Source organism: Bombus bifarius, unplaced genomic scaffold, assembly GCF_011952205.1.
Source record: "Bombus bifarius isolate JDL3187 unplaced genomic scaffold, Bbif_JDL3187 scf7180000007977, whole genome shotgun sequence".
Classification (NCBI taxonomy): Eukaryota; Metazoa; Arthropoda; class Insecta; order Hymenoptera; family Apidae; genus Bombus; species Bombus bifarius.
In genome coordinates, this window is record NW_022884362.1 from 5255653 (window position 1) to 5832368 (window position 576716).

At 39.2% G+C, this 576716-nt stretch overlaps 32 protein-coding genes, 5 long non-coding RNA genes and 9 other non-coding genes across 81 annotated transcripts; 23 read left to right on the forward strand and 23 right to left on the reverse strand.

Moving 5' to 3' along the window:
- Positions 1–36062: 36062 nt before the first annotated feature.
- Positions 36063–62603, reverse strand: LOC117204274 (UDP-glucuronosyltransferase 2B20-like). The gene is made up of 3 exons (XM_033441528.1): positions 61231–62603; positions 55090–55309; positions 36063–38915 (listed from the first exon to the last, which is right to left on the reverse strand). The coding sequence occupies exons 1-3, from the start codon at positions 62351–62353 to the stop codon at positions 38618–38620; spliced, it is 1641 nt and encodes a 546-aa protein (XP_033297419.1). The 5' UTR covers positions 62354–62603; the 3' UTR covers positions 36063–38617.
- Positions 62604–63628: 1025 nt separating this feature from the next.
- On the forward strand, positions 63629–65085 carry LOC117204291. Its single transcript, XR_004487062.1, has 2 exons — positions 63629–64058; positions 64128–65085. It is a non-coding gene; the product is annotated as an uncharacterized LOC117204291 (long non-coding RNA).
- Positions 64809–70204, reverse strand: LOC117204289. The gene is made up of 2 exons (XR_004487057.1): positions 67292–70204; positions 64809–66495 (listed from the first exon to the last, which is right to left on the reverse strand). It is a non-coding gene; the product is annotated as an uncharacterized LOC117204289 (long non-coding RNA).
- A 3008-nt stretch (positions 70205–73212) lies between these two features.
- On the reverse strand, positions 73213–76959 carry LOC117204273 (phosphatidylinositide phosphatase SAC1). The gene is made up of 8 exons (XM_033441527.1): positions 76371–76959; positions 76166–76257; positions 75751–76091; positions 75557–75668; positions 75123–75469; positions 74666–75043; positions 74417–74584; positions 73213–74340 (listed from the first exon to the last, which is right to left on the reverse strand). Exons 1-8 carry the CDS (start codon positions 76406–76408, stop codon positions 74062–74064), a joined length of 1755 nt encoding a protein of 584 aa, XP_033297418.1. The 5' UTR covers positions 76409–76959; the 3' UTR covers positions 73213–74061.
- Positions 76960–77217: 258 nt separating this feature from the next.
- LOC117204278 (malate dehydrogenase, cytoplasmic) lies at positions 77218–79895 on the forward strand. Its single transcript, XM_033441536.1, has 5 exons — positions 77218–77626; positions 77975–78170; positions 78635–78957; positions 79038–79415; positions 79495–79895. Exons 1-5 carry the CDS (start codon positions 77624–77626, stop codon positions 79594–79596), a joined length of 1002 nt encoding a protein of 333 aa, XP_033297427.1. The 5' UTR covers positions 77218–77623; the 3' UTR covers positions 79597–79895.
- Positions 79891–93126, reverse strand: LOC117204260 (E3 ubiquitin-protein ligase HECTD1). 5 transcript variants are annotated; one of them, XM_033441491.1, is made up of 21 exons: positions 92861–93126; positions 92221–92270; positions 91911–92050; positions 91604–91838; positions 91197–91537; positions 90063–91116; positions 88644–89037; positions 88381–88416; positions 87916–88182; positions 86347–87807; positions 85974–86260; positions 85370–85630; positions 85088–85295; positions 84697–84897; positions 84317–84573; positions 84025–84195; positions 83737–83952; positions 83415–83659; positions 82727–83297; positions 81557–82593; positions 79891–81472 (listed from the first exon to the last, which is right to left on the reverse strand). In XM_033441491.1, the coding sequence occupies exons 3-21, from the start codon at positions 92048–92050 to the stop codon at positions 81190–81192; spliced, it is 7665 nt and encodes a 2554-aa protein (XP_033297382.1). In that variant the 5' UTR covers positions 92221–92270; positions 92861–93126; the 3' UTR covers positions 79891–81189. The 5 variants fall into 5 exon arrangements, with proteins under 5 accessions (XP_033297382.1, XP_033297383.1, XP_033297386.1 ...); XM_033441492.1 differs by having other exon boundaries at positions 84025–84183; positions 92861–93125; XM_033441495.1 differs by lacking the exon at positions 85370–85630.
- Positions 93127–94019: 893 nt separating this feature from the next.
- On the reverse strand, positions 94020–96081 carry LOC117204276 (E3 ubiquitin-protein ligase RNF8-like). The gene is made up of 4 exons (XM_033441533.1): positions 95580–96081; positions 94788–95481; positions 94296–94712; positions 94020–94228 (listed from the first exon to the last, which is right to left on the reverse strand). The coding sequence occupies exons 1-4, from the start codon at positions 95706–95708 to the stop codon at positions 94176–94178; spliced, it is 1293 nt and encodes a 430-aa protein (XP_033297424.1). The 5' UTR covers positions 95709–96081; the 3' UTR covers positions 94020–94175.
- A 1234-nt stretch (positions 96082–97315) lies between these two features.
- LOC117204261 lies at positions 97316–119092 on the reverse strand. 5 transcript variants are annotated; one of them, XM_033441497.1, is made up of 11 exons: positions 118816–119092; positions 112321–112531; positions 112129–112231; positions 111039–111900; positions 110516–110949; positions 110327–110436; positions 106191–106316; positions 104854–104946; positions 101585–101751; positions 101303–101477; positions 97316–100702 (listed from the first exon to the last, which is right to left on the reverse strand). In XM_033441497.1, the coding sequence occupies exons 1-11, from the start codon at positions 118822–118824 to the stop codon at positions 99489–99491; spliced, it is 3504 nt and encodes a 1167-aa protein (XP_033297388.1). In that variant the 5' UTR covers positions 118825–119092; the 3' UTR covers positions 97316–99488. The 5 variants fall into 5 exon arrangements, with proteins under 5 accessions (XP_033297388.1, XP_033297389.1, XP_033297391.1 ...); XM_033441498.1 differs by lacking the exon at positions 118816–119092 and adding an exon at positions 115105–115283; XM_033441500.1 differs by lacking the exon at positions 118816–119092 and adding an exon at positions 113707–113891.
- Positions 115614–117849, forward strand: LOC117204292. The gene is made up of 2 exons (XR_004487063.1): positions 115614–115843; positions 117694–117849. It is a non-coding gene; the product is annotated as an uncharacterized LOC117204292 (long non-coding RNA).
- A 1919-nt stretch (positions 119093–121011) lies between the features above and the next one.
- LOC117204049 (integrator complex subunit 8-like) lies at positions 121012–131290 on the reverse strand. The gene is made up of 14 exons (XM_033441049.1): positions 131111–131290; positions 130598–131015; positions 130283–130520; positions 129972–130208; positions 129657–129902; positions 129336–129585; positions 128838–129248; positions 128523–128777; positions 128205–128457; positions 128022–128140; positions 127618–127967; positions 127433–127550; positions 124644–125955; positions 121012–124562 (listed from the first exon to the last, which is right to left on the reverse strand). The coding sequence occupies exons 1-14, from the start codon at positions 131229–131231 to the stop codon at positions 124403–124405; spliced, it is 4488 nt and encodes a 1495-aa protein (XP_033296940.1). The 5' UTR covers positions 131232–131290; the 3' UTR covers positions 121012–124402.
- Positions 131291–131302: 12 nt separating this feature from the next.
- LOC117204288 (protein phosphatase 1 regulatory subunit 42-like) lies at positions 131303–132977 on the forward strand. Its single transcript, XM_033441550.1, has 6 exons — positions 131303–131652; positions 131716–132021; positions 132083–132317; positions 132389–132511; positions 132576–132707; positions 132795–132977. Exons 1-6 carry the CDS (start codon positions 131512–131514, stop codon positions 132920–132922), a joined length of 1065 nt encoding a protein of 354 aa, XP_033297441.1. The 5' UTR covers positions 131303–131511; the 3' UTR covers positions 132923–132977.
- Positions 132978–136056: 3079 nt separating this feature from the next.
- On the reverse strand, positions 136057–154264 carry LOC117204264 (protein 4.1 homolog). 8 transcript variants are annotated; one of them, XM_033441512.1, is made up of 15 exons: positions 154137–154264; positions 143992–144159; positions 143754–143901; positions 143371–143665; positions 142954–143292; positions 142692–142864; positions 142434–142573; positions 141544–141630; positions 140284–141009; positions 138704–138907; positions 138099–138206; positions 137811–137921; positions 137204–137308; positions 136384–136593; positions 136057–136314 (listed from the first exon to the last, which is right to left on the reverse strand). In XM_033441512.1, exons 2-15 carry the CDS (start codon positions 144148–144150, stop codon positions 136135–136137), a joined length of 2985 nt encoding a protein of 994 aa, XP_033297403.1. In that variant the 5' UTR covers positions 144151–144159; positions 154137–154264; the 3' UTR covers positions 136057–136134. The 8 variants fall into 8 exon arrangements, with proteins under 8 accessions (XP_033297403.1, XP_033297402.1, XP_033297401.1 ...); XM_033441511.1 differs by having other exon boundaries at positions 143992–144164; XM_033441510.1 differs by lacking the exon at positions 154137–154264 and adding an exon at positions 153837–154083.
- Positions 154265–154742: 478 nt separating this feature from the next.
- LOC117204275 (stromal membrane-associated protein 1) lies at positions 154743–160294 on the forward strand. 4 transcript variants are annotated; one of them, XM_033441532.1, is made up of 10 exons: positions 154743–154807; positions 154882–154897; positions 155066–155206; positions 155792–155925; positions 156027–156194; positions 156281–156485; positions 156565–156840; positions 156937–157223; positions 157301–157447; positions 157520–158767. In XM_033441532.1, exons 3-10 carry the CDS (start codon positions 155089–155091, stop codon positions 157637–157639), a joined length of 1455 nt encoding a protein of 484 aa, XP_033297423.1. In that variant the 5' UTR covers positions 154743–154807; positions 154882–154897; positions 155066–155088; the 3' UTR covers positions 157640–158767. The 4 variants fall into 4 exon arrangements, 3 of the variants coding, with proteins under 3 accessions (XP_033297423.1, XP_033297422.1, XP_033297421.1); XM_033441531.1 differs by having other exon boundaries at positions 154766–154897; positions 154988–155206; XR_004487056.1 differs by lacking the exons at positions 154743–154807; positions 154882–154897 and adding an exon at positions 160096–160294 and having other exon boundaries at positions 154904–155206; positions 157520–158001.
- Positions 159194–161952, forward strand: LOC117204285 (40S ribosomal protein S28). Of its 2 annotated transcripts, none has more exons than XM_033441548.1 (2): positions 159194–159753; positions 159833–160089. In XM_033441548.1, exon 1 carries the CDS (start codon positions 159487–159489, stop codon positions 159682–159684), a length of 198 nt encoding a protein of 65 aa, XP_033297439.1. In that variant the 5' UTR covers positions 159194–159486; the 3' UTR covers positions 159685–159753; positions 159833–160089. The 2 variants fall into 2 exon arrangements, with proteins under 2 accessions (XP_033297439.1, XP_033297438.1); XM_033441547.1 differs by lacking the exon at positions 159833–160089 and adding an exon at positions 161753–161952 and having other exon boundaries at positions 159265–159680.
- LOC117204286 (40S ribosomal protein S28) lies at positions 161475–161952 on the forward strand. The gene has a single exon (XM_033441549.1). It carries the CDS (start codon positions 161559–161561, stop codon positions 161754–161756), a length of 198 nt encoding a protein of 65 aa, XP_033297440.1. The 5' UTR covers positions 161475–161558; the 3' UTR covers positions 161757–161952.
- Positions 161953–162248: 296 nt separating this feature from the next.
- Positions 162249–163506, reverse strand: LOC117204281 (MRG/MORF4L-binding protein). The gene is made up of 4 exons (XM_033441538.1): positions 163245–163506; positions 162976–163097; positions 162542–162899; positions 162249–162475 (listed from the first exon to the last, which is right to left on the reverse strand). Exons 1-4 carry the CDS (start codon positions 163348–163350, stop codon positions 162321–162323), a joined length of 741 nt encoding a protein of 246 aa, XP_033297429.1. The 5' UTR covers positions 163351–163506; the 3' UTR covers positions 162249–162320.
- Positions 163507–163603: 97 nt separating this feature from the next.
- Positions 163604–164460, forward strand: LOC117204282 (coiled-coil domain-containing protein 115-like). Its single transcript, XM_033441539.1, has 2 exons — positions 163604–163628; positions 163718–164460. The coding sequence occupies exon 2, from the start codon at positions 163792–163794 to the stop codon at positions 164293–164295; it is 504 nt and encodes a 167-aa protein (XP_033297430.1). The 5' UTR covers positions 163604–163628; positions 163718–163791; the 3' UTR covers positions 164296–164460.
- Positions 164461–164590: 130 nt separating this feature from the next.
- On the forward strand, positions 164591–168493 carry LOC117204267 (DNA replication licensing factor Mcm2). The gene is made up of 15 exons (XM_033441520.1): positions 164591–164692; positions 164837–165009; positions 165089–165252; positions 165332–165414; positions 165494–165676; positions 165751–165962; positions 166038–166230; positions 166311–166514; positions 166585–166816; positions 166897–167147; positions 167202–167366; positions 167457–167756; positions 167828–168010; positions 168095–168250; positions 168320–168493. The coding sequence occupies exons 1-15, from the start codon at positions 164690–164692 to the stop codon at positions 168446–168448; spliced, it is 2631 nt and encodes an 876-aa protein (XP_033297411.1). The 5' UTR covers positions 164591–164689; the 3' UTR covers positions 168449–168493.
- A 247-nt stretch (positions 168494–168740) lies between these two features.
- LOC117204283 (zinc finger CCHC domain-containing protein 10-like) lies at positions 168741–170237 on the reverse strand. Of its 3 annotated transcripts, none has more exons than XM_033441542.1 (3): positions 170114–170237; positions 169307–169456; positions 168741–169221 (listed from the first exon to the last, which is right to left on the reverse strand). In XM_033441542.1, exons 1-3 carry the CDS (start codon positions 170128–170130, stop codon positions 168936–168938), a joined length of 453 nt encoding a protein of 150 aa, XP_033297433.1. In that variant the 5' UTR covers positions 170131–170237; the 3' UTR covers positions 168741–168935. The 3 variants fall into 3 exon arrangements, with proteins under 3 accessions (XP_033297433.1, XP_033297434.1, XP_033297431.1); XM_033441543.1 differs by lacking the exon at positions 170114–170237 and adding an exon at positions 169607–169819 and having other exon boundaries at positions 169307–169437; XM_033441540.1 differs by lacking the exon at positions 170114–170237 and adding an exon at positions 169607–169799 and having other exon boundaries at positions 168927–169221.
- Positions 169957–171220, forward strand: LOC117204279. Its single transcript, XM_033441537.1, has 4 exons — positions 169957–170281; positions 170375–170712; positions 170796–170973; positions 171042–171220. Exons 1-4 carry the CDS (start codon positions 170096–170098, stop codon positions 171129–171131), a joined length of 792 nt encoding a protein of 263 aa, XP_033297428.1. The 5' UTR covers positions 169957–170095; the 3' UTR covers positions 171132–171220.
- A 2491-nt stretch (positions 171221–173711) lies between these two features.
- On the reverse strand, positions 173712–176071 carry LOC117204272 (leucine-rich repeat protein soc-2 homolog). Its single transcript, XM_033441526.1, has one exon. The coding sequence runs from the start codon at positions 175940–175942 to the stop codon at positions 174110–174112; it is 1833 nt and encodes a 610-aa protein (XP_033297417.1). The 5' UTR covers positions 175943–176071; the 3' UTR covers positions 173712–174109.
- An 18-nt stretch (positions 176072–176089) lies between these two features.
- LOC117204270 (protein zwilch homolog) lies at positions 176090–179923 on the forward strand. 2 transcript variants are annotated; one of them, XM_033441525.1, is made up of 12 exons: positions 176090–176594; positions 176667–176718; positions 176781–176916; positions 176997–177231; positions 177301–177462; positions 177528–177701; positions 177785–177989; positions 178067–178146; positions 178279–178517; positions 178949–179173; positions 179320–179432; positions 179508–179923. In XM_033441525.1, the coding sequence occupies exons 1-12, from the start codon at positions 176466–176468 to the stop codon at positions 179576–179578; spliced, it is 1821 nt and encodes a 606-aa protein (XP_033297416.1). In that variant the 5' UTR covers positions 176090–176465; the 3' UTR covers positions 179579–179923. The 2 variants fall into 2 exon arrangements, with proteins under 2 accessions (XP_033297416.1, XP_033297415.1); XM_033441524.1 differs by having other exon boundaries at positions 179320–179923.
- Positions 179924–180168: 245 nt separating this feature from the next.
- LOC117204269 (centaurin-gamma-1A) lies at positions 180169–184090 on the reverse strand. The gene is made up of 13 exons (XM_033441523.1): positions 183509–184090; positions 183142–183374; positions 182853–182994; positions 182609–182740; positions 182252–182409; positions 182040–182185; positions 181770–181968; positions 181595–181697; positions 181285–181512; positions 181088–181205; positions 180676–180888; positions 180451–180595; positions 180169–180363 (listed from the first exon to the last, which is right to left on the reverse strand). The coding sequence occupies exons 1-13, from the start codon at positions 183672–183674 to the stop codon at positions 180187–180189; spliced, it is 2160 nt and encodes a 719-aa protein (XP_033297414.1). The 5' UTR covers positions 183675–184090; the 3' UTR covers positions 180169–180186.
- A 128-nt stretch (positions 184091–184218) lies between these two features.
- Positions 184219–193731, forward strand: LOC117204268 (intraflagellar transport protein 88 homolog). Of its 2 annotated transcripts, XM_033441521.1 has the most exons (16): positions 184219–184328; positions 184526–184706; positions 184788–184838; positions 184907–185082; positions 185164–185359; positions 185436–185653; positions 185754–185985; positions 186264–186421; positions 186496–186682; positions 186754–186940; positions 187004–187151; positions 187221–187332; positions 187406–187766; positions 187836–188030; positions 188393–188507; positions 193628–193731. In XM_033441521.1, coding segments are annotated over exons 2-16 (2472 nt in total). In that variant the 5' UTR covers positions 184219–184328; positions 184526–184571; the 3' UTR covers positions 193629–193731. The 2 variants fall into 2 exon arrangements, with proteins under 2 accessions (XP_033297412.1, XP_033297413.1); XM_033441522.1 differs by lacking the exons at positions 184219–184328; positions 193628–193731 and adding an exon at positions 189218–189777 and having other exon boundaries at positions 184572–184706.
- On the reverse strand, positions 184862–189129 carry LOC117204290. 3 transcript variants are annotated; one of them, XR_004487059.1, is made up of 4 exons: positions 188957–189129; positions 188426–188493; positions 187826–187985; positions 184862–185057 (listed from the first exon to the last, which is right to left on the reverse strand). It is a non-coding gene; the product is annotated as an uncharacterized LOC117204290 (long non-coding RNA). The 3 variants fall into 3 exon arrangements; XR_004487058.1 differs by lacking the exon at positions 188957–189129 and adding an exon at positions 188702–188851; XR_004487061.1 differs by lacking the exon at positions 188957–189129 and adding an exon at positions 188776–188847.
- LOC117204277 (hexokinase type 2-like) lies at positions 189620–199189 on the forward strand. 2 transcript variants are annotated; one of them, XM_033441535.1, is made up of 9 exons: positions 189620–189777; positions 195933–196086; positions 196312–196530; positions 196896–197215; positions 197294–197406; positions 197493–197651; positions 197735–197874; positions 197947–198080; positions 198155–199189. In XM_033441535.1, exons 2-9 carry the CDS (start codon positions 196008–196010, stop codon positions 198242–198244), a joined length of 1254 nt encoding a protein of 417 aa, XP_033297426.1. In that variant the 5' UTR covers positions 189620–189777; positions 195933–196007; the 3' UTR covers positions 198245–199189. The 2 variants fall into 2 exon arrangements, with proteins under 2 accessions (XP_033297426.1, XP_033297425.1); XM_033441534.1 differs by lacking the exon at positions 189620–189777 and adding an exon at positions 195587–195782.
- Positions 199190–199766: 577 nt separating this feature from the next.
- LOC117204266 (sestrin-1) lies at positions 199767–352722 on the forward strand. 2 transcript variants are annotated; one of them, XM_033441518.1, is made up of 12 exons: positions 199767–200098; positions 221239–221498; positions 221998–222597; positions 223095–224271; positions 225279–225344; positions 248552–248581; positions 340938–341108; positions 344895–345077; positions 345351–345591; positions 345962–346227; positions 346903–347277; positions 347549–352722. In XM_033441518.1, the coding sequence occupies exons 3-12, from the start codon at positions 222347–222349 to the stop codon at positions 347633–347635; spliced, it is 2847 nt and encodes a 948-aa protein (XP_033297409.1). In that variant the 5' UTR covers positions 199767–200098; positions 221239–221498; positions 221998–222346; the 3' UTR covers positions 347636–352722. The 2 variants fall into 2 exon arrangements, with proteins under 2 accessions (XP_033297409.1, XP_033297410.1); XM_033441519.1 differs by having other exon boundaries at positions 199767–200009.
- Positions 200411–202028, reverse strand: LOC117204293. Its single transcript, XR_004487064.1, has 2 exons — positions 201704–202028; positions 200411–201628 (listed from the first exon to the last, which is right to left on the reverse strand). It is a non-coding gene; the product is annotated as an uncharacterized LOC117204293 (long non-coding RNA).
- Trnak-cuu lies at positions 225128–225200 on the reverse strand. Its single transcript has one exon. It is a non-coding gene; the product is annotated as a tRNA-Lys (tRNA).
- LOC117204284 lies at positions 232566–243184 on the forward strand. Of its 3 annotated transcripts, none has more exons than XM_033441544.1 (2): positions 232566–232822; positions 241874–243184. In XM_033441544.1, the coding sequence occupies exon 2, from the start codon at positions 242075–242077 to the stop codon at positions 242339–242341; it is 267 nt and encodes an 88-aa protein (XP_033297435.1). In that variant the 5' UTR covers positions 232566–232822; positions 241874–242074; the 3' UTR covers positions 242342–243184. The 3 variants fall into 3 exon arrangements, with proteins under 3 accessions (XP_033297435.1, XP_033297437.1, XP_033297436.1); XM_033441546.1 differs by lacking the exon at positions 232566–232822 and adding an exon at positions 232927–232949; XM_033441545.1 differs by lacking the exon at positions 232566–232822 and adding an exon at positions 237647–237767.
- Trnak-cuu lies at positions 282392–282464 on the reverse strand. The gene has a single exon. It is a non-coding gene; the product is annotated as a tRNA-Lys (tRNA).
- Trnak-uuu lies at positions 288187–288259 on the forward strand. Its single transcript has one exon. It is a non-coding gene; the product is annotated as a tRNA-Lys (tRNA).
- On the forward strand, positions 288355–288427 carry Trnak-uuu. The gene has a single exon. It is a non-coding gene; the product is annotated as a tRNA-Lys (tRNA).
- On the forward strand, positions 288523–288595 carry Trnak-uuu. Its single transcript has one exon. It is a non-coding gene; the product is annotated as a tRNA-Lys (tRNA).
- Positions 288691–288763, forward strand: Trnak-uuu. The gene has a single exon. It is a non-coding gene; the product is annotated as a tRNA-Lys (tRNA).
- On the forward strand, positions 288859–288931 carry Trnak-uuu. The gene has a single exon. It is a non-coding gene; the product is annotated as a tRNA-Lys (tRNA).
- Trnak-uuu lies at positions 289027–289099 on the forward strand. The gene has a single exon. It is a non-coding gene; the product is annotated as a tRNA-Lys (tRNA).
- Trnaa-agc lies at positions 315409–315481 on the reverse strand. The gene has a single exon. It is a non-coding gene; the product is annotated as a tRNA-Ala (tRNA).
- A 3633-nt stretch (positions 352723–356355) lies between the features above and the next one.
- LOC117204263 (glutamate receptor ionotropic, kainate 2) lies at positions 356356–471600 on the reverse strand. 7 transcript variants are annotated; one of them, XM_033441503.1, is made up of 20 exons: positions 471340–471600; positions 464382–464577; positions 435547–435708; positions 420988–421239; positions 410917–411092; positions 410322–410375; positions 410065–410229; positions 398088–398240; positions 382835–382936; positions 382660–382761; positions 381120–381323; positions 377592–377795; positions 373164–373268; positions 362921–363178; positions 360720–360917; positions 359946–360171; positions 359711–359875; positions 359181–359281; positions 358160–358450; positions 356356–357962 (listed from the first exon to the last, which is right to left on the reverse strand). In XM_033441503.1, exons 2-20 carry the CDS (start codon positions 464464–464466, stop codon positions 357870–357872), a joined length of 3096 nt encoding a protein of 1031 aa, XP_033297394.1. In that variant the 5' UTR covers positions 464467–464577; positions 471340–471600; the 3' UTR covers positions 356356–357869. The 7 variants fall into 7 exon arrangements, with proteins under 7 accessions (XP_033297394.1, XP_033297392.1, XP_033297397.1 ...); XM_033441501.1 differs by having other exon boundaries at positions 381120–381389; XM_033441507.1 differs by lacking the exon at positions 356356–357962 and adding an exon at positions 358819–358886 and having other exon boundaries at positions 358312–358450; positions 381120–381389.
- Positions 471601–483256: 11656 nt separating this feature from the next.
- Positions 483257–487060, reverse strand: LOC117204207 (platelet binding protein GspB-like). The gene is made up of 4 exons (XM_033441394.1): positions 486929–487060; positions 485299–485581; positions 484380–484889; positions 483257–483920 (listed from the first exon to the last, which is right to left on the reverse strand). Exons 1-4 carry the CDS (start codon positions 486938–486940, stop codon positions 483655–483657), a joined length of 1071 nt encoding a protein of 356 aa, XP_033297285.1. The 5' UTR covers positions 486941–487060; the 3' UTR covers positions 483257–483654.
- A 1466-nt stretch (positions 487061–488526) lies between these two features.
- On the forward strand, positions 488527–489626 carry LOC117204211 (cuticle protein 16.5-like). The gene is made up of 3 exons (XM_033441403.1): positions 488527–488684; positions 488834–488999; positions 489326–489626. The coding sequence occupies exons 1-3, from the start codon at positions 488673–488675 to the stop codon at positions 489382–489384; spliced, it is 237 nt and encodes a 78-aa protein (XP_033297294.1). The 5' UTR covers positions 488527–488672; the 3' UTR covers positions 489385–489626.
- A 1213-nt stretch (positions 489627–490839) lies between these two features.
- On the reverse strand, positions 490840–498393 carry LOC117204050 (elastin-like). Its single transcript, XM_033441051.1, has 6 exons — positions 498252–498393; positions 497894–498149; positions 497647–497805; positions 492302–492354; positions 491573–491828; positions 490840–491227 (listed from the first exon to the last, which is right to left on the reverse strand). The coding sequence occupies exons 1-6, from the start codon at positions 498261–498263 to the stop codon at positions 491163–491165; spliced, it is 801 nt and encodes a 266-aa protein (XP_033296942.1). The 5' UTR covers positions 498264–498393; the 3' UTR covers positions 490840–491162.
- Positions 498394–498485: 92 nt separating this feature from the next.
- LOC117204196 lies at positions 498486–506646 on the forward strand. The gene is made up of 3 exons (XM_033441375.1): positions 498486–498662; positions 505155–505589; positions 506095–506646. The coding sequence occupies exons 2-3, from the start codon at positions 505526–505528 to the stop codon at positions 506355–506357; spliced, it is 327 nt and encodes a 108-aa protein (XP_033297266.1). The 5' UTR covers positions 498486–498662; positions 505155–505525; the 3' UTR covers positions 506358–506646.
- LOC117204195 (tetra-peptide repeat homeobox protein 1-like) lies at positions 501486–502703 on the reverse strand. The gene is made up of 2 exons (XM_033441374.1): positions 502309–502703; positions 501486–501846 (listed from the first exon to the last, which is right to left on the reverse strand). The coding sequence occupies exons 1-2, from the start codon at positions 502613–502615 to the stop codon at positions 501701–501703; spliced, it is 453 nt and encodes a 150-aa protein (XP_033297265.1). The 5' UTR covers positions 502616–502703; the 3' UTR covers positions 501486–501700.
- Positions 506647–508953: 2307 nt separating the features above from the next.
- Positions 508954–511168, reverse strand: LOC117204052 (cuticle protein 64-like). The gene is made up of 3 exons (XM_033441052.1): positions 511157–511168; positions 510269–510608; positions 508954–509787 (listed from the first exon to the last, which is right to left on the reverse strand). The coding sequence occupies exons 1-3, from the start codon at positions 511166–511168 to the stop codon at positions 509495–509497; spliced, it is 645 nt and encodes a 214-aa protein (XP_033296943.1). The 3' UTR covers positions 508954–509494.
- Positions 511169–518112: 6944 nt separating this feature from the next.
- Positions 518113–523333, reverse strand: LOC117204235 (glycine-rich protein 5-like). Its single transcript, XM_033441440.1, has 4 exons — positions 522806–523333; positions 520175–520496; positions 519716–520084; positions 518113–519609 (listed from the first exon to the last, which is right to left on the reverse strand). Exons 1-4 carry the CDS (start codon positions 522815–522817, stop codon positions 519455–519457), a joined length of 858 nt encoding a protein of 285 aa, XP_033297331.1. The 5' UTR covers positions 522818–523333; the 3' UTR covers positions 518113–519454.
- Between the last annotated feature and the right edge of the window lie 53383 nt (positions 523334–576716).

Sequence of the window (576716 nt, forward strand, 5' to 3'; positions counted from 1 at the left end):
TCGCCTGAAAAATCTCCCTTGATTACCCAACGGAAAAATAACAAAATCACGGTTCACTTGATCCCTGAAGTACGTCACAGCTACGACGTAAACGTCGTGACTGATCCTATTGCACGATCGATAAGTAATTAGGAGAAGTCGCTCAGAGCTTAATGAAATAGTGTCGCGCCGGCTGGCGGACGAGAATGAAACAATGGAGGAAAGAGGATAAATGAATGACAGAATGATCGAGAGTAGGTGTGCAGGTTGAAATCGACCCAACGAAATAGAATAAACCGTGATAGAAATTAAATGCGCATAATTTTAGAGATTACTCGATGAAAATATCGCCAAAGTTTCACATATCGTCAGAATCACTCGTTCAACCGTACAGAATTTACGAGGTAAGAAAAAACGACGTTGGAGAATGATTCCAGGCCCGGATGCAGGCAGGTAGGTAAGATTTCATTTGCGCGAAAATGGGCAGGCAGCAGCAGGCGCAACTGCGATGAAATATTCCATAGGGTCGTGTCGTTCGAGGCGGCAAGGTCGCATAGCGCGAAACGCCGGAAGGTCAAGTGCCACTTTCCGCTGCCTGTCCCGTACGCTCCCCCTTCTGACCTTTTCTGATTTATTCCTCGAGCTTGGGGGACGCTGAAAAACAGCCGTTGCAAGATTCAACAGTCTGTCTGCTTCTGGTTCGCGAACAAACCAACTCCCTACATAATTTACCTTCGAACTGTGGTCTGGTAATCGATGCCGTTTCTACCCCTTAACGATCATCGCGCAACAACCGCCGGAAACGGACACGACGATGGATGGCCCCTCGAAGAATCATGGTCTCCGTACCACGAGCTCTCGAGTTTCCTCGAGAAGATTTTTAGATTTTCCGAGCAAATTGATCGTGAATCGAGTGTTGGACGCGTTACATCCGTGTTTTATTTTTCACAGAAGATGGATCGCGTGACAAGAAAAAGAATTTCCGTTTTATTTGTCGTAACATCGGGATGAAAATTCAAACGCGCGACGATCACAAGTTTTGTACGATGCATGGCTTATCAACGGTGGCGCTGGATCGATCCTTCCACCGATGGAAAAGCGCCGGCTGCGAGTTTTATTGCGCGTAACGAGGCCACCGAAAACTGCGTGCCATAAAGGGATAACATGCAGATAAAAAGTGAGCGCGAAAGATCGTCGTTTGTACGCGCCTCGATCAATCAACCGTTCCCTTTGCCCCTCCACGTCGATCGTCGTCGTTCCTTTATCTAGACTAGCTTTCAACGATGGAATCCGCTTCCACCTCGCGAAACTCGACGAGAATGTCGATGAACAAAATCCAGACAACGATAATCGTTTACTGCAGTGTTGTTGTTGCGCAACAACAACCACCCAACCTAACCCTCGTCCGACGTTCTGATCCTTCATCGTTAACAACGTGGACGATTAAACGGACGTTAGCCAGCGCCGACGAGAACGTTCCGCGCGAGCGGAGCCTGCGAGCTGATTAATGAACCGGTCTTATCGTTGCGGTGGATTATTCCCACCTGCGAGCTGCGCTTTAAAGGCAGTGATAAAATGAGAGAAGTCGACTAACTTGGTTACTTACACACGATTCAATTTGTACCAATAATGTCTTTGCCCCTTTTGTTTGGCCCAAGTTAATTACATTGTGCTGAGTAATGATATGCAGAGTGTTTGATCTCGAGGGCTGATTATTCACTTACGCGATCTCCTCGCGAGTGAATGTACATGGCTACGTATCACGAGCTCTCAAGGTGAAATAAAATCACGGTAAATTGAGTACTCCAAAGCTAACGCATTCGTATGTTCGTACATTTGAGAGCATCGACTACCAGAGTGCACTTTTAAGATTTCATAAAGATATAGAAGAGCAATCCCCGTGTATAAATAAAATTCGAATGGCACGCGCTCTTTAATGTGTCCTCGCACTTGCCACTAAACTTAATAAAACACGAGAACAACTTGCTAATAAATCTGAAAATAACGCTCTTTTAATACTTCGTGAACGAAAGCAACATCTTTATATAAAAATTTGCATATCGAACGACATCGGGACAACGCACAACATTTTACTATACTTAAACACCTTCGCTCCTATTTAATAGGACAACTAGCAGATTCTCAGCCCTCCAAGTGCCTTAATAAATATACAAATCCAACCCGGACCACATAATATTCCACTCAATATCCCATCCTTGGTCCTCAAAACTCGATCACCCTCGCAAACTATGCCTCGACGAAAGCCATCCCACGCACATATCCTCGGGGCAAGTTTGTTCCGCGCAATTAAGGCCGGAGAAATGTCGCAAACAACGAATTTACCGGTTAAGCGGCATCGTACTTCGTCCTCGTTGGCGTCGAAAGAACATCGAAAGCTCGTCGAGGCGTGTCGTGGCATAGCGTTATTAACGTGGACGATTAACGTGACGCCATGGCGGGACAGTCCGCGTCGTCCGCTCGTAGCTTTGTTCGTCTCAACGTTAATCGAGTATACGCGACGCGTGGTCGTGGTGGCCAGAGAGACGAAAATAGAACGTATATTCCATGCGGTAGAAGCGCAATGTCAGTCGCCGGAAGTAGCTTGCTACGGTGCACGTCCGACTGAAATATTCCGGCTAAACTAACATCCGCGCTCCGCTGAAGCGCCTTCGGTACCTGCTGGCCATCCGCCGAGACCGCGTCTAGTTGCCTGAAAATTAATACACGAAACGCGGAAAAGGATGCACCGAGCTACCCGCTGACCGCTATGGATTTATATATCAGCCCGTCATCTCCAACTAAATCCGCACGTACTTTCTGCACGTCAGCCTCGCCAAGGATCGACTCTGAATTGAATTCGCCGCGAAGTGGATCCGGTTCCAACCTCGACCAGCTTAGACTCTGGCGAAAAGCGAAAAATTTCGCCGTAGCCATTCAACCGTACGAGTGGCTTTTAAACGTGCGTGGTACTAAAGAAGCTTATATGAATGGAGTATTCGATTTAATCCATAGCTATGGCAAGGGAGGGTTATCTGGAACAGAACTTGTCTTTTTCAAGGCGGAAGAAAAGGCAAATTACTTAGCTTCATTCAAATAACCCTGCCTTATCCTGTACGTGTGGTAGAGGACGTAAGCGATTTTTGAAAAATCCATAGAATTTATGGCGGAGACAAGAAGAAACCAGTTCGCAGACTATCGGGAAAGAAATTTTTCCAAAGAAATAATTCGATAGGGAAGCTGAAGAAATTGTATAATGCCAAAGGGTGCGATTCGTAATAATTTCAAGCTCCGTGAAATGGACACGGGTTTTCATTAGGGAATGTCGAAAGAAATGGAGAATTTGAATGGAGCAAACGATGATAGAGATTGTTCGCAGCAAGACCGGCTAATTACCAAGACATTAATTAAGCCAGATAGCGTTGATACTGAGTCGCATTGAATATTATTCGCTGTAGAACAATTACATTCCCCTGATAATACTTGTCAACACGGTTACGGGTAAATTGCCTAAACATACGAACGATAAACGGTACCTGTCGGTGTGTACCAAGCTTCCTATCGTAGATGAAAAGGCTGATTCGCCAGTCGGAATTTAATAAAAACGAAGCGACTAGATAAAGATGGACGAGGTCGGAAAGCGGCGACTTCAAAAGCGAGATTGCGCTAAACAAGATTCGATTGTGTATCTGATGGAATAAAGGCAGGGTAATTTACTTTGCACGGCCAGAAGCAAATCAAACAGCTAGCGCAGGATACCTGTCGCGAACGGCTGCAACAATTAAGTTAAAAAAGTAATGGAAAAACGATAGAGGCACGCGGACCAAGCAAATCTAGTTTCGTTGTGTCGCGGCAGCCGCGCCGGAAATCGTGTGCCGCCGAAATATCGGTCAATCGAATTGAAACACCCTATGTATATCGATACAAACCATTCCACCCCTTCCCTCCCTCTCCTCCTCCTGTTATTTCTCGCTCATTTCTAATTCATACGTTAAGAGCCGAAATGAAACGCGTAGATAGCCTGGCATCGACAAACAGAGGCGGCTAGGTTCCAACAGAGAATATAGAAGCGGTAATTCATTAATTCGCCCTTCGCGATGGCAACACGCGGTCGCCATTCAAAAGGACGTGCTTGAATTACCAGCTGGATAGATAGCGCATTAACCACCAGCCGTGGTATTAATAACCACGCCGAGGAACGTTTCAAAGTTTCAAGCAATGCGAGAAGCAGCTCGCGGGTCTGGCTCGTCGCGAGCGTGTTTCTGTAAGCACACCGAACCCGTTCTCCCTCCTGCCAGATAAAGCTCACCGGTGCGCAGATTAGATAAATTCACGGACAGGGGGAGACGCGGATGATTAAAGGATGGCTGCTGCCGAAAGGATCGCAGCCGGGATTAGTAATTACTAAACAGCTCTGGCAGCTAAACGGGGTCACGGCTTTGTGAGAGCTTCTTCGCGTTCCGAAAGTTCCCTTACACCTTGCTCGGATGCTTGTCTCGCGAGATCTTCGGATTACGAGAGCTTCAGCCGGAGGAGGAGAACAACGACGATGCCGGAGAACGCGGATGGAAAATCGACGACTACGACGCTACGTACCGCTCGTTCGCGAAGAAAAAGGAAAAAAACGTAGAGAAAAAAAAAAGTAACGGACGAAAAATGAGTGGAAGAAAAAATTACGTAACCCAGTGACAGAGTTGGAACAACGATCGCTCCAGGTTGATCGATCAATGAAATTATAATTAAGCTGCCGTTCTAAATTCGCGGCGAATTCTCACGGTAGAACTGTCAGGTGGAATATCGTTTCTGGCGAAAGACAAAGCTAGCCGTGTGTCGCGCGAAATCTCGAGAATTAATTAAAACGCGACGAGACCTGACGTTAGCGGTAGAAGTGGGGAGAGTGCTGACGAATGTAGGGGATACGGTAGCGAGAAGAAAGGAGCTAAAGACTCGCGATGCCTCTCGGCTGATGCGAAGCCGCCCGAGTCGAAAAGTGGACGACGACGCGGAATTTCACGCTCGTGACGAGGTTTATAATTAAACGGGGAGGCCGGCTCGCTAATGAAAACAGGCCCGCGCGCCGTGTCGACGTCGGTATTCTTTTCATAAATCATGTCGGCCGGAAATCCGCGGCCGAGCCTGCGAGAACCGAGCACCGTGTGCCGCGAAAGTCGCCGGTTAAGTGTTCCTTAAGATCGTTTTTTACCTCGAGACGAAAAGAGTAAAGTTTCGTACGCGTTGAAAAGTCGAAAGATGGAATTCGCCACGTTTGTTTCGATCGCGTTATCCTTGGCAGATGGGGGAACAAAGAAGAGGGAGGAAAAGTCCGCAGAATAAAATAGAAAAACTTGGAGTTTGAACAAAGTTTTAATTGGCTCCAAATATTGCAGTATAACGAAAGCAACGCGATTTCAAACAATTCCATGAAATCACAATCAGAATCGCGAACGCTCTATGTGTCTCTGGAAACTGGTCCAAAGAGACGCAAGGGTTTTAACGATCGTAACCCCTGCACCGTTACAAATTCCAGAGAGGAAGCCGTAGCAGATGAAACGAACGATTCACAATCGGCCGTGCCGAATCATTCGATTTTCATAGCTCGTTTCGAAGAGAACAATTCCTATCGGTGGCCGTTCGTACCGGACAGCATCGCCACGGTAAACGGAATTCAAACTAAACCGCTATTCTCATTCGATATTTTCATTCGCCGATGGAAAGATGATTAATACGACGGGTAATTAATTAGTGCCGTTTTTCACCTGTCACCACAGTGTCTGCCATAAAGAAGAGGAACGTCAGACACATCTCTCATATTCTTTAACGTATTACCTTCTTCCTTTCGGAATAACCGTTCGCTTAAAATCCTGACTTATTCTTGAATTTTCTAGTTAAAAACGAACCATCAATTTCAAAGAGAAAAGAAACCTTCCCTATATACATAGCGTCTTTCTTACTGCTGCAGCGTGATTAGATTAGAAAGATAGAAATATAAACTCGAATAATAGAACTATCAAAAATGGTTAAAGCAAAAGTGGTTAATTGACGTATCTCTGACCGTAGTCGATACGCTGTATTAAGTTCTTTCGCGATGTTGAGGTTCTAAACGAAGTAGTAAAGTGTACATGAAAATGTCACCGACGACACGAGATCATCGATTCGGAAAACAACGGCCGAACTATCATGCAAAGCGTATTCTCGAAGAAACATAATTTCCTGGATCATGGAGTATCGCGATAACCGGTCGAACATCTCGTTGCTTCCAAGGTCGGTCGTCGAACGCCCCAATAGCGTTCCTGTGATCCGGATATCGAGTGGAAATGAATTTTCCCGTTTTTCATGGCCACGCCGAATGAAACGCGTTCCCTTTGATCCTGACGACCGCCACTTTCGATCCACTCGTGAAGCACCAATCCTTCCGCATCGCGTGACAATGAGCCGGCGACAACTTGCTCCAGAATCTAGAAATTGCCGCTTTTATACCTCCCATTTCTTTCTTCTATTCCCTGCTGACCACTCCCACGGTCGTTCAATTTCTGCCAAAGCTACATGCATACACCTACATATATAGTACATATTATATATATATGTATTTTCTTGTATACAGGAAAATTTGCAAAGGATTATTAGCATCTTTCAAATTAAGGATGATATTCTGTTTTCATTTTATAATTTCGCAATTTTGCGTCCATCAGCATAATCGGATGCAGATTATACCTGCAGTTTATAGAATTTCCCACATTTATTACTGTTACATAAGCGAATTTATTAGTAGTTGTGGCGTCTAGATTGTAACATTAACATCTTCAACTCCTAAATTAAATCTTCGACATAACCATCGAGTTTAACCGATACTTTTAAATAATATTACAAACTCGCTGCCCATCGCATCAACGTTGTAGGGTAAAGGGCATCCAAGCTTAATGTGAGATATCACGTAACACGTAAACACAAGCGTACATGGCTAATTAACCATAAAACGTGGGATTCTTCCGGTTGACACGGGCGGTGACGCAATGTTAAATGCGTAACTCGCCGCCTGCGGCGGACTCGCCACCTCGCCGGCGAAATTGTTTGGCGTAGCCTTCGTCAAAAGAAAAGTTTCATTAGCCTAATGAAACGAGTAGAGTGACTCGGGGAAAAAGCTAGACCGCGGCCACGGCCCGCATCCGGGACACGACGCGACGAAGGGGGGAACGACGCGGAGAGCGGCACGAGATGTACCGGCTACGCCAGCACTTTAATTAGAGAAATTAAATTTTCAAACGAAACACATGAGGGCCCGACCTAACCGGCCTTCCACCCTCGTCTCTGTATGTGGCTCCAACGCCGCCCACGCTACCTGGCGATACCCCTTTTTCTACCGGAGTGGTAAACTGCGAAACGATTTTTGTCCACCAAAACTATGCCTTTGACCTAATTTTTTTTGGAAAGGCCAGCTCGTAAATTGGGTCGTTGTTTGTTAACTGGCTTCTATATACGTGTAGAATGTTTGGAAAAGCTGGGCTGAAATTTCAGGAGCATGTAGTATACATCGAAACAGCAGAAGTAAATATTTCATGGACACAATGAAATTTTCATGAAAAAGCAAAGTTTCAATGCGGCGCATGTTATATGGCGCTCATATTTTTATTGTAGTAAAATTTTGGCAGATTCATTCTTCCCTGTTATCCCTTATGATTTTTCCACCTTATAATTTTTCGATACCCGATATTAACATTTAATGAAATTTAACATTGCAGAAACGAAATATACGGGGTTCGCAAGCGTAATAGGATTATTGCACCATGATACAACGTGTACATCGTTGTACCGTCATACCAACACCCTGTACTTTCACATTTCTCACACACGCTTGAATTTAATTTGCGAGAATATTAATTTCCAATATGTACTTACGTAGGAAGTGTAATTTTGCAAACAAGAGAATTAGGTCATCGACTTGACGAAGGTTGGAAGAAACAATAGAAGAATGAATGGCGAAACTTAAGAAAAGCGATACCATCGGAATCTCAATTGGCGTTGTTATCGTTTTCGGGCAGAACGTGTTCATCGTCGAGGCATGATTTCGTTTGGAGTCTCGCGGAGGAAAGTAGCTCCGAATCGAGTTTGTTCCCTGGACGATCGCTCGCGCCTCTTTTGCTGGCCACTGTCTCGGAACGACGGCTGAATTATTAAACGCAACCGTATCGACTGCTAGAGTTTCCAACGTAAATTGCACGCTTTTAAACGCTAAATCGTACACTGGCTGGCTGTTTTGCCGCTCCCCTTTGCCTCTGGTCTGTCTGATGGTTCGTCTGTCCATTCATCGGTAAAACGGAATCCAGTCGAACCTGTCTTCTTCTCTAATCGTCCCCCGTTCTTTAGCGATAAAACTGGATAAAGCAGAATTCTGCAGGAGAACGGAACGGTCTAGGACTCGAGGTTTGCACGAAAATACGCGGCTGCTTCGATGAACGCGATATCGCGACCCATGGGAATTCCGGCCGCACCTCGGGTAATCCATTTTGCGCCTAGCACGTGACACTAAATAGGGTTATCATCGTCTTCGTATCTAGCCTTTCTTTTACTTCTCCCTTCGCTCCTACACTCAGTTAGCAGAGTAAGTTTCTTACTACTTTTATCGCGTCCGGCTACCAGCCCTTTCGCAGGATATCTGGATTTATTTTGTAGATCGAATTCGAGATTAACGAGAAAATGACGTTATAAGAAACGGACGGAGTTAATGCGAATTATAAGAGTGCAACTATAGAACCGGAGGTTCCATAGGATGACAGTGAATACAAAAAATGAATTGAAAAGCAAACTGATCGACTCTACTTTGAAGTGCTGTTACGTCCGGCGATTTTCTACAAAACCAGACCCCACACCGCGGGCGAGGTGGCAGCCAGATGTCCACACACCCTTGTTACGTACCCTCAATAATTTTAAGGACCCAGCATAAATCTTGGCATTTTCATAGTTAAGGTCCTTCACACCAAACAAGTGTCTTTTATTTCAAGTGTTCCTTAAATTTATTGTCTACTACGGGCAGATACGGGAAAGTTGATTTTTCTCACATATGGTGTCTTCTGTTAGCAACTTTCTCTCGGGGGCGACTAAGACCCTTCCTAATCCACCAACCTTTTTATTATCCAATCAGAAGCAATGTCTATTGCCCTCACTTTCCTAGCCAAAATTGTCATCAATAAATCGTCCCGTGCGCTAGACACACCCATCACTAGCTTCCCTCCGCCACAGCATCGTCACCGAACTGCACTGATTCTCCAACCTTGGAACAGTCAACATCTCTTTACCGGATTTTCATCCGTCAATCATTCGCCTACTTAACTTATAGTTGCCCACCAACGTAACTAGCTTCTATATAAAATTGGAAATATATAACACTTTAACCTGTCAAACTCAATGTTATACTCATCGAACCACCCCTATTATCCTAACAGAAATAAGGGGATCGATCATTTCGTGACGTCGATTGTCTAATCGTAACGGGAATTTACGACTCCCGTTGACGAGCTTCCTCGCGATCGCGTCTGTCCGCGAGTGGTCGTAACAAGTGCACGAATGATATTCGATTCTCAAGAAACAAAAGACTGACTTCCATCGATCGACGTAATTTCAACGAGTATGTCAAATATTGTGTGTCGAGATTTCCTCGAAGTATACTTGATAACTGGTTGGAGTAGCCAGTTAGCGAAACGCTGGTATGGTCGCTAGATTTATCCCAGATTTATATCGCCGATCAAATTCTGAACCAATAAGGAAATGAAGTTATAGGATGCAACGAGGGCGAAGTTAATCTAATATAAACCGTGGAATTATATCCCATATCGATTCTATAGATCGAACCACGAGATTAATAATAATAGGGAGAGTAAAATGATACGACAGTTAAAAGAATCCCGATGGGATTTCTGGCAGGAAGTCGGCATGTAATAATCAATCTAACTTGGACAGCCGGAGGTGCGGATACCCAGGGCGACCGGTTCGCAAATTATTTAACGCGGCGTAGCAAATACTTTCGCAAAGTCCATCTCCATTACCGGACTTACCTCGAACTCCACTCACACCGGCGCTCCCAGTCGGTGCTAACCTCATAAAACTTCGCCTCGGCCTTGGTGATACCTTATTCAATGAACCGTACGTTGACCAGATCACAGCCGTCCCTCGGTGTTCCATCAATCCAGCCAGCTTCGAGAAAGCACAGAAAAAGAGAGAAAAGGAAAGAAGAGGATGATAAAAGAAAAAAGAGGAACAAGTGGGAAAAAGGAGAAAGCGAAATGCCAAAGAATCAGAGAGAGAGAGAGAAGAGAAGAAAAACCGATGGATGGTGGAGTATGGCGGAAGGAAAAAGTCGAAAGGATAATTGACGAACAGCCTACGTATCTGCGGAACGTGATATCGCCATTGATGGAAGCTCGAGTACCGGTACTCGCATCGTCTAACGAGCTGGCAACTCGTTTTACTTGCGATCTCGAACACTAAACAGGGTTAGTGCTCCTGACTCGACTTCCATTCTCTGTCAAATCGCGTCCTCTCTCGCTCTATTCTCTGTTTCGCTGTTCGCCCATCGGGTTTCCATTTCTACTGCCGATCGTCGATGGTGGATTGTTCGAGAGGCGATCCGATGGTCCCGGGGAAACCGGCGCGGAAAGTAAAGAAAAGAAGCTGGTAACTACGACTGGCGAAGCCGTAGTTGGAGTTGTTCGAGGATAGGGAATAGGAAGGAAGGAAGGAAGGAAGGAAAAGAAGGCTGCCAAGACTCTTTGGTCTTGGCTCTTGGGCGGTAACTCGATTTGTCGCCCGTCTTGAGCCAGATGGATCGGAAGTAGACGCGAACGCCGGCCGCATTTCAAGCAGGCTATATCCTCGACCTTCTTGTACGTTTCGCGTGTTTTGTCGGCCACTCGTCCTCCCGACCGACCGGCTACATAGATCCATTCGGCGGAGCAACAATCGCTACTTGTTCGCTCCACTAGTTAGTCCTTCTAGTTTACCGATTCAACTACGCTGCATCACTGTAGCATACATATATCTGGATCCAAGTTTGGATTAACTTTGGATTAGTTGGACGTTTAAATATTACGCGGAGGAACTCGTGGCGCTACGCTGGAACAAAAGAAGATGGAGATTTAGAAAAGACGTCGCGCGATCTCGCGAAAGTTAAATTAATGTCTGTTTCTTGCCGGACCTCCGTCGCGGCGAAATAATGGAGTTGGTCGTTTCAGGTCGGAAACGTGGACGTTTGCAGGCGAATGGAGAGAGGACGAGAGAAGAATCGAGGGGTGAAAGGAATTCTCGATCGAATCGTGCGAAGTGAAAGAGAGCACGCGAGAGCCAGTGTTCACAAGGTTGAACTTCGAACGAAACTGCAACGCTTCGCCCCGATTTCACCGAAAAGACTGCGGCTAAACACCGGAAGCTACGAAACTTTGAACGGGGAGGAAGGGGACAAGACGGGCACCTACCCTGAGCTGGTCTCGTTCTCGAATAAGCATCTGTCCGAGAACAACATTCAAACTTTGTAACAAGTATCCCTCGTAACGACGGAACCAGTATTACCTCGGATTTTCCTCGAATCCGACAGCCAGCTTGCCTCGATATTAAGTCGCCGAATGTTTGAATTCCACGAACGGAACTTGCAGACTTCTCGCGCTCGCGGAAGCTTTCTACCGCTTTCTCCGTGCCGATCTGTGAGATCGGATTTTCCAAGAAATAAATAAATATAAATTTTGTCGTATACTTCGGCGCATATGGTTCGCGGTATAACGCGTGAAAGCAAAGAGCAAATGCAAACAGAGGAACTTCCGGCGGAACGCATCAAGGGTGCAAAGAACCCTCGAGGTTGGCCAGAAAAGCGAACCGCTGAATTTCACGCACCCTCCGACACACACTCGAGACCGTTTTATCGGCGTGACCGACTTTCTAACGAATCGTTCTCTCGATACAACAGCCCTCGAGCCGTGGTGCGATATAAAAGAAGCGGAGAACCGGAAACGGAATTAAAAAGACAGTAAGTTGAAGCGAGAGCGATAAAAAAAAAGGGACGGGTTGGGGTGAAAGGGCAACAAGCCTGAAGGAAAGCGAGACGGACGTTGCCGAAGAGACGAAAAGAGGAAACGTGAAACAGAGAAAGTATAAGGCTTGAAACAGACAAGAAGCGGGAAAAGGAGAAACAAAAAGGGAAAGAGAAAGGAGGAAAGAAAGAAAGGAAGGTCGAGTATCAGGGAGTCGAGAGTAGGAAGAGCAGGAGCAAGGCTGTAGTAGCGAGAACCGGATGAGAGGTAGAGAGGGTGAGTGTTGCTGGATAGGTAGGTGGTATATAGAGGGCTGCAGGGTGCGGGTATCACGAGTAGAAAGTGCCGGGGGTGCCATTAGCGGGGTGTGTTTTGCGCCCGGGTCGCGCGATCAACTGCGAACCTCTCTCTGGTGAGGGTTGCGAACGGGCAGGGACGAGGAACCCTCTATTGTTACCGCTTTACCCGGCATGCATATTTAACGCCCGCGTTCCTCTTCCCTCTCTCTAATTCCGTTTCGCTCGCACCCTCCGCACCATCTCTCTGTTTCTCTGGCCGACACAGCCTGCGTTCTCCAGCGAATCTCACTACCGCGCTTCCCTTTTCCTATATCCCTCTGTCTACCAGCTGCATTGCATCTACCTATCTATCGCGCTTTAATTTCCGTGCTTCGATTCACGCCATAGTAACGTACGCAGTCACACGCGAGACCAACTATATAGACAGTCACGATCCCGAAAGAATGCGATTGGATAGGGGATGTTGAGGGCCCGCAGCACCCCTATTCACCGAGAGGCAAGCCAAGAACCTGTAATACCGGGGCTACGAGGCTTCACCTCGCTACCTATCGATGAACCGTAATTTCAGTTTTTCGCCCTGATACCGGAGAATCGATTAATTATCGGGAATTATGCATGTGGGCGGGGATTAAGGTAATTCGGAGGGATAATTGACGACGCGACTTAAGTCCCATGGTTCTAGTAATTATCGTTCCAACGTTTTGTTATATACCTACGCAATCTGTTTCACTTCGATGGTTCGGTTAGCCAGATTTTTACGTAGCAGCGATTGGGATCGAACGACTCGGGAAAATTCCGGTTTTACGTAAGGAAAGCATCGTCCCGTGTTTCCACGTTCAACCGTATCGATTCCGGTTTGCTAATCGAGTGACCGTTACGCTGTTTCCGCTGGAACAAACGTTATTTTCCGGCTACGGTTCCGCGCGACGTACCGTAATCGCGTTATCGTTACCCAGCTACGTTTTCAACGGCAGAAATTCCTGAAATTTCGCCGCTGTGCCTGGGAAAACGCAGTCGCGAACGCCCGGTAGGGACGCGAAACGAAAGACGTACGGGGATGCTGGCACGCAGATGCATATACACGTGCAGCCGATCGCATATTATCACAATATGCGCGTACACGACCAACCGTGCGAACACGAAGGGACGCATAACAATTTTTATCACGGTTTTTAGCTTCCAGCGCCCGAATACACGCGTGCATTCGCCACGCTCTCTCTCCTTTATACCGCATCGAACGCGGCATTTTTCCACAGTTTATATTAACTGGCTTTGGAGCTTCAAACAGACTACCGTGACGAATAATAAACGCGACGATCGGCCCTGATAAATTTTGATGAATTAACGTTCGTTTAGCTGCAACGCAGTTTCATCGATAAAGAAACTGTTCCTATTTCCATATATCGTTTTTCTGATATTAATGGATTACAATTACGTCGTGTCGACGAAAAATAAGAGTTTATTTTTTCATGTACAGGCGGCCACTCGTTGAAAGTTCTCATCGCGACTATGGCGTTACGATATATCAGTAATAACAGCTTCGATCAAGGTTTCAAATGAATGCCAATCGATCTCACAATTTATCCTCTAGTTATATATAACATATTCGATATTTCTTTTACCAACATGGGAAATTTTGATTCTAGAGGAACAACGCATCCATTATTTCAATTTCCGTACTGAAACAACGTACATCATTGAGGAAGAAAATATGATAGACGATAACCAGAAACTGTGGCAGCCACACAAGACGAATACGAGAGGAAAAAAATTTCGATGGGCCCTTTGTGACGACGAAGCGATGCTGGATAATTTATTTTCGCCGCAATCGCGATGATAAATATTGCTCGGACAATAGTCGACGTCCGCGTCAAAAACGTCGATACGAACATCGCCGGACAAAACGGTGCAACAGCGAGTTACGAGTCCGGACTTTCTACCCGACGATTAATTGTTATCATTCCACGCGGTCCTCTCTATTGTCAAGTCAGGATGAAAACGCCAAGCTAACAATAATAGCCCTAGAACTAACGTGCCGATGATGAACGTACACTTTCAGGATGGCGTTGGCACAGCTCTCTGGGCCTCTTCTCATCTCGGATAGTTTCGTTTCGACGTTTAACACGGCCCATGGCACGTGTACGTCCGATCGCAAATAGAACAATTTCGACGAAACGTCGATATTTATGAAAATAAATATATAGGCGATAAATAAACAAGTCAAAAGTGCAAACAAACGAAACGAGAGTGCAAACGAACAAATCGAATTATCTAATTTATACCCAAAAACCGATCGTCCGGTTTCTCCACTTTTCATGTATTAACGAGATACATCGTTGCACGTTTCAACCGTAGAGGGTACTAGAATAGATACTCGATCAAATATTTCTAACGATGTTCAAATTCCATCGAGCTGTGATCCAGCGAGAAAAATCGTGTGTCCAGCGTCGCGTATCATAATATCGTTGAACGATAATGAAACAGGGAGTCAACGATGGACGATCGTTAGCTATCAAACGGTGGAATTCAATATATTGCTGCGGCTAACGTACAATTAATTATCGAGCAGCGTATAGGTGGACACGGCGAATGATCATAGAGTGAATAGACCGGGACTCATATTGTTTGATCATTAGCCTCGTTAATTATTGCCTCCGCTACATTCCTCCTCCTAGCCACCCCCTTTGTCACGTTGTGCTCGCAGCACACCCTGACAAGGGAGCATCTGTCATTGTCGTTGTCGTTGTCAAACGTAACGCCCCAGTTAACGAGCGTATGCACATGGAAAAACTCGCAGCATGCGGTACGATCGCCTGAAAAGCTACTACGAAACAATAAGCATGAAAAACGCCGGACAAAACGCATTGTTTGCCCAATGCGTATATCGGTACCACGGAAATGCGTTCCTCGATACCGTGACACGGTAACCCATCGCGAGCAACGTATCGAACAGTACGATCGGTCGTTATCGAATCTCCTGTGTTCTACAACAAATTACACCCATGTACGGAGTGTAACATTTATCAAACGAACGTCGTAAACTAACAAAGATATTGCGAAATATTGTTAACACGCCGTGAATCGTAGCTTCGTGGAGACGAGATTTTTTCACTTGTTTTAAATAGATCAAAAATTAGTATCGAATCGCTGTACTACTGTTGCTCGATATACCGATTATATGATCCAATAATCTAGCTTCTAAATATTATCGAAAATTCACTTATCAGTTCTAGTTATCCTAACTTTAGCACGGAGAATTTCAGCTAAGTGGAAGGCCTGTTCTAGCCAAACCCACTCGCTTCACCGCCATATGGTGCTGTCTGCAATTCAAGGCGATACTCCCAGGATACCATAGAATACTGCGATAGCCTACGTATATATTTCCCAAAACAGAGTGAGAAAAATTCCTCGTGCCAGAACAATCAAATCTATATTTTCCGTACCAAGTACCAAGCCAAACAAACTGTTTACAAGGCGGTAATGCAATTTCTCTTGCTCGTCACTTCCTGTTAACTGTAAGTTGCAAGTGGCAAACTGCAGGTTACATCGTGGAAAATCCTAACTGTGAATCGAATCAATTCGAAAGGCAGAAACTTACGTGGTAAACAAAAAGACGAAAGAAGAAGAAACATTTTGTTACAGGAGGTATCCCGACAGCAAACGAGGAAACGCTCTCCCATAGTGGTTATAGCTCGAGTCTGGACCAGCAATTGTATCGTCGCACATCGTAACTGGTTGCAACGTCTATCTAGATGATCCTGCACATCTGAACACCACGGTCCATTCCATACACACCTGTGGTCACCGTATAACACACCCGTATAAGAAAATACAACTGCATCTAAATTCGAAGCGGTCTGCGGGCAAAAGACATCACCAATTTAAACATAGACGTGCTACGAGCTCCATAAACTTTTAACGAGTGACTATGCTCGCACAGGCGGTCATATTGCCGGACTATTGAAAAATGCTCGTTACTGTTCGTTACGAATGTTCACCGAGAAAAAGTCTGTACGTCGAATTGGTTTCGTGTAAAATGAAGTAGAATGTGGTTTAGCGAGTACTTTTGCATCCAGACAATGCGTTCATCGACAATGAAGGTACGGAAGTTCCGGGTAAACGACTACCGTAACTAGGTGCAACGCGAGGAAATAGCAGCGCGAGTATCAGTCGAGGGTTAATGCGGAACACCATAGTCAAGTGAGCTTAGTTAGGCTTAAGTTACATTGTACGGTGTGTTTAGTTCCTGCGGAAATTGTGTGCGCAATTACGTAGAATGGAGGAAAGCGAGTATTTAGGGAGGCACCCTTGCGAGTACGAGAAGATTAAAAGTAAATTTTGAAAAATAAACGACGTCTACTCGCGGTTTCCTCCGTTAAGAAGCCTAGCTGGTTCAGTATGAAATAAATAGATGGTAAAAAAGGAAGAATAAAAAGTCGCGCGACCAAGTAGAATTCCAATAGAACATTTTTCAAAATTCAAGGGTCGCGAAAGTTTGCACGCAACGGCACTCCATCCACCGCAAAGTTTGCACGGCGAACTACGTGAACATTTAACGAAAAAAATTTCGGAAAACCACCGGCCCGCATCGCGAGAGCGACACCGCCGCTAACGAGGTCAAGCTAAACGCGTTATTTAGTGGGCAACGAGCGTTTTAGAGAAATATCGCTCCACCAACGAAGCAGTTTAACTCCGTGACACAACGTACGTTGTCGTCACGCGCGGATATTTCCCCGCTGAACTCGATCGAATTAGAAGAAACTTCGTCGAACGTAAGATAGAGAGAGAGAAGACCATGAACGAAATTCGGTAAAATTACCGAAACAACTTTTCCCATTCGCGATCTTCGTCCTTCGTGCGCGCAACAAACAGGTTCAGCAAAGCCAAAATTCATTAACGGAAGTTGGGGAAATTCAATGACTGAGCGTGTGCATGGTGCAGGATGAAAACGCCGTTATACCCTAAGTCTGTCGGTGAATTATTTAACGGTGAGGGAGAACAGTCGGACAACCGAGCCGAATTCGTCTCGTTAACGGTTGCAACGGCGCGTCATTAAGGCTGGACGATGTTTATAGCGAAACGAGAGACCAGACTGGTCCCGACGAAATTAAACGTACCTGGATGGTTACGACACAACAGATTCGTAAAAATTCCGGTTGAATTACGATCGATACACGTCCACGGTAGAACGTGGGAAGCGCGCGACTTTACGATTTCCCTGGGAACTTTTTCGGTTTTCCAGCGGAACGATTGGGATATACCGGTTATAGCGTCGCTATTCATCGTAACCGCGAATAATTTACTACATTGACGACTCACACTGTTCGTGCTTGATTTCCCTGAATCGAAACCGTCCACCGGATTTATTTCAATTTATTCGATCAGTCGAACAATCTCTGTCCATTTGATATTACTTCGTTCCGCTCCCCCTAAACCTGTTTCCTCTTCCTCGTCATTTTTAATAGGACACGATTAAAATCGGAATTCGTTTGCTTTCATCCGCGGTTCCGTGTTCCATCGTTCCTGATAATTTACAAACGGTACTGGTGAAAACGATGGGCGAATTTCCGACGCAGCGCGACTTTTGTCCGAACCGTGAAATAGAAGTCGACTCGTCGTGTTTCGTTTGAAAAGCACGAAGCAAGCGAATGGAAAATATTAATCGTAATCTGTTTAGAAGATATTCAAAGTTACAACCGGCGTAGCCGTGAAATAACAGCTTCCGACTGATTATAAATTGCCAGCTAACTACTCGGCCTCTCCTCGTTTCTCTTCCTCCTGCGCGAACAGCTTCCTACTAATGTTTTCGTCGAGCGTCGAAAATCGGATTAACGAAATGTTATCTTTAGACCACGATGAGATTATCTTCCGTCGACGCCATGATAGGATCGTCCTTTGACAAATATTAAATTTCATCGAGGCGAATCGTGTTACCGTGGCGGGGAAATTAATTCGATCGCGATCACGCGAATTTCTACCAATGAGATTTTCTCAACAGCTTCGTATAACCTCCGTGCTTGTTCATTTTCGAAAAAAGATTTTGTCCTGCTACGGTTTCAAGAGGAGAAAAGAGGGTGCACGATGACGCTTCTTGTCATTTTTAGCCTCCGAAGCATCGGTTTCGTGGAGACGTTCGTGCTTTAATTAAATTTTGATTCGCAACGTCCCTGTATGCTCTTGGTGCACTCCGCTTTTAATAATCCGCCGTTTTACATGTTCCTCGTTGGCCCGATATTTTCCTCCGTGGCCTTCTTTCTTCCGCACGGTTTAATTAAATTCCCGGCAATTTGTGAACGCTTCCACGACCGAGACGCGCTCTTTTAGCCCTGATTTTCTACCAATAAATCGACATCGGGGTCGACGTCGAGCCGAACATCACCAGCTATTTTCACGCCCGGTTCCACACCCTCGCATCCCATGGACATACATCAACAATAACGTTTTTCTTTCCGTTTCAACAACTACGCTCGTTGTGTTGACTTTACCCCTACCGTTGCCTGCCACCACTTTCCTACCCTCTTTCATCCCGCTTGTGTCATTCCCACCGGTGTACATCGATACCTTGCGCCCTCTTTGGCTCGCTGTGTGCCCTTCTCTCGTCGTCGAGCCGCTTTTAATTAGATTTTCAATTAGATTTTAAAATGTACGCCGACCGTCGCCAGCAGCCGGCTTTGTCAACGACACGCGTGCGAGTAAATTACTTTCAGCGACGATTACCTGCCGCGTCGATTAGACCGACTCCAGCCTATGTGTGTATGTACTCGCGCGGCTGCGTATGCCTGCAATAGCTTCGTGCTACCTCTCCTCTCGTTCGTGTACTCCATCTCCTTTCCGCCCTTACACGATCCTACGCGCACCATCTCTTTTCTTTCGTTCTCGTTCCCCGACCATTTCCGTCCCGCCGACCCCCGACTCTCTGTCCTCGTCGACGCGGCTTCCGTTCTCCGTCTGGTTTCCGTCGACGCTCGTCGACGAGAGCTCTTCACGAATGCACGCGATTACCGGAAGTTCGTCGGCGCAGCGGCGGGATTGCGCGCTTCCTGAAAGAAAACGGGAATAGTCGCGTTCTCAGCGAAACAGTGTTCCGCGAATCGACGATCTCGAACGACGAACTTCCACCATTTTTTCTACTTCCCTTCCTTTCCATTTTTCTCCTTCGGTCTCGGTTTCCTTCTCGCCTCTCGATCTATCCGTCGCGTCGAATGCAGTAGCTGGCAGCTGTAATTTTTACCTATGAAGGCTTTCGCTTTTCTATTGCTACCGATACGATCGATCACGATTGGTTTCAGTTTTCAGGTTTCAGCTTTTTTCTAGTTGTCGATGATCTACGTCCAGATGACAGTGACAGAGTCAAGTGACTTTAAACTGACGTGAAACTAACTTTGGTGGTATATAATAGTCTCCAAACTCTCGATCTCTTCTCGATTTCCTAAAGATGATCATGAATTGACTTTCAAATGATCTCGAGACACGTTTCATAATCTTCTGACGATGTCCAAGCAACTTTCCATGTAGTCTTCATATTGAATGTGTTTGTAATATTCTATACATTACTATATAATAACTATACATGTAACAGCAAAATGACGACTATACATAATTTCTCTAATTTCTTCACGAAACAGGCGTCACGATGTAATTGACGGCAAAGTTTTAAATAATTAGGTATATGTGCGACGTCCGCGAAAGATACGGGCAGCCCTTCGGTTCCATCCTTCAAACGCCAGGGTGACGTCACCTTAATTCGCAGTTGTTGATCCTGCAGAGGCTGCAGGCCGGGCTCCTTGATATTTTCTACCCCCGCTGATTTCAATAAGACGCCTCAGGGTTTCTCGTAAAGCTTGACTCGCACCAGCCAACTTGGCGAGTTAATGTCTTTATGAAACGATAAGACGGGGGGATAATGAAACCAACGAAAGGGTCGCATGATTAAGTACCCTACCGTCTCGCGATAAATGAATTCTGGCTGCTAGCGGACCATTCGCGAGCCCCTCTCCTTACTTCCCTCCATCCGCTGACTAAGGTGTTAAATATTTTGAGGAAATGACTGGTTCCATCGTTTCAAAGCCGTCAACTTTTCAATTATCTTCCACGTGCTCGATTCGCCATTGTTCGATCGAGACAGAGACACGACGGGGCTGTTTAAAATGTTTAAATGAGAAACGACGAAGTTGCAGCCGCTCGAAAGGTCTGGAAAAGACAAAGACCGGGATTCCAAGATCGGAAGCGTTAAGTTACTTTAAGCACGAGCTAGTACATCGACCGATACACGTATGAGGGAAACGAAATGTTCAACTTTTAACGAGATTCTCCGGCAGGGCAAGTTTCTCACCAGGTTACGTCCTACGGAGAGATTGTTTCACGAAGGTCTATTTTGTTTGAGCCGGGCCATTAATTCGTTTTCCCTTCGAGAACACCCGGATCGTTGAAGGTTTCCTTCTTGCAAGAAGGGATGAGATGCGAGGATCCTCTGACACGGTTTTATGAACTCCGCGCGAATACGCGAACGCTTCAATTGCTCGTTTTACGATGAAAATCAACATTGGCAAGCCGGACCGAACGCGAGCAAATATCATCCAAATTACCCTCCGCCCGAAATTCTCTGTTATTCGCTCCTTTTTTACACCGACCGTATAAAAAGGACAGTGAGAAGGGAGCGAACACACCGGGTACCTTTATGAACGTAGGCTACGATTATTTGACTTACGTCAACGTTGCCCGTTCCGGTTGGCAGTTGCCGCGTCTATCCTTTTTCCTTTTTCTCGTGTCTCTAGCCTCAGTTTTTTCTTTCTCGTCACTTTTTCCGTTGTACCGTTGCCTGCAAAGTGCTCTCTGCGAAAACGTACACGCGTAAGCTGATTAAACGCACGCGTTCGCGTGCCCGGTGAAAGCACCGGTACACGCAAAACTTGGAGTAGTTACGACAAAACTCGAAATGTCGTCACGAAATCCAGTAAAAAAATAATTTCGCAAATTACACGGTCAACGTAACGAAAGTCAAGGGATTAATCAACTAGTAATTACTCGCTTGATAATAATCTCTAATATGCTAATAATCTTTATTTCTCTAGAGTGCTCCAATATAAATAGATATCATCGTACAACTTTTTTACATTTATTGTTACATTTACTTACTTTCTTACTTTATTACTTTACTTTATTATTCTTGCATTTATTATTAATTTGGACAAAATGCACATAGAAATAGAACATATTCAAAGTGGAGGAGTTTCTGTATTTTGTAGTATTTAGCGCGTAAAATTTCCGCCTCTTAATTATATTCATCAAAATTACCTGTACATTTCCGGATTTCTTTCAAACTTTGGCTTAGTACGATACATACAGTATATTTTCAATTAGTTTTAGCAAGTGTCCGAATACTTTCGTCAGACTGTGTACATTTTTACAAAGAAAGAAAGGAAGAACGAAGGAAGAGAAGTGCATCTCACAGGGTATATCGATCGCAAGTGTTCCGATTCGATGAAAGAGAGGCCCAGGGCAAATTGGTGCCGAGATTATATCAACGCGGGCCGCGGCAGCAACCGTTTAATTCGGCGCCTCATTTGGACTCGAGCTGCCGGAGAAAATTCGGTTCAAAGACCGCACGAGGCTGGCAGCGAGCAATGAATCTTTCAACGGTGGCTCCGTTCTATCCTCTGCGTTTTATTACAGCCCTGTCTGTCGGTCTCGTGCCGCTCCAAAGTGCCAATTACGCAACCGAGGGCTCGAGAGGGCCCTTTCCGTGCTCGCGACCCGGCAAGAAGTTCGGCTTTTGGCCTGGGATTCTTTTAATCCTGGAAACAGGATCTCCTGCAACTGATTGGAAGAGCGAAAGAGCCAAAGGTTAAACGGAGATGCGAGTCGGCACAGTCGAAAGAATAGATCGAGGGTGTACCATTCGCTTAGCGCGATTTAGGAGAAAACGATAGATATTCGTCGATAATTTTTCCAAAACGATAAGTCTCGTTGATCTGTTAAAGGAACGTCGTAAAGTCGGATCGTGCCGTTCTGTTGGATTAAAAAGTTTGCGAACGTCATCTGAATATTACTTACAGTGCTGCTACATTTGAGACACATGCTACATGCGTCTGTTCAACAAATGCTTCTTTACATTAAATATATTACTCGTATGCAACGGATGTTAAAAATGATCAGTTGATATCCCGTGGAATTATTTTTGTCGCAGAAAGAAGAGAAAACTGGAACATCGAGAAAGATTTGCTCTATATTTTGATTCGTTGGTTGAATTATGCAAACGGTTATGACGGAGCGTGGGTCGAGTGTTTTCGAAAGACCGTGTCAAAACTGAATTTTCAATGAAACTTGCTACGGTTATATAGAATCTTTCGGTCGTGGACTGTTGCGAAACACGCTTATCCCGGAGGGAAAGAAACCGGGGTATTGGGGAAGACATTGAAAGAGAAGCGGACAATGGAGGAGACGTATGAATATGGAGAACTCGTAACTTTCAAGCCACCCCCTGACGTGTCTAACGCTGACGTCCTACTATTCCGCCCGAAGGAAGATGCGAACTATATCGAACAAGATCGAACGCTGTTTTCCCTCGACCGTGTACGGCTCCTTTATACACGTGTGAAACGTGTAATGGCCGGATGTTTGGTGAAAATCTTATTCCTCTGAAGATAGAATGGAAACTCTAAAACGGGGAAAATTTTTAACTCTCGTACGCGAACAACGTGTTCTCCTTGCTCGCCTTATTGATTCTCTAGACATAGATTTATAACATCTTTTATTCACAACGTTCTCGCAGACCTCTGAAAGAAACCTTTTCACGTGGAAGATCTACAAATTGCGTTTCTAATTTAAGTTTCTCCGACAAAAGAACCGAAACGACGCGATGAGAAACTGCCTGAATCCAAGACACAGAGAAACATATGCGAGCCAAGAAGGAGGAAGGAAATTCAACTTGGCAAACGAGAATCGAGTACGGTTTCTAAACGAAAACAGGAAACGCTAGGCGTTTTGCGAAGCGCGTCAAAGGACTAGCATTTTTACGGCACGATTGTCTCCGACGATTCAACGTCGGGATTAAAGCCGCATAAATCAGCCGAGTTGGCGGACTCTAATCGGCCAGAAAACGCAGTCGGAATTGAAGAGCGAGACGTAGAAACAGTCGATCGTGCCAGAGAGTAAAGACTATTGTGGAGAAGCTGTTGAAGGAACGGAGAGGAGAGAGAGAGAGAGAGAGAAAAGGCTGGCTCGATAAATCTGCCGAAGGCCATAGAACAATTCGGTGCTTCGTACGAGTCCGCCACATCCGGCGTTTACCGCACGATAGAAAGTATCCGGCTGAACAAACTATGGCGCCAAAGAAGCAACCCCATTCGGTGGCCGCCTTTACTTCTTCTTCTTGCGCGCTGTCTCTGAAAAATAACGAGAAGGAGGCCGCAGGGAGCGCTGCCAAACATCGCGTTGCATCCATGAAAATTGAATGCGGGGGTCGAAGAACAACTGGAAAAAAGAAGCGGAGAAACAAGTGGAGAAAGAGAGGATCGGTGAACGAGACACCGCGAAAAGGGGAATGCAATCTGTTCTCATGGACCCGGAGGAAACGCGAGATCCCTGGAACGCGACGTTTCCTCGATTCACTGAAACACTCCTGTCCCCGTTCCCCCAACTCTTTCTCGGAAACGTATCGTCGGGAGACATTACGCGCACCGCGGAAACTAATATCGGTGAAATTTCCCTCGACCAGACTGGTCGGAGAAGCGACTGAAACGACAATGACAACGCCAGACCGAGACACGGGAGACGCATACTTGAAATAACCTCTCGAAAACGGAACCGTCCCGTTGCCTGGCGTAGATGGAACGTGCGTAGGTAAACGACGAGTGTCGGACGAAGGCTCGTCCTGGTTCCCGCGGAATCCCGTTCAAGGGAAACAAACCTAGCTTCGCAGCTAACCTGCCTACGTGGAATGTAATAATTGCATGCCTGTAGATGTTGCTTCGTTCGTAACGAGATCTCTTCGACCTCGATATATTCTTCCATGCTGTTACACAACATATTACAGTATATAAAATGAAATAATTTGCGCTTCTGTGATAATGAATTGGTGTGTCTGTTTCATGCGAATGTTAATTAGAGGAGCAGAGAAAGAGAGAGAACACGAAGAGAAGATACTCGTCTTTGAGCCTTCCGGGGATGTTATAATAAAAATTCCTAGGACAACAAACTCGTTAAACGCAGAGGAGACCGAAAAGGAGCTGCTTCTGTTTCCTATTGCTCGTTCGCAGAGGACAGCCGAGTACTTTAATCGGTTGTTTATCTCGGTAATTTTTCCAAGCACGCCGCAAATTGAACAATCCGGTAGTCCAAGTAATCCTGTCGGAACCTAAACACACTCTTATCCGCTCTTATCGCGCGCGGCGTTCCCCGTCCTCCCCTTTCGCCTCGGTTTGGCAACCAAGGACGTGGAATTTCCCCGGGAGACGACATCGATGGTGGAAGCGGATGGTGGAAAAGCACCGTGCTGGAATTCCCCGTGGAGAATATTCGATACCGCGTCACATAAGAAACGAAGACGGAGAATCGCATACCGAAACATTACTCTCTCAGCTGTCACAGTGCGTTCTTTGGACGAACGATCTCCTATGTATCTCGAAGAAAGCAGAACGCCGATACAAAGAAGAAATCGATCGTTTTAATTCTCCATCCCATCGACCAAAACAAACAATCTTCTTGTCTCTTTAGACTCGACTGGACCACGTTTCCTATGTTGAAGAAATCATCGAACAGACTAGTTGAATTTTCTCCGGGAAAACAAGCGGGACAATCTCGAAACTCTTGATTATATAAATAAGAAGTCTCGAGGGTGCGACGCGTATGGACGTCCAGCGGAAAGACATTTTCAAAGTTTGCCAGTGTCCGGGCAGCGAAACTGGTCTCGCGAGGACACGAGAAGCACACGGGCATGGCAATTCCAGGTTCCTTTCTAGTTTTTCAACCGGCCGGCCTCGGAAAGGCTGACCTGTTTCACGTCTGGAATCGACTACAAACGGCCAAGAAACGATCGATGCAACCGTTCGATGGAAAAGGGAAAAAGAAAGGAACGCGCGAGTCTCCCGAGAGAAAGCGTGTAATTAAATCAAGCTTGAAGAAAGGCGAATACTCGGTTGAAGCAGCGAGGGGACCAGGGCGAGAAAATCGATTCATATTGCAATCAATTTACCCTCCTCCAAAGAACATTAATTACATTAAATCGGATCGCATAAAGTCATCGTGAGCTGCGCGTCGTTAACGATTCTCTGCGATATAATACAAGCCCCGGAATCCCTAAAAGAGTTCTATTCAGCAACGACGGACAGGCGAAAGAGGAATCGAATTAAGGAACGTCTCGGTGCTCGTTTACCCGCAGCAAATTCCGATAAGGTCGATGCCCGAAACAAATCGTCCCTATTTCGTAATTACGCGACCGGCCGAGGACGAAAATCGACGAAAGAGTCCGGAAAGTCGGACACTCAGACGTAGCGAGGGCACGAGGGAAGCAGCTTGACAGCCGGGGAAAACCCCAGGGTACATAAGCGCCGTATAACCGACTCGAATAAGAGCCAATATTTGCTCGGCTGCGTCGCGAAGTAATCTCGCTCGCTTCTCGCGTACGCGAAACGAGCAGATTGAAGCATGTCGACGAATACGTCGAGACCGATACCGGATTTTCGTATGCATCATCACACCGACGAAACCTTTGCATACTTATTCCTTCTTGCCCTATTTTCCATAGATATTATCGAGTGTTTAATGAGTGTTTAGATACGTGCAACGGGCACGAAGAACTGGGCAAATCATTTATAAAAGATGTCTGGTTTCGAATCGGTAAAACGCGAAGTCAATCGGCGTGTAATATATCGTTTGCAATCTTTTTCGTTCGGTTCGCGACTCAATTCGTGTCTCAATAACACAGTTTGACGTCAAATTCGAAACTAAAATCTATCACGGTGGAAAATCGATCGGAAAAATATGGCGCTAGGAAAGGTGAAATACGATGGCTTAAGGACATCTTTATCGTAAGAATACATTTTCGACGTGAATAGGACAGGATTTAAGAGATTCTCGTACTCCTGGCGGCCATATCGCTGGAAATTAAAGACAATCGTAACAAAAACCTGGCGTTATATCGATTCGGCACGATATTGGTTGGCCGATGAACGCCGACCGATATTTCCATTGGCCAGCCGCTACTAAACGATTACTTTTAATCTCGCATTAGATATAAAGGACCATTTGCAATTCTAATTACGCGAACCTTATCTACGCTAGCGCACTCCGCCGATGGCTTCCACGTCCATGTCCCGTCGTTTACTTTCACCTTCCCCTTTCGTCTCTCGCTCGTTTCTTTTTCCCGTGGAACGACGAGGATGCCACGACAATCACGATATTAAAGAGAATATCGCGTACGGCGGAGGAGAAAGAACAGGGCGGAACAAATTAAAAGGGATTTCTACCGTGAAAGAGATCCACGATGTTCTTTCAAATGATGCCTGGGAATTCTTGGATGGCGAAAGGACGCTGTTCCCGGATGCCTTTCTCTCATCCGTGCAACGCGAATGTGGATCAAACATTGTTTCCTATGGAACAATATTACCGGGTACCGTGGTAGATATTAACGTATCGATGGAACGCAGGAAATTTAATATTCAGTTAATACATATTGAACAGCATGACAGCGGGGGGAGGGGAGTGGTCGCTGTTCGGTATCGCGACCGGGGTGAAGGAACTCATTTTCATTTATCTCCATTGAAAATGTCTCGCGCAAGTTTGTAAGTGGCCTGAAGTCCGGAAAAGCTCTTCGGGTTATGCCACTGGCTGGTACAGGGGCACGTTCGTGCAATAACGGTAATCGCCTCGATAAGTATCTGCCCTCTCTCCGGAAAACACATACTTCGAACTGGATCACGCTCTCTTGTTCCATGGGCGAAAAAGTCACGACACCGAAAGAATACAACGTATTAACGACGATTACCCGAAACGACAAACAGCCGGACGATTTCGCCGGAGAAAGAAACAATTCTACCTACATACGTTTTCCGATCGCTGAAGTAATAACAGGGACATACGTTTCGGACGTGTGTATATGTATTTTCAGATTTATTTGAAATTCAACCGATTTTATCGTGATAGTCGAATCTCGTAGCGGTGCTAATGCAATTGCAAAATGTTTCGTATAACACGCGTGATATATTCATAGAAGGTTTCTACAAGCATTTGCATACATTCGCGAGCCTGTGTATACGTCCAGCGCTATTGTATTTTCGGATTGAAACCGTTTCACAGCCTTAGCTTTTCATCCATGCAGAAATGCTTTAATAAAAATGCCTGTTCACCACTGTAGTAAAAGGAGGATTAATAATAAGAGGATGGAGAAGGATATGCAAGGCGGTTGAAGGGGAGGAAATGAAAATACGATTAAAAGGCATCCTCTGGTCGACGCTAGCCGTTGATACGACAGGCTATAATGCGTGCGGCGTAATTGAATAGACAATTAAACAGATTCAAGCTGGCTTCTGATGCCGCGCGTTAATTAAGTGCGGAGGGAAGTGAACTTTAAATGAGAAAACCGCTCCGGCATTCGTAATCTCAACCGACCGCGGCGGAGTAGCAGAGGAACGATGCGGAGAACGACGAAACGAGACAGAGAGAAAAGCAGAGAGAAAGGGAAAATTGGTTTGACAAAGATAGGCAGAGAGAGATTTTTTAACGGATGCGTCCTCGAAAAGAGCAGAAATCGAGGAGAACTGTGTTGGAAAGAGCGACGGAAATTTTCAGCCTGCCTTCGGATGCCTCGCGTGAAACATCATTATATTTTCCCCGAGCACAAAAGCATGCCTTTTAATTAATCGAATCCAGCTTGATATCGGATATCAAAGAGACGTTTTCATTTCCGTAACGAGTTTTCCAGATATTTCGTTCTATAAACGTGAATTTTCGCCGGCATTTCGCTTGGCTTTCGCTCGGTGTTTCGCAACCGAGGCCAGTTGGGAGATGAGATCCTACACAGCGTAAATTCTAATTCAAATAAAAATCGTCAGCATAAATTTTCATACGGTTGCGAAAGGATTGCCGTCTCGGGAATGGGCCGTAATGTTGGCCAAACATTAACACGCGACGAGGACGAGGCGCTACGGAGGTGGAGCGAGAGATCTTAACAAATTAATTTATATTCCGCGGCGACGGCAATTTCACGCTCCCTCCGCGGTGTATCGTCGTCGTCGTCGCCGACGACGATGCGATGGTACCGCGCGTCTCCATGGAATACCTCGACGCGCGAAAACTCGCCTGTAAGCGTTCCACGGATCCGGAGGCCGTATTCCTATCGCGTAAAAATATCGTAAAAGAGAAAGAAGAAAAAACGATTACTCGTAAAGTATACGGAATGGACGAGGAAAGAATGTTTAACGAACAGATGTAATTTCGACAGCGAGCGTCCCACCATTTAATTCCCTGTGAATACGACTTCCCGATCGACGCGCGTGTTGTTTGTAACGGCAGCCAGTCGCACCGACATACGTATGTTATACCATGTCGAAAACTTAACGCGTCCGGTTCCGGTTAACGTTCGTTATTTTACCACCAACTCGCATAGTAATATCTCAGATACGACATTGCGAACGTTTCTATCCGCAGCTGCTGTAAAGCGGGATTTTCTCGTCCGCTTTATGATCCGATGATGGAACACGCTGTTTCCCTCGGCGTACTGGAGAAAAACAGTTCAAACAAATGCCAGCGACGAACAGCGCGATTAAAACACCTGCGCCAATCGGTTGCGAGGGGTTAGGGCAGTCCCACGGTACGCACGATATCGCTTCTCTTCGTAAGCTTTTTTTACGACCACACCACCTCGACGCGCATAGTTGGGAAAGGAATAGAGGGAGAGAAAGTGGAAGACTTCCTCGAAGTTGTCCTGGAAACGGAACGCAGCCGGCTATAAAACTTTTCCGAGGAGTGTAACCAGCTAAGTTGCGTTTTACAACGAACCAAGAGGCTGGAACGTAAGTCCGTGTTGTCGTGATTTACGCGGCGGAATGTTACGGTGGTGAAGACATAATAGCCCGTTGGTTCTCGATGAAGGTAGACTGCAGGTCTTCCGGTTTAAGGTATCGAAGAACCGAGTAAACGATTTCTGATAGGCATCGAGAAAGATCGCGATACTATACTGGTTTTCCGGGGCTGGTTCGAAAAGGACATAGTCGAAGGACGCAAAACGACGAGAAGTACACGCGTTATTACGTCTACTATACCATGAGAGTGAAATAACGGGCAAGGCAGGAAACGGGGTAAGAGGGTGTCCTGGATCGGGGGAAGGCCGGAGCCGTAGCGGGCAATATGTTCCGAAATTGTTTTACTCCGGCCGGAGCAAAGAGAAGATAAAAATGTTCCGTCGTAGCTACGTCGCGCTGCTTTCTGCCCTGCCGAGCGCCGCGGAGTAACTTTTGCGGGATGTGATGTGGAAAATTGGATTCAAGTTTGGGGCGGAGTGTAGCCAGAAAGGGACAGCGTAGTTCGACGAGAGGAGAACGGTGGCGTGGGCGGTGGAGAGGACGAAGAAAGTAGGATATAGGTAAGAAGGAAGAAAAAGAGCGTAGAGGACGAGAGGAGGATCGAACGGAACGATGAAGGAGAAGAGACGAACAAGAGAACGCGAGGAGGGGAAAAGTCTGAGGAAGGAATAGAAGAGCCAGAAGGGCAAAGACACGAGAAAGAGGTTAGCTCCGGAGCAAGGACACGCTTCTTTTATTGTATCCTCGCCCTCTTACCCTTCTGCCTTTTCTCTGCAACACCACCCCCGGCTCACCTCCAATCCCTTCTCGCGAGCGTGTTTCCTTCGTTCTCCTCTTCGTTTCGTGCGTCCTCCTCTCTCGTTTCCACCGATACACACGCGACTCCCGGCTCCCCGTCAGCCACTACATCCCCTTCACGTACACGTAAGAGAGTACGCTTCGCGGCTCGGCCTTACTTCTCGTGTCTCGTCTACGATTTTCAACTCGACGAAGCGGTTCGACCGAGTAATTCCCTGGTGGCCGGAAGCAGAATCTCTCTTTTTCCACCTTCTCCGCTGCCGCGTACAGCTGCCGCGTACTGCCTCTTCCACCATCGTCATCCAGCGCACCACCGACGTTTCTAGACGCGTCTCTCACCGCACCATGCCACGCCGCCTCTGTTCTCTCTTTCTCTCTCTCCTCTTTGTCTTACCTCGCGCGATCGTTTCTACTCGACGAGCATTCGCCGATGTCTTGTTTTTGTTTCCTCGCCAGGGAAAAGAGACTCTCTGGGAATGTTGTAGATATTAATTGGGACGGAAATGGCCGTGGGCATTCTCGAACCGATCAGCCATTTGAGATTCGACCTAACTGCCAGACGCAATTCGCCTGGTAATTTTTCTGAAAATCGATCGGTTCAATCGCCGCGTTGACTCGCTAGAAACGTTGTGACGTTCTACTTCGTTTGAACAAGAGTAATTATTTTCCGATGCATCGTGGCTCGTTTCACGATCTTAACTCGTCGACAGATTTCTCCCTCCTCTCTATCCGTGCCAGAAAAACGTCCGCAATTTGTACGACCTTTTTTTCCAGACCAGAGAACAATAGTCTCTCGTTGAACGATCCCCCAAACCACTGACTAGCTGGAAGACCAAACACCGGCTCCTCTGAAGCGTCAATTATCCCTGGTCAGAGGCTGTTCAAGGTCAACAAAGTGACAGCACGAAATCGATAAACGTCCCGGTCGCATTAAGAACCATTCTCGCACATTGATCATCGAGCAACGGATAAAAACAACGAGAGGCTCTCCTTGAAAAAAACATCAACCAACCAATAACGGTGACTGATATATTTTTATCGATCACCCAACGAAACAACCAATCAGATTCTAAAACGCTCAAGTGAACAGTTCAAAAAAATACAGAAATACAGAGAGAGGGAGAGAGAGAGAGAGGAGCAAAAGAGTTACGAAAACTGACGGATCGACGAGCATGTGTAACGAGCAGCGCAACTTGCCCAATTCGGAGGCACTTTATAACCGATGAAAAACATCGATAAGCGATGGTCAATAACAGCGGAGAATATTTTATTTAGAGGTGCACGTGGCCCCTCCCGACCGAGATCCCAGTTATCGGAATACGTCTTTCGGTGTAATACACTGACCGGGAGAGACCGAAGAAGAATTTACTGACTGACCGATAAAATAGCGATACGTCCAGCGGCCCGTAGATGGGACGTGCGACAAGCCGGTAACGCTGGGATCAATGGACCACAGAATTTTTCGAAATGTCGTTAAATCCCCTGTGTCAGCAGGGCTCTGAAATCGATTCTTCGAACTCGAGCCCGCGGCTATTTCTGGTATCGAAGATATCGAGCTAGTCGCTGGCCGAAGTAAGCGTCTTAGACGCCTATAAGCGCTGAAACGCATCGCCCTCTTACCATTTTCTTTTCGCCCGGCTTTTCTAGATCTTTTATTCCCTGGATTTTCTCCATGGATCACGTCGAGTGTGAGATGCCTTCTGGTTAACCCATTGCTGTATATTTTATAGCAGCGGTCAAAAGTTTCAGACGGCCACCCTTCCGATAAATCATCGCGTTGTATTATACAGATAATAAATAAACAATAGCTATTGAATAAATATAGTTAAAATTTAAAATTTAAGATTAAATAAATAATGGCTGTTGAATTCTTCTCTATTATATCCTATTAAATTTCATCAGAAAACAACACTTTTCACAGATCTAGTACTATCCAGTGCTCGCGTGCTTCAGCGAAAGCAGTTTCCAGCTTCCGATCTTTACGACTGAGCATTAGATTCTTCCGAAAAATAAGTAGCAATTCGAAAATGATCCTTTTAAAGTTATAGGTAACATGTCTGCTTACAAGCTGTTTCAGATTTTCCAATAATTGTTATATTTCGACAAATGTCTTTTTCTTCTTGCGTAGTGATGTAACGATTCTCCTATCTTCTGTGCCCATGATTGTCATTTAAATTTAGCAACTGTTATTATAAATTTAATCTGTCATGTTCAATAAACTAATTATTGTTCGATTAATTCGACTCCCATGGGTCCCATGGTCTCCCATGGGAGGGAATTCAACTACTGTGTTTGAATGTTCGTCTTAAGCTAATGTTCGCAGCAAATGCAGCATCGAATCGTTTCATGCTCAACCTCTCAAGTATTGTTCACATTTTAAATATCTCGTGGTCGTTCGTAGATAAAGTGTGAGTGTATATGTAATTGGTATATGTTCCATATATAATTTGATGCAATGTCAGAAATGTAGTCGTCTTAAACTTTTCTCCTCTACTGCATACGTTTGGTGCAAACATTAAGCTGGAACAAAGTAAATTTTCTTCTGCAAGTGAATTGAATCGTGTTGTAAATACGGGAGAAACTTCAGGGAACACTTTTCACGTTTCATACTACGTCATACTTTTGGTCGGTCAGTCTTCTAGTCCAGGCTTAGGTCGACGATGAATCCGACTTTACAGTTTCGAGGGTAGTCGAGTCATTTGGAGACCTTCCTGAGCTCTCTGAGCTCTCTCTCGACAGCCCCATAGCTTCAATCGTTAAGTGACTACCCCAACCTTTCATTTTTCTACATATATATATATATATATATACCTTGGCCAAGAAAACTTAAATTCCAATCTTGTGAAACATTAAAGAATTGAAAATTATGCGAAGATCATTGAAAAGTTGAAATTGCGAAGTCGAAAGTTAGACGTTGCCAACACGGAGAATCCTGCATTCGCAGGAATATCGCGAGAACGAGGATCACCGTCTCGCGTTATTATTCGCGGCAGGGATCAGCCAAGTATAAACATCGCGAAGAAAGTCATACTCCTCTCCAATGACGATCGTTTGTCCCGCGTCTCACGAAGGAAGGCAAAATAAAGGGCCGAATGGCGGAATTTCGCTTGGCAAGCTGGAGGAGCTAATCTACCGACATAAAGTTGCTCCATAGAGTGAGAAGCAGAGGTGCTTTAACGCGTACCGCAAATTATACCCTAACCAGGAGAATTGGAGGATGAAACAGCAGCCAACCAAAGATGGAAGAATACGGGATGAAAAGAGAGGAAAGAAACGAGAGGGCGAGGAGTTTGCACGCGACTCTTTCCAAGGCAATCTGTAACTTCTCCATTCGACGCTAACAACCAACCAACACGAAGAGAGAGGCGAACACGAAGAGGGAGTTCTTCACACAGAGTCCGACTGCTCGACCTCTAATACCGTCTCCTTCGTCCCCTCATTTTGGCCACCATCTCCTTTCGGCAAAGTACGCTCCTCCGCCCCCTTGTTCCTTTGGTCTCGTTCCGAAGTGCCGTTTCTCGAATAAACAGTCTCAATGGAAAGGGAGCCGGTGGCCTGCTGTGGGTCGTCGAGGAAACGGGGTTGAAGGTAGGGGAGGAGGGTGAAAACGACCAAGTCCTTTTCGAGGAGCCATGAGTAACGTGTGGTCTCGGTCTCGCTGGCCGCAGTAGCTTACTCGCTCTACAAACGTTCCTTGATGAGATCGACGTGAGTACTTGGAACTCTGTCTGGCTCTCGAACGAGGCTCCTCGAAAGTGTGGCTCGGTCGAGAGTCGTTCGGCCTCCGGTTAACGAACTAAATTTCCGCGAGACATTGCCTCTAATACCTTTAAGAAACGTTTGCGGCCCTCGCTGTACCACTCCCTTATTCACACCAACTATTTTTGCAAATTATTTGCGAACGTGACCCAAAGTCTGGTCGATCATCGCCACATACGCGGCATTCGAGTCTCACCTTCTTTTCCTTTATCCTTATGTACGGGCACGTCGGAAACGAATCGCGTTCGACGATCTCTGCGTCGAAAGGCACCTGTTGCCACTAGCCAGACGGCTAATTCCTCGACGCGAAATCATCCGCTCAGCGACCTCTCCACTCGATAATTTCTTGAAAACTGACCAAATCGAGCCCTTAGTTTTGAATAAATTGTTTCTACGTAGACGTTGCTGCTGGCCGAAGAATAATCACCGATTAGAAGGAAATTGAAGTTGCGAAGCAATGATATATCAATGACGGGTATCAATTTGGTTCTGCTATATAGCGCATTATACCTCCCATGGGATAAGGATTTACATTTCAATAGACAAGAAAAGAGCATCTTGGAAGCCCGGCAAGCTTCTTGTCTGGCTTTCTGGTCATTAAGAAAATGGATTCGTTCTTCTTCGAAATGGAGAAGCAACGTAGACGTCGTAAGATGATTTTCTAAGAAAAATAGTAGACGATGTACATCGGCTGCAAAGACGACACAGTCAATCAGCGAAATTAAAGGAAAACGTTGGCCTAATTGAAAAAGTTTTCTACGTGGATGGAAGATGAACTAGGCTCCAGGGGTTCACCAAACAGTTCAGCAAACAGGAGGTAAATGTTTAAACTGGGACGTAAAGCTCGGAAGGAATTACATTTAAATTAGATTACCGGTCCCGTAAATATTGGAATTCTACTCTAGCCGCCGCGCCGCTCGGGTGGAATCGTATTAAAAAATATGAATAAATATCACTCTATTCCTCGAATATTATACCATTCTATTGTCCCGCGAATGGAAACGCCCTTTGCTTCCGGTTAATTTCGTTGATACGTATTATTCACGCTGACCCACGGTAGCAGCAAAGTAGAACGCACGCGCATCTGGAATTTAATTAGCTTAATTAAATCCGGATACTTGCTGAATCTTGCGCATTTCCACGAAATGCACACTGCACACCCATCCACACGTGCGCACACAACACGCACGGATCTAGGCACACGCACACAGAGCAGATCGCCCGACCTGAAATCACGATGAAAGAATATGTTTGAACTGTGACTTAACTTGTAAAATATGCAGCCCGGTTTTGTAGTCCGGGAACGAAAACGCGAGCAGACCTCAAGCGCGTTCGGATGCCAGCTTTTTAAACGCAGTCCCATTCGAAAGGCGGAAAATACAGGAACTTTAAAAAAAAAATGCTCCCAGCCGCGAGGGATAGATACTGAAACTCAAAAACGCGCATCACGGTGCGCCTCCCATGTTCATCGCATGGCAGCTCTTTCTCGTGAATTTTCACGAATTTCAGATGTTTCCTCGGTGGGAAACATCGATACTCCAAAATTTTACGGCGAAGGATAAAAAATGAAGTAGATTTCGAGAGCTCGCTAATGAAACCGGCTTACACGGAAATACCAGACCGGGAGAAATAATTTTTAACATTTCCATATAATTTCATCAGATTCTTTTGAATATTCCTCCTGACTAAATGACAAAAATGCTTATTCTATCCACTTCCTAAAAATCTTTGTCGATTCTCTTAATATCTCAGCGACTAAAATTATATCTTTATTGCTCTGTCGTCCATTTAGTAACGAACACAACTGGATCAAAATTACGTGCGGCCTATTTACGTTCACGAGCAACAGTCAAATCCTGTTCCATTTGACCTGCTCTCGTGTTCTAACCTGTGCGGGAGAGAATATCCTTCGAAGGAAGACTCGATGCAAGGAATGGGGCGGGACCCGTTCATGATTCAATCAACGAAGTTAAAGCGAGCGCGAAATGACGCGACACAAACTCGGGGCTTACCCCCGAGTTTTCATCCCCTTGAACGCATTACGGCAACGCACCATCCTTTCTTCGAATTTCATTCATACGAGCATCGTGCTCGCGTTTCGACGCTTCAACCCAAGACCAGAGTGTTTTAACGTATTTCGTGTACCATAGATGGTACACCGAACTTCCCAGTGCTGGATGTTGTAATAAAAAGCACAAAAATATAAGTAAACAAGTCTGAAATATTAACAATTATAAATGTAACAAGATAACAAATAGAAAGTCACACACACACACACAAGCTGCAATCAATGCATCCAAGATAGATCGTTCAAAGTCTACAAGACAGAGGAACCATTGAACTTCTCCCGTGAAACATCATAGTACGCAACGACCGTATTTCGATGATAAAATAACTTGAAAAAGTATTTTCTATAACAACATGTCTCGCAGGAAAACGATCCCGCTTTCCCGTTGTGTTTCGAACGGTTAATGGGCTTTTTAAGTTCGCGAACAACGCCGATGGTGGATCGACACGGTGCCAACGATATTTCTCGGTTACTTTGGCTATATTTTCACAAAAAATATCTCACTGGTGAGGATCGCTTAAAGACGCAATTTAATCGGGAACTTTACATTCCATTACGCCGCGCCGTAGAAAAAGTACCGTATCGCCGAAAGTACGTTTTCCTCTAGTCCGCGCGCGTTCGAGCCCCCTTCGACCCTCGGTCCACGTCTCGAATCGCTTTTTTAAAAGCTTCCTATCCGTCCAAAGAGACTGCTCCAAGAAAAGTTCCCCTTTGAAGCTGATCCGTCGAACTTTCATCGCAACGGCTCCGGTCTCGTCATCAATAAATATTATCGTCCGACCGACCACGCTACCGACAGCGAAACGACGAGTTTTCCTCTTCACTCTTTAAACACTGGAATTTTTGACCACTGAAAAATAACAACCGCGATCGGGCACAGCTATGCAAGGAACTTTATTTCCTCGCGCGAAACGAAGTTCCAATCCTCGACATACACTGACAATCGTTTCGTTTCGTTCGGTTCCCGAGTCGCTTTTCGACTATAAAAGCTTACGAAACGTGGGACAACGATGAGAAAAAAGAAGCTACACAACGCGAAAACCGCGACGACTGGGAATACACGCGTATTTTCTATCTCCCGACCTGTCCTTTTTCAAACTCATCTCGACAAACTGTAGGTCACCCCGTAGGAATCCGCGTATACACTTTTCAGTGGAATAATGTTTCGCGACGCATTTTGCGGCTGTGCCCGCGCAAACTTTGTCAAGTAAATATTTGACACAATCTGGCGCAAGTACGAAACAATCCGTCCTCCCCGTTGAAACAGGGGATCCGGTTGCGGCTGAAAGCACCACAGAACTCTGTTCCGATGCATTAGTAGCTTCCAGAGATGGACAGAGAGAAAGCATTTGACGATCTATTATAATATTCCTCGATAATCTGGCCAACAATCCATGTAACTACAGAATTCCATCCACGATATACTCGCTATCCGAATAATCTGTCTATCGTTTTGTCCTTCATAAAATCCTTCTTAAAACTTTATTTTCTAACAAAAGCAAACAAATGAAAAACAGTTCGTCATAAGCTGTTTTAAAGAGATACGTTTTTATCGAATATCCCGATAAGAGTTAGGAACCGGCACGATCACGACGTCGACTTATCCAGACGCTTATCTCGTAAAAGACGAGAGAGAACCTCTTCGCGTTTATCGTCTCGTTTGTATCTTCATGAGCCGATCCCACGTGTCTTATGCTGCTCGGGCACTCATGCGAAAATCCGCGACGTGGAAAGAGGCTGAAACCGGTGAAGGGAAAACTGAGACGCGGGCGAATAGAAGCGAACATCCATCCAGTCCCGTTTAATCCGCCGATGTTAGACGTGATCCATCTTTGTTGTCCTCGCTGACTCGTCCTCCTTCTTCTTTAAGCAAGCTCGTCTAACGTCGAGCTGTATATTCCGCGTAGTCGAGTACACCGTTGGTTCCCCGGGACTGTTGCCTCCATCCGTGAACGCGCAGCTCCAACCGTCCTCTTCGTCGCAGTAAAGCCTCGTCGTTCTCCTTGCGTTGTTCCCTTTGCCGTTGTTGCGAGAGCCAAAGCCAGTTGACGCAGTCAGTGACTCGGCCACCTGGGAAATACCCAGTAATGCCCGCAAAGCTGGTTTCCTTTCTCGCTCTCCTCCTTTCCTCTCTTCTTCTTTCCTCTCTTACTTCTTTCCCCGAATTCTTCCGGGTTTCTCCTTAAGGTTACCTTTTTTTCGTAACGCTGTCTGTCTTTAGTCACAGACTTCTATTTCTACTACCCTCGGTCCTTGTTTCAATAGCTACAGTTGTTCAAGTAAGAGGAGCACAGAGAGTCGAGCGTCTGCGAAAATTGCCACAGACTTCCGCCTCTCGAGCGATGTAATCAGAATTACGAACACGCGCTCTCGGACGCTGATGATTTAATTTATCGACCGACGCCAGCTCGAATAAAAGGACTCTGTGATTGGCTATTGTCGGTACACCATGTCGGAATTCGCTTCAAGCATGATCGACCCGTTGTTTTAACGAAAGCTGCAGGAAAATTTTACGATGCAACATTCCTAGCCGCGTTAAATCAAGGATATATGGATGCGAGGTATGTTTGTATATGTCTCGTGAACTTCGTCGTCTCCTTGTTCCATCGTACACTTTCTAAAACATCGTTCGTATCTTGTTTATTTTTTACGTTATTCGTCGTCTTAGAGCTTCCAACGGCATAGCCATCAATCTCTCTTCTTCGACATTGCTCCGTTCTTCTGCTCCTGTCTCTTCGTGGCTCTGGTCAGAATGCATTTCAATATTCTGTATGAAACATAGAGGCTAAGCAGGGCAAGGACTGCTAATGTAACCATGACATCGATGAGATTGCGTTGACACCAGGACATGTTCGCTGCCTCGCTCCTGATGTATGGAGAAGCATTTCCCCGACCAACGTATTCTGTCCACCATACTGCTGTTTCTAACGGAGTATTTGGTCGATCCTTGAAAGCTTTCGAAAGCTTCTTGGCATTTTCACGGTACCTGTAACAGAAACGGGCCACCGCGATTAACATCGAGTAGATTAAGGTTTATAACAATTAGTAAATTTAACTTCCGTTGTCACCGACGTATTGTCACGTTGCATCGATCACGCTACTGGCGCAATTGTTCTGCTTTTTATTTTCATTGAACATTCGTTGTTGATTCCTGTTTTGTTTTTGTTTGCTTAAACACCGGTTGGAAAAAATTCCTGTCGTTCTTCGGCAAAATGAAATTTCAGCAGCGGCGGAAAAGTATGAAATAACAGAGGCAATAAGTGAATAACACTAACGGAATAGACGAAATAACGTAAATTTTTCAGCTAGAAAGGAGAAGATCGTAATAACCCGGTCGCATCAGACTATACAACCAAACGACTTTCCACTTCCTGCGCGTTTACTTGCTCGCGTTTCCATTTACCACGGCACAGCAAGTCACCGGTGACGCAAACGTTCGGTGTTTTTTCTATCCTCAACTTTAACAACCGTGCCCGATACAATAGCCGGCGACTCGATGAATAATTCATGCAATATACCGATCGATCCGCTACTCGATATCGCGGCGAACGGGAAAAGATGCCGCGGGATACTTTATAAATATCTCCGAGAGCTTTTAACGGTGCGCTTATCGTTCACCCGGAAACAACTCCGACCCCAGTATCGATGACAACCCGTTGCAACCGTTTCGACAAAAGCAAAAAGAATAGTCGTTGGTTCGAGTTGAAACGCGTGTCCGTTCGAAACGTGCGCTGTCCGCACTGTCTGCGTGCCTGGAGATACCATACGTGGACCATGTCGGGTTCACCAATCGAGAAACATAGACGCAAAAAAAAAAAATTAGAGAGAAGAGTAGGAAAAAAGAGAGAAAAAGGTTACAACGATGGAGTAAACGAGGGATGAAGAGGAATAACAGAGGCCAGGGAAACGCTAGTGGATAGACGAAACGGATGAAGAGGAAGAGAGTGAGAGAGCGGGAGAGAGAGAGAGGGGGGAGAGGGAGAGAGTGGGTTGCGCGCTCGCAACCAGCCCTGACGACCCGGAGCACACAATTTACCAATCGGTACTCTCCATTATTCGTGTTTACAGCTGCAGGCCGCGAATCAACCTGGTCCCCCTGTTATTTGCCTCGGTCAAATTCAGTCGCAGCCCTGCGGTGGTTTTGAATTAACCATCAATTTTAAGCGCGTTCGACGTCCCTTCCGTCAACGCAGCGCACAATCCATCCACCAGCGGGGACAGGCCACGATGTTTCGCAGGGTGTCGGACAGACGTTGCGCGAAGGGAATTAATTTATTGCCGGCAGAAAGCGGAGAGGACGGGATAGGAGGGAGGATTTTCATGCGGGGGAAAGCGGGATGAATGAAAACTAACGCAAAGTTGGAAAAAGAACGCAAACCTGAAAACGCGCTCGCTATAAGCCGACTAATTCGACAGAGACACGGTAATCGAAGATCGATGATTCGCTGTCGGCTCAGTGTCACTTTCGAGCTGAATATAATGCAACGTAATACCATCAGGAGTCGTTGAAGATGTATCGCGTGCGATATTTCGAAAAATCGAGTCTGATTATAATCCTCGGGATATTACCATTTTCACTTCATCCAGGGGAAAGAGTTGTGCGATATTGTAGAAATTTTTATTATATTATCCCGCGAGATGTGAAAAGGTAAGAATATGAAAGTAGTTAATTCGATGTTTTATTTATCGGTGTGTTTCGAACAAGTTTTAGAACTAAAGGAAACTACGAACAAGCAGAGCTACACGAAGAAAATATTTAGAGATTCGTTTCTATGCATTAACACTATGTGGAAATATTTCCCAAGGGTGTAGTTATGAAATTACACGAGATAGTCTCTCAGACTTTTGCGCAATTGATATATATTCTCCCTGAATAAACTACGCGGACACCCTCATACCCATTTTTCATCCCTTAATCTCGATCACTCGGCCCTTCCACGTATCTCGCAATAAACAATCTTGCCAAAGTCTCATTCCGATGATAAAGACCCATATAACGAACAAACTAAATCTCTCTTTTATTTAACCTATATGTAATTGATCGTACGCTCCAGTGATTCTCCGCGCATAGAGATCGGGGGGACAGTTCGAAAGAGGATGGGTTTCGCGTTATCGGAAAACGAGCGAATTTATTTAGCCGGGAAAGTCCGAAGGCAGATGTCGCGAAAGTTACGCGAGAAACCATTTCTATCCCCATTTCTGAGGCCGACTCGTATCTCCGGGGGATCATAATTCCCGCGATATCTCGGGGATCGTTGTCGCTCCGGCTGGAGCGGCCCCGACACGTTACGAACTTACTTTCCGACTTGTAACGTTATCGCAGGGACTCGGGGAGGCCTGTGCTCGGCTCCCTCGATGCGACTTCGCCGTTCCGAAACTCGTGCACCCGCAACTCATCCACACGGACCACCCTGCGCGGGCAGAATTACTCGGTTTGGGGATTCTAATTGCAAACGGAGAAAGAAAGATGTTCCTCCATGTTCTACTACTGTGTTCCACCGCCGTAGAAACGGCTGCTGCAGCCGTTGTCCTACCTACGGCTGAATTACTTTGTTCCACCCTATTCGTGCCAGTATTTCGTGGAATACGTGAAATTTGCCCTCTTGCTCGGCATAATGTTCAAGCGTTTACAAGTATCGGTAAATGCGATTGTTTCTCACGAATACGCGTTGATTTCTCTACCTCTACGACGAGATAAAGTAACATCGAGTAACATGATACCACGTTCGTAGCTTGAAATAGCACGGGCACAGAATTAAGGGATGATATTTCGAGAACACGAGTTAACCAAGTAGAAGAAAAAAAAAGGGAGGGAAAAGATAAAATTGTCTACGACCAGGAGCGAGCGTTGCACTCTAATTAACCATGTATAAACCATGGAAGGAGGTAGACGAATGCAAAGCAAAAAAGGGCCAGTTTATTTCGCCCAGGCTTTACTAACGTATTCGTGATGTGACTAGGTGTGAAAACAGGCTAAAACAGAGGTTGCTCGAGCGTGGCGGAAAAATTCGCTGTTGGCGAGAAACACGGAAGGTGCAGAGGCACGTAATAAATGAGACTTCCGGTTATCGGGATCTCACTAGGGTCCTTTGTCGGCTGCAAGTTCTCTGGGAACGAGTTACGAATAAACCACAGCCACCAACGTAGCGTCCAGCTTCGCTGAATATGCAATCGCATACGCGCAATTAAAATATTCGTCGACGCGACCGTCGATCTCGTGCAATTTTCTCGCCAGGGAGGAAAACTAATTTTCCCTGTTAAATTTTTTTAAAGTTTGCTCCCGTTGAGTCGATAATTTACTGCGTTGCAGTTTAACGATACAAACTATAACTAGAGCCGAAACTAGATCGAAAAGTTGGCCTGTTTTTGTTCAATAATAAAATACTAAAAGTACCTAATCGTCAATCTCTTGACATTCTCTACACACGTTTTGCTATATCTGTCCTGGTGTAATTCTACTGCATCGTCATCGAGCGAAATGATCTACGAAAATTCCAGTAGCTCCCTCGTTTCTACATTGACGCGTTATATCAGACGCCCCCGTGAAATTCGTGGCGGACGGCAGCAAGTCCGCGCGAAAAGTAATTTTCGTCCCCTCGTAATTCCTTCGAAGTTACTTTACGATTCCAGGGTTCGTTGTCGCACATCGCCACTCTACTACGACCACTACGTCGCCACCACTATTCTGCCACTACCACTAGCTTCCTCGACACCTTACCAACTTACTTTCCGACTTGTAACGTTATCGCGGCGAACCGAGAAGCCTGCTCTCCTTCTCGAGCGGCCAATTAGCCGGCGTAACCGAACTCGCGCACGTACACCTATCTTCCGGCGCATTATTCAGGATTCTCGCGGCGCCGTCTTCTAAATTATAAAGCATAAATTTCGGATTGCGTTACAAATCGCGACGCAATTACACCGTGAAATTTCTGCACGGTCATTAAGTTACCACGCGGCTACACGGCACGGATCAACGACGCTGCGTCATTTTGTCGATTTCGCGCTGTCAATGCCGTGCGAATTTCTTTATATTTCTAATGGCGAGAGATCCAACCGTGCGCATATTGCGGAAATTTTTACTGTGGTTTAATGCGCGCATAAAGGTTTATTTCTTCCTTTGCAAATCTTTCGTAATTTCTTTGTTGCACACTTTAGCCGTTAGCGGTCCTAGCGTTCTTCCAACGTGAATCTCCTGAATCACCTGCATCGTCTTTACAAAATCGCCACAAAACGCGATGCTACGTTGGAAGAATCGTCCATAATCGAATTACCGCATTAACAGCAAACCAAAGGGAAAATCGCTTCAGACGATCGCGAAGCACGAAGGCTAGCTCAAGTTTGGCGAATAATCGTGTTATTTCGTCCGCGAAACGGGATACAGCTGTAACGTGGACCGCGAAACGCTTAACAAACAACCGCGGGAATGATTCGACGCGCATGGCCTACGGCACCCCAACTAATTGGGCCAGAAACAGAAAAGTCCGACACTGGGTATGTTTCATTCGCACCTGACACAAACAACGTTTAAATCCTCAATTACAGTCGCTGGCGCGTTACGCGGACAGGATATCCGTTTGACATACGTGGCCGTTAATTTTCGAACGCGCGGTTTCTGCGAATGAGCACAGCAGCGGGACACGAATAAATCACCTACTGGATCACTCTCGTAAAAATAGCCTTTTCTTACCTTGTTTACGATCTAATCGCATTAAATGATGGAACTACAAATTGTAGGATGACGTTACCTAATATAGAACAGCACTTAACACGGGGCACTGCAATATCTCGGCAAGTAACAACAAACTCAATCGGCGACAGTGTAAAATATTTCGTTAAAAGCAAAAATCAAACACAGGTTCGCATTCGAGTTTCGCTTGGCAACCTGTGATTGAACGCAGTTGATCGTCGTGTTTGAAAACGTACAAGCGTTATCGAGAGGCGAGTTAAATAGTGATATTTTTTAGTAGAAGCATGTTAAAAAATATTACTTTTGCACGATTTAGCATTAAAAATGTTTGTTTTCGAGAGTTCAGTACAACTTTACCTTCAAATTTACTTTCCTCTTAACGTAAGTATTATTCCTCTGTCGAAATACGTACGTAGTCCATGTGGAACACGTCGAGTGTACGTATAATGTGAAATATATCAATAATGCTGCTACCGATGATGGTGAAACAGAATTATATTTACTTTGTGGGGGTAATTACAAAAGAGACGATAATAATGAAAAATCAGTCCAATGTATTCGCTTCGTCATTCGCGAGTTTAACGTGTAGAAGACAAAGAAAATTGATGTGATACGATATAAGTGGAAAGAATGGAAAATTTCAATTTATGAGATTGATCACTGTGACTTTTAAACGGGTTAAATGTCGAACGAAACTGGATGTAACGAAAGTATTTCCAACTACTCGACCAATAACACAGAAACTTCGAAGCATATTTCAAATCGTGTAAATATCGAACTTACATTGGTAAACGAGTTTCAAGTCACTTGATCTCAACTACTGTAAAGGACTACGACTAGTTTTAAAGAAAGTTCAATTCTTAGAAGATGCGCGTAGATATTAAAATGTGAAAAAGTTTCAACGATCGTGTGATAATTTCGCGAGGTCAGAAATGAAACAGCAGAGCGAACACATTCTCGTTTAGACGCGTACTTATCGAGGCGCGTAGCATGCCGGAAGAAGAAAGAACAGGGGGAACATCCGGTGAAATGCCCTCAGGCCTCGAGCTCCGATCCAATTAGATTTTTAATAAAAGTTTACCCATCCTGCTGTCTCGTCCCGCGAATCACGCTCTCGGTTTGCGTCTCTGTGGGCTAAGAAAAAGATTAACTAGTTCTCAGGCTAACCTTTCTGATGCCTTGCCTCCGGATGATCTACCACCAGTGGTGTATTTAAAGGTTCGTAAGCCTGTCTCTTATTTAAAAACGATACAGGGAAATCCCTAATTTGCTACGCGAAAAACTTGCCATGAACACTTCATTGAGTACTAAATTGATTGCAAATATTTGGACGACCCCGTTACTCGCAGTGGATGTATTGTTGTTTACACAGGTGTAGCTTGGTGACCGATCTATTTATGGTTGCTGACTAATTAACGAATAATTAAATATTCTCTAGCTATCGTACTCTTTTTAATTATGTATTACGTATTGTGTAATTGATTATTGATCGATATTACAAGTGCTGCTAGAAGAACAATGGGCTAACTTTATGATACACCGAATCTTGGTGTATCTTTTGTTTGTCGTTTCTTAAATTTCTTGAACGGGCCAAATTGTAGCCCACGTGCGGGTCTTAGTGAAACTTTGTTTGTCAAATACCAGTCGTTTTGTTTGATTCCACATTTGCAAGTATGTACCATAGTCATATCCCAGAGGGACTTAACAGTTTGAACCTCGGTAACAGCCGTTGGTAATTCCAAGTGCCGATCCTTAATCTAGCGGGACCACCCTTCTGCCGACTTCACAATCCCCGCTCCAAGCAAGTATCGCACCTCTGGCGCACTGAGAGGCAATGACTCGAGGTTGGTCACTTTTCAAAAATAAATTCGTTAAGGGCCTCCTCTCAAGCTCCGCTCATGGTACAAATTGAAATTCTAAGGAGCAGAAGGGGAACGAGGCATCGGAGCAACTATAGTAGTGTTTTACTTAGTGTTTTAGCATCGTCAAAAATAGCTTATTTCTCATAGCGATCAGTTCACGGAAGCTTGATAATCATAGTCCCTAGACGTCCTTCAAACTTGTACTGTTGAAGTGGTTACCACTTCTAAGAAAACTCTACATCTGGTCTTTTTTAGTTTTCTCAAGCACTGAAGCCATCGACAGCGCGTAGACAAAAGACTGCGACGAAGTCAGGCCATAAACAGTAGACAGGCGACGTTGGCTTCGGGGTTTTCAGTTATTAGGTAACACAGCTAGCGTGCGGATCTGGACCAGCTCAAATTGTATTTTTACTTATTACACTTCTATTTAAATATATTTTCTACCTTACAATTTATCCACGTGTTTTCTCTGTTTACACACCGAATAACCTCAACATGTACGAACATTCGGAACCGAAGATAAGTAGCCCTGAGCTCACCGTTCATTAAAGAATACTCACCACTACACTAGATTCAACAGTTATATCCCACAACAGTAGATGGTCGTTCGAGTTATTTTTTTATTAATCGGAACACACTCTGCAGCAAATCGCGAACGATCAACATTTTGATCGATCACGGGAACGGACGACTGTTAACGTTGTAGTATTAATTATTCGGTAACTTCCGCGCGGTTGTTGTACTTATTTACCAAGAGATTTACCAAAATATTTGCCAGAAGATTCATCAGGGAACACATAGAAAAGGATAATCGTAAAAGGGAAGAAGGAAAGAGAAGAAAAGATTCATATTTCCTGGGGTATAATTTCGCGAATTGGTGAAAATGGCAGACGAATCTGATTGCACGAACGAGATGTTCGAGTAATTTCGTGAATCAGAGCTATCCGCTGAACGCGAGCTCCATTTGGATCGAGCTGGTATATCCTGGCTCTTCTCGTTTTAAGTAAACGAGTGCACAAGGAGGAGTCTGACCAACGGCGATCCTCAGAACCGGAAGGACCGATCCGGGTGAAGACGTGTTCCAGGCGATTACTCTTCCAAATAAGTATTTCGAGTTCGAAAGGTGGGCGGTACCGTTGGCAAGCAACGTAGATGCATAAAGTTGTGCCTGTCTGTGGCAACGATTCTAAATTATCGCGTAGCAGTGAGGCAGGGATGTAAAATCTACGTATTCGTACTTGCTCGCCATCTCGTGCTATCGAAATTCCTTGGCAGATTTCAGAGCAATAAGACCGGAAAAATACTCCGGTGAAACATCTACTGGAAAATATACGAGTTGTTGGCAAGAAATATTCTCCCGCGGGAGAGAGACAAAGAGAATAACGCGGAATCACCGACTCGATTTTATCACCGGCATCAATTAATCAGAGTCGATACTGGAACGTTTCATATTAACTCTGTAGGGAAGCGCGAGGATGGTATTATATAAGAATTTTAAAGGCAGGAATTTACGAGACATGGAAATTGCTCGTTTCCCGATATTTTCATTTCCAATGATATATGTATTTCCGCCATCACCATGTTCAACGCATGACGTTTGTCCAATCAACGAACGAAATTGGTCACGCATTCAGTTAACTTATTAAGGATCGAACATTAAAACGATGCATGAAAGTTGTTTAAATGTATCATTATTAAAAAATATAAAAGATATATTAGTAGAGTAATAGATACTTTGCAGCAGCTCAACACGATAAATCAGAGATTTTTCCCAGAAAGAATTTCAACGATTTAAAGGACGGTAATTTACCAGAGCGCTATAAATGCTTCAATTCCTCCAAACTGTATAAAATCGTAGAGAATCGTGGAAGAAGAAATAGCGAGGGAAATGATAAACTATAAACTATAAAAATAATGTGAACAAATTTGCAAATGACTGTGACACTTAACGAATGAAACTTCGAATCTAATCGCAAGTTACTAAATATTTATTTCAAACAACAAAAGCATCACCGTCGTGTTACTGAGCCCATCAAAAGGAACGAACATTTTGGTGGAAAATAATTAAAATAAGTAGAAACACGGCTGGATTACTCGCCAGCTATGAAACAGAAATTACAGCGAAGCAAGGTCGGTTTTAATAACGACCGGGTCGCTTAATGCAGGCCGTCTTTCGATTCCGCTGATTCTGTCGATCCACGAGCTCCTCCCCGGAGCCTCGTCCCATATATAACCTTGTAAAATCAAGCTTGCCGCGCGTCGACTCGATTGAAATTCACTCCGTCATCGCTAACTTACGTTGATTAAAGCGAACCAGAAACTTCTTCTTTTTCTCGGTCGATTCCCTATCGACCACCACGACCCGTCGCTACATCACCGTAATAATAACACGCGAGAACGCCATATCATCCCAACTAATCGCAGCGAGAGCCGATAATTCTTGGCTTCGCGTTTCCGGCACGACAGCGATCCGATTTCGATACAGCAACACCGCTCACCAGTTGCTTGAAGAATGTGTCTCGCGAAAATGAAACACCCTATACAAAACGCCGTGTACATTCGTGTATGCACAAAGACAAGTTTACAGGTCTACACACGTAGAGACACGTGGATATGTGCGTGTATATAAAACCCTGATCTCGTTCCCCAGAGGCTTCTTCGTCGGGTGCTAGACGGTGGTTGGGAAAATCCAATCGCTTCCCGACGATATACGTCTTTGTAACTCGATAAGTCGAGCCGAGTAACGCGAAGAGGGGGATGGTCTCGGGAAGAAAATTTCGACGGCCAGCGGGGGCGACAGAGGGTGCAGAAAGGAGCATGATAAAACCAGATCCAAATCCGGAAATCTTATTCTTTTCTCGGATATTCCGATGCGTTTCTACAGGTTCTGATCGCTACACGAGCTACGATAATTTTCCATATTCCTTCGATAGTTTCGTCTGTTTTGGAAAAATCTAATTTTTACGTAGTCCAACCGATAACATATTGGTAAATAAAATAATATTAGTATTAATTTATGAATGTAGAACTGAAGAGATAAATAAACAAACAAATAAAGATTTAAGAAAACAAACTGAGAATACATCGGCAGGTTGATAACGTTTTCCATTTCCATATAACATCAATGGCACATATGCAATTCTGAATACGTGAGACCGACATGACACAGAACGTTATTAAACGAAAATATATTCCATAGAAGGGTGGAAAATTGCGGTTCTCTACCAGAAGAGAGGGCAACATTCGTTGAACGTTTGGAGAAGAAAAGTTGCTCGTTTGACACGATGTCGGGCCAAATACAGTTTAATTTCGCTCGATTCTCGGCAACGTACTTCTCGCAGCGATGGCGAATCGTTCGAGAAGACGAATTTCACCAAAGCATGTTCATTCAGCGAAGTAAATCCCGCTCTCGGTCGAACGAGACGAGAAGGAGAGGGGGGGAGAGCAAGAAACTCTCGCGGGAGAATTGAATTCGTCTCAGAAGTTTCGATTATTACAAGATCAAAGGCGTCTGTCAAGATTAGCCGTGTATATGGAGCTTAATAAATCGGTCGAATGCTAGAACGCGACGAAGAAAATGGAAGGTGGTATTCAACGAACTGAAGCGAAATGGTGACCGAACGAAAAAGAAACTCGCTGCGAAACAAGATCAGAGTCTTAGCGTATCTACTTGGAGATTTTCGATACGCCTTCGTTCGAAGTTGTGAGATGCTACGAGAAAGCTTTATCCTTAATGAGAGACTTCGATTAGCACGCTTCTTTCCTTCCTTTTGCCCTCAAGGGAATTTAAGAACCTCGTTTGTAATTTTTCACCGAAGAAGATTAAAAAGAATTTAAATCGTAGTCTTAACTGTCTTTATTCGACGATTTTTATCCCACTAAAAATACGAGTGATTTCAACTATATCTACATAAGAAAAATATATTTTCTAATTAAAATTGCAGAAGATTTTCAAGACGTACTATATAAATTCTGAATTGAATTCATCTTGTTTGTCAAGCTCGAAAATATCGCCTCAATTAATTATCATGCACCGGTAAAAATAAACCAACGGCACAGTTTTAACATCAATTACTATCGAAGTAACGTTCGATTGTCGAAGGAGACTGGGTATAAAGATGTTAGGTTGACGTTCGCCTACGTCTGTATTAGGGTGGTTTCTAAATGCGGCTTTCGTGTACATCGAGCCAAATGCATTATTCAAACACTTGTACCCGTACACGTAACTTAAATAATGAAATTCAGCGGATCCGAGAAAGCCGGCTTTTTGCCCCGGGACTTCCTATAACTCCACAACGAAATATATTCCCGGTAAATGCAATACCAAAGACGTGAAAATTCCATTTGCAAATAAGCAACTTTTTAATCCGATACGGAGACTACCTACGGGGGGAAACGATACCCTCGTGAAACTTCGTGCCTAAGTCGAGTTAACTATCGAATTCGCAGTGAAACCTGCCTCTCACGGAAACAAAACTAACATCCTGCACTGCCAAATCCTTCCATCTCGTGCTCAGCGAGCACGTAATTTCAACGAAAAACGAAGATTCCCGCAATTACAAGGCATTGTGCTCGATCCTTGGAGCCGTTCTCTCATTCGATACAGCAAACTCGTCGAGTCTATTCAACGTTGATCTAGTTTCCGGGGTTGGAGAACGTATTCTTTGACGCCATTGCGGGAGACGCAAGTCGTTTAGATCGTTCAATGGGCGTAGTTCCTTTACAAACCTCCACTCTACAGTTTAAGAAACATCAATCAGAAGCAAAGTTTCTGGGTGCTCTCCGGTTACTCGCAGACTGACGCAGACTATCGAACGTTACCTCATTCATCAAAGCGGCACACCGAGACGGAACAGTTATCCCCGGCAAGCGTCCAATTACTTTCTCGTCCGGGGACGTTCCACGCGTCATTACGCAGCGTCTCCGGCCTTGTTCATTTCCAGCCCTTCTCGACCCTTCTCTCTATTATACACTTCCCTCGCGATTCTCGCTTTCTCTCTTGACCGATTTTTCCTTCTCTAATCCGTTCTGTGCTCTCGCTCGGCCATTACGCGTCCCTTGCGAGCAAGCAGGTGCGGCAAAGCACTCGTCGAAGCCACAGAGAGTCTCGCAAAGAAGAAGATACCCAACCTCTAGCGCGCGACGAATAAGAATCTCCGACTACACTTCGCCTCTCGAATAAATCCGAGCGAAAGGACGGTCGGTAAACGAGCCGCGGGGACTGGCATCCATGCCGATCGGACCGTCATAGTCGAGGAACTAAGACTCGTCTAGCGAAAGGGTTACGCTCCGGGGAGAATAAGAACGAGAACAACAGGGCAATAAAGAGGACGAGGTGAGGCTGAGAGATAGGGGAGATCGAAAGAGAGGGAAGAGTAAACGGAGAAGAAAGATAGTCAAATAGGGAGCGCGAACTAAGCGAAAAATCAGAGGACAAAGCGTCGCTGGGAGAACGGAAAGAAGATGAGAGAGGCAAGGGGTTGAAAAGGAAAGGGGAGCGAATCGGGTGTCGGGCTAACTTGACGACGGAGCTGTACTATGTTATCCCTCAGCCGTAACCGAAGAAGAAGCGGAGGAACAGGGGCGTGCCTCGTACCTCCTTACAAACTGTCGAAACTTTGACTACCACCCTACCACCCTCCCGACTACTGGCTTTACGTGGCAGCTTGCTCGCCTCGCCGTACATAGACCGCACATACACACGCGAACATACGTAAGTATACCTGCACACGTATATAGTAAGTATACTGTCTTCTTTGACTGCAAAGTACATGTTTGCGTGCGCGTGTAGATTTTGGAGAACATACGGTACCCTCGAATGATGCCTGCGAGAAGTCCTCGTACGAGCAGTCGGACGAATTCGATAGCACCGTTTAATATCACCCTCGAACTTCGTTCATCAACGGAAGAGAACGAAGGACGAGGAAGAAGTGGTTTTCGCGCAGCTAGTAACACGAGGACACGTGATTAAATACGACTTTGTAACGCTTCTTCTTCTTTGGCTGGAGGGAAATTAACGAGGAGACACAAAGTAGCTACGCTAATTATATAAAAAAACCGTGTTCCCTCGTCCATAATTCGAAACCACGAGAAAAAGAGAGAGAGATGGAGGAGAGGCAAACAGACAGTAAGAGAGACAGAGAGAAAGAGAGCGACTTTTTCATAGAAAAAGGTGGCGTGGCAGAGGTGAGAAGAACGTATTATCGTATGGTAGTGTGTAAGTGGAAACACGAGCTGCGACGAAGAACGCCGTGAATGTCTCCAGGGCTCGATAAATTCGACGAAATTTCCGCGACGTTTATGTCCAACCTAAGACCCTGGAATCGTTACGATCTCACAGTTAGTGCTCTACAACTACAAGCTGAATATGATCGCCCCTGGTACACGATAGAGGAGAGAGGAAAGAGCCACGGACAACAGAGACCATCACTGACATCGACTACATCCAGTAGCCGTGTATGCTGTTTGATCTCAATAGGAATGGTTGTAACTCGAAGTTGGCTTACAAGCGCAATCATGCGCAGAGATCTTTGGGAATTGAATGACCAGTTCGCATCGCCTCGCGGTATCCAAAAGGAGAACTGGAAATCGAACAAGCTGCACGTCGGTGACACGGGTCACGGGCCACCCTCTCTCTTTCTCATCCTGTCTCTCCTTTCCGAGAAGTCGCGAACCACAGACAATAATATAACTTTGGTTATAACGTTTTAAGATCGCATCTATCATCCGAAGTACCAAAGGACGATGTGTTTCGCGATCTATGAAACAACTTGATGATTGCTACTTTGACTTTGTCGATCTTCGAATTTCACGATTCTGGTCGGTCTTTAGTGGCTCCATGGACGTTCAAACGAATCCTACAGCATCAAAGATTCTCAATGATAAACCGATATGGTATCTCTTTCGAGGAAGCAGAGTTTCTTCTCGAGGAATTACATCGTTTAACGTAGCATTATTACGTTTATCCGCGACGACTTTCTTACATCGGACTTCGGGTTGCTCTGAAGTACAAGAACCGTAGCCGTAAATCACCGAGAAGTAGTGATTACGCGAGCACAACGGCAACCGACACGGCACGACAACGAGCAACCCCGGCTAACACTGTTTCCAAATCGTTCGTTAATTTTATATCACTCGTGCATGAGACGTTGCGCTTAACAATTGCGCGGCGGCACGCGAACCATGGAAGAACAACGTTAACGCCAGTATTGCTCTCGCATTTCACCGTGTCGTTACCTTTAGCCTCTGTTCTACGCGACGAACATATTCGATCGACGCCGACTCGCGCATCGACGACGATCATTCAATCGAAAGGTAAATCCCACGAACGACTGTCTGCACGATCGGGAATTTACATTGCGACGACGATGAAATTCTGGCCAATGAAATATCAGAAAAAGACAAAGTCTCACGATGAATTCAGAATTCTCGAAGCACGTCGAAGCGAATCGCGTCCCACGTTCAATTCTCGACCGAACGACGTCGGATCGAGATGCTCTGGGCAAGCGTCAAACGTCCGATTAACCCAGCCCCATATTTCGATCACGTAACAACCATGCAAATCGCGATCATCCAATTACGCGGCTCGAATCTATTTATTAATTAATATTCAAGGCGTTGCATAACGAGGATACAATCGCACCTGCATTGTCACAGCGCTGCGTAGGATAGCGACCATCTCCCTGTTTCGATCCTCCCTTTACCTCCCTGTCGAAGGTCCAAGACAGCGAGCTCGTAAATCCAGACGGTTGTAATTACCGGGACAGTAGCCGGGCTCCGTTGATCGCGAAGCTGCCAACGCTTTCATATCCGTACTGATTTATTAAACCGCTTTCATCCTCCGACGCGAGACTCGCATGCCAAGACCTCGCAGTTAAATCGTGGTTCACCGAGTTTCCCATTCCCGTTCTAATCGATGCCTCCGATTTCTTCTTCTCGCGAAGGTCGAGAAAACACAATTCTATATTTTATTCCTTCGACCGACCCTCGAGCGCATACGACGAATCACAGTTAATGTTGTAACATCGTAGCGGTGAAATTACGTCACTGTAAATACGACAAATTTACTATTCCATCAAACCCCTCCTACCTGCGATGGAAAGAGAGTACACACCGAGACAAAGCATACCATTATCCCGTTCCATTCCATTCCGCGAAGGATGGCAGAAGCTTGGGTTGGAAAAATCATTGGTAGACGAGGCGTAGCGAGGTAGACAGGTTCGTTTCACAGCGACACGGTGTCACGGGTGTACCGCAACCGGTTGAAAAATTCAACGTCAACCAATTATTCGGACGGGGGAAAACGGTCGGGGCGTCGCGTCGTGACGTCCGTAAACGCGAACGCGAGCGGCGTGGCGCGCGACTCGACCCGTGCGGTTAACAAGTTATTCGTGGGGGCAGCCATTGAATAATGTAGAATTTAATTTCATCTCGGCTGCCACTGTCCTCATCGACGCAGCGGGCACCAAGCGTTGATTCGCGCCGTGAAACATTTAGCGGCCGTGAAATTTCCCATGCGACCGGTCGGATACGGCCCGACTGCACGACCAGCCCGGGTATTTGTCGATGGACGAGAACCATCCGGAGAACACGTCCGCTCTTTCCGCAATTCGTGCCTTGAATTTAGGACCGGGGTCGGCCAACGACGTGGAGAAAGGAAGAAAAAATGGGATGCCTGCCGGCTAGGGATGGCACGACCGAAGGTGTGGGAACAACGGCGAAGGGAGGGAAGGGGTGGACGAAAAGAAAGACGAGATATAAAACGTCGGTGAAAAGACAAGGGCAGAGGGTTTTGGGCGAGATCGGTAGCAGGCTGAAAGAGGGAACGAGAAGGGTGGAAAAACGCCAGTGAGCCGCGTTACGGATTAACGGGGGCGCCTGTGCTACAACGACGATGCACTTCCCGGATATCCGAGCGTCCGGACAGTTCGTGAGATATTCAACGGACCGAATATCCGGACAGATTATACGATTTTCCTTTTTGTCACGGGTGTCCCTCCCCCCTCCCTCCACCGCCGTGTCTACGTTTTCATTGTTTTCTACCTCCTTTGTCCCCTTTCGTTTCTATTTCTTTCTCCATATATTCCCTATCTTATCTCTACATCTCTGACACATCGACGGTATTCGATACAGCCGAAATTTCACGTGAGAATTTCATAGCTGACACTTTGGACGAGGCTGGATTCGTAAGAGAAATTGATTTATCAGAAGAGGAAAATGAGTGGCCGGGATTCGACTTCCTTGTCACCGCGATCAACCGGTCTGTTATCGTGCCAACGTAGCATTAAATATTCCTATCGATATCATTGGCAGTCTCGACGTTCTAAATTCATCGCATCACTTGCCGGATATCCGTGTCTCCTCGACCGCGGGACGTGCCGATGAAGGTGAAACTAATTACGTCTATTCCACCCATTCATAGCCGCGACTATTGTGACGCGAAGATTTAAATAGCTCAATGATCTTTTAAAAGAAATATTCTCATATTCTTCGTAAAACCTTAAAGTGATCTGCGATTTTACGTGTAAAATTCTACGCTTTTTTTTCTCCCCTGTCTAAATATTATACGCAATCGGACGACATGGACGAATAAACGAGATGAAGAAACGTACCTGGTATTGTTGAATATTTCATCCAAAGTGTGCTTCAAGGTTTGTTCGTTCAGTTTGACGAAATCCACCACCAAAGCGACGCCTCTAGCTTGAGCCGCGATCGCATTCTGGTATTGATCACCGAAGAAAGGCATGAGAACCATTGGAACCCCGCTCTGAACTCCTTCCGACAAACCGAGAAGACCACCGTGTCCGAAGTAACACTTAACGTTTGGATGATCTGTAAAGTAAATAAAAACCTGCTTCAGTTTCGTTCGATGTATTCAGTTTCGTGTATTCGGTCGATTCATTTATAAAACGAGCCATTCAAACTCGCACTTAATGAATCGATCGAAGAGAAACTAAATCGTTTCTCATGGCTGTAAAAGCTGAGCGTCAAAACCAAACCGAAATCAAGCCATACGTCCGTAGAAATCGATTCTCGATATCGGAAATCCATGCCTCGAATTCACCGCGACACGTATATGTATTCTACCCCTTTCTTGTTTCACGATGAAAAGAGGAAGCGTGACGTGTCCCTATTCATAAATATCAAACGTTAGATTTCATTCGATCGCCGTGTAAAATGTAAAATATGAATGATCTCATAGAAAGGAAATCGCTTGGATAACGTTGAGAATACGCGATACAAATGATTAGAGTAGTATGAGTAGTATTTTGGCAGAAATCGGTATAATAAGGCAGAGGTGTACGAGCCCTCGGGAATTTCTCGACTTTAAATAAATCCCAGTGTCGAGTATTCGGCTGAAAAATTCCTGTCATCCTCGTTTATCGCGAGGAGTCACCCTTTATAAGAGGGCGGTTGCCACATCCCCGTTGCCATACAGGATTCCATACCTCCTCCGGCGTCGATCCTAATGTCAAATTCCATTACCACACGACACCTCCCACCATCTTCTACCCGTTGTAGCAACCCTTCGGTCCCCCGACGCCTAAGTATCCCTTTCCCCTCGCTCTCGATTTGGGTACAGATGTAGACGAGCTGTAGGAGTTACGTTCGCCTTGCAGAACCGTAAGGGTGGTTTAGAGGGGCGAAGGTTCCACGGCAGAGCACCTCTCGAGGTTTCGCGCTCGCTCGATACATCGTCGCATCGGCGCGCGTCGATACGTGACAGAGGATATCTATCGGGGGCTGGTCTGAATTTTTGCGAGCGACATCGGGAATACGACAACCGGAGACCGAGAGAAAATCGGTCGGGCGTTCGCGCGATTTGCTCGAGATTTCCGTCAGCCGCGAGATACATTTTTACGGCGTCGCTGTAACGAGAAAATAACGCCACGGTATTTCCTCGACGATGCTAGCTAGCATCGTGTTTTACGACCGTCGGCAAGCCCACCCCTCCGGAGAATTGATATTTGGCCGTCTATGGGCTGAGCTAGTCGTAAGACCAATGTAATGAGAGCAACGAGCTGTTTCTTATTGTAGGAGAGTACGTGTTGTAATATATCTTGTATCAGGTTGATTATGTTATAAACGATATCGTTGTAAAATAAGAAATATATAAGATAAAAAAGGGGTATTTTATTCGTTCGATTTGAACGATCCGATCATCCGCTAGACGGAAAATTACTGACCTACTAATGGGCTATGTAAAAGAATGTATATCTAAACTTAAGTGGCTTGAACGAAGCTTTAAGAACGAAACTGAAAAACTTTAAGGGAACTGGCGAATCTTTAAAGGCGTTAAGACTGAAAGGTCAGATCTAAGTGACCTTTCACCTTTCACTATGACAAACCATACTCGAGGGATGATGTACGTCGTCTTCTACGAATATCAAATATACGCAAACCCAGAACCGTATCTAGTAGTATTGATATAAGATAAAAATTGATAATTTACCCATTTTGATGAAGTTATCTGAACCGTTGACTCACCGAGAAGATAAGTTTCTGGGACAAATTGAATAGCGATTGGTATTGCTATTGGTATTTGGAATTTCAGCGGTATATCACCAAAGAGTTAGCATTGCCGGACGGTGCGACGGCCTGACTAGTTTAATCCAATAAAATCGTACAAGTAGCAAAGAAGTATACCCTATTCCTTAATGGAAAGCAAGAGGAATAAAGTGGATCTCGATAGAATGATTCCGCTCCTTGTTCCTCGGAGTAATGTAATCTATCGTTTCATCCCTGTCGTTATATCGTTAAATGCGATACTCGAGGGCATTGCGTGTCAACACATCTCCCATACCATCGATATCGTTGCCTCTAAAGTCAATTACATTAGCGAGTTCTATGCGAATTGACAAGATCGATGGCAAACAGGACACAGAACCGTTCCACGATCTAGAATCTAGAACAAGCCTTTGAGTCAATGTATCGCAGATCCTATTTATTCGAATGATCTTCTCCGATTAAACTATCCCGATCTTCGAAAGGGATAAAATTCGCCGATAGCGAGTTTCTCAATTCGAAAGTATAGCTAAATTTGCACGATGCTTTCGCCCGATAGCTCTCCTATCTGTCGTTACAAACTTGCCCGATAAAAGTGCAGTTACCATGGTCGAACGGGGGAGGCTACGTGGCGCCAATTAAAGGACAAGGATTAACGATTTCCACGGTTTTATAAGAACGACCCTTACCGTAAGTTACGAGCGGACTCGTGCACCATTTCGCGTGCGCCGTTTAAAGCGTGCGAAGCAGCAGGGGTAGGAGCAAAGCGTAGCCACAGATCTTATCAAGATCACGAAGACCGTGGGGGATGGCCACTGACCACGCTTGCAAGGAGACGAAGGAAACGGGACCGGGATACACCGATCACGAAGAGAGATAATAAAATTAAAGCTATCGATCCCAGCCTCCGGTCGAGTTGCCGCTAGTTTTAGCTAGATTATCTGACCATCGAGGCTGCCCATCTTGTGCAATCGTCCAGCCATCGAAAAACTCGATCGTTACAGTCTTGACACCGATCTCTCTAAAACAACGTTCGACAACGAACCCTCGATTAATGGCCGTAAATAAGCATCTCGACGATGTACAGTCGTCTCGGAACGAAACAAACATTTGTAGCATTGCGAATAATGCAAGAGAAATTAAAAATATTTTTATAAATGCATCAAAATCAGAATGGCACAGCACAAACGCGAATCTTACAAGCATATTAAATTTGAGCGTAACAGAACTCTTTAAAGCCGTAATCAAAGCAAAATAATTTCATACGCGATATTCATTTGATTGAAATTTGTAATATTTCACGTTGAAAATTTGTAATATAATATCAATATCGAAGGTTTAACTTACTTTTCGATACTGCCATAATAAACGATATAGACATTCCTTACTTGTTTTCCTCTATTTAATAATATGAGAACAAATAATTGTTTTGTTTCTTTCAGTAATATAAGTAAATAAAAGAATATGTTACTAAAATTCACGTTGTTACTAAACATTTATTATCTTTATTTATTCATAGATGTCAATCGTTAACTTATTTTCCAGGCAGACTGTACGTATAATATTGTACGATCGTATAGCGTTAAACAAAACTTACATAATACGCCGATCCATCCATATCCTAAAGTAAGGTTTGATCAGAAGGCAGGGCGGTGTAACGTAACGTAATGTGACGACTAGATGCATGAAAAGGAGGCATAAATGATATTTCGTAATACACATCTACGTCACGAATGATATCGCAGACATCGTGGTTATCTAAATTGTATATTTACGACATACGACGAGCCCGTTGTGAAATTAATAAGAAAATGTACAAGCATATTAGGCATATTATCCCAGTGTTGTGCACGTGTCATTATTCGTGAGAATAAAAAACCCAATATACATAGTCATCTCGATCGCGTATATCGTAATTGCACCCATGACATGACTAACAAAAATTATTTAAAATACGAACAATGGATAAAGATGACTAAGCTTATCTCTGTCGCGCAAGATTATTCGGTGAAATATGACCAACGCACGTGATGTAATTCCACTACGTAAGGAATTTCGTAATCGAACAACAACATCGGACGACGTGTGGCTTTTACACTATCAGAGGAAAAGGTTCACGAGCATGTGTGCGTGATCAAGTAGAGATCGATGACACAAGGCCGACCACGTTAGTATCCAAGTTACAGTATAGAGTTCCATCGCGGAAGAGGATGGAAGAACCGACATGAACAATGCGACACCAAGGTATCCTTCGTCGGAGGTTTTAACGGTGATTTATGTTGCCAGCAGGTCGTTAGTGAGTTGCCTAATTAATGTCATTTCACTCGACAGTGGCCAAGAGCTGCGAAACTACTTACTGTTAGAGTTTCGATGGTCCCGTGTCTTCGTTCTTGGCCAACCAATTCGTCGAAAGAACATCCGCGCCAGGGTCTGCTGTATTCGAGACTGACAGGACAGTACGACGTCCTTTAGAAGGATCTCCTTTGGCAACCACATCGGTTCCAGGAAGAAATTACTTAAGACTGCCCTTTCGATGCGATAATTACCGCACCCTCGACGAAATAACTACCTTCTAGAAGAAAGCCAAAAGGGAAGACGATCCGAGGACGTGAATGTTCGACTTTGACAACGTTTCAAATCGTTTCCTTCGATGTCCAGGACTGCGTCACGCGGTACGAAATATCATGGATGGTGAAATATTTCATGGAATATTGCATATCACGAGAAACCGATAATTGCTCGAGAGAACGTTATATCAAACGGTAATCACGATTAATCGAATACAGAGAGTCGATCAGGGCCGCGTCGAAAGCGATGTCATCCTACGCGCCGAAATAATTTCGAGATCGAAAAATAATTTGATGTTCAATCATCGACGATGACGCGTGTACGCATAACACATAGGGCATCGATGACGCGAAATCATTTCGAGGTAACGAAAGCTCCTCCTTTATGCATACCGTTTTGAAAGTTTCAAAACCTTTTGATGCTCGGCATCGCGGCCACCGCGCTATGGCAAATATCGGCTCGCTGCCTCACCCAAAATACGCTTCCTATATTTCGCCGCGATTTCCAAGGGCCGTTTCGATTAGCTCGATCCAGCGGCATGGAATTTCAATTTCGATTCCTAGTACCGATCCATTTCTCGCGCAACGTCGCGTCGTTGCATGATCTGTACGCCGCACCGTTGAGCAAACCGATTCCAACACGATTTATAACGCGATCTATAAGCTTGCTATATCCAACGCACCGTGTAAAAGGCAATGCTCTAGCTTCGATGAGAAGAAAGTGGAAGAAGAAAAATGGAGTAACAGTCTAAATAGAAGCGATCGAGAGAAGAAACAACGCGTTCATGCGATCCACTCGACCGTTGATAATGGCACAAGTGGCAATGCTGACTCGCAAAATTCCAAATGGGAGAAGCGTTAAATAAACAGTTTAAATCTTTCGACTGTATCAGGCGCACAAAGATAAATCGACCTTGTAATTCGTTGAATCTAATTTATTTATCGACCACTTATGAACGACAATGGCAAAAGGTTCGTAAGTAAGACGTTTCTAGATTTCGACCCACGCTTCAATATATGCAATCGCCGTCAAACTGCTCACTGTAATTATGCATATCGTGTCAAAGCTGTGGAACAAGGTAAAAATGAAAATTAACGTGCACGCGACGAAAAATTTGAACGAGACATTCGAATTCGTTAGCGTGCCGATACAGTTCGGAAAACGCAGGCATGCGAATAACCGGATAATTTTAATGGAACAAACAATGATTCATTGTTTATCTCGTTCAACGACAAGTAGCTTGTATATTGTTATGCAACGACGAAACGTCGCATTGTAAAGCCTATATCTGATAACGATCATATAGAAGTTTCCTTTGTATTGGAATAAAGTGGAAAATGCGGATAAACCCTTTAGAGGCGAAAGCTCTCTACAGTTTTTGTAAAATTATACTGTTCCAGTAAGGAGCAACCTATTAGAAAACGTAGAGACCTATCGATGAAACGTGATTCTAATGCCCGCGTATCAACGAAACGAGCATCGCGTACGCTCGCATCGAACACGATACTACAAGTCGTTACTTTCACATAATACTAGGCTGACTTTTGCCGCTCTATTATCCCGCTATAGGTTACTCCAAATACCATTTCCAAATATCGTAGTAATAATATGTAACTATCAGTGAAGACTAGAAAAACATAGCAAAAAAAGATAATAAGGGAATAAAGTACCATACTTACTCAATATGTCGTACTGAGGCAGCCACTTCTCTATAAGGACGTTATTGGAATTATCCAATCCAGAATTATCCGGTATGCCATCCACTTCCCATTTCCAAATCACTTTTCGAGGTATAGAGGTAAAAACTTTGATAAACACTTTCAATTTGTCCTCCGGCATCGAGGCCGTCTTCACCATCGAGCCGAGATTAAAATACAAGACACCTTCGTGAGCTTCGTCCAAAAACTTTTTAATTTTCGGTGGCAAGGGTTTCACTTTCGGTGAGATGTGAATTCCACCGATCTCGATCACATTCGGCGGGAACGAGATAGCACCGTGAACAGAATAATGCGTATTGACGAACATGAGTGATGCGTTGTTACTGATCGATTTCAAATCCGGAATTCCCGGACCGTAAAATTCGTTTGCCACGGAGTAATCGCGCCAATTGAACAGCGTGCGGAATACCATCGTTGTTACGAATGCCGATACCGCGTTTATCATTCTTTGGAAAAAGTTCATTGGCCTTGGCAATCGAGTAAACATCGACGGTATGTAACTGGCTTCGTTTGAGACTCCTAAATCATCGATGGCCCATGCCATCAACTGATGAGTGGATATTTGTATAAAAGGCACGTTAAACTTGTGTACCAGCACCATGAAACAGTTTGTATTGAAGCTCTCGACAAGCATCAGATCGAACTTCTTCCCAGAGTCGACCAACTGTTTTACTTCTGGATTCTTCAGGGCAATATCGCAAACCAGTCCCGACATAGTGTACAGCATGTATAAATCAGTAAATATTTGAAAGTAGCGACTGTCAATCGCATGTAGATCGACCACGTTTACAAACACACCGAGTTTCTCATTTCGCAGACTAATATCCTTGTAAGTGGGCAAAGGTTCCTCCGCGATCGCCTTCTCAGTTCTTGGAAAATGAGAAATTACCGTCAGCTCGTGACCTCGACGGCTTAGCTCCTCAAGAAGCGGTTTGAACACGTCAAAATGACTCTTACCGAGGTGAGCAAAGACTGCCAAGATTTTCAGCTGCTTCTTTGGCACCGTGGAATTATTAGCGTCTGAACAAGACGTTAGAACCACCAGGAAAAGTAAAAAAATAATTCGGTTTCCAGTAATCCACATGATTGAACAGTTTCTGGTTCTCGCTAGGACTCAGACACACGCACACTAACTTTCTTCTTCTTCGAAAGATGATCGGTACTCTGACGGACTACTATTCGAGAACTGGCTATATGTATATCCCTCCTCTTCTACCGACGTCAGATTCGCCGCTGAATCCACAGATCCCACTACAAAACCTGTGTCACTTCGAACAGTTCTATTTCTTTTTAACGGGAGTTCCAATTTAATTTGACCATGACCTCGACTTTATCTACAAACGAAATTAACGAGTATATCACATGCTTGTTAACTCGATATGACATTTCATTCTTTTCTTTTTTCTTTTTTTTATTATTCACAAGTATATAACACTTTAGTGTACAATTCGATTAGAAATCGTTTATACATAACAATGTTCTATTAATATCAAAAATATTTGAAAGAGGATGGTAAACAAAAAAAGTCTATCGAATGACGAAATTTATTGACGTTTACTATTATGCGGTTAACTACTGTTACTTTCGAATAACGTTAACGTTTTTAATTTAAAAAAGTACAGTATTTTGGGACACGCGGCGATATTCAATATTTTATCTACTAATTTGACAAACCTAATTTGTCTACGATCAGAGGATAAATAAATTTAATTCATTTTGCATGTCCAAGAAATTGTAATCACATATTGCTGATATCATGATATATCATGATGATATCGTATAATGCTGACATGAAGATCAAACATGTGAAGTTGTACACATTAACAATATAGAATTTTCAATGTATTAATAACTCTAAAAAATCCAGAAGCTTTATTAAATAAATCCAAAGTTTTAAATGCACTGCCATTCGGTTACGGTTTGACGAAACGTCGATACCAGTATCGTGAATATTATCTACTGTAAACATTAGCATTAAAAACATTTTATGTTGTTGTTAAAACATAATAGACATAATAATTTTATAATTGCAGTTGTTATTTGCATAGTTGAAGCTATCCATATGACTTATTGCAAAAAGCGATATTTTCGTTATCGATTTGTCACAGTCCAAATTCCAAATGTAGAACTATGTACTTGTTATTTACAGAATTAAACCTATGGTTCACTTTGCCGTCCCACATATAAAAAATTGAAAATCGATTAGATATCGATATGATAAGGAATGCAAAAGTGGACTGGGAAGTGATTACTTGTCACACTGTTCGTACGCGCCTGACATTTACGTAATAGATCAGGCTTATGACGCAATCTGCAACGACTAACGATGATTCGCTATTCCGGGCTTACAGCTGCAGTTGCAATTAGAAGCTTAAAAGAGTTCATGGTACCACGTATCTCGATTATGTATGGATAAATGACAGCGTGCATGTTCTCTAACGTTTCCCTGTTACACGCTTGCTATTGCGACCTTCGTGTTAACGCGATAAGAATGTTGAAACTTGTACAATGTTTCGGAAGTGTTACGAGAAAACTCTAAGATCATTCGAATGATTTGAAAGAATTATCTCTCCTCAAAATAGCAGTGACATCCGTCAAAATGAAGATGATTTACGGAAATAAAGATATAGTAGCAGCAGATACGCTCAATTGGAAAAAGGAACTTATCAGCTTTAACTACTTCTTTGATATATGTACATATTCGGAAAAATACTCAGAAGAAATACGAGCAAACGATTATCGCGTTCTGCGTATCGTATGTACCTTAATCGTAAAAATATTTTTCCAAGGTAAACATAAATAAAATTCCAAGATAATAATTCTATAATTGCAATACTTCGAGTAATTTATATAGTCAGTGCACCGACTGTGACAGTTCTACGATACGTGGGGGTCAAACGAACGCGTACGAAAGATCAATGTTTGGTGGACTAACTATGTTCGACTTACCTCGACAATTGATCAATCTCTACTAGCACAACCGACGTAACGCGCGCTGCTCACGAAGAGTATTTATAGAGATGGACATTGAACATTAACCAAAACGACATTTCAACGTTTGAACCATCGGTTCACAATGCAAAACTCGACGCGTATTTTCAAAGGCGCCACGGTGGATTCTCTAAAAAAAGATATTTATAATAAGATCCCGCATATACCTAATAGATGAATCACGACTCTCTGTAGTATTAAAAGCCTTCATTCGTTGTTAGGTATTTTCTCGTGGAATTTCAACCCGTTCGGTACGCCGCAATGGCTATCCGACTTCGTTTGTCCTTCGCTCGCGACGCGAATAAATTCGTTGGATCGCGGAACAACAGGTAGAGGCTCGTTAAAATGTACATCGTGGCTGATGGTTTTATTAAATTAGCGACGAACGGTTTCTTCGTCGATTCGATTTAAAAGCAGAGGCTACAATACACGCTGGCCGCAGTCGCGAGGCAAAGTAAAGCACGCGAAGGCAGAGACGACTCGATTCCCTTGATCCAACGGCACAGCGTTCTCTGTGTCACGTGCTTCTGTATTTTACTTTTTCCCGCTTTTTCGGCTTTCTCGCTCGACCGTATTACGTTGTAACGGCACTTTAGTTAATTACCTTGGAGCACCAATGGAACCAACCCTCCACTGTACGCCCACTCTTTATGCATATCCCTCTCTACTTCGTTTCTCCTTCGAGTGGTTTTCGATACTCTTCACTTTGTACTGTCCCCGATAATTCCACTCCGTGAAGCACGATTCCAGACAGGTAAATACGAAATACGAGAAAAGAAAAATATATGTATATAAATATAAACTACATATATGTATAAAAATATAGATTTTTCTTTGGTATTTTTCCCAAAGGTCTTACCTCTACCACCCTCCCTTCGGGCCTTATCGTTCCGGTGACTCGCTTTCTTTAATTTTCCACTTGTCGTTCCACTTTCCGCTTTCTTTGTTCCATCCTAGTAGCAATCTAAAATAAACAATCTTGGATGCTACACAGTTTGCCGATAATCGATCGAATGTTTGTATAACCATAGTAAACTCGCGACTTGGAAAAATCCATCGTAACGTTGCAACAATTCGGGAAAACAATTTAAATTGCCGGATATCTTTCGACCTCGCGAGCTGTTTCGTTTATTTTACATTAAGCTCCGTTCACACGAGCCACCGTTTCATAATGCTGGATGCTCAATGTAATTTCACGCCTCTGGCATAATTCTGTTTTGCTACGAGCGATTCGACGAGATCAACGAACTCGGTTTCAATTTCTAATTTTCTTCGGTTTCAAGAGGAAAATAACGTCGTGTCGGTGGAATATTTGCGATTATCTGGATCGTTGACAAGGAACGCGCGCTGCACGCCAACCGACTCCTACATATTCCACAGAGAACTCAAAATTCGCTGACGCCCGTGGTGACACAAAATCACACGCGAGACATATATCCAGAACCAGGCCAAAGACTCGCAAGCTCGACATAATATTCCCCGAATCTCGAAATTCGCGTATCGAAACGGCTTTTATCATCTCAATGATTTGGAAGAGCGATTCTATTGATTTCTCCTCTCCTACCGATAAACCACCACAAAATACAAAGACATTAAAGTAACGAGAAAATATTTTACACCACTTGCTCTGACTAAGAAAAGAACTGGAACTAACGACAGCGAAACGAATGTCCGATCCGCGAAACAGGGTTGTGTTCCGAACTACCTAACGTTGTATTTATGAAGTCCCAGCAGCGAAGAAGCCCGCGCCATAAATTCCCCATCGAAATCTCTTAATCCCAAGCACTGAGCACCCTCGTCGCAAACGGGGGCAGTCGATAACGAATCCAGCAAATCAAAATAAACGATACCGTGCCGCGAATATCCGTCGTGGAGCGTGCCTCGAAATTGATGCCTACCGCTCTGTCCTGTTACACGAGCCAAAACGCGATAAACCTCTCGATTCAGTTTGTTCCCGTGACGTACAAATTTTCTAGAAACTCGTGATGGCCAGTGGCCTTCGTTGTGGTCGTCGGTACAAGAATAGAGAAAATTGCAACCTCTCAAATGGACCAACCATGCCAATGGTTTGCCAGAGGATGTAGGTAATTGGCTGAACCCCATCGTTCCTTCGTCCCATTCTTTATCCTTTCTTCCGTTCTTTTCTTCCTATTTTTTCTCCTTTTTTCCCCCCGTTTGTCTCTTTCCCGGCCTTTTTGTGGTCATTTTCTCATGAGGAGGAAACGTCGATGCGCACTGGAGGAAACGAAAAGGAATAGTCAGAAAGTCAGGTATTTTTTAGTTACGCACAGCGAATACAAACAAAGAGAATTCGAGCATCGGTCGGTTTGCGTTGTTTAATTCATGAATTCGCCAGCGGCAACCCGGCTGCAGTCAGGTGGGGAAAATTATCTACAAATTACCGGCAAGGACGGTGCCAAAAGCGAGGCCACGAAACGTGCTAATCTACGAACGTTTCATCGGCTCGAAACAATCTCTTTCGAAAAGGTAGAGGATGAGAGAGAAAAAAAAGCGAGAAAAAAGAAGTATTGCGTTAATCCGATGCGGAAATATCCGAGATCTGCGTTCATAATGCGCGCACGAATTGATCGGATATCCGTGATGCGAACGAACTAGCGAACCGACGCTCATATTGACTTTTAATTTAGAAGCGCGATCGCGTCGATACGATTCGGCAGATTTTATCGGGACTCGTTGCTAACTACTGTTTATCAAACACTAACGAAATCGTTCGCCTGAATACCTAACATAATTGGAGATCTCTCGGCTGGAATCGAAACACGCGTGAATTTTAACGAGAATGGCTTCCACGTGGGTTCATATTCCGCGTGCAACCTTCGCCGACGCGAGGACAAAAAGATAATACACGCGAAACAAAGACCGTTTGTGTCTAAAGTAAAAAAACTAACGCATCGCTGGATACGTTTCTATAGGTCGTTTCGAGTGAAAAATATCGCGTCAATGCGTATCCAATTCGCGATAATGTAGGAACGGTGGATAGGCAAAGAATCGACTCGATATTACGACTCACACGGATAGGTTCGGCGTTACACAAAGCTCGATGGCATCAGACTTTTTCCTTTGCAACTCCAACTTTTTCGTGCACTTCCCTTTGCCTTTCCTTTCTCATTCATTCCTGCGCATTTTCATTCCCTTTCCCCGATGCGTTTCGACCTATCTTCTTACGTTTCACACCTGCTTTGTCAAACATCTTTCATCTCGTACTCGAGAGACTAGAACGATTACTGGAAGATTGAAGTATGAAATCATTAAAACAGTCGCTCAGTAAGAATTACGATATTACGTACACGTTTCCCATCGAAACGTGTGTTTCACATACCGATATTTAGCGTATTGTTTTCTCTGATATATCCTGTAGGGGCACCTGTAGCCTGAATCGAGCTAACGTAGAGAAATTAATAATCCTCTGTGTATTCCGTTGAGAAAAGGGTGCCGGAGTATTTTCGCGAACTGCAAATGGCGCTCGGTGGCTTCTTTTTCCACGCGGTGCTTCCCTCCGTGGCGTTCCTTCTGTCCTTTTCTCACTCGTCCGCCTGGTGTTCCCTCATAAAAGTTAATAAGCCGGCTGGCTGGGTTCGTCGATCCCGTGGAAATTGCGGGAGACCAAACACGCCTTCCTCGCGACATTTTATACGTCTATTCTATTCGTCGTTACGACCAACCTTCTCCCCCCTGTTGCACTGTTTTTCACCCCCTTTCCTTGTCGTTTCTCTCTTTTTTCGCCAGTGTTTCTTCTGCTGCTCTTCCCTGTGTGCACGCGCATCTACACGCTGACACACGATCGACCCTTCCTCCTCCCCTGGAAAGGGTGACACGCGTAAAAGTAGACAAGCTCGAGTTGCAAAATCCACTCTAGCGGTGAGAACGAGCGGCTAAGCCACTTCCCGCTAATGACACTCGAACAGAACGAAATTTCTGCGGTAAAATCTCGTGAAAGTGGAGATCCTCTGTTTTTAAAAGCAGTCTATCGACGAACCAAGGTTCATCAACATTGTGCAACACGAGGCTAATGTTCTCTTAATTGTCTCTTCCGTTGCAACTGCAACTGTCTTAATTTACTCGCGTTAAGTGGTTAACAGTTGTGCTTGTATAATTATATTTAGAGCGCGTGTATACGGCGCAGTTAACGCAATGTTTATGCTCAAGATACTTGGAACTTGTTAGTTGACAGAAACGTTAAAATTCGTCTCATAGTTCATTACAACTTAGCTTACTTACTACTTGGCTGGATATTTTTTAAGAAACATAAAATATTATTCTGACGACAGGCGTCTCTGCGTCAATAGGCTCAATTAGATGTTTTAATTCGTAACTTTGCGATATAAAGGAGACTGTTCTAATTTTAACAGACAATAAAACTTTATTACTCTTTGAGAGACTCTCGGTCTGTTACGGTCAGGGCTGGAAATTTCTTCGTAGAACTATTTCACGCGATTAGTGGTACGTGACGAAATGAGCTTAACGCGTACCATCCTTTGATTCTCCCTTTCTCGTTTCTTTGATTTCACTCGGCAACGGTAACTACCATCCATTCAAAAATTTAATCCACGGGTCGCGCTTTGATCATACGACGGAATCGATGAGCATAGCCAACATCGAATCACGTCGCCCCGCGCCTCCCTGGCTCGCTTTAATCATTTAAAGGAGCTTGATTCGCTCCTTCCACTAATTCGACTAACCCCTGCGGCCGTCCAGCTGCTCGTTTCCTGCTACCATCGAATTGATCGTTTCAATTTACCAAATACAAATGTGACAAGCTTTTAATTTATTATTTAAATGATTCTCCGTTGAACGTGGCGGCACGGTAACTGCAAAAGTCATTACGGAATGAAATGCAAGTTTGCGCCGCTTATACCGCTTGTTTCTCTGTTTATACCATTTTCCTGACAAAATATCCGACGATATCACGTGGGGTTATTAAAAGCTCCGCGGCGGTAGATCGCAATTTCAATAATACCGCTTTAAGCTCGTCGCGAACATGCCTCGAAGAAGCGTCGCTTCTGGCACAGAACGGTCGCCAGCCAATTTATTATTCCGGAGGTATACAACGCACGCCCAGCTAGCCAGATGTGGCCCATCGACGCAAATTACGCGAGCCGCGACGATATTTCTCCAAAAATTGCAACGGCCACGTCGTCGTTCCACGCTCCATCTTTCGCCACCCTCGACTGTGGCGGTATCGTGCGTTTTATTAGACATTACAATAACGTATGCATGAAAATTTCAGTAAGACGCATTTCCGCAAAAATTGCGCGCAACGTTGGAACGTCCTGCTTGGATGCACGATAACAAGCGAGAGGGGAGGGGGTAGTTTTTATTAAAAACGCGCGACACGAGGAAAGGATAGGATCAACGCGATATAGCTTTATTATCGCGGCTTTTAATATCTCTCGAGAACGAGATGCGTTTAATCCGCCTGATGCTACCAGGTCGCGTAGAACGCGATCGTTGACCGGCCTTGATTTCGTTGATCTAAGTGCAATTGTGCAAAGCCGTCGAAAATCAGACTAACGCGTTAATAGAAACCGGCTAATATTTTTTCGTGGTTCAAGCGTAATCTCGTAGACCAATTACATTATTAGTAACTCCAAAGATAATATTTGTATGTATATTTATGTCGTTGTCTTAATTACTGGAGCTCGTGGCTTCCCATTGAAACATTTTTGTAAAATTACCCGCGAATGTGTTGAAATAGGCATCGATCGAATTATCAATTTACTCACAATTTTACTTTTACTACTCTTGTAATCGCAAATCTTCCATCTTGTTGCGAAAATGGACGGAAAATCAAAGAGGAAATCTTGTAACGATCGCTTGTAATGAAATCGCGTCGTATCTGCGGATTTGGCAGACGAGAGGAAAGAAATTGAAATACGAAGTAAAGAGGAATCGTAACGACACCCAGACGGAATCTGTTCCCGTTCAATTATTTTAATGCATACCGTCGGTCGCGAACCAAGAAAGCGCTTTTTTTTCTCCACAAGCAGGCCCAACGTTTGATCTTTGGTTCTCGGTAAACGTTCGAGAGTTATGCGCTCAAGAGAGAGAAGGGGAAAAACGAAAGGCAAGATCGCTGTTGGAGAAGGAAAGATGCAAAAAGAGGAAGAGAAAATCGTCACAAAGATCGAGCGGGAGAGAAAAAGAGGAGGCTAGAAACACAGGAAAATAGAGAGGGTTGCCGAGAGGCCGAAGAGACGTATGACTCCCAGGGGAAATTTAGGTGCGACCTCCATGTATCACGGAAGCTACCGTAAGTAGCTACGTAACCGACGTACGTACACAACATACCCTCGCGATCCTACATGTACGCGGGTTGTACACGCGCGGACAGAGACCACGGTTGCACGCGGCAGCCACCCTAAGTGTGCTACCAGCGATTTGCCCAATCGGGAAATCGCCGCGTAAACTGTAAACGACGCACAAAACGTTCGAGCTAGCAAATTGCTCGGCACAAAAGCGAGATTTACAGAAACCACCAAGCTACCTGGATGACAGAGAAATCGCTACACAGGGTCTAGTCTCCCCAAGGATCATACAATGTCCTTGTATCGCGCGTTTGCCGAAGGTGAAAATTGCTCGTGTCTCTCGTATTTGCTTAATGTTATGGTTTAACATGGTGTCAGAGTATCATTGAATACTTAATGCTCGGAAGAAAGGATTTCTAAAGGAGAAAATGAGCTAGCGCCGGTTACCACGTAAAAGAAATGGAAATGGAATTGGACGATTACGCCAGCAAAAACGATGACTCGCCTGGAAAGTGCATTTCTCGAAAAAATTTCCATCGGTGTAAAAGAATAGATCACGTGGCGTTGAAAAGCTCTCTTGGCGCGCTATAAAAATCCGCTATCAGATCGCTTTCCACTCGAGGGGCGTGAAGCACGTATAATGGCGGGTAGCCGCGTTTTCCACGGATGCAAACCGGTGAACGGTCTACAGCCACGCGTGCGAGTAGGTGTAAAACCGAGCAATGACTACACCCCTACACCTCCGCTGTTACTAGGAAATTCTCTCCATCTCTCTCTCCTCTTTTCATCTCTGCCATGAAACACGAATACCTTCAGCGATTTCGTTAATTTTGAACGCGCAACCAGATTTTCGGTATTCCACTCGATTTTAGATAAAATTGACCAAAGAGACGAATTTCTCCTTTTCACCCGATAAATTATTCGTGAATATCGTTTTAGCTCGACACCCACTCGAACGCCTGAGATGACCCTACAAAAAAAAATGGATATAAAATACTGTTTGCAGTTTACACCGCGTGTGTGACAGAAATGAATAATACTCGACCTCCAATGACGATAATCGGTTTTATCAGATACAAAAATAGAAGATTGGAACATCAAACGAACAGTGAACACAAAGTGAACCTCATCCCCATCGTTGGCGATAGTCTTCTTTCTTCGTCGGGCATCGAACACGAAGATTTCGTGGCTGCGAGAGAAGAGGAGAAATGGTAATAAAATCGATGCCCTGGATCTGTCGTCGGTTTGTAATTGAATCAAATTAATCACCCTCGTCGACCTCGAGTCCACACTCTTCTCATCGTTGTAGGAGCGCGCCGCTTACCATCTCCAATTAATAGCAGAAAGCTGCACGTTTCGTTGGAACTTTATAAAACGAATCCAATTACGAGCGACCGTTTGTCAAAGGCTCAAAGCCACGGAAAGTTTCACCTCGGTTCGGAAATGACGTCGCCCGCCTGTTTTTCTTCCCTCCGTCTCTGTCAATAGGAATAAACGAGAAGCCGACGGACGCGCGGCCGACCCGCCATTAGCTTTAAAAGATACTCAGAAAATCGTATAATCAAGTGTACCGTCTGTTTACCACGTCTGGCTACAGTCGATCGTGTATTTCATAAATATTCTCGGCTTGTATTGATGGAAGTTGCAAAATAAATTCATAGGATTCGTGTTAATCGGAGAAAGTCTGTTGGTGGCAAGTGTCCCCTTTCGTTGATTAAATACAAGAAAATAAATAAACGTCCTGTCAAGGATCGTCCTACATTTCGATACGGTGAACTCCTAGAGCCTCTCACCGATTCCCTAAACTAGCACGTATCACGAATCTGACCGCGAGCAATAGGGCAGCAATTCTGCCTATTTAGGTAAACATCTCGACTGCTAAATTAATTATGCTTTCTGAAAGTACATGTTATTCTATATATCGGCAATTTATGTGGATGAAGAAGTACAGGAAAGTTAACAGTCCTTGATGATCCCTTAAATGGTTCCTGGCTTTCAGAATGCACTCTTATGATACCGTAAGTAGAAAAGTGCCGTCTATACACAGACAATGCGGTATTAGAAGTTGTATAAGATGCTGTTTGTTTTTTAAACTAAGCACTGATTTAATTTTTAAAATTACGAACTTTCTCATAATGAACGAACGTCAAAATTTAACAAGAAACTTGTGATGTTATAAATGTAATAAAAATAAAAAACTGAAAATATCTGTTTAATCTATTTTCCCTATGCTCTTTACTAAACAAACTGAATGGATTTCATACAATGGTTAAAGTTTACTCGTGCTTCGTGTAGGGAAACATGTAGATTGAACACCAAAGCAAATACGAGACGCCTCTACCTCAAGGTAAATAACAATTCCCTAATTGCTGCTGAATTTATATAATAGATAGACTGAGAAACGTTGGATGTTTAATTAATAAATCAACATTTGTATTCCAAAATCATTTAACATTAAAGTAATAAATGGAATTATAATGAAAATCGATGCAACTATTCTTATCTATTCCCATTACAACTATAAGAATACGTCACATGTACTTTCAAGAAAAAAACTAATTTATTATAATAGATCAAAGATATTAAGTGGATAGATACTTTACTATGAAAATTAGTTTCTAAATATTAAAAAATATTCTTTTACCGGAATATCCCCCGATCTTTTATTATAATTAGAATGACTATATGAAATTGTAACTGATAATTATTACAGTCCTATGATACATTACAATCTTATAAACATTACATACTTTGGTTCGATATTGCCTACAAAATTGTCAGAATACATAACACTCCATGTCTTAGAATGCAATCCGTTCTTTTAACTAGGGATTGTGGCATTTACACATTATGAACAATCATTAAGATTGTATTACTTGTTAAAACCTGCTTTTTTTCATTAAAAGACGTATTAATTTATTACTAACTTCGCTTCGATTTTGCTTACATTGCAAATGCATATATATTACATGCCGTCAGGCACCTGCAATAAACAGAATTTCAAATAGTGTATATTGCAGGTAATCTATGGACGGTAGATACTAAATGCTATATGCGAATTGATTTTATATACGAGAAAATGTTACTCAAAAAACTCTTTACAATACTTTACTACATTTTTTTAAAACGTGTCAAACTAAGTGAAGAAGGAATGAGTAGTATTCCTTACACCTTATTCTACTTGAAAATGCGAGAGCATTAACAATATCTCAATTAGAAATATCAACTACACTCTTAATCTATATATATATATGTACATCAATAAGAACACATTTGCCCCATTTCACTACATTTACCTCATTTGTAATATTAGAACTACGATTTCTGGAACATAAAAATGCGAGAATACATACGTAAAGTTAGATTTTACAAATCTAAATATTAGATTGCCCTGTTGCTTTTTCAAACGAACGTTAATACTTTATGATACGAAAATGTAATAAAAACTTAGATGGTGAAAAATAACAAGAAATTTGTAACGCTTCTCAGCTTAGAAATATTATATAATATATGCTACCTGAATCTAAAAAATTTTTTAAAGTAGCTTAGGTTTATCCACGTATTGTTTGCCGTGATGGATAATAGTTGCAAATGTACCAGCTACCATAGCACCCCAAAATAGCATATACAACAAAATTTCAGTAGTATATCTCGAAGGCAAAATTACGTGAGCAACCAACATGGATGATGCAACAAGGAGTACCAAAGGGAACGTAGCATAACGCCAATTCCTTTCCGATTCCAAAGGACATTGAAGTAACGTACATTCACCATCTTGTACAATGTAGCGACCCAAGAATAAGTCCAATGAATCCTGTTAAATGAATATATTGTAACTTATCATATGCAAACAAAAATGAGAAATCTTTGAGGAAAAAAAAGTTACATACTTGTCTATAACCGTCGGTGAAATTATTTTTATAGTATCTTGTTAAAGAATTCAAACCATCTCTGATTGCACCCAATTTAGTTCGTTTACCAGTTCGAGTAAAATCTGTCTTCAATGCACCAGTACCTGAGTATTGAACACTTATAACGTCTGCATTGTCAGTCCAAATCTAGAACCAATGTGTTAAAGTTTTATGTGAAATAAGATATTTGAAATAGAAAAATGAGCACAATTAAAGTTATACTCTTACCCGTTTGAATTGTTCTTCGACGCTAGGATGATCTTCAATCTTTCTAAGGACCTGCAACCTTGGTAACACATCATTAAGAACTTTCTTTGCAATCATACTTTGAACAACATTAGTTCTATCAAGACAATCGATGCAATTGGTACGGAAAACGCCGTCTTGCGCCGATAACAGTGTTCCATCTTCCAACAATAAGAAGTAACCCATCTGTTCTAATTCGGGAGCTAATCGATCGAGTAATACATTTAACCGGTCCCATCTCAATCTTCTACATTCAGCGTGAAAATCAAAACTTTCGTACCGAACGTTCTGATTATTAATTCGTTGTACTACATTGCCGTATGCTTTTTCAAGTACAGCTTCTGGACCACGTTGATCGATCTGTATTAAAATTACGATGTTGGAATTAGAGTAGCCGTGATAAAAATTTAATTTCCTTCAATTCTGTTTATCAACTTACTAAATTTATCAATATTTGCTTCCCATAATGAAATATTTGAGTTTCAAAATGCCGTGCACAGGCAGTTTGATGATCCTCGTGAGTACTCAATTGAGGTTTAGGTTTATATTTCAAATTTGGTGCCTGATACCAGAATAAAGGAATAGACCCTCGCGTTTGTACAAAAGACATGCGATGTCCATTAAATTCAACTAGTTGCTCTGTTTCTACATAATTAGAAACATTACCAGTAGTGTCTATGCCACGTGAAAACAACCTTGTTCCTGCACGATGCACACTTCGTCTAGATACTACACCCAAATTAAATGATGTACTACCAGTTACAGTAATAGTATTTAATGATACAACTAAAGAAACATTAAGGAAGATATATATGTGTATATGTATATATCTATATAGTGTATTCTTTTCTTTCCTTTTGCTTGCAAGGATACATCCATGAATAATAGGCAGACAAAATTTATATTGCTCAGGCCTTGATGTTAGGTCTTGCAGGAGATAAGCATTCCATACAAATCTAAGGTCTGCCCTGTCATGAAGTGGCATCTGTTTGATAGGAAAAGACATAATCTATCATCAAACAACAACAACAATATACAGTGATAAAAGTGATAAAAATAATGATAACCTGTAAAAATTCAGGAGGGGTGTTTTGAAGTCTTTGCATTGTATGACTGAGATCGTATGTGTAACTAAAATAAAAATAAGGTGTATTTAATACAGATTTAATCATTTCTACATATGTCGAATTGTTTTGCACTTGTTTTTCACTAAGATGTAATGAAGATTTAGTATAGGGTATAACATCTGTCGAAACTAGTTTAAAAATCTGATGACCAGCTATTGTTCCAACTTCTGCAGCATCTGTTATCACTATAAGATATCGGCACGCTAATAGTCTTATAGTTCCTACTATACCCCATATCTTTCTACGACTTGCAGTTGATGGAATTTGACTAGCTGTACCAGCTGAAATATGAATGAAATACTTAGGAAATTTATCTTACAATAATATCAAATGCAATCTACATGTCATTAATTACCTTGCATATAAATTTGCTGACTCACTCTATCAACTACAAGCAACACTTTAGTTCCAATAGGTTCTACATAAAACTTTTCAGGTGTTATGTATCTGAAAAAACAATCAATTATCAATATAGTTAAGGAGTCACCACATGATCCTTGACTCTGACTAACTATTAATTACTTAATTTCACTAAAACAAGATGTAAGAATGATACTCACAAATATAATTTGTCATATACATCTGTGTGTAACTTCATATTGTTACCAAGTATTTTCTACAATGCGTATTATGAAAATACAAATTAACAAAAAAATTAAATACAACACAAGAGAAAAAATAATCTATAATGACAATAAAAATTATGATCTGTACATATACGCGAAGTAGATTATGATGTAAACTTAGCTAGACATTAATTATCAAACTGTTGTCAACTTAATCTTTGAATTAGCATGTTCAAACTTTGGCAAAATCGGAGTAACCTCCGCACTTATCTAGTCTCTCTTATTCTTCACGACACGATCCACTATACACTATACTTGACTATACAGTGCTGCTATTCCATGAGCGTAGCAGATGTTGAAATTTTAGGTTGTCATAGTAGCCAACATTTTCTTGTTCATGTCATCGATAACATCACCTCAATGAATAAATATGTATTTAACATTCTGCTTCGGTAAAAATATCTTGATCAAATAAAGTAGTAACTCTTAATATATATGTGCATATCAATGTATGTAGATTTGCAATTAATCAAAACGAAATTTTTAAACGAAAAATATAAAAACTCATGAATAAAATTCCAATATCATGTTGAAATTATATACCATGGTATCCGTGTATACTCAGTATTTAGATGGGGAACTCACGCCACTAACTTTAATAGATTATTGACTCTGTAATACTGCTAAATAGATGGCAGCAACGTATATTAAATTCCGATTGGATACTGTGCTGAAATAAATTTTTGAACTTCTACGTGATACCTGTAAATATTATGCAACAAAATTTTACATATAAAGTGTGACATTGAAATAAAACGAAAATAAATGTTTATTTCATATTTCTTATTAATAGGTCTCTAATTTACTAAGCACGCACGAAGCCCTAAGTATATTCACATATACGGAAATAAAAACAGCGAGAATTTAGTTTGTATATTATTTCTAATAAAATATTTACATTTTTGGATAATAATGTTATATTAATCATGTAAAAGATTGCGTCTTTTTTATATACATTATATAATTTATAAATTAAGTACTGTAACGTTCTTATCGATTGAAATATGGAATAACATAATTAGAATACTTGGCCTCCAGTACTATCAGTCGAATTGAAATCTATCTTCCAGTTCAGTCGTCATTACACCAATCATTTTAATTGACCTCAATCAGTCCTGGAGAGTTCGATAAGCGTCTTCAGTTCTGTCATTTGAGAACGATATTATTATAGGAAATCAGCGTAAAAGATGGTAAGTCTTAAGAACTATGTTAATTGTTTTATATTGTAAAAGTAATGGAAGATGTTTTAAAACTTAATATTCTATGTAACATAATTGCTTAACCTACATTCGACCTTGAACAAGTTTCAAAGCATTACTGCTTTCAATTTACTATTTATTAATTATTGTAACATACTATACTGAATGAAACCACCTGTATTAAGGGAACTATTATTTAATAATGATATAAGAGTTCAAAATGAAATAATATATAGAAACTTATTATTATATTTATGATTGGAAATTGAAAATATTATTAGTTAAATTTTTAAAAATATATGTCCATGCGAATAATTTATGTTTTTTTTCATTTTTTAGAGCGAGCCAATAAATGTGGTGGTTACGGGAGCTGCAGGGCAAATTGCATATTCTTTATTGTACCAGCTTGCTGCTGGTTCAGTTTTTGGTCCAAATCAACCAATAAATCTTCGTTTATTAGATATTCCTGTTATGATGAAAGTATTGGATGGAGTAGTTATGGAATTAGAAGACTTAGCTCTTCCACTTCTGAAAGGTAAAATTATATAAATTTAATAAACATAAATTTATGATTAAGAAATTATTAACAATGTAAAAATTTAAAGCATACTAGAAAAAATATATAAACATTTTTTAATTGAATGTCTTAGGAAAATTGTTGCACATCCGATAAATAGAACCCACAAAATTATATATTGATAAAAATATAAAAATAATATATAGAATATATAAATCATAAGATTATGATACAAAAGTAAATTTATAAGATTTCTTTCTCATGATTTATTTTATATGATAAATAAGAACATACAAATTCATAAGATCATATAATTTGTAATGTAATTATGGGCAAAAAACATTATGTAACATCGGTGTTATGTAAGAAACTAAATCATATTTTTAAGTCACTTTCTTATTTTAATAAAAATGCATTATATATTTATACACAAATATATCCTTTTTTATATTTTATTTACTGTATGAACTTTTTACTTGTAGAAGTTGTTCCTACAGCTGATCCAAATGTAGCCTTCAAAAACGTAGCTGCAGCCTTTCTTGTTGGAGCAATGCCCCGAAAAGAAGGAATGGAGAGAAAAGATCTCCTAGCTGCTAATGTAGAAATTTTTAAAGTTCAAGGAGAAGCTCTAGACAAACATGCTCGAAAAGATGTTAAGGTCTTAGTTGTTGGCAATCCTGCTAATACAAATGCCTTAATTTGTTCTCATTATGCACCTTCTATTCCAAAGCAAAATTTTACTGCTATGACTAGATTGGATCAAAATCGTGCTCAAGCAGCTTTAGCAGCACGACTAAATGTACAGGTAATTAGTTTCAACGTTATATTAAGCATAAATATACTTCTACTTGAAAAGTAAATGAATAATTTAATATTTCTAAATAGGTTGATAAAGTAAAAAATGTTATTATCTGGGGCAATCACAGTTCAACTCAATATCCTGATGCAGCTCATGCTACTGTAACCCTTCAAGGTTCCACTAAGCCAGTGCCTTCAGCCATAAACAATGATAACTGGTTAAATACTACTTTCGTGGAAACAATTCAAAAACGTGGTGCAGCTGTGATAGCTGCTAGAAAAATGTCATCTGCAATGTCAGCTGCTAAAGCAGCTGGAGATCACATGAGAGATTGGTGGTTGGGTACCAAACCAGGAGAATGGGTTAGCATGGGGGTGTTGTCTGATGACAGTTATGGAATTCCAAGAGATATTGTGTTCTCTTTCCCAGTTACTATAGAAAATGGACAATACAAAATTGTTCAAGTAAATATTTTTTTATATCATCTTTTATATTTATACATACTTTGGAAACAAAACAATTACTTACACTGATTCTTTTCAGGGACTTCCAATCAGTGACTTTGCTAGATCAAAATTAAATATTACATCCAAAGAATTAGAAGAGGAACGTGCAGAAGCAAATAATGTGCTACACAAAAAGTGACTAAAATCAGTAAAGTATGGTACTGAGAGTGATTTACTTGTTTCAGCAAAATTATAAAGAATAAAAAAAAATTTTTAATGGTATGAATTGTGATATGTAATATACTATGGTTATGGCCGTATGAAATTCATGGTTTTAAGACACAATATGTTAGTAGTATATATTGATGATACATGATGTGGGATCTAATGAGATATCTATACATCTTTCCTAACTAGTACAGGAATTGTTAAATACATATGTTTATATTCATAAACTGTATAAAACATATAACAAATTATATTGAAAAACATGTTATAGTTTATAACGTTTTTTTTCTTTTATTCTTTCCCCAAGAATCAATAATAATTTATATTACAGTAATAGTAACTATTTCTCATATTGATATCATTAATCAATCTTTTCACATTTATATTATTTTCATATCTTCTTCTAGACACTATTATTACAAGTATACTGATTTCCGCCTATAATTATAATTATTGAGTGAGCATTAAGTAGCATATTGTACAAAGATGCAGAGTGCTCAGCTTGCCAAGTCTTTATAACATTTTCATCAAAATGCTTTCAATCATTTTATATCTTCTTTTTCGTTTATTATATTTAGACACTAGCGCGTCTTTATAAACATGGTGATGCATTGATATTTAGTTAAAAGAACAAATATTTGAAGCTGTGAAAATTGGTCTAGATGCTAAAAAACATCGTTTTCATTGTGATTGATAAAAACTTAGCACTTTGCACAAGTCAATTTTGATTCACATCTTATACGTTTTTATAACGCTGTATACATATATATGAGAGACATTCTGATAAAGAAAATAAAACTTCCATTAAAGATACCCCCTTTTCTTTTTTACATATGAATTATTTTCCAAACACGACAATATTCCATAAAGAAGACGATACGAACATTCGTTTTAAAATGAGGAACTGTAAAGTTTTTGTTCCACTTGATAATATACTTGAAAACACTCGCATAAATTACATTTGTTGAGAAAATACAATTTCTATTGTATCCGGACAAAATTTATAATATAGTTGTAGCCAATACCTGGAACGGATAACCTATGCTATTAAATTGTAAGTTAACTTTTTACATTAAATAAGCATTTGATATCATACTGCAGTGCATATCACAATATTAATTTAAAGATCATTTTACTCTATAAGAGACTAATATCAGTTCAAACAATAAAACTTAAACGCATAACATAAAGTAGTAAAGAAATAATTTGTTATCTGTTAAATTATAGATATTTATCAAAATAGACAAATTTAAACATATTAACAAATAGCATTAAATATTTAAATATTTATGATACATTATGAATTCTTATTAATTTTTTTTAAATAATTTTGGATATTATAAATATTTCCGTTCCAGGATGCACTAAATTGTTTTTGTAAACCTATACTGATTGTTATTAAACAATTGTTTTAGCTTTTTGTAAATAACATCAAGACCAAACTCGACTTTTGCGTATAGATTACACAATACAATCTGTGGAGCAAAGTTCGATTCGCTCATTTTAAGAGCGAATATTTCTTACTGCGTTATCGCAGCAGTTCCTTGCCTGAGCAGAAACGAGATTAATTTAAGTGAAATCCTCTCTCTCTAGTTGCTGCCAAGAGTCTTTCTTTAAGTATTTCTTCAGTAGGATATTCTGGTAATTTTAAATAATGAACACAGGTGTTAACAGAGGGATAACCACCTGAACCAGCATCTACTTTCCGCACAACGGTCAATCTAGGATGTAAATTACATAATCCCCCAGGAGGTAAAGCTGAACATCCAGTAGCAAATTGTAAGAAAGCCTTCCTTTCAGGACCAGTCAATGAAAGTAGAACATTGACAAATCTTTGGAAACCAGGACTGAAGCAGTAAAAAAGTATATTCTATTTAGTAAATTAGATTGTGCAATAGTTAGTTATCTACATGTATTTCGAATATCCTTACCTTTCTCTTGTGTAACCTAGTTTTGGCTCAGTATAATTTAGCAGATCCTCTCTGGTCCATTGTGGGTTTTGTTCTCCACAAAGCATAGCCCTTACTTCTTCCGGACTGAAAGCATGAAGTTTTTCCATTGGGAAGACTTTTGAAAAACCAGATTTAAACGATTCTAGTTGTCTTGAAATTCCTCCATCAAGACAGAAATTAATTGTCGTCTCAGCATATTCTCTTGCATTTTCCATAGTAACTGAAATCTCCGCACCTCCTTCTATTAATTCTACCTGATTATATGCAAAGATTTTGGAACTTGGAGAATATGTCATAGTTAAAGACAAATCTTCAATAGGCACTGACATTCCGGATGAATGAGTAATATTTAATGTCGTTTCTTCGTCGGTAGAATTACGACCATCGGAAAGCGTTCTATCACGTTTGGCAATTGCCGTTTGTACCTCTTTCAAGAATTCACCTCTTACTGGATCGACAAGTACTAGATCTTCAATATCCAATAATCCAGCATACCAAGAAGCTGGTTCTAACGAAGAGTATGCTGTATCTGCTTCACCCTCTTCGGATATAAAGCTACTCGACATACTTGAAGATATACTTTCTTGTGTTACACCACTAAGACCAATCTTTTCATTTACATTGTTTGTGATGTCTCCATGACACATTAATTTTAGGAAAGGACGGGATAATGGTAAATCTACTAATCTATTATCCTGCAAAACTTTTGCCAAGAACACGCCCAAAAACCAGAAATATCGAATAGCACGATCACAAGCTGCAGAATCTTGTGGTAACGGAGCAGGAAACAGTCCACTCGGTCGAGTTACATAATATCCCGGAGGTCGAACCTGATCTCCAGAAACTCGAGATTGATCCGTATCAGGCGAGTTTTCATCATCACATAACCATAAACCTAAGTCTTTACGTTGTAATTCAGCAGCAACTAGTGCAAAGAACTCTAATGTTGGTCCAAGACCAGTTCCTTCTTCGCCCACAAATTCCACTTCTAGTATACTCTTCCGACTTGCATGTACCTATTATACATAACATACCTATAATACCTATACTTATACCTATAATACAATACAATTTTTCTATCTTTTCTTCTAGTAGAAATAATATATTATACTGTAAACACTAAATTTAATTATTGAATTATTAACTTACCTTCATTACTTGTTCTGCCCAGTCTAATAGTTTCTCTCCCCTAGGTACACTAACTCTTTCGTGTTTAAGTCTCCCAACGCGGAACTCATGAATGTCATCACGTCGTGGGCTTAAACCTGGTGCTCTTTGTCTTTCAAGAACAGCATCTCTTTGTGTTTGAAGCCACACAATGGATCGCGAGGCTCCGAAGGCAGTACAACTAAAGTACAATCGTCTAGTTTCAAAGGGTAATAAAAATGGACAACTTCTTGCTAGTTCTTCGCACCAATTTGGTAGAGCCCCAGCAGCTAATGCTAAAGGATCTTGAATTTGTTGTACTATCTTGTTTGTAATTTTCTTTGAAGTAAAGTCATCTGGATGAACCCAACATGTTGATTCCTCAAGTTCTCCATAATCGATGTGTTTACCATCATCATGAGTAGTGCTTAATACATAAACATGCCTCAATAGTTGCAATACATCCTCTACACTACATACTGAAGAATTTTGTGCTGTATTACGAGAATATAATGTAACAACTGGTGTTGCTCTTCCAGATGATTCTTCGTCCTTTGCTTCTTTATATATTATACTATAAAAAAGCATAGTATGTAATTTATTATTATTATTATTATTACTTATTATTATATATTTACGTAGTATGTAAATATTTAATTTTTTATAATACATTAAAGAATAAATATATTACGTGTAAGTTGGTTCCCATATTCTTCTTAATTTTTCTTGTCGACTACCCAATTCTGTCAGTTGCATTAATTCTTGTACTTGTTGGAAAATACTGGCGTGTGGTTCTGTAAGAGCTAGTTCAACATCTGATACCCCAGGAAGGCCTGGTCCCTTTAGTGTTAAAGAAAGTTTCGGCATTGGCAATGAGCCTGAGCGTGTATTTGACTGAGTTTCACTACCAGGTGGTGGAATCTCCAAATCAGTGGTCTATAAAATATTTCATAATATAAACAAAATTATTATTATTATCATTTAAGTCTCTTAAACTTTTTTACTCAACTAACCTGATTAATATTAGTTCGTCCAGGCCGTGGATCAAAGGCAGGAATCAGAGCAGAGAATTGCCGTTTCAAAACAAACTCATCATCCCACGCACGTCTCTTACTATTTTGAGGAGTTTCTTCTTCCACAAACGCTGCTAGAAGATTACGACTTACCATTACATCTTCATAATCACCATCACAACCCTCTCCTTCTTCTTCATTTTCTTCATCATCTTCCTATAAAAATAGGACACAAAAAATAAATATTCATTCCTTTACATTAAAGTAAAACAATCCTTCCTAACGTACTTCTTGATCATTTTCATCATTGTCTTCTTCTTCTTCAAGGACGCCATCTTCATCGTCTTCTAATTCAGTCAAAAGAGTTGGTCCACCTGTTGTTCTACCTCCACTAGCACTAGAACTTGCAATACCTCCGCAAGATTCCAAAAAATCTTCAAGACTAACCTGTAGCCATAACTGCTTATTACATTATATAGAATGATGTATTTTACTTTAAATTCTATATTCATGGTATATAATAAATATTATTTCACAATAAAAACATTTTTTATATAATTTCTTGGATACTAAGCTTTACCTGTTCACTATCACTACTTGTACTAGTCAATGACATTGTAAGTGCTTGTCCTAGGCCGGGTCCAGTCGTTGTCGTAACACCACTACCAGCTACTTGACCACTGCTGGTTAAACTTGGATAACTTTGAGCAGTACTAAGTAAACCTCCAGGAAAATTAGGACTCAAAGCAAGTCGAACTAAACTCGATACAGAATTAGGTCCACGTGAATTTGAACCAGCATTAGAATTGGAAGCAATATGTTGCCCACCTGTAGGTCCTAAAAAATTTTATTAGTAACTTATATGGCTAATTTATTAGAAAATACAAGCATTATATAAAATACAATTAAAAGAATTATTAATATGCAAATACTATTAAGCAACAATACATAGACACAAACCCAATGTTCGTCTTCGCGCCATTGCAGTGAAGGTTTCTAATAAACCAGATGCAGTTGTTGGTTCCAAAGTATTGTTAGCATCAGAACAAGCAAGGTTAGGAACAGACACAGACATAGGATTGGTAACAACAACAGGACATCCACCTGTCGTATTTTGTGTAGATGAGCTAGCTTCTTTGTCCCGACTACATTCTTTGGCAGCTAGTTTAGAGGAAACATGATTGTAAATAACAAAAAAGGAGCAAAAAATACACTCCTTCATAAGTGAGTTATAAAAACTTTAGTATAGGATTAGAACTTTACATTGCTTTATTTCACAGTTATTTTATATTAAAAAAAAAAAAATAAACAGAAAATGAGGTATATAAACCAAGATTAATAATTATCATACCATCAGTAATTCCAGAGTGATGCCTCTGAACAGATTTAATCCTTAACGAATTCTCTTCTAGTTCACCTGACACACTGATTCTAACAGGCACTAAACTAAGTAATTCTCCACTCAAAAAGCTATTAGTATTATTGCGTAATCTGTCGGCTCCTTCTCTGACACGATCCAACACTTCAGTAGCTTCAAGACTCAATAGGCCTGACCCTGGCTGTAAAAATATTTTAAATTTAAATGAGTTGTAAACATTAGACAATTATCTTAATAAGTGTGTGGGTGTCATACCTTATTTCCTCGCACAGTTGCAAAAAATGGTTTTGAACTACTAGATGCTCGATTGCTGTTACTATTGGCAGAACAATCAGTGTTAAGAGCGAGACTCTCAACAATTGTTGCCAGATCACTTGTTACAGTAGTGTCAGGCCTGGGATGTAATACAACAGACAATTCGCTTGTTGAATTTGCCCCACCTTCACCAGTTACAGCAACAACCGCTTCAGCGCGAGCAACCGACAACACATTTTCAGCTATCGACTCAACGGCTTGCTGTTTATTATAAATACAAAATTGACACTATATTAGGTGAATTATTTTTTACTCTAATTAATAGTAGCATGTCTTAATGCTTTAGGTAAAATGTAATTAAAACACGCATATGATCACGTATACTGCAGAGCTGGAAAGATGACTTACCGAGACGACACGTCACGCATTGCTATATTGCATTTGTATGTGTAACGCTTTCAGCCAATACACGTTAATTACCTTAACGTTTGTGTTGAGTTTATACAAAATAACTAATCAGACCCACATTCTTTATGCTAGTCTTCTTTCCAGCTCTGCATTATATATAAATGACATATAAAATGATAAATATTTTAAATTATACCTTAACTGCTAAATTATCTGCACTTGCTGCTTGATCTGTAGAAGCTACTGAACCACGTATTGCAGTATCAGTACAATCTGGTAAACTAGGAGTACTACTGGATTTTCGTCCTGTTAAAACTCCGCCACCATTTTTACTTTTTGTTCCACTATCCGTATCAAGACCGGTACCAACTAATCTTAAGTCGTATTTTCCTTCTGCACCCATTCTATAAGAATTAGAACCACCGTGATCCCATGTTACATCTATCCAACCATTGTGTAATTCCCCTGTTACTGTGCCTTCTCCTGAAATAATAAAGAAAATCTATTAATTCAAATACTAATTGAATAAAAACATTTGATCAATAAATTTCATTTTGTTATAAACATACCAGGTGGGACACCATCTTGATCTCTCCATTTCCAGTCCAAACCTCTAGCCACTCTAGCGCCAGCGACTAAATGACGAAGAACTTGAGCTTTAATTAATCTTCGTTGTTTTCGAACTCCAGCTTCAGCTTCTCTAGCTGCACGTCCCAAATCTTCACAAACCCCAGTAACTTCTCCATAAACTTCAAATCCAGATACAGATAAATAATGTGTTTGACCAGAAGCATTCTTTCCAATTTGTTGTAATCTTAAATGACGCCAGCCCTGTGTTTCATCGGCTGGTGGCTCCAATGTCCAACTAGCTGTACTACCAGGCTCATTCAATGACGAATCATCTACATGAGCGTATAATGTTGTCCAAATAATACCATCCTTTGATGCTTGAAACATCCAATTCCGCAAGGCACTTCTACCATAGCCTCTTGCATGCCTCAATGTGTAAGCGCTTGGAATAATCCAAACTCCTAAATCAATCGAAAACCATGCACGCCTATCATCGTTTGTATGACAGTTTAATGCTGATGGGTCTCGACTTAAGATATCTTCAAGGTGGCCATATGGAAGATTTCTTCCATTACTCGATGTAACGACGACTAAACCATATTGACCAGGATTAACCCATTCGGTACAAGTTTTTGCATTTGTACCAATCCAATACAACAATCCATTTTCATCAAAATCATACTGATATTTAAAAGTTATCCTATTTCTATCTTTTAGTTTCTTAACAAATGTAAACGTTGACCTATCGTGATCATGCCATTGCTTTGCTACCATTTTCAATAAATGGTTTTCTAATTGTTGTATAGTACTTAATGGTTCCATTTTTAAACTTCGACCAGACCTATCAATTAAAGAACTTTCACCAGTTGCCTTTTCCAGTCGAAAACGCAATCTTCTTGTTAAAATTTGTAAGCCATAACCTGAACCTGGTGTATCATACAAATAAACAGGTAATTTTTCAATAGATTCTAAAACTGAAACCAACTTATGGACTAGAATTTTAGCAGAATTATGCTCTTTATTAGCGTCTTTTGAGTGAAAGCAGTTTTTAAATACTGCTATTCTTTGCATCCTGAGTTTTGTTGCTCGTAATGTAGGTGGTTGTGGTCCTGGTGGAGCTGCTAATAATGAAAGTAAAGTTTGCACAAGCCCGCTAGAATGAAGTTCGTATGCAGAAACTCTCCCTTCCTCGTTTAATAAATCTTTAAGTTCTTCCAGTGCACTTTGTAGTATATTACGCCATTCTCGATTTCCCGATTGTTGTTTTTGGTAAGCTTTTTCTATTTGACTAACAATAGCTCCTAGTTTAGCAACTACTCCACGTGGCTGCGCTTGGGCAGCCTTAAAATAACATTCATAAATATCCTGAGCTTGTACTTTAACTTTTTGTTTAATAGCTTCAATTTTAGATCTCAATCTTTTTCCTCTTTTACCAGCCCAACCTGCTGCAAATTCTGGACCTAAAAATAGAAGATAATAAAATATTTATTTTTTGTAATAAAGTACTAAACATTAACATTAATATTAATTTATTCATATTAGTACATAAATAAACACTGAATACTTACCCAAACTTGTTTCTGCTGTAAAGGAATGCTTAGTACCACGATTTGATTCAAAAATAAATCCTGGTAAGTCTTCTCGTAAAATTGTTGCTTGTTGTTGACCATCGCTATTATGTATGCACAATTCACTCTCTTTTCTACTAGATAATGCCCAATTTCCTACCACTAGACGGGTCGTACCAGGACGTGAAAGTACAGGTTGACTCACAGAATTTGGTTTAACTTGACTTCGCGCTCTTTGTAATTTTTCCAAAAACTCGCCACGGTTTTCTGCAAAGTATACATTCTAGTAATTGATACAGTTAGTAAAACTGCAAGTGATGTAAAGATTTTTAATGAACCAAATAATGTTGTGGCAGAGAATGTTTAAGTCATGCAGAAATAAAGGAATCTCCATGCAACTGATGATGTACATTGAAAGGCAGGATAGCGTGCACAACTAGGAAAGTTGAACATGTGTGTACCTACCTTCAGTGGTAAGCGACTCTGTGTTCCTCCCCTTTCCTGTAGGCAGTTAGTAAAACCAGTTATTTACTACACTATTCCCCTCGCGGAAGTTAATCACAAATGAAAACGATATAACATAAAAATGTGGTTCCAACAGAGTCAGTTTATCTGTCGCGAAGGGTGTGTGAGGGTGAAAAGAATACTTCAACAAGAAAGATAGTGGCAAGATGGACGAGACATAGGTGATGAATTTTGTGTCGATATTAAAAAAGGGAAGAACGCACCTGATGTGTCTGTTCCGCCTTCTGGACTGCCACTAGAATACATCGTTGCTAATTTTCCATCGAGTATAAATCTAAACCATCCATTACTTCCATTTGATAGTTCTAAAGCTGCTGCATCAGACCAGACATATAAGCAATCACGACCTCTACAAATACACCAATCTCTCCAATGGTAAGCTCTTCCAATTAAAAGTTCTCTCGCATCTTCCATTCTTTGTTCTTCAGATTGATTTGATTCTGCTTCTGGTTCTGGAACAGCCTCTTGTGGTCCAGCCAATGCAGCAACTTTTGAAAAGACTCCCAAACGAGCAAAATGTTCTAGAAATTCATCTTTGCCTTTTATCATCAAATCCTGTATCATTTGCAAAACCACTAAGTGTCCATCCTCATCCTCCTATTAAGATTAAAATAAAGATGTTGTAAATACAATCCTTTATAAATATTGAAAGTCCAATTAAGTCAAACAAAGATTTCTGGTCTTCTTTTTCTTAGTTTAATACAAAATAAATACTGCACAATTTCTTATAGAACATATCTATAGTCCTTTTATTCAGTCATACTTTGTATGGCACGAATATAACAGCACAAATTTATTTATGAGCAAAATGATTACGCGATCCATTGAAATCACAAGCAAATGCCCATTAATCCCATCAGCAGCAGGCAGACAGTCAATAGAAGTGGACAACCAGCTTCGTGTCTAATCTATCATAATTAACACCTGTTTAGAGCAATTTCACTGGCCATTCACTGAAAGATCTGTGTGTCCTTCACTGTTATTATTTACAAAATTTGTACCTTAATGATCTTCTTACATCACATTTTATGCTAGAGAACAAATTGCACGTTGACTCTATATATTAATGCACATGGCACTTTTTGGTATTTATATGCAATGTAAAAAAAATTTTCTCAGCAAAGGAATATAAAACATGCGCATATTTGTTAGATCTCACCCTTTATACGAATTGTGTCATAAATACATTATGTTAATAGTAAATGAAATCTTTGCATAATTATTAATGAGATCAGTAAAAAGTGGGATTTACAAATAGCATGTAAGGGGCACAAAGGACGTTTCAACTAGAGACTGGCAAACATACAACAGACGTTACCGTCTTATCAACAATGTAGTTCAGGGAACTGGAAGACTTGCGCGATGCGAGACAACGCAATTTTGGGCCAATTATCGGCTTGAGAGGCGGAGGTGGTGGTGATGGTGCTTTTATCTCAAGCTCCTGTGAACAATCTTAACTAAATCACTAGCATTGTCTGTTTTGCTGCCTGTCTGCCTGCATGAATACTAAAGATTTTAAAACATTGATTATACTATCTTATATCAATCTCGCAGGGTCTTAAAAAGTTTGTATAAACTAAAAAAGAAAAAATAAATTTATATAAAAAATATTGTATGTTTACCTCATTGTCCAGTACATTGGCAATTACTTCTACAAGCATAGCACCACAGCTTCCCATTCTATCAGAACCACATGTTTCAATAAGTAATTCTGGTTGAATATAATGCACCATCTTCCTGATTAAACTTAAACTGGCTTTCCTAATGCTTGGCAACATAGATGACTGAAATGTTGCACAGAATACTGGCAATAATCTTTTCAAGTATACTGGAGCCATTTCAGGATCACCTTTTGGTTCTGTGAATTCTGCTTCTGTTTCTGGTTTCCTATGTTCTTGATTTGGCAACATCCATTCTCCAGGAGATTGTAATATAGCAGCAACTTCTCTGTGACCTTCATCTACACGTTCTCTTGCTTTATCCAATGGCGTTTTCCCATCTTCATCTCGCAAATCAGGGTTTGCCCCATGTCTAAGTAATACTTTAGCAATAGCTGGTCTTCCAAAACAAGCAGCATAATGCAGACTAGACGATCTTTGACCTTTATTAACATCTGCTCCTCTATCACACAAGAATTCAACCATTTCTTGAGTTCCGAATGCGGATGCCCAATTAAGCAATGTTTGTCCAACATCATCCATAAAATTAACTCCAATGCCTCCAGAATCTATGGCTTCTATCAACGCATCCGTGTCCTTTGACCGAATGCAATCAATCAACTGTCTGTGAGATTTTTCACCAGCGCTTTCTGGGCGCCTAAAACGTGGTAACACGGGACCGGATGGACCACCGCTTGTATTACGGCCTAATGCTGACCTTCCTTCGAATAGTAAAACTAACAATAAATCAACTAATCTCATGGAATCAAGTGCACATCGTTCATCTCCTTTTAAAGCTTTCTCAATCGCGTCTGGTAGTTCAGAACGTAAGAGGTCATGAGTTATAGATGGTGATCCCCTGCAAAGTGTTGATAGAAGACTAATTATAGTAGAAACAGATGCGCAAGAATTCGCTTCAGGAGTAGGAAGTGTTGTAGCTGTACTAGATGGTGGAGGTGTTTTTGGATTTCCAGAAGTAGTTGCTATTGATGTACCAGGCCCTGCTGCATTTGATAATCTATTGATAAACAGAAATAAAAGGATTATCTTGATACTTCTGAAATAAATATCTGTACAAGATTTATCATAAAATAATACCTATACAAAAGTTCAGAAACTAATCCATGGGAGGCTAATGGAGCAGGATCCGTGTTTCTTCTTGAAAATCTATCAGCCAATGATGCAAAACAACGGAGTGCTCCATCAGCAACATGTGCATCTTCATGTCTAAGTAACATTGATAAAGCTTCAACACAATCTGGCAAAGATTTATCTTGAGGTTCTACTTTCCCACATAAACGGGTCACCACAGCCATTGCTGAATGTAGTGTATCCCTGTGAACAAGAGCCCCATGCTCCCGAATAAAGCATAAAGCACAAGGGAGGCCACCAGCTTCGAGCACAGCACCAGCTTCCCTTGCACAGACAAGTTCTAATGCCTACAATAACATATATGATGAATGTTTTTTAATATTATATTTGAGAACAATCAAATAGTATAATACCTTTATGCATTGTTCAGCTAGGTCCCTACTAGTTCTAGAACCTAATCCAGCTCCAGATAAACGACTGCAAATAGCTTTCACAGCACCTTCCATGGCTATTACTCTGCGTATACATTCTGGTGAAAGATCAAAGTAATATGTAATAGCTCTAGCTGTCACTTCTAAAACACTATCTGGTGCAAGTTCATCCAAAAAAATTCTACATAATGCAGGAAGAAATGTGCGTGGAGGACAGCTAAAATAAAAATATATTTTATTATATTTTATTCAGTTAAAATAATGAACATTAACAATGTTCTCAACATACCATTCAAAGCATCGATCAACATTATCAGACATGAGCAATAACATGCACAATTGCTCTAAAGCAATTAACTGCATGTCTCTTTCATCTCCTTGACCCATACTAAGCCATTCCAATAAAGTTTCAGGATCAACATCGGCCATCTTAATATAAATTATAAAAGATGATCGGTATATAGAAAGTATGAGTCTTAATATACTGCTATATAAATAATATTAAGGAATATGTTTAATACTTATATAATTACAAAGAAATGATATAAAAGATATATATATATTTTTTGTAAATTTCTTTGTTGTATAACAGAACTTACCTTGTAAGTTTTATAGCACCAATTACCGAAGTATACCTCAAACTGACAATCTGGAAACAAAACAAATATATGTCAGAATAAGTTAAGATATATATACATTTAATATTAACATAATATTAATCCTACTTAAAAATGCAAAATTAATAAATGTCATTGGAAAATACCTAAAGCATACTATATTTAATTCACAAAAGACCAATAAGAAATACAAAAAAGAAACAAAAATAAATGTATAAAACTTCTTATGGTATGTCTATATTAAGAATTACATTGACAGCATTCTCCCTCTTCAGTCTCTTTATGGATAATGAAACATAGCTTCTAAAAAAATTCGACTATGTAAATACCAACGTGAATCATCGACGTATTATGGCTAAAGAAATTACGTTATTACAAATAATAACACGTGGTCATAAATTTGATATCGCAAAATTATGCTTGTCGATGAAGTACAAAGAAAGGTGAAAAAAGTTTGTCATGACGACGGCTGTAAGCGTGACACTATTTTAATAACACTGTGTAACCTTCAGGGAATTCAGAGAAGCAGTTGCTGTGCAAGTGCACATTATGAATTCAATATGCCTAAGAAATAATTATCTATAGTTTGGTAAATACAACCTGCTTACACAAGGAAACGTACCGTTGTGCACAGTATTCCATTATTCGGAAGGGGTCAGGTCGCCATCCTTCCAAAGACGTGTCGTTCTTCACTGCGAAAAACAACGTAACAATATCGTCGCGCTTGGTCCGTCAGTGACACGAAAAGTTTATCGCACTAACGGACCAATAAAGCACTCCTCCGCACAAAAAAATCTCACTTTACCCTAATGTCGTAGTATATATTTCGCCATTTACGCGACGTTCAGTATAGTTAGTATATAGTAACTCGCAACTCTCTAAAAGTCGTGTTTTCATAAGTGCGTACGTCGACGAGCGATTACTGGCAGATTTTCATGAACTCTCGCACAATTATGACTGTACGTATACGCGTACGTTGTATATGTATACAACCATGTATGTAGATGGCAGTAGTCATTTAATACGTTGAATGCCAAGGGGGCGCTGCAAGATTTGTAAAAATACATAATTTGAACAAATGTTAATAGTTATAAATCCTTTATTATTACCATCCTTATAAATAAATAAATATAATAAATATAAATAAAAAAAACATATAAAAATAGTTTTATTTATACATGAAATATAGATCTATCATATGCGCCCCCCCCCCCCACCAATGACTATCGAACGTGGTAAAAATTTCCTTTCCCCGTGTTTTACCTTAATGAATAATAATCCTAAGGAACGTTTCGATTTGAAAGATGTTTGATGGCAATTAAGGGCCTTGACAATAAAGTAAAAAATGCTAAATCTTGTGACAGTTTTTTAGGATTATTGCGGATCCGAATAAGTATGACCGGGGGATGGATTATGGTTTGTGATAGATCCCAGGATGTAACAACATAGAACAATTATTTAACAATGCGAAGAAACAATATGAGATAATTGATAATCGCAAAAAATAATTGGTCACCGGTGACCTCAGTAAGATAAATTCATCATGATTATACACCGTAACATATCTCTTGTAGATGATATTTCAACATTATATGTATCACATAATAAAAAATTCATCGTGGCGCCACGGGCAATCTCTGTAAAACTAGCGTGGCATTCAACGTGTTAATACTACATCTGTAAAGGGCGTCATTTTTTCTTAATAATGTTCTTTTCATAAATATAGTCAAATTACTAAATAATAAGAAATTTTTCTTTTAGAAAAATTTATAACAAAAATAAATCATATATTTTTTACACAACCTCACTCCTATACCTCACTTTTATAATATTAACATTTAAAGACTTTTAATACAACTGTTTCTTGGTAAAAGTTAGTTGTAAATTACTATATATTAACATAACAGTATCAATGAAATAATATATCAAACTAAATTTTATTTTCTTCTCATAGCAGTTTTACAATGATCTTTTCTCTTGCGCTCCAATGCTAAAACATTTTCAGTTATTTAAAAAATATTCTTTTATACATTTAAACATTACCTATATATATATACCTTGTCTTTCTTTTATAATTCTTATTCTTCTTTCTTTCAATTGAGTAGATAAATTTTCTAAAATACTTTCAATAAAATTATCTATAGCTATTGATATATTCATTGATGATACTGGTGCTCTACACACTGGACATTCTTTTTGCTTTTTGATCCATAGGTGTATACAATGATGACAAAATGTATGCATACAATTTAATGTTGTTGCTTTCACAAATAATTCTGAACATATACTACAAGTTAGTTGATCATCCATTATATCATTAACTTTATTAAGTACACTTTCTTCTTCTTCAGTGTTTATAGTAAGCTGAGTAGTATTTGTTAAATCTATTGTATCTATAGTTTGATATTCTGAAGGATTATCCATACTTTCTAAACATATGCAGCTATCACTGAAATTTTTGGAAGACCCTGCAACTATACATAACAAAGCAATGAGTTTATTATAACTTAATAAAGTATTTAGTATTTTTATTATAAAAAAGTATGTACCATTATTTTCTACTGTTCCTACTTTAGCTTCTTGTTCTTTTAAAGCCCTTTCTGCTATTTTTAATTTCTCCTCTAAAACTAACTTTTCATTTAACAGTTGAGCTTGTATACTTTTTTCTTCTTTAACTCTATTCTCCATCACATTTTTCCACTTAGTTTGTTGTTCTTCTCTCCACTTTTCCATTTGCTCTTTCATTTTCATTTCCAACATTCTTTTCTCAAGCTTACTTACACTTAATGCTTTTTGCCACTTTTGTTTCTCTTCATTCAATTTCTTTTTAAATTGCTGCTCTAATTGCTGTTTTAGTTTATCTTGTTCCTTTTGTTTTATTTGTAATTTGTCTTTAAGAACTTTTTTTTGACATTCATGATTTTCTACAAATGTTTTCCGTTTTACAAGAACATTGTCTAATACCTGTTCATCTAGCTTAGGCTTTTTAACTTTGTGTTTATATTTAACATCAAGGGTAAATAGATATTTAAATTCTTCAGATTCACTAAATTGTATAACATCTCCCTCATAGATTCTTTGACTTTGACCAGATACTATCGGAATATTATTAACAAATGTAGCAGAAGAACTTACGTCTTTAATAGTCCACTCGTTTTCTTTACATCTTAAAATACAATGCTTTCTAGATATTACTGCATTCAAAATGATTTCGTCGTTATCTCTTGCACGACCTATTCTAAACTGTGAAGAAAATTTTTAGTCAATGTTATTAAGAAAAAGAAATTGATTAAGGCAATTTATTAAATAAGATAGTTTAAGATTCATGTCTGTAAAAATACCTCATGTTTATCAATGTGAATATTATGAGGAATGTAATTGTGATTATTAATTCTTATTAAAGTAGGTACGTGTAGATTTTCAGCTGAATCATCCAATATTGTCCTTTTTCCTACTTTTGAACCTTCCATCGTCCAAAGTTATTCTTTCATAAAAAAAACAAATTAAGAAGGATTGAGTAATGCATTTGCTTTTTTAATTATATTTGCTTCTTTATTGTTTACAACGCTTTGCTTTATATTGTCTATAAGCGTAGGAAGATAATACACAATAGAGTCACGTGATATAGAAACCGATCCAAAATTCTTGACTGAATTTTCTGATTCCCATAAAAATAAACTATACATAAACACATAGAAACGACATCTCGCGGTAAATTTTGAATAGCAAAAAGGGATAATGCATAGAACAATTAAGGATGATGTAGAAGCGAGAGTGTTTTCGTCCAAAAACTATTAGAGGGTTCATCAGGCTTTACCCTAGCAAAATTGTATTTGTAGATGGTGCTTGTTGCCAGAGCATTAATGAGAGAGTTCTTTTGTCATCGAATCAACAACCATCTGGCGGCAAAGTGGGGAGTGTCCCTACAAACTCATACAGATAATGGCATGAAGATAAAGATATAGTATGCACACAACATACACACACACACACACACACAGTCTATCCAATGAGACGAGACAATAAACGTAAACAAAATTTAATTATGTATATATGTATGTATATATGTATATATATGTCGGAAATGAATGGACATCGGGATTTCCCTTTTGGAATGTTAGGAAAAACCCCAATACCCTGTCCAGATCATTACTATAGCTACACTTAAGTAATAAAAATAAGAAATAGTTTTAATGTTCTAATCCGATTTTATGACGATGGGCTTGGACCCTAAGTGACATAGCGGGTCACTGAACGTAGCTACGGTCACGGGAGAGACGTATACCTGACAGAGATATGGAATGATTATATGGGTTTCCTTAAAAACAAAGATTGACCCGAGAGGTGGGGAGAGGAATATATATGTCGGAGATGAAAGGACATTGGGATTACCCTTTTGGAATGTTGGGAAAAATCCCATTACCCTAGTTCAAACTTTTACTATAGCCACACTTAAGTAATAAAAATAAGAAATAGTTTTAATGTTCTAATCCGATTTTATGACGATGGGCTTGGGCCCTAAGTGACATAGCGGGTCACTGAACGTAGCCACGGTCACGGGGGGGACGTGTACCTGACAGAGGTATGGTATGATTATATGACTTTCCTTAAAGAAAAACACTGATCTGAGAGGTGGAAAGAGGAATATATGAGGAACGTTCCATTTGGATTTTTTTTTTTTTAGTTCATGCAGATAGGTTTTACTTGTACGTGGAATTATACATGTATCACATCGCATTCGTCATCCCGTGGACCGTGAATTCGTTATCGAACCTGAATTCATTGTCATCAACATCTCGACCATCCGATCGCCGCTATTACTTATAGCCTCTTGTAGTGCCCACATTTATACCAATAAATATCAGCTATATCCGCGATGGTAAATTTGAGTGAAGATTGAAATTATTAAGTAAAAGGTAATATGGAAATATTTGGTACATAAAATATTCTATTTGTGGTAAGAAATAAGTTTGTTTAGTATATAAATAAAAAATCTGAACAGAGACTCAAAGAACGATCTTCTCCAAGTATTTAGAAGTTAAATATCAAATAAGAGACAGAAATGACACTGATAAAATTTGCTTTAATTCAGATAGTATTTATTTGATAGGTATATAATACATTGAATTTGTCAGCACAAGTGAGAGAAAACACACTTCTCGGCGACTAATACTTGCTTGCTCTTATATTCCTACACTACTGTAACCGAATGTACTTTTCTTCTTGTCCATGGAACGGAGTTTCTTCTCTCTTTTTTTTTTTTTTCTTTAAATATCAACTTTTTATCCAACCGACTATCTTTTCATATAGTAGTTGGTTAACAAGTCGCACTTGAAACAGCATAGTTTCTGGTAGATTTGATGTTGTACGTAAAAGGGAATACAGATAAATGTATCAATTCATCAGTATTTGGCAATTAAAACATGTGACGTTAAGAATATTATTAATTTCTTCTTTTTATGTCGAAGATGTATTATGAATGTGTAATACATTCCTTTGCGTAAGCGCATTACAACAAAATGAAATTTCAATGTTACAAAAGTTGCAATTTTAACGATAATTGGTATTATGTCTTAAAAGATTGGCAAGTAATTGATTTAATGCAACGAACCATAATAATCGTACTGTTCGGTAAGCTGCATATCAATGAAGAATAGCTTTCTTCGGTAAACACAGCGAATGGCTCATCGACATTTTTTTCGAGGACAGGATCGATTTGACGGTCGTTGTCTATTTACAATATTTGCGATAAAGACTAATTAATTTATAAACATCGTTGTTATTTATGTACAGACGTAATATAAACGTATCATACCTTATAAAATGGACATGTGTAAAAGTGTCGCGAATCAAACAAATAGTGACCCGATTCGACTTGGTTTTGAAAAATACATGGCTTATAATTGCCAATAGCCCACAACATCTACATCAAAACTAACAAACAATTTTCAAACGAAATTAATCGAACTTCTACGCGCAATTTTTCTATCTAAAAGATATAGTGACAATGACGTACAAAAGATGAAAACATACTTTGATTTCGCTCTGTTCATCTCCTACATAAAACAAACGCAAAAAACATAACAAAATTCTTAGTATGTATCTAAGATCGCAAAATATATATGCATATACATATATATATATACATATATGTATATATTTTAAAACATAGTTACTATAACGCATATGTAACGAACGATTTCTCATTGTGCGATCTCGCGTACGAAAGTCTCTGACAACTAAAGAGCAGAGTTGATGCGAAGATAGAGAAGTTGGTATAGTAATCGTGATATTACAAAGAGTCATAATTTGAAAAAATATCGCAACACCATAAAAACACCGTTTCTAATCTAAATACCTAAGTAAGAACCAACTTCTTCATCTTCAACCGATTTTACCAATATATATAATCGTGACAAAACATCATCGAAACTGTCTCATTGGTTTGGTAAAAGATACATCTCCCATCTGTTTGCAATCGAACGTATAAGTTACAGGTACAGAAGTAATAGAAAAAGTGCGCGTACAGTGTTTGAAATAACCATGTGAACGTTCATTTGCGTAAAAGGACATTATGTTATCCTCGGAAATACTTGGAGTAATTGCCACAAAATTATTATGGAATCACCTAATGAACTTGTTCCAATCGAATTATTAGATTGAGTAATAAGTTCGTTCGTCTTAACCGCGTACGCATTTCGAGAAAATAAATGTAACAGAAATAAAAAAGATATTTGTAATGTGTATGTTACTAGCGTTAATAAACATACCACTCAAAAATGAATTAAAAGATTTAATAGAGGAGAATGACTAATGAAGATTAATGTTGATGAAATAGTAATATTATTAATTGAATAAAATCCACGATACACAACTCGAGACATTACTAACAGTTTTAATATTCATAGAAATCAGTTTCATTATATTTAAAAAACTTGGAATTACAAATAAGCCGATGTTTGTATTCAGCACGAATTAACCGAGAAAAATTTTCTAGAATAAATCTGAATATACGATTCTTTGTTAAAACGACACAGAAACAATCAAAATTTTTTAATAAAAAAAAACGAAAAGTTTTGCAGTGAAGGGATAAATGAATCCCTAAAAAGATGGCAAAAGATCGTGGAACAAAATAGTGCATGCATCAATTAGGTGTGTGTTATATAAATATTCTTGTAAAGAAAAGCGAACTTATTACTTAACCTAATACATTAGCCTGATCTAATACATTAAAGAGGACCGTGAGAACGTTACTTGATTTGAACGTTACCCCAAGCAAATTGTATTGGCAATGGAGGAATATCGCTACTGGTGGATGATTCGTCTTCACTGCTCGTGGCAGACGTCTCTTCTGAAATCATTGCTTCGCCACCTGCTTCTTGAGGCCTTTGACCTGCGCCACAATCTTCAGCGGCTGCGGCAGCTGCAGCCGCAGCAGCAACGGCAACGGCCACTGCAGAATTCGTAGTTACTGCTGTCGCAGAAGAAGAGGATGACGAAGAAGTAGACGAGGCTGAAGAAGACGGGTCGCTTCTAGGTCTTCGTCGAGCATTTGGTGTAGAATTAAACGTAGGCGCCCATCCAGATTCCTCGACTCGTGTGGAATCCGTAACGGAAATACTTTTGGATCTCGCTCTCATATCTACGGAAGCCCTTCTAGGCGTCAATCTGAGAGATCCTTGTCTCGACACTGTTGTCGTTGTTTCCGATCTACCCATTTTGGGTGGCGTTCCCAATGACGACCCATCGCATCCTCCTTTGAATTCATCATCGATTTCCAATGTCCACGAAACTGAGTCACCTTTCTCCACCATAAACTTTACCATGGATTGCGAAGATTGCGGACCGTTCTTGTCGGGTGAGAGAGAATTTTCGACGTGCTCCGGGCCTAAAGAACGCGAAAGCCTAGGCGTCAAGTTCGCAAGAACGGTCACTACTTCGTTTTTTTGACGCAATCTCCATTGCAGTTCCTCGTTACGTTGTGCCAAACGCTTGTTCTGCTTGGATATTTGATGAATCGATTCATGCAGTACCTCGTTATCGTGAGATATTTGCCTCTCCACAGCCTCTTTACATTGAAGCTGTGCTTTTAAATCTTCGCATCTGGCCTCAAGAGTGTCTACACGTTGTTGCAAAGCTTCCTTGTCCTCGATCTCTCGTTTAATATTATCGAGATCCGATCTCAAAGAAGCGTTCTCTTGGCTTTTAATTTCTAGCACCGACCTTAAAGATTCGACTTCTGCTGTCAGCGCAGCCCCCTGATCGTGAACGACAGATCTTCTCTTAAACTCCGTTTCTCTTCGTATAAGTTCAGCTTCTTGTTCGGTTCGCAATTTCACGATTACGGCACGATGCTCCTTTGCGACCTCATTTAAAGAATCTCGCAATCTGACCTCGCACCTGCGCCTCTCCTCCTGTAGGGCTGCTTCCAAGGTGGCAATTTGTTCCGCATGTCGAGCTTCCACTAAAAAAATCGGATATAAATTTTTTTCTTAGTATGATTGACGTCATAGAAGATAAATTGAAAAACGGAAGAAAAACAAAGTTAGGAGACGAGAGAACGGATTAAGTCCGTCGAACGTGCCAACCTATAATTAACTACGATGAACGTTACGTGGGCACTAAATTGAGCGTTTGTGAAGTTCCTGCGTGTGTCCACTTTTGAAAATTCTATCTCTGAATTATTTAACACTACCCGAGGTGCGCGTAGGCACATCAGCCTCGCAGATTTTAATTAACAATTGCTCTACTTTAAGGCTCTACTATTCAGCACGACGTCAGGATCATTATGCTTGTTACCAAGAGAATATCATTATCATATGATGCATTGTGTCAGGCACAGAGTATGTAAAATATAAAATATACTTCGCATATATGCTCTGTTTTAAAAAACAAAATTAATGGACGTTATCGTTGAAATAAAGATATTGCAATCAAAATGTAATAAAATCAGGGACATCAAATTTTAGAAACTGCGCGTTACAATATATACGCACAATGCATTATATTGGTTTCTCACTTTCTCTAAGTAAAAGAAACACAAATAATTCTTGGCAAGACTTACGATCTTCACGAAGATGGTCCAAGGCTTTTCGATGATTCTCTCTCTCCGACTCTAATCTATCTTCAATGTCGAGGTTCCTAGCTGTTAATTTTTCGATTTCCGTACACGAAGATATCCATTCTTTTTTCATATTCTCATAATCTTTCTTTAGTTTTGGGGTAGAAAAGGCGTCCAACTGAACATTAGGTTGTAAAAGAGAATATAAGGTCAAATTGGATGAAATATGTTTAGACAGTAAAATAAGACATAATAAAAAATCAAAAGAAAGAGAAAACTACGTACCTCATAGGCCAAATATTGTATGGTGATAGAAAGGGCTTGTATAACTTGTTCTGCCGGTTTTAGGCAAAGTGCATCATAAGGTATGTCCGTTTGTGCTCCCTGATCTCGCGTCTCTAAAGACGCTCTTGTCACCACATAGCTATTATTGTGCTCCTTAGTTTCGCGATCTGCAACCAATGCCACCGGTCCCATCACCATTACGCTTCTTTGTTAAAATCGTAGCAGAAGTTATTTGTTATCCGTCAAACTGGTACACCACTTCGATTTGATAGATTTATTCCTTTGAGCTATTGATCGTACAATTCCTATCGCTTCTTAAGTAATTCCGTCGTTATCTATATGAATAATAGCTTTGACCACGCTCATTCTTCGACTTCGGACAACTCATCACGATGAAAGTTGAAGTAGATATCGTGGTAGATATAATACCGATACCTTATAAAATTGACTACGTCCAGACATTTTATACGAATAAATTTAGATGGTAGAATGAAGAAAGTTGTGCGGAAAACTTGTTTTAGGAGAAAAAACCGTATATTCCAGTCTTGGAAAGTCGAGCTACCTGTTTTTCAGGATATTTCAGCTATTCGGCTTGACGTACTGACCCCGCAGATGCGGAGGTATTTTGGAGAAAACGCAATTATCGCTGTGACACGCGGAAAATTCACATGCACAGATCATTAAATCGTAACGACAATTTGGCCTGGCTACGTCATTTGAGCTTCATCCTCCCATTATTACTGATGTACGTGAAAGCACGCGGATACGTCCGTAGCCCCGCGCCACCACAGCTTTGATTCTATTGAGCACCTTGGACCAAGCTAAAAAAAGTGCAGCTGGTAGATCGATCGAATTTAATCCAACAGTCAACCCCAGTGGAAAACGTTCAAGAGCACGAGCCAGTCAATGAAGACGCACTGGGTTAAGGTCAACTATACGATAGTCGTGCCGTGAACACGGAAAATCCAACAAGTTAATGGTACTTAATGACCTTCGTAATGGGAACAACCAAATCGATCATTACCCGAGTTTTCCCGAAATTGATCGGCTTATTTTCGGCACAGGACTACGAAGTGTCGAATACTTGTCACTTTCACATTTGTTTATACATAGTTGTAAATATACACATATTGCCATTCAATCTATTTTTCTAACATCGTAACGTTTCTGCGATCCATCAACGTTCTTGGTTGAAAAAATATCTCAGATTACGTTACACTTTTTTCCAATAAAAAGTATGTGTTCTCCATTTATATGAATCGAGTCTATTTGCACAATGAGCTCTTTTTATTCGATTTACACCAGTGATTCAGCTGAAAAATGCAAGTGAACTCGATCACGTCGGAATCATTGAATAACAATAATCGAGCAACAGACATGAGAGAAACCTAATCGGGATCGTCATTTGTAACGATTTGCTGGCCAAGTCCGCACTTCGACTGAATTAGCACGAGCCACAGGCTGCCTCGCGGAGCGATATATCCCTCCTTCCTTCTTGTCGACCACTCCTACCACCTTGAAATGAGGTGCAACCTCGAAGAATACGAAGACGATGGACACGCGGAAAGCTGTGTCTGGCCGGACACGCGCTCTACGCACTTCGTACGCACGACTTGAATATGACCCACAATATCTGAATACGTTTCCATAATTGCTTTAATGTGGCTCGTTTTCTTTCTATTTTGCAAAAGGGAATCCAAGAAGCGTAATTTACGCCATACCGCCTTACTAAGAAATTAACATACAGAATGCTGAGGAGTATCAGTAGCAACTACCTATTGGTTTATTTATCATTCAGTTGTTCAAGTTTATGGATCATGAAAACGAGGACGATTTAAAATTCCGTTTCAACGGTATAACTCGTTCTAGTAATAAGGAAAGGTGAGGTTGTAGAAGATGAAAATCGGTAGGTGAACGAGCGATGAATTATTACAAAACGTCGTGCTCCGAATAAATTCGCTTTTCCATTTGGAATTAGTTATCCTTACATGGTAGTAAGTTGCCGTATTCGTATAGAACGGAGATACCTTCGTGTCTATGGATATAGTGATTCGAAGATAATGAATCGAATGATCGACGATCGATAGCTCTCTTCCGCTAAGAAGACTTTGCAAACAATTGTTAATTCTACTCACCATTATCTGTTTCGTCACATCGTAACGTGAATGTAATGATATATTAGAACTATATTTTGGCTGATGGCAACAAAACACGTTTTTCTTTTAGTATGGTACTCTTATTTTCGATTAACCAGATGCTAATAAAATTATGTATAAATTCACAACAAAACTTTCTTGAAAGTATAATACTTCATAATGCCCTTAAAAAAATCAGCGGATTGGACGAAACAATTTACTGAGATCTTAGGATTACTTACTTAGCCTTACTTAGATAAGCATTTCCCTAATTTATACTACTCATCGATATATTTTCCTGTGAGTGCTTCATAAATGATTAATAAAACAATAAATTAAAACGAAATGAAGTACAAGACCATGACTCGTAGAAATTCAACTCGTAATTCAATGTTTTCTAGAACATGGACTGTCATTGATAATAATTTCTAATTCTAGTAATTTGTTCCACATAAGCGTACATGTCGAGTAAAAAAAACTGATCCACTGGAAGTAACAATTAATAACGGATCGAAGTCAGCGAAATCGAGGATGAAACATTGATAAGAAAATCATCTTGAAAGCAGAAATGCGACTCTCTCGAAACTATCACCGAAACTGCCGGTTTAAAGAATTACTTTCGCTCGACTATTCCTGGTCCTTACTTGCTCTGATACTTTATTCTCTGCCATTGCCCTGCGGGTTTTTCAGCACCTTCCAGCGAGGATAGGGAGCAGGATTTAGTCCCGAGGACTAGTGAAAGCTATGACTTTCTTCGAAACGACGAACAGTACAGAGTGATACGCACGTGTGCGTCCCCGTGCATGCGGAGAAACGGTCGTACGCACCGCAAAATGACCGTGGGACTTTTTTAGAAACTAGCTGCTGCCGGAGTAGCGCGGTCAATGAATTAGAAAGCACGACCTGCTGATGTTTCCTTACGGTGTTATCTTTTTCAGAAGACAACATTGAGAACAACGTTCTTTTCTACTCCATAAAAATCAATAATCTATTAAAACAAGTTGTTTAAAATGATTGAGGTGTCTGTTGTAAAGTTCAATATATATATGTTACATGGATGGAGAACTTGGTAAACACAAAACAGTTATAAAAATAGTATAAAGAATTGTTTCCAAATATTTTGTGAAATTGTACCTTTTATCGATATCGTTGAATTATGTTGCTTCGCTGGGACAGTAGTTAATCTCCTGGTTATTGTCGGCTTTCGCGTGGCTGATGGGCTTTTCTCTAGAAACAGAATTCGCTATGTTAACGAGAGCATGGTACATACACATCGGTAGTGCCTTAAATGATGTGTTATCGAGTTTGCAAGTACCGTACGCTGTAAACCGTTTTACTGTCCGCGTCAGATACCATACGTGAGAGCGCAAGAAACACATTCACTCATGTAAGATAACTCGGACACGAAGTAATATTTTAAAATGATATTTACTGCAGTATATGGAGACCATGATTGCCATGATTCTCTGAGAGCACAATCTACACGCCATCTGAACTGCTTATTCTATTCGTAATCGTTGTCTATTATAGCAAACTATATTCGGAAGTCGCGTTACCACTAAGAATTTCGATCACGAAGTTATATCACAAACATGTTGTTCACAAATCACGTTCCTCTAGTGGAATATTTCAGCAGTGTACACAAAACTCGTCAAACAATCAGACTGGGTGGCACGACAAAGTTTCCTGTCTAAAGCTGATGAAGGACTGCTAGGACATCAACAGTATTCGGCTGGGGAGTTGAATCGTTTAGACGGTTGGGGCAAGGGATGCATACCGTTACAATTCTAATATATCACAAACAAAGCGATCGTAAATTATACCTGCGCCTAATTGCCGTCAAAGGCATACAATGAAACACGGAAATAAATCACGAAATTTAAAGATTTGGCACAAGTGCTGTCATAAACGTCCTAAGATAATTTTATTTTCATTAATTTTTCACTCCATAGAAAAGATCGTTAATAACGTATAAATAAGTCTAACGTATTATTATTTTTTTTATTGGTTTATAAGCTAAGGCAACTAAATAAGAAAATTTGAAAACTTCGTAAGAATATCAATGTATAATACATCATCAACATTGATGATACAACGTATTGAGCGAATCGAACATGGCCACTTGCCAATGTTTTCAATGCTACGTCTGGATCAGAATAGATCTACCCTGATAGCCGAGTGTCGACATAACGTTGAACGCGTTTTTATATTTTTGCTCGTTAATACAAAGGATTAGAGAATGAGAGAGTGTTGCATAGAAGCAGGCGTTCGAAAAAAAGCGTTCTCGTCACATTAACGTCTCCAACCGGAAGCACGCAGCGGTGCCCTCGACCTTTCGTTTCCTCCGTTCAATCAGTGAATAGCAGGCATTTATGTGTATACATATGTATATACGCACATATGCTGGACTACGATATGTGCAAACTCGTCTCACAATTTAGGGCGCGCAAACCGGACCCTCCATAACTCACCGAGATTGATAGGCGAAATTTCTACACAGTTCTTTTTCGTGTCGAAACTGTTGACACGATTCTGTTGATTACCACGACCGTTTGCTACCAGTCTTCTAGGTGGGTTTACCGATGTCGGTGATCTCTCTGAAAATACAAACGTAAAAGTGAATTTCTTCATTATCATATTAGCGATGGAATAATGATGGTTTCATCTTTCTCTGTTCTTGCGTGCCTATTTATAACAGGGAATTACGAAAACAAGTAGTTTCCATAACACGTAGGATTACGTGTCGGATAGTTCATCGACCGTGGAATTTTGTTTCGCTCGTCAGTCGTAGTTACTTTAATAACATTTTGCGCATCATCGGAATTCGTGCTTGACGAGGCAATATAGCGGGACGAGCCCGACACGAAGAGCTAAGTTTGAACCATGCTCGTCGATTAAACCAACGAGGAAAAGAAAACGTTTATTATGTATACCAGGCTGCACGTAGCCGTTGCCTACGAGCTTCTGCATATAACGGCCTATACGAGCTCTCGTGTGCATAATATCTCGAACCGATCTTACACATGAAAGAAACTAGCCGCGCAAATATTCAAGACACGCGTTTAAAATAATCAACGGCAGGTAATTAAGTAATATTTCCACACCAATCCTCAATGACGATATTAATTGTAGGTACGATCAAACGCGTCAACTATAAAATAATGTATTTTTATTTTCTCTAAGCGTATCCAGTAAACCATTACGATTCTATTTTAAGAATCGGAAAGTTTACCCTCTCTAATTGTTATTTTTTCGATATTATTTCACGATAATCCGTTCATTGAAACGAGCCACGATTATGTAATATTTTTGCATGTTTCTTATGCCTGTGAAATATCATAAATCACTCGCGTTTCGCCAGTTACCGATGAACGAGTGTGATATAATGAGGCGAACTACTTTCTGAAAGATTCCTCAAAATAACAGTAATCGATGGCCAGGGTAAAAGAGAAATCACGCGACAAGGTGTGTAAGTAGGGTACCTTTGATCCTCGGCCGTAACGTTTTAGACTTGTTTAAGAGAAACCGTTCGATCCGTCTACCTTTTTGAATGCCTATGCAACACATCGGGAGTTAGTCTCGCTTGTACTCGCGTCGCTTCAACTTTCTAGCGTTAAATGAACCACGAAGGAAAAGACAGCTGCTGGATAGTCACGGACATCCTTTTTCCTTTCTTTTTATGGAACGCGATTAAACGATTGACTAGGAGGAGAAGAGGCTTGATGGCCTATTCGCATTTCCGTCGTGTAGATTAAAATCTGAACGCGATGAAAATCGTTTTAGAAGGTGAGTATATATCGGCGGTACCTTTTATTTATGACTATACCTCGCTTGAAACTGCCGAGTCGCATTTTCGCCGAATCTCTGACGAAATCCGTCCGAAGAGCTGGCCTACCCTTCGATCCTTGCTGTCCCATTTTCAAACCTCTACTTTCACCGTCGCTTCACCGTCATTTCATCCTCGACAAAATCATTATGTAGGACTGTGGCCAGGCAAATATGCGCCTTCACCCCGTCGTATCTTCCGAGGCCATGGCGAGGCTTGTTACTCGGGTGGATTCCGTGACGATAACTAAACACTGACATCGTGAACGTTCACGATTATCCGGCAGCATCCTCCAAGGTTATTCCAGAAAATGTTCAAATTGCAAAATTTCTTCTTTCTGCTCGCGGTTACGGTTGACACCAATTAGCACAATTCGCACAAGCAGCCTCACTTTCGCTCCATCGACGTTACTCTCGAAACGTTGCGCATGTTCTTTCGCACTCCCTCGAAGAATCCGATTCCTTCGTGAGAAATCACGCGGACGAAAGTACGATCGACAGGTTCGATCATGGATTGCGCGTTCCTTCGGCGACCTGAATCGCAGAGTGTAACGACTGTCTTTCACCGGCGCGATCGACGATGTCTACAACCATGTGGGTTTAACATCCGACTCTGGTGGCGATTGCGTAAGTGGTAGATCTGAACCGGGTGCGTACTGGTGGTCGTCGGCCTTGGGAACGCACGTGGTCGCCGGGTGCACCTGTCTAAAAGGGTGGGGACATACCGAGAGAACCACCGGCGTCGAGCGAAGGACGTGTACGCACAAGTATAAAGTGGCCAGTTGAAGAAAGGCAATGCCGGAAATAAACCACTAGTGCCGTTGACCTGTAAGCTCGATGTGAAGCTGCTAATGTACAACGAAGAGTTAGACCGAGAGACTAATCGCCTTGAATCCCTCTATTCTTGCGTATAGCTCAGTCCAAGTACAAACAGGAACGTAGCCAAAGATTCCTTCCGTAACGGTATCTTGCGAAACTTTCATTGGAGTGTCCCAGAGAGGGGATGGTAATATCCAGTCTTAAAGCATTCAGTCTTGCGGCTCAGATTCCTCTGGCGATCGATGCGAAATGTGCCATAACATATTGTAGGCGTACACAGCAGGGTTGCTGATTCGAGATACCGTATTCTTATTGATATTCGCCCAGACTCAACGTTGTCTTCGATCGTTCTTTCTATATCGGGTGAGAAAAAACGCGAACACTCTTGTGACATGGGTAGAAAATCAGGTCACGTCGAGAGCGTTCGTGAATACGATTGACACATTATATGTATGTGTAGTACAGCTTTCGAAGGATGTCGAATACACCCTATCGTAACACGAGAAACAAACAATGCAGAAACCAGGAGAAATTTTACAGAGATTAGCGCTTAGCTCGAAGCTCGAGGTTGTACGAGCACAACTTTGATGCACTTTGCACCGTCACCTTGCGGCATTCACTGACGACGATACACCGGCTGTTCGTTCTTGCGCTCGCTCCTGTTCTTTTTGTCGCACACACGTAGCCTCTACCGTATACCCCCGATAAAACTGCTGACCCGAATGGGGTACAGTATAGAGTAAGAGATCGTGAGAAAGGGGAATAGAGAGAACGAGAGTGAGAGAAGGACAGAAGACGCAGCAGCACCAGAAAACCAAAGGGGCGAAAGAGCGAGAAAGATGGAAGACCGGAAATACAACACGCGTGCATAAACAGCGTCCGAGCGAGCACGAGGTCCGCCGAGGACTGCCGACTGGATGCTGCTGCTGCGACTGCTCACGGCCTGTCTCGATCCAATGGAAGCGAAACTGTCCAGTGGCGCCGGAAGAGGGGCATCGGCGCCCTCGCTCTTTTTCCTATCTAAGTTTCGCGCGCCTAGGACGGGTCGATACAAAACACCCTCCTACGCCCTCTTTTACGACTACTCCCACCCTTCTTTGCGGAACGAACCACCTACGCGATATGTCTGCACCGGAAGGTTTCAGCGACGAATCAACGGCACACGTGTATTTAAACACCAAAATTGATCCATTCTGTCTCGACAGCTTCAAGGATATTTTGGCTTTGAATTAAAGCCGGTAGAGGGAATGAAATATTTGAAAATCTACCTTGCACCTGTGCTTTTCAATGTAAAATCTATTTTCTAGGCTTTAGTCGTCAAGATCGAATTTTTATGATTTTTGTTGTTCGTAGTGTATTCTTCTAGTCTATCATAACAAGGAACGAGTAATCTCTGTAGGTCAGACGATATTACCGATACGTTTTTATTGAAAAGATGCGCACTAAATTACTAGTTTGTATAAATGGGTGTTAAAATTTTTCAAACGGTAAAATATTTCTCATTTCAAGCTCTACTTTCTATATCGACACAAAGAAAAAGAATAGCATACTGAAGTGTTTTTAATATCATGCAAAACGGTTACTGGTTTTCTTGACCTTTGCGGTTTTGAGTTTTTTCTTTCTTTTTGTAAAATGGTATGCGGTCAAACATAATTCGATATCGCAAAATCAGCTGGTGTTATATTTATTCAAGCTCCACTGGTCTACACAAGGTCTCGCTTCAGACTACTACTATTCCATAACCTACCTCACTATCAATCATACATTGAAATATATAAATTGAAATATACAAGTGAAGCAGTTACGAATAAAACGCTAATTAAAATTAAATTAAATTGCGGCACGTGTTACAGGCATTCTGTTAAACATTCAAGCATCATTAACACACACACATGGAGTGGTAGATATACTATATTTTAATTTAATTTGCAATCATTTAAAAATATATATTAATTTGACTTACTTGGTGCGTCTTTGTTAGGTCCGGTGCTGAGATCACTCAAGGAGCTACGAACGGAGCTTCTGGCAGTTTCTTCGATTGGCGATTTTATTTCTTGTCGGCCACGTATTCTCCTGATAATTTGTAACTTCTTATCAAGGCTATATCAATAGAAACTTTTAGAAACAAAGATCTCGACAATTAATATCTCACCTCTTATCCTTATTATTGTTATTATTTGCGTCACCAGATTTCTTTTGAGTTGATCCCGTAGGAGATGGTTGATTAAGGCTCTGGAGTACCCTTGATTTTACTTCCTTCCTGATCGACCTAGTCCTTTGTTCGCTTTTCCCAGCCTCGATTTTGCTCATAACGGCGTCCCATCGCCCACTCTTTCTAGCAGATCTCGGTAAACGTCGAGCTTCTTTCTCGGCTTCATCTTTCGGTCCAGACTCGATCATAGCCTTGATTTTCGAGACAACGTTCCTCTTAGGCATCTTGTATTTTTTTAATGGGACTGAATCAGCTTTGTTCTGCGTTTTCGATCTCATATTATCATTGCTTCTTTCCACTTCCATTATCGTAATATCAGTAGGATTCATCGAGCCGCTGGAGTCAGCCGATCCATCCAGAGGATTTACAGGAGCCTAAATATTATCCGTTAGGCGAGCTATATATACGAGCTATATATAAATATATACAAGCATATACCAAATAAACAAAATTATCGACTCGCCTGTAAATAATCCATAATAACATCCGCTTTGATTGGTGTCGGCTGGCTCCTCTGTGAGACCTCCGTATCAATGGTATCGGGAGTGCGATCCTCGTGTTCCACAACTGCCTCCTCCGGAACATGGAGTTCATCCTGTCTTTTATCGAGATCCGAATAAATCCCACTCGAATCCATTTCTTCTCCTGTAAAACTCGGACATCTTCGACCACCAGGCGCGCAGAAGAGGGTACCGTCGATCACTTGAGCTTTCCTATCGCCACGTACGATTTCCTCATATGCGTCAGCATCACTTTCCGTGAAGAAATCCGAATCCGTCATCGGATCTTGCCTGCAAGGAGCAGGTAGATTCGGCGGTGGTGCGACGGATGGTGGATCAGCCCCACGACTCGCTGGCCTCGAGTTCTCACCGTCACCTTGATAACCAGCCTCGAGACTAGTGATACTCGTTACCGATGTAACGAAACTGATAGGAACAGTGCCCCTAACAGGCTCCGTTGGCTTAGGATCGAGCGGTAACTCTTCCGGAGATGGTGTTCTCTCGCTTGAAGCTTCTTCGGTCGGCTCGACATCCGCTGACGGCCTCGATGCAGATGCTCGCGTTAACGCCAATCTAGAGCCTGCTGATCCCGTAAGATTTTCGCAGGATGGTGTCCTGGAGCACTCTAGTGCAACTGTGAAGTCGGTCATTTGGTCGGGGGTCAATATGCCGAGGCTTTCGTCGTGTTCAAAGGAATTCTGCTTATTGAGCATCAAATAGTGTGGTGTATTTACTGCGTTATCATTATAATTGCCTAGGGACGTTTCCAAGAGGCAGCTCTCACCAGCGTCCTCAATCATATTCAACTGAGAATTTTCGAGCAAACTGTACAAATGATAATAAAGAAATTTGTATTAAATGAAGAATAATAATTGACAAAAAAATACCATTTTGCTACATTTTTTTTTGATCGATGGAACAAAGGTTTTCCTTTAAATAACCAGGTTTATGAGTAGGTTCATAAACGACTGTTAGGTAATTTTTCTGACTCTAGTGAGTACTAGCGTTTTGCATTTAAAATTGAAATGCAATTAATTAAATGTTATGGTGTACCTGAAAAAGCTGCTCTTTTCTTCGGCAAAGTGAACCAACTGTTGCACGTCATCTTTGTCAATATCCCACACAGGTGATATCGTGAACGTCTTATGTCCCGAATCTGTTGATCAAGTAAGGAAATACGTAATAGCTAAATTTTCTCATTTAACTATCTCTGTCTTCTGTAAGTACGTAAATAATTACTGTCACCTTCGATCGACGGTGTAGACACAGCTCGCGTCCCGCACTTTGTTTTAGGAGCGCTGGTCTCGTCCTCGGCATCGACGAACGATAAACATCCCGGGAGTACCAATGAACGTCGATGTCCAGGTACAAGCGTCGGCGTACCAAGTACTCTCGATTTCGGGAAAAAAGACGGCCGTGCCGCGCGTGGAACTGGTATCCGACTTTCCCCGACGTTCTGCAATCACACAGACAAAATGATAAATTCGCGTGCGTAAACTAGGTTACCATAAAACTATTTCACGCATTCGTTTAGCCAGTCAACAGACATACATTCCACCGAGAGAGTTACAAATTCCTTCATTTATCCTCTAATTAGTTGAATCGTTCCATAGCCTGAAGCTTCAGTTAACTGAATATAGACAGACTTAATCGCATTGTAGTGATCGTCGCAATGACGTAGTAGTTCACACTGGTGTCTTTAGACCGCGTCAAAGGTTAAGACGATATTCAATTACATTATTGGTAGGCAAAAGAATGTAAAAAATGCCTGATTTTTCAAGGTTAAGATAAATTCTTGACTCGAAGATAAAGACGAAGAGTCCGTTGCCCTTGGCCCATCTCCAAATAAAACCCTTCGTCCCGAGGTGAATCAGAAGTGTCTCTCTGGCAGTTGGCTAATTTAATTTTAGCCCTGGTCAACCACGTTACTTCTCTCTTGTAGCCACCTTTACCCAGTGCCTCCTGTTTCTCCTCATCTTCGTACGTAAGAACACGCGTAACACGTTCCCCTTTAGCCTGCTTAACGACCAACGAAAACATTACTCGGTGGTCGATTAGCTTTATCGTTCGACCGCGAATCCGCTCGTATAATATGTATCCGTCTATCTAGTATCGTGCAAACATTAAGCTGGCCGAAGCGTTTCTATCAAAGTTCGAATATCAGACACTTGGAGTATTTGTTCGTGATCCGACTGATAAAATCGACCACAAACAAGATTTAGCTATGCAGCTTTGTATCAGTCTAGAACGAAAAGCTACCTTAGCCTGTTACTAATAATAGTATTACCAATGGCTAGCTGAAAGTGAGGAACCGACTACCAGAGTAACAGAGTGCGTTCACCGACGATCCTTTTGAACGACGTCGTCGGCTGAGAACTGGGTTACAGCTCGCGAGTTTATTTACTACGAATCGGTTCTCGTCGATCCGAACACTGCGTGTAAATTCTTTTGCTGAAACGCTATTTTATTCTTTATATTCACATTCACATCGAACACTAATATTTCGTCCAATAGCTTTTCACACAAAAGCGATAAATTATTCAAGAATCATGCATTATTGCATTACACACACGTATACATACATATACACAGTATACATATATAGCTATCTACGTACAATATATGACGTACCCATCTTTTTCTAGTGGTTACAACACAACATCAATATTGCGACTCGGTAGTTTCTAAATCAATCGATATTCGCAAAACGCTTGTTATCGATCTAGGAAAATGTCAAGGCCAGACAGGGCAACGAGTAGATATCAAACAAGACGAATAGTATGTTAAATATTGCGCTGACTTTGTGACGGCGCGAAGGAAACGTGGCAAGAATCGGAATCAACGCGCGTACACGCGTTGACAAGCCGATGACGAGCAAAGGCCAGGCCCCGAGCATAACTTTATTCCATTAGGCCTTAATTTGTGTCAATTCGAGCCGCCTACCCGGTCGTTATCTCTTACCACGCGAGACGAAGCAACTGTGTTAATTAGGAGCACATTCGTTTAGATTTTCGTCGATCTAACGGAATCACAGCAAATCCTTGAAATCTCGCCGACAACACAATGCTATCATTCAACGGAGAAGAAGAAGGAAAAAAGGAGAAGAATAGGAAGCGGAAAAAGAAATATTCACACGATTTAACTAGCGGTCCAATTCGCTATTTGAAATCGTTACACTTTGCTTTGGCATAAATGTCATTTTTTCCGATCAGCGAAATCAGCGTCGAGATGAAAAATGCCTGAAACGCTTTCTACGAGCAGAAAGACTTTCTAAAAGGCCGCCGCGTTTAGAGTTATAAATTGCGACGCATTTGCGCATTCAGTTGTTTTTGCTTGCCGGATGTCGTCATTAATTCAAATTAAACAGCAAAAAAAAGAAGAAAAAAAGAAGGAAAAGAAACTGGGTGAGGAAATAAAAAAGTTGCTGCAGTTTTGTATAATTTCACTAGCCGGCAGGCACAAGTTGCGGATAGCGTTTGGCAACATTGGTCTACGATTTACTCGATACGTTGTGCGCGACCACGTAAGTGACAAGCACACGTGACGCGTGTTATGATTCCATAGCTACATAATTCCGACTTGTCGTAATTTAAATAGAATTAATTACTGCACCTGTGAGAACTTCACTGTGCTCTCGACCGCGATCGTCTACGCCGACACGTTTATATTCCGTGTACACGTAACAGCTTTGATAAGATTATAAGTGAAGGTCCATCGGACCTGGCCACGTATCAAACACGGAAAAATACATGTTCATTGCCGCAATAACATTTACACAGGTATCGTCGAACAACGGCCGAACATTGTAAAAGCAGAACACAATCGAAACACATCAGCATATGACCGTTACTTAGCGCATCTTTGCTTGCGTAATCACCGATCTTTGGAATACCGAATTCAACACGCGAACGAAACCACACAACAAAACTATCCCTCTCCGATTTCCATCCGTTTACCTATCCATACGAAACAAAACAAGAATAAAAGCGAGAACATGAAGAGTCACGCGAAAAGAGAAGCTCAACTCACGATCGCCTCAACGTTCCTCTTCACGGTTATTTGGTCGCCTCATAATTTGATTCGACGCCACTTTCCCTGGCTGCACAAAAACACTTCGGTTGGATAGTCCTCGCTAGAAGACTATTAATAAAGCCAACTTTCCGTGTACTGAGTCACGGGACGAGGATTCACCCCGTTCCAGTAATTCGTAAATACGACGCATTTGCGACGCGCATTTTATTACGTACGTATGCGAGACAATAAAACGGGGTCCCGTTACGGACGAGTTCAACTCGAGAACCGAAATTTCCCTCCGCAGGGAAACGCGGGAAAGTTTTCCAACTACGAAAGAGAAGCGACCGGATCGATAGCGACAGCACGATCGCGATGCGCCCGCCGCGTGTACGACAATGAAACGTTCCGGATTCGCTCGGTGATCCCCTGGTACTACCTATGCCACCACCGCGAGCATCCGCACACCGATACACAACCATACAACCAAACAGATAGATATACGCTATACACGCGTGCCCTCCTCATATACACCTTCACCACGCGAACGATGTGGACTGACACTCCGCAACAACGATTACTATTCTTCAGAAACACACGGTTTCTGCATTCACCGGCCCGTGAATCCGTATACGAGCACACACGGTGCCGATATACACGAAGACTGTACAGTGAACGTCATCAACCGAAGAACAAGGCTACGTTTAACTTGCGAGCTTGACTCCACGTTTTTTCCTACATACGATCGTAATTAGCGGTACGTTCTCATAGAATTCATTCTATCGAGGTTGAAGTAAACTTTGATCTATCTGTCGATAAGTGCAAGTGCAGATATAAAAAGAGAAAATGAAAAATTCTTATTCGTAGGAATCGAGGATCGCTATTGAAAATGTTTCTACGTTCTCTTTTTCATCTTTTCTTTTTCCTCGTGTAGAAGAATATAGCGTAGGAAAGCAGAGAACGAGATAAACGTAAGAGACAACTTTCACCGACGATTATCTACACTGTACGCACGATAAAATCGAGTCGCTGATACTTGATAAGCCTAACAAGTGAAGTTACGTGTTATATGCATAATCATAGGTTACAGAGAGGCATTGTAAGATGTAAAAACCGCTCAAACGTGGAGGCATTAATGAATAGTAGTTATTTCACGGGAAACGTATCGACGCGATACAACACTATGTTAAACGTCCGGAAGAAAATCAACCTTCGATCGGCCGGAATACACCGAACACGACACGTTTCGCAAGCCTGGAATTTCACAATGCTCTATAGTACAAATGTTTTACATGCCGGCGAACGGTCCCTTTGTATCTGACATGTTTATCGATTTTAGGATCGAATTCGTTCTATAGCTACACGACCGGTCCTCGTCGACCTTTATATACATCCGTTCCTACTTCCCGCCGTATAAAAATCCCCGAGGACCTTGAAAGGCCTCTCCCTAACCTCGACATGCCGACTGGCCAAGTCGGCACATTTTCATGCAATGCCGCATATACGCGAGAAATTTGCGTCTAGCTAAATGATTGTCTTTTTCACAAAAATACTTGCAGTTTCACACAGTCTTTCGTTTCGGTTACATCACAAACGATATCGTAACGAAATGTCTGGTAAATACATTGCGGAAGTTCATGCATTTATGGAAGATTTAAACGTGCAAAAATGTACAATGTGAGGTACTCGTTATAATATTTAGAGAGTGAAACAAATTTCTATTTTGATTCTATTAACAAATAATCGTTTACATAATAATTCCCAATTACGCCTAAAAAATAATTCACGTTGTAAATTTCCTTTGAAAAGTATTGGTGTGCCATTAAGATTTATTTTACGCGTTACTTATGTACCTTTACAACACGTGAAAGAATTATCAACGGCGATGAAACAGTTGAAATAAAAAACGTTTCGACGATCATTATCGGTTCACCTACCCTGATATCATCTATGAGCGTTCGCTCTTCTAGACGGAAATATAATACAGTTGACCGCAATTCACTGCGTTTTCGTGCCAACTATTATATATACACACAGGTCCACTCGAAAGCGCTAAATGCAGTTGTCTAACAAATTTGTGGATGCATCGCCCACATTCACGAGATTTAGTTCGTGCGACTTTTGTACGGATGCAGTCTCGATATAACTGCCTAATTTGCAGTCGGTGCACGTTAGAAAAAGTCTATTTGCACATGTACCGGTTCGTATAAACGAGCACGTCTCCAAAGGACCGTTAAACACGGTGAAAATTTTATGAAGAAAGCACCTGGTCGTATAATGGGTCAGTCAGTAAACACCGCTTTTACAACCAGTTCGCGTGTCTTTTCTCTTCTATCTATGCATCTGACATGTTTGATGATGGTTACATGACTTCCAATGATTGACGCGAATGATTATGGCGTTCGATTGATGATGCAAAATAAATCATCCTGAATATTGCGAAATATTAAGTACAAGTATATTATATTGCACGATGAATTTATAAATTTATTCTAATCATCGAAAATAATCATTGAATACTATTCCAAACTTCTTACATATATTTCACTTAAACCTCTTAGTTTTTTCCTCTTACAACGTGCATGATCTTTTTACAATGTTTTCCAGTTCAACATGCTATAAGAATCAACTCGGTGTTGACTATACGGGGCACGTATGCACTGTTCATCGATCACAAAAATTCATGACAGCTTATATGAACGTCCGTGCATTGTATAAACGTAACATGGAGATATATATTCTGCATTGTGTCGAAACTGATGGCATCGAATAAAAAAGAAGAAAACATAATGATAGTCGGAGCTCAAGCATTAGCCGATGTTATGGAATCAAGATAATCCTGCTCTATTCGTTTGTAAATGGGTTACTGCTAAGAAATTTCTTCAATGCACAAATAAATGTTTATATCAGATCGTCACGGTTTCCGCACTACTGCGAATAAATAACTGTTTACGGTTCTTACCATTTTGTACTTAACTAACAATAAAACTCTTTTTCTAGAATTAGTACATTTTTTTTACAATTAAACCTGTTTTTATACATTGTACATACATAAACACACATGTATATATAGCGCGACACTTGAATCTATTGATAAATCAGTATCCGGATACTGTTAATTGAATAAAATTAACTGCCCATTAGCCCCACGTGTATCCGAAGTAGGTACTGTATTTATAGTATGCGTCGAATAATACATCAAATGTTTATATATGAATAAAAAATTTAATTAACAGTAAAAAATTGTTAACGAAGATATATATAATCATTAAAGTAATCATGCAAATATTTTCATTATTATCGCCATATCAGTAGCCCTTCCCTCATACTTCAACAGCAATGTCGACTATGTGCCCGCAGTCCGGCTGATCATGACGGCGCCAAACTACTTTTTCTGCCGAGATAGACCATGACTACTGTGCATAGTCGATACATCGCAAAACGTACTGATAGCATTTTAATTCAGAAATGAATTACAATAAAGTCACTCGCTCACTCGCTCGAAGAGGTATAATTGCCAATTGAATTGGTTATCCTACCGGAAACGATCTTCTCTAAGAATCAGCAACAGTTGTTGACAGATTAGCAATAGCACGTTCTTGGTGCAAAGTCTTAAGTATAAATCAATTAAAACTAGGTAAAACACATACAATTACTAAAAATATATAATACACCATACTTGAGTGACACAATAAATTATTTTAATCCTTTATTTTGACCAAAACTCACCTTAGCCATCGTGTCGTGGGTGGGTCCTAAAGATTGTTCGAATCCGAAAAAATCTGATTCCGGCTCCGGATATGGCTGGTACTTTTCGTTGACATAAGTCTTGTTCTGCAAAACAGCAGTAAATGCAGGGGTCGCATTCCTAATCGTTTCTTTTTTTCACGCGACTCTCCTTTTCGATCGCACCCGTGTACAAGTTTTCGTAGCGACACGTCGATTGCTTGCGAGTGCCTTCACGCAGCGACGCTCCCGACGCCGGCGTCGCCGAGAACGACGTTATTGATCGGCGCTCTGCGGAGGCGTCGCTACCCGCGAAATGGAGAAGGGGATGGAATTACCGGTGACGGAGATAGTACTCGAGTTAACGGTGGCTCCGATGGAGATGGAAATGACAACTGAAGCGCCACCGTCGAAAATCATTTTGCGATTGTCGTAGACTCTTTTAATTCTCTCCCCCTCCCCCACCCCTTTACCATACCAAAACTGGACCAGGCATATTTTTGGCAAAACAGAGAAATGTATGAGAAAAATGTGAAATTTATGATAATTATAGAAAAACTGCTAACGATGAAAAAATAAAGGATAATTACACATTTTAACCTTTTTCCAATTTTACAACCTTCAATAGATGACTCTTGTAGATTTTTGTGAGCTAAACATGAATTTGCAAACCATTTTTTCCCAGAATTCACAGTTTTCAAAAAAATTAATTTTAAAAATGATTACAAATTTTCAGCTTTGGAAATGTTTCGTGTTCTTACAGTAGCAACTATCGAATCGCTGTGCACTTTTCCGAATAAAATGATATGTATTGTTATTACATTATAAACATTCAAATGTGTTTAAATAATGATTAAGGAGAAAAGGATACTTAAGACGCACTATTCTTTACTTACGTTTTTCAATTTATTTCAAAAATTGAATGTCTGGAAGATAATCTAACCATAGCATACGATAAAGTAGACATTTCTGTTAAGAAAAGCAGCAAGGAAAACTAGAGAATCATGTTTTGATTCCGATGTAAAAATGAAAAAGTTTGACAGAACATGCAGCGGCGGCACTGGTACTCAATGCCGACAGGTAACAGTCGCACACGTTTAGTGGTTCCGTTATGCCGAGCAGCAGGTAAGGCAACTACCAACATTGAGTACCACTATCGCTGCCGCGTGTTTTGTTAAACTGTTTCGCTTTTATATTGGAAACAGTACATAGTTCTTTTTCATGTTTTCCTTAGCAGAAATGTCTGCTTTATCACGTGCTATTTTTAGATTTTCTACTAGACCATTAATTTTTGAAATAAATTAAGAAATATAAGTAAAAATACTGATTTTTATATGTCCTTTCTACTTTGATCATAATTTAAACATAATTAAATATTTATAATGTAATAATAATATATATCATTTTATTTGGGAGAGTCCACAGAATCTATTTTGCCCAACAACAACTCGATATATGCTACTTTAAAAGCACAAAACATCTCCAAAGTCGAAAATGTACAATTTTTTTTCAAAATTGTTGTTTTCGAAAATTGTGGATTCTGAAAAAAAAACGATTTGCAAATTCATGTTTAGCTCATAAAAATCTACAAGAGTTGCCTATTGGAGGTTGCAGAATTAGATCGTGCTAGACAACATTATCAATAATTTAATGACCTTTACTCTCAAATATGCTACCCCATTCGCATTTGCAGAATGAATACTACATATTTATACATACACATGATTAAAAAATACATACTTCTAATGACAAACAAGCGTAAAATTGTATTTCGCAAGCTTACCAGATTAAAATCATCCATTTAGGTTATTTGTCTTAAACTGGTTGCCTTAATTCAAATAATAGGTTAATACGAGAGTACTGAAATAGAAAATACATAACAATATCCGTTAATACTTTCGAACTATTCTTCCTACGAAAAACAGCGAATCGGATTACACGCTCTTTGTAAACAGACCAATGACTTTGGCGTACGAACTGGCCTATAATAACACTAGTCACTAGTGTAAAAGTCCTGCTCTTCCTTTTCTTATTCAAATCTGAAATATATTTAATTTAATAGTTATCATTTACAAATGTTTCAATCTTTATAAAATTATAATATACAAAAATACAGCGTCGTATAAGAAAATTTGGGGAATAATACAGGGTATAATACGGATTGTGTTGATCGATTATAAGATTAATAAAACTACCGTGTTTTCGTTGCACATAGATACACAGATAGGAAACATTTTTTATTTATACTCGGTAACTGCACAACACAGTAATTACCAGAAATGCAGATACAGTTGCACAAATGAAAATTTTTAAATCGTCGAACGAAGTCTGACTTTGTTTCGAAAGATTGACAGAGGAAACAAGAGTACATTTTTTTTGATAATATTCTAATACGTACGAAGTCTCTCTTGAAGAATTTCATAATTTTAATAACGATAGCAGAGCTGTACGATATCGTAATGTTGATTGCTACAACAAATCAGCATCTGCTGTTACATCATCGAAAGTATGAAGATTTCTATATGTGCGAATGATATCAGTTTCAAGGATAAAGAAATGTATGCAGCTTTAATTATGTTTAGCTATATCTGATCGATATTTCTGTTGATAATCTTTATAATTCTGCAACAGAATTTATTTGATATCGTACTTTCGATCATGATAAATAGTTGTGTTTTTTATTATCACGATCATCTTCTGGAATAATATACAATGATACCGACACTCTGAAAGACGTAAAGAAAATATTAAAGAGAAAGCCCGTAGCTATCGGATCTACATGATAAATGTGGAATGGATTTTGTAAATGTTTTTTACAGCTAAAAGAATTTATTTACACTGACTGACATCTAAAATAATCACAAATCTTTCCCAAATCACCAATCATGATAATCTATATAAATTTCTTTCTATAAAACTATTGTATTTTTAAATATATATTTATGCATTTAGGAATCTCATTATAGGCAGTGTACTTTGCACATAATATACGATCAAAATATATGTAAGCACTATTTGACAAACAATACATTTGTTTCACTACACATTGTAGCAAATTTTCATTTCATATTTGTATATTTATTTGAAATATATTGTGTAAAAGATATCCAAGGCACAACTTGGGCGGCACATAATTAAGTATATAAATTGTAGCATGATAATGTTGTTGTTGCAATACTCACTAAGCTCTTATCCAGTTCTGTAAAACTTAGGAATTAGAAAGCAATGTCAGGTGATTTGGAAATAAGATTTGCAATATATGGTGCATCAATTAACAGTAAAAAAATTGAAAACGATACCAACAAAGAATAGAAGCTCTAAATATAGTTATTACATATTAGCTATTCATACATACATATTGCGATAAAGCATTGTGCTCGTTACGAGTGCTACAAGCTCGATATACCTAAAACATTAATTCACATTTCTGTTAACAGGTTTACATTATTTTAAGACATTATCTATACCAATTACAGCGTCGTTTCGATGAAAAATACTTTTCTCTTATTATTATTATCTTTCTTTTTTTCAACTAAATAGGTATTACAGGTGATCACGAAAAAATGGTACGTGGTACGATAAATGTTCCTTTGATTGAATATTTTTATTCGTCGTATTTTTTTTTAAAGCGTTATTGTCATATTTCCTTGTACGATTATGCTTTTAAATTCAAATACATATCTTCATCTTCATTGATTCAATAAAGCAAATACTTTTACCATCGTTGATCACCCATACGTAATTTGCTAAATTTGGTAGCAAACAATCACAGCTAGGTACATCGACAAATAAGTAACAGCAAGCGGCAGTGACTTCTGTTCCAGTTCTCAAGTACTCTCCGTTAAAGTTATATGATCCGTATACTTTCTTCATTCACTTACAATTGAAATATTCGTAAGATATACATAAAAATAATTTGAATTATAATCGTAAGTTTATCAGCAAGCCAGAAGATCATTCGAATATACATTATAGGTATTTCCAATAGTAACATTAAGTTGAGATTTGTGCTTCTTCAGTAATACCTGCGTACCTTAATGTAAAATTAAGATGAGAATCGATGTATATAATAAACGTCTACATCATGAAGCTAATGTTCTGTTATAAATATGTAAAGACACAGACATGAGCGTTGATTGTAATGAAATTTCAATGCATAACACTTTCCATTGATTTAATTTTATTTAATCTCAACTAAGTATTCATATGACCTTCCCAGCTCATTATTGAATGTGTATGTGATATATAATTCTTATGCTCACTATTATAATGTTCTTATAAAATTTGCATGTTATTCAGTAAAATATATAAAACAAGCAATATCTTTTGTAACCGAATATTTTCTAGGTAAATCTTTCTCCATTGGCTTAAGTTCCCTATTAATGATCAACAAAAATAGTTTTCGACATGATTTAAATGAAAGGCATTATATACATACACTTTTGGCACTTTTCAGAATTCAATTCACAGAATTTTCATATGGTTTGTATCAAATGTAATGCCAATTATTTGAATTGCATATAACATCATATAATATTATATTTTTCATATGTACATAAACTTCTGTCAAAGCCTGAAATTTGTAAACACTTCTGAAAAGTGCAAAGCTAACACATAAGTCTTATATTACTCTCAATTCGACAAGTAGTAAGTAGATGACTTTATGTTAGTTGTCACATTAATTTCTTATAAGGCTACATCCAAAGGCTTACATTTCGCGAATATTAGGAAACGTTGCGCAAAAAATATTTTTATATGCATTATCAAAGTTAATATTCCAATATGTCATCAGATACAGTTAACTTTCAAATGTTAACGTGAGATCAGCATCTGATGTTTATATTAAAATATTAATTGTATTACAATTAGTAAAATTGAAATTAATTACACTTAGATTATAATCTTAATAGTAATAAATTTAAATATTCTAAGACTTGTTTAGGCATAAATCAAATGCTTAAGAAGCATGCATATTGTATTCAAAACTATAAATGTTAAAATGTTATTTGATGTAATTCTGAATCATTCTCGTATATTATTATTCAGTAATCGTCTTTTGTTTAATTACAGTTGATTTGCTCTTTAACTACGCATATGTAGATTTCAGTATAAGTCTCGAAACAATTTAATGAAGCATTCGTGATATAGCATTAGGACATATTTTTGTAACAATTTTCCATATAAAATAACGTATTATATATAAGTGTAATTGAATATATTTGAAAAATATGATTCTTCATATATAACACATATTTTTTCTGCTATAATTCTTCTCCTATTTAACAGCCAAAAAATTGTACAGCTTTTACGTGTACACTGTAATCTCCGAAATTTCTTTAATAAGGATCACTTTCAATAATTATGAACTTTCGTAACCCTTTATTTTCATAATCATATTAGCTTCAGTTTACTCACATGAGAAAAATCTCATTAGGCAGTTTTTCATTTACCACTTTCTCTGATACTTTCATAAATCTCTTACAATAACTAGTTAAAATATTATATGATGATATTAAAAACTGTTCTTGAATCATCAGATTTTCCTACAGTTCACTATTTTCTCCCTTTGCTATTAGATTTGATGCACAAATTATGATACAGAACTTATAGCATTATGAGGAGAACCCATTTGTGTTAACACTTTATCTAACCACTGTAAGGGTCCATGTAAATGTGCTTCAATCCAACAAGGAGTAGATGTAACATCTTGTCTGTGATACTCAGCACCCCATCCTTTAACGAATGACATTCTGCAACAAATATATATTTATTGCAACTTACATATTGCTGCTTATGCTACTTAACATTAATTTTTAAATCCTACATTTTACCTTATAGTGCACATCTTTGTTAATTCATAAACTGCTTCAAAACCATGATTAACGCTTTGTGAAAGTAACTGGGCAAACTCTTGATTATTAAATATTTTCAATGAACATCCTGGTGGAATCTTACAAACAGTACTAGGATGAAATCCATGATGATGATTACAATTTCTAGATTGTACAAATATAGCAGAGTCAGAGAGACATTCTGCATAAACTTCACCACCTACATAATATAAATGTACTCCTTTGCCTATATGTCTTCTTGTATTTTCAATAGTAGAATTACGATTTACATTGGACAATTGTCCAAGACAAAAGCGATCAGAATTGTTGCTTGGATTTGTAAAACCATCCACAATAACAGAGTGAGAATGACAATGAAAAACTTCACCCACTCTACAATTTAATTCGTAATATGCAATGGAGGCCCAATAAGGTGGTTCCTGATAACATACTGGAGCTACTTCAGCTGATCCACTTGTATCCATTGCTACTGGATCAGGTGGTGGTGATTGTCCAGGTTGTGAACCATCTTCAGGTGGAGAATATGCTGGAGGAGGAGTTTCTGGTAGCCCATTAGTACCATATGGACTTTGTGGATTTGGTGATGTTGTGCTTCCTGGACTGGGAACAGATCCAACAGAAGACATAGGTGATGTTGGATTTACACCACCAGTAGATCCAGCATTAAATCCACTAGAGGAGTAGGACACATTATGTGGCATTGTTGGTTCTGCTATTTGTTGAAATGGTAACAATGAATGTCCAGGAGCATATTCTGAATGTCTAGGAACTAATACAGGTGGGAGCACTGGACTCTCCACTCTTTTATAGTGGTAAGGATTGATGCAAACTTCTTTTTGTTTAGCAGAAAAAGGGTACTGACATAACTCTAATGGTTTTAATTCATGATGTGACTGCAAATCTGGCCATCTCCATACTCTACAATAAATTACATGTGGCAAACCTTTACGATGTGAAACTTGCAATCTACCATCTAAACTTCTTGGAATTGTTACACATTTACTAGGTGTGCCTGGACAGCTCAAAGCACGTTCTAATTCTTCTATTGCACCCTTCCGTTTTTTTAATTTTTTTACTAATGAATCAACTGCTTTTTCTGCCCATTTTTCTTCTTCATCACCCTGTTTCCAACCAAGTAACTTTTTTACAGCAGGACTAGTAAATGAAAACAAACTGTTCAATGAAGACATGGGTCCAGAACTTGATGATCCTTCTTCATCGTCCATGTTAAAAATACTGTAATATGTAAACTGTATGTATGAATTTTTTATAGCTTCCGTTTTGTAGCAACCTGTAATTTAATATCATTTTATCAATTTTCATATTTATTCAAAATTTTCTGATGTCGTTTACAGAAGTATTTGTTTTCAATACATTTTATTTTTTAAATTAATATTCTGTATATCAGAAAGATATTGCGGCATTTTTAAGGTCCACTTAATTCATACTAAAGAAATGTTAACGCTGGTTAAATGAAAAAATAAATATTACGTTAGATGTGAGGTTAGACATGTAAGGAATCTGGTATACAGAATACACAAAATATAAAACGAAATAATATGATATTAAATATCGCAAATATAAAGAATGTGCATCAAAAAAATATAAAATAACTAATAATAAATTACATATATATATATGTATATATATATACTCACGCAGAACTTGCTTAGCGATCCAGCATTGTTTTTACTACAATCTCCCACTCCTGTTACTACATTCTTGACGCCAACCTCTCGCCATCACAATCAAATAAAAATATCTATGAATTTATCGATTTTCACCTTGAGTTTATCGTATTCTTAATGACAACAATTCTACGAACACGATAAATATCTGAGCAAATTTTCTTGTAATACAGTACAGCCACTCGTAACGTACATAATATTTCTCTCTCTTTTTCTCTTCCACTACAACTTTTCTCTGTCTTCCAATCTCTATCTTTTTCACTCCTTTTCGTGGTAGAATGAGGGTATTTGCAATAAGCAATAGTACCGAGAACTTTCAGAATTTTAGGAAGAACTCACTAACTTTTACACGTACTCACCAAAATCAGATAGCCAGAGATTATTACAACATAGAAAAGTACACAAAAAGTAACTAATTTCGTTCGTATCTTACATATAGTTTTAATTATAAATATTTATCATAGAAAGAACGAAATGTCGTATAACAGTATTATGGCGTTGCAAGAACATCATGGCGCCTTGTTTACGAAGGCAGTTCTATGAGAATTGTGTTTTAACAATGTTATGCACGTCACCTACAATTTGTTAAATTACTCTATTTATTATAATCTTTCATCCGAAGCTAACTCTTTTTGCACACTTCATTTCCAACATATAAACATAATTTATGTATACGTTTACGTACAGCAATAATATGCACTCATCGCACTACGCAACGACAATGTATTCAACGATAAGGGCTGATCGTAGATGACTCATATGAAAAAGATGATATGCTATAAAGTGTTAAAAACTCTTTATTATAATAAACAAATAATCACTTATATTTTAAAAAATATTTTTTCGTGATGTTAATTTAACAAAATATTTCATGTAATAAAATAATTCTATCAATTCCGTGTTTCATTAGATCGATTAGAGTAAAAAACAAAAAGCTGTGATTGGTACGAGTTGAACGCGGTAAAGGAGGGAGATTTGATCGTTTTAATTATTAATTCAGACTATAAATATAAAAATCGTTATATTTAAATTGTATAAAGTTATTATATAATCATACAAAATTTTATATACATTTTTATTAATAAACATACTGTTTTGCTAATGCTCTTAAAAATTTCGCTTTCCGAATGTTCGCTGCCTCCCTTTGTATTTCTTCATTATTATTAGAATTCAATTCCAATAAACCAATTACCTTAATCTTAAAATATAATTAAATTATAAATATATATATACATATTTAAAATAAATTATATATAATTACTAACCGCTAATTGTTTTCTATGATGTTCACCACGTTTTGTATGTAAATGAATGAGATACTCAAGTATTGTAGTATCCCAAATACAATGATAGTACGCGTCCATAGCGTCTGCTGGTGCGCAACTTTTTTGATCGCTGGCTGCCATTTTAAAAGCTAAAGTATAATCTACTTCCTCCAAAAATTGACACAGTACAGCAGCCTGGGTATAACATTGTAAATGAGCACAACATTTAATCATACGCCTATAAACGAGATCATCAATCTGTGATCTTGGTACTGGTTGACTGAACAAATCACTGGCTACCATAATAGCTTCTAAATAATATTTTATTGCACTTTCATAGTATCCTAAAACTAAAAATATTATATTTTATTTAGTTTTGAAATTAATCCTTTTTTCATACATACCAAAATTAAGGTCTCCCATCAATCTCAACCAAGGAACATTACTTGGATAATATTTCAAAGCTTGTGTTAGTAATTGAAACAGCAATTCTCCAATACTTCTAATATTATAGGAATTAGCGCTGCAAAATAACATTTATGTATTATTATAAAACATTATACATTTTGTGTTATGTGAAAACTTACTTTGGTACACCAGCAGGCCAAAGAGAAAGATATTGTGTATGTAATTCAAGACCAGATTCATCACGTAAAACATTTCGCAAACGTGCTAATAATGAAATAACAACAGTAAGAACCATAGGTTCGCGTAATCTATTAAGTGTTCCTCCAATGCTAGCAATAACATCTCTTGAAGCACTACCAGTACTTGTTCCACTATTGCCACTGTTGCTTCGTTTCTGTGGTTGATCTCTACTCGGTCCAAAGGCAGTCAATACTAAAGATATAATTTCATATTATATTTTAATGCAGAAATTTTTATTTGGCACTCTGAAAACTAACCCATATCCCATGCTTCTCTTGGAAATTTCCTTCCACCTTTGTATTTAACAATATCTTGACAAACGCTACTGATGGCTGCTGCAAACTCTGAGTAACTCCAACGTTTCTCTAAACTTGTTAAATAATCCCACTCAGTCATATTTAAGAGAAAAACAGTGCAATATTCAATAATTTCTTGTCTTGGTATAACTTGATCTGTTGCTTGTAATGCTCCAAGACATTGTTTACATCTTGTGACTAAAGTTTGCGTATCACCTACAAAATTTTTGTTTAATTATCTAAATCATAATAGATTATGAAATCAAATGTACATACATATAGCCGTTGCCGGCCATAAGTGAAGACATCTCCAAATTTCTACAAGAAGGCATTCCCAGTTTACTAATTTACACAATTTAAATATTAATGTGTTTCCACTTTGTGAATGTTGCTGTACTTCTTTCTCCAATACATTTAATATCTCAATTGCCCCTTCAAAATCTTTAGACATTACTAATTCCCTACTTTTTGCTAACAATACATATGAATAATCTTGAAGGAATCCTCTGGGAAGAGACATTACAACACTTTGTAATGGTATAGGTAGTTCCCAACAACTATTTACATTCCATAATGGTTTCATTCGATGTTTACCATCTAAATGTATCAATATTTCGTGAATTTCATTAGTATCATATGACTGTATTAATCTTTGTTCTAATTCAAATATTTCTATCCTTGAGCTTTCTGTAATTTAAATAATTTATTATTACGATAACACTTAATAATCAATATTTTACGCTATATAATTAATACTTATGCACATATACTGACGAGTATATGTTATTAGCGGAATACCCCAATCATTTTTCAATAATAAATCCGGTATTTCAAGTTCTTCAACAGTGGCTGATTTTCTGATTTCTTCTAATTCTTCCTCGTTAAATAATGTCATATACAATGGATCACTGAGTATTTTAGAAGCAAACCTATAAATATTAGTGGTATGTACGAAATAAAGAAGATAGCGAGAAATACGTTTTTTGTCTGTATCAGTAGCTTGTTCCAAAACATTTCCAAGAGCCTAAAAAAGTTTTCATGTAATATGGACAATAAAATAACAAATAATTTTAAACAATAGAGAAATTACCTTACCGAAAGAAATATATCCATTCCTTTGCTTCCAGCTGCTTGTATTTCTGTTATATAATCACCAAGAATTATACTACCATCTACAATTTTTCTAACTAAATTTAAACATTGAATTTGGAGCAAAAGATCGCGAGCTACTACAAGTTTTCTATTAACAGATCCTCCTTGCACATCGAGTTCCAAATTATCTCTATAAACTTGAGGAATTTCTCTTGTAATGTTATCTGTTTGTAAAATTTGCAATATATTCTGAAGCAAATAACCATTATTAAAATCTTATATAGAATTCAATTTCTTATATTATGTTCAGATACATACAGTATATTGATCTTTAATTGATGCTTGCAATTGTTGGGTAAGACTGGAAGTAACTCCTTCTATAGGTACTTCGCATGCTAAGGAACAACCATCTAAATATTCTTTTTGAACTTTACAATATAACCTTCCTTCTGAATTATCGAAATTGTAAAATAATTCTTTGGCTTGTATAATGTGACGCTTTGCTTCTTGGTATTCTTCTTTTAACAAATGAAATCTTGCCAGATCGTAATGTATCTAAACATGTTACAATAAATAATAAAATACAAGAAATATTACATAACAATAGTAAACATATAAACATGTCATACCTGGCATTTAAATTCTTCTAAATTTATAGAATACATATTCTCCCAATTTTGTTTAATCTCTGTGCTATCTTCAGATAGCATTTGGAAAGTATCAAAGGATAACATTTTTGGATTTATATCTTTACTTTCAAGAACATTATTTAGAACGGTTATACTATTAGACACTTGAGTTTCTAATTTTCTAATTATGTCATCTACTACCCCAGGTGGTACATAGGTTGATTCTTGTATACCTGGACTGTTATATATAGTAAATTAAGAAAGAAGTTATGCACAAGATATTACAATTAATCACGTGAATATTTAAAGTCTTACATATGAAGAAATTGTTGCTTTGACTGTTTGTTATTTAAGGCTCTATAAAGAATTGCTCTTATATGCCATCTATGGTATAAAACAATCGTAAATAGAAGTTGATCAGAAATTGGATGCATTACAAATTCAGGTATAGTTGGTATTTCAACTGTTAAATCTGATGTTATATAAAGAAGGTCTTGGAGTAGCGTTAACTGTATTGGTAATGGTAATTTTTTTTCTAATATATCCAAATCCCATTTTAAATGAGCTGCTACTTTCAAAGAAAGAATTTTCAAAGCAAGATTTCTGTGACTCCATTTAACTGCGGTGTTAGGTTTTGTATCATTCATTTCTGTATCAACAATTTTCACTTCATTTTCCTTTTGTTCTGAATTTATTGTCATAAACTTGATAATTAAATCCGTCGCTGAAGGATCTAGAATAATTTTATGACAGTGTGATTAGCATAATAATTTTATTAATTACTTTATTCTATTTGCATCAAATAATTGAGGTTAGATCGTCATTTACCGGGAGAAGGTTTGGATAAATGTTGTTGTAATAAAGATGGATTTAATAAAAATTCAAACCAAAGAATCGTATCAGGAGATATAGGCACAGTGCCTGGTCTCAATAAATCCACATCCATCATCGCATTATTTTCAACTTAGACAAACATTTAAGGCCGGAGAAGTAATTTTCATATGTATCTGTGTCTTCATCAAAGATTCAAGTTCATCTTGTACCATTTAAAGCATAGTTTGAAAATGATTGTAGGTGTCGCTAAAATAAAGAGTAGTCAGTTCATGAAGAAATACATAGATGTCACGTTTAAAAGGCGCGTCATTCCAACAAATGTTTGATCAATTACGACTAAACCACTCAATTTTTTATATATTTACGCTTATTATATTTGATAAAATTTTACAATCATGGTGCGATTAACCGCCGAATATATCGAGAGAAAATGTTCACAAATGCAATTAAGTAAATCTCTTAGCAAGAAAGTAAAGAAGGACGAATTATATACTCTAACTCATTTACGCATGAACAATATGTTTATCAGTAGCATCGTAAGTTAATTTTGTTAAAATAATAACGAGGTATAATCTATACATATAATCATATTGTTTTAGGGTAATTTTGTTAATTATAGGAATCTTAAAGTAATATATTTACAAAATAATAATATTTCGAAAATAGAAAATTTGCACTTTGCATCTAACTTGACGCATTTATATTTGCAACATAACACAATAAGTAAAATAGAAAATTTAAATTTTCTTGAGAAATTGCAAACACTTTATTTAGGATATAACAAAATACTGGTAGTGGAGGGTCTTGAATGTTTAAAAAATTTAACTATTTTGCAAGTAGAAAATCAAAAGTTATCTGTTGGAGAATCATTATGCTTTGATCCACGGAGTGTACTCACTTTATCTGTAAGTTTGAATTGATTATTGTCTTTTAATTCTCTATTCTTACTTATACAATATTTTTTAGCGTTGTCTGAAAGTACTCAACATCTCGGGTAATAAAATGGCATCTTTGAAAAGCATTAAAGAATTGCATAAATTAGAAGTTTTAGACGCGACAAATAATTGTATTGATGATATCAACGATTTAACAGAAACTATAAGTGTTTTGACTTCTTTAATAGATCTATCTTTACAAGGCAATCCTGTAACTCAATATTATAGGTGCAAAGAAAATCTTATCGCAAATAATGACACAATAAGTATGTTAGTTTATTTGGATTTCTTCTTCTTACCATTTACATTTTGCTCTCTAAATAATGCTAACTTACAGAAACTCTTGACGGAAAAATGGTTACAGATGTATGTAAATGTTTCATGAAAAGATTTAAGATAAATAAACATCTTTATCACACAAAGAAATTATTGAATACTACACTAGATGAAGATATTACAAGTATGATTATTGACAATTTTTTCATAACAAACATAAACTTTTAATGAATATCTTCATATTACAGGTTCGTTAAATTTACCGCCTTCATTAAAAGAATCAATATCCAGAGCGATATTTCAACATCCTGATGCAAAATTGTCTACTACATCTGCGATGAATAAAACACAATCATATATATTTCCATCATGGAAAATAGGTAACTTGATACAAAAAGCTATTTAAATAATTTTTAATACATGTAAAAATGTTATTAATATTTAATCAACTTTTATAATTATATTAGGTATAAATATTGTAAAGAATGGTCATGTTACCACAAAACCATTTTGGGGTAATGTAATTAAGACTAAGAGCTTTCCTAGTGTACAACCTTTGTTAAACAGTGAAATTATTAAATTGCCACCTATTTGAATCTAGGAACATATTAATGACAATACACTGCATACAAGAAAACAAACTTTTTGAATGAGAGGTATTCTTCTTGTTTATTAATATGTTTTTTTAGAAAATTATTTATAATTCATTGTATATTTCTCATTTGCATTAAATTTTTTTATAATTATGTATTAAATAATTTCTATATGAACCATTAATTATTGCCTGCATGCTGGAAAGTCGTGTATGAGATAAAAATAAAATCTATGATCAAATCGCGTTGAAAAAAAGTGTATGGCAAATTATCTTAAAAAGCTGGAGGCAAACTAATTACAATTATTTTGTACAACTTTCTAGCACTAAGGCGACATTTATATTATATGTGCATTAACATAACATTTTCATAACTAAAATAAAGTACATTGAAATTCATGCGTGTCAAACAATAATACAATTTAATAATAACAAAACGTGCATAGTTAAACAGTTATGACGTTCTTACACATAAAATACTATTATATAATTATATTATATAGCTATAATATTAAGTATATAATATTATAATCATCGTGTTATCACTAAATGAACCACAGAAGTATTAAAGTACAAAATACTATTAACTACATTTGTACACTGCTTGAAGATTTGTATCTTATCTTTATAGCTTAACTTTGTGAGTAACAACTGAAACACAAGAAGCACATGAATTGAATGTAATGAAAAACCTCTTCAAGCAGAGCTAATATAAAATTGCTATAAATATATAATAATAATACGAATAAACGAATAAATAAGTTTTAAATGACACAGGCTTTTATAATACATATTTGTTAGTCACTATAAGCATGGAATGTTAGATACAATAAAAACAAATATATAAATTATGGAATTACATGGTGTAAAAGGTACAAGTAGGAAATCAATTTCTTCTTCAACATAATTTTACTGCCTTTTATAATATCGAGACATAAAACTCGATTTACGAAATTTCTAAAACTGCTCATAAATAAAAAAATAAGAACTAATATACTTGTTGAGCATATTTGAAATATAAACTAATACTATGAAGTAAAATGAGATTACGATCAATATATTTTATAAAATTTGAACAATTCATTAGCTGTCAGCGTATAACAGAATGTGACACATAAGACGAAATGCAATTCGCACGTAGATGGTCTATGATTATCCTTTGTTCTATAGAAATTTTAATGTTTTTTATTTATACGTATAAAATGACATAATACAATATAACAATACTGACTGGTACTGTACATGGACAAAGTTTACAATCACTAAGAAAAGACATAATAAATATAAACAGCTATTAAACTAATGTATATGTAAATATTTCTTTCACTTTATTATGTATTAGGTAAAAAGTAGAAATGTAAAAAAGATTTTTTTATTATTAGCATGTGAAACATATTTTTTAGTACCATAAAATAAATGCTTTGTGCAAAATGCAAACGTAATATATAGTGACATTTTTTAATCAACACTTGAAAGAACAAAGGTATAAACAAGCCTCCTACAGTGTGACATGCATATTTTAATGTTGCTTCATAATTGATGCATGTACAATATATATACGTATATATTATTCACACATAAATATATGAAGCAGCGGTATGTATTAATATTTATAACATTATATATTTATATAGCTTTATTTTTGCAAAGTATAACTTGCATCTTAATAATTTTATTGTAAATTCAGGTTATCAGCCTTTCCTCCTTCTTAGCAATATCTATGTGTTGTTCATACAAAAATTAAATAACCTATTAAACAAATAAAATCTTATATGAACTTGTAGTCTTAAAACTACAAAAGTTACAGCTAAATTTAGACATATACGCTGACCAATGCATCATAGCTCTTGGTATGAAGTTACATACATATGATTTTTTATCTTAATATTACTAATAAATCTTATAATCTTTGAAGTATATTTTGAAAATCTACATAGTTTCCAAATACATATTTTTAAATTATTAAATAAAAGATGTATACAATAGCAATGTTAATAATGTGTATCTCCTTTCAATTTACATTGCTGGATAATAATACTATAAGTTACAGGAAACTTTGTAGATTTCTATTTTCGTTTCCAAATAATCATAAATGTTTGTGTACATGTACATATATATAATATATATATATGTATTTATTTTAATGTATATATTAATATTTCATAGTTAGAGAAATCTGACTTTGTCATACAGTAAACATTATGTAATATCCACTTTGAAAAAAATATGTCACAAATAATTAACATATACAAAAAAATTATTGCAAAAAAGCTACATTTAAATCATACGAAGCCTTATAAAAAAATTTTGTATGTCTCTTACTTAGATATTATAAGTCTTCCACTGTTACTTTCTATATATTCTTCTCCAAGTGACTTATATATATATATATATAATAATGTTCATATAGTTCAAACGCATATTAATGTAAACGCATATTACAGTTACATGTGCTTGACTTGTCAAAACGTTTTTTAAGATGTTTTAATTGTTATGTTTTTTATTACATTAGGCTCATAGACGAAGTCTTAAAATTAGAAATTTAAATTACAACAGAAAATCTGCAAAAGATTTTAAAAAATTAAGCTTTTGAATATTCCTCTAATATTGTTGAACAAGGTTTGAACATTATTTAAACGAACTTTATATGAATAGCTTAATATGCTTATTACATGAGACATCGCGTGAATATCATGATTTTGTTCGCTGTGAAGCAGTGATGTAAGTTTGTGGGCACTCTGTCATATTTTTATAGTTATAAACAAATTAGCTTTTGTTTACATATATATATATAGCTATGTATACATAATATGTTTAATATATATTTATGTTTTTGAGTATGTAAATAATACATACTTTGAATATGAACACTGCTGTTTATGGTACAACGTACCATGACATCTTTTTGTAAGAACTTGATTTTTAATCAAGTTGAAGCTCGTGACATTGAACAACATTTGTTATAAGAAATGTTTCTTATATATTAAATGATAAATGTTGCTTTAATTAGCCTTTTATATGATAAAATGGTTAATTAAATATTGGCAATAGCAAAAACTAAGTCAAATCATTTGCCATTCATTGTATATCCAAGATATACATAATATATATATATCAATTTAATTTTTTATTTTATCTTTTTTAAAATTACGAGCATTATATCTTTTAGACAAAGAGTGCCCTTCTTACAAAGGTGATTTTTGATGCATTACAAGTTACTGCGCTGTTTGCTGTTGAATTTCTATCTTTTCTACTGTCATATCAGGGTTCATTGCCGTTGCCTCTTGAATTGCTTCTGCCAAAGCTCGATCATGATCAATCGGATCGCCATCTGATTGTATCGTAATTTTTTGTTCTACACGAGTTTCTACAACTCCATCTCTTTCAGTTTTATACTGAAAATGCAATAAAGTATGCACTTAATAGATACTAACAATTAAAAATTAAAAAATTTCGAATCTTACCGTTATCGTTTCAACAGTGCGAGTTTTACTGGATATTGTCTGAGAACTAACTATTTCCCCGGTTGCACTGTACATACCATCTTCACTTTCAACAGCTACCTTTCTAGTTTCAGTTGCTACTAGTGGAACTGTGGTAGTTGTTGTTACATTATTTTCTGGCTCTCCTTTGTAAACATGCGTTTCTGTTTCAACAACACCAGCTGGATCACCCTGAATTAAATTTATAAAATGATATTTCTGTCTCTTTCTCTCTCTCTCTATCTCTTCTCAGAAAGAAGAGTTCAAAAATATATCTAATGCAAAAATAATATACTGAACAGTTATATTGCAGTATATTACTGTACAATTATATTAATATATTACAAGTATAAATACATTAAATAATACAAAGAACCAAAGCATTATTAAAGTATAGAATTTATGTTACTTTTATTGATTAATGGTTAATACCTTAAAACCAGTGCCTTTGAAATAATAAGTAGATTAGGTTTTTTACTATGATTTTATGAATATCATTTTTATGTTCCCATGAATATCAACAAATGAGTATCAGTGTAAAATGGATATTGATTAAAAGTATATGATATATCTGTGTATAATCTAAATAATATATAATCTATATGAAAAAATTGGCGTTAATAGTTTACTAATTATTCTAAGAATTTTTATCCATTATAGGACATATTTCTTGTACAGTAAACATATTTAAGCATGTACCTTTGTGAAGATTCATCCTCAGAACTAAATTTTCTAAATTCTCAAAAAATTTTGTTTCTAAAAGAATATAACTTTTTAGTAATTTTCAATCCTAAAAATTTACCTGATAATATTGGTTGTAGAAAGCCTGTTGATCATCTTCAAGGTCAATTGGAGTACCTGAATCATCACTGCTTGAACTGGATGTACTGAGCCTTCGTGAGAACAGCTACACCATGCAATGTGTTAACCAAGCCGGCAAAATTAATTACAAAAATAAAAAAATAATTAAATAAAAAATAGCACTGGTTAAACTTTATTAGTCAACCAATATCCTGAATGAATTAAGTATTATTGATATACTAAACTTATGATCCCTTTGTTTAAACATATGATACCGTGATATGCTTACTAAATGTGCATGATTCTTATTTATCAATATGTATATTACACAAAAAATTAATATTATACACTTAAAAATAAGTATATGTTATAAAAACCAAAAAGCTTCATGATATTACCCGAATTTCCGTAAATATTAAAGAAAATTATTTAAATATATATGTGCAATGACCATATTACTAACATGGAACATATTCTAAATGATTTAATGTTAGGATCAATCAAAACACGGTATGTGATTATTATCACTTACATAAATGCTTACATGCTTCATCCATTAGTGGTGAGCTTGATATATTTAGCATTTTAAGCTGTTAATGAATCATTACCTGTTCACCAGAAAGTACATGACTTGTTGTTCGAACTTCTTGAGTTACCACTCTCTGTTCTTGTCTTGTTGCACTGGTTGCTGTTGTATGTGCTACAGTTTTTTCCTCTACCTAATATAAAAAAAATATAAAAAAATAATTCTAGCTTTATAGAAAAAAATATGATGAAATATATATAAAAGAGTTAAAAATATTTGCATACAACATATGAACAAGTAGAGTAAAATTGCAATCAAATAAGCAGGTCATCTAAAACTTTTTAAGAACGTGAATAATAACATTACAAACCTGACTGGTTTTCTGATTTTTTTCAAGATCTTCATGCATTGTAGCAGTGCGTGTAGTAACAGCTGTTGCTGTCATGTATGGGGCCCTACCATCATCTGATGCCTCTGCCTAAATACAACTACAAGGTAACTAATGTCTTATAATAAAGCAGCAATATGTATGTACATATAAAATTATAGTAAATAGAGGAATATTAGTAAGTTACATATTTATATATTTTTTCAAGATAATAAAAAATTTCTTTGTTCAAAAATCACATTTGCTACTTATATTAATGACATATATTTCTTACATGCAGTATTTAAATAATTAATATCTAAGAATCATATAACAATGTCTACAGTCTATCTATATCATAAGACTACTCACAATATACCATAATATATCATTCAATAAATATCATTCAAACAGTTCAATAAGCTGGGATAAATAGAAATTTAATCAAGGAATATGGATACTATAAATTGTTTTAAAATCATAAGAAGAAGCTAAATAAAAAGTACTAAAAAAAAAGAGAAAAAATGAAAATATCTAATTTTTTGACAATATCTTTTTCTTTACTTTATGTATCTTAATATCATGGATAGTTCTAAAAGTTTCATCACCTTATTAATTTGTGTAGAAACAGTTACTTGGCCTGTGCCTCCAGGTGTAAGATCTTCTACTTTTTCTTCTATGTTTTGTGTCACACCTTCTTGATCCTTCACTACAGATTGTTTAGTTGTGGTTTTCACTATTGTTGGGGTAGTGCTTGAAGTTAAAATTTTCTTCGTTTTTGAAGAAAATGGTTTTATTACATCCCGTATATCCTTTAAAATAGTATAGTATAATGTAGAACTAGAAGAGTCAAAGGACGGAGATGACACAGAAGAATCTGTGTCAGAAAAGTAAATAGGACAATTCTTGAATCAAAAATCAAGTATGGAAGAGACGAAAAATACCTCAGAGTTGCCACAATTACAAAGAAATTGAAATTTCTCCAATTAGAAGATCGTTTACTTAAACTTTTGTATGAAAGAAACAGAGTTGTATCTGAAGTTCGCAATTAGCGACTACTAACTACTGCAGGTGAGGAAGATTTGGCTTTAATTATGTGCCTGATGAAGAGAAAAAAGTACTAAGTAGTATTAACAGAAAAAAGAAAATCCAAAGAATCTGGAACTCCTCTTTCAGATCTCCTAGTCTCAATTATGTGGAATCTATAGAATCGAGTGAACAGTAAATACCAAACATTAATAAGAACGCACCAGTAATGTTTATTGGACATTATGTCTGTTACACACTAATAAGAAAGTGCTAATTACCAACCAAGTATGGTGTTTATCAATACTTTAAATTTTATGAAGGAACTTTGACATTTTATTACCTCCAGATGGTTTGAAAGTAGATGTTATTCATACCAAGAATGATAAACCATTAGATCAAAATAAACTCAAATTAGAAAATCAATAGGGATATATTACAACTAAAATTGATAAACTCGTAAATCAAGAAATTAGGGGCGTAAAAAGGAATTCATTGAAGATGAGATATATAATATAGTTCTAATACTCAATCAACATTTAGTGAAAACACATACTAATAAAGGAAGGACAAATTTTAGGGAAAAATGGAGCAGCAATACAATGTGGCAAATTAAATACTCTAAATTGTTTATGCAAATATCATACAGTGCAAATAGAACCTATAGTGAAACTTCATTCATCTGAACCCATTAAAGGGAACCAACAGTTCACATAATTGGATTGTTCATTATAACATTTCAAAATTTCATTTATTGGAACAAAATTCTAGGTAATGTCCAATGAACACATTGAATACTAGGTAAATTTTGTATGTTTTGTTTAAAGCGCCAAAATACTATGACATACTTTATTAAAAAATAAAATTATTTAAATACTTTATGATGTATTTAATACTTTGTGTATCAGTTGCGTATCAGATAATCTTTATAGCATTCAACATTACTTATCTTACATTATTTTACATTTATTATTAATAGAACACCACGTTAATTATCTACAATTAATTATCTAGACTACTTCTGAGTGCTACTCCAATTATATAAACATCTATAACAATTCATAAATAGTGAAAATAATCAATAAAAAAGAATCCTATTATTCCTATTATATGAAGTTTATCCCCCAACGTGTTCAGATAAATGAAATTCTACTGTACTTACCTTTATTTTGTCTTTTTTTTCTTTATCTATCTTTTCTGACGTTTCCTTGTCTTTCTTTTCTAACGATTCCCTATCTTTTTTTTCTAGCATTTCCTTATCTCTTTTTTCTGGCGTTTCCTTGCCTTTCTTTTCTGACATTTCCTTGCTTTTCTTTTCTGGCGTTTCACTGTCTTTCTTTTCAAACATATCCTTGTCTTTCTTTTCTAACTGTTCCTTATCTTTCTTTTCAGACATATCCTTGTCTTTCTTTTCTGACATTTCCTTGTCTTTCTTTTCTGAAATTTCCTTGTCTTTCTTTTCTAACATTTCCTTTTCTTTTTTTTTCAATTCCTTTTTACTGAGTGGCTTTATTTCGTTGTTGTCAAGAGTAGCACTTTTTTCTAGCATTTCCTTATCTTTCTTTTTTAAATCTCTCTTAGTGAGTGACTTTAATTCATCAATAAAAGCGCTTCTTTCTGGTGTTTCCTTTTCTTTCTTTTTCAATTCTTTTTTACTAGGTGACTTTATTTCGTTCTTATCACTTTTTTCTAATGTTTCCTTATCTTTCTTTTTCGATTCTTTTTTATTGGGTGACTTCACGTCGTTGTTATCAATAATAGCACTTTCATTTATTAAATCAGAATTGTTGAGATCATTATGATTTTCCTTTTCGCTTTCGTTTTTCTTATCCTTCTTCTTCTTAAATAGACCACCGGGCGGTAGGACCGCAATTCCTCCGACCGGTTTCTATAAGTAAATTTATAGTCACACATCGCTTCATGCAATAAGCACGATTCAGTTCTATCGCTATGCTATTATAAACTACGTGTTTCACATTCTCTTAGCGTATATTTCATGCTGGATAACTAATTACGGTCTGCGCTCTCAAAAAAATATCAGTTGTTAATTTTTTTAGATGAATATACTTTCCTGAAGAATTTACTTGTATCTATGGTACATTTCTTTGCTTGAATGTTTCTTGACATAAATCATTATATAAAGTGATCGTTATGTGCATGCTAACATAAGCATTAGCGCAGTTTAATAGCTTATTAAAATATTTGCGCCTGTGTATGCTCATGTGATGTATGATAAAAGAAATTTTAAAAAATTTGAGAAATTCAACTTTGAGGCGATGGCCGTATAATGTTTGCAAAAAATAAATAAAAGATAGCAACATGCACCGAAAAAAAAGGAAAACACCAAATGGTCACATACATTAATATAGATAAAAGTATGTTGGTTAATGCATGACAGTATGTTCCAGGTGAAATTCTATACCTTTTTGCCACGATCTGCATCATATTCTCCTTCCAGACTACTGGTACTGCTAGCTGATGTTGTTCCAGCACTTGTTTTGCGTGAGAGCTACCGGTGTTAGTTAGGTGTCAGTTAGTTTTTATGGTCGAAGCACTAGGATGTGAATATTGAATTCAAATTTGTGAAATTAAATTATTACATACAAATGCCATGTGTTCAATTTCCGATAATAATTGTAAGATAAAACTTTATAAAATCTACACATTTCTAAGTTTCTTGCATAAAAGTATTTCAAGTCCATATGAATATATACAAGTTAATTAACCAAATATTATGTAGAATGGATAGAAACAATATTAAGTTTGGCTTTCCCATTAAGTTTTTAACTTAACATGTGCAATTTTTAATTCAAGTTAATTAACTTGCATGTGCATTATTCAACTTGTTTTGATAATTTTGGAGTAAACGTATTAGATATCTAATGCATTCAACTATCTCTAATACATGGCACACAAAAACTTATCAACATGCCATGTCTACAGATATTATCCGTTTGACTTAAAAACAATAGTGCATAATGATTAATTCCAACTTTTTATGAAATATGTTATCTCTTGCTTATACGTGAACCAATTGATGTTCTACAATTTCTCCGTTGTATAATGTAATTAGGATTTCAATAGTACTTAAAAAGAATGATTATATATGATAACAATAAAGGTAATTAATTACTTGAACTTATTATTATACAATAAACTCTTTAGAAAAAAGCTTTGTTTGAAAGCGTAGACCGCAGAAATATTGCCTTTAAAAGAATTTCTCATGGAATAATTTTCAATTTGCATGACGATTCCATGCATCCTCTACTAACTATTACTATGTTTGATATATTTAAATGTATTCTTTTTTACCTTTTCTTTCTGTTTTTTTATTGGACTAGGCCGTTGATCTATATGCTCCATGTCAGGAATCATTTCAGGTTCATAGCTCATTGTATGCCTCTTACTTGGTTCTGAACCATAAGATTCAACTTGTTTAGGACCCCCTAACGCTGTATAATGCACACATACCTTTCAAAATCTTAAAGTGATAACTTTGCGACAAAAGTGTCAAAACGGCACTGGCTGCATATTGCGTCTAAAGTTAATAAGTATCAGAAGTCTTTTTACCATCCATACTACGAGATGTAGGACGACGACCACTTAAAGATCTTTCGAATTGTGGAGGTTGTCTATCAATGGGAGTCTTCTTTGTCTCGTAGTGAGTTCTTCCTGAATATCGGAAACGAGAACCCAGATGTGGTATCAAACCGACTTTCTTTACAGGCTCAGGACTCATGAGCCTAAAAAATGTGTATATTACTTTATCTTATACTTTATCTTTATTCATATATTTTATGCTACTTAAAATCATTATTAAATAATTATTCACCTGAAGAAAGTATGGTGTTCTACACATACTTTCCATAACTTTTTCGCAGCTCTATGGTTAGCTAATTTGAAACCAATCGTCGATTCAAATTGCTCAAATTCACCCGGCCTAATCTTTATGTAAAAGTTATGCCTTTTGTACGAGATTTTTAGTATCTTTGGCCAAGCAAACCTATTGATTCTTAATCGATCCCTATAGACGAGAAGACCCGATGAACATACACCTAACATTATATCCACGCCCTCAGAATCTTTAGCAGGATGAAGATCAACTCCATACATCGCTAACTTTTTTGCATTTTCGAGATAATGGAGTTCTGCTTCCGCGGGTGTTTGACCTCTAAAAATTAGTCAAATTTTCTTTATTATTAATTCTACTATCATTTGGATAAATGGCTAATCATTAAACGAGACTAACTTATGCGTTTTATGAAGGTCCATTACTTTCTCCACTAACTCTGGAGTCTGATTAGGGGCAAATTTGAAATCCTTTAAATATGTACGGCCATGCTCGTCTGGGTCGTAATCTCCGACTTCTGATTGAACTAAATATGAACCTAGAAGAGCGTGAGTTACAAACGAACACGGCAAACGGCCTGTGATAATATCGTTTCTAATTTGAAGGCATAGCTGATAACGAGTTATGTCTTCTTGTAATTGGGCTGGGTCCGGAGGATAAAACTTCACCTCGAAATTAAATTTCCATGGTTCGTCTGCAGAGATAAAACCAACATAAATTGCTTCCAACAATGATATCACATAATATACGAGGAAAAAGAAAGAGAAAAGAAGACTACGTACTTTTCACAAATTTCGCGATTCTTTTATCCAGATCTAACCAGTTTCGCAAATCGTGTCTGTCCTCGTAAATAAGGCCAAAATAATCCTTCTCCATCAAATTCATACTCTGACATATCATGTCAAGTAATTCTTGGCCTTTCGCCTTCCTCTGGAACAAAATCAATTTCTCATACGGTTTTCGTCAACGTCGAGGAAACTCATTCTCCTGGAAGGATGAAAGAAAAATTTGATAGCTTACATCTATGTGGAAGTCTTTCACGGTTCCATCTAGCAAAGTGATTCTTGCAAGAGCTGTTTTGCCTTTGCTCACTGGACTTTTGGTCGGCGAGTTTGTTCCAGTCCCATTTTCTGCCGTTACCTCTGGTTGACTACCAGCGGACTTCTGTTCCTCCGGCATATTTCAATCCTGTGCTAAGAAGATTTGCGCGTGTTAATCCATGTTATATAGCAGGTTCCTTACTTTGCTACCAACGACGCATGGATTAATCCTCTAAATAGATCTGCTTTCTTAATCGTCAACTACATCGAAGAAATAATATTGCGTGTTGGTTCAGTGTATTCGAGTATAGATCCCGTCTAGACCAGAGGGTGCCATGTAGAGAAATAATCAATATTTGCCGGAGCTCTTCGAGTTACACATACCCCGGTCTATAAAACACCCCAACTCTTATCTCGTTAACTATAAGGAAAATATCAGGAAAAAAGAAATGACATTAAAGACAACGAAGTATGTACTTTGAAATTATTTACTACTTTATACAAGTGTATAATTTGAATGAGATCTTCCGCAATAAAAACTCATTTCTTTCTTGTAACGATCTGAACGTTTGCTCGTTTTATCATCTAATGCATATACGCAACATGCTCGCTTCTATCTTCGAGGTCTCCAGACAGTAAGAGGAAAACATTGTAGATAGAATGTACTGTTACATCGAGTACCTAGATCCCAACGGCGCGAGTTTCTACAACGTCTAGGATCCGCCAGTATCGGCATACGCCAAAGAAAGATACTACTAGACAAATGATTTCGTAAAAAGTTTGAGAACAAGTTGCAGTTACGTGCAACAGAGACACGTGTGCGCATTTGTCACAGGTCGTTCGCCTTCTGAGTGAGACAGATAGAAGGTAATACACGTCCACGCAAGATATCTCGATACAAAGCCAATAAACCGGCGATATTTATAACACCAAGCCTACCAAAATACACAAGCCAGGTATTGTTAGACGCGATAAAGTTGCTATAAAAATATCGCGTCTGTTCAACAATCAACCGAAGAGAACGTGTTTCGAGCGTAGAATCGATGGTAAAGGGTTTCGAATAAAAAAGCATCGAGCGTAAAAATCCTTCGAAATCCAGAATTGATCTTTTCCAAGTAAAACGTAGCCATGAAAATAATGTGCAGCATGACCCTGACCGACACGGTCTGCTGAGACCATATACATAGTATTCAAATCGACGAGCACAGGTCTGTAGCTCTGAGCATAGTCCCTTATGCAATGCCGGAGAGCAAATAGTAATTCAACCTCAATTGCATGGAATCAGAGACATACTAGGACGCCGTTCGTCGTTGCAAATACCATTAGTGCAGTCTTGCTGCAAGAGAACGAGCGAAAAAATGCACTCGCAGTGATTCCCCGAAGTTTTCGCGATAGTTTGAGTAGCCGAGAGCGTCCCATGAGTCACGCACGAGCAAATACACAAAGGGAGAGACCCGCGTGCATTATCATTAAAACGGAAATCACGGTTTAACGTTCAATTCTGTCCGAATATCTCGTTACACAGACACGCAACCATCGATCCCAACAAAAGAGTAATTACATAAATCTGAACTCTGTCGCGTTGTTGCGTAACGTTACAACTGAACAGCGAGCAAAAAAAAAAAATGAAAAAAAGAAAGAGTAAACTCCTTTGGCAACTATACTCTGACATAAAATAGAAGAAACTTCCTGCATCACAGATTTTATTAGACAAATGATAAAATTAGTCGTGTGGTACAGAGACAGGTGCGATGCATTGAATATCTATGATTCAACGGTATTCAACTTTTAAATACAACACGTAGAGATCATAGAAATCGTGCTGGAATTCATAGAAATAGAGATACGTGGCGGTGCAAGTTCGACAAGTCTGATGTCGTCATCGTTGGAAGCAGACGTCCTTTACAGTACTCTTTACTCTTTACTACACGATGAAGTAATATCTCGGTTAACAGGCACAATGACGTGTTCACCAATATTATACATATATACGTATACATATACACTCTAATAAGATCGACCAGGTTAAAGCCTTGACTAAGTGAATCAACGATATTCCAGAAATGCTAGGTAAGAGACGTGGTTTTCAACCGTCTGCGCAGGCCACGTTCCAGGCCGCGATAGATACCAAAGAAACATTGGAAACTTAAAACGGACAGCATAGATTCACGAGACACGTAGAAGAAACCGGTCGATCGTCTCGTTTTGCTAACGGGTCAGCTGAAAGTTTAAAGGCCTGTTGAATGGAGCGAGCCGGTTTGAAAGAATTCGGTTTTTTCGTCGACGTCGCGAAGAGATGCTTTCAAGAAACGCGTGGGTTTCATTTGGCCGTGTGTGTCAAAGAGTTTTATTGTAAACGAGGGTCGCGTGATCCACGACACACGCCCACGACTATCGTGTACACACGTTCGGTGAGACCGAGTGGACAACCGTCTCATCCTCCATAAGCATTAAAGAGCTATCGTCTTTAATGAATGAATTCATACCTCTCGAGATACGGCGGCGCAGAATTACTTTCGAGGCGCGTTGCTCCACCTTGATAAAAATAGATGAGATCGAAGTTCTGACCGGTTGCACGGAATTATTTATTTCATCTGCGAGACTGAAATTTACTAAAGTTTGCGCAAATTCCTAAATGATGCGGTAATGGAAGAAAATACGAGACAGAAAGTTAGTATATCTGATTGAAAAAATCAATTACTATTCAAACGACAAGTAAACATGCAAAAACTTTTCTATGAAATTAGAGTCAAGAAATAGCTTTTTAATCTTCGGTCGCGACCTTCACCTTTACCTATAGATGTTCGCAGCCTTGTCACTATTTTACTAGCCACTACTTTGCTATTTCATTAAATCACCAGTTTGTTTAAATTTGCCTTTGCAAATTGTTCTTTGCACTTTTGCTCTAAACTTCTCATGTATTTATTTGTTGAAGTTTCTTTACAATCGGAGATACTTAAATGCTGAAATTTCCAAAGTTCTCCGTTGAATTGCACTAATGAAATAAAAATTCAAACTCCTCTCAGAAACGAGTAGTCTATAGCTAAGATCGTAAGGTTAATGAAACATACGAGAAATGAAAGGATACCCATATGCATTGTATCATAATTCCCAATTAACGAAACTTTAACGGAAGGCAATACATCGTTTTAATAATTTAACTATCAAGGTGTACCACATGGAATACCGAGGCACGCAGTTAACGAATCGACGAAACCATACCGCAAACTGTACTCGCGGAAGAGCACGAAGCGCAGAGGATGTCATTAGAAAACACGTCAGCTTTGCATATGCATGCACCACAGGGTTTATTAACCCAATGGTGGTGGTACTTCGTAACTGTACGTGAATGAATACACGGTGCTCCAACTCGAGCACAAGTGGACCCGATCGTTTCAAATGCCGGCATTTAAATCCCTTGTGTCGACGTCGACTTCTACCTAATACGAGTTTCCGGTTCGCGTGTGAGACATTGTGTCCTCGACGAATCGATAAAAATGCACGTGGTTCTTTCAGAGACACGAGAGGCGAGTATCAACCTCCGTTAGGGGATGTTTGATCGATCGACGTTTCAACGAGCGATATTTAAATCATACGAATCTCTGATTATCTCTATCATGACAAATCGCTTGGTTCCTGTAAATTTATATTCTAATCTTAATGCCCTGATAAAATTCAGAAGTTTATGATAAAAGGCGTTGAGTTGATCATTGCGACTTGAGAGTAGCTCATTTGCCAGCTCACAATTTTCCGGCCGGTGAGTGGTAACAAACGACTGCTGAAGTATGGCCAAACTTATGGCTACTAACCATGCAACTGATACGACTAGAAAGAGAAAAAGGAACTCTGCTTGTCCTCCTGCCAACCACCTGATCTCCCAGGAGGTAAAAAAATTCGATGCGTTACGAAAATGCACCACTTGTTACTACACTGTGAATATTTTAAGCTGCTCTTAATACACAAACATATAGATATAAAATATCTAACGTGAAACAAATCTCTGCTCAAGTACCAGCTCGTTCATTTTGTTCATAAAAATGTAAATTTACATAAACGTTCGCACTTTACTACCCTTCGTCAGCTGCGATTCTCTTCCAAGAAAGTTTTTAGGAAGATTTTTTACGACGTCTCTAAGAAATTTAGATCTCAACCAGAAAGCAGACCTGCTGCTCGCCTCAGGAGAATCTGACGTCGAGGGAGATTAACGAGTAGAACGAATCTCTCGCGCGTGAAAATTATGGTGAAGGGGAAGAAAGAATCAGAGCTCGTTTTCGCGAGAAACGATGGAGTGACGATGACTTTTCATAGTGATAGAGACAGGCGCAGATTTAACCGTAGAGTCGATTCGTTCGCGAGGGTGCGTACACAATTTAAGAGAATTTTTATCGGTGTCGTGCAGACGCGTCCCGCTTCACCGATCGAAAACAACGGGGTTCCCCGTGCGTTTATCTCCCTCTCTCGTTCAACCCTTTCTTTCATCGCGTTCGCAGCGGCATTCATCGTAGGTCTTCCTCTGTCGCGAGTTTCAATGGTAGGAATTGCAGGGGTGAGAAGACAAGAGCAGGGGAAACAGACACAGAGGGCGAGGAAGATTCTTTGATGCGTGAAATTAAAGGTCTGAAAGCTGTAAAAACGTCGTCGAAAATTTTACCAACCAGGATATACCGATTCTTCCCTCCTTCTCTCGTTCGTTCAAATCAGACCTACGAATTTTACCCTACGCTGTTTTCCGCTGGTTGCAAGTAGATTTATTCAGTCGAAGGAGCAAGCAAACGCCTCGCCTCGTAATTTCAACTGGCGAAATTAACCAGCAATTACGTTCTCGAGCTAAAGAATAAGCGACCTCGTGTGCGTTAGATTGGAGAATGAGTGAAAGGTTCGAACTTTAATTAAACACCGCGCTACGACTCCCTCGTGTATTTTTACACGAGGATTCGTTTACAAGTGTTCAAAGAGGAGTCTGTTACGTGTGCGTAGAATTAAAAGCTCGAGAGCTCGTTCACGACGAAAACGTGTAATACAGCCTCGATCGCGTGTTACACACCATGCCGTATGAGTCATCTTTAATTTTGATCACTATACAATTTTAGAAGAATTTCAAGAACGTTAGTACAAATATTATATATGTCAGTATGCCACTTATGTTCCAGTATGTGTAAAGAACAACCAGTTTTTACTGAATTCGTTGAATTTTCACGACGACAATAGAATTTCTTTGTACAAACGTAAACGCAATCATAAACGAGCAGTTTTTCCGTTTTGTTTCTCTGGGTTCACAGTGATTTGGTGCCAACAATGGCAATGGCCTTTTTTTACGGCCACTTTTTCCCCGCGTAAACTGAGATAATTGGCCGTGTCCTACCATAACGCTACGATGCTGTTACTCTGCATCGTTATTGCGCTCTGCTTTTTCATGGTTAAATCGTTCCCTGTTCCCAGTGCGCGCCTTCACTCGCGGAATATTTATTCCAAGTTGCCCGTTAGTGAAAAGTTTTCCGATCTGAAAATCTCTCACGACCCTAATTCCATGCCCTTTCTTCGTGGAAACACAGAAGTGTTCCATTCTTGCAAAACTGTGCACATCTCGCGTGCTAGAAATTTTTCAGCTTTAATAAAATTCGACATACATACGTATAATAATCTTATCGTAACATCTACATAAATTATACATCTGAGTCTTCAGGAAGCTAATCCAATCGACCCCATTCAATTTTTCTAATCAATTCTAATCAATTTCTATTAATTTCTTAATTTAATTAGATTTCTAGAGCCAGCTTTTTGTTTCATATCATATTGTAAAGTTAGAAAAGTACGATAATCTATACGCAAGATACGACGAGGCAAAGGCTATTCTAAATTGCTTATTAAATTGCTTAAATTCTTATAACTTAAACTGATCTAAAGACTTTAGATATTGTAAGTAAGGTTGCTTGAATGCAAACCATTCCAACTCGACTATCTGAACTCGTATGGTCATAAACTTGAAGTCAACTTATTGAATTCACCGAGCATCTTCAATTCAAGTAACTTGACTAACTGAACGAGGCTTTGCGTGCCACGGGGATTCGCCGAAGAGAAAATATTCTCAACGATTAGATGCGCCAAGCGGCCATGACGGAAATAGAAAAAGCGAAAGAAAGAAAGCACGTATCTCGTTGATTATTACATGCGCGATTTAATCGAGGGATACAAGCGTTGGTAAAACGTATGGTAGATATATTCTGTGAACATGGTGTAACCCATAAAATACCAGATAGAATATATATATACAGGGTGGTTGGTAACTGGTGGTACAAGCGGAAAGGGGGTGATTCTACGCGAAAAAAGAAGTCGAAAATATAGAACAAAAATTTTTCGTTTAAGACTTTGTTTTCGAGAAAATCGACTTTGAATTTTCGCTCGGTACGCGTGCACTTTATCGCGTCTCTTTATAACGGATCTCACTGTAGATCGTTGTCTCGATGGAGAAATTAAAAAAAAAATTAAAAAAAATTTCTATTCTATATTTTCGACTTCTTTTTTCGCATAGAATCACCCCCTTTCCGCTTGTACCACCAATTACCAACCACCCTGTATATAAGAATATAAATCGGTGGTGAATATACAAACTAAGAATACGATGTGTTTTAAGCGCGCGTTGTTACTCTACATGTTGCTTTGAATGTCGTACGTGAAGGATTACACGAACGACTATTTAAGTTGATCACAAATTACAGTGCCAATCATAGTACAGCGGAGCACGTGACGATCGTAGATCGTAGCCACGCCTTGTTCGCATTTATCTTTCGTGTTTCTTTCGCGCGGGGAACGCCAATACTTCCGGCGATTGCTTTACGGAAGACAGATACATACATAGTACGCGAGTGCCAGCCAGCCGTACAATTAAATTTTACGTGAATCGGCCAACCACGCGGAATATATACACTACTATGCTAACAGGTGTGATACGCCTGAAACTGTTAGATACTATTATTATATCATACGAACTAATATGGATCCACGTGTTTCAATTTTTATTGAATATGGAAATTCTTGATAAGAATACCGACTGAGTGTCAATAGACTGATAAAAGTGTCTGATAATAGCACCGATTATCGTTCGCGATGAATGCTACTCATTCTCCGACGTACCGATCGACCAACGAATCGCGTGTTACTTATTTACTCGATATAACAACAAATTGATATATGAATTTTTATGAGTAATCGTTGGCTTGCGAACGGCTTTTTCTGAATGGTTTCTCTTTGTGTTCATACTGAATCTTTACTACTAAAAATAATCGTGTTTTAAATTCAAGTGATTTTAATTAACTGAACTTATATAACTTATAGCTTGAAGTTATTTAAGTTCATCAAACACTTTCGATTCGAATAACTTGACTAATCTGAACTAAATTTCGTGTACTTTCTAAACCTGAACTACCTAATCCTTTTACACAATTACAAAGTAGATCACTCTTCTTATATTTACATTTCTTTAACAAACATTTTATTTCGAACAAGCTGTAGAAAACGCAATGCGTCTCATTTTGATAATGTTTTGCAAAGTATATAACTAAAAATCTGTCCATCGATTTGCTATCAATTTGAGAATTTCAATAGTCAAGACATTTGAACGGGATTTGTGTCATAGTTCACGTGCACGCAGCTCCGTGTGTATGGGAGAAAGCCACATTATACGGTGTATTTCACCGGTGTGTAAGCTCAGTTCCCCCAAGTTCATTGTAACTTTGGTCGTGTCGTGTATCACCTCCTATCAACGTCACACCTCCCTACACGCATCGCTCGTGAATATACTTCCTTGCTCTGGTTAACGGGTATGCATCGTTTGAGGCAATAATCCTAAATACACGCTGGTATCTATACTTACATTGGTTAATCTACGTGTTAGCTAGTCTCCGCTACTATGTATAATTTGAACCGATTAGAATGATCGAAATATTTCTTTGATTTCATGTTGTCACATAAAATGGAATAATCTGTATCACGCATACGAAGAAAATTTTATAACGCGAAGAATAGTTGTCGTTGCAGAGAGTTTTAAGAACGTATGCATATATGTACGTATGTGGATTGAAATGCAGAAAAGAAAGCTCCGATCGATCATTGGCAAGAGCTAGAAACGCAACCGGGCTAATGGATGTTTCGAAAAGCTGGCATTTCTGCGACAAAGTGCATAATTGACCTAATTGATCGTAACAAGCGTTCGCCGGCAAAATGACGAAATTGCAAAGCTCGAACAAAAGGTCTCGTAGAAGGTAAAATCATATGAGTGATCGATGTCATCTAAAGCAACAAAATTCTTCCGTACTATCTGATGACTTATATGTAGATATTAATTTTGTTATCTATATCAATTTTTAGAAATTAATTCTATCGTGCCATACTATTCTACAGTATGTAGCTCTAATAGCAATAAAATCATTTGTTAAAAACATTCATAGTTTTAGAATAATTTGAGTGACAATCTATACACATCTAACGTATAATTTTAAATCATAGATTCCAAAGGCTATAGATTTTCGATAAAAGAACCAGCAGATAATTCAAAAATTTATCAAGTTCGACAAATCACTGGAAATTTCCTTGTTTGATTGAATCTACGGTACAAAGTAAGAGAGAGAGAAAGAGAGAGTGTGCATGGCAAAGTACCAAGCGTGTGGCACACTTCGGGAAAGCACTTTAGCCTCAGGGTCGCGCATGAAAGCGGGAATGATACGATAATGGAAATAAATTGCACGGTGTTATTTAAAATTTGTCAATTATTCTCGGTTTAGTGACAGCGTAATTTTCTTAATTTTCGTTCAACGCCGATTTCCAACGGATTCTGCGCGTCTCGTATCACGACTCACAAAAAAATGGATGATACATAGTCTTTCTGACGAAATACGATACATGACACACAAAGAATGTATTCAATCTTGACTCTATCGATTCCATTTGTCTGTCAAAATTCTTAGATTACTTTAATCGAATAGTTTCTGGTAAACAGCGATATATCATTATACAACCTAACAAATTTTGTTACAAATTCAACACTAGATATAGCAAACTTGTTGAAATGGTAAGACTATGGTCTTTGCAATTACTAAAAATATACAGGTGTATTTGGTAAAGTATACATATTGAATTTTACTAAGACAGACACAGGATTGTGACTATATGCTTATTTATTTTCATTAAACCGTCTCGATCTAAATTGTATCTGTATAGCATATCTTTTTTAGTATACAGATCAATAGTTTTAGTTTAGTTTTTAAACACTGCTTCACATGCTGCACGATGTAATATTCATGCAATTTAAGAAAAACACTACGATAGTAGATATAAACATTGTATCGGAAATTTCTACCAACCGGACCAAGCAGATGTTTCCGTATACTGTTGATTGAAACATATATATATGTAGAGTACGAAATATTTACGTATCAATATCTTCGACATTTTTAGTAATATGTATAACAGTGGATAGATGTTATTCTTTCCATTATATACTTTGACATCACTGGAGATTATGTGAATAATACATATTCTTTTTACAATATCAACTTTTATACAAAAATTCAATGAGACATTCGTAATAAAATGACAGAAATTTAATCACTATGTAACAGTCGATATATACATATGTACTTCTGTAAAATGATAGTAAACATTGGTATTTAAAAACATGCATTCTAGTTCATCGGCATTAAGTTGAAAACTGTATAAATTTGTTACTAATTTCATGTCTAATATCTTAAAATGATTTAATACTGTCGAAGAAAACCTTGTTACAGTGTGTCACGAAAGTAATAAATGAAATCTGAAAACTAATAAACTTACCTATAGGATATAGACGCGATCTTTTCTTAAATAATGCACCACGATGAGAAAATCAGAGATAAAGATATAATAAGAAAAAATGTACACAGGGTTGAAGCACTAATTATTTTTTTCCCCAGCAGATAACGGATTACTTCCTACCATAAGCACATAAACAACTCTTGTTCCAATTCAACCGACGGCTACGAATACGAAACAGGTCCGTCGAATCGCGGGGCGACGCTGGATGCGGCCACGGCCCATACTCGCACCATTTTCAAATAGTCCCCTCACGAGTACAAATATTTATTGCTTACGTACCTTAATATTTCCCAATTCTTCGCACAGCGAGCAATCACAGTTCATAGAAAATGCAACTGGATTAGAAAATTTCCGTGATAACAACGCACTATTTAATTCAAACCGTGAATATGGAACTGCTTTCAATGTCCTTACGCGCGAGTCAATATGGCTGACTACGTAGGAAAATCAGTTTCTCTTATGACGCAATCAAGCGAGTACGCCCCGGTTTAGACGCATTTTCTCCACTAGATAGCAGCAGCTGAGCTGTAATCTTGACGGCCGGTAAAAAAATTCCAACAGTCGATAAATAGAGAAACCATTTTCTCATTTTTGTGTCAGATGCGTGATGTTACCTATTTGATGTAGAATAAGATTACGACGTTAGTAGCGATTGGAATTAAAATTAAGGAGCTATCCTACAATTGTTTAACGATTTTATAACGATATTTTATCGGTACATTGAAAGAATCATTGAAAGCGAAACTAAACCACTAACTACTAATAAAAGGATTAGAAATCCCCTAAATCGTATGATACAAAATACATTGAATGTTAGATATATATCGTCTGTGTTATAATGAAGCACATGTTGAATTTACATATATACGAATTGATTACGTGGCTTATCGATAGAGCAGTAGAGTATATACTTGCTTACTTGAATTATAGTGACTACACGATTCAAAAAGGTATCGATAGATAGAAACACGAGATAGATGTTAGAGTCGTTATCGTTGACGATCTACTCATTATTTCGTTTCAGATATTGGAACGAGAGTGTAAGTACAATCGAATAGAATTCTTTCAACTACATGACGTTTCTGTGAGTAACGAATTGAACTATCGGGGGCGTTCGCTGACCATTACAGCATACTACTTGACGGTTCTCGTATGTGGTATGTGTCCAGCATTGTAAGAAGAAAACATTGTTTTGGGTCTGTGTGCAGGAAAACCTCGTCACTGTATAGAAATGACGTCCCGCCTGGAAAAAGAACGTTCCAAGCAAATACAAGAAAAATGTCAAAATCTTTTGATACAAATGCTACGTGATGAGGATAATAAGTATTGTGTCGACTGCGATGCAAAAGGTTCGTGCGTCAATTGTATATTTTCTAGCGATGTCTTGTTTCCTTTCGACCGATGAACCCCCATTATTCTATCCACTCCCTGTAAATATTACAAAATTGTATTTTATATGTATATTCATCTAAGTCATGGATATTGATTTGAAAACGACCTAGTTCCGCCTAGTAAGACATTATAGATTTTTAATTCCTCTGTGACAAAACCTTAGATGACAGCGATTACGAGTGAACGTCACCGTGGTTTCCTCGTTATTCATTCTTTATTCGTATACTTACTTGTTCTCCTTTTTTCTGTGAATCTCTAATAAAGAACTTTTCAGACAAGTGACACTTACCATTCCTTATCATTTCCTTATTTCGTGTATTTTATATATCAATAAACCTTTAAATAACCTGAATCTTTAATTGCTTCATTTTACGTCAAATTTCTGTTAAATTATACTCTTCTTATGGTATATACGCTCTGTACAAATAAAATTTTATGGCACTGTATTTCTTTATCTATATTGTTAAATATTGTTTAAAAATTAAGTACAAATATGTTTTTTTATTGTATGCACTAGTTCCACATTTATGTATGTTTCATAGGACCAAGATGGGCTAGTTGGAATCTAGGTATATTCTTGTGTATTCGTTGTGCTGGAATACATAGAAATCTTGGAGTTCATATAAGTAAAGTAAAATCTGTTAACTTAGATACATGGACACCAGAACAAGTAGTGGTATGTTTATAGCTATATCTTTATTTCATAGGTTCTAATCATGAACATTATTTATAATACAAGTATAACATATGATAAATGTAACACATTTTTATTTTTAGAGTTTACAACAAATGGGTAACTCCCGTGCAAGAGCAGTTTATGAAGCAAATCTTCCAGATAGTTTTCGAAGACCTCAAACTGTTTGTAGTCTTGAAAGTTTTATTCGTGCAAAGTATGAACATAAAAAATATATAGCCAGGGAATGGGTACCACCTCCTTTACCAAAGGTAACACTATCACATTTAAAAAAATCAACTGCTCTTTAAGTATAATAAAAATTCAAATACAAATAAATTCTTTAATAAATGTGTAGGTCAACTGGGATAAAGAGCTTGATGAAGAAGCAGAAAGACAACGTAGGAGGAAAAAGGAAAATTCCAAAACTTCAAATAATCAAGCTATACTTCCACCTGTAAAAAAACCAGAAGTAGTGCCTCAGTTGCCAAAACCTAAAAGTTCTGTTAGTCCTAAACCTAATAGAGCAAATAATTCTGCAACTCTAGACCTATTGGGCTTAGGTATATATTTCTTCCCTTAGATTTCAATAATGATATTAAATGTAACTTATATTTCTAAAGATACACAAATTTTTAATAGATGCTCCAGCACAAAATCAAACAAGTGTAAATGGTGCTGGAGATGATATATTTTCCTCCTTTTTATCTGCACCTCCAGCTTCAGTAGCTTCAACAAGTAATAGTACTTCTAATACAACTACAAATGCATCAACAACAATCAGTAAAAGTGAAGAAGAAAGTTTTTTCGATCAACCAGCACCATCACCTCAAGAAAAAAATAAAATGTCCAAAGACAGTATTTTAGCCTTGTATGGTACACCAAGTAATCAACAATCAGCAATGTTTGCAGTTTCTGGTATACATACATTTGCTAATTTAAATACACCACTGAGTTTGAAATATGGATACAATTTTTATTTTGTATTTTTTGTAATTGTATTTCATGTTTTAGGTGGAATGTACGCTCAACAATCTACCGTTCAGTATAATCAAATACCAACTGTAGTACCATTTGGTCAACAAACTAATTTTCCAAATCAACAAAGTTCCTTGACTCAACTTCCCACCCAGATGTCTGTTACACCTAATCAACTACCTATCACCCAGAATCAAATTACAGTGAATTCTACTTCATTAGGACCAATAGCATCAAATACTTTAGGGAACTGTTTACATGTAGGCCAGATAAATCAGATGAATGGTGTACCTAACCCTGCGATTACAATGCAATCCCAGATGGTACATAAATTTGTGCGTGGCAAGCTACACATATTGGAGTTATTTGTCAATAAACTAATTGTTTTGTGTATTGTTAGGTGATGCAATTAGGACAGTCTAATATTAATAGTAATAATGGTTGGAGTGGAATGTTAACACAAAATCTTCAACCAGCTCCTGGTAGCAATCCTTTTTTCAATTTAACGTCTCAACAACAGCAACAATCTGTTACATTTAGCCCACAGGTATATAAATTTGTTACTTATATGCAAATATAAATTCTTGTAATGACAATGATGACTATATTTACATTTCAGTTGCCACAACAAATGGCACAACTCTCTTTAGGTGGCACGAATTTTTCAAGTACCCCAGGGAAATCTACTGCTACAACTGCACTTCCTGGACAAACGCTTTCCACCAATTTATGGCAGTAAAAGTCTTATGGATATTATTAGTTGATTGATTATTCCATTCAGTGTTGTACACTAGTGTCGAATGTTTGTTATCCAACATGATTAAATTTCCATATTAGTTTGGAAATCTCTGGGATATAACAAAAGAAAGACACAAATGAAGAGTACTCGAATACTGTCATTTTTGAAAAGTAATTCGTGAATGCATACAGTATTTTGAGCCTAAAAGGTTTTTCTTCTAAAGCTTAGCTAGCTTTCAACGTTATTGTTGGAAAAGTGGGAACTACAAATAAAAACGAATTTTTGACTGATTATAAAGAGTTGTTCATGACGTACAGTATATATGTATTTGACAATGTAATTGTATTATTTGCTAAAAATGGGTGCTTTTGTATTCACGATGAATGTATGCCAGGGTCCACTTTCATTATAGCAAACTATTTCATTATACTTAAACAAGTACAAGCATCCTTAGTACGATAAGCATAGTTTGCGGCATAGTTCATTTTTACCCCAAAACATAAAGGAAAATCAGATATATAACAGATTTCACGGACTATTAAAGTTCTTTGATAAATTATATATCAAAGGCTACTTTACTTAAACAGTGACCTTTCTCGTTACAAAAGCAGATTTATTTTCTAGCATAATGTTGTAATGTTTCTATGTAATCAAAATGTATTGAATGTTTTAAAGTTTGTTTGCTACCTTTATGTCCTATTAATACTGATTTATGTAAAAACTGGAAAAACTATGTTTTGTGTTTTCAAGAGTTAACGATATTGTTATTATTTCAATAGTGTGTTGCTTGGAGCGCTAAACTGCAACGTTGATCGTAGATTAAGGAACATTTTAGACCTTAATATTCTTTAGCAAGTATTATTAATACGTCTTGTCAAAATGTATTTAGTGTTTTTGTTAATATCTAATGGCAGAGACTTAACCAACTAAACATATTATCTACACTTTGATTCTTATAGCATACATGAAATACTGCAAAAACTTATGATTTTAAATTTTATGCATTTAGAACTAAATTTTAATTACGATTGATTGTTTGATGAGAATTAAAATTCTATGTAAAACAGGTTTGGATGTTTGCCTGTTGAAAAATTATGTAATTTATTACCGTACAATATGATAAATATTCAAACTTGACAATAAGTTCTAAACATGTTATCCGTCACAGTCATGTTTTATTAATTTTTATCTTATCAAGTAATATGTACTTGACATGTAGTTGAAGAAAAGATGCATGATACAAATGTAAAAAGATTTTTTTATGTAATTTTATAAATAATTATGAACTGTCGTACAATCTAAATTAATTAGGATTTGCGACTTGCTGTTGCAACGAGAAAAATTAACATATTGTAAAACTGATATAAGTACAAATACACGTTGTCAAAATATAGAAAAAAAATGTATAATGTATAATTTATAAAACTTCAATAACAATTGAGCAATCAATCAATCTTTAAATGTTTTCAATCCTATGATAACTAAATGAAATAATAATATCAAGCAATAGTTATAACATTTTCGTTATTACTTTTAAATTACACGTGGTAACATTGAAAACGCCATCTACGTATTATAGATTAGTAGACAGATTACATTAATTATTTATGTTTAAGACAATGAAATAATTCTTATCTTTACAAAATACACGTTCTATATCACTAACTATATAGTTATATTTTTTTACATTAACCATTATCATTTAAAATTTTCTAAATTAAATTCAATGATACTACTGGAGAAGCTCGCCGGAAGTTGCTATCTTTACTGGACTGCGAAGCGAGAAAAATTCCTTCATTTGCGTAGAACCTCTCTTTGGTATCGCATCAAAGCCACGTGAGACAATAATGGATAAACCAGTAGTTTTGGCACGCGTTATAAAAGTCTTAGGAAGAACCGGCTCACAAGGCCAGTGCACGCAAGTTAAAGTTGAATTTCTAGGCGAACAGAATAGACAGATCATCAGAAACGTGAAAGGCCCGGTACGAGAAGGTGATTTACTAACCTTGCTGGAGTCTGAACGTGAAGCAAGAAGACTTCGATGAGTAAAAGTTTTGTTAGTCCTAAACCTAACAGAGCAAATAATTCTGCAACTCTAGCTCTATTGGTCTTAGGTATATATTTCTTCCCTTGCATTTCAATAATCATATTAAATGTAGCTTATATTTCTAAAGATACGCAAATTTTTAATAGGTGCTCAAGCAAAAAATCAAACAAAGAGAAACAGTGCTGGAGATGATATATTTTCCTCCTTTTCATCTGCACCTCCAGCTTCAGTAACTTCAAGAAGTAATGGTACTTCTAATACAACTACAAATGCATCAACAACGATCAGTAAAAGTGAAGAAGAAAGTTTTTTCGATCAACCAGCACCATCACCTCAAGAAAAAAATAAAACGTCCAAAAACAGTATTTTAGTATTGTATGTATATAATTGTATTATTTGCTAAAAATAGGTGCTTTTGTATTCACGATGAATGTATGCCAGGGTCCACTTTCATTATAGCAAACTATTTCATTATACTTAAACAAGTACAAGCATCCTTAGTACGATAAGCATAGTTTGCGACATAGTTCATTTTTACCCCAAAACATAAAGGAAAATCATGTATTTAACAGTTTTCATGGACTATTAAAGTTCTTCGATAAATTATATATCAAGGGCTACTTTACTTAAACAGTGATTTTTCTTGTTCCAAAAGCAGATTTATTTTCTAGCATAATGTTGTAATGTAATCAAATGTAATATATATAATCAAAATGTATTGAATGTTTTAAAGATTGTTTGCTACCTTTATGTCCTATTAATACTGATTTATGTAAAAACTGGAAAAACTATGTCTTGTGTTTTCCAGAGTTAAAGATATTGTTATTATTTCAATAGTGTGTTGTTTGGAGCGCTAAACTGCAACGTTGATCGTAGATTAAGGAACATTTTAGACCTTAATATTCTTTAGCAAGTATTATTAATACGTCTTGTCAAAATGTATTTAGTGTTTTTGTTAATATCTAATGGCAGAGACTTAACCAACTGAACATATTATCTACACTTTGATTCTTATAGCATACATGAAATACTGCAAAAACTTATGATTTTAAATTTTATGCATTTAGAACTAAATTTTAATTACGATTGATTGTTTGATGAGAATTAAAATTCTATAATTTATTACCGTACAGTATGATAATTAATTCAAACTTGACAATAAGTTCTAAACATGTTATTCGTCACAGTTATGTTTTATTGAATTTAATTTTTATCTTATCAAGTAATATGTACTTGACATGTAGTTGAAGAAAAGATGCATGATACAAATGTAAAAAGATATTTTTATGTAATTTTATAAATAATTATGAACTGTCGTACAATCTAAATTAATTAGGATTTGCGACTTGCTGTTGCAACGAGAAAAATTAACATATTGTAAAACTGATATAAGTACAAATACACGTTGTCAAAATATAGAAAAAAAATGTATAATGTATAATTTATAAAACTTCAATAACAATTGAGTAATCAATCAATCTTTAAATGTTTTCAATCCTATGATAACTAAATGAAATAATAATATCAAGCAATAGTTATAACATTTTCGTTATTACTTTTAAATTACACGTGGTAACATTGAAAACGCCATCTATGTATTATACATTAGTAGATAAATTACATTAATTATTTATGTTTAAGACAATGAAATAATTCTTATCTTTACAAAATACACGTTCTATATCACTAACTATATAGTTATATTTTTTTACATTAACCATTATCATTTAAAATTTTCTAATTTAAATTCAATGATACTACTGGAGAAGCTCACCGGAAGTTGCCATCTTTACTGGACTGCGAAGCGAGAAAAATTCCTTCATTTGCGTAAAACCTCTCTTTGGTATCGCATCAAAGCCACGTGAGACAATAATGGATAAACCAGTAGTTTTGGCTCGTGTTATAAAAGTCTTAGGAAGAACCGGCTCACAAGGCCAGTGCACGCAAGTTAAAGTTGAATTTCTGGGCGAACAGAACAGACAGATCATCAGAAACGTGAAAGGCCCGGTACGAGAAGGTGATTTACTAACCTTGCTGGAATCTGAACGTGAAGCTAGAAGACTTAGATAAGCACATAAGGAGATTGAATTGCCAGCACATGAAAGTCACCAATGATGTCTGGACGCATACGATACATTTCATTCCATCAACAAAAATGGGGACTATCCAACTATTCCAATAGCACGAGCCGCCTTGTTTAAAAAAATCCCTGTCAATGAAGATGTTTCCATCTTTTGTAATAAACACTGGCTAATATTTGATTGAATATTTAATTTTGTTTTATTTTTCATATTTTCATACTTGTGATTCTACAAATGTGATGTTGCAAACAGCAAGTTACTTAATAAATTGTATTAGTTCTAATTAATATGCTCATGTCTTTTATGAAAAAATTATATGTACATAAGTTTTCATACATTTAATGCTTTCTTCTTTCTTATTCATTACAGAATATGTCGTATTTACAGTGATTTAGTTTACATTCTTATAAAATTGGATTTCCAGATAGTTTTTCATATGAGACCTAATGCAATTCATGTATAGAAAAATACATGATTCACATTTTCTTCATACATTAAAATGCAACATTTATACACAATATAAGGTACAAGTAAAACAATTTTATACAAATTGTTATATCCTTCTTCGTTTTGGTGGAGGTGTATCACGTGGACTGGAAGATGCTTTAGATGTACTATCCATACTTTGCCTAGTTGGTCGTTTTGGACCTCTTTTCAAACTTTCACGACCAGAATCAGAATCCTTACGTTCCTTTTTGCCATTTGAAGCTAAAAAAAGAAATTATGTAATCTTTTAAATGCACTTAAAAATATTGAAGACAAATATACATATACCTGTTTCATCAAGATCATCTTTCCCCTTTGATCTGCCCTTAGAAGATTTGTATTCCTTCCTAACATCTTTTATTTCTCTAAGCTTATCCTTTTTTAATTCTATATCTTTAACATATTTTTTAAATTCTTCTTTTTTTTTATCAATGTCTTTACTTCCTTTAAGGTCGCGAAGAACAGTTTCTTTTTTCATAGGATCTTTAATTTCTTTATCTTTCTTCAGCTCCTTAAATTTTTCCCTTTGTTCTTTCAACTTTAATTCTGGTTCCTCTCTTTTTCGAGATTTAAGAGGTCCCAAAAACTCTTCTGGTAAAGAGAAATCTATCTCTTGACTAGGAAATGGTAAATCCTCCATATCATCCTAGGATATTTTGAGTACATTATCAACATTATTTTAAGCGATTATAAGTCATTTTTTAAAACATAATAGTAAGTACCAGAGCCATTAGATCATACATTGATTCCAAATGTTCCCAAATTGTTTTTAATGATAAATCCTTGTGAATAGCAACACGAAATTTTTCCCATATGCAGACCATATGAAAATATTTATTAATACCTTAATAGGCAAATATTTAATAAAATCTTAGTAGCTAGCTATATCTCTTGCATAAACTTATATATATTACATAAAATTATGAATACTATTTTTGTTAACAACGTAAATATAACCTAGGTAGCGTCATTGTGCGAATTGAAATCTTACCAACAGGTTTATGTCCATTCATAGCAAAGAATAATTGAATTTCATTTTCAACATTCCATTCTATTTCATCAGCAAAAGTGTCTGTTTGTTTCTCTTTAACTGCCATTGTTAATTTTCATAAAATTACAGTATGTTTCAATTTTATAACGCTCACATTCTTTAATAACAATGGTGGTGCAAGCAGTGCAGCCAAATGCTACAACCTTGTAGCTTTAGAACATTGTGTACTATATTGTTGTTTTAAAAATTTAATATATATGAATCATAATCACATATAAAATTATCGAAATAATAAATTTTATAAAGTTATGAACAATTACTTATGAAAAAAATATCAATTTGTTATCAAGTTATCAGCTATAAAAGAAATAATTTTCATACTTGGTATGTATTAAATAAAAAAATGTATGAACATTACATTATACATTATAATATACATAAATAAGCATTATATTTTTATTTATATATTTCAGGTACTATTCCACAGTATTATTCATTGTAATCAGGTATTACTACTTTGTGTTAATAATATTTGATAATACACAATATGCATGAAAGCATAGATGACATATGTAAAGCTATTGATGAAAATTTATTGCGTAATTTGGAGTTAATGCAAGAAAAGATTGATATTGATGTCCAAATGGAGAAAATATTACGTGATGGTTACATTGAATTAGCTAAGGCTAAATACATACGAGGCAAAGAAAGTATAAGCGTTTTGCAGGTTCCTGTTGACAATGAGAGAGTAGTCACACTATTTGAATTGGAGACAAAGTTGACTGAGGAAACTGGCAAAATAGTTCCAAATTTTGACATAAGCTTAAAGAGATTGGATAAAAGTGAAGACGAGATTCAAGATCCTATAAAATGGTTTGGAGTATTGGTCCCACAGAGTTTGCGAATTGCACAAAAACGTTTTCAAGAATCTCTTTATCTTATTGTGAGAGCAGCAAATATACAAGCAGAAATTGCTTCTGTAGTAGATAAATTACAATCTTTATATTTTTTAAAACATACTTCTTGTTCAACAAATAACACTAAAATATAAAAATTTCATAAGTTTTGTCATTTTGTCTTGTTATATTATCTTATTAGCTATTTTTTTACAAAAAAATTGTTATGTTTGTAATTGTAAATATTTCTTTGTATGATTAAAATTTATATCAAAACAATTGTAATTAATAAAAAACATGTGATAAAGTCTGCTACCCAATACGATTTAAAAATTTCATTTATTACCTACGCAGAACTTTTACTATTGGTTCATCATAGTTATTTGTGAAGAATTGTTGGCATGACAAAACAGTATCCCTAAAGGAGATTCCCGCCAACTCCTACCTTTTGGTTTGAGTCTTGGAACCAAAGTGATACTTCAAATCTACGTTACATTTTTATTCAAAAATTTATTTAACTGTTATCCCGATTCTTTTAATACAAGCGTAATGGTAAGATATTAGGAATAAAAAGCCTGTAAAAATAATTAAATTCCTTTCTAATATATTTTTTTCATTGTATCCTATTACTTTTGGTATCATTTTCCTAAATCTTCGAATTCATTTATTTTTTATTCTGTTTTATATATTTTTTAGGATTCTAGTAGCCCAGCACGCTCTGATAGACATACAGAGGCAATGACATCTCCTGCACCAGAAATAGATGAACCATTTGAAGATGAAGCAGATTTACTTGGTAATGACAATGATGTTAATCAGGAAGAAGAAGAAGAAGAAGGAGAAGAATTATTTGGAGATAATATGGAAGCGTAAGGTTTTTTTCATTTTTTCATATACTAGACAAGATATATGTGACATTGGATTTTGGACGATATATTTTTATTTCAGTGATTATCGTCCAATGCCAGCATTAGATAGATATGATCCAGATGTAGTGGATGATGAAGAGTACTCAGAAATGTCTCAAGGAGAACGTGCAGTTGCTGAAGCCATTATGCTTAAAAGAGACAGAGCTGCAGGAATTATCAGAGATGATAGATATTTACTTTATGGTATATTTTAGTGTTGTAATAATATAATTAATATATACTTTGCAAATGTATCATACAACATAGATTTTAAATATTCAAGATGAGAGTGATGAAGAAGAAACACATGCCCGTAAAAGGCGTATGGCTGAAAAAGCAGCAGTAGGTGACATAGAAGACACAGAGGTAAGTATTTTGTTTGCTTTTTGTTCTATTGCACAATTTATTTTATTATGTTATATAACTATGTTTATTTTCATTCTAGATGATTGAATCTATTGAGAATTTGGAAGATACAAAAGGTCATTCAGTTAAAGAGTGGGTGTCTATGTTAGGACCAAAAACTGAAATCTCCAATCGTTTTAAAAGCTTTCTTCGTACACATACTAATTCAAAAGGACAATATATGTACAAAGAACGAATTCGTCACATGTGCGAGAGTAATCAAGTAATATTTTTGTGTTATTAATTGTAATAATGCTCATATAAGACATAAAAGATATTTACATTATTTTTTAATAGTCTAGCTTTGTTGTGGAGTTTCCTATCCTTGCTAGTAAAGAACATGTTTTGGCTTATTTTTTGCCAGAAGCTCCATTTCAAATGTTAGAAATATTTGATGAAGTTGCAAAGGAACTAGTACTAAATATATTTCCCAGTTATGAAAGAGTTACTGGTGAAATTCATGTCAGAATATCAGAACTGCCATTAATAGAAGAAATTCGTACATTTAGGTAAAACGTAATTATATATCAACAAAAATGTTTTGCTCTTCAAAAATATAACATAATATTTATGGTGAAAATTAGGAAATTACATTTGAACCAATTAGTACGTACTCTAGGAGTTGTTACTGCAACCACAGGAGTACTACCACAATTGTCTGTTGTAAAATACGACTGTACAAAGTGTGGATATGTACTTGGTCCTTTTGTACAGCATCAAAACACTGAAGTTAAACCTGGCTCGTGCCCTGAATGTCAAAGCATTGGACCTTTTATGGTAAGTTCAAATATTAAATATAATCTTATTTATATATAAACAATATATTCATTCTATAAATATAGTAATACTAATTACAGATTAACATGGAACAAACAATATACAGAAACTATCAAAAAATTACAATTCAAGAATCGCCAGGCAAAATTCCTGCAGGGAGAATACCCAGAAGCAAAGAATGTATTCTTCTATCAGATCTCTGCGATCGCTGTAAACCCGGAGACGAAGTAGACGTTACCGCTATTTATACGAATAATTATGATGGTTCCTTGAACACAGAACAGGTAAGAGATATTTGCGTATGATTATTTAAAAATTTTATATTAATTAATTACTATTAATTTTGTATTTAAGGGTTTTCCTGTATTTGCAACGGTCCTTCTTGCTAATCATTTACAAGTAAAAGATTCAAAAGAAATTGTAGAATCCTTAACCGAAGAAGATATTTCTAGTATCATTAATTTAAGTAAAGATCATCGAATTTTGGATCGCATTGTCGCAAGTATTGCGCCTTCAATCTATGGTCACGAATATATAAAAAGAGCTTTAGCTTTAGCAATATTTGGAGGCGAATCAAAAAATCCTGGTATTTTCATTTCTAACATCATTTTGGATGTATTTGAAGAGTATTCAAGACTATTCAATAAAAGTCTTACATTTACACAGGTAACAAGCATAAAGTAAGAGGAGATATTAATGTGTTATTATGTGGAGATCCAGGAACAGCTAAATCTCAATTTTTGAAGTATGTTGAAAAAATTGCACCAAGATCAGTATTTGCAACAGGTCAAGGAGCTTCAGCTGTGGGATTGACTGCTTTTGTAAGAAGGTCGCCAACTACTCGAGAATGGACATTAGAAGCTGGTGCCTTAGTCCTTGCCGACAATGGAATCTGTCTTATTGATGAATTCGATAAGGTACATTTTATATGAAATGCTTGTGATAAAATATAATTATTATTGTATTTCTAGATGAATGATCAAGATAGAACATCTATTCACGAAGCTATGGAACAACAAAGTATTTCTATTTCAAAAGTGGGAATTGTTACATCACTTAATGCTAGATGTTCAGTAATAGCTGCATCCAATCCCATTGGAGGCAGATATGATGCTAGTATGACATTTTCAGAAAATGTAAGATATAATATAAGATGAGGAAGTACATTTTTATTTTATGTTATGTATTATATATCATAAGTTATATTTATATAATTTTTTATATAGGTGGATTTATCAGAACCGATTTTGTCTCGTTTTGATATTCTTTGTGTAGTAAAAGATGAAATAGATCCTATGCAAGACCGGCATTTGGCTAAATTTGTTGTGAATTCTCATATCAGACATCATCCGTCAAATACAGGAAAAGTAACATCAACACAAGAAAAGACAAATGATATATCTATTCCACAAGATCTTTTAAAAAAATACATAGTTTATGTGCGACAAAACATTCATCCTAAATTAACAAACATTGATCAAGATAAGGTAGCAAAATTATACAGCCAATTAAGACAAGAAAGTTTGGTAAGTTAAAAACATTCATAAATTTTTACAAAAATTTTCAAAGTATAATAATATAAACTTCATCCTAATAGGCCACTGGAAGTTTGCCAATTACCGTACGACATATAGAAAGTATTATACGTATGGCTGAAGCAAGTGCTAAAATGCATTTACGTGATCATGTTCAAGAAGGTGATATTAATCTCGCTATCAGAATGATGCTTGATAGTTTTGTTGATACACAGAAATATTCGGTAATGAAAAGTATGCGCCAGGTATGATCGTGAATATGATTATGAATACATATGTGTACACAATGATTTTATTGAAACTATAATAAATGTTCTATTATTTTCTAGACATTTCAGAAATATCTGTCATATAACAAAGATCACAGTGAACTTCTGTATTATATACTTAGGCAGCTTACATTAGATACTTTAGCGTTTCAAAAAGCGATACACGGAAATCGTATTACAACGATTGAAGTTTCAGAAAAAGACTTATTGGATCGGGTATGGATTATTTCATTTCTTCTCCTATAAATCCACAAACCTCGTACTAAAATCGTTATTTTATTTTAGGCTAGACAAATTGATATATGCAATCTTCATCCATTCTACGAAAGTGAAATTTTCAAATCAAATAATTTCCTTTATGATGCAAAGAGAAAAGTAATAATACAAACACTTCCTGAAGGAATTGATGACTAATGAAACACAAAAATTGTCAGAATAAAATCATAATTTTATTTACAACATGATAATATTTGTTATATAAACATAAACTTTTAGAGTGAATTATATTTTGATGTAATAGTTCAATAAAAAATTATTTTGTTTTAAATTTCTTAACATTTATATTTCGCGCTTTTGATCTTATAATAAATATTTCTTAATTTATGAAAAAGTCATTAGTACAAAATTATGATCTTTTTTACTTACAAATATCTGATGTAATTAGGAGGGTATTGGTATCATAATATAAATAATAAAATTCTATTACAAGCCGCAATATATAAATTATTATTTAAAATATATGTTACATATAAGTACTTTAGATATCTCAATTTTGTACAATGAAATTATTGTACATACATTTATTATATTTGAATCACCAAAGAAAAAGGGAGTACTTCATAAATATTTAAAAAATGAATATATTTATCATAAGGTTTTTTTATTTTTTATCTAAAATTTTTTATTTAGAATGTCTTTTTGAAAATAGAAAATTGTTAGAATGATTGCTATTTTTACTACTGCTACTATTGCTGCTGCTACTACTACTGCTGCTGCTACCGCTGCTACTGGAAACGCTATCACTAGAATCTGATTCACTGTCCGAAGATGAACTACTACTGCTGCTATCGTTACTACTACTGGAACTACTGCTATCAGCACTAGAATTTGTATTACTAGAACTATTAGGTTCTTCTTTCATTTTTTTTTGCAAACGACTTTTCTTCACTTCTTTTTTCTGCTCTTCACTGTAAATATGACATACGATTCTCATTAGCACTACGATTTTTTGTCTTGAAACTTAATAATTTAATCATGTTTTTACAAATTTACCCATTAGATTCTTGCTGCTTCTGTAAGGCTCTCTTCAATTGCGATGTACGTGAAGATCTATGTAAATATTTTCGTTTTCCCTTACATTCATAACTCCAATGTCCCATTTCCAGACATTTTTGGCATCGTACCTTTTGTGGGCAAGAATTACTGTAAATGTTATAAAGTGGTTTAAATCAATTCTAATTACATACTATTATGCATCCATTATTCTTTCATTATAACATTTTCATGAGAAACATATTACTAAAATAATTGAGGAGTAAAGAAATCATAAAAATATTTTAATTTTATACTAACTTTTTCTTTAACACTTTCAAGCCGCTGGAACTCATATTATATTTATATTCATACTTTGTTATATTTAATCCATTAATAACTTATATTCGATGACCAATACAATTTTTAACGAAGTTTGTTTACATGCAAAATAGGTTACTTTACTGAATAAGCTTCCAACACGCCATAACACAAAATGTAATTGCTTTTGGTAGGTTATTTGGAAATGTTTTAACGGAAATTACCAATCACGAGTCATATCTAGTAAGTATCATAAAGTGAAAAAAAAATATATAAAAATTTTAATTTTATATATTTAATATTAGTCAGTGGCTTCTTATAAATTTAATAAATAAATTATAGTAAGCAAGTATTTTGAAATATATCTTTTAAGAGAAATAATATTCTTAATCGATGGTTGTAAATCCTTAGAAGAATATGGACAATATTCTAAAGGAAATTATATAAAAAAATTTAATGGCTGTTAATGTATTTGTCTTATGAATTAATATGTATATGTATACATATATATTCATGAAAATCATGATGTCTCCAAATAATGAAAAGCACGATTTACATTTAATGAAATATGTTAATAAGAGTACAGAACTAAAGATTATTAGAGGTACTTTAAATACAAAAACTAATAAGCTACGACTTAAAAAAGAAATACTCAAAGAAAGATATAAAGACTTGGTAAATTATTAATAAATTTAGAACTGTTTGTTAAATATGTATATATACATCATATATCTTCTACATTTATTTTAACATTGTTTTATTTTAAAGGATAATATAAATTGCAAAGTGTGGGTTACAGAAGATGAATTTTGTAACGAAATTTGGAATTTTTCTTTAAGGCATAATTTTAATTCTATTTTTAATCAAAATTCTCATATTACAAAAGTAGATGAACTTCACAAATGTAAATATAACACTGTGATTGGTGAAAATTTAAACAAAGTTGATATGTGTAATAAAGTATTAAAATTAAAAAATGAAATTGATATTACCAATAAGGAAATAATACTCATTCGTAACAAAAATACAGAAACCGATTTAAAATATTGTGAATCTACTTTAGATGATCTAAAATCTTTTTCGGAAGAGATATTACAACTTATAAGGTATTATTATTAATATTTATAGATATTACTTTTACTATGTTCAATAAAAAGGAGTAACTTATATTGGTGTATATTAATTTTAGATTAATAATTACTTCAGGGAAAAATGTATACAATACAATGATAAATCGGAAATTAAGTACAAGTATGATGGAAGAATTTACGAGTGCAAGAAAATTGTTCCAAAAATCTAATTTTTGCGGTAGTGCTTTAACTGAAAATATTGTTTCTCCATCCAAAATTATTGAAGAATCTAAAGAAGTATATAATATAGTTATTACTTATTATATGAAATTATATTTTTTATTGTATCATATTTAAAATTGCAGTGTCATAACATTAAACATAATGTAAAGTTCGGAAGATTTATTATGAAAACGCGGAGTCTTATTTCTCTTAAATATGAAAAAAAAATGTAAGAAATTCAGGATGAGAGAAACGAATTAACGTATTCGTAGAAGTACTTCATTTCGTAAAAATAATGTACTGTAATTTCAATATTGCGGAAGTCACTAATATATATAATAAAGTATTTTATAAGTTAATTTCAGTATTAAACAATAATTTGAATAAAATCAGAGTCCCAAAATGTTTATGTTATATTTATATATTTAGAAATATACAGCATCCTATATATTCATATACATTGAATTACATTAATATCATTTTAAAATTATATATACGTAATGTCGCACTTGATAGACTATTCAACAAGATTATAATTTGAGAAGTAATTTATTTCATTTTCATACAAATTTAATCATTTTTCGATCATACTATAGTATTACTTATGTATTTTAAAACTGTTGAACAGTTTATCACAACAATTTGTATTATAGCACTCTTTTTGGCAACTCTTAGATATACTCTGATACTCATTTAATATTTCACTGTGTGTTAAACATACACAAGTATATACTGTTAAAGGAAAATGATATTTCAATTGCAACATTTTATATTTTTTTAGTAAGGAAGATGAATGAATATATTTTGTAAATTATATATACAACTATTATTGTTTATAACACAAAGATAAGCAATTTGACATGAAATTTATAAATTGACATTAATATTTAATTAAATTCAATTAATTTGAAAGTTATTAATAGCACAAAACTTATTATTGATATAATCTATAAAATTTGTCATTGCATAAAGAAAAAACTTTTAACATGAAGTTAGGTAAAGTCTTATTTATACAGTATTATTATCGGTCTTTATTTTATGGACAAGTTGTAGAAGTTTGAAAGACAAAGTTTAATGCAAATACATTACATTATATTATAGTTGAAACATAACTAGTGTAGAAAAATTGTGTAAATAGACACATAACAAATCATACATTTATGTCAACGAGTAGTTACAGAATAGGCATACTTTTTCTTAATTATAATTAAAAGTTTGCTAAGTTCCATTTTATGTTTCATATGTTTCATGTTTCCATAATTCCCAAAATTAATAATTTTACATTTTCATTTACAAAATATTATAACTTAAAAAAATTGAAGTAGAATCTATGAATACTACTTACATCATACACAACAATGTTTCAATACCTATAATCTTTGTTTACTAACAAGCATATAGTCAATGTTTTCGATATATTGAAATAACACTAACTAAAGAATAAAAAATATCTGTTTGCTATATATATAACTTACAATATATTAATATAATATTATTTTGAGTTATACAATTAATACAAGTAAAATTGTGCTAATTATTTAATTTCTTATTGCACAGCCATTACATAGTAAAATGGATTATAAATCAAATTTTTATGATTGCATTTATTAGTTTCTAAGAAAAACAGGTAGTATCAGGTGTATGAGTGTAAGAATCTGTAACATGTTTTAAAAATCAATATATTGTTGGCTATAAATAAAATCCAATCAACTGTTACAGTTATGAATCCAATATAAAACATACATATATACATATACATATAAGTTTGTATACAATTGACCATATTCAATAATGGGATCAATTATGATATAATTATTTGTAATTAATATTGGCATTATATTTCAGTGCAGAAAAAATACGAAAATTTTACTAATAATAAAAATACTTGCCTTTTTAAATGACATCAGAAGCACATATGGAACTTAGCAAAAAATGATCTTATAATAATATAAAATTAAAACTAGATAATAGTATGCTTGTTTGGCAGCTCCTTCATCTGATGAGAGCATACTAATGACTCAATTAAAAATCATAATTGCACTAATTATTACAGTTAATTAATTTAAAATGTCACAATTTTTAACTTTTCTGTAAACATATACAAGTATAAGTCAATGTATATTATAATTGCCACTGAATATTGCAACTTATTTAACAAATGTGAAAAAAATATTTTTTTATAATTATTTAGAATATTTAAATATAAGATTGTTTACATTTAGTCTTAGAAATAAAAAAATAATACGTTATTCATTATAGTATGCTAAGTGATATATAAATAGATTTTTTTGCCTTTTGGAAGAGTGTTTTCTTATGAAACCTCTCAGAACTGAAGCTCTTGCGGTATAACATAAAATAACTAACACAATATCTACTTTCACGCTATAATACAAGGTAAACTTATCATTAAAAATAATTTTAATTCTTTCGTCAAAATATCTTGTTTGTATGGCAATGGATAGCAGTAACTGAAATATAAAATCATTGATGCCGATTCTTAATTGTATTTCTTCAATTGAATAATATTATCTCACTCGATTGTAGCATACTATATAGTAAATCCTGAAAATAATAATTATGTCTCCAAAAATGATATTCATGTACCTGTCTGTAAGAAACTGTGAACTTAATGTATCTTTGAAGTAATGTATCTTAATATATTGCATGCAAATTAAAATACATTATATTTTATAATATTGATAAATAATATACATAAAATAAACAAAATAAATGAATGAAATATGAACTATATATATTAATAAAGTATGAGTACAATTTATGTCATTACTATATCTAAAATATTTCATCATGAATTTATTTTCTTATAGCTTTATTAGCAGTTGTGCATATTTCCAAGTCAGCACCAATTTCATAATTTATTTATATATGTTTCTTTTTTTCATATTGAGAATGTATCGCAGGCATGTGATTAGTTATTATTCATGTTATGAGAATACAAATATATGCACATTTTCATATATTATATATCCATAATTGCAGACATGTGATTAGTTATTATTCATCTTATGAGAATACAAATATATGCACATTTTTCATATATTATATATCCATAATTTATATAATTTTTATTGATGTGAGATCATTACAGTGAGAATGTAGTATTAATAGATATTAGTATCAAATATCATTTGTATCATTCTTATTAAGAATCGACATCTAAATCATATCAGAAATAATTTTTTTAATTTTGTTACATGGATCTATAAGGTCCTTGCATTTTTAAAAACTGAATAACTAAAGAAGGTCCCCCTGCTACTATTTCTGGTGGTATGTGAGAAAGTGGACAATTTTCAATTGACATAATACTGAGATTTGTGCATAAAGCTAATTCAAATGGTAAATTGTGTAAGTTAGCATTATCATTTACATAAAGTGAATCTAAATTTTCTAGTGTACCAATTTCTTCAGGTAAATAATTTAGATTGTTTTCTCCAACACTTAAATATGTTAAATTTGTTAAATGACCAATTGCTCTTGGCAAAGAAGTTACCTGATTAGACTGTAAGATTAGCTTCTGCAAGTCCCTTAGGAAACCAATTTCATTAGGTAAAGATTCAATTTTATTTTCTTCGAGATCTAACACCCTGAGTTTACGCAAGTTCGCTATGCTGGCAGGAATACGTTTTAATAAATTATTAGAAAGTATTAAGACTTCTAAATTTTGAAGGCATTGGATATCATCAGGAATTTTTGTAAGTTGATTTGTACCTAAATTTAATTCAACCATATTGACCCATGTCCCAATATCTAATGGCAAAGCAGTCAATTGATTTTCTTTCATGTTTAACTTTGCAAGGTTCTTTGCTCTAGAAAAAATAGCATATGGTATTTTATCTATTTTGTTATGTTCCAGATTGATGGAATAAACGTTTGTAAACTGAGCTGGTCCTCCTGATGGATATGCAGTAAAAGCATTCCTGGACAATGTGATTGTTGTCAAGTCTGAAAGACTTGCAAGCAGTCCATCTGGTAATTGAGATACTTGGTTTCCTTCTACACTAAATTCATCCATTAATCTACAATTTGCCAAGGACTTTGGAATACTAGTTAATCTATTATATCTAAGTCCTAATCTTGTTAATAAGACTAATCTTCCAATTGTATCTGGAATATCCAAAAGCTCATTGTGTTGCAAATCAAGTGTAGACAACTGGACACAATTCCCAATTTCTTCAGGTAAATGTTCCAAATGATTATGGGAAATATCAAATGTTATCAAATTGACTAATTTACCGATACCAGCAGGAAGTTCTCTGATTTTATTCTCTCTCAGACTTAGCATTGTCAAATTTGTCAAATTGCGTATATTATCACTTACATATCGGACTCGATTGAAGCGTAAAAATAATGTTGTAAGATTCGTCAGTTTATATACGACATCGGGTATTTCGCTCAGTTTGTTGTGCCTTAAATCAAGGACTCTTAAAGACTTCAAATTCTCTAATGTATTTGGTAAACTTGTCAAAGAATTTTCACTCAAAGCTAATGTTTCCAAATTTCCAAGACAACCAATTTCTGGCGGCAACGTAACGAGTTTATTACCGTAGAGATAAAACTCGACTAAATGCGTCAAGTCCCGTACCGTACTAGGTAGATGAGTAATATTCGATTTACTTAAATCCAGCCGCTCTAAACATTCTTCTTTACATCTGGTAAATTCTTTAGAAACATCTAAATCAGCTTGTATCGGTTTCCCTTTCTTTGTAGTTGGCTTCGGTTTATTCGATTCCGGGTGTTTGACAGTTACTGTTTTTTTAGTGTCTGGTCCTGCTATGGACGCGGACGATAATTTTTTTTCTTTCGTTTGCTCTTTATTATCCCGTAGGACATCCACATCCTCAGGCATGTCGCCGGCTGTACAGGTGGTTAAACCACAGCCTTCCAAATATTCAGGAATATCTTGTTCCTTCATGTAAAAGTTCGGAACACTGTCTTCGAGGTCCTCACGGTCCCTCTTCACCTCGGACAAACACACTGTTGAAATGTTACCCACACCTGTCCAATATTTGTTCGACTTTTTCATAACCTAATCACTATACGTAACTATGATTATTTTCTGAGTATCTTCTATTTTTACGACATCATACTCTTTTTCAAGATTTTGTACTTTACAAGTATTGACATATCGATGTCATCCACTGCAAGTAGCGCAAACGCGAAACGGCTGTCCGAGGATTAGACGAACAACGAATACCTGAACACCGTTCCAAAAATCAGCTAAACATTATCTTTCGATATATCATATGTGTTATACATATTTTTCTCAAGTGCATTATGTTCTGAATAATAATTATATTTATAATAGATAGACATCACATATTTAAAATTATTCGAATATCAAGTTTTACAAATTGAAATTTGGGATTTTTGGTATCCAATGTACAATAACACATAGAAATATGGCTTAAATGATATTAAATCATGATGTCTTCTTGGACACAATATTTCAAACGTTTAAAATTGCAATTCAAATATTTTTGCAACGATTTTATAAAATAAAGTTGAATAAACTGTAGTTTAAGTCTGAATTACAAATAATTATCACAATGTTTGAACTTGAATTATTGCGAAAAAAGTTAGATCCTCTTGTAAAAGTAGATAAAATTTGTTTGTCATATGTAAATCGTATTTTTCCCGAGTTCAAAGATATGCCGTATTTTATTCTGTATAAAGAAGTATGTTGCATAATTGTTACCATTTTAGAAAAAGGATTATTTTAGTAAATATATTCTCTGTTATTTTATCAGGCTTCTGAATCTATTAATAATCATTCAGAATGTACCGATATTGATGAAACACGTAAGTTTTTTATACAATAAAATTTTTTTATTCGTGTTATAGAAGCTACTTGATTATTTTAGAATTTGACCTTACTGGATCGCCTTTGAAGTATTCATTTGGAGGAGAAGATGATTTTGAGGATAGCACAATTTTGATAAAGCAAAATTGGTATAAAGAGGAAGAAAAATACCTACCACTAAGTAGAACAGAAGCATGGTAAACTTATAAGAATTGCATAAAAGATATTTCTTGTGGTAAATATAATAAGTAACAGTAACAGCATGATTTTATTTTAGTATTGCATTGAATATATGCATTGAATTTATAAATGATTCTTTTCCACCAATATTTGCACTTTGCGATGGTAAGGATCATAAGAAAAGCAGGTTGTTAGGTGCAACAATCGAAGGAGAATGGTTTACCACCATAGAAGCTTGTTTTGATGGTATTGAAACTTTTGAAACTGTTAAAAACTCTTCTTCTAAAATGTTTCAGAATCATTTGGAGCTATCAGATGCATCTAAACAAGATGTTAGTATTATCGTCCTTTTTAATAATCTATACATAATATTTATAGCATAATTTTATTCATGTATGTAGATTGCTGTCTCTGCATTCAGTACTTTTGATTTATTTGGAACAAAAGAGGAAATGATTGACAAACATAATAATATAAAAAGTAATTTCGAAGGGAGTCTAAGTGTAGAAATACATACTTGTAGTTTATCATGTACACCTACAAGAACATCCAAAAATAATTTGGTAACATTAATTAATTATAATGAATTGAACATATTTCTTCTTTAATTAGTTCATGTTTTATTTAGATTGTTCAAGTTACTACAAATTCAAATAATACTCCTTTAAAAGAATTATGGAAACAATTATTATTGTTAAATCAATATTTGTGTATGATAGAAGGTCATACAAAGAATATAGATTCTCATTATAATTCAATTCCCTTGGAATTTCCACATAATTTTATAAATCCATATGAAGAGGTATCCAAAAATTGTTGTATCTGAGATATTTATGTACCATTTCAAAGATTTAATAATGTCATTTTGATGATTATTTAAAATAGGAGCATGATAATATATTGAGCAATTTAAATCTTTTGTTAAATGGAGATTACAGCTTTAGACATTCTAATGATATTGAGAAATACAAAATTAATTTTTCAAATGAAGAAAATTTAGAAAATGATACAAAAATTCATCAATATATTCAGAGTCTTCCATTTAGACACAATTTGGATTTTACAGACTTTTTATGGGAACTATTAATAAGTGAGTATATGTTATCTTTGTAGTAATGTAAAAGTAAATTTGTACCTGTGTATTTAAAATAATATTAATGCTTACAGAGAATTCAAGTTACTTTGAAATGATAAAATGCATTCATATAGTGCTTGATAAAATTCTAGTGAATGATTGTTTGCCACAGGTAATATTAATATTTAAAAAGAAAATTAATTTTATTTTTTGTATTAAATATGATCAAGAAAGGTGTTTGTAATTATGAAATTGATATATATATATATATATATATATATATATATATATATATATATATTAGGTTAATTATACAAATTCAACAAGGTTTGCGAAGATTATTACCAATCCACATCAGGAGAAAGTAATTTCACATTTATTATCAGGTAGTTTACCATTAGAATATGTTATAGACATGGGCTTTGAAAAGCTGTGCAGAGATTATATAAGTATTTTAGCAAATGCAAGATTTGGTGAATTGCATGATATTCAACAAAAATTAAAAAAGATATCTTGTAATGAGTTTACAATTGATACTTATAGGTATGTATAATGAAATTATTTATATTGCATTACATTATATATATTACAATATGTTTTCTCAGAAACCGTAGCAGATATTGACGAATACTTTTTTTTTAAATTACACGAGGACTGATTATTTGAGGAGCAATAGATTTTTCTGATACAACTGTTAAGGTTGCTAGGGAGATAAGGAGAACTCCCTTTATTTTTTAAAAGTGGCATGCCATATTAATATTTGTCCATTTACATACCTCCTATGAAACTAAATAGCATTTACTTGAAGGATTTTGCATTATTCTGCATAATTAAAGAGTTATGACAGAAAAAATCCTCCTGTACCATTGAAATCAAAAAAAGGAATTAGTCAATATCTGTTAAGGTTTCCGAGAAAACAGCTTGAACACTTTATGTAGTCGACCAACACAAATATGTGTTGTATGTGTTTTTAGAAAAAGATTATTATATTTGGTACAAATTCACATATGCTTGGAATTTATATTACTAATACAAGATAATTTAGAATGTTCAAATGATGATTTAAGAATTTTATTTGGTTGTGTATTCAAACAGTATGTCAGTGAAAAATCGCCAATACAAAGTTGCGATTTACATCAAAACAAAATTTATACTTTAAAAACTCCCCTTCCCATCTCAGCAGTGCATCATTTACATGAGTAAGTTTAGTAATAATTTAGTAAATTATATCGTTTTCATATAACGAATTTAATATATATTTATATTAATATAATAATACATATTACAAATTTAAATTTATATAAATATAAATTTCATATAAATATATATTATATGTTGCTTCCAGAATTCCAAGTGTGAGAAGAATTTCACTTTCATCTCAGTCTAAATTGAGAAAACTAAAGACAATTAAATACTGTAGTCAGTTACCGATTTTTCCAACAAGTATATATCCATTAGGTAAAATTCTTATAAATAATATAATATTTAAGATAATACTTACATGCATAAAATTGTTCCTAACATTTTTTTTAGACGATTCAAGTACAATAGGTGAAGGATATTATGTGCTCAAAACAATGTTTTCATCTAATAAAATTAAATAAAATAATGATTTCAACATACTTTGACAAAATAAAACAAGCAAGATTCAGAACTTTATTTGGTCAGGTATTAAAAGTAATCCGATTATATTGCGAGGTAATTATATGTTTAATTTATAATTAATAAAATAAAAGTTATAAAAGCATTTTTCAAATACATTAAATGTATTCAGTGTATAAATATAACTAGATTTATGAGTGTTTGTACTCTCAGTCATTGATAATGTACACTCCAATTTACTATTAGACAATACTTTCACTGACCTAAACCTTGTTAAATATATATATATTTATATATATAGTATGAATTATACTTTTAATTCAAACTACTCTTCAATGTACAAATATATATGCAAAGTATGTTATATTCGTTAAAATATCTGGTCAAATTTTTTATGAACTTTATAGCCATCATTAAAAAGATATATACTGTTACATACAATGTAAGTCCTCTATATTATAGAAATAGACCGTTTTATGCTTTGAATCCATTTAACATACTTTGGTTGTCTTTATGAGTATCAGTACTATTAATGATAAAAATTATATCAACTCTAAGCCATTAATTAAAGCATGACCTTCCATGCAATAAGTACATAACATAAACAATTTTAATACTGAGAAGTTTCTACATCATCTACTCCAGAAATACTAGCTTGTTCAAGTACTTCAAGAAGCTTCTGCATTTCCATAGAATCCGATGAATTGTCAAGCGTTCTTTCGAGTGCTCGTACATATGACATACACGTACGCCCTTCGTGGTCTAAGTTTTGTGGATTTGCTTTATGCTGTAATTATTCAACAATATACAAGTACTTATATGATTTTTATAACATATGTATATATACTTTAATCGGTCAAGAGTAAATACACACCCATATTAGAAGTTGTGCCATAGCTAAATTTCCTGTAGCACAAGCCAAATGCAAAGGCGTTCTTAAATCTTCCATACTGACAGGCATATTGATATCTTCATAACTACATCTGGCTAAGCATAATGTAAATGCTCTCATATCACCCCTACATTACATTTAATACAACAAATCATCCAACAATAATTTATAACAATACAACTCATCCGAAAGTCTAAAAATATTTACCGGCAAACCGAATCAATAAGCAGTTTCCCTAAAGAAATGTTCGGATTAATCGGTGGTAAAAAGAGTTTGTCTTCATATTTCCATCTGATCCATTGTTCCTTCTCTTCTCTAGGAGAATCTGAATTTGGTTTCTGTTTCCCATTTAGACAATATTCCCAAACATTATTTGCTATATCATTACCAAGGGCTAACATTACACTTAACTGACCTGCGCTAAAATTAATGTCAAGGCTATTTTATGCTGTATATACATGCATAGCTCACATGCAATACTAATAATATACACTTATATAATTATATGTTCAAGAACAAATCATTTATTAATAAAATCATTATTTTGCTAAAATTATTATATTCATTATTACACAGATCGAAAAATTGAAACGATAAAATAAGTAGCTATCGCACTTACGACCAATCATCCAAGTCTAAGGATCTAACTTTTGATATGTGTGAACCCAAATTTCTGTGTATTCCTGAGCATTCAATGCACATTAATACACCTAAGTTTAAACTAGCCCAGTCCGGATCTAAAATACGATTATAAATTGAATATAAGGAATAAAATCAAAAAGACTTCTCTAATAAATTTAGAAGTGAACTACTTACTAGGTACACCACAATCTACACAAGCATCATTTCCTGATACTTTGTTCTTTATACAATGCATTTTGAAAGCATCAGTTTCGTTTTTTTTATCACCATCGCTATTTTGTAAACTCGATAATATCTGTTGTTCTATAGCAGAAATCCAACTATCTCTGTCTTCAGAATTATTTGCTTCAAAATGCCATGTCTTATTTTCTAGTGAAATGATAGAAAATTCAAAACTATCTTCTGTAAATTAAGATACACATAAAATGAAATCAATTTGTTTACAATATAAAATGTAGGAGCATTCAAATAAATATTTAAGCACCTTGAGCATTGGATGATTTAGAACCTTTAGGCGTTTTTCCAGGCACTTTTACAGTCACATATTGTAATAATATTTCTTTACCATTAGTATCATTCATATAATCCTGGAAACATATGTAAATCTCTTAAACATAATGCACAATGTTTATAAAAATATTAAATTACGATACAATTACATGTAAGCTGGAATGATAAGTTAAACGACCATCTTCCAATAATGTAACATATTTCTTTTTCCATTCTTTTAAAGATTTACTACTGCGTTTAAATAAGTATCCTTGTTTAACAGGTATTTCCCTACCAACGCCCATCTCACCCATGTTATATTTTTCCTTTTTTGATGGAGTAAATATATTAGACTTTCTTCTAAATTTCCTATATCATAAAACTTGAGTAAAAAAATTTTTTTCTGTAATTAAAAAAATTATATATTACAAAAATTAAACCTGATAGTGGTTGGTGTTAATATTGAGGATCTAAAATCTCCATGTTGATTCTGTGCATTATGAAAATTGTCACCCATTATTCCAGAATCATTTTGGGTAGAACTATGATGAAATGATCTACTAGAATCTTCATCTTTATCAGATACCTGGACAAATATAAATTGTTACACAAATTTTTTAATTCAATACATTGAAAGAAGAGAATAACTCACGTTTAATTTTGACGAATTTGTTGCTTCCATTTCTTTGGTCAGAAGTTGTGTATTTTTGGCAATCATTGGAACAGAATACTTTGTTTCATTGTCTATTGCTTGTTGTCCATTACATCGATAATGTTTTGCAGATATATGTTGTATAATTTTTTGACACACTGTAATATTCAGAATACTCTCAAAATATTTATCAAAGTCACTACAGTATAATAGTAATGATGTAAGAAAGAATACAATAAAAATGAATGATATTTATACATGCTGTGAATTTAGTACAAACAAACTATTACATTATAAACTATTCTGTAATGAAACTAAATTTGCATGCAACATTGGGAATTGTTCTAAACTATTTACCATCTTGAAATACCCTTTCAACATTCAAACCATAAATAGCACATGTTTCATAATAAGGACACCTCAAGTCACATGCCAATTTTCGTGGTCTAACATCCTTTATAACCCGGGGATTAGAATCATTAATTGAATCTAAATAATGTAATAAACATGATTTAATACAAAATACATTAGTGTACATTGTAATGTGTAAGAAATTCATGTAACAAGAAATATTTTTATAATTATTAAATGTAAGTATTACCTTGAACTCCTACTAGTATTTTTGGTACTTCTGACATATTTCGAAATGAACACATTCTATTATAAAAACTGCAAACTATTGAGAAACTTTCCTCACTCTCTAAACTAAATACAAGTAATAAAGCATCTATCCAAGCAGAAAACTGAAATAAGTGATGCCTGTGTTAAATGTTATTAAGTAAAGAATATTATCACAATAATATGCATAATATGTTTTTTAACATATGTATACATAAATACACATATGTACATCTATATGATAATTATATATATAATATATTGTTGTATACTTGTGACTCTGGTACACCACCCTCATCTCTAATTAGCAAGAGATAACTCTGATCATTGATAAAGACTTCCTTTTTAAAGCGACCACCTTCTGGAGATTCTTCATGCATAAATGAACCAGTTAAATATCTATGAACTAAAGCAGATTTCCCTGAGTCAGATGAACCAATAATTCCTAAATGTAATTCTGGAACATCTCTAGCCAATGTCCACTCATGACTATTGACAAATGAATCTATTAACAAAAGATTTTAATTCATAGTAATTAAAAAAAATAATAACTTGCTTATTCTTATATACAAAATATATTTATAAATATTAAAATAAAAAATATATATATATTACTTTTTTTCGCAATAAGTATCATACCTTCAATTGCAACAACATGTTCGCGGATTTGTTTTGCAATGTGTGTATCAGATATCAGATCTATTAAATCATAAATAGCGTAAATTGATGGATGAACACTTTCGAAACGTTGTATTTCTTGTCTAATTGCAAGGGAATGATCGTGCGCACTTTGCTCAGTTGTCATTTTCTTAAAATTTCTTAAAATTACTTTTCGAAATCACATTACTGATACAGCCTCGAACTGTATTGTATTCGAGTCAACGATTAAAATATTTCCACATGATTTCAAGAATTGAAACTTATCTGTTATCATGTAACACATGTCAAATTTGGCTATTTATCAACATTATTGGATGAACAAAACAGGTTATTTGGCACTCTGCATAAAGCAACCCCACCTTTTTGGGAAACAAATACAGAACGTACTGTCAAATTGCCAAGATAAAGTTATTAGATTTAATACTTGTAAATCAACTATATTGCAAGACTTGGCTTCTTTTATAAAAAATGTTATACGCTGTTAAAATATTCTTTTTACGTAAAGCTTATATGAAACTTCATTACGTTCATGGTTTTATAGATCTGTCGTCCAAAAAGTGTATGAAGGCCTACATTGCCAACCAATAAATGTTAGGTACCGTTGCAGAATGCAATTGAATGTAATTACAGTGCAGTCTATTTTTATTTACAAGAAAAACCGTACAACCTGATATCTATCAATGATCATTGTTATTAAAAGTCATGTTTACTCAATTAATTACAATAAAACTATAATCTATAATAATATAAGAGCAACCTAAATCTATTGACATTTCCAACATAGATGTAACTAGATAAGGTTTGTTTGTACTGCAGCGCATGAATCAGGCATGAATCAATTATAGCGTCTCTTATGACACTTATTGTTCCTTTTTCAAAGTACTTTTTATAAAGAAAAAATGATAAAAATGATCAAAATATTAATTGTATTGTGAGAATTAATAAATCTATTCAACTATTTTGCCTAAAATACACTTTCATAAATTTGCTTTGTAGAAGAGTAAAATACGATTAAAAAATATAATTTACAAAAATATTCACAATGTCTAATGTACAAATTGATGATGATATTTATGATGGATATAATGATTATCCATCAATATATAGTATCAAAGATCTTGAACAAGATGAATTAATTCAAGAGACACTGCATACAAGTTATGCAAAAAGACCAATTGTAAGTGATAATGAATACATGTACAATAAAACAGAATAGTTGGACTGAATAATAAAATATTTTGACTTTTTAATTATGCAGTTTACACCAAAAGTACCAGGAAGTGCTATGCGTTTGGGTACTTCAACTGGGGTAAATGAATATATTATCTTGTATTGTATTTCATAATATTATTTTAATATGCAATTTAATATTTGTAGTTTCACAGAAGTGGTACTGGTATACCAGTGCGTCCTAATACTAGTGGACTAAGGCCAATGACTGCAGTCAGAGGAGCTGGTTATACTAGTAGTAATCGTCAACCATTTGATCCATTGAATATGAATAGTTCTACCAGAGGGCCTGCACCACCTTTAGAAAGTGGAAAGGAAGACACGTAAGATCATAGTGATTGATAATAAAATAAAATTAAATTGTATTAAGTTTTTGAAGAGCAGTATTTTAATACTTTATAAAGGCCCGAAGAAAAAATAAAAGTGGCTGAAAGAAAAATTATGGAACTAATAGAAAGTTCAGTACAAGCATCATATGAAAACAATACAAGAGTTGCTTTAGAGAGAGCCAAAGAAGCTTCTTCGAGGGAAAGAGCTCTTATTAGACTACAAGAACAAGCTGGGCTTAGTGACAATCATAATGTAGATTTAACATTTGCTGTAAGAATTAAATTTTGTCTTTGAAATATGTTTTACCAAAAATATTGAAGACTGTTAATGTTTTATCATTTTTCAGGTCATTTTTAATTTGGCAACTCAATATACTAACAATAATATGTTTACTGAAGCTATAGCAACTTACCAAGCTATAACAAGAAATAGGATGTTCAGCAATAGTGCCAGATTAAAAGTGAATATGGGAAATATATATGTCAAAATGGGACAATTGTCTCAAGCAATTAAAATGTACAGAATGGCATTTGATCAAGCTCCAGCAGCTCATAAAGATTTAAGGTAATGAGATGATTGAGAGTTATTATAAGAACTTGTTGGGCTATTAATATTAAATTTTTATGTCTGCCATTTTTATATTAACTTACTAAATAATTCGCAGAATAAAAATAATGCATAACATTGGAATGTTATTTGTACAAATGGGTCGTTTGGAAGAAGCAGCTAATAGTTTTGAATGGGTCATGAAAGAAAGAGCTGAATTTAAAGCAGGCTTGCATGCTGTTTTATGCCATTTTGCATTATCTCATAGGGATAAAATGAAAAGGTCATTTTTAGAGTTATTAGAGGTTCAACTTAACATAGATCAGGAGGACAGATATAATATAAGTACAGTGAGTTGGGCACGTTTATAAATATCACTATGCAAAGTGTTTTTCTGAGCATTGCCCACACTCAATAGCTATATAAGTATTTAGTCTTGTGCTTTAAATCATATTGGGAAACACATTTTTGAAAAATGATTATGATTTTATGCACTAATGTTTTTATGTAGCAATCTTAAGTTTATTGATAATATTGTACCCACTAAGCACAATGTAAATATATTGCTAGTTCCCAATAAAATATTTGTTCTAGTTCTATTTTAAAATTTTTGCATTTTATTTTGTAGGATGATGCTGCTTTTAACATATTGAATGAAATTTTAAAAAATGATGATTTGTCTAAGTTAGAGAAAGAGTTAAAATTGGAAGCGGAGAAAACTATTCTTTGTGCTGCAAAACTCATTGCACCTGTAATTGAAGATACACTCACAGCTGGTTTTGCTTGGTAAGATTAAAATACTACTTAAATTAAACACTGCTAAATTTTTTGTGTATTAATTACAATCAAATTTTTTATAGGTGTGTGGATACTATAAAGTCTTCAACTTATGGACCATTAGCTGCCGATTTGGAAATAAGTAAAGCTATGGTATTTTTACATAATCGAGAAACGCAATTGGCTATTGATACCTTAAAAATGTTTGAAAATCGTGAAAGTAAAGCTAATAGTTCCGCTGCGACAATGCTTTCATTTATTTACTTTCTTGTAAGAAATGATATTTGTTTTCGTTGATTATGAATAAAATATCGATAAAATAATTTTTATATCACTTTCAGCAAGGAGATTACGAACAAGCGGAAAGATGCGGAGAAATTGCTCGAAATGCGGACAGTTACAATGCAGCAGCTTATGTTAATTTATCAGCTTGTGCAATCAGAAAGGGTGAATTAAATATTGCTAGAGAACTTCTCTTATGCTCATTAGATACGGATGCTAGTCACGTGCAAGCTCTTTATAATTTAGGTAATTATTACTACTAACGTGGAAGTATAAATATCAAATATTTTATGAAATCTCATTTAATAGGGTTAGTATATAAAAAGCAAAATATGTACGAAGAAGCATTGGAATGTTTTTGGAAAGTTCGTAACATTGTTAGACACGATCCACAAACAGTATATCAAATTGGTCAATTATATCAACTTATGAACGATACAGACCAAGCAACAGAATGGTATTATGATTTTATATGCATCTTGAAATTGATTTTAATTTGAGTAATTAATATTTGAATTTATATTAGGTACAATCAATTACTTGGTATAATACCATGTGATCCTGGAGTTTTGCAAAAAGTGGGTGAAATGTATGATACTGGTGGAGATAAACAACAAGCCTATCAATTTTATAGCGATGTAAACTTTTTTACTGTACACATATTTTATTTCATTCTACTATATTTTATTATTAAAGTTTATATCTGTCCAGTCTTATAGATTTTTTCCCGCCAATTTTGAGGTAATCGATTGGCTTGGATCATATTTCGTATCGATGCAACTTGCCGAGAAAGCGCTAGTTTATTTTAAGAAAGCAGTAGAACTTGCTCCTGATGAGCCAAGATGGCGATTACTTGTCGCTGCATGTTTAAGACGAATTGGTCAATTTCACAAAGCTGTTTTGGAGTATCAAGATATTCATAATAAGTTTCCTGAGAATATTGAATGCTTGAAATTTTTGGTTCGTTTATGTAGTGATCTCGGCTTAAAAGAAGCACAATTATATGCAACAGAATTAAAACGCGCCGAGAAAGCGAAAGAATTGAAGGATAGACAAGGATCAGCAAGACCAGGTACAGGTAGTGTATATCTTTGACTGTATGAAACATGGTATTATTACTATATTTAATACCTATATATAGGCTCAAGAAGGAGTAATAGTGGGACATCATCACGAACTGGTTCTGGAATGAGCGTATTATCAGACCACAGGTCAAGTCCCACATTTAATAGAAGAGAAAATCAAGGTTTAAGTAGCGCTGGTATCACGCGACCTAATCGAGTTTCTGCAACTGAAAATATTACGGACGTGGCAAACGATGTCACTGATCAAACAGGTATGCACTCTTTTACGTTGAAATCGTTACAAAAAAATAATAAATTTTATGATCGGTATAATTTGCAAAATAGTAGATATACGAATGCTTAGTACAGTTATCAAAGTGTCGGGAATACGTAGCTTTATTTGAAATGAACATTAACAAGGATGATTTACCGACGATAGTTGGACTACGCTAATGGATTGAATAGATGATAGATGAGTCTAGCTATTTTGAACAGCCTATTTTTGATCCTTGTATACAATAATGAATCCCAAACTTGTACGGCATCCTATTGTTTATTATCGACCATTTAAACAATTTAAAAGGAAATACTACACAAAGAGGTGTTACAAGTGCATGTAAAGTATTTTCTGTAGGTACTCCTTATGTTGATCTCATTGGCCCGTTACCTGTTCGTCCTATGACGTCTGCCGGAAAAAGAGATGATGATTTTGGTGATGAAGAACTCGGGGATGATCTGTTACCGGAATAGTATGAATTTGTTATATTTATCATTTTTATATTTTATCTTATTATTTTTATAAACGTAATGCTAGTTAAAAGTACAAAGCAAAGTATCTCACGTGTTTTAATTTTATGGCAACGAATAAATGAAAATAGAGACATAAGTTTATATATCTTTTTCACTTGAGTTAATCTCGTTTGGTATCAGTCATTAAGCTTACATGAAAAACCTCACGTGCGCGTTTATCTACTTCATCAATGTCGTAAAGTTTAACTTCAGAAATGGAGTTATTACCGTTCCTTTGCACGTTCTCATCAGGTTTTCAAAGTCAAGTCTGAATATACTGGAGTCTTAATATCGTGGTTTTATTAATTATCATTTCGAAGTGCAAGTTGCTTGTCTATAGAATGGTACTGCACATTACGAAACCACGAGGGTCGAGCAATTGTAACGATCTAAATTTAAACACACTGACCACTTTAATCAAACTCCATTCAGCCTATGTAGCTTAGGAGACGGATGTTATTTTATTGTAGCTATGTTCAAACTCCATTCAACCGACATAATGCGAACCTGTAAGGGCATTGGGAACGTGCTGTTCTAAACTTTTATACCTTTATCACATTTACGTTAAATAAATTCTTATTGTTATGTATAGTAGTTATATATATATATATATTTTACGTAGTCTCGATTCCTCTCATCTTTTACCGAGTTCATCACGAGACTATCGAAGGAATTGAGAATCGATGGATCTACCGAAAAGTTTGTGGGAAAAAGGCGAGAGGTATCAGTTGCGCGACGCTGGAGAAATCTTTACGTTTATGCGCGTGTTACATGGTTTTGTATCGCGAGTACAATATCACGTGGTCTCAATGCGTGCGATATCCTAGAACGCGTGTGTGTATCCGCATTCACGCGATACATCAGAGAGACTGTCACGAGTTAAGACTGTGCACGAAAAGAGACAAGCGTAGGACAGATGTAGTGGTCGCGTGTATGAAACGCGTAAGCGCGTGTATGGGCACGAAGGCGCGCGCACGCAATACGCGCCGATATGGTTTTAAAGTTCGAGCAGTGGGGAAAGCGACGATCTGGAGGCTCGACTAGTTGCTACTCTGAGGCGGAGTACATTTCACGGTATCCCACCCACGTGCTTGTACGTGTGAGTGAGCTCTGTCACGTCTCGAGAAGCTTACAGTCACTGACCGGTAACTGGAGCCAGCGAAGGATAGAAAAGGATCAAGAAGCTGGAGCAATCGCGCGAGTCGACAGTCATACGTAGAAAGTATTAGGGTGAGTTTGTATTTCGTTTTCCTAGAACGGAGCGCACGCGCTAGTCAACACCATCAGGCTCGTTGATCCTTGACAACAGGAGTATGTTTGATTTGTTCAAACGGCGTCAATGTCATCGTAATATCATGTATTGCTTCCGAGTCCTGGATTAACGCAGACTTATTATTTCTCTAACCGGTTTCAAACGTTGATGTCGTTGTCGCGGCATGAGAAATTCAATGTGAAGGCATCTATTTCTAGTGTTTACTTTGTTGACGAGACCACGTGGGTCCTTGAAATGTTACACTGCAGGTGTTGTCATCGTACTTTAACGTATTCCTATGATTTTACTCGAGTACAGTTTTAACTTTACGCTCGTCGAACTGTTCAAATGTTTCAAATGAATTCAAACGTTATCATCGTCACATCTCGTACATATTCACGCTGCATTTTTTTTGCACTTTATTAGACTTTGTCATTGACGATTCATGTATTATGTTGCGGGTATTACAGTTTGTCAAACATCGACTATTTCTGATAAATATCTTATCTTCTGGTCCGATCGTTATCGATGAAACTAATTTTGTAAAATACAATGTGTCGAGAGACATACGAGCTTATCGCATGATTTTTAATACCTTTTGAAATTAAAGTCATGTACTCTATCTTCGCCGTGATATTCTGAATGTATTATATATATCTAAATAGTCGTCACTGTCACATTTTCCTTGGCGCATAAACGCGACCAATCAACACGAAATATTGACAGCTATTTAAGCAACACGTGTTTATGAACGTGTTTCGGACTTAGTGATTTCACCAATAGCTAAAATGCATCTAAAAATAACGCGTCGATGGCGTAAACCATAAGATATTATCACGAATTTGTCGTCTAATTGGAAAATTTTAATACATTAATTATTTCATCTATTACTTGCGTATTACTACGATACGGTATCGCTACAATAGATAACGACTTTTTCTTCTTTAATAGCAGACAAACAATTTCGAGGTTTAGATTCGTCGCCAGGTACTTTGCTTAAGTTTTTGGAAAAAGAAAGAGAACAAGAAATCCAATATTTCGAAACGTAAAACGAGCCGCTGCATTATCAAGGGAATTCTATTCGATTAAGATTTATTCGAGACCTTGGTGATAATGGTCCCGTAATTCACGGAAGCTCTATAATTCAAGCGGTAAAGATCATACATAATAACTGGGCATGCTCTTAACGAAAGGGCAGTCTGTTATCGTGAATGTAAAGTGCGTTTCGTCAAAAGCTGCTCATGAGTTCAATTTTACAACAAGTTGATTGAATAAACACTGCGCTCAACGTACGTTTTGCACGCTGTTCGTACGTCGAACTCTCTTGTCATTCTATTTACGTCATATTCGTTAATCTGATAAATCGAACGTGGTAACGATAAATTAACGATAAATTAACGATAAACGAAAAAAAAGGTACAGTGGAGATCTTTAATCGCGATAGGTGAAGAACTGCTTAACGGAGTTCGTATTTCTCAATGGGACTATCATTCGCAGAAGAAGGTGCTGTGACGATTGACATGGTCCCTGTGACGAGTGTGCGTATTGCACTATGGATTAGAATCATCACGTCAAGTCAAGTGGCTAAATTATCCTGGTTGATGCTTTGCACCTTCCAATTGATTTTAATGGAGCTTCGTTCAGAAGCGACTTTGCTGTCTCGAAGAACGTTCTGGTGACATTTCACGATTTCTTCTCCCATTGGTAATCGACCGTGAAAAATCTATCGTGAATTGACCAACTTAAATGATCATCGATCAAATTAACCGACTCATCAGACAGAGATCGTTGCGGTTCGAAGCTAAGAACACAGTAATCGAGCTTGCTTCTATACGGTTACAGCGCGGATTCTAACGTTTAGCTACAATTTACGACGAGTACATAGCAATTCTATCGTTCGTACTTTATAAGTACGTTTTTTCTTGCGTCTCTTTTCTTTTTACTTGTGGACTGTTGATTTGGAAGTTAGTCAGCGTCTTTTCTTTCATTTCATTCTTTTGCGTTCGATTTCTTCTTATCTGCCCATAAATAATTGCAAATTAATTAACATTAACAAAGGAAATATCAGGGAGAAGTCGTGGAGGGGAAGTAACTAAGAAACGGGTAAAGAGATAATAAAAGAAATATGTATGTCATTGATATGGGAGGAACACGACATGTAGCTCGAACAATCTTGCTCACCGAACAGGTTCTTCAACTTTTATGCCCTTAATATCGACGTCAAAACTGGAATTTATCTTCTTTTTTAATGCACCGAACGCTTTATTTCTCGAGAGATGAATATTCTCCATTTCATTTCAGTATTTAAACAACTCGATAACGGAGCAGATAATATTTTAAAATTCAATTAAGTTTTTAAGTTTGCTGAACTACTCGATCGATTCAAATGGTCAGTTTATGCATAAGACTGCATGCACTTGTAATATGTAAGTTCGCGCAAGCGCGACGCGTGTATTCTGATTCTCGCATACGCGTGTGTTTATTGTGTACCGACGACATGCATCTACAGAGACATCTAACACACAAGAAGTTCGGATAAAGAATCGCGTCCGTAAATTGCGGCGAGTGATTCTGTACGTTGTACTTCTTTCGCATCGAATTTGAAGAATGTCGCAACCTCGACAGGGTGTGATTAGTGAACGGTGAATTTCTTTTCCTTGATGGATCTCCTTTAAATTTTGTGATCAGTATTATCACTTGTTTGCCACTGTTGCAATATATTTACGAGTTCACATGATTGACTCCTCATTATCATTAAGGTTTTCTATTTGGTCGATAAGACTGTCTGTATGAGCAATATATTTTAGCCAATGTATCATGGCTATCGCGAAATTGTCAGAAGGAATGTTCGTACGAGTTACATTAAGCAACCGTATATTTTCTTTTTATCAATTAGTGACGAGATAATGGTACGACGATTGATGACCTGTAGAGCAAAGAGTGCCTGTCTGGTAATGATATCGGTCAAGCAATTATGTCTTCCTATAAGTTTTAGATAAAATGGTCTTTTCCTTCCCATTGTGTTCGATGTAGTTGCAGGTGCACGATATATGATTGTTTGTTAAATTCTCTTCAGGCTTGCCAAATAGATGAATCGCCGTTTTCACATCCAAAAAACTTATGCTGTGCCTCATTTATTTGGCTTGTAGAATTATCATTATATCCGGTATTAATTAATTTAAGCAATGTAATCGAACGGTGTAGAATTAATCGTTATTTTGCGTCATAGTTAATAGCGGATTAGTGCAAAGGAAATGCTAAACGTAACGTCTGATTGCTGTTTCTTGAGAACGCGATGTTATAATTCACGTGACTCGATTACGGTGTTATCAAATGTTATAAAACATCATGGACTTTCAACTTTTCGTTTAACAGCAACTCTCTCGTGTTATCATCTAGCCGAAAGTCAAGGAAAAGAGTGGAAGTAGGGAAAATAAATAAGCGTAATAGTAAACGAAGTGATCTCTTTAACTCGACATCAGAAAGTCTCTCGTGCTCGTGAAGAACCACGCGACAATTCGTTTCGTCGCGCACACCTACCTTGTCAGCCGTCACGGAAAATTCATTCACGTTGTAGCATCGCCTCTCTCATTCAAGAAGCTTCTATCTAAAGATAACGTTTGTGACAGTCAGGTGAGCGCGGGATATGTGCTTTTTACTTTTATTTTTTTTCTAATCGCTCTATTGTCACTGATCTCCTAAAGTTTGTTGTACATTAGACCAAAGATTGTACCAGAACTCTTATTATGCGTTGTTCGTTCTTTTCGTGTTTCACTAGTCAAGTTCCATAAATATTCTATATTGGCTGATGAATTTCTTATTTTCCAGATAAATAAAAGCTTGCAAACATGGTCGTCCCTACGGAACATGCTCTTAACGAGGCGATACAAGTAGCGCCGTTGGTACTTTCGGACGATGTAAAGAGACATAAAGTGAGTAGATATAATGCGTTTGCATTTTACGCTCCACGTTGTTATTTAGAAGATTTTTTGTCTGTCTTGAACTTTTATCTTTTGGACTTACACGAATCAGAGGAAACTCGTAGTTCTGTCGTAATCGAGCGGGTGCTCGATAAGGATGTCATTGAAAGAAACAAGACAAAGTTATGAAAATCATGGATTCAAACATCCATCATACTTACTGCTTACGAATGTTATTTGATCGCGCCCTGCTATTTCAAGAATTTGTCGAGCGATACGTCATCGGATCGCTAAAAAACATCCGTGCTCCGACGTTGTATCTATGTATTTATATGTTTTTTTCCCAGCTAGTCTATACGCTTCTTGCATAATTGATCGATATCTGACCGATCAATGTCAACTAGATTGAATCATTTCCGATGTAAGAAATGGCGAACACCGAGTCCTTAACCTTACGACATTCTCGTTAAGAGTTTACTGGCACCGATCGATCCTGCACACATACTTTCACTTTTGTTCCCGTCGATCTCTGTAGCAATGGCCACTAAGAGTAATTTATTCCGTCTGGTATATGCACTTTTCTTGAACGTGTATGATTACTTACGTAACCGTTTGTCGTTTATATAGAAACCGTTTAATTCGTGACAATATGCGTGCTGTGTCTTAACGAGAATTCAAGGGAATTTTTCTTCTGTGAAGCAAATATCTTGTAGCTCGATAATCAAGGAATTCAGCGCAAAATGTGCAATTACCGATATACGAGGTGATTAATATTTTTCTATAAGATACTACAATTAAGATGGTTTAAACTGAATTCGACCAGTTATCATTCGTTTAGCCTCAAACCAGTCGTAAATCATTTACTTATCATGAGTTGGGGCATAGGGTTATCATAGGGAATTTTTACTACAAAGAGTTCAAGATTTTCAAATAAGTTATCGACGAAGATACGTTGCTTCATGCTATGATAAAACGGATAGAACGAGAATAATTAATAGTTCTATTGATCCGCTGTAACAATCGGTTGGAAATCAAAAAATAACAAAGCTTTCATGTTTTCTTTAATTGAATAGAATTTCGTAACAATCGACAATGCAAACGTTCGTGTGGGCTCGTACGATAAATGTTTTCATAGAGAATGTTACGCAACTGGAAACAAGTTACCCACACGCTCTTTTTGTATTTGATTAAAGTAGACCCAGCAATGTCATGGTTAATTTCTGTTTATTCTTATTTCTCCATGACTTGAGTTTCTTCCTTGATCTTTTTCGAATCGATATAAAGCGGATAAGCGTCACGAGAACAAGACATGGTAATAATTTCATCTACCGCTATCACTGTATATCGCGTTGACAATTCTATCCATGAAACAAGCAATAAATTTCTTTCCACTTAAACTGTCATGTCGCTTAATACCTTTTGTCTCGTGCATTACCGGAGATTGTTTACGTACGAATATAGAACAGTACGCGGATATATTTTCTTTCCTAGCGACGAGCTCGTAATTTCCACAACAAGATGGCATTGACAATTGATCAAGACATTTTCTTGTCTTTCACTCGTCGGTTTATTATCGATTTTCAGAATTTGTACGTTCTGCCTTGGTAGTGATGTTTGCGTGAATGCAACCGGTTTGCCTTTGAGGAAGTGAAATATTAGTATTATCCTGGTTATGAGAAGTCTGCTTTCGATATTCTACTTGCATACGTATGTTGAACTCCGAAATAGAAAATAATCGAGATGAGGTATTAAAAATTTGTAGATTTGATCCGTGTACAATGTACAGGCGAAAATACCCAACGGAGATATACAATGTACAAATAGCGTTCATTTGTTGCGATAGCACTACATTTCTTACATAAACTCGAACGTAAAGACTATTTTATCGCATGTGTTAAGTATCCTATTGTTCGATTAGAACTTCCGTCAAGTAGCAAATGCTCTATTGTCGCAAAATTTAACCACTTTATCATCGCGATTTGCCATCTGATTAGTATGAACGTAAATTCTACCTCTGGCGTGTCTATTAGAATCCCATTATAGATCACGTAACAGAGAGCAAGGTAAATACGAAAATTCCTCATAATCTTTATCAAAGGATTATTAAGATTTATAACTCGCGGAAAATTTCCCGACGATATTGTCCCGATCAAACAATTTCAATTACTATCACACGGATCATATAACGATGGCTTAAAGGATTTTATTTATAGATCGAAACACGACTGGCACAGCTACGGTTTTCGGCTGCCACTGTAAGGAAGATCCAGGATGTTTTTGTGTCGGAAATGAATAAAGGAATTCACCAGCAGCCGTCGTCACTGCAGATGGAGAATACCTATGTCCCGGAACTACTCGATGGCACAGGTTCCTATAATTCAAATCTTTGATAAGATTTTTCCCCAATTTGATAAGTATTATTTTCCGCTATGTGATCGGCAGGAATTTTATGCGATTATACAATAGTTATTACGATATCTGGTGCATATATGTTGTAATCTAATAATACGAGCGGAACAATTGTAGCTTCTAACTTTGTTAGTTTTGTCTAGTTAATCACAATGTTGAAAGATCAATGCAAAATATTTTCAGAGGAGGGCTTGTATTTGGCGCTGGATCTTGGAGGCACGAATTTCCGAGTGCTTCTTTTAGAATTGCTTCATGGTACACCTATACGCGAAGAAGTGAAGAAATATCACATTAGCTCTGATTTGAGAGTAGGCTCGGGGATTCGTCTGTTTGATTACCTAGCAGAATGCGTCAGTGATTTCGTCATTTCACAGGGTCTTCAGGATGTAGAGCTTCCTCTTGGTAAATTGGAATCAATATACATCACGTTTGAGACATCGGGAGAATCACGTGTGTGGTTTTTAATTGCTCTGTCTGTGGTCCGTAGTTTCTCAGAAATAACTTTTTGTAATTCCAGGATAATTGCAATTGTTTCGAGTTCGAGCAAAAATTCTATCTGAGAGTGTCAATCTTGAATGTTTTCAAGCACTTCTTGCTATCAGCTCTTAAGTATTGTGTCTTACATTGATTTTACGAATCTAAGTGGGTGATACTTGTTGTCGATTAGATTGTCCTGATCTCATACGTGATCAATAATTCTCCAAACGGGATGATTAATATACAACATGAATATATGCATCGAGTATACATTTGAGTATACATTTCAGGATTTACGTTCTCCTTCCCGATAATTCAACATTCGTTGGATATTGGAGTACTGGTGACTTGGACTAAAACCTTCAATTGTCCCGACGTTGTTAACGAAGATGCCGTGAAATTACTTCACGAAGCTTTGGATCGTCGAGGAGACACTAAAGTGAAAGTCGTGGCGATTCTGAACGACACTACAGGAACATTGGTGCAAGGATCAACGTTGGATCATAATACTGCAATTGGACTTATACTAGGCACCGGTAGCAATGCCTGTTATCTTGAACGAGCTGACAGAGTCGAACATTGGGAAACTGAGAGACACGGAGAACGCGAAGTACTTTTTTTAAATATTTTGTTTCGATATAGGGCAAACATCTGTCCTTGAATATTAAGTTGCTCATGGTTATTGCAGGTTATTATCGACATTGAATGGGGTGCATTTGGAGATAATGGTGTGCTGGACTTCATTAAAACAGATTACGATCGTGAAAATGATGCGAATTCGCTTATTGTAAATTCATTTACGTGAGTATCAATTCCCTTGAAAAATGTGGAACATAAAAGCTCTACTTCTGGTAAATTTACTACATTACGATTTTTTAAATTATCAGATTCGAGAAGTATATTAGTGGAAAATACTTAGGCGAGATTGTGCGGGTAGTGCTCGCAAAGTTGACCAAAGAAGGCCTTCTATTTATAGGGGATCACACGCCTGGATCCCTTTTAGTCCCAGGCAATCTCACAAGCGATTTAGTATCTGATATCGAACAGTATGTTGTTTTCAATTAAAAAACTTTATAGCATATCTTTATTCTATAAATTTCCAATACTATACGTAAATATTAAAATGTAGAGATTCTGTGGACGGCGATGATTGCAGTACGAGGAACATTTTAATGAAGTTTGGTATCGATCCGGACGAAGAGGACGTGAAAATAGTACAATACGTTTGCGAAGTGGTATCTAATCGTGCAGCTCTTCTCGTTTCGATATGTAAGTTGAAGTATGTAATAGAACTAGTAGTACTAAATAATATTACTTTGTTAACCAAATTTATTTCTTTAGGCCTAGCAGTCTTGTTAAAACGAATCGATAAGAAGAGCGTCACAATTGCTGTAGATGGATCTCTTTACAAACATCATCCTAGACTAGAGACATGGATAAAACGATACATTCCACTGTTAGCTCCTGAACATAAAGTATGCTTTCATATAATATTTTTTATTGTTTTATTTTGGTCCACGAAATTAATTGATTAATCGTGTATATATAGTTCGAGATGATCCATGCCGAGGACGGAAGCGGAAAGGGTGCTGCATTGATTGCTGCAATTGCACAAAGACTTCAGAAAAGATTAGATTAGTACTAGCTAAAAGTTTCAAGTTCGCTGGCGTAAGTTTTTTGTTAGTGGCGTAAGTGATTTGCACCGGATCTCTAGTTAAACAAATTGTTCAGAGTATAGAATAATTTTAACAATCATGTACAGTCACATTCCCTATGTTAATATTGTCACCATTCACGTTTCTGATCTTCCACGTTCAAAGGTCTTATATATATTTTTGTTATACCTTTGAAGCGATAGTATATACAAATTATTGTACTGTTGTAATAGAAAGCATTCTGTTGTTACTCACTTTGTATCACAGAGTGATATTCGGAGGAAGAAGTTAGATTTATGCATTGTATATTTTTATCAGAAAAACATTTAGAAGGCACGTTACTCATAAAAGGAATGTAACGCCGTTTTATCACGCGTCATCGAATGTTTGTGTACTTCGCTTAGAATTTACATTTTACAGCGTTTATGGGAACTACATATCTTCCTGAATACTTATGTTTAAATACTTTATTTTTCTTACATTGTTCAAAATATTCGTGACGTTATTTGTTATTTGTTATTAATTGGGTTTCGTTTTATCATTGTTACGTAAGGTTAGTTCGATCTTACTTGTTGAAGATTTTTCTCGCAATTTAAAAAATGAAAATACGTGGTATGTGTGAGGTGTAATTGTGTACCGTGAAGAAAATGGTACACTCACGATTGATATTGCGAATATTTCTTGAGTATTGTGAGCAGTTTGTACTCCCATCTTAAGAATATGAGACAATTGTGATATGAACCACTGAACAAAGGTATTGGAACAAAGTGATAGGAGAGTTAAGTACAAAATAAGAAAAAAATCGCGTAAACATTCTAGAACACAAATGTTTGTATAAAATGTTATATCTTGTAAATGATTGCGGGAACGTCCGGTTTTTTGTACTAGCGGAACGAGATTGTTATAATAAATCCATAAATGAAAATCGAGCAATTGTACAGTTACTCTACCTCATTATAATTCTTCAGTTTTAAAAAGATATGGAACTTTGTACCTTTGAACCCTTGAACGTCAGGTATAAGTTTTAGAACAGTACTGGAAGTCAGTGCTGTGCTATATTGTAGCAGTTAACGATCAACGATTACAATTATTGATGACTACAATTATAAGTGGCTGATTATCAGTCACAATTAATGATTAGAGTTTACTTCATTCGAAGTACAGTTGGAATTACCGATCAGGATAAGTACATAATTATCAATTGCGACTCTTGAAGATTAAAAATTAATCAATCAATCGAATGAAATATTTTAATTGATCGTTATTCAACACCGTGGGAAGTGCTCGATTAAAACAGCAATACAAAAAGTAAACGAAGTTCTACGGTCACTAATCCACCCTTAGTTAAATAATTAATTAAATCATTAATAGATACATTGGTTATTGCTCGACTTGCTGTAACTTAGTCTATTGATCTTGTTGCTAGGTGATCTGAGCGCGGTTCTTTCAAACGCATCAATGTCTAATGGCAGCGTCATCAGATGGAGGCACGTACGCGGTCGTCAAAAAGTGACAGCTCGAACTGTCAGCGGTATGCATACCGCCGCGTTTCTGCTGCAAATAAGCACTTTATAACTGATCGAAACGAGGGCTAAACCTTATCATCGAGCCTTCCGCTGTTTTAAAAGTCGAAACGGTTCACGAAAGAAGGATTAACGGTGTAAAACGTGAGACAGTGCGTGAAACGGTGGGTGAGCACGCAAAAGAGAACGGCTTGCCGGCTCGGCTAGTCTACTGGAAGATTCCATTGTGAGTGGGCTTTCAAAAAGTTTTATCTCTGAAAATCCAGTGTTTTCGTGCATTCCGTCGTTCGCCCGTAGATGAAACTCGAATGACAGGTATTTTAGCTTAATCTGTATTTAGAGGACTCGCGGACATCGAGGGTTAATCGTTTTTCATGCGATACAGCCTATTAGAAAGGTTGAGGTTACAGCGGCCGCTGGGTTCAGCTGGGCTCTCAGCTGATGAACGGACGCACCGACCGGTTCACCGTCTTTCTTTTAAAAACTGTAATTCCTTTCCTTCGCCTTCGTTTCACGTTCAAATTATGTGTAGCCATCGCGATAGCTCTTCAGGAGTCTCGTTTCGTGTAAATACGTGAAGTTTTCTTACGATACCGAGAGGTGCTCCGATCCCTATCTTGTAACCTCTTTCACCTTTAATTGTAACAGTCCGCGAGAGCCTTTTATTTCTTCCGATTGTTTCATCGATTTGAACTTTAATATATAGATTGTGAGTGAATTGGAAATCAGTTGTCAAATCGGTTAAATCGGTATATCTGATATACGTTCGTGACGAGTATCTTGTCAGTTCGATGTTATACATTATAAATGGAATTATATATTATGTTTCTGTACATTTTTTGTTCAAGTGTATATTAAGATCGAACGTGATGAACGACTTACGGCGCTTAGTAAACAGACACGTTAGTGGATCTTACGTTCGTTATACAAATTGTGAGTGAACTGAAAATTCTTAACTGTTTATATCATGGACATGTTTAGTTAAGGATAAAATCATACATGTTTCTATACATCTCTCTTAAGTGTAGACCAAAATCGGGAGTGATGGATAAAAGCTTTGTTAAACATAGTCGAATCGAATATCCGATTAATTAAGTAACGTGGATGATTTCGAATGATTTCGCGATTCGTTGAAGTCGAGATCTCTTGGATTTAAGGCGTGATCGATATCGATAAGAGCGTTTACACAAAGTATGTAAAGGGAAACGCGTTTTTCCATACAGTGGTAAAGACGAATGTCGTTGAACTGTCAGTCGGTCGGGGGTACTGTCGATCACCTGTAAAGTGACCGATGACCGTGTTTCCGCGGAATGTCGACGGGTCACTCGATCGAAAGCAACTCGCCGATCTATCGATATGTGTGTATACGTACTGTTTAAAAGTAACAAATTTAATAACAAAAAAAGAAAACAAAAACAAAAGAAAACAAGAAAAAAAATTGAGAGAAAGAAGAAAGTGGAGAAACACGAATGTGTAATAGTATTTTCGTGTGTGTGTCAAAGATACAAAAGGTCGTTAAATCACGGATGAAAAGTACGCGCGGTATGACACCGTTATTGCTTGCAAATTGACTCGGTTTTCCGTGAAGCTCCGTCGAGGTCACCGCGCCCGGCTGCAGCTGAGCTCCCAGCTGACGAATGGAGGCTGCGACCGGTTCGCCATGTTCCTTCGTTGTTTTTTTTAAAGGCCACCTCCTTCTTTTTCCCTTTAAATCGCCTTTCACGTGCTCCGCGACCCTCTCTGTGCCTGTTTCTCTTTTTCCCTCTTCCTCCTCCTTCTCCTCCTCCTCCTCCTGTGTATAACACCACCACCTCCTCTCGGCCGCTTCTTCTGCACCGTTTCCTCCTAGAAAATCGTATTGTTCGTAGTGTACGCCGTGCGCACCCGAGAACGCTCGACTTCGCCGAACCAGTTCCGAACCTTTTCTTTTATGTGTTTCTTCTTCGCGGCACGTTCAACACCGTGCGCGCTCTTCTCCGAGTCAACTACACTCTACTAGTCGGTCTCTCTGTGTCTCAAGGTGACACGTCACGGTGCAACGCGCGCGATATTTCGAGGGTGTAACGTGTTACTTCGGAAATTAGTCGGATTTCGAGGGACAGTGTCGCTACGCGGTATATAGCGATACGGTCAGCCGATGTTGTTCACGAGAATCAACTCGATTCGGGGAATTCAATGTTATTCAGAGGTCGACGTTAGTCACTTGACAATAGTGATTCATTACTCGTTTCTGAAATAATAATGAGTAGGTAGTGTTATTTATGTATCTTTATATCGGTTTAAATTTCGTTTGTGCCGTGTATCGAAAGTTACAAGTTGCTTTCCTATTATGTGACATTACCGACGGTAATAGCACGTTAAATGACTGGATTTTACTTCGTTAAGTGATTGCTATCCTCATCGGTTCTTGGAATCGGCTTCGAGAAGTGTACCTCTTATGTCACGTATGTAAAATAAACAAATGTGTCAGGTATCTATAGTTCACCTCCGTTTGACGAAGGATAGAAGGATAGTCAGGATTCCCTAGAAATTTACCTGTTTCGATAATTGGCCAGATAAGGTCGTGACCCGTGGCAAGTTAGCGAAGTAGTACCGTACCATGGTCACGATGAATTATTCGCGAAGAAAGTTTCACGCAAGCTCGATACCGGAACTGTTTAGAATAGAATACAGTGAAAAAAGAAAAACAAGAGGAGGTAAAAAAGGAGAAAAAAAGTTCCTCGTTTGCAACTTACAAATGTTCACTTGCGTTTAACATGCAAGCATATAGAAGGCTATAATTTATCGGTCGGCGAGCGTGGACCTTCCTCGCATATAATATGCATCGCTATTTAAAAGCAATCGGGTCTCGCGTGCTCGGTACGCAGCGTGAGTCACCTGGCTACGGGCTTGCTATTTCTTATTGTGCACGATTGGCTAATGAAGCAAGAGCGACACGCGGTTGTTACCGCTTTTCATTTTCTTTTTTTTTTTTTTTTATCGACGAATCCCTGTCCCGTTGTAATAAAATTCATGTTTATACAGCGTGACGGGGTTGCGCAGATCGCACCGACATGGCACCGCGTTTATCGTTTTAAACCGATTGTACGACGAGCCGGTTAATTGCAAACGTTGTAGTACGTCCGATAATACGGAACCCGTAGAACAATGCGACGATAATTGGTGGTAAACTTTAATGTAATTACACGAAGCTGCTGCATACCGCTCAAAATAATTAAAGGATCACCTGCTCAAATAGTGTCCAATAATGAATATACGTAATTCATTTAACCCTGTCATATTTAATTCGTTCCGTAGGGTATTCCATTTCTTTTTTCCGAATAAATTTATTCTGGGATAGAAATATAAATAAGGAAACAATTTTATTACACTGTTAAATATGGGTAATTTAAAGCTTTACTAAAAGACAATAAGAGACTATTGCCAGGATTCTAGATAATTGTAATGTTTATGTTGATCGTTGTTTACGTTCGTGATTGCATTGTTACGTTCGTGAAAGTATCGAGAACTACGAACGGCGGAAATGCGATTTGTCGTGTTCCCGTCGCTTCTAGCGCTACCGGTACACTATTCTTTTGGAAATAGTGCTTTCGGTGCATAATGGATATTTGTCGAAATTCAATCGATCGAATTCATCGATTCGACGCGGATAGTCACGCTGCCGGTATTTAGTAACGCAGGAAATCGTGGAAAAAAGTGGGCTGCAGAGAACGGGATTGAATTGTTCTCTGGGCTGAACGCTGGTCTGAAACAATACGCTCGTCCAGGAGAGTCGATTGCATTTTATTCACGAGGGACCTATTCGCGACAAAGTTTTTGTCGAACGCAATCGCCTTTATTTCTATCTTCATCTCGCGGAGGATTGATACAGACGCATACACAGGATGATTGCAAGTTTCCCTATCTCTTAGCGAATAGAAACCGAATCGACGAATTCTATTTATGTCGATCAGAGAATTATATTCCAATCGAATTAAGTTGGACCAATTCAAGTTAGCTAGTAAAATTAAAAATGGGAGTCGGAAGAACCAGTGCAATTTTTCATCGATTAACACAACAGATTCATCCTACCACAGACTTTTAGGCTTCATAGTTTTCCCATCGGTTGAACTCTAATCCATTAGTTCTATTATAATAAATCAAGACCTCGATGGAAAAATAGTGTAAGTGTACCTTTGCAAAAATAAGATAAACACAAAAAGTGATACATAATATCCTCATTCATCTAGTGAATTTTGTTACGAATTTACAAATCTTTACGATCGGATATAGCAACATATTTGAACGTTTCGAAACATACAGATTTAACTTTACATTCGGTTTTCTCAGAGTTAAAGATTTTATCATCGATCATGAATCGATTTTAGCTCCGATTTTAACGTTCGATGAAAGTTCAGGTTCATCGGAGACTCGCTATCGATCGCGTTATCAGTTATCAAGTTCTCGGACTCACGCAGCGATATCGATTGCGCTTTTCGAATCGTGAAACGCGATTATTCAATCTCAAATGACACACTATTGCGCGAACGTCTCTTGTGCGCCTCGCTGTCTGCGAGTGGCCGTAGTAACCCCAGTGTTTCTCAATTGGAGGGGACGTTCACATTGGCAAGTTCCTCGGTGGTAAATTATTACGGTCCACTCGAGCCTTTGGGCTTCCACCATCCTCCATATACATAGTTGAGATTCGATATCACATCGGCAACGAGATTGATTTACGCTGGTGACCATAGGTAGGTAGCTTCGGGACCACTTTCATTTATCCTTCGATCGGATCGTCAGCCTTCGGTTATTTGTCAATACTTTTTTATACAACGATATTGAATTTATTTATTTATCTAATGAGTCGAAGCTTTCGAGTACCTAAACCTTTAGCGTACGTGAAACTTAGAAATATAGACAAAAAAGGATACTGCCTGGAGATAGCATTGGAACTGAAAATCAACTCGTATTTTATAATTTATTTACTCACATTTATTAATAAAATTACGGTATAAAATAATATTACGGTTAATAAAATTAAATTAACTGCCAGAAATCTTGTGACTTATTGAAAAAAGTATGATATCCTAAACTAGGCAAAAAAGTAAATAAATTACAATACTATACAATTTCGGGACTTATAGTACGATGAAATTACATAAGGCTCGAAGTAGAAGCATCGCGGCAAGATAACGAGGCTAAGAATCTGTGGATCTTATAAAAGATCTAGCGTACGAATCAATCAAATGGAATTCGCTCGATCGATATCGTGCAAGTATGTTTCTTTTCATTGACTCGTATCTAGAGTCAGACCCGTTAGGTTTGCTTAAGCAAATCACGGTCCCTTTATACGGTCCCCGGTGGCTCGTCGATACGCGCGTTAAAGTCATGTCAAGTGGAGATCGGGACTACACTCGCTCAGTTATAGGAGTCAGGCTTCGAGGTACTTGGATTTTCGAAAATAAAATTTACGGTCGTTGAACTTGATCAACGAACAGGTATAACAGTGTTACGTTAGCCGACTAGTATTTTGCTTCGTTAACTGCCCGTTTATATCCCCATCGCTTCTTGGAACTAACTATTAGCATTACGTATGTATAAGGTATATTACCATTCTTGTAAATAGCAAAAGATAGCAAACAAAGATCGTATCCTTAATTAATGAAATTTGTTGAAGCAATTACTGTTTCTCGCGTTTAATACTCTCTATGATGTAACTGCAAAATTGAAATAGATACGCGATACTTGTTATCCTTCTACGCATTTCTTAAAGTAAAACAGTTTTGTTCGACAGATGGTTTATGAAATTTATATGACAGTACTGTGTGTAAAATAGATGGTCGTAAATGCGTCAGGTTTTCCTATCTACCTAGAATTACATCTTCTACAATTGACCGGATAAAATTCTCGTAATACTGATGATCAGTTAACGCGGCATGACCGTAGAACATTGACAATGCATACGGCAGGATATCGCGATGGTTGAGCCGATTATTTTCGCTTGAAATACGAATAACACGCCCGTTCCATTCGAATTCGTTTCGTTCGAGTTGCCTGGAAAGACTATTTTTCGCTAGTCGGGAGCTCGGTTTGCTCGTCGTTTCCGATTCCTGTCTCATCCGCCCCTTGGAAATTTCGTTCCGTTCGAACGACGATCGGTCTCGCGTCTTTGAACGCGAAAACGCGTTCCGTTCGGTGCTTCGGAAAGTCGAAGGACCTTCGCCGGTCGTTCGGGTCATTTCATTCTCTCCCCTCTCTTGCTGCAAACACGTGGATACGAATTACAGCGGGGTCTCGATTGACTGGCTTAATCGGGACCGAGGTAGCCCGGTTAAATCGAGGCTCGCGAAATTACCTAACTCAGGCCTAGGGTGGATTAAAAATTGTTATCTGATACGCGCCCCTTTATCGTCGTGCGTTCAACTTTTTTATTTGTTCCAGTTTATATTACTTAACGCGTGGGCTGCGACAAGAATTCTTTTTTAATTACAGGGCCTTGTTTTATACATAGAACGGACGCACAACAGCGTTTATGTAATTTAAATGTTTCATCATACAGCGTCTCTGGTAAACCCAATATCGATCACGAATAACGATTACTCATGACGGTCAACATGTTACGCAAAAATAAAAAAAGAAATAAGGAAGAAAAATGTTATCGGTTACTTGAAAAATTGCATCGTCATGTGCGTTTTATTAGCGTGTAAAAAAGGCCGACCTTGAGATGACATCGGTGACTTCATCCGAAAAACGACCATCACTTTGTCATTTACCGTATAAGTATAATTGGGTAACGATGATGTTCTTGGATAACGATGCCGAGATTTAAATTAGTAGGAACGACGAGGCAAAGAGAGAATCGAGCGGCGCGTACCTTTTCCAAAACGCGCACATCTTTTTAATCACGCGTTCTCTACGTATGCGCGTGGAAAGGTCGTTAAAAGAAACGCTGTTCGCTCGTTGTTTCTCGTTTTAACGAGCAAAAAACGGAAAAAAAGAGAGAGGAAAACTAGGAAAGATCGCGCAAGCCTTGACATTGACGTTTTTCAATATTTTTTTTGTTTAGTCTGCCTCGTCATAATGAGTTTACAATTGTAGCCAATTGAACTGGTTGATGGCAGAGAGGAGCGGCCGTAATAAATGTTAACTCTTTGTTTGCTTTAAAATTAGACTCGCTTTAAATCGCATGCTCGCAAGGTAGAAATTTTCGGAGGCTGTCGGCGTGTCCGAACTGCCGGCGCCATTAAACGATTTCCGGGGTACCTCCGACGTTTTTTGTTTTACAGACCGCCGGGTAGATGCATTCCCGTTGCATATTTATTAGACGTCACGCCCGATAACAATCGGTCGATTGTTTAATTCCTCGTATACGACGCCGGCTTCTCTTTGCGCAGCGGTGTATGATTGTTCGCTCAAATACACGTTCTTTTCTTTTCTCTTGCTTTTTCTAAAATTCAGGATACACACTCGCTTACACATACGGTGGTTCACGAAAGTATTCGGACGTAGGAAACTTTACGTGTCGTGTATTATAAAACATTTTTAAATTGTTGAGAAGCTATATAGAAGTTACAAGATATTTGTTATACGATAATATAAATAACTATCTTATGTATAGTGTGTTAAGGGTATTTTCATGAAATATTTTGTAGCTTCAAAGTGATAGTCGAGTCTCATTACAATGCTAATTAAATTGCAAAATGTTTCGTAAACGCATAATATATTCATAAAAGATTTCTACAAATGTTGGAATATTTTTATGAACTATTGTATGAAGATCGCGATCATATAAGAGCTCGTGTGAATTTCTTTCTACTATAGGTACGCGGGCTTTTGAAGTGCAAGAAAAATAGCCTCAGTTACAATGGGTAATTTTCGTGCCACGGGTTCATTTAGATGAAGAGATTGCGCTCTTAAGTGCTCTCTTTCTCTCTCTCTCTCTCTCTCTCTCTGCTCTCTGGCGATACTCCAACTACGGGATTTAGCTAAGTTGAATCTATCCTAGATCAACTGTGGAGAAACCATCTCGTAAACAGCTAGAATATTTCCTCGTTCCTCTTCTTCCGCGGAGAAACCATCTCGTAAACAACTGGAATATTTCCTCGTTCCTCTTCTTCCGTCTACGCTCATGACCTATCCCCATGTGAATATTCTAGTACCTATAGATCATCTTGATCACGAACTACCGCAGGGTCATGATATAATTTATGACGTTCGAGACGTTGACCGCGTACACAAAGTCGAGCACGCGAGTTTCTGATTACTAGACGCGTATGTACCAAGCGTCGTGAACTTACGCCGCGACTTTTGCGAGATTCGAATCGTTCCCGGTTGGTACGCAATCTTGCCACGACACGTTTAGCCGTGGCAAGAACTTGGAATAGGGCTTGTTACCCTATTCGTGCTCGCGACAGCCTGAAAATACCGTCGCTCAAAGTTTCCCTCTAAGCCTTTAACGAAGTTAAACTTCGTTCAACTTCGCTGCTCTTCTGCTGCTGCTGCAGCACCTTTTTTTCTATGTTCAACGAATATAGGGTGTTTCAGACTTTTTCCAGTCAAACTATATTTTATAGGTACGAATGATATAAAAATATTATACGAAGATAGCAGATTCGAAGCTTCATTACCAAGTTGTAATACGTTAATATCGTAATGGAAAAATAAGGGACGCGTTAACAAAGCTGTAGTTTTTATGCTATGATAAAATCCTTCGATAGGCTCACAATCGACGTAATTACTAATCATTAGTTAGACGTTCATCGACAGAAGATTGATAGTGGTAAGAAATAATATTTATTATTCGACGAAGATGGATTCAACTTCGTCTCAAATGATCAATGGATTCTCCGTATTTACTCATCGCAATAACGAAGACTAAGGTTTTATTTTCCCTATAATTTTTTGATAAAACCTTAAACGACCTACGTCCGTGTAATATTCTTTTCTCGTTTATACTCCTAAAATGTCCCGACAAAGTTCAGTCGGAAAAAACCGCAACACCCTATATTATCGTACAGGTTTCTCTCTAGCGTAGAATTCGCGAGCTCGACGTATAGAAACGGAACAACGGTTAAGAAAAAAAGAATCGTACGTATGGATGGTACGTGGGCGCGGTACGGATCACGTGCACAGACGGCTCGTAAAATATCAGGGTCGTGCGAAAATTTCCGCAACTCTTCTCGATGTTTACAAGCGATCGTCGATCTTCCGTGTCCTTTCTCACGGGTCCGCGGCGAGAATAGGTGCACCGCAGGTTTCTATGCGAGTATTATGCGCGGAACGGGAGCGATGTTACACGAGCGAAGAAATAGCGAACTGTGAAAAACCTGTTCTCTTCGAAAGCTCGAGTCGATCTCTACGTTTTTATGTGGCTGACCCTTTACCAACGCCAAACTGACCTTCTCCTCCGACGCGTCTATCCATTAGCAACGGGACCGTTTTGCGAATAACCATCCTGTTACTTCTTGATACTCGTATAACATGTACTTCCTTCGTTCGCTACAACTTGGATGGAGTTTGTTCTGCAAGTGGTTTTTAGCGTAGGCGTCTAGTCTCGAAAGACGTTTCGAAAGATGACTGCTTGTTTTCGATGCTGTAGCTTGAGTAATTGCTTCGTGCTTCGACCTATTAGAGCACGTTACTCGTGTGCCTCAAGTTTTACCCGACGTTTCCCAAACTTTGATGTATGTATCGGGAAACGAGATTGTTTCTAAGAATTCCTAACGCTCCGTTCAAATTAATCGAGTTGTTTGAATTGAAGCGTCTTGAAATTACTATAGTAGCGAATCTATCGTTTTGTTACGTACGGAATACGAACCTGTTACTTGCTTGAGTTGCAGGTTTTCATCTTCGTCATAAGCTCGTTCTTATTAGTCAAGTCACTCGACTTCGAGTTATCTGAAACCGTTTTACAAACGTGAATCCGTTCTTTCAATTGTTTTGGAATACCTAATTTCTAAAGCCTTAAGCGAAGTTGAAGTATTTCATTTACATCGAAACGACTTCAAAGCAACTTCGCTTATATGTACAGAAACTTGAAGTAGAGTTATTGAACTCAAACGTCTTGAATTCGAAAGCGACTTGTCTAATCCGAACGAGACTAGAAGGTGAGTCATATTCCGGAAAGCGCGGAAGTAGAAAAAGTCGGTCTGACCGTCCGATCGCTTCGTAGTCAATTTACTGTGCCTTCAACTTTGATCGTCTTTACGATCGGTCCGGTTGAATTGGCAACAAAATTGGCAGAACGATCGAGCTGCGTTACCGTTATCGAAATGAAGCGGTCGCTACTGAACGCAAAATAGGAAAGTGGATGGTGCATGTTCGCGTGGCGTACAGAAGCTGCAGGCGTAGTCGGTGAACTACGAGGTTGTTGCACGGCCAACCTCTGTATCGTACTCTACACAGTGGTATCACACACTGTTACCTAGCACCCTTTTTGCAAACATATCACCGATCGTTTGTTTTCTTCGGGGCCGCGCGTACTAACTTTCGCGTTATTATATCCCCTTTGCGCACTATGCAGCACGCTTTCTTATTTTAAATTTTGTTCGTTCGTTTTATTTATCATTTCGAAACCGTACGGGATGTTAACTCTTCTTACGAGTTTCTTTTTTGCGCTCCTCTGACCATGGTCGAAAGATCGCGCTTGAAATCCTCTTTTTCCTCTCCAGGGATAACGCCGCGATCGCGCGCATTGACCCCTCTATTTTCTCGTTTTGCAATAGCGCGAATCGCGCAACGTGTCGCAGGTTTATAATGGTTGCGCATCTCCCACCTTTTCGTCGAGAGCTATCCGTTGAGTGCCGAGTTTTCTTCGACTTTGCCCCCGCCTTCTTTTTTATCCCGGCGAGTTTCTCGGTCAGCCAACGAGCACAGCTGATGGCGGGAAGATACTATATAATTAGAAAGTATACGCGTAGCCATGTGGCTCGGTTTAAGGTGGAGTCTGCAAATACGTCTTGCAAATCTGCCGAGAGAAGCGACTAGGCAGAGTCGTTAGCGGTTTACTTATTTGCACTTTTAGCTCGCTTCTTCCGTTTACATTTTTCCCTCGTTCTCCCTAGTCATCGTAACTGGCTACAGAAGTACGGCCTGCGCCCGTTTCTTTCCGTCGTTGATTCACAGTCTAACGATACCGGTCCCCGTGCGACACGTGCGTCCGAGATCTCTCTCGCGTGTAATTTAAAACGTCGACAGATTGATATTTTAACACCCTGTGTAGTTTGCGTTTACCAGGCCGCTTTGCAACGTACACACACGTTTTACCTGCGCAGGGATAGAAAGATTCGCGTCTCGATTACAGGGGCCGATGAGCACGTTCGGTCGATTTGACTTAGCTAGGCGAAAAAGGGGTGTCTCGAGGAGTCTGGCCGAAGCTTAGGTAGGGGAGGCTTTCGATGCGGTTTGATCCTCTCTGTCTACCACGAAAGTTGCGCAGGTTCGTCCCGCAGGACCGTTAGTTACTTAACGTTGTGAAGACCGAACGAAAATGAGAAGGGACAAAATCAGTGCGTAATTAGACATCGACAGACGGTTGGTCTGCTCTCGGTGGTTCCTCCCGATGGTTGGATGTCAGCAGGCTCGTCGAACATCACGGTAATTCGATCGTTCATCGGCTTGATTACGAATTCCAGTCGATCGGATTCTTGGTGTTCCTTGATCGTTGAGAGTGAAATAGGTGAGTTTCTTTTAACCGGAATACTTTCCGGGCTGATTCGAGGAGATTAGAGAGGGAAATAATTCTGTTTCGGGAAAATACCGGTGCTGTGTCGCGAACGAGGACAAATAGTTTACGGTAATTCAGGTAACGTACAGATGGTCGGGCAATAAAAGTAATGGACTATCTCTCTTAAGTGGCGCTGCACCAAGGAAAATAGAAATTTCTTTCAAAAAGTGCTTTAGAGATAATAACGTCAAATCAAAAGTATGCTTTCTTATCTTACGTACGATGACTCGCGAAACAATTTGAACACTTACCGTAATAAATTTTTATGAACTTATTATATCCTTTGTACGGAACTTTTCAGAATTTCATTGGCATTGTAAAGTGAATTTTCGCCGATATGGAGCGTGTCTTTTTGTCTCCTTATTTACGATTCTACGATAAGTAAATAGTTGTTCGTCATGATTTACGATGAAGTATACTTCGGTCTGGTCGACCGTTGCGCGAGTGCATCGGCTCGGTGTGTTCCTCGCGCGCATTATACAACGAAACGCACTATTCACGCGTGTAACACTCGACACTCGTCCGCTCTCTTTCTCTCCTTCCGTTTCTCCTCTTTGCTCGATCTCTGGTCCCCCGATGAACCACGTTTTCGCTTTTCAAACATGCTTCGAGCATTACCGCTCCGTCGTTGCGTGCACATTGCGCCAAGAAAATAGGGAGGAGCCATCTTGTCTCGATGATTTACATGAGATCTTGGCGACTCCTCCGCGCCCGCGGAATTGATATGCACGCGTGCACGCCCGCGTGGTACGCGAGTTGCACCATGCACCAAACGTTCCGCATCCTCTTTGCTTGCTCGCTCGCTTTCGCGTAGGTGACCCGCGTGTAACACCGCGTGTCCCAGGTCATTGTGCCATTTTCTTTTTTAGCAACGTTACTGCACCAACACGAAAAAGGAATTGCTGTTTACACGGTTTGCTGCCAGCAAATGTTGTTCCTCTTCGCTTCTAGTCTTCATCGTTCGCTGTCTAGATTTCAAGTGCAGATTGTCCGCGCCTGAGGTGCCGTAACACTCTCCGATTTCTATTAATCCCATCGCAGATTTTACCGTTGCTATATACCGAATTCCATATGGCACACCTTTCTTCCCTCGCATCGTTCTTTTTCTCTTCTTCGGCTCTACGTCTGGTTTTCTCAGGCTATCGTTAATCATTTCGTTCGTAGTCGGTGGTTATCGGACTTTGGAGAAGCAACGTTTGACCTCGCGATCACCTGTGCGGAACACGCGATCATTAAGCGCGTTCCTTTCCCTCTCTCCTGTGATCTCCGCCGTTTCTTCCTTCCCATTGCTCTCTTTGTTGTTAGGTGAAACGAAAATGTAACCTTGTAGCCGTAATCTGTAAACCAAGGAGGACTTTGAATTTTTTGCGTATAAGGAATATAAGGACTGTTCATTGGGTTTGTGGTTTTGGGATTGTTCCTTGGGGTCGCGGCGTCGGACGAGATACACGGTCGAACATCGGAACCCATACGATCGATAATCGTAGCCGGTCCCTACGTGCCATTGTCTCCGGATCCTTCTCTGCTCACAGGCTGATTAAAATTCATAGAAAGTGCAAATTAACCGTGACGCTTACGGCCAGGTGTTCCTGTGTGCGAGGCAAGGATTCCATACGGATCCGATAGCCCGGTCGAATGCGTGACTAAACCTTCGTCCCCGTGCACGTTCGCCAGCTCGACCGTACGTGTTATGACTCTATTCGCCCACTTACTGGTCAGTGACGTTTGCGAGTCGTAAGATCGCGGCCAGTTCTGGCACGATTTACGAATGTTATATAACCAGGCTGGTCGGGACGCGTCAGTACCGCTGTCACGAATAATTATCTATAATTAAATGACGTAGCCCGCGTCGGGATCGGTGAATTTATTTCGAATCCATTTGCCCGTCCATCAATGGCCACAGCCAGATGCCTGTAATTTCGTTTCGAATGGTTTCGTTTTTATTGGAACGTGCAGCGTGTTTATCGAGATCCGCAGTATATTCTTGCTGATCGTGCAAGCGTTCCACTTAACGCCTTCTTTTATTCCTTCGGAACTTTGCTCGTGTTTCGAGCCGTGTAAAATCATATTATCCGGGTTTTAACGTTTCGGTACTCCTTTTGAATACGCGTAGACCATCAGCATTACCAGCAGCAAGGTTTCTTCCTGTTTTTTATATTCCTTTTTTTAATCTCTAACCCACATTGTCGCAGCGTTAGCTGGCTGACTTCGTAAACTAGCTACAACCTTGCACAAAGAACGGATCGCTATAGTAATCTTTCCTTGGGACAACAATGGCGTAACCATGTTCTCTTAGCTACGCTCATTTCGACAAAGGGTTCGTTAGTTTCGTAAGCAAATATTTTCTCAGGTTTATCTGCGACAGCGTTAGTTCTATAATAACGCAGAGACTCGTCGTGTAAAGCGACTGCTACTTAAGGAATATCCTATTCTCGTTGCTCAGGTGATCTCTTTATTGCGAACGAGTGGATTAAGCAAACGAATGGCGGCTCCTTTCGGCTGGTTGGTAACGACGAATATATCCACCGATAAGGATGTATCAAGATCGTTCTTAATATGTAACAACTTTTATACTCGAACTCGAGTCTCGTCGTTCTCCTTTTCTTCTTCTCGCGTGCGCCATGAAACGAAGACACACGTTATTCCACGGTTGTAGCTCGTGCGAGATCACGCTGCAGATTTCTCCTTGGCAATCAGGGTCGTATTCCGCCTCCTTCTACGTGACTATCTCGAGCGAAGTAGCCTTGTTTCCGCCTCGTCCCTCTCGCCGCGTATTATACTATTACCTATCTCGCTAGCTGTTATGCAGACTCGACGTTAGACCGGTCAGTGGCGTGTTCGATCCGTGAAATTTCGTCCGCCGACTCAAAGGAGAAGCGTTCAACAAGTGTTGCACGCAAGGAATGGAGCACGGCATGTCATATTGTTACGGAGCAATGTCGTTGCACGGATTACTCGATGTTTCGAACGCCAGACGAGATCTGGCCTTGCCTTCCGGATAGACAGAGAGAAAGAGAGAGAAAGAGAGAGAGAGAGAGAGCAAACTTAGTCAAACTGCTTTATCTAATGATGTAACCTTCGGTTAACTTAGGTTGTATATCCTGTACGGAGAAGAAAACGAGGTCCGTGAATTTTCCGAATATTCTGATTCGTTTTGTGAAAAATTAGAGACTGTAAATTAGATCTCGATAACTTGGAGATTTTCATTAGACTCCTAATTCTGGACATGTTTCTTTGTTAATTTGCAAGCTCGTTTATAATAGAAATCATTATTATATTTAAATTATAATTATATATTATAATTAAATCGTTTATTAATATGAACTTTAATACATCGATTGTGACACGATTAATTGGAACAGCAACGTAGGAGTCTGCCTGAAAATTCCGTCATTGTCAAGGTATAAATATCGATTAGAAGTTTTGGAGTATTTTTGTCCCTTTCGCGAAAGTTTAAAGATTCAATGCGACGTTTGTGGCGTACCTAAGAGGATCAACGACGTCGAGCCTACAAAATTCTCAAGCAGAATGAGACTAATGTTCAACAAGTGTTGCATACATAGCCTGGAAAGCATACGTTACAATGGTACGCGGCCCATTAGTATCCCGTACATCTGTTCTGTTCCGAATGGAGGGCGTATAGCCGGGAAATGGAAGGCAGCGATATTAAGTACATTATTTTAGGTCCCGTTTCTCTTACTTGTTATGCCGGTGCCGTGCGACCGACACTCGCTATATGTATACTTCAGTTGCATTTGCTACGAACACGCTCGAAACACCCATGGTCATCCACATGGCGTTAAATCCATAAAATTCAATTTACCTCGCCCTCTGATTTGGGAATAACGTTCAACAAGTATCGCGTGCAAGAATATCGTACGTTCAGCATCGCGACGCGGATGTAATTTTAGGTTAATGAAAAGTGGGAATAGGTGGTTATATTAAGGACATTATTTCCAGTCTCGTTCGCGTTGCCTCGTTTGCCATATCTGTGTGCTACGCACAGGAACATTAGTATTTTATTTACAAGACATTGGATACTATGGCTATTAAAACTATGAGACTTGTACGAAAGAAATCAAAATGAAGTTTGGCGTTTTAATTTGCCATACTTTATTGCAACTATTTCAATAATAACGTTAATAATAGAGCTATCGATTATTGAAGTATGAAACTCGTATCGAAAAGATCAAAAGCAAACTTAGTGTTTTAATTTATGATAAGTTTAACACGAGAACTGGCAGTTTCCAGAGTATAGAACTTGTACCAAAAAGATCAAAGTGAAAGTCGACGTTTTAATTATTCGCGAGAGGTTCAACACTAAAAGTATAAAACTTGCATCAAAGGAATTCAAATGCAAGGTGTATGGAAAAATATATGATTCGAGCTAAGCCATATACTGTAACAAGCATTCCGCAAGATTTTAAATCCCTGTATGTATATTTATAAAACTTTTACGATAAATTACGAGTCTGGTAGCCCGGATATTAAATACGGTTCTTAACGTTAAATCCATCAAATCGTACGAGCATTACGTTCTCGTGAAAATCTCAGAGAGTAATCGAAATAGCAATGAATTATCGAGTTTCTCCGATCGTCGATAGTGGAAAGCATCTAGCGAAGGAAAACGTTGGGTGAAATCGTTAGGCAAATTATTAGGAATCCTGCTGCGAGGTTTCTTATCGACTCTTCATTATGAGAATCTTGTGTAGCATGTAGCAACGATACAACGCGAATGAGAAACATTGTAGCCACTGATAGAAATTACTCGATACCTGATCTTCGTGTAACTTCAGCCATGTTATTTTCAAATTGTGTAGTAAGCAAGTTTTATGTTATATTGCAACAACTGTGCAACGTTTCGGGGCATCTTGAACGACCCGCGATGCGCGTTGATTAACACAAGCGTTGCATGGTTGGTACGTTATACGGCGTTTGTGAACGAACATTTCGATCGATTCGAACCGCGGTGTTGTTTCGTGATATTCAGAAAGACTTATTTGTATTGCGCAATCTGGTAAGATGGAATCTGGTTCGTTTGACTGAACGTCTTCGATCAACAACGTAGTTTGCAACACCTCGTAGATCGCCTACTGGATAATTCAAGTTTAAGTATGGTAATTAAGTTATATGAAATTAAGTTAATTTGTTTAATTAAATTAAATCTCTGTAGCGTCGTAGCTACGTTTTAATACGATTATTATATTTATCGCGAAAGAAACTATCAAACTTTATCTCGCAATTATCATCCACAAAGGACGACAACATTCGTTTATATAAATCTACAATTTTATCAATTCCATCGCAGTAATCGAATTATCCGATAACGATCGTTCAGGCCGTCTGATTAATGGTGTATTTATGAATCATCGAAACGAGAGTGATTAATTTGGCGAGGAAAGGGGCTCGTCGTGAGTGTGATTCTCGGTTTAGCGTTGGTAACCGGGTGTTATCGCGGGTGTCTCGCGTGTCGCAAGGTCGTAACGCCGACTCGGCAGTTTTGCAATTTGCGTTAAGCACGATGGCGAGCGAGCGTAACAACGCCTCGCATTTAGCAAGCTTTTTGTCGTGAACCATTATCGGCTGGATCGATCCGTCGGACACAGTGTGATTAGTTTCGTTCAGGTATCCACAGGTGAACTCTGCTTCGGGCTCTGAATTGGCGATACGTGTATCGAGCGGTTTTAGAAACACAGTTCCACTTCTATAATACATATAATACATATATGTATATGTATAATAACGATTTCTTCTAATCTCGGTATCAAAAACGGTCGTAAACCGGCTTGGTTGTCGTAAATTTAGCGATGCATCAGTTAATCGGCTTCGGCTGCTCTCGGTTGGATACATGTTTGTTATACCGCAAGAAATTACCACTGGAAAGGACTCTCCCTGCTGCTTTGACCGTGTTCAGGCTACTACGATTCTATCCAGAATCCACATAGAATTACGTAACAAGGAAATTAGATAGCACATCGGCAGGATACAGCCGCCGTGTGCTGGTTCGCTTATTGGTTTCGAGAAGCGAAACGGGTCTCGTTAATACGAGAAACCCATTACGCTGTAACTTATTTACCCGAACAACGAGGCCTGGTTCGAGGAATATTCCACGTGAAACGCCGCGACCAGCGATGTATAATGTTTTCCCACAATCCGACGAGGGCCCCTGCTGTCCGATCCAACTGCACGATACATTTCGGTGTCGAGGATCGTCGAACGCGTCAAGGTGGATCACGCGATCCATAATTTGCTCAAAATCCCATCTCTTTTTCTTATGCTTCTTTCCTTTCTTTTTCAATCTGTTTTAATGCAGGCGAATTATCCGTGAATTTTGTTTATCGCATTATCGAAGACCAGATACATACGTAGCTGCGATGTGCTGGTTAAAACGGACGATCGAGCGCAACGCGATCGAATGACGAAACCTGTGATACCGGGCGGCAGTTTATAAATATGCGATCAGAGAAATTGCATTTTCTTCGTTGCGTCACGATACACCAAGCGAGCGTCTTAACGAGCCGCCACAGTGATCCGCGATAATTCTTTACGGTGCATGATAATTACATGCGACGAAGTTGATAATAAGCAGGGTTAATAAAAAATATTATCTTGGATTCTTCGTATGAAAAGATTTCGAAAATAAAAAGAAGAGATAGTTGGACATCGGCACTCGGCTCTTACATCACGAATAACTCTCAGGTGTCGGTAGACAAAACGGTGCATGTATTTCAATCGTGAGTCCCGTGGCGAACCCGATCGTTTTGATTTATCCTGATTTCATTAAATTCTAATGGCCGCTGGCACGTGAGACGATCATTTTATCGCCCCTTATATCCGCGAGGCCCTGACCATCCTTATATCTCGAAGACAAAGTACAGGTATCAGAAATGCATAGCAACGTGCACCGGCATACGGTAGCACGGCACGACATTAATAATTCATAGCGGTGCGAACGGGGTAGAGTTAGGCTTTGGGGAATTATAAATATTTAGATCGTTCTGGAGATCGCCGCGAAGAAATGCTGAAACGCCGTTTTCTGCCCTTTCTTCCGCGCTTTCCTTTTCTCTCTCTCTCTCTCTCTCTCTCCTTGCTTTTTTCGTTTTCATGCCCGATAAACCTCGCCGTTATGCCGCGGATACATTGTGCGTGCGTGACTATACTCCTTCCTACTCTCTTATATCCTGATTATCGATCTTCTTCTTCCTCTCGTAAGAACGTCGAGCTGCAGCCGGATTTTTACTCGTTAAATGTAAAATGATACAAAATGCCCGGAGATTACACGGACAGAGCACGATAAGTCATATTTCTTATCTTTCGCAAGAAAGTTTATTGAACATTCAGTAAGTATGACGTCCGTCGATCACACGCCATGAAAATTGTTTTTACATTTGGTTTTTAAATTATAGTCGTATTTGGATCTATTTTTCGTTACGCAGTTCTGTTCATGAGTTTTGTCCCGCGAACGATCTCTGGAAATGGCATCGGCCTACCGAGAATCGAGAAAGGACGCGCGCATATTAAAAATCGGAAACGATGAACGCGGCCGTTGTTTGGCGTATCGAGTACCAACGATCGATAGTCCGGGAGAAAAGGCTTTCGAGTGGATCTCGGAAAGGAGAGGACTAGGAAGTGAAAAAAAAAAAAGGAAAAAATGAGCATTGTGCGGGGGAACTTCAGCGGGACAGAATTACCGAGTCGTGTACCGGGAAATGATCCGCCACAGGCGTTCTCCGCACTTTACGCAATAGGAAAACGCGCGTTACTTGGCGCATTTCGGTGCGTGGGATCGAATTCTTTGCTGTGGCAGCTTTTTATTACTCGACTAATGCCGCGACTAGAACCCGGCGATTTACGCAATTCCGCTTTGTACAAAGTGGAACGCATCTTATCTGCTTAGAAACTACTACTATTTTGTTGCATAGTGCCTGAACACATGTTTAGGGCAGAGTAAAGTTATTCGAAGTAGGATATTTAAGTCGCGCTATGTAATTTGCCGTGAAACTCGTGAATTTCAAATTCACTATCTTTTCTTGTTTCGTTATATTATCCTGAAGATATTGCGACTGATCCTTTCGCTCCTTTTTGCTTCTGTTTTTCCACTTATTTGTTATTCATCCACCGTATATCGATTAACGACAAGCTACAGCCATACCTCGACCTTACGCTATAATCATTTCGTCTTACTTCGCTACTTTTTCACGGCGTATTTTATTTAAGTCATTGTAACGAAGACTCGTAATTATTGGGATTTTCAATCCATCCTGACATTATATACAATATGCGGTAATATACACGTTCCCGATTACCAGGGGTGTGTTCAAACTATTATCTTTATTAGATATTAAAGAAATTACCTGACAGGTGATTACTACACGGTAGGAGAACAGGTTTTATTGTCGGATCAGCGTTTTTTCGATATCGGGCTACTCCACATCGACGTGTTCCAATCACAGCTGTAATGCGGTGAAATCGACGTCGACTTTCTTCCGTCGAGAACAGCGAATGCACCCCTTTTTATCCTCTCCACGACACCAATGGGCTCGTTCTCTCCCCTTCTCGATAAGTTGCAGCGTTCACGCGACCTCTCTTATTTCCTGACCCCGGTAGCCTTGACCTAGACCTTCTCTCGCGGGGGTCGATCAATCAATGAGAAGACTGGCGCAGCCTGACATCGACTAATTGCGTAAATGGTCCGATAGCAGTGTTTGTTCCTAGTATTTCCAGGCTGAATCGTGCAGGTCTATGAAACTGTTTTGCCTCATGAAATTTTTACGCTGGCTAAGTCACGATCAGAATGGTTGGATCGATCGACGTTCACAACAGCGATGTTCCATCGACGTTTACGACGACGATACAAATCGGCGTGTACATGACGATCGATTCGTAACGTTGAAACGAGAGCTACGATGAACGAGTAGCATCGAGATCTAAACGGTAACAAACGATTCGAGCAGGAATTAACCGGTACAATGCGACGCTGATTACGCGGTTGAAGTTTAGTACTTCTACGGTAGGGTTACCGGCTTTCAATTGTTCGTTGCGTAATGATTCGATCGACGATAATCTACTCGCAGCTCGCGGCCGCGAGAAGAAGTGCTTCCCTATTAGCTTTCGGTTACGTTGCGAGCGCGTTACCTTTGCCTCCGATGGATATTAAGTCGATCGATGACGATTAAGCTGTCGGGTAAATTGAAATTCAATAAGCGGCCACCGTCGAATCAATAGTGGAACGGGAAGCTTTCGTTGTTCCGATTCATTTGCATTTTGTTCGACTTCTCTGCCGTTCCTTTTAAATATCCATTAACACGTTCTGTGTTTCGTGGGTCACTCGTGATCCACGATCTTTTCTCCGAGTTGTTTGCTTGCGAGACGAAACTAAATTACGTTAATTATTGCGATATATTGCACAGTAACGTTTTTCTTTGCAATAATTACACTGCGTTCGTATCAATTTATGTTATTCTAAACGCGATTAAAAAATTGCAACATAAATAAAGATTTATTGATTTATTGGTCGATTAAGTAAAGGTAATTTGCGCTCTAAGTATTATAACGAGTAGTTTGAACGATTTACACGTTATGCGCCTTCTATGCATATTTGCGCGTTGAAATTTTTCCTAAAAGTACGCACATCCGCGATGTAATAGCAAGTTATGCCGCTCGTGATCTACGCGACTTGAAGAACAAATTACGTAATTGGTGCAGCAGAGACTATGTTAATGTAACGTAATTTTCGTTGATCTTTTTTCAGACGTCCAATGGATTAGTGTCACTACGTCGGTGAACAGAGGTGGAATCGAGGACAGTCCATTCCAATTGGAATTTCGAAGACGTTTCAACGGCTAGAGATCGTTTGCAACGATGTAAAGAACAATGTAACACCGTTGCCGTTAAGCTAACCGCGACACACGTGTGGAACGAGAAAAACGAGGGAGAAAAAAGATTGGGAACGAATTGGGAAGTTTTGGTTCCTCAAAAACAAGGCGCCCGATCGATCGTTTCCTTTCGAAGGTGCGCTCGCTAGGATCACCCGGCTTTCTTTTTCTTTCTTCTCCCTGGAAACGAACCTCAATCGTGCTAGATCGCCACACGATCGCTCGACAGTCGACACCGCCTACTTTCTATCGCCCTGGAACGACTGCCGAGGTGCACCGCTAGTAAAATCCTCGAGAAACGAGTTTTACGGCCGATTCTCACAGCGAAACGCGACGAAACGACCGTAATTACCCGAGGATAGTACAGTGAGTCTCTCCATCGACTTCTTTCCACTCTTTTTCCTTTTTTCTTTTTTTCCTTGTTTCTTCGTTTCCTTTGTTCGACCGTAGTCGGTTCCACGAAAGAACTGGAATACGGTTGATAATCGATTAACCGTAAACGAATCGATCGGATCGGTAACCGAGGCAAAAGAGATTCGGACGGAACAGTCAGACTCTAAACAACGAGCTCGTGTGGCGAACTTATGCGAATCTCGTTTCGAAGCTCGTTACAAAACGAGTTTTCTTGTTTTCAGCTTTATTACACAGTCTTTATCGTGAAAGCTCGTAACAAGAGGATAATATCGAGAGTGAACAAGGACACGGCGGTGATCTGAGGGAAGCTAGACAGGTTCACGCTTGTATCATAAGCAGATTAGATTAGATTAAATTAAATATCGAACGCTTTTGATTTGTCGTCGGGATCAAGGCGAACGTACTTTTACCTATATCGTGCATACGTGGTATAGCCTGAGATACGTGCGTCGACAGCCGCGTATAAAGCGAGAGAATTCGAGTACACAGAGGGAAGTACATATATATATATATATATACAAATATATATACACATATAGGAGTAGAATCGACGAAAGAAAGTAAGACGAGATGTACAGAGATCCGAACAGTTCTTCGGGAAGCGGCACCTCCACAAAGGACGACGAGGTCGAGATCGTTAGCAGATTTTTAGCGCCTTTGTGTGCGAGAGATGAAACTGCCAGAAACATCGCCCTGGCGGCGGCTAGGAATACGGTCGAGGGATGGCTTGGAGGGGTTGGCAGTCCAAATCACTGGGACGACACCGGTGAGATGGAGGATCCGGAGAACGTTGGGGGAAAGTTCAAGAGCCAAGATGGAAGGTGAGCCCGCATGTTACATATATCCATATGTATTTTGCACCGATATGCCTCGATAAAACTTTGCGCGTCGATATTCAGAATATCTCTGATTTCTACGTACGTGTGTTCCGTGTGATATACGGTAATAATATATCGTCGTATCGAATAGAACGATATAACGTCGTCCATAAATTCTAGATACCGTAATAAAACAGTGTATGAATTACATATAATATAATTCAGTTCTTTTAAATAGAATCTTATACTCGAGGCAGCTGTAGGAAAATAGAAATCAAACGATAATATTATAGTACATAGCGTGTTCATAAGTTTCGAACGTCTACATGGTAAGAAAGATTTATTATCCAATATAATATAACGAGTCAGGATTCATTAAACGGGCAGAGAAAACTCACGAGTCACCCGAGGCTCACCCATTCACTTCCGCGCGAATTTTTCTCCGCTGTATCTAAGCTTCGTGGCGCGCTAATAGAAACTTCATAACCTTTCACGCGAAGATACGACATGAACATCGAGCGCTCCCCGACCAAATCGGCTCCGCAGAATGTTCTGCCCTCTCTGCAGCAGCCGCTGCTTCAAGATTCCTTCAGGACGGAGGGTTTCTTCCCTCAGAGCGTCACGGAGAATCCCGCTTTCCTGGAGGACAACAGCCTCGAATGCTCCGAGAGATATCCATCGGGCTCGTTCGATTGCGTCGACGGCCGACTTGGGAACGAAACGGGCTACGGTACGCCGAACGAGAGGAGAAGATACGGGGGTGACGTGGAGAGTTACAGGTCCGGGCATTCGACGTCGTCCGACGAGGGGAAGGGTTTCAAGATCGAGCCTCACGACAGATTTCTAAGGTTTAAGGATAATTCGGAGACCCGATTCGGATCGAGCAGCGAGAGCGAGAGAAAATACCTTGGCTCGTCGTCGAACGAGAGGTTGAACGAAGTGAGTCTAGAGGATAGACCAAGAACGAAGAACTACGTGAAGGTGAAAGGCGCGAAACAAAAGCAATTGGAGGATGACGAGTTGGATTCCGACATCAGGATTTACGGGAAGAGCCCGAAATTCGACGAGAACTTGGGCGCGAATTTCGACCGCAGGAATTTGAACTTCCGCCCGAAGGGTGACATTCTGCCGCGCGATCGTCGCTGTTATGACAGCGTGGACGACGTTTCTTTCGACGAGACGGAGATGACGATCAGGAATCGCGACGGAGTAGTTTTCAATACTCTGGATGGTTTCGAGAACGAGAACGCCAATGAAATTTATCACAGACAAGACGATAATCGTACGGAGGATACGAAGCTGAAGAATTTCGAAATTTACGCGGACGAACCTTTGGACGACGGCCGACATCGTTGCACGCGTGCCGAATTACCGCAGGAGTACTTGCGTAAGAACGAAGAAAGGAAGTTTAGCGCGGGTCAGATCAAAAGACCGCTCTCGCAGGACGAAGATGTCTCTTCGAAGAGCGGCAGGGTGCTGGAGAGTCCCGACGTCACTCCCGGGGACGTTGGCAGGATGCTTAATCTGGGAAATGCTCTGGATGGTCCGAGGCAAGCTCAGGCGAATAAGTACTTGAGCCTGGTGACGCTACATCTACCGGTAATATTGAGGCTCAGCGTGAACTGCCCCTTCCAGAATGTTAGGATCAAATGCGCCGAGATCCTGGAGATGGTTAAGGTGAGCGTATATTAAATCTTTAATCACGTAGCCTCTAGTAATCGAGTATCATCGGTATTCTGTATAGCGATAATTATTTCGCCAAGCTTACGAACTTCCGAAACGATGAAGTTGAATAAAGCCGAGATAAAATTAAAGATGGAAACTTATCTAGGATAAGTTGGGCTTAGGATATTTTTTCTTTCTACAAACTAAACGACGAGTCATTCGTTTTATGAGTACCCATCCGAACGTCTCGCTATAATCATTTAGAAACGGTGTACGTGGACCAGTATGTATTACGTTTCTTAGAGTCTCTCGTAAATAAACGTCCGGTATGGTCACTTCATTTTGAGAAAGGGTTATTTTTATTTTCTCGAACGTCGAAAATAGTATGTATGTTCGCTTTCGCGCAAACTTTGCCAATGTTATAATCCTTGGACCGCGAATCGGCAAGAACTGATACGTTGCGTTAATGGAGTTATTTTAACTGTCTATTTATGGAACAGCGTCGAAACGTGGCCTAAAAATATGTCAGCCATTTTGACTTGCTCGTTGCATGGGGCTAAACATGTGTAAGTCGGCTGTGCTATTTGTAGTCACGGCTTTTTGGAAGTCCTTTTTACAATCGATATAGCGAGCCTACTGTGTAAAGCCTGATCGATAGTTTCGTATGACTCATATAAAATACATGCAGCTCATAAAACAAAGTTTAGCGACGTGAAACATACTCTTCGGTCGAATCCCAAGATGTACGATAATTTATTTTTTTTTTTTTCTAAGGATATATTTAACATATTTTCTATAAAATGCAATCAAGCGTATCGTGGTTAAATATCTTATTATTTTTTGAATGCGAAAACAGAAAAAAAACTTTCGCCCAACGTGGGGCTCGAACCCACGACCCTGAGATTAAGAGTCTCATGCTCTACCGACTGAGCTAGCCGGGCATTCGAGAAACACTTTTGATTTACAGCAAGCTTAGGCGTTTTTAATGAAATTTCAAATAATTGAAATATTTATTGCAGGATAGAGGACTTCCAGTACCGGTGCCGGCTTTCGATGGACCTAGTGCCTTCGTCCCTACGTCCGAGGTAAGTACTTTTATAAAGTGTTTTTTGCATCCTTTCGTCCTTTCGATATTTTGTTTACTATTTTTATTTTCATAACATTGCAACGAAATTGATCGATCAACGATGGTATCAGATGTATGAAATGTTCGAAGGTTCGAACCTATGAATTATGCAAGAGGTTCGTTGCGAATTTAAAAAACGATTGATACGTAGCTATGCGGTTTTTTAATGAAATTTATATATGAAATATTAGGGCAAGAAAAACAAAACCATTATAGTCAGTTTAATCTGGGACATCGAATTGGCGCTCGTAGCGCCGATAAGTTTTGCCTTATGATTGGTAGTTGTCGGTAAAAACGAGTCTCACGATTGGCTGAGAGGAAGACGATGCCACGGGCTGGTTCACGTTTACTTGTCCCCTGGTAACCTTCAATTTAGTCTAATTAAGAGCAATTAGGTACTTAGTCTCGGTGCTTAAATTGCAATTCTCTGCAACATGTCAGTTAAAGGAACCTTCTTTATCAACCAATCCATAAGTGTTTAATTCAATTAATTTTATGAAAATAACACGGAATTATTGACATTTATATCAAGATCTTTACATTAACGTAGCTATCAAATTTCCCTATTTTTTACATTGGTAACTAAATGTACGTCGATAATCTATTTAACTTCGCGTTTCCATAATACGAATTCATTTTATTGTTCGAACATATTTTGCATGTTGACCAATGTATTAACGATTGTTTAAACTACTTGTTTAAAGGCTGTACGAACTGTTTCCTGCGGTAACCGATAGATGGCGTTATGCGCGGGTGTTCGTTGCGTGCAAATTGTCGAACCAATTAAATTCATTTAGCGGGATAAATTACAAAATTGAATACGCTTTAAACGATCCCGGTTATGTTTTCAAATATTTTTATTCTTATCTATCTGAAAGTGGATCTGAATTAATCCTCTTATATGCGTATTGCTAAAATCACCGTGTACATAACTAATACGTGATTAGATAATAGAAAGAATAATGTTTTCGGTATGTAATTCTGATAAGAATGATTTGTTTGAATAATAGAAATATGCGCGTCAATTTGCAAAGGGGGAATACACGAATGGAAGCGTAGCATTGCAGGTGTTTCCAATGACGAATCTTACGACCTATACATCTGATAAATCATGTTTATCATAACGTATCAAATAATTTTGCGCCTGGATGAAATATTATGACATGTTATTATGTTGTACGTTCTTGTTATTATACAATTCATTTTCTCCAATTGCATCGAATGTACGCTCTTCGATGTCGTGTCACGATTCAAATCCCTTTCTAACGGTATTTCGCATGAAAGTGAATTTTTACTTCGCGTCATTTAATATTTTTGTTACCTATGTTTTGTGCGTTTGTCACCGAAGAGAAATAAAAGATATAAAGCAGGTAAGTGTAAAATAAAGTATCTTACAATCTTTACGAATACCATAAGTTCCAACTTAATGTTAATGTTATTTTCCATCTTTTTTATCCTTCGATATTCGAAAATGTAAATTTCCGGCATTACAAAGTTCTCTGTTTTTTTTATCGTTTTCAAATATGCTAATATACAAATGCATCACTACGTTTTTACATACTGTATTATGCATATGTATAGGCATGATATTTGCAACTTTGAAATCATTAATGTTTTACGTAAATCTGCCCCTAGGTTACGTGTACAAACCTCTTCCGATACTCGCGTGGTAACGCAGCTCTTATTATTGAGCGCGTTGAAACGAATATATAAGCCGTATCCTGCAGACATTGGCTCAAATCGAAAAGTCAGACGTTTCTTTCCATTTGCTTTGCTTTTCATCGCTATATTCGCACTTACTGCAATTACAGCCATAAAACGTTAATCCTTACTTTATGATTTCTTTTATGGCTACATTCATCAAACATAACAGTCGCTCTTCAAACATTTTGATTACATACCGTATAAGATTCATTCACACCAATATCGTACATAATTTGAAATTAATCGCAATATTCGACTCGAATATGGTCCTCGTTCGTACCGGATCTTCTACACTTTGTCACCTGGTTGATTCGATATCGTAAGACAAGCGGTAAAAGGTGAGACACGCGGCTTTACACGTTTCTTCTCGCGTGGTAATCGATAACGCGCCTTCCGGTTCGCACGACTCCACAGCTTCGTTCACCGATCGAGTTCCTCGGATCGAAAAATTCTGGAGGAAAAGCGTGCACACGAATTCCGGATCGCTCCCTCGGAGTTAGCCAATCTCACGTGCTTGTGCAGCGGAATTCAGCTAGTGGTGCATCGAGCCAAGTTCAAACCGCCCTGAATTTCTAACATGGTATGCGATTTCTGCGGTATCTTGGAGAGATGCCCAAAGTTTGGTAAGAGAAAGAGGCAACGAACGGGTGTCGGAAGGTAGGATAGAGAGGAAAGGAGCGATGGGGGCTCAGAGGAATCCTGGTCAGGTCGTTGCAAGTCGTAACTCGGTCCAGCAACCGCAAGTGGCTGCAAGTGTCTCGTATACAAGCTCCATTAAGGATCTAATTGAATCCCTTTCTTGCCGTTTTATTTTTCGGCCTTCTCTCCGCTCATTCTGCTATCTGCTCGCTGGAATTCACCATTCTGAACGGTATTCCTATTGAAAACCGATGTTTGCGCTCCCGTCCACCCTCTTTTCTGTACCGGAAATCGTATTACGATCAAGCGAAACTAAAATCTTCGAATTTGTGTAATCGCATTAACACCGCTTTTTTACTCGACATCTGGGGTCGCGTATAAACGATCGGGGTCACTGACTTCTTCGTATACGTCTTTCAATTGTCTGACCACTATTCATCGTTGACGATCTGATGTATGTCTATTGTAAATGATGCGTGTTACAGCTATCATATGTTACGTATACACCGCTGTGCAAAAATCTTAGAACTTATAACTCTATTAAATGAAAATTTGATTGCTTGAATCAGTGTCGCGTGATTACAAATAATTGATATTTAGAGAGATATTTTAAGTTACTAGTCGAGTAGCAATAGTATATTTGGAAATATTAGCGAAAATTGTTTGATATATCCTGTTCGTACATTTGGCGCTATTCTTTATTCATTTCGCAAAACTGATTCCCGTTTCTCGTCTCCGTTTCTCTACATAACCTTATACATATTCTACGACATTTATTATTAAATCAGAGCTCTATTTATTGCAGTATCTTCAAAAATTTACGAGCCAAGAGAAACCATAAATAAGCAATACTATAAGGGAAGTATGTCCTAAAAGCATGTTTAGTTGATCTAAGCATTTGCAAAGTACTTCGCTTACATATTCATTTATACGTTTCAAAGAAACGGTGGAGATTGTGATATTTAGTTGATTTACTCTGATTACTCGGAATTTTCCTTCCTCTTTTTTACGTTTTTACACATTGCCACGCCGACGCGTTGGCCATTTATCCTCTTAGCTTTATTAAAAACGAACTTCAATAATTAAAGATGCATTCTTACGTCATTCGAGTTACTGTAATGCGAGAGATCGTTCAGGCGAACTTCTACTCGATTGCTTCGAATTGCAACTTAATGCGATCGAGTTTCTTTAAAGCGTACGGATAGTTCGGAGAGACTCAGCATAAGCGCGTAGATTTGTAGAGAAAATGCACATGTACTAAAAAAAAAAAAAATGTATAGAACGATAGAAACGATGTTTAATGTTAGGCGAATTGCTGGGGGGTGGGCACAGAAATTTCTTGATTTGGGAAAGAAGTAATTGATGAGTGCGTGTTTCAAGGAGTTTCACATCAAGTAGCAACAGGCTCTAAGATGACCACGCGCAACGTTAGTGTCCGACTAACTATTGCGCTGAGTTTAAAGAAAAGAATAGAAGTACGCTAATTGGAAAAAATTCCACGTCGTTGGGTTGTTCTTGGTTATAGAGAATAGTTATTTCCTTAAACTATTATAGTGATTTATTTATTTGATAAATTTATTTATAATGATATAATAGAGCTATTTCTTAACGTATTAATGTAATACAACTGAAACAACTAAATTGGTACAACTAGTCAACTTTTGAATGACAACTCACAACTCACAACTCATGGTCTACTCCAACTAACTTCAACTGACGACTAACGACTAACTGACTTTCTTCATCAAAATGTCCTTTTATACCAATTTTAATACTTCTACTACGCACATGTGTTTCACTGCTGTTGATGAGCCAAGATGATCACGTGCACCTTTTTCAATTATCTATTGTCTTAAAGGGCCACGAGCATATTGCTTGACCATATGGCCCATTAGGATTTCTCATCTTTCCCGACCCGTCAGCATTTCCACTTTCCCCTGCACTGTAGTTCATCGGGATTTTTCTAAATAATACTTGCACGATACTACGCTATTCTTAAATGACTCGATGACTTTATAATCGCATCGTTGAGCTGCAACATGAGTGCGTTAGTGCGTATGATGTAGATCATTAAGAAAAAGGCCATTGTGAAAGTTCAATTGTGAAGCGAACGGGCGGACGATCGTAAAATATAGATCCGACGCGAGAGAAAGCCATAAAACGGTGGATAGGGATAGAAATAGCGAAATTTCTCATGTAAATCCTCTGCCACCCACGTAGTCCACGCTCGGTTTGTAAGCCTTCGCGTAAATAACCAGCTGCTGCCTCTGAAATACCTATGGGAATATTATTCCAGAAATATTTTCAGAGACGAATTGAAAATGGGTGCGATATTTGATCCAATCTGTCTTTTCGACAGAACGTTCCGAATTTTGTTCGATTTCCAGTTTGTAACTGCTTGCGCGTTTAATGTTTATTGTTGTTTCGCTGTCGTTGGGCTCGTGTCAAACTCGCATATAAATTCTGACATAATAAACGTGCCACCAATTTTCACGTATTTTATGGTGTACTCCATGTCACTTCGTTTTGTTCAACAGTATCAAGTTATTTATCGAATGTATTCTCGCCAGATAAAACATTCGTTATATTTCCCCTTTTCCTCTGTTTATATTTTTCGTCGACGTGGATACAAATTTTCCCAAATATTGCTCATTGTACTATAATTGTTACGCCGATAATTCGAGTCGATATCGCCAGTGGCAACAAACGACCGCGATATCGACGTTGTTCCGTGATAAGGAATTTTTCATTTAGTTACCACACGTTCCACTCTGGATATCGATATAACCTCGAGTTAGGTTATCTTCACGACTTATTACATAATACCGCGTAACGAGCATAAAGATATTACACTAGGAAGTTGTCCAATCTATAAACACGCGGCATAAACATACGTACACTGTGTAAGAATTAGATTAAGACAGAGGTGGATTAAACGAACGAATGCGGTAGCTTAAATAAGAAAAAGGGGATAGAGGCGAGGTGAAAATAGGTGGAAGGGTCAGGGAGAGAAATTGGAAGATCTCTTATCCTTGGGAAGGGTCGAGGAAAAACTGGTAATCAGTGGTCGCAACGAATCGTTTTATCTACGTATGTTTCCTCGACAAGTTGTCATAAATAAAATCCATATTTTTGCTTAGGTCATTCGATGTCCTTAGTAAACTTAGATTTATGTCAATTATTTCTGACGAATTAGTTTCTTCATTTCTCCCATCATTTTCTATTCGTTGCTTTTATCGTACTCGGTCTCTCGCTGTTACCAGTTTCGTGCGCAGGGTGAGCTAATTCCACGAGGATTGTATCTTCGATTTTCTTTGACATTATCGTCGCAGAGCTTCTCGGTAGCTTGCGTTTCATAGCCATTGGTCGTTATGGCTGACACGCCTTCCACTGCACACGCATTAGTTCCTCCTAATCTATAACAAGATGCCTAGGTTGGTCTTACTGGGTATCAGCTTGACATACTCGCAGCTAATTACGATCTGCGGTCACGGTAAGGGCTATTTCCACCTCAGCTTAGACTGCACCTTCGTAGGTCTTTACCTACCAACGAATTATCATTTGTGATATATGACGAACCACTGTTCAATCAGTTAAACGCGAAAGAAAGTTTTATCGATTATATCCGGCCAAGTTTTATTTTTCCATCGAATAAAATAATCTGCGTATGTGTAGTTTAAATATTTTATACTCTGAACGCTCCTCTATCCGTTCTTAAACAATCGATAGAGATTATGATGGATATAGAATGATATGTCGTGGTTTCTCTGATTGTCGTGAAAACACGAGAATTTAGGTTACCGGAAATCAGGTTCACACGATTGCTAAGGTTCTGCGCGGCACGCGAGTGGTTTCTCGAGTTCGCAAATCCACGGCTTACAGTATGAAGAAACTTCCCGCTGTATCGTTCATCTGGTCTACGCTTAAGACTCCCCGGATGTGTGTTGGTTGTTTGCAGAAGGCAGCTTATCTTCAAACAAGAGAAATAGAAGAAAGAGAGATAACTAGGAAGTGTGATATTTGCTCCATTCAGAATGTGATTAATTGTTTATCTAACGATACGATGGATGTAAAACGATATGGTTGACTTTCAAATTTGAAGTATCTTTTTGAAAGAGACAGAAACCATTTCATTCAAATATAGAACAATAAAACACCTTTATAATTGTCGTCGTGTTTCTTTTGTGAAACTCATACGACACAAGGCTTCGTGTTGCTTACGATTCCTCGATATTCCTCAACGTAGAAATTTAAACACGTACTATTCTCAGATCTGCTTTATTTTATGTACATTTTTTTATATAAAACTAGATAAGATAAGATTAGTCATTTCGATGGCCAATTCGTGTCCATGAAACACATCGCGAAGAATATAACCACATCTTAAAACAAATTTATCGCGCAACTTAGCACTTTGCCCCAATACTACAAAACGTAGCCATCGTATTAAATTTTCAACACACCTGCCGCAAGTGACCTTCGATTTACGCAATACAAAATCGCGATTGCTTGGACCAAGGCATCGATCATGGTTAACCTGGTCTACTGTTGGAAACTAGCTTTCTTCGATACCGTTATCGTAGCCTGCGTCCCATCGAGAAACACCGTCAGCTGTCGTGAAATTCGCCGATGGTTCGATTAGCGAGAGGCCGTAGAGGCAAAACCGGCCACCCGTTTCGTACACGTCGCCGTACTCGTGGACCAATCGAGCTTCGCCTCGAGGAGAAACGACGAATCACGAGGGTCGTATAGGCGGCGGGGATAGCAAACGTTGTAGGGTCCCCGGTTCTCGCGTCTGTTGCGCGTTCACTAGCTTCCTCCCCTTGCTGGCTCCCGTCGCGACATCGCTCTTCGCGGGTGTTCATTCGCGTGTCAGACGTGCTTGAGGTAGGACGCGCGTCTCTACGTTCCACCTCGTGCAATCTTCTCTCTCTTTCCCTCTCTGTCGAGGTTGAAGAAGGCCAACGTGTCTGTTCCACGTGCGCGACGCATCGACACGACGCGCCTTCGCTTCTTCAGCCCGTTTCCGCATTAGCGAAGACTCACGTGTGACGATCGCGTCTATCTCGTTCATTTTGCTGCCTTGCATCACAGGTACGTGTCAACAGGAACGTGTATGAAACATACACATGTGCTTTTTTTTTAACCTCTTCAGGGATTCGTTTACGTTCGCAGGATTTGTTTCTCTTCGGTCCGCGAGGATAGTTGAAGTGGGAATGATGTAAGTGACAAGTAGAGATGTTCAGGTAAACAGAGGGACGTTGGCACGAAGTTGACGCTTACGGTTTTCCTTCGATATTTCTAAAGATTTAGATAAATTGTTTTTTACATTTACATTTCCAGCATTTAACGGTATATTCGGCACGAATATTCACCACTCATATCGTTTACTGTTTAAATTCTTCGGTAACGAAAGATTTAATAAGTATGCAAAATACCTTCAACAAACCTTAAAAGCTCAATGATCGTCGTACATTTGTTCGAGATCACTGAAATATAATTATCTGTTTCGTTCTTGAAGAGGTTAATCAAACAGACAATGTTTCGTATAGTTTTGTTGTCGTGATCGATATTCGTGTGACGTTTGCGTCACAGTTGGGAAATTTGTATGCTCTGTTCTTTCGTGATACCACATTTAGCTTGGAATGCGTAGGTTTGAATAGTACGCAATGGCGCATTGTTTTTACGGGTCAAACGTGAGACCTTGTAGATTCGCGCGTGCCACCAGCCACGAGTGACTTCCGCAATGTCGTAAATTCGAAACGATGTGTACGCGTGTGCCATAGCATGACAGTCGCTATTTGTCATCGCGGCAATGATCGGGTTAATCGTGTGACATATTCTTCATCGTTATTATTCGATCGTTATTATTAATTCTCTCTCTGTTCGTTAGATGTTCGCTACTCGAATAATCGCTTCGAGTAACGTCCAGTTGGACTTTTACCTTTTCGTTCGACGTTGAGAATGGCTCTAGTTGTTTACTTCCTCTTGGCGACGATATCGCGTCGCGCATGCCGTAAAAGTCGTCTGGGTAGTCGTTCCATAAATTTGCGATGCTAATATCGTATACTAAGAGTGTATTGTATAAGTCGCACGCAAGCGTGAATCTCGTTGCGACAATGTTTTCCCACGGAAGCGTATCCGGTCTTTATGCCCCAAGTTCTGGCGAATTTACACTAGGATCTGATCCCTCGGCTACGAACAAACCATCCGGACAATCGAGCGAATTCCACGATTCCACGCAAAATGTCTGCTGCAAATTTTCCGATAATGGGACCGCCTGAATGAGAAAAACGTTCTGCTCGCGCGGTATTACAAAGCGTGCAAGCGTATCTGACTGTGAACCATTCGGGGTAAGACGTAGAACTCATTACGAGTTTGTTCGATCGTATATTCAGTCCTCTCTCTGTTCGTATTCCTGTGAATTATCGTTAGCATGCGTCATATCGCCATGAAGATTTGACGAAGAAAGCTATCGTTCAGATATGACTAACGTTTTGTTTGCATTATACAGGAACATTTCGAATTCTCAAGGATTTGTCAATAATAAAATTGGTTAGTTTATGAGCATGGAATTATCGAAGCGTAGACGAAAACGTTGCTTAAGCGTTGTCAATTTTTACATTCGTTTTACGCGATCGTAAATTATTCGCAAAGGCAGTTTCGTGTGTCACGTTAGCAATGGTGGACGAAAACAGTGGCGAGGATGAACGTGAATTGATAACACGTGACGAATTTACCAGCGAGCGTAAGCAAGGTGATTCGTGCCAAATTACTAATGCCACTGCCATGATACCTGTAATAGGATTATTTGCCGTTGTGGTTCAAGGCTTTCAGATTTATCCCGTCAAAGTGACGAGCCAACGTAAAATATCTTATGTATGCGAATTATGACACGAAGCTGAAATATTTCTCCTCAATTCGAATTTCGCGTATGAATTGAAAGTTGCTCGGTTTCGTTCAAAGTTACTCTATCAGCGCGTACTTCAACGATATCGATATTATTTATCGCCAGACAGTACTTCATTTTGAGACATTTATTTCTATAATATTTCATTCGTTATCGTCCCGTAATGCAATTCCGCTCAACGTTTGCTCATTTTTTCTGACAACGTAATCGTGCGTTTATTGTGCAAAGAAAAGGGTCGCGATGATTTCTTTCGATCTCGTCAATTCGACGCGTCAATTTTTCTCGCCTTTCTCTCTCCTTTTCTCTCTGCATCTTGGCGAAATTCTCGAATGCGAAGTTTCGCATTGTTGGCCCTGTCAGACTCGAGCCGTGTGCATTTAAATGCGCGTAAATACGTTTTATGCACTCGTTTACTAGGAAAATTGTGTCGCCATCGCTGAAACGTCCGGTGTAGACGTTCGCTGGCGGAACGAACAAAAGACCTCGGGGCGTTCGTTTCAAAGCTTTTGCGAGAGCGGTACACAATCCGCGCGCGTCCTCGGAAAGCCCGCTAGATTCGAATTCCATACGTACCCATTCGACGAATATTCGTCAGCGATAAAAAGGAAAAGCCAAAGTTCGTACTAAAGCGCGTAATCTGAAAGCCCGCTACCACGGCAAAGCTGTATTGTATACTTTTATGAAATGTTCGCGTGATACGCTGATGTAAATTCAGTTTCTTTCTCTATTCTTCCAGTCTTTTTTTTTTTTATAGCCGTAAATGGTCATTCTCAGGTCGTCCTTAAATGACATTTTAAAATAATGTCAAGCTTAAAAACCTCTCGAGCAGCTTGCAGAAAGGAAACTTTAGGTGCATACGGGTCTGGCGGTTTCACGTTTCTTTTACGACGCGCGCACTGATATGCAAATGATGTGCAAATTTCCTCGTTCTAAAACATGCTAAAAAGTCCCATCGCACCCGAGCAATTTGCTCACGTCGCTCTTCACAACTTAAATAATACCGTCTTCCCAAGCTCGTCGAGACGATTTTAAAATGAAATCTTCGCCGATTTCGCCATCGGAACAATCCAATTAATTAGCATCCATCTTCCGGTCTCATCTTTCGTGTATCTCGATTCGACGTATTCTCGAAGAACTCGAGCGTATAACTGAAATGGAATAACTGACTCGGAAGATTCGACGGATACGACGAGTTAGGAAGGTTACGACGTGGAACTAACATAAGCAAACGGTGTCATCTCTTTCGTAATTCGCTAAACTGCAACGTTTTACCTGAATGTTTTCGCGCGAATATTCAAGTGGAAATGTTTGCCGTGACTCGGACACGACTGAATATCGTTGCCTTCTTATTAGGCCGTCTTTAAAGCCGAATCAGCTTCGTTGCGTCTCCCTGCTACGAATCTCCAATGAAATTAACTCGATGCAGCCGGTAACGATTGCCATTCCGTTTCTCCGATCTAATAATGTGCTGATTGTATATTTAAACACAGCGGAAAGCAATTTCTTGCACCTGTCGTGCATTCATTCGACGCTCGAAAAGCCGAACAATGTAGTTATAAGTTGTTGATCGTGAAAACGCACGTTTTTCTTATAATCGTGTGCTTGCTCGGTCTATTTTCTTTTTTTTTTTTCTTCTTCTTCTTTTGGTTGCATCGAGTGATACGGTGATAGAAACTCGTTTCAAGAATCTTGTTTCTTTTAACCAGGAAACCATTAGTTGACTGGATAAAAGCTTGCGAAACTACTGTCACTGAACCGCCAATTTGGGTTAACTTGACAGAGAATTGCCATTAAAGACTCGGGGAATTAAGACGTGTCGAATATAGTGGCCGAGTTCTTACAGTGGACTTTCCAAACTTTTCATTCTCTTGCTTATGTTTCTTTCGTTTGAAAATTAAATTCTTTTTTTTTCCGTTTCGTTGGTATTATGATTTTTGTGTTCGAAATGCAAGGGATGAGATTCATTTGGGTATTTGTAGACAGTTTAGTTCGGAACTCGGTTTCCTGTTTTAGCCGTGAACTAGTTCAACGATCATCGTGGTGAAATCGTTGGAAGCTCCGGGTATTAGCTCAATTTGGAAAACACTTTACCGATTTTATATTTTTACGACGATTTCTCGAGCAAATTGAAAGTAGCTATAAATTTTTAGGAAATCGTTGCGTGCTCCAAACAAAAATAAGGCATCTATTTTAGCGATGAAAAAGAAAACTACGACCTAGAAAAAAAGAACGCGCGACTCTCGCTTATACTTTCTAGAATGTTCTCTTTCGCGCAACACATTTTTATCGCAATATTCTCTAACGAGAGAGCGGCGGAACCGTTTGCAAAGTGTTTAATCCGAAATTACCACAATTAATGGAACGACACATTTCTCGAGTCGCTCTTTGAAGGAAAAGTAAGTCTCGTATATTTAAGTGGTTCAAACGTTATGTATATGGCTGTAGGATTTAACGTCAGAGTCTACCACTGAAAAAACTCTGATTACATCATTGAAACTTCGTGATTGAATTACAGACGTTTGTGCAGTTCTAAGAAATTTAAATATGAAAAACTGTGCAACATATTCAAAGTTGTAAAACATTCGTTGGAATATTTACGAGGCGAAGTAAATGATTTTTCAATTGTTATTTCAATTAGCGTATGCTCATAAAAATAGAAGTCGCACAAAGATCCGTAATGTAATTATGACATTTCCAAGTTTCCACCGCATATTGTAAGCGGCGTTCCTAGAGTCTTAGAGTTTGACTAGTGTCGTAGTACTATGCAAGTTGGCACGACTCGTTCGTTGCCTTAGTTTGCTGTATAAATGAGAAAAACCCGTTGTTCCATTTATTCTCCGACGGATTAAAATACTCTAAAAGGGACAGTCGGCTGTAAAAGTGTCTGACCACCGAACGCCCGCTTCTACTTAATTTCGCTGTACTGATTCTCGATTCGCGTCCCTCGTTTTCGTTATCTCAGTTTTATCAAACATTTGCCGAGATAAGATGAACCACTTGACACGCATATACGTACACAGAGTATAGGTTGTTTCAGTTTAGTCGATTATTTTGTCCATTGATCTTCGTGGATTCAAGCTACGACAGCTTTCATACTAAAATATCCACCATTTGATAAACTGATTACAGGTATTTATGGAAATTTATATTTTTATGAATATAACGCGAGAAATGGAACCTAACTAGAAATTTCTTTCGCTTATTAAATATTACAATATCCACGTTGAATATTTCATATAATTTTGAATGCTTCGTGCATTCTCTATATTCTTGCATCTTTAAATTCCTTAAATAAAATTCATAAATATCCGCACGCTACTTATGAAAAATGTGCATCCATTTTCGTCATTAATTATTCTCTATTCAAATATATTAATATATATATATAACTTTCCGCGTTAAGAGGTTGAAACGCAGCTTCCGAAAAGATGTATCGATGTTACAAAGTACCTTTATGATTCAGCAATTTTCGCGTTATGTGAACTCACAACGATGCATCGAATTATGAATTTTGCGTAGCTGTTAATAACTCTCGTATCGCGGTGGCTCGATTTTAAAACCGATATTCGATAATCTGATCGGATTAAAGCTTGAAATGCACGCGTGCACCGGCAGAGAGGCGTTCCTGTATTGTGTTTTCGAATAATTACCGCTCACGTTTGTAATCAGCCCGCGTGTACTCTCCTTTTTCTCCTTTCTTTCTTTCCTCCATGGAGCTGCGCATCGAGAGCTGGCAAGGTGATGTAACTGGCCGCGTATGCCCACTTGGGTACGGTCAAGCGTGTTGTTGTTCCTGAATCTCATTACATCCTTCAGCGAGCAATGAACAAAAGCAGGCTGAGATAAAGCACCGCGAACTGCATCCCTCCGAGCATTTGCTCTAGCTCGGTCTGGCGATAGTCGCGTGTAATGGAATTTTTTATATCTTTCCCATATGCTTGTCCGTTTTTCGATTTTTCCACCGATACGATAACGTTTCGTTACTTTTTGCCAAACCTCATGGGCTTCCGCGATGCAGCTTTATATTTTCGTCGCATCGTTAGAAACGAAGATTACAGAGTAACATGACAAGTCACAATCCCCAATTTTTACAAGGAAGCATTTTTACAATTTTGTTTCGTTGTCGATCGTTCTCGTATTACTAAATAAGACAATTTTCGATTCGGCCAAAAATTTTGCAAATTTTGCAAAGAGTTATCGACCCGTATTTGTTCAAGATAGGGCAACGATTTATAACGATATGAGCCGACCGATTTACCGAGCAAAGTTCACTGCTACGTCTATTATTAAAGTCGACCGGAATCTGAATCGCCGTCGTAGTTAAGTCAGCAGCCCATTGTGTTTTGTGGCATGTGAACGTTGCGTAGCGTTCTCGACAGAGATTTATTACGAGCGACGTTGATTAGGTATCGCACTAGATTTAATTAAGTGGCTACATTCGTTTAATTTATCGGCAAGAAAAGCAAAAAGAAGACAGAAACACTTTCCTCTTGCCTAGTTTTCTACTTGATAATGCCTTAAACTTCGTCTAATCGGTACTAATAGTCGTCGAAGAAGCGAAACTAGGGCAAAGCTCGATGCAGAACGTGGCAGAAAGGCCGTACCGATGAAAGTTCTCCGTTTCCGAACTTAATGCCTCTTGACCAGTTTTCACAGCTTATTATTGATGATTCGTTTCTCCTGAGAAACGGCCGACTCGCTCGATCACGTACTCTGAACGGTCTTATTTTTTCGCTGAAAGATTTATTACTTGCTCGAATCTGTCAGACTCTTAAAATTCTTCCTTTCGACCGTCTTATTCATCTTCATGTAGGAATTTCTCCATTGCGTGCTATCTGTCGTTCGATTAGCTTCTTAACGTGTTACGTACTAAATACTTGTTTCCTCGAGAGATTTGTAATTCTGATTAGTTATTTACTCTACTCATAGTATACGTACACATCGTAATTAGGTGTAATACAGCATTATAAGTTGGAGTAATTAAAATGTTATTTAAATGCTGCGAATCTTGTCACTTTGTGCCGTTCTCCGCGAGAGGAAAAAGCAATTTAGCATCTTTAATCTTCGCGTTACTAGATTTCAATATCTCTCCACAAAGTGTTCGTCGTATTACACAATTGCTCACATTGTAAAAATATTGTAACGATTTGCTCGCGGTTAACTTATTTACGATGGAACGAAATTTCATAATTGGATTTATATGAAGATTATAAAACCTCGATAAAACGCAAATCTGACTGTTTTTCTCTCGTGATGTTTTCACATAGGGAACTGTATGCCCTAACGTGAATCGAATACTCCTTATCACGCAAACGTTTGTTGTATCGCGTTTACTGAGAACTGTATCGTAAAATTTTACTTTCCCAATTCAGACGGTAAGAGGCTGCGGTAAGATAAAACGACGATTGAAAACGTTTGCGAATGTCACGTAAAATTAAGGATAAAAAAGGAGTAGCTGAGCGATAACTTAACTTGACTGTGCTTTTATAGCTTTTCGTAGGCTTTTATTCGCGAAAACGATTAAGTGTAATGTTACAATGAAGTAGCGAAGTTAAAATAGTTGTTCAAATCGCGGCCAAACTGTACACGAGACTAGTCTCGTGGTCGAATACTAGCGGTTTTTATATGTCGCGTTTTTAGGTGTTGAGGGGCAAGGGGAAGATCCTGATTGTCCTACGTAATAGGGAAAATGTAATGTTGGGCCATGTGCAAAGGTCAGGTGAAAACCTAACGATTCGCTGTCGGGTAGTATGGAATGGCGTGGATTTGGGTATGGTCGTTACCACATGAACGTCGTCGACGCTAACCTACCGAATTTCTTATTAACAGGTTAACGATATCTTCGAACCGAACGTTGTTTGCGTTGTAATCGTATGGTATCACCTGCAGTGAATCGCGGCTAAAGTTTCGTGGACCAAGCCCGCGAGTTTCGCTTGGTTTAGCAGTCAACTTGGCTCGGTGTTCGCTGAAGCTATGGTGGAATAGCTGAAGTTGCTTCGATTAATTCTCGTTTCTGGCCGCGCGGGAAGTTGATGGAGCGCCCACGGCATCAGTGTCTGCGTATTAAATGCTCATAAATCCGAAGCACCTGCTAGCTAAATCTCCAGTCGCGAGTTGAATTTCGTAGCTTCGTTTCCCGCTTAATGGCCGCATTAAGCCTGGCGAAAGCTGGCGTATTGTGTTTTCCTATTTTCCACGTGTAACGAGAGCTTAACATTTTCAATGAATTTCTACCGAACAAGTTTTAAATTCTCGTTGTAATTAATATTGTAGTATCGCGGACGAAAGGCCTAAGAGATATCGGACGAACCATAAACAATGTCGCGAGAAAGCTTAAGCGTCGACAGGCTCAACGATGTATCGTCGGTCCTTCGATCGAATAGTTACACGGAAAAGGCCTGTCTGACCTTGGCCACGAGCGGTTGCGAAACACGTGCGTGGTGGGACTAAGACAAAAGACAAAGGGATGCTAAGGGACAAGGACGAGTTAACAAGCAGTGCTAGTTGAGAAGTCAGAGTGTGCGAATTGCGTTGTCGAGAGAGCGCGGTCCGCGTGTGCGAGAGCGTTGGAACCGAGGTGACGAGAATTGCAAATTAACTATTTAGTTGTCTTAATTATAGTACGTTGTTGTATTTAGTTCACGTTAAACAACTATCGTTTCCTGTCTAACCAACGCCCGTTTAATCTAAATGAAATAAACTAATTGTAGTAAGATCCTACAATATTTCGTTACATATTGTCAGGAACGAAGAGATAATACAATTTAGTACATAATTCTTCGAGAATCGTATTTTTGTTTATCAATCCTAGGTCCGTTTTCATGGACCGTCGTCTGCTGATCAAGTTTGCAGTTCACTAGCACGCGAATAAAAATAACCGGAACTCGGTTTCTATACGGTGTACCTTCTATACTTCTTTTTCTCGTATTTTCATTCCGTTCGGAAGCAATTAGCGTCGGTCAACATATTCTTATTCAGTGAATAGATATAATGCTTAAAAAGCATTTAAGAAGATATTGTATCGTCGTCGATAAGCTGATAAGTGTCGTATGTTTTGCGGTGAATCACTGCCTCGAGTCAGTCAGATTAGATTATTTGTATCTTCTATAAAAATTAGAACGGTGGAAGATAAGATTAAGCAACGTCTCATCTATCAACTCGACTATTGTCCGCGTAATTGACGTCCAAACAATCTACACCAGTGTCCTCTTGATTAACTCTGTATTGTCTTGCAGGTAGCGGAATACCGGTGGTCTCAGCCTTGAGAACGTCCAAACACGCAACCTGACTCTACGAATAAGACACCGGTGAACAAGCAGCGACTTTTTCGAAAGAAACCGGATGCTCCAGTTCGCCTGGAAAACGTCGAAACGACAGCGAACGAGTAGAAACAAAGAATTCTGTCAAAGCATACGGTGAAGAACGAAGGATCAAACATGATGACTCGTATGCTGCTGCAAGAACCTGGATGGAAGATCGAGCGCAAAGGTTCAGCGTTGTTGCTTCGAAGGGACAGCTCGCATCTGAAGAGCGGTCGAGTCTGTTTCCGGTGCGACGTCGAAGTCCATGAATTCGAGCGTGACGAGGATTACACGATCGAGGCGGAACCGGAGGCAGCTGCCAGTCCGCTGGCAATGTGTGCCAGTTGCTTGGCGGCTCTTTGCGTGACCGTGATTCTACCGTGGCTGTTAATCGGTGGTTAAACACGCCTCTACGAACTGACGATTTTGGGGGGCGGGGTGTTGGGCGATCGTATAACCTCTGGCAACGGAAGTCGTCCGAGGATTCCTCAAAGATGATGGAACAATTGCTTGACGCGTAGGTCGAACACAGAGAGATCGTTGACTACGAAAGGTCTGTTGGAATCGCTGATAGGTGGAAGACGAAGAGGATCAGGTGGATTTCAGCATTCGTTGAAGAGATTCTCATCGAGAGACTCGACATGGAAATGGATAAAGTTCCTAAACGTGGTAGTTTCGTTAAAACGAGAGTTGCCAGTTTATACATTGACGATGTATGTAATTATTTATACGATCGGTATGATTTCCTTGAAACGAAAGAAACACGAAGGAATTTCTGAATCGTGAAATGCCTTTGGCGTTTCTTTCTCCGAAAGAAAAAAGTATTTTTGAACGAGAGCGACTAAACCTCGTCTCTAAAACACTCTACGACTTTATGTTTATTCGTTGATCTTTGTCGTTTGCTTTAAGTTTCCGTTCCGTAACGAGAAACACGACAGAAACGCGGCCTTTAGATGGACTCGCGGTTCAAGTAGATTTTGTGCGAGTCGAGAGAAAGAAAACGGCTCGGTATGGACGTTCTGCATAGATGCGGAAAACGAGATGAAAAAAAAAAAAAAAACACATCAAAGGGAAAAGGGTGTATCCGAGCGTACGTTAAACCTCCTTACTCGTTTGATGGTATCGACAAATCCTCCATGTAGTCTCTGAAACGAAGGCGATCTTGTGCCAAACGAGAGTAGAATACTCGAGATATTCGTTGAAACCTTTCGTGATTCGCAGTCCGCTTACTTTTGCACACGCAAACACACGTTCTTTTCTCGATACTAGCTACATCCCGGCCTGAACGCGCGTGCATTCGTGCACACGTGCATCTTCCTTTTCTTCTTCTATCGATGTTCCGTGTAATAATCGAGTCGTTACATCTCATTCGAACGGGAAAATATAATGCACGATACACATCGTCCTTGTTCTCTTCCTTCGATATCGTTTCGAAACAATAATCTTACCGTTGCGTTGAGCGGATTCCGCTTCTATTCCGACGTCCGCGTTCGATTCTCCGCGATCAATTACATATTTTTCGCCGGCACGGTCCGAAGACTTGGTAAAACTTACAAAGTTCTGCACGGTGCCAAGTCAGCAAATGGAAAAGTTGGAGAACGACGAACCGGCGTCGGATTGAGAAATCGAGCGAAGTTTCGAACCCGTCGACTATCGATAACGTTACAGTCCGTTGCCTGCCGAACAAATTTCCAGAAACCAGAGAATCAACGGTACGTCGAATAAATTTCGGCTGGACGTCATATTGGATCCTTGGATCTGGAAAGATTTTTGTTACGATAATAACGCGATTTTAAATGACACGTTGTAAATATTGAAGTATCTATAGATGAATTTGAAATTGTGAATTTGTATTTGCGAGGATCTTTAAGGGGGTATTCTGATCTAGAGGCATGAATTTCGGGCGATTTTTCAAGCTCTGTACAAGCGAAACAAAAAATATTTTTGTTATCCTTCTTTTTAGCTTTCTTTTTGTTTATTGATATTTCGAGGTCATCCGAAACAAAAAATGCGAACGGATTCTTAATTAGTATGTATGCCGCTATCGTCTAAACCTTGGAAAAGTCAATACAACATTTTTTTACAAAATGACGGCCGTTTGAAAAAAATTTCTTATTTCGCACGTTTTTTTGACAATTCCGAACGTTTAAAAAATAGTAATACTAAAGATTTTGAGCTGAGCGTGATCCGGACGATAGAGGAGTATATAAGGAATATCCAGATCAAATTTAAAATAAATCGGTTCATTAGAACTTGAGATATCGTGTACGCCAACTCGAAAAAGGTAGTTTCGAGAAAAACGCGATTAAAGTTTTGAGACAAGTTCACTCGGACAACGTCTACCGTCTACTATTCGTTTGTTTCGGTCAGACCGGAGCAGATGCCGCGTCACAAAAATGGCTGTAACACATAAAATAATTGAAATTTTGAAAAATCCTTGTAAGGGCATATTCTTGAATGTCTAAACTTTGGAAGTATGGAAAAAAAATGTTCAGGCCAGAATACCCCCTTAAATGTTTCGAAGATCGTTGCAACCACTGGTGTTTTCGATTAACTTAAACGAAGACTGTGGCGGTGTTCTCGCGACCAATTTACACGAACCCCGAATCTGCTAATACCCAGATTATCACGCAGAGCGTCTTCGATAAATCATCTGTGCGTACGGGTGCGGAATTTTGAGAGTGAGAAAGAGAGCAAGAGATTTCTAAATATAAACCGATGATTGATCGTACGTGTATAAAAGAGGTGTATTCGGAGAGAACACGAAGATACGAACGTCTGGGATAACGTGTGGGGTTCTATCAAACGATTCCAATCAATCAGTGTAAAATACTATTTGTTTATATTTCTAATAAAAACCTGAACGAGCTGTATGTTGGTGATTCGTGTATATTACACCTTTGACCTTACCCTTTGCGGATATTAATCATCGTTACTCTCTTTGCATTTGTACATTCTATTTCTACGTCGACGAGCACGCATTTCGTATTTCATTTATATATATATATATGTCGGAGATGAAAGAACACCGGAGCCTTTGGAATTTTGGATAATCCCGCAACATTGTAACCTAGAGTCTACTATAGCTGTAATTGAACAATTGTAGTTATTCAACCCGATTGTAATTGTTCGAGAGTCGTGATAATGAGCTTGGGCTCGAGGCGACAGTCAGTCGCCGAACGTAGCCGCGGTCACGGGATGAACGCTTTGTCTAACAAAGGTATGGAGTAATTCTATAGCTCTCCTTAAAAGAAATATTCGTGGCGACACGCGACAGTAAACATTCCAACGGTTTCTGTCCTGTGGCTCGCCACACGCAGACCCTATTCTTCGAGTAAGATGATTGCCAGATGTCGATGCGTCTCCGCAGTACATGTTCGGCTAGCTCGAGGGCCCGTTATAAATCTTAAGGTTTAGTTAACTAAAGTCCTTCAAACAGACAAACAGTCTTTGTCCCAACTACGGGAAGATAGGGGAGACATATTTTTCAACGAGCGGCGTCTCCCACTAGCAACTTTCCCTCGAGGACGGCTAGCATCTTTTTCTAACCACCGATATGGAGATTGACCAATTAGCAGCAACGTCAATTTCCCTTACTTTCTGAACGAAGGCTTTTCTCGACGAATCCGATGATCTCGTGTCCTTAGACACACCCCATTATAGTTTTCCTCTGTGGCATGATCGGGACGGGAAAGACATTCTTTCTCGCGATCTCATTGATGAAAGGAGTAACCCTTTACGACCAGTGAATATCACGCATCCGACTTAGAGTACGTTCATCTATCATCCCGTCGACCGCGGATTCGTTATTGAACCTAGGATCATTGTCATTAGTTTCTCGAGCACCTAACTACCGCGGTTACTTGTCCGGTTCTATAATAATCGTATTTGCACTAGTCAATGTCTTCTCCATTGCATAACGACAACGTGTAACCCAAACGAAGATTCGTTTCACGCCCCTAACCCTAATTCTAATGTAAACCCGACATATATATATATAACACGCATAGTTTTCGGAATGAAAACAGGCAATGCTTCCATCGTTCTTTAATCCCATCACCGATCGATTTCGATTGCTTTGCAATTGTAGCGTAGCCGGAGCCAATTTGCAGGGTGCAAATTCCACGTTTAGATTTTCTTTTCAAGCGAAATAACTTGGATAATGGTTTTAATACGTTGCCGGTGATAACAGCCGCGTTGTCAGGGTAAAGAGCGTCCGTTTGTATCGACGCGATGCCTCCAATATTCGCTTCTTTTCCCACTTGCTGTTCCCTTTTGTTGGAAATTTCTCTTGAAATCGTTTAAAAGATCAAAGAGGCTATAGACGTAGGACACGATAAATGCACACGTTGATAAATCACCGTTAGGACTTTACGCATTACCCCCGCTGGGTTCGTAAGTCGAAAGAAGTGGCTTTGTTTTTAATGGATCGCATTCTATCGATACATGGGTATTTTAATCATTTCCAGGGATATTCCCGCAAAAAGCCAATAAACGTCACTTGGAACGAGGACAAAGTCACCGAAGTGAAAAGGAAAGAGGTGGTATAAATTTTGTCCAAACCCTGCTTGCTCTTTGACGTCTGACCGTGAAATTCTCGCACCACCTCGTAAACCTCGATGAAATTCGCGAGAATTTAATTTCCCAGTTAACGTGATCGCATAAATATACATCGCGGTTCTCGCTGCTTCTCTTTTATTCGTTCGTGAATACGCGCGAGATCAGGCCAGATTTCGGTGACCGTACTTTTAGCCAGCAATTTCCGGAAGGCGGCCACGTTATCTCTATTTTATGGAAACAATCGGTGATAATGATAACAAATCAATGTTTCTTCAACGCTGACTGTACAGCAATTAAGTTAAAAAAAAGAAACGTTTCGGTAGAATTATGAAAGCCACGTAAAGATCATTGACAATGGCCAACTTCGATTTCGTAGAACTAGGTGCCATTGTTTGATGATGTACTATGTAGAGTATCGCTCGATACACAGCTGTAAACGTCGTGTTATTTTCTCGGTACACGTTGAAAGTAGTATCAGACAAAGACGGGTAAATAACGCATCGATTGTAGTGTAAATGTTTGAACAGATTTCACTGATATGCATTCCTTCCTACCATTTATAAGACTCGAATAGCTAAAGCCATCTTCAAGGCGAAATATGCGCTTGATATTCTTTCTCGGTTTCAGTTAAAATATCATCGTGGAAATATATACTTGACCGTGAAATGACCTTCAGAGACCTCCGAAATATCTTTCAAGTCTCAACCCATCGATTCTCATTTCTCGCGTTCTAATACGACTTTTCTTTTGTCGTCTTTCTTTTTGGTTATCAAGTAATCAACGTTATTACGATCAAATAATTACGATAGAGTTAAAAATTCTCGAATATTCGAGATGTAAGTCGAAAGACAAAGTCGGAGTACAAGTATAATTCAAAGACGTTCTCGTTTCATTTACGTAACGTCTTTCCCTAGTTCGAAGAGAGTTATCGTGTTTCAAGAGCGGGCAAGGTTATTAAATATATTATTTAGTGTCAGTTATTTCCATATCGAAGTGAATCACTGGTTTGGTCGGCTACGGATAATCTGGATCGAGGTGAACCAGAAATTTGAACGCGCGAAAGAATATGATAGCCGTGATCGGTCTCTTAGCGCGTGTATCTTGACATTTAAACAGTGTCCCGACGGGACTCAGCGACGATCTCATAATTAAGTCGAGTCATCGCGGCTGTCTTGCTTTTCAGCGATATTACGATAATTTATTTTCGAATTAGAAAACAAGTCGTGAGACTATAACCGTTACCGCATGACGAAGGAATTCATGAATTTCAAATGTAGAGAGAATGTTTTATTCGTTCCAATACTGTTGAAATTTGCATGAAGTTTCTTTGAGCTAGTCATCGCTGTAAAACAATTTATTTAAATGTCTCACGGAAGGAAATTTCTCCTTCTTCTTCGCTTTCACGTTATTTCGTTCGGTTCGGGACACGTACGAGGATAATGAAGGTTAATTAGATGGGTTGACGTATCAAGCGTTAAATTAATCCTTGCACGTTATCTACAGTCTCTTGCGGAATATATTCAAGCATGACAGCTGATTGCTGCAAATTGGCTTCAATTTCCTTCAATTTGCAAGCGACTAAAAAAAAAAAAAAATCATGTACCGTGGGCGGCATCTGCCGACCGACCAAACTCGTGTGTAGATAAAGTAGGCACTTACGTAGGTAACGTAGCCTTTCGTCTCGTTTTTCACGGAAACGTTAGTATCGAATTCGTCGACAGATGGCAGGATGACGCGTGCTCGTGTGAATTTCAATTCGTTCTCCAGTTCACGGTCATATGTGTGTCAGCTTGTTGTTGTGCTCGCATCGCGATTAAAATTAATTAGTATGTACATACATAATTCGTTAATGTTTGTTAATCAACGTGTGAACCCACAACATTCGTATCACCTACTAAGGTAACGCTTCTCTCCCTCTCGTCTACTCTACGACCCTTAATATTATTATTGTATAAGAATTTCAAACGATAGAACGTTAACCCTCTTTCGTAATAGCCATTGCAAAATGGTGTCGATTGTAGGACTAACTCGACTCGATTGTTTTTGTTTCAGTTGCCGGATCTGAACAACCTCGATGAAAAGGTGAGTGCTACCAACGAATTCCCATTCGCCTATCTCACGTTAATCGCGATATCTTCAGGGTAAGTGAAATCTGAGATATTTTCGTTTTTAATATGACGAATATCTCTGTAATTGCTCGAACGTATTTCAGTAATTTCATATCGTGCTAACCCATCGAACTTGGATATTCATCTCGTATTAAAATTCGCCTGTTTCCTTTAATATCGTATAATATCGCGTATAAATCTAGCGATATCACGTTCGAGGGGAGTCCGTGTTAATTGTTAGATACAAGATTTTATGGTGGCTTAAATATTCGAGGCAGAATTAAAGTGCTACGTGACTGGAATCACGAGTAAGCTGTTCGTGAATGAATTAAGCTCACGCAAAGAGACTTATGTAATCTCCGTGAAAAAGATACACGTGAAACCATTAAGAACGTCTCGAGGCAGAAGTATGCGGCTTACGATCGTCGTTAATGCTGGTAAACATCTTTGAAAGCGATTCTCGCGCCTCTTGACCTGCGCGCGCATGCCCCTGAATTTGTTTCGTAGATTATTTTCGGCGCGCTATTAGAAACGGGATTGTATTTTTTGTACCAAAGTGATACACTGGTATTTATACTACCGCGTAAGAGATTAGGAATTATTGCGTTAGATAGTAGTACAGTTTATAGCTTTCTTTTTCTTAAGATAGTGCACGTTATATTTGAGTTTTTAGTTATTCGATATTTAGGTTTTTAATCCATGAATATATCTTATTGTAACATTTGTAATTAACCTTAATCGAAGAATAGTTCTTGGAAAATCGTAGACGTACAGGTTCCGTTCTAACATTTTTTCACCCTAATAATCATCCATTATGGAGTGAAGGTTGCTTACATTTGAGACGTAGCAATCACAGGATTTAAATAGGTCCATTGAATCTCCATATAGCGTCGTTTTGTTCGGTTTTACCGAGTTTTGTTCCGACAGTATTAGAGCGAAAGGATGGTATTAGGAGCAATTAGTCTAATGCAAACTTGCACGAGAGCCAATCGCTCCTGCCTCGTCTTCCTGTGTACGAACTTAATACCCGTTTCATCATTCGCGAGTTAGAGCATGGAACGTAGCCTATCTCGATGCACCGCTTCTCGAGTCATTTAATCGGCTATTACACAGAACACCGAACCCCGTTCTTAAGCATCCTCGAACGCACAGTAATTCTAGTCATCATGCAATCGATAAGATCGATCTTATAATTTCGATTTACTGACATGGACTCATTAATTTGTTTACGACGGGTTTATGAACTCAAAAGCAGGAAAGAAACCGAAAGCCATTTCTTATCGAGGCTACTTATTTGGACTTGTAATCGCACCTGCTTTGTCTTTTCAATCGTCCATCAACTTTGGTAAAGTGCGCAGGTGTTTTTTCATTAATACATTAATCCTTGGTCGATACGTCCCATTTATTAATACGTACTTTATTGTTGACGATATTTATAGCGAACAGTTGCAAATATAGTACGTTTAAGTAGAATTGACCTTCTATACGCACACATTCTATACACACATATTCTTTTATATCTATTTGATAGCTGTTTATATTCAAGCATAATTTTTTTACTGTTATACGCTTCCCACTAATCTAAAAATATTCCGAGAAATTTATCAACGTCTCCTGCGTATTATATAATCCTTCGTTCAGTCAAATGCTAGGGAAGACAATTTTTTTTTTTTTTTTTAAGAAAAGTAAAAGTTCAGCGGAGAGAAATTCAAGAGTGAAATTTTGCTTGAACCATTCGTAACCTGATTTATCTACGTGCGATCGTATCGTTCCACGATTGGTTAGTAGATCAGTGGCCTAATATTTTATTACAACGATCAAGCTGTCTTTCGTCGGTTTGATTGCTTAGTATGTCGGAGAAGGAATGTTAGGAAAAACCCCAATACACTAGTCCAGACTTTTACTATAGCCGCCCTTAAGTAATAAAAATAAGAAATAGTCTTAATGTTCCAATCTGACTTTATGACGATCGGTTTGGGCTCGAAGTGACATGGCAGGTCACCGGACGTAGCTACGATCACGGGAGGGACATGCACCTGACAGAGGTATGAAATGATTATACGGCTCTCCTTAAAACAAAGATTAACCCGAGAAGCGGGGGCAGGAGTATATAAGGGCAGCCTCTTTCGGATTGAGTTAGTTATAGTGAGAGTTAGAGTTAGTTAGTTGCTTAGTGAGTCGTTGGACGAATTGCCGATTGAGTGATCGGGAAGTTACCCGAATCGAGTAGCACGTTGATACGAGTCCTCCTGTGGACCGTGGATTCGTTGTCGCCACCATCTCGACCATCCTATTACCATTACTCGTAGCGTCTGGCAGTGTCCACATTCGTACTGATAGAGATTGGCTACATTCGCGACGGTCAAGTAAGTAAAGGTTCATCGAACGCCCCAAAATGCCAACCTGACTCCGACAAGTAGATACAGCTTGCCATTCGTTCGGATAGTTCTCTCGCAGAGGCTACAGTTTCTAGAAGTGTTTTAAAATTGACCGATTACCGAGGAAACTAGCCTGGCGTTGTGCACGCCGAATCGACAGAACATAGGTGGAACCACGCGGAAACGAATCATTAAGATAATTGATTGTGAAACAACGTGCTCTCCTTCGATCGGCGAGCTAAGCTAAGCGAGAAAAGACACGGTTTATCATTTGATTTAAGCGTTGTTCCTATCTTCTATACTATATCTGTTACATCACCGATATTTCGTGTCAGGACGTTGTGTTGTTTCGTTCGAGATCGAATTACATCGATGGAAGCAGAGAGCAGTTTAAGCAAAGAACGAGTATTTCGATGAAATAGCTACGTGACTATTATCACGTTAATACCATTAATGAGATGCCATACAAAAAGTGTAAATGATTCTGCTATGACAGTTATCTCTTTTTTCTTTTATATGAATATGTATCGTGATGTTCTCGGTGATTTCCATACTTACCTGTTATGTATATGTTCTTCGGTTAATCGAAACGAATTCGATCGAACGTTCTATTAAAATGAAATAACGTTCTCGATCGAGAAACGTACGTACATACATTATCTCTTGTTTGTTTTCCGTGTCGTCGTTTCCAAGCATCGTTGGTGTTCGATTACTTGGAAAACACCGTTTGACGGAAACCGAATTAGTTTCGTAGAACAACGAGACCACCGTTCTTCCTCCGGAAACGAGTTCTACGAACGTTTCCAATTATACATGTTTCGAGAGCTCGGAGAAATTGGACTGTGACGCGAACGTGACAAATTCTTCCGCTGTTCCGTGAATTGTTCGAACTTTACATTTCATAGGAATATTTTCATCCGCATGCATACACATATATACACATATATACAGGGCGGTTGGTAACTGGTGGTACAAGCGGAAAGGGGGTGATTCTACGCGAAAAAAGAAGTCGAAAATATAGAATACAAATTTTTCGTTCGAGGCTTTGTCTTCGAGAAAATCGACTTTGAATTTTCGCTCGGTACGCGTGCGCTTTATCACGTCTCGTTATAACGGATCTCACTGTAGATCGTCTCGATGGAAAAATTAAAAAAAAAAAGAATTAAAAAGAAAATTTTTATTCTATATTTTCGACTTCTTTTTTCGCGTAGAATCACCCCCTTTCCGCTTGTACCACCAGTTACCAACCACCCTGTATATATATCATATGTATCTATAGTAAAAGTATATTCAGTTTTCATTTTTCCAACTGCACCATCAAGTTATTCAAGCGATATTTTGTTCATACTGTTACTATGGGATTCTGGAATATCTCGAACGTTATAGACATTATTGTAATATTATATCGCTCTCAGGTAACGTGCGAAATAGTTCTGGACCGTGGATCTCTATGCAATTTCATATTTTTACGAGAAATTGAAGAGAAATAAAAGTGTCAAGAATCTTCGATTATAACTCGCAAGTTCAGATTAAAATTTTTAATCTGAAGATTTCAACCGATCGTGAAAGTTGACGTATAGCGCTGTAACTGATTACAGGTTAAGGTCGAAATTTATGAAGATCGTTGTAATCGATTGATTCGTATTAAGCTGAAAACTTGTAAGAACAGTTTACCACATCGATCGTAATCTTCCCAAACGATTAACGTCCTCGCGGTTGCGTACGTTTACCTAGACCTGCGCAACACCACGCGTAATCGTCCTCACCGCGTTATGCAATTCAGCTCGCGGAATAATTCCCTCCAATTCCACGACGACTTTACTCATTATCTACTTAACTCGGTCATCGAACTCTCCGCTGCTTTTTATCGCTGTTCCCGCGTTTCTTCTGCGCTGCGTTTTCTTCGAAATTACAGGAAGGAAAAATAGAAAGAAAAACAAGATGCACGTTCGCCAGCTGTTTCGCGTAACGATCGCTTGATTGCGAACTTCACGCGATTTTCACGCGATTTTCGCGTAACAAGTTTCCCGGTATTCGGGTTAATGCGTTTTGGCAGCCGAGAATCGGTCGTTGAGCTCGAGGAAATTTTGAAGAAATGATGAAATTTATTCCAAAATTTCGGTTTTGCAACGGTGTTTCGAAACAGGGCGCCTTCGCACACGGTACGATGTAAATAGCGAAGGAATCACGGAAGGAAAGCGTGTTTCCCCATTAATCAATTTATAATTCTCAGACAACACTTCAAATTTAATCCGTTCGTCAAGGAAGGCAAATTAGCTCGTCACCTATTATTACATTGTCTTCCGATTAGATCCGATTAACGTTAGTACTTTAATATTATGTATCTAGGTGTGCTATATATAATTAATTGGCAAATCGATATGATAAAAATAAATAAGTATATGCAATCGTATTTCTATCTCGATGGAAGTAAACATCAGTACTGGCAAAAACTACTTACCACCTGGTAATTGCAAAGTAATTGGAAACGGAAAAGTAATTACAATTCTAATACCAGGCGTTTCGATGTGTTCCAGTTCTACCGTTAATAGGTTAAGCATTCACCTACCAAGTTATGGAAAATCTTTAGTATTTGCGATTAATTATTTTCAATTCTTGCGGTTGTGCGAAAATATTTCGAAATTTTGCGATAAACATAACGTAGGCGCCAGGAAAGAATTTTTCTTGGTGTTTACGCTCATTTTCGAGACGGACGATTTGTCGTGAACAACGATAGCCGTCATGATAAACTGGCACTTAGTAAAGTAAACCAGACAGAAATCAGCAAACATTGTCGCTAATTATATCGAATTTAGAAGAAGCCCTAGTTTTCGTGCCAACGGACGCGACGGTTGCTCGCCCCAGCAGGCTACGCCGTAGGCTTCAACGACCATCCAGAATTTGTCAATTCGATGTTTTCTTCGTTCTTTTTTGGATCCAACGTTGGACGAATCTCCCATCCCACGGATTATCCGCAATTCGAGCCCACGCGTGAAAAACGTGCGAAATAGCTCGATGACCCCGCTCCGAATCGCTAGACGGGAATCAGCCTCGACGCGTGAAACGGTCGTAACTACGAAGTCATAATACGCAGTGGTTAGTGGAACAGATATAGTTAGGACGTAAATTCAAGCATTCAGTGGCGATACCCAGTGTTGCAATCGTATTTAGGGTTATACATGGTATACAACCCTTTCAACTTTAGCCACTTTTTTCCACTTGCTAGTAATTCGAGCAAACCTATAAAAACTAATTGAACATCGATGAAAATCGAATCACTTTGGAACCGCTTAAAACCTGCCTCTCTATATTTTCATATTTAGCGGTAAGTTAAGATCGTAGATACGAAAAATAAATCTTCTGTTCCATATTCGATCTAAAAATTAGAATGCTCGCATTAGGAAGAAAGCCTTGAACCACATATATGTATTGTATATTTAAGTTCTCACAGCCATCGAAATATCTCAAGCTACTTATTTCAACCATCGAAGCACATCGATTCTAACGCTGATCTAACTTATACAATTTCTTGTCATCTAATATTTTTTATTACTTATTGGCCAAAGCGTATGCAGCGATACAAAGATACTATGCGTGTCCCTTGAAAGTTAAATCGCGCGCGCGTTCTTGCATAATCGTTTCACGCTAGCGAGAGATCCGTCGCGGAGAACAGCCGTGTTTGCATATGTACGCGAGCGGTGTTGCGCGCGACTGGCTACGCTCAGAACCGGCCGTAGGTGCCTTTAGAGGTTAAGAAAATATCTGTGTCACTCGTACCGATTGGCCGACCGGTTGCCAGATAGTCGTTATATACAGGATGGAATTTGCATGCATATTCAAGCGACTGTCGGCGCCTGCTGCAGCGAAGCATCGAGGTCGTGGTTCGATCGAGGAGCTTCTACTCTGCGTCAAAGTCTGAGAGAGGAACGACCAATTTTCGGTGAAAGTAAATGTCTGAACTGAACGATCGAAAGAAGTTGTTACGTACATTTCTTTTTTCTTTTTCGTCGGCTTTGTAACCGACTGTTGCAGGGATTCAGGAAGTTTCGTATCTTCCAGATAGAGAGATCGATTTTGATAGGTTTCGTCGATGATTCAATCCTGGCCTTAAGCGTGTAATAATATTAAATCACAAAACGGGTTATAATAATATTAAATCGCGAAACGGGTTATGGTTTGGACACGAGAGGAATATGTTTGCGACGAACTTTAGAGTTTCAACTTCGACTTTAGCTTGAATTCTTCGCTAAGAATTAGATAGAACAGGTACAAAGAAAGAGTATAGGAATTGGTAGAAATTACGTATAATTTTCATTATCTCGGATTCGACGCAGTGTCATACCAGCGAACGGATGAGACTTAAATATTCGGTAAAAGAAGAAATAAAGGCAAGGGTGTCGATATCACTTACTCAAGAGATATTTCTTAGCAACCGATTCTTAATAAAGATACGCGCGAAGCATGCTCCATTTATATTCTATTAAGTACGCTTAAGTACTCTTCGAAATTCTCGCAGAGTTAGCAAGTATCTCTTCAAATTATAAACATGCTCCTTAGAAAGTTTATGTAACTTCACTGTACCACTCCTTGTTTTCCTAATCGTCTACAGTCCTTAAGCTTGATCCTCGAAATTCCTAATTAATTCCTCTGAATAATTACCACGCGAAATGAAACATTCTTCTTTTATAATTATTCCTTATTTCCAACAATTCTTTGGCCTGAATCCTGTGGCTCTGCTCAAATCGGAGCGGTGGCGGTTGGTCGCGACGCCTTGATTTTGCGCATTGTGTGCAAATCGAAGAAGAACGCGTGTACGCACAAACGCGACTAAAGATCGGCATAAACAACCCCACGCGGTGCTCACCTATTAATCGTGTACGACACACACACACGAACGACCCGTACATGGTTGGTCTTGATATGTAACAGTGGTTGCCAAATGGCGATTGCTATTAATAAATACGTAAGATAATCATTTGCGTAACGATGATCGCAAATTTTCACGATCAATCGGTCTTTGGTCAAGACCACTTCGATTTGATCCTTGACGAGGAGAAATATTTAGTAGTTTCGTTAAAAATCGATGGCCCGAAAGGATGTTGACGATCGAAGAATGGAATTATAAAAAAGTAGCGATTTTTATCACTCATCAGATACAGCGTCTTTTTCTGGAAAATCATAGTAAATTGGTCACACGTGGTTTACCGAAGCGCCAAGCGATATCTGTTCGAGCGATCGTCAATCGTTGTCTGAAAAGTAAAAAAAGAAAATCGTAGGTTGTTCATAAAGGGCATTGTAATATGCTCTATCGTCTGTACGGTCGATATATCGTTATATAATTATAGAATGATCGTGAATCATGTATGACAAGCGTCTCATTGATGTGATCGAATTAAGCGGCTATAAATAGATGTTTGTTGGTTACTTGTAGCAGTTTAGTGTCTTAATATCGCTACCTACGGTCGATCAGATACCTCTGCCGATTATTATTGAATGACGCGATGGCCTGGTATATAGATCGTTTCTCTTAGTACCTGTTCACGGTTAGCCGTTTCGTGCTTACGCAAAACGAATGTTTGCTCGTATGCAGACGGTGTTCGCTTGTTTGCGGTTTTCTCAGGTTGCCCACGTGTCTTTTAGCCGGCGATAAATATAGACGATTATTAGGTGCACCTCGAGGAAAACTGACCTCGGACTAGAGGCAAAATGGTAAACACTATGCGGGTCTGTTCCGTGAACACAACATTAATTGAACAGTCGATAAATGTAACACAAGCTATGCGGGACACTTGTGTTCAATGAACCACTTCTGCGTCGTTTCATTATTGTGTCTCGCGTCTTTGCTCGTTCAAGGAACAATCGGCCGAGTTCCTGGGCGACCAAGGGTGAAAATGTGAGAAAACAAGACGAGTATATGCAATGTTAGATTTTATTGTTTATCAATAACACAATACTACAAGTCTACGAGTGTGGAGTAAAATTTGTTCGTTGAAGGCCTCGTTCTCACGAAAATCGTGTTTGAAGATGTCTCCAAATGTGGGCATAGTCAATAGATTTTTTCAATTCGGTGATCAGGTTCTGCCAACACTTTCTGTAGATCGTATTCGAACGATCTTTCTTCAATGATCGATAGATGAATAAATATACTATGATCCGCGGATGAAAAGAATAATAATAGAAGCCCATTTATTTGAATTCTGTTTATTGGGACAAAGTCGTATTTACAATTAGCATCCGATTAAATGGAATCTTATCGAATGCATTTTATTGTAACTTTCTGAAATTTCTAACATATACATATGCGAATTCCTACGTGTGAGCGTATGAACGAGCGTCGTTGAAGGGTGTCGTTCTATAAACTGTGGCGGAGGAAATTTTTCGACTACGATTATGATACGGTGTTGCACATCTGGAACGATATTCGATCGCTTTACGTGCAGATTGCTCGCAACGATACGCTGTGACGAGCGCACTGGAAGTTAGTGCAACGAGACGCTAATAAAGTCGATCGTTCTATCTCTGCGTATTCTCGCTGTGTATGTATGTATAACGTGTAGCACACGCATGATAATTACTACTAGTAGTTGGATCCAGATTGAAACTATCAGGTTATCGCGGCAGGTTAGTGCTTATTACACGTGCAATATAGGCGTCGAATAATATTCCATCGTTGATATATCGAATAATTTACCTGTTCTATTAACCTCTTGAACGAAACTGGTAAACACGTCGATTTAAATATCGTTCAAATACTCTGTTTATACCATGCTCTGTACATACAAGACGTCAGAATGTCGCGCTATTTAAAGAAGAAAGGAGCGGGGGCAAGCAAAGTATTATAGCTAGTGCGAGATGTGGGAACGTAGAAGAGGGGAATAGATATTGGACGCTGGAAAAGGAAAGAATCCGCGAGAGGAATAGCGGCAGGTTGAAACATCCGATGGAGGACTGCACAGGAGCAGAAAGAATAAAAGCGAGCGTGAAAAAAATTCCGAAGGACAAGATATAGGAACAGGTGGAGAAATAGTTAAGGAAAATAGAAAGAGTAAGTAAGGAAAAATATGGAGAAAGAAGTGGTAGAAGGAAATAGCAGAGATTAAAAGATGTAATAAGCAGACGGTTAACAGCAGCAGGGGTGGTTGGCAGAAATAATAGTTGTAGAATAGGAAGAATTTCTAGCGTAGATTCTCAGTATTTAGTAACTGGGTTAAGGATAGCATAAGAATAAAGTATGATAGGATGAGTGAGAAAATCCGACGAGGAAGTGGGTGGTTTAGAAAATTGTAACTAAGTCGCATTTCTTGGCTACAAGTATGGCTGAATAATTTATTAACGTGTTGTGCGCCGTATCGCTTGTTTATGAGTGATGTTTTCCTTCGTCTAAGTAGAATTTCACGAATAATTCACTAGAATTTACACAAAGTTAACAAGAGGTTTGTAACAGACGGAAATATATAGAAGTTTGTTATAATTACTAGACATATCAAATTCATGCTAGTTACGTGTAGTCTGTAGCAGAATCATATGATATGAAAGAATAATTAGAACGAATATCTGATGTGCAAAACAATGGATATGTTAATGCCTGGTTTAAGCATGATTTGACGAAAAACAATGAAAATTATCGTAAATAATGTATACCGAGTCGTTTCACGAATAATTAACCTCGATGCTTTATGGCGATATTCATGTAGAATACGCGATATTTCTCAGAGAAATAAGAAAAACATTTATCTTCTGATCTTAATAAATTCGACCCTGAAGAGGTTAAGTAATTCCTCTTCCGTTGCATAGGTCGTAAGTATTAGAATCGAAACGAGTTAACCGCGCATTCTTTCGCAGATGTACCATAAATAGGGATTTTCACGACACGTTTGTTATTATCAAACTCTAAACAAAAACGTTAAAATTATACGCGTGACTTCAGGTTCCGTGGTTCTTGAAAATTCGCGAAGCGAATTTCTTTTCTAGCTGACGTATCTGTCGAAAATGATTTCGTTATCGTACAATCTCGTCACACGCGACTACATTATACTCGGAGAAACATTTTCCAATGCAACTGGCTCTCACGTTAATTTTGGTCATCGTACGGTTAGGAATACGTTTTGCAACATTCGTCGTTCGATAATTTATTTACTCGAGCACTCGTAACTTGATTTATTTACAAAAGGAACGCGTGATATCAATATAATTCGTCAAATTCCAAATACATTGCCAATGCTGCCGCATAGCTCTGTTAATAGCTTCGGTATTTTGTTATTCCGAAAGCTGTTGGTTCGATGCTCGAGCTAAATCTGCTTTCGATCTTCTTCCTTGCCTCGGGAGACACGTGTCTGCAGCTATTACAAAAATAAGCGATCTCTCACTCCAACTGCTTTCTGCTTTCTCTTGTTTACCAGAAATTGAGATAAGAAAAGTGTGTTAATGGCATTGACGAGGACACCGAACCATCTCGTCTTGATCGAATGAATTATATTTCAAAATACTTGCGAGCAAGTGTAATAGTAAAGAATCAAAACTCTTTCTGACGTCAAACGGGTGTATACAGATGTACGAAACAAACAAGTACATAGAGCGAAATGCTATTTATTTATCGAAACTTCATTTGTTTGAACGAAATTTTAGTTAGTAACCAATTAACCTCTTGTCTCGTGACTTTGTTTTTTGAATATACACGTCAACGTTATTTACGGCTTCGTTACGATGTTTGAGGAAAAGTATTGAAATATTGTATCCATAAACTTGCTATCTCAGTGATCTGTAACGCTTGTAACTGGAATTAAACTCAAAGCTAAGATTAAACTTTGTGTTTGATTCTGAATCATTACCACGAGTATGGCGAGATATTTGTTATAAAGGTAAGGCGTTCATCGAATTCGCTTGTCTAAATGTAAAATCTTTTCCCATGTATGACAGAAGCACGAGGAAGAGAAATACAGTTCGAACAAAAGACATAGAGAAAACTCGTCGAATTTCGGTTAAACGAATTGTTTATGTCCGATGGATTCAAGTAAATGAATTCTACACTCTCTCGTTCTCGTCCAATCGACACCCGTGAAAACACGAAATGCGGCGATCGAAGGTGTGAACGCCGATTGCCCAGACAAGAGAAATTTTGAAATCCCGTCGCGTTTTTCGTGTTCCGCGTCGAAATTCGATAAAGAGCCTCTTGTCGAGTCCCCACCCGTTTCCCTGCCTTTTTCTTGGACGCCTTGTTCTGCTCGTGGCGCGTGCTTCTGTTTGTAACGAGTGGCGCCAAACCGGCATGACAGCAGGACTCTCTGCGTCCCAGATCGAGTTATTCTATTTGTCGAGATCACGCAATCGGCCACGGCCCGTTCACGTTCTTCTGTGTATATACTGCTGTATACACACGCGTGGGTACGAGGAAGAGGGCCACTACCGTTCGAGAAAACGAATGTGGAACTTTTAATAGCCGGTTTCGCGAGTCGTGCGAAGGACATGATATTCTCTCTTGAGGAGGATCCGCTTTTTTATGACAAGAGAGAAAAACAACGCCAAAGCCTGGCTGAAATTAGTCAAATTATTTAAATTTAAGCATCGTCGAAGTACACTACCGCGAACCTCTATTTAACGCTTCATCTGGATACTAAGTCGTTTTCAACCAGTAATTTCAAGTAATTTTTCATCATCTTTCGTGTTTTGTATAAATTTCGTCTTACTGAGAAAGATTAAAACGACATATACCAATTTAATAAATTATTCGATGATATTCTAGAAAGTTGGAAGAGTTTCGAAGAATTTTTTGGAATTGTGAAAACGTAAAAACCTGAAAGAAGGTGCATGAACCTAAATCAGCATGTAGACGACGTCAATAAAAATAAGGTTGCAGATGATGTGTTAATTAAGATTGAAAGGAACAACAGTTGCTAATCTGATATTATTTCTGGTTTCGTGTCATTTCTCGTGTTCCCTCTCGATCGAAATGAAAATTTTCTTCCAATATTTCGTAACGTTTTATTAATTGCTTCGTATTAAATCTCGTTTATTTCGAGATCATCCGTGTTGACCAATAAATAGAATAAATTAAACAAATCGATACAAAAATTAGCCAAGGAACTGGTTTAATCTGAATAACGCTCAACATCAGGATCCTCGACCTCTTCTTCCGCTTGCCTTTCAAGTCTATGATTTATCTATCGTTCACCGAAGCTCTCGAAGAGATATCTTTTTTTTTTTTCGTCCTAGCATTATGTTGTTTGCATTGAATTATGCGAGGCAGTCACATGATGCAACATTGCAAAACAATGATATCATCAGACGCCACGCGATACGCAGGTGGTGCGTTGTATTTTCGATTGTGGTTTCGCGATGGGGTGACTTTCTGTGCCGATTGTCGACATCGTTTCACGTCGTTCGAAAGATAATACGCCACTCGAGCGATGCATTCGATGGTGGATTTCGTTGAAACGCAATTTCGTGGGGATCGATAAACATAACTGGTTTCTGACAGCGCGACAATTTCCATTTACACGTTGGTCATGTATATTTATGTTGATAAGTGCTGGTGCAAGAAATTAGCAATTAACCAAGAATATCCTTTTCTTTTTATTTTTCACATTTATCTTGCTGATGATAAACTGTGTGAGTTTAGGTTACAACGTTGGCTTATCGTACGTTGAGGTGTTAAGCTCGCAGTGATAGAGCGTAGAATTGTTATTAGGCTTTCAAGGATTTCATAGATGGCCACGTTAATTTAATTCTACGATTCATCGTCGGTTGATATCAGAGTCAAGGAAGCATCCGAGTTTCGATCGAGTTCGGTGCGCGTATCGAGACGTTACGCGACATATTAATCGCGACCTCGATAATCTATAATTGCATCAATCTCATCTTTCGCATACGTTATCGCCTAATTACTAATCGACTGCGAACAAAAATAGCGCAGGATAATGGCCAGTGACGTATACATCGTCTCGAACGCTTTTCGAGTTCTTTTATTCTTTTGCTTCCTCGTTCGCTCGGTGAAAATGTAATTTACATTCGTGTGACAACCTTAATATTCGATATACAACGAATGCAAATATCGATATGCAAATTTCAAGGTGACGATCGTCGCGTGCCACCTTCGTTTCCAATTATCTTCGAAGATAGAAACATCGAACTTCAGAATTTTCTTATTTCTCGCGTTTGATTTCTTAATTAGTTGGCGATTAATCGATTTGATCGCGTCGTCTCGTCGCCATTCGCGTCTCCTCGCGTATTTACGCGTAACACCGCCCACGCAATGCGTTTTGTCGCACGCTATCTCTTTTCCGCTCCATCTCTTCCTTCCTTCTTCTCCGCATCTACCCTTTGAACCGCGAGCTTTATCTTTATTTTATTTATAATTAGCCACGCGAGGACGACGCACACGAGCAAACGAAACGGCATATCTTTCCTTGAACGTGAGGTTGTTCACGCGTCGATTGTTATGCAAAGCTTGGTCGATCATCCATCCATGCTGTCTGTGATCTCGATCATACCGCTTTTCGACGATCACATTCCGTTTTATAGAGTATCCTGTAGCTAATGATACAATCGACGGATAGATGATTTTACACGAGAAGAAACAAGTTTTGAAGAAAATATAGAATACAATTTTTTCACCTGGCGTTTTGTTTTCGAGTAAATGGACTCTTAACATTCACCAAAATACTCTCGGCTTGAAGAATTTCACAGTAGACTAACGTTTCTGCCGACTTGTGTCTTTATTGTATTTGATAATGGAAAACACACGGTGCAACGGAATATTCGTGGATGATACATTTGATTTGGTCAGAAAACATTGAACATTTTTCCTATTCTTTTTGGATATACAATTCTCTTTTCATACTGGGAAAAGGAGAACTTTCTTTCAGTTCTCGATCTTTTCTTCTAATATTCTAACGTCGCTTTTGTATATTTTTTAGAACACACAGATAGAGTATTGATTTTACGTGATACGAATAAAAACCTTCAGAGTTATTCTGTGCTTTAGATTATTTTCTCCTGTGGAATCCGCTATACACGTTGGCTCGACTGACTCGAGTAGTAATCTAGACAAGGTTTAAGATGCAACGTGTTACATCGCTTTATCTCGTATTATGATAATATTGCTGCGTTATTTTCTGCGCAGGTCACGAGTGACTTCTGTGATCGCATTTACTGAAACCTCCACCATGATGTGTCGTTCGAATAAAGGACAGTCGGTTGATTGGATTTATTAAGTGGCCTCTATCAGAGCAAGACATGTCTCATCGTTGTCGCGCTACTTAGAATAAACAATTGCGCGTTCAGATTCGAAACGACACACGAAGCAAAAACCTCGAGTCAAACGTCGTTTCGTAATGTCTCATACACATATCATCACATTGTGACAAACTCTGCACTCTAGCTATCTACGGATGTAGTGGTATGTAACTTGAAGAAAATGCGTCTTTCCCTCGTTGTCGCATGACCGTCGAACCCGCCTCAATTATGTTACACTACCCGCCAAAAGTTTAGATTCATTGCATACAATTATACAATTCAAAAGGAAACGTCTGTTTAGTATTCCGCTGCTTTCGTAAAGTCTTTGAATATACGAATTAATCAACGTAAGGGAAATTATTAATATCTAAAATATTAATATCTAAATATTAATATTTTGGTCAAATCTTTCGACAAAGATCTATCAAATTAAAGAAAATTTCTCTATATATCTGCAATCCTAGAATTCCTGCTACCTTCAGGAGATATCTTCGGACAAAGATCCATCAAACTAAAAGAGGATTTCGTTGATATCCGCAATTTTAAATTAATAACAAAATTGACGATTAAACTTTATTTTAGAATTCTTTTATCGATCTATAAAAATGGCAATCTTAGCAAAAAAAAAAAAAAAATAGCAATTAACTTTAAGAATCTTCCCGAATCTAATCGAAACTCGAATTTAGTCGTAACCTAATCCACTCTAATCAAATCCTTCGTTTTGGTACTGAAAAATAAAGTTAGTTCATTGACTAACGATATAATTCGAAACTTTTACCAGATATTGTATATTTGCAAAGATGCAGTCGCATGCCAGCGAGTTGTTTATCATTGGAAGAGGGTTCGACGATTTATTGACGAGCGTGTTGATAAAAGCGTTACGAGCTGCGTGCAGAATGGTACCGCGAGCCTATCGATGCAGGAAAAAGAAAGTATCGCGAATTCTGGGGGAAGAGAGACGGGAAAGAGGGTCGTTTCATCGACGTATGTAGGAAAAATTCGATAAGACCTCGTGAAAGGGGCACTTAATCGTTCGATTGACCCTCTGCTCTGACGGCTCGGCTAAACTGGCAATCAGTAATTGTGTCAGACAACCGGCTGCCCTTGTTGACAGTTCTCGATGTCAGCGCACATCCCACGAGAATCGTCGAATATTGTCTCTTGACTTTCCAAGATACTCCTTAGTTCGTGTCGCGTCAACGTTTCTTAATCTACTCATGGAGAACACAAGTTTATTTTCGGAGTGGAAGTATCGTTTATGATAGAAGCTAATTCACTTAAATTCCTCTTTTATTTATCTTGTTATTAAAACGTTAGTGACTGGTAATTTTATCGAGAGTATCTCGAGTATCTTATCTTAAAATATAAAATCACAAAATTCACGAATACACATTTTATCGAAATCTTAAAGAATAAAATCATAATTAATCAGAAGTTGAAATACGCGACTAAATGCGAATTTAAAAAGTCCGGTCTTAAACCACTATGATTATCATCCTGCCAAATACATATTCAAAAGCTTGAATATTTGAATATTTTTATCTATATTAATATCTCGAGTCGTCTATATTTTGTTGGAATCTCGCGTTATTAATGCAACAAACCAAGAACTGGATTTTAAGTGTTCGACGATCTCGCGATTCGAATCGAACGATATTCGGTGATTTGTTCGTGGATGGAATCCAGGCGACGACACTGCGCGCATAATTGCATTGATCTTCGTGAAGTCCGGCTGAAACGATGGTCGGATATCACCAATTACCCATGCCAGTCATCGTCACATGTTCAACTGTGTCCCCTATTCGTTATCAAGCGTGGAGATTTTTTTTAGACGCCGGGTACAGGCTGCACTCGCCGAGCGTGTACGGTATGCGCGTAAATCCGCTCCGCACACAATACTCGTTGCACGACCAGCGTTTCACTGTAATACCAAACTACGTCATATAGTGGATTATAGTCCAGCCGCGATACACCGGGGTCAAACGCCCTGTTATCGCAATGCCTTCGCATGAGAATACGTGAACGCGTAAATACATCGTAACTTTAATCGATTTTTGCTAATTGACGTTCATCAACCGATTATTCGTACACGGAGATCAAAGTATCTTCGTGAAAGATGCTTCTCGAGCTTGCCTATTGATCATCTTACGTTGAGTTCAAATTTCTTCGTTCTTAAGCTTGTCGAAGATTGGATAGATTTAATAATCTTCATGACGATTGAATATCTTTCACAAGAAAAATTCAGATGAACGATACTTGTTTAATCGACCAATCGCGGGCAGACGCGATCACGAGGAAGCGCGTCAACGGGAGTCGTAAATTCCCGTTACGATTAAAACGATCGACGCCACGAACAGATCGAACTTCTATTTCGATTAGGATAATAGAGGTAGTTTAACGAGTATAATGCTTGATTAACAGTTCACAGGTAGTATATATTCCCAACAACTTTGTAGAAAAGATAGTTACGCTGGTGCGTAAGGTATAAAGGTGAAGTAGGTGAATGATCCAAGGATCTAAAGTCGATAAAGAGATGTTGACTGTTCTAAAGATGATGAACCAGTGAAGTTCGGTGACGATGCTGTTGCAAAGGAAAACTCTTGTTCGGTGATGATGATCGCCCCACCACTGGTCGCTTGCGGGTGGAATCCTGGGAAACATGGGAAAACCCACGTTTCCTCAATTTTTACCTGATGGAGCAATAACCATAAGGAACCTCTTGATTCGAAGATGCTTTATGCCAATTGACGGCTTTAGCGGTAAATCGAAAAGCCTCGTTTTATGACAGTTCCTTAGGATTATTGCCATCCGCTTAATTGTGTTGACGTAGCGAGTGGCCATCTCGACCGAGGGATAGATTCCGGGCTACGCAAGGATTCATCCGACGAAACAATACTATTGTACGATATTACCGGTTATCGAACGATATCGTTGATATTCAAATTTCTCCGCAGTGATTCTGATATTTATTCTACTTTAATTAAATATCTATCTTAATACTGAAACTATTACGGTGGTCACAATGATCAATTCGTGATGTTTCATTGAGATTTTGCAGGCTCGTTGAAGTACATTTTTGAAGAATCGAACGACTCTTTCTAAAATGCGCATATATTTCTGTACAGCTTTCATTTAATTATACCTGTTTGGTGTAACCTGTCGTTTCATTTGGTTTACCTTCCCTGGAGGGGTAAACCGGTTCACCCTCCGAGTTTGACTATTACTAACGTTAAATCGAGTAGAATAGGACATTTACTGGTCCTGGGGCTGGGTTTAGAAATTTAGCTATTCTATCGTACGTTTCTAACAATATAAGCTTCTACATAGATCAGTGCGTCAATTTTGATTTTTTCTATCGTTAATTCAATGCGCTACGTTATTATGGTTTAACAGGTTAGATAACCTTTCAGTCAGAAACCTTGAAGTCAATGATAAACGGGCAAACTAAAAGAAAAATACCTTCCGCGGTTGAACCAGAAAAAGCCAATCAACTCGCAAAATTGATTAGGAGGTGCAATAAAGCGCTTCGAGTTACGATAAGCTCATCGTGTTCGCATAGACATCGTTTACTTATCGTCGTACGTTCTATCTGTGCTCCTAGGTCTTTAACTGGGCGTATCGTACAAAAACAAGAGAAGTAGGTCAGTCGAAAGTATAGTACGTTCCGGTTTTATATGCGTTACATCGCGATTGCTGCTAATCAAATCGCAGCTCGTCTCGCATTTTTTCGCGTGCACGCGGCCACGCACGCGCTCGGTGAATACCACGATAGTGCTACCGATAGCGAACGATAACAATAATCGTTTACGCGATTTTCTGTTCATTCGGTCGTCCAAATGTATTCGAATTCATGGGATCTCTCTCTTTCTCTCTCTCTCTCTCTCAGTGACTCACGTGGAGAATATACGGGTTGCAAGTTTACGTAATAATTAATTATGCGTGCTCGTCGTTCGAACATCTCGTTCCTTCTTCTGTTGTTAATAGACGCTGCCTGTTTTTTTATCGAGAATGAATATAAACGATTAATAGTCGCTTGTCAGAAATCACGTGCATTACAAATAAGTTGGATAAATGGGAGATAAGTCGCTGAGTTTGCAAAAAGAGATTCTCGTGTTTGTATTATAGTTTGTAAACGTAATGGTGGATAGAAGAAGGTTCAGATTTAATAGATACTTGTGTGCATGAATAATATAGTTACTTTTTATGAGGGTAATGGTTATCTATTCCGGGATATGTGTTATATCTGTACCGTGGATGTGTATGCAAATTCAAATTATTATGAATTCAAATGAAGAGTTAGAATCTAAGTGGAGATCTGTTTCATTCTCTAAATATTGTCGGATAATGTTATGTGCATTCAGTACAATTTTGTTCGTCGAGATTTCCCAAACTGCATAATTATCTCCGATTTAATCGATCTTATTCCTTCTTCTTACGCACATAATTTTCTTCTATAAAATTATAGTGTCTCGTACCGGTTACCTTTTTAGATCATCTTTCTTTCACATTGTATCGAACCTAGGCGCATACATAAATAACAAACATACGCCACGTATCTACATAGAACAAGAATTGTTTATTTCTAGGTCAGCGCCAAACAATTTCAGATATCTTTAGGATCTCGTTAACGACTCGACTAGCAAATACACCGACCGAAATTGAAATCTATCAACAAATAAACTACGCCAAGTGTGGGGACGGGTGTACAGTAGTGTACACGCGGCGCACGTATGATAGATCCGTGTTCTGATCTTGTTCGCATTCGGCGAACAACGTTACACGTGTCGAGATATTGCGCCGTTCCCCACCGCTACAAAATTATTACATCGATTAGCACTCATCCAAGATGATTATATTTTTAAGGTAATTCGCGAGACGTATTCGCGATTTGAAATCATGCGCAAGTGAACGCTCGTTGTATAATTTTGCGAGCTGACAGTGCTCATCGAGAGAAGGAAATATTTCTAGTCGATATATCATGTCGTAACGTAAATGCATCCTCTTTTTATTTTTATACGCAAAGGAGAAAAGCAGGACGAATATATGTTACAACTTAATAAATTTAAAAATGAATTCTTTCGTTTCACGAACACGTGAAATCAATAATAATTTATTTCCATGTTTGCAAAAGATGTTCCATGTATTCTCATTTCGATGTAAGAGTGTTATTTGCATATCCTGGATCGATGTTACTTTTTCATGTATTCTTACTGTGTCTCGTGTTATACATTACATATTCTTCATTCGTTGTAAATGCATTACGTTATTTATCGGTATGTTTTCTATTCGTTGTAAGTCCACTATGTTATTTATCGACGTGTTTCCTATTCGTTGTATGTCTACCACGTTATTTATCGATGATGAGTACCAGCTCAGCTGATTCAAGTTGAGTAATTGATTAGACTTAGGCCATAGTATTAAACTTTCTGGCTCACCGTTTCAAACGATTCGTTTAAATATTATCTTACGTTAATTGGACAAAAAGTTTGATCTTAGAATCTGCGTTGACTAAACATTTCTTTATCCTCTCATTGAGTATTGCAAGCTCGTAAAATTTAGATCCTTAATTGGCCGTTCAATGTCGTTCATGTATCATTATGATTTCTTGGACATGCGAAGTCAGTTAAATTTCTGGCCTCTTGAATTATATTTGACTCGCTAATGGCGCATAAAATATTAAACGACACTATTTTATACTCTGAAATATTATCTCGTTTTAAGTTAAATACGTCAATGCTACGCAGAAGAACTCGTAATTTACTGCATGAAGCAGCTCGCTGTACGAGGTTTCGCCAACTTAACTATGTTAATCGCGTAATAATTAACGCCAATAAATTTTGTGATTCGATTAACTTTTTCTGGTTGCAATTCTCCTTCAAATATAATGTCAATAGAGTATTGTCACCCACAAGAAGCTTGCGATCGAATTTGTATGCTAAAGGGTTATACAACCGTGAATAATAATAATAATAATAATAATAATAATAATAATAATAATAATAATAATAATAATAATGATAATTTTATTACAATATTCCGTACTTTGTAGTTCGAATCTCGACAAAATTTCCTCTTGCGATCGAGTCATCGACATTATTGCAGAAATGTGTTAAAGGAGATTGCAGTTCGTTCACAATGACCGGTTACGATAGCCATTTTGCAATACGACGAGCCGATTACGTAATCTTGTTTTACGGAATTCTTGCCCGTCGTCAGAGACTTTGTTTCACCCACGCGATCCTCCGCGTAATCCTTCGCGACAACAGGCACGCGCGTATGCGTCGAATAAAACGAGAAAGAACGCGTAACGACGTAAGATATAACATCATACGAACCGCTGCGATAAACTAGCCGGGCATTTCGCCAAATGCGAATCTAACTTACCTCGACCGTCGCATATCGCGTCTCCCCCGCGTCGAACACATCCTGTATACGCGCACGTTGTATTCTACGATTTGTAAACAATGATGCGTCATAAACAATAGCGGAATTCTTAGATGAGAATTATGGTAAATGGTAGGATTTCACCAAGGTCCTACTGATTTATTTTTCGTTCTTAGTGCTCTTATGTTTTAGACGTGATATATCGTATGGTATATCTACTTACGTTGTCTCGATCGAATCGGTAGAATTCCGGTCGCGAAATTAGTGGTCGAACCAGGGATAAACGTGACTCGAAAATAGTCAGCTGTCGGACTGTTGCTATCCACCGTGTGTGTTTATTTTTCATCGAATAAATCTGCATACGATCTTTGGCCAACTATTTAGTGTCCAAACAGAAGAAGTCTGTACGAATCGATAAATGGCCAGCGTGACGCTCTAGCAATCCTCAACGTCCTTTATAATTTTGTCTTATTAGTGATGATATTTGTCTTTCTAACGTACGACGTTATTTGTCAACGACATTATCTTACGACGAGAAAATGTAAAGTTAGATCAGAGCCTAGGAGTGAAATTGGGTTTTTTATATATGGATCACGAGATTCCTCGAAAAATAAAGAACGATCTTCTTTCTACTAAGAGGATCTAAATTCCAGGAATTTCGACTTGCTGAGCACAGACTTCGCGCAAACGTTAGAAGTGTTAGAATAATTCGACTTCAAACCAGCAATCCATACCAAGAATCCTCTACTCGTGGCGTTTACTTTACGTACCATTTCAGCTCTTCAATTATCTGTTTAACACAAAAATTGCAATCGTATCGTTAGCGGTTTATCTGCAGCTAGCGAATCGTGGCGATTCTGTTGGCGGCGCGTTCCCCAACATCGTCTTGCTCTTTTTATCGGCTCGACCGACAAAAAGCCTGTTCTTTTTGCATTGTTTATCATGCTGCTGCACTGTACAGTTTTATCTTACGACCGGTTACCACAAGTTTTATGCGTTTTATCAAAGCCGTTTCGCTTCCCTTCCTCACGATTACGCCATGTTCGCGTTCCGACTAATTATCTGTGCTCGTTTCATACTTTATTGCATCCCGATGCCCGCTATGCTTCGCCCTAACGGGGAAATTGCCAGGCGAAAATCGGAAAAAATCGACGAAAATCGAACGGTCGATGCTTGGATACTTTTCGAAAAATTCATCGGTGTTTTATCGTCTCTTTCGAAGATCACAATTCGCGGAATTGACAAAGAATTTATGGCTGCGAAAAGAGATTGGTAGATGCAAAGATCGGACGTTGAAAACGTGATAGTGGTCAGCGTGTTTACGAAGGGAAATAAATTTCGGATCTTCGGGACGTCGTTCGTACAGGCAGATCCGAGAAACTGGTTACAATGCGTTCAAACAGTGTATTCTTGGAACGCTCTCCTCTACGAACGCTCATAACAACCATCGTGGAATTTGAGTGTTCGTGTTACAGGTCTGTCGTAGATCTTCTCGTACGTTCGATAAGATGTCCCCGACAATAATAAAACCATCGCACGAAAATTCAAAAAATGAAGATTTGAAAGTTTCAAAGTGAAATTGAACATGTATATGGAAATTACAAGACACGTGTCGAAGTTATACATTTTATAGAGACGAAGAAAATATTCGATACAGCACAAGTAATGAAATTTTAATGCGCACAAATCGCCTCCTTCGACCTTTTACCACTCCCTGTCGTGATCGTCAGCTTGTTCGCGTAATGTTACGCCTACGACGATCAGAATGCGCGTGGATGGCCGTTGTTTACCGTTTCACGATGGATTTGTACTCGGCACGGCGATCGCCTCGAAACTTGCTTCCTCCGTCGCGATACACGCGCTCGTCCACACGCTGACTTTACAGGGCTTTATGGTTGTCTGATGAATTTTATAGCAGGCCTTGAAGAGCCCCGACGCTGTTCTGGCGAGCGTGGAAGCTACGATTGACGGAGCAATCCGCCGCTGAGTGATGTCACGTATCAAAAGTACTTACGCGTGTGCACCGGGGAACACGTGCAAACTAACGATCGGCTTATCGTTCGCATGCTGAACACACGTAGGAAATGCATACACGTAGACCTCAAGGAGACGGGAACGAGTGATTTTTATTAATAGGTTCGCCCGTTTCCATCGCTTCCATTTTCATTCGAATAGAGCTAGCAGTTTATTCGAGTAATCGTTTCCTTGATAGAAATCGGAGAGTTTAGAAAATCGTAAAAAAGATTCTTCCATGAAGATTGGTCCGATTTTTCTATGTGATCTGTGTGCTTATCTGTAGGTATTTGTAGGTAATTCTTCTATAATGAAAAGCAATAAAAGGACGACGATAGTTTTATTTCTACTGTATATCTCTGTCGTTTATGATTTATGTAGTGCGGTGTTTGTCCTTTAAAACGCAATCTCGTGACTATTTTTAACAATTAAAGGACGCAATCCTTCTTGACATCCTGGAATTTACTCGCTAGATACAATATGTAAGTACAGAAAGCGTGAAAATAATAGAATCGAGGAAGGAAACTTTGCAAAGACCATAAATCTACCTACTATCTGAATAATGGCCTATCTTTCAAGTATTATCGCAACATCGAAGAAACATTCGCACCTACAAATTCTACATTGACACGAACTCGGAACGATCATTAAAAATTACATTAGAAATTAATCGGTATGTTGTCAAGTACATGCGTGTTTACGTCTCGACTCGGCACCGCAACTTTCTAACGCATCTTTTACGTGATACGCTTAACGATAACGCGTGGCATAATAAAAGTCGCGATGTTACAAATAGCTACATTTAATTGGTCCAATCCATTCTGTACATTATTCCAGTTACGTAAGTCGAATGTCTGCGTGTGGTTTGATCAATTCGTCGTTCCGCTGTAAAATTGAAATTGCTCGACGTGCTTCTTCGTCGTTGATTTTCGATCGGCGAATTGTTCGTTGAAGATAACCGAGATCCGCGATCGACTGTCATTCGTTCGATTATCCCTAATCTGACAAGGGATCGGAATGTCGAGTCGTTCAGATAGAAATGCGACTGGTTTTCTCGCGGGTTAGTCGAACTGCGCACACGAGTGTCTACCGCAAAGTATAGTAACTGGGTCAACGAGTCGACGATTCGTTTATCTGTTTGTTTGCTCGCAGGTTTAATACAACAGTTATCGGACCGAACGATTTGTGGTTTCTTTCAACCCGGTACAGTGGGTGGTGTAGGTTCTAGCATAAAATTCCATCGCTTCTAACTCGACCGATATAACTTGTTTGGATGTCTAAAATCGATCCTCGACATTCTGTGATTTAAAATCTACGTATTTATATATCTATATTTTTAATTATTACTTCATACACTTACTACTTCGATAACTTTTATTATTATGTTATTACATCGTTATCTGCCAATCTGTTTCTAGCAATTACTTCTTCCCAATAGACTCAGAAATGGAAATCTTCACGAGTAAAAAATAAATCCTTATTACACAATGGTGATAAGTATCATATATATATATATATATATGTCGGAGATGAAATGAAAACCGGAGCCTTCCCTATGCAATTTTGAGGAAACCTTTTAATGCTTTAGCCCAGATCTTATCATAACTGTAATTAAGTAATTGTCATCTGTAATTGTTTGACATTTGTGAAAAGCGAAAGTGGGTTCGAGGTGACAACTGGTCGCTGAACGTAGCCACGGTCACGGGATAAACGTTTTGCCTGACGAAGGTGTGGATCGGTTGTATTGTTCTCCCTAGAAATCACATAGAATTGTACTTTAGAGATGTCGATATAATGGGACACACGTTGTATGAGGAATCAATCTCCAGACAGAAACTGCCTAGCAACGGCGTTTGGATCTTTCTCGATGTTTCCAAGGAGTATATAACAAACTTCTGACAGATATTGCCTAGCAACAACGATTGGAACCTTCTCGATGTTTCCAGCGAGAATATAACAAACAAATGCAGTCGGATTACGAAAAAGATTTTAATCAGAGAGGCATTCGTGTGATCGCCTTGGAAAGTGATACATCGAGTAATTTTTCCGAGTGATTCGGCAAACGTATTTTTTGTGTTATAAAATTGTTTAAAGTTTTCCCGTTGACCGTGGATTCGTTTGAACCCCGGATCATTGTTTATAGCGTAAATTAAATTCAATATTTGTAAATTTATCAATCGTTAATTTTCATTATTCGTTAAATTAGTAAATCGTAAGATATATTATTCGTTTCTTTTATTGTTCGATAAAACTTATTATTCTTTAATCTAATTAATAATTTAATTTATCATTTGTTAATCAATCATATCATTTATAAAAATTCATTATTCATAATATTTGTAAAACCTTGTTTATTCGTGTAAATATATTCTCTGTTTTGTAAAACAATCGTTACGCGCCTTAAATCCTAATGTTAACCCGACATATACTTACATCGATAAATAATTAGTACGGAATGTCAAAGTCAAAGAACGAATCGCTGTTTCTCATCACATTCGCGGCAGCTTAGCCAAGTCGTAATTACTTCACGAATTACTATAAATCACACGGTTATCGTCGTTATCTCGCTGGAGGATGTTTTTTCCCGATTTTCGAACCAAGGAAGTCAGGTGTGTACCGCCGGTTAACGAGGAAATTCTTGGAACGGTGAACGATCGGCCAAACGTACCAGGAAACGTTTTGCATGAAATTTAAACATCCTCGGGTTGGCGGTTCTCGTTCGCTCAAATCATCCCTCTCGCCTCGTAAAACACGACCGTAACCAGTGGCAATAGTACAAAGTCCTTTAAATATCTTCGGCTTGGCCACGGGTTACGTAAAAAGATAATCTTGCACGAGCAAAGTAGGTTGCCCGCACCCGTTATCTTTTATGTAATAACATCTCTAGCAGCGTTTCTCTATCGCGGGAGGCTAAATTCCATCGCACGGTGCGTTTCATTTCGCTTTACCGCTGTATTTACCTTACGTTCGCGCGAAGGGCATATACTCGCCGGATCCTGTCGATCGAACGAGTCGAATCTTCTCAAAGACGCCGTTCTTCTTGACGACACAGCGTGACGATACTGTTTGCTAGATCTAGGCGCGGTCTCCTTGATTTTCGTCCGTAAGGTCGAGAAAAAGAGACGCTGATACCTTTGGAACGACGATAATATTTAGATAACGATAGCAGAATATTTGGAATAGCTAGGAAATTAAGGATTCCTTGGAAAGGATTTAAGAATTTAATACTAAAATGTGTTCCGATATACGTTGTAATATATGATATAGGTAGTCTGGTATCGACTAGAGTGGACTAGAAAACACGTGCAAAGTGTTCCACGGCGGTTTACAATCTGTCATCGATAAGATACGTTCTAGAAAAACAAGGAGCGGTCTTCGAAACCGGTGAAGTCTTTCGCGGAAGGAACGACGCGTTTGCCGCTCCGCAAGACACTTGTTGCATCAAGCGAGACGCCAGAGATTCTCTCGATTGCATAATATCCGCGAGTACACTGCCTTTTCTCAGTAGCGTGTCGATAAGCTTCGGCACCCCTTCGTGTTACTCTCTATTCGATCGAGCAATATTCGGCGTGTTTGTCGATAGTTGAAATATTTACAGCACTATCTGAATTTGATTTATTGGCAGTGAAAATAAGGATATAGGTATCGAAAAGTAGAAAAATTTCTTATTATTACAAATATCAATTGACTATGACTTTAAAGCAACGATTTGATTTTGATCGATTTTTAGTTGATTTTTGTCGCTTTACTCAATTTACTGAAAATTGGAGCTGCCCCTTTATTGCGACAATCCCTTCTATTCCGTTCAGATTGTAACGAGAATCAACGACATCAGATTACGGATAATTATAGAGTAATTTGCTTTTATTCTCCTCTTTAATTTTTCGTTCTTCACGCGACGGTTACCGGCTTTCGATACGTAACGACGATATCGAACGCGAATCGGCTTTTACGCGAACGTTAACAATTACTCCGTTTATCAACGCGTCGATCGCTCGGTTTTATTCCTCCCCTGTGCGTTCCTCCCTTTATTTCACTTTTCATTTCTACACTGATTAATATACGAGCTGGTTTGGAAAATTGCGCGCAATTTGTATCCCCTTAACGATGATTTAGTAACGGAACACGTACATCTGTTGAACGTCACTGGCATCAGATCAAAGGGATAGATAGCGCGTTTCTCGCCGGATAAACGATGTGTCATTTTAAACGAGCCGATCGATACAATGAAGGATTGTTCGCTTTATATAGACACCGTATTAAAACTGTCCGATTTCTAGCATGCAAATTTGTCAGGTTCAACATTCGAATCGTTATTGTTTCCAAATCGTGGCATATAAAACGCAGAACGTTGCATGAAAAATCTGTGATGAAAATTTGAATTTCAGTCAACGTTGGCGTCTCTTTGTCATCGTCGTCGTCTACAAGTTGGTTGGTTCGGCTATTCCTTCTTTCTTTCTTCGTATCAAAAATTAAATAAGAAGGAACGAGTGTATTTGTCTTAGCACTTGGAAACAAAACATGGTGTACTCGTCTCCTGTTTGTCGTGTCGTAAAGTTTGTACAGCGATTGCAGAACACTCCTCTGTCAAATATTATTCTCTATACGCGCACGCCTTTCTGCTCCAATAATAATTTCCCTTCGCTTCGAAAAAGAAAACGAAAAAAAAAAAAGAAATAAATAAACGTAACAAACGAATAAATTAACGTTCGAGTTATCGACGACCAAGGCGTGAAATTTGCATCATAGAAAGCCACATGGAAAATACACGAAAGGATACATAATGCGAGGAAAAAATAAGCCTTTGTCTATTATTATACAGTACCACTCTTAATTACTCGCACTATGCTCCTTCTATACTTTACTTCGCTTCTATTATAAAAGCTAAGACTTCCTTTCTATTGTTAACACGTACGATTCTTTATTGGAACAATGAACACTGTTTTGTATATATTAGTGGCTAGAAATTGTACGTGCCTTAAATGTCCATCAACGATTATCAGTCTATAAGTTCTTATAAAATATGATCAATTCGAAATGTTAGCAGTATCAATGTTATTACAATGCAAACAGTAACGTAACGATTACGAAAAGTGGTGTTTCGCATTAAAAATTCCAAATATTTCGCGGAGAACAGATCCAGATGGAACACAGCTGTAAACGAAGTTGCACGAGTCGCAAAGTTATACGAATATTACAGCATGAAGATTTACTGCACTCGGCCAAAACGGAAATGTCTTTGGAATTGTTCCAATAAACAGGAGAGATCCGCGATGGCCCGTTTCGATCGACACGACGCGACGGTTTATCGGCGATGTCGATGATGTCGAGATTTTACGAGAAACAGTCGATGATCGGCTGCATCGAATGGCTTTGGTTGGTTTCTCTTCGCGGCATCCACCCGGTGTTCCAAAATAAGACACCTTTGCCACTTATTACACAGTCGCGAACGATGCAAACGCGAAACGAGGAGGTTCTATCTTTACCTTCGCGTATGAGCTAACATCGGACGATATCTTTGGCTTGTTTATGCCCACGTGTTGCGAAACAATTTCGAGAATCATTAGATTCGTCAGGATGACGGCAAATTATAATTACCCACTGCCCGGGTTTAGGATCTCGCCTGATTCTCTGCACATTTTTCATCTGTCTCCGGATATTTCGTTCTATGACGCTTCTATAATGCTGTAATTCGAAAGTTACGTGTTTTCTAATTTTTATTACATTTTCTTATCGATATATCGTCTTATTGATTTACGTAGGCATTCTTATTGCGTTCCAAATTCCATGTCGAGTTAAAAAAACGTTGCATCCACATGGGTACGATATAAGTCGTAGAGATATACAATCACATACATTTACATACACAGAAATTATTCGCACCGTCGAGAAAATAATGAAAATGTATAGAATAGCGAAATAACGCGAAGAAGCTTTTAACGCGTTTTATTCAGAGATACACAGTCAAGATTCTGATTTAATAAAATGGTAAAAGAAACTTGAGACCTTATTACGTGATTTGTAATTACGAACGAAACATGTTATGGTAATTTTTTACGTTGTTTACATGAGTAGATGCTAAAAAAGACTGGCTGCAATTATGAAACGAAAAAGGAAATATTACAGCACATATTGGCTATTGTACCAGAATAATAACCTATAAATCTTCTAAACTTTACGAGGCGTTCGAAAGTATAGATATTATGTTTGAAATCTCGAGTCAAGTGGAATGTATTTTGAAGCGCTTAAATGGATCGTATTTTCAAACAGTCTCTTGACGTCAAACACACGCTATACGAAAACAACAACGTACACATCGAGTTGCATCGGCGAAATCGAACAATTACGGTTAAAATAGTGCTAATTTCTGAGTACTCGAACTACCTTAGCCAACAGTTCGCTTTAGATTGCCAACAAAATCGAAGTAAACACAAGTCATGATGTATCGCACATTAACAACTTGTTTCTAAAAGAGCATTTAAACGACGCGACGATTCTTGATCAATTAAATTGCTCAAAATAAGTAGAACATCGCATATTGCAACAGTTGTATGTGTACTTGTGTAATTTTGTGTCCGCATATTTTTAACGATAGTCCTAAGATTAAGAATCAGTAAAGAATCATACAGTAGCTTACACGGAAGTATTTCAACTTTTGAAAAACTTTTATCACTGTCATATCGACTTAACGATCGAATTTCTGAGTGTTTCGATCGTTCGTGAGATTCGCGTAAAATTTCTTCAACGTAGCAGAAAAATTCGCGTGAAGAACGGCAACGAAGGACCGTGGAGAGATCGATTCGTCGACCGGCTTTTCCCAATTAAAAGTGACTCAGATGGATTTTTTTGCAGCCGCACACGAAGCGCGGCCGGTCGACGCTGGCGTGGTTAATTAACAATTGCATCGAGCGATACGCATCGCGTTAATAGCACTTTCACTCCTATCATTTCGCTCGGTCGACGCTGAAATAACATTGCGCGAAGAAGAGTTGTTGCCGATGAGTCACTCGGTCGCTGGTAACCAACCGAGTACCGCTCCTCCTTCTTTCCTCTGTGAATCTTTTATTTTTCATTTTTTTTTTTTTTTCGACATGTTTCGTTTTATAGCCGCGATTAGAAGAGCGTGAAACAACTGCAACTATGATTCATACGCTGCTGCATTATGACTAATCGAATTTTCGACCACGTGCAGTGCCTTTTCGAATGTGCAGCAATGTCGAACCTATGCAAGAGTATCTTTTGGTCGTCGTAGGAAGTTTTTGTGAATACACGAGCCATTCAGAAGACGATCGAGCAATTTCATAAATTGAAAAGCAAAAAAAAGTGCTGATTTCGCAAACGATATTTTTTTAAATCTGCTATTATGCAATGAACGAAATAATTTTTGAAGCAAGTAATTTGCTCTTTGAGAATTGAACGTTATTCGTGTACCTATGTTTGACTTCTGAGAAGCTCGTGTAATATAATATATAGGTATATTATATTACATATAATAAATTACATATAATAAATTACATATAATATATTACATATAATATAATATATAGGTTCAGAAAAAGTCTTGGTAATGGTTGAAATACTTTCGTGAGTTACTTTATATCGATTTATGGCACCGATAGGTCCCTAAACGAGTCGAAAATCAATCAATCTTCCTCGGTTCTATTATTACGCAGCGTGTTTTGCTTGTTGTCGGTAGTCGCGTATGCGTGTGACGCGATGCTTTTTGAGAGTACACGCGAATACGCGCGCATTCGAGTTTTGGAAACGTGCCGTGCAATATTTCAGCAGCACAATTTCTCAGACGGCAAGGGCCGAATATACGCGACAATGGAGTCCATCCAACAGGATCACGGAACGGAAAGCCCTCGTTACGTTAGTGACCGGGCGCTATACAGACTTATTCGAATAACATATCGACTATTTTCAGGCTGCGTTCTATTTAAAACAAATACCGAAGATTCCACGAATCATTCAGCCCCGCGGTTAAATCTTGCGGGTGAATTCGCGAGCTGTCCTCAAAAGTAGACATCTTGCGAATTTATTACCGTCCCTTGAGTTACTCGACTGTTTTCAAGCTTGTTGGCAGCTAGTTCTTGGTTGTTCAGGTGGATGCTTTTACTACGTTATTTATTTTGTTCAAACATTGAAATTTAAGATTGTTTGTGTTACTACCATTAGCTTGGACTGGTTGTTGTTTACAAACTACTTAATGGACCTGCTTCTATTGAATAAATATTTTTGGGGAATGTTGTAAGTTAGTAATTATACGAGTTAGCTGCGGTAAGAAATTGTCGTACGTAATAAGGAAAAGTTTGATAATACAACGAGTCAAGTTCTGCACAAAATTAAAAAAAATGTAATCAAATGAACTAGAGCTTTCTCTTCTTCGACGTAAGATCGTAAAAGCTGTTTACGTGATAAAACTCTGTAGTCTGCAATCTATCTCGTAATAGCTTTTCAATTATTAGCTAGTAAGTTATTGTATTTGTAGATAAATACAAAAGTGACGGAACTGAAATTGTAAATGTAACGTAGAATTCTTCTACGACTGTATATATTACGTAGGTAGATAGACATTTATCCGAATTTAATTCGACGAAAATCCGTCGGCAAACAGTCTCCCACGTCAGAATTAGGCCAGTCGCAAAATAGCTGTACTCGGACGCGTTTATAACGCGTCTCACTACTTTGGATGCCGCGTTCTCGTCGCTCGTCTTTGCGTGTCGCACGTGCGTTTACCTACACTCCCTGTTGGCATTATCACGTGTCCATTCCGTGGTGGCCCCCATTGGCACTCACCCGCCAGGTTCCTCTCGCCTATGAAATCTGCCAATCCGCGATAAATCCAGTATAAAGTACGCCAACACTCTTTATCGAAGCAAAATCATTTTTTACTCCAACATACTCTTGATATTTTATCTCCTGTGTCTCTTGGAGGGATCGAACGAGACACACGCGTGAAATTTTTCTTCTCTGGCAGATCGTCTTCTCTGTTTCGTTCTCTTACGCTTTTCGATTTCAACCGTTTCGTATCGTAAACATAGCTGTTCCGCTTCATACACAATTTCGTCTTGTTCTACTAATCGATCTATAAACCGAAATATCCGCGTGTTTTCTTCTTACGTGTATAGTATGAAAGTTATAACTGCTCGAGCTATGTATAAGTCACGAGCATTATTAGCTAGACTACTTAATCGCGACGGTGTTCGAGTTAATCTTAGACTGTTACTTTGTACTCTCATAATCGGTGCACGACAAGAAAACAGCGTTATCAAGGTGGCTATTAAGGTGATGATTACGTATTGTAATCAGTAACAGACTTGGGTAAACAACGATTAGAAATGTACATTGTATATAGGATACATATTCGGAGTTTGTATCGATCATTTGGTTAATAAATGGCCGTTCTGTTTCCCAAACTATAAAAATCGAACGTATCGGTATAGGTAGCATGCAATTGGAGTACTCCACATTTTTATTTCCAATCTCGATTAATTGTTCATGAATATTTCTTTAGCAATCGAAGAATTTTATCTCTTAAATCGATCGATTTAAATCCATCCATCATCATCCTATTCATTTTATTTTCCTTCTTCCAAATGTAATAATCAACTATTCGACTAATCAATTATATTCCATAGCACATCCCTCGCATTTTCCAACCAATACAGTCGGAATCGGCAATTAGAGTCACGCGTTTCCAGCTAGATCGACGTTATTACAGAGACAGAGAGTGGCGATCGGAAACGGAAGGAACCACGGGCTATTAATTACGCATTGTCTCCCGTACGTGTCCCGTAAACCGATCTACTTTCGCTGGCCAGGGACGAAAGGCTGTGGTGCCGGCTGCGATCTACCGTGTCGTTCGATAAACACTTTATTTCGGGTCGTGTCGAAACGTTGCGGTGGTGTGCCGCATGCCGTGCACCACCTAAAAATACACGACTCCGCGGACCAGCCCTATCCCCCTCTGCACTCTCATCGAAACTGCACTCGAAAATAACTTTCAGAAACACCTGGCACCTCGGCCTGTCTATTCTGCACGTTTCGATCTCGCCTCCTCCTCTCCGCGTTATTCTCTCCTTCTCTTTTTGCCCTCGCAACGATTTTTCCACCAACGAGCGCACCTGTCCGACGAATTTCACTTGCCTCTAATCCCTACCACGGGCAGCAGGCCTTTGAAAACTTGAATTCACACCGGAGACTTCTAATAGGAGGGTTTGCCGGATAATACGCAGGAACCGGACCAAGGGAGCCATTTAAAGGAAGCAACGAATTTGACGCGCATCGTCGTCGTTCTACGAACTTGTTTGTGGTTTCGTCTACACGAAGGTGACGTTACGTCACGTCATCGTGTCTTCGAACGAAATCGGATTTGTCACGACGTGATGTATCTGATGTGCTTCTCCCTCTTTCTCTCTCTCTCTCTCTCTTTTTCTCTCCTCTTTATCCCTTTCTCCTCTCCTCCCTTCTACGTCTTTCCCTCCCTCTCTCTCTCTTTCCCTCTCTCTCTCTCTCTTTCGTAGCTTTGCGAATCCATTAGTCTGTTGATTTTGATAAGATTACGCGAAGATTTCGATTATTTACATTCTTCGAGCGACTTGTACCTTGAAACGGGAAAAATTTCCGACACGATTTCGGTTTCGTGCGCGTGCAAAAATCCCACGACCCTTATCGGATGCTTAATTCTTTCGAGATAGACCTGTGGAGTTAAATCTCGAGTATACATGTCGTTGGTTTTGTGTGTTTCTTAGAAAAAGAAAAAAAAGACTGGTTATCGCCCAACGTGGGGCTCGAACCCACGACCCTGAGATTAAGAGTCTCATGCTCTACCGACTGAGCTAGCCGGGCTACCTTGGCAATTGGAAGCACGTTCAATCGGAAATTGTTGGCGAATTTATCTGCAACTTGGAATTACTCATCGAATTTTATAGCCTTGATAATTAATATTTGATGTGTTTACGGAGGTTTAAGGAATTAAGGGATTAATAAAGGTAGAGATATCGATGGTAATTAGAAAAGTCGTTGGCGCGAGATTCAATACATTCTACGCACATGGATATGTAATTATGACTAATTATATCTATTCTCTTATCGCCCGACAAATAATTAAACGAATAATCTCTACAAAATAGAGATATTAGAGAGTCGGTAATATTGCTCTTATCACGATCAATTGAAAGACTCGTTATTCCTTATTTAATGTCATTTAAAGGTTGCTTCTCGTTGTTAATGTTGGAACTAGCTACGGCTAAAATGCATAAAATTATCTGTCGAAGATATCGAGACAAAAGATGCACGGCAGAATACGTAAGAAAGAATTTCAAAATGGACGAATCAAAAGATTTAGGGACATCTCGGTAAAATGAATTTTCTCACGCAAAATCGAAGAGATTCGGTGTGAAGCCGGCATTAACTACCTATATTTGCGATAGGTTGATACTGGCAAGCTTCCAAGGGATGCTTGCTAGCACGTTGGGATTCTTAGAAACAGGCTGCTTCCCCTTCTTCTTCCTCTCTGTGTCTCGCTCTTTCCCCGTCTTTTGCCGCGAGTATATTCGCAGGTCGATGCTCGATCATCGGGTTTTCTAGGTTAATCACCGAGCTTTTCGACGTACACGCGGACGTAGCTCGTATTTACGAGCTTCTAATAGATCTTCGATACGATTCACGATCGATAAGATCTCGCCACGTCACGCGAATTTTACCGGTGGTCGATGAGCGACAGATATCCATTTCGCGATATGATGAGCTGCCAGATAAGAAAAAGGGAATTTCTAAATTAATAGTATTATCTGCCAATGATTAAAAATTCGAGCGACGATTTAACTCATTTTCTCCAGTTAACAGATGAAATTTTTCAATTTCATGAAATTCATAGTAGTTCAAACCTCTTGATCGATAGTATGTATACAGAGTGGTTGGTAACTGGTGGTACAAGCGGAAAGGGGGTGATTCTACGCGAAAAAAGAAGTCGAAAATATAGAATACAAATTTTTCGTTCGGGGCTTTGTCTTCGAGAAAATCGACTTTGAATTTTCGCTCGGTACGCGTGCACTTTATCACGTCTCGTTATAACGGATCTCACTGTAGATCGTTGTCTCGATGGAAAAATTAAAAAAAAATATAAAAAAAAAATTTTTATTCTATATTTTCGACTTCTTTTTTCGCGTAGAATCATCCCCTTTCCGCTTGTACCACCAGTTACCAGCCACCCTGTATATTCATTTGTACTCGTGTGTGAGAGGTCGTCGATGCTCGTCGATCAATTGTTAATGTCGCTATTGTGAATGATTGTTGCGGACGTGTTCAGACACACGTATACATGACGACAGCGGAAAACTGTCGATTTCGACGATTGATTCGATGGTTCAGTGATCTAGTCATCCTTCCCACGGCCACGATTGATAAACTTGATGTCCTGTGTGTCGCATAAACAGTAATAAATTAACGAATCGCGGTGTATCCTGCGCTATGGGCCTCCTCTGTTGTTATGGCCGGGAAATCGTTGTTTAAAGCGACGATGAGCCAACGCGAGAACGAGCTTCCAACGTTCCTTGATGAAATGCACTGCTAACGTAATATCGTACGTAACAACGACATAATCCTGACGATATATGTATAATATATAGTACGTGTCACATCATCGTAGGCGTCGCGGCCAGATTATTGGAACATTGTTGCTTTATTCGATTGCAACAGTGACGAGGTCGTTCGTAACTACGTTAAACGGAAATTACACGTGTAATCGAAATTTTGTCATTTCAAGTTCTCGGAAAGAGATTAACGATTTTACGTTCATTTAGATACTACATATCTCTTTTCGACGAATGACGCAGTTAGGGAAACAATATTTTTTTTGGAATTAATTATCACGAACTTGTGATAGATGTAATTCTTCGTTTATGGAATTTTCATGTGATTTTTTTAATATTACAATCTTTTATTACGTCGACGATAAAAAGAATACATCATTGTTAAAAAAAAAAAAAAAAAAATAGGTCAAGAAATAAGCGCTTAGTAAAATCGTAAAATCTTACTTAAATTTTAAAGCCATTTGATTTTAAAGTCATTGCAGTTTGTTTCGAATAAATATGCGGTTAGAACGGACTTCATACTATAATCGTATATTTGAAAATCGTTGTTCATGTGCTTGATGTCATGCCTTATTTCAATTTTACGCTAAAGATTGTCTCAACCCTCTGTTATAACGTCGTTTATCTGTCGGTTTGCCAAAACAAAGTCAGAGATCGAGATTAAGACGGAAGCTTGAGAAAAGCAGGCTTAAGAAATGACGATTCTATTTTAGATGCGAGTGTAACTGTGATTGCACGCGCGCTTTCTCGAGGCGCGTAGGAAAGCAAATTTCAAGCGAAGTCGTCAATCGTCACGAAACAAAGGTGGTCCGTGGGTCCGCGCGTAACTTCTAATATTGAGAACTTGACACATCGGGAAGTTAATGGCTTCAAGCCAAGAGGCCGTACTCTTCGAGAAACCTCTTCGTCTCCGCTGGACGACGACCCTGAATCGTCGCACAACCGTATCACACATGTATTCCAGAAATGACACACACAACTTAAACGAGTTCTTCGGGAAAAACGAGGAAACTATTTTTTAGAAGCTTCCAGTTTTCAAGCAAGCTTCAAATTTTACCAATGTAATCACAACAGTCGTGTCTGATTACGATGTTAATTAAATATCAAAATGTTTTATAAATATCGAATAGGAAATAAAAATTTGCTACGGTGAGGCTTGAGATATTTTCACGAACCACTGTACCTATGAAGCGTGCTTTAACGTTTTGACGATTCAATTCTCCATCAATTTCGTTGAAATCATCCGTGCGAATCTTTAAAAATTCGCTGGAATCGATACAACCACCTGAACCGTGACGCGTTTCCTGGATGATTAGTTTGGCCCTCGTTGCAAAGCTCTGGCCAACGGTTGGTGAGGAAATTCGTTTTTGTAAAGTCTAAAAAGGTCCGTCGTGATGGCAGTTGTTAAAGCTTGTAGAAACAACGAGATGGAAGAAAAAAAGCATGGGTTTCGAAGTATGTAATCGGTTCACTGCTGCGAACAAAGTCAATTACACGAAACAACATTGCAACGACGAACCGGTCGCTACACCGGTCACACTCTGTCGTGTTTTTTATGCACCGCTGGCCAGTTTCCTTGAATACTTCGAGTTTACTGTCTGGTTGCTACAAAGTAACAGGAATGAAAGTTCTGGATTACAATCTAGAACCTAGAGGTTTTGTTGCTTGTTAGACGACTTGATGGATGGTGGTATCATAGTGGTGTGTATAGATGCGTTATACATGTTTGACGATGGGGATTCTTCCACTCGTTCTTAGCTCTTTTACCAGATCCAATTTCCTCTCCCTCTCTACGAAACGATCTTTTTCCTATCGCAATAATAGAAACATATTTTTCCTGATGTTTTCGTAAAAGGAATATAATATCATGCCAGTGTTCGTATCTTTGTTATCAGGATACAGATTGTGGTATCGTAATGTCTTTCCAAGTGTATGTGCGCGAAAACAAAAATACTAAAAACAAGGGCAACGATAATCGGTGAAGTCGAGGCTGAAATAAGTAATTTGTTAGGAATCATACATCAATTACAGTGATTACGACGTGACGTTCTGCAAACTTTCCTTGTCGAAACGAGCGACGATTAGGAGAATCCGGCGTTAACATAGTGGGGAGAAATGTGGCGGAAAACTTACGAAGCAGTTCGTGGAAAAATGTCTCGGAACCAAAGTTAAGCCACAGACAGTTGGTAATGGATAATCCGTTGTTCACTGATACAACAAACGAGCTTCAATTTCGTCCTGATATCCCAAGATTGAATACAGCAAGTACCAATAGTTTAATCTTATTACTACTTTATGGTTAACAAAAAATGTTAAGAATTATTGTTTCGACGAACGAAACTTCCAACGGTGTAATTTACAAGAAGAAACGAAGAGGAAGAAATCGATTATTCGCTGCGTTTATCGTGGACCAAGATTTTTTGGTCGACGGATTTTCCACTCCGTGGGACTGGCGTTAGCAATTTTCTCGATACTATCTGTTCGATCAAATTAATTTCGCCTCTTTGATCGGCTGCCACAGGTAAACGATATTATTATGTCGTTACTAGGTGGTTGGTTAATATTCGTTTGGTTAACCCTTTACACTTCATTGGCATTGTTATAGCGGCATTGATAATGCAAAGAACTAAATTTCGTACTATTTTTGTTGATATAAAATGTAAAGTAAAGAAGAGAGGCATTGTACAATTATTAAATCGACAAACATGTATAACTCCGATCACGACAAATTTTCTGTGTGTAAAATTGTTAACTGGTTGATTTTTCCTTTTTATTTTTCAAGGAAGAAACGACAATATAAGAGTGATGGTACTCCGTAGGCGGTTAATTATCTCGACATGAATCGCTCAATCCTTATAAAGAATCTTTTGTTTGCTAAGAAAACAGGTATACGGACGCATCTGTCACGATCCTCGACTCGCTTTTTCCTTATCGGCGCGCGTAGAGAAAGATAAAGTTCTGCAAGATGTGCGTTAATATTTTGCCACGATTGCGCCGCAATTAGTTTCATCGTCTCTCTAACTGCTAACTACATCGTAAAGTGGACTAATAGTCCATCGTGAGCAATTACACGCGTGGAAAAAATGTTTGTTATTTTTATTTCCTTTCCTTTTTAACTCGTCAGCAAACGAGCGTTTGTTCGAGTCGAAGGGGTAAAATAATATTATCTTGCTTGGTTTATAATTATCCTCTGCGAAGTGACGTTTTTCTCTGATATCTGAACCTTTCGATTTATATTCCAGCACCGATCAATGCATCGCGATAAATCATGACGCTATAAACATTAAGTCAGTCGACGTTGATTCAGCTATTAAAATTGTAACATTTTATTCTACCTGGAAAGATGACTAATGGGTGCCTATATGATTTCATATTACGAAAAATATTTTTAGTGGAAAAGAAAGTTAATGAGAATTTTATAATTATTAAAATAAGATTATTATAGGGGTTGGTTTGAAAGGAGTTATGTGTGTATTTAAAATACTGTAGGAAGCGTTGCTTTCAACGCCTGGATAGCTCAGTCGGTAGAGCACCGAAGCGTCCTGTTTTTGCGACCCAGTTTCCAGGACAATAAAAACAAGTAAAAACAAAATCACATAGAAGCTCCGCTCCTCCAGCGGCTTAAACCAAAAGATATATTCAACACGAAAAATGTAAAGCGTCGACACATATTACAGCATGGCTACGTAGTACCGTTGCGTATCGGTACCTTTGCCTAAGATACCATTATATAAATTCACCGTTTATTGTGAACACTATAATGTATTTATAATTGTATATTGGGTTTTAATAAACAGTTTAAAAAAAAAAAAAAAAAAAAATCAGTCGGTAGAGCATCAGACTTTTAATCTGAGGGTCCAGGGTTCGAGTCCCTGTTCGGGCGAATATTATTTTATACTTTTGTACCACCGAGATATCGAGCCGTCATAATACGACTCGAGGAACATGTTCTGTTTATAGCTAGGGTTCTTCCAGAGGCCCGGATAGCTCAGTCGGTAGAGCATCAGACTTTTAATCTGAGGGTCCAGGGTTCGAGTCCCTGTTCGGGCGAATATTATTTTTATACTTTTGTACCACCGAGATATCGAGCTGTCATAATACGACTCGAGGAACATGCTCTGTTCATAGCTAGGGTTCTTCCAGAGGCCCGGATAGCTCAGTCGGTAGAGCATCAGACTTTTAATCTGAGGGTCCAGGGTTCGAGTCCCTGTTCGGGCGAATATTATTTTTATACTTTTGTACCACCGAGATATCGAGCTGTCATAATACGACTCGAGGAACATGCTCTGTTCATAGCTAGGGTTCTTCCAGAGGCCCGGATAGCTCAGTCGGTAGAGCATCAGACTTTTAATCTGAGGGTCCAGGGTTCGAGTCCCTGTTCGGGCGAATATTATTTTTATACTTTTGTACCACCGAGATATCGAGCTGTCATAATACGACTCGAGGAACATGCTCTGTTCATAGCTAGGGTTCTTCCAGAGGCCCGGATAGCTCAGTCGGTAGAGCATCAGACTTTTAATCTGAGGGTCCAGGGTTCGAGTCCCTGTTCGGGCGAATATTATTTTTATACTTTTGTACCACCGAGATATCGAGCTGTCATAATACGACTCGAGGAACATGCTCTGTTCATAGCTAGGGTTCTTCCAGAGGCCCGGATAGCTCAGTCGGTAGAGCATCAGACTTTTAATCTGAGGGTCCAGGGTTCGAGTCCCTGTTCGGGCGAATATTATTTTTATACTTTTGTACCACCGAGATATCGAGCTGTCATAATACGACTCGAGGAATATGTTCTGTTCATAGCTAGGGTTCTTCCAGAGGCCCGGATAGCTCAGTCGGTAGAGCATCAGACTTTTAATCTGAGGGTCCAGGGTTCGAGTCCCTGTTCGGGCGATTTTTTTTTTCACTCAAATATTCACTTAATAACGCCTCGAATCAATCAAATAACGTAATGTAATCGTTTATTATAGTTTATGTAATTAATTAAACATGGATTTCATCGAGCATATCAAAATAATAACCGCTGTTTGCTGATAGTGTAACGCTAATAGTGCGAGTATTTCCGTGGCGTTCCTCTCTCGTATTTGCTACCATAGAACGGAACATGTTTGCACACCGCTTTCCAATCGCATATCCAACATGTAAATATTATAGTGGCCGCAGTGTAATTCAATACCGATATTTTCCTGCAAGAGGGGAAAAAATGTGAAGAATCGAGGTCATTGAAAACACGTTTTCTTTATTCTTAGGAAACGCTGTAATTTACCATACTTTAGCCTGCTCCCAAATAACCGACCAGTTGGTAAGGGTTGATGGAGTTGGAAGAAAATAACGTGGCATTTTTACATCGACACAATCGACATTAACGTAACACGAAATAAGTGGTCGTCTGTAAATACGATCTTCAGCTTCTTCGCGCAACGTTCACTCTATTTAAATACTTGAAAAAAATGTCTCAGTCAAATTCGATCGACGTTAACTCGAGAATAGTTCGAATTTCAAGTTTTTGCAAAATAACATATTTATGTCCGACGATTTTTTCAGGGACTGTCGTTGGATCACATTGAATCGTGGTTATCTAATCTGACGCGAGGGGAGGCAGATCTTTTTTATAGTGTCGAATAATAAAGAAAACGACGAAACAGTGAAACGGTATGCTTTTTTACTGTGGCGAATATAAAACGATGGTGCCGGAATACGATCTGTATAGTATAAATGCAAATGACAGACACACGTGTGTTCGTATACGTTTCCACGGCGATGTTCGTCGCCTACGATGTTTTATTTTTCGAATTGCATATACGACCGATAGCATATAACCGATCGCGAACTGAACGCATCCGTGTACATGTACGTGATTGGACAGAAGGACAAACTGTTTCAAGGCGAAAATGTTCGTGTTCGTTCTTATCTAGTTCGAAATGCGAACGAAGCTGAAAAACAAGAGAAATTGTGCAAGAATCGTGTCTGTCTCTTCTCCGCCCTCCCGTATCTAGCGGAAAAGTTGATTACACGGGAACACGTAAATCGTCGAAAAATTTCATCAGAATGTTTATTATAATATCGTTTACATGGCCACGGTTTCGGCTCTAACTGCCGTGTATTTATGCAGATAGCAGATGTCACGATAAATTGTACACAATGAGATCACGAGTTTCGATGATATTTGTCGTGGATGCGTTATCGTCCGAGTCTATTTTTATCGATTCTTTTCTCTCGTTTCTATCGTTTCGTCATCGTTAAAAATACAGCTAAACAAGAAATAATTACCGTTAATTCAATGTCTTATCACCGGCTTGTCTCGATCGTCACTTTCCCTTTGCAATCTATTTACATTGCATATAGGATTTCAGCGTGTGCATCGTACCAGGTGTACGAAAAAAAAAGTTATTTACAATCGAAGACTGGTGCTATTATTGAAAAACAAACTGGGAGCTAGCACCACTATGAATAAATACTGCAGCTTTCGTAGAATGCATTTATTTGTTCTTCCACGAATTTAATGGTCGTGCTCTGTATTTGTACGGATAGTTTCAGTTTATTATTCCGTCAGCTGGTTATTTTTTTCCTAGGCGTTCTTTAACGATGTCGTATCCCCGCGAGTTCTTTTGTCTCTGGCATCGGGTCCGTGTACACTATGCACTGTACACATACCATGGGTGTTGACGGTGCTCCCACGTTTTTCCACCCTTCTCTCTGGTTCCGTATACTTCCACCGAAAGAAAGCTCCGCGCGCACATGTCTCTCCTCGACCCTCGTAAATTTCGTTTCTGTGAACGCGTTCTTTTACACGATACGACTCCCCAACGATGTGCATCACGCGTGTTACCACGTGGCATTACGTCAAACGGAGAGTTTGTTTTTCATTTTACCTCGTCCAACTATATATTTACGCTTTTCACCGGGATCTCCTGGCTTACGAGAAACAAAGCCCTCTTCTCTCGAAATACCAGATCCTGCTCACAATTTTCTTTTCGCCTGTAGCTTTACCGGCGAAAGTTTTGTCTTCGTTGCGAGTCAAAATAGATCTTGAACTGTTACGTGTCTCGCATGTTTCGTGGAATTCTCATTGTCTAAGATTTTCTCTGTTAAATATAAAGAAAGAGATAATGCGTTTTAGTTACGATGATAATATTTTTCAACGAATACAATGTAGAAGAGAAACTAAATGATACTGATCGTAAGTCGTAAATAGTATCTGCGTCACGATCAGAAAAAGTACACTCTAATACATAGTACGTATCTAATACATGCAGCACTGTAGAATGTGCTACTGTTTTATCAGACCGGGATGAGTGTCTTTATCTCATTTTTCTTTGAAGTTTCACCCCTGACATTTAAAAGTTAAACAAAATTTACGACTTTCTTTAAACCTACATCCTGTCGCTCCCCTATCTTGCGCGAACAGATGAAAAGTCTACGAGTCACATTGCACTATCCTTTAAGTCCATGCACTAATCGCATAGAACAGCGATTCTTCTCGCTGTTATCATGTTGATTTTTCTTTCATATAATAGGAATTCGCGTTCAAATAACCGAAATAAAAAGTTCCTTCCTATAAATAGAATTCTGTAAATTTCCAACATTCGTCCGTTCCATTGACGAAACCCGGAACGTATTCAGTCTTTCAGAGAAAAGATGCTCGAGGCTCGCGTATTTTTCCGTGTTTCTCGCGAAAGTTCCTCGTCAGACATCGCGATGAACCGTGCAGGTGCGAGGATTATGATGCAATCCTATTCAAAGGCACGCTGGCAATCGTGTCCTTGGCAAAGACCCGCGAAACGCTTCAAGGCATTATCCTTGAAACTGCACGATTATGATCGATCAGAGGCAACCGTCTGTCATTATTGTCCCTCGTTGCCTGACGAGTATTATCGATTACTCAGCTTAGCCACTTCTCTATTCGTCTCACGGCCATGGCAACGTGACGATCTTGCTTTTTTTCCGGTATCGCGAATCACCGGATGCAACTATTCGCCTCTCTTGCTCCGCTACTTTTGTCCACTTTTTCTTAGACGATTAAGGCTCAGGTCGGCTCTGTCATCGTAAATCACTCGAGTTAAGAACATTTTTTTGGGGAGATTCGTATTTTATTTATTCATGAAACCTAGGAAATCCCGTTATCAAGAGAGAACGCTGATATGTATAAATCGATTCGTAGAAAAACCAGGGGACTTTTACTAATCGTATTCGTGGAATTACTTTGAACAAACTCGGTAGCTATTAACGTTAAACAGGTGGAGCTAATTAGCATTGAAAATAAATGTTAGAATATCTGGTTTTTTTTGTACTTCTCTTACGTAAATATATATCTCTGTTGAAGCTTAAAAATAATGGCCAGAGAATAACCTATTATTACTATGCTCGCTATTATTTTGAAGAAAAAATGAAAAAAAATAACAATTTTCGTTTAAAAGCGATAAAATTGCAAATACGCTTGTTAGTAAAATAACGGTTGGTTAAGACAATGATTAAAAATTAAAACAATTCAACGGGTCTTCCATGCGTAATATTTCCATAAAGTAATACAAGTACAAGAAGATCGTATATATTTAAAGATTCATAGTGTTGGAGAAAAAGCAAATGCAATTAAACGAGTAATTATCAACGGGCGAATGCACGTCATAAAACGGAAGCGATCGCGGCATTCAAATGCAAAAATCATATCGGCCGGACGATCGGTATTCAAGCGGCGGCCTGTTTATTTGACCAGGGGCATTTAAATGCATCCGAGTACTTCCGAGAAGACACTCCCGGCGATTGAATCTATTCAAGAGCTTACAGCATGCTTTCGTCGATCCTTTAAAGCTCGGTTCACACCGAATTGTCCAACCTATTTGGAATACTCTAGAGAACAGTCCAAACTCTAGCTAAACTTGATTGCGGTCACGTACAAATTTGTAATGTTCTTAGAACTGGGATTCTCGATTCCTTTTCATTGTAACTTTTGGATACATGTGATGGTGAAATGGAATATCGTACACGAATGGAATGTTGTAATTTAGATGCTTTTAATTTAAAAATCAGGTACACTTTTGCACACTAATTCTACCAAATGTCCAAACTGGACAAATCGTGAATGTAAACAATTAAGGAAAAAAAAAAAAAACTTTTGCACACCATAGGTAAATTAGCTTGTTTACATTCGAACCTGATCTTCTCTTATTATTACGTAAAAATGCTGCGATATTTCTGTGTGGAATAATATCCGTAAATACTACGTTATATAGATACTTGAAACTCTTTTCTCCAATATGAATAAAAGATGCGAGAAGTGAAATTCTAATTTTTAGTGAAAAGAAGATCAAATAACAATTTTTGCATGGTAAATGTCACTTTGTTTTCTATGTAACTTTGGTTATGTCACAGACGCTTTTAGTAAAAATTTATCGAGACGCATAAATAATAAGTACTGTTCGATGGGCACCGTCATGTATAGCGTGTATTCAGTTTCCTCCGGGCCGTGACGAAGGTCGTACTCCGATTTACGCTTCCGTTCGCTCGTAAAACGACTTCCGGCGACACCTGCGCTCCTCCGATTCAAAGTTATGACCCGTGGCGATCCAGAGTTGCACGTAAACCGTTAACATCGTGTACATCTATCCGCGTTGCAGTGTCTGTATCATGTTCGTACCGTGCTTTACTCGATGCACCCAGGAACCATGTGTTAATAGACGCGTTAAAAAAACATTTCCCTTTATGACTATTATCGACGAGGAACATCGTTACGACTATCGGAACCTTGCAGTTTTATCGCAACGTCAGAGCTATCTCGCGAATACATGAATCACGATAGCCCGGAACTCGGTGTGGAAAGTTTGCGCCACGTTTGTCTCTCTAATCTTTGGCGTGACTCCAATTAACGTTCGTCACGTATTACGTTCGATTTGATGGATTCTAAATAATATTTTTTTAGGCTCGGGCTAGTCCCAAGCGCGTCGAACGGAAGCTTGAGAGTTAAACGAAGTCGAAAGATAAGAAATTTATCGAGATAAGCGTTAGAAAGTTAGTCGATGAATGGGGAAATAGTCCCCTCTTAGGAATCGATGTCGGGGAAATTAAATTTAAAGGAAATTTGAATTATGCAAATAAATATGTACGAAATTTTCACAGTGAGGTTGTTATCAGAATGCGGAAGACAAAGGTATAAAATATATTCAAGATAAGTTTCTTATTAGAATATTTCAAAGATAACAAATTTCTATTACCTCGCACTGCTCGTAAACGTATAATTTTCATAAATATATACGGTTTGGTCATATTACCGCTATTATCTTTTCATTGAAATGGGCTTCTGAAACGACGTTACTTCCGAGGTATGACCTAACGCGTTTAACTGGCAATCAGAAAAGAGCAGGCTACAGTAGTCAGTCGTGGAGCAACGTAAACAGGAAGGGAATTAGAACGAGTCGTATATACAGGCGGTCCATTGCAAACAATGAACGGTCTGTTCGAGTACACCTTGCCCCTCTACGCTGGCTTTTTCCCTGCGTAACTGCCAGGGTTCTTCCCAACTCGTGTGTCTGCATTTCTCTCGTGGTTCGACCAAATTTAGAATCGAGCCGTATCTTGGCGTTCCGTCCGATCTAAGCTGTCTCTACTTGCTTTTCCCACGTACTGTCTTCTTTTATTCCAGCCTTTCCCCCTTCCTTATATTTCATGCTGCCACGAGCACAAATTTCTCCACGTGTCATTGATTTTTCCTCGATATCGATGGATTTATTTTCGGAAGTATATGCAAGACCGATCGTTGCAATCGTTTGCATTTCACCTCTTTTGTCAGAAATTTCTCGCGCGATATTTCGGCTTCTGTCGTATTCGACGCGTCTGACGTCATTGTTCGTACGATTCCTCCGAGGAATATGAATAATCCATAGAGCTGTCAAATGAAATTTCGCGACTGATATCGCGAAGGGTACGATTTCGCGAGTGCAACTGCTCAAGGACGCGCGATATACTCGCTCGATAAGAACGAGATAAAGCTTATTACTGAATTTTAATATCTAGATACGTATTCGAACCGAGGGCGTATTCGAACTTTTCCAAGATGACGCAGTTTTCCATTTATTTGGCACACAAATTAAATCGCATTGACGATATTCGTTATTATTACAGTATGATCATAATACGTTACATCATAAACGTTACTTTATACGAACATTGCGTCAGAAATAAAAATATAAAATTATCTATCTCGCAATAGTTCTTTTAAAAATACGATAAACCTGTTTACATTAGTTCGAGAATTTACCAACGTTCTTTACAAATACAGAATACCAATAAAACGAAAGAGACCTGAATCGTAAAAAAGGAAGAAAGGAAAAGTTCTTGCTTCTTTATTTTCAGCCGCATAAAATACGGTTGTTCGTGGATCGCGTGAAAGGGACAGTTTTCTTGAAAGGAACTGTGACTGTGGGATGCTCGGGAATAAACACGTGTTCCACGAAAGGACTCGGAATATTTGTGAGTTGGACTGTGATGGACGATTCTTCTCTCTCCGGGGCAACTGGCCGTCGCGTCGCAGTCGGTGTACACGTCGATGCACGCTCAAACGTGTTCGTACGTGTTCGTGAATGTTCGTGAACGCGAGTCAAGTACCGAGCAGCAATCTCGGGCTGGCATTGCTTGCGGGAATAGCGAGGTGAGCGGAGCAGACTGCTTGGTGCCAGCAGTCATACGTATCCCTCTCTTTCGCCTTCTATCTCGCTTGCTCGTTCGGTTCTTCTTCTTTTTCTTTTGCACTATACCTCATCTTCCCTCTTCCTTCTTCCCTCTTTCGTCTTCCCGTTTCTTCCAACCCGTTTCTCCTCGCGTTCTTCTTCTCTCTTCGACGTTCACGCCCGGTGTCTCTCCATCTCTCTGTACCGTTTTTCCCTCGTCGCTGTTCCTTTTTTTTTCTTTGTTACATCTATTTCCTTCTCCTCTGGTCGCTCGTGAGCTCGGAGGTCGAACTAAAGCAGCCAAATTCGCGCTTTTACGTAATCTTATCTGTTGGTGTATAATTGCGACAATCGTTGCACTCGCCTCGTGCACCAAGGGCGACGTGTTCGAGCACATCTAACTTCTGTAGGGATGTTAATCTGTGTGCAATACTAGCCTTCGTTCTTTCGTGTAAATTTCTTTGATATTATCAGCGGAGAATTCTATCTTTGTCCCGTTGAACGTTTGGGAAGCAACGTATGTAGGCGCTCTTTATTCTCCTGTTGAGCGTCTTTAAATCGCTGTAAATAGAAATTTCCCTCTCATTCCGAATACAACTTATACATATCCCGTATTTGAATCTACTATTTTCCTATTTGCTGATGTCGGACAAACTAATTGACCGAGTGTCGTTCGAGCAATCGTGGAGATGAAGAACATGGATTTTCATTAGTAGTCGTTATTGGTTACAACGGCCACTATAATTTTCCTATATCGACTTTGAACGTTCTGGCTGCGACTCTGTACGTGCCGCAAAAGTTTGCAATCTACATATCAGAGCAGCGTTGAATCAACGTTAGTACATGTGTACACGTGTTAGTCTGCATTACGTAAATTTCCTGTGGAACTTTTCCACGGTATGTTGCCGGGTCGACGAATGCCACCCGTTCTGTATGGCCGATTATTTCTACTCGAACGTGCACGTTCATTCGTCAAGAGTATTCGATTCCAGTGTATTGTGAAACTTTTGGCAGAATTTTCAGACGAATAAGAGGGAAAGTGCAAAAGAATCCCTTTTCACCAGATACAATTGACGCTAAAGAAGACGCGCGTGACGCGAAAATCAGTTCCAAGAACTGGTAAGAATCGCTATGGCCAGATATCGAGGCGAAATCTCGGTCAGTTAACGTGGCGATGCGGTGCCTTGTAACTCGGCAGCGGAAGTTGGAAGAAGCCCTCGCGGGGGAGATTCGGTAGTCTCGCGCCTGGTAACAGAACGAAAGACAGAACTGGGAGCTAATTTTGCAGCGGCGTGCATACACACCGGCAGAGATACCGGGCCCGACCTAAATGCATGTGCATACATCTGCAGTTGCATGTGCAACGTGTACACAATGCGGCACATGGCTGTGCATAGCATGAATACGGGAGTAGCCGGGTTGGCAGGACGATCTTGATGCCACGCGGATCGCATGAGTGCCAATAAACGTACACCCTTCCTATATGTCATCCTGATGATTTACGAGCCGATAGTTTCACTTATCGCTCGGCCAGTTTCACGCGTTTGCCACACTTCCGTTCATTATCTCTTGTCTCTCGCTTTTTGTCAGATATATCTCGATAACGGTTCCGCGAATTCAATCACTCCGACCTATCTGGCGATATTTTCTTACTTATTTATTATTTTCACCGTTCTGTTGCACATCAACGTTTGTTCATTTTCCGTTCATTTCAAGCATGAAAGTCATGCTTGAAAGTAGTTGATCACTGCAATGTCAATGGTAGATGCTTGTGACAAGTACCAAAAAATGCTATTTTCAGGAACGTGAAAAAACGCGGAGGATTGTTGGAATAGATGATCTCGTGGATGGAATATTTGTTTCGTTAATTTAGTCGCCCGAATTGTTTTGTCTTTCCGTTTTACTGCTCAAACTTAGTCAGCGTTTAACCGCTAAGGTGAATCTCAATTTCTAAATATTCCAGGATTTTAGTCAGAACCCGGATAAATACAAAAATTTCTATATTTCCTCATTCTTGCGAATTTTTCGCTATCTTTCTTCTGGTTCTCCTCGCTCGCGTGCCTCTCTGTTCGTTGCCATGCCGCTTCCGGTGAAAGAACGTCGGTCCTTTGTATTCAATCGAGTTATGCAGTTCGGTGACATATTACCGTATGGAAATTCCCGTCTTCGGTGCCTCGATCGTCACAGAAGAATTCATTTTTCGTTCGTCGACCTGGATGAATATTTTTACGAACGACGGCCGCGACCGTGTCGACGTTACAGGTGTGTCTGAATTGCATTTCGCGATGCAACGCAGGCATAATGGCCTCTCATTGTCCCTTCGCGTCTTTTCTTTCTTCTTTTTTTTTTTTTTGCTTTCTTGTTTCTCTTTTAATTTCGGAACTCGTGCTCCCTGTTCTTCCGGATTCGCCTAAATATATAGTATAAATATTAATGTTGGTTCAGACACGGCCGGTAGTTTGAGTCAAGTAGCAAGCAAAGCCAAATATACACTGTGCACTGGAGGTTCGCTGCGGATTAAACGAGGATGAAAACGAACGTTTGTCGATGAATTAACAGTGTCAATTCGGCTTCACTTGCTAACTTGTCTAAACTATGTATCTGAAGCAGACTATAGATTCAAAGGAAATGTTTTTTTTCTTTTTTTTTTTATTTACATTTTACAATTTGTCCAGTAGGACATTTGGTAAAATATTATAGCTTAGTGGTATAATAATATAACATGTGGATGGCTACCCCCAGTGGGATACCATCTTCGAAAAAAGGAAATATAAGAAAAAAAATGACAAAGTATTTAACTTAAGAAAACCGTGGATAAAGATACTATAGTACAATTACAATATATTATATCGTCTCATACTTAATTCATGTATGTGAAACAATGTACTTGTGCCACTTTCCCACTGCGCTCTTTATATAATGAATTTATTCAAGCGCCAATCCGCTTTATTAAACGATCTGATTATGTCCAAAATGTGTTACGGTTATAAAAGATGACAGGACGTTTACGTAAAGTCCATGTCTGTCGTCGTCCGACTGCGTAACGATCGACGAGATGTACGGAAGCTTGACAACTGAACGACAAACAACAGATGGCAGTGAGCAAGTGTTTTCGATACATTCTTTGTAGAATTTTTAGTCGACGATGTGAGTACCAGCACCGTGGTTCTCTGAAAGCTTCTTTTTCTTATTACTTAATTTGTACTTTACAGTTTGTCCAGCTGGACATTTGGTAAATTTTTCTAACTTAATTGCTAAGTAGCATGTGGGTGGCTACCCCCAGCGAGATACCATCTTCGAGTTTGACTATTTTATTTCTTTAGTGAGATCAGTGGGGTGTTTTCTTTTTAGTCTTCTTTCTATGAGAGTTTTGCTCGCTTCAACAGCCACCTGGTTTGGATGTGTTGCCGTTCTTCCCTTGTATTTTCTTTTCTTTTTTTTTCATTTGGAAGAATTTTACAATCAATTCTCATCGAGAATTATAAGTAAATTATTCTGGCGTGGTACGTATTTTCTTTAAAAGTGACAGAAACACGTTCAGAGTGATTCTGCCTGTTTGTGAATTTTAGCGTCTTCTTTAACACCTGTACAATTGTCTCTGAGTTAGAAATAAATAGTCATTCTTGACGTAACATCTATATCACTTTTTTTTTTATTTGGCAGAATTTCACAATCAATTCTCATTGAGAATTATAAGTAAAATCTATCTCATTACGTAATATCTTTTATTCACCATATACGTAAGTAAAAATGGTAGTCATCGGTCATCTAAAAAAAGAGAATGAGAAAAAACATATGTAGAGAATGCTGTATAACGATTTATTTTCATTTATCAATCGCGAGAATATTAATTACTCGCCTGATTCTCCGAGCGAAAGAAGAATTATATCCTTCTCTTTTATTTTTACAACACGCAACGTTTATAAAAGAATGGACGGAAAGAAAAACGAACAAGGAGAGCCTGATTTCGAATTAAGTCATCGCGGATCGCCTTTGTACCGGGTTACGAGTAACCTTGCCGATGTTATCGACAATTCATGACTAATTAAACGGGAACGCGCGGAAAAAACATATTTCTCTTCGTGCCAGTGGAAAAGTTTCGAATCAGGTAATCGAATTGTGAATCGCGCCACTATTTTCGTATCGTTCTTCCTTTAAATAATTCATCGCCTTGGAATTGCCTTGTTTGCCGAATCTCCCTACTTCTCAACACGGTTTCGCTCCTTTTGTTATTTCTATCTTTCTCTCTTTTTACGCTCTCATCGTTTTAGATGAATATTCGAGGAATAACGAACCCGTGTTCGTATTTCGTTGACAAATATTATTTACAATTCCAATATAGTAGGAATAACACAATTACGTAAGAATCTGTAATTTATTCGCAATAAGATTTACTTTCAATAAATCGTTATATCGTTATATCCTCTGCGTGCATTCATATCCTATCAATCGTAAAAGATATTTCTACTTGAGATAGAATATTCGACCAATTTTTAAATGTCATAGAACGAAGATTACATTAAAGAAGAGCGATACCGATTTAATGAAGCAAGTAAGATTTGTCGATTCAAGGATGATTGGTTCGCATGGTATGCACGTGCGCAGCTTTTGCTTTTAATTAACGGGTCATCTAATGAAGAAGCAGCCGTCGAATGAATATAATACCTCGGTGTTACGGTGTATGGCTTAATTGTATGCGACCGCTTAAAAATAATCGAATTATATGAACAGAAGTGCGGGGCGTAACGAGGGCAATATAATATTTGCATTAATCGAGGCAGTTCGCTTCGGTAGAGAACACGTGCTCAGCTAAACGTCCCGTGAAGGCGTGAACGATGTTATTCCACCAGGGAATCGAATCGAAGCACGTTATCATTATTCCGTTTCGTTTTGTTTAATAGAAACTGTGGTACGATGATAGATTTCTATTTCATTCCATGAACAATTCCATTTTGCTTATAAAATATTTTTATTTAATGTCATTTCGTTTTTCATTAACTCGAAATCTACTAGCACGTTAAGGACAAAGAGGATGTAATTTCTATTGTTAAAAACTGAGAAAATACAACCTCTACTACTGGTTGTGATTACGTAACTAATGTTCATGCTACCGATCTTTTGTTGACTCCGCTCTCTTTCGCTCTCTTTCTCTCTCTCTCTCTCTCTCTCTCTCACTCACTCATCCGCCGTTAATCACGCGTTCTTCCCATTATCCGCATTGGAGGCTCATTTGCGAAATACTAACAATGTATTTAAATGGCTAACAAATGTCAATATTCCAATTAAAACAGTGACTGGAATACCTTGCACTGTCTACGCTAACTATTGTGCAACGCGTGCAAGGGGTTTCGCCAAGAAAACGAAACGTTCAATCACCGTTACACCACGTTGATGGAAACGCGATAAAATAAATGAATCATTTACGATTCATTTCGTTATCTTGCATTTCAGATCACCAATATCCGAAATTTCCACGTGATTCACTGTACTCTTCTCGAACATCGTTCAAATCGCTGTTTCATTCGTCTGCAAATGATTGCACAATTTATGAGTAAGGATATTCTCTATATTTTAACGCGCGTGTCGTAAAGAAAATATAAAATCTGTACAGTTTCAAGTTCCTATTTTGTCCATCGTCATTCAGTATTTCGAAAGTTTTGGACGAAACTCGTGGCTACCTGTATTTTGGGGCTCGGATCGACGGTGCAGAGGGGCGTTTATGTATAGTTGGGTCCCTTCTGAAGGAAGCGTCTATAGTTCGGTGTTCTGAGCACAAAAGATTAGTGGAATTTTCCAACACGGTTTTACCAAGAGTAGAAATTAAGCTGGGTAGGCGGTCCTAGTAGACGAACACGTTTGCTCTCGGCCACGTTCCTCTAGAATACGTAATGGCTGAAAGAAAAATACCTACCGTGTTTTCGAGTGGTTCCACGCCAAAATTTCCTTGCTCTATTTCTTCGTTTCTCTGCCAATGTATTTCCGTACTTAGACTACTGTTCTTTTTCTTTTCATTGGTACTTTCAAATTTTACGAAAGATGTACAATATTATTGTCTGTTTCTTTGATCACTGTTAGGAAAACTTTGGAAGAATTTTTCCTCTCTTCGGTACTGTTTCAATCTTAAAAATATTTGCTTAAAAAGAAGAAGAAGAAAGACTTTCTTTTCTTCTCTTTTTCTATATGATCACGATTAAACGTTTTTAATTTTAATTGGGTATCCACTTTCTTCGGCTGTCCTTTCTCACCGACACACTTTTATTCTCGCGGGACGACGGATTTTCAACAACGATGATTCCGTTCGCTCGTTTATTCGACGTCTAATTTGCATGCATTTTCATGAAGCATGTCCTGAATGTGTTAGAGAAGGGGGAACGTTATGGTGTTCTTAAATCAGCCGTAACTGTTCCGAGGAGGGTGAACAGATGGGGACAGGTATAAGCGAAAGAAAACCCTCGGAACAGCTTCTTTCCATTACCAGGTCTCCCTTTTTACCGTACGGCTCGCTTAGAAGAAATCTTAACGATGATTCAGCCGATGAAAATGGCGCCAATGGAAAGTTTCACTTCGTCATTTCACCCTTTCGTCCGACGAAGCGGACGCGTACTAATGTTGCGCAACGAGGTTAAATAATTTTCAGATTATTTTAGTCTGAACTATGGTAACCTTTCGAATGTCTAACTATTTCAAAACAGCTCGTAACGAAAGAAGAATGAACCTAATTTCGAGCATCTTCGAAATAAAAAAGACAGATGAAAAAAGGTTTCATCAATCACGCCTGTCCAAAAGAGACGACGAATTTTTCTACGTATGCTGATAGGAACGTGAAGGCTGTGTAACGAAGCCCCGTGTCGAGGAGACGTCGCGTAGATTCGATCGCTGCGTATTAATCATCGTTTACAAGCTTGGTAGGTTGCGGAGATGGGGAAACCAAAACTACTTGCTCTTTCGTCGTCGACCGACACGTGGATACAATTGCCTGGTAATTTTATTGCATTCTTCGGTTGCTAAGGCTACTGTATGCAAGACCGGTTTTGCAAAGTGACTTTAACGCCTCGCTTATAATCTCGGATCACGGCTACTGGATCGAGCTTCACAGAGAGTCTCTTTGTTCCACGTAAATGCGACCACAGTGTGGCAGCGACTGCTACATATGTATGACTGAATTTAGTCTCCAATTTAATTAGCAAATATAGGTTCTCGTTTGCGCGTGAATCGATCGAGTTTGATGCCTTCTCTCTCTCTCTCTCTCTCTCTCTCTCTGTCTGTCTCCTCTTCCTCTTATTGTTTATGTTTTAGCTGGTCGTCAAAGTAAATCGCGTAAGTGGCACCAAATTTTGCTCTTCGTAACTTTGTTAAATGTAACGAAGAGCGAACAACCATTGATTTCTCGTATTTCGTCTTCTGTATCTTTCGATACGTTTCTTTTTTTTTTACTCGAGCGTGCGCGACTCGACGTGTCAATATGAAATTAAAAATACTTGATACCGAGCATACTTCGAAATTGGGTTAACGAGTGGAAACAAAAGCTACGCTCTTGCCTCGGGGATAAAACCAAATCGGTGTACGCGTATATGGTCAGTCACAAAGGACTATGCACGTCTATCGAATCTCGCGTGTTTGATTTATCAGAGGGAAGCAAGTAAGAGTAGACTTTGTCACGGAATCTGTTACATGCAAAAGGACTTGCGATTTGTGCAGTACATTAACATATTCCTCGAATGATGTATTATTAGTTTTATTTACTCGCAGTAGATCCGTCAGCGATCATGCGTAGCGAATGTGTTTTTATAAAAATAAAAAAAACTCGACGAGAATAATTGTTGCGATTATTATGCACGAGTCATTAATCACATCGTCACTGTCAGGACGTTTATTTCTACGAGATAAGGTAGGTGGCTGGGCTCCAAACGCTGCATAGGATTTGGGAAACGTATGCAAAGTACAGCTGAAACACCCCTGTTGGGCAAGGGAAATGAATCCTTGAAGGGGAAGAGATTTCGTGAGGATTCTCAAGAGGCAGAGAAGTCTCATCCCTGCGTCTTTGGAGAGACACGAGCGAATATAGCTGTGAACGAAGAAAAAGCATGGACCGACCGTGTAGAGAGTAATTTGAATTCGTTGGGACGTACAGGCGTTCGAAGGGTTCCCGTAAAGGATCATAAATTCTCGAAATAACCCTCGTTTCTCGAAATATCCGACGAAATCTTCGATTCGCAGCATTCGATAATGAAATCACGTGTTCGTGGTTGATCGTTGCATTACGCGTGTTTACATTTTTAACGTATGTACGTACGTTTCAGCAATCGGCTGTGTCGCTGTGATGAAGCGTTAAAAGCTATTTTGAAACAATAGAGAGTTAGTCATATTGTTGCGAGGTCTGGCGAAGAGAAGGCGATGGTCAATCATAGTGATTTCAATGCAAGGGATCAACGGCTCTTTAAATTCTCTCTTTCGCGGTAATAATATGAACTTGCTCGCTTAAATCTACCGATTTACAGATCCGTAATCACGCGCCGTACTTTCCGTAGCCACTGTATGCTGACTGAACTTTCAAATTATCTCGAAACGTAAAAAACGATGTTCCACGGAGAATATTTGTTCTGCTGTGTATCGAAGATGAAATGGTAGAACCTTTGAAGTTTCAATATTTGCTTTAGTCCGACGTGTCGCTGCGATGGTGTGAGAGAAATTGTGTTTCGAAATGACACAGATCGTAAACGATGATTTTGTAAGCCGCGGGACCGTTCGTTCGTGCGTGAAAGTTTCCCTGTGGAAAAAACAGCGGGTAACAAATTATCCATAAATTTTGTTATGACGCGTTCCGAATAAAAGGGTGAACCTTGGAGTAGATGGAAGAAAGAAAAATACGTTTCGATTCGAATCACGCGGTACCCTCGAGTGCAACAATGGCTTGTTCTTTGAACGAACAACGAGGAGGGAAAAAATCAAGGGGAAATAATCACCCTTCGTACAAATATAGGTCACGATAGAAGCGGTGGATAAGCGTGTGTGTTGACCAATAACGTGTACATACACAACGGAGCCACTCGTGCAGATTTATCTGCAGACCGTAGAACAAATTTCCAGATAAACGTCTGTATACCGAGAGTTTCTCGTCTCTCGCGTTAGCCAGCATCCCCAATCAATGGTTCGTTCTGTCTTCTTCGGTTCTGGAAGGTTCTTTTAAATTCTAGATAGAAGTATCGATTAACGTCGATTAATCCGCTGGTCATATGTGACGACTCGAGAACCTTCGAAGATAAACCTTATTCGGTAAATACGAAAAAAAGGAATAGATTAAAGTTATCAGCTTTTTGTTTGCTCCTAATTTACTCTCTATCGCGAGCAGAAAGTTTCGATATATTAATAAGAGTAAATTGAATTTTCTCTTTGACGTTCTTATGAATCATCGTGGTTCGTTCCCCTAAGAACAAAGGATACGTCGAGCGTGTTTCTATCGGATTGCTGTCAGGCTTATACGATCGTTATCCGAGGAAAAATGCACAATTACGACCGATTAAGTCTATCTATAGTCCCTCGTAGTCTATTTGCAGCAGCTGACGAAACTCGTTTCCGTGTTGCATCAGTCGTCCGATAACCGACTTTGTTGTTTACCGATCGTCGATAATTATGCTGTGTTTCTTTCGTTCGATCTATCTTCGCTCTTTCCTCTCTCGTGATCTGTTCCACAAAGTCAAATCTCTCTTGTCAAAACACCGATACCCTCGATTACGAGCCAAGAATCTCTCTTGTCTCATCTCGAATATTCATCCAATCCCAATCCGCGTTTCACGTAAACCGATCGATTATTTCGTCATGTACCGTTTCATCCACCGAAAGTTACGCACTGCCATAAATATTAGAACAGCATTGCAGCACCCTAATGCGTTCGCAGAGTTCCCCAAAACCATTTCTGCTCCGCGACCGTAACACGAAACAGCTTCTCCTTCCAGAGATCCACGACGATCCTACGCCTCTGGAAACAGCTGATCATTCTCACCAATCCCGTCGTGCGCACACATAAAATCACCAACCCCATACTCACCTTCCTGTTTGTAAATAATTTGACCGTGTCTTTAATTTTTCATGGAAATTTCGTCTCGTGTCAGTCGCCGGATCCAGTTGAAATTTGATAGGGTCGTAAGCGGCTTTTCATGCGTTCTACGAATACCGTGGTTTTAATACAACGTCGATCATCCCGTACGAAGTGCCGGAAACGAAGGGTGCAATATTTATTCGACTACTCGATTTATTTTCGCTCTATCAATCGGCACGAATGGCGATGGAACGCAATGATTATTTTATCTAAAGTTTCGAAAGTTTCGAAAGTTTTACATTATACAAATAAAATCGTATATCTATTATTTGACAGCAGGAAATACGTATCTTTTTTTTTTTATTCGCATGCTATTCTCCGAGCAACGAGCTCTAACGTTTCCTCGAGTGTGACGACCCCACATTCTACGATTTTTCAATTTTAATCTCGTATTAGATCACTGAACGAGCGCCGAGGATTTGACGAGCAGATTAAAAGAACGAGATCCATGTTTCCTTTCAACGAGCCTGTTCTCGTTCCACCGGAAACGAAACGTGTTTCTGTTTCTACAGAGCCTGGAATCGGTCAATTTCTCTTCTCGAGGATCATAAAAGCTCCGCCACGAGACCGGCTGCGAGATCTTTTCTTCCGAGCTATCGCGTTGCGTCGCGTTCAGCCATTATTACTCGCGAGCCACGCAATTTCGAACGAGCCACGTCCTTCGACGGGGTCCTTTTATTATTCCGTTGACACATGGCCCGCAATCACTTCTGCACCCTTCCGCAGTCACGGCTCGCTTCGTGACGGGGGAACTTGTAAGGGATTCTCGTTCTTTGCGTCTAATCCACAGTCGCTTTCACCGATTCTCGCGTGTCTGTTCATCGAGATAGAAATGTTGCTTTATTTCTATCTTCCTCCATATCGGCGTTTTTCGTGGAATTATTTAAGATACGGTGGGAAGATCGAATCGTGTTGCATGAGAGTTATTGTAAAGTTAAATTATCAGTCGGAAATCTAATCTTATGCTTGCTGCAATTCAATATCTCTACACTACCGATGGCTACCCTGATCCGCTGCTAATGGCGGTTCTCAGAACGGTCGATCGACCTCGGTATTTTACGATCATAGGAAAATGGGCAAGGATATGATATATACTATTCGTCATGGTTTTATATCTCGATCGTAAAATGCATCACGCATGCGTTCCTCGATCCTCCGTGACCCTATAGATTATAGATTATAGGTCGTATCGAACGAAGAACGTCAGACGAGACGCGCAAAATCAATGGCTAAATGTGTCTAGTATGACTCACGAAAGTATTTGAACGCTTTATAGAAAAATCTCTTATGTAGATATACTTTATGTAGCTTATAGAAATCATTTTAAAGGTCGCACAAAATATTCATTGTTTCAGTCTAGATATTGTTTAGATATAAACCGTGCGACGTTCCTCGTTATTTGGCCACTAAGGTTGTGCGCTCTTAGAAATTACGGAAAAAGCTGACAGTTATATAACGGGAACAAGGCCACCCACGAGCCACGTTGGTAGGAGGCTTCCTCCTTCTAACTTCATTCATTAACGCTGGCCATAATCGATGGGTATCGCGGATTTTCATAACGAAAAGTGTGAACAACGAATCTGCTTCCTTCGTTCAAAAAATACTTACACACCGAGCTTTCCTCCGTAACATGAGAGCGGAAGTTCAGTTAATTCTCAATTCGAACAGACTCAACACCGCAAGACTTCTTCGACGACAACATATCTACCAGAACTCGAGCTCTGTCTTCAGATCAGTCATCATCTCCACACCGAGTCTCTGATCTAAGAGCAACCCATTTACTCTTCACTTACTTCTTACGCATCGGCGTTACTATCTTGTGTAAAGTTGTTGGAAATACATATTTTATAACCCTATTAATCGCAGCGTTATACCACCTCAACCACTCCCATTATCTCAACGGAAATCAGGGGATCGATCTGGTCTCGGCGTCGATTAGTAGAATCGTAACGGGAATTTGCAACTCCCGTTGACGCGTTTCCTCGCGAACGCGTCCGGTCGAAAATTCATCGGGCGTATCCTTAGAATTTTCTTTCGTATTTGCGATGCTAAAAGAACAGAGTTGGACGATGTAAATTCTAATGTAAATTTCGATGAAGAGAAATTGCGAATGAAATGTTGCGTTAAAGCAACGTTGGTCCGTGATGAGTAAGCCAAGGTAAGGCAACTGTATATTAATTTCTTGCGAGGTGAAATTATGCATTGTGCCTGCAATAAATGTCTTGTATCTTCTATATATATTGTCGGATTTGTTGCAAACTTTCCCAATATGTTAGAATAATTTTGTCCGGTTACGATGCTAAGAAAGTTCCAAAAAGTTTTCTCTAACGCGCATAATATATCCGTGAAAGTTTTGTATGGCAAACGGCCCAACACTTTGTGAATCACCTTACGTCATGAGATTTTATGCCCGGACAGGCAAGTTTTTCGCCATCATGGCACGCTTTCCCGCGTTTCCTCTGCGAGCTTCGGTTAATTTACTATCGCATAAAAGTCGACTGCTACGGTGAAGGGTGCGCATCGATTTGGCAGAGTCCGCGACAAAAGGAACCATGTTGCGTCAAGGGACGCCGCTGTCCTTTGATCTTATTGTGATACAATGTAATTTGATAAATTTATTCCGACATAAAAGCCACCCTTGCGGCGCACGTGGGAACGCTTCGAAGTTCTACAAGACACTGATAACGGTAATAACAATGGGAACAGCTACCTTCGTCGCTTCGATTCGAATACAGATGAGTAGACTGGAAATGTTTACGCATTCGTAGAAAATTTCATCTTCCACGCTCAATGTTTCATATGAGCGAGAAAGAAGTTTTATTTGCTTCATGGTATTTATGGAAACGTTTACATAAAAATTCACGGTCTAGCGATAGAATAGAAACGAGATAAGAAAGAGTAATTCCAGCGAATTCTTCGAACTCGAAGAACTATAAATATGTGGAATTTTGCAATAACTTTATGAAGTTCTTAAGAATCTCTGGAGTAACGTATGCTTCGGTTTAACTTTGTCTTTCGCCCGTTGCAACATAGTCCTCTTTCGATGAAATTTATTTACGACTAACTCATCGTTTATTGAGTTTCGTCAAAGCCAAAACAGAGATAAATCCGTGACAATATAGTGAAAAATAAGTACGCGAAAAGAACAAAGATGGACAGACAAAATGAAACATTTCATCGATATTAACCGATTTTACTTAGGTTGCTTGTTTCGAGAGGAAGCTTCGGTTAGAATATGATATTCGATCTGTCTATTTCAGAAGAACAAATTAAATCAGTCAGAACGTATAAATGAGACACAAACGAAAAAAAGAAAAATGACGTGACAATGAATAATGAAAGTGGAGAGAGAAGGAAATTGATATCGGAATTTTAAAACGATATCGTTGCACGAATTTTCAAAGCAATCTGAGAAAATATCAAGGCTATTTGCTGTTCGATAGCGCTGTTTATGAAATTTTCATCCGGTGTTTGCGTCGAACGAGCGTCGATACGCGGAAAGGCTTGAAAACGTTGAAGATAATTTTTTGCCTGCGTCATCTTAAGGTGGAGGCGGTTATTTTTTTCTGATATTTCGAGTATCCAATTCGTTCGATCTTTTATATAACACCCATACTGCCCTTCTTAGTCAGAACGTTCTATTTAGCATTTCTTCATTTTCCCAGATATATTGAAATATTTCACGCTTCTGGTATTTCTTACCTTTCAAATATTAATTAAACTTCCTAGCCAGTTAATATTTTTAATCGAACGAAGAAAAATAAAGATGACACAGAGAAAATGATTTAATTCCTATCTCTCTCGGTTTCAAAGTGATAGATAGGACATTTCAGCCAACGGTGACAGTACGTATACTTAAAAGTATACTTAATATCAATTATATCAATCTTACTAAATCATCCGACCATCAAATATACCGCCTCAAACTTCTACAAATACGATCGGCTTTTTTGTCGACGAGTTAATCGTTTTCCGATTATCATTCAACAAATAACAACAGTCTTCTGAATGAAACTTCTACAAGCAGCTCCTTAACCGTTCTTCTTGTATTTACAAGGTTAATAGGATACCGCGACGAAATTCCGATATTTAGGAACTACTCTTAATAGGAAGTGTTATGGCAGTCGTTCATTCGATATTCTTGATCAGTGGTTCGATTCTCGTTCAAACGGTCAAATCGATAGATTAGCTTGTTATGAACGAGTAAGCAGCGAACTGAACGCGATTATAAATGAAGGGTAACATTAATCTTTCTGTACTTCGATCAAAGTTCAAGCGATTAAGAGGTAGAGTGTACATGGTTCCATAGTCATTCAAGACGTTAGGTGACCTATGGCAGAATTCATTTTCCTTCTTAACCCCAGAATGACGTTCATAATTCTTATGACTAACAAAGACTTCGTTTGGATTAGATAATGTGTTCGATCGTAGATTATCGATTAAGTGAACCGTGATTATTAGACGAATAAATCATTCATCGAATCGATTATTAGCAAAATAATATCCAGATTATAATCAATGTGAAACAATATTAGCAGTGACTGTAGATATTTTTTTAGAAATTCACAATGATTTCTAAAACCTTCATCGTTGGAGTTGTTATTCATTATGTTATTTAATTCTAGTAATTATTGTAACATAATATTATAGTATATCGATAGCGTCTTATAACGCCTTGAAAAAAGGTACGAAACCATGTGAAGATATACAGGGTGGTTGGTAACTGGTGGTACAAGCGGAAAGAAAAAAAGAAGTCGAAAATATAAAATATAGAATAAAAATTTTTTTTTTAATTTTTCCATCGAGACAACGATCTACAGTGAGATCCGTTATAACGTACCGCGCGCGTACCGAGCGAAAATTCAAAGTCGATTTTCTCGAAAACAAAACCTCGAACGAAAAATTTTTATTCTATATTTTCGACTTCTTTTTTCGCGTAGAATCACCCCGTTTCCGTTGTACCACCAGTTACCAACCACCCTGTATATTATGTTATGTTATCATCGGAATGATTGGAAACATTTATATTTCGTTAATAATTAATGATTTACGGTCCTGTTCCCGATGACTGATCGATGTTATCAGGTGTTACAGTCGACTGTCTTTATCGCGCGAAAGTGCAGCAATTAAATGACTCTGGCGATATTCAGTAAACAGATCATGTACGGGTCAACACTTGTACTTGGTTGATGTACCATGCAAATTATGCAAGATTGTTATTTTATGCTGACCGTAAGTGGAAAAGTTGCTTGTAAGTGTCGATTATGCTGACCGTAAGATGGAGCAAAACAATCGAATATTTTTCACAGTGGCAATCACACATCATCCAGACTTTGTCTTTCTGACTTCGCCATTTCGAGTACTTATTTTTCATTTTTCTTCCATTTCATATTCAGAATTTTATTTCGTTCGCTCATACGTTTATACTCGATGAATTTTATTTCGTTTCGCTCTTCCGTTTCTTTAATCAAAAAATTCTAGTTCAGAGGAGAAGCGGAACAGTCGACGAAATCTTTAATTTGAAGAAACTTCGAGCAAAGTTAAATCGTAATAGAAAAATTTATACGACTTTAAGTCTTAAAACATATCGCTGTAGGTACTCATAAAAGCATGAAACTTCATTACAAAATCCCGTAAATAAATACAAATTTTATGCATCATTTCTTGTATTTACCTGCTTTTCGATAAAAAAGAATGCACGCCTAACCTTCGTATAATTACATTTTATTTACCGCATCGAACGTTTCACGACGTGTCGCAATAGCGAGATTTGACCAACGATTGGCGAAAGAAGAATCGTCACAGCAGCGATTGGCCGCGAGTATCGATCGTTCGACCGATACCGCTTTATTGTCTTCCGACCAATAAGAAGAGCGTGCATTTTCGTCTTCTATTATTGATATTTCGTTGTCAATAGACTGGCAGATAATACGCTCGCGTATTCATCAGTTCCTGATAATGTTCAGCACGATGTTTTCGTGAAATGAGAAACGAGAAACGAAACGAACGGTCGACTAACGCGTGTCGGGATGACACGGATATCTGTACTTTATCAGCCTCGTGCATTGTTATTGCAAAATTCTGCTGCGTGAAATCACGCCGATGAATCGTACTTGACAATACCGCTCTATGTATTGGTCGCTTCAGCCATGTCCCATAATTTTGTTCGAACGATCGATTACCACAGCGTTATTAATTTCTCTTTTCCATTAGTCAGAGGACGTTTGGTGATTGTTATTCGGTATTATTTATCGAGTCAGCCGATATCGTTGATCAGGAAAAAAAAAGATCTAATCTTCTTATCTAGATACATCACGTTTCACTCCCTGATTGTACTTCGTTCCATATTCACGTTTTAACTTTGCAATGTTTGAAGAAGACACGTGTATCGCTCGACATTCCTCTGCCTTTACATATTTGCTGTGATCAACTATTTTGCAGACGAATCTATTAACCTCTTCAAGGGCGAATTTTCAAGCAAAAGATAATTGCTCGTTATTGTTCAAGTGTTTATTTAAATATACAGATACGTGAAGCGTGACAGCTGAACATCGTCGAAAATATTGGCGATAGAATAAAACGTTGTTAAGACAATTTTTAATATTCTAGGAGCCACGACTTGTCGCGTAATTGAATTCTCTGTGCACGAAGGAATCGAGGATATCTCAAGGTCACTTCTATTTCTCTAAATAGATGCAAACATTTTTCTATACACCGCTTGATGCACTTTTTAATTTTTTATAAACAAATAATAAGGTAAATCGAAAATATAAGATCGAAAAGCGATTAGATAAAAAAAATACATTAGCTTCAATGTATTTAAAACTTATCGTATGAAAGACATGAAAAACAAAAACAACAAAATACTCTACATTGTTTCTTCCTGTCTTTCGTATTGCATCACCAATATTTTTCACAATATTCAGCTGTCGCACTTTACGTTCATAGCCCTGTATATCTGTGAATACTAAATGGGAGATACAATACTCGAAGAATATATTGATACGTCTAAGAAACGTAGTTTCTTCTTTTTTTTTTTATTTAATTTGTACTTTACAATTTGTCCAGCTGGATATTTGGTAAATTTTTCTAACTAAATTGCTAAATAACGTGTGGATGGTTACCCTGAGCGGGATACCATCCAGAAACATAGTGTACACACATATGATCATATCTTCCAGAATTATACTTCAATTACACAAAAAGTGAACCTACACACACGTATCGATATCTTTCAAGAGGTTAGCACTAGAAACAGATGATAATCTTCTATTTCTTTTTTTCTAATGCATTATATATAGCTATATATGTAGTTATATATAGATATGGTATTGAAGATAATTTATATACAAGATAATTTATCTGAGGAATGTAAGTCAATTTTAAGGGAATATAATTTATTATCGATATAAAACGTATCCCGATTTATCCGGTTTATGGTAGGAGACGTGTAAAATAGTCAGTTCCATTCGCCCTTGTCGACGATTCTACAAAGAATAAATCGAATGTACTAGACGTGGCAGTCGCAAAATATCAGGATCCGCTAGTTTACGACACCGTACAGGCGAGGGTTTAAAATTTATGTCACCCTCAAGTGTCGACGCTCTTTCTTCCTACAGCCGAGGGTAACGATAGCCAAGTAGTCGACGCAGACGTTCGGACTTGACATTTTCTTATAGGAATATTCACGTCTGATAACCTTAATTGTATTTTTCGGAATGAAGCCTAAATTACAGAAAAGCAAAATCTACATTCACATGCAGTGATTACAGTAAGTTAACCTGATCGACCAGAGAGCTTTTTGCCAAACGATGGAGCATCGGGTAACCAAGCCACTAGTTTCTGCCCATTGTATCCTTTTGCCCTCCGAATCTCTCCGTCTAAATTAGCCACTGCTCGTAGGCAGCGATCTACAGCAATAGCAAAACCACGTTTCAGGGTAACCCCGAATATGGAACAACGCGATACGTTTTGCGTCACAGAATTATTTTACGTTGAAGTAGAGGAGCGTTTATACGTCATACCGAGCGTTTGCGTATCTGTGAAACAGGCAATTCGTTTGCGTGTTATTAGAGAAAATCTTTGTACCGCAGCTGTTTGATATGATAATGCAGCAAACTTGCGAACAGCTTACTACTTGTCACTGTTAAAATCGGATTGATTCGAGGGGAAAACAATACGTATCGCGTTGTTTAACTGGACTTAGTATCGATATTGTAGCGTGACAGATGCATGGACAACGTGTTGATAAACGTGGCTGTCCTTCTTATTCAATAAATCTTATTAAATAAATCCCCTATCGAAATTTAGATGGCGATCTAATCTATATTTGCGATGGCTATTTATGTAGACGTTCCATGGTTCCCGTGTAAACACAGATGCGATTATTTTTGTGTGCGTAGATGATCTAATCGTGTCGATAAAAAATGATAGATATGTAATCGATACTTTAGTTACACTATCGTATAAAGTAGATATTTTTCGCGTACATACAACGCGCGTCAATGTCAAACTTCGAATTTCATTAACGCTAAACTGAGACGCGACAGCAATAACTGTATTGGTAAAATTCGAAACCATTTGGAAAATGTATAGGGAGGTTACAGCGTATTTATTAATACTAAATGTAGACATAGTTCTCAAGTATCCACGATATCGTCACATGTACGTGACTTATCAGGAGTTGTCAAACTAAACGGCCGTGATAGACACGAGGGTAGGGAACATATTCGTCTATGACAAATGTTCGATATGATTCTCATTCATTAGAACTCGCTTTATGGAGTGCCACACGTGCTCAAATATTCTGCGCCTTTCCCTTGCTACCCGACATCGGGTTTCAATTTGTGGCTCCGATTCTTGTAACGTAGTGACTGGTGTATCAAGTAGCACATTTTTTATGTAACTTATCACGTTGGCCTATAACTCACATATATTCGGTTTCTACGTAAAAAAAACTAAATAGTAGGACGAAGTATCGCAATATGTGAAGACTGCAGAGGAAGAACATGACAAGTCGCATTTTCTATCTTTTACAGAGAAGCAGTTTCTCAACCAATCCCGTGTTTCCAAAATCTATTTTCGAAGCTAAACATGTGTTCTTTCATCCCGTCCAAAATTTATAAAATATCTTGGCTTCCACAAAACTTCGTCAATTTGTCAGCTATTTTTAAAATACACGTCTTTGGAGCTAGCAGATGCTCATTTTCGATTACGTCACGTTCAAATTCTCCTCCCCTGATCGCGTAATGACACTGAAACCAGGAAATGTACTTGTCATGTTTCTCCGCTGTAATCTACATATTTTATATCGTACAAAGTCGTCCATTCGTTTGAAAACTAAATACTCGTATTTAGAAACGAAATTCGCACACGCTTAATGGAGTTATAAGATCGTTGAAAATGACTCGTTTAATGATAATTTCGACAGGAAAAAAAAAGCAACTTGGAGGCGCCGGGCATCGATCCCGGTACCTCTCGCATGCTAAGCGAGCGCTCTACCATCTGAGCTACGCCCCCTGATAACGGACGCTGGAATTCCGCGAAACTTCCGGAGCAAAGCTCCGATAGCATGACACAATTTCTTCTAATTGATTTTTCGCTGACTTGGCAGCGTTAATTGACAGCCGGTTAATTAAGAAGTCGATGCAACCGATTAGACGTAAGAATCGAACAATTGTCCTTCGAGGAATTCGTTTATCGAGGGTCTCCTCTGTGTTAGTCATTGTTGAGTCGTCGTCAGTGTATGTCAGATCGTTGCACTCTATCGTTTAACTAAATGGTAATGATACAATATTACGAACATAGAATTACTGAATCGAAAATTATTTCAAAAGATTCGAACGATATACGAGCCTCTGCTAATTACTTCGAAAGCTGCTGCCATCTTAGATTTCCAATTGGCAGCAATCGATTCTATATACGTGTAACCTCCGCTCGGTCTTAGTTCCCAAGATATAGGCAAAAATCTGTCGGTACTACTACTACAGTGAATTCTGTCTATAATTGTGAGTATGCGTTGGTATCGGTTATCAGCCGCCTTGCAACGCGCCGATTTAAAAAGCTAACCCAAACCCAACTCTTATCTTTTGTTTATACGTAGTGCATGTAAACGGGGGCTGCGCGTGCTTGAGTATTCTGGGATCAATTCAGGTTACAATCCTGTATACAACTGCGTATTAAAAGTGATTATCTGTTTCTTCATGACGGGTCAGATCCGCAGGCTAACAGGACATTACCCTCTAGATTTAAACATTAGATTCAGCTAGAATCAAACGTACGATAATCACTTATTATTATTCACGTTATAGTAGCACGCCAGAATAATTTACTCGTAATTCTCAATGCGAATTTATTGTACAATACTCCAAAAAAAAAAAAAAAAATCTGTTTCTTCGACCGTCAACGAGAGTCGTAAATTCCCGTTACGATTAGACAATCGACGCCACGAACTGGTCGATTCCCTATTTCGATTAGGATAATAGAGGTGGTTTAATGAGTAGAAGGCTTGATTAACAGTTCAAATATAAACAGTTATTGGGGAAACTCACGTTTCCACAATTTTTACCCGATGGAGGAAGGAATAAGGAACCTTTTGACTCGAAGATGTTTTGTGTCATTTGATGGCTTTAATGGTAAATCAAACAGCCTCATTTTATGACAGTTCTTTAGGATTATTGCGATCCGCTTAATTCTATGTGCACAGTTGGTGACCGCCTCGAACATAAAGGGTCACCGGACGTAACACCATCAATGATCTGGATTAGGTTTGGATTAGTCTTTTATATCCGACCGGTGTGGGGCAGGCGGTCATAAGTTTGAGTTATAAACAATAACATAATTACAATTCATGTTATGCTTTATATTTTATTGTTATCATGTGAGATTGGAAACTTTCCAGTCACAATTTCGAGGCATTTAATTATTCGACTGTCAAAATCGTGTTGCCGTTGGAAGAGATTTTCAAAGATGTTTCTTGCTGTCTCGCATATGCGATTGTGAATGACTATTTAGATCCGTAACGTATAGAACAAAGATAAAGGATATCAGTGGCTGACGGATGTAAACAGTTCGCCAAGCAACGAACTTGCGACTGTGTCACAGACACGCACACATACGGGCAAAATTCTCTGTAGCGGCAGCGACAATTTTTACAAATGTATATCTCGAAAACTAGAAAAATCTGGCGGTAACACGCAAACGAAAAAGTTCAAAGTATTGATTTCTACAACATATTAAAAATCATCGAAATGGAAGAGAGCTGCAGCTTTCTGAATTAATTAGCAAGTTTCTTAGAAGCCAAAGTGATCGACTCCATTTTTTGTTAATTTTTTAGCTCCATTGCCTAAGTACACGGTTAATGTTCAGTTCTCGATAAACAAGTGAATTATTTCTATAAGTTATTTATCGTAAGAAATGACATAAAGAATAATACATAATAGTAAATTCTAATTTGTGGAGCCGATGCATGTGGCTTCTGAACGGCCCCTATGTATATAAAATGAAAGAATTTGTTTGAATTTTAAAGTATTATACACACGATTTGGCAGTAAAATTTGGTAATGTTCTTTCGCGTCATTAAAATTCATGGATTTCGGTCTTCTGCTTCATTGTGGCTTCTTGCTCCACTTCGACCGATAATAACGTCTCCATTGTTTCGAAGGCTTTTATGTTCAATGATGCGTCATTAGCAAAGATAAAGATGATCCACTAATGCCACGTGGTCCAAAAGCGTGGCTCGTGCCATAAAAACGTTTTACACAGTCCGATAACACACTAACCAAAGAAAATGTCGGCGACTTGACTCGAGTATTGAGTCACGGTTAGAACAAAGGTATCTTTAATCGGTCGAAATGTCTGTACACAAGTTCGTTGGTACATATTTGCACCTTCGAACTACTTTGAAAAAACATGTTAATACCACAAGTGTAGATTATTCGATTCTTATACTTTACATCGATAAGCAGTCGACAGCAGCTCCAAAGTTTAGATTTTGATATATTTTACTTAAATATCAAAGACCAGAGATTACAAATTATTAACATAAAAAAGAGAAGAATTCATTACAAGGTCTCTTAAGAAATATTACGTAATTTACTTCAATAATTGTTAATCCTCTGCAGTCATATATCGAATTAAATTCGATATTGTGTCTCATTCGATTATTCTCAGTGTCGACGTACAAAACATATTGCTCCCTGTGTTGGAATTTAATTCAAGAAACACACCTGCGGACACATTATTAATATTTATGCAAATTTATGTTTTTACGAACTAAAGAAACGGAAGAAATAGCAGCTGAGAAGAGATTTCCTCCAACTATTATAACAAGTACTTGTAATACTCCAAAATTAGCTTATTGAATATATAAAATTTTGTTTTGCTCTTTGATATAACAGATTAATATAGGTGGCAGAAAAATAAATGTAGAGATAAAAAGAAAAATGAATGATAGAGATTGTTGCGTATTATCGACTAAAGAGCAACCGGTCAGGTCAAACCGATCGGTCGATATCGCATACCTCGAATGACTTAACGTTCAAGGTGGAGGAGATGGAATAACTCGAGTGTTAGATTTAGACGGCACTTTATTTGTATTCGTTGCTTGTAGTTGAACTAAGTTGGGACTTTGTCGTCCTGTGTCTGTAGTCTTCGTTGCTTGTAGTTGTACTCAATAAGGACTCTGTCGTCCTGTGTGTACTGTCCGATGGTTGAAGCTGAACCGCCGGGTGCCCTTCCGGCTGATCCTTGCCTGGGTTCTTCCTGGCCTCGAATCATTACGTTTACTGCCCTGGGAGGACCGGTAATTCGGAATTGCCTAATGAGAGAAATGGGCCTGTCCGTGCCATAAACGGACGGCCAACTAAAATTCCGAACAGAAATAAGCAAGAACAAAGGATGCATATGACGAAGAAAATAAAAGGAATGAGAATAGACCTGTAAGAAGCGATAAGACACAGATACGATATAGAAGTATAAAGGAAAGTTATAGCATAACATCGTTATAGAAAACGCTCAAGATTACAGAAAAAGGATAAAAAAGAACGTTCTAGTTCCACTAGTTCCAGCATGGAAGGGAGAAAGTGTCAGGCTGTGCGTGTTCGCAACTTTTACGATCCTCCGGAGTTCTCGGTCCGTAAGGCATTATTGCACAACACGAAAGACAAAGAAAAAAGTAAAACGAGGGAGAGCCAAGAGAGTTGAACAGAACTTCCCTCTTGATTTACTCGCTATTCCGGAAACAGCCCTCTTGACTTCCGCGCTGCGTCTTTTCCAATGTTGCAGTTGTGTTTCTTTCCGTGGTCATGACGGTTCGCGTGTCTTCGGCACGTGCTCGTCCATCGTTTACCACCTCGACGTCTGTTTGCTCGTTCCCTCATCAACTAATTCGTGACCATTTTTTATCTTGCAACAAGCACTGTAACGCCGCTTATCGGGCGTCGTTTTAGCGTAGGACATTGTGGTGACTCATTCCCTCGTGACTCGAAGCTACATCGACGTCCTTCGCGTTCCGTCGCGCAATTTCTCACAAACTATCAAAACTTATTATTGTTATTGTACTTGGTCGATTTTATTAAAACTCTGACGACAAGAAGTCATCGTAAAACGCGTCAATAATTTTTCTGCTGGTCATTTGTTTTTATCTTAACTGAAATGCGACCTGTTAAAGCGAGGCCGAATAACAGGGAATTCACTGTAACAGCACAGATAGGACACTGCCTGATGATTTTATGTAGAAAAGACAGACCAGATAATTTCCTATCGATGAAGTATCGGCATAACCATAAAATTCCTAACGTTAATACGAAGAAAAAAAAAAAAAAGAAAAAAGAGAAGTTTGATATACGTATAAGAGAGGGGTGACGAGAAAGGAATTCCCGTGGATAGATAAGTCTATTTTGCAACCGGAGATGAACGCGATCCGTTAATCTACACCGGCGATTTGCAGTTCGTCACAATGTAATGGAACGATAGTTCGCAACGTTACAGCTGAAACGTTTCATTGCCACGTAATACCTTGCCGGGTTCGCGATGTGACTCATCGCCGCGAAAGGATTCTAAAGTGTTTTTGCATCGGCGGCCTTGATCCGCCAGTTCGATGAGAGTTCGCTCAAAGCAAGAGGGAGAAAAAAGGAAGAACGAGCACTTTGGTTAAGTCATGGCGGCCGATTAGACGCGTCGATCAATCATTCCGCTATTTTCCTTCGCGTCTGTCGTGCTCCTATTCTTGCTGCGACACACTTCTTTTTTTTTTTTTATTATCATGATACAGTTCGTTACGTGACTTTAACAGCGAGATCGGATGATCGTGTACGTTGCATCATTGAGAATATAAATCTGTCTAGTTGCAACGACTTCATGCTGCTCTTCTGTACTTGTTGACCGCGGATTTTTATAGACATTCGTATTTTTATGAACACGCAAAGAGATAGAACTTAATACCGACTCGAAATCGAACTGCACTATACTTTCATGAATTATACTTCGAAGATTTTATATATCTTTACATATTGTGCGCGCTCTTTGCACTCTTGTATCTTTAAATTTTTCATTAATGCACAAACATCCGCGGCTTATTTATTATCCATTACTCCGGATGCTTGTATGCACCTAAAAGCACTTACCAGGAACCTATATAAAGAGTATAATGATTTCGATAACGTGACTCAGCGTCCTACGATCCAACCGATGGTTTTTCTCGATCAAACATCAACCTAGCAGTCCGTGTCGCCTAGTGGCAGCTGACGAGACCATTTCGATGATTTTGCTAGCAACAGCTGACCGTTGCAACGCATAGAGAGTAGTTCTCTCTTCCGTTATAACGGCACAATGCGTGCGACCGGCTGAAAGCTATTGCACGCTAGGAAAGAACGAGCAAGAGAAAGAAACGAAGGAAAAGAGAAAGGGATAGATAGATCGGTCACGGGTTAGACGGTGACGCGTGGTTATAATATAGTGGAGGGGTGGTTGGAAAAAAAGCGGAAAAGCGGAGAAAGCAAGAACAAAACGAAGCTACCGAGAGTGTTGCTCGGTCGTTTGGCGTAGGGAGATGTAGGGAGGAGGCGGGGGATGCACGTGAACGAGACAGAGACTGGATAAAGAGCGAGAAAAGAAATAGGGGATTAAAGCGGAATGAGAAAGACGGATGGATGTTGGAGGAGGGCGTGGAAACGGAGAAAAGAGGCACGGTGGAATATCGCGATGTAGGGAATGAACAAGAGAAAGACGCGAGAAAGAGACACGAGGAAAGAGTGCCTGCCATGGTGGGGGAGGAGAATAAAAAGAGACAGAAAAAGATATAGAAGCTATACGTATACGAGGAAGAAGGAAAAGGAGAGGAAAACGAGCATCGAGGAAAAGAGATAGTAGGAGTTGGTGGAGAAAGAAGGACAGAGAGCGAAGTAGGAGTGTACGGGACGGTGGTGGATTGGGAGAAGGGGATTTCCGAGCGACGGGGCCTATAATATCGTATGGCAGTGCCGTAACGAGAGGCGCTTTCCCGAACGTTGACCTCTTCGCGCTTCCAATACTAACCTCGCCCAAATGCCCGCTCCCGGGAATACGAAATACATAATATGTATGTAGAAACTTTGGTGTCTCTCATTGCAACGGCATGGCTCGACCTGAGAGATCATCGGCCTTCCTGGAAACCGATTGACCGAGAACATCTCGGAACCTCGATTGCTCCTTAAAAGACCCTTCCTTCCCTCTGTATTATACATTAGGATTTATTATATTTTACACCGAATGCGCAGAAGTAAAGTTCTGCAGCTGTTTCCGGGGGCAAGCTGCTCCGGCCTTTTAAACCGGCCTTTTCTCGGAAGTCGCTACTAGGCGAGCATTCCTTTTCTTCGGGAGTATTTTAAAGTTAGAAAGGAAATTTTAAAATCCATAGGGTATTTATTGAAACAATGAAAGAATTGTAATACGTTTCCCGAGCGAATTTCCTTCTAGAGGTTTCATTAGCCTTGCGTTAACACACCGACCGTGATGCTGGTACGTTCTTCTGGGTTCCGAAAACCGAGAACGGCTTCGTTCCTGGCTCTGGAACTGTTTCAAACGCAGTTCGATTAATGGTTCGTCATCATCGATCGTCATCGAAAAGCCGAGTGACTAGACGCAATCAGCGTCATTGTACTAGACGTCGCGGCTGCTGACACGGTGCTTCTATTCTTACGATGAGGAGACGTCTAGTTAGGCTACGCGACTCGGTACGAGGGATTTTTTTGGGTTCGTCCGCATGAAAAATTCCGTGATGCGGTGGCATCGTGACGTTTCGTACTCGCGACAAAGGGTCGTAGATATTTTGCGGAAATGAAAAGGGGAAAGAGCCGTTCTTCCTTTCCGGCCGAGTCTTTATTTCACGTTGTCCTTGGAACACAAAGGAACCTTAAAGGCCCTGAAAGGTTCTTCATCTTCTCTTCCCTGGATGTAAAGAGACCGGATAGTTTCATTGATCCGAACAGTTACGAGGAATATTCGCGAATCATAGCGTCCTCGTATGTACATACATCTATCGCGATAACATAGCCTCTTCACTGAGAAAGAGCCTCTTCATTAACGCTGATAAACAGCGAACGTTCCACCTTCTCGAGGATTATATACTTTTCAGTTATGCAAGGGGAGATTACCGGTTGTCGTTTCGCGAGAACCGTAACAAACTACCAGGTAACGACAATGAAAGTGTATTTAGAGTAGAGATATAAAAATCGGACAGCAACCGGTGTAGATTCTGCTACTTTCGTGCTCGTATGCAGCAACACGCGTCTCAAACCCATGATTTTGACTTTCTCCCGACATTTTAAGCCGAGAAGTCAAGGGAAGTACGAAACGGGCCGGTGTTCTTCGTTTACTTTTACGCTTTTACCAGTGGACCGCATAACACGTTACAACTTACATCGTGCCGATAATCAGATGGGATCGATATTTTTAGCACAGTTCGTACTCCTGTTGCTAAGGCATCAGCTGATCAAGCCGGCTGCCTGCGTGCACCAGCCCCGTATCTATAGCTACCTACAGTAACATCCCCACCAATGGTCCCCTCTCCCCTGTTGCCCGTTGACTTTAACCGAACGCATAACCAAGTTAGATATTCACGAAACGTTGCAATGAATCACGAATTATCTGAAAGCAAAACCCTCGTCTTTTTATGCGCTTTATCAGAATTTCGCTTTAACGACCCTGGCATGGTGCGCGCTGTTGCTACGGCACTGTCGACCAATGGCAGGTCCGGGGAACCGGCAAGTCTCCCCACCAGCTGTTCATTCCCCACCACGCCACCTCGACCAGATGATCGCAGCTCGTAGCTTAGCTCGACTATCGAAGCATCAGTTATCGTCAGTTAGCAACCGGCTCTCTTTCCGTATACATCGTTCACCGTAGCAAATCCCCAGCACGTAATGTCCAGTGTAACCTGATTCTTGTGCTCTTCCTAATTATGTGTCGGTGTTGTGAACGATCGTAGTCTTTTCTACCTTCTTCTTTTTTCTATTACATTTACTGCTTTTTTACCGTTCGATCGTACTTTTATAAAAAATTGTGCAGCCGTACGAGAAGATCGAATAGAGCCTGTCGCATACATAATACCCAACGCCAGGGTACGAGCAATATTTCTGTGATATTTATTATGATTGGTAATTTCTCGCCGGTGTACCTCGCGTGTGATAACTCACGGACGTTCTATCCCAAAGGAAAACCTACCGTTAAGACTTACCGGTGAAAACGATTCTTCTAAATTTCGCGACGTCACGTATATACGTATATACCCGTCGTTTTTTTTTTTACCAAAAGAGCTTTAGATCGTTAAGGGACTGAAGAGAGACCTTTTCCTTTTTTTATTACCTACAACGTATACGCGTACGTTTTTACGTTATTATATACGTCTGCCCGAAGTCTTTCGTGTAATATCTCTTTCATACGTATAATATATATACATATATATAGTGTATTTATTAAAATCGTCCAAAATTCCTGTGGCTAACGTGACCGAGTCTTACCCCAAGGCGGATACGATCGCGAATTGTGGTGGTGCCGCCAGCATGGGTCAGATTGGAAATGACGTGAGTTTTTTACACATTTTTTTTCATTTTTCTCTTTGATTTGTTTAAATTTTAAGTCCCGGCCCAGGAAGCCGACCTGCTGATCGCTTTCCGGACGAATGCGCCTGTCGCTGCCTACCGGGTTTTTTTAATTTTTCTTTTTCGCTTGGTAACAGCGAGGGGGAGGATCGACCGGCTTTTCGGGCTTCTTCGTGTTTCTCGTAATTACAGCCTATATAGACGTATCTGCGTGTACCGGCATTCATCATATACGTGTATCTTTCTATTCGCTCACGCATGCGACCGGCGCATTCGGAAAGTCACCGAGACCTTACGATTCATCGAGTAAAGACAGAGTGTAATACGAATTAAGGGAAAAAAGATGGTCGGTCGAAAGGCTTGAAAGGAGACAAAAGGGATCGAGGAATGTCGCTTGAATATCGCGATATTTCTCGTAATACCGTCGAATTAATATTCCGTACGCGTTCCCCCGAATTAATTCCGAATTTCGAAGCATGTTCAATTCCTATTTAAAATGTAAGCTGTCATGTGCTCATTTTTAATATTTAGCTTCGTATTATCGTATTTGAATCGCTATGTATGTATATACGATGCTTCGGTCGATCTCTTCGATCGTTGTAAGCATACATCTTCTTTTCGTCATCTATACTCGAATAGATCGAATCGCGCATCGTTAAATCGACGAAAAATAGAGAATTCTCTCGATATATTCGATTCGATAACATAGACGAGACCGGGTAATTGATTCTGTTTAGAGGAAAGCTTAATCATTCGATTCACGATTCGCGTGTATGGTTCGTTAAATTGTAGCTCGTTCGAAGAGAAGCTGCTGTCGGTCTTGTGGCGTGAGACCGATATATTGCGCGTAAGGATCGGACTCCAGCTCATTTTTTATGCGGATTTGTTCGTATGCGTTACGCTCGTTCGATAACGAATAAAGGGTTGATTGTCTGGAAATAACGCTTCTATAAAAGAAGATCCATGAAACGTTACTCTTTTATCGTGCTGGTCGTATCTCTAATCGGAGAAGTTCGATCGAATTTTCGCCAATCGCCGGACCGTCGTAACTTTCAAGTTCATGAAGATTTAAGCTTTGAACATGTTTATTTTTAAATTTTGTAGATTTGAAAAATTCTCTTTTAAATTCAGACTTTCAAATTTCGATATTGAATTTTCCAAAATTCGATATTGACCTAATCACTATCGATACATGACAATCTTGGCGGATTCTTCGATTTATTCTCGTGGACAGGTCAGAAATCTCGAACATAATTTCATAATGCGACGAGATATTCTCTTTACAGTATTTGTCACTTCCTTCATTGGGAGTTAGCAGGTGAACCTGGCTCGCGGATGACTCGCAGCAGTCTCTGATCTTGCGTCAGACATTTATCCCTCCCTTGCTTTACCGCGGCCCTGTGTCACTTTGCCAATTTTGTTGACATGTTTCATCATCCTGAGCGTTCACCCAAAATCGACCTAGCGTTGTTCAGCTACTGTGGATGTCAGTTTGTTGATTTCACAGTAACCATTCACTTCCCACTCATAAATTTCATACCTTTTTAACGTTGCAAGCCAACGACGCGAGCATTTCGAAATCGATATTTGTTTCCTATACCTTTGTAAAAGTTTTCCTGTCGATAGCTCGTCCATTAATAAATACCAAGGCACTTGCAGTAATTTCTACTATTTATATCGTCACCTTCCTCGTCACGTTTCGTCATTTTTTATCACAGTTCCCTAAACTCCCAAATTCTTGTTTTTCTTCCTCTTATACTACATAACGTTCGATATTAACACTCGATAAATTCTTTAATTTTATCGGAAACCTTCATTTTTCAACCTGTTTAGCCACATCGGGTGTTAATACGTTCGTCCATTCAAGCAGAGCCACGTTGTTAATTTTCGTTCTTCATATTGATCGTTTCATTGACGCATTTCGATCTTCGTCATAGAAATTTATCGTTGTTTTATCGTTGTTACCTCAGCAAACGAGTCGGTATTTTCGTGCAACGTGCGAGTTATCTAATGAATACGGCAACAAAGGCCACCCTATCGTTAATTATTTCTGTCAGACATTGTATATTTTTTCACATATGGACAACGTGACTTTCATATATTGTACAGACGCGCTTATGAATATCAAAGTTCGCTTTGAAATAAATTCGACTCGTGAGTTGTACGTGTTTGTCTTGTTATCACATATCGAACGTTTACCTATGGAATTCCTTCACTGTCGTCAACGGACGATAATTGAACGACGCTTTGTTCGAGTCGATCACCCGAACGCGTGTAGCATTTCGAATAATTAGAGGGTTTTGCGCCTCGACAGAAACGGATCGAACGAGAGGGAAAAAATCATCGATGTTTGCTCGACGTTTAGCCAGTGTAACACGGGTAGCTTCGGAAATAATCGCTAACCCGTTTGAACGGTCCTTCCTCTAATCAACTCGAACAATCTAAATAAGGCTGCTCTAATCATTTTGAGCGATCTGCGAGAGAGAGAGAGAGAAACTATTCAGTAGTCAGCTTCTAAGGAGTTTTTTTTGGACGTAACGCCATGTTTGGCGTTTCCTGTTTTTCCTCTGGGAGCATTTTTCTTGCGAAACCGTTTCAATGGCTTCGAGCCTTCTTGTATCCAATTTATATCCACACATAGATCCCAGTACACTGCCATATATCATAAATAGAAATATAATATTTTAAATGAGGAGCCTCTAACAGATTATAAATTTTACCTTTATGCTAACAAAGTAAATTACTTAAAGTAGTGAACTTTGGAAAGTAGAGAAAAGGCGGAGCAGGTATTGGAATAAGAAAGAAGGAAGGGACGGTTTGCGGTTAAATCGACAAAGATCAATAAAGATTTTAGCCGGCCAGCACCGCCAGGCGGTGCGTCATTTACATGTAAATTCCACATTTCGCCATAATTTCATTCCATGTTTATTTGTCATAGCTTCATTCATAAACGTGTGTGGCTGGTTAAACGCGTCTCGTGTATTGCCCTCTACCTCTTGATTTATATAAATCCTCGATAGCCTCTCTGAAAAGACGTCCGTATTTCAATTTCATATGGAGACTGTGACACGAGATCGGCACAGGAATAATAGAAGGTTGAACCGTTCGCCTGGAGCGAGTTCGTTACGAGACAAGTTCCGTCGAGTCCGAGCGCAGTTTTGCATTTCTAATGTTTTCCTCTGCGCCAGAGTCGTGTTATGCAATCGTGTCGGGAAACTGTACGAACGTTCCTCACGACCCTCTTTGAAGTATACTGCAAATTGGCCGTGGAATTAACAGAGAGAGAGAGAGGGAGGGGGAGAGAGAGAGAGAGAGAGAGAGGGATGGTGTGCGTAGCTTTGAAGACTACCCTGGTTTCAAACGATTATTTTTATCCTACGACTCCTCTTTACTTCCCTCCTTTCGTTTTTCTCCTTTTCCTTTTCATTTCTCTCGTTTTTTTGTTTCACCCTCTTCTTCTTCCTTTGTAAAGCGTGACGAACGTGCACGTTCCATCTGGGCATGGTGGCCCGTTGAGACAGGCTCTCATCGAATTTCTCCATTTTTTCTTTTCTACTCGCTTGTTCTCTTTCCTTTCCCCATATAGATATACATATGTTCTTTCCTCCTCGTCGAGCTCCACCGAGATCGTAAAATTGTTTTCCAAGCGTAAACCGGTTCTAGAGATCTGGGTTCTGGTTTTCAATGTTGTTGCGCGCGGTCATAGGCCGCCTTCGCTTCTCGAAGACCTCGGAGAACGGGTCCGGGCCCGTTCGGGCCAACAGGTTTTCTTGCTTTTTCTTTTCTCGTGTCATCGACAGCCGCACCATAACCACCGCTCAATGAACCAGCATTTTGCTACCTCCTTCTTTTTCTCTCGTCCCATGAAATCCTCTGAATTCGATGTTGTGTTTTTCGTCGTCGTTTTAGAAGCTAATGGCGTTCAATCCCCTTGGCAGAGGAAACATTATGAAACACTCTTATAACACGTCGAAGAATAATAAACCGTTTATCGGACTGGACAAGCTTATGCATCTTTTTCCTGAATAATGCGCGGAATTTTTAGAAAATTGCCACTTCAACGTAAAATAGGAATATTAGATACAGCGATCATAGTTCAAGTACGATATTTTTCAAATAAAGAAGGAAAACAATGGCTTCGTTAAAAGAAAATCTACGTGATGCGCCTTTTACAAATTTTTGTTCCGTTATTTCCAAGTTTCAAGCATTGTCGTTACATAATTAACGAGGCACGAGTAATTCAGGACACGACATGTAATTTACACTTTAGTTACGTCCTTCGCTAGATCTATAGCCAAGCAAATGGATTTGAAATGGTCCTATTGTTATTCCATTCAGTATAAATCTCGTCTTCAATTACGAATCTATTATGACCCGGATGGATCATCCCGGCAGAAACGAATCAACTCATCCTCTATTTACATATAAAGTGCTTACCGCTGACGTAACGCACCGCTTTTTTAAAAATTCAACTCAAACGCCTCGTATTTCGAATGGAAGTTGTTTACCTTAAGGTTTGAACGAAATTCTGCAATTATTCGATAGAACCAACTGTAAAACATACGAACGATAATTAACCGATCTAATGTACATGTTCAGCCAGGTAACGAAGAAGTGTTTATGCACAGGGTGGGTTGTTTTCGCTTATCGTCGCACCAGTTCTTATGTAAATGTTAAAATTTTAACGTAATCCGTCATTGGTAAACATGTTTGCCGGTAACGTTCGCGGATAAACGTGGACTCTAGTGCCCTGATCAACGTTTATCTTCCTCGATTTTACGTTTTTGGATTTCTTAACTCTGCCGAAGAAAAGATATCGTATCTAAAATTGGTGAAATTGGATAGAAACATCGTATCTGGTTAATATTCTCTACCAAAAAATTTAATAATAGAGATATCGGAGTTTCCTTTTCCTCGTATTTCTCAATTAACTTGGATACGTTAATTTTTGTATGTTTCTCCAAATGATATTTCCTGAAATATATTATTTAACAATGCAGCCAGAAATAGAAAGTAATATAATTAGTGCAGCCAGAAACAAAATTATTGAGAAATAGGCATATCTAAACTAAATATACCTTTACATCGAGAAAAAAAGAATAGTTGTCAAAGAATATGAAGAAGAATGTCCATTATTATTTTCATACAAAACACGGAAAGCCTTTTATCTTGTTTTAGAAACTAAGAAGTTGCTGATAATTATACTTGCTAGTCTAGATAACTATCTGTATCGATTCGTTAATGGCCAAAATAATCTGGTTGTTCCTTTTACATAGCTTCAAACGATTGTTTTTCCTGATCCATGGGATTAACATCACGTGTTCCAGTAAATCTGTCTTAGTTACTCTGTCTAATCGATTACTCGATATTCTACGACTTTCCAATAAATCGGTTGAAAAATATTTGTCTTGTCATAGTTTCGTAACCGGTTATTAGCGCTACCTAAGGAAAAGCAAATGAACGTACTGTTATCAGTCGTTGGTTAACGTCTTCGGTTAATTTCATGGCAAAACAATGAACGAATACACCGATATATACTCAGAGTTCAAGCGCTATCCGTTAGGGACAGAGATATATCCGCGAAGGCAATGAAGGACGACACGGAAGAAAAGACAGTTCAGTTACTGGTAATTTCACAATGCACCCATGTCCCCGGTTCCCACTATGATGGTAAGCGACATCTTTATTCTCTTGATCTGATCCATATTTCATGGACCCGTTACAACAGCGTCCAACGGCGTCTGGAATCTATCAGCCAGTCAACGTATATAATTCTCGCGATGTTTTCTGGTTCTGTACGGCCGTCCATCCTGGTTAGAAAGTCATTGTTTATGGTCCCACTCGCTAACCGGTTTTTCTACCAAGGGAGTCCCTGCAGTGGCGCCCATAAGCTTGTCCTCGATCGGTGTAATTGCTCTCCAAGGGGTTCCTCTTTTATTTTGTGGCCCTTTCTTACGACCGTCCTTCTTATTCTTTCCCTTGTCCGCTATTCTCCCGTGATATTTTATTAATTTCAGTTCTATCAAATATTTCTTACGAGGAAACGTTTCTTTCGATCTTTCCCTGAATTTTTATCAATCTCGATATTTACGAATCTTCCGATAATCTTGAAATTTATTTGTCATTCTCCTTTAGCATCAACCTTTTTTTTTTATCGAATGTTCTTCACATCGTGTTAATTAAAAATCGAAAGTTTTGCGTCGTTGTTTCACATTTCCTGGTACTCGGTCTTTGTCACCGGCGTCGTCGAGCCAGCTATTGAGACAGACACGGCAAGGCACGTTGAAAAAAGACGCGAGGAGCAAACGATAGAGGCGGAGACACGTTTGCTATCACGTGTCGTATTCACAATCGATACGATGACGTCGAAGCCGAGCAGACCAATCAAACCACGGTCTAGCTTAGCTGCAACAGTCTCATCCGCTGATAAGAAAGGAGCATCGAACTCGCAAAAGCTCCTTTGTTTCCCAGACTACGTTCCCCCGTTTTTCTCGGCCTCGTCCCATTCGCGTTTCCATATTTTCCAACCGAGTTTGTTTTTCCTTCGCAAAGCCTCGTGACTTTTTGTTATTTTCTTTCCTTTCTACCTATTTCCTCCTCATTTTACAACGTGTTGTTTTGCAAATGAGAGGTTAGAAGGTCGTAGACGATCGTCTGAAAGGTATTATCGGATTTTACAAGGCGCGACCTTGGCTACACGTTTCGTCTCGATACGATACAGCGATACGTGACTCGCGTGACTCGAAATTCGCGGTAAGTCGAATCTAATTTATTTACTTCCAGCATCCTTTTTCTCATACTACTCACAGCCTTCGTAGGTTTATCTATAAATTCTACTTTTTCTCATTTCGTTGTGAAACTAATTTTTAATCCTTGAAAGTAATTGTCAAGGGAAATTTCATTTATGTCGTCATGGGTGAACATTCACTTTGATATACTTTTTAAGCGTGATATTAGCGTCGAATAATAAAGAGTGGGAAATAAATGGTCGGTTAAAGAGTTTAATCATTTTCAAGTGGGCCATTAGGGTCCCTATTTTTATCTCGAACACAAGAAGCTAAATCTCGAAAGAGGTACGGGACGAGATCTCGCGTCCTTCGAATTCTACCTATAAGCGGCGTGCTCGATTTTAATCACAGTTTTGTGCCCCGTTTTGTTCGATGTCTTTTTGCTTTCTTTCATTCAATTAAAAATATTTTATTCACCGTGTCGAGAAAAGTTGAATAACAAAAACATCGTTTAAATTCCTTCGATCGGAGCTTGGTGTATCGCTAACAGGTTGCGTCATCGGATCTCGGAGTATCGGAAACGAGAACCTGTCTTCAAAGGTTTTTGGAAGGGAAACGACCGACTGTTTTGCCGGTTTTTTTTAGATGCGGAATACCCGGGTTTGTTTTATGTGTTCGCGAATCCTCGTTGCTTCACACGCGCGTTACGGCCAGTGACATTCGTGGCGTATGCTGGGCGATGTTGTTTTAGGCCAAGCAAACAAATGCCCTGGACCGACAGACCATGCTTTGTACTCCGCTCTTGTAATGATAAACGGTTTAAAAGGTTACGAAATCTAACGTGCCTTTCGAATGCCAATCTTGTTTAAACTTCTTTTTCAAGATATCCTCCTACCGGTGCTGAATGGTCCTTTTAAATACGTAGTTACTTATTTATTTATTTATTCGACTGTTGCTGCGTTAAGGTAATTGACCGTACAAGTTTTACGTTGTTCAGAAACTCCAAGCGCGTAGGGTGTTAAGCATATTAAAAAAATTCATCTGGAAAGCCGTTAATAAAACGACTCGGATAGACAGCTCGGTTGCTTTGTTTCATTTAATATACATCCGCTTGTAGAACAGCAAACAACAGCAATGGAGTAGAGAGAATCGTGAGAAATGCGAAAACAAGCAGCGTGCAGTTGTTGTCGCATACGGAATGGCCACGGTGCAGCGTTAATCGTCGATGTTAATTAAGCCGTATCTCTGTAAACGATTGCGATTAACGTTGGCCGTGGGTGGCGCGTCAACGATATTATTCTATCGTCCCCTTCCGTTCCTTCAGACCGGGTCCGTTTCGCGTCCATTTAGTCACGTACAGATCGTAAAACGTACAACCTCTTTTAACGCTCTACCCTAATTCTTCGTTTATGTGTCGCCTTGATAATTGACGTATTAACTCACTGCTGCGATAAAGTTATTTCCCTCTCTCTCTCTCTTCCTCTGCCGGTTGTTTTTACGGGTCAACGACTGCCTAAATCCACCAATGAAAGACTACGAAACGTGACGAACGTTTTTTCATTTGCGTTCAAAGGTAAATCTTAATCGCGTCACGTCGATCAACTTTGCTGAGGTTAATTTTCGAATACACATATTTATAATTGTTACGACCCGACGGAATTTTTATTCGCCGAAAATGATAATTAATCGCACGCTTTCTGAGAAATTAAATATTGATCACGTATCGTAAAACGGTGCTAATTAGTTCTGTTTCCGAGTGACTCAATCTTATGATAATTAATAACGATAATTAATAACTTCCAGCAATTCACTTTTTATATTCCCAATATTTACAAGCTTTTTTTATCGTACCGACATCGGATTGAAGTAATTCTCAAACACTTACATCTTCGATAAACATCTTCACCGTACAAATTCTATTTTCTTTTCTTCTTCCTTGCACATGTTGTATCTCGTAGCCCTGACGAAAAAGCAGTATCTTTGTTCGTTTATTGACAGAAGACACCGAGGGGCGCCTGTTGCCAGTTTTATTGGGTATCTTTCAAAGGTGCACGGTCGCTGTTAAGATTCAACCGGAGGAATGGCGTGGCTTGCGACCACGTCGCTCGCGCGTGGGAGTGATATACACGGAATAATATGGTACAAGGTTCCTTATAATCAACGCCTCCGAGTGTATTACCCCGGCACTCTGGTCTCTGGTCGAGCGTTGTTTGTCACTCGATCGGTTTTCTTTATTTTATTCGTGTCTCTTATTTCTGCCGCATTTGCCTTTACCAACGCGGAGAGACAGCCATAACGACGACCGAATCGCCTCGGGTTCTTCGTTTTTCCTATTATTCTATCGTGACCCTGGTGTTTTGAATTCCTTTCCGCACGTGTTCGAGTTTATTCGCTGAACACGGTAACAGTGGTTCGATCGCTCGATTCCTTCAAGCATAACAATACTGATTGACTTGCAAAAATAACAAATACATTCCCAAGTTCTTACTGAGAGAATTCTCTGCATTTTGAAGCTTACTTCGTATAGTATCGATGAAATTCCAAGTTCCAGTTTGATTCATAAAAGTTTCGTAGCGAAAAATGCGAAGAAAGGAGGAACATTCGTTAATAACAAACTCAATTCATATATTATTTCTGATGCCAATACTACCAGATAGAGAACATTGAAACTATTTATCAGTTTCAATTTTTCGACTCAGTCCTTCCCACTGATCAGCAAGAATATCGCTACCGAATTTATCCAGCACGATTCATACGTGCAGCGAACATCTGACATCAAACGGTATCGCTGACTCATATTGTCAGTGTCGAAATTGAAGCAGTCGTCACAAGCATAAAATTAGGTCGAATTTTTTTGATCTTCCCTGCCATCGTCACTCGGAGAGAACTTAAATTCCATTTCTGTCCGCACCGCAGCAATTTTACGAGCTTCTTCGCAGCCCCCTTCCAAACTGTTCTCTGTTCCACATCTGTTTCTAATGACGCAATTCTCTTCGAATCTGTCTTTGATGCGGCATACCGGAAACGCCCGTTTCGACCATTTTTCGACATTTTAAAGTATCTTGTACATGCAACACGCAACGCGGTTATTTGGTGGCGGTGACGCTCCACCATTTGGCAGATTTATGTTTCCAATGATATAATGCGCAGTAAGTGCGACTCCACTATTAGCAGGATAAAATTGATAAGTCGTGTAGCGTCATCGCTACAAAATCACAGCGGCGTTATATCACTCGTCGTTAAAATTTATTGTATGCGATTTTTTGTCAAATAATATTCGATAAAATTAATGGGGGATGACTGCAGGAAATTATCAAAGATATATTCGCGAAGATGTACGCGTTCGATGTAATATTAGTAGAGCGCAACGTAAACAAAAGATGCAACGTTCTTGCGTCCCTGTAGCAGTCGTAATTTCGCCATTGAAACTTTAGAAAATACCACTAATACATAGAGCAGAACTGTGCCTTTGGGCTTAGCCATTACGAACAACTCGATTATTCAGATATTAGACTCACCGATGACTGACAGATATGTTTTGGCCTGCCCCGAATAATTTACTTTGACATTATCTAACAATAAGTTACTATCCTGAATCAAAGTTGGCGGACAGCTAGTGAACTTGTATACGTTTTCAGCGATGCGATGTCCAACACAGAAGCCCACGGTTCAGCTACCGAAAATATAGAACAAGTTTTTTTATTATTATTATTGTTTAATTTGTACTTTACAATTTGTTCAGCTGGACATTTGCTAAATTTTTCTAACTTATTTGCTAAGTAACATATGGATGGCTATATACAGAACAAGTGAATCGTATCTGCAGCATCATAGCTACAAAATTGCATCGAAGTCACACCTGCACCAGATCTAAACTGGACCGTTTTAAAAAGTGCTCGGCTGTTTTTCCATGAGTACACAGCGGCCGTTTTGGGAACGACTGTTCGTTACCTCGATGGAAACGGGGATGAATAATGCAAGCGTAGAACAATATCCATTCCCCGGCACGTGGTATTTCCTCTAACGGAATCCTGACAGTATTCGGAACAAAATCAATTACCGGGCGCTCATACAAAGCAGCGACGGGCTGTACAGCCTGTACAAAACGACGTGTGCCCGAGCTAATGGCCCCTTTGTTTCTTTGTGTTAGCTGGAGCATCGCGAGCGCGAATCGCTAATAAACTGAACAACCGACACAACAAGTTTCTCTCTCCCACGCGGTTTTAGCGCACTTAATAACTTCACGGATCAGCGAACCGCGATACTCTAATCGTAATTTAATATTCGAACAGTGGACCGGTGTGCGGAATTACCGAGCGATTAAAAGGTTCGCGAGCCAAAGAACGAAAGAGAAATAGTATTATCTTGGTCGTTTTTATCTCGTCGATGAGAAACCAGCAGAAAAATATCGAAATAACTTATTTCATCTCTCTTCGTTCAATTGCGAAAACGCGCGTGTATTGAAAGATAAATTGGACGATACTGCACGAGTTACGCACAATCGTCAATCGTGCACGCTTTTGAAATTATTACGTGGAAAGGAAGAAACTGAATCGTCGATAAACGTGACGTTGAGTTATTAAGTGGCTCGTTTTCGGATCTGTGCATAAATACAAGCTCAGGAGAATTACAGAGTTTTTTCTAATTACAGCTCTGCTGTGTCTGCAATGTTATTTGCCTTGAATGTATAGCGCACGATAAACATTTGTCCGAGTAGTCTAAACTCAGCCTCAATCGAGTATAATCTATTCAGCTTGATCGTGTACGTGATGTCCATAAGTTTCGCCTGTTTACGTTCGCCATGAATTTAGGGCGAGATGTTGGTTTAATCGCTGGAAATCGACGCGCGATGAAACAATTATTTCCCTTCAGTTATGTTTGGTTTGATTTGTGAATATTGTTGTTTCTTAAAGTGTATCGTTCCACTTTTCCATTTCTCTTCTCGGCCGTTTGATTATCGTTGATTTTATATCAATAAAGAATTAATCTTTACGATGTTTACGCAAATTCATGCTTTCAAAGATACAGAAGTAAAGTCTACATACGTCTTTACGCGTTTAGATTTCCCGTTAAACGCGTCAACGTCGTTATAATTTTTTTCAAAATTCGCTTGAAAACATCAATGATTCTAAGAAACGCAGATTAAAACGAACTTAATACAAAATACCAGCAACTGGTGTGAAGCGAATCGCGAACTCCATTCACCAGTCGATTCTGTAGTGCCCAGATAGTAAACCCGCTTTAATTCCCTCGTTTTTCAAGCAACGTCACCGACAGATAATGTCGGCCAGTTCGATGCTCGACGTTTCGTAACTTGGCGTTAATTTTATCGTTCTCGTCGCGAATCATTCCATTATGCGTGCCCGTGGGAACGTCGAGATTCGCCGTCATTTTGCTAATCCCCCCTCGAGTTGCTACATCACGTGATTTATCACCGTTGCACAAGTTTCCTACACTTGTTTAAATGCTGTGCACCAACTGTAGAAATTCTTACACGGAGAAAATTTCGTTGATAGCCATTGGTAAACTTCGTTTCACAGATTAACCAGCCATAACGACGTAGCGAAAGATTATCATGTAAATACTTGTAAATCAAAATCTTCGCGCTCCTCCCCACAGAGCCGATCATTATATTATTCTCTCTCGTTTAATTTCATTTATTTCATATTTATTCCATTCTACAATTTCTGTTGCTCCATATAAGTCGTCTATCAAGGTCATCGCAGTTTTTTTCTTCGTTTCCTTCGAAGACACGTGCCGCGGAAGCAAGACTGGTCCCGCGATTATAATTAGAAGCTCACGGCATATCCACGATCACTGCATCGCTATTTATGCCATATTTACGAGCCTGCCTATTTACGTGGCGCATCTAATGAGCTTTCGTTCCGATTGTCAACACGAGCGAACGTCTTCTTTATAATCTACCTTCGAAGAACCTAGTATTTTGTTAAAACAGAAACATTGAAACATCCGCGTCATCGTGAATGTATCACAAAGAAGAAATGTGTGTCAGCGGTCGTTAAGGTAAGCCACTCGAGCCGAGCTACATTTAGGTTTCAGATAAGGTCTCAGAGCGTCATTAGTTAAAAACCTCCGAATTATGGTATCTCGAGAAAAGTGGCCGGAAACCGCTTGAGTCTGGTTAGACGTTTAAAACGGGCACGGTGGCCGGATTATATCAGAATTTTAGAAAGTTTCCAGATACGAGTTGGATGTGATAGAGGGTTAATGGGCCCTTAAAGTATTTAAAAATTCATTGTGCTTTGTTCTTTCTTCTGGAACAACATTCCCTTGGATTACATTCCATGTATTCTGGCTTATAATTAGGGTTAAACATCCAGAAGAACATCTCCTACGAGGAGATCTTCGAAATTTAAGGTCTCGTCTCTACGAAGAGAAATATCGCTTGAGTGACTCAGTGATAAATACAACTCTTAGACAACGATGCATTCACACTATTTTTCACTTGAATGTTCCAATTAAGAAGCTATCAAAAATATTGCAAAGATTCATTGAAAAATCATTGAACGCGAAATCGGCTACACGAGCAGGACGCACCACGTTCTCGCGAAAAAGCAGTGCCAAAAATATCTGCGAAAGGGAAGTGATAGTTTGTTTGGGAATGAAGAGCTGAAAACCAGCCCTGGGGAGATTCCTGCGTAGCGCAAGGAAAATTCCATATGATTTGAAGCCTGTGGCTGGATGGCACGAGGCATAAGAAGAAGAAGAAGAGGAAGAGGAAGAAAGAACAGAGCAGAATACTGTAGAAATACAGGAGAATCGAGACACACACGGTCGAAGAGGCTCGCCACCAAGTCTCAGGGAGCTGTGCGTGGGCTCGATGCCAGGGGCTTCTTGCCAAAAGAAAAAGAGTTCTCGGAAGAGAGCAGCAGGTTCTCCTCTCGCTCGCGTGTGCGAGCTGGCTGCAGCTTTCGAGGGCTTCGCTGGGGACAATCCGCCACGGGATCTTGCCAAATCTCGCGTACGAGTTAATTGAGTAATACTTTTGCCGTTGATGATGCAGGTGACTATTTTTAATTGGCCAGCAGCTGATTACCTTCGATTCCTCCCCGTCTTATAAGCAACGTGTACCTTTTCATCGTTGATTAAACTCATTGACAACGAGGTTGCTTGTTACTTTTCGTGGCTTCACCCACCATAAAGTATCGCGATTAAAATAAACACCGGTGTTCCAGAAGTTCGCTTTCAAATATTATATTAATTTTCTTCTGTAGTAATTTTCTTGTTTCGCGGAGTTATTGGTATCGTTGGTACCATGTTGAAATTTATTTATCTGTTCTGTGTTATCTTTCTTGATATTTTCACGAGTCGATGTTATTTACTTCGAGTTCGATATCAAAACAGTTTGTCGAAGTTGAGGTGTCACGTTTTGTCACGTTATCAAGATTTTGTCGAACATTGCTGCTCGTAACTCGATTGAAAATCGCGAAAATAAAAACCGAAAGGAAATGGCGAAAATAAGTCAACCAATTTCGATGACTAATTGTAAGGTCATCAGGTGTAAGTACGCCTTCCTCTTATCGTACCTCTTTTTTGTTATTTTCATCGCAAACGGTAAACACTCGACAACTTCGACTATCGAGACTCGCACTTTTAATTGTCGTAAATACGACAGTCTTTTTTTTTTTTATCAGACTGGCTCGAGATATTGTAGTTTCAATCGCGTATTAATTTTTTATTACCGTCAAAGAATAACAACTATGTTGCAAATTGTTAGATTTTACGGTCTACTGATTTATAGCACGGTATTACAGAAGTAAAAGCGTGTTACATAAGACAAAATGCGTAATACGGAAACATGCGATGCAAAATATCTGTATATCTGCCATAAATGCAGCAAGAACCGCAGTCTAATATACGTATCGTTAGTGGGTCTTGTGTGGGGGCGAGGAAGCAAAATTAAAACAGGTACATTAACGTGGGTTGATGCGATGCTCACCACTTAATGGCTACATTCGTAGCATTGTCTTCCACCTTGCAAATTATTATAAATGGTAGAGTTCATGTTTCAATATGGCTTCTTACCTCTTCCTGAAATGACATTCACATGAATCGTAAACCTATTGCTAACACCATTTACATGGCTTACATACGTATATACATACATATTTCGTAATCCAACAACTCCTCAAGATCGTTATCGTTTAATGATCGATATTAATCCTGTAGTTTAAACAAAACCACTTCTTCGTTATTTCGTAACACGTCGCTAGACAAATAGCTTTGTTGTTTCCATTCGAATCTAGATCTCTGATAATAATTATCGATAATAATCCAAATTTTACGACATCACGCGTATAAGTTACGATCTCACGAATCAACGCGTTAGCACGTTACCTTCGTTTTATTTTGAAACGTTAAACCTGTTTTAAACGTTGAAGCATTAGCTCGTGTCGTGAAACTTCTCCGCTGACAAGATTAACGCTCGTAGACTGTTATAAGGTTTCGTCGCATCGTCCCTTTGATATTTTTGATCATGCGAAAGAAGCTCGTTGGTAAGTAGTCTTCTAACGTTCGAGCACGCCTACGTAGCGATCCTCCCTCGATCCTCTGTGACCGATCAACGACACACGTCGAAATTGATATTCCTCGCGTGACGAAAGCCCGCGTATCCCCAGTGAAATGCCTTTCCCGTTTAATTTGTTCAAGCGGGTCATCGACCCTTTGCAAGGACGGTAGTAACCGTTCGCATTAATATATCGCGCTCGTACGATCACCGATCGTGTCTGAATGCCCACTGTTTTTGCCTTTGGTTGCCTCACGCTGGAAAACAATCGATAGAGGATTTCGATATCAGCCTGGTCAATAGAACTTGAGATACAGCCACGACGAGGAGGTCTCTCGTATCTCTATTCTCGAATATGTTATAAGATATGTAATATAAGATGCAGGATGTTTTAGATTTGCTATTTTAGGTTTTCGGTACTGGTAGATTTCGTTGTTATATTTTCAAAAATTATAGGATAAAGTAATTTAGTATTCTTCTAGATTATCGTTGAAAGTATGGTGCTTATTCAACATATAGTCAGTTAATGCGAGTAAGTTCAACTGAAGTGGGTAATTTAAATATTTCACCCTATAATGATATATTTTTGCAAGCAGAATGTTAAAACCTACGTGTTCCAAATTTCAACTAAGTCGGTAACTCCAGCACTTTCTCCCCATTACGAGAGTCGATAAATCCACCCACGTAGCGTTAGTTGGACTTCGAAGAAGTTCGTCATCGTTATGTCTCTCGTGTTAACTTCCCCATACGAATTACCAATTATTAAAGGACTCTAACCTTCGACTGAAAAGAAAAATAAAAAGAAAAAAAAAGGAGAAAAACACACTTGCACGGAGGCGTAGGAAAATTAAGTGCCCCCTTGCCGGGGAGTAAAAGGATGTTCCAAACGACACTCGATGCGTAAGATCTAAGTTTAGAGGTTGCATCTGCGTGTCGAGAAGCCAGTAGTCAACACTGTTGCACCTACTAACTTTCATGACTTTTCACTGTGTAGTATCGTGTTAATACGAGTGTACGTTACGAGCTTACGCGTGTGCAAAGTGCAATGGTTATACAGGTGATATCAGGTACAAAGACGAGCATGCCACGTCGTTGATGATGCAAGCTGAACGCTCGATTTCGAGGTTTGCTTCCGAGTAACCCGGTTTTCTTGTTCCGGGCTTCGAGACAAACACGATTATGTCATTAATGCGACTATGCGAGCACCGTTTATGTACGTTACGTCGATTTCCACGATATAGCGTATCATTAGGTCAAGCGAAATATATAGAAGCAGAACGTGATCAAAAGAATTTCAGTTATCGTTCGATAAATATATCCGACGTTTGTTCTGTTTCTCCAAACGAATTAAAATTATTGCGATCTAATCTTATTACACTTTTGCCACACGGTTGTGCTTTGCTAAATAAGAAGATAACATTATTTAAAAAACTTGGAAAAAAGTTCAGGCTTATCCGAGTCAATGATAATTGGCCACGTTTGATCATAAATACAAACTTTCTAATCCATAGAAACGAAATACGTTAATCCATACGTGTCTCTTAACTGTCCAATAATTTTGTCCGCCGGTTTCTCGTTTTCCTTTTTGTTTTTTCCTTGTTATCAACCGACTAAGCGTTTTTTTTTCATTCCTTTGGTTACAGACTCATATTCTGTTGATGGATGCATTCCTCCAGAACAACAGGCTGGATCATGTCTCCAGGGTGATGGCCTCGCATCCTTCGTACTTGGAACATTTCCTTCGTACTCAACATTTCATTCTAAGGGGCGACGGACCGCTTCCTTACGACTACAGGCATCTCATCGCCATTATGGTAAGTGCACTACTGGTTTTTCTCTTTATCTAATTCATCGTAATGGCGGCAACTTTTTCCACGCGGCGATAACACGCCATCTGGCGAACGCAGTGCGGGCGGAAGACGGGAAAATTCTTCTCACGAACGCTAGACTTTTATTTCGTTTGCTCGTAAAATCGAGAGAACGCCAACTGCTTGGAGGAGCAAGAATGGCCGCGATGCTTATTAACATAAAGACATCGCCCCGGGAGGTGACATTAACGGTGCAATTATACGTGGCGGGGAAGTGTCTTGAACGCTGGAAGACCGTTCAAACGGATTACGTAAAATTGGCAAGAAAAAGCTCGTTATTGTATACACGAACGACGATATTAACGGGGTCAACGTTGAGAAGATCAGTTTCCAGCGTTGAATTCTAATCAGACACTAGAGACACGCATGATATAATAGTTTACATTGTGAAACCCAGTCTATAGGTTCGTTACCTGAGTTCACGATAAGATTTTTTTAGAAATATGTTGGGATATGCTCCATAGTCCGTAAATATCAACCGCTGCAGGGCCGAATTTGTTGACGAAAGTCTGAGAAAAATTATTTTCCTTCATTCCTCGGTCTTATTGTATATTTATTTCATCCTGTTATTCTGCACGTTCGTATCTCGCCAGGGATTCTCCTTTACTTGAATGGATAAAGGAAAGTTGTTTAAGACGAAATAAGATGAGAAGATTGAATATTTCTTAGGGTGAGCAGTTACTGCGTGCGTATAATTATTAGCGTTAATCAGTTGTTAAAGAATGCTCTTTCATCCTATTATTATCGATTACGATAGTCGCGTGAAGAAATTTAAATACATTGTCAGTTAGATCGACAGAGGCTTGTTTGTTCACGTGTTGGCGATTATTTTTGCGCGTTATTTTTATGCGCGACAAACAAAGCCGGTAATATGATTGTCGTGGAACGGGTCGGCGCCGCGACGCTGCGTTCTTTTCAAGCGTCACCGTGTGCCCGTTTTCCGAGCTATTCCACGGTCGTCCCTCGCCCAACGGGTCGTGCTTTGGGCCAAAGATTATCAAGAAACCGAGCAAGTGCAACGGGTTTCGTAACGTTATGTATTCTTCGCCGCTCGAACTAGTCGTAATTACATTACTTACGTTCCTTAATTATATTTCTTAATTTTTCTTTCGACGAAGAATAACATTGCACGTTAATCCTTGTACTTGTACGGAACAGTCGGTCATTTTCGACTCATTTTACGTTTATTACGTTCTAAGGTATACTATCTAAATCGTTGTTATTCGATCATGTTATTCGAACTGTAAAGAATTGTACTTTTTGAGAGAATGTTAGTGTCATATCTGGTGCTCGTCGTTCGTCGCTATAGAATTAAACAATCGATTCACGCAACGACAGTTGTTCATTCACCGATTCAGCAACAGTCTAATTGTCACTTACGATCGTAGCTATGTTTTCTGATAGCCCTACAAATTATTACCTCCGTTGAAGCTTAAGAAACGATATTTCTTAGCAGGAAAAGTTGTAAATTCCGCGCGGAATACAGTTAGAAGTTCTTTTTTGTCACTTACCCCGTTTATCATCTCAACTTTTCAATTCCTAATCTAACTCGTAGATGGTCGCAGCTTGCTCGTTTCGTGACATGCGATCCAATCTGTCTGAGCGGTTGAATGTTACAGCATACGTGATAACGCGATAACTACCAGCTCGCAACATGCCAGTACGTAGTCGTAGACGAAATATCGTTTCTTTAAACTTTAAACGATCAACCGAAAACGCTTTATCGCGCGATAAAACGTCGACGTTCCTTGACACGGGTTGAGGGGAGGGAGAGATTCTTGAAAGTAGCAGGGTAAGAGGGGAGTAGCGATTGTAGTCGTTACACAGAGGAGAACGATAAAACGATAAGATATCTGAAAAACAGCTTTTCTACCGGTAAACATTCTATCACGTGACATTCTCGCGTCGAGATTCGCGTAATTCGCGCAATTTGGCAGCGTTCAAGGTCGTTGGAAAAACCATCCAGAAGTTTGGTATTATCTGGAGGGATGTTCTGCGACATTAAAGTATTTTTGTTCGATTGAATTATTTCGAAATAGAAGTAAAAAAAAAAAAAAAAAACAAACAAATACGCACGCACGTACATATAACAGAGATTGTAGATTTTATAGTAATTTGTTAGGGAATAATTTATGGAGGGACGTATAATCAAAATATGCTCCGTGTTCGTCGGTATATAAACCAGGTTTTAGAGAGAACAATGCCATACGAAGGAAAACAAACGAATATCTCGGCTGCCTGACGCTGTATCAATTTTTAACGAGGATACACGTGGCTGGTATCGTCGTCTTCTGTTACACTGGAATTCGAAATTATCTCGCGCATTTCGTCGACTTTATCGTCCGTTCCCGAGATTGTTGTACCATTTCTGTACAAAATTTATCATTCGAGAGCTAAAAAAAAAAGCTCTTCAAAACATTTCGTAAAAGCTTTGCTTATAAAAACAGCAAAAAACATTTGTAACTTCGTAGAAAGCAGAAAGCATCGGGTTTCATTTCTTTAACAGCGCCCCGCTGCCATAAAATGAATTCAAGGAAAATTGCTTTTTCACTCGTCACTTCAACTCGTTCTCTTTGATTGTCTCGTTCGATGGACAATGTTTTTCCAAGGTCTGCAGGGGGTCGACGCGCAAAATTTCAGAGTCATCATGGTGTTTGTAGACTTCTCTTATCGCTTATCGCGGCTCTTGATTCGATCGATCCACGGCTCTGCATGGTAAACACGTGTTTTGTTTACGCGCTTCATCATCCTGCTTCCTCTTCCCCTTTCCTCGACGTTCGTCCACCTACCTATTCTTCTTTGTCGACGTCTCCGTATTCCCGATACTCATTCTACGACCGGTCATTTGAATTTCTGATGTAATTCCAGCGCGATCAAAACAAACCAATAAGAAGACCCCGATCGTGTCGCATTCCCTCGAAGTCGCCTCCTCCCTTTTCGCCGTAATGTTTTTCATCGCAGTACGAGAAGCGAGGTCACGATGGCGATTAAATTTTTGCAAAGATTGCCTCATCTATTTCTGCAACTTGTTCGAATCGATCGGTTATTTTTCGAACTTTCGATATTCAATTTACAAAACGTTATTTATGCGCGGAAAGGTGGAGATTTTCTCCTAATAAATAAAGTATCAAGCATCGTATGTTGAGAAATGTCAAGGCGGCAAACGCAATTATTATTTTTGAAGGTGTACAATATTATATCGAATCTACGTTGAATTCATTATGTTAAATTGGTGACGAAGTTGGCGTGCCACGATGAACAGTCACTCGAGGGTTGAACATTCTTTCTTCCTTCGTTCATTGTGGCCTTATGTTTTATATCGTGTCAGAGAACGTTATAGGGAACGCAATGTATACGATGGACGTGCTCTTGCTCAATTTCGCGCCTCGATACGTCGCGTTGTCGGCAATTTGTCTCTTCTCCAGCATCCCTCGACGATATTTTTTTCGTTGATCCCTCTACCCTCTTTCTCCACGCCCAGGACTTCTTTTTTTAGGGATTTCTTTGGAACTTAGCCGCCTCACGCGGATGAAACTTCTACTCTGTGGCCCCTTGTAGACTTTCTTTCAGTTCTAAAAAAAAAAAAAAGTCTTCTCTTTGGAGAATGCCTAATTTTATTCGAAGGACAAAATTTAAAAATCGCAGCTGGTTACTGTTGAAACGAAGTTATTCTGCTATTAATTATTTCTGATAGGATGACAAATAAAATTGTGGGTTTCTTTTCTTTTTTAGGCTGCTGGAAGGCATCAGTGCAGCTATCTCATAAATCTGCAGAAAGGAGAATTCATCCTTCAAGGCGGTGACCCGTCGTGGCTTCGAGGTCTGAAGTCAATCCCAGGAAAATTACAAGATCTCTATGAGATTAACAAGATTTTAGCTCATAGGCCGTGGTTGTTGAACAAAACGCACATAGAGGTTGGTTCGAACAAGATTAGTCTTAACGTTAGAACTACTAATTATGTATTTGCTTTTTACAATCGCGATCAAATACTCGAAACGTTTTTGCATAATTAATCCTCACCATCGTTCAAATTGAAATATCATTTTATATTTTCTACTTAATTGTAATTATTCGTGTACGACATAATTCACTGTTCTGATGTTAAATACAATCGTTGGTAAAATTGCGTAAAATAAAAAAAAAAAAGGAAAAAGAGTTGAGAATAATTGGTGGTCTTTTATTTACAGAAACTGACCAAAGGTGCGGACAGTTGGTCCCTGGCTGAGGTGGTTCACGCGATAGTTCTTCTGGCCCATTTTCACTCCCTCTCGTCTTTCGTATTTTCCTGCGGGATTAACGAAGAGCTGGACAACGTAGCCGGTCACCATTACAAAGAGAATGTCCAGGATAATAGCAATAATGTACCAACTGCCAAAGATAAGCTTTCCAGTAGTCCCAAGAAGATTCCCAATGGTGATGGCAAAACTGGTAAGTCGGTCACCGATCCACGTTTAAAATCCTGTTCCTAATCCCGTAAAACCCAAACAACATATAATTCATTCTCTTACGAACGCTGAATATCATTAACTACATTCTACCGCATACCATTATCGTTTCATTACAGATATGAATTGCTAAAGTAGTATTTATAATATCAACTTATGCTATAAATCACAGATTTTTATTTTATTTTTTGTTTTCTCTTTATGCTTATAAAAACACGTAGTTCCGTTCTCCAAGTTCAACGACATTTAACGGTCTTTCAACCGCGCCCTTCAACCGCTAGATCGCGCAAGATTATCATTGCTAATGACCAACAAGTGTTTGTGATAACAAGAAACGTTTCGAATCTGCACAGAGAACATGCCGTCGCCGCCATCCTCGCCGAGCATAGTGGGTGAACAGGAAGTCGGCGTCGAAGCACTGATGGAACGTATGAAACGTCTTTCTGAGAAATCCAAATCCTACCAGATCACGCAAGAGGAGCTGTCCAAAAGATTCGAAACTGTAGAAACACAGTCTGCCGAATTGGCTGCAGCGCCTCAGAGGAGTAGTTCGGTTCTCGACTCTGATATCGGTCATTTCATCGAAGATCCTACATTCATTTATCAAGACTTCGCCAAGGTAGATTTTAATTCATTGACTCGTTAGAAGTTTATCAATGTGTAGACTCGGTTGGAATATCGTGGTCATATAGATCGGGCGATAACGAATAACTATGTAAATACGGAACACGGTTGAAGTCTAGACTAAAATCAGTCCCGTATATAACTTGCATAAAGCGTCAGAATTAACATTGTGGTCAAAACATTGATATATATGTCGTCGTAGTGGATACGAATTCGCCGGACCAATTCGAAAGTACGTTTCAAGGCGACACGTAGCCCGCTGATGAATATTTAAGTTCCGTCGATTCGATCACCGTTTCCACTGTTTTATCATGAATATTTACGACACGTGTGCCTTGTCGAAATCGAGTAGTTTAACTTGAAACGGTGGTGCGATCGAATTCACTAACAAAGGAAAGAAAAACGTTATTCCTTGCCGCTATCTAATCGCATGGTAATTACGTAAATTGCTATACTAGATTATAGTTTAACTTATCGTTTATACGTTATGTATACATATATATTATTTTTGTTAGTATTATTAGTAACTCTATATTATCGATCAATATTATTTAGTAACGTATATATGTAATATGTATTTATGTACGTATGTATATATATAGATTATGTTACTTATAGTATATATATTAAAGATACATGTAATCTATAATCAAACGATTTTTCGTTTCAGCGTGGTCAACTGAACGATAGACCAACGTTTCGCGTGCAAGACTACTCCTGGGACGATCACGGTTACTCGCTGGTGAACCGTCTGTACAATGACGTCGGTAATCTGCTAGACGAAAAATTCAAGACAACTTATAATCTCACCTACTTTACCATGGGCACGCACAGCAGCGTGGACACGTCCCGTTTCCGACGAGCGATCTGGAATTACATTCAATGTATGTTTGGCATCAGGCATGACGATTACGATTACAACGAGGTGAACCAGCTGCTCGAGCGTAGCCTGAAGACGTTTATCAAGAACGCCGTTTGTTACCCGGAACTCGTGACAAAAAGGGACTACGATCGCGTGATGAGGGAGTTCAAGCACAGCGAGAAGGTTGGTTGCCTTTTTACCTCGAGCCTGTTTATCGCTTTGCTCGTGTTTGTTTGTAGATTTTGAGGTGGTACGAGTTTACGTAAGAAGATATGTGCATAATTCTATTTACATATGATTTCCGTGACATACGCACGCATTTCGGTTTCACGTGTCACCATAATGACTTAGGGATCGTCGATTTATTTGTTCGGTTTTAACAGTGTTTAAGCTTTATTAACGTTTCGTGTTCTGTTATGTTTTTATTAAAAATGTATTTTTCGTTTTTTTTCAGGTTCACGTAAACCTGATGATTCTGGAGGCACGAATGCAAGCGGAGCTGTTGTACGCACTCCGCGCGGTGATGCAATATATGACCTAAGCGAGGCATCGTCGCTGCTCCTTCGTCTACTTGCTGTCTGTCAGTTTGTCGTCGGTTTATTTTATCGTCTTTGCGAGGCGTCTTTGCGGACTCTGCACACGGCACAGTAAGGAACGAGCAAACGCGACACTGTTTCTCACGCAGTATATAACAATGTACCTTCACACAGTGACAGAACACATTCATTTACACACAGCTATATTATTCATCCATACGTACACATAGCAGCGAACAGAGAGGAGTTCACGTTATAATAAACTCACCGTACACACGCAGACGTACAGAATTGAAAACAGAAACATAATGAAACACGCGTGTGAGCAAAGAAGAAAAAGCGGAACCCCGAAATTCGAGTGTCCATTGTGAGACGGCGTTGCCAGGGTGTCCGTCGTTTGCTCGTCGCTCGTAACCTTAAACGACAAAGATTTCTTCGATGAGTCAGTGCTGAACCGAAGGAGAGAATCGACCTGAAAGAAAAGCTCCGCGAGGCGCGTGGAAGAAGAAATGGAAATTTCGATGTAGTTGCGTCGATATCGATGCCGACAAACGTTGATCGGCCACGGCGATAGAAGATAGCCGATCCTCGAGTCTGCAAGTTAGAAGATATCGATGGTTTCGTCTCTGAATCGGAGGCGTATCATCCAAAGCGATATTTCTGTGTTTGACGCGCTGCCGTTTCCGCTCTGTAAACCGGAAACGCGGATGCGTTCTCATTTTCTGCTCGGTTTAGTTTTTGGATTTTAGACACCCCTGATGGGGGTTCAGGAGAAGAGGATACACGCGAGAGAGAAAGAGAGATTTTATGATTCGTTTTGTAAATAGACACTCGTATTTTTCTATGTTTGCCAAGATATCGTGTAGTAGACTGTTATTTGCGCGTTTCGTTATAAGCATTTCAGATCTGTTGAAGCTTTTGCCCCTTCCCCGATCGTCGCGTTTATCCTTTCGGTAAAATTTCCGTGCACATTTTTAAATTGTACTCTTTCCCGCTTTTAGTTTTACACAATTCCCAGCTGTAGGTACGACAGACGATAGCGATTATTATAGTACGTTCGCGGTTCTTTCTTTCTTTATCCGCCTTTCCGTTTTCTTTTTTGCATGTTTTATTACTAACGATCGCGTTTAGGAAACGAAACAAAAAGAAGTTTGAAAAGAGGGGAAGGAGAGGAGCATCGCGCGTCCGTTTTTTCCAAATTAATCAACTACTCGCGGCTCTTTATATATATCGAGAAGATTTGCTAATACAGCACTGCAGTTAATTGTAAGAATAAATTAAGAAGTCTATTAGAACACACTGTTTCCAATTCGAATTGACCAATTTGAAATGGTCCCGTTTTTGCGTCTCTACGTCGAGACACTCGTCCCTCCGTCGCCTTTGTATCGATTTGTTAATTCTGTGAACGAATAGACGAACAAAGACGACGATGGAACGCGACGAACAGAAGAAACAAGTGAAATGGAAAGAAATGAAACAATTTGTCTTTCGCGCTATGACCGCGATTCGCGTTGTACATATTATATACGTTTTAACCTCGTTTATTTCACTGACTATCGTATAACGAGAAAGCTATTAATATAAAAATGACAAAAAAGTGTACCTTCGTTTTCGTCGTATCCGTGTATGTCGAGAAAACAGGTGATAAATGAAGTCTTTAGATCGTAGGACGATCTGCGCGCAGGCACATGCGCGGCTTCGACGCGCGGTCTTTTTAAAATCGTCGCTCGGGTAGCCATGAGCGCGCGCGCAGAGACAAGCAATGCCTATCGGCTGTGTTTATTTACGATGGTTTATGGCGCTACTGTCACCAACCAGAAATATACGGCAATGTATTACTATCTCGAGCAAAAATCGAACGAAGAAGAAGGAGAAAGAGAGCGAAGAAAATCGAGGGCAAAGAGTCGTGCGCGCCGCACCAAATCTTCGACAAATTTTTTCGTCCTTGTTGTTCGAAGGCCACGCGTCTTCGAACGAACTTAAAACGCGTGGCTATTGTATTGGAAGCTGTGCGAAACTTTTTGGCATTAATGCGGTGCAGCGTACGCGAACCGCTCCGATTTTTTTAATGGCGAAAGTGAAAGAAAAAATCGGCAAGGACCAAGCGAAGGGGCGAACGATCGCGAGACAAAAAAGAGAGAACGAAGACTCGAAACGATTGACCGCATATGCGCGTGCGTTTTATCAACGAATTTTCATGCCTTTCGCGTAACGTCGTTTTACTATATCGACGTAGGAAACAAAGAGAAGACGAGAAATAATTTAAAATGGAACGTGCGAATAATAAGTTCGCCCCTTCTGACCATCGAACGGTTGGCAACAGTAGAACGCACGCGCGGCGTTAGTGTGCGAGCAGGACAGAGAGAGGCTGTTTAAACAAATCAAATCCAATATTAAGTCGTTAAGGTACACGGGAGAGAGAAAGTGCGGCACAAAAAAGAAAAGGAGATAAAAAGAAAAAAATAAGCAAACTCTATACACGCGAATTACACGTGTCTGTGATCGCATATTATATATATATATATATATATGTATATATATATATATATATAATAGATATATAACACATATACGCATTATCGAGATGAAAAACAAACAAAAAAAGGACCGATATATTATATATATGAATATTATATATATTATATATTTGTATGTACGCATACGGGTACATACGAAAAGCGTCTATACGTTTTACGACAAAGAGGAAAGAGGAGCGCGGGCGGGCGGTGTATTATCGATATTGCACGAGAGCCGAAAGAAAGCAAAACGACTAAAAGATAAGAAAAATCCATCGGAGATGTAAGTGTAGCGTTTGTAATTAACGGTGTCTCTTTATTATGTAATTGTGTATATGCGCGCTCTGGAATTATCGTATATTCGTGTATATGATTCCGAGTAATTGCGTTTTCATGGAGAGCGCCGTCTGTTCTCTCGATCGTGAAGCGAGTTCGGGGAGTAACGCGAAACTGATTCGACGTATCTGTCCAATCGTAGATTTACTCTCCTATGACCTTTTTCTTTTTTCTTTTCTTTTAACCTTGTAGACTCTTTCCCTGGATCGATTCACGAGCGAGAGAGATAGAAGGGCAGAGGATAAGCGAATATACGGCGCATGACCCGGCGAATTAAGAAATTAATTATTACGATTGAAGCAGCGAACAAACACACACATCTTAGAATTTTCGACCAACAGCGACGCGTTCGCATGGAGTGGACGACGTCCTCACATATCACACGAAGAGTTTATTCAGGACGAGTCTCGTGAGCGTCGATCGCTCTCGCGCGATCTTAGCCGTAGACAGGATTTAGAGCGGCGCCGTTCGAGCGTTTCCTTCGTTCGTCTTTCGCTTTTCACGTTCTCCAGAGTTTTCTGAAAATTTCTGATCAAAATTCTCATCCTCCGAAGGAGAATCTTAACGTTCCACCAACACGCACTATAGAGCCAAGCATCAATGCCGAGCATCGTGATGCATCGGAAGACTGGAATTTTCACCAGGAATTTTCAAATAATAATTATTCAGGCTCCGAGAGTAAAAAATAAAGATCCTTCGATCAGCCATGTCGTAACACCTGAGCAACCGAAAACACGAGGGAAGTGACGAGTTACTCGATCACAGTATTCCGTAGTTTTTTTTTAACGATTTATTTTTCTCAATAACTCTCTTTCTTCTTTTCCATCTTCTTCTTTGTCTTCGCGCGTCTCGATTTTTTCGTATTTCTCTTCTCCATTCGTATGATTCTCCTCTTCTTGCACCTGATGACGGAACACGCGCACACACACTCACACTCACACACACACACACACAGACACATACACACACACGCGCTCGCGCGCGCGAAATAGAGTCGTTTACCTGTGCACGATCAGAGAACGCAGAAGAAAGTTAACCGTTTACAGGACCACCATTTTTGACGCGATCGTTCTCGACTTTTTCTCTTCTTCTCGGTTCCGCGCGTTCCAGGAACGAGAAACCTTTGATGTATTTTTTCGTAAACCGGTTCGAAGATCGCGTTTGTATTTAAGGACGTCCGTTTGTCAGTCCTAAACGATATTTAATAACGTAGATTGTATAAAAGGAATTATTTAACGCGTATATATATGTATATGTATTTAATGTTTTCGATACGACGCGTCGACACACGGCGTGTAAACGGTTAAAAAGGAAAAAAACAAGGAATGAAATAAATGAAAAAGGAGCAGATCTCTCCGACCAAAGAAAACTTTTAATATCGAGGCTTTTCGAGGCAACTTTAAAACCGTCATTCGATCATCAACCATTTTTGTACGCCAGTTCTCATCGTTACACGAAATCGTTCCTGATCGAGATCGATCGCGAAGGGTACTTTATTCTCAATCGTTCGAACAGAGTGGTCGAAAGCTAAGGAAAAAAGAAAAGAAAGAAGTTGATCTTCGAGCTACACACTCGCTATTTCTTCCATCTGTCTCTTGCTTTCTTCTTCCGTTTCTACTTTTCTTCGTCTGCCTTTCTCTTTTTCTGTTTCTTTGTTTCGTCCAATGACTAGTTCGTACGAACAACATCTGTAAATTAGAAGAAATTTGTGGATCGCGAACGAGCGAGAGAACTCGACAGAGATCGCCTCGAGGATGGGGAAAAAAAACGGATGAAGTTGCGGTGTTCGCGGCGCGATTTAACGCCCGGACTGATCTCATAAAATAAATAAGCATTCTAATAGTTGGGAGAGAGAAAAAGTGGAAGGAAGAACGAGCTTCGTAATTGCTAGATTTAGAGAAAAAGAGGAAACGATCGTTTATCAACGGAAATAGAAGGGGAAGAAGGTTGAGCGAGGAGACAACGATCTTCATTGATAATTTTCTTTCATCTCCGCCTAGATTTCCTGACGTGATCAAGTTTTGCGAAACAGCCAACGCGCGTTTTTACCTTCTTGTCTTCGCTTTTACTTTCTGTATCGGTGGAAGAGAGCCGCGTTTGCGATAGAAATGGTAAAAGACAGTTTCAGGTTTTCCGTTTTACGTGTTTATTTTAAAATAAACGGTGGATATCATCCCGTCAGGATATCGGGTGAAGTTGGACGCCTCGATTAAAAGCGCGTAAGCGAGAGAAAAAAAAAATATAAGAGCATGGAGGTGGACGAGAGAAAAAAAAGACCCAGAGAATAGTCGATCGAAAGAAAGAACGAGGCATTTGTTCTACATGCATAGACACACCATACATGCATCATACATAACACGCGTACGTGTATCGTTTCTTTGCTTTCTTCTTCGTACATTATTATTATTATTATTATTATTATTTTTATTATTATTATTAATATTACTACTACTACTACTACTATTATTACTATTACTACTATTACTACTACTATTACTACTACTACTACTACTACTACTACTACTACTACTACTACTACCACCACCACTACTACTACTACTACTACTATTATTCTACTTCGTTTCATTGTTTTTTTCTTTCTCTTTTTTCAATTTCGACGATAGATCGACACACAGCTATAAAGCATTACACAAACACGATACCCCATACATTTACATAGAGACAGACAACACACTCTTATATAAAGTATGAACGCGTATTATCAAGAAGAAATATTGTTTATCGATCGCGAATGAACGTACATGTTCGCATCGCGAACTCGAGCCACCTCCGAAAGTCACAAAAACATATATAAAAATAAAAAAAAGAAAAAAACAAGCATATTACAATAGAAAAAAGGTGAAAACCGCAAAAAAATATTACGAAAAAAAAAAGAAGAATAACGGAGCAACAAAACATTTACATGCCACCGTGTCGAGTATGATCGTGTGATAATTACAAGTGATTTGACTAGGCCCTTCCAAAATGGATTCAGTCGGTTATATTATTATTATTGTATCGTATCAGAAGAAATTGTAGGGCACGCTGGTGTCTGCTCGAATCCGCTTGATCTGCCGCGATCGTAAATTCCCTCGGGTTTTATACGTTTATACATTTTTTCTCGCGTTTTCCTTTTCTTCCTTTTTTTTTTTTTTTTCTTTATTTAAGTAGAGATGATTTCTCATCCCCGAAAACTCGGAGAATTCCATTCATGCGACTCCGCTTGAAACATCACGGTTACGTTGATTCGATTAAGCGACGCGGTCGAAGCCTAATCTTATCATGAGCCGTAGCGTGAGACGCTATAATTGTAGTACTTCATGGAATTATTCCGGGGGCAAATCACGTTGTGATTGTTTCGCGAGATCTATTCTTCGTTGTCCATTTCGTCCGTTGATCGATTCGATGTTGATCGTGTATTTTATATTATTCGCGGTAAAAAGATTTCCAAGTTTCGAACGATAGGGAAAGAGAGAGAGAGAAAGAGAGAGAAAGAGAGAGAGTGAGAGTGAGAGAGGGGAGGAAATCGCGCGCGATAAAATAGCGCGTGAATCGAGCCGACACGAGCGTGTAAGCGTTACGTGGAGGGTCGTATGTGATGTGATTTCTTTTATATCATAACGAATGATGAACACTAAGAAATGTTATAGTTTCATATAAGTGATATGTTATTTGTCATTTATTTTATCCCTTAATAAATGATGTTATATAAAAAAAAGAGATATACCATCGATCTTAACTTTGTACCTTTTCTTAGCTTCCTTTAATTCTGCGATATTTTTTAAATTATTTGTTAAGAGATAACTCTTTGTTACTTGTGTTGGTTGATAAGTTTCATTCCCATCTCCATTTCATTTTATACCAATTCTATTTCATCTTCTACGTTTTATATCTCGCATCTTATACGATATATCACGTATCCCACAACTAACTCTTCACTCTCTACACTTAAACCTCAAATGTTGCATATCAGAACCCACGCATAACACGTTACACTTGCTCACACACGCATACAATTCTACTTCCTATATTCGATATACAATACTCTCTACCCCACGTTCGTTAACTGAAGACCATCTCACCGTTTCCATACCACATTTCACTTCATATACAGGGTGGTTGGTAACTGGTGGTACAAGCGGAAAGGGGGTGATTCTACGCGAAAAAAGAAGTCGAAAATATAGAATAAAAATTTTTCGTTCGAGGTTTTGTTTTCGAGAAAATCGACTTTGAATTTTCGCTCGGTACGCGCGCGGTACGTTATAACGGATCTCACTGTAGATCGTTGTCTCGATGGAAAAATTGAAAAAAGAAATTGAAAAAAAAATTTTTTATTCTATATTTTCGACTTCTTTTTTTCTTTCCGCTTGTACCACCAGTTACCAACCACCCTGTATATTATCCTATATTCCATAGCAAGTAGTGCCAATCCATATCTTTTATTTTGTGGGCCCTATTTTCCACATTTCACATCTCCATTCTATATCTCGTATTAAGCATTCCATTTCTCGTGTTCTACATATTACATACAATATTTTATACAGGGAATATCTTTTGTCCTTACTCTCGCAGCACACGTATATTCATCCTGCATCTAACTTTTTATATTCCCTGTCTCCTCTCTTATATCTCATACCCGGTATATCGTATCCATAGCCCATATCTTCCAGCCTAATTTCTACAGCGCATACATACCATCATACCACATCTCATATTTCCTATTTACATATTTTTCATCTTCTGGCACATTTTTTACATGTCCTTTCCCACATGCCAGGTCCAATATTTTGGTTCAACCATATGTCACACTCTCTGTATACGCCTCTATATGCCACATCCTACGCTCTATTTTCTCTTTCCTATATCAACGATCAAATTACCAATTTTTCCAAAACCATGTCCAATGTTCGATATTCTAAGACACCTAAGATTTAAACGCACTGAAAAGTACAGTCCACGAAAGTAAATAAACAAATATATTTTCCAACAAACGAAAACGAGTTTCATTTTGTAGGATAAGAAGTTTCGTTTGTGGGATGAAGTGAGGATTTGCAGTACCGAACCGACATGTCCGAATGTCGGGACTGACATGACTGGGGAAAACAAATTTAATTTTGTGGGACAGCGAGCTTCGTTTGTGAGCAATTCGTGAGCTGTATTTTACATCTTATTGGCATTTTCTGTGTCGTCCTAATTTCAAAGGACCGAATTGTTCAATTAGGATGTGGAGAACGGGCTGTGAGATTCAGCATAGAGAATGCTGAATATAAGAAGATGGTAATGGGTAGGGAATATTGGATGTCGGGTGTTAACATTTTGTTTGTCTATATTAGATATAGAGTAATAATTGAGAAATAAAATAAGGGATATGAAATGCGATATATGAAGGAAATACTTACTTTTATCACCTTTTACCTCAAATGGAAAATTGTCTGCTTTCAGGTTCTACTAAGATTTCAGGAATACCCTGTATAGTTCTGTACAACGTAGTGTTTACGTAGATGTAATATATCAGCGTTAATACTAACCATACAACTTCAATATTACATTGTATTACTTTTATCGATTTCAAAACGAAATCAACAACTGTTCAACTCCACATATTAAAAAGAAGAAAGAAGCGAGAACGTTACAAACACCGTTCTCGAAATTTGTTTTCGAAATTGTCGTTATTTTCCTATGATAAATGAACCTGCAGAAACGAGTCCCTTACTTATTGAGAATTGAATATTATTTCCAAAATTGTAACATTCAAAATTATCTGCTTATATAATGAAATTAAGAAGTTAATAGAAAGTGGAGTTGGACTAGGAGCGTCAATCTCAAAACGAATCTGAGGAAAATCAGGGGAAGGTAAACGAGAAAACGATCCATCCTGTCCATCATCATGTCTTACGTTTATTCGCCGTCTGCATATACACACGTGAAATGACATCAAACGTCTACTTGGTTGTACTCGTTTTTTTTTTCTTTAACTCTAGACAGTTAGTCGCTTGCCTTCTGTGTTTTACTTTAAAATACTTGCAAATTGTATCGTCTACATTCGCGCGTGCCGCCGCGGTAGTTACACGAATCTGTATCTGCGTGAGTGTGTTATGTGAGTTAATGTGCCTCCGGTGGTCGTTTACGTATGCAAGAATCGTTTACGGTGCAGTTCGTTTACGTGGACGCAAAAGGGTAAAAAAGGAACGGCCTGATCGACAGATAGTTTCACCGCCTTACTTGGCCGTTCCGATTTCTACGATCGATCGCGTGTTGTATTACAGGAAGAGCCGAATCGAGCCTGGCGTCAGTCGCAACGACATCTCGTCTTGCCGAAAACGGAAGAAAAATCGCGTGATAAGTGTCGTTCCTGTTTAATCTCGGGCTCGATCGTTCTTCGAACACGAATGTTCTCCTGACGCGACGTGGAATGTACAGGAAATGTTCCGAGACTGAAATCGGTTGTTCGATCCTTTTCGTTAGCGCAGAGTAAAAAGAAAATTCGACAATCTTCTTTGTACTTCGGCTCGACGATTCCTCCAAATGGATCAAAATCTAGTCGTGCTAAATAATACTCGAGGATCGTATTTCGAGATACACAGCACTTGTCAATGTATCTTGTGATTAATTTTAATAATATCAACTAATTTTTCGATTTATTAGATTGCCACGATTTCTTTTCGTCGAGAGAAATCGCTACGAGATTTGAAATATCCTTCTCCGTTCGATTAATCGAGGGAAATGTTGCGTGTGGGTCATCGAAACGCAAATTCCTCGAGTTTTTGGTTGATCGTATGACAAATACCATGATATTTCTACGCGATGCAAGTGAGAAACAGTGAGAGGATGAAATAGTGGCGGGACGAGAATTGAGAAATGGCAGGTCTTGTTGGATTTTCGCCACGGGTCGTGCGAGTCCTCCACGATCGATCCCTGCGCTCCGCGTTAGCCAACGTACGCGAACGATCGTCTCTTGGTGTAGACTCTACGGTAGAAAGTGAAACGAGACCGTGTTCTTGGTGAAAATAGGAAGGGGAGATTCGCGGGAACACAAGAGCCTTTTTTTTTTCTCCTCTCTCGTTCGTGTTCGACGACGAACACACGCTCTTCATAGAAATTGTGCAACGTTGGTTCTCGGTGATTCTCGACGTATGTGATACTCGCGGCGGTATTCTACTTCGTTCTCTAGGAAAAAAGGAAAGGAACGAACTGGTCGATCTGTCCGTTCGGTGCTACTTGATGCGTTTTTGTACTTTCTTCTCGGTCTTCTCGATCTTGTCCCCTCTCTTTTCTTTTCGAAGCTTTTTCGTCCGTAGTCGTACCACTTCTTTTCCCCGTTAGTACGTTCTTCTCGTTCGTTAGGCCCCAAGAAGTGACCGCAAAAGGTGTAAAAAGATTCGTGAGTTTAAGTTCCGTCATAGTCGTGTGGCGGTGGTGCGTGATGATGCAGGTGGACATGTGGCGGCAGTTCCACTGTGGGAACACCCAGGCTGCTTCTCTGTAACAGCAAAATTGTGTTCGATATAGTATCGTGTCTTTTGCTTTATCTCTTTATCTAATTAGAAGAGATCGTGATGCGGATTTAAGATCGAGACTGTACGAGATCGTTCGAAGAATAATTAGCGTATCGATCGGCGTTAAACCTTCGCGGAGTATTTTCATATATGACTTGTCGTCTTTGTAAAAGCAACGAACCTGCGATCTCATCCCATTCAAGGGGGTGGCAGTGGGGTTGTCCGGTGTATAGCCGAGCACGTGCGTTGAGCATTTCTCGCAGGCGCGACGCCGCCGCGAGGACGCGTGGCAGCGCAACGCGCGACACAGTTCCCGCGCCATTTCCGAGCACAGGGATTCCTGATGCTGATTCGGTTGCTGTTGCGGCTGCTGTTGTTGCTGCTGTTGCGTCTGCTGTTGTTGCTGTTGCTGCACGGATTGCGAGATCCCTTGCAAAGAATCCGTGCAGATCGGCGTCGATACCGGAGCTCTCTGCGTTTCGAATTTAGCAAATCAGAGAAGAAGACGATAAAGTCAAAGTGATTTTGAGGGAACACCTCGTGAAATCGATCGACGATCGATTCAGATAGTTCTGCTCGTTGATACGCGACACGGGTAACAGAAGCGGAAACGAAAAAACACGACGAACGTACGTAATCAAAGCGAATCGGTAATTTAAGCGAACGAGCAGGTTCGTTCCTCGATACTGCGCTGGCTATCGAACGGAAGGCGAGCAAAAAATGTTGCCAACAGCGCGCGCAATTACGAGCAGACGTTGAAAAAGAGAACGGTCAAAAGGGGAATCGAATTAAGCGGAGATAACGAAGTTTTCAACTGGAAAAAATGCAAAAATAACGGACCTTGGTCGTGGACTGAGCTTCGTGCGTTTGCAGTCGGCCGGCATGCTTCAATGAAGGATGAGTTCATGCTGCTTCGCGGAAAAATCCACGGTGGGCCACACAAAATGGAAAACAAAAGTGACAGAAAATTTCATGCAATCCTAAAGTTCATGCATCGCGCGTGTTCATCGCCTGGAAAAAAGTCTCTGTTTTCTCGCCATCTGTCCACGAATTGTCTTTTTATTGATACAATCCGTGACAGAGCGGAGAAAATTGATCTAATTTGTGATCGTAGAACGATATCCCGTGGAATATCAATGTCCACGATATCCTTATGCGTTTCCTCTTGTTTCTGATATTCGTTGTAGAAGAGAGATACTCACCCGTTCCGCCGGCATGTTTCTCCTGGTACTATAGCAGAACTCGAAAATCGCGATCAACACGGCGAACGCCAGGCCGCACAGCAGTACAACGAATACTCCACCTATAAGACAGCACAAGAAGTTTAACTTCCAGCAAATGTAAAAATTCATCGGTCCTGGTCGCCTACAGGACGCTGTTTCCTCGAATTGTTCGCTAACCCAAGAGGTGCGACGCGATTCGACTGAAGGCGGCGGCGATAGCAAGTCGAAACAGAGGAATAACGAGTTAGGAACATTGATATTCGGTGTTATCGAATATTAATGTTCAAATGCTACCAAAATATATAGAGTGTCTCGGAAGGAAACTGAATAAGTTTACAGATCTGTTTGACACATTATTCCGAAACAAAGCTCATAATGCACATATCGTACATGATATTTTTGAAAACGTATGAATCAGAGCCAAAAATATCATGCGTTGATAGATGCTATAATAATGCCGCGTCGATACTTTTTACGACCATTGTAAATGAAATTCTTTCAAAAATTACCTATATTATCCACTCCCAAGGAATTCGCCTTGCTCTCCTTGCCCTTCTCAGTCCTCATACAAGTATCACCGGGACTCTTCCACCATTTGTCGTACAGCATTTGGATTTCTCCCTTTTCCTGAAGCTCGAGGATTGCCAGAGATATCTTATCTCGCCATGGTGAGCCTACAAACAATACGAACCGTTACAATCATAGACAATCTATTCTATAAACATGGAAGAAGATAAAATTCACCCATTGGCGTAGCGATGCCGTATCCTTTGCTATCCAGAAGTCCGCCAATTTGGGTGAGATTGCAGTCCCTTTGCACGATGTAATCCAACATGGTCGACTCCATTAAGAAAGCGTAATCGCCTTGAAGAACCCTCTGGATCCCTTCTTCGTAAGTGGGCACGAACACGGATGGTTTCTTGTTCTCCATGAACCGCCACATCTTCTTGTACGTCTCGATCATCGAATCCTTTAGATCGTTCGCATTACTATCGCTTCGTACTATTGCAGATAATTATGGGAAATAACTGGAGAGATTGCTGCGATAAGGAGGCGCTCCACTTTCAAGTAATTTGAATAAAGTAACAAAAAGTAACTGAAAATTAATCGAAATTGAATTATTTCTTTCATACGTACTATAAGTTCATAGTCTACTAATACTCGTAGCAATCAATTTTCGCACATTTGCATATGGAACCTGTATCTTTCTCTCTTTTCCGATAAATACAGTTGAAATACTGGAGCTGTCCTCTTATCGCTGCAAAGTATTCAATTAACCCGAACGAGACTGATCTCTAACTAAAAGATTATTTCTAGCAATTGTCATCTTCGTGGGCGCATCTCCTTTTTATCTCGAAACCAATAACATTTTTTAATCTCAATTCTCCTTGGAATATTTCTTTTTATGTAATCTCATCTCCTTGACTGCTATTCCAATATTGGTTGACAGCAATATTAAATTGCTAATATCGACTGTTCCGCTGCTTCTAATTAAGGACGAACGATAAAGATGATTACCCTGAAGAAAGTCATGGTACTTCCGCTATCCAAGGTACCATAAGCGATGTCCGTCTGACCAGCGAGATCCTCCGCATTTTCAATGGGAGTGATCATCCTCTCGACCGTAAGGAACGCCGCCAGGTTGGCAGTATACGACGATATGATGATCAGCGTGAAGAACCACCATATGCCACCCACGATCCGCGTGCTCGTTGCCTGATCAAATTTATCAACTGCAATATCTTCAAGAAGCTATCAGACGGCTTTTACACCGGTTTAGTTAAGTTTATACCGTTTCGCGTTGAAAGTAGTAAAAACACAGAATATCGCCAAGTATTCCAGGGCTTTAAGTTTTATGAAAAGGCAAAGTAAAGTCGCGCATAGTGGCGTGATAAAAATTTTACGCCACCGCGCCGCGTGGATATTCGAGCAAAGCAACCTTCATCGATAAACTAGAGTCATCGTGGTTCCACCGCTGAGATTCTATTATCTCTGTGGCGCAATTTCGCTTCTCTAAGTCTCTAAGCGAAGGCTCGAAGCCCGGTTAATTCACTCCGCTTAATGAAACGGGCCGATCGCCATCGTTCCACGTCACGGCTAACCGAACAACGCAATGAGACTCCTTCGAGCTTCCTCTCCGGCGGACAGCTCGAAGATCGTTCTGGAATTCCAGGTTTTAGATGTATTTTCCCTTTTTGGTCAGCATCGTAGAAGGAAAAGGAAATTTCTGTAGAATATTCGCTCGCGATATAAAGTTGACAAAGCGCGATAAGAGGTTTGAGTATTTCCTCTTACGTGAGTCTGCCACGTTAATCTTTATTTGAAATAAAGTTGTGTCATTTCAGCGTAATCTTAATCACTCGCAGTACGAACGTCCATGTGAATCTAGGTTTTTAGGATAGTTATAAAAGAAACGCGTTAATTCGCGTAAAAATGTTGCTTTATCGCCTTAAGGTTTAACAAGAACTTTGTAAAACGAAACGTATTGTAACGAAAAGTTTGTAATATCGTTTAAAATTCCGTTTTAAACGTTACGACGAAACTATTGAAAATGATACATTTTCTTGTCTATTCTTCACTATTCGATATCCACCAGATTAAGAATAGAAAAATTATTGTCAACGCTGTTGTTACAGGATGATAATATTACAACAAAATTCGTATGTTAACAGCGTCATTTTTGAAATGGTAATTACGGAGCCTGGGACAAAGTTTTATTTCGCCCGACCATCACGGCCCATCGATTGGAATAGCGCGACAAAGACAACGGAACGCATCAGATATGTCGCATATTATGTTTTCTGGCCATCGACTCGATATTTGCGAGTGGTTTTTTTCGTACGAACAGGTTTTCGCAAAATAACATAAAACAGATCGTCGATTCGATGATATTCTCGTCGATCGATCCGTCCGGTTTCCCCTTGCGGCTATTCGTCAATGTTTTTCCACTCTATTAATATGCATGGGCATTTGAAAGAGCTGGCGCAAATATATAGCCAGAGAAGAGCTTAATAATCTGTTTAATTTAAATTGAGTTATTTGCACTGTAAATTTGGTAATTACGGTTGTCAATACCTTTGAAATAAAATTGTTGAAACTGTTCACGGTAGAATCTCACCCTCCATATACATGTCTACGTATGTAGGCATATTTGCGTGTTGTTTTCAAGGAATGGACATATCGTATTACGTTTATCGAAATAAATAAATGTATCGTAATGTATTTTTCAAAAAGTTTTGTTGCATGAATCAAATGAATATTATTCGTATGACTCGTACGATTGCATCGTGTTCAACATTACGTTTAATCAATTAATCAAACGACGAATGTATTTATTAGGTCATCCCAAAAGTCTCTTATAAGGAAATATTAGATGCACAACATTTTTTGTTTTATATTTGTTCTATTACTACTTTTGTTCTGTTACTACAAATTGAGTCATACATAATTCAATAAAACATAAAAAATGTTATACATCTATTACTTTTTTTATAAAACTAAAGAAGCTTTTAGGACAACCTAATATTTCCGGTAAAATTGGCCTCAAATAGTGAATTGTGCCTTCTTGACGAAACTTGAAAGAATTGAAAAATTATCATTAAACGAAGAAACATACAGACGCGAGACGTAGATATAAAAATGAAAATAAGCCGAACAACGATCTTCTAAAATCGTATCGAACAGTGTGTTAATTTTGCACGAAAATTACAGTGACATACCTTAGGGTTCAGATCGCTACCCTGCTGCATCAGAGTGCCAATGGTGAACCAAAAACTATTGGCCAGCGAGAATTGGTTCTCGACAAGTTCCGACTCTGTATGACAGGGATGAGGGTTGTTCCACTCGTACGGGCTGATCCTAGCAACCACGAACATCATCACCGAGACAAGGACGTACGCAGCCAGCACATACAGCCAGATTTGAATAGCCAGCGGGTTCATAAAGGAGAATAGTCGAGCTGGATGACTGGTCGGTACCTGTAAACGAACTTCATCTATCGTTTCGAATCGGATTATCAATCGAATCGAATCAAAAATCTACTGTACCCTCGAGCACGAATATTTTACAGAACTGGAATTATCTTTTGATTTATTCCTATTCTTCTTTATTTATTACAAAATCTTGCAACATCTGAAAAATCTTGAAAGCTCTGTGCATGCATCTTGACGCGCTACATATTTTTATATTTCTGCTCGTCTTTATATATTTTCATTTGTTTCATACTTATCATAAATGTATAAACATCCGCAATTTAGTCATAATATGCTCAGCAGTAACTTATCTTCCAGATTCAAAGTCCATTACATTGTATCATAATTTTCAATTGATAGTATCTCTTCGAGATCTTCGCTAGATGATAACGAAGATATTATCGATTAACCGTACAGATTACCAAGGAACTATATCACATTGTTATTAAACGTGAAAGTGCATGCATATCGATTTTCATTTCAATTGCTAGCCGGCAGGCCTAGCTCATAACGTCGCTGTAAATTCTGCCTAACTGGCGAGTTCATTATCGACCGAATGTGTAAACGTGTACCGTTTGCCAGGTCGAAATTGAAGAGCGCGGTATGTTTGTCGCTTCGCGTTTAATCTCGAGCAGTTTACCAGCTACTATTCTACAAAGAGCGATGAAAAAGTACGGCCGAATGTCACGAAACAGGGTTTTAGCATTCTAGAATTTTATTATGGTTCTTTGAATGTCGAGGTTCAGTGTAAATTTAACAGAAACGATTTTTAATTAAAACCACGTAAAAGTAAGGAAGATTTCAGTTTGATCGAAGTTTCGAATTTAAATTTGCATCAGGAACAATTTTATAATCATAGTTTAAGCATCGAAATCGCAATTTCTATCCGCTTCGAGTCTTTCCATCTCGTATCTTGCACGTTCCACCGGTTCTTCTTTCGATTTTCTACGAACTATTGAAGGAGACACTTTGTTCGATCCTTCGACAACTGTTCGATTTTAAATCGGTTAATTCCGCTTACGAAACTGTAAGAGCTGTAACGAGCGTTCCACAGACTGGCTTGTATTCTTTCTTCGATCCAGTAGAATGGCAAAGCAGGGAAGATCGTCGTCTCGGAGAATAATCTACTCTCCTTAGTCTTCGTTCATCTCGTTTGCTTTATGTTCGGTGCTTTCTTTTCATTGATGAATTGTTTCAGTTAACTCGAGTTTCTATTGCTTTCCACATGAACTCTTTCCTTTCCATTCACTTTTTACACTTCCATTCCTTTCCTTTGACGAGCGATACAAAAAATTGTGTCTTGTTTTACCTAAGGCTTGAACGTTCAAAGTACAGAGGGAAGTTTCGACTTGGACGAAATGCTTAGACGACAATTAACTTGTTACGTCGCGTAACACGCTACCCGGCCGAGGCCACACACCGCGGGCAATGTGGCAACCAGATGTCTTCGGATACTGGCAGCGTATCCTCCACAGTTTCAAGTACCTTCCATAAATCCCATAGATTTCCTAGGAAAGGTCCTTCAAACAAAACAAACATCTGGTTCGGAAGAATTTCCAAAGACTATTGTCTACCACGGCTTAACTAAGGAAAGTTGGTTTTTCGCACGTACGCTGCAACTGTCCTACCACTAACCACTTTCTCTCGAGGGCGGTTAAGACCCTTCGTTTAACCAATTAGAAACGAAGCCTATTCCCTCACTTTCCTAAATAACATAGACACCAACAAATCCGATGGTCCTGTGCGCTAGACACACCCATCCTTAGCTTTCCTCCGACACATCATCGTCTCCCAAGACGGTACTGATTTTACATCCTTCGAACGGTCAACATCCTTCGAGCGGGTATACACACCCGCAGATCAGTCACTCACTCATCTCGTACATACGCACCAGTGTAACTATCCTCGTTATAAGTTGTGGAATAAACGGTGAAATATAACTTACTCTACTGTGTCATATTCATTCAACCACCTCTGTTATCTTAACCGAAACAGGGGAACGACTACTTCGCGGCGTCGATTCACCGAATCGTAGCGAGAATTTACGCCTCTCGCTGACGCGTTTTCCTCGCGACCGCGTCTCTCCGCGAACGGTCGTAACAAACTGAATTCGTATTTTCCACGTTTTTCTAGTACAATGGTACAGTATCGGTCTGTCTAATTCGCGAGGCTGTAACGCATGGTGAAATTTTACTATTACGCGATTTTTTCCGTGTACCAAGTGGGATTTACGAGGTCTCGTACATTTATGCTCGCAACTGTGTTTGTCGGACTCGTTATGTTTGGCAGAAATTCAGAAACAGGACATAGTTTTGGAAATAGATCGTAGATGACTGATTGGATTATCGTGATTTCTAGACACGCGGCATTATCTGTTCGATTTATGATTTTTAAATGTAGCCAAATGTAGTCATCGTAGAAATATATCGTAGAAAATACTAAATATAGTTATAAAGAATTTATCCGAGGATTAAGAAGAAGGTGTAGGAAGATTGGCATTAAAGTTTCAACGAAAGTTAAAAAACTCTTGCATCGTCACGTAGCAATAAAATATTATTAAGTTAATGGCGCGAACGTCGAATCGATAAAGGTTCCGCTGGACCACGATGTCCTACCTTCTTTTCTTCGTTAAACGGTTTGGGAATAGACCGCAAGGAATTGTGCAACGCGCGTCTGCGGCAACAACAGATTGCAGTATCGTGGTAAGCGCTTTGACGCCGGAATCGCGGACCGTAGACGATCAATTACGATATCGAATAATTAAAGGACACCTCGACTGGGCACGCCGGCGACGCTGATTGCAATTAAGCGGTCGCATTACACTAATTAGAGAAGCTTCCTTCGTTCTACGCTGATTACATCCCGATATTGCGAAGATTCCCAAACCCCTTCTTCTCTTTGTCCCTCAATTGAAAAGAAACGAATGGATCGACGTTTAAAAGTTTTAAACGAGACCCGTGGATCGTTCCGTTGTTTCCTTCCGTTCAATGAGAAAATTCTCGATAGAATCGTTTTCAGTGATTGCGCGATAAAAATGTGCACGATCGAAGAAGTCGGTCGTATGCATAATAATAAGCAAATGGCTGTAAGTATTAAGCGCAAGTAATATTAAAAACAAATACTAGATTTCTTGTGCATGATCTTCCGTTGCTACTAGTTAGTAAATAGTGTTAAATCTTAAGTATTAGGTTGTCCGAAAAGTTTCTTTCGTTTCATAAGGTGATAATAGGTGAACAACAATTTCTGTTTTATATTATTTTATCGAATTTGAGATGCGATAGTAGTTATGGTGATAGTGCTATCGCACCTCAAATCGGTGATCCCGACGTGATTTACAGCGAAAGAGGTGGCCGTGATAGTGCCATTGAGATTTCAATCACCGCGATTCTAAGTATGTTTGTGAAATGGAAAATAATAACCAAGGAAGTTCAGCCAGTCAGATGGTCAGCACGCCTCCACTGCAGTCCACGAACACCACGGCATGGTTCGCCCTATTGGAGAGGCAATTCGAGGCAGCGGAGATCACGAACGACAAAATAGAGTTCGTGAGACTCTTGTCAAATATCTTGACAGTCGCCACCTACAGAACATCGTAGACATAATGACGAATTCCTCAGCCACGGGGCGATACGAGAAACTGAAATGTGAGCTCATTCGCGTATTAACCGATACAGACAGTGCTCGGGTAAAGAAGATGGTGGAAAGCGAAAAGATGGGCGACAGGAAGCTGTCTCAATTTTATCAGCACCTTAGAAAACTCGTTAGCCCCTCCACGCCCGATGATTTCATCCTCACGCTGTGGAGGAACCGACTACTCTACCCGCATCAGGCGCGTCCTTGCCGCAGTCGACGACACTAACCTGGAAAAGTTAATGCGGTCAGCGGGACCTTATAGCAGAGGAATTTGGAGATGATCACCAGCGTACTGCCCGAATAACGACGGTAATTGATCCACCAGTTCAAAACGTTGAAACGAATGAAACATGGCTCGCCCCTTTCAAAGCGTTAAGTGACCAAGTGAACCCCAACTGAGGGTCCAGATGAGTGTGCTGAGTTTCAATCATCGTGCGGTGTGGGTGGGCGTTTATAGCGTACGGTCGTAGGCCTCCGTTCGTCTTTAGTATGACGTGCAGAGATGATGTCCATGGACTTTTCGTTGGCTTCATCACTCCTGGCTCGATCATTGTCTCGTATCCTGTCAGCTGCTTGCGTCTGTCAAAGGTGAGGCGTCGAGGTTTGCCGAAGATGGAAGGGCCGTTTTCCATGTTCGTCGTAGCGATAGGTCCAGATTGTACACAGTCTTAGATTCGCGATGATCGAAGTCTCGGTAGTGCTCTCACAGTAACACAACACCTTTTTCGCTGCAGATCACGTCGAGGTCACACCAATTTGAGGTGCGATAGTAGTCGGTAATAGAGCTGATGATGCTGGGTGTAGATATCTCTGAGGGGTTAACTGCTGCTTTTTCTTCTCATTTAGATGTCGTGGAAGAAAAATCGGACTACGGGCACCGGGATTTGAACCCGGGTCCCGAACGTCGTAACCTAAGGCGCTAACCACTGCGCTGCCGTCGTCCGGTCGTATTTGCTGTTGAGTGCCGCCACAAATTAGGTATGATCCATTTCGTTCTATTTCTATTATTATGTTCGCGCGTAATTCAATAAACTAATATAAAACTGTTAGAATTTAATCTTGGAATTAGGATTAATATTCTGTGGAAGACACAATGTTTATGTTGAAATAATATAATGTGATATTTATTAAACAATTATTTCGAGAGTTATAAATGTGCGTTCTGGAATGTAGACAGTTGGCTAGTTATTCACAGACTAACTGCCTTAGTGACCTGTGGCGCTTGTAAAGATTTTGAACCCCCACTCTCTGTAATGAGTGTGACCTGAGTAGATGTCTGTGTAACGTCACATGCCACGGAACCTTCTAGCAGCTTCTCGATACAAAGCGCTACGCTGTCAAGGCGCTACACCGACGTGCCCAATGTTCCATCCATATCCTTACGTTTCTTCCGCCGAGTTCTCAGAAGAGCATGCACGCGCCAGCCGCCGCGGTACATCTAACGAACGTACGCTAGTGGGGATGGCGCTGGGCAACGAATGGAAGAATCTGTACGATCAAACACTCTATCCGCATGCGACTGATATCGTTGTATTCCAACAAAAACAAAAAACATTGTGCGTGTATTATATCCTTATAAAACGAAAGAAACTTTTCGGACAACCTAATATTTAAATACTATTTCTAGCAAATACTTCGTCTCTTACGCATACAGGTTCGGGTATTTAGTTGAAAAGTCACCAACGAAAGCTTCCATTTGCCTTTGCGCATTTCCAATGTCATCCTTGCAAGTTAAGGATTTAATAAGGAGTCAACTTGGAAATTCTTTGCTTTAGAATAATTTAGAATATTTATTTTATTATTTTAGAATATTTAGAATACCCTTTACCGTGTAATCCGCTAATTGTTGTAGAATTATAAAGAAAATGAAAAGGTTGATGAAAATATCTGAACATTACCTTAGGCGACATGACCACACACAATGGGCTATCTTGATTGTTATATGAAATAAGAAATTTTGTACAAATGAGAACCGCTATTCCAGAACAGCTTGTTTTCCACAATACGCGATAAAAGAATAATCTTCGTTCTCGGCGTATTTGCTCGCTGGAGAAAGTAACTCGAAGGGAGAAAATTTGCTGGCAATTAACGTGGTCGTGCTATGAATTAGCAAGAACAACGGCAACAATAAAAACCGTGCGAATAACGATTTCATTCGTGATTCGAATACTACCAGTGGCGTATACCGTGTTATTTACGAGCAACGAGTTTGTACCAAGCCAAAAGGAGGGGAAAAAAAAGAAAGGTATCTTCACTTTGCTTTGAAACAAGCAAACACGGCGGTGAAATTGAAACAAGCTGCAGCAAAATATTAATTTCCATGGCGAATGTGAAACGAAATTAATTAAATTTCCTATCGTTTAAAAAGCTAGCAAAGTTAAGCGATTAAGCATGCTGTTTATAGCGAGTTATGGCGTCCGAGAATTGGAAATAAATGCTTTCTTTTATTTCCTCGTTTCTTGTTATCTGATAACGTCTCTTAATATGAAACTTCTATGAACATGAAATAAAATGTTAACAAAGACAAGTTCATTTTTGGTAGGTTTAGTTTTTGCAAATGTACATGTGGCATAATTCATTTTTGAAAGAGACTAAACAACGTGTAAAAAATAAGAATTTGCAGCGGCACTCGACAGTAAACTTTCCAACGGTTTCTGGCTCGTGGCTCGCTACACAAAGACCTTATTCTTCGGATAAGATGATTGCCAGATGTCGATACATCTTCACGATATATTTGAGCTATCTTAAGGACCCGCTATAAATCTTAGGATTTATTTAGCTAACGAACAAATAGTCTTTGTCTTAACAGTCCCTAAATCTATCACCTACTACGGGAATATACGGGAAATCTGTTTTTCTTACGTACGATGCCTCTCGCTAGTAACTTTCTCTCGAGGGCGGTTAGCATCCTTCTTCAACCACCAACATAGAAATTAACCAATTAACAGCAACGTCCATTTCCCTCACTTTCCGAACGAAGGCTTTCCTCGATGAATCCGATGATCTCGTATCCTTAGACACACCCTATCATAGTTTTCCCCACCCCATGCAGCATCATCGTGACGGAAAGTCAGTCGTTAGACGTCAGTCAGAGTCGATAGTTGGTAGTTGGCAGTAATAGTTGACCCGAGTTTCTCGGCATCGTAAGCAATCATCATCCGAACTTGTATCGCTAATGTAACCGCTAATAGTAATCGCGAGTTCTACGCCAAGTAGAACATATAAGTACATATAGCGTATCTATTAATAAATATATCTTGTTAACTATACCCGAGTGTTTTTTCCGCACCTGTCACGACCTATCCACCTCAGGTTTATAAATAAAGTAAAAAATATTTACACTCGACATAAATTTTGGTATATTATACAAAAGAGTCATAACTACATAAGAGTAAAAAAATCACATTATACGAAATGTTGTTGTAAAATTAGTGCGTTGTATGTGAAGATGAATATTATTATTATTATTGCTCTACACGTTAAGAAATCGTTATTTAACCAAAAATGATTTATACATCTTATCTAAACAAAATTTGGAAACTGTATAAAGATTTTTTCTATGTAACTGTAAATGTCAAAAAGATTTTCAATTCGAGCAACGAATTAAATTGTCTTCTAAAGTGAACACGATAACAAACTTCTTCATTTTAAGTTCAAATCAATTATGAAATAATTCTAATAAATCTAATGAATCATAAATATAAATCAAATATTATGGAAAATTGTATGTTACTTGATTTTGGCGACGAAATAAAGAAGTATGGAAAAATACGATAGAAAAGGGAAAGAGGTGAAAGATCGAGAAGCGAGAAGTGGAACTGACACGGTCGTTCTGTAAATTTGGCCCAATTGAGAAACGGCCGATTGGGTTTTCCATCGTTAGCCGGCAAATAAAAGACAAAACGTGGAACGAGGCTGAAACTGAACGAAGCACGATCGTCTAGAAAATTTTATATAGGAGTCGCGACGCTCGTTTGTCTTTCTTGCTGTCGTTACTGTCGTTGTTGTTCTTCCATGATACGCACACTAAAAAGCTGGCTTTACATTAGTTCAGTCGCTGAGCCAAGCGATTACATTCCAGTTGTTTGACTGGAAATCGATCAATGTTATGGTCTGTGTTATTCCAAATTTTTTTTTATCGTTTAAAGTGGTAGATTGTAATAGATACACTGTACTACGTGTCAATTAGTATCGAATATCGAGATGTTTAGATGATTCCAGTAATGCTGGAGTGTTGTGTTCTCGATGCTGGGAGTAAACATCGGATAGTAGAATAGACTTCCGAATCATCGAGTCGTTGGGCTGGTTTGCTTATTGGAATGACGTCCCTGTAATGGCACGAGAACATTGTTTCCATCATTCCAACAACGACCCTGTGCTGGATTGGATCACCGGACTGGAATGCCACTAGACCAATGTAAACCCAGCATTGTTCGCTGAGTCAATGTTGTGAATTTCTAACATCGTTTCTGCGAGAATTTTCGGTTTATCGAAGTGCCTGATTTATTTCCTGATTTATTATGAGGTAAATAATGGTTTCTTCGTTAAGAATGCATTGGAAGTGGAATTTTTTTTTTATGAAGAATCAGCAATAAAATACGAGGAGCAGAAATCTAATAATAATTCCTACAAACATCTATTCATTCAGCTCACAAATAACGCTGTTTTCGTTGGCAGATGCATCAGGTGAAGATAATCAACTATCTGTCAGTAATTAATCAGTGATGAATTTCTTCACACAAATAGAATTTTTTACCATTTTTCCATCACGTACACTTTCGCACTATTACTATTTCACCACTCAACCGTAATTCAAAAGTACATTCGACACATTTTGTTAGCAAACTGGATCACCCGTTATTCGCAAAAAAACCAACTCAACAAAAGAAATATCGTTCCAAGCGATCGACTTAACAGAAAAGGTCATGGAATCGGCTGGTCAAACGGAAATCGAATTTCTCGCTCGACCGGATCTCCGGCTAATCGAATGTTTCGAGTGCCATCATCCGCGGGTCTAATTAGCACGTGGCACCACGTGGTGTGACCTGTCACGCCAATTTCTCACGCGTCGCGAAATAATAATCGCCGCTTGAACACGCACCACGCGAATATTTATTCATTTGGGACGCGTTCACGAGGAGCTCAATTCGATCGCGCCGATTTGATCAGCGATTCTTTCCAGCTATATGAATCATATCTATGTATGTGCATTGTACATGTACGAGCGTAGATCGATTCGAAATGCGGCTCGAGCCGGACGACACATCACCGGAAACGATACACGTTACGTTTTGGTCGATTGACGCGGCTTCTGTTCCGTGTCGCGAGTAAAATTGAAAAGCGTGTTAAGGCTGCTCCGTAGTCTCACTGAAATCGATCGATCGTTCAAGGTCGTTTTCTCCAACAATGCTACAGTTTAATTTTAAGAGTATTTTAAGGATATGATCTGGTTTCAGCGGTGATTTGTACCACAAATTTCTGAAATTCATAAAACAAACGAAAGAAGATAAGGTGGAAGACCAGTTGAAAATTAACATATGGTTTGGTCAGTTAATTGTAGATAAACAACGTTGAGATTGGAGAATAACGTCGTTTAAAAATATGCTATTTATAATTTTCCATGAAAACACAAGTATTTTAATACGCTCGCAGTGACGAAAGGAGAACCGAAAAAGTAAAAAAAAAGAGAGGGTGAATTACAAGGTATTTTAATGTACAGATATAACTTTCAGGTTGTCGTACTGCAACTGGGAAAGCAATAAAAGGTTCACGCGAGTTTACTTTTGCCGTTCGTTCTCGTTTCCAAGTTATGGCTGTTTCTGCGTTTTAGTAGCCTTTCCGTGACGATGTCGTCTTTTAGCGGCTATTCGTTCTTTAATCGAGAGAACAAACTAATACGGATGTTACAAATTTCCAACTTTATATGATGAAAAGGCAAAAAAAAAAAAGAAATCACAAATACAGAAATTAATACGTATTTAATTAAATGGTCAGAGCAAGGTAAATGTTATAGTCGAGAAATGTGCTAGTCGCGAGATCAATTTAAACAGCCAGAGATACAAAGGCATGGAGAAAAAAGTCAGATTAACCAGCGAATGGTAGTATAAGTGGCAGAATCGGAAATATGAATTTCCGGATGAGAATGAACGCGGTATCGAATCGAGCCGGATTAAACGAGTGTTTTATTTGGACCAGCGATTCTTTTAAGCGCGTTCGATCGCTCGTTTCCTCCAAAAAGGTAGATGGTATCCACAGATTAAGTAAATTGCAGATATTTACACATTTAAATAGATTTTTATATTTTCTTCTCTTTCTTTACATTTACATAAAGTAGAACAAAATTCTTAAAGGATCTTACCTTGAAGAGAATCGAAATTCCAAGGTTCATGAACGGTTTCGTAAAGTCGATCACGCTTTCGCGGGCGTAATTGATGGTCATCGAGCCGACTGCCAAGTCTGCTTTCTGCGAATAGAGACGAATACGTTCGATTAGTCGACGGAAACGAAGGAAACGACGTTGCTTCGGCAAAACTGAGGATATAATGTTTCGTAAATGCAATGCGGTTAGATACATGGATCTATACATTCTTTAAAAGAAAAATAAGTATGAAAGATGCTATATAACACGTAGAAACATAGATCAAAGTATCTAACCGTATTTCACGAAAATGTGATGGAATATATGGATTCATTTGCTGGCGGTTGTATTTGGTGGTTGTGTATCTCCTACCTTTCTCCATGTTCTTTCACGTTTCTGCATGTATCTGTATCTCCTAAATCTAATTTCCTATGTCTAATCGAAAGCAGTGAGAGTGGCGGTGTTCTTGTGAAATGACGTGCAGTTGGTGCAGGATTTAAGACTTGCTACGGAAGCAAGGGTAAAACGCTAGGAAATCTACTCGCTTTTTAAATGTACATCATTTCAAATTCTACGTCTACGTTAAAATCACCTCGTATGGACATTACCTAGGTGGAGTGAAATTTCTACAGGGATCGTTATTTTTTACTTCCTATCTTTAGAACGATATCCCATTGAGGTTCATGAAAACAGGTAAAGAAATCGAACGTCGTTGACCCGTGGACGAGTCGTACGATTCGAATTCATTGAAAAATCCATTCAATCTGTGTCCAGGTTTCGCAAAAATCGAAGAATCGCTCGAGGACTTGATAGAAGGGAAAAGATTTGGCCGAGAAAACGGTTTTCGGGACTACGATGCAAAACGCGGTATGCATACGCAGCCGAGATACGTTATCTCGCTGCTTTTTCAGCGTCTGGAAAAGCACTTGCTGTGCCATAGGGCACGCCATGAGACTAGGCAGATTTATTTCTGGCTGCGGCTGCTTGGAAACCGTATATGTGGTCACGACCGATAAGGCTGGCTGAAAGAAACCGCACAGCTCACCCCTTCGCGTGTCTTTCCTCCATTTCTTCTTTTGTTCTTCTATCTCGTTCGATAAAACGATCGTTCTAACGACCGTTCTATCAAATACTCGATAATTATCCTTGTATCTCGTGGTATTTTAAATACGATTTAAATAGAATGGTCGAAACGTTCAAACTTTCTACCGACAGCGTACATCGCCTATACGCGTTTTATTCTTCATCTTTTTCGTACAAGTTTTACACTCGTGTCGTCGTCGGTACTTCTAGCGTTAATGGTATTAGAATATATCCCAGAGGTGAAAAAGATCGAAAAGATTCAGCCTGTAGCGAACAGTGAGCGGCAGAGAGGTAAAGAGAAAAATTAAAGTAAAAAAACAGTTCTCCACGAACATCGTGACTCTAGTCGAGATGGCCTGTTTTTCATGGAAACGCACCGAGAACGTAACGTAACGTAACGTAACGTAACGTAAAAAACGATCAGTTAAATCAATTTGCCGAGCCATCGACAGAGCCGGCCGTCGAACCAGACTTTTCGAACACAGTTTCTCGCGCAGAATCACCGATGATTGAGCCAGAATTTTCTTCCTTTTTTTTTAATCCAGTCCTACGAGGAGTTGGCGAGAGTTTCGTCAGCGTTCCACCTTGCTTTTCTTTTTTTTTCTTTTTTTACCAGCCATTCGGATCGTTTCGATCGTGCTGCCGTAACTTCGTTCGAAAACTGCATTCCTGGATCGGCAGAGAGGTTAGACGTAGGGAAAATAAGCCTCTCGTAATATCGAAGGAATTTTCAAATGGAACGTTTTAATTATTTCCTATTGATCGAATATTTCTGCAGCGAACGCATTTACGCGATATCGGCGCGCTATTTATTTACCTATGTGTACCTATGTAAAAGAGAAGAAAAAGAAAGGAGAGGCTCGTTCATTAATCACGGGACTCGCGTAAATTATATACACATCTATCGCCATTAGAGAGCGAAAGGGAATTCTAAGTAAAGCCACTTATTCAACCCGAGTTCCCCTTCTTCTTTATTACAGAAAAATCGCGGCGATTAAGTCGCACTTTTCCGTTGGCGCGCCACTGCCTAGACACGAGAATTATTAATGATCATCTGACAAAATTAATAACAGCAACCTCGGGTGATTTAGCGCCGTCCGCTTTGTGCCAGCTGTCGTGCTGGGTACATGGTGGGAAAAACTCCCAGCCGCAGGAAATTTCTCTTCGTTTTCAGTCCTTTGCAATCGCGCACCCCTTTAAACTGGTTTTCGTTTAACCGTTAATTATCTTTTGCTCCGACTAATTCTCCAACCAAGTTTCTGTTAATTCCATTTGTCGAGGAATTCCGCTGTGATTTTAAGTTCGAATCCATGGCGCGCGCTCGACTCCCCCTAACGTTTCGCAATTGCGCGGGCGCCTGTGTTTTTGCTCGACTAGACTGTAAACGCGTGAAAATTATTGCCGCGCTAATTTCTCCGAAACCGCGATATTAATTTGTTCCACGGACGCAAAGATCCGCGAACCCCGGATTCATCCATTATGCATCGCGCAGGAAAGTACACATTCGACTTGAGCTTTCTAGAATACCGAATAGCCCGACTCCGACGTTCGAGATTTATTGCGAAAGTAGTTTCTGGAATTTCCCTGTTAAGAGAGAGAGAGAGAGAGAGAGTTGGACGGACACATCTACTATTATACGTGCGAGCTTTATATTTTTTACGACACGACGGTTTTAATCTCGTTTGTTCTTTTTTTTTTTTTTTGCCAGAATATGATCCTGAAACAAACGAAGCGTTGCTATATTTTACAGATTCACTTCGAAGTAACGCATACGGGACGTTGGTCGAATGAATTTTCATCTCTTTTAATGCAATTTTCATCTCTCCCAAGGGCCGCACAGAGTGTGCAAGAGGAACGTTCCGTCAAGTTGTTGGTAACGCGCTAATTTGCTAACTTTATCACTGATAGTATTTGATTCCCGGTTGGCAGAGATCTGCTAGACGTAATCCGCACTTAATCAATCGGCTGTGCGCGTATTAGCTGCTACCTAGGTCTCATTTGGTTGACGGTTGAAGCTACCATACACGGAACCATGGTTTCGCACCTCTCACACGAGCCAGTAGGGAACACGGTGCACACATTTCCATCGTTCCGTTGCATCGGCTCGCGATTTGCATTGCAAATTGTTTTCCCGGAATGTGTTGTCGCACCCACCGTATCTTTGTTGACGGTAGTTAGCCGAGAACTTGCACTTGGAATTCGGAGTTTCGAATTCGCTAGGGAATTAACGAAAGGTAATTCATTGTCTTCGTTTTATCGCTTTTTTTTAACTTGTATACAAGTTAAACAAGTTTTTATCAGGATGGATATTGAGAAGTTTATTCTAGTTTCAAGTACTACGACAGTGTACTGGAGATATAATTTATTTAATTTAAAAAGAAGTTTAAATAATAGATCGAATTTAGTGATAATGAAACTCTCGAGTTCGCAAGACAAGTATCTTAGCAACCGCGCTAAAGATTTTCTAAGTTCTTTTTATCTGATATATTACAGCTACGTGCGTAATGTACGGAATAGACATTTCATAATGCAATCATCAATTCATTCGTACATTATTCGTTCTTCCTCCAGGATATTCAATATTATTTTAACGAACTTTTAACAAACTTTTAACCAATTTTTATTAAATTGTATACTCTTCTTCTCTCGCTCCATCATCGTTGAATGATGAAGCATGTGCAAAGATATATCTTCATATTTGTTATGTTTTCAATTAGGTTATGTCAGGTGGTTTTGTCAATAACGTAGATTTTTATTTCAATACTGAAAGTATCGACAAGACTACCCAATTTATAATTGGCTGTGACAATTTTTACGGAACTGCAACTCTCAGTCAATTTCAATTCATTCGTAATCAAATTGCGTGTTTGTAATTAATCGAAGACAACATGGGAAAAATATAAATTCATTCCTGTTGATTTCCCAACTTTTATGCCAGGTAGTGGATAATGCAAAGTTAAAAGCACATTCAACTCTAAAATTGCTCTTCTATAAAAGACAGGAAATACATATGACTTCTTTATGTTTTTCACTTGTGATCCGCGGTTCTATTGTAAATCGATATTAATTTATTCTGTGCTGCTTTAAAACGCCTGTAAATGCATCCGTGACATACAAAATCCTATAAATAAAGCAACATTCCCAGGGTGTACTGAACCCGCGCTTCATCGTCGATGCTTCAGTATCCTCGTCTATGGGGACACTTGCTTCAACTATCCGAAATGTACTTACGAGCAAACGTAATGTGTACTCTCCAGAGCGTGATCGTGACGAGGTTGCGGTGTGGCGGCGCGGTTACATGTAAATTTCCACGAGCGTAGACGCTTCGAGAATAGACATACTCACCTTGTCTATCAGCTGGCGGACTATTCCGTTCCACTCGCCAGTCTCGTAATCGTAAACGCCGTACTTGCCATCCGGCACGAGCTCGATCCTGTAGGCGAAGCCCACCATGTGAGCTATCTCCTTGAGTAGGTCGATGCAGAAGCCCTCGTAACGTGCGTTCCCGCTGAAATTCCCTCTGCTCTTCAGCATTACGTACGGCTGCTCCTACGGGGACCATAAAAAGGAGCTACTACCTTTTGTCCTCTTCTTCTTCCTCTTCTCTTTTCTGACCTCACTTTCCCGACCTTTTTTGCTTTCTCTTTATCCGTACGTATCTGTAAGACTCTTTTTTCCCCATCCTATAATACCTTGCTTCTACCACATCATTCATATGTTTTCTCTTTTACTTTTGTTTTATTAACCTTCCCTTTTTCATTAAGATCCCCTGTTCCTCTCTCATTTTTCGAGCATTTCTACTTGAATATTAATCATTTTTTCACTACTCTATCCCTTCGTAGCTTCTCTAATTTGCCTTTAGTTTCCTCTCATCTTTGTCAGAAAGTTTTCTACCCACTCTTTGTAAGGATAATCGGTTACACAAATGAGAAGCTAGCTTTTCTTTTCTTCTTTCTAACATTTCAGCTTTTACCACTAACGTTCCTCGAGGCATTTAACTGTAAGATAGCTGCTACTTTGTACCAATCTATAGTTCGATTTATAAATTATCCCAATTATTCTTCGCATATAGTGTCTCCTACTCGAAAGTAGCCGAAAAAGGGAAAAGAGAGAGACGATGTTTGTCGACGATCGAGCCTCCATTGTACCACGTGTCTCGAACGAATCTGATCGATATTTACCGCAAATGCACGACGCGTAGAGCCTCGTACTGGACGGCGTTCGATGCTGATTACCGGCTAAATGGATTACCACTCGATAGACTATTACCACGAACGTTCCCTCGGGATAATGTAGCCACGCGTACAAGGCAACTCAGTTGCAAGAACGTGGAAGAGGCAAACGAAACGACGAAAGAGAGTGTTTCTACCTGCGCCTTCTCTCCCGCATGGGGATTTTCGACGCGACGGTATAATTCATTTTGAAAGTAAAAGTCTCGAATGAACGCGACACTCTGGATAGGTAAAATGACTCGAAAATTCACCTAGTTGGATTTTAAACACTCTCTGTGTACAGTTCGGCGCAGAATATTACCTACATTCTCCATTCGCTTATAATTTATAATTCTAATAATTTTAATAATTCTTCGTTTAATTTTCCTATTTTAATCTTCGTATTTTGTATTTTAATTTTATCAGAATTTCCTGCTAATTTTCATAACAAATGAACTCCTGGAAGTAATTTGTTTCTTGAAAATTGCACATCAATCGCGTGCTTATGTAATGAAATTGGGAAATTTTACAAAGCAACAATCCTATAAAACATTCAAGAAATCGAGCAGTTTGTCTTTTGAGAGGCTCGAATAAGACTCAAACGAAAACTCATTTGAACTCGTAAATGAACTTTGCCACCTACTTTGTGACACGCGGTACGATTGGGGGAGGGGAATGAAAAGATCTTGTTTTCCAGATACACGTGTGTTCGCTGAACATAGAAGAGATCCGTGTAATTTGCGGTGATGGAGTGGTTTTGTGGTCGAGTAATTGGAAAATCGAATTCATTTAAGTTTAATTTAAGTTCCACCAGCGGAGCGGGGTGTTTCGGTAAATGGGGAAATTCAGAGGCGTGCTCGCACATCGAACCTTCGCTATTCTCCCGAATTGCAAATTAGGCATGTGTGTTCGCGAGTTCCGTTAATCACGTCAACTTTACCCCAAAACGAACAGATTCCCGAAGAGGAAGACAGAGAAGTTCCGAAATTTCTGCGTTATGACAAGAATCCCTATCCGTGATTAACTTTTCATCCTAATCGAATCGTTCTTGTAACCATCAGGTGATTTGAAATTATTTTATAGCAGAGTATAAAATCTTCTAAACATTATCTATACATATACTTAATATTTCCTCAACGAATAAGTAATTTTATGAATCAAGATTTACAAGAAGTATCAGTTTTAAAGTTAAAAAATTCTTGGAATCTAGTTATCATAATTACTTCTTTTATAGGCTCTTTAAATAATAATAATAATGATAATTTTTAAAGAAATTTACACAGCAGTTTTCCCAAATTTAAACTCACATAGGAACTCGAATGGATATTTTGATTAATTGTCTACGACGATTAGTAACGAGGTTTTAATACTTCTACATAATACGTATAGTATACTATGATATAATTATAATATAATAGGCCGAAATTTATATGAGATGATAGTAGCCTCTGAAATTCAACCTTCGTAGAAATACAACTATTCGTATACAACAACTTAATGGATATATGATTAATTAAATATGTATATCTGCAATTAAATAGTTTGTTGCAAATTCTTCTATCGTGTTATTTTATAATGAAAGAAATTTGAGACTTGGTTCATAGGTTTCTCAGTGGTCAATTGACTAATGTCAATTAACAGCTCGTGATCCATGCTCGATTTATGGGCTTTATTACGCGATGCGGCGACAGTCGGTGATTTAGCTTCGACTCCTCGGTCAGACGAGGCGAGACAAGTCGCGCGAATGATCGATTACGATGATTTAGAAGGTGGACAGGTCTGAATAAACGACGAGTCGAGAGACGTCCAAACGTCTAATAATCAGCGCGAGTACAAAAGTGAACGGAGGTGGGTCTTTTATGTTGCTCTGTATCATCCTGGTGAGAGGTGATTTTAATCGAAATGGAGCGATCAAAAAATCCTTTTCGTACGTTGTGTTGCAACTTTTGCCTTGGATTCATGCAGCAAATCTTCGTGGTGTAACAAGTATTTCACCCTTGAATCCTATCGAGAGTCGAAGTGTTTCGCGGTTATTCGAAGTATTCCCGAGGGACTGTCTATTACCTACACATGTCCTTTATCTATGTTTATCTATGTATCTGTGTTTACAGCAACCACCTAATTCACTGACACTAAGAGTACATTGTACGTTAACACTTTAATTATGGAACACGACAATTGATATGCGAACTAAAAGTTACGTTATCTACATTAAACGTAGAAGATATTAATTGATATTTCGACATTTAGTAGTACTCAATATCACATAATATTATTTCATTATTAGGATAGAATTAATGTTTCTCGATAGATAACGTAATTTTTAATTACGATACCAATGGGCGCATTCCATATTGAAGCGATAACGTTTCAATTTGTTAAACGTTAAATTCGAGTGTCTAGGCTAATGTAACTATCAGGTGCGTATGAGACTATTCACAAGTGTAAGGAGACATTAAATCGTTATGTAAACTTGTATCGACTAAAAGAATGAAAAGAGTGATCTAATATTGGAAAGAGACAAAGGCAGTCTAGAGAATGTTAACTGTGTAAGATTGGTTAGAGTGTGTATCTATAGTTACCTAGGTGGAAATCACGCGCGTGGGAGAGAAAGGTGTGAGAACCAAGTGAGATGAGAGAAATTAAACAAACCAAATCATACATGTCGCATGAGTTCTCTGACGATGCCGTTCCACTCCCCGGTTTCCGGGTCTTTCGCGCCGTACTTCCTGTCCGGTACCAGCTCCAATCTGTATGAGAAGCCGACTTCCCTTGCCACCGCCTCCAGTAGGTCCACGCAAAAACCGTAAAACCGCGCGTTCCCCGTGTAGTTTTTTTCGTAGTGCATCATCACGTACGGAATTTCCTGTGTCGCAACAGGGGGTCCATGCAAACAACGGAACACGCTATCAGATCTGGACGATACACGAGCCTACACAGGACGATACATGTTTCACGTTCGTACGGTTCCCTAATCGCTCCCGAGAGGCTTTTCCAAATGGGAGAAATTCGCATCGCTAGCTATTTTCAACGTCATCGATCGAATAATTATCGATTTATCGTGTAGAAAGTATCGTGTAGAAAGTATCTTCTAAACGCTAAAAAAGTCGATAGCGTACGATTTATCGTAGTTCGTGCTGCCTTACACAATTGTAATAATTAAAATTTTTATTAATGAAATTTCTCACGTCACAAGTTAATATATTTCGCTGTGTAATAATAAAACAAATGAAATTTTAGAAATGGCAAGTCGTTTGATAGTTCTACTTAGGGTAACATTGTGAAAATGAAAAGTCTATAACTAGTCTAGAACTTGTAACTTGACAATTTACTGCTATTGTTGTGCAAAAGGGTCCTGGAATGCGATACGATAATTTCATGTTCCTATATTCGTTTTTTTGAAAGCTTCAGAAATATTTTAAAAGGAAAATTATACAAAGATTGCATACAATTTGCCATAATCCGAACCAGAATACCTACGACAATTTTGCGTTTCTACGTTTATCCTATTTGAGCGGAGGAAAATGGCCCTAACCTCTGGAAATCTTCCAGCCAGACTATAGCAGCTCTATGTTGGTTCGATCGTTAGCGATTTCACGACTCGCCGATGCAGTCGATTTTATCTCCGGGAAACGTAGAAATTTTATACCACTTTAGCCTCTATCCTTCGATCGGAATAACGCGTTAGGTAGTACGGATACCGGACATAAAGTACGAGGTTCCGTTACGCGGACTTCGCCACGGTGGCTCGTAAATATCCTTCCTACGGATCATTGACAATGAACACTCTATTGCTCGAATCTTCGTGTCGAAGTCTTTCAGGTGACGTGTTATTGCTCGTGTGCCTGAAACGTCACCTAACATGATCAATTCAGTCAAACGTTCCTCAGCTTTTTACGATGCGATCGTTCAATGACATTCCATTGATTTCTCCATTCTTATCAAATTTTCCTACACTTGTTGCTTCGATATTATCCACGTATTACAAAGTTCTACTTCGAGTTTATTTCGGGTACGTCTCATTTTCGATTAACAGTAGGAAAACGTGGTTTGCGATTCGCGCGAAGCTTAAAACGATAGACGCGAAAACGTATCGAATTAGACCTTCAGCGATTTATTAAAATGGGAGAGATTGCCTTTCCGTGATTTTAAATAGGAATGAATGACATTTGAAAGAGGAAAATTCAGTGTTTAAGACTCACCAATATAGTGATGACGAGCAGAGTGACATTCGCTGTTCCTGGCTCGAAAAATGCCGCGGTGTCCGTCACATTGACGCCGGCGCCTGGACGCCATTCACCGACCTATTTCATTCTCATGTGATTTTTTATGATGTCTGTGAAAAAATTTGAAGCGATGGTTAAACAGAGAGTGTACCTTGACGAGCGAATGTTGCTTCAGTTTCAGCAGGTCCAGCTTGAATTGAATTCTGCGCCCTTCTTTGAACTCGATGGGACCGGAAATACCCTTCATCTCGACCTGAAAGAGCAAGATACGGTGGTTATTTATTTGAGAATTGTATTTTGCATATGCAAGAATTATCGTGGAAGGTATAGTTTGTCAGTCTTCGATATCTTGGTTACTATTAACACTGACCGTCACGCCGAAATCGCATGTTTCGCTCGGGACGCCACGGGAGTATTTTTATTATTCAAAGCATATAATGGCAAAATAATAATAAATTGACAATGTAAGACAATATTCTTCTCCAATGGACCGTTTATCTCATTGGTGGTTACGGGTGACCACCGTGGCGTAATGGTAACAATTGATAGCGACATATTATAACAAGGCTTCGTTTATTTCAACAAACCATTCGCATTCGTTATTTTGCCGTAAGCAAAACGTCCAGAATATATATTTTTGAAACATGTAGAAGATATTAGTAAACAGTATTTTCTCATTCTATATATAATAGTAAGGTATATGCACACTTCTAACTTTAATTATATGATTATAAAGCAGCATTTACAATTATTTTCTAAGGTGTGTTTATAATAATATTCGTAGATTACCTCTCAAAGATATGGATGCAAACACAATGCACTGTTAGATGCAAAATTTTTGTTCTCATTTTTTTTTATTGATGTTCTAATAAAAATATTTAATTGTTCAATGGGGCACTTTTTATTTCAAAGTATCTTCTATTTATCGGTTATATTCAAAATGCCCTAACTGACAATTTTCATACAATTTTTACAATTCGATAAGAAGTTCGAGCACTCCGGTCATCAATGATCATCGTGGCATCACAGGAGAAACCGTGGCAGGTCATATATGACCAATGTGGCAGTCAAAGTGTTAACTGAGGAAACAAATAGGATATTAATCGCACACATATTTTCATATATCTTACACATACATATACAAAATGCTCTCTGACTCTGTCTCTCTCTCTCTCTCTCTCTCTCTCTTATATACACATATAAAATATATATAGTTCTAGATAACAAAAGGTAACTTTTAATACAGCTTAAACCGAACAAAGTTTACCAACTATAACAGTTTTCAACTTCCAAAAGTCTCAGATCTTAAAGAGACCAAACTTGCAAGAAAATCTCCCCGAAACTCACGAGCTAAAATATAATAAAAGACGTCTCTCTATTGTCTGTCCGCAAAGATAAGTTCGAAAAAATCTTTTCACGATCGTTGAATCATAATTGCGCATTTGTACCAGAGTCGGTGGCCGTCGAGGAGAAAAACGGAAAGGTAACGTGGAACTAAAGACATGACGAGGAGATTAAAAAGTCCGTCGGGGTCAAAGTTACCCCGTCCGTTTCTCAAATTTATGCGGTCCACGATCTCCTGGACGACGGGACACGAGCTAGAGACGCGTCATCCGGCACGTTCTCAAAATATTTTCGCGCGGTGTAGCCAGGGGAGTAAGGAAGCGTGGATCAAGCGTCTCGGCCAGTTTCCGCTTGGACTTCGTCGCGCGACGAAAGCCAGCCTAACGACTTCCGTCGTCGAAGGATTCGCCGTAATAACGACTTTTTAAGAGTGGTAACTCTTAACTGAAGTAAGAAAGCGCCTCTGATCCCATGGAACGATGTCATGCAAGTTAAGGACGAATAAAATGCACGATAATCGTAGTTTCTAAGAAGTTCCAGGTTCCTGTATAATTTTTGTTGTTTCATTTCTTGGCGAATGTAGAGTTTGGGTTCTTTTGGGGGAAAGTTGCGTTAATTTGCGTCTCCAGGACGCTAATTCGAGGGGGGGGGGGTAAGAACCGACGAGAGGAAAGACACGGTGATGTATAATTGTAATTTAACAGTTTTGCCAGCGGTGTATTGTAGAGAAGGGAAATACGGGCAAATAAAGAACCGGTGACGAGCACGTTAATTAACATGTTCCGCGTCATGTTTCTTTCGCGTGAAGATCGTATGGGTGATGGTGGAAATCATGGCATGGTTTGTTATACAGAGTACCTCGTTCAAAGTGAACGTCTATGTCACTTTAATAAACAGTGTACAACAATAAGAAGCGTTTAAGGTTTATAATAATAAAAAAATAGAAAATCGAAGACAACACCCCTAAGACAATTTTGCGGGAATTTTATTATCAGTACATATACGCTTCTTGAAATAACATAAACTCCGTTTAGTCATCTCTTACTACTCTAAATAGCAGCAGATGTAATTTAAATATCCGCAAGTTAAAACGCTCTTTATATGTTCATTTTAATTTACATTCTAGATACGTGCGTTTATTTTTATGCATAAAACTCTTTTCAATTTACACTTCGTTTATCTTTTAATTTATTTATGCCTTGTTTATTTCAAAACTAGTTACCGGAGATACAGCAGCGTTTTATCTTCAGACTACGTTTAATCTTTATTAAAACACTTTGAATACCAGGAAACGTAGAGTATTACTCTAGCTATGGCCTTGTGAAAAAACTTACGAGGCAACGGGGAATTCGTTCGCTCGCGAGTCTCTGCCCGAACCCGCGCGTATCTACTCGCGTTTATGGGCTGTGTAAAGGGAAATAGATTTCTCCTTTTACTTTCTTTCTCTCTCTCTTCTCCCCTCTAGATCCTTTCTAGATCGCGGAATAAGCGGCGGAACAGTCTCAACCGATGGAAAAAGTACCGGAGGAACTTCTTAATATCGCGGAACTAACAGAAGCGAATAAATAAAAGCAGCGGATAAGTCCCACGGGACAATAATTCCGTGGAATTTCTTCGGGGATTACCGTCAACTTCCTCCTGTTCCGTTACCCGGCAACGAGTATTATTAGATTCTGATTTTTATGGAGTCCTTTCGCGGTGAAATGACCGACACCGTCGAATCCAGGCAAGGAAACGAGCCGAGAACAATTCCATTCTATCGGACACGGGGAATTTACCGCAGCATCGAATTCTTTTTCATCCCCTACTAGACGAGCAAAATAATCTCGCCCAATACACACGAACCTCTATTTTATCGGAGGATCGTGGAAACCAGTGATTCTCTCTTTATTTCCCCTTCGTTGAGTCGCAAGGAAAAGAAAGAAAATGTTGGACGAACTGAAGGAAGAAGGTGGGGAGCTGTCGATCATTTTATTCGTTGTTAATGTGGTTATCTTATCTGGTAGGATAAGATTCGTCGAAGATTTGTAAGCTATGACTGTAAAATCGTAAATGGTTCCCCTTTGATATATCGAAACCTTTGTGTGGATACGAATACGATAGGGAAAGCTCGAAAAGTTTCACTGCTCCTGCAGCTGACGTTTGTTCGTCGGAGATAGCTGATACTTCTGTCAACTTCGAGGAACCGTGAAATACCGAAACCAGGAGGAATGTATAAAGAAAAAAATAAAAAAGCATAAGTTTTCTTTGAAACGATTGAGAAAATGTTTGAACGGAGGCTTACGCCGAAACTTTTCCTTCTTTTATATATTTTATTCCGTAAAGAACGACTTCCACGAAAGTTCGCCGCTAATTAATCTGCAGAAAAGGAAATTAAATTGACTTTGCTGAAGTGTAATTAAAATAGGAAGATCAACATTTAAAGAATTGTGAATTATTTTTGGTTTATTCTCTGGCAGATTTTTATGGGCAAAGGTTAGATCACGATTACCACGATCATATTTCGAGGGATTAATACACAGGACATAATCATAAATATACAGTTATTTCAACGTTTCAATTTCGAGCCACGAGCGAATTCCCTCATGATTTATTTGTTTATTAATAATAATTCCATGTGTACCGCATATCCTGCAATGCATCGTTGTTAATTAATAAGAACATATACGAAGAAGCATTTTTCAATACCTGTGGTCGGTTTTACAATGTATTATACCCAAGACAAAGGCGAATTAGAATGAGACAGAAGGGGGATTAAAGGAAAAGGTATATTTTCCTTGGCCAAGTAGGAGCAAGGCTCTTTAAATCGAGAAAGTTGGAAGCGAATTTGCGGCATGAAACAGCGGTCGAGACAACACGCCACGCCGCGTTCGTAAATTAATGGATGGTCTCTGTTCCAGTTTAAAGCATGCAAGTTGGATCTAAGTTGCGCTCCAACGACGGATAACTTCTGGCATTTTGGCCAAGAGTGCTCGTTAAGTTTCACTGGCATAAGCGTCGGATTAAAAGGGCGATAACTGGACCGTGGCAAGCGGATTATCTCGAGTGTCTTTACGTGATAAATTAATTTCTTTTATTTTGCGATACGGTGGATAGATACCTACTTCCCATCGCCTTTAACAAAAAGTACGATAGTATTAAGTTCTGACAAGTTTCCAACATAAATGAATACATTTAACATTAATTTAAATTTTGTCATAACATTGTTTAAGTAAATAATTTTATGAATTTCTACCAATGATTTTATAAATTTTCCTACAGGATGGGAAACGTTTATATAGGAGACATATATGATGAAAATATCGTGGACAGATTTTAACTCCATATTGCCTTTGAGCTACTTTTATGTACTAAAAATTTCCTTATACTGGAGCAAACCATGCAACTCTTTTGTTTTTGCTCGTCTATTCCTCGTCCTTTTTACTTTGCTCCCTTCTTCAACGTAATCGTATGTTACGAGCTACGCATAACTTCTACACATGTTTGGAGTTGTGATATAAATTAGTCGAGAATGCTGTAGTTTGCAATGGATAACTTTTCTCTATGTTACGTAACTGTCACTGGTTTGTAACAAAAAATGATAAAAAGAAGAAAATAAAATTTAAAATCCTGTTAGCCAGTGAATGAACGTTTCCGCAGTTGTTTCGAAATTTCCACATTTTGGCACATGTTTGTCGGCCACATACGACTGCCACGACAGTTTACTAGGCTTCAGAGGCTTTTTTCGCTACGTTAACTCGCGGTTTCTTTCGGTTTCAACGATATCGCGTAACTGTACGACAAAATGCTCAATGAGCAAACGTCGTCAACTTTACCGTTGCGTCGTCTCGTAACTTCATCATCGAATAGTCGCATTACGATTCATGTTTGTGTTTATGTGCATTGTTACGGCAGATTTTGATGAGAAGGTTTATGGCGAATGTAACAGGCGACGTATAGCTCAAGGTAGGGTTTATGCATACTTTATACTCCATTTTAACATGATTATCGTATGAAAGATGAAGCATCTGGTTTAAGGCTCATGAAAGTTTTATTAGAATTGATGTTACGTCACTAGAGGATTAATATGAAAATTGTAATTCTTGATAAAATGAACGAGAAATTTCTAGGTTATGCTATAGGTAAATAGTTCATAAATTGTATAATTATCAATTTCGATAGAAAGGTATGATAAGTTTGGAGGAAAATATGAGCATTGAGGTATAGACGCGTAAGTAGATGCGGACGTTAGTAATCGGACAGAGTGATGAATAGAAAAGGTCGCGTCTGATCAGGCAGTTCGCCTGACCGCTTTATCACATAATCACAGGTTAATCATGCATTGTTCGACCGTTCGCGGAGAGACGCGGTTACGAGGAAGCGCGCTAACGGGAGTCGTAAATCCCCGTTACGATTAGATAATCGACGCCACGAAGTGATCGATACCCTATTTCGTTTAGGATAATAGAGGTGGTTGAACTGATTATAACACTGGAGTAACAGGTTACAATATACACTTTATTCCAACAACTTTATAGATATAGACAGTTACGCTCGGTGAATATAGATATAAGTTAAATAAATGACTGATCTAAGGGTGGAAAACCAGTTAAGAGATGTTGGCTGATCTAAGGATGGAAAATCAATGAAGCTCGGTGATGATACTATGGCGGAGGAAAGCTATTGATGGGTGTGTCTAGCGTACGGGATCATCGGATTTGTTGATGATAATTTTTGGCTAGGAAAGTGAGAGCAATAGCCATTGCTTCTGATTGGATAAGAAAAAGGTTGGTGGGCAAGGAGGGGTTCTAGCCGCCCCCGAGAGAAAGTTGCTAGCGGGAAATACCGTACCTTCCCGGAGTGGACGATAAATTTAAGGAACACTTGAAGTAAAAGGATACTTGTTTGGTCTGAAGAAGCTTAACTATGAAAATGGCAAGATTTATGGTAAGTCCTTAAGATTATTGAGGGTACGCAATAAGGGTGTGTAGACATCTGACAGCCATATTGTCCCCGGCGTGGGGCCTGGTTTGTGTAGGGAGTCACCGGACGTAACATGCATCAAGAATCACCGATTTTTCTTGTACATAAATTAAATTGAAAATCGTTTAGTTACGTACTAGAAAATATTTTGTAAGCTGAATAATGTAAGTAAAAACGGATAATACGGAAAAAATACGGGAAACCTATAGGAACGCACAAGCAACGAGATAGAGTAGCTTAAGTAGAAAGAGGACTTTAGTGATCAGACGCCACGTTTCTCCGTGAAATTCTTGTTTTAATAGACAAAACCCGTATATGGTCAGACAGTCTATACGATTTACGTATCGCTGAGATCGCAACTAATTAGGGTCTAAGAATCAACAACTCTACTTGAGTATTCATTCGACATTTCATATTCTGAACTCGACTCGCGAAGCAGTTTCTGAACTCCTAAGTATTGCGCGACTTGAGCAAACAATTAGGGCCGCCGTAGACGAGCAGTTGCATGGTTTATACGTGAGTACGTAATTAACGGGAATCGTCGAGGGCTCTTTGTTACTCAATCGTATCCCTCGTGACTCTGTAAACGTTACGTAGCAAGCGAGTCGACGAAACACCATTTAACAAACTACATCTCTGGAATGAGTTGCATCACTACGAGTTTTTTCGCCAACCCGACTGGAAGGATACCTCGTTTACACGTATCCATATTTCATGATGACGGAGCACCCACGAAGCGGATGATTGCAATTAAGTCGTTAATTACGAGCCGACCGGCTACGTTAATCGTTGGAACTGTGAACGTTCGCATTTATTTGCGCTTCTAAACGCGTTGTTCAGCATGGATTGCACGCCAACTGTGCCGTGTTTCTAAATAGAAGTTAATTTGTAAGAACCTCTGCAATAAATTAAGCTTCGTAATGGTTAAATTTTTATCACTTTCCTGTTCCCGGATTTCTTTCTATTTCGCAATATCTTTTTTCAACGACGTAAAAATTTCTAGCAATGGAACTGGTTGCGAATTCAGGGAACAGATGTACGATAGTATCCACGATCCATAGTCGCAGAATTATAGGTTATTCGTGGCAATTATTTCTCGTTCGGTTCAATTAAACCGTGCTGGAAGGACGATAATATCACGGGCCAGGATTTAGGATCGTACCGAAATGCCCCATTAGAGAACAGAAACTAACTTAGTTATATCGTCGACAATTCAGAGGCCAGGCTATCTGTGTGTTACTTGAAGGAGCGTCGCTCTTACGCCGAGAATGCATCATCAATCTCAAGTATTGCATCCTTAAAGGAAGCTGTCTTAGCCAAAAATACACGTATCAAACGAAAAAGAAATAGATCCGAGTTTATCCCTTTCTCCGGCTATTTCATATGAAAATTCTTCTTTTCAGTCACCAACTGACATAAAAGAACAAAAATGGGTTTATTATATTTTTCTACCTCGTATGGTCTTCAATTGCTAATATATCTATATTTTTGCAATTATGTAAATGCGTTCCATTTACCGGGATCCACAAATCTTGCAATATGAGAATATATCAAAAACAGATTTGCGAAAAAATTGGTACGCTGGAATTGACAGAAATGTATAAAAATTCATAGGAATCCGGTCATATTATAACTATGTTCCGCGGGCCATTAGTCGTCCCAACGTCGTGTTATCCGCAATCCATCGAGAGGGTCTCGCGCGCTTTGCAATGCTAATGACAGCCGGTTGGCATTTAGCCGGCATTTGGAAATATGCCAAAGCGTGCGTGCGGCCTATCGACGTGCATCGACCACGTTTTCCGGCTCGATATTCAATTCCATTACGCCGATGAGAAAACGTTCACTGTTTGGGTCACGTATGTGGCTTTTCCACGTATCTTCGTCACGTGCTTCGATCGGTTCGATCGGTCGGAACAATCGAGACGATTATCGCCACGATCTTTGGATCGTCAAAGGGATTCGAACAACGTGATCGTTCTCTGATATTACGAACATAGTTTTCAAATATGAAAAGGTTTTTACGGTTCTATATAAAAGATAGTAGACTAGGCTGTACGTGTATAATGGTTATATGGTAGACTTTCCGTTCCTAGAGTACAGTTCATAATACACGTATTTCGCTGTTTTTCGATCATGGTGTCTTTTTTGATGGTTTCAATGTTGACTTTTTACAGTTGTAAACGAATGTTTGCGAAATAGCTTAGGACAGCTTCGTGAATTTTGTTTTTACGGTTATACATTACCGTTTAAAAGATTAAGACCAATGTATAGTCAGGAATAATTAGTAAAGAAGTTTCGAAATAACATATAAACGAAATCAAAAGCGCTTCAGTGTAGCTTGATTACAACTAGATCGAATTGGCCGTGTTCAAGGATCGTTAATCCAACAACAAGAACGGAAATTGCACGTGAGAGACAAGAAGGGCTATTAATCAGATTCCCAATTACGCGTGAAAGTGGCCAGTTATGATTTTGGGATATGTAACAATATACGAAATGCAGATAAAGGGCCTCTATTTCGTTGAAATATTTATTTTGCCATAAATCTCGTTAAAACATCTTCAACTGACAACTGTTTACGCATTTACGCGAAAGTTAAAAATACGCAAATGTAGGAAAACACATAAAATATACAAATTAGTTAAATTAATGTATTCATTATGATCTCCAAAAAAATATGAATTTGGATAAACACTCACAGTGCATCCCTAACAAACCTAGAGGTTTTTCTGTAATCGCGAATATGGTAGAAACAGAGAAACGATCTGGACAACGAAAGAGAAAAAAGGGTTGTGAACGAGCGAGGTAATAGAGGGATAGGAACAATAGAAGATAAAAAATAGGAGGGGTGGTCACGGATACAGGGAACAGAGGAAGAAATATGCGTGGCTAGGATACAAAAAGATGTAATAGGCAGCAATTTCGGTAAGCGTTCATCCAAAACATTGCGCTTTCCAGTAGCGACGATGATGGTTTGGTGAAGATAACGGGGAAAGCGGAGACACGCGGGTTGCCATGATAAAAGAGCGCCGTGTACAATTTTAACGCTCGGTAGTCCGATTACTTGCACCACCGAGTTTCCATGACTCGCGCCGGATCTCGGGACGTCCCCCTGCCATAGCGAATTTTTTCTTTGACGAGTCATTCTTTCGCGAAAATTTGACCGAAACCACTATATAACACGACTTGATTTACTTTGCTTAACTCTGATACACCTAACATTCTTCTTTGTGCTTCCAGTTAACCAGTTAGTCCTTGCGAATTATAGAGTAGAAGGACATTATTCTTCCTCACTTCTTCAGGCTTTTATTCGCAAATAACTGATACGTTCTACATCAGAATACATTTTTGCAGGGTTTCGTTATTTCTACTAAAACGTTTGAACGCCATCGAGCTGCAAAAGTGTGGCAAAGGCAGAAAAATTGGGACGCTTGCTCTTTTGTTGGCGAATTTTTGTTCCTCCTTTTCGTTTGCAAGCAAGTCGACGATTCGCTGCACGCTTCCGAATACTTTGAGAAATGCTATTTTCGCGCGTGGAATAAATACCAGGCGAAAACGGGCAAGTCGTCCGAAATGAAAACGACCCGTAGACGAAGCACGGTGTGGGAAACAATTCCGGTAAACGAACTCTCGAAGCGACGAGCAAGAGGACAGCGAGGCTCATAATAAAAGGGCGTCGTCTACGCGAATATTTTCCAAAACTCCTGTGATAATCCGTAGTCCACTCGTGAGATATTTGCTTCTCCGGAAGTTTGGGACGTGATTCCTTCTAGATAATTAGAACGCATCGTCTTGTGATTTGTATCTGAAATATTGTACAGTGACTCACGAAATTGAACATTTACCATAGAGAGCTTTCACGTTTATAATGCATGCGATATAGGAACATCTAATATTCCATTTTTTTAAGTGGACTCGTGAAAATATGAATTTCCGTAAATAGTCAAACAATGTAATAACAAACTATGATACAAGAATTCGATGACTAAATTTGCTTTGAACTTCCGATAGAAGACGAATAAAAAGTATCAATTATGAAAAAGATCATTTGAATATATTTAAATTAGGCAATATTCTCGAGTAATATCTATGAAACACGGGAAGCTAGAAAATAGCGTCGCGACATCGGAAGAATCGCGTTATTGCATGAAAGAAGGAAAGGGCTGAAAGGTAGCGAGCTCGAGCGCAAAAAAGTAGAAATGTTTAAAGCAAGAGCTTTAAACCTCAAGAAGAAATAAGCTGGTAAATCTGGCAAATGAAATGTCCCGAGAGGAAGCATCGGAGAGACCAAGAAGTGTGACGTTTAAATACAGAACAGTCTCATGAAAAATGAAAATCCACTTCCCTATGGTATTTTCGAAGGAAGAAGAGCGAGGAATTGAATTTATATCGTTTGTTGTGTTACGAGCCTGGGCTTCGAGCAACGCCAGATGCTGGCCAATGTACTTTTAAGGAATACGCTTGCAATGTGTTAGCAGGTACGCGGATGCACCTGACGCGTAATCAGCGAACCTGTAGGATAGGATCACCTGCGGATGAACCTGCCATAAAAGCAAGAAGTTGCAAGAAGAGTTCAGTTTGTGTAGATGAAACCGATGCGAAATCGGGAAACCACTAGCTTGGAAAGGCTTCTTTTGGATATTGAGACGCGCGAACGAGCCTGGAACGAAATCAGGAAATTGCCGGAAAGATTAGTACAGAAATCGTAACTTTGATTAATAACACGATTCGAGCGGATTGCTGGCTTGAATGTTGGAGTTTCAAATAATTAGACTCGAACTTATACGAGGAACACAGATATGTGTATCGTAATCAAAAGATTGGTACAAGCGTGTATGTCGCGAATAAATGGCTGTAGCTTAGTGAGTTACCTTATAGTTTGGTTGCTCGGGTTTGGCGCACTAGCAATGCGCGGGCTAACTTTTGCTCCAACTTTTGCCTGATCTCGCTATAGTGCTTCTTCATGAATACGACACGAAGTTACAAAGAGACTTTTCATGACGTTTCGTCCGAGGAGCACGATTTCTCGGCTACTTATATATCATAAAAATCCGACAATTTCATGGTAGAGTAGGTCATGAGTTTATTTGTTATCATATGCATTTGCACGCGGGAAAGGATTAATTCGTTTAAAATTTCTAGAAAGCGTTGCTCACCGGACGTTCTCACGAAGCTCAGTTCCATCGCAGCTGCGTCTCCAGCGCTGCTTCAGATAAGGGATGTTTATGCTAAAAGACACTTCTGTTTTCTGTTTTTTGAAGAAGTTTCAGGAGCGCGAAGACGCGTCCTCTACGTGGAGAAAGACATTCTCCATCCGTAACAGTTGTACAAGTTTCTCAACACACTGTATGCAGCGTTCGTACGGTTATATAGTATACGGAATTTCCGGGCGGTTATTGATACGACGCGACGTATCGACATTTGCGCGATAAGGAGACCGTTGTTCGATTTATCGCGAAATTGGTTTGATTTATGTGTCGAGGATTTCGACTGGCAATTGTGTGGTTGTTCACTTATGTCGTATGCAAGAGATTAGACGCGTAATCGTGTATCTTCTGTTCCGGAAGGTGAGAATTGAATCATGTCGTGAGAAAAGGGGATGAATTGGAAGAACGAGGGGAAGTGAAGAGGAATTGAGAGAATAGGGGAAGTACGCGTGAGAATTAATGGCGACCCTCGATACTCGCCGACAAAACATAGATGAAATATTGCTGTGGCAAAGTAAATCATCGATTGAACTTTTTTCACCGGCATTATGAATTACCTGGTCCTTTCGACGTTGCGGTAAAGAATCACCAACGAATTCATTGTCGTCATATTTCACCAGAGGAAACATACTGTGGCAAATTCTTCTGGGCTTCTTTTAATGATATTTTAAACTTAATAATAACAGTATAATGTATTGCTTTGAATAAGTATACTGTTTTCTCCGATCCTAAGATTATTTCGCGCACGTTAAATATATGAAACTAATTTTAATGATATTTATTAATCAACTGTTACAAGTTACCGATGTTTGTGAAGTTATCGAGTAATGTTTGATGCATATATAGAGAAATGTTGCTAATCATCATACCATATATTGCACGCTCTAATTTCCATTTTATATACACACAGCTGTCTCTCCTTTAACACATGTCCGATATTTGCTTTAGATGACAGATCACATACGACATTAACATGGCGTTATCGCTATGATGCCACTGCATTCGAGTTAACTAATGAACTGATCCTCTATAGTAAGGTATAGTAACGCAAACATGTCATAAAAAATGAAAGAATTTTTTGGCCAACTCATCCATTTGAATTAATCATGTTTCGTATTTGAGACTTTTGTTATTCACTTGAGACTCAGGCACATGGGTCCGTGTACTATGTTTTCGAGTTCACAATCGAAAAAGTTTCATGCAATGCATCTTGTATGAAGATATCGAGCGAAGTTGTGGTAGTTTTCGAACGACTCCATTAGTACTGGTGAAGAACAGCGTTTCGTAACCGAACCCTAATGACCCATTTTCCCCGATTCACTAACGGCAAAGTACGCATTTCTAAATTGAGAAAAGAAACCAGCTGCACGGTGCCAATGGGTATAAACAGGGGAAGGCCTGGCTCGTGCCAAAATTTGGTCGAAAGATGCTCGGAAAAGCGTACGGACAAACAACGCGGAATAGCTAATCCCGCGATAAACGCGTTTGGAGTGGCGCCAAGTAGTTTTATGGCTTGACGTTATCACGCGACGCTTTTCAAATGGCGGAAAAAAGCATCGTTTATGAACGCTCCAGCTCGTTACCGGCCGTTAAAACCGTAAACACTGACCGCGTTTAAAATCGCTACGAATTCCTTATGCGGTGTACTTCTCATAAACACGAAACTGTCAAACTGTGGTTAAGATCAGTTTTGTTAAAAGTCTTTGTAATTTCGATCTCATTGAGACTGGTTCAAATTAAAGCCGTGAATTATTTGAATTCAAAGTTGAGTTTAAGTATATTGTTCGTTTTCAATTTTGGAATTTCTCATTTGAACAAATACGTTCCAATTCGAATCGAATTAATCGAACGATCGTTTAACGATTGAAGGTAAATGCAGCGTAATATATTTTCTTATACATATTCTACGGGAGGTTGGCAAATGTTCGTAGATTGTTAAGCGACCATCGATATCGGAATTTAGCCACTTCAATGTTAAATTAATAGCGGACCATAAGTGCTCCTCGAGGGGATACTGGCGAACGTGGAACCTCTTGATTGTGTCCAGATTACGAACCAACCTGATTTTCTGCCCGTTGAAATTACGGAACGTTGCTCAAGGTGTAAGGGAAAATCTCATTATTCATGATTAATTCATAAATTCATTATTAATTATTCGTTACGTGAAGCGTTAATTCAATGTATCACGACACTGTGTGATAACGTGTGATACACGCTATTTCAACAGTTCGTTATTAACGAACGAGGATTGTTTTACCTCGCAAAGAATGTACATGTAATACTACTCATTACAATAAACCAAAAACATGCGAAGCCTTCGAACGATGTGTGGCCGATGCGCCTGACAAACTGAAAACCTGCTCGATATTTCATAAAATTTATCCGTGTCTGGTGTTCATAAAATTCCTATTGAAATTCATAGAAACAACCTTCCGACGTGTCGACGCTCGAATACAAAGCGGTCGAATATTGGCGAATGTATATGACGATGTTTTAAAGGCCACGATCGTAAATCATCGACATGAGCCGATGTCGATACTCATCGATACGTCGATAGTTGTGTGCAATTTTTGTTGTACACGAACAGAGACTAAATGAAATCAATTGTCGAGACTGTTATTAGTCAGATGATCGTGTTAACTTATTATTACATTACTTACGATATGGTCACAATTAGGCAAACCATCATAACCGTTCATTTTACTCGTTTCCAATTTTAATAATTCTGTTCGATATCGACACTGTCCAGAAACTTAAAAAAGTTTCATTAAACGGAATCGACATTTCACAAATTACGCTTCAATGAAACCCGTTGAATGTAACGAAATTCGCTGAATGTAATGAAACGATATTACTATAACAACACAATGTAATCGTTCCGCGCTGTTTTCTCGTTAACTGAAAACGTTCACGCCTCGATTTCTCGCGAGTTTGTAAAACCGCCATTCGTCCTCGCGAAAGGGTTTGCAATTATCCGGAATACAGTTGTTCCTGGCAGCAGTCCAGTCTCTTTGCATCCGTAATTCATCGTAAATTGTCGGTTAACTTTCTTCGCGAGTGTAACAAACGTCGCCCGCTGCTTGTTGACAACTGAAAATGGATCGGACAAGCGCTCGACAGAAATGAACGCTCTTTTCTTCGCGATTTTCATTTTACAAAATACGTCCATGGAACTTCCCATGGCGTTTCCAGGAGCATTCCGCCCATTCAGCCAGACATTTTACGAATAACACGGGTCGCTAATGCGATGAAACATTAAATTCCGTTTTGAGGAACGTTTCGTGTCCAAATACTTCCTCAAGATATACGAAATACCTAGCATGTCCTAGCACGTTAATCTCCTAGCCATTCAGGCGACACATCTTATTCGAAGCGAGACGACGCGACGCGAGATTATTCGATTAGACGCTAGAACTTTTTTTACCGTGGTAATTAAAATCTGTTCTTCGAATATGAAGTGGAAAATATTTAACGAAATCTAACGAATGTAACGCAACTGGAATTAAATATCACGCCTAAATTGCGGACGTTTAATAAATTTATACTTCTTGAAATATAATCAACGATTTAAACAAACTTGCTTCGCTCAACTAAAAAACTTTAACGAGCATTTTACTGTGAATATTTTCTTTTATATCGTGCATCTTTATAAGTTTTTATTCGGACAAATGCTGAAAAATCTGTAGTTTATCGTATTTACATTATAATTAGTTACATGTAACTTTACGTTACATTAGAAATTCAGGAAATTTAATAATTCTAGGAGAATCTAACTGTCTTAGGAACAGACTTTGAACGTAGAGCTTCAAATACATACGTGAAATATTACTTTACCATGTCTTTCTTTCCGTTTCAAAGAACACGCACACGTGTAAAAGTAGTAAAACTCACCGAGTTGATGTAGTTGATGAGGGACAACCCTCCGTCCCAGGGGTGTTCCATTTCGCAGGAGATGTTGGCGGGCCTGAGCGCGTGCGACTGTTCCAGGGTTCTTAATCCTACAGCGAACACCTGCACGCTATCGTACATGAGCGCCGGCTCCGCCTGGAAAAGGCACGTCTTTCCTCGGTATAGATCATTCACAGAACGTCGCGATGCTCCCCACCGCGTTAAATATTCTCGTAAGCTGCTGTTCTTTTTTTGCTCGGCGACCGTCCACAGATCATTTAAATTATGCAGCTGGGTAAAATCACCTCCACCAGCCACCAGAAGAAAGAGAGTCGCCTTTGAAAATTATTAAACGCGCGCCACGGCGGAAGCATCGCGAGCTTTTGCAGATACTTAAACGAGGATCTAGTTATCTCTTCGGAATTTTTCTATGAAGTTTCAAGTTTGCGCGTTTTGAAGAAAAACATCTCGGTGACGTTACGATAAATGTTATAGCGAAAGAAATAGAAATGGAGAGCGTTTCAATTAACTTGAAACAACAATCTTTGATTATGTATTATCCCCGAGGAAAAGAGTGATAGACATTTTCTTGGAGAAAGAATTGATTGTAATTAATTTAGAAGAATTAATTCTGGTTATTTTTCACGTTGTTGGCAGTGAGCTTTATAAACGAGACTGCACGCCTTGCGCTCTTATGGAAATTATCAGCACTACCGTCAGAATCGTTGAAAAGAGACGCGGGAGCGTGACATTAGCACCGTGGCGCCAACCTGGAAACGCGTTTTATATTCATTTCAATTTTATTGCGCTTTGACGAAATTAAAGGAGTATTTGTCGCTTGCACGAAGTTCCATTAATTTGTGATTTTGTCAGCTTTTCCAAGAGCTCTGTTCATTAATCGATTGCTTCATGAAGTTGTTACAAGCGATTCGTTTAAACAGCTACGATATTAGATTTAATAGTTAAACTCGAATAAACGAAATTACAGCTTTGTTTCTGCGATAAATCTAACTCAACCGTAGGCGACAGCCATTTGAGACTTAGAAGTTCAGCAGAAAGCATTCGTCGACGGCCTGGGTAGCTTAATTGGGAAAACACCCTGCCGGCAAGCGGAAGATCTGAGTTTGAATTCGGGTCTAGCAACTCGATAGATTGAACATTTTACTTCTTACGATTCTTAGAAGTAGGATGTGTCTCGACGTTACAAGATTATGATTTACGTATCTAGTTGACCGACGGTGATGAGTTTAGACTGGTATTTATATGGTTTGTGCATTATGAGTGACCGAGGACGGTTACATTGTCAGGCGGTAATTGTTCGAGGCTTAGGAGTGTGGCAGAAAATATTCATCGACCACCTGGGTAGCTAATTGAGAAATCATCTTGCCGGCAAACGAAAGATCCCGGTTCGAATCCCGGTCCAGTATCCCGATCGGCCGAATATTTTTCTCTCTACGATACCAAACAATCGGTGTAAAATAAAATTAGAAACGAACACGTTCCTTCGTTCGGGCAATGCCACTGTATTGAAAATAACAATGATTGAAAGTAATAATGATTGAACTTTTACGACTAATATGCATACAGTCGAACATTCGAGGTATTGAAAACTGATACGAACGACAAAGCCATTTCAATTGGCGATCTAATTATTCCGACGAGAATATTTTCGAATTCATGCACATCCAAGCCCCGAAGGCTCATTAATCAGATTGCATTCGTTCCGTTTCAGTGCGTGAAATTTTCTATTTTTGCCGCATTCCTCGTAACTTTGTTTGACGAGAAAAACAACGTCGCGCTAATGAACCCTTCACACAATCCGATAAGTTAGTTTTTAACAAACAAATTTCGAATAGTTGTTTATGCAACAAATTCGCCATAACACAAAGGGTTCAAAGCGTAGCGAATTCGAATCAATTTTCTGCTCGGCTTATTTTCGTATCCCTCTGGACGCGAATCAACTGGAATTTCCTTCGTTGCTTGCACGGCGCTAATTTTCCATGTAAATATGCGCGTACTACGTGTTTGATTACAGCAAATACCAGGGTAAAGCTACCATGAGACCCGTGTTGCATGGTCTTTGGTGAACTTGTCAGGTTTTCGGAAGTTAAGGCAGATTCTCGACAAACGTCTCGATAATTTTCAGGTTGCTTAATTTCTAAAGGATCTTTTAAACCGAGACAAACACTATTATAATGTTATTTTGAGCAGTGATGTCTAAAATCGTTAAAAAAGAAAGAAATATACATATACATAATATTATCAAGTTCCTTACAGATAATTTTCATTTATAATTTGCTGATTCCACAATTACTAATTTTAATTAATTTTCCACTAAAACCCCTATCTCGTGTTATCGGAAATGCACTACAGCGTCAGACTACTTATGAACATAGTAATATATTTCGTTCATTATCGTCATAATGTTCAAGGAACCCTATTAATTAACGATAAAGCGATAATCAGCGAAGCGATGAAATCGAGAAGATGATGTATCTTCAATAAAATATCAGGGGTTTCATAGCAAGTTGCTTTGGACGTCTTAAGTAATATCAAGAAAACGAGTTTAAGGATTACGTGTATCGAAATTACCTCCACATCCTTCTTAATGTTCAACGACAGATCATATCGACAGAAAAGAGAACGGATACTTTAATTTCTCCACTTCTCAAAAATTAATCTTCCATTTTCTCGACCGACCAACCATATTTCGACAACACAAACATAGGAATATGTTCAATTTCTCGAAATATCCGACATTAGCCTTTCTCCAATTACGTATCGAATGCTGCGTTACAAGTTATCCGAAAAAGTATTGGCTCTCCATGGACAGGAGGCAATTTTCGCCGATATTTATTGGCCATTTCTCCTCCACCCATTAATAAGCGAATCGACCGATCGGGCAGACGTATCCAGGCTCATTGATTCACGTTAACCAATACATCGTTACGTAGATGTTTCAGCGTGAAACGCGATGACGTGGAACAACGCGCGTTATTCCACGCGTTCCTACTCAGCTATCGGGAAATTCGATGGAAATGCAAAGATCACGCGGCGGAAAGTTGGTATCGTGGAAAATAATCAGCGATAACTGCGTTCCTGTGCAGTATCATCGTTGCTCCTCCGATGAAAACAACTGGAAATTTTCTCGGTCTCAGTGAATTTCCACTCGATAAAAGCGAACAAGGAAATCGTATATATCGTGGAGGAAGCAAAGGACCAAGTTTTGAGAGAATTTTAAATTATGATCTCTGAGAAAATTGTAGAAGCAGAGTGGTTCGCGAAAGCATTCGTACGCTTGTAGATACTTTCTTTTTTATGAATATATTATGCGTATTATACGAAACATTCTGAAACTTCATTAGCGCCATCACCTATGAGATTCCATTATATTGGTAACATTTGAAACCAACCTGAAAATGTACATAGACGTTGCAAAACGCTTTTCCTGAAAAAAGTTGTTTAAGTTGCGCTCTTTTGAAATACACGTGCGAAATGACTAAAATTGGAATTCTTTTCTTCGATAAACTGGAACGATTTAGGACAATTTTCCTTTGCGATAAAAACAGACATTTTAACGTGAATGGAATTCAACATGCCGCGTTACGTTCAAAACGAATTTATCATAAAAAAAAAACTAAAGAATGAAAGAGATGAAACATATGATTTCAAACAGAAGCGAAACTGACAAATATCGTGACGGTGAAAAAATGTAATAACGACTCGATCTCCGAGGCTCGTGGATTTATAATAGAAAATCGATTTGCAGATAGATCACCGTCAAAGTTAGTGAAGAATGATCCGCAATTTTGTTAACAAGATCGTTCGCCATTGCTCGCGGCTACATTGGAAAACAAACGGCTGAAAAAGAGCTCGCTCTTCGCTATCAGAAATTTCGTAGCTGGATAGAGTTTTCACGCTGCCTCGTTATTTTAGCTTAATTGGAGCGTGTTTTTAATTAGCCCAAGGCTGAGAGACATCTCGCGAGTAACTTACGACACCTCTATCCTGTTAAACATTAAACGAGTTTCTCCATTATCATTCAGAATAAGATTAACTAAGTAACTTAGATAATTTGTCTTGAATTATACATTAATTTGTCATTTAATAATACATTAATTTGTCTTTAATAGTACAATTTGCAAATCTTTTTTCCTAAATTTTCTGTTAGTAGAAGAAAGGGTTGTTTAAAATATTAAATTAGTCGAGAAAGAAATCTGTTGTTAGTCTGGCTAGCTTAATTAGTCGAGGTAATCTCTTTGGCTGAGGTAAGATCAGGATTTTCAAGGATCTGGAGATTATTAAGCTCTTTCTCCTTACAGTTTTTGAACACAGGGATTTAAGGTTCCTTTCTTTCCTCAGTTTCTCTGTGATTTTCAATAAAAAAAGTTGAAGTTTTAAAATAGGCAAGAGATGTTGTGGTATTTGTTGGAGTAGGTAAAGTATATTATATTTAGAGGTAGAGAACTTTGCTTTGAATTTCGTTATATTTATATCTGCTCTATATAATACACGTGGTATAATATACGTTACTGCGCTTAATTAATGCGAACTAACTGTAGTTACGTTAATCTTGTAGCTAGTGTTCAAATTCTGCTAGGAGCCATGTGAATTCTCTAATTCCTATTTCCGTTCTATGATAATTCCCATAAAAATGTTTAAACAACTCTCAAAATTTTGTTCATCTTTCCTCTTATGAATCCAGACTTTTATATTTTTCAAAATGCCATTTTCTACTATTAATTTGAATATATTGACCAAATTTTTGTCCCACTTATTGTGCATTGTCTGTGCACTATTCCAATAATGAAGATAAATACCCTTTATAAGGAATAAATAAATACCCTTTACATAGGATAACAGATATATCTGGATTAATCTATTCTTCCCTAAATCGTCGTAATTTATTCCAAGCAAAATCTGCGTCACACTCACGACGATTCCATATTTCCTATGTCGGATATTACATTCGTAACATCGTAGTTCGACGCCTCGGTTTATCCGCTCTAAATTAGACAGATTGTCAGTTAGTTAGCAAATATTCGTCGCGCACCGCAAATTTTGCCAGTTCCTTTCGAGCATGGAGATTGCTAGGTTAAGGGTGTAGAAGGGCGAAGAACTTCAGCTAGGTCTTAATCCTTGTCCCAGCCTTCATATCGGAGTAATCGTCGCGTGGGTTGAAATTAATTCGCTCGTCCTGTCATTTTTCCTACCTAGATCACGAGCAGATCCAGGGCAATTGTACGGGACAGTCTGTTTTTGAGGGCGCGGATCAGATTGTTCATTAGCATTTAAAGCGAATCTCGAGCAATCGTCGACCACGAAATTTTCGTCCACGACAGGACAGTCTTTTATACTCGGAAGAACAGAGACGCGGTAATATGAGATTTTTATGATGTACAGTGATGATAAAATGAAATTTTGAAGGATAAACTTGTACAAGAACGTTACGGTTTTAGAAAAAGGAGTTGCAATTGACAAAAAGAATTAAATCATGAATATGTGGACGTAATAGAGATGACTTTTATCAACACAGTAAGAAATGTTCAGCACAACAATGTTATTGTGAATGTAGTGCAGTTATCGTATTTACAAAGCTATGAATCGTACATTGCCTTTCAAGAACAAGTATTCTCACTGGCTGTGCATTCGTTTCCAATTAAATAAATTATGTCAACTGCATTGTCGTGTATTAATTAACGATTCGCATTTATTGGAACGCATCCATGTGGGAAATGCAAATAGGAGAACGAGGAGGAGAAACGGTATCGATCGTTACAAAGAGGAACGGTATTCGTTCTAAGCATCGATAGATACGAGGTAGGTAGAAGAATTTGCGAAAGATCGCGTGGAATGTTTCAGACAAGTCGGAAATGTCACGATAGGGCCGCGGAAGATCTAGTTACAATAGCGTGAAATTAAAAATCTAATAAGCGGTCTTTAGGATGCGCGTCAGATTCACAGCTGCCAGGGTAGCAGCTGGACGAGAAAGGAAAGTCAACTGCCATGCCAACGGTGGAATCTCGTCATCGTAAGGCCGGTTACCGGATGAAATAATAAAACTCTTCGAGCACGAGATAGTCTGATTTATGGCGGTAAAAGCCCAGGTTATTCCGCCTCGCGAGCTGCATTCGGTGATTCATTGGATGGCTGGGACATAACAGGTAAAAAGAGTGGAAAAAATACTATTTTTGTTGGATTATTTTCGACAAGGGGATAAGTTTCTCTCATTAGCTTATCAAAATTCAACGTTACGTCAATCTAACATTTCATTGCATTCTTTTGCAATCAATTTTTTAAAATTGCAGTTACGGAAAGAAATCCCAAAGATTTAATATTCTTTTCGTCGCTATTTTTTCTTTCATCTACATTCTACAATTTTAGAAATTTTGAACACAGCGAATTATTTATAGTAATACGCTAGTAATATTTCTGTTTAGCACAGATTTATTACGTTCACGTAATTTTTAAGTATTATTTCGCTGCTCGGTCATTAACAGGTTAAAAGAATCAGACAAATTCGCAAAGTCACATAAAATTGCTAAATCCGTGTCTTTAGAAAATAATAGCGCTGATTGCGAAAGTAAATTCCAAAGAGCCGCCGATCTCTAACAAATTTAAAAAATGGATCGCCGAATGCAACGCGTTAAAATTCAATTCGTTAGCTCGATACCTTCAATCGGCAACGAGACCCAGCCACCTTGATTACTACGAGACTGATACTCAACACTATAAAAGGAAATAGATCAGTATGCAAGGACCGTCCACCGTGTAACAAGCTCTCGTCGAAAAAGAGATCCGCAGACACACACGTATAGGTACGCGTTTATTTTTCCAGACGAGCCTCGTTTGTTCGTCCTATACTTTCTTCACAAGAAGATCGGTCTAACAGGTGTACAGCCTTATTTCGAGCCAGCTTGTGCCCTTTGGCAAGGTGGTTAGCTCACAATGCATCTTCAAAAGCTTCGACCTTCTTTCAACTCACTCTTTCCCTTCTTTTCATGGCACTTTCAACTAAGGTTGATTGTGGCTGTGTTTTTTTTTTCTTTAGAACTTTTTGTTGGCTAACTCGATCGTTTAACGGTGAGAAATAAAAGGAAAATCGAGGAAGATAAAAGGGTGAACTGAAGCTTCGAGCAACCGAAGGAGAATCGTATCGAGAAAGGACACGAGTAACCTTGGTGAAAACAGACAGTAGATTTTACGGTTGTGACATCGTACTCGTGGGAAGTCTGGAAACAACGGCTGTCCAAGGTAATTTCAGCCTGACAATTCGGAAAATCGTAAGGTGACCGAGGACAAGTGACAGGGAGGAGAACTGAGATTATGTTGGATAGAACTGTTCTTGTAAACTCGTTATATAGGATTATACAGATACTATGTACATATGGACATTATTTTTGGAAATACGCGTATTGTAAAAGTAAGCATTCGTATGACAGACGAATGATCGAGGAATTTTTATGCTAATATTGGTCTGTAGCGGAAGGTGCAGATGTCTTCGAAGAATACACGTGGAGATTTGACATGCATGCTACATGAGGAGATCTACCTGCACGTGACAAGAATGTACGACGTGTGTAATTTCTTTAAGAGTGTCACAGAGAAGCAGAAGAGTTCTATGTGAATTATTGGAAAATCATAGAAATAAATTCTTATAATTTTTTCATTCTATATCTAACGATTACGAGTCTACCTACTCAACATTCGATATCACGTCTATACTGATACTTGGTATGAAAAGTACAAAGAACAGCATCAGTTTAAGAAACGACAAAAGACGTATATCGTTAAGAACAACGGTTAGTTTAAACGAAAAGTATTTAATTACCGTACGGTACAATTTCCTTTGTTCTGGAGTTCGGTTTAGAAAGGGAGGCACGCTACTTTGCTCGCAGCAAGAAGCTCTTGAAACAATAAAGTTTCTGAAAGCGAGAACGAGTGCCCTGCAATTAGAGTGCTTTTTGGGTGAAATAATTTCGACGAAAATGACCGAAAAGGAGACGTTATGGGATTTCATTGCAAATGGTCGCGTTCATTTGATCAACGAGATGAGCCATGGCCGAAGCTTCTAATCGCTTGGTTGATCGGGGCTGAAACAGGCACATGGACGAACCTTGAGATGCGATTTCTTTCTTCGTTCGCTGTCTTTGTGCCGAGGATAATCTCGCTGAAAAGCGAAAGGAAGCCGTACGAGCTTAATCACGTGACGGCCGACTGCTGCGCTCATTTCACTAATTGGGTAAAACTAATAATAGCCAGCAGTCACTGTTTCTTTGCCCCCTTTCGTATCGTCTGTAACTTTGGCCGCGCGCTATGCAAAAACTTGCCCTCTTCGGTTAACGAACTTGCTCTCTTCGTTCGTACTTGCCTGGGATCTAATTGAAATTTACGGTCCTCTTGTCGATTTGCAAATTCAATCTCGTCCCCTCCACAGTACGATAGGAAAATCGTTTGTTTAAATCCGTGGAGCAAAATTAAAGATCGCTGTTGATTCTTTTTAACGCGAAAAACAAACACAGCAAGAGAATTTTTATACAATACGAACGAAACAGTAATATTTCAATTTGGGTCACGTCCGTGATACGATGAGAGCAGGACTTTTCTCTATTTGCCAGTGTGTAACGGTGGCTCGATATTTTTACGTTTTATACCAATGGAAAAACCTAGGTATTTTTATTCAAATGCCCAGTATTGCGGAATCTTTATCAATGGGGAAACACGCGTACGCAACTTTACAAGCGTATATTTATTGAGGTCTTTTTTCTCTTTATAGTTGATTAATCGATGGAAATACGTTTTAATAAATAATTTTTATCAATTTGTGTCTCTCCCAAAATTGCTTCGTTAAAGAGAATGTATATGTAGGTCAAAATTGCGTCCATAATGATTATAACATTTTTTTTTTACTCGTTAAATCTATCCAAACGACAGAATTAGAAATTTTTGTTTTCGCAATTGAGACAGATTGGTGCTTTTGATATTGTGAAGAATTAGAATTAAAAAAAAAATGTTTCATTTTCTATGCAGCGCTATATATTCTACCATCGTGCAAAAGTCAAGCTGTAACAAAAGTTCAGCCATCACGCTATTATTAGAAAACTCTTTCTTTACGTCGCCATTAAGGCGAATCATTAATCTACCCGCCCTTTTCCACAAAGTATTTCCTCGTTTCTCTGCATATACCTCATTCACCATTTTCCTCGAAATAAAACACGGACTAGCGGAACGAATCTGTCACCTTACAAAAGATGGCGGATCGAACAGAGACCATAATCTCGTTTCGCCTGCAACCATCATTCGATTAAACCTTCAGACATATCTATTTCCTTTTCTCCTCTCTCGAATTTCCGGACGTTGTTTCGTACCTTCGAAGGAAAATCTTCGGTATTAATTCAATTTTCCCCCTCCTTTTCTCTTTCTCCTTTTCTTTTCTTCCTTTTCTACTAGACACGTTTCTCCTGGACGCAATTGTCGATTCAAACGAGTCGTTCGAGGGCACTTTAAGCGACCGTCGACTTTAAAAGCCAGCGAATTAAGTTGCCCGACTCGGCGAGAAATGCGGTTTCTTTTGTGACAGCTATTCCTCCAACTCCGTCTCGTTTTCCTTGACGCTGTGTTTTATAAAAGTAGTTACGTCTGACGGGCCTGGAAAAATCTAGCCTATGTCCAACTATTCTATGAAGAAATATCGTGTTTTTCGTGTCGGTTCATTACAGTGTAGATAGAATAACATATTTAAATTTTATTAGCGTTATAATGAAAATCGACTATGACGGCTACATTGATAGTGAGATATAATAATATAACATAATATAATGTAACATAATATGGTATAAATATATATTTCTACAAGCCACTGTAGATCAATTGAAGCAGAAGCTACACACATATGTGGTTTATAGCGACTATATAGAACAGTGTTCAAAAATGGCTCGAATAACAGTCAAGCCGAAGGGTTGCATTCCCGGAAAGGAAACCTTTTAAGGAAACCCTGGAAATATTGAAACATCTACAGTAACATAAATAAAGCCGCCAGGATTATGTATACTACCTAAACCTATTTATTAATTAGTTAGTTGGTTAATTAAGATTTGGGACTAGTTTTAAGTCTATTCGTTCTCCGAAGAAATCACTAACAATGTCCGAGTTTATCCTTTTTATTACATATAGAATAAAATGGCCAGGTTACTTCTAGAAATTTTTTATATTATTACGGACGTATGATCTTGTCTGTACCAATTTTTCTTCGCCGCTGTTTTTTATGAATTCGTAGATTTTGTTTGCATGAAAAACAGTGGCCACAAAAGGACGCGGTGTCTCGGACAAACAAAACGTAGAAAATTTGATTATCTTGACGAACTGTGTCCGCTGGAATAATAAGAGAATGTGAACCAGATGGCCCCTGTATATAGTATGCCCTGCTAAGCCCTGACAGACGTTTGCATTTTCAGCACCGCAACTTCACGTTATTAAGGTAAAGAATTCTTGTGGAATTTCATCAAGTTTTTAAAATGAGATCAAAACTCAAGTGCAACACAACTTCGAGTAATTGACAAGAGAGACGATATACGACACACAGCAATAAAATTTGGAATATTGAATTTAGGAGAAATTTTTTAAACGAGGTAAGATATATTTGTGATATAGACGTTAGTTTTAATATCAATTTAGAGACTTTGGAATCCTCAATCGAGAAGAAAGACAATGACGAACAGGTAGCAATCAAATAAGTTGGAATAAGTTTGTAGAACAAGTTTCTCTCCACCAAATTTCATATTTTTCTATTGCTTATATGTATCAGGTTCTCTGTTTCCAAATGAAAAAAAAAGGGGACAGAATTCCCCAGAGACGCGAGAACACAGGTGTTTCGAAATTTCGTTTCGTTAGGAGAGGTGACAGGACAGTTAACTGATGCCAGGTCAGACACACTAATCTGAATGCAAATCGAGGAAAAGTAGGAAGATCCGCGTGTTCCAAGTACAAACATCACTATTTTGCAGCCTTCCAAAACGTCACACCGCCAACGAGATTTGATTGAACGTGCCAGTTTAACACGAACTATTTCCATAGCTCTTTATTAAAGCTTAACGAACTTGTTTGACTCGCTTTGTCAGGTAACGATCGCTTTCAAATTATTTTACTAGCGTGCGAAACGTCCGCTGTGGCATCGAACAGGCTACTTTCTATGGAGTTTTTCTCCTCGTATTGTTTTACATCCAACAGTCGATACGTGTTTTGCAGTTTCTGTCCTTCTATCTTTCTCATCGGTCTCGTTTTTGCGCTGCTACGTACTTTGCGATCAATAAAGTATCACAACGGTGGACAGAAGCGGGATTTTCCGCGGTTACTATAAATTGTCCAAAATAACTTGTCCTCGTAATTTCTGATTCGGTGAACTTTGCCTTTGCCCCGAAAAATTGCGAGTCAATTCAGTAGAGCCTCAGATTATCAGAATATTCATTAACAGAACGATCGATTATTGATCGGTGGAGATTTGAGAATGGTCCTTTGTAAGAAGAGAAAAAGAAATTGGAAGCTTATGATAGAAACCGAAAGCAATTGTTACATTTTTATTCAAAAGCTTTCGACCCTGATTATAAAAGTCGATACTGTAGCGCGAGTGTTTGGTGTAACCGCAATGATTCTAATTTTCGTCATTGTCAGAACTACTGATAAATTAATCGCTTATCGAAATTACTATCTTATCCAAAGTATACATTTATATTATCGTTCTTTATAATTCCGAAAAGAATTTCGAATCCCTTTAGAAGCCTTCCAACATCGTACAATCGTGACTATTGACTTGGCACATCCATTTAACGGAGCAAACAGTCACGTAGCCGGATAAAAATCAATCCGTCGCATGTGCACGAAGCGAATATCGAAGAGCGGTGCGATAACAGATCGCGCAAACATCCTGAGAACGCAGACACAGATATTTGGCATGGTCGGGTTTCGGGTCACATGGAACTTTTACCTGTATAACTCTCGATTTGTTGAGGATCGTATTCCCGGACGGTTGGTATCGTTCCATGTCCCTCAAGATGCCCCGCACTCCGACATCCTCCGCGTCGACCAGACGGAAGGCAGTGATATTGACGAAATTGTACTTGAAGTCCTCGAGGTCGAAGGTCTCGATATCCTGGAACAGGGACGGATAGATCGCGTTTCCGAACCGTTTAGAAGACCCGCCTCGGGGCTGTCTGTCTCTTCTTCGAAGCTGAGTGTACTTACGAAAGTTGTGAAGAGATAGTGGTACTTGTAGTCGTTCATTTGCAGCTGCAAGATCTGAAAGTGGACACGTGCATCGATTTATTTTCCATGGCGATGATTTATTGCTTGATCGATTATTGAATCGATTTGAATTGATATTTATTGAGCGATTAGTAATATACGTATTGTTGTAATTTACTAGTAGAATGTAAGCTCACATATCATAAAAAGTTGCGAACGTGACCTCTCTTAAGATGAAATAATTCAGTGGATTACGACGCTTAACTTGTTTCTAAATTATACTTTACGTTCAGAAGGAAATGCCATACAAATAAGAGCAATTTTTCCGTAAAGATATAGAAATGAAATTCAATTTCTAGTAGGATTTATATTACTTTCGATTTCTGAAAAATCATTTGAGGTACAGGGCAGCGAATGTTGCTTTACATGATTTAGATGTCAAAAGAAAAGGAGAAGGAACAGTGTTGCGAAATCAATATCGCATAAAAGCAAACGCAGAGAAAAATCGGAATGCCTGCAAGATATTTACATTGGGGACGCGTTGGGATTATCGAAGCCACGGGCACAGGAAATCGATACAGGAATATGTATTTACCATTCGTAGAAAATGATGCATATGCTCCGGCCTGGTATCTACGATGAGATTCCGTATTTCCTTGCTTTTCATCTCGGAGAGAACCTGCCTGTAGGAATCCGGGTCGGCCTGCCTGAGGTTAACCTCGATCTCTCGAGACTTCGGCGACCTGACGAGTTCTCGTAGCTTCACCAGTCCTGAAACACGCGATTAATTTACTTGTCACATCGATTAGAGTCAGAACCAATCAACTCGAAACTACTCGCGCTTCTTGTAACTATGTTCTCGTATCAACTATCATCAATTTTACGAGCTTTGATAATCGCAAACGTTATCAAATGTGTGAAAATTTTCTTACTGAATTTTTGGAATAACTGGTTTGTTGCAATCATTTGATTATCAAATGCACACAGATTTCTCTATTACGGTACAACTTATATTAGGTTGTCCGAAAAGTTTCTTTCGTTTCATAAGGCGATGATAGACGAACAACAATTTCTGTTTTATATTATTTTATTGAATTAGGTATGATCCATTTCTATTTTTCTTTCCTATTATTATGTTCGTGCATGATTCAATAAACTAATATAAAACAACAAACATTACGCGTCTATTATTTCCTTACAAAACAAAAGAAACTTTTCGGACAACCTGATATTTTGTCCACAGTTTCTAGTTAATATTTCCGAAAGTTTGTTCAAATTAAACTCGTGCCACTTTTCCTCGAAAACCTTCGATTCTTAATTTTCTTTCGATCGAAATAGCTCAACGGTGCTGAGCTGAAGTCGATAATTGCTATAGTAGATATGTAGCAAGAATTTGGCGCAACTTCTCAAGAAAGTATTCTCGTATACGAGTGACCCCGATCGTTTCAATAATTGCGAGACCGCCAAAATATTTAGCTCCTTCGCGGATCTTCTTAGATATTATTAGAGTGGCCGTTTAATGGGTCGGAAACCCGTGAATCGCGTCGCCCGATGAAATCAATACTTCCCAACGCCTGAGTAATCAAGGTATCATCTCGACTTGCGGGTCTTCCGAGGTTCGAGTTCGTTCCCTTTCAAGTTTCCACTCGGAACTTGAACGTCCGGGATTCTCCGTTTGGTGGACTAACGTTTCGTCCATTCTCTTAGGTCGATCAAGTCCTTCGAACAACGAGAATCAACAAACTTTCACGAATTCGATCATTGCCGCCGATTATTCCAAAATGTAACATTGAAATATATTGTTGGTTTATAGATGTATATTAATAATCAACGACTATTGTATCGGATATCGTCATGGAATTATTTAACAGTACGGCTAGGATTTAATACTGAAATCATCGACGATGAAATTACAAATAAATGAAAATGAAAAACGTATGAAAATATAGATAATTCACTTTTACCCATGTACTTTGCAAAAATTTAAATTACTAAAAATGTACCGTTGCAGAATCCATAAAATTCCTCTGAAAAATTACGAATTCATTTGGAACACTCTGGTCCAAACTGTCGATAAGCTATATATATATTTTCAAAAGCTGTACTAAATTTGAATGTAGCTTAATATTTTTCTAAACAATAATCTATCCACGTTGACATATTTCTATTTAATCGAGGTATAATACACAGGAACATGTTTTATGTATTAAAATTGGAAACAAAATCGAGTGAAATAGAGTGAAATTGGAAAGGGTTAATATTTCATTGTTCGATCAAGTTAAACGAGTGATTCATCGCAGCAAACAGGACGAATAGATTTTTCACTCGCGATTTCGCTCGCGGAGAATTCGCCAGATTTTCCTGTTGCAGACCCGTTAATTAACGCGGGCAAATCCGTAGACAGGGTAACTAATCCCCCAGCAAGAAACGGAATTTAATTGTCGCTGATATAGCAAACAAGCTGGTCTAGCGTTCGCAGTATTTGTAAGCATTGAGTTTCCTTTGGTGATGGAGATTGTTTGCTTGTCCATCGTTACGGAAGATACATCGTTAGGGTAGCGACGTAAAAATGGAAGTACAATATATTTCTGAGCTAATGAGTTGGAATCTTTGTTATCTTGGTTCTTAATTAAGATTACATTTTTTATAGGAAATTTTTTTCGGATACTTCGATGAACGGCTGGATAATTTTCTTTCATTACGGATCGCTAAGAAGACAAAGAGAACAATTAATTCTTTCGTGGTAAACAGAGAGCAATACGATAACTCAATTCAATATTACAAATGAGCGGATTTTACGCGAGTGAAGCAATTCCACTGCAAGTTAAATGAACTGGCACAATTCGTCGTTTCAAATTCAATACGAACAGCATCTGCTCTCGACGCGCTTCGAAAGTTCTTCGTGTTGAAATTCAAATGATTCGAGTACGTGGCGACAATAACAACATAAATCATCGAATCTTCCTTTTTTCTTCACGAGCAAAGTATTTTATGATTGCTAGAAGTCTACAGTTGGTCTTAGAATAAAAGGGAAAAATCAAAAGGGAGAGACTGTTTATAAATCTTCGCCTGCGACCAAATGAGAAGTCCAGACTTGAGCAAACTGTTCCAACTACATGGCTGATTCGAGGGGGTAAAAACGCGAGAAGAAAAAGGAGAACATCGTTTCAAGGTAGTGGATGATTTCTCTTGGGGCGTTCAAGACCGCTCGAGACACGAAACAAATTATTATATCGGCATTTACTTACTTTAATGACAAGCACTTACGGTCGTGCCTCGAATGCCGATAACCGCTGTCGGATGAAATATTGCGCCGGCACGGCGCGAGGAAGGAAGTCATTCATTTTTTCCACCTCGATCGGGAACGGCTGGTATTCCGGAGGAATTGAATTGTTCGCGTCTTTTCGGTTTACATATTTTATCGAAACAAGCGGATCGATCACGATGATTAATGGCCCGTGACATCCTGTTACTTTATCGTTGTTCGCTAATAGAAAGAAATTAATGTCCGCGATTTCCGACATTTTTCTGATAGATGAGAATGCAATAGCGAGAATTCAAGCGGATCACGAGTGAATGTGAATGTTTACGCCGGAGTATTGGTAAGGAATGAGCGTCGATTTAGGAGAATGCACGAGGAAATTTGGATGTACGTAGCAATTAATATCGGTAATTGATCTGTAGATCATACGGGCTACGCAAAATTGGCACATGATTTGGCAACTAAGTATGAACTCGTTTTGCACGCGCAGACGTAGGATTCTGTTGCCACAAAGTAATTCTTGAGGTTGTAAATATTGGCTTTGACAGAGGAAAAGATCAAACAATGGAGATTAAAAAAATTCACAACAATAATAGTATCAAGCGTTCGTAAATCTGAGCAGCTGAATTTATCCGTAGAAACTTAATATCATGCGTGTGGGATCTATATAATTGAGAAATAACAAGGATAGCGTGCGAATAATTGAAACGTGCTAAACTTTTGAGAATTTCAAGTTTATCTATTTTATTACCAACGTTGGGATTATTGAAACAATTAAAATGACCAATATGAAATTTTCTCTTTTCACAATTTTTTATCATGTTATTTTATTTTATAAACCGACTATTATCAAATTTTCAGTTTTTACCATTCTATATCATTTTATTTTATATCCATCGAATAGAATTCTGCGATTTATGACTCCCACACGTCGATATATCACGTAACCCTTAATCATTATAATACACACCTTAGGGCGACATGCCATAAATCCGACACCGCTCTGACGAGCTTTCCACTAAATACATTGTTAAAGCTCTCGTTACATACACTGATATTTACATATTTCCTAGAAGACATTTTGTCGTCCTTTACGATAATGACTGGGTTTATTGCGCCCATCTTCAGCTCCGCGTTTTTCTCAGATAACGAGGTACCCTGCGATCCTTCGTTATGTTGTGACAACGAATGGTCCGGTGTCTCTAGTCACGGGACTCCTTAATCTCGGTGTCTGACACAAAGATGGCGTTAAACACCCTAGGATCCTTTCTTCTGGCTGTAAATCCGCGAAATCTCCACCTCTCGAGCCCGTTTCGCACTTTCCTTCTTATCTTTTCCTCTTTGCTCCATCAAACACGCTCTCCGCTTCTATCTGCTTCTTCTTTCAAACAATTCTCCTTTTTCTCTTCCTCCTCCTTCATTCTGTTTCTTTCGACACTTTGCCTCCTTATCCCTTTCCTAATCTTTGTAGCTTCTCACGTGACGCAATTCTGAATTTTCCCACAGTCATTCGAGATCGTCTGGCAGAGCAGCGTGTCATCTTTCAGCTTCTACTGTAGCATTGGATTGCGAGTAATAGAATCGTAGGAAACCCTTTTCAACTTTGCGCATATTACGATTTGAAATTTTATCAACAAGATCAAAGAATACCGAAAGTTTTGAATGGCGGTAATTTTTTGACCTGCGGTGTAATCCGCCAAGATTTCATCTACAGGCAAATCATCTATACGAAATCTCTAATAGTATAAAGTCTTTTTAGGGATATCCAAGGAAGCATCCAATTCCTTCAATCCTGAAGACTGGATTCCGCTTCCTCGCGTCTCGAGAATCAACGATGAACCATGGTCCTGGACTATCACCATCTATTGTGAAAATTCTCGCCACCGTCCCCATAGACTCTTTCGATCCTTTCTCTCGATCCTCCTTATTCTACGCTCTGTGTTCGCTCTTCTCAGGAAACATCCTGGACAATGGAAAGGTGCAATGCAGCATTTTAAGCTGCAACGGAAGGAATGCCTTTTATCCCTTCCTTGTACTCCAACAGACTTATAATATTTCCAATAGCCTGACAATTGAAGTCACGAAACCTCGTGAAATCCACTTCGACGAGAGTTTATTTTGGCAAACGCAATTTCGAAGATTCTTCAGCAACCAGTCCATGACACTTCGAAACTGCAGTTCTTTGAGGTATACAGCCATACGCGAAACCACTCTATGAGTATTTTTGTCACGGAAGACGAAAATCGCTTCGAAACGTTCGCGTCACCGACAGACGTACGCGATATTGGCAGGCGCGTTGAAGATTCCCGGAACATGCCGGAAAAAGTGGCGAATGACGTTCGTCTCCTGTCGAGGTAGAGATAGGAGATTTGGACATCGCAGAAATATGTATCCAGTCTGCCACGTACTTGTTACTCTAAATCACCGGAAACGAGAGCTGACGCTGTCTCTCAGCCTCAGTGGTCGTTTTTCTTTCAGTTGCGTGGAAAAATTATTAAGCGTGGTAAATAACGAAATTGTTTATTGAATATCGCAATGGAACCTAGGTAATGCGAATTTCGGGGAAAAAGTTAGAATCTTAGAGCTATGGAGCTATATGTCTTACCGAGCTTTTCGAAGAGTAAAAAAGTCTTAACAAACGAAAATGGCCCCAAGAGACTTTGTACGAAGATTAACAGTTTTCGAACTGAGAAAGACAAATTTATATTTTGGACAAGTTATTAGCTCATGAGAATGATTGCAGTTTACATAGCTTGGGCGTGGAAAACATGCGCGTTGTGCAAGTATCCAAGAACATTCTGCCATTTGTGATACAGCGTTCACAGTTGCAAGAAAGGAAGTTTTGCGTACGACAAGAATTCGATGCGAGGTGTTCGTAGATTATCTGTTTCATTTACTTTGTTGGCGCGCTTTTGTTGCTTTTTGAGAAATTTGAGTATGTATCTAAAGATTTACTGACTTCGTTAACGCGTCTTTTGTGGCTACGTAGTTTTTATTTGTCAAAGCCCTCGTATTTTTGATTTAAATATACTTGTCATCTTTTTCTTGGCGACCAGAGCTACGGGTAATCTCCTGCCGTGTTGCACGAAGGAGAACCGCGAAAGTGAGTGAGAAAGTGGAGGGTTTAGAAGAAAAAAGAAGGTGCTGTAGATTCAAGAATTCAAATCGAAATCCGATCGTGGAGACCTCCCAAATAGAAATTCAAGACTTTCCAGTTTGTAACTTCGCCCACGAATAGAAATTCAAGACTTTCCACCGTTTGTCGTGTAACTTCACCCGCGAGTAGCTCCCTTAAGTTGAATTAAACGCAGATTCCCATCGAGAAACTTACGCTGTGCCGAAGAATGTGTCCGTGATGCAAAGCAGCGTCTAAGTTTCTAAATTTTCGCGACGAATCTCGCGAAGTATTCCCTGGAGGCCTTTAGAAACGAGGATGGAAACTTTTTAAGGCGCGTTCACGTGGCTTCTTAATAAGGCGCAAACGATCAAAGACGTGAAATTAACACGTGCGTTAAACGCCGGTAGCAGACGATCTCGAGGACTAGAAATTTCCCACAAGCACGTGAATCCACCCTTTCGGTTCTTGCAACTCGATGGAAGATGCCGCCTGCAGCTTGAGTAACGAGGGTTAACGCTGACAGCGAAATAACGAAGGGCGGGGTCATGTTAAAGCGTTATTAGGATCGTTGAAAATCTTGCTGGTAAACCTGTCGCGACCTTTGCCATGAAATCCATGAACTTCGTCTCGACTTATTGAGCTCGTGCGTGCAATAACTGTGGTTAAATTACAAATATCGAATTGATGACGAATAGTACCATTCTTCCCATTTCTGCAGAAAAAAATTCAGGAGAAATTCGCTATTCGGTTAAATGGGAATTAAATATTCAATATCGTAACATTGTATTAAGATAGGAAGGTATATGATTTGTATACAACTGAGTCTAAAAAATTAGGACTAGAACAATCTGTCTCCATGAAAATGGCGACACGTTGTCACGCGTGTGAATGGATATTGATCGACAAAAAACGAAGAAAGAAATTGAAAAATGTCAACGTTTAATAGTCCTGTTACATTAAAGAATAAAATTTAAATTATCCAAGATAAAGAAAACCCAGCACTTTATCTAGTTTGAACTGAATGTAACTTTCGGCGAAATTCGAGCACTAAATCACGCATAGTTTATCAGTGGTTAAGTTGGAATCGCCTTGGTAGAAACGGATTAAAGTTCGTCAGAGAATTGTCTGGCGGTAGTTCCGCTTTCACTCCGGAAAATTGGGAAGTTAAGACGAACAGAGAATCGGCAGGTCGGTAGCTTTGAGCCACGATCCGGACGTGTTCTATTCCGATGGGGGACCAGGATTCGTTACTTTCTGGCGGCAACATCATCGACTATATTTGAAAGTGAAGGAAACACGGAAATTCTGGGGCTTCGGTAAATCTCTGTTGGGAATCAGTTTGGTAACGGATAGGGAATGGTTTGTGTCTCGAGTTGGTGACGAGTGTGGTGGTAGGCGATGAGTGTGAGTTGTAGGTTACAGGGGTGTTCTAATCGGCTTGTACGTACAACTTTCGTGCACCTCCGCAAATAGATAAGCTCGCTAGCCGAGATGGTTAAGCTCGAGGCGTGTTTTCATCGGCACCTGGTTAAGTTCGCGCAAATCCCATGGAGCCTTCGAAAGGAAGGTGTTTAAAGAAACTTTGCGCGTATTAGCAGCGCTTCGTGTCTTGACTTCGGCTTTCTTAAAAGTCTCTCGATTGAATCGTTTCAAATATAAGCCGAAGTTTGGATTAAATTCGTGGAAGGGAGTTGTGGTTTGTTTATGTAGAAGTAGTTTGTTTATGTAGTTTATGTAGTTTTATGTTGTTTAGATCATCGTTTTATACGGCATATAATCTGATGCATTTATAATTCGAAATGGGCAACGAGAGGCCTGTCTGACGACGAATGTGCCATTTCCCCTTCGGTGACAGCGAAGTCCTCGATCTCGCCCGGGGAAGAGTCACGTTTCACTGCGCACGAAATGCGGTGGTGACGCACGTGTTGTAACAATCTGTCACGGGAATATTCCAACGCTCGAGCATGCAGTCGATGCTTACAGCGGATGAATTTACGCGCTTCTATCGTAATCCAGGTTGGACCTGGCTTATCAGTTACTGAGAAATCTATATAGAATCAGATAATAATAATATTATCCATCTAATTGAGGGATGTTATTAATGTTACTAACTACGGCCTTTCAAAATCGTCAAGAATGAGAAAGACTATTTATAAATATAAAAAATTAACGATTAAACATATTAACAAATATATAGCACATAAATAAAATAAAAGAAATTTAGTCCTTCCTTTCTTCATCCTTTCCTCAATTTAGTTCTTTCATTTTTCTGTTAAAGTTTGTTATTCAACAAATTTCCTTAGCAGACCGGCTTGCAGCTCATACGCGGCACTTGGTAAAAATTCATCCTGTTAGATGTCGGTCATTGTTCCTTTCCTTGCTAGGAAAGTATCATAACGTCATATCCCAAAGGATCTTCTGGCATTCAGATGCTCGGTGCCGGATCTAATAGTCCTTGGTACTTTGTAATGCTGAGCTACTTTGTATGTCTCGCTACAGATGCATTGGAGGTGGTGACTGCAAAATTGGTTACCTCTTAGAAAGAAGTAATTAGTTGCCAATCGCCATCCTTAGTTGCTAGTTGTTCCTTTTAATCGTCGCTCGTCAGAGTGTCTTCACTCGTAGTCGTCACTTGTCCTAGCTAATAGTTGCTTGTGGTCTCTAATTAGATGTCGCCTTCGCTACTTTATTTGGTATCTCTTTGTCTATAGCAATCGTTCCGGTAATTATTTTCCACATTAGTAGATGGCCCTTCGAGCTAAATAGCTAATTTTTACTTAGTCGGCACACCACGAACGATTGCAATATTCGATCAATTTATATCAAATTTTTATAAAAGTTTGATAATAGAACAGACCTGGTCCTGGCTAAATTATACAGCAAAGTGCTATTTATCTATCAATTATAGCAACTGCAGCAGTGGACCAAACATTTCATTTTACCACGTGATCATAGAACAAACGAATCTTGCGTCCGCTCAATTTAGCCCGCAACAGCGCGGATCGTCGTTTCTTTGACGCCTCAAAGGGGAACCGCGAAACTTGGAAAATGTTAATTAGAATTCCGCGCGGAGAAACGGGTCGAAATGAAGCCGAGCACGATGTCTGATAGCGCGCACGTGCACCTTACATAATTCTATTCAGCCCCTTACATTATTCATCGTCGAAGATCAAGAGACCCAAAGAATGGCGATGAAACGGGGAAACTGAGGCGTAACCGGTTGAAAGCGCTGCAAGGAATCCTCGTGCAGTTCAAAACCGCCATTTCGCAAATTAATTAGACGCGATTCGGCTTCAACCAGGTGGACGCTTCCTTCGGCGAACGCGGGACGTTTTCTCATTATGAATGAATTTCATTATCTCGGTTTTTGCACTCCGCGGGCGAGTGTTATTAATCGATGTTATTTCATTACCGTAGATCTTAAGTGTTCCTAATAGGTCTGGTAATTGGGAGAGGCTTCCCTCCGCCGGCTGTTAAGCAAATTGATAATCTAACGGAGTAAACCCACCGAGACTATCGGCGCAATTAACGTTCCTCGTCTCAATCAGCTCGATTCACTCAGACCTCGTTTAAATCGAAACTTTTATTCAGTTTCGGATACAACGACTTCGATTCGTCAGAGATGGAACCGAATTAATATTCAGACAGACCGTTCCGACTCTCTCGTCTTTCTTTATTATACCTCAGTCGAATTGTAACGAAGGAGGCATTGGAAGAATCGTAGGGATTTCCAGGTTGGACCGTTTGTGTTTTAAAATCCATGTGTTGGTCGATATCGGAATCGTATTGGATTGCCAGATTATAAATATGCATCCCGTTTAACACTCATTATAGATCGCTTGAAAACGATCTGTAGGACTTGATATTATATCTCTGTCAATATTCTGTCTTGAAAAGAGTTACTTGAAAAGAGAACGTACTAGAATGATATAATTATCAAGTATTCAAGACGACTCAAGATGTTTGTTTTGTCAGTGTTATCTCTGGAAATTCATTTTCGTTCTTGAATTCACGAAAGAAAACTAATTAAACTTTCAGCGTAGTTCGAAACTAACCCTTATCAAGACAACTTTGTTTCTAGTTTCCGTATCGACATCGATGTCGCGATTACATTGGGAGAAACCCTAACCGATAGCCGAGAGTAGTACAAGACACTTTTCGTCAGACACAAGAATCGGACGACATTCGACGAGATTCATAATTTTCACAATTTGTAAAGGAATGAAGGAGCAAAAAAAAAAAAAAAAGAAGAAAAAAAAGAAAAAAGAAATGAAGAAATTACACACCATAGTCGTCCTCGTAGATAATGGCGACCTTGGTCCAGTTGAGAAACTCCATGATGTCCTGATAAGCGGCGTTGAGCAAACTTTGTGCGGGATAGAGGTTGATACTGAACTCTTTTGCCTCCGTGTCCAGGTCCAGCCTGGCTTCCAGATGTGGAATGTCCAGTGCGTCGCAGATGCTATGAATGTGTTGGCCCAGGATGGGATCCGATGGACCGAATACTGCCTGCACCCCGTACTTGACCTGTTGACACGCTGCAACAAACGTAAATCTCGACTATTCATTTGTCCACTTGGTATTTTGCGATGCAATATCATTTACACGTTGCTAGAAACCAGAAAGCACGCGTGGTTTTTCATTCGAAATTTTTTCATTAAATTTTTTGATAACTTTTTTTATATAATATATAATATTGGACGTTCGGAAAAATGTAAAATTGGGAAATATTTCATGTGTGGATGCGCAGAGATTAAGGGTGATAAAGGATACACTGTATTTTTGCAATATTATAGTAACACGTATAAATATTTAACAACAAATGTACGTAATGGTGTAACAACACATATACATATACACATATTATATATACATATTAATAACAACAGTGTAGTGGAAGCAGAGAAGAGAAGTGAAAACTCAAGATAGATGATTGGATATTAAGTAAAGTTCGGAATGGAAGGAAACGAAAGCGGAAGTGGTCTTTGAAACTAGAGAAAAGAATCCAGACAGGGGGAAAGGAAATGGGAATAAAGTAGAACAATCAATTTGTAGGATTTTAAGAAGCTCAAGTTTTCCCTCATTTCTGCAGTAGTTTTACGATGATTTATCATTGTAAGAAAGCGAACAGTTAAACTATACATGAGATTATTATAAAACAAAATATAGACGAGGTTGTTAGTTGATTGCCTCATTTGATGATCGTTAGAGAAATTCGCATATCTACTTGGCGATCTGTTGGTAATTTCGACGCGCTTGTTCGTTCGATGAATCATTACAGAGAGAAATCGGCGAGATGAGGAGCGCCAGCGACCCATTAAGATCGGAAACGTGTAGATGACCGGAGAACGATGTTAATGCGGCGTTAACGACTCGCTAAGCCGAACACATGACCGTGGTATTCGTTTATGGCTATTGGAAATTGTTCCACGGACACCAGGAATGTCGATTATTACCGATAATGACGTTACTCTCCCTCTCGCTCATATCCCAAGTTGAATCAAATATTCTTTACACGTAGAACTAATGTTACGTAATTAGTTGAAGCGAAAGTTATAAAAAAATTACAAAAAGTTTGAAATCGCTATATGTTGTGTATAAAATCCAAGATTTTAAGTGTTGAGGTTATTCGATGTGTAAACAGAGAAAACTCGTGGATAAATTGTAAGGCAGAAAATATATTTAAATAGAAGTGTAATTATAAGTAAGAATACAATTTGAGTTGGTCCAGATCCGCGCGCTAACTGTGTTACCTAATAACTGAAAACCCCGAAGGCAACGTCGCCTGTCTACTGTTTATGGTCTGACTTCGTCGTAGTCTTTTGTCTACGCGCTGTCGATGGCTTCGGTGCTTGAGAAAACTAAAAAGACCAGATGTAGAGTTTTCTTATAAGTGGTGACCACTTCAACATTAAGGAAAAAGCAGCTTAGAATTGTGTTATCGTAGAAAATTTTTTGGTACATGATTGATCGGTTTTCAAATGAATAATTAAATTAACAGATGATTCAATATATGTAAGTACAATTGAAAACAAGGACGCACGTCAGATACTTTAGATCCCAGTAAGCGTAACGTTACTAAATACGTATTAATTAAAGCGTCTGCTTATTATCAAACTAACGCCCGGCTAAACCTGGTACTGGAGATCGTAGTGCTTGTACAATCATTCTGTGTCTGGCTCTTGCAGTACGATGCACAAAGCGGAGAAGTACGCGTAGGGTAGCCGAATGGCATACTCCAGGTGTTATCTTGCCTCAATTGCAACGAGTTGTTACAGACTGTCCGGGTGCTATTCAGATCCTAAGTTAGCCAACTACAGTGCCTTTCAAACCTCAGACAATCGGTGTGCGAGTTACTTTACCTTATGCTTGCGAGTTAATAGAATACACAGGGCAAGAATTTGGACTCGTGTGTCTCGCTGAGAACAGGCAGCTATCACATGGCCTATATTGCGGTTCGAATTGTGAGACACGTGTTGTATAAAGGTATTGGAACCGGTTTCGGAATTCAATCTTGCTCGCGACTTTACGACTTTAGAACCGACCGTTGTAACGTGCAATTTACACTGGCTTATGTACTGATTTTATGTACACTTTCAGATTTGTTTCAAACTTTACCAATGTAACGATGATAATCGAATCTCAGAACAGTGCTAACGAAATTTTGGAACGTCTCGCGTAACAGATCTAAACAGATGAAACAACGCGTATTCAGTGAATTCTTCCAGTAGTAGAACATGAGAAGAGCGCGACATAAGGCCATTACGAGTAGTATAAATTAGGTGTTGTAATCGTGTTATGCCAGATATAAAGGATTGGAAAATTATATCAACGAGGAGAGTATGGAAGTTCGTAAAAATTTAAAACGATTGGAATGAGAGGAAAAGTAATATTAATAAAAAAGAAATAAAGAAGCCTGATGCATCAAAACGGTCGAAGAAGATGTAAGTCCAAAGAAAACGGAAGAAATAATCCTTTCAACGAGTTGTTCACCGATTTTTCTACGAAGCTAAAGCAATTCTTGCACCGTTTAGAACGTCCGGCTATAAAGGACTTATCTACTTGCTGTGGCATCCGGTCGTGACTTTTAGTGCGCCGCATCATCGGTAAAACGATCCGATGTCTATTATCGTTTTCCGGTCTGACGACATATTACCCACGCGGAATATCTCGTCGGCAATATTACGTTGTGTGGCTTTCCGTGAAAGTAGTTACGTCGTATGAATCACAACGGCGTCGGAATTTATGAAGCTTTATGTTTGGATGTTACTTCGATTACTTACGACCCGGAGAAAAAGATCAGTGAGAAGGGAAACCAACGGGTAATGAATTCTCCGTGGTCTAGTTAATGCGCTCACGTTCGAGACGCAATCGCGGTCATTATATTCGAATTATGTCGGTATCGAGCAATTTCTTTCTACTCGAAGCTTGCTGTATATTCTATGAATGCAAGCATCCAAATACGTTATGTAACTGTAACAGATTTAACATAGATGCTTTTGAAAAAGTTACAGAATAAATATAACAATGGATTTATTGGTGCGTTAAAACGTTGGCCAATATTTTAACTCGGCCGTACAATTCTTGCATATAAACATTAATGTCCAGTATCCCGAAACCTACGCGTCAATGATTATTCATATGACCGTCGAAGCCATTATGGTCTTTGAAATATGGTATAACATGGTTATGACTTTTCGAATAAATTTTGTAACTAGATTCCTCGCTTCGATAGATTTTTTTTTAATTTTTCTTAAATTTTTGATTTCTATAAAATATCTGCTAATTCTAAATTTCCGACTAGTGATATACGCGTGATGACCGTTTTGCTAAAATGGAATTCCCTTCCTACACTCCTCAGGAAAACAAAAGGAAAAATTTGTCAAACAAAGAGGAACTTACGATAAGAAAAATGAACAGCTGGCTTGAAGAACGAACTGGTTGGTTTGTTAAGGCTAATTTGTGGTTTAATCACGTAATCGTCGTTAGACATTAGCGGAGAAGGAAACTCAAATCGCGAGGCCTGTGGCTGTTTTCATTTCCGAGGTAGACATATTCCGTTTATTTTTTAATATCCGTTCCATTAGCGTATCCTTTGAAGTGGCGATTGTGCCGCGAGCAGTGAATAAGTGAAAACGACTGACAGAGAAATGGCTGGCGACAAGCAGAGATTCGACCAAGAATAAAAAGCGAGTAATAGTGAAATACTAAAAACCTACCATTCCTTGTTTAGTACAGCAATGGGCGAGATAACTGTTGTTGAAGTATGAAAAGAACAACGAAGTTCATAAAAGAAAGAGATATATAAAGAACAAGGTTGTTGTAAGGTAATCGTGTAGATATTGTGGAAATCTTATCAGATCTTGTGGTTGCTGAAAATTTAAAGATGACAACGAATACAGTAGAATAAACGAGATATAAACGAGACACGAAGACGATGAGACACCAAATTTTCAATTCTCTCGTACACCTTATGATTACTTCTAATCATACTTTTAATTTAAAAGCACTATGCATTTTGCTCCATGCAGAATAAAATTCACCACGTGATAATGTTATTAAGGATAATGGTTCTCTTAACGAGCAGCGATACAAAATGATGGTTCTCGTAACGAGGAACGCTACAAGACGATAGTTGCCGAAATGGCGAACTTTATTCCCCAATAAAGAGAACATTTACCGGTTTCCTAGGTAAGTATGCCTGTTTCGGTGTACTTTGTGTAGAGCTAACTTATACAACGTATTAAGGAAGAGCGAAAAGGAATTCGCGTGAGATACGGAGTAGAAATTACGCGAGTTGAGATGAAAACGGACCGGCTTCAAGCGGTGTGGAGACTTTTAAAAATAGCATTTAACGCTGTTTAAAAGTAGCGAGATCGCCATTGTCGCTACATTACATACAAAGCGGAAGCTTTACGTAGCGCCATCCTTAGGTACTCCCATGATACGCGAAAAAAGCTTTGACGCAACATTTATCTTGCAATTTTCGTATACGCTGGAATCTGATAGCAATTCGTAGCCTTTGGCTCATACGTTTTACGTTTTCACTTCTAAAACAACGAAGTTTACTTCATTTATTTTGGAGGAAAGAGAGAATCGCGTGTGTTACGCGAAACACGCTGCATCAGCCGTAGAAAATTCAACGTTGGATGGAAAATTAATATCCTACGTTGAACGCGAACGTCGACTGCATTAATTTTAAAAATTCATGGGCCAGTAGTCGCCCGTATTTTCAAAATAGCGATCTGTCGTATGAACGATCCAAGTATTTTAGGATACGAGGGGGTAGACTCTTTAGAGACTTGGACCAGGGAGCGGGTTTAATTAAAGTTTTTAATTAAATCTCGATTTTTTTGCCTGAAACTTCATTGTCGTGGTTGATATTCTTGATAGCATCGATTTTGTCACACGTTAAGTTTTTTCCCTCTTTTATATAAAATATGTGAGGAAGAAGTTTTCGAAATGTAACACCGAAGAATAGCGGAAGAAAGAATGTGTTGGAGACTGTTTTTGAAGGCGAGAAATGTGGTTTTTCTTACGAGCACGACTGGCCGACCAAAAGGCTGCCACTGCAGAGGTTCAAGTGCGAGTACTTAGGGAGCTTCACATTTATGAACAAGTTTATAGACCCGCTCGAAGTTTAAAATACCTGTTTGGCGAGTCGTGGTTGCTTCAGGCGACTCCGTTGAGCGACTATCTCTCCTATAAATATCGAATAGTCAACAAGAACGTAGATGCTGTGTATAATTGCTTATTACGCTAATTTGTACTTACAAACTACCTAGCAGACTCGATGGATCTTATATTCTGATATTATATTCAGTATTTCTTCTAAATTTATAATAGAATCATTAGAATTATTAAGATTTTTGTTTTTGGAAATAATATTAAATTTCTATTATTCATCAATTATATTATCACAATTATTATCGTGCAATTGCTCCGCTATTTTTCCAAATCACATTAAAGTGAATTGCACGTGAATAAGCGAACGTGAATTGAATACTTTCCTTCTCCATTCATCGCGAAATTCTATTAAAAGCGCCGAATAATACTTGGTGCAGTCATTCCCCGAAGTCTCTTACATTTGATATATTTTTCTCAAGGTACGGATCCACTCAGTCGTCTCTTAATTCGGACCAGCTAATTAACCCGCAGGGCTTAGGGTCAGAGGATAAACTTCCGGTTAATTTGCCTTTAACCGCTGCCCCTGGTAATTACATCATCGACGACAGGTTCAGGTCACCTTGGAGGGTAGAAACGACGCAGGGATAGTTAAAGGGGGCGGCAATTAAATGGCATGAGCATCGATCTCCCCAGTCACCAAGGATTGGATAGTCATGGCTTTTGGTAAGACGACTTGATAGGAAAAATATTCAATTTTTCATTTTTCATCTGCCAGAGTATTGCAAATTATTTATTCTGTGACAGAGAGCGGTTTACGAAAACGTTCGAGTACTCAGACAGAAAATTTTTGTGGATGTAAAGACCACAGGTGAATGATACGGTAAGTATATTCTGTCTTCTATGAAAGTACAATTTTAAACTCCAATATGTTGTTGAACCAATTCAATATGCTGCAGTTTGAAGCATATAAAGCGAGAAATTTTTGCAGAAGCCAAAAATGAACAAAGTGGAATGATTTTTTAAAAGCTTCTAGGTTAATGATAAATTTAATAAAATTAAAAAATGAAAGCTTTATAGATTTAGAGCTAAAAAAAGTCCGAAAGGAAGTCATATGTATAGATATTTCTATTATCAATATTGGGAAAGTTGAAGAAATAAAATCGTTTAAAAAGAAAAGGTAATATTGCTTTCAAGGTAAAGTATTGAAAGGGAATAGAAAAAGAAGTTAAAAATCTGAAAACTTTTGTACGACGACCCGATCAACGACAAAAGGGAAAGACCTTAATCTGCTTAACAAATCGCGTCATGCGTGCGCCGCTGGTATCGACAAATGTTCACCCGTGTTTCGTCGGAGCTTCGTTTTCCATTCGTTGACCTTCTAACTTTCTCTTTGAACCGAATAAAACCATCAGAAAGCAGGATGCTGTGGGAAATTCAACGTCTCAAAGGTTACGCTAAACCCGAAGAATTTACGAGGTTTTAGGTGGAAAATAGAAGCTGAGATAGTCTTTCCTTCTTCGAGGTTGAATTTTACTTGTCTGATCAATTCCAGTTTATTCTACTGCGCGTTACATCTTCTCGTCCTTGTTGTATATATGAATACAAAACAATTGAAATCAGATCAACGATCGTAAATTCCTTTCAAAATAAGTGAATATATTCGAGGTTTAGCGAATTTATGTTTGGCTGAGGTACAGAAACGAAAGAAGCATCATATAGTCTGGAGAAACTCAGACACTATGCTTGGTCACTGGCTATCGGTTATATTCCCTTCTTTTTCCCAGTAACGTCGGTACAACTTGCAAAATCGACAGTCGTATTTTACCAAGAGAACCGCAAGAATATCGAAACTTTTCAAGTTTCCAACGTTTCTCGGACGTTGCACCCGCTTCTTTTTTCCTCCCTTCTTTCTTTCCGACGAACAGCGTCGTTGATTTTCTACTACGAAGAAAATTCGCACTGCGTCAAAAGCTCGCGGCCAGTTTGATTGAACAGGAATTAAAGGCCAAGCGATAAATCCACGCTCGATATTATTCGTAGCGTAACAGGTGACTCGTGGCCATTGACGAGGATCGATTTACGATTGGTTGATACCAGACGCGTTATGCATTTCGACGCTGAGCTAGTTCGATTTTTAAAAAGATGACGGACTCGAATACGCAGTTAATTCTGCACTTTTAAAATGATGCCTCGTCGGTTCGTTGTGAAGAAATCTGTCTAAAACCCGGAAGAATATAGGAAATTGTGGCGGACTACTTCACAGAAATATTTTCTTGAAGAAATGTTTGTCAAACAAAAATGCAGCAATAGCCAAGTGTTTTTTAGGCAATACTTTAACTAACCTTTACGTAATTATGAATTCGAAGATTCTTAAAATAGAGTTCGTTAGGAATTTTTGAAAATGATACTTTAGAATTTTTATTCAAAATACGGTATATATGGGTGGAATACGAGAAATTGCGTGAAAATAACTTCGGAAATATACGAAGCGATTGTAATTAGCACGAAATGGGTGTCTATCATACTCAGTGTCAGTCGCTTGCTATTCTATAGTTAAAATTACATGCCAGTTTCACAAAGGAAGATTCATTAAAATGTCGATGTACAATCTTTTTCACTGAATTTCCTCGAGCGTAAATCGGTTACAATCGACTATTCAGTCTGTTCCGGTCTAGTCGTTGCGTGGATGAGAATCACTTCCTATTCTTTGTTTGAGAGTAAGAATAGCCTCAGTTGAAAACCGATGCGAATTATAACAAACTGTCTTTGGGTGAATCTCGCAGTAGGTTATTATCAAAACGATAACAATTATGCACAATGCTCGCTATAGTCTTATAATAAAAACATTTTTAATTTGCTAGTAAAATCATCTGCATAGCGAGTGTAACTTTAAAATTAACAAACTTTGCCAGTAATTTCTGAGTTTTATTATGCGATACCGTAGCAAAATGACTATTTTCTCTTTTTGTTACAAATAGAGAAAGAGAGAAATATGTGCGTTGTGTCGTATCGCGTTATAGCTTGTTGCGTTATTCTCTTATATTTTTAAATTCTTTCAATATACCTAATTACACCGCTCAATGACTCAAACTGTTCGCTCAGAAATACCGCGATAAAAATCCCTAAAAACACCGTTAAATTCAATCAAGAATGAGACTTATTGGAAGTAACAATTCGCTCGTAATGCACAGTTTCACCAAGATGAAACGTAGTTGGCCGATAGAGAGGAGAACGTTCACTTCGAAACGGACGAACCGGCGAGAAATACTGGAAGCAGATAACAATGACTCGCGGCCGTTGCAGACGCGCATGGAACCCGTGTATCCTTTCCGTGGATGTGTCCAGCCCTTGTTGGCTCTCCTTTCAACTCCCTTAACGAGGTGGCGAGTGCCAGTTTGTCCTTTGATGTCGCCAATTCTCCAGACCGACCCCCGACCACTAGAGCAACCTCGTTCAATCAGAGTAATTGTGCGTTAAATCTCTTCGCCTGCCGTGAAATCAATATCACACCATCTGAGAACTTTCTACTCTACTTTTCCAATGTTATATCAATGTCTCTGTGACGTCTGTCTTTCAACTTTATGGCGTTACTGATTGTTTTCAATCCTGGTTTCCTTTCAGGTATCTTCATCCTGGCTCTTTAAAATTTTCTTTTTAGTACTCGTGTAGTACGTTATTAATTGTTGACGTTACTTATCTGCTGTTCAAGACCAGCCATTTTGACTGGTTATGGTAGAAACAGCTTCGTGTTTCAAATTTTCATACAATTCAAATTCAAATTTTAATACAATTGTTACTAAAAGTACTACGATTAAGGTATAGAATTTGTACCAAAGAAATCACAATGAGAACTATATGAAGATATCACTTAAATCTCCAAAAATGTGAAAATTCTCTAAAGTATTACAAATCTAGAAAAACGTTACGAAAACTTAAAAATCAGTGATTTTCATTACGCTAGAAGAAAAATTTATTTTCCACAGCCTGAAGACATACGGGTGAGTTGACGCAAAGAGCAAACATTCCCTTCCTTTTGTACCTGATCTGCAAGTTCGCTCTGTTCATCCTTTCTTCGCCCTCCGCTTATCTTCTCCTTGTATACCCAGTGAAATCAACTGACGAAAGAGACGTATCCATTCGGAGCAAGAGTGCACACAAGATGAATTCGAAAATTGTCGATAAAGCGATTTCTCCATGCACGTCGTCGAGTGCCATAGCGGAAGTAAATTTTGATAACAAGAATGCTAGATGCCAAAATTGTCGAAGTCACAAATCCAAGTCGAACTAGTTCGATGGGAATTTGATATCAGTGGACTTGACTTTATCGGAGTCTGATTCTTAATATTGATCCTCGTCGACATAACATCAGATTATCAACCCAGTTTTGGAATATCGTTTGTTACAAATTTCTTAAAAAGATTCGAAAGAGAATTGTAATTAATCAAAGAGAAAAGAATTGAGAAATGAACATCGACTTTCGGTAAAAATTTTCGCAAGGGAAAAAGAAACGAAAATAGCATCTTTTGTGATGTTTAAGTTAAGTTTGCTGATAAAAGGAAAGGAAACAAAATCCAAAGAAAAACGATACTATAGTCGCCCGTTCGTTCCCTGTGGTTTGCGTTACGATAAAAGAGCAACATAGCGGCAACGTGAGAAAACGAAAAGCTTTTTTCTTCTAAAATCACCCCCTTTTTTTTTGGTAAACGTACCACGAATTACAAGTTACAGAAAAGATTGAAACTAAAAATCGTTGTTAAACAAAATGACGTTGTTAAAGCATAAAATTCACTGATCTGTTCTCGATACTGTATCTTTCACACCCTTCGTTTAACATCGTACGAACTTATATTAATCTGAAGCTAAAACTGTTGAAATCTAGAAATCGTTGACCGAATTATAGGATTCAGGTGTTGATTTTCGAGTAACCAGTATATATAGAGAATTACGAAGCGGAATAGCATCGGCGATAGCACGATTCCGCCGCGACAGGGTCGCAGATGCTGTTCAGAGCGAAGCTTAAATCGCGAAAAGAGCAGCGGCTGCACGAACGTCGTTGACCCGGCTTTGAAATACGATCGCCAAATCCGCTCGGTTTAATCCCAGCCTCGAACCTTTGAGAGTAGCCGTAGGCTCCATTATTTGCAGATTTCGCGGTGGCGCGACTGCTAGCTTCCGGTCGTGAAATGCCTTTGCCTCGAACCAACGAGAGAACAGTCGAAGGTATATTTTTCACGAAGAAACGAAACAGAAGAAAAGCTAATTACTCGACTGTTTCAACGTTAAAGAAAGAAAAAAATATGTTCTTCATTTAAGCGATGGTTTAACAGAGATTACCAATATTTATAAGATTCTACATACGGCTATGCTCGTTGTTGACTCGTATCGAATTTTGTGACATATTTACCGACTAATAAAAACCTTCTCGAAGGACCATTTCACACAAGAGGAAAACTACTAAATGCTTGTGTTTGACTGATTTATTTACACTAAATTCGCGGTTGTTTCGAGGTTGACTTAGCCTCCGTATGCGTTCACGGCGAGAGCTGACTGACAACAACAGCGAAAATTTGAAAGCGATGGTTTCGCACTTCCATTTCATTTCGTTCTTAGCGCGTTTTTTTTTTTTTGAAATGGGCATGCGAACGTGACCCGGGAACATTAGCAACCGTACGGGATCTTCCCTACAGGCGCTGTCAACTTGTGTGCGGATGAGTTACCGACAAGATATAATCGCCCCTGAAAGTAAGATAACGCTCCCGGTAAAAGTTTAAATAAATGATAATTAACGTACTTTTCGGGGAGACTGTATATGACTCTTGGAAAATGTGCCTGGGCTTGTAGCACATCTGTTTAGTATCGAGCGTAAAACGTCTTGCGAAAAGAAAGAGAAAGTGAAAGTTAAAAAATATTCCTTTGCAATATACCAGAGCTTCTCAAAGAGGAAATTACATGCGCGCCAGAAACTCAGTTCTCCACGGTTCCAACGGCATATTTATAAGACACTATAGATGCGCATAAGTTACGTAAAATGGTTCACGGTCGAGTTTCTCTTAGAAGAGGATGCGAATATACATGTTCACGGCCGAGAAGGCTCCGTGCGGAAGATTGAAGATTGAGAAGCAACCATGGAGGGTCTTTATTCGTGCAAGGCATCGAGAACAGAGACTTCAAGAGATGCTCTCGAACACGTGACAAGACGTGACGTTGTACCGAGTCCCGCTTTCTTCTGCTCTATCCAACCGTTCATTGTACTACGTTCGTTACCATTTGTCTGTATACGTAACTTCCTCTTTGTATCAAAATCTAATTGTGCGTTTACAATCTGAGAACTTATCTTAAGAAAAGATACTCGTCTCTCGTAAAATGTAAAATGGTCCTATCTAACCCCATTGTCAAAATGTTTCTTATTGCTTTATCTTATTCGAGACTTGTCGGTAAGTCAACCTAGCAACCTTGTGCCCTTTTTTATTAGAACCCTTCTGTTAGGTCCTTTAAATTTCTTCCTTGGAACTATATTTTTCTCGTAACGCAAAATCTTAAATATTGAAATATTAGAGGACAGATAAGAAGTTGTATTGTATGTATCAGATATATCGAGATAAGACTAGTACTTGTGGAAAGTTCGTTTCAATAAAAATTCCTCCAGTGTTGGAGAACAGCTATAGTGGTATAAGTACATAGCCAGCAGATTTCTCTTTCTTAAATCGATTGATTTGTTGAATCTCCTTCTAACGATATTCGTTTCTTACAATAATCATCAATTTCACGCGTATTCCTCGAGCTACTTGAAATTCGTTGCGCGAGACTCGATTTTCCGTAATTTTCTAATAACACCGCCACCGAGGCACGACGATCGAATAGACCAGCGAATTCGACTCGTCCTCAGTGCGAAGTGTATCGGTTCTGCTACCGATAACCGGTCACCGTTTACCAGCACGTATGCACATAACCGTAAAAACATAAAAACGCCCACGGCCAGGAGCAGATAACGTTTTACGCGAAACAAACGGTTCTACAAGCTTCATCTCGGCGGCAGGTGTGCGCATTTGCATGCATACAACCGTGGCCGTAGCAGGTCGGCGCGGCGTTGTTCGCTTGTTCTCGAGAGCCTTACAAGCGGTTTTGTGGAAAACCGTATCTCCAGGCCTGTCTTTAGCGATACCGAGCTCGAAGTGATGTCGTTTAAAAGAGGCGGATGAAACGATAAAAGACCTCGTAAGCGGAAGAGCTCGAACCCGGTGAATGGAAAACCAACTGTCGGGGGAATCTTCGAGCAGTAACTTCGAATATGACACCGTTTCGTTTCGACAGATTTCTCACGTGAGAAGGTTTTAACCTCGATACCGTTTCCAATGATGCTCGGATTTCGCATTAAGTTAAAGAGAATATGTGTTTATCGTTATCGAAAATAGATTGGTGATGGCGATTTTGTAAAGTTACTGGAAATTTTGCAAGAGGACTCATTGTCGACAGCAAAGAAAGACTGGTAAACCTGGATGAATAGGAAATCAGCTGTCGAACAATAACTCAACGAGCATGGCACTGTTTCGCTTGGAAACATTTTTACATGCTAATCGGATTTAGTTTTGGTAACGGATTTTTTAGATCGATAATTGAAAGATAAAATTTGGATAAGAAAATTATATTTTTATCGTCATCGAAAACAGACCGATAATACGGCAGAGCCGAAGGTATTTCGTGATGTTGCCAAAGTTGAAAGGTGATTAGAATCTATGATGCTGAAAGAGGGCTTCCACAACAGTCATTGTCGATATCGAAAGAAAAGTCACGGCTATTGTGGAACAAGCGTTTGCTGGCTTGTGGCCATGGACCAACTAGTACTTTGTACAGATAATCCGTATGTTAGATCTTCTGGTTGACCGAAGAAGTCCGGAATTGCTTTGTCAACGATTTTCAATTTTAGAAACAGCTAATGTTTCTATATTGTATCTTACGTTTCTTATTTTTCACATTTCAAAATTCAATTTTTAAAGAAACAAGTGGGGAAACACAAGAATACTAACCAATGGCTACTATTTTGCTACACAAAGGAAAATCAGAATGAAATAATTCGACTAGAGCGAAATCGAGTCAATAGTAGAACAGGATACGTTGAGTACATCGATCTGGAACTTGATCCATCTGTTTGCTGCACGGGACGGTAGACGATTTAGTCGAAAGAAAAAGAGTAAATCCATTGATCTGATTTTCTACAGAGACTACATTTACGTGGGACACGTAGCGCGATGAAAACGGCACAGCTGACGGATTACCCGGTAAATACTAAATTTCACCGTGGATTTTCCAAAGGTCTACAACGGCGGAATGTCCCTTTTATTCGATCTATCACGTTTGATACCCTGATTTATTGATACCTTGATATTTATCAGTGCAACAAAGTCACAGATAACATCTCCTTCCTGGAAAAGACTAGACTCACAAGATGTAAATCCGATGTCATCGTAAACCAAGACTGAATAGATGCATGTGTCGTCGTAATAATTACGCGAAATAGGGCTATATATCTTACAATTCCTTTTTATTGCTATGCTCCAACATGATTTCGACTTTGGTTTTTATTACACGAATCACAATCGGAAAGAAGTTAAATAGTTGAAAAAGATAAAGTTTTTCTTAAAAGAGACATTGGTCTATAAAATATACCGCAAAATTAATTATCGATAATATAAATTTTCCAGTCGATAGAAGTAAAATAACTTGCATGCAACGTTAATAACGACGCCACGACCAAAGCTATTACCTTTGGTCAACTTATTATAACGCTGTGGTGATAAATTTTCCTGAAGGCATCGGCTTACGCTTGGAAACAATTTTCACGTTGCCTTTAATATCTCTTCCTATCCATTCCTCCGGCGTTTTGAATTTTGTCGTCCTTAAGTAACGAGATACAAAGCAATGCCGACGAGTAGGAGGATCAACGTGGCAGTCGATATTAAATTTTACTATGGAAAAATGTATACTACAAGTTGAATAAGATAATCCATAATGGGCAGAGCATTTCAACGAAAAATTACATAAGCCGTTTTATTTCAGATCCTGAAATATTCTAATTACTTACAAAGTAATTACTTACAAATGAATTACAAAGAAACATAAGCACACATTACTCTATTGCTTACTATGGAAAATTACAATTTAGAAATCAGAATTTATACACGTATCGATGTAAAAAGATATTTAATCGATGGATCACTCACCCTTCTTCGACGCGTGGAAGGAGTCATCTTTTGGCACGTATTGTATATCGTACTCCAGCGTCGTCTTCGGCAGGATAAGCCTTTCCTTGTTGATCTTGTACACGGCATACTTGAAGGCCAACTCTGTACTGCTATCCTTTTGGTCATGAGTGAATATAGCACCTGGAAATCAATCGACGTTCAATGTGTCAGACACGATCGGTCAGAGCAAAGTGGTTCGTTAAATATCGATTTCGCCACGGTGGGCGGAATTCGCGATCAAGATTCACCTTTCCATGCCAATATACTTAGAAACTGCTGATCCTGCTATTCTTTTCGTACGAAGGACAAGTGCCCTCCTATTATATCGGCAAACCGATCTTTTACGTCTCCTATTAAATCCCACAAAATAATCCTAATTAATTATCAAAATATATCTTTCGTCCTTTTTCCCGACATATACTTTAAACCATAGCGCAATAATTACTAAATCATTACCATTTGTTATAGCGCGATAAAGTGATAAAAGCGGTTTTGGATGGCTCGACACGGGCAATTTGCATCCTGAGAGTCCATCGTACGCCTAACAGCGAATTCTTCGAGTTCTCTTGCAAGCCGAGAGGCGAAGCAAACTCGTTTACTAATTGCTGATCGATGCTTCCAAACTAAGAGAGGCCGCATGTAGGACTATGTCAAGGGCCAGCAACATGTATATAAATGCACGTGTACTGTGCATATTGGTTACAGCTAGGAAGTTTCGTTTAGAAGTCTGGGAGCTAGTACGAAGGATTTAACTCGGCTCTGCATCTGATACCATTCGTACTTTGAGTGAAATTAGCGCTGCTTCTTGTCGAGAAAGAAAATGTCTCGTGCTATCCAGGGCTGTAATAAAACTTAGTCGTTGAGGTGTTTCTCTCTCTGCGTACGAAAGTCGATTCTCTTGTTCGTAAACCTGATCAAACGGCGAACAAAGGCATCTCGCCTAAAGCGGCTATGCCTCCATGAAATGAAAACAAGATTTCGAGGAGTACAATCGTGACGAGACATCCCGGAAAGTTTTATTTCTCTATAGTCAACACACTCGCAGAGAAATCGAACGACTACAGTCAGCCTTCGGCTTTGTCGATGTCCCTTAGACAAGAAAACCCAATTGAGATTTCCAATTTTCTTTTTCTTAGGAAATAACACGAAAGAACCGTAATCTAGGGAAATTCAAATAGTATGTATCGAAAAAACACATCGGGCGTAAAGTAAAACACTATCCTCCATGTATCTTCATTTCACGAACAATTTCCACCAAATCCACCCTTTTCCCGTTACTTCGAACCGCTCGTCCCTTTCGAGTGTTATTTATAGGGTTTCAAGAATCCAGGTCGCTACTATCCATCTCCGTTTCATTCTTTTGCATAATTAATTAGAAGAAACGCGAGCATTAATCGGCAGCCGTGCAAGGACGGTAGGCGAGATACTGTCCTCTTGTCGTTGAAAAATCGCCGCGTCCACTGCAACGGGGAGTTATCAATTTCCTCAAGGAAGGAAACTCCTCCAGGGGCGTTGCTATCTGCAATCCGGACGTTTACGGTCGCGACAGGCGAGACCAAGGTAATAGAAACGTCGCCGCTTTCGTGTCAACGTGTGGCTCTGCTATCAACGAGAAGCTCATTCGTCGCTTTTGGTCGCTAATTGATCCGACTATTAACCGTGTATCGCAAATAACCCGCAGTTCTGTGTCAGGAACGTTTTAAAAATCACCCTTTTTAACTCCAACCATACTTGCCTCTAACTAAAGTACACGACCGGAGGGGAATTTCGAGCGAACTATGAATAGTTAAAAAGACTATCAAATGTCCTTTGGTAGGCTTACCACGAGAAGTGGACAAGCTTCTATTTCTGGATATTTTTATGCCGAGTTTTATTCCAGACTAAGTTCAGATGTGAAAGAGGATGACCTCTATCAAAAATCGAGGCCATCTTCGAGATTGTAAGAGATACTTTTCCTTCGAGCACTCACGTAGCACGTTTCCTTTAGAATTTTCTTCAACTCGAAAGCTTCAACCATCTTTGTATGGTCATCGAATGGTGAACGCCTTCGAGCTACGCTTGGGGTTAATTTGATGCAGAGATAACGATATTGGAAGTATCTTTAGCCAAAAGATTCTGTTAAATGTCAGAACTCTGATCTTCCTCTTTCCTTTAAACGATATCCGTTGCTTTGAAACACGAGGATCGGAGTATTCTCCCCTGTCCTCGTCACCTTTTCCTCCCTTAGAAATTCTAGCGTATGTGTTTGGTACAAAAGCGAGCTAGGAAAAACATTCGCGAAACGTAATGGCGGTAATCCCAGGCGGAAGTGCGCGAAACAAAAATCCTACAAATCGACTAACTAGCGCGGAAGGGAAAAAACGAGTACGACCAGCTTTGCAACGCTTCTGAAACATTTTCTGGCTTTATTTTTTACTTTTTTTCTCGCCTAAACCTTTAACTCTTCCGACGCCGATGTTTTGCGTAGTTTTGTTTCGTTCGTTGCCCACCCAACTAATCCATTTATCGGCAAATAACTCGACTCTTTCGTCGGCACGACGTTTATCCCTCAGTCTACAGCTTGTTGTGGTGTAACTGTTTTTTGGTTCGTCGACAAACGGTGATAAGTACTCGAGAGAATCGGTGAAAACGGAGACCGTTTCTTTTAGCGGTTTCTTTCGAGGCCCCGAGAGAACTATCCTCTTAACAGCTTCGTTTTATCATTCGTCGTTTAAATGTAGAGCAAAGGGCTTTTCTCGGGATAAAGATTGTTTCCTCCGGGAGTTCGTTGCAGGCGAGAGTTATTGCCACCAAGTGGAACACCTTCAGCTTCTCCGGAAAAACATCGACGTCCAACCCTCCGAGATACTCTTGATATTGAATCACCTTGATTTCTTGTAGATATTAGTTTGATTTTTTGTTCGATTGGCGTGTATACAGTAGTTGACAAAAGTATTCGAAGGTTTGGTCGATCAGACAATTTTTTCTCCGACTTTCCTTGCATTTTTTTATTTACAATTTCATTCGATAAATTGATAGATGACTGCCATTCCAATGATAATGTGATAAATATAATATTTCAGCGATAAAAATAGAAAATTCAACAGTGGTGAAATACATGAAAAATGAATATCACGCGTATCGAAAATTAGTGAATAGAAATTTCAACTAAAATAATTGGTTCGTAAACACAACTTAACGAATTACAATCAATTCTGAATTATTTTGCCTGACATTTCATCTTTCGTGTAACAATTTCTCAATTTCATGTTAGGCAATACATTAGAAGACTCGATCAATTCACGAAGGATCTCGCACGTTACAAGGAAAACTCTGTTCTGCATGAACTCGAGTCTATTCATGAGGCGAATTCCGCGTATCCCGCGTTAAGGATCAATTGGATGAACGTGAGTTAAAGGAACGTTGCTAATGGAACGTGATTCATTGGCGATGTATTTTACGGAACGTGTTCCATTGAATATTGGAAATATAACAGTGGTTCGGCTATACGTTTCTCGATAAATCAATCTTCAAAGGGAATGTACTCCTTCTTTTACCTATATCTCTAGAAAGAATCGAACATTACGGTGCAAAATAAACTCGCTGAAAAATACTCGATGTTTCTTAACGGGCAGAAAACTTGGAGGAGTATCTCCGATTTATCGCTAAAGTTCGAGGAAGAATAAAAGAATATTAGTTTCAGAGTTCGAAATAATCGTAAAATCCTCAGCTCTTCCGTATTTCTTTTCCATCAAGTTTTTATCGAACAAACAGATTATCAATTGGAGTGAATTTAGCCGTACGTAGTCAGACATTTAAATTAATCGACTCAATTATGCCCAAGCCTAATTTTTTTGCTATTCTGAAAGCGATCGATGATAAAAAATTCTGTAAATATTTTGTGGTACGACGAAAGATTCTGTGATTCATATAAAACTGTTCTTTAAGTCAAATATTAGAATTTTTGTTCGAGAGAAATAAAAATTTGCGCATGAAAAATCCACTTAGTTTGTCTATGAGAAGTTAATAAAACGAATCTCGATATAAGTACTAAGGGATAGAGTGTGTCTCGTGTTGCGGAGATTACCGATGCTATACCACATTCATTTTCGGCGTAATCTTCGTGAATCCCATGAGCTTAGGATAACGTGGTCGGAATTTCTGCAAATTAATCTCTATTTCTACGGAATTACAACCACGATAGACGCTGCGCCGCGGCGCGCCGGAGCGCGCCAGTGTGAATGCTGCTAAGTAAATTTGAAATATCGTAAGAAACTCAGATAACTTAATAACGGGAACGCGGAATCCTGAATTTTCTCCTGTCGAAGTGCAAGATACCTAAGTATTTCGAGGAAGCTTTACAATTTAAAAAGACTATATTTGTTAGATTTCGTCTTTAAATAAGATTCATGACACGATCAAGAACGATAGCAATTTCGATCAAACGATAGCAATACAAAAATTTCGAACTTTCACGTATATATTTCGAGAAATATATATATATATATTGTATATATTTGTACAGCTAAATAAACCTATAAAGGTTTGAAATTGTTGTTGCAAAATAGAATGTAAAGTACTCTTGAAATATCTAAGAGCCTTTCACTTCGATGTATTCTTTCAACAGATATCGACTTAATGTTGCATCTTCGAGTGAAGTTTTTTTTTTTCTTCAACGATAAAGAAAAGATTTTCTTCCGATTATTTATACAAATAAATCAAACAAACAATTGCAATTTCTTTCCTGATATTCCTGTACTCGGTTATAGTAAAATGAAGTGAGTCGAAGGAACCTTGTCGCAGGGATTACCCAACTTTTCATTAGGATTTTCATCAGGGAACCGCTATCGCTAGAAGTTATCTTGCAAGTAAAAGAAGCTGCATAAGCCAGATGGAAGAGAAGTAAAAAAGAAACAAGTATTATATGGCACGGTTCTCCACACAGGACAAGAATCACTTGATTTAGCATAATGCGCTAGAATGTATTAAAGAGAGTTTTAAACTTTCGCTCTTGATTCATCTCACCAATTTCGTGCCTCCGTTGGAAGAAACGCAACAATGCGGAAAATTAATCATATTTCTTCGGCAAACAACGATAATGAAGTTGAAATTTACAAAGGAAACTACGCCAAGGGAAATGCTATGCAACGCTAAAACTTTCGCGGCGTAAAATTTTACAACTTTCCTAACCCCCGTATTTTACTTCGCGCCACTTTCAACGCCGGCAAGTAATTGCGTTTCCGGGAAACAACGATACCTCGTATCTAACTTTGATTTGACCCGGAAGAGGAAAAACGAAAGGGCAAGGGATTTTCCGTCTAAAGATAATCGAATGAAAGAACTTCACCGGGACGACGCGACGCGAAAAGCAGTGATTCGCGAATTATTTTCACGCCACCACCTGAGAATTATTTATTGAATAAAAACTTGCCTGCGGCTCACTGTTTCCATAATCTTTTTCTGTCTTCTACTGTGTACTTAACAAGTTTACAATGCGTTCTACCAGAGGAAAGAAGCAATGGCCAGACATAAATTTGGAAAGTATCTCAGCCAGGAAATAATATTTCCGCGGATAACAAATGAGATAGAGAGGCACTCGAACAGAGACAAAAGGGGAAGAACAATGGGGATTTTCTGAAATTCAAATCGACTATCCTATTTCGTACAGAGCGTACGTCGTTATAGATAACGAGGGAATCTTGGGTAGTTCGCGATCTTTGTTTTTAGAAGGAAGCTCGAAGAATTTTTCCGTCGATGCATCGACGTACAAATCGATCAGGCGAACTTTTACCGTACTCACAGGAGATGCGTGCGGAACGCGAAAAGACTTTTACGTTAAGTTCCTCCTTATCCCTTCATACCGTAGATACTGGAGATGAGCGCTACTTGCTTGTAGTTCCTAGTCGCCGATATTGCGATTTTTATTTGTCGTTTCGCTGATACAATTATTATAAATTGAATCTCGCGGTTTATGCAATTTTTCCGCAACAGTAAATCTATTTTACATCTTCTTCTACCAGAAAATCTCTCGTCAGTTTATGAAAACGAATGAAGATATTCGCTGAAAAATCCTTTAAAAACAACATCTCTTAGAAAAAATTTCTCAAATACAATATCACAGGGATTCCCGCGAATTCGGACGGCTATTCCGGTCCGATAAAAAATCTCTGATTCACGTTCGGCAACGTCCATGTGGATTAGAGAGAGGGACGCGTGTGACAGCACTAACGCGCAATAATTTTCAGGATTACGGACGATCTCGATTCGAGCCGCGGTTCTCGCTACGTACACGATGAATGGGCCAGTTTTCCAGTGGACCGTGAGATCCCGCCAACTTTCCATCGTTTTGCCAGCCGGACGGCGTGCAACGCTGACGACACACTTTGCTACCGCTGTTTCCGTGCACCCTACGAACTCCTAGTCTAGCTTTCATGAATTATTACGGAGATTGTCGGACGCCCCGTGCGGCGAGCGTATCGTTGAAGCCGTGGTCCTTTTGCGGCTAACTTTGGTTAATCGGAGATTTGTTGGACAAAGAAATTCATGTGCTCATGGTCTCTGTTCGCAACTGTTTGGCCTTTAGATATAAACAGAAGTTTCATATTTGCAAGAAAGTCGATCGTCTTAAATCAGAAAATATTTGAAGTCTCTTAATTACCATAGTATACCGTAGTGTTCCTTCAGATAATCATATATAACAAGTTTTTAGTCGATTGTTTTAAGTCAACAAATATTTGAAACGTCTCAATCAATGTACAGTTTCGAGAATGAAGTGAGACATCTTAAATTTCTTAGTTGTTTCGATATACCATGTGCCATATCCTTTCAGTTTACTAGATGCACAAATTTTTAGCAGGATTTAACATCTGTTGATTATTTTAAGCCAAGGAGTACTTGAAATTTCCCACTCAATGTCTAGTTTTAAAGTTTCGAGAATCAAGCCGATCGCTTCAAACGAACAAATATTTGACATTTCATAATTGCCATGGTAACTGGCATGATGCACCTGCACACATTCGACAAGGAATTCTACGTGTTGTTCATAATCGTGAGACACAGGGGAGACTAGGAATTACACGAACGCGTCGTGTCTCCTTTTGCTTGCCTCCTCGGCATTGTGAACCTAAATTCCTATTGGCCTTCTTTCTTTGTGCCAGGGTGCCGCAGCGAACGAAAAAGAGGAAAGCCCTCGTCGCAAGCCCTCTTCACGGACGAGACTGGAATTCCATCGAGTGAAACGACCCTTGAAGAAGATAAGAACGACGGAGACGCACGAGGAATGGAGTAAGAAGAGCACAGTCGAAGGGAAAAATAGAATAGCCGAGAGAAAGGGAAAAACGCGAGACTGTCGCGTGGTCTCCGAGGTATTTCGAAAATCACTCTGTGCAACGAAACACTCTCCCCCTTGCTGCTATTTCTCTCCTCGTCGCATTTTACTCCTTTCCTCTCGAGAAATGGCCGTAGAAGGAAAAAAAGAACGGAATCCGCGTGAAAGTCAGCCGGAGACACGTAGATGCGGCTAACAAGGCACAGGCGAAAATGCACGAAGAAACGAGTGGATAAGAGAACGAAGATGAGAGGCTGGGTACTTGGGAAGTCGAGTGAAACTTTTCGCAGAACTTTTCCATTCGTCGGAGACATTATACCGAATGAAGTATTCCATCTTCTGGAAAGTTGCGGTATCTTCGAGCAGAGATGTGTGGATAAATGAGATTGACTGGAAAGAAGGAATATTGAGCGAGTTAGACTGTGCGCACACTAGCGACAATTTGTCGCACGACAATTTTGTTGCTTACGACATTTGTTTTTACGGACGTGCACGTATTTGGCGACACGACTGCAGGACGACCTTTTTGTTCTCGGAAGAAGAAGAAATTGCAACTTTTGATTGATGCGAGCGAGAACGACAAAATTGTCGCTGGTACGAACATAGCGGAATTGTTCGTGTAACTTGTATCGATCTACTGATTCGATAATAGAAATCTCTTTTCTTTATGATGCTGACTTATCAGAAGCTAAAATTATTTTTTAATAGATCACGTATTATACTTGACAAATTGAAGGTGTGAATATTTAAATAGAAAAGAAATCACGTCGATCGACGAGGATGTACATAATTGTCGAAACAGATTCGTAAATTGTGTAACCTTAATTCGAGCTGATCGAAACCATAGTGGTGTGAATTGTCAGCGGGTGATTTCTGCGTTGAATACCCTCGGTATAGCTTTGTTGTTCAACAAACTCGACGTGGCTTTTGGCGATATACGAACGATAATGCGAGTCATTAAAGCGAACCGCCATATCCTCTTTCCCCAATTAACCCGATTTTCCCGTCTTTCGCCAATGGCCTATTTGTTGTTCGTTGTCTCCCAGATCACTGAATTTACCGCAGTATATCGATAACGGGTTAACTAAGTATCATCGTATTTACCCGACCGAGAGTAATGTTTAACGACGTGATTGACGCTTTGTTATCGATATTTAATGTCATTAAGTTATGTGATAATCTGTGTCGCATTCCTTCGAAAGAGTATTAAGGATTGTGATTTTGTGTCAGATCAATTTAATCAACATTGTACTCTTTCTAAATAAATCACATAAGTAACTTGAAATTTCGTAACTTCCAAATTTTGCATATCAATATCCAATTGTCGATGTTTTCAACGAATGTTAACTAATGAAATCTTGATATCCCCGATGTTTCATCCCCAATGTTTTCACCATTATTCATTAATTAACTCTTGAAATATCTCAATATCTCTCCCTTTCAGCATAAAAAATCTGTGTTCCACAAAAACGATAATCAATCCTCAAAGATAAAAGACGGAATGTGGCGCATGGTTAGCCCCTAATAGCGGCAAATTCGAGGCGGCGCGGTAGATATAAACTCGGAAGGGATTGCCACGACGCGATGGCGTAAATACACATAGCATCCCTTCAAGTTGGTCCGGTGGAAGGCTGCAAGAACGAAATTCGGAGCAGCGGTAATTAATGGCCGGCTAGCGGGTGATTAATAGTTTGCGCGGGCTGCATCGTAGCCGACGCGTCGTAGTTCATCGTCGAGCATGACGAAGAGCGTCTCTTCTCGCCGCGATGCTCGCAGAGTTATTAAACTAATGCGACTCGTTAGCGGTTTCGTCATGCCCCACCGGTCATCGAGCAAATTTCCACGTGGAAAATTCGGCTGTTCGAGAACGAGAATGTTCGACTTACTATTAAAGCAATATGCAGGTAGCTTTAAGCCAGCTTATGACGCTGACGCGATTTTCCTTCTGCTTTTTTTAAGTTTCAGTCTTTCTATGGACATCTCACCATATTTCGTTCTAGTTTCGTTTACAGCCAGGAGACCTCTAATTTTTTAGAATTTTAACGGTGAATTCGGCGAGTTTTCGTGCGCCTCGGTAACGGTCAACGCATCATAAACTCGCGAAAACTCGAATACACGCGTCGAGGTTGCTCTCGTTCACGCGCTCGTGTCATTTTTCACCGAGAAATGAGCCTCTTTGTACTTCAAAACTCGCTGAAATTTCGCAGCTGGGGTTTTCGATTTTCGGCAGCGTTGGGAAATCGAGGTGGTCAATGGAAATTGATTCGCCTGGGAGATTCACTGAAAATGGGCTGGGAAAGATTTAGATCGAACGCTTGCAGGGATGCATGTGGCGATTTTAATCAAAGATTACATTTTTTCGACAGAGCGCTGCATTCTCTGTGCTGGTCTCTCTTATTCGCTTTGTCTATTCCCTTTACCGGGGTCATGAATATTAAAAAATGAAAAAATCCGGGCGAAATTGAATTTTTCCCGCCACCAACGCCTATGTCCTGATAACGCTGATACGCTTTCAGTGTTAAACATTTATCGGTCTGGTATCGAATACGACCGCGATTTATTTTTAAGTATCATTCAAATGCCGTGTTTCATTGTGGTAAGCGCTGGTTTCATCGTCGATAGGCAATATTTCTCCTCTTATGCCCGAAATTAACGCGGATGTATTTATAGAGCAACTGGGAAAAGTGAAGAATTGTTTCAAGGATAAATTTTCGTTCGTATTACTCTCGAATAATGGAAATATGTTAATGCACTGCTGTAGTAAGAATCGAAGCTATTGAATTTATACTATACTTTATTTTACTATTTATTTTACTTATTTATATTATAATTTATTGTATACATATATTGAAGTAATAATATGATAAATCTACTTCTATTTATTCTTCGCTGCTGTGTATTTATCATTACGTTGAACAGTGAATAAGAGTGGTTTAAGTTTGGATTTAAAACAAAGAATATATAAATTATTAATTATTGAAAACATAAATTAACAGTATTATACATATTAATAGTACAAACGAATGAATAAATCATAAGAAATTACAGCGGACAAATTGCTTTCAGCGATATTAACGTCCAGCGTACATATAAATATGTCTGTATATTGTCGCGAGATCTTTTGTAGAGATCGTTGTGGATATAAACTTGGAATTGCCTGAACCAAATTTACCTTATTTTGATTTCGTATGAAAGAAATTGCGATATTACGTACTTGAAGTTTATAATTACGTAAAGAAAATTAAATCAAATAAATGGAAAGAATTATCATATAAGCAATATTTTATAGAATCAAACAGAATTCTTGAGTATCAGAATTTCAGTTCCTACGTTCTCCGTTTTAATATGTCCGTTATTACAACTTATCAAGTGATTCCATTTCGAATTTCTAAGACAAAATCTGAAATTTAACAGTCAGTAACATTAGTACAAAAATGACAGAATACTTATGGATCAAGCAGGAATCTTGCTTCATCGTGAAAATATTTACAGCGTACTTCGTTACATTTTTCCTACATTGTTCGTTCGAAATAATTTTGCAAATGAAAACGAGTATCGCGTTGAAAATCGAGAATGTATCTGGCGTTCGTACGTAATCGCTCGAAATTGGAGTCATTAATGCGCCTCATTGTTCCACCGTGAACAGAACGTGGCAGCAACTCTGTCACAGCCAGAAACGGGGCTGGTCGCGCGCAAAATTCGTCAACTGGTACCGCCATTAAGCGTACGATCGACTTTCATTCGCACCACTGGCCACGTAATTAGTAAACGACCATTATATTTGATTGCGTTACATTCGCGCGGGCCAGCCTGTCGAGAAATGATCGCTGAACGCTCGGAACTTTTACTCGATTGTAATGAGGCATTGGATGAAAAATACCCTTCGAATCGCTAATACAGAATCGGAATTAAACTACATTTTTTTGGTGAAAAACTTTTAAAGTAACGCGAACGATCTTTAGAGGCTTGAAACGCATCGTCTCAAATGGCATACGCCAATGTATATACCAATCAAATGGTATATACAGGGTGGTTGGTAACTGGCGGTACAAGAGGAAAGGCGGTAATTCTACGCGGAAAAAGAAGTCGAAAATATAGAATAAAAATTTTTCGTTTGAGGCTTTGTTTTCGAGAAAATCGACTTTGAATTTTCGCTCGATACGCGTGCGGTACGTTATAACGGATCTCACTGTAGATCATTGTCTCGATGGAAAAATTAAAAAAAAAGTAAAAAAAAATTTTTATTCTATATTTTCGACTTTTTTTTCGCGTAGAATCACCCCCTTTCCGCTTGTACCACCAGTTACCAACCACCCTGTATATATTTTTTTATATTATATATATTTTGTATATTTTATATTTATTATAATCCATCCCTTTCGATATAATATGCCTTTCGGTTTACCACAATGATATATTTTATATTGAAAATCAACGTTTGAATGGTTTCATAAGCGGTGGAATATCAAAGGGAATTTTTAATTCGATTAAATAGGGTTTTATGACAATACCACTGTAACGGGCAATAAATTCAAAGCAAGGCTAAAGAATAAATATCTTGCTGGTACAATTTTTATACAACGTCCTATATTCTATATATTCTATATTCTATATTTTTATATAACGCCTCTTTTGCAAAAATCCGTTGAATAATATCTCAAAGCAGATTTGTGTAAACGAAAAATGGCTCGGGTGAAGGCTTTACATGAATAAACGTAAATAATCGAGCGTTTACGCGGACGACGCATCCTGGAGCATTCATAAATTGCATGAAATCGGACATAAAAAAAACGCGCATATATTTGCCGTCGTGTCTGTCAGTCAACGTTACAGACGAAAAATTCCGTAAATTTCTCATCGCGGTGGAACAAGGCAGTGTAGAATCAACGCGTGACACGAACCATCTAAATATCCCAACGTTGACCAATGATTCCCATTCAAAGATTAAAAGCTAATCGTCACCCCTCAAATAAAACAGCAAAAAAAAAAAAAAAACAACAATGCAAGGCATCTAAAGAATTTGAGTCACATTCAATACGTTGAAACGAAATCACTGTGGAAATTTAAAATATCATCGATTTACCGTGGCAATGTTGTCATCATTAATCACCGAAAGGTTGGACAATTCGTGTCAATCTAATAGCACCTTTCACCGCTCGAACACTCCCATCGTAATCCGATATTAAACGATCAAATTCGTCAACGTCAAACCCTTCCAGTCTGTATTGCCTCGAAATTCGTACGATCAGTTAAAAGAGCAATGAATTACAGAAAATTAATAAACGCGTAGAAAAATCCCCTTTGATTGATCCACCTTCGCGAAAAATTAAATTGCTGGTACATGCGAAGAGCTGACTCGTAGGTTTCCAGCTTTATCCAGTTGTTACGAGCGGGATAAAGGAATCGATTCACAGGATTGTCAGGACGTTGTCGGTAACATTAAGATAGAAACGGTGCCGAGGTATTTGCCAGGCAATCCAATAGAGACTCAATAACCGGGGAGATGTATCTTCCACGTTCGATCGGCCTTCTCGTTTGCCCGTCAGGCCGAGATTCGGTCGCGAGTATTCTGTACCGCAAGCTGCGTCGACTTCGAACGAATACTCATGATGCTTTCCATGAATACGAAATCAGCCTTCTCGTAAACTTTCAGTCTGTTATTCGTCCTACTGTATCTAAACGCACGGCCGAATGTAGGTTGCGTGAAGTTACGAAGAAGACGAAGAGGAAGATGCAGAAGCGTGGAAATTGAGTTCGCCGCCTACTCGTTGATCGAATTTTACAAGGAAGAAGGAAATACATTTGGAACGAGTGTGCTTTTTTATCATATTGTTCGAACGAATATATCATCATGGGGGAGGGGAAAGGGAGGAGGGAGCGAATAGTGTTGACATTTGTCAAGAGTCGCGGAATGAAACAGATGGGAAAAAGATTGGAAGGTAGGTCTACAGGATTCATGAGAACACTTTCGCTTTTTGCTGGGGACTCGACGATAAATTGAAGGGGAATGGAAGAAGTCAATTTCATAGACGGGAGCAACGAAGCGTTTGAATTAATGGTCGATAATCGACGTTTCTGTTAAGGTCTTCGCAGTAACACCCCATTCCCGTAATTCATTTATAGGGACTGTCGTCCTTTCACGTGCTGTCGTAAAATCGAGCCCTTTGCCAAGATGGTTGTAATCGATTTCTCAGATGTTCGAGACCGTTCCGTGTAAAGAGAGAAAATTGCGTGCATATATAACGCGAGTCCAAGAGATCATTAAGCTTTCCGTTCTGTTTTAAGTCCTCTGTACGTAAAAACTCGACTTTTCCATTATGTTACGACATCTTCGTTTTATGTCTACGAGCGTCATTTCGTTTGAGAATTTAATAATACCATAAGATGTAGATTCGTTGTAGAAGTTTCTGGATCGAAGTTTTTCAACTTCCGCATCGGGAAGTTCTGAATCAAAATTGTATGATGGTAAGCTCGAACAAGGATTGTTGGAAAATAAGATTCTGCCTCTGAGTTTTCATATTTGTGGAGCACTTTCCTATCAGATTATACGTGCTAGGACTGCGGTAATAAAACATTCAGCCTCCGGTTTTCAACACGGACGCGATAACCGAATAAATCGATGCTATGAATAAAGGAAATTCGACGAAGGAAACAAAGAAAATTAATTCCATTCCGCACGAATATCTGAGTTATCTGATCCAAGGAGCTTCAATTCTTCAATATTTTTGGCTCGCTGAGAGAATTTTAAGGAACCAGACAACGAACGCGAAGGAACAAGAATCGGACTTTCATGAGGATTAATAAACACTACTTACGAATGAATTTGCAATTTGATCCTGCGTAAGGGAACAGGTTAGAAACATCGATCAGACAGTCTCAAACTAATACCACGATTATCACAAGCTGTAGTCAGATATTATGCAGGATGCACCTGCAAACTACCACGACGAATGTATTGAATAATGCAACAGCGTACGGAATCTAAATTGACACAACCGCGGTTACGTGTAAAGATAAATGTCTCGAATGTACGAAGGTAACGGTGACGATAATGTTATTCAATTCGTAGACTGGCTTCCTCCGGAGAAAGCTGGGCTAGAATGCAACCAAATTTCGCCAAGTCCCCGCGGGGTTGCTTAGAGCTAACTTTTGCGTGTGATCTACAACGGCAGTGGAAATATCGTCAGAAACTTTATACTAAATCAACCACTTTTCTCGGTGGAGGAAATTTTAATATTATTGTTAATATGTTTAGTACGATTTAAGGTAGTCACAATTGCTCTTGGGACGATAATTTTCTTATGGAAACTGTATAAATTTATTACGTTATATATATGTTTAGAATTATTATAGTTAAAAATGGACAAGTTACTATTATTAATAATTCTAGAATTAACCGAGTCCCATACATTCTGTTCGATATATAATTTTGATCGAACAATCAAATTCGAACGATCACGTTTTAGCGGCTATTCCCTGAACCGGTCGACATTAGCTTTGGATTTTCCCGACAACAAATGCGGTCGTTTACCAAAATCGTTGTTGAATTAATAGCGACGTAAAGTTTAAACAACGGGAAACAAGAATTCACATTATTTTGGCGAGCTTAACAGTGTATACGAGCGACCAAGTTACCGACAGATTTGGACTAAATCCATTTGAGGAGTAATTTTAGGAGGAAGTCGAGCCGAAAATTTCCAGAGTCCGGCCATCCGTAGCCGATCGCACTTTGAAACAATTGGCCACGATTACTCGACTTTTATTCCAATTACGCTAAGTCTGGATTAGGGCTATGGTTTATTGGATCTGAGATAATGAGGCTTAGTTTGCGTGGTTATCGTGTAACGTAGTTTCTGGATAAGGGATTTGGAAAACGGAAACAAAGGGATGGACCGACAAAATCCAGAGGTTATTGTTTTCGGAACAGCCTTATAGGATTTTCATGGACATCCGTTGTATCACACAATCGATATTTTTAATCACTATAGTCATTTTATTTATTTTTTAAAAGAATGTTAATTTAGGGATATTTGTAAAAATTTACTTCATTAGAGAGTTGCTTAATAAGATGACGATATAATTACTTAATACAATTACACCACTAGTAATCATAAAAATATTACCAATCAAAATGAGACAGATGAACAATATTTTATTGCAGATTCTATACCCAAATGCTATTACGTAAAGTTTGAAAGGAAAGAAACTGTTTATAGTAATTGAGCTAAACAGTTGAATAAATAATTTTATATTTCGAATTGATTTTCGGGAGAAGTTATTGTGCTTAGATTGTGAGTCGACGACATGATCGCGAAGATCCAAACAAAGTCACGTCTTTATTGTAAATCCAACATCCACGTAGCGCTTACCAGTCGGAAAGAGCGTAGAAATCGATGGAAGCATAATTCATAGAATCAGAGAATAAAGAAGGCGCTCTACTTTCCCGAATTGCGAACAATATTCGTCGTCCAACGGCTGGAAATTAATCGTCAGTCTCTGTTCCAATCGAAGAACGTCTTTCTTCAGGGAGCATACGCGATAATTGTAATTTATTGACTGAGACGTATTAGTGCGGCAAGTTGAAAAAACTACGGACTCGAAAATGCGGACGACATAACAGAAAGTGAACGATACCATCTCGTGAAACTATGACCCATCTTCGACGAGATGTGCAAGGGTCAACGTTCTTGGTTCGCGACTGGCAAGAATCCAATGTTATTCGATGTGTGCGATGTATCTCCCGTAAAATATTTATCGTTTCCTACCGACCTCTCAACAGGAAAAGATACCGATGAAGCGTCAAACTGTAACACGTCTCACGATATGTGTTTTTACTGTTTTTATAGTAGAGAGTTCGTGAAATACATACATTGCAATTTTCATTAATGATAGAGCTTGGGAATTTTAATTTAACTGCTTTTTGAAGTTTTATCTCATCATTGAAACAAAAAATCAGGTGGGAGAGCTCTAGGAGTTAATGTACTTTTTATTATTTTAAAGCACCTGAAAAAGTGTCGAACTATAGAATTTTTCTTATTTCGAAAATTGGCAAATGTATCCAGTTTTCTAACTTTATAGTTTGTATATATAAAATAATTATAAAATAATTGTTATATATATACAATAAACAAAGAATTATATATAAGTGTCGGCACATATCTAAACTGGATCCGTACATGTAATCAATGAGCAACATAGTCAATGGAATTTTCATTAAGAGTGGAAATCATGTAATAGAATTAGCAGGAATAATTGATGAATAGTTTTACCATCGCTGCGATTCCGTGGCGGCGTTCCTCTAATGCTTCTATCGATTCTTCGAACCGCAACAGTTAAACAGAAATTCAATTAGGCTCTCGTCAATAAATAACTAACTTCCACTCTAACTGCTTTTACGATCTTCAATATTCTACTCTTTTTTTCCCGTATATCGTCAAAATTCAGTTTCACCGTTTAGTCGCAAAAGAGAATCAAATTAAAGTTCAATAAACGTATAATAACAGCTAACTCGATGATCTTCCGTTTACTGAAAAATTCATTATACTCAGAAATCGAATCCACGAAGTAACCGGTGGACGAAGCAATTTAATTGCTTAGTTTAAAAAATTCAGAGGGGGAATTTCAGCCTGAGGGTCGTCAACTTTTCGCGCAAGCCAATCGTAGAGATGTTTAGCTGGGACAGAGCAATAGCTAGAAATCCGACGAGTTCAGGGGTAGTTGGCTGAAGCCCTCGAGGGTAATCGCATTATGGCTCTCGTGTATAGCTCTCATTACGTCCCCGCCGACGTTCCATCACCCCTTCCCTTTTGTCACGCTGGACGAGTCCGCTGAAATGAAGCTTCCTACGCGGAGTTGACAACTCTCTGACTTTGTACGCTCGCGTTGCTGTCCCCTGGCGAGATATCGGAATAGTTTTTCGGTCTCTTTAAAGGCCAGTCGTCGGCCAATTACGCGCGAAACTATTTATGCGATTCGGTTTTTTGAGAAAATGAACGAGACAAAGTCAAAGAGGATAAAGTATAACCCTATAAACGTCGTAACCGTGCTTCCTGAAACAATGCGGCTTTCCTCTTCAAATCGACCAGGAACTTTCCATCGCTTTCTGTTACGAAAGTGCTCTTTCACCTTTCTTCTCTCTACACGAGTTACTCTAATCGTACGCGTAGAAGGCACCGGGTTAGCATTAGTCGAGAAACTAGGTGACGGTCAGTGGTTGTACTATAGCTCTACTCATTGAACTTTGAAACACTAGAAGCTATGTTCTGCAAGCTTCTGCTTTAAAACTGAAAATCGACCACTGTGATTATGGTTGAGATAGGTCTCGTATACGTCGCTGTGAGCGAGTTATCTCGATACACTGTCGCTTATACGGCAAAATATATTCCGTCTACATTCATCGATAGAATATCTTGCCAATATTTTGAAAAATAGAAAAAAAACTTAGGATATTTTCACTAAGAAGAGCAGTATAATAAAACATGCAAAGTCGATTATTTATCTCAAATTTTCTGTTGAGAAATTTCACATTCTAATAAAAGATATTCGAGACACTTCATCTATAGCATCGTACGAATAACATCGTGTTAGTGAGATGTCTCGTCTCGGAAAGAGTTAAGGCGCGTTTCTATCGCGTATTAGATCAATAGACCTGTAGATTAACTTGGACAATGACTATTGTTCGTGGAAATATACGAGACGCCCTTGAGCAATATTCGATCTTCGTTTCGGAACTAACTGGCATAATCATATTGGTTGGAGTCGGTAAATTTTTTGAAATTGTTTGAGAATCTATAGCCTATACCTAGAATCTGTTGGGAACGAACTCGAACAGGGAGAGAACATCGAATTACTTCGAGAACCTTGAGAACTTCACAATCAACTCGGGTAATCTGGGAAACGAGAGGGAAAGGAGTCATCGAACTTTCAGGAGTTCGTTGTTGCTAATAGTACAGATATATAGCCTCGCGTAAATTTACAACTTATTAACTTTCGACAACTTCTTTCTGCTCTGTTTAAGTTAACCCGTTTAGGTTTAAGGGATGCTCAATCTCGCGTAAAACGACTAAATTAACATTCGATAATTTTTCTTCGCTCTCAATGAGTTAATCCATTACGCACCAAGTGAAATAATATGTAAAAGTTGCGCATATGTAACGTTGTTAAACATAGATAAATAAAGCAAGTTGTTTTGTCTAGGTATAAAATATGTCTTAGAATAATAGATCACTATAGAAGTCAATTATAAATTCGAGAAACTGTACTGTAAAACACTTGAATTTCTCCAAACTTCATGATATTGTAATACTTAAGTGGAAGAAATAGTAACGAAACTTGGAACTTCATTTCATAGTTACAATATGCAAACTTAATGAATTTTATTCGTATTTTGAAATTTAAAGGAACTTTAATCAATGGATCGATATAGTTATGGAATCTTTTATCTTTAATATGGAAGATCGCGAAGAAGGTGTGACATGGTGTAGACGTGTAATTCTGTACGAATTTGTGATAATGCCATTATCTGACACGGGATTAACCAGCTATCGGCATTCACTGCCACGCGTTGGGGATATGTACATCGATCTAGCCAAGGTGCATTCTGCATACAGGCTGTTCCGTTATTATCGTCGTTAACACGCTGATAAGCGGCGCAAGCGTTCAGTGCTCCTCTCCCGAGAAGTTACCTAATAGCCTGGCGGATTGACTTTGGACAATGGCAATTGTTTCTCCAAGTACCCGAGGCTTGTTCGATTGTTCTATCCATGAATCTTCATAGCAAATAGAAGAAGGACTATGAAATACAACTTCGTCTTAGAACAATGAGAAAAGAAGACAGCGGTCGAAAAAAGTAGAGCGTTAAATCGATCCTTAAACGATGAAACCATTATCGTATCTTAAAATTTTATGGAGGATAACAGATGCTTGTTGCATAGCTTTTTCAAAATAACGGGCGAAAATGAAGACACGCTACCGGAGGACGTTATCGTACATTTTTATTGCAAATATATTTCATTTAAGAAGATTGCAAAAATTAAGTTTTCCAATTATTTGTATTTAAACTATTCTTGATTTATACTCCATGAATTTCCAGAGATACCTATAGTTAATTTTTACGTGTCCAGAGTAAACCACCGTCTTAACGGAATCAATCGGAAAACGATCCACGAATCATGAAATTAAACGACAAAACTCGAACGATAATCGTGCAAGAAATACAGGATCGAATAAAAACCGAAGGATTTCCATACTGGTATTCAATGGTCGTATTAAATATTAAAACTCGGCGATATATTTCGTGGATAAACGTCCACCTCGTGTACGTATTTTAAACGATGCAAATAAGTTGCAGGATCTTTAATTTTCCCCATATTTGTGAGCACTTTTTTCTACTAACATTTCTTTCGAGCCATCCCGGAAATCACGGTGGGAACGAGAAATGGATGGTAACGACCTCGTTTCAGAATAACGCTTGCAATTTTCCTTCTCCGGAAAACAATTAACGTTCTTTTTATACGATGCACTCTCTGCGATTAGAATGCGATACTGACGAACGCGTTAGCGAGCTTTGTACATTCGTCACGCCAATTCTACTACGTTTGTCGAAAGACGTGCACCAGGAAATTCGGGCTGGTTCATAGGTGGCACAAGGACATAGCCGCCGGGAGACAATGAGAGGGTCAGGTTGAATAACACGTCAAGCCAAAGTGAATTAGGGTCGTTGATAACCCTGGAAAACATATTTAGCTGTCCGCCAAGGCTCGCCGCTGCGGGGATATCTCAAAAGGTATTATTACGGCGGGTAAAAAAAAGGGTTGAAACCTGGCTTCCCGTGAAACAGAATGGATCGTGATAAGCTTGAATTGTCGTTGGATTCCACCATGATTCATATGACCGGCATATAAGTGGAAAAGTAGATTACAAATTCGCAGCTTTGCGACGATATATTTGACACGGTGTATGTTTTTATCGTGTTTACTTTCGCGGATAATTCTTGTGACGATACAATTTGGGTTAAATAGTTCAATGTGTATGAAATATTGACTACTTTTGAAAGACGTGCATATGCAGTGAATAAATACAGCTTCAGAGTTTGTTACTTGAATTCCTTGCAACATTACAATTTATTTCTACGTGAGTTGTTTGCAGCAGTCAGGTCAAAGTACTAGAGTTCAGAGGAACCAGCCGGTTGAAACGTGGAAATGAATTTAAACGCGGTACGTTTATCTAGACTCTTGGATTTCCACGAGAATCACGTGAACAATTCGCGACCAAGAAACAAGGAATTTCCTTCCACTCATAGGGTATATAGTTAAAGGTTTAAGGATGTCTGAAACTATGACAAAGACGAAGGGTTGATCGTTATTGTGTTCCACTTTGTAGGAACAGATCTTTCGAGTGAGAAAGGAGGATTAAACGTCGCCTTTTATTAATTGGACAAAGTCGATTGGATAAAGTCTAGTGGGGAAATCCAAAAAGGATTTGAAAGAAGAGATAAATGGTTGACTTGTTGCGGTTTCAAAGATACGCATAAGCAATGTTACGGTGTCGCCAGCCGTATGTTTCCTGAATACAGAAATACATGTAGCGCTGGCGAAGAACGACATGTCGCGTGAGATCGATGTTCCTGCCACCGAATCATTTCCCTCGGCGTTCTGGGTTTTCATCTTTGGCTGGCTGCACATTTCTCCAACAAGTAATCCAGTTAAGTCGTTGCGGTTCTGTTAATTTTGTGGACACGAGGCGAGCATCCGTGTTGCTTAGAATTCCACTCGTGTTACGCGGAAACCGAAGCTTCCGGTTACCGTTACGAGTGTCTTATACGATACGTTTGGGGTAACAGCGTGTGCTTAGCTGGTTAGACGTGACGATGGAGTGAATTTCCTCTTTCAAGTTTCCAACAACGATGTAAGTTATTATTACTTTTCTGGCGGTGCATTTTTACTAGGAATAATAATTTTCATTAAATTGTACGTTTCAAATTAATCAAAATGTTGATACGAAAATTTAAGTATACGTTAAAGAAGCTTTTAATTGGATCCAAGTATATTACATTTTATATCGTTTCTTATGGCTACAAGAATTTAAGATGTATGGTACTATGAAAATGAAATGTAGAACCTGATGAAAAACGCTTCACTCGTATATCATTAAAATATCAATGGAGCAAAATAGGAGATTATATAAAAGGCGAAGCATAAATGAAAATTTGTCTTTCATTGAAGAATCTGCCAGTAATATTATATTACAAATAGTCGATAACTTATCTTCGCCTATCCTTTATAAGAGTTCTATTAACAGACACGAAGGGAAAGGAATGACGCGTCAAGAAGGGGACAAAGAAGCCATAACCCGTCAACCCGTCGCAATCTCCATCTCTATCACGACTTGCTAAACTAATGGCAATAATCCATCATCTCTATCGACGACTTGTAGATGACAGCAGGTCGATGATTTCTTCTGGATTCCCTGCTCCAATTTCAAAGTCAACTCGTGTAACTCGATACTAGCTAGGGAAAAAAGTCGGTCCCTCACCTCGGAGAGGTTAATTCGTTCGACCCTTTAGACGAGAACCGTCAGCTTTTATTCAACTTTACTTCCAAACACATCGTGGAAGTAAGAACTTTATAAAATGTAGAGCTGATCGCCCCATTACAAGAGGCGATAGTGTTACATAAAGCTTCAAATATTCAAAATATGTATAGGTGTCTCATACTCGAAACTTCACCAAGATGACTTCCCTAGAAATTCCGTATAAGCATCATATACAGATCATCCATGAATACATATCTTTGCTCGAAGATTTACACATTCTGTTCGTTCAAATGCAAAAAATCTTCGTCTCCGCTCGAGTTCGACCACGTCTGGAATATCCGGCGAGGCTTGTCTCTTTTATGGGCGACACGAACAATTTCAAAATTTTTCCGCAAGCTCGACCAAGGCGAGACGGTAACCCACTTACATGCAAAATCGTTCTTCCGCTCGGTTTATCTCGTCGTTTTCTACTTCCCAGGCGTTCCGATCTCTTTCCTGTCGTCTGCCAGCCTCCCAAGCCGTCTACTACGCGTCGTCCATCCCTATCCCTATTCTATTTCGACCGAGACGAGGAGCGTCTATGAACGGCGAGACGCAATCGACCAAGGAACCAACGTCGTGACGCTTTCTCACTTTCACGGAAAAGACTTGCGTGAAAGTTGAACGGTTCATTCTCCCGTGAAAACGCCGCTTAACAACTGATAGCTTCTTCGACAGGATTGTTCAAGAACATTTTTGACCATTTAATCCGCGCTCCAATCCAGAACTAATTTTAATTGGATGCATCGATTTAACCCTTACATTGACGAACAAAATATTCATGCTTGTTATCACGCATATTTTTCTTTTCATGTTTTTAAACTAGGCGATAATGTGCCTCTTAATCGATTGCTTCACTCAGTTTAGGAATACGAAAAGAAAATATGCGATGCCATTTAAAAAGTGTAAAGTGACCAACTTTTTATCAAGAGATATTTACTTTTTTTTTACATTAGATTCTTCGTTTAACACTAATAAACTTTCGTTCGTGAAACTTTTATTAAATCTTGTAATCGTAAGTTATAAGAAGAAAAAGTTTATACGTAGAATTATCAAATTGTAAATAAATTATAGGTGGTAATCTGTCAAAATGTATGGTGGATAAACATTGTCAAAACATAAGTCAGTGTAGTTTGAATATCCACAGGACGTCCGATCAAAAAGAGATCACCTTTCCAGCGGATAATTTACGAACGTTGATCGTCCGAGAGTTCCAGCAAATATTTACACGGGACACCGTGATGTTTGCAAACCCATTGGGCCAAGTTCGGGTTGCCTGATCCCCCGCGAGAAAGCTCGCCTCGTGGTCCGTGTAGAGAAGCTTGCGAGGCTAGTATCGACCAGTCGAGAGAATAATCGTGCCGACCGGTCATTTGACGTTATTTATGGATGTGCAGAAGGGAGGAGGTAAACATCGTTTATTGTTCTCTGGGATAGAGATAATATTCAACGTGGAATCATGGAGGAAAAACAAAGATAATTTCCTTAAGAAGCGCCTTGGAAATTCTCGACGAGTAGATTTCAGTTCCAGTCAGTTTCCCCGAGAAGTTAATAGCTGAAATTAATCGATCGTACCGCCGTCTAGCGAGAGTCGCTTCGCCAAGTTCACGAGGGTTCTCGAAAAAGAGAACCGCAAATAAATACGGGCCATTAGTCTACCGGATGAAGATAATATCGAACAGGGAAAAAGGTAACTGTGAGTGAAAAGGGAGATTGAAAGGATACACTTATGAGAGTCTGGAAAGTTCGTGACCACTCATCTGAGTTCCAGTCGAAGGTCCATTTACGAAGATTGAGCTGCAGAGGGAAAGATTTTATGTAGCGCCAAATTTTATAATATTATACAAAGATTTAATGTAGGAGAGAGAAACATTTAATCGGTTGAGAGCGTTATCGTCTCAGAAATAACGGTAAGAATTGAAACTAAGGTTCATTCGCGTTTATCAAACTGAAACCGTGGAAGCGTGATTCGATATTACAAGCCGAGTTAGTAGTACGAAAACCAGTAGTACGAGGCACGGAATATTAATGTTTCGAGAGCTCTATTCGATATTTATAAAAGACTACACCTCATCGACGTCCATATGACGTTTTACATTTATATTTCGATATTTCATCAAGCACAGCTTTAAATCTCTAGGAAAGGGTATGCGGTTGAATTCTTGTGCACTAGATAGAATCTAGTCTATCGATTCTAACTACAGAAGCAGTCGATAATGCTGCCGAGGACCGAGAAATAATATATCAATCGTCCATAAATTATCCCGTGGAAATCCTGGTAGAGATTGTGGTGCGCTGATGTTTCGGGCGCCATGTAGTCGTAACTACCCTCCGTGTTGCCTTCCTCTTCCGGTTCCACCCAGTCTTGATTCCCAAAGCCCGTCTTTCTCTTTACTCCACTCTTTGCGTACTTTCGTTCTTTTCCATTCTGCCACCCCATTATATTATCCTGGGATCTACGTTGTTAGGGACACAAGGGGACAACGAAAGCCCATCAAGAGGATCTCAACGCGAGGCAGGAAGTCGACGGGAAAATGGAGAAGCTGCTGTTCCGGCATTTACATACCGTTCCAACGTTGTCCTCTTTGCAATTCCTGTCGCTTTCTTGCGCCCTCTAATATTGCGGCCAACCCATACTACGCTCTCAAATGCGGAAAGAAAGTCGAGAAACAGAGACGATTGTTTCACCTCGCGAATATATACGAAACTATGGCGTTCGTTCTCGAAATCGGCCACCGCTTTTTTGTTTAATGGTTCTTGCGGGATAGGGGATACGTTTGGTCTGTGCTCTGGAAATTTTGATGTCGAATAATCGTCCGTGGTTCGTAGCATTTTAAGAGCAAGAAAGGTGGAAACTATAATAAATGGTACGAAATTTTGTGATGCGTGAACAAGTTAAATGAGAGGAAACAGTTGTAGCGAACATGATAAGATTTCGAAATACGAATTCGTTGGATCGTGTATGGCGCAGGTGTTGTCTCTATCAATCTTTTCCCGACGACCCAGGCCACACTGTGGAAAAGTACACAAAAGCAGGGACAATAAAAGTCGTAGAACGTGGAAGATTTGGGAACGAGTAGCCGAACAAGTGGGAGTTAACCACGTCTCCCCTTTGTTGCCGAACTTAGTCCATTTATTCACCCTCTTCGCTCGTCACTCGTCACAAGGCAGGATGAAAACAGCACAAGGAAGGATCTTGAGAGGAAAGACGGCGGATATCCAGGGTGATTCTCTCGGCGAGTGACAAATGTGATCTTTCGAAATGTCCTCACCTCGATCTCGTTGAATGTGCAAAGTAGAATCTCGCAGATGTGAAAAAACGACTTGACGTCGAACGCTTGTTTTTCTTTCTTTTGTCGCCTCGACTACCGTGGTATTCCTTCCTGTACGAACCAACAGCCTTGTTCCGCGATTCTTCACGCTCGTAGCACGTTTCGAGAGAGGAAACCGTAAAGAGGGAAACATCGTAGCTCGTTTAACGCGGACAGAGACGAAGCGAGATTTTTTATGTAACAAATGAGAATGAACGCGAGTCTGAAAAAGTGGAAACGGAACGAGGAAATATGAACGGGCAGCGGGCCTTCTATACCGGTCTTTCATTGTATTTAATTATCGAGCGATGCTTTTGAGGAATACCCACGTCTGTAGAAAAGCAGGGCTTGACTCAAAAGACAAACAAGGCGGAGCAACTCGTTTAATATACATAAGTCAATGGGATGAAAGACGTTCTATTTAATTCTTCTCTCTGGCTATTACATTACCACGGCAAGATAAAAAGCCACCTTCCTGGAAGAGTCAGCTCCTTCCCCATCGAAAAAGGATACCGCATCGTTTGTAATAATAAGTACACAGACCAGGGGAGGAAACACAAGGAAGTAGAATGTTTAACCATCCGCGTCTTCTTATTCTTTCAGTAAATCCTCCGTGAGGTTTTTAGCCTCTAAAGGCGAAATCTTTTCGAGGGTACGGGAGAACAAAGAAAGAGACTGCTTGTTCACTATTCATTTGCAGTGAGTTTCGTCCAGAAGACAGAGACTCGGGGAGACTAAGAAAAGGGAATCGTCTGGTCTTACGCGTCGCTGTATTGCTAGCTACGTTGTTGCTCCGCTAGAACTTCTCTGAGCCCGGTAATGTCATTTCGAAGTAGTTGGAAGTTACCATACCGTGGCTGTTCTTCCTATCTAACGTCGCCAGGAAATGTTTAAACCTGAGGCCCATTTTTGCTAGTTAGCAGTATTTTCGCCATAAATCGTTTCGTTATAAATCATTTCGCGAAAAATCGCCAATGAGTCAACGACATCCGACCAGATGAAATGTCATTAATTTTCTTCGAGTATGGAAAAAAAATTCCCTTCCAGGAAAATGTCCGAGAAGGATTAATTGGATATTCAAATGCAAAGGAAATATGTAATATTCCTTGAATGCTAACTACTTTTTTTTACGAGAAAAGAGAGACGGATGTTAATTTTGCACGAGACGGTTAATTAAAGCGGAATGAGGTAGACATCGCTGGTACAGACCGCGGAATAATGTTCATTATTAAATGATTTATGATGGTCCATTAACTGAGCCTCTCGTTGACCTATGAATTTCGACGTTGTTGCGGCAAATGTCGATCCTTTTAAACACTATGTGTTTCGAGCGTGCTTGTTGTTATTCGATGTACTTGATCGAAGAAGATTACGCGACCAATTTGGCAAGGCTGTGAGCTAACATAGAATTGATACAATCGTTCGTAAAAACGAGCGTGCCTCAGTAAAAATTCACGAGTGATTTAAAAAAGAAATAAAATTTCTAAATATCGATATAATTGCGCGAATCTAGCCAAAATAATCAACGAAACTTTATTAAAATTCATCGAGCTTCACTGAGCTCCACTGAAAGCTCCCATTCAATGAAAAGTATCGATCGTGTCTAATTAATTGACTTTAACCCCTTTCTTTGCGATACCTAAGTGCGTCCCGGTATAGGATCGTTTCTGATGCCTAAAGGACCCCTGCGTACCAAACTTGGATGCCTCCAGGGGCATCCAGCAATGGAAATTCAATTTCACTGGAAACGCGAGGCGAAACAAGATTTAGCGAGACGCACGATAGGTGACACGAGACACGGTGCATCATACTGTAAGACAAATATCGAACATTTCATGGCGTGTGACTTCCGGATCGATGATATCTACTGAAATCTAAATGTTTCGTCGGTATCATACGGAATCAGAATGTTTGATATTTCTTGAAAACGACACCCGAATTTCCGGAGGACGAGCCAGGAACGTAGAATTTTCTGCTGAATTACCACGATATAAGCCGAAGAAATATACGCTTGTTGACATCTAAAAATACCTAGCTACACGAAAATGGATTGTGCTGGAGTTTATCATGGCTATATAGATGAAATATAGATCGAATTTACGAAGCGTTCAATTTTAAGAATACGACGTCCATTTTTACGAATTCCAATGCCCCTAATCTAGAATGTATGATCTGTAATACTCTGTAAACTTCGACCAAGTTGACGTTTCTATCTAAAAGCTCTTACTGGGATATACATAGACACTTTTATTTGAACCAGAGTAGCGCATCAGCTATAGCATTATACAGCAGCAGCTGCAATATGCAGCAAATTTGATCCAAATTTGACCAACATAATCGCGATAGACGTATCCCATTACAGTGCTAATGAAATTTCAAAATGTTTTGTATAACAAATATCCAATTCATAAAAGAATACTTTCGCGAACCATTGTATACGGTAGAAATATAGTAACTGGGAAACTATCCGAGCTACATTTCGCTCGAACAACGTGGTCACGTACATATTACTAAGTGGAACGAAGGAGCTGTCCTGGTTGCAACTTCGTCGGATTGCATTAAGAAGTTCAATTTATCGAGTTACATCCTCAACTTTAAGATCGCTGGAATACTAACGACTCGGCAAGTCGCATTTTATTTCTCGCCCTCTCGTTTTGCGTTAACGAGCTCGGCCCTTTCCTCCGTCCATCGAACTTCGATCGTTTGAAAATGCGTTCGATAACGAACTTCGACGAAATTCTGAATATTTAAGCAAGACGTAAATTATGAAAGAAACGAAGCGTGCATGAACACGGGTAATTTTTCGCGAGCAGAGTTAGTTGTCAGGAGGGAAAAGAAAGTCAGTAAAGTTTGCGGGCAAAAGGACGTCACTCGAAGAAACGAGACCGTCACAACCTTTCGCTAATTCTTCGCTTAAAATGTAAGACCTTTCCACTCCACTTTGTTGCCCTGTACTTTTCTGGGGATTACAGATGGCGTTCTTGCTTATTTTGCCCCTGTCGACATGTTCCTTGATTGCTCTGTTGCATAACATAGCTATTTGCTTGACCACGTTTCGTTAGCTAATTTTATATCATAGAGAGTTCCATAAGCAGAGAACCTATTTCCGAGGCTTTTACTAACGCTAAACATCTTTTAAAAAATGCTACATTTAAAGCAACAATAAGCAACGTGGACTCGATTCTTAATTACTACAGTGGCAAATTCTAACAAGGAATTTCCATTATAAATTTAGTAGCTATATAAAATAAATAATTATGAAATGTTATATTCTCCCAACTTTTAATTCATACTCTTAATTCGACATACGAGTTGGTACCGTACATAAAAGTACGTGTCATACGCGATGAATGTGTTAAGAAAAAGTATTGACGTAAAATTGAAATCAGAAATGACGGTACGTTCATATTTACCTCAAACTTTCCAGAAATTTTCCAAAGAAATAGAAAATAGAAGAACACAACTGAATTAAAAATAATACAAAGAACCGAACGGAATTATGAATTAAATTTATTTTCTCTGACTTTTGAAACAACGATGGTATTAGCACTAATTCAATGTTCGCGATTATCCTGTCGAAATTGTTAATTTAAACGAATAAAAAATCATGAATCAAATTGACTCACCAATCTTGACGACTGAGGGTAGCGCTGTGACGTTGAACAGCAGCTGAAGCACGAAGACGGTGGCTACCAGGCAGCCTAAATTCATAGCTCATCTCGAATGCTCACCGTTGCGGCCTCTCTTGTTGGCCCTTTACACGCACACCACCTCACCAATCACGTCCGAGAGCTGGCACACACGACGCTCCTGTGCATTTACCTGAAAGCAAGTTAACAAAGCTCGGATGAGCTTGCAGGTTCTCTGGTGCATTTCGCTGCTGCGACCACAACGCGACAATCGCCGGAGAAAACGCTTCGTACTGCGTACACCGTACACCCAGCGATGACGCTAATGTATAAACTTCGCGTGATAATAATACGAGTTCCCTTAAACTCGCTTTCAGCGAATAGTTCGTACTAAATCTTTCTTTGCTCCATATACCCTGTTGCTCTTTAAATTTATTAATTTATTCTTTCTTGGACTTTAAATATATTTTTTTATCGAGGGATTTTTTTAGAGGAATTTCCATATAAGTTAGGAAATCATTTTTAAAACCATTCTGGATATTTAATGAAGGATATTTTAATAATGTTCCGCGTATTTTATAAAAAAAAAAGAAGATTTCGGCTTTTCATAATTCCCTCTCCATATATCCCTCTTTAGTCTCTCGTTAGTGCAGCTAATTTTTCTTTATTTTTTGCACGAAACAATATTCGTTTCAAACAAATACGCCTTTTTCTACTAAATTGAAAATATTTCAAAGTAATTTGACATACAACAATATTACAAGAAAAGTGATATTTTTCGTGCACATTTAAGCTCTTCTGGGAACAGTACAATGTTAACAACTCTCTATGGAATATCTCCAGGATTTAAGATTCCGGATCTTTCGTTAAATTATTCACGCGTTTATGAAACAAGGGTAATTGTCAATCCTGCGATCGTAAATAATCACTACGACGCAAAATTGGCGGAGTAAGCATCGGCTCAATATGGCAGTCATATCGCTTTATGCTTTATTACAAGTCGACTCGGTAATTACCGTAAATTAATGTGAACAGATGTGCGAGCACGGTGGAACAGAATTACTGATTGTTGAATTATTCGAGCCCAATCGTTTATTCGATATTCCGGATAGATCGTAGCAAATTACATGGACCAGGAAAATCTTTGTCGACATAATAAGAACCGTTTTCATTCAGTTTTTAATCCTGTCCAATTAACGCTTTAAAGTACGTTTTTCATCTCCTCCACATAAATAGCTCATTCACATTTATTCCTTCAAGCAGTTTCAATTATATTTAATAAAGATGTTTAAAGTACTTAGCTCAAAGTACGAATTCATTCAGTAAAATATGTACGCGTTTCATTGACCCAACAGGATCATTAAATTCAGGGTTAAGATAGCGCTTCAAAATTTTTTACTTTTTCACGTACTGAACTGAACTCGTACACTTTTTCACCCGGGAGCTGATATTTCTTGGCCAATTGAAAACTTCGTATTACAAGTTATACATTAGAAAGTTCACATTGGTACCACAGCGACTGAAAACGTGCCAAATTTCTTTCAACAGCTACAGCTATATTTACGTAAATGCAGAATGAAAGAAGAGACTGCCCCGCCATGAAATACCGGTATATTTTCACTTTGCTCTGAATATGCTACAGTGACTTGTATTGCGTGCCTCAAACCAGACGCAATGTTTCTCATTGATCGTAGAACGAGAAGCCGCGCGGCGATTCTACGAGCATTGTCGCAAAATTTACATTTTGCACACGACACCCGGAGCACCCTCCAGGTCGGAATTTATTGTTGCAAACATTCTCATTCGCGCTTACGTGTATTCCTGGCCTCAAGCGTAACGCCAGCCTTGTAAAATTGAAATTTATTCACCGAATTTCAGCATTTTTGAAATCATTTGCAGCGGGGCGCCACGCCACGCTTGGCAGAAATGAAACGCACGAGAATTGGTTAACGCGATATTTGAACTGGTTCGATGGTAATCAGTAGCTCTTTTTTCAATCGTTTCCAATCACTCGTTTTTGTATTATCCGTTGATTGATTTTATTCTTTCAGCATTTTTGTCGTTATTGAAATTTAAATTTCCTCCAAAAATTGTCGTTAGAAATGTTTTTGCGCCGACTTTTGTTTCATTATTTTTATCAATCCAGGAATATTACTGAGCATAAACAAACTTCGTTTGTTGTATCATCAAAGATATCGCTATTATACAAGGAAAGTCAGTAACAATAATTTACGATTTCTAATTTGTGATTATTAAAGCGTTGCTAATAATATTAATTAAATTATGCAAGAGCACCTAGTTCATTATCAACGCGGAATAATATTTTTCTATGAAACGTGGCAAAACGAGACAACAACGAGTAATCGGTAAAAGCAAAATGCAACAGTTGGCGATACACACCGAGTGCATCAATATCACCACGAATGTTAATGGACAAACGATATTTCGATATAAGTTTATCCACATTTTTCTGCAATTTCAATGTCACTTATCTAGCCGTAAAAAAGAAATGGACGATCGCTCTCTACTTTCGCGGCAACTCGATAAATGGTTAGTCCGTTGGCTACCGTGCGACTCGTAGATAGCAGGGTCGAAGAATTTGTCTTAGGGATTTCGTCCAATTTATTTCACTCTGTGTCTCGGCCATTGGCCACCGTGTAAACTCGACCTCGTGTTAGTCACAAATCCTCCTACGACAATCACCAAGTACTTGTTACCTGTTAAGAAGTAACAATTTCTTCCTGAACAAAGAATTGTCCGACTCTGAATAGATATAAGCCGTATCAAACGTACAGCGGCGCACGTCATTAAAAACGATATCTTTTCCTTATATCTTTTCTCTATCATTTTATTTTCCAAATCTCAAGCGTATAAATTGCGAATTCCAGATTCCAGCTACACGGCGGTTCAATCGATGCGAAAGTACCTCATTAAACGTTATTCGGTGTCTCGAAAATAAAGCCGTGAAATTGCGTCATTGTCTGGCCGCGTCTATCGATAGTTGGTCCGGCTGGTAGACTTTTTATTCGACTTTAATTCAATGTAACGATTGTTTCACGGGTTAGAAGGAATTCTAGGAAGTTGCGTGGCTTCTTACTGTCGCTTCAGAAGAAACAATGCAACGACTTTCGGCCGGCGATAACGCGACTTGGTGTATTCGAAGATTGTTTCAGACTCGTAGACTCGTTGGCGACTATCTTTGGGCTCGCTCCATTTTCGCGTTCGAGCTACGTTTTTACAATGCGAATTCGATGTCTACACCCACGATTTTTCTCCCCTGAATAATACTGGTTACATGTTAAACGGAAATAACATTTTCTCTGAAGAAAAATATGAGGTGGTCGAATTGAAGCGTGTGTTGTTTGAAAAATTATCGCGAGTCGCGGAGAGGCAAGTATTATCACGTTCTACAGTGATTTTTATGTCTTCCTCATGGTGTTTAAATCTCTCGTCTATTTGTGCTAACTGAGGAACGTAAGCACATTAGTTGATTCGACCGAGGTTATTTACACTGCCGACTATAGAATATTTTGGTAAAATATTTTAATAGAAATGGGAATTTAAACAAACACCAGACGAAGACAGTGAAATGGTAGAAGCGTAAATTTTGTGGTGAACCTTTGCAATTTCAACATCCCGGATTGTTTCGCTGGAAAATAAACGAGCGGCAATTAGGCAACCCGTAATTAGAACAGTTCAGCCGAGAAAGTTGCACGTTGCCGATAAATAACGTCTTCCTTTCTTCGAATGCTAACTGCGCTTTCAGGTGAAAATAATATGACCGTTAAACAAAAGGGGTCCGAATCTTATATTTCTTCGATTCAATTTCGTCGTGTCGCTTCATCCGGCCATAATTCGTATCCGCTATAAAAACGTTCTAATCGCATCGAGAAAGAGAAGAAAATAACCGATATGGAAGATAAGAAAAGTTTAGGAAAGAAAAGAAGAAGGACTGATCCATCCCACGCCACGCTTTGAATATCTTTTCTCTTCTTTCTTCTTTTATCTATCTGGACCCTTCTATCTCATCCCCTTGCTCAACACCTTTGTCAGCCACCCTTTCTTTTGTGATTTATGATTGCTCGAAGCATCTTGCCGAGATCATCTAGAAAGCCTCGGGATAAGGAGATAGAGGAAATGTTGGATCGACAGTTCTCTATCTTTCCTCTTCATCGAATAGAAACATGGTTATTTCTTTGGGGAAAAAATATACACTGTCTCACGAAAGTATTTGGATAGTTACTAGATAAAACATCTATGTCTATGTTGTATGTGTATTATAAAATATTTAGAAATTTCAGTAGCACTGTAGTAAGACACGACCATTGAGATTATATCGGTCAAACTTGAAACTAATCTGAAAATATACAGGGTGGTTGGTAACTGATGGTATAATACAAGCGGAAAAGGGGTGATTCTACGCGAAAAAAGAAGTCGAAAATATAAAGTATAATATAAAAATTTTTCGTTTGAGGCTTTGTTTTCGAGAAAATCGACTTTGAATTTTCGCTCGGTACGCGTGCGCTTTATCACGTCTCGTTATAACGGATCTCACTGTAGATCGTTGTCTCGATGGAAAAATTAAAAAAAAGATGAAAAAAAATTTTTTATTCTATATTTTCGACTTTTTTCCCCGTAGAATCACCCCCTTTCCGCTTGTACCACCAGTTACCAACCACCCTGTATATACAGAAATTACAAGACATACAATTATAGTTTATTTTTTAAATGAAAAATTGCCAATCTTCAATCGGAGATGAATAAAGAAAAAATCTCATTATAAAATGCAACGTTACGCGAAGCAATTGTGAAGCAAGATATACACGCATCAAAGGCCCAGGAATTTTGCAATATTTCGCATGACGATCGACGGGAACTGATTTTCGCTTATGCGGGCGATTCCACAAAAGGTTCGACAGTAGATGGTTACGTCAGCTCTTACAATAGCTTCATCGATTGCGAGCATTGTCCTTTTTTTATCGATCGTGTTATCTAGTCACGTGCCATTGAAAGATTCGTGAAATTAGGCAGCGAGTCGTACGAAATAAGCGGGTAAAATATTTAAATACGTCGCCTGACTGAATATCAAATCCGGTCTGTGCTCGACGGTCAAAATTTATATTTGCTGGTTGTTGTTCTCTTCAGTCCTGTCCCTCTCTCTCTCTCTCTCTCTCTCTATCTTTTTTTTTTATTTCGGCGGAGTGCACCTCTGCCGTCATAAATCTAGAACTCGTGGAAAATTACGAGGCTAATATTTCGAGTCTAGTTTTATCATTATTCTGTCTCAACGTTACTTCGATTTCGTGACTTGGAATAAAAATATAGTTTAATAAATTCGGACAAGAAAAGGCTGACAACGTTTCGCCGCGTCGCGAAATTTAATAAAGAAACCCGCTATGTTCCCTTCGTGTTTTCTTGTAACCTTCGTTTAAAAATTTGACGTCGCACTGATTACGGGGAAGCGCGATTCCTGGATCGAATTTAATTCGACTGGCAGCTCTACGGACTGTCGGCAGCTGGTAGAGTACGTTTCCGTTTTGATCCACGTAAAAAAAAAAGGAAACAGAAAGAAAGATGATCAACAGGCTAACGAATAGCGAAGACTATGCGAATAAAATATCTTTTGTATCTAAAATTACTTTTTCATAAATTTCTAAATCACTTCATTTAAAAAAATTAAAAACTCTTTTATTGGTCTTTAAAAAGCATCTCAATGAAACGTGTAACTAATTATCAAGCAATCAGCAACTACGAGTACCTAATACAAATGGCGAAAATTCCAAACGTAATAAATGTAGCAATGAATCAACAGCGCTGGCTGCTTCAAATAAATTACATGGAGTAAACTACGTGCGGGTTGCTTGGCAGGCGTCATTTGTACCGGTTCGCCAGGCATAATTTATTCGCGAATTACGCGTCAATGCATCTGCCGTGCAGGAAAGCGCGACGAATAGTCAATTGTAAAATTGTTATTGGTGGTCCAAGTCTAAAATACGTCCTGCTACCGTAATTTACCTCGGCCCATACCCTTCGTCGCGACCCTCTCGCCGGGTATAAGCGGTCGAACGACATTAAAGCTCGTGCCATTGTTCCGACGTGTATTCACTCCGAACTTCAACCACGACCGATGTCAGTTGGCACAGGGTTGGCTGGGATAACCGACCAACCTATCACGCGTCAAAATAAACCTTGTTTCGCCGAACGCGCGGCAAGTCACGTGGAAAAAATATCGCGGACGAATACAGACAGCGTGAAAAAATACGGTGTCAGGATAGTTCACGTCATGCGAGCCACGGTTCTCCGATATTTACCGACGAACAAATCAAGTGTGGACACGTTCGTTTTACCAAGAAATTGGGCCAGATATGTTACGAGATTCTGCGTGTTACGCTCTGTTTCTCGTTCGTACATTTCGAGGGATTCGCATTTCGATGATTATTAATGTGTATGTACCTCTTACCATGTAATATTGAATCACACGTGTTTGGAAGAAAAATTCAGTTCTGAATTTCAATTTTCAGGTCGAGGAGTGTTAAATATAAATTGCATGAATATTCCGACGTTGGAAATAAGAATATCTAACACTCATATATGCAGGTTACTACTAAAAGGAGCATGGAGATCGAAACGAATTTAAGTGTGAGAAACAGGTTAGATATTATTGGCTTCGTCTTATTTAAGAACTCGAATGGAGGCATTCTATTGGATGTTCGAAGATATTCTGACCCGGATATTCAATACCGCGAATAGCAATACCGCGTAAATAATTCAATATTCGACTGTTATATTTAATTGGTCGATTCTGTCGCCATATTTAATTTCGGTTTCTAACGGTCACTCAAGATCGACACTGACACTATGTGCTTTTTAGTTTTCACAAGTTTGCGTTTATTCAAATAGTTACACAGTTTTAAACGATCTAAAACGTAGTAGGGAACAGGTTAAATGTACTCACGAAGCTTTATTGCGTGTGTCAAGTGTTGCCAAGCTGCTGCGTAGGCCGAGGGACGCGGTGTCGTGGGAAATCGATGGATTTACCGATGGACACGTGACGATCGGTGGAGGATTTTCGAAAAGGTGGACGCAGAAGGGCATGCGTGGTCGGTTTCGTTCCCGCGGCACGCGTAAACATAACCTCTATGGCGGTCGAATTTTCATCGCGACGACATAAACACAAACACCCTATCGAGGCAGCGGCCGGCGCGCGACTGCCACTGGTCCTTCGGCCGTCGACTCACGAAACTACCCGAAATCAACCGATCCGCGTTACGAGCCAGCCACGTGCTCCTGCCTCTGTTACACATGCGCCTTCCCACGTGCTCCGTCTGTCCTGTAAGGATACCGCTAAAGTACTAGTCAGACGCAACATTTTCTGTCTTCCTTTAATGGACTTTTAATTAAAATTGGTGAAATTCAAAGCATTATAACGCTGTTTAATATTAATAATTAAATATTGTGTTTTGAAACAGTCGCCTAACCACGAAAAACTATGTTTCAATTTACAATTGTATAGATTATTAAAGATAAATTAGATTTTTTACATTTTTGAAAGTATAAACTGTACAAATTCGAAATATTTAGAACAAAAACTGATATACAAGTAATATAAGTTATATAAAGTTATATAAGTAAAAAACTGATAATATATATGAATATAAAGATAAATGCAGAAAATGAATAATATTTATCGAAAAATGTTATCGTTACTAATATCACTAAGACAGCTACTCGTATGTATATTTACTTATATCTGCAGTTTTTAACAAAGCTAACGCTTCCTCTGGGAACTGTCCATTACTTTCTCATTTTAGATCCTTAAGCTACTTATTACGGGATCTGAAGACACCAAGATCAGATCCTCCATACATTCCTTCCTTGAACATTTTCTTGTATCATACTGCTATTTTATTTTATAATATTTTGTAGTTTTGTTTGTTGAAATATGTGACAAACAATTAATGTTTATGAAACAATTGCTACTCCACTACAATACTCTATACAATACTACAATACTAGAATACTCTACTACAATAGCTGATTTTTTTGTCTGTTTCTCCATTGTAGTTCTCCACAGAGCGTTCGTGAGTTTGACCGTTCGATTTTAAAATTAAGTTATACAGAAAGTTACAAAATGTAACATTAGATTTTTACAAAAACCAAAGGACTGAATGTGTAGTATAAAACGGACGCGAAATTTTGACCTAACGTTACCAAAACACATAGTTTTACTTAGAAAATCAAAATACATGTACTAGAAAATTGGCTATTAGGTATTAACTGAGTCTGTTCGTTCATCTAATCAATTTTTTTCAAAATTGTCTTTTGCAAAGTCTAAGTATGGATCTTCCTATACAACATTCGTGACACATAAAGTAATTCATTGTAAATAACATCACTTACTAGAAGAAGAAATATCGATCGTTAAATGGTATTCTTGAAAATGGTAGAAATTGCTCATTTTCGTTTACATATTACCCTACTTAAACAATTTTCATAAGTAAATAGCAACCTAAGTAAGGATTTAAGAACTTAAAAATACCGAGAATTATGTAATAAGAAATGACAATTTTCAATAAATATTTCAATTTAAATGTTTGAAATCTTAAATAAAATAACGATCTTCGATGAATTTTTAAATTTAAATATCTGGAATTAAAGCAATATAATGCTTTTATATGAATTTCTAAATTTTAATATTTAAAAATTAGGACGATATTACGTTATTTATTAAATATTTCAATATAAATATTTGAAGTTTTTCGAACGGTATAAATATGGTTTCTTTATTAGCTTGAAAAAAAGACAGAAATGATTAGAATTTCATTTAGAATTTCATTTTATTATTTTATTTTTAAAATATTAATAATTAAATACGCGATGATATTCTATGAATATTAGATCAAAGTGTCATACAGCTTGCACACCATGTAGAGAATTATTGATTTTAACTGTAGAACAAAGTTAACAACTTCTCTTTCTTACTTCCTGGTTCCGCCACAACTTGGCCACAGGAAACGGTAACGACTTTTCAAGTAACGTTAAAGTAAAATTCATTTTTCGGAGTGGCGAGCGGTATTCGACAGTAAGCAGAAATGAAATTGGCATGACTTACAACTTTTACCATTGGGTACCGTTATACAAACTCCTTTCTATTTTTTTACACCGTAAATTTAAATTGACTTTTTGCTCTGCTGCATATAATTCGGCTTGTTAAATATTTAACGAAATTCAGAGTCTGGCATCTGTAAATAATCTTATCTCTGACTAAATGAAAATTTCATAATAATTTCCCATTATTTACGCTAAAGATTTATAAGGCGAAAGTGGTTGCAGAAGTTTATGAGAGTTTTAAAGAAACCTAGCAGTCGCTCAGATTAATTAGGACCAGACAAACAGAATTTTATATCCGTCTTTAAAACTTTCTACTCCTCCTCCGCAAAGTTGATGCAATTCGAATCTCAGAACTCCTTGCATTAATGTATGTGCCCGTTATGCTGATCGACAAGGCTCCACGAAATCGATCAACGTCTCCACTGACACCACAGTGGAATGCATCAATTTGATGTATGTTCATCTATGTCCTACGTCATAATAAAATGAAAGTAAAATTAAAAACACAAACTCCCTATGAGACGCTCGGTACATCCTCACTACGCGCATCGGCATGACCTTTTTTGAAAGTGAACGCTACAAATCGATTTGAAATCGCCATACCACACGATCTGTTGGGACGTGCTGATGACATATCCCCACATGTTCGGTTTTGTCGATGGGATATGGAATTTTAGACGAGAAAATTAGTTTGTATTATCGATACAAAATGGTCGTGCTTATAAATGGAAAAATTATCGCACGCCGATCTTCTTTTTTTAAGATCAAAGGGAAGGTTAAAAAAGAGACGGCTCAGGGACGTCAAGATTTTACGAGAAAATACACGCGAGAAGCTTATACGAAAGTCTATTAGTTATTACCTTTTTTCCCATCCATCTCTCTGAACACATACAGGAATAAGGAACACGTGTCGTAAACCAAAAGCAGATTTCAGCAACTTGCATGTCTTCGTACGACTTATATATAAAACTTCTGATTACCTGTAATAAATATTTGAATATTTGCCTCTATCTTATAACAACTTTAACTCCACTACTATTAGCAATTTAAAGAAGATACCAATATTTTATAAAAACAAAATGCAAACTGGACCAGAAGTGACGAATGACTTTCACATTTAAAAGTCTAATTAGAAGAGAAGCGTAAAAGGAAGCTAATTAGAAGAATAGAAATATTTAAATTATTAAAGACGTTTATGACAATTATTCGAAAGTTTTATAGGGAAGAGAATTACGTACCGTTTTGAACATATTCGATGACTCAGGCAGCGATCGTTAGAGGTGAGATTTTCAGGATGTCGCCAAAGTTCTCCGTGGGGTAACTGCACCCCTAACTTTGCCTGGTTGTGTAACACCGACGGTGTGCAAACAGGGCAAGCACTGGACGCAACAGGTCGCATGACATTTATATTTCCGTGTAGATCAGGACTACGGTTTAGCCGGGACACAAACCCGTTGATAAAACGTAGGAATCGTGCTTTCGAACTGTTAGCTACAATCCCAAGTGAACGAGATAGTTGCTTGTATATCCGGAGGATGGCGACGCGCTCGAACTCGGCAAATGCTTCCTCTGCGACTTTCACCGATTCTTTTGCGGCCACATCGGCATATGGAATTCCATTTTTTCTTGTTTATCTATACGACCTATAGAAACGCGCTACGGAATTTCATAGCGTTAAAAAATGCTTTCCATACACTTAAATATTGTTCTACATGTTGAATTCCCATCCTCAACGATCACTTCCGGTTCTGTAGCTGTATGTCGCTATAAAATTCTATATGAATATCAATATTTTGTTTTTTTATGGTGCAAGTTTATTACAATTTCGTTACTTTAAAAATTGTTTCTTTTCAAATCAAGCAAGTATACCTAGTAGAGTCGGATAATTTTAAAACGAGATCGAAGATTCTAAAACGGAGGTCGACCAACAGGAAGAAACTGAAGTATGAAAGTGAGATGACGAGAAGATGACATTGCGGTAGGAGAATTGTTGGCATGAGACACGGTTATCTCACTGCTTCAAAGCGAAAGCAAACTGCAGGCTTATTTAAAGCGGTGACTTCCGTATCCGACTTCCGTTCTTGCCCGGATTCCGTAGAATATCCGCAGGAAATTCCTGGTGCTTTCCGGCTACAATCCTGAAAGAATTTCATCACCACTAAAGAATACATTTTCTAGAAACAGATATTAGAAAGTGAACGTTTATTCTCAGAAATTTATCGCTTCCTTTATCGACGTTCCAGCGTTTCTTTCGTGCGATTAATTAAACAGCCGACTGGTTTTACGCATTGTAATATGACAAATTCGCTGAGAGGTTTGCACTGTAGCTGATCAACACGACGAAGTACAATTCTGTGTTATATGTGTAATAGAAAGCACTGCAAGCCGGGCATAATGGGGAACAAATTGCCATCGCGTACAACATATCGTGTTATGAGACGAATATACCATAATATGGCCGATATAATTTATAACCGGCTTCAGGACGAAACCGTTCGTCCATTAAATACCATTTCCACGATCGACGCGCTAACACGATGACCGTTCTTCAGCTCGCAATGGCTAAACAGATGCGACCCACGAAACGGAATTACTAATTACCGGCCCGCAATTACGCGTAATTGCCCGGGCTCGATGGGAGGGAGTCAGCTTTTAATAATGGTTATATTCATAAAACGCATACTACGCAACGTATATAACACAGCGTGGAAGTTTTGGGAACGGATCAGAGAAACTCTGAACGTTTTGCTATAGGTACGTTGCGTTAATCGTGTTAGAATAATATTTACGCAGTTCGAAATAATAATCTGTCGAAACTTTTGAATCAATTGATACGTTGCGTACATGCATTAATACGTTTCATTCGCACGTATTTCAATCTTTCAATGAATTTTTCCAAATTCCCTCTTTTTGAATCATCCATTTCCGGTCCTTTTTCAAACGCGTCATCGTATCGTTAGTTGCGTTGATAGTAACAAACTGAAGCCGACGCCCCTGAAAATATCGATCAATCGAGCAAACAGACGCGCGAATTATTTGTTCATATCTCTTTTGCACTATGTTCGCACTAAAATTTTCCTATTGTTTTATTTAATTCGCATATCCTTTGAAGTATCTTGGTCTTCTGAAAACGCCCGCATTCTCACACTTGTTCTCGTATATTGTAGAAGTCAGACGGTTCTTCTCGGGCAAATACTGATCACTCGATCTGGATTTTCTCTCCACTGCTTTTACTGTAAATTAAAAAATATTACTATCATCACATATACATCGAACCAAAATATGATTTCTCCGTCTATTGATAGGAAATCAATCAATCAGTCGGTACTGATAGGAAAAGCGATCTTGCAAAACGATAACGGTAACGAAAAATCCTTCAATGAAACCAATGCTCCTGAAAAACCGTCTGTTTTAAGTGAAAGCGAATTTATTTATTTATTTATTTATTTAACGGACGTAGGCCGTTTGCTGTCGGATATTACATGAATTAAACTACAAAAGAGTACGTACCATTTTTAAGTTACGATTTATACAAACTCATATAAGTTAAGTGAAATGCAAGGCAAATTACAATCGCGCAAAATATAGGTAAACATACGCATTAGGATGTGATATCGTGATTACTCTCACAGTTTGATAGTGTTTACCGTAGAAGATAGGGAACATTTATGATAGTTAAAAAAATACGAAATTATGGAAATTCGAAATGATTTTCTCTCGTTTCTTTGCATAGAAATATGAATTATTTTGTGGATATTTATGGGAAATTCAAAGAAATTTAGACAAAAATACAAAATATGTAAATTACTTATAGTATATCATTTCAATATATATGTATTATTTAATAAATTAAACAAATCTTTGCTTACGAAACTAAATAATACTAAATAATACAATACGTTCTTTGTTGAGAATTTCATAAAAATAAATTTATAATTTATCGTAATTTATCAAGATTTGCGTAGGCTTTATTGGTCAGGGCGCTAATAAAGGCGGTGATCGGCGGAGCGGGGAGGCATCGGTGCTGGTTAATTTGGCTTGGTGCCCTTGATTAAACGTCTGTCCCTTATCGGGATTCGAGTACACCGTCCGCCTATAACCCTTCCGGTATGCTGGCTGAAAATTTATCGGCCGGACGGTGGCAAGGGTGTCGCCCTGGTATTGTTTTTCCGTTATCTTCAGTATGGTTTAGATTACTCGTGCTTCCGTAGTCGGTGCTCGCGACGAGGTTGCCGACCGGAACAATCATGGGCGGCAACGATGTCTGCCGTGTGCCAAACGATAAGCCGCCAGTTAAGCTCGACACAAAAGCGCTCGCTAGTGTGTAATAGCAAGGTACTCTGCCCTTGGAAATATTATACTGACGGGAAAGAAACTAATCGATCAACTTCGAGGTCGATTTATTTGAAAATGATTCCTCAAGCAGTAAAGAATTTCGATATAACTTGAGATTTAAAAAATTATACAAGATCGAGATATGGAATAGTAAGAATCAAAGATACCTCCTGTTTCGTTTCTTTTTAATTGAACTATTGCAGACTTTGATCGATCGATTCTTCGACGAGGAAGGAAGTGATATAAAATCAGAAGTTAACGTTTATTTAATGGAGGTGGGATTCGACGGTTGCCATGCTATTTGAAAGTCAAATTAAACGAGTAAAGAAAGGGTAGAGACGATCGTAACGAGAATGAATGGGAAACCGATGGTTGGAATCGCTGAAGATCGATAAGAAGTGCTGAAAACGACGCTGAGGACTCGTAAAACGAAGAAAGGGAAGAATGCTATATAGCAGATAGGATCTGTCATACTTTCACTCGCACGAGATTCGATTTGTCTCGTTCATCTACCATTCATTACTCGAGTAACGAACATTTTCTCGTACTGAAAGTTTACATTAATTCGTCCCGATTAAAAAAAAAACTCGTCGATTTAAAAAAAAACTCGTCGATTTAAAGGACTCGACGACACCGAAACGAAGAAAGTTCAATTAACGAGATAGATCGCGTCTCGCATGTTGCAACACGTCGTACGGCGTACGAAAATCTGGTTAAACGCATGTACACCCCATTTCTGCTGACATCCTCTCACGAACTTCTGTTGTTATCAGATTCCGACCGTAAAGTCGACGCGTTATCCGCGATACTGGCAGAGTCACGAACTTCCCATGAATCTGTGTTTCTGACTGGCCCGGCCGCGTTACGTATCGCTACCACGTCGAAAGCTTCTGTTTTCCGATCGAGACATCGAAATATCACGCAACGACTGAGTTTCTTCCTCGAAAGTAACTACTTTTGACAAATTTCGCTCGTTCTCAGACTCTAGCTGTATTTCTACGAGCTAACAAACACACGTCACGCATACCTGATATCTGTCTTCTTTTATCATTTCCTTTCTTCCCTGTCTTTCGTCTTCTGTTCGTTTTAAAGGCAATCTTTTCCAAGACAACGACGACATTCCATGCAATCTACCGTAACGACCTTTGATGTCGAATCTCCCTGTGGCCAATGAAGATAATGTTCGTGTCTGCCGTCCGTGACCCGAGTCGATAGTATCTCATGATAACGAGAGAAAAGAATTCGTTAACGAGCCGTACGAGCACGAGTCAAAGGGTGGGTGGAGTTTCGCGTGCGTGGTCGGCCAAGGTGTCAATGTTAATTGCGTCGAAGAACTTTCACGTCTTGAACAATTCCGAGCTGTCCCGTCGTTACGTCCATTCGTTTCAGGTATTCGACAGCATCGACGTTGATCATTTTCAACAAGTTCTCTAGGATATGAGCGCGGCGGTGCTGTCAGCCGCGAAGAATAGTTCAGCTTCCCTTTTCGCGGAGAACAATGATATTTAAAGGCATTTCTCGTAGCCAATTCGACAGCGATTTATTATCTAACCGCGAGAGAGAGACTTACAAATTCAGCGCATTCACCGCGGCCCACCTTGTCAGGCGAAAATCACGTTTCTCCTTCAAATTCACCTCAGAAATTCGCATCCATCAAAGTCTTCCTTTCCGCTTCCAAATTTATTCTGCTCGTCCATTTCGAAAACTTCGTCCATTAATATCGCTTGTTGTCCCGTTAAATATCAAACCTGGAATTTTAATTGTTCATATGGTGACGGGACTGAATCCGACTGAGATATCGAAGTGTACCACGAAAACTATGAAAATGTGTTATTATTCGCAAGCCGGTTAATTTCAGCGTGCGATAAAATTGTCATTTTGGCCATGATATCATTTTCGAGAATTCTAGCACGTACATTGTCGTAGATAGCGCATTAGCGCAAAGTGAATTCAACCTCCCTCGGAGCGCGTTACGCCATTACGAGAATTACCAACGCGACTGCATTGCCTCTCTCTGTTTTTCTCCGTGTTACCGTAAAATTGCTCCGTTTATTGGGATTCATTGTTGTCCTCGTTCGGCGGCGCGCTCTGCCGTATTTACACGAGCTGCAACACACCAATCGGACGAAGAACGGGATGAGTGTCGGCTGCCAGTGTCAAATTAATTTCCGTCGTGCAGCATCATTGTCGCCCCCCTCGGCCCGATAAACGTTTTCGAGAAACGTTACCGTTTCAATCTCGCGTCATAGTCGGCGTTTTACCGAATAATAGCTTCTCAATAAGCTGAAAATATTGTCGAGCTCTTTGTTCGCGATCATAATTAAAGCTTCAATTTCTTTTGTAAATAGTAACTCATTATCGATGAATGCGAAACACGCTCCGTGCGTGATTTATATGTGAAAGAAGAGAAGGACGCAAGTTCCGCGCAAAATACTCCGCTGCAAAGAGTCTCTTTTGTTACGTTTTCAGCGGCGTTTCATTAAACGACGCCATTCTGCTAGGGATGTTTATGTCGTTCGTTGAATCAGGTATTGTTCACTTAACTGGCACGATCCTAGGTGTAACATTCATTTAATGGGCACGATGGGGGTAAAATTGCAGCGAATCATGATTTCGTCGGGTTCCATAGAATTTCAGCCCGGGGCCAGGATAATCGGATTCTCGTTGGGAGTGCTTTCATGCGATTCATTAGAGCGCCATTTATATTTCTCGATGGTGAGAAACGAATCAATCGGGCAAAGTATGTTTAATGGCAGCCGACCTCGCACGATCTTCTGTCAAATACCAGTTCCAACGATTGAATTTTCTACATAACATCCAAACGAGAAGCTTAATCGAGGGGAAAAGAATGGTAGACGAATTACGTTATATCGTGCACTTAAAACGACAAAGACGAAACGATGTCGCGTAGAGATTTTTTGTCGCAACTGTACCTGACAGCGTGCTCTAACCTTTCTGTAAAAAGTTGTTGTTCCACGATAAAACGATACGCCAGTTAACATTGTTTACGGCTCGTTCGATTCCATAAAATCAATAGACCAGCATGACGCGTCGATTAAAAAATATTCCAACATCGCGACCATTTTACCGCGATTCGACGAGCCTATCATTTTTATTCGTTCGATTGAATTACGGTCGGTTGCTTATTCTCGAAAAGTACGAACGCGTGTCTTTTCTCATCGACAATCTTAAATGTTACGAAAGCACACTGTCAGCACGTGACAATATCCACTCGTAAAGTCGTTCTTTATCTTTCTCTTATTCAGAGTTTCTCGTAATCTTACGGAAGTTTCATTTCAGGAATATTCAGCTGTTCAACAATCGTGTTGTTCAACTATAATCAAATTATACTTGTTTCTATTTATTTCAATAAATTAATAAAAATCGCGAGAATAATGCATCGTGCTCATCGCGTTATCGTTATCCACGTACAAAGATAAAAGTTATGCATTTACGCGAAAATATTTACGAGTTAATTAAATATATAAGTGGAACCTTTGAGAATAGCAGCTCAAGACGTTTCAATTCACTCGCTGTCGCGTTGGTCGCTTAATAAAATCAGAAGTATTTCTCCGCAGTATTCGCCATGAACGGAAGAAAATTTACTTTTTCATGTTTATTGCTTGTCGTTTTACTGCAGGTATGTAAAGCTCGCATTTCCAAGTTGCCTGAATCGCAATGCATGCCGCTTGCTTTTAGAGAGAAAGAGAGAAAAAAAAATAACGATTTTGACGCCCGAGAATGAAGCATCAAAGGTTTAAGCTGAAATAAACGAGGCATAATGTTCATACAAGAAACGCTGAACGTATCGTGAACGCACGAGAAACTTTGCAATTTAAACGAGTTAACTTGTTTTTAATTTACGTCACTCCAATGTCCATGACACGATTCTCAGCGATAAAATATATAATTCATCTTCGATCGTTACTCATGCGTCTCTTAACGGCGATATGGAAAAGGAAACAGCAACAAAATGTCAATATTAAACGAAAAATAATTAAAGTACTCGTATTTATTTTTCAGATGACCGAATCTGTTACTGAAAATGTTTCAATCAACAATATTCTATCGGTATTCAAGGACGTAATTTTACCGCAATTACGGTCAACATCCAGTAAAATCGCGGAGCAGTTAAACACTCGACGGATGCACGAACCAAAAACTACTACAATGTCACCACCAATTTTTATGCAATCCAACACTCCTTTGACAGCTAGTAACTTGGTAAATAATATTAATTACATATCAGATGGTATAAATATGAATAAAATAAATATAAATAGTTCTCTGAATTGTCTACACTTGAAATAAACTATGTAAAACACCGGTGATGATTTAAATGCAAGTTGTTAATAATTAGGTATATGGAATATTAATAAGTTCACGAACAGTAAAGAATACATATTATAACTTTTTAAAATTCTATCTATTAACATATTTAATGATGAGTTAGAATTGAATTCAGGAGGGAAATAGTTTTCGAATGATTACTTTCATCTTGTGGACACGAAGAAATATAAAATGATCGAGAAGAGTTTGAAACGTAGAACAGATACGCGAACGTTTGCAATCTAACATACAGCAAAAGTTTATAGTGACTTGTTTCCACAAAGTTCGTTTGCCTAGTGAAAGCCGCCTGGTAATAATTGAGTTTCAAGCTTAATCGTACAGTTTAGGTTCGGCTTGTTTGCCATGATTTAACCCAAACTACAGGTTGCGCCATACGCCAGATCGCTCCAATCGCAAGTCGACTAACTAGATAAACATGATAAATATAACTTCGTTAAATCGCTGCGCTGTTGTTTGTAACAATACAGAAATTCATCGACGTCGTAATTATAGGATAACATGCTTAGGATAACACGAAATAGATTGTGCCAAAGCTCGAAAGTACGTCGTGCGTGCGACGATTCGTGAAACTATCTGCAATTATTATACGATACTACTATACTTGTATACTGTAAGTATACAAAAACGTCTCATATTTGTGCGTTGTGCAAAATATGTTAAAATTTAATTAGACTCTTAGAGAGACGCGATTATATCGGTGAAGTTGGGAACAAACCTGAAGATGAAAATAGAAGTTACGAGATATCTATTCCAAACGTAGACTCCGCAGAGATTATAAAAATACTTATATAAAAGTTTCATGTATAGAGATTTTTGGATTTATTCCAAATTTTACTAACAAAGCCGTAACTGTGTCTCATTTCAATGCTAATAAGGTTCCAAGAGGTTTTCCATATATATCAATCAATTCGACAAAACTGGTTTATAAACAATTCAACAAAACTGGTAGAAATTGCAATTGCAGTTTAAAGTTGCATCAACGTGTCCCCGTTTCTATTACGTTATCGAGTATCGTTGCGAAAAGAACAAGTTAGCGGGGTGGAAAACAGTCAGGAAGGAAAACAGATAGAACCGGCTCCTTACTTATGCACGGTTTTATTAAATACAAAAATCGAGGTACTCAAACAGATATAGAGTAGTGGTAGCTATTGTATTCAATGATTGTACACAGGCAAATAACGCAGCGGCCATCAATGCCAACCGCTTGCAGCGTTGGTCCCAGTGGTTGTCCTTGCACAACTTTTCCCTTCCTTGTCTCGTGTCGGCGCGATCGCCAACGCAATGTCAACGAATGCGCTTGTCTAGCCACGTTAGCTCGTGTAAAACCCACCTTAGAAAGGCCTGATTCGCCAATCAACTGCCTCTATGGCCACATGGCATCGACCGGTTTCTCACAAGCGATTCGATTTTTCTTTTACAGGAACAACAAGCGACGAGTAAAGAAACGGACGTACAAGGGAATAAGCAGTTTGATCTACAAATGGTAGAGAGGAACCTTAAGCAGCAACGGGGATGCGCTACCGGTAGAGACGGACCCCGAGGGACCGGAAACTATCGCGGGCGGTGCTGTTCCTGTTGATACGACAACGTTACTTAAGGGAGTCTCGCCGAGTGCGATCGTACCTAGAGGTGAAATCAAATTAATTCTCGCTGATGCGAAGGCCGTCGAACTTCCGGAAGTACTCGTCACCGTGCTCGAGCTCGATGCTGAACCCTCGATCCTTGTTGGCTCTGTAGTATCTGCAAATAAATTTCGTTACACTGGAATAGAGCATATGTAAATAGTATCGATGTCACACGGTCCCAGTAACATAATTACTGTTGATCTTCTAGGTTCTAGACGAGGTTGATTTAGTGGGTTGTTTACAGCTCGAAGCTTTAATCAATTCGAAGGCAGATTCCTATCATAAAACGATCTCTAGCAGCTAGTATCTTTCTCATGAGGAACAGGATAGATGACAAAGTTCGTTCAACATAACGCGCACCCTAAATATTATTCTCTATCGTATGAAATGTCTAATATCGTTTTATCGATCTTTTACTCCTTCCTTTTCAACAAATATCTTTTGTCCTTATAGAGAAATATATGTATCAGTTACTATATATAATATATGTATCAAGACTGGGAATTTTCTCTTTTTAATTGTTACGTACATATTTAAATTTTTAATTTAAATTTAAATTCAAGATAAATCTTACCTGACGCTAAACCAGATACATCACTGGTTTGTTCAGCACTTATGTTACTTGAAACCGACACATTGGCGACCGCACTGGAAGACACGCTGGCAGATTTAGCGGTTGCCGAAGCAGCAACACTAGCAGCAGTCACTGCTTCAGGTGTGGAAGCTTCAACGCCAGCCGGTACCGGTATCGGTGGAACGGTTGGACCAGCGATGATTATAGGCCCGGTGGAGGGACCTATTACAGCGTTCGCTGACGCTATGCCTATTGTTTCTCTAATTGCCGTGGCCGTGACGTTCGCCGATGCTTTCGTGGTCGATGATTCTTCTGCGCTTTCGATTGCAACAACCGCCTTCGCTGACGCTGCAACGGCGCCTTTCTTTGTTTCTGCTTCGGCTGACGCTGCGTTATTGGTGTCTGCGATAGCGACGGAATTGTCGGATGGCGCTACTAGCGTCACCGCGCCAGCCGAAGCTCCTTTAACGAGGACTGTATCTTCTGGCACAGCTGAGGCAATGGTTGGTTCTAAAAAGAAAACAAAAGAAAACGAAAAGAAATACAAAATAATAACTTTAGCAACTTTTCATAACGATAGCAACTTTTATCTACTTTTCTCGTAATCGTCCAGTACGTTCTCCTGAATACGTTCAAATTTATGGATGTACTAAATTTGTAATTCGCTGAAGGAACGTGGTACAGATAAATTCTTGGCTTTATGTATCTCGTAAAATGTTCACGTTAATAGTAGAAGCCTGTACTGTTTGTTCGTGTAAGTCGAATAGTTTTAAATATAGGCTTCGGTTGATGGCGCCATAAATATTCAGATTGAATTCAAAATCCTTCGAAACAACCCCGGCTCTTTCGTTGCCTTTCTAAACTTTCTAAACCCCGAAGAACAATCGTGCGTTATATTTTATCCCAAATGATAAATTACTTAGCGTCGTTGGAGGAGGAGAGCTGGTTACGGCAGCTCCTGGAGACACGATGGTCACTGGTCCGGAAGACGATCCCTCGACGACAGTTTTTGTTACGGGACCAGCAACTATGGTTTGAGCTTTCTTGGTCGGTTCCGCGGGTAACAGGCTCACCGCAGGTGCGACTCCATAAACTGGTGCAACGAGCAATGGTCCCGCCGATTGTCCGACGCCCACTATTTCATGATAAGGCCAGCTGCTTGCGCTAACGGACGTTAAGAAAATCGATGCCACAAACCGTAACTGAAAACGGATAAGGCGTGATTTATTAAGACGAGCGTCAGAAACTATCACGTGGGTCGCGGCGACACAATAGTTGAAATGCTTTCTTGTAATCTTACTCGTAAATATCTCTCCCAGGTATTAAACTCAAACCTAAAAACACCTTCGCATCAACTCCAGAGAATATTACGATAATCAAGCGTATACCCTTCTGTATTACTCAACACCATGGAGAGAGAGAGAGTCTATCATTCGATTTAACGAATCAGGATTTGAACTTTGACCTTTGCCGAGCTCGATTCTGTCGAGTATACGTACTTAGGTCCTAAATGCACGGTTTCTCTCCAAGTCTAACGCTCGAACGTCAGCTATTCACAAACACGTTGAGAAATTTCGAAATTACCATTCGAATCTGCGTTATCTCGTGCCAAATGGAAGCTATGTTTTGTTAACGAATGTCAGCTATTTCTTCACGAGGATTTAACAAACGTCGATTGTAATAAGGATAACTAGATTGATCATAGTTTAAACATGATCTGCTGCCGTGAGTCGTGTTAACGAGACGGCTGATTCGAGAACAATATCCGACACGCATATATACGATCCAGTGGCCACGGATAGAATCACATACGCATCGCGAATTTGCATAACTCGGTTTTCCGGCAGACGTGCCGCGCATGAACACGTCATCGCTGCACCCATCGTTGCATCTACGTGGACAACATTAGGCCAAATTTTTTTAACGCCGCGAACGCTTCCTCAGAGAAAGAATTCGCTCCCTTGATCATAGGTATTAAGTAACGATCGAAACTGATCGACGAACCGATGATTGGACTTGCGATGAAACTAGGATTGGATAGAATTCGTAACGATGAGAAAATTTTGAAAAATATTGCGTCGATACCGATTAGATTCTAGGGAATCGTAATGATAAAAAAAGTTTAAAAATCGATCTTTCATAGCAGAGATTTCAATTAGAAGAATAAATTGATACGCGTTATTATATTCCCGTACTTTAACGCGACGAAATTTCACCGTCATAACTGTCAGACCATTATCACTGTAACGCGACAATTATGCGACGTATTTAAACGGAATCAATGGATTACCCATCTTAATCAAAGTTATAGAACGCGGCCATACGTTTCAATTATCCGACTGTCAGCTAACACTGCGGCGCTCTATATATCAATGAAACATTGGTCAGAGACGGCGAGCCGTTCATATTTCACTGACGACACGAAAGTGCATTACGAGCTAACAGATTAAAGTTTTCTCATCAGGAACTGCTGCACGGATTCCCCCTATTTTCGTAACAATTTCTTCTTCGACTTGCTCGATGAGCTACGATAAAGTTTCTCAGCTTACCAGCAACTTCATGGCTCGGTCCGTTCGACAAATCCGTTTTTCTTTTCTCTTATTATCTCTGTATCCCGCGGAATTTTCCCGCCAGTATACCGTTGTCTACTGAACCATTTCGAACCGGCTTGAACCGTTATATAGTCCATTACGTATAACCTCCGATGATGAGTAAGGAAAAATGGTCACCGCGCCCTGTTTCCCTCGTAAAGATACAGACTCTTTGGAATTCCGTGCGCAGAAAAGCAGAACAAAGACGCTGGCCTGCACGGTCTGTGCCCGTAGTGCACAATTGTTATGACTTGTTGCAGACCAGTTCCCTGCCGACTACCACTTTCCACTATTAAGATGCGAATCGGATTTTGGAATGTTTTGCAATTTGCTTGCTTGGTGAGAAGTAAAAGTTGCTCCTTTGTACTTTGATTCTTCTCTTGCGCGAGACGGTGAGCTTTGATTACGATGCAGCTACGTTTATTGAAGCGAAGCTGTAGTTAGCGTCCGTTTAAATGAACACTTGTCGATTGAATCCACTTATCTAAACGCGAACTGCTATTATGCGAGGAATTATAGGCAGTGGAGAGAATGAGTGGACTTCTATTATAGAGTCTGCGATTATACAAAGTGTTTGTTCCACCGATGGAATCAGATAAGTGGAATTCTACGGTGTACAGTGTACTTTTATCATTAGACAATGAAGACAGAATAAACAGATGCATTACCCATTACACAGAAAGCAAAGATTTAGATGTCTACGAACGTTGAAGATTTTCCTAGGATCAAGGAATCTTTTCCAGGAATTCTTAACTCTATATTTATCTTCTATCCAAGTAGTATCTCAGTAAAAAAAATCAAGAACACGATGTGATGATTTACATCTTAGATGCAGATGTATTCTCATCCGGCACCTTGGAAGATGAAAGCTCACGAGAGCAGTCCTTGCAATCTGTTTCGCAAACGGATAATAAAATTATATTATCGCGTAGCGCGCGCACGTGGAATAAATAGCGTTCGGGGAGGAAAAATAGAGGCCACGTGAAAAAATGGAATTGGTGGCGCGTGGATACGGTCAATTGCTTTTGTATGTTGTAACATTTGACTAGACTTTCAAGGCAGCATTTCCTGCTTTCCTATATCGGCGATCGAACATTTTAGTCCATTGACCGCCGCGTATTCAAGGCCGTCTCACGCAAAATCGAAAGTCAGTTTCGCAACATCTCGCGCGGATTGCATCTTATAATCGAACCCTAAATTCAACCGCAGCTGATCTATCTTTCTCCCTCTTTCGACCGAAACCTTGGGGTCGATCGTTAGACGTAACGAGGCGAGTATATGAACAACTAAAAGAAACATGTTGAATAAAAAAGGAAAAAAAGATCTATACGTAGCTGCTGTAAAATATGCAAATATATCCGTGGCCCCGTTCTCGGCGCGAAACTTCTGCAACATTCGCGCGCCGTTGCGTGCGCAACCCGCGCCATCGAGATTTCTGATGCAACATTGGCGCTGTACGAGTTCATCGTTTTAGATCGCTGTCTTGATTTACGGATTCAAGTCCCCGACCACGCCCGCTCGCGACAAGCCGCGATAGCCTGGCCACTATGAAACCGACTGACACGCGTTCGTACGGGGTGGATGACGTACGCGGCGTAGATATAGGTTGGAAAATAAGAGTATAAAAGACAAAGTCGAAGCTAGGATTTTCATCAGTCGCTTGCTATTTCGAGTTCGAAAGAAGCTCAAGAAACCCAACAAAATGAAATCCCTGGTAAGATTGACTTGCAAACACGGTTGTAAATACCAACTGTAATCGTTTGTAATCGTTGATAATCACGATGGTTCGCGATATTAATGATCTTTATTGAGTGTCATGTATAAGTATAACATGGTAACAAGAGGATTTTATTGTATTTGAAGTTGATCCTTTTCGCCATCGTTGCCGTCGTTGCGGCCTTCCCTGAACCAGAACGAGAACGCCGTGGAATCCTTGCGGCTCCAGCTCTCGCAGCCCCAGCATGGGTTGCTGCTCCCAAAATCGCTGCTGCCCCCGTTGCCATCGCTGCTCCTAAACTCCTTGCGGCTCGTAAGTATCTTCGATTTTTATCAATTAAGAAAAATATGAATATCGTGTACAATAGACAATACGATAGATTCGTGTAATAGAGGAAAATGCACAACTGATTATTTCTTGCTATGGAGAAATCGATATCCAGGGTTTTTTAGGGAAATAACATTTTGATAGATTTTATTACATTTTTTTTATTCATATACCGTCGATACATTTTGATTTATGCATTCATTCGAAAATACGTTTTCATGGAAGTTTGGTTACTCCATAGTGTTGCCATGAATAATTACAATGTTGCACGAAACAGTACAAATTAAATGTAAATTTTCTGCTCTTTTCAGCAGCAGTTGTAGCTGCTCCCGCCCTAGCTGCCCCAGCGTGGGGATTGAAAGGATGGTAAATCACTATTTAATATCCCGGCGTAACTGGACCTGAAGTATTACAGTGAACATCGACGATGGGAATTTTTTCTCATCGTGAAAAATTCGAATTTGGCGATTGGTCACACCCGACACCCCTTTTCGGCCGCAACTCCGATCGATCCCCTATAATCGGCATCATAGAAAATTATACATTTCCCCCTTCCCATTGTAATTTAAATTTTTCTATCAGATAATAAACTTATTTTAAAAACCACAAAAATACCTGCCTGCGTTATTTTTCTTCGAAAACATTAAGCCCTCTAATTTGTGAGGCTAGTAAAATACGACAAATGGAAAGGAACATAATCGAACTACATCGGCGGTATAATCGTTCGTACATAATTCAATTGAAATGTGTATTATCCAGAAAATTCCCAACGATTCAAAATGTCTGGCATTATTCGGTCTTTCGATTTATATATTAATTATCGTAGTTATATATGCTGCGCGTTAATAACGTATTCACCGTTTAAACACTCAAATGGTATGATTAATCAGTTAATTATAAATGTATGACATTAATGCAACAGTTGGTGCTGTCGCATTGCTAAAGAATCGATTTGATAATTATCTGATGCCAAAAGTAATTGAACTGTGATAATTAAGTATGTTTCCTCGTTGTAATACAACGCACGCCTGTTGGCATATTCTCTATAACGTCTGATTCGGTCATTTTCGTTCCAAAATCTGTAATCTACATTTGTAAATGACGAAACGTGGCCAATTATTTATGGTTAATTGAAACATTTAACATGTATCACTCAATTTTAAAGGGTTACTGTTCATCATTAACTCTATTGCGATCTTCAAACTTTTGCGTATCAATTTTCCTCTCATGTCAATGAACGAATAGACGTTTAATTTTTCAATAAACTTTGCAATTTAGAATTAAAATTCTTAAAATTTTTATAAGAGATTATAGAAAATATCCTATTATTACATTATTATACATTATTTATGATTATAGAAAGATTCGATTTGCTTGAAAATGATTCAAAGAACACAGCACAAGCTTAAGTAATATAATAGTACTCGTTAAAGTACTCGTTTATTAAATTTACTTGGAAGAATTCCCTCGTCTACAATTTACAGTCGCTTTTACGCAGTTTACAAGCCAAGTCATAATCAAGGAAAGTAGTTGTACTTTAAATTGCAGTTTCTAAGTTGCAGCTTCTTGGCCATTGGTAGGCCCTCCAAGTTGCACCGGATTCGTTATTTCACGTGTCTTTTCATTGGCAGCGGCCACAGGCGAGGAACAGCAGTAATACGTTTAACAATCTAATTAGAAACTGGAACAACTGGTCCTCGGAGGACGACGAGTGGTGGATAACTTTTATGGCTAGTTAAATAGTATTAAACTTCACTTAAACGAGTCGTTGTCTCGGTTCGGCTATTGGGATTATACTTGAAATTGAAAGTATTGCAAAACCAAGTGACTGTACAATGGAGCTTCATTTATTAATGTACAAAAGCGTAACAAGAATATGGCTAGTTACAAGAAGAAAAATTCGCGAAAGAACCTCGTAGAAACTCGAACGCGTTGTTCGTTTAACTCTTATCGAACAGATTTAATTTATAAATAAAAAAAAGTTGTCGTTGTTCCATCGTTCTCGATATCAGGAGATGTGTTCTGTTATCGAACAACGCTGAGCTTGGATCGAAGTCCCGCGGATGGAAATCGATGAGTGGCCGCTTTCAGGTTCACGAGAGAGATCGTTCGAGTTGTCTTGGAGAATCCAGGGTTACGGTTGACGTTCTACCACAGTAGACCGGCTCCTGGCGCCACCACGGTTCCTGCGGGACCAGCGACCACCGCGGAACCTTCAAAAGAAACAATTTGTTTTATATTTCTATTTTCATGTAATTTCTCTCGCTACTCTAATAAATTCATACTTTAATATAATCCTTTACAATGAAGTTTGATATAATATAACGAAACAGTAATGTACTGTATATTGTACTCCGCTGTTGTATTTAAAATGTTCACTACCAAATTGAATTTCGTTAATCTCCAGAGTTAGTCAGAATTATTAACCGAAATGATTTCGAAGTTTCAATAACCAGTATTACCATACTTCGCTGGTCAATCTGTTATAATTACCAAACTTCACGTACAAGATCTACGTTTAGTCGAAGCAGTTCAAAGCGATAGAACGTGTAAGTTACCGGCAGCCGGTCCCACGACGGCGGCAGAGCCAGCAGCAGGCCCAACTACTGCGGCAGCACCTGCAGCAGGCCCAACCACGGCTGCTGGTGCAGCGACAGGTCCGATAACCGCAGCCGAAGGAGCCACTGGTCCAGCTACTGCCACTCCAGGTAACACACCACCCAACACCACTGCACCATTGTGTCCCCAGGCTAGGGAACGACGTTCGCGCTCGGGGCTAGCTGAGGCGACGGCCAGGGCGGCAACAAGGACGACCTGAGATGTGGTTGATATAGATTTAAGTGTATGTAGCTCTAGTTCGGTATAGATTATTTAGGCAAAGTCTCAGAGTTTCATTCAACTTGTTTAAATCGTTTAGATTTTAGTGTTTCGCCCAACTTGTTCAGGGCTTTAAATTATCTAGACAAGACTTACGTAAAGATCAAGATCAATCTGAACAGATATCAAGATATCAAGGTAAATGTAAATTGTGGTAAAAAAATCTCATGCAATTATCTAATGCTATTATAATAGTCTAAGACAGGTAACTATTGTTCGATCAAGAGATTGTATAGAAAAAGAGTGATACAAAAAGTGATATGATTTGATGTTTCTGTGATACTTCGAGACAGGTGGCTACTGCCTGATCGCAAGATTATACAGAAAAAGCGTGATAAGAACAGATAATCAAATCAATCTAGTTGAACTTTCGATACAAGTGAGAAGTTTCGAGGAAGAATATATCTCACCAAGTATTTCATGTTGATTGCTGTATCTGTCTTCAGCTGACTGGTGACTGATGCTCAACCCTCTTGACACGCCGCCTTATATACGCGATCGATGATCCTGGATATCGTCGATGCAACCTTCAACCCCGCATGAAAGTGGGAATAACAAACGAGACAGGGCGCGGTCACAGACAGCCGGGATTAGAGTAGGCGACATAGCGGAGTTCCGGGTCCAACGTCACACGGACGAGTGCTGTTATCACGCGGAGACGTGTTTCAGCCTCGAAACGTGTGCGCACGGCCTGTTACCACAATAACGGTTTGTCGCGAGGGGAATAGAATTTTCGCGTTGGTCAGCAACGTACGGTGTGGCAAATTCGCTGATCACCTCGTTCCAAGCTCATTTTCGCCACGAAATTCTCGCCATGTATTTCAGCCACTTTGATAAACGTTAATAACTGCCGCGCGCAGGTGTAATTGTTAAAATCCGGGACCAAGCCAGGGAAATTCTGTCCTGTCCGAATTATCCGTGGTTTACCAGGGGATAATCAGAACAACGATGTTTTTCGTGGGAACAACCAGCGATTTTAATGGATCCCTTACACGCTCCGGGTATTAAGGGACGTGTTTATATTCGCGATGTGTTGCGAGTTGAAATTTCAACAAGCTGAACGGTTGTCTAACGAGGTTGAAAAAGCTATGGGGGAATAACGAGCCCATTGTGTTTTCAAGACGCGCGATGTAGTTATTTTTACGTCTATTGTACTGTTTTTACGTTACTTGTTTACTGCAGATGCACACATTGACTTGGAAGATTCTTCAAAAAAAGATCAAGTGTAATACACCGTACAATATTCTGCAAAAGTATTAGATATCACATAGTATGATGATGAGCTTATAATGGCAATTAATCATATTTGTAAGGAATCAAGTATTTGTACACGACGTTATTTACATTTATTATTTATGTTTTTTATTTCTGGCTTTCCTGATGCATAACCTTTTCAAGTTACTTTTATTTTTATTATTAAAAATAGACATTTGTTAAACATCAATAAGAATAAGCACTTCGTGCAAGACTTTTGCACAGTACTGTACATCACGAGGATATCAAATCACATTTCTTTTTTTTCATTACAACGACAGGTAGCAGTACAATATACGAGACTCAATACATGTTAAGGAAAAAGGGAAAACGAAATGGGATAAATCAATTTCCAGCTACAAATTCTGGGAAACGTGGGCACAACGAGTCGATTGTTCGCAAAGAATCCGCATGGTAAAGAATAAACGAGCGTCGATGGCGTGCGAATAAAACAACGGAGAGGGTGGTTGGCCGTTTCGCGTGCGCCCTTTTATTTCGTCCGTACCGTGCCGAGCAGTTTTTTCGTGATGACCATGGGTGATCCGTCCTTTGAATCCGCGTTGGCTGGCACCGGTCTGGAACGGTGTAATTGCGCGTGTCAGATTTGTCAAGTTGGAAATCGCGGTGACTTGCGAGCCTTTACGTCGTCCCCGTTTGAATTTATGGCGAGCCACGTTTCCACGAAACGTTGCACTTCCACCAAACTTGGGAAGAGTTCTCTCCGTTGATAGAATAATTGGGGAAACTTGGAGGAAGAGAACGCGTCCCAGTATAAGTTGCTTCCGCTGTTTAGGTGGAAAGTTAGGAGGAAGAGATGGCGAGTCGACGTTGGTCACGTTTTGAGTTCTCGAATAATCGAAGAAGCAGGAGTTGTTACGGCAATGCTAACTTCGTGCATTAATATTTGTTATCGTATTAACCACGTCTGCCAATATTATCGTGAGAATGTTCTCCGTAACTCGACATTCAATCGATTCTAAACCAATAACAATTTCAACTTCTATACCAGTGTTAATGAGTCGCAAAGCCGCCGAACAATTCGCCACTGAACGATGTCGCATTTTCCAAGAATGGCACGACACGCTATTGGCCCACTATGTCATTTTATTATTCTATTACATGGCAGTTGCCAGCGGACGGAAGTGAAATTCGGCCATCGACGTCCACTTCTCGTTCTATTTGCGATTGGCCCGTTTACGTGACCTTTCGGTTAGAGATCGACTAAAAAAAAATAGAATTCACGGCTAGCGACGAATTTCGCGTGGTTCCAGGGCAACAGAGGATTCCCAGGGGGTGCGTCGAAAATCGCAATCTGAGGCTAGGCGAGAATATATCGAAAAGTCAAAGTCTTTGTGACGAGAGTTGGCGAGGCCGCATTCCTTTTCAAGAATATTCCGTTTGATTCGCAGACGTCATCTTTTCAATGGTTTTCCCGGTCTTTGTGTCAAAGGCTATCGATTATCGGGAAGTTTCTGGCCCTGTTTGCGTGACGCTACATCTCGTTCCCTTCCATCGATCGTCTCTCTGTGCGCCAATATCGCTCGTGTCACTCCTTTCGTGGAAGATACGCGATTATTAGTGGAAACGTGGGATTCCGATTAATATTTCTGAGATTGGGAGTAGGTCGAGTGAAAATAGTCGCAAATGCATCATCGGGACCGGATTTATCGATGAGGGGACTCCGTTTCAGTCGAAACAGTTCGGTCGTCTGAATTCTTCTTGACCTTTTGATAGAATAGTGAATTTTTTAAATTGTTCCCCGCTATTTAAAGTACCTCAAGCTGACTACAGATCTGATATTTCTGTTCTCCATTTCCAGTAAAAATAAACCATAAATCTAATTTCTAGACTATACAGTATCGTATATTTGTCGTTATATCGTATCGTACTCGTGACAAAGAAACAAAGAATTCGCAATCGACATCAAACGATTTCACGAAACATTTACAACCGTCCCTGATTTATTCGAATGAACGCTTCGAATCAACCAATTTCGATTTCATTATCGTCGCCTGTTAATCGCGTTCTATCAACTTACACAGCCAATATCGTGTCTTCCCGAACTAATTAGTTCGTTTCAAATGCAATCGCTTAACGATCGGGCCCGTGTCATATTTTTTATTTCGCTCGACATAACAACGATAACAGTGACAAACCATAATTAGGTGGTTCGAACAATTAACGTTATTAACATAGACGATAGCTGTGACAGTAAATGAACCCGGACAAACAGGCCTTGGATCGATGAAACGTGTGTACTAACATGCGAACGGAGAATTAAACGCGAATAGCGCGTTGTTCATGTTGGTAGGCTCGCACGAGTACACGACATCGTGGCCGATATTGCGCTAAGCCGCCGGATAGTTCTATGCATCTCATTGTGTCGCGTTGCTAGGTCTAGAATATACCGTTAAGTCTTTGCGTTTGAAGGACAAAGGTATCTAATTAATTCGACAGTCTCGTGAAACCTGTTATGATCTCTGTCCACTGTTTCTAATGCGTCTGAGTCGTGTTCGTAATTCATTTCTAGCAGCGAAGATTGACAGAGTTGAAAGGACACTTGTAATCTATCGACCATCAAAATGACAAAAATATTCAAATTGATCTTGGTTGTATCAAACTTGAAATTCGGGTGATTTATTTCCATTTAATGACGTGTTACCACTTTTTATGTGTTACCACATTTAATACGTATAATATAAAAAAAGGGGGATATACGCTTGGTCTAACATATATTTAAGTTCGAGTTGTCTCGGGATAGTATAAGTTGTAAATTTAAGCTATAAACTAAGAATCGTAAGAGTGCTGGGGAAGAGAGAAAGAGAGAGAGAGAGAGAGAGAGGGAGTGTAAGTAAGAGTGTATGCCTTGGTGACGTCAAAGCTAAATGAGTAAAGGAGTGGGAGAAGGGTGCGAGGGTTGAGGGTCAGCATTTTTTGACCTGGGAAGACAGAAGTTGTGAGCCGAGTGTGAGAATAAGACGTACGAAGATATTGTTGTCAGCTTTTGCATTGGGTATTGCTTGTTAAAATAAAACTAAACTTCACTTGAAACAGAACATCCTTTCGTGTCCTTACTCTAGACTACTTAAATACTACATACGTATTACTACATTTAACTCTGAGGAAAGAAAATTTTCCTACACTAATTTCGATGAATAATAACAATGGATTAATAAATAGCGAATTAAATAATTTACAAACAAAACATTTAAAAGCTAACTTCAAGCTCTTATCCTCCTTGTAATTACTCAAACAACCTTGCAGCATTCTACTTTAAAATCCGGTTAAAATTACTCTGGTGGCGAAACTAATTGAGAATAAACTAAAAGAGAACACGTATATATTTACTAATTACTTTTATACGTTGAAGTTGGACGATCTCGTAATCTGTACTAATTACAACAGAAAAAACAATTTATTAATTAAACCTTCTGCTTCTCTCTTCTCCTTTATTCCATTAGTTTCCACCCACCACCTGCAAGAAACTCGAATGCGTATCTCCATTTTTTCAGAACGATAATGTCAGTCGGTGTATATCTCACGTTGCGACATTGTTTATCATATTTGACATCACGAGCTCCATAAATCCATCGCATACTCGCGGACGACCGTTACAGGTCCTTGAAGAGAAAATCCGTTCCAGTCTCGTAACCGCGACAACAGCCACGCTACCGTGTCTCGATTAGCGCGACGAGAGGAAAAATAGCGGGCGGCCGATCAGTCGGCTGACTTGTCGATTGCCGTACTTGACAGTGAATCGATTATGACTACATAATTCCATGGGTCGAGCGGTACGCATTGTTATCCCGGTCTGGACTTTCGTTTTGACATTCTTCGATGATTTTTCGCATCGACATTAGCCGACTATGGTGCACAGGTGCAAGCTTTGCCTTTCCCTCCCCGTTACTGTGATCCCAACGGTGGCACGGCAGAGGTGTACGTTGAAATATTCATGATGGGGATGCCAGGTGGAGATCTAGCCGAGAGTTGTCTCTAAGCGCGTTCTGAATCGCGCGCGCAGTTACAAAATTATTCGTACGTGCCTTTTTGTGTAGGAGCCAGGGCTGGATTGCCATTGCGCAGCTGACGTATCGATCGTCCGACGCGTCGATTCAAATTCCCGGATTTGCTGCGGCTTTTCAGGGTATTTAAAGCGATTAACCACGTGGAAAAAGGTATTTCGAATACCTGAAATTTTATAAGAGGCAAGCCTTTGTGCGGAAATTTGATTTTGATTAGCAAACTATTTTGCAACCACAAAGGAAAATAGTTTGCTTCGGATGTAGGAAATTAGATACTCCTCTAGAATTCGAGATGTAATATAGTTTATTTTATATAATTAAACAGATACATTTGTATAAGCGTATACGTAGCCGAACACGTAGGCAGTGATCTTGCCGCAGTTAGGAATGATTTATAAGTGGTCTGAATAGTTTTGAGTAAGGTACGAGGTACGTTGTATATCTATGAGGCTCGGTTTTATTTGACTACCAGGCGTGACCTCCGGCGATAACCGCGGAGGATGAAGCTCCGATTACCGCAGTTTTGGTAACGGGGCCAGCGACGACAGTGGATGCTGCTGGTCCAGCGACAACCGCGGCTGCTGGAGCTGCCGCTACCACTGCAGGTGCAGCGAGTGCAGGGGCAACGAGCGCATTACCTGAAAATTAATTTATTTATTACAATTACCATCGAAATCTCCCGTGATATAAAGGAAATAAACTTGATTTAAGAAGATGATCACTTACCAACGACAACGCCCAGTCCCGGTTCAGAAACGACAGTAGGTCCAGCAACCGAACCAACAACGGCACTCGGGCCGGCTACGGCTCCAGTGACTACTGCAGGTCCAGCAACTGGCCCAGCTACTTTAACTGCTCCAGCTGCGGGACCAGCAACGACCGCTGATCCTACATGGGCACCAGCTACGCTTACAGCACCCACGAGAGGGCTGACAAGACTCGGTGCAGCTGAGCAAACCGACACGATTGATACCAGAACAGCCTAATAGAAATATGATTAAAGAATTATTTTAAGAAGTAATCAACACATGTCGATACCGTGAAGTTACTATTGATGCAAATAAAATAGAATCGAGAAGCTTACCAAATATTTCATGGTTGCTGCTTTATTCTTCAGCGTTGTCTATCACCTTAATTGTAAGACTGCCAATTAATCCTGCGATAGCTGCTTTTATACTCGGTTCTGACCCTGAATCTATAGCTTTCCCGACATTTTTCCATTAGGAAATGTCACACCATTACCATTGCCGGCCCGACCTATTTCTGTATGGAAGAATGTCTTCGTCGCGTGTCTGTGTAAGCTATTAAACTCCGCGTCGAAGAGACACTTCCAGGCAGTCCCATCGTGCGACGCGGATTAATTGCACCCATCCCGTAATATCGGGAACGGAACTCGAGCGCCATAAGTTTGAGGAATTCACGAGAATCGGCGTTACCTCGTTATCTTTATGCTGTTCTGGTTTTGTCGGAATTCATCCCACTTAGACTACTTGACGTAAGTACTCGAACTTGTTGCGCATCGTTCTGATTTCGTAGTCGGAAACGCCGCTTTGTCACGGTAATTCGCTTCTGGAGTGTGCCCGTTCGTCTCGCGAATTCATCGTGACGTAGAGTCCAGTGCTGTTCGAGAATTTGGATAATGTCTTTTCGTGTCTTTTTGGTGGTTGACGACACCGTGGGATTGAGACAAATTTTTATCTAAATGCTAACCGAAGATCGCATCTATCGAATCTTAAATGAATTAGTAGTTGAACGTTTGAAACCACTGCGTGCTTTTTGTTATTGTTTTGGACGTCTACTTTATTTTGACAGAAATAAATTTCTTTAAACGCTGTTCTTGTTGAAGCGTGTCCTTCTCTAGACTTTTACATTGCTTGAACAATTCTGCACTTTCTTTAAATCAACTTTGGCATTGTATCTCTTCTCGATTCTGAGTTAGATTTTTCCAATATTCATTTAGCAGCCACTGTAAGTGTTCCTTAAAAGAAGAACAGTGCTCGCAAACATTTCAAGCTCTCCCTATACAATTATGGCTACAATTCACATCCTCCAAAATATTTACCAACATCCTGTTTCAACGCTTAAACTCCAAAGCTCGAAAACTTCAAGTAATCCCAGCATCTTGACGGATCACACGAAATCACAGACCTCACGGTGGAAGCAAGTAAACGTTTGCTTACGCAAGCGTTGAAAGTCATCGAGGTGCTCTTCGCTATTCGACTACTTGAATTTCATGTCCGCCGTATGGAATCCACGTCTGTGTTAAACGACTGTCGTTTTGTTCATGCATAAACCGTGGGACGTAACGACTGGCCCGGTACTTGTTGCTGTTCGCTCGTGGACGTGCCTTTGAAATGGTAATGCGCGTGGCGCTAATAATTTCCTTCAGCTTCCCACAGGAACTAGAAGCCGGCAGAGTTTCGTAAAAAAGACGCCGTAAAGCATCTTCGTCGTGGCATTTCCCAGAGGCTGGCGCGAATGAAAACAGAGATTAAAGCAGAACTATGAAGTAGGATGGTAATTGTACTCAATATGGAACACTGCAATGTCTCGACAAGTAATTATAATACAAAATCAATCGGCAACGGTGTAAAATATTTCGTTGGAAGCAAAAGACAAGCGTATTCACATTTGAGATTCGCTTGGTAATCCGTCGATCGTTGTATTTGAAAACGTATAAATGTTCTCGAGAAGCGAGTTAAATAGTAATATTTTTTAGTTGAAGAAAATAAAAATATATCATCTTTCCATGATTTCTCATTAAGCGTATTTGGCTTTGAGTGTCCGAAAGAAATTTACCGTTAAATTTATTTCATTTTTAATGTGATTATTATTTTTCTGTCCTAATATATACTTATGTACCCAATGTTAAACACGTTGAGTGTACGTCATATAGAACATGCCAATAATGCTGCTATAGACGAATATGATACAGAATTATATTTATTTTGTGGTTGCAATTCCCAAAGAGACAATAATGGTGAAATATGGATTCGATGTATTCGCTGTTTTCATTGGGATTACACTCCGGGATATGCTTCAGGCGTTTCACGTATGAAAGACAAAGAAAATTAACATAATGTAATATAATATAATACAATATAATAGAGCATAATGTAAAATAAGCTTAAAAAATGGGATATATTTTATTACTTGTCTTCTTTATTTGAATAATTATTTTTACAATTTATTACATTTCTTTACAAATATTAACAGTCATTTTATCAACTCGCCGTACTTGATCTTTTTTTTCATTTTTTACCATGAGTTCAACACACTTAAACTTTTGCATAGTTAACTATTAACAAACAAATATCTATTAATTTTATCGCGTTTTGAAGTTGGTTTTATTGAGAAGAAACATGTTTCTCGTTTTGAAAAGTTTTTAAAATCAGGTGTTCCATATTGCACTTGCCCTATAGATGTAGAGAGAGAGAGAGGTTCGTTACCAAAGCTATGTTCGGATATCATTAGAGTACGGTTCAAATGGGGAGAATACTCGGCTGATTGGAGTGGCGTTCAAGCAATTTCCTATAATTACCGGCAAAGGTGGACAGGTATCATCCCACGGCACACTGTCAACGATATAATAGACCGCGAAATGGAGCCTGGCCACGTCACAATGTCGACGATAATATTCCGGGACTAGAACAATGCTCCGCCGACCGGTGTCATTATAAATCGTGGATTGCATGTCACAATCACTACGCAATAGGTGCCTTTGCTTTGGCTCTTCGAGTGTGAAATTCTTAAGAAATTAGAGATATTCGACAAAGACTTCGATGAAATTCCTGCTGTGGTAGATTCGTGGCAGTTGATTGTCTCGGGCTTTTAGTATATTGTAAGTCACTGTTGTGGCGTACAGAATTGTTTCTCTAAATATTTTTCTTTCTCCGTCAGCTTACACATTACGCTTGCTAATTGTTTGCTGAACAAAGACATTACTAAAAGTTTCGCGTTAGTCTCGTGCACCAGTCGCAATTACATTGTAACATTTCCGCACTTGAAACTTCGAGGAACGCCATTGTCCTCATTACAACATTTGGTCTTTTGTTTCGGCCGGACTGGAGGACATGTTAAACGAACTTATTTACCTGGAACAATTGAAATTTACGAAACAATGGTTGCCTGTTGCCGAACACGGGACATCTATTCCCCATTTACTTCTCATTTAAATCCCCCAGTTAAATAATTATTCTGATTATTCTCGTTGAATAATTCAATTAACATTACGCTGTGTGTAATCGAAACAAGGTATGTTTGCAAACGTTACAGCCAAGGCAATAAAGGGACATAATGACAGAAACGAGAAGTGCACTTCCTCTCCAAAGTGGTATGCGTTTATTATTATATAAAATAAACATATAAACGATACATTGTTATGTACACGAAATATATATAAAAGATACAATGATGGAGGTACTAGCGGTAAATGACGGAGATCGTGGCGCGGTCGGTTTCAAAATGGCAGGCATCGGAGGAGATCAGTCGAAGATGTCATTATGTGTATGGGTGTCCAGCGTGAGCTAAGAATTACCAGTGGCCATCAGCACGAAGGATGCTTCCAACTCCAGCTGGTCCAGCTGCTATGCTACCGGATGGTCCTGCAATAAGTGCTGGAGCGGTGATGGGACCGGCAAGGGCTGCAGGATGTGCTGCAGGTCCAGCCAAGACGGTTCCTGAAAAAGGATAATACAAAATTAGTACGAACATACATACACATATTCCAGAAAGAGACGACAGTGTTCGAATAAGGAAGACATCGCGATAGAGACGTGATAAAACGTGACAATTCGAAACAAATAAACGTTGCTGGATGAGTAAAGATCGGTCTACTACGCATGGTTGAATTTATCGTCCATTGTGTGTATCGTATTCATAATATATGGATCGTTGCACGTTCAAAGATTAAGTACCCTAGTTTCCTGACAAGGATATATGGAACGCGACTGGTTTGCAACGACAATATCCAATCAACATTACGAAAAAAAGCACATCGATTCAAACGTCGTTGTACGCTTATCTTCGGGTACCATTCTAAGACATCCTCTTATCAACGTAATCTATCTACAAGGCCTATATTATGGATAAATATACCGGCGAGTGTCAGTTCGTGGAATTTACGAATCTACTCTACTCACCCCATGGTGCACCCCAAGGAGCGGCTACAGCTGGCCAGGGTGCGGCTGCACCAGCAATGCTACCGGAAACTAGAGAGGGACCAGCAACTGCTCCAGTCACTACGGCGCCACCATCCACAGCTCCTGAGAGGCGAGCAGGTCCGGTAGCTGGTCCTGCAAGGGCAGCAGGTCCCACGATCGGTCCACTGAGGGCAGCAGGGCCTAGCAGAGGACCAGCCAGAGCTGCTCCAGGTGCCAAAATCGCCGAAGGAGCCGCAGCCGCTACCGAAAGAACAGCGACGAGGAAGACCGCTACGAGGGTGCACATGTTGAAAGGTTTGTCGAAGGGCTTGCTCGTTGCTAAGCTACTGGAATAGTTTGCCTCGATGGCTGGAGTGGATGTGCTGGCATCTGACTGACTCGATGGTGCTTTTATAGGGGCATTGTGTACACTCTGGGCACCTAGTTGCTCCCGCCAACCCCAAGGGCGGGGCACAGGACACGCCAAACATTCTCTGCGGGCTGGGCGCGTGGCCGTTTCCTCGGCTTATCAGCATTAAGACAGTCATCGAGTAGCAGCGACACACGGCTAATGCTTAACGCCTCGCAGCCCACCCGAGCCCCTGGAGGTCGCCCGCTCCAATTCAACATGCCCGTTGCATCCGTTTCAGCGACGGTTTTTACGATTGTTTCTGGCCTTGCGTATAGAACACGGTACTCTATCGACCAGAAAGATCGGCACGCCGATACCACAAAGTTTGAGTGTTTAATGGCTTCAACGTGGGTCTAGGTAGTCACGGTCCGGGGCTTTTCATGGTTAAAAATGTTGCATTGAATTTCTGGAGAAATTAAATTACATTGCAAAAAAGCCTAACTAAAGTGTCTACGTACTTAGAATCGAACAAGATTTAAGATTACCAATTTAATTCCTTTAATACCACGTGCAGACTCTATCGATCGATCAACGTTAACTGTAAACTCGATTCAAATTAAAGATCGATGTCTTTCGTATCGGACCTATTCGTCCGTATTAAAGTCGTAGTATAGGTAGCATGTTCCATTGACGAGATCATCCTTTCCTGTGAAAGATTCTGCAATTTCATGGTCGAAGAAACCTGTCATCACGACCTTCACGATCGAAGAAGAGTCGTTTCATCTTCTTCTTGTCGATTTTCTAAACAAAGAGACAGATCTGAACGAGCACGCGTCGACAGCCGTGTCACTATGCGTCCGCATTGTGCATTGTACATCCGTTTAGGCGAGGCACTGGGTTGCGTAGCCCACGCGTCGTCCCCAAGTTGCGATTGTCGCCTGGAATGACTGTCTCATTGTAGTCGGATACGCGTGTGTTACGGTGGCACCAGCCTCGCAATGCATCACCGAGCCTCGCGCCACGGATCGTTTCGAATATCATTGTTGGGCGTAGCGCGCGCTTTCGAAGGTGGCAAAGGTGACCGGCGACGCGATTGTTCGAATAATTGTGCCCCGCCACGGCGAAGTCCTTCGAGGGGCGGCTTTAATGGTACGCCTCGTTTCAGAGAACAAGAGAAGATCGCGAAGTCTACTTTTTCTTAGAACGATCACGCAGGGCTTAAAAAGCAACTCGCTTTTTCCTTTCTCGGTCGAAAAAATATTCCGGAAATTTCTCTCCTCTTGGAGTTTGAAACGACTTTCATTTGGAAAGTGGCTTCCTAATCTCTCGCTTGATCATTTTTTATTACTTTTATATATTGCTGGTTGAGAATAAAGTATCGTATATACTAAATATCGTAGATATTTGAAAATTCATAAGAGGAAACCACCTTTATCAATTCGTATATCTTTTTGGAATAATATAGAATGCATCCGTAGTTTCAATATTTATTCAATACGTTCCCATTATTTTTACTCGTTGATTTATTTCAGCATCGACTCGTGGCCGTCCATAATATTTCTACTTCTCCAACAACATATTTGTAATATTGGATAATCCCTGTGGATATAATTTCCAGTTATATCGTACACTGTAAAGATCTATATCTAATTAAATTATATTTGCTCCATCATATTATAAATTATACTTCTAATTACTAGAATGCACTGTTACCTAAAGAAATCAAAAGGGTTGAATGGTTATGAGCGTTTGATTTAAACGACCCAGTTAAGATTGAAACAGAAGGTCGCAGTTAGGATCAGATATCGAAGATCACGCGATGGCCAATCGTTCACGAAGAAAATCGAGAACAGGAATAGATTTCTTGTCGCGACAGGTGCATAAAGGAACGTCGGATCAAGAATGACAGAGTATTTGATTTATCGTCCAGAGCGATTTTAACACGAAGTTGTGTGCCATTTTTAGAGTCGCGAATAGAGCTGGTGAAAGATAATGGAACACTGACGTATATGTCATGGTAAGATTACAATGTGTAGGTGTTTTTGTCCAGGGTAATTGTAATGCGCATCGTCTGTTGCGTGTAACTGGTTTACCATTACAAAGCACGAAATGGGAATAGAGGAGGATTATCAGTTTAGAAACACGATCCGCATGGTCTCGTTGTTCGTTGCTTCGATAACGTTTATCAATGTCCACGATATTATTTCCTTATTTTGTCTGATTTCTTAATTATAGAAGATTTAGAAAATGAAAAAAATTAGAAATTGATATGAAAGGGTAATACAAAAATTCGCAACATCAAATCTCGAAAATACGAACGGAAGGCTACATTTTAATAAATAGATTGGCACAAAGGAATCTTGCACAAAGAGATGGTATGTAGGTCGTTATTTCGATGCATTCCTTACGCAAATCCAACGCATAGATCATTTTTCTTTCATTTCTAGGCGTGGTGTCTCCAATTCGATTCAATATTGCGTCACCTTATTTACAGGTTTTTGTCCGATCGGCCGAGCTTTTTCACCCCGTCACGGTCTAACAGACCGCTGCTACCAGCCCCGCCTTTACCCCCGATAAGTTCACCGACCCACGTGTTCGCGTGTGTCGCCTATAAAAGCTCACTTAGCATCAACATGTACGGCAATGTTCCTCCGTGATGGCTGATGGAAAGTCGCTGCTCGGAATCTCGGTGGCCTCCGTCATCTACGAGAGGACATTTCACGATCATCGACCTAACTAGGGGATAGAAGGGTCGAGAAACACCACAGGCGGCATCGATGGATTCTTCGATTAAAATTTCATCAACATCATCATCTTCGGGTTTCTCAGTCTACAAAATTGGTATTGGTTTCTACAGTGGCCGTTATGAGCGTGCACCATGAAACCACGACGCCATGGATGGCGCCACACGGTGGCCATCAATTTTCAGGTAAGAAACTTCCATATTTATGTTGTTTTGTTTCGAGTCAAGTTGCCGGAGATATCGAGGATATGTTCGTATTTTCCTTTTTTGGGATGGAGAAATTAGACTACGACGCGAACGAAACAAACACGTTTCTCAATTTCCGCGGGTGGTACACGGGCGAAGCGAATCGCGATGTGAATAACGATCAAGCCAAGGAGAACACAGAACGTACGCGTAAGATTTATTTTCCCGTTTCTAGACCGATTTTCTGACCCCGGAACACGCCGTTACGTACCACACATATATATATCCCGCTCGTCCTGTTGAAAAATAACGAGTTATTTTTCCAACTGGCGAACGACCCTCCACGAGATCGTGTCTCGGGTCGATGTTTAAATATCCACGGATCTACGATCACGTTCGATCCATATCCCTTCGATGTGGACGTGTCATCCATACGAAAATCATCTTTTGAACGTAACGAATCTTCTGGTTCTCTATTGCCTCTGCACGATTTTTGTATTCTTAGGACATTCAGTACACCATCGAGGGCGTAAAAGCAGCAGCGCGTCGAAGGATCCATCGATCGGCCTTCCTCGATCTCCGGCAACTTACGAGACACTAACGACCCAGCCACAACCATATCTACCTCGTTATCGGCCACACCTTTCGTCGTTCTTGTCCGTAACGACGCTGGGCTTCGCGAAAACAATTCGACCTTCTTGCTTTATGCCAGAGCGAGGTCGATCCGCTGGAATGTCCACGGTAGTCAACCATCTGTCCAACCTATAATTCCTGTTCGAGACAGCTTAACTGATTTACCGCAATTTGCCGCGTTCGTTGATGAAATACAGGCCAGGACGTCTCACGGGCGGATGGGGAGGGTGGAGTTACGTGTTGATGCTTCCTCTAGTAGATTTCTTTGTCTTTGTAACTTGTACATTGTGTATATAGCGTGGGGTGCTAATCTTCGTCGTATGAAATGTAAAAACAATTGAGGATCTTGTGGTTCACTGTTGTATTATATATTTTTTTATTGAAACTGTTTAAAAATAAACGTATACTTATGAGCAAAACTAAATCTGCATTTGTTTCATTTTTCATATTGTTAGCGTGCAATTTAGAATTTTTTGGCGATAATATTCGGTATCTGATATGTCGATACTGGCTGTAATCGAGACTGTCAGGAATCAAACCGATTAATTCCATTTTTTGTGTCCTTTTCAACTTCATTACCTAAGCAGGTAATTAATAGGTATGTGACTTATACAATCAACCACTAAAATCGTAAAACGTACAATGTCTTCAACCATATTTACTTATTTCGTTTTACCTCATTTTCCATTTTACGACTTCGGGATAAAGTATAGGAATAACGAATAACAACTCATTGTCCATATCGAAGTCTAAATTAGGGCGCATCATTTATTTCCTTTAATTCCGCGCTACCATTGTGAGCACAGCAAAATCGCAATAAATAACCTACGCTTCGCGTAATTTAAATCAACGTCCTGTGAAATGATCCCGCTTAAAACGTGAAAAAATTTCTCCCAGTGAAAGCATCAATTCACGATTTATATTTTGTGAAAACTCATTGTAATAACGAAATAAAAATTATAGGAGGGTAGAAACGTATTTTTGATACCTCTTTTATAATTGTTCCAATATCGAGTAATTTAAATTTAAAACATTGTTCGACTATTTCTAACCAGTAATTGAAACAATTATTCATCGTTTTAGTAAAAAGTCATGTGATTTAACAATAGAAAGGACTGCTTACGCTCCACAATAGAAGTGAGGTATAATTATATTGTCGGAATAATTATGAATGATACTGCACACACGCCATTCACAAACAGAAGAAATAAAGAAAAGCAGAGAAAAATAACGAGAGTACGGTGCATTTAATCTTCCTTTTCAGTGATCACAAAACTACGATTGATGATCTATATTTCTCGAAGAATCGCGTAGGCTATTGATTTTTAAACGTACTTAATGGGAAGCTTTATTCATTTAATTACAACGATCTGATTGAATATCGTAAATTTTTTCGTTGTCGTGTTGCCTGTCGCAGAATGATCGGTCGAACGGAATCTAGTAACCTTTTAGAATTCGTGCAGGTTCGATGCACTGTGGTCGGTGGCGAAACGATCGATCGATGCATCACGGCGCTGCCACGATTTTCTCACGAAGACGGAACTCTCGTTCTTCGATTTCTTACCTCGGTATTAGCTAAGTCTCGTAGCTATCGCGAAATGGTTGTCTCTGAAAATAAATCTTTCCGTAGAAGCAGAAGATGTAGGTTTACGCGATTAAGTGGAGATAGTTCTCACGATTGTGCATGAATCTCGTGATAAATTCTCTCGCCTGTCAGCTCTGCTTTACATTCAGTTTTTAATGTAACCGTATTGTTTCAATCTTGTAGTAGACGTTTAAAAATTTGGATGTTATTCATGCGAATTGAAGCACTTGTGCTTTTAATACATTAAATTATCAAGTGCGCGCGAACTTATTAGGTACTTTAATTCACAATGGATTTATCGTGTATTTCGCTGAAATTTTACCCGATTATCGGTGTAATATGATCGAGTGGTTTGAACTCGTATTATGGAGAATCGGTAGCTCGAAATAAGCCACTTAAATGGCAATTGTTCAATCGTAAAAACCGAATGAAACGGCTTACAGGCGAAAAATATCGCCGTGGCTACGATCTGTGACGAGGATCAAGTCGACCTTAAAAAAGCACGCGGTAATTGTCGTGTACAGATTCCGCGATAGAGTCAGCGCTTGAAAGAACGACTTAGGAGATAACGCAGAACTCGTGTACGACCTTCGGTGAATTATGCGCGCGTGGTTCGTTAGTCTGGCTTTATTCGCTCTAGACCGCGGTACCAGCACACCTGTGTTCACTGTGATCGATCTACACACAGGTCGATTATTTTTTAAACGATGTCGCAAAGTCGAGGCAATCGTCGCGTTTGTTCGAAGATCGTCGAACCGTATCGCGAATCATACATCTAACGACATTAACCTTTACCACAACTATCGATATGTTATTCCAACGTGTCGATATCCGTGTCAACGGTTCAACTTGGCTTCGGTTTTGTCTACCCTCTGATAGTGACCCCTTGTAGTCGGATTCCACGAATGGTTACGATGAACTAACAAAACTTCCAGAACTACACACCAGAATGATAAAGATCGATAGTGGATCGCGTAAAACGCTTTTGCGATCCGTTTCGATTCGTTGCGCGGTAGCACGATCGAAGAATTTCATACGAGTGCCAGCTTGTTTATGTAGAGGAGCCGTAAATTTTATTCTTCTTGGCAATAAAGGAGTGATAAAAAATGGACGGGTTAGATACTGACACTGAGAGCAGCAAATTTGGAACGTGGAATAAATACACGTGGAGGTTCCTTTTTGCAAAGACAAAACTAGAGCGTGCATGGAATCGACGCATAATTATTTTACAGCTCGTTAAAATGGGACGCATAACGAATTTAAAGCGACGTAAAGGTTGACGACTTGTAACGATATAACTCCATTAAAGCATCGCGTGCGAGAATTTCGAGTACATAGTTAACAACATGATTAAACGTGTGTAACTAAATCGTGTATTATCGTAAGAGATCAGTTAAAGTTACGCGATAAATAGCGAGCGATCTACGAATATCTATGTTACAAACTATTTATTATCTACTTAAAAAAAAGTAAGGGTATATCAACTGTATAAAAAGTTCTTATTCGTATTGCATTATCGTTATAAAATCATAGTATCAAATGTATCTCTAACGGGGATCGTCGTGAGACAAATCTGACGATATAACGATCAGATATCGTATTGTAGTTTAACTCCGCTGATAATTCATAGAAGTGGATACGATCGAGAGATTTTTAAAGTTTTTGTTCTGCCAACAGCTCTCATTCGTTACCAATGACCGTGCCCAGTGTGGATCCCACCAAAGCCAGTTCCGTGGGTAGTAATTTTGCCAGAGGGACCAGCGATTACCACGGAACCAGCATTAGGGCCGGATACAGCGGCGCTTCCGGATTGAGGACCAGAAAGGACAGCGCCATGGGACGCTGGTCCTGCGAGAACGGCTCCATGCGATGCTGGTCCTGCTATTACCACTCCGTGACTACCGGCTCCCGCGTATCCAGAGTATCCGGCATATCCCGGATACCCGGTATAACTATAGGCTGGACCGGTGTATCCCAAACCTAGAGCGAAGTCAGACCTTTTTATATGCGATAGGTAAATATTTACCATGTTGTATTTCAGACAAATTTGAGTTCGAGTTCGAGTTCGAGTTCGAGTTCGAGTTTGAGTTTGAGTTTGAGTTTGCGTTTGAGTTTGCGTTTGAGTTTGCGTTTGAGTTTGCGTTTGAGTTTGAGTTTGAGTTTGAGTTTGAGTTTGAGTTTGAGTTTGAGTTTGAGTTTGAGTTTGAGTTTGAGTTTGAGTTTGAGTTTGAGTTTGAGTTTGAGTTTGAGTTTGAGTTTGAGTTTGAGTTTGAGTTTGAGTTTGAGTTTGAGTTTGTGTTTGAGTTTGAGTTTGAGTTTGAGTTTGAGTTTGAGTTTGAGTTTGAGTTTGAGTTTGAGTTTGAGTTTGAGTTTGAGTTTGAGTTTGAGTTTGAGTTTGAGTTTGAGTTTGAGTTTGAGTTTGAGTTTGAGTTTGAGTTTGAGTTTGAGTTTGAGCACTCACCGACTCCACCGTCATAGGGGCCGCTGTAACCCTCCACGTGAGCAGGTCCGGCAACAGAAGCAGTAACAACAGCGGATCCAGCAACAGCACCAGAAACTTGAACCGGGCCAGCAACGGATCCAGAGAGTTTGGCTGGTCCTATAGATGGAGCAGCCACCATGGTCGCTCCAAGGTGAGGTCCAGCAACACTGGTTGGTCCTAAGGCGGGTCCAGCGATTGCCACTCCATGAGGATATCCGAGGTGACCCCCATAAAGTCCACCATGGTATCCACCATAAATAGCCTCTCGGCGCAGCCGCGGAGCAGCTGCGACGAGCGTGACGAGGGCTGTCAGAATTAACTAGAAATTTCAAAATTAATGGTAAGTATCGCCAAATTTATACTTAGTCAATGAGTAAATTATTTTGTGAAGATTTGATGTTTAAAATTGACGCTAAAGTCTAGTACATTCCCGTCCATGCTACGAGTTCACAGAAAGTTTCTTAAATAATCATTAAAATATTAATTTCTAATTCAACGTAATTTCGAACTAGAGAAACCAACCGAAATAAAACACATAATATAGGGTATGAGCAAACCGTTAGTCTACATAAATTCTTAAATTATTCTATCGAGATTTAGTGTTTAAAACTAGCACGCACAACTGAAAGTAATGGTGTCCAATTTAGAACTTTTCCATCCACTCAAAAACTCCACAGAGAGTTGTGAAACAGTCAATAGAATATTAATTTCCAAACAGAAACAATTTCGCAGCGCGAAGGTATTCAAAGGAAACAACACCGAAAATATAAAATCACGTTCACCAAACTGAAAGAGACTTCTGCGGTAGCGCGCCTCATGACGAGAAATTCACTGTTGCGATATTCCGATGTTCCGGGGAATACTTACGAAGGCCTTCATCTTGCCGACCGACCGATTGCTTAGTGTGCTCACAGACGACTTGGTCGGACTTTATATACTGCTCTAGGATCCCGACCGCGCCCCTAGTTGATCCCTTCAAATCATATCCGCTGATGGTACAGTCTGAGCCATTGTGCAAGAAGGTCAGCATCCGGCACACCCACCCTCGGGATGCTGAGTCCTTTGACTGACCTTCAACGGCCATTCATTGTGAAACTATCGCTTCCACTGGGGAAGCATATCGTCGGATTTTTTCCTCCTTTGTCCTTCTTGAAACAAAACTGCTACTTCGTTGAATTCTTTTCTTTGTCGCCTTTCATCGATTCCCTGTTTCATCAAACGATTCAGTTTCACGAAGGAAGCATCCGTTTCTTCGCTTTTTTAGGCTATGGTTACAGTGGATACGTATTCTAACGAATTGTCGTTCTAATGAATGAATCATCTGCAGATTGAGATGAATCTATTCATGAGAATCTATAGAATTTCAAGGAGAAAGCATCCATTTTCTCGTTTCTTTAGGTTACGGTTACAGTGGGTGCATGTGCTGAAATGTCTCAAAAATGCATATACTCATAATAATCTATATATGCATTTGATTGTTTTGAAGAATGAAACGCTCAAAAATCAAGATGTATCGTTATTGGCGACAGAAGTCGGTCATGACGTTAAACGTGAAATAGATTTATCGTGTTCGCGTCACGATTCCTTTTTACGGAGCGAAACTTGGTAACTAAAAGGACCGTCTTTCGGCGAACGGAACTTTTGATATTCACCCGGGGTCTCCTTTGTGTCGACGAGGCAAAGTTCGATCGTTTCGTTGCACGTCGTAATGGGATCGGGCGTTTCGTGCGGCGATTCGTGAGAACCTTTCGTCTTCGGGAATCTCGGGGTCATTCGACTTGTTCGACTGGTAAAATACTTGCTCCATTAAACGGTATGGTTTAGAATGAATCGACGTAATTTTTTGGTAGGGAATTGTTTTATATAGATGAACTTTTGTATAAGATGAAAGTGTGTCTGCTCCTTTGGGAAGACGAATGGCCGTGGTTGATATCGACGCACGTTCAGGAACAAAGGAATCGATTAGGCGGACGCGAAAGCGCTGTAATTAGCGTAATTTGCGATTTCTCCAGCGATAAAGGGGACGAATGGCAGGTAACCGTTGGCGAACAGGCGTGATCTTCAACCTACGGTGTAATTGGCCTGAATGTTTCAAGCGTACCAACATCGCTCCTCGTAATTATCGTCTTATATACTGCGTCAATTAGTCCTTTGGTCTCTCATGTTCCATCCTGTCACAAGTGCTTACGGTATAAATTAAGGCTTAACATAAAGCTTACGAAAGACCCGTATTTATCCGATTTTATATCGCCTTTTCGAATTCTTCGAATAATTTGCGTAATTCATCGATTAACTCTTGACCTTAGACTCGTATCGATCTCATCTAATCGTATGTTTCCCAGTGGAAAATTAGTGGGCGATTAGTCGCGTCAATTGGCTCTTTTGTCTCCCATTTTCCATCATGCCACAAGTCCTACGCTGCAAATTAAGAAATAACACAGAACTTACGAAAGATTCTGTCACATTTATCAGAATTGAATTGCTTCTTTGAATTCCTCGAATAACTCGTGTTATTCTTTGATCAAATTCTCGATCTCAAGCGCGTATCTTCTAATCGTATGTTTTGTAGTCGAAAAGTGGTAGGCGGTTAGCCGCATCATCCTGGCCGATGAAGTAACCGATCGGTTTGCGGCAACAAGTCGAGCCCTCGCATTATGGGTGGGAAAGAGTCACGTTCTCAGGGATTAATACGGTTTTCTGTGGTATGTACCGCCTGCAGACGAAGCTTCGGAGCATAAACGTGTCGAGTCGAACGTGACCTTTATGCCACCGTGGTCGTGGAAAAAGGTGCGATCTTCGTTGCTCCAATTATCGCACGCCGATCGATATACGGTTTTGTTCCTCTCGAATTGGTCCACGCTCGAGTAATCCATGCAAACCACGATACTTGTGTATCACCGCATGGCAAACAGTCGTTTCACGCTCGAATCTTCGATTACATTATTCCCGTTCCATTATTCTCGAGCTTTCTGCGGAGAATCGTGTGAACAGTGGTTCTTCTGTTTATCGTCCTAAGAATCGTTAAATTTGCAGATATATTAAATAACATGATATCACTTGATTTTTGTTTTAACTTTATTTAATATGCCGGAAATTCAAATAGATGTATTCAAATAGATAATATGTATACAATACTATTGACAAAGTAGCGAAATATATCACTTATTGATCTTTGCATTCATTCCATGTCACGTTCAAAGTTTCCATAGAGAGGTCATCACTCATTCTCTGTAGCAATTACGTCGTCTCGCATCTCTTCCCATTGGGGTGACTACCCTAATTTCCACGAAACTTATTGCTAAGCCTTAAACGATACGTATAGAACGATCTTTGTGCTTTCAATCATCTAAATTCAAATTAGAAACTTCTCTAAATTACCAAAAGCCTATTTTTACGTTTATTCAACAAAAATAATCTGTAAACAGATTATTTTGTTATCTTGTCTTATATTATCATGAACATTCTTTTTGATGCAAAAAGTATCCTATGATTTCAATATTTACATTTGTTGTCAGCACAAAAATATTGCCACGTAACAGAGTATAACGATATCTATGGTAACAATATGTAGAAGCATGTAATCGATTTCGATATTGGTCACGGGACGATTTGCATGGTGGTGCGGTTCTAGAAATTTGTAGCCCCGCGATGCGATCGAGGAGGAACGGCCGAGATTGAACGTGATCAATGCTAATGGTGAGACTGACATTTGCAGTCATTGTCTGTGCCACGATGTAGACGCAATGCATCGGAATTCTTATGAGAGCAGAGCAGTCTACTGGCGTCCGATTCTCGCATCGTTCCGCTTCAAGTGGATACGTGTCCGAATCGTTTCCAATTTAGGGTCGTTCCATATATAATGAAATATCAGGCATGAAAGGTTATCTAATGGCAACGAAACAAAATTCTCACATCTTACTTAGCTTTACTTCTTACAATACCAGTTTCTAATAATACAAACTATTACAATAGCACTTTGCTTATCAGACGTTCGATCGGAAGTTCATCTCGTAGATCTACGTAGAGTAACAATTAAAACAGAGGATCGTTTAATGAAGTCGTTGGATGAAACCATCTTAAGCCATTAATCTATGAAATTAGACGAAGTTGCTGTTCGAGTTTGATCTCGAGTGCAATCAAATGACGGATACTCAAAGCGCAGGCACCTAAGAAGCATCATAGAAATCGTGATTTCGTTCAATGAGACTGTCAGAATCTCATCAGAGGCTCAATGACGAAATGACCTTGGCCGCAAAACCCGAGCTCTCGAGCCTCGAGTTAGCAGATTCTTCTGGGAACTTGTGTAGGAATCGCACACCCCCGAGAGTGAAAGGACCACGCCTGATCGCGCTTAACGATTCGTGCTGCATCAGCGTCTCCGTCCCTATCCTGTTGGCGGGAATTACGAAACCTGTGATTTAACAGTCTTTCCGCTTCTTACCCACTTTCTACTTCTTTCCATTTCAACTTGAGCTAAAATCGCGTGAAATATGACGTTTATCTGTTGGTTTTGAATTTGGGGATTTTATATAATAAAAGTCGGTGATCTGGTTTGAGTTTGAAATATGATTCCAGTTTTATCTCGTCGTTCTAAAAGATTTTTAATGGGGCGATTCACTAAACGGAGATCTCAGTTAAATGAATAGTTCCAGTGCATGGAGCGCTCAGAATACTTGTCTCGGTAGTCGTAATCTTGACGTTTCGTCTTGAAGAAGATAAAACGGCCGCTTTATCGACTTCATTCTACGGTCCACAGTTTATGCCCATTCTACCATTTTAATAAATACTTCATGGCACGTTTCTGTATTTCGTTCTTTGCCTTGACGATTTTTCTCTGTTTCATTTCCTTTTCTTTTTGCAACACAACAAATACGATTAATTTTTATCAATAACATTACCAACATGTAGCTTGCAACATTGTTCGTTTCTTAAGAATAATAATAAAGTTAATTTTGTTTAATTAATTAAAAAGTAAAATTAATTAATGAATAAATACAATGAAAAATCTTATCAATTACCAGGATAATATATATGCAAGCGAAGTGTCGTAGAACATATACATTATATGAATATAAATCTCTGATAAAAATTCATTTTTGTATCTGAGGAATCGCAGCAAACACCCTACAACAGAAGATTTGGTAAGAGAGACTGTTTATGGCCTATACAAATGTTTCATTTTAAAGAAACGTTCCCACTTGTTCTAATCTCATTTTAACGGAAATAAAACGATCGATAGAGATGCTTAAACTGTCAGCACGGTGTCGAAAGTAGTCTTCGCTTAGCCTAATCTAGCTAACTAGATTAACATCACAATTTTCTCTTGATTTTATCTCATTTTATCTGTTCAAAAAATCGGTCATCCTTTCATGTTAACCAAATTGAATGCGAAGGAAACATTGTAAAGCTTCTTAAAAATCCCATCTTCTTCTTCCGCTTCTTCTTTAGAAATATGAGCCACGTGCTCATGCTCGAGACGGTTATGGGCAGTGGATGAAAAGATATTTCCCCATCTAGAAGAGAAACGAATAGAAGAACCGAGTAGAAAAGATTATGGAGTAGTTACCTCGCGTTTTGCTTTCTTCGCCAGATCGACATCCGACTTTTTCGTCCCCCAGAGCAAATTTTACCGGATTCCGCGGGTTAGCACGCACCCAATGGCTTTTATTTTATTCACGGTCAACTGCAGACCACTGGAAGCTTCGCCCACCGAGTCCCGTGCCGCTTGCGAATCTGGAAGAGATTTAAAGACTTTTCAGTCGCGGTTAAAGCCGTATTTGTGGCCAAATCGACCTGAAAAGTCCGAACCTCTTCGCCAAATATGATGGGTCAGCACCGGTCGATCAGCTTGAATGCCTGCTTGATCTAGATCGACCCTTGATCCCGAAACGCGGATTCCTAAGTTCTCTTCAACTACGTGAACCGCTTCTTTCGCCGGTCTTCTACGGAATTTCGTTTCTTCAGCGTATATTCTAACCACAATGGAAATGAAGAGCCTCGATTGATCGTCTAAACGGCCGTGACTGCAAAATAAGGGGGTAGAAAATTGTGTTGAATTCTGATGTATCGGGGGGTTTCTCAAACCTTTCGTGAGATTCCAGCGATCTATTTCGATTTCGAAGCTCAGTAGTTTGTTCGTATTAATGAGGAACTTTCTTCTTTTTCGTTTTTTTTAAATTGATAGTAGAAGAAACTTATAACTAACTCACCTTTTCAACTTTGAACCTTTATGATGTGTGGTTATCTGGATCGTCAGATTTTCTACTAGACATTTATCTATGAGAATATTTGAAAGGTATGATGCACAGTGAATCGATGACATCGTTATTGTGATACTTCGACTTACGTTTCTCACGATATTCCTACTTGTTTCGATTGACTAACAGAAGCAGGAGCTGGGGAGTACTTCGGTTCCAATTTTCTGAAATATTCTGGATTTCCAATCATTTTAACGTCAAAGTTTGTTCGAGAGACTGTCTTCCTTCATCTCCTCGAAATGTTGTTTGCAGTATCGCCGTTGGCTGGATATCGTGCTACAAAGCGTGTCTTATCCTTTTGTACCACCTAATGATTCGTGCACAGTTCACGAATGGAATGATCTCTGTAATGGACTAACCAAATTGCTGTATGCCAAGTGTCGTAGCGTTACAAAGACGATCGTCGCAGTTTAGAATTACCTTTCTGACACCGGTGTAACGAGGTTGCAAGGTAATTGGTCCGTTTTCGCTACGACCACAGAAACTGATGGCGAATTCAACACTCCCTTTCGAAGTCCTCGTGGCCAACTTACGTTTTCGGAATTTGAAATTCTGTTTTTTGAATGCTATTTAGAAATTGAAAATCGGAATATTTGATAACTATATAATAAATACCTGTGATAGGTGAAGTTTCGAAGTAGCAGTGTTTGGTAACAGCCTTGGAAGAGTCCGAAGTTCCACGTGGAGCTCGCAATGCAAACTAAAGACATCAAATGAAGATTAGCACCATAAAATTCGCCCCATACACGATGTCTATTATTCACAGCTGTCAGCGCGTTATTAAACTACCATTACGTACCGTTGACGCTGTCCATTCTTACATCACGTCGGCAAAGTCATTTGTTCCACGCGAATTAACTTAAGCGCAATCATCGACGGTAGCATACAGTGTTTTTCGTGTTTTGCTTTGCTGATGCGGTAAATATGAAAACAAATATACATACACGAGAATGAAGATTTCGTTGACACGCGATGTCATTAACTAACGTTAAACGAGCAATTTCGATTCGAACGTTGAACTTTCTAACGAGTGGACGACTCTTGACAAATCCATCGTTAGCAAACCGTAGCCGAACGATCGGTAAACGATGGCCGCAGCAACAGGCGGTCGATTCGGAATTTAGTGTTTCGTTGGAATCTGTCTCCTTTAACATTCCGAGGGAAACATAAAAAAAGGGAATCAACTTTAGCTCGACTCTTAGAGGAGTATTTAGATATCTTGCGAATTACAGAAGGGGTTGAATCGTTAGTCTAAATACTTAATCTTATCATACTCGGTGGCAATGTCTTGATAGCAATCGATTTTTAGATTCTTGCTCCCTTTGATTTCTTTATATCTATGCAGAGATCTTTCTTTGTTCCATGAATAGGACGAGGCAAATAATCCAATTTTGATTGCATTAAATCACAATCAGATGCTCAATTCGTACAAGAGATCCAAAGTTCAATTGGAATTCGTTGTCTTTACTCTCAACGCTGTTGAGCTACTTACTTTAGCGAGGAATGGAACGATCGCTAAAGGGGGTGATTTTAGGGATGATCGAAGGAAATAATCAAGAGTGAGTTTTAAATACTGATGCTTTATTTTATATAAAGTATTGTATAAATGTATAAACGCTATAAATATGTGGTATCTATCTATGGTGGTGGTGGGGTGCTAGTCGTGATCGCAAAGAAAGGGTATGACGAGGGCGGGCGGGGTCGGGGGCCGGCAGCGGCGCGCCATCTATTTACATTCATTCACTCACGGGAAGGGCTGACCTACCATAATCTACCGGTCTCTCTCTTTCACTAACATATAACACGATTATATAATATATGTGTAGTGTGTGTATATATACGAGTACACATATAGCAATAGTGTGTGTGCGCGCGTGTGGCAATGTGTTCATATATATATATACGCGAAGGAAGTAGTAGTAATAGTATGTATACATGTATATATATATAAAGAGAAAACATATATGCGCATGGACGAGTAATGTAATAATAATATGTATGCTTGAGTGCGGCAGTGAGTATAACAACTTGTGAGATCGTGACGCGATCATATGATCGTTCACGGCTCATCGGAAGAGAGAGAAAAAAAGACAGAGTAGTAAATATGTGTGAAGAGCGGCGGCCTTACGGATGGTGGAAGACGTAAGAGAGAAAAAAAATATAAAGAGAGTACTGCCGGAGCAACGGTGGGTGTTCAGAAAACAGAACAGACCCAGTTGGTCCAACGACGAAGCGCCAAAGCTTGTCCACTTGCTGGGTCCATGACGGAGCAGCCGGGTTCAACGTGCTTGCGTTGACTCTGTGTTCTGGCGCGGTGGTTCAGGTGACGTCAACTAGAAAACTTGGACGTGGCTCGATGCGTTGCCGATCGTATGATACGGGCTCGTCGTGTAGATCGCGACTAAGATGTCCAGATGTCGCGGTGTTATTGCAACCGTGGCTGGCAATCACGGCTTCGTTCGACTTCCTCCGTCGCGTTACGCGGATTTGATGAAAGAAGAAATTGACTAAATTTTACCCGTGCCTCGTCTTACGATGGGGACGAGTCGCGTTGTCGACGAGATGAGGATGAGACGAGACGAGAACCGCGGATCACGAATGGCCGTGGCCACGGTGTACACTTTACCGAGATCTGAACCCGTGATCCTTGATGGCTGAGACCAGCATGCCGAGCTTTCAACTCGCGCTTTTCACCGTGTTTCGATATATACCGACTGGATTTGTGATTAGAATATTCTGACTATATACCGACTACACCACTAACGCCGGCGCTATAACCATGTTCCTAGATTGGACGAAGCTTTGGGAAGAAGACGTTGAGCGCGTTTGAGGATCGTTTGAGACCGGTAAGTGACTGTGGTGGGTATGCCGCCGTCGCCGAGCCGAGATCGCTGGGGCTTTAGAACGTCTAGTACTTGCCAAGTGCCGCGGGGATGATAGCTCCGTGAGAGCCGAGTCCAGCGTGGATGGCGCCAGATGGTCCGTTGATCACAGCAACACCACCGTCGTGTCCGCCAATTCCAGCGCCGATTCCGGCACCACCACCCACAACAGCGATGGCACCTGAAAACACCAAATAGCTTGGTAAAATATATGTTCCAACTCCTTCGCTCCTATATCATATATCATTGTTGCTTCTTAATGTCGATCATTCGACCGGAATACAGACCAGCACCACCGAGTCCGAGTCCAGCACCACCGAGACCACCAGGCGCAGCAGCGGCGGCAGAGCCAGAGCTACCGTCGTCACCGTTGATGTTGCCACTGCCAGCATAGAAGGATACAACTCCCACAGATGGTCCTACCAAGTTGGCACTACCTTGGGACGGTCCAATGAGGGTGGAGGTACCAGCAGAAGCACCCACGGAGGTGAATGGACCAGTAGCAGGTCCTACGAGACCAGCTGGGCCGGTACGAGGTCCACCAACGTTCTTGGCACCTTCTTGGGGTCCTACGCTGTCAGATGGTCCACTCTGGGGTCCAACGTTAGCCTTGGGTCCTTCAGCGGGTCCAATGTCAGCCCTGCCTCCGATCACTCCTGCTCGACAGAATAAAAGGAATCCCGGTGAACGACTGTCCCTCTCGTGGTAATTCTTCTTTACGTTCAATTCCACGACGAGTTACGCACCACCAGAGACAATCTGTTGAACACCAGCAGCACCAGCCGCCGCCGCGGATCCAGCGGCATAGCTGGCACCGAGAGCTGAGGATCCCAAGCTGGACGCTCCTTCTTGGAGAGATCTCGCGCTACCAGCACCTGCTGCAAGTCCACCGGAGAGACTAGCACCTCCGCCGACTAGGCCAACTCCAGCGATGCCTCCTCCAAGACCAACTCCGAGGCCTCCACCAACTCCAAGGCCGCCAACGCCATGACCTCCAGCAAGAGCAATGCCAGGTCCATGTGCGATTCCGGCACGGGCCGTTGCTACTGCTAGACAGGCGAACACAACCTGCGACCAGGTAAGTTCCGGTCAGTATCGCTCGTTTCTCGTTATACGACCAATTTGTTTCTAAGCTATTGTTCGTTTCGTAGCGTTACATTATGTGTCTATGTAGGTAAGTTCGTGAAAGGTGTACGCGTGGCACGGCAATATCGCGAAGTGAAATCAGCGAGGAAGAAAAAACGAAAACGAACGAAGACGAACTATCCTCAGCGCTGGTTTACGGAAGCAACGTTCGACTATCGCCGTGAATTCAGACTCTCATTGACTTGGCACCGATTACCACGTGCCCCGTTGTAACATAACCGCGGCTTTCACTTTCGATACTCGCTACACGCTTATAGACTGGCCGCGCGCGCGGCGTTCCGCGGCATCGGGAAACGATTCCCGGCACCTGGGAAAACGTCGTCCCTCAACGCGATCGCCTTTAAAGCGTGAAAGCTACGATGTGACTAGTTTTTGCCTCGTTTAATATCAAAGTCCGAAGAAACGATAACCGGATGGAAGTCGAGCGTGAAATTTCGCAACGTTTTACGTCCGTCGATATCGTAACGACTGCGCGTTGTTGGGGAAAATGCGAACTCGAGACATAGTGTTGTAACGTTTCGCAATTCCAAATAATACCGGACCTTCCTCGAAAGTTCTCCGTTATCCACAATGAATTCTTTTTGCCACGCTTGAAGTAAATATCGGAGAAAGAAATTTCTTTTTAGTTCCATTTCATAAAAGAAAAACCGATCTGCTCGCGTTTTATGCAATCGCGTATTATTCCAACGTAATCCGTGTAATGCGAATCGACATTCGTAATTGATCGACGAGCAATGTCTCCTGGAAATCGCGAGTTACAAACACGGTGAACAGATGTTACTTCTTTTTAGAAATCGGCCGAAGGCGCAATTTCGAGTTAACGCGAACCGATTATTTCCCTCGGCTATTTTTCTTACCATTACTAGAAACGACCGGTTCTCGAGCATCGTACCGCGAATCGATCAGGACCGTAGCTTCGAAACGAGGAGAAAATCAAGTGAAACAGGCTGAGAAGAGATGGAAAACTCGACCGTTTAAGTCGACAAAAAAAGAACGCGTTTACGTGCGTGTGACGGAAGTTGGAAAATCGGTTGAACGACGCGTCACGCCCAAGCTCTCACGAGTGTTGCACTTAAACGAGTGCACCGTTGCCCTGCCATTATGCATATCTAACGACTTCGCGAAACTTTCACATCCCGTTTACATGGAACCGTGGCAATCCGTGTGACGTGGTCGACCGAGCGTTCTCGCGACCCAGCGATCGGAAAACGACCGAACCCGATGTGTTGTTTCGAAACCGAACCGGTACTTTGCATAGATCGTTTACGATCGTTCGAGATTTATGAAATCGCGTTGGTGAGAATCGTTAGAGCTAGTTACTTCTACGAATTAATCGCAGGGAACTTAATTGCGTTCGAAGAAACGACGCGCAACCGGTAGAGTTAATGAGAATCGATCGAGCTAATTTGGATTCGCTTTCAGGTTAAAAATCGAACGATGGATAAAGTAGGCAAACCGAGAAGGAATTCGGCGAGCCGAGAGAACGATGACGAACGGTATTCGTGAATGAAGATGCACCGAGAATAAAACCGGTCGCGGGTTCGGTTGCTCGCTGAATGACGATGATACTATTACAACCGGTTCCACGGTCAGTGTACCGTACAACGAGACTTCTTGCCGCATGAATGGAGCGCGTAAGAAGGACAAAGTCGATTCGTGCACTCTGGTACCACGGAGCAAGCAGGACGAGACCGTTCGAGCCGTGACATTGAACGTCGACAGTTTGGTGCCACGAAGTCTGACTGCAAGCGAGGAGCTTTCGAACTTCGACTTTCCACGGATTTCGACTGGCTTACGGATGAAAGGTTCCAATTAAAGCGATTTATCGTTGACTCTATACCGCTGTCACCGATGTCACGAATAATGTCTCGGGTAAAGAGCAGTGCTCGAGAGCGTGCTCGCGAGTCCCAAGCGGTTTATTCTAGCGAATCGATTCGAGAAAATGAAGCAAAAGGAAAATTTAGATGCAGACTTCGAAATCTTGTGAATTGGAAATATCTCGTTAAACAGCTACTTTACGTACAAACACTAGATGGATCGAATTCAAAACCGCGAGTTGTATAGAAAATTCGCTGATTAACTGGAAGGAAGGTGCGAGTAGACCGAGAACACGATCCGAAATATTATATCGAAGAGAATCGCGAACAACTCGATCGAAGAACTCGAACCCGATACTCGGATAATCGATCGAACACCCCACGAAAATCACCAACCCTGTGGTGGATACTCACAAAGGCCTTCATGTTTGGTGTGTGTATGGTGGGCTAGTAGTCCGGTGAATGACTGACTTGGGCCGGGCCGGCGGGCCTTATATACGCCTAACTCTACTCTGGCTACGCTCCACAATCACCATCCTTTCGAAAGCAAGGCGCTCCACCACCCTCCCCCCAGAAAAACTATAATCCACGTCGTACCAGCGGCCAGCATAGACCGAAGGTAGTCCCACCAGCTGGTTTAGGGACAGGCAGGGGGTTCCCCCTTGCCACCTCGCCGATACAGAGGTTGCACGTTGTAGGTTGTTTGCGGGTATTCCACGGGCTTCGTCCATGTCTAACGGCCGAGAGAGCAGCCTCCTACTCCACCCGCCCCACCATCTTGGCCTACACACTCGGCATCCACACGCCAGGCCACACCAAGTGCAACACCAGGCACCACCCGGGTTACCTGGTCACCTACGATATCTAACTCTCTCGTGTCCAGGCGTGGTGCACGACGTATATCACAGATCGCGCTAACGAAACAGCTCAACGCTGACTTATGCGACGAGATCGTTCGGTGCAATTGTTCACTTCTTTCCGGTCATATACAAGGCACAGGTGCAATAGGGATGATTCATTAGCAATAATGCCCTAACAATGATGACCCTTTCGGCAGATTAACAGCTGGGCTCTGTTCGTAATAATTTACTAATAATATTAGTGAATCGGCAGGTGACATATTGTGCATTGCACTATTTTGTATATTGCGCGATTTCTAATTTGTAAAATTTCGTAAGATCGATAGCTTGGATTATTTTGTCATCGAACTTCTACTGGTTATTTGATAACTTATGACCAATTAATTCGACTAATAATATTAGTTGCATAGTGCAAGAAAGTCCTGATAGAAGGTCTATGCAAGATCATTTTTCTCATTTGCGCTACTTGTTTCGTGGATATATTGATATCAATTTAATCGATACATTTTATCATTCTGTTAGATACATACGTATGCTTTGATCCTTTCGTGGTAAAGATTGGAATTATTTTCGCTCATGGAAGATTACTTGCATGGGCTATTTGAGAGCAGTAAATTTGACAAGAAAGTTTCGCATGACGCAATTGGAAAGTAGTATGATGTGTATTTGTCGTTGAGGAAAGTCAGATCGATCAGCTGTTCTGTACATTACAGCATAAGCATCCATCTTTTACAGCGCAGTTTGAACGTTATAATGACAACACAGGGATACTAAAAAGCATGGGCTGGCTACGTGCTCTGGAAAGCGAGCAGACATTCCGTTAACATAGTCGCAGGAAGTTTCGATTGCAAAAGCGAGCACGGATTTAGCCCTGAAACGCATGCAATTTCTCACGATCTCTCGTTCAGAGTAAAAGCGCGATATTGCTGCACGAAGATCGTCTCAAATTGAAATTCGCGAACGTGATCATCCAGCAAGCGCGAGGATGGCATCCGATAATTGTCTTGGAGCACGAGTGGCTATTAAACGGGAGGAGTTTCATCGTTTTTGCAAATGGAAAAGATAAGAAAGGGCAGAAAATCAGAAAGAAAGGCGAGAAGGTGGAGAATAGCGGATCTAAGAATGGTGACGCGTCGACTCGAGATTATGACCCGCTCGTTACGCGAAGACGAGGAGCCTCGCTCGCATCGAAAAGGAGTTTCACGTTAGTGGCAAACGTGAAACGCTTTAAAGAGTTGGAATTATGGGCCGTTGAATGGCCTTAAGAAACCTGGATTCTTTTCTAAATAGATTGCCTGCCGTCGTGCGCCGCCGTCGCTTGTTACTTATTACCTCAACCTACTAATTCCAGCTGCCACGGTGCATAATGCGAGAATCTGGAAATAAGATCGAGCCCGTGAGGGTTGCCTTCCATTATGCTCGGCGATTTTGAATTACGCCAATGACCCGTTTTAAACGAACTTCGCGAGCGAATTTAACCACGACAATTTAAGCTTTTCGTTAGCGTTAAATACCTTATCTCGTATGTGTTCGTTAGAACGAATATTTCGAGTTCGTTGCACTTGCATCACGCAAATCTATACATTTACTTATTTGGCTTTCCGTCCACCGAATTCCCGACCGAAAGAATTCGATATTAGATATGTTCCAATATTTATGGAATGATTGTTTTTACCTTTATTTTTCAATATTAACGAATAATAGTAGAAAACCGTTAAGCCAGCCGTTAAAACGAGCAATATCGGCATTCGTTTAATTATAGGGTGAAATTCAGCTCGTAAAAGTGGCCCATTGTCGGCCTGTACAGTTTTTATGCAATTTTAACGACGTAATTCTGCGACGCTCGTCTGGATCATCCGGTGGCATCGATCCCATGTTCAGTGTTACCGAACAAAGAGAAGACTTCTCTTCGTCTGGCTTCTATCTGGAAGTTCCCGGCGATATATTTACAAAGATAACATTATGCCGGTCTTCTCGCGAGCCCGATCTACATAATTGTGCAACCGTTGATCAGCAATCCCACCGCTGTTTACCAAAGAAAAATCGCTTGTCTCTGCCATTGTTGATGAAACGCCATCACAATGGAACGGTGGTTCGATAAGCAACTTTCCTTGGGTCGTATGCTATTACGCCCTCTCATCGCGATTCAATGTTAACGGAGGAATTGGATTAAGATAAAAGGAAAAATAAACATATTTGCGTAGGAAAATGGGTAAAACAGACGAGAGGAGAGAAGAAAATGAAAATGAAAAAGGGAAGCGAGGGACGATCCTGGGAAAATGGCGAACACAGGATGACTTAATCTCGCCGTTGAGGAAGGTTAGGACGCGAGGCTAATTAAATGAAATCTAATTAAAGCCTGGTTTCGGAATGATTCCTCGGCCGTACGTATTACGGCCGGCTAGTTTCCCGGCTCGCGCGAAGTGAAAGCTATTATATTATTTGGCGTCCGCGAAAAATCTGCCGGTCTACCGCGAAAGTGGCCCGTACCGCCGTATCTTTTCTCGTCAGCCCTGACCGGTTTCGAATATATAAAAGCGATACGGCTGCTGGCTGTCAGCTCTTTCTTGACCACCCTCGAAACGGTAGCCTGATCGATTGCCCTGCCACTAAGTTAATTAGACAGGCGTGTCTGCCATTATTTCCTCTTTTAACAGTCGATCGGTTCATTTGTCGATCGATAGATCTTTGCAGACCTGTTCCGATCATCCTGTAGATATAAATCGTGTTCCGATCGTACTCTAAACGTCATCGAGAGTTATGCAATCGCGAAAAATAGCGTAGTATATAGCCGAAGGATAAAGGAAGAAAGTCAGGTGGACAGAAAATCGCGCGATCGGTTAGATTATTTAACGAACGGTGCACTATTGTGCAATCGTTCGTTTTTCTTTCGTTCACGGTGTTACGGTTGAGTAATAACGTTCGCAGTCTATTAATTGTGCGTTTATTGGAACCTTTACGTTCCATCACGATCAAGAGAAAGACACGTAGTTTCTGACCTCGTTTCGGAATTTATCCGGCGTTTTTCGTCGAATCGATATCCATTTGCCTAGGATCGATCGACGATCGATTGCCTGAACACACCAGATCGCGCGCCTACGTTCCTCTGATAAAGCCACTTTCTCGAAGCCCGTGAATCGAATCGAAACTAAACTACGCGTTCCTTTAGCAAGGCACACTATCCTGTCGCTGTTCGCCTCTCGAACGAGGACAAATATCCAATCTATTGGACATTTATATCCATAGAACGGCAATGTTCCTTTTCTCAGGTGTCGTTACCGTGTGCGAGCGCGCTCGTGTAACTAATAACGACCAGATTCCAGTCGATTCCATTAATACGGCTGCTATTTCCTCTTCATTCGCGAGTTTCCACGTAAAAATCGACTTTCGTGCGATGCATTGTATTACCTCATGCGATGCAATTAAATTTCGTTCGGCTGTGGGTGCTTCGTTGTGAAATCCAACGTGTACGGAACGGTGACGAGTGAATTCGAGGGAAAAACCGTAGCGTTTCTAAATGTAGAATATACACTTGTAGTTGGAGCTCCTTTTGTCGAGGCTGATCCCGTCTCTGGTGAACTTTGGTATCGAGGTGCAGTCGCGAATACGAACTACACCATTGCCACCGCCATACTCGTACATTGGTCCGTACCAATCGGAGCGTGTCCCTTTCTCTACGCTGCCTGCGGACCTTAACACGACCCACGGTATAGTGCACCCTTATGTCGAAATTTCCAACACCGAACGGGGCGCTTAGAATAGTTGGGACGTTGCGACCTTGGCGACAAGGTTGAGATCCTACCCGTCTATAATCTCTAAACAAAACATCGCGTCGAAGCTTTGTAATAGTGGATCGATTTTTACGACTGTCCAGAGTTCATTATATTCTCGATTCTGTGCCGAGTGACACGAAAGTAACGCAAACATTTGTCTCCAACCATCGTTATAACCAGTCGTTATAGAATTTTCTTACATATTTTATTAATTACAATATTATTTGCAGCAAATGGTATTTGGATAAATCAGGTTCTACTGTATTTTTGACTAATTCCATTTCCGAGTCTATATATATAAAGCTTAAGTTTACGTTATTTTCGTATCACTCTGTATATCACAAAGAGCGCAAAAACAAGCTCTGTTCTTTGGCGGCGTTCTTCCACGGAGATCTTCATCGGAAGAGACTCCACTCCGATAATAAGATGCGACGATGCGACACCCGGACAATGACGCGCACTGCTAGCTGTGATGCGCTCGCGTCTGCTCGGATTTTTATGTAACACGAGGATGTGAAACCGGAGAAATTTTCACGGCGAAGCGGTGTATCCGTGGGAAAAGCGAGCTCGTTCCGCACGAGCCGCGACGACAACGGATGGAAGTCTACGTGTACGGATGCTTGTAGCCTGACGCGGTTGATGCGTCGCGGCCACGTCTGGACGCACGTGTCGTCGCGTGCTTCCCATTCTACTTCGTCCCACTTGCCTGTTTCATCCGAGTTCAAGTCGTACCAACGTCACATTGCACTTGCGCGATCGATTTCAAGGAATTAATTTTATTAACGTCGTTAAATCTGTCTAACAGCATGAAAAACTTCATAATCAAAGGTATAGACGTATATGTTTTTAATAGGATTAGTGTTACTTTTTTATAGGATTCTCCCGATGAAATTTCAAGAGCAAAGGATAAAGAAGATTTGTATGCACCTCGTAAAATTGATTTCGAGGAATTAATGCGATTAACATTATTTATGTTATCCAGAAATAGGGAAAGCTTCGTCATTAATAGTCTGAGAAATACATTTTTGTAATTTCATTGTGCTTTACAATGTGACCTCTGATGGAATTTCACGAAGTAGATTAGAGGGTAAAAGACATTAGTGAGGAAATTGAAGGTGTGTTTGTAAGTGGAAGGTTGATAACAGTGTTCGATACGCTACCTCCATTCACAAAGCGAGAGCAGGAAAGTTTGACGTAGTCTGAAATCCGACGCTTATCTCGACCATTAAAGGTTAAGGTGCGGAATATAACATTCACGAGTGTTCTTGATTGCCTAACGCCTTCTTATTTTTTATCCTTTTTGCTAGGTACTACCTACTTATCTATTTACATACAGGTACAGTTACTAAACGTTTGCACATAACATTTCTACAATAACTGTACAGAATTTTAATTCATTCATGGGCGAGTGAATTTTGTACAAAATTATATAACGAAATTGGTCCATTATGAATAACCGTTGTAACATTTGACAATCTATCACGACATGAAAATTATTCCATCAATGAGGAAACGCTATTAAATGGGCGATAATGGCATTTCGATAATGTAAATGCAACGGTGCGCTCGTTTATACCAACACGCATCGAGCACGACGGATAGATTTATTAGCAACAAGTTTCACCCTTTTATGTAATTCGTGTGCTAGCTTGGATGGATTGGCATAGGAATAGTCAACTGCGATTTGAGCTTCGAATCGATCGAAGACGGTGCGTAAACTGGAAATCGCGCTGCGATTCCGTAATTATGTATACATATATGTAGCTTTATTCGCCGCAAATTAGTGAGAAATTTTCATTAGCAAATTCGAAACGCAGTTAATAGGGTGGTTGGCTGGCCATTGTAGCGTGAACGAATTATTCGCGAATAGATAGCAGGGCAAAATGGAATTGCATTGACCATCGGCTACGAGAATCGTCAAAAGTGCATAATTGTCATTACGCAAGCGCCAGGTCGCTTTCTATCGTTTTATCATTGAAAATCGTGTAACATTCTCGCTCACGGCTCGCGCGTGCACTTTCCCCGTTGGTAAAAAGAAGAAACTCGATAGCATGCACTTGGCCTGCAACTATGCGTTCATCCTTCCACCATGCAAAATCACATGTTTCTCCTTTCGAAATAGTTTTCTTGGGTATCTATCTAGAACGTGAATGTACAGGATCGCGCAAAAGTATCGCCACACCTGTTCATTATTAATAGAAATGAAAATTAATGGAAATCCAAAATAAGAATACGGATAAAAAAAGGACGAGGATTCGTAACAAAATTCTACACGATATGAAGTTGACTTTAGAAATAAACGATACAAGCGTCGATTGTATTATTAAGTCTTATGACAGTTTTTGATTAGTTCAAAAGTTGCAGCAAGATAAACTGTGAGACCATGGTCGATAAGGGTCGACTTGATGGACGATGTTATGGAAGGAAGGAAAATCGAGCACAAAGGACGAATAGTCCCGCGCCTCCGTTCGCGGCGTGCCACAACTCGCTTCGGCAACTAGACTCGAAAGTATCTTACGCAATAGGCGAAGCGAGATAGTGTGGGCTACCGCCGTCCAGCGCGGAGTTGCCCATCATTTCCGTGTTCTGCTGACTGCTCGGTCGCAAACGCGTACTCGCCTCTCTGTCTGCGTACACTACGACAATCGACTGCATTGTCCGCGCCGTTGCTTCTCTCGGTGCCGCCTTGCGATTGAATTTTCGACTTTTGCATTCTTGCGTCCACTCTCGGGAAGAGTTTTCCACTCGGGTGTAAAAGATCGCGAACCAACGTACGAATCGATCGCCGAACGAAATTCTTGGAAAATTTGCTAATGGTTTCGAAGTTCTGCGAATACCCGAGGAATTCTGGTTGTATTTGAAAAATGATTGGAATGCAAAATTTCATTGATTCTTTCGTTATGATATCATAGGATAAGTGAGGATATTTTTAATGTACAAATCAAAGCAATTTTAGTAGAAAAATTTCACCATGCTCGTTTAGAATATCTTTTCTTTTTTTTACTGTAATAACATAATTTCTGGGTCATCCTCCACGATGGTGACCAGCTTTTCTCATCTTCCATTGACGCAATTTGTTACTGGTGCAGGAGGGATAATTGCCGCAAAGGAGGATGTGAAAACGTCGTTAGCGTTGCAAGGAAATTCCTTAGTCGTCCCATCGAGCTCCATTTCGCTGACGGTCGATGGCATTTTATATAATAATTACTTTGCTATGTTAATTCCGTATTTAATGCAGGTCGCGTGATGCTACCAGCTCTCGGTACGATCCATTGACATCCACCAAGCTATCGACGACGGGACGATAGTTTCGTTTCGCCGACGTAACGTACCGCGCAACGATGCACGGTGAAATAGAGTTTCCGAGTTTCGTCGTGGCTGCGCCGTTACGCATATTCCAGCATAATCGCGTTAACCTGTGCTCCCATGCTCCTGTGCCATGATATTCTTCTCAAGCACTATCTCCATGCTGTTGGTATTTTGGGAAAATTGGAAGACATGGATAGTGGATTTGATAGCTTATTTGTTTTCGAATGGCATACACGTCTGTTCATAAGCAAAGATCATACGAGAATAATACAAGTCTGTTTTCTAGTTATCTTGTATGACTAACATTGACCGATTAATCGTTCCTTTGGTAATTTTTATGTATTACACTTTTCAGTGTGAAAACAGCAACTATCCTAATATTTATGAATCGGGTTGTACGCACGTTAACCATTGACTATGATATTAAAGTTACAAGGTGTGAATAGTACTGTGTCATAATTTTGATGGTTTCTAGACACCAGTGAAATATCTCTGCTTTTGAAATATCACTGGAGCGAGAAAAATTATTTGGAAAATGTGGGACGTTGCGAACAACAGACGGGAAAGTTTTCCTCGTTTGTGTCTTTATATACAGTTTGTGTACGGTCTCATTTTTTGCAATTATAGCTTTTTAGCAGCGTCCGCGTTGCATTACTTTTTGCTGCGGAAAAAATAACTAAACAACAAACAATTCCATCGTGATTACTGGTTCGCGATGTATCAGTTCTCACCGTTGTCGGACATGCCCGATCGGATGTTAATTGAACGGCAGAGAATCCTTTAATTAAATCAAACTTATTCGGAAAAAACGTTTCCAATCAGGATCAACTTTTTAATTAAATAAAACGAGGACAGAGGCGCATTGTTCCAGCCGACCAGCCGATTACACGGTGGAACTCTCTCGGGAGAGGGAAAAGGAAAACCGTGGTTGCTGGCCGGCCGTGCAATTTTCTGCGGCGCACCATTTTTCCCTTTCGTCTTTTCTGCTGCAATATCGGCGGTCGCTTATGCGAACGAGCCTTTCGAGCTCGACCGTACGTACCTTTTCTCCTCGTGACACGATCGTGTACACTGGTGTCAGTGAACTAGAATTGCTTGTGTAGGAACGAGCCAAGCCGCACAATAATTAACACACCGATAACGACGATAAGGATCGGTCCGTTTCTCATTGTTAAAGCAACTATGACTACGTTCACCGGCGCTGCGGACCTGTCACACGTGAAAGACTACTTGCCACCCACCTTCCGATGTTTAAGATGTCGCAGCGTTAAGTTTCATACTCTATCAAATTCTTTTCTCTTTATGTCTTTTGAACTTCTTGGACTTTTTACTGCCCTGCAATTTTTCAAGAAACTCTGTGAGGGTTGTTTTAATAGAATATTTTAGTCGCTTGGAATATTGTCGCTAGGCTGGTACCACAAGTATGACTATAAAACCTAATTCCATGCACTAATAATAAAACAGTTTTCTTAACTACACCTCGATGTAGGAAACCAATTACACAATCTACCTGTGCACGCATGAAGTAATAACGTTTTACCCAAGGTAACGTCAAAGGAAGCGGAACTCCGATATAATCTTCTAAAAAGAAAAAAAATCACCAACCATATTTCCACTTTACGAATATGGAATCGATCGACGTGAATCGTCTAGCATGAAAAAAAATGCACCGTTTCGAATGAACAGTTCGGTTTCCCTGAGATTGGAATTGTAGTTAGGATTGCACCAGTCGATACGGTATACGTATGCTAATTGATTGTGCAACCGTCTTCCGGTATCCGAACTACGCGTTGGAGGGTTGGTAACAACCAACCGCTTACACATATAGACACGTGGCATGTAGAACGTGGTTACACTCTTCTTAGTTTCCCTCATCTTTTCTCCTTTCTCCGCGTTTCTGTCGTTTCTTCGGGAGGAGCAAGACACGCCTAGTGCATGCTTTATATGTGGCGATCGGTAATAGAACCGACCGCGTAGAAAATGGCCCAATCCGCGCTTTGGAAATAAATGCAGGTTGCCCTAATCCAGTCTCGATGTACGAAAGTTAACGAGTTTCCAGCGTGAGCTCGTTAAACATGATTTTTCGCATGGCGTACACGCTGACACGCTGATCGGAGATCGACCGAGTGAAGTAACGCAGGATCTCACAGGCTCGATGATCTGTTTCTCCAGCTTTACGCTCGCCAGTTTTATGGCTGGCCAACTTCGACTTTTTGTTTCGAAGAAATCCAATGTGCCCCGATATTTATGAAGACATTATGGTCATTAAGAACTTTCGACTCCATTGGGACTCTTTGTTAGAGTTTAACGAGTTCAAGGGAAAATTTAGGATGCAATACGAATTCGACTTTCGTATAGCCTAGCGTGGGCTACCCGCTTCGGAATACTTAATTTTATATTTCATTTGACTATTCTTTATCCGGATATTCTTTCCTTGGATTTGTTTCCGTCGAAATACGATACTTATATATTCGTTGGACAATCGTGGCACTCTGGTTACGTATGCAAGGGTTCGTTACTTTTCGTTTGACTTTATTATTTCCAAACTGTAAGTAAGTGTAACAGAGCTATATAGTTAGTCTGTTACTAGCTTACACAGCTAATCTTATTAAGACAACGATATTGGTGTCAGTTGGCGCACGATAATTGTCACGGAGGAAATCTAGAACGCACGATCGTGGGCCGTCCCTGTGGGTGTAATAACGAAGTGTTGCGATACGTCCATAAAACAACGATAATAAAATAGTAAAAACAGATCGTAAGATATACAAGACACGGAAAGAAAGAGAGAAGGAGTACGGTGGGGGGTGGAAAGGAGAAGTCGATCCTCTTATTCGGTTTATAATAGAGATCCATTGAAACTAAAGATGAGATAGATAGTCGTCGTTCAATCGAACAACCATGCAAATCACGGTTTCCAACTGGTCGATTTCGAAACCCGTTTGGATACTCACGGTTGCTCTGGTGTCAAGCGAGGCTCGTTACAAGCTACCAGGATGGATTTTACAGGCGGTGAGCTCGAATATCTTCGTCGTGCTGCTATCTAAAATTCCAATAGGCCACGCTAATCGATACCGGGAGACATCCACTCCGGGCTCGATGTACAATGGATATTTAAAATTCTAATCGGGCCATTTGGTCGGTCGCTGGACCGCGGCGAGAATTCTGAATCGTGCCCTCTCTATTCGACGGAATAGAAAAGAACTGGCTAAGCGGATAACGGATGGCAGTTCCGAACTGTTTCTGAGAGAGATGGAGAATGGAATTGGAGTAGCAGACGAGATGTGTGTAGAATTAAAAATTGAGAAAGGATCGTGGATCCTCGTGGTGTTTCCTGTATCCTGTACCTCTGTAATCCTTTGGTATACTTAAGCTTGTGATGGGCGAATTTTTATTCTCTTTAACAGTGCGAAAGATTAAATTTTTGTACATGAAAGATACAACTAACAGTGTATAGGAGTTGAGTTCTTAAGTATTAAGTGCCAAATAATATAATTTCCACTTAAGAATCAAACGTTTCAGAGAGATTAACAATTACTTGAAAGATGGAGTAAAGTAGATTTAAGCACTCTTCAGTCGATGGAATAAGCTGGTAAACTGGGGATCGCTATAAACGCAAATTAACATGGACAACGAGGCAATGAAAGTCGAGTCGCGGCGTCCAACATTATATTCAATTACCAAGGCTCCAAGAGTCGGATTAACCGCAGCCAAATTACGAGGCCTCGTCTGTCTAACTTTGCGCTGCATAATAAGGTGAAAGAGAAACCATTATTGCGAATAGCCATTTGTAAACGAATTCAAACAATGTGATATATTCGATGCAAATTTCGATGAAAGTTTTAAAGACACTTTTTATCGCAATTTCATACGTATATAATTACCAATACCACTTTCTTTCTACTTATTGGTTTGATTAATAATTCTATAGTAGAAAATTTCTAACCATTATCGAGCAATGTATTTGATCGTTTATAAGAAACAAATGTTCTTCGAAATAAGCAACGAAAATTTGCGAATTTTAATTTACGATGCGATAGACACTGCAGAAACAGAAACGCCTATTTCGAATTTAGGAAGTCCATTCACAGAGTCCTAATTCTCGCAATCTAATGGTAGCACGAACCAATTCTACCCTTCGTAACAAAAGGACTTTGTACGGAATTAAGCACATCCGAATATAAACCAATCACCGTTCGGCCCTTCGACTGGAAGCACAGGTTACGTTTCCGGACGAGCTGTTTGATCGTAGGATCGCGGTTTCCGCTCGAACGCATAAATGTTCTGAAAAAGGGCAAAGTATCATTCGGAGAACGCCGATCTCTCTACTCGTCGATAACTATTGAACCATGTCAACGAACGAGCCTCGATTCTCGATCTGGGAAAGAAAGAGAGGCGTCCTTAGAAATCGGTTGGGTTACAACGGGCGATATTAAAATGTTGTAACACGGAGATCTCGCATTTCCGGCAGACGGTGAAATTTAAACACGACTCTCTTTGTATGCCGCGTCCACCTCTTCCGTTTTACTCTCGCGCCGCGTCGCTTCGAATCTGTACACCTTTAACTGGATAACCACTCGTTCTTGTTAACGCGAGCCGAACCGACGTGTAAAGGCCCTTTTAATGAAATTTCATTGTAACCAGCGACCACTGGCTTCCCTGTTTCCACCGTTGAAATCGACATCACCACCCTTTGTTCCCCTTTTCCTCTTTTTCTTTCTTTTAAACCCTGTGGCCAACTAGGAGGGTGCTTAACGATGGAAATGGAACCCATTGGACGGTTAGTCGCGAACGTTAACGACATCGATGTAATTTAGATACGCAAGAATCCTATCTCCTGCTACCGTTTCACAACATTTCTACGATCGCCGCGACCCTGACTCGTCGATCTTCGGCATGTAGACACAGGATTTGTTACGCTCGTTGCATCGCAAAAATCATTTCGGAGGAATTGTGCGAACTGCCAGAAGGATAGCTAAATTGGATTAAATCGCAATAAATATTTCAACGTGTTTCACCAGTACTGACACGTTCGTTCACCGTATCGACTTGCTTCAACCAGTCAAGTTGCTCAGCTCCTCGACAGATCTCCGATACCTAAATGCATAATTAATCCTGTACAAGTAGCGTGTTTCCAAGAATGCGGGATGGAAGAAGAGGAAATCAGCTACCTGAGAGATCAACTTGTTCTTCGATCGTTACTTCAAGCGATTGGCAAACAGGACGTATAGTACAAACTGATCTAGTGACCGTGCCCTAAGTTTGGCTTCAAAACCAGAACTCGATATTTTCCACGTTACGTATACATATGCATGATTCGTAAGCTTGTATAAGTTGTAATAGGATACTTCCTATTTTCAGTGAAATTTTCATATATTGGATACAGGTTATGAACTTTAAACTGGATGCAATCTTTTAGTAAACTAGTTTCTTTATCGTATAAAATGCCAAGTTAAATCATATTCCTCCGTATATCTTTCAACGATTATATAACATTTAGCAGAAATTCAGTATGATATTTACTTGATTGTAAGTTAATATAACATTCGCGGAAACGTTTTAGCAACCACATATTGCGTTTACTTTTTATATCTTCCTTTTATTTCACTTCATCCCTTTCGTTATGTATCTGATACCGAAGGACTTATACCCGGTAATAAACTCAACTAAATAATAACCGTCTCAGGACATACGTCTAGGCAGTAATTCGTTTCTTTTCATTTTATTATGCTCGAACCAATTCTAAATCAACTTGAAGGAGGTTAAACTATAAAAAAAAGATAGAAGAGAAAAGAAACGTATGAAAGCGTAGTAAGGGAAAAATGTAGAAAACGCAAGGACGAGGAACAGCAAGGCGGAAAAGTATGACACGCGGGCCACTGTAAGCGCTCCCGTTCACCATATCGGTATTTTTTTTCCGGATCAGCGATCGGCTGTGCTAGTAGCTACACAGTTCTTTTGCATACCTAACCGCATATTAATGGCTGTAGGCCCCAGTTAGCACGGCGACTAAGCGCGCGGCCAGGCGAGCGTGTCGCGCAAACGTTGAATAATAACTGCATTCCTCTCGGAACGGGTCCGAGCCGACGCCGCTCGTTTATAGTGTATAATGTATACGAACACGATTCGCCTCCTTTTGCACCGATATACACACGCCGCCCTATATATTAACTGCCGGTGAAACACCGGTGTCTATTGCTCGCCGGATTCGCATCGGCGCGCGATCGATCGATTCGAGTTGAATTCGATGCTCGACAGGATAGTAAGCCTTCGAAGGAATTGTTCTGAGTTCCTTTGAGAAGTTTTCATTCTGCATTGGGTTAGTTTTTCGATTCGTTTCTTTTTCTTTCACATGTCATTTCTTCCTCTTTTTGTTCGAGATATCGGACAGGTTATGGAATTGTCTAAAATTTTGTGTGACGTAAGAAGGGAAAAAAGTTGAAGATTTGATCTTTAGGATATTCTGTAAGAGGTTCGTCTCTGGTCTAGATTTGAGTCTGAGGCTGACGTTGAGTTTGCGTTACGTTCTGTCAAAGTCTTTGCTAATCGCACACATACCCATTACATCGAAACCTTGAAATCTCCCAAATTAAAATTTTAAAGTACGAAATTTCTATTTATCATTGTATTGTCAAATTGTTCATTCTAGGTATATAGTTCTTCTTCGGCAAATCTACGCCAAAATTCACATTTATAAACGAACACTGCCTTAACAACTCGCCTCAATGTTCCGCACGATGTCACGGTGTATTCACCACTTTCCGGTGAAGTTGTAACCAATTAAATTGTCAGAGGAGGCTTTTGCCCGGCATGTAACGTGCGTTTTACGTAACAGCCGCGTAATGGAACGAAGTTACTTCTGTAAGTGACACGTCGGTGACGGAAACGAGAAGATTTGCGCGCCTCGGGCACGCGTGCCAGCCGATCGTTAATCGTCGGAACAATGGCTCTTCCCTCTTCGTGAGTAATAACACGATCAAACGAAATCACCGGTTCGCGATTTTTGTCTCTTCTAAGTACAACGACCTGTACGATTACACGAACAAGAAATTACACCTGTGCCGATTCGTTTGCTTTTTGTTACTCGTCTCCAGAGACGAGATTTTCTTCTGGTACAACCAGCGTATCCGCTACCGGATACTACACGAACGACCGTTACATCACGCGACTTTGTCCAGCAATTCTACTGATTCACTCTCCTTCCGCTGAAACGACCGCGATTCCTCGCGCTTTTACAGCTTCGATCCCGTTCGTGAATTCGTGGAATCAGTGTTCGTTCGTACACACCTGTGCCCAGAATAGCTGGTGATAAAGGGCACTGGTTGTTTCACATTGGAGAGAACGAAAGGTATAGATTGCTAGTGGTAGATGCAAAACGCTATACGCTGTCGGTCATAAGTTCGATAAAACGCGGATTTTTTATGCAAATTCATATTTTCGCGAACACAATTGAACAGGTGGAATAGAAGTATACGAATAACTGTTTTATCTCTTAAATATTATAATGAGAAATTTACTCTAGAAATCTTATACATTTTCCGTTATTATGTACACCTCGTGTATTTTATTTATTTAATTAAATGTAACATCTCAATTTTTCATAAATGCATAAAATCAGTAAACTTGTTACAGTTTTACCTCATTTAATACTTTACATTATAAATATACTAATTCGGAGGGTTGAGATTTAGAGTGGTGTAAATCTACTGATATTTCTCGTAAAGCAGTGTTCTACGTTTATAATTGTAAATCATTTAATTTAATACAGTTAATACAGTTAAGATTTAATTAATTGTGAAGTTAGAGGAATAATATCAACTTGTTATTTGGACGGAAAACGGAAGAAGGTTTTAAGACACGAACAACGAAGATCGACAGGTGCATAAAACAGAATTACTCGAAACCTGAATTCTTCGCGTCATATAATGGCTATTCTGACTACAGGTTTGATGCCCGCGCGATTACGAGCTATAAAATTCACAGCAAAAACACACTCAGAGCTTCGTTGTATTTCGCCTGCCCCTTTGCTCTACTTCTACTTTCGATCGTGAAATTTACCAACAACATTCAATGGATCAGCAATTTTTCACATGGAAAGCTCCTATACTAAAATCCTTTTTTCGCTCGAAAATAAAAATTTAATATTTTTTTTTATGTATTCTGTTTATAGAAGGTTTAAATGATGTTGATTTTAGCAAAAATTGTTTGCCGCTTATGGGATTGACTATTGTAAAACGTCAGAAGCTCACGGAAGTTTGGATAAAAAATTTATGACAAAAGGCGGCCGGAGATTTTCGCAAAGCTGGCGTGTCAATATTGATTCTAACTACGAGAAAATTCTAGGATCCCTTGAATTGTCGACACGAGAAGCCGATTTTCCCGTGCCGATGACGGAAGATGAGGGTTGGACGTTCGTTGTAAACGATATTTGTGTTATAACGCCCCGCCATCCCGCTCTGATTCAATCGATCGAATTACCCCGCATTCGAGACTTTTTTCGAAATACGAAACACGCGATGCGTGATGAAATATTCACAATGCATCATGAAAAAAGTGTTTGCACCGACGAACTGGAATTATATTAAACTAGCAATTTTACATTTTAAAATTAACGCAAAATCTCGGATAAAGATCTCTGCGTGCAGAATGCTGTTATTAAAAGAACCGCGCAAACAAGCAATACCGCCATTAAAAAGAGATATTAAAAGCCTTGCCAATTATTGCACATATACATAACTGCTCTCTTAATTTTATGCTCAATTTTTTATATCTTGAATTACATTATTTTCATTTATTTTCTTTATCTTAGATATTACAAGATAGATATCTAAGTGTTTTTTACAATCATTAGGATATAAATGTACAGATAAATCTCCGCAGAAGTAATACTTATAGTTAATATCAAGATTCTATCTTAATGAAACGGTACTTTAAAATACATTCAGTACATAAAGAACTAATGACATTCGCTACATCACATATTATTAGCAACTCCTTTAATAATCGATTTTACATAATAATAATATCTTCGTAGGTACGATGATACGGGATTGCGTGCAAGTATTTTTAATTATTTATTTATTTAGTATTTTTAATTATTTATTTATTTAGTACTTTTAATTATTTATTTGTTTAGTACTTTTCATTATCTATTTATTTAGTATCTTTAATTTCCCTCTACAACCCTTCGTGGCAAATTTAAAACCGACACCAGCGAGTCAGAATCGACCTCGAGTACGATTTTCGCCCGTGACGAAGAAACCGATTTCCCTTTCGAACGGTGCCGGTGCAGTATGCTGCGCAGTTACCGTGCACGTAGCTCGACTAGGCCGATCGACCAATCCCCTTGATAGTTCGATCGGTCGAGCAGCAGCCAGTTTGCTCGCCGGGCACTTTTTGCCCCGGACCGAAAGCATTGTGAGTCGTGGCTTACGCAATGATAGAGCTAGCCAGCTCGCTCCCGATAAGTTCATGCTCTAGAATCCAGGCCGAAGGCGTTACCGCGCTTATAGCCAGCTGCTGTGTCTCCAGAAGTCATTGAGACTCCACTTATTCCCCTGATGCCCGGAAGATTCGCTCGAATAGAAATAGAACACACGGCGGATGGATCTGTCGGGGATGATCGATTGTGATGACCGATGAACGGAGACCATAGTTGCCGTAAGATTGTAGCTGAGATGGTATTGTCAGGAATGGATGTGGATTTTATTTGGTTTGGCGAGTTGAAGAAGAGATATGGACTTTTGATTGTATTAGACACTCAGATTAGTCGATGTTAATCGAAGAACAACGAAAGGATAGATATTCAGATGTTCATTTATTGGTATCTACATATAACGATATTGATATAATATATGTTTTTATTTTAATAAACGTAAGAAAGTAAGATTTTCGATCATCGAATAGAGATTATTCGATATTTACTGAATAACAATGGACGTATACGTTTAATAAATTCAACCGTACAGTCATGCATATTCATAGAGAAAATTCAACATATATATATTCTTCTGATATATATGTTGCATATTTTAACTCAATTTTTGTAGAAATAAATAAATTTTGTAAAAGTTTCTTTTTGTTTAAATTAAAATGAATTACAATTGCAAAATCAGGCACAGTTTTTATGAACTGTTTCTTCACGGATACCAATGTTGTCGACAACATTCGATGTTTATTCACTTCCATGTTTGTATTCGAAATTTTCTGAAAACTAATCTATCTGGACAACGAACTCAGGGGCACAGGCCGTGTCGATGAGTTTCAGTCAATTTCGATCTCAAAGGACCCCGCCAACTTCGTCGCGATGTTCGATTGCCGATCGAGTTGCATTAATTAATGGACAGCGATCGACTTTCCCCATGAATGTTAATAAAACCCTCCTTCGTAAGTGACATTCCTCTCGTCAAAGTCAAACGGCCACGTTAACTCAGTTCTGACGCTGGAATGCGTGTGATCCTACCTTTGGGATACGACTCTTGTTTGCCTAGGAGCAAGGATTAGCGTAAGTGTCGGATTGTCTCTTACAAGAAATATACTCCACACTTCGTTGTCATTATGGTACAGATATTCAGTGAGTTTTGCAATTGCATGGATTTATCAAAAAATTCCAACAACAACACGAATTGTGCATTTATGAATGCATTTACATCAACTTTCTCCGCAACCTATAATTGTCCACTGGCGCAATATTAATTCACGTTCAAATATGTGAATTCGATCAGCGAAAGTTCAGTTGATTGGTCATTAATGAAATTCCTTGTCAATAAACGAAGCTCGAATAAATAGAGTCCTGTCGTACTTAACTTTCACAAAAATATAAATTTGCACACTCTGATTAAATTTCAACTTTTCAATACTTTCTATGAATATGTAATTTTTTTTAGAGATACCACCGTTTATTAAATTCGAATGTTGTAAAGATAAAATTCTGAATAAATAGAACGTCCTGCGTATCTGCCAGAGAAATAATACGATTTAATAATAAAATATTTCATTTCAGTCGCATACAATTCACGAGTTTTATGTAGATTCGTTGTCAATCCTGTTGAAGCGGAAACGCGAGCAGTCGCGGGACTCGTCGGGAATTGCAGTCGTAAATCCGGTGAAATCAGTGAATTACGAGTGGAGTGGTTGCGTGCAAGGTATAACATGTATCTGTTACGATCCTGGAAATTAACGTCGCCGAGTTTCTACGGGATTGCACCGAGACTCCGTGGATCTGTCTACCGTTGGTCTCCCGTGACCACTTCCACTCTCTCGTACCCCGTTCTGTTGCTTGCTGATGATAATTAAACGCATCGTTCACGCGTACGAGGACGTTTGTTAACTTTGAACGAGACTCGCAATCGTTCTCTCTGAGGATGACACTCGTTACTCTCAATACGTTCAAAGGATTTCAAGTAAACCCTTTTACCTCCCAAAAGGTTGTTAAATTAAAAGCTTTCTAAATCAACTAGTTTATGTTAGAAATGATAAAAAAATAACATTTTATTTTATACATTTTAAATAATGCGGTAATTAATAAAAATTGATGATTAATTCGACATAATACATCCCTCGTAATTGAGCCACTTAAAAGTCAGATTCATCAATTCTACCTTCTAAAAGTTTCTCAATAATTTTTTGACACTTCTTTCCATTATACATAATTCTACCAATCCCATTATCCTGTATATCAGTTTTTCACAATATTTTACACGATTATGTTTCACTTTTTCAACAACTAAATTATATCCATATGCATCATTCGTCTAATAAAGTTGCTCAGTTCGTCGTCTGATTCAAATGTAATCATTCTATTTAAAAAAAACGCGCACAGTATATTCACCAAAAAACTAATCTCGCAACTGTTTAATCTTCCATGGACGCATCGTTGTAGCGAACGTGATAATCGTAGCCGCTAATCGATAGCCCACAAACGGTATTATTCGATCTTTACCGCCTGCGGTTTAGAATCCACGCCACGCGCGCCACGTTACATAAACGGCTGGGTGAACCGCGAGCCTAGAATTTGAGAAGAAGGAAACGTCGTCGGTTCGATCGGTTCGGTCTGTGACCAAAACCTCGACAAGTATTAGCGACCGTCCAATCAGCGTGAATGGTGAATCGCGGCTGAGCAACCGGTCCGCGGAGCTAGCCTCGTCTCGTTATAAAACGAGACCGCGACGTGTGTAACAAGCTCGGTGGCTTGCTCGCGTTTATATTGCGCAAACCGTGCGACTGTCAGTTAATAGACACGACGCGACGCTTCCATCGTTCGAGACAAGAACGAAATTGTCCCGAACGCTCTAATTACGTCCTGGGCTGCGTTCGTTAGAAAATTACAAGTTGGATTTTGTGTTCGTTGTACGTAAGTCTAAAAGGATTCTTTTACAAAGAATGTCGAAGACTGTTCATTCTTTAGATGCTTTGTACAACGGAGGGTGAGACATCGCAAAGTTTCGAAGTAGAAAATATATGGATTTTTCTCTTGAAGAGGGGCTGCTATTTTTATGACGTTGATGCGTTTGACGCGCAAAGACCGATACTACTTGTTACAGTTTATCAATTGCATTAAAGGAAAGGGATTCTACTATAATATACGTGTATTTATCGTTAAGGAGATTTAGAATAATTTATATTACCTAAGAAAATGTTAACAATACGTGAAAAATCCGTGTAAAACCTCCATTCTGAGAACTCCATTCTGAGAGCCGTTGCAAAAGATGCATCGAATTATTTCGTTAAATTCTATAATATCTTGAAAAAATTTCGTACTAATAAACATTTTATCTCATATGCAATTTTATGTGGAATTTTAATACAATTCTATAAATGTCAATCTGCATGAACGATGAAGATATACATCCACAGCTCTTCAACGGGATTACAGTAGATCGTGGTAATGGAGAGAATGATGGGCAATAAACGCCTCAAGGTGCAATCCGAAGAAACCACTCTAAATGATGGAAAAGACTAGTTAATTTAGTCATTGCCAATTGAGATTTTTTCCTTGACATAAGGAAGACATCCGACCCACCTATCCTTTTACGTTGCTCGCTGACCGCCGTATGTAAATTTGGTCAGAATAAGATCAAAGCGACAGCGCGTTTAATTAACAGGTTCTGCACGTTTTCTCGACATAATTAGCAAGCCGAGTACACGCAGGCAACCTTCGATCTGTTTCGTCCAATCCTGCGGCAACGAGTTTTCCATTCAGCCGCAACTCCCCTCGATTCACGTAATAATAATATAATAATACTGGTTGCGGAGTGATAGAACGTCGAATGAATTCCAGAAGAACGTTATTACAGTAGCATTATATAAAAGCTCATAAAACGGGGGAGCGTAGACGATCGCGTAAAATCGTCGCGTAAAATCGTCGAGTAAAATTGCGCGTTATGCCCCCGATCGTTGTCGTTTCATCTTTCCTCAATCTATTGATAAATTCATCTATCCACGGGCTATCTCAGTAGCTTCGTATAAAATTGATACAAAGCAGCGATTGCGGAGGTCAGGATATTGAAAAAACTTCGTGCGAAGGCGTATTGGAAAATGATTTATTACCGAGTTATAAGAAATAGAAGACTTGTTATCGATTGAGTGAAGTTGTACGGTGATTTTTAGCTTTATACTTTTCTATAGTAATAATAATTAATAATGATTCGAGATGATCGTTCGTTTATTAGCAGACAACTATTGAAATCTTTAAATGTCAGTGAAAAATATAACAATATATGAAATGTTTCAAATATTCCACGTCATATTTATTAAGAGAAACGAATCTCAAATTGGGCTCCACTCGTTTTCAATATCGCTTGTTACGAACATTTCTTATTTATCTTCCTTACCTTTGACTTCCAGAATACGCTATTTTCACGTCAACTTTGTCAAAACACCTTGCGTACATACAACGCATCGTTATGGTACATTGTGTAACGGAACGCGTTCTCTTGCGAGATGCTGCAATTGTCAGTTGCGCTTATTGCGCTCTTCCGGCTAATTAATTATGACAAGTAACAGTGGTAGGAACATAAACCTTGGAATCAGTTATTTACACTGTGTATGCCCGTTGATTTCTGACTGGCAAGAAACTTTATCTGACAACGACTCGACGTAAAAGTTTACCATTTACAAGCGGGACAATAGTATTCAATCCTAGAAACTTTGTTTCGCTCGTGGAATTTGTAACGGGTGCAACAAGCAAAAACGGGTCTACTAAGTTTCTCAACAATGTTTCCACACGCCCAGATGACTGCCTTCGTGGAGCGTGAAGCGACGTCGCTCACAGTTTACGCATCCAGCCCCCTGTAAAACCAGCACAACATCGTATCACCGGTGTTGCAAAGAATTTACGTCCGTCGGCGTTGTGTCCGTTGCGTTGCATTGGCAGCTTTACGTGGACGCATAAAGTTCACCAAGCGCAGCTCGATGCTTTAAGGTTATATCGACAAACCAAGGGTAGCTGATGCGATCTGGCGCTGTCAGAACGATGTAATAAACGAAGTCAAAGAGAACCATTTTCTTGTTGGCTGTATATTGTCCGAGTAATCAACTAAAATTGAAGAAGGCCGACGATGAGTAGCGACGAAGGGTGTCAAGATGAAAAACTCACCTTTCACTCGAGTTTGAGTAACTTGGACGAACCAAAGCTAGGAGACTGTTCTTTTATATCGGCGGGAAAGGTATTTTCTCATATTACTGTCATACTCTGCTGATGTAAGATTAATATCTGTATATTGCGATGGCGCGAACCATGTCAAGAAAATGCTTCGCGATTGTATTTATCTTTTTGCTCGTTAATTCCACAACTTTTCTAGGAATTTCGTTTCATCCGTTCACGTAATGGAAAATTAAGAAACGCCCCTACGTTGCACGCTCCATTTCATCTGGTTGCACCAAGTGCTGGTCTTATGGGTGTGCTTCGGATTCGCGGCGATACGAATGGCCCATATTTCTCCCTTGAACTTTTCCTTCCAACACTCAATTACGGCGATTACTTTCTACTTCCCTCAGGCTCTCCAGGAACAATTAGCAGCCTCGAAGATCGAATTTTATTGCGCGCTGGTGAAACTAAGCGCGTGAGAATCCAGCTACGTTATTTCTAAGCCCCTATTGCCTTGAAGGTCAGCCTTAGTAATGCATGGTCGATACATACGCGGCGTTTAACCAAACCACTCCTCGGAATCTCAATTAACGAGCACAATCGAAAACAAATATAACGAGGTACTTTCTTCTCGTTACCAAACGAGTCTAAAAGATCTTTTTCAGATTAAACAAGGCTTACCTGTTGTCTCTTTAAGTATGTAAACCGGTAACGCTCTTGATTTTCCATCGCGCAGATGCTTTCTACTTTCTATCGGCCGGTAACGATCCTCGAGGATCGAGATCTCGCGTGCGAATATGAATTTCTGCGCTTATCGCTTGTGTTACGAGAACCGCGGGACAGCGCATAGGTCGCGCGGCGGTACACGTAGAATGCATACGTGTATTAAACGAGTCAGCAACTCGTTCGCTTTTGCATTACGCAAGAACCACGCCTAAGTCGGAGCTGGTCGTGCACCGACCGACCGATCGCTGCTGTGGCCGCGATCCAGACTGATCTGGCTATTCCGACCGCTCGATCTTTTCGTTCTGACAATTAGAAACTTATCTACGAGGCCTGTTTAAACTGCAGCCGCTCACGAAAGTATTTAGAACACTTGTAGGAACGTTTTGTGAATATCTTACTTGTCCTAAACATTTTTTTACATTTTTAACTTGTCTTTTAATTTGACATCGTCAATATGCGAATTATAGGGGTTGGAGATTGCGTCTGTGGATCAAAAATGGTGCTGTTGAATTGCAAAGGAGTAAAGATTTTGAGAGCAAAATCAAGTTAAACTGAGAGGTAAAGATATAGAAAGAGAGTGAATAATGTATTCAGGTCGTGGATGATTGTTTTTTCAGCGCGGTTTAATCCGCAATCTGTTCGCTTTTTAGTCAGCGGCTCGCCAGGCGTGTCGAGCTATCGATAGCCGTGTCCGAGTAGCGGTGACTCGCTGGTAATCGTTCACCTTGACCAAGCCGCGATTCCAACCGCGTGTTAAAACGAATTATGTTCGATTTCTCGTTGCAGCGATCCTGAAAAATTCGAGGGAATTAAACGAGTCCGAACGATCGTTTGTGCGTCACGCGTCTGACAGTTTGTTACTAGATTAGGGTTACATAATTATATCTTCTCCGTAGATACGTTGAACACCGGTTAATTAGACGATATAAACGATGAAGAGAATTTCATGAAACAGGTATCTACGTACACTATTGGTCAAAAATTTGGTATCAAATTCCCAATCGTATATTTATACTGAACCTTCTACTGAATTTTTTTTAGTAATTGCCAATAAATGTTGCAAATTTTCTTTGGTTCGATAAATTTTCTGACAGAAAGATTTCCTAAATTAATGGAATTTTAAATTGCCTTCTCTTTTAATCCTTAGGTTCTATAGAAGAGTGTACAGAAGCGATCGTAATCTTTTCACCGATATTATATCGTTCTCTTCTCTTAACAAGTATTTGACACGCATATCAATTATTACGAACGACTGCAGCTTAATCCAATATCGTAATTTGATCTGCTTTCAGGGTGATTGGCAGTCATTAAGAAACTAAAACGAATTTAATTTAATTAATTTCGCATCGTTTATTACGGATATATCGCCTTACCGATATTTGCTATAAAAATTGGCAAACGTTATTATTATTATTATGTATTTTATTTAACATCGCGTATACCACTTCTTATGGTAATTAGCGACCGCGATTAATAAAACAAAGTAAATAATAAAAGTAAAATAGAATAAGGTAAGTTACAAACTTAAATAATGATATCTATACGTTATGAACACATACGATTACAACACAATACGGTACGTTAGAATCAAACCGGTAGCTTACAATGTCGTAATTGATGGTACAAATTAAAGTATTTGAGAAGATATAGAAGATTCTTTGGCGAACGTTACTCGATAAGAAAATTACAGGAATCGATAGTACTTTATCTATTATACTATGAAATTAATTAATTTATTCTCACCTTTATTATTGCATTTAACGGCTAGGTAATGGTTTCATCGACAAAATTCATTATCACCGAGCGATTGTAAGTTGGAGCGATGGCTGATTTAATGGCGGATGGACGATGATGGATGACGATCGAAATTTCTAGGCATCCGACGGTGAAAATTGAGGCGAACTGAAGAGGTGGATAATTTCGATAGGCTTCATAACGGGTTCCCAGGAGTCTTAATTAAGCTGAAGGCTTGGAAAATTAAGCGCTATTAGAGCGGGGCTCATAATTGGACCGCGTCGATGCAACCCGGTCGAGTAACGCCATGCCTCGATCTCGATCGTGCCTGAAAAAAACTATAGTTGATTGAGCATAGTGCCCGATTAGTCGCAATCCGCGCACGACTCTCCGATGACCTTTCCGCGAAGTCGACGCTATCGTTTTCCGTTGCGTTGGCTGATGAAATCGTCGAGTGTTTTCAACCTTACAGATGCATATCGTACACAGTGAGGTCGTTCGGTGAAATCCGCTACTCCGTTTTCTGCTTTCCATAACATTTCCTCCTCAACTTTGTACTCTTGTCTTTGAATTTTATTGCACTTCTATCATACGAGAATAGGTATAGAACACAATGTAATTTCATTTATCCGAACTCCGTTTATTGGAATGAAATTTCAGTAATGCTCAATCAAATGAAATGATTAGAATCCACTCGGTTGAATCCCTATTATGTGAGCATAAAACATAGGTAATGAGGAGAATCATGAATTGCTATTATATGAACTTCAGTTATATGAAATGTTTGTTCTTCAAATAGGTGCGGATAAATGGAATTTCATATTGGTATGATTGAATTAACTCTATAATACTACTCGAATGTTAAAGTAGAGAAAATAAAATAGAGTGTATATGTTTGAGCAGTATAATTTTATTAGCATAGCAACCACTTCAAAGAAATTCAGATTTGCTGCTAAGTTCTGCAAAGAGAGAGAGAGAAAGAGAGAGAGAGAGCTGCCATCTCTCACAAATAACTAACAGGAAACATTGAGAATGCAATATCTCGGTAGTATTTTAAGATTATTAATCATGCAGCCAATGTGTACCATGAAACATCAACAAAAGAAAATTGCTCAAATATAATTTATTAATATAAACAAACATTACGCGTTGTCTTATATCTAAGGAATATATCCTACTCAAATATCGAAGAAACACAACAATATTTTATTCCAAATCTTTGGATTCACCAACCTCATACCCCCCCTCATATGAAATACAACATTAATATTTGTTTCGCACTAGAAATATGCTAACAACGTTACCAAAATTCGATCCCAATGCAAATCAGCGGGGAAGTAGAACAAGTATAACAAGAATTGAAGCTCGTGAATCGTTTTCGCATGGAACACGTCCGTTTGGTCCGGGGTTGCGCATTAGCTCGGCCATTAACACCGCGAATAACGGAGTTATTGAACCTTGATTTCCACTTTACCATTTAGTTCGATTTCACTCGTGATCGCCACGCGCCTGCTGTGCTTTATATAACGTGTGCCCGCGTACACATGCAAATGTTCCGTTTTATCTGTTCAATTTCGTATAAAACGTGTCTTATCGATCACTAACACAAACGTATCTGTCCACATTGTGTCCAACCAAGGAGACGGGGATCGAATTTTTTATTTCGATCGCTATCGTAACGGGACGACGATCGTATCTCGGCTCGTATCGGTACTTGTTATGCGGGCACAGAAGCTCGTCTCGAAGCGCCGCGAGAGCGTGTAAACATTTCGCGGGGAAAGCTAGGAAGTTGCCCGGTCGCGAGTGAAATCTGCCGTCTTTTATTTTCGTGCACACATCTAGCGACCCCGATCGCGTTTCAGCCGCGCGAATTCCGCACGCGTCACTTCCGCTCCGATAAACGCCGTTAGCAAATGTGTCGTAATTCTGCCTCGTTGAAAATGCGCCGCCAACAAAACCCTAGTGTCACGTGTACCAGAAATCGGTGGTTATGTACAATCCGGAATTTCGATCTCGAGGAGGTGTTTATTGAAATGAAAGCTTCCAGAGATCGAAAAACATTTATAGTGGTCTGCGAAAGTATTTAAACACTTAACGTAGGATATTTTATACGTCGCGTGTAAAACATTTTGAAATTCCATCAATGATGGCTCAACTGAATATCGAAGATTATTATTATAATATAACAGATAATTGACTGTTTAAATATTTTTGGTATTTCTACGAAATATATGCTTGTACCAAGTATCTTGTGGAGTCTGTATATTTATTTTCAGACTTATTTCAAAATTTATCAATATGTACAGCCATGACAGTCAAGTCTCTTTACAGTGCTAATGAAATTTTAAAATGTTTCGTATTATACACATAATATATTCATAAAAGGATTCTGCAGATGTATTTTAAATATTGACGATGTTTAAATGTTTTCCGTCGTTCGCATATCGTTGCATTTTCAAATTCGCACCCGAACGAAACGGATTACCGGTAAAACAGACTGAATACGTTAAATTCGGCGGAAATTTACGACGCTCACGTCAAACACAGTCGATCTGCCGATCCAGTATTGGTGAATCCACGCGATGAAAGATTTAATCGGTTTACGGGCCAATCGCTATGATTTCCATTGACTCTTTATATCAATGATTTAATTGAACGTTTGCCGTGAATTACGATTCCGCGAAAATGTGAAAAATAATTTTACACGTATGTCCCACTGGAAACGTTGTTGATTCAAAGCAGAGGAAACTCAAAGGTGGTGTTGGCGAATCGGTTCTTCGTCAAAGAGGCACTTGACTCAATTCGTATGATCTCTAATAATATATTGATTCGATAAATACGAAATATTTAACTCTGTTCCTTTAACTTATACATTCTAAAAGATCCGCATCAGTAATCGTAAAATCTTTGGTTAGCGAAAACTACTAGTATTTATTCGAAAACGTATTTATTCAAGTGGTATTTATTTGTAAAAGCGCTTATAATAGGATTCACGTTGAAGTATCTTAACATTGAATTCTAGAAAGACATAATTTTGTTTAAGATATTTACATCCAATTTACAATTCAACGATGAAAGCAATTTTCTCAATATAACAAAACTAGCTTGAAAGAAAAGGAAAGAAGAACGAAATACGATGTTACAACGACAAAACGAATAGCATAAAGATATCCTGACAACTGCCTCAACCATCTACAATACCAACTCCATTGAATAGCGCTTCCAGTCTCCACCCTTAACAAGCTCTGGAGAAGAACGAACAGATTTCGCAGACTAACAAGTACAAGAAATTACCCAAAGGAATGAGAAATAAGCACGAAATAGACGTTGGCGAAGAACGCAGAGAAAGGCGTAGGTGTCAGCTCGATGCGTCTTATGCAATTGCGAATTGTACAGACCGTTGAACGAGCAAGGTCTCGACTGGACTCGACCAGAGAGGAGTTAATCGAGCGTGGATGAAGCTGGCTGGAAGAAGAAATTATCCAGTGAAGCGATGGACGACCACGACCACGACCGCGACGCGATGAAAAAACGTGGCCGATTCGCGGACACAACGCTCCGATCTTCTCCCCCTCGCGTCTTGCGTGCAAGTGCTGCTTCTTTATGCCTTTCTTGCCGGTTCTCTCCTCACGGGAGGAGAAGCCAGTTGAAATTAACGACTCGGAAATTCTAATTCAATGGCAAGGCTGCCGGCAGAGCCGTGGCTTTCTTCGGTTCGCGGCTTCCTGCCCAACCAGCTCTCGTCTCCGCGCCGTTCTTCCTACGTTTTTGTCGCGAGCTTCCATCGTCGGCGGTCGTAGAAAAAAAAAAAAAAGGAAAAGAGAACGAATGCCTGGATTCTGTCTGTCCGATGAGGCAGATTCCGCGTTGCGACGAGTCTCGGCGCTGGCTATAGAAATCAACCTTTCTCGTTATGCTAGGAAATTTTTATCTTGGAGAATTGTAAATGATAAGGTGAATATGACGCGATGAAAATGGGATTGTGAGATTCAGGATTATTAGGGGATTATTATTAATTAGGGGATTTCTCCATCTATTTGCTTCTGCCCAACACAGATTGGCTTGTACTTTTCTTAAAAAATTCAACACGTCGTATTACGTGATCTAATATGTACGATAGTGTAAAATAATAGTCCAACATTTTGTATTACATAATCCAATATCTACAAGATTTTAAAAAAACATTAGAGTTACGCGAACAATTTCTAACTTGTATCAAACTACGAGCACAAAAATATACGTGCTATCGCGAAGCTGTTGATCCCTCGTCAATAGACCGCGATATGAATTATGAGAATTCATTTTTACGAGCACAGTTAATGCAGCTGAGCAGAGATACGTTTCGCCCGCTAAATATTACAACGTGTATCTCATATAATTTTCCTGTGTACTTTCGCACCTTTAAGTTTCCCCTGAATGCATAAAAATCCGCAATAGTCACGGTAGATCGAACGATCTGTGTCGCAGCCGCGTGCCATTTAAGTAATAGTTTCAAAATGTCACACTTCATTTAACTGTAAAAGGAGGCTTGTGACATAGTTTGCTATAACGCGCGCGTGTCCAGCCAATTACAGTCTATACTTGTGTGAGTAGACACGGACACGAAAAAAGTCACGGACTTTCCGCGGTCGATTAAACTCACGAGGTCGATAGGAACAAAGAAAGGAATCCGGGAAATGAAAGGTGCGCGTGGTTCATCGAAACGGGAGGAACGTTTGTCTCATTTTGGCCGTATCGTCGATTTTAATTAGATGTAAACTCGCGAGGCAAACGCGTGACGTAAGCTCGAGCCCCGAGTCGTGCATAGCGCACACTGCACAGTCACGGTTCTATATTTTCATGAGTGAAAAGCGGAGAAACGCGGTGTCGGCGTTATCATCTAGAATGACGCGTCGATGCAATCATTTATTTAGAGCATGGATCGCGTATACTTTTTATACGTGAAACCTTACGTTTCGAATATTACCGCAGTACGGTATTTTCTCGCCTTTGGCGTTAATTACATTGTTTCGTATCGTATTACGAGCATTATGCCCGGTACAGTGGTTCTCATCGTTAATTGCTGCACGCCGATAATTAAACGCTTCGTGCTTATGCGTAACGTGTTTTAAAGATTCTTTGATCGTATCTGCAACGAACTTTCCATTAGTTTTTTAGCATTGGAAATTTCATTAACCTATAAAGACTGTTTTTCATAACAAATTTTTATAGGGTGGTATCACATAGGAAGAAAGCAATATATTATGCTTTAGTACTTTGCTGCTGTGGTCTCATATATCTTGCTGAAACATTCGTTCGTTGTACTTGGATAATACGACAGGTGAACACGTTAAAGCAACGTAACTAATCCATCCTTTGATTTCCACCTTATAGGTAGACTCATAGATCAATCGTTGTGAACAGCTGTTTGCTCGAAACTCTCTCACCTGGTTTAATCACGATGCTTCTCGAGAACAGCGTCTAATTTCATTAAGAGATCTCCGGATCAAAGCAGCTGCTGTCTGGCCAAGAAAGAAAAAGTCGACAAAGATCGTCGACGCGGTAGCAACGATAATGCAGCGAGAAATCGATTATGTAATAGCTAGCTGGCCGCTAGAAGCCTGCTATAATAAAGGGAAATAAAACGGTGAAGGATTTCTAAGGCTGATTGCGTGACCAAGACGAGGGCGATTATCGCGATTATCGCGATTACAGGGAGGGCACGCCGACGCGACGCCCCGGCGCTTTGGAATCGCGAGCGATTAATTAACATCTGTTTAACAGATTTCAGTGCGGCGGGGCTTTCAAGACAAGAGAGATCTCGTTTATCCGTGAAAGGTTGCAATTAAGGCTAACTAAGATGAGGCCGTTACATAATCAGCTGTAATTATGCGCTTTGTAAAGTGCATAAAGTTCGCCAAGTTGTTTCCATCGTGCGAATTTCTGGCTACTTAACGCGTGGCTCACCGTCCAGCCAAGCGATGTGAATTGAAAAATGACACTAGCTTTATCTTTTCGATCGTTTTCTACGGATGTTTAAGCATCATTTTACCGGCTGTCTGGTTTTTAGTTTTCAAGCGGATTGATCAAGGAAAAGTATTCTAGCCACTGTGTTGAGCATTAATTACTCGTACAATGATAATCAGAAACATTTCTTTCCTACGAATCAACACTCGCGCGAAGAAATATGCATATGCTAGAAGAGTAATTAAAATGGGGATGAAAAAGTAATAAGGAAATAGGGATTACGGGTTAAATTGGAATAGCATCTCGTTCTGAGAACTTCCTTTTAATATTCTTTTTCATTCTTGCCGGTGCTATTTGCTTTCACATCTTCGCATAACACATTCACCAGAAATGAATATCGAGAATACGAGAATCCAGGTAAAAGAAAAAGGCGAGAAAGAAGCGAATTCCAAGGAGAGGATTCTATCAGCATGGATCTCGTTCGAGAATCTTTCGTCTCATTTAACTTGTTAATTCGTGAATTTTCACTTAAATGGCCAACAATGGCGTATCGTTAAATCCTTGAATTCTTTACTTTTTTCAATTACAAGATTATCCAGTCTGGCCGCGAGCAGTTTAGAAAAAGCGAACCTTTACATAACGCGACAGTCGCTAATGCTTGTGTAACAATCGCGATCGTCGATCTAAATTGTTCAAATGGTCGCAAAAAGACTTCGCCGATGTCGTTTCTTTACGAATTCTCGATAGAGCGGGCGAATGCAGCAGGTCCTCTTTCAAATAGAACTTTGGAAAAAAACACAAAAAGTAAAATCGAGCCGGTAGAACCGTATCGGTCACACCATGAATTGACTTCATGTGTTGTTACCAACATTCTTGCAATACGAAAGGATCGTAATAATGTTGCGAGGAAATTCTTCGAGTTCTGCACAATTTCTCGTTAGAGAGAAACGTATTCGAAGAATGGATCGATCGAATTAATTATGGTTCGCCTCAATCAGCACAGCTGACTATTGCGAAAAGCAATCGTTCATTGATTTTAACTCTTTTCGTTCAAATGTTAGCCCTCTTTTCGCGTGAAAATAATGTAGAATTTTTATTCAGTTACCATTTGGAAACGATTTGGAGAAAATATCGCGAATTGAGAATCGAAGGCACGATGATTGGTTCACTTTCATAGAGTTGTTCGAAATGAATTCTATTCGTGGTCTTTTCAATTTCCTATCATTATGCTGAATTCTCATAGCGTTAGCGGAAGCTATCCGGGACTGAAAAACCGACGTGTCCCAGGGGTGCCATGGTTGGTGCTCGTTCCAAATCCCACCGACGATTCTCTTCCTTTTTCACCTCGTATCGTGATGAACGAGACGCGCTGCCGTTTAATTGTCAGACTTTCTCGATAATTAACAACGATAGATAAATAGATAAGACGATATTATATGTGTAAAAAATAATAGAATAAACAATAAGATAACTTGCAGAAATAAAGTAATATACCCACGGAATATGTAAGTAATAAAGTAATATACCCATTTCATTTGAATTATGATAATTACATTTAAGAATGAAAACATTGAGCAAACATAAAGAAGTCTCCTTCTGACGAGTAGAAGTTACATCCTCGTAAAAAAGCTATGGCATTTGAGCTGCCAATGTAAGCGTACGATGTACATATCTCATACTTTTTTACAATTTACAGTTTATTTTCAAATGTAGATCGCTTGAAACTTATTGATAATCGAATTTGGCGAATTGCAAGGCTAATTGTTTAACTTGACTGAAATATTATTTTGATTCAAATAGCTCTATCTTACTCTAACGAGAAAATTTATATTGTCGAACGTCGGCTAGCTATTTCAAAGGGGATTCTTGATGCTTCCGCATCTATGGCTCTCGTAACTCTTCTTTGAAAACTCATAGGGTGTACGAACCTATAAGAATGATTCGATGATTTTTAAAGAGTCAACCGCTGTTCGAAAAAAGGGATAAGAGGAGAAAAAATATATATTCGCGCATTTCGTCACTAAGTTTTTGTGAAATAAGTGAAAGGCAACGCGAGGCAAAATCATTCAGGTTGCGTAACTCAGCGAGGGGAAATAAAATTTGGACGCGATCCTTTTTCACCGAGCGATAGATCTATGCCGCGGCATGACCGCAGCCTTCGTCTGTCCGGCTAATCGGTAATTAACCGTTTTCCAGCTGGTTCTTGCTCGACGTTTCGTCGCTAGAACGTTCACCGTGGAACGAAACATTCGTTTACGTTCGACATTATGCGTAATTCCGTTGTCAGCGAAAAAGCGGGAACAAGCCGCGTTGCGCAATCGCACGCCTTTCACGAGCGCGTCTTTGTCCACGATTTTCTGATTTTCAACGATAAATATTCAAACTTTCAATGTTTCAATTTGAATTCTAAATATTTCAAATTTGAATTTGAATTTGAACTATTGAATTTAAATTTGAAAATTTGAAGTTGAACATTTGAATTTAAATGAAAAAATTTGAATTTAAATTTGAAGATTTTTTTTTCAAATTCGAATATGAACCTTTAAGTTTCAAATGTTCGAATCCTTAAACATTTTCTCCTATCAACTGAACCAATATACGATGATTGATCGGCTAAGGGAAATTACTATCAGATTGTCAGTTTCTGTCGTAAATCCCGGACATTTTTCGTTCTTAGCGAGATAGCACCCCTTAATTGTTCTTAGCAAACATGCTTCGTCTTTTATGTATATTTTATGCCACCTACAGAGGCTTCCGCTCCTTGTATAATACATAACGATGACAAAGATTCCAAGTCCAATTACAGGAAACACGCTGACTCGCCGTCTTTCTCAGCCGGCGTCTTTCGTTCCCCATTGTCCGCGTAAGGGCAATTAATGAAAGTATAAAGGAAGAAGCAGGGACATTAGTGGCTCTGCTTTTTCCTGCCAGCGAACAGGGCAAAAGTTAAGGGCGAAGTTGCCGACGGCCGACCGTAATTGTACGAAGGAAAGTAATTTCAACCGGTCGGCGAGATTGAAATTAATTTTGAATACGCTTTCGCTGACTTTATGGTTTCCCTGTAAATTGATTCGGAAAGTAAGTAGCGAAACGAATCAGTGGTCAGTCCGCGTTAAATATTTAGTTCTGCGCGGAAACAACCATCGTCGCTCTCGCGAAAATTTTGTCGTTACGTAACTTTTCAAGATTTACACCCAGCGTTACGCAATAAAGTTCCAGTAAACTTCTTTTCGGACGTTAGTCAAAACGTTCGAATCTAAAATTCTATGATCACCCAGAATTGCCGATCAAATCCAATTGCGTAATAATACGCAGTAAATTACGTTGCGACAGTGTATTTGTAGATCTTCGAATTCGCCAATAAGATGGCGTGTGTGTACTGGAAACCGTAAAATCGTCAGTTCCGAACGTTTCGTTTCGCAAGTTCCTTGTAGAAAGCGCGCACCTCTGCTCCGTGCGGCACATTACATATTAAAACGATCTAAGTATTTTCGAAGCTATCTGCAAACGCGATCATTTGTAATAATTAAACGAAGTCCGATATTGCGTAACCGTGGCAAAAATTCCGACGCAAACGCTATTTTTCCTCGCAGCGAGTTTTAGAAAGCGCGAGTTTTCGAATGGTCGGACTGCACTTGAAATCCACATGGTGAAAAATAGAACGATGGAAAGCGGAAGGAAGGTACAATCGTGTTTTCCAACAGTTCCGTTGCCTCGTTCTAAGTGGTTCGCGGCAAAGGGAAACCGCCTACGATTGCGACAATTTCGCGAATAATTTTGCAAATGCAACCTCGTGCATAGGAACGCTCGCGATCGCGTTTTGCAATTATCATGCATTGACTGAGCGCTCGCGAGCGCGTAGCTGGTGCGCCGATTTGAAAGGCCGATAAGGATATGCGGAATATAATTACAAATTCGAGCAAGCGTCCCGGAATAAAAGACGGTCTGTGTTATGCAAGCTCGATGTTGCGCTCAATAAGCGGCGAGGTAAAATTCAATTTCGAATTTCCGCTCGTACGTATATCTATGTACGTATATACATATCTCTCGAGACATATCGGAGATTCGACCATAAAGAGATCCTCGTATCTCTATCTGTCATGTATCTATGCAAAGTGTACTTGTTTGATGAAATAAAACACTGACCTGAAACTATGTCCTTTTCCAGATTGCTTCTGTTTCAACGAAAGAGAATTCATATCTTGAAATTGAGACTTTAGATACAAAGTCTTCCAATCATCGATGAAATCAATGAAATTGTTAATAATCAATAGGAGTGTCAGAAATGCATATTTAATTCCAAACAATTCTTATCTCTAATTATGTAAGATTGAATTTTAAAATCGCTTTTTCACAAAAATCGAAAAGTATGAGCTATCATATTTTTCTTTCGCGGTCTTTTAAGTAAAATGTAATATCAATCCTTTTAAGACGGTGGTATGTTTTTTGTGCAGACACTGGATGCTTCGTGAAAGCCGACAAACCCGAGATGAGGCTAAAAGAATCATTCGCTCGTAAAAGTTCGTAAGTGGAGACGTTTGTTCTTTGATGCCGGGTCGAGACTGGCTCGTTGCGGATTCAGTTAAATGTTAAAAAGCTCCTATGAGGATCGCGTAACTCGTCAGGTAAACAGGATGCATCAAAAAGTAAAGTATTGTGTTTCCGTTTCCCGAGCAGAATATCAGATGCAACTATTCTGGCTGGCTAATTAATGTTTAAAGATAGCAAACACACCTATCGTGATCCCGCGTTCTCGCATATTAGTGATTCTCGTGTAGCGGTTAACGACTGAGATTTATGAGAAAACTCGTTTACTCTGTGCCGTTTAACAACGTGATCGGAAGTATCAAACGGGTATTAATAGCCGCTAATGTAAGTATATTCAATTCAATGGTCGCGAATCGTTCAATGGGAAATTGTAAATGACGTTACATAAACGATTACTTGGAATTCTTTTGGATTTTATTACTAGGTAATTAACTAGAAAAGCAATTCTTCATGCAATTGCATGCGTTCAGCTACTGTTGCATCGACTGTGAGATATTCTTATTCAATTACTTTATTCCTATTAGGAATTTTAATCGTTGTATCATTATGGATGAATACTTTGTAATTATATATCTCGTATTTATGCGTATTTTGTTATGCATATTTTCAATATTCGTGTTATGTACCTTTTACAAAACACAATTATCCAATTCTTTTGCTAAATATTTTTAATTTCTACAATCTGTATTTATCCCATAATCTTGTATTTATCTTATTTATTTTATCTGCTATCTGTATTAATCTTTATAATTCTGTTACTCGCTCCACTGCTTCCAAATATGTACGTTTGATAAATATTTTTTCGACTTTCGCAGCTTTCTGTCAATTTTGTAACTAATTGAATTGCATAAATTGATACATATGGAATAGCACAAATAAATCCATCTGCTATAAAATATGCTATAAAATTCGAAAAATAAATCGTCATACATCGCACGTTAAAATATAAAATTACACATGATTGAAAGTCTGAAAATTTCAGAAAGAGATAAGACATCGTAAGTGGTATCAAATATGATGGCATTTTGAAGAGGCTGAAACGAAGATACGATAGTTCAGAAGCGAAGGGGTCAAAGGTTCTATTTGCCATGTTACTGAAGGGATCCGCAGCTGGTCATCCGTGAAATTTCCGCGTCAAACCCGCCGATATTCATCCCCAATGTAAACTTGTCGGCATGGTTGGCGTAACGACGCGAACACGGGGCTAAAGGAGAGCCATTCTTCGACAAATTGCGCCTCTCGTGCTTGTTAGGAGGGAATCGTGCCGGAAACGCGTGATCCCTGTATTCGCTCGAACGAAAAGGAGCATACAGAGCGTGGTTGAGATTTCTCAGACGCGAATCTCTGACGAAATTTTAAATAGAATTCACTTACGAATTGTTAAACAGTTGTCACGATCCTTCGATATTTATAGTAAGCAATTGTAAATTCATTCTTTATGAAGAATCGTAGAAAAAGCTACGTTTAAGTGGACGAATATTTAAATGGTTAAACGACAGGATATAAACATATACCTAACATACCATACCATAAATATAAACCTAATTGTGGAACTTTTTTGAAAAAAGGAGTATCCATGAAATAAAATTACGTTTGTCTTGAATTTTATTCTTTTTATACATACAAAATACGTAAAAATTGCACGCTAGACTAGAAAATACGTTCGGTGCCTATATATTTACCATAGTCGTATTGGACTTTTTTTCAGAAAGAGAGTGTAATATGAATAAACGCTAGAAGACTCGGCTTTTAAAGGGATATTAATTAACGCGATAACACAGACGAGCGCAGCGAAAAGTGTAATCGGGGAGGGTGTAGCCGGGAAATCGCATAATCGCTCAGTGGAGCGCGATAAAGTCGGAGGAAAATTATCGTATCGACACGAACGCTTTCGCGAGAACAGGGTGACTGTTTTCGCAAATTCGAGGGCCAAACTTCCACTCGTTCACGATTAATGGGACGCTTAATTGCCAGAATAGAAGTTTTCGCCGTCTATCACCGAAAGTAACAAGTTTACGCGTTGTTAATAGTTCTCAGGAACGGTTTACCTTCTCTTGTCTCTGCAACGAACTTCTCGGCCTACGAGATAAAAAAGAAGTCCAAGTAAATTATGTTAAACTGTCATCATCCTGAGATGAGCACAAGAGAAAACAGAAATCTCGTTTTTTCCGTTGCACTTTCTTCGACCGCGTTGCGACAACATTGAAAGAAGCTTACGGTTTGATTTGAATGGCAAATAAAAAAGTAGGCGATCAGAGAAATAATTCACCAGTCAAATATATCCACTGATGATTCTTTTTCTCTTCTTATTTTCGTCAAACATTGATAATACGATATTCCCTCTTTTTCCATTCGTTTTATTATTCGTTCCGTCGATATATATTCTGTCAGCGGAGCGCACGTAGCTGCGTCCGTTTTTCTTTATTTATTGTCATCGTTCAAACTCACAGACGCACATAGCTGTATCGTTGATCATAAAGCTATATCGTGAACATAAAGTTGCCCGGTCTCGAGTTTCCTCTTGTTTACAGCACTCTGGAAATACGCAAAAGAGCATGCAAATACCTTATGTGTGTGTGAAAACGTTTTTCTTTTATGAAATAGCCGTATTATTAACCATTTGTCACGTAAGGTCTGAAGAATGTCGTAGTCAAATGACACCCCTACTACGTCTGCTCTAGCTTAACGTCTTAGCGTTTACGTTGAGGTTTTATCTTCTCGGAATAGAGAGAGAAAACGCGTGGATGAATGTAATAATGTAAAAATATATTTAAGTAAGTTTAAGTATAAGTGCGATGTGTATGCTAGTCCAGATCCGCACGCTGGCAGCGTTACTGTACAAAAAGAACTCCGAAGCCATGGGCCTATGGGTATTTATACAATTACGACAAACTTACCTGTCTGTACTACCTGTACAAGGCATGTTCCTAGAAAAGGTTATAAGGCTGAGAGATCCTTCAAATTGATTTAATGCTAAACAATACTCAATGGCTTCGAGGACTAAGAAAACTAAACACTAGAAAAGATGTGGAATTTTCCTTGAAGTGAAACCCACTTCAACAGTTTACACTAATAATAAGTACCATACATTACTTTATTACTGCTTCGTCTTCTTCACCCTTTCAACAACTTTCTATTTACCTTCGTCGTGTATTTAGTATTCCCTGTTTCACGTTCATCCTTCATCCCCCTTCAATCCCATGAATTACAAATACTACGTATCTCAATATAATTCCAAGTGCTACGCAAACGTTATTATATGGTTATTGTATAAAAAGACGCTGTCTGCTTCTGGAATCGATAGATCCTCTCACAATGCAGAATTAACCCTCGAATCAGAAGCATATTGCGAAAAGATATAAAAAATTTTGTCAATGCGCGAAGCGGAAGCCAATACGTTGCTCGCATAAACGTAAGAGTTTGACTGTAATCTGACATTCAGAAACGTTATTTGCAGTTTCGTATTATCTTGGCAATCTCCCTCGTGATTTTTTCCAATCCTGGCGCGGTGGCAATGGCAGCTCCGCTTCGCAGTTCATCTCGCGTCCTAATGGGATTCTGCTCGTCTCGAAGAAAGCCGACATACACGCGCTGTCCCCTGGTTCGCCTTGAATCCGGAACCGGCGTTGTCTGCTCGAGGCTTCATTCAGAAAACTACCAGCGAAATGAATGGGACGCGGTAGACGCTCTTTTTTCCTTCGACGACCAAGCAACGACAGGAGGATTTCCAAGTGAGATTTTTAAGAAAAAAATACCCTGGCGATAAAGGAAGGAGCTCGGACCGTGCACTCGAGTTTAACTTCAAAGCGGACGTGCTTCCGTATCCAACGCGCGTTTTATGCGATTGTTCCGAACTGCGATCGCACTTATTGTTAGACGTGGATTCAAATCCTTTTCTCATGAAACTTAGGGCATGTCTGTATATGTTAGCCGAGCGATCTACTAATTTTTTGTTTTCTATGATAAGTATTCAAATGTTATCATGAGCCAGAGTATGTCTGGATAGAGTAGGAAGTAAACGTTAGTTCAGATAAAGAATAAAGCAAGGAATATACAGTAGTAGCGTATGTATAGTAGCGTAATGGACTCAAGTAGAATAGGACGTCCAAGGTCAGACAGAGAAAACTCAACGGTAAAAGGAATACTGGTTAATTAACCATAAAATTGCAAAATGTAGGCAGGTAATGACACTGCAAACGCTATTCTTCAAGCTTTACCTTGATATTTGTGATTATTAATTTCATGGAATTGGATGGGAATCGCGTATCTGAGTAGTGAAACTAAGAAATTTACCGAGTACATGATTGAACAATTTGGTTTTTTTAAGATTTAAAGAATAAATTTGATCCAGCTGGGTTTTTGTTATCCGGTCACGTGGAATCCATTCGCCGCGACGTTTTTGAACTTGGTCGCGTAGAAAAACGCCGTGTCCTTGCTTCCGTTTCGCAAAGAAAGACGTGACGAGGTGTTTTGTTCGCGTTCGCGGCGGCAAGAAACGATTTCCCTTGAACGGGATCGGTCGATCGCGACAAAACGAAAACTATTCCGGTGCAACGGTGCCGGCGAAAGCAAGCTTCTAGGTCGAACGATCGGTCCGGATTGCAATAATTATCCTTACAATTGAATTTATCGCAAATCTAAATTAATCGTTCGTTTCACGATCATTCATTAAAAAGCACGCGCCTTTTTGCCAAGGACAATGACTTACCATACGCGCCGATTTCGTAACATCGATCTAGCACTTGAAAAATATCCAACATAATCATCGCGTGGTTGGTTCACAATATAAAGTCGAATTTTCTGAAAGTCTCTGTTACATGAGGTTGACAAAAAGTATCCATACTTGGAGAAAGACAAAAATGCTTCACAACGCATCTAGATATCTATACGTAATCGTTACGAATCTTTTGTTACAAAGAAATTCCATTTCATCGAAGACAACGTTCACCAGATTCTACTGGTTTAATATTAACGTTGTTAGCTTCATGTGACAATCATACACAGAGGGAGGTTTTTAACTATCGTAATCATATTACCGAAGATAAACTACGATGTTAGAAATTCGTTGCAATATTAGTTTATTATTGAACAACTATCATAGGAGAGTAATTCAATTCTTTTCAAAATTGCTATACCGCGTGCATGTTCTGTAACCTATCGACGTTCCTAACCCCTGATTCCGTAACCGCCTTACGATCCCTCTAGAACGTAACGAAGAAATACCACATCGAATCTCGATGTTCGCAACTTGGAGGTCTCTAATATCAAAAATCTCTAGAGTAACGGTATTCTCACGATAACGCATACCTTTTGTTCGTTGTGTCCGCTGCCATTCTCTGCTTCAAGCCACCGAAGTAACCTTGGTCGACGACTCAGTTTCTTTCTTTCGTTTTTCTATCTAGAAATTTCACGGTTCTTTTACCACTACCGTAAATCCTTCAAACTCTGGAAATTAAATATTTATTTTTCAAGCGAGTAAAGAAAGATATTACGTGCAAATCATACTTTTCCTCAATTCCTTGATAATTTATAATGAATTTCGTTAAACCGTATCGTTAAATTGTAGGTTGTCAACATGAAGCTCGTCGTACGAATTTTCCATGGTCAAGGATTTATTCGTGGCGCGAAAAATAACGAGTGGAGGATGTCATGGTTCCTCCGTGATGTTTGCAAAAGGCGCCTTAAAAGACGATGTTCAGCTACAATCGCTTGGAAAACGGAAAAGAAGCGGTCGAAGTCACGGTGAGACGACACAAAGAGAATCGCGGACTACGCGGTCACAAAGGAGCCGGTTAAATTGTTAGAATCCGGTAGGCGGTTTCGCGAGCTAATGCGTTATGCTTATTCAAAGAATGTCCTTCTTCCTTGCGTCCAAGCATTTATTTATCTTTGAACACCGCCTCTTTCGTCTCGAGCAGATGGACCGCTATTTCAGGTGAACAGACTCGCGTTCCTTGGGGAGGGTCTACGTTCAATGTGTCGCGTCGTCTTTATTATCTCCGGTTCCCTTGAAAGTCGTGACGAGACGCTATTTCGAGATTGTCTTTGAGACTCAGACGTTCCGCGGGTTTGAGATCACGAAACGTTTGATTGCTTTCACATTCGATTTGGAGTTCTTCGAAGAGTTCGTTGCTAGAGCGCATATCTGTTATTTTATTTCTAGAATCTGCAGGCAACTTCACAAAGTGAAGACGATTTGATATCTTGGAGGAAGTGTTTATGGGGTGACTGGGAATTTACAGCGATTACAAAAAATAGATCTATGGGACACTTGTAATTTATTCGTATAAAATAAACTCAGATGAAAATCAAATAAATATTTTATCAGCAGATTAAAAGCAATTTCGATATTCGAAGGAAATAGGACCAGCATAGGATCAGTATAGAACTTTATAACTATAAATTGGTATTCGTTCATTTGCCTAAGCATACTACGTTTATTAGATTCCACGAATTTAGCGTGTCTATACTTTTGCCAATCCATACCGAGTAAAAGACTCCCGTAACAGTCGCCTCATTATATCTGAATGCCATTGCTGATGTTCACCAAGAGGCCGGATCAGCTCGAGAACTTTTCCCCCGTTTGAATCGACGTCATTTCAATTTCGCGACAGACGTAACTCTTCTTGAACGATAATTTCGCCGCAAAATTTACGCGGCGTAATTTTTCTGTCGCTACTTTGCCGCGTTCCTCCCACGCGGGTTTCTATTCCTCGTTAGCTCACGCTTGTTCTCGTTCCCGTTGCGTGTTTCCAGGTGAGCTTGTCGGTTCCACAAACGCATCGTAACGAGATGCCATGTGGCCGGGTTCCGGCAATAACCTCCACCTGTTCCATGCTGTGTCTGCCATCTGAATAATTCCCTTCTAACATTTTCCATCTTTCAGTCCTTCTCCGTTTCTGCGCTGGGTTCTCTTTTATAAGATGTTTCTCTTCTTCTTCATCTGCTTCAAACACTGAACAATTCAAATCTAACCGTGTTTGCTTCTATTGGGTCGTCCGAGAAGTTTCTTCCGTTTTATAAGGAATTAATGGATGGACAACGTTTTCCGTTTTATATTATTTTATCGAATTACGTATCATTCATTTTGTTTTATTAAGATAAAAATCACAATTAGGTTTCATGTTTGTATAAAGATGCGTCGCTGTAAAAGACGTGTCTGTAAAAGAAAGACACTTTCCGGATGACCTAATAGTAATTCGCAACTTGTTCACTTGATTTTCTTTTCCGGGTTCTTCTTCTTCTTTTTCATAAAAGTTCCGTTTTTTCGCCTATTTCGAACGTAAAACATTCCACTATACAAAAAAGAATACTTGTGCAGATTCGAATGGAGAGGACTGAAAAAAGGGTGGAAATGGTTCTGTGAAATACATTCGTCAACGTGACTGCTTTTATTGGAAAATTCAAATAGCTTCGTGTAGTTGATCTTGTGTAAAGATTGCTGAATAATTGTGCGTTCGAAATAATGAGTTATTACGACGTATTCGTTGCATCTTTCTGTGTTACGCTTACGTTACTGTGCCACGTTAATGAGAACATTGTGTTTCGTTGTTGGATCTATATTCCGCGATTGTGTAGAGAAAAGCGGTTACAATGCGACAGACGCTTCGAAAATGACAATTCTTTTCACTTCGATATTTTTGTGCGTTCTGAATTCACATTCCAGTTTATTTCGTTCGCATCAGAGAATCTGCTTGCTAGAACGATAAAATGTGTTCACCAGAAAGAACATAATTGACATAATAACAAGAGAACGGCGATGTTTCAAACGGTTTTGCAATTACGTCCAACTTGCTGTATCTGTTTGCACAAATATTAAACGACCGACGGTTCTCAATATTGCTGCTATTCCGTAGCTCGGTCAAACATTGACTGCCTTTACGTACGACCTTGTAATTTTATCCAAACATAGCAAACGTTAGCCATTCAATATCATTCGACGTACCACTTAGTCGTTTCATTGTTTTATATTTTCATTGGTGGCTATAATCTTCCATAAAAGAGAAAGGAAAGGAAATAAAGAGAATAGAAATAACGAGAAAGATTCGTATTCCAACAGTATTTCCAACAATCCAGCATGACAATTTTTCGCTATTTAATCTTTTCACGAGAACACGAATTAAAGTGTATGGGATGAAAATGTACACATTTTATAACAAAACGTATTAAATAGAACGTTATATTATTTTAGTAAAATTAATTAACTTATTTTACGTATCATCTTTTATAAAAAAAATTAGGCGTATTTTATTAAGTGAACATTTAATAAAATTTAATTCTTTTCTTCTTTTGCTATTGTCCGCGCATCACAGTCCCATTTCACTTTCAGATACTGGAGCATATTTTCCGATTGCTCAATGCGTAACTTCAAATAGCAAAAATAATAATCTCTGATTACTGAAAAGAAAACTCGACGATTCGCGGAATTTAATCGAGAATTTCTATATCGAATGTTAATCACGTGGCGGGTGCATGCTACATGCATCGTGCCACATATACCCACACGTATTTACTCGCGCGTGTGGGCAGTGTTTCGCGCCAAGTTCTCGTAATAAAACCGGACCTCTCCATCTACTCCTTTTTCCGCGTCTCGATCGAACGTTCGTTTCAATCCTTGTAGGAAACGCCGCTTGAAAATTAGACTGATCGTTCCGAATGCTTTTACCCTGCTTCTCCGCACGCGTTCCACCTCGCGATCGAAATTTCTGATCGCGCGGAAACGCGGATCGCGTGCAACGATGTCCGTTTGACGAATGTATAACAACAGCCGCGACACCGGTTGCTGGGTAAAACAAAGTCGAAAGTTGTGGTACGAGCGAGAAATCGCCGATATAATTACAATGCTCTTTTAATGCAAAGTGTAGTCGTTTTTGCCGAAGAGAATGATATCACGACCTAGCACACCAATTTTTCGCAACAATGTTATGGATTCCAATTCTTTGTAACTTATAATTATATATACTTAACACTTATTGAACTCTTCAGTATATATAAATATCAGTATATATGTGGACGTTTACTTTTGGTTTTTGTACAAAGATATTTTACCATAGATGGTTCATGATATTCTCTTTAAATAAACATATTGCTTAAAACAATTAAGGCATCGTTACTGTGAATGATTTTATTGTACGAAATAAGCAAACAAAGTTATGTAAGTGCTATATAGGCTTAATAGGTCGACATGTTATTCACATAGAGACAATCATTGAGAGAGATACATCATAGAGATACAAACGATGAGTATAAATAATAAATATCCTGTAATTGTTTTAAGCACTGTATTTGATATTTATGAATACATCTTAAACAAATTTCGACTGAGAAATAATAGATTATATTTCCTTGACATTAATAAATCTGTTCTTAAAGAACCTAATATTCTTAAGAATATGTATCGTATCGTATCTTTCTTCTGTAAGATCTCTATAACTCTCAATCAAAAATTCACGCATCATCGACTAACTCTCGCACAGAGTGATCGATTCGTCTTAGAATTCTACAGACGAGCCGAGTTTCGATCAAGAAAATGACTGCAGCTACGGATTTTCTTGGTGGCCAGGTTTCTCATAGTCGTCGATAACGATCCGACGGCCAGGGAGTCGTAGTTGCAATGATCGCGGCCCCACACGGACGGCTGCCCGGTAGAAATGCACCGGCGTTGCCTCTGTGTGAGTGTCATTACTCCCGTCATGCTCGACAGGAACACTTTCACTGCCTTTTAGTTTAAAGTCCGTCTAACACTGTCGAAATCCTTCTCTCTCTCCGCACGACGCGGAGAGATCGTTTCGCGTACGCCGCCGAAACGTTCCAATTCCTTCCTCGTTTCGAGTTCGTCCGAACGACACGTTTCCACAGGTCCCGGTCATGATTACGGCCTATAAATTTCGAAATGTCTTAATAAGAAGCGGAACCGGTCGCGTTCCCTGGAAAGCGTACTCTGCATCGCCAAACACCGGCCACCATTGAGGAAGAATTGCAATCCAGTCGGTTCGATTAAAATATGGACATCCTCGGCGATGAATTGCGTCATCAGGACGAGGAGTTTTGGAGCGACAGGAAGTGCGGCGTTCGAGCCATTAAGAGACAATGTTGCAACATTTTACTTGCACTTCTTTTTCAGTTGATTGACATTACTCACTCCGAACTTTTTTCTTTATCGTTTAGCTTGGATAATAACAGGAAATTCCGAGGATTTAGTTATTGAACTTTTTGTACTGTTTTGTACTGTTATTCGCGCAAAATTTTATTTTCTATCTCTGATCTGTGTATCTAAGATAAAAATATCTTTCGTATAAGAAAATAGGATATTGAAGGGTCGCGAAGGAATAGGTACGTGAGCAGAAATTCCTCGGTTAATCAAGTTTGTTCATAGATGATGATGTCCAGATGGGAAAATTTCGATCGACTCTTTTTGTTGAAGTCCGCGTTTTGGAATGTGCAATATTGTAGTCGGTGGAATTTTGTTGAATGGGCTATCGAGTTTTCGATTCGCCAGAACACTGGGAGCGATTCAGCTATTCAGATTTCGTTTTCCCTTTTTCCCTCGGGGTAATATTGAAACTTGCTACGATCTACAACGTTATCAAATATTAGATTGAAGGATACTTCTATAATGTTTGTACATACATGCATATGAAGCTGCAGCCTGCCCAGAATATTTCAATTTTATCCTTTTAACGTCGCAGGAAGACTACATAAGATATAATAATGTTAAAATGATTCTTAGAAAACGTATGAAAATGATGTTGTGCGCAAAATGTGTTATTTAACAAGATCGATTCAGACATTCTAAATTCTCATCTAAATTGTTGGAATCGATGGAACGTTGATTTACTGGCTGTTTGGACCTCGAACGCCATTAGAAACGATAGGAAGCGCGTACACTGCGTTGCATAACGTCGTAATGATCCATTTCTCTGGCCCGACGCGAAACAAGTTTCTCTACCGGCTAAGTCATAAATTTTGAATCGAAATAAAATTGCAAATTTCTAAAAATCAACTTCGAAGAGATCAATCTTTCCACGATCCTTCCAATATCGAGAGCGTTATCGATTTTGGAGACGAACGAAGACTATTCGAAACGTTAAAATATCGTTCCTTTTTGCAAGGAACGTCGAATCTATAGAACCTTCAAAAATTCTCGTTTCATCCAAACAATGGTTCGTCAAAATGTAAATAACTCTTCAGTTTCTCGTCTGTGAACGAATATGTTTTTTTATTTTATTTCGCCAGTTCCGTTCTTTATAACTTACATACGTTTTAAACTCTTCGATCTAAATTCTTTTTTATCTTTTTTAATTTGGGAAAGCAACGATCACTGACACGCGTTTGAATGAGATTCCTTTGTTCCTCAGAGACAATTTGCATGCATCTGTCCATCTCTTTCGAATGTTCTCATTCATACGTATTATGCTGTCGGTGATAGTGTCATAAGAAGAATGAGAAAATGTACACAGGTGTAGCAGAGATAATGCAATGGGAAAATATACGCTGAAGATGTATGAGAAATTTAGAAAACATCACGATAGAAGGAGTTAAGCGTCGTGGAATATCTTCACATGGGAATCCCATAATATCTTCAATACTTTTCATATCTTAATCGCTACCAATATACGATACTTGTTACACAAACATGCGATATAAGAGAACATTTTCAACTGATTGTTTTTAATTAATTTAATGAAATACCAAATTAGCATTAATTTACACAGTTGACTGATTAATTACATCTTTTCCGCCGTGAACGAGAAACCTATTACGCCCTTATTTCTCTATTTTTCTCAATTACGTAACCGAGTCGCGATTCTACATGTCGGCGTACGATTTCATGGTTGGACGAAACCGTAGGCTCTCTTCCGCGAAACTTGATCTTGGACTCGTGCTGCGGCTTATCGAACGCTGTATCGATTTCCACCGCTGCAATAATACATCATACAAATTGGTCCTAATTGGTCTGTACCAACGCAGGAACAAATCGCTTTCACTTTCTTCCTGGCCAAGTGAAATTGAACAATAGAATATCATTGCTTCTGGCAACGATACAGATAAGACTTATCAAAAGTTTGCAAATTACTTATTCAGCCATTCTTCTCCATTATCTTCCTATGTACATAGGTATAAATGTAACCTAATATGGTTATACTCCGTCGATTTCTGCTCGAAAGGAAAACATTTCCACGTGCGTTCATCGATCGGTGTCACAGCGATTTCACGGTTCAACAAAATTCAACTTGGCTTCCGTGAAACTCGAAACTGACCACAGGAATATCGATTTCCACCCGCGATGCAGTATGTAGTTTCTAGCTTGGCATTATTAGAACCGCGTAACCTTGCAACGAAGGCGTAGTCGCCGACACGCCCGACCGATTCTTGTGCTGAATCCGCCATTACGGTTCTCACCGCAACGCGTACCAGCTGTGACTGTATTTAAAACTCGCGAGCTTGCATTTACGTAATCGACCGCGACCGACGGTGTTCGACGTTTTATCGAACATTTCTGCCGTAATGACGTGAATAGGCCGTGATGACGGTGCTCCAATGGCTGAGAAAATGATTGCCACCAGTTCGTGTAAAAATATTTCATTGTCGAACGCAGGCATTTTTTTCAGCTTTTAAAGCTTTACCACCTACACTACTGGCAAATATCCCGATATTATACTACATATACTGAATTACCTGTTGATTTTATTAGTAATTTAAAGTTCGAAATATTAATTCGAAATTTCTATTATTTATACAAATATCTATAACATTAACATTTAGTTTGATAGACTTTCCAAGATAGAATTTCAAATTCCTGGATTCTATAAAAAAAAGAAAAATGCACTGATTCCGAATATTTGACTATTAATATGCACTATCGATCATAAACATTGGGACACTTGTTGATATATAGTACAAATTGAATGTGAAATTGAGTTTTACCACTGTCCATTCCCTAAGTCTACGTTGTAATATAAAATGCTAAATAAAATAAAGTTTATTAGGGATTTTGTAATATTTATCGCCAACACTGTACGCGATACACTTCCGTAACTTTATGGGTAGAATAGGGCGACGACAACACGTGAGACAGATCAGGACGAAATGGGCCAATCTCTAAGGAATCGAGATACCACTTAAACTTTTAATGCATCTTTGTAAATAGTAACAATTCAAACATCAGTAATGTACGTTAGACACATCGGTAGAACTGCATGTCAGCGTAATGACAGTCGTTGTATCAAGGCAGTCTCGTATTTCGGGCTACGTGCAAGTCGGCTTCCGTATAATGCTCACGCCTGAATCGGTGCAACTTCGTACGAACTCGTGTTAACCCAGTTAAGTTGTAGGGGATGATGTACGGCCTCGGTTCGGACCCACGCGGATTTAACAAGCCACGCGGCCGACAACAGCCGCTTCTCCGCTCCTCGATGACAACCGGATAACATCGAAAATTCATTCTGATACCCGGTAATTGTAGCCTGAGAACGTTTACTCTATGAATCACAGTCTCGTCGAGGTATGTACCATAGTAATATCGTCTGGCTCTGTTGACCGTCCCAGATCGCTACGGTGATTTATCTTCATGGTGGTGCTCGCTACTCTTCACTTTTCCAGACAAAGTAAATGTGTAGGGACGTGTTTCTGTATAGTCCTTACATCTTCTTATATTTAAAACGTTAGTTGGTATTTTTAAACTTTCATAATAACATATCTTTGAACTAAGTTAGTTAAGCGACTTAGGGTGTTCATGAAACGTCGTAAGAGAGCGCAAAATAGTTGCTAATAACACGATCGAAATGCGAAGCGATATGTTACGTTAGTACTTCTAACGACTTCTTATATTTTAGACGCTCATAACGTTTTGCTTTAATGATATGGTTTTCTGAAATATCGTATTAAATCTTGGGAAATCGTGGCTCGAATATTTGAGAAAATGATAGAGATTCTAGTGGTAATTTCTTTAGATCGAAGCGCAGGATTAGAGGTTGCAGCATGAAAAGGAAAGTAGGAAGAAAGAGACGAAGAAAAAGATCGATGAGTTGCGAACCGCGTTTCCGGCCGACCTAACACCATTGGTATTCGTTTCTTTTGGTGGTTCGCAGCCGCCGTCGTTCCTCGTTTTTGCCAACTTAATTAACGACTTTCCTAATGGCGAAATAAGAAGGAAGCACTAGCGTCCCCGCACGTAAATCTACAAGGTAAAACCACATCGAGCCAGATGCGACGAAATCTAAAGTACTATTTTTCAACTATACCCATGGGATGATATGTAGACTGGTAGACTCCAACGCGAATTAAACAATTGTACCTTGCTAAAGATAAATATCAAAATGTTTCCTTGCGAATGTTTATAACCAGGAACAATGGTTACAAGGTTTCCAATCTTCACGTTGACGAAGCTGATTTATTTCGGCAATTCAAGCCATTTTATCGGCCGTACTTCACCGTTTCTCGCGTTACATCGTAAACCACAGAACGTAAAGTTTCAATACGTCAAATGGGTAGTTTTACGGACGTGTTACGCGCGAAAACGTAAAATATACAGCTCGTTCACTATACCTACATATCTTTCGCCCATGATTCAACCACAGAAAAATTAGTGTTCACTGAAAACGCGACGCATATCTCCAACAAAATAAAGAAGGTCATAAAGTATCACTGTTCGTCCTTTTACACCCAAGTACATTCTTCGTATGCAAATTTTCTTGAACTTGGGAGAGAACTGTAAAGAGACGGAATGAAATACGAGAGACTTAGTTTAGAAACACGGAAAGAAACGATATAACAAATGCAGCTTTTAATCCTAGTTTAGATCAGTCGAGTCACCTAAATTCAGGTGACGCGAATTTACGCAATTTTTCCGCAATGAAAATTATTTCACACGTGAAATATTCCTTTTGTATCTCTACATTTATCCTCGTTAGAATTCAAACGGCTTCGATCAAGTTACTTGTCGTCATATCGAAAATTCGAGATAAAATCTCTCGCTTTTTCTCGATAGATCTGCAGGATGAGAGTTTTTGGTTTTGGGTTAACACAAAAGTATTGGTAGAACTTCGGCAACTTCTGTAGCCTTCTTCTCGTTCTCCATTTTCCATTAATTATATCGATTTTTTACGAACTTTATAGGATTTCTGTTATTGTTTCTGTTCTAGTGATATGTAAATTAATTTCATTTTTGTTTGTTGGCTTTCCGACTGGAATCATTCCCTGAAGAAGCAATAAGAATTCTGCAGAACCGAAAGAACGTAAATATCGTGCAACGTATCGGATGATTCATTGTCGATCCAAAAACCAACAATCGGTGGTGCACGCAGATTTTTATAAACGATAAGTTCGAATATCGGTACGGATCAGCGATGCTCCGGCTCCGTTACATCGTGTTTAAGCGCGTTTAATTTATATGCATCGCGAAAGGAAAGAGAATAAGCATTCCCAAGAGAAACGGCGCAGTGATGTTAATGAAGTGGTAGTTTCGACGTCGTCGAACGTTTCCTCTGTAATCTGAATTGGCGAGAATTACCCGTGGTATTTCGGTGATTAGCCATCGTCAATAGGAACCGAATGAAGTCTAGAGGAACTGAGAACGAGCGATTAATCACGAGAGCAACTTCGTTGCAAAATACGCGGTTGAGATGGTTTTAAGAAATTGGAAATCGATCCTCTTAATTTCGCGTGAAAACGTTATCTAGGAAGGGAAGCTTGGTTGGTCGAGGTACGCGATAAACGCAGGACCAGGAAACTCGACATAGCTGTTTTTATCGGGGTAGAAGCGATTTCGCGAAATGAACAGTTCCGGCTGATTCGAAATCGGCCATGACAAATAATAGCGTGACAGATAATGCTGGTATTTATTAAAGCCTGATATTCACCGGCCCGAAATATCTCCAATATTGGTGTGTCCCCCTACCTTTTTATCTCACAAATGATGCACGCAAGTCATTATATCATGTTTGTAACAGCTTTAATATACGATAACGATTAAACGCCCGTTAGGTTACCATCTGTACTGGCTTCACGCTTTTCATCAAATTAACGATTCTCTTTCCCGATTGAGTTTATTTTATTAACTATACCTTACCTAACTTTTATACGTTTATTTTATTAACTATACCTTACCTAAATTATGTATACACAGGGTTACGGAAATATTCGAACGTTGGTAAACAACTCGATGAATATATTATATGTATTATATGAAACATTTTAAAATTTCATTAGAAAATGATTACGTAACAGTACCCAGAATATATCAATTCGATCAACGTGTACGAGTATCATAAAATACCGCGAAAAATCAAACATACGAACGAGCGGAAGCAAACAATGACAGATAGAGTGTGTGAAAAATACAAGTAGAAAAAAAGCGACTGCAAATACTCGATAGCCGCAAAAGAAAGGCAAAGCTGTGTCGTCGAATCTGGAGCGGTTTGATTGCGTGGAAAAACGAGAGGAGCGAACGATTCGTCGCGATACGCGCCATTTTCTGCTCGTTTTTTCGCCGGCGGCGGCTCGTGGACGATTCTCTTTCGTTGGGGAGGAACAGCGTATCGCGACTCGATGCTTGCGTTTCCTTGTCGAATCGTGATTTATGCGACGGGCATTCCTCCGAGAAAGGAGCAATCCTCGTCATGCGACGCAATATCGCCTCCTCTGACCTCCATCGCAATCGATATATATTTCGTGGTGGTTTTGTTTCGACGGGAGAACACTCGTAGCTGTCGCTTTATGTATCCACGTCGAGCGACAATCGAAGAAGCTTCGAAACAGGAGACAGAATGAACCATTGTCTCGGTATGAGATGACGTATCTGTATCGAAGATCGCGTCGGCCTTTCCTCGTATCGAGTCGCACGTTTTAGTTTTATATTTGCAAACCGTAATAGTCGACGGGATATGGGAATGCTGGTAGAGACAATTCAATAGATATTGCTCCGTGACGAATAGAAAATGAATTTCAAATTGATTTCCATTGTACATTTCATTCGGAATACCGAGAAAATGGATCGGGCACTGATACAACGAATTCAAATAAAACTTTCGTTACTATTATTTTTTACGCTTTTCATCTCATGGGCGAACGCAAAATTTCTCAATCGTGTAAACACCGACTCTCGAACAATATATTTGCAATGCGCCATTCGATCATTCTGCAAACTTTTGCCGGCGTTGCCATCCGGATCATTGCAAATAATAAAAACAGCTCACTCTCACGTACTGCAAATACAGAAAATGGAATTAACAGACTGTTTGCCGACCACTTCTTTTCGCGTGAAAATATTAGCGAGCTTGTTCTAGGATTATATAGGATGTCCCGACATAATGTATGCTCCCGTTTAAAAAGATCGTTCTACTTGCGGAAAAAAGTCGGAAATGAAGAATACGATCTTCTCTCTAGGGCTCACAATTAATTTTGAAGAAAATTGACTACGAAGATTTAAGAGATTCACACAACGTGACGTTTCATAGATAAATATTAAAATGTTCTCTGCATAATGATCGCTTCCTTTGATATACCTTCTCGTACTGTAAACTCGATCGTATAAAATTGTATGAATACACAGCAACGCGAAATTATTGGACAATCCGGCAATAACGGTCAAACATAAGTATATATATCCTATTTTATATTCAAACGAGGCTCATTATTCCGCTGCGATTTAATTATATCGTGACACATGGCAAACACGGGATTTACCATTATTACCTTTTTCATACACGAGAAGCTCCATGGAACGTTGAAAATCGTAGCGGCTGGTTCGAAATCGAACTGCCTGCATTAAATTCGTCATCTGAAATAAAATTATCTATTGCAGAGAAGAAATAAAATTCATAGAAAAATTCATAGAAATAACGTGCTCGATAAAATATATTTGCCCGTTGGAAGAGAATAAACGTGCGAAATCGATAACGATACGCGCACCAGACGAGATAAAGTAGCAGACACGCGACGATGCTCTGCTCGTTTTCACGGCGCGGCGTCTCTCGAGCGTTGGCACGTGAATTTGCCATTCCGTTAGCGACGATTCCATGTAAACTGAGTTACATTATCCGCGGAAATGTGTCAGCAGTTTTCTTGGGCCTCGGCCAAGATGTTTGTCTTCGCGCAGAAGGAAGACGTCGCGGGCTTCGTGACAACCGTGCAAAATCCAACGAAGAAATTTTTCGAACGAAGAAACGTGCGTGACTGGACGTTCTCGATCCCCTGGACAATTGTCTTTTGAAAGATCACGCATCCGAACGCAACGATCGAATTTACACGATCACCGTAATGCGCTAAGCTTTCCGTGATTTTTCGATAACTCGCTTTTGCACAGCGAAGTTCAGTTCACGAGGCTTTGACGTTAAAGGAATCGCTTCTGAAACTTAACGACGGAAGTGGACGTTTCAAGAGAAAATCTGATATAGTTCGTTTTATAAATTTTATTTTATCGATGGAATTGTTTGATCTGGGATTTAAAGGATTGACTTGACCATATTTGCCACGAGAAAAGTTTCAATCTGTTGGAAATTCTACTCTTCGTAGTTACAATGTCCTATATAGTATTTCTTCACTTTTCAAGACACGTTGTTGAAGAATCAGAGATTATCTTTTAAGTAAAATAATTTAACTTAATTAATAGAATGGTAGATAGGGCATTTTAACTAAGGAAAGTTCTTTTTGCAGATTTTCTGTTCAGTATTATTGTTATTAGCATTTCGCTGAATCGGTCTGCTGGATTCTTATTTCCTTGTAGTTTGCATATTTCCTAGTACAGTGACAAATTCTTGAGAAAGCAGCGCGCTATATGATTGACTACCTTCGATGCATCATTTTTCAGGAAGAAGCAAGGCTAATTTAGAAACTGTCATCAC

Bases quoted from the DNA above. Each gene is read 5' to 3' on its own strand.
- LOC117204274 (XM_033441528.1), bottom strand. From the start codon at position 62,353: ATGTGGATTACTGGAAACCGAATTATTTTTTTACTTTTCCTGGTGGTT. The intron at 55,310-61,230 runs GTAAGTATGGTA...TTTACTTTACAG, and splicing joins GCCTCAGTACGACATATTGA to ATCATCCAAACGTTAAGTGT. The intron at 38,916-55,089 runs GTACGTTTCTTC...TTTCTGTTACAG, and splicing joins GAAATATTCAACAATACCAG to GTACCGTGAAAATGCCAAGA.
- LOC117204273 (XM_033441527.1), bottom strand. From the start codon at position 76,408: ATGAAGTTACACACAGATGTATATGACAAATTATATTT. The intron at 75,669-75,750 runs GTTATCATTATT...CCTATCAAACAG, and splicing joins CCCCTCCTGAATTTTTACAG to ATGCCACTTCATGACAGGGC. The intron at 74,585-74,665 runs GTAAGAGTATAA...CATTGGTTCTAG, and splicing joins TCGAAGAACAATTCAAACGG to ATTTGGACTGACAATGCAGA.
- LOC117204278 (XM_033441536.1), top strand. The intron at 78,958-79,037 runs GTAATTAGTTTC...ATTTCTAAATAG, and splicing joins CAGCACGACTAAATGTACAG to GTTGATAAAGTAAAAAATGT. The intron at 79,416-79,494 runs GTAAATATTTTT...GATTCTTTTCAG, and splicing joins GACAATACAAAATTGTTCAA to GGACTTCCAATCAGTGACTT.
- LOC117204260 (XM_033441491.1), bottom strand. From the start codon at position 92,050: ATGGCCGATGTTGATCCTGAAACTTTATTGGAATGGCTTAGTATGGGT. The intron at 85,631-85,973 runs GTATAATTTAAA...TATAATAAACAG, and splicing joins CAGATAATTTAGCAGTTAAG to CAAGCCGTTGAGTCGATAGC. The intron at 84,898-85,087 runs GTATGATAATTA...CCTCTAAACTAG, and splicing joins TCACTCTGGAATTACTGATG to CTGCCAAAGAATGTAGTCGG.
- LOC117204276 (XM_033441533.1), bottom strand. From the start codon at position 95,708: ATGGAAGGTTCAAAAGTAGGAAAAAGGACAATATTGGATGATTCAGCT. The intron at 94,713-94,787 runs GTACATACTTTT...TGTTATGTATAG, and splicing joins AGGAACAGTAGAAAATAATG to TTGCAGGGTCTTCCAAAAAT. The intron at 94,229-94,295 runs GTATATATATAT...AAAATGTTTTAG, and splicing joins AATTATAAAAGAAAGACAAG to CATTGGAGCGCAAGAGAAAA.
- LOC117204261 (XM_033441496.1), bottom strand. From the start codon at position 113,115: ATGTTTTCGTTGGTCGTTAAGCAGGCTAAAGGGGAACGTGTTACGCGT. The intron at 112,232-112,320 runs GTGACAGTAATT...CTTGATCAACAG, and splicing joins GTCTACACCGTCGATCGAAG to ATTCGGGACATAAGACGTTC. The intron at 101,478-101,584 runs GTACGTAGTTTT...CCTAATGTTCAG, and splicing joins TACAATATTTGGCCTATGAG to TTGGACGCCTTTTCTACCCC.
- LOC117204049 (XM_033441049.1), bottom strand. From the start codon at position 131,231: ATGATGGATGTGGATTTATTGAGACCAGGCACTGTGCCTATATCTCCT. The intron at 130,521-130,597 runs GTAAGACTTTAA...TATATATAACAG, and splicing joins AAGCAACAATTTCTTCATAT to TCCAGGTATACAAGAATCAA. The intron at 128,458-128,522 runs GTTAGTTTTCAG...TTATATCTTTAG, and splicing joins AAGAGAAGCATGGGATATGG to TATTGACTGCCTTTGGACCG.
- LOC117204288 (XM_033441550.1), top strand. From the start codon at position 131,512: ATGGTGCGATTAACCGCCGAATATATCGAGAGAAAATGTTCACAAATG. The intron at 132,022-132,082 runs GTAAGTTTGAAT...AATATTTTTTAG, and splicing joins GGAGTGTACTCACTTTATCT to CGTTGTCTGAAAGTACTCAA. The intron at 132,318-132,388 runs GTATGTTAGTTT...GCTAACTTACAG, and splicing joins CGCAAATAATGACACAATAA to AAACTCTTGACGGAAAAATG.
- LOC117204264 (XM_033441512.1), bottom strand. From the start codon at position 144,150: ATGCCGGAGGAACAGAAGTCCGCTGGTAGTCAACCAGAGGTAACGGCA. The intron at 141,631-142,433 runs GTAAAAAAGAAT...TAACACCGGTAG, and splicing joins TAAAAAAACAGAAAGAAAAG to CTCTCACGCAAAACAAGTGC. The intron at 137,922-138,098 runs GTTTGTAATGTT...TTTTTATATTAG, and splicing joins AAAATCAGAAAACCAGTCAG to GTAGAGGAAAAAACTGTAGC.
- LOC117204275 (XM_033441532.1), top strand. From the start codon at position 155,089: ATGACGTCCCGCCTGGAAAAAGAACGTTCCAAGCAAATACAAGAAAAA. The intron at 155,926-156,026 runs GTATGTTTATAG...TTTTATTTTTAG, and splicing joins GGACACCAGAACAAGTAGTG to AGTTTACAACAAATGGGTAA. The intron at 157,224-157,300 runs GTACATAAATTT...GTGTATTGTTAG, and splicing joins TTACAATGCAATCCCAGATG to GTGATGCAATTAGGACAGTC.
- LOC117204285 (XM_033441548.1), top strand. From the start codon at position 159,487: ATGGATAAACCAGTAGTTTTGGCACGCGTTATAAAAGTCTTAGGAAGA.
- LOC117204286 (XM_033441549.1), top strand. From the start codon at position 161,559: ATGGATAAACCAGTAGTTTTGGCTCGTGTTATAAAAGTCTTAGGAAGA.
- LOC117204281 (XM_033441538.1), bottom strand. From the start codon at position 163,350: ATGGCAGTTAAAGAGAAACAAACAGACACTTTTGCTGATGAAATAGAA. The intron at 162,900-162,975 runs GTACTTACTATT...AAAATATCCTAG, and splicing joins TGTATGATCTAATGGCTCTG to GATGATATGGAGGATTTACC. The intron at 162,476-162,541 runs GTATATGTATAT...TTCTTTTTTTAG, and splicing joins AGATGATCTTGATGAAACAG to CTTCAAATGGCAAAAAGGAA.
- LOC117204282 (XM_033441539.1), top strand. From the start codon at position 163,792: ATGCATGAAAGCATAGATGACATATGTAAAGCTATTGATGAAAATTTA.
- LOC117204267 (XM_033441520.1), top strand. The intron at 166,231-166,310 runs GTAAGTTCAAAT...TACTAATTACAG, and splicing joins AAAGCATTGGACCTTTTATG to ATTAACATGGAACAAACAAT. The intron at 167,148-167,201 runs GTACATTTTATA...TTGTATTTCTAG, and splicing joins TTATTGATGAATTCGATAAG to ATGAATGATCAAGATAGAAC.
- LOC117204283 (XM_033441540.1), bottom strand. From the start codon at position 169,641: ATGAGTTCCAGCGGCTTGAAAGTGTTAAAGAAAAA. The intron at 169,457-169,606 runs GTTAGTATAAAA...TAACATTTACAG, and splicing joins TTGAAAGTGTTAAAGAAAAA to TAATTCTTGCCCACAAAAGG. The intron at 169,222-169,306 runs GTAAATTTGTAA...TCATATTTACAG, and splicing joins AAGCAGCAAGAATCTAATGG to TGAAGAGCAGAAAAAAGAAG.
- LOC117204279 (XM_033441537.1), top strand. From the start codon at position 170,096: ATGTATATGTATACATATATATTCATGAAAATCATGATGTCTCCAAAT. The intron at 170,282-170,374 runs GTAAATTATTAA...TTTATTTTAAAG, and splicing joins AAGAAAGATATAAAGACTTG to GATAATATAAATTGCAAAGT. The intron at 170,713-170,795 runs GTATTATTATTA...TATTAATTTTAG, and splicing joins GAGATATTACAACTTATAAG to ATTAATAATTACTTCAGGGA.
- LOC117204272 (XM_033441526.1), bottom strand. From the start codon at position 175,942: ATGAAAAAGTCGAACAAATATTGGACAGGTGTGGGTAACATTTCAACA.
- LOC117204270 (XM_033441524.1), top strand. From the start codon at position 176,466: ATGTTTGAACTTGAATTATTGCGAAAAAAGTTAGATCCTCTTGTAAAA. The intron at 177,232-177,300 runs GTTAGTATTATC...TCATGTATGTAG, and splicing joins CAGATGCATCTAAACAAGAT to ATTGCTGTCTCTGCATTCAG. The intron at 177,702-177,784 runs GTATCCAAAAAT...TATTTAAAATAG, and splicing joins TTATAAATCCATATGAAGAG to GAGCATGATAATATATTGAG.
- LOC117204269 (XM_033441523.1), bottom strand. From the start codon at position 183,674: ATGACAACTGAGCAAAGTGCGCACGATCATTCCCTTGCAATTAGACAA. The intron at 182,995-183,141 runs GTATACAACAAT...CACTTATTTCAG, and splicing joins GTGGTGTACCAGAGTCACAA to TTTTCTGCTTGGATAGATGC. The intron at 181,698-181,769 runs GTAATTGTATCG...ATATGTTTCCAG, and splicing joins CTTATCATTCCAGCTTACAT to GATTATATGAATGATACTAA.
- LOC117204268 (XM_033441521.1), top strand. From the start codon at position 184,572: ATGTCTAATGTACAAATTGATGATGATATTTATGATGGATATAATGAT. The intron at 184,707-184,787 runs GTAAGTGATAAT...TTAATTATGCAG, and splicing joins GTTATGCAAAAAGACCAATT to TTTACACCAAAAGTACCAGG. The intron at 187,333-187,405 runs GTAAACTTTTTT...ATATCTGTCCAG, and splicing joins CCTATCAATTTTATAGCGAT to TCTTATAGATTTTTTCCCGC.
- LOC117204277 (XM_033441535.1), top strand. From the start codon at position 196,008: ATGAATAAAGGAATTCACCAGCAGCCGTCGTCACTGCAGATGGAGAAT. The intron at 196,087-196,311 runs GTTCCTATAATT...AAATATTTTCAG, and splicing joins GGAACTACTCGATGGCACAG to AGGAGGGCTTGTATTTGGCG. The intron at 198,081-198,154 runs GTATGCTTTCAT...GTGTATATATAG, and splicing joins TGTTAGCTCCTGAACATAAA to TTCGAGATGATCCATGCCGA.
- LOC117204266 (XM_033441518.1), top strand. From the start codon at position 222,347: ATGTACAGAGATCCGAACAGTTCTTCGGGAAGCGGCACCTCCACAAAG. The intron at 248,582-340,937 runs GTGAGTGCTACC...CTTTGGTTACAG, and splicing joins TGAACAACCTCGATGAAAAG to ACTCATATTCTGTTGATGGA. The intron at 345,078-345,350 runs GTTGGTTCGAAC...TTTTATTTACAG, and splicing joins TGAACAAAACGCACATAGAG to AAACTGACCAAAGGTGCGGA.
- LOC117204284 (XM_033441544.1), top strand. From the start codon at position 242,075: ATGATGACTCGTATGCTGCTGCAAGAACCTGGATGGAAGATCGAGCGC.
- LOC117204263 (XM_033441501.1), bottom strand. From the start codon at position 464,466: ATGAATTTAGGCTGCCTGGTAGCCACCGTCTTCGTGCTTCAGCTGCTG. The intron at 382,937-398,087 runs GTGAGTTTTACT...TTGCTCTTTCAG, and splicing joins TCATCAACTACATCAACTCG to GTCGAGATGAAGGGTATTTC. The intron at 360,918-362,920 runs GTATGTCACTGT...AAATTTGATCAG, and splicing joins GTAGCGATCTGAACCCTAAG to GCAACGAGCACGCGGATCGT.
- LOC117204207 (XM_033441394.1), bottom strand. The intron at 484,890-485,298 runs GTAATTTATCAT...TTTTCTTTTTAG, and splicing joins TCCTCCTCCAACGACGCTAA to AACCAACCATTGCCTCAGCT. The intron at 483,921-484,379 runs GTAAGATTTATC...ATTTATTTGCAG, and splicing joins TGTATCTGGTTTAGCGTCAG to ATACTACAGAGCCAACAAGG.
- LOC117204211 (XM_033441403.1), top strand. The intron at 489,000-489,325 runs GTAAGTATCTTC...TGCTCTTTTCAG, and splicing joins TCCTAAACTCCTTGCGGCTC to CAGCAGTTGTAGCTGCTCCC.
- LOC117204050 (XM_033441051.1), bottom strand. The intron at 492,355-497,646 runs GTCACGCCTGGT...AAGAGGGTTGAG, and splicing joins CTCCGCGGTTATCGCCGGAG to CATCAGTCACCAGTCAGCTG. The intron at 491,829-492,301 runs GTGAGATATATT...ACCACATCTCAG, and splicing joins CAATCAACATGAAATACTTG to GTCGTCCTTGTTGCCGCCCT.
- LOC117204195 (XM_033441374.1), bottom strand. From the start codon at position 502,615: ATGTGCACCCTCGTAGCGGTCTTCCTCGTCGCTGTTCTTTCGGTAGCG. The intron at 501,847-502,308 runs GTGAGTAGAGTA...ATCCTTTTTCAG, and splicing joins TCCTTGGGGTGCACCATGGG to GAACCGTCTTGGCTGGACCT.
- LOC117204196 (XM_033441375.1), top strand. From the start codon at position 505,526: ATGAGCGTGCACCATGAAACCACGACGCCATGGATGGCGCCACACGGT. The intron at 505,590-506,094 runs GTAAGAAACTTC...TTGTATTCTTAG, and splicing joins CGGTGGCCATCAATTTTCAG to GACATTCAGTACACCATCGA.
- LOC117204052 (XM_033441052.1), bottom strand. The intron at 509,788-510,268 runs GTGAGTGCTCAA...ACTTCGCTCTAG, and splicing joins CCCCTATGACGGTGGAGTCG to GTTTGGGATACACCGGTCCA.
- LOC117204235 (XM_033441440.1), bottom strand. The intron at 520,085-520,174 runs GTGCGTAACTCG...TCTGTCGAGCAG, and splicing joins TCAACAGATTGTCTCTGGTG to GAGTGATCGGAGGCAGGGCT. The intron at 519,610-519,715 runs GTCTGTATTCCG...TGGTGTTTTCAG, and splicing joins ACTCGGACTCGGTGGTGCTG to GTGCCATCGCTGTTGTGGGT.